Source organism: Homalodisca vitripennis, chromosome 3, assembly GCF_021130785.1.
Source record: "Homalodisca vitripennis isolate AUS2020 chromosome 3, UT_GWSS_2.1, whole genome shotgun sequence".
NCBI classification, from domain to species: domain Eukaryota; kingdom Metazoa; phylum Arthropoda; class Insecta; order Hemiptera; family Cicadellidae; genus Homalodisca; species Homalodisca vitripennis.
The window spans coordinates 111,744,058-112,320,773 of record NC_060209.1 but is presented as its reverse complement, the minus strand read 5'-3'; the positions used below and the strand labels follow the sequence as shown (position 1 = coordinate 112,320,773).

Genomic DNA, 576,716 nt, shown 5'->3' with positions numbered 1-576,716 from the left:
GGTATACATACTCTAACAAACTAGTCCCTTTAAAAGTACTCTACTCTCCTAACATGTCTCGTACGATCAATATAAAGTATAAAGGGCTATAAATATCATATGGGCTTTTTCTAATCATTATGATCGTTTCGAAAGTTATTAAAACATTAAATTTAATTACAGTTTAATGGGTGAGTCAATCAGGTACGATTTAAAAAAATGTTTATGCCCGACATCTAGAAACCTTAAGTATTATACAAAGCTTAATATTGGTAAACATTGTTGCTTCAAATAATTTAATATTTTCAAAACTTTTTGTAACCTACACTACGTTATAGCTGGTAGAAATTTTTAGAAATATTACAATATGCACTAATTTAGAAACGTTTGAGCGAATAATAACTATAAATAATAACTCATTGAAAGCACAAGTAACAAAAACCAATAGTAATTTGTGTGGTTACAGAATTTTTAAATGTTACGAAACTTGGTATAACAGAACTCTTAATACTTGGTGTAGTTTTATATGGCACTATCTGACTATGCGAATTATGTGTTATTGATAGTTAAATAACCTTAATTTATTTTATTTTAAGACGTTTTATAGCTCAGATAAACCGAGTGAAATTCAGCACTGAAAATCGACTATATTGAATGCACGAAGAATATCCAATGGAACATACATTGTATCTGAAAAAACATATGTTCGACATTCATCAGCATCAAATCATTCCGAAGATAAAATGTGCAAGAATTTAAACGCCATCAACGCAAAAGCGATGTGAAACCGGTATTATAAACTAGCTTTCAGCTCAGACATACAATGTAAGTAAAAACTGTCATGTATACATTTAAAATAATCCTAATCCTATCATTTAATTTTATCCTTTTTATTTTAACACACGTTACCCCATGTATTATAAAAACTTTAAAGGCAAGCATTTAAGTATAGGGGTCATTATACCAAAAATATAAAGAAACTTACAAAATTAAAAATACATTTATTGCCACGTTAAAGAGTGAGCTTAAAAACATAAAACGTGCCCAACCCAAGAAGTTAAAATTTAAATTTATTATCAATTTGTCCAAGTAAACTTAAAAAAAAACTTTTAAAAATAAGAAACTACTTGTTAAAATGTAAAATGTGGTACGCTCTTTGAATACCAGAAAGGGTTATCCGATCACTGACCTGTATCCAAGGGTTCATGGTGCACTCACTGCTGACAGACCTCTGGCAGCACCGGGTTATATACACTAGAACCAGTAGCCATTGGTCGCGGCAATTCAATTCCACGCGTGTGTTGGTGAATATTTCTAGCACCGGGCGCCGAGTTATGCCACCCTCATTGTCTTCTGTTTATGCAAGTCGCGACCTACCCAATATTCAGAGTATTATGTCTCCACATTTACTAAAGTAAAAATATTTCAACATCATCAAACTTTAGGACTTGATTTCATCACGTATACAATACAATATGTACAAGAAAGAAGCTAGCTACATTGCGAAATCAAGAAAATTTCATGATAGGCAGTTTAAATTTCAAAAACGTAAGTAGTCCACTTGGTACTAATGAAATATATACAGTTTGGCAAATGACACTGTGCACATGACGACCTTTAATACGGTTGATTTATATGGAATTATTACTAAATTATACTCTTTCATAACGTATACGATTAATTCAAACTAATCATTAACATCGACTAGAATCATAAGAATAGGTAAATATGTGAACCTTAATTTTAAAATTTGAAATAACGATATCATGATGTTTGAATTGAAAGGCTTTCAGTTTTAAACATGGCATTAAACAATTAAACCATACCTGGATAAACACTGTGAATTACATTAATTAAACTATCAACAATGTATTATACTTAAATATAAAATATTATGCAGTTTGTTAATTAGTAAAAATGAGTTATTTGCTAGGTTTATTTTAGTATATGTTATTGTTCACTCTTGTATTACGTTTCATTAATTTAATAATCAAGCTACGATTTTTAAAAATACTTAACTTTTAAATAAGCCATATAATTATATTGTTTACTTTTGCACTTTTAGCGATGGTTATTTAGGAACTGTGTGCATTTTATCACGAAACCTTAGATCAGGGGATCTCTGGCCTTCCAGACAGTGGTGGCAATGTGTCCAGAGCACTTTGATATAGTTATTTACAGAATAACATTAATAACACACAAAATATACAGGTGTCGATCCATGGCTGATGAAGTAAGACGGCATTTCGAACGGAAGGTAGTCCATATACAATCAAAAACTACAGGGAAGCTTTACTACTATGTGTCAAGAAATATTATTTAGTTACATAGCACTGTGAAAAAGTTCACTTTCACATTCTAGATTTATATAGGTCTATCCAGATTCTAGATGCATGTAAATATTCATGGTATTACTGTAACATGACTCCTGGCAGGATTTTTACATATATTTTTTTAGATTAGATACACAGAACAATGCAATTGTCGCGTTTGTTATATTCGCACAAAGAAATTATATGTAGCAGATTTACTACATGACTCGACTCTTAGTTCTAGATTTATAACGTACTGGTAGTACTTTCAATCAACAAACTCATAGAATTAACTTCAACCATATTACCTTGGCTCTTGGGCTCACTGAGTCTGGATATATTCAAATCCTGTAAAAGCTTCCTTCCTTCCAAAAGATCTAAATTATACAGTAAATTTAATGTTGAATAGCCTAGATTAAACACTTGAATTTAAAAATGTATATACCATACCACAGTATTACATACATTTCCGGATTACGAGTAAAGGGTAAGGCAGTGGTAGAGATTAATTAATTGATTAATTGAAATATTATCAACAAAAAAGGACTTCATTTAAAACAATCCACTATTTACTGGTGTTCGGCATGAATCTTCATGCTAATAGTACATTTGAAGACAAAAAAATGTATTTTTATATAAAATACATTTTAAAATGTCTTTAAATTAATTGTGTCCTAAAAAACTGAAATTTAACATTAATAAACCAGGTTTGCAAGCCGGAATTCATTAAAGCCAGCCAGTCGCTTGAATCATGTTAGACCTGGTTTAAATAGTAGATTCAAAACAAACTTTTAATCACCATAGGAAGTAAATTTTATTGGTTTAGCATTAGTGAAGCGTAATAGAATGGCTGTAAAATGTTCATTACTCTATACATGTCTATCAGACTTTTAACACGATACCTCCACAACGAACTGAACTATAAACTTGAAATTAAGCATTGAGCTTTTTATCTATAGGGTAAACACCGAGTTGGATTATCGCGCACATCACTCCATGTGATTGAGTGAGAGTTTGCGATCATTTTTATATTGGTCTTACGGTGGAAATCATTTATCGGGAAAATACCATAATAAATAAATTAGTAATAAACAGAGTACAAACATGTGATATCTTAATATGTACCATAGTAACACATGTAGCGTATCCGCAATATATCTTCCAATATGAAATAATTTCCCAAGAAACTTCATTTTTACATGTGCATAAATGCCCATATAATGTGCGATTAATGGAATGTTAAATGATGACGTCATTAAAGTTGTATGACGCATCCCCCGTATCATATTTAAATATAAAATATTCTTTTATGTATAATCCGACTGTCCGTTCACAGGACATTTCAAGAATAAAATGAGCTATAGACATGAAACTTTCCATCCTATCCACCGGGTGGATGAGTGAAACTTGGATGTGTTGAATAAAAATAACAATTTTAAAATGCCATTGATGACAATTTTCATTCAAGTGATAAAGTTAAACATCAAATACTGTGTTATTAAGATGTTTTAATATTTTAAAATGGGTATAGATAAATAAACTGTAATGAATTTGTTTTCAAAGGAGTAATTTTTCATAAGATGTCTGGATATGTGTTAAATAAAAAACTTTTGATTTTTAAGAGTGTTTTGTACTGAAACGCTTTTCATCTATTTAAAGTAAACCGAATCTAAATCTTCCTGGTAGAATCAGAAAAATATATTTGATTCTTATCTATACCAGACTATAACAAGAACTAACTAGTTGACTGTATCGTTTTAAATTGTACTACTACTCTCCGAGAAAAATGTTCTCACGTGTTACATCTTATACATGTAAACCACCCTTTAACATCAAATAAGCGCTTAAAAGAAACACTAAATATGAATTTAACGAAATAGAAAACTGCGGAATTCAGAAAACTCGTTTTGCATCTCTACTGTCTTAGGGACAAATCGGTGATGGAGATGAAAAGTTCCAAATCTGGTACGATGATGGCCCTTACAAAACAAATGATATCCTGGGTATTTACTTTAGTGACACAGAATAAGTTGTTCTGTTGGAGAACTCATCCTATAACTTCTAATAACCACTTAAACCTAAGTAGAGTTCGTGGAGATTTGTAAGTCCATGTTAGAATTCCCGATAATTACCCATGCCCACACCATTAGTTGTAAAAAATATTTTCTCGTTTTAAATAGCAAAATCATCAGCAGATCTTTGGAACATCTTGATCGCCAGCAAAAATACGTTTAAAAACGTTCTTTCGTGTTAGTTGAAGAATTTGAGGTCTAGGAGCTACCTGCCCTGATATCAAAACATCAAAGGAAACATTATTTTGTTATTAATAAACAAAGATGTGAGGTCTTTCTCAAGAACCTTTGACAGTAAATATGCTTGGTCAGAACCATGGAGTGGAGACCGCGAACACTTAGGCTGCTACAATACGACAGTACAGGGAGCGGAAATGGAGGTTTCTCCCACAGGTCAACATAGATTTCAGTGTTGCATAAATGCATCTCACCGTTCATGTCATCGTGCCCTATTACACTTCACTCAGTTTCCATGAGTTTATAAATCTAGTGTGGCGAGACAATTTAGTGCGGACATGGTAAATTCTCCCATTGACTGTAACATCAATGGTACCTGGGAACATCTCACCATGTTGCAATTGGTTTTTGGTTAGGAGCATTCATACAAATTATCAGCCTTTTAAAATACCTTCCCTAAGAAAATCTCACAAATTGTAGGCGTAGACGATTACAGTTTTTTCCCATCTTAAAATCACTCCCACGTTTAAACAACTAAATACAAAAATATGAATTTGCTTCGATACATGTAATATGGCTAAAGAAATAAAGATATTTATTTTTTCACAATTTACTCTCCTTATTATATAAATATTGTAAAGCTTTAAATTAAAAAAGTCAAATAAGGCTGTAAATAATAAAGCTAATATACAAATTGATCCAGTTTTAATAACTCAAAATCAGCTCAAACGAAGTTTAAAAGCTCATAGGTACATGCATTAAGATACACATAAGCTACGCTTAATGGTGGTAAGGCTATGTTTACGAAAATATAATAGCACTACAGTAGTAAATGGGGGGAAGGAAGAGTTTTAATACATTCAATTATTTTCTAAGGCACACCTAAAGATATCTATTTGTATAAAATTCCCTTTAGGGGTATTGTGTGCTTAATCTACGAGACAATATAAAAGGTAAAGCCTGTTTGCATTAATATCTTTGAATTCGTGTTCCTATATAAATATGTGTTAAAAGAAAGACAAAAATTGGAATTTTTGTTAGTTTCTGATGCATCTTTAACAAGCAATACCTAAAAATTTACAATGTATCAAAAAGATGGCAATTGTTTTTAAAGGGACCCATTCCCTTTTCCGCTTGTGGGGGGGGGGGGGGGTGGGGGGGGGGGGGGGTGGGGGGGGGGGGGGGTGGGGGGGGGGGGGGGTGGGGGGGGGGGGGGGTGGGGGGGGGGGGGGGTGATTATTTGTAATGAGACCAAAGAAAAAAAATTGAAGATAAGGATGTGGTTTTTTACAGTGTCCTTGATTATAAGTTATACAGCACCAGGCAGTGATTTATAACTAAGGGGAAATACATGTTTTAAATGAAATTTAAATTAAGAAAATTTAACGTTTTAACTAATTATTTTTTATTTAAGCAAATTAATTTTGTACATATCAAAAGGAAAGAAACATGTCACGCCCTTCAGACATTTCTTTTTATTTTCATAGTTTAAAACTATCCCTATATTTAGTACGGGTTTTATTATGCTTAATAAATATATCTTTCACAAAATATAAAAAAATACCTCCAAAATATTATTTTAAACGCTTAAAATCGTAGAATGTCTAGGCATTACTATTTTGCTGGTCTTGACTAAAACATTTTTATTAAATATGAAATTAACCTTAACGAAACACATTTCCGCCACTAAAAGTTTGCAAGCTTGCCATCGGCTGCTTACCATTTTCTATGTTGTTGTGAGTAAGAAGTCATTGAATATCGTATTTGTGCGTTTGTCTCGTCCACAGGAATCCTTGAGATGTTGAGCTTCGGGTGTTCCTATAGTATACTCCGGTAGTTTATCGCTCTGTCTAAAATGTCGCGTCATTCATTTTCAGATTTATTATTGAACTTTGTAGAACAAACGTGGTTATATTCTACTAAGAAATAATATTTGTTTAAAAAACATAAAACTAGGAAATGAACTTTTTAGATATATATTTTGTTGCTTTGAAACTATCCATTCTTTAAAAATATCTAAAACAAATAAACTTAAATGTTATGGAATGTTCAAAAAACTTATAATTAAAAGAATTATATATCTATTGTTAAAAAAAAAACAGAGAAAAGTTTCTATTGGCAAACGGATTAAAACGGCAACGTGTTCCAGTAGTACTTTTGTGATCATTAAAAGAATTCATTTTAATGTTGGTTTACTTCACGAATGCATAATAATCAGCCATAGCTGCTCATCATCTATGTAGCTAAGTAGTCTTACATATGTGAACTTGTAACACTGTGCACTTTCGTTTCTAGTACCATGTGTGACGTGTGAGTGTGCTTCACTACAATGCAGCTATTGTGTCTATTGGGCAATTAGTTCCGATTTCTCGCCCGGATATAGGTGCTTTCATCGTTACGACCTTACCTCGTTTAATATGACTTTGTGGAAGATTCAGCAATAGCAAATTTAGAGGTAGTAAACATAAAATAATATACTTTTAATAACCATGGTCAAGAGTTTAGCCGTATTTTAATGTACTTTTTGTTTATGAAATATTTTTGACAATTTCTTGTACAGAAAAATATTTTATTAAGAAAGCATTGAAAACCTTGCTGAATGAGGGTAAACCATTACCTTCTCACACTTTAATATTTTTTACACAATGGGAAATTACTTAATTTACTTTACTTTCTAAATTCGGTTGTTTGGAAGAACAATTGTTATTGAATTTGAGTGGGAAAACAATCTTCAAACTTGATTCTGTCCCAAAGAGCCAAACTTAGACTAGTCTATCCGACTAATGACCGGGAAATTAAAAAGTAAAAGATGTCAGTCATACAATATTTTAGATAAGTGAATTAAAAAGGAAGAAGCTCCTTAGCACTTCCCTCGTAGCACATGGACACACAGAGAAGAAGGTTTTAGATGGTGAAGCTTGTCAGACCGTATACATCAAAACCCTATTTTATTAGTAAAGGATGTTACTGATTAAAAGAACAACGATATGAAGACGACCTCTGTGCAAATTTATAAACTCTCCTGCAAATGCTTATTCCCAAACATTCTAGACCCTTTCAACTTGGTGTAGTTCTGCGTGAATAAGAGTCGTAACTTACCTTCCAAACAACTTTGACAACTAAGCTCGGCCCCTGTCTCCATAAGAAAAACATGTGTGAATGTAAGTGAGGTAAATTAAAGCGACAAAAAATATTTGAAATGAGCGCAGACTCTTCTTGTACTATCTATTATATCATACCATCGCTGTATCCAATTCAAAATAGTTTAATCGACACACATGCTACTTTTACGCAAAAACCTCAGTATCTTTAGTGCCAAATACTGTGCTTCTAGTGTGTAAATGTGCAAAAATTCCTAAAAACCCAAAAGATAAATTAATTCAGAAAAATATATACGTAAAGAATATTAAATAGAGCAGATTCAAATGTATTTCTTAGTTCCAACGGACAATTGGTAAATAACTCGATCAAAAATATTTACAATAACCATTGTAAAATGTAAAAAATAAATAAATAAATAATTATTAAAAAACATTAGTAAGACACAATATGAGCTCTGTATTCAAGACGGATCAAAAATTCCAAAACTGTTTGAGACCAGTGAAGACTATGATTCAACTGGAGTATACGATATTCCATGTCGTTCTGGTGTAGTTAATTATGGGGAAACTAAGCATTTAATGTGTACACGAGTGAGTCAAAATATTGAGTACACGGTACATCAGGATACGATGTAAGAAATTGACCTTTAGCCGAACATAGTTAAAAACCAAACATGAAATGGGATTCGGTATAACAACAGTGATTGCGTAAATTCTCTACTAAATATTAAGAGAAACCTTTTAAACTGTCAAGAAATAAATTCATTTAAACAAAGAATATAGCGTGAAATTGTCAGAAAGCTGGCATCCTGTGATAAAGAATTCATATTGATGACTTTTGGTCATGTTAGTCGTTGGTCGGTTCATCCTATTACCGCTCCGCCCCCTGCAACTCACCTGTTTAGGCGTATGTATGTTATTAGCAATTTCAGTTTAACATCTGCTGACTGAAGATAGCTCTTCACAATGAGTCTGAAATATTTAACTGTGAGTGGTTTGAAATATGATTTCTATGTGGTGAAACAGGAAAAACTAATTGATCAATAAACATTTCATATTTCAATTGACGATCCACTTATACATACATATACTAGACACAAAATATTTAAATTGATCAATAGTATAAAGAAAGGATTATTCTAAACTAAAGGACACTCCAGCCTGCTTCTCTGATCAAACTCATACTACTGTGGTCCCTAATTTACCCGACGTCAGTTTTGAAAAGTTTATTACACACTTAAAGATTATTTTTTTTACAAGCTATTACTATATCTGATTTAATAGATATATTACATATATCTGAGAGTAGAAGATATCAGTTTAAGATATTATTTCATCAGATTTTGCGTCAATGTATGTATCAATAACCATATGGATCAATGCACATTTTGTATGTTCCTATTTTAATGTATTATATAGTAATTCCAGAATTAGGCGTTCAATGTATAAATATAACTAAGATTTCTTGTACTTAAGACATCAAATTACAAGAATAGAAACATATAAATTAATTTGAACATTTACTCAAAACTTAGTTAACATTGGAGTTTAAGGCGTGCATGGCAGCAGTCTTTAATAACGATAACATTATATCTTGATATTAATTAGTCAATAATAAATTAATTACATGTCATTAAGTTGTAAATGTATTAAATACTCGTTAAATTCTTCTAATAGAATCACTTGACAACAAATATTTTTATGGATTTGTTGAATTGTTGATGGATAGTAATCTACATACCTAAAATACGTTTTCAGTGTTTTATCAAGTTCATAAAATAGTCTATCAATTGTACTGAAAACACTCAGCATTATCCGTACTAATTTAGTCTTTTTACTCTGATATTAGGCACATCATTAAGTTTTGGAGTAGGTGATGTACAACGTACATTATGTGTAACACTCAACAATGCATGAATAGATCACGAATAGACTAGGTTTGCCTACCAAGACCGGTGTCGTAGCTATGTCGAATTCTAACGATATGTTGAAATACATTACTATCCTTGACACGTGTATAATACAATTTCAACATATTGAGGCGAAAGGATTTTTATAACAAAATTCTGTTCTCTCATTTTATTCTCTCCTATTATATTTTAAAGTAGAACATTTGCTTACAGCTTACATTATCCGTGATATAGTTAAACGATGAATCTTTTTTCAAATCTAGTTGAAAATTTGGATAACTGAACAGGTTTAAAAGAACAAAACAAAAGTTTCAATCTAGAAACAAAAGTCTGCAGATAAGCTTGGTACAAGTAAAGATGGTACAAACGGCTAACGCGAGAGAGTGTGATGATGAAATTTCGGAACTGACTTCTTAGATGCTCTATATCAAAGAACGTGTGAGAACTTTTGACTAGATTGGAAAGGTTGTGTGATTATAGAATGAATCCCGTATACTAAATAAATCTTACATTCGTCTGCGAATGAGTTAAAATGGTTATATGGAAGGTTAATCAATATAGATGACCGTCTGAATAACTAATGCATTAATGAGAATTCTCATTGTGACGAAATATGTTTGACTCCGTCATATTCGTGGTAAGCGCTCGGATTTTGGAAAAATATTTTAAGACGGAGTGTCAAGCTTTGAGTAAAACCCCTGAGAAGGATCTTACGCTATTGGCTGTCAGTTTTAAACGAGACTATTCAATTTTGGGGACAAATGATGAGTGCATAAAGACATCCGTAAAACAAAGTTTTAATTTATGGGGGTGGGAAGTTATTTCTTTCTGCACGCCATTTCAGTGATCGAAAATGATCGAATGAGTTATGTTGTACAAAATGGTTTACCGTTGAAATAAATAAATAAATGAGATAATGTGGTAGCCAAAACTAAAAGGAGGTATTCCTCAAGGAATTTGGAAAATAACCCTAGGGGGATTTGTTCATGAGATTGTGTCGTAATTCTCAATTCTGATTTAGTTATTGTTTTGCAATCGTTTGATGTAAAGGACTACCAGAGTGTATTTTTGTCTGTACTAGAAACTCTGTCTCATTTACCAAGCATTCATACTTTCTGATTGTATTGGCTGAGAGTTAGCACGCCTGTATGTCGGGAGGTCTGTCAAAAATTCTGTCTGTCTTTTTAATGCACATCTCTATGTTTATCCATAGGATATCTCAAAAACGGATAGAGCAATAAATTTAAAATGTTACATATTTTGCTACCATTCAGGAAGACTGGAAATAGCCCGTTTCTGTCTGTCTGTCTACCCATCTATCTTTCATAGATATCTTGAGAACGGATTGATCTATAGGTTTAAAATTTTACATATTTCGATTGACTTGGCAATTTTGATGGAACGTTGTTTTCTTAGACTACATCGAGTTTGATGCATCGATGTATACACATCTATGGATTGATGATGTTACATATGTGTCTCCATGGGAATTAGCTGATCGTTACCGAAGCTTATTAATCAAGGAGACATCTCAAAGTCAAATTGAGATTGGGTTGAAATTTGACAATCTTTATTGCTACATAACCAATACCAAGTTCGTTGATATCCCTCATTGGGTTACGCTTATTGCTTATGATATGAGGTTACGCATTCTCCGGTTGAAGAATACGCTCATTGCCTTCAAACATCGAAGGATCTAGGGTATGGTAGTCCTTCAGGCATGATTACAGGCAAATTTCAGTGCTTTTTTACGGTAGTTAAGAAATGGTAAATTTTCGGACGATGGAATGGATATTCATATCCTACTAGAATATCTTTGACATAAACCAATAGCCTCGAAACATATCGAAGCCTCTTACAAAAACAGATAGTCAAATACAGGCATATGTGCTTGTTGTTTTAAGATGTAAACAATGTCTAGATTGCAAGTATGGAATTTTAGTACCAAATTAAAATCTATATCAATCTAAGGAATTGACAAGCTAAAAGTACGATTTAATTTTAATTTAAGTGTATGAAGAGTAGAGGTACAACTGGATCTATTTTATTTTAGATAATATATGAATTAAATACAATCGTAAGCCAAAAACTCCACTTTTGGATCTAGTGATGATATATAATATTCCATACATCATATTAAAATCATACATTAAAAATTAACGCTAACTATATTGCTGTTTGTAAGAAAAAGAATGTTTAATGTTTCACATGTTTTATCATTGACGAGATAATTTTATACCGTAGCCTAAAACCTAATTATGATTTTGAAACACCACTTCTGACGTCACACACCACAACATCATTTTCTATTATTTAATAATAAAAGTTGCTCTGATTCAATAGTGTGCTAGATTTTGGAAAAGTGTACTTCTCAATATTATTAATTTTCAGCCATCACGCATCATGCATTATTTTTGCATTGTCCCAATTTTCTGTTTTGTCATCATTATTTTAGCTCTTTAAAACGTTCTTTTAGTTTATTTACCAAACGCTTATATTTTCTTTTTCTTTTTTTCAGAATGTGACATGGGTCAGCCATTTGAGGAAAAATTATATTTTATACAATATTTTGACACAAAAATAAAAATTATTAATGTATAAAATAATAATAATAAGTATTAAAAATACAATTTTAAAAACCATTATGTGTAACTATAATTTTTAACACTTGATATTATAGCAATTTGATAAGATAGTAAAAATTCAATAGTATAAAACAAAGCAAGTTAATTTTGTAAGAAATGTGCAATATTTGTGTATCCAGTATTGTGATTACACCGTTTGGTAACGCAATCTCACAACATCTGGAATGGTTTTATAGATAAAGTTATAATATAACTATAACGTATATTAACTGAGTATTAAAAGAAACAATAAAAAATTGCCACTGTTCACATAATTACTTTAAAAAGTTAATTAATTATTAAAATAACACAGTATTTTGAAATATATTAGACATGTAGTTACGTTTGATAGTTTGTCTGCTTCTGTCTATTCGACATCGTGTTTCCACGTAGGTGGAGATGTAATCAATCAGTTTCTTCGTATTTCAATAGGAATGCCGAACCGTTCCGCTATCGTACAATGGTCAGGGGAAGGGGGGCCTTGTATAAAGTACTGGATAACACGTGTGGAGACATAGTCGGCTGCGACATGGGCTTACTGTGGCAGGCAAGTACTTAGTGTGTAAATACTAGTAAAATATTTTTAAATCCTTAAATTTTGATACAAAAATATCCCAATTTGAAAGTGTGTATACTAATTAAAATAAACTTGATGGATACAATTATTAGAAAACATATAAGTAGCCTCAAAAACAATAATCAACTTTTTTATTTTGTGAAGTGAAATGTGTAGATGTATTTCTCACTTAGTGGATTGACATTGCGTATTTCTTTTCACCTTCTAAGATTATATGCCTGTTATGAATACGTATTTGATAAAAGGTCATGCGCCTTAAACGAGTATTTTAAGTTACCAGTTTCTTTGAGAACGTTCAATTATTTTTCATTTCTCTATTTATACTTTGTGAAGTCGATTATATATTGAATACGCTAGATATTCTGGACGGCTAAAGTGGTTTGTATGTATATTTCTATTCATAGTATATCCATATAGAATACATGTTAAAATGAAAAACAATATCCAATAATATATTTGACTTTTACACTCAATAAGTTTGAAACCAAAAACATTTTATTGAACTGATCTTTAAGAGAAAATAAATATTTAAACCAAAGATAACACATGTTAGCACACTTGATATTAAGCAGTGTTCATAAATATATATATATATATATATATATATATATATATATATATATTAAACTATTAAAAGTGAGTGTACGTTTAATAAAGTTTTTTATTGCAACATAGCAGTAAACATAGCAGATAACTAAATACAATCCCATATCACTTTGTGAACACCACATGCTAAATAAGTTGTTTGTTTCACAGACATGTTCAGTCCTGGGGTTCCTAGTGGCCACAGTGGCATGGGCAGCAGCTACCGAGGAGAAGGTCGAGAAACGGGGTATCGTGCATTACGAGAAACACTTCACAGATGATGACGACGAGGACCATGGTGGCGGAGGAGGAGGATATGGAGGAGGAGGTCATGGTGGTGGAGGCCACGGTGGTGGAGGCCACGGTGGTGGAGGCCACGGTGGTGGAGACGGAGGATATGGTGGTCACGGTGGAGGGGGTGGTGGAGGGGGACACGGAGGTGGTCACGGGGGTGGCGGCGGAAGTCACGGAGGACATGGAGGTGGTGGCGGAGGTCACGGGGGTGGCGGCGGCGGAGGTCATGGAGGTGGTGGCGGCGGCGGTCATGGTGGTGGTGGTGGAGGTCACGGAGGGCATGGAGGATACGGAGGAGGTGGTGGTCATGGAAAAGCAACTTCATACCAGAGTTTCATAATCCACGCACACCACCCAGTTAAAGTTTACGTGAAAGGAGGGGGAGATGGAGGGCACGGAGGTGGAGGACATGGAGGTGGTGGACACGGGGGTGGTGGTCACGGTGACGGAGGTCACGGGGGTGGTTATGTAAGTGAACATGAAGGTGAGGGTCATCATGACGATTACTGACGTATTGCCAGTTGAATTTATATTAGTCACTAAAATAATCAAGGCTGTTACGTTGTTGTATTTAATACCAAAGATGTGATAATATTAATAAAAGTACTGTTAAATATTTGTTTAGTTTTTATTTCATTTCATCAAAACAGTAAAAGAAACTTATTTCCCCTGCTGAGGAAAGTATGATATAGTATACGAGTACTGTATAACTAACTGAATAACCATTCTTTGTTTGAAGGTTATTTTTGACATATTATCTTTGACATGGGCAATGAATAACCATTGTCTCTTATGGGCATGAATATTAGGTTACGTTGTAAAATGTGTATCAGATTTAGAAATTGATTTCAAGCAGTTTAATGGAATTTCGTTGCCCAATTTTATAGGTGTCTATCCTGTGACTTTTCAATATTTATTTCATATTAATAAGGATTTTTGTGGGTTACACAACCGACCAAAATGTTAGTGAAGTTAAATAAGTATACTACTCAAAAGTAACAGTGTAAAATGTTAAACTGTTACATTGAAGTAGTATAATAGTTTAACATCATGAACATTTTTGGTAAGTGGAGTAATCTCACTAACCTTATTAATATGAAATGTAGGTGCGTGATAAATATGGGAAAGGAAACATGATTGTATATGTATACCTTACGTGAGGGCTTTTGTGAATATCTCTCGTTACTTATATTAGTTATGGAAACCACTACTTAATTAGTGTAAGAAGACGTACTTTTGTATATTTTACTGGAATATTAAACTAAGCAAGGGGATATCTAGTATAAACTGTAATACATTTAAAAACGTGTGTCATCCTTTTGTGTTTCGGTATGTGCTGCGTTCATTCAATATAACAAATATTACAACCTTTCCAAAATTAACTCAGCTTTTATTAATGAATTATGTGTTTTCATTACAAGATTTGTAATTCTGTAGTTGTATTTTAATGTGCATTTTCATCATACATTCATTTGAGTTAGAAAACTGCAGGCATCCAGGAATTTTTATAGAAAATATAAATTTTATATGTAGTTGATATAGTACATATACAACGAAATATTTAGTTAGCGATTGATAACTGGACAGCCGTACAGCTGCACATGTAACAAAACGTACTGATAGCAGTACAAAGCAGATAAGTTTTTGATGTATTATGGTAATAGGATGAAATGTAAAAAAAGAAATCGTGAAATGGTCAGAAGACAGTCTTATACAATTAATACCTTCGCACAATTGTACATTCACATGATGGGCCCTATGTTTGTTTCTAACATCAGAGACGTTATTCTTTACAAGTTCCAAGCTTGTTTTTAGGTTGAAGGCGTAATGCTTGGAGAGAGGGCACACGCAGGGCCAAAGTGAAGTCCAGTATTTCCCCTATACATATTAAACAGTATGTTTTTACTTGAAAGTTTTTTTATATGAAATAGAAACCCTAAACAATAATCGCAAAAGCCTTATTATTAGCACAACACTATGCCTTAGTGAAGTATATGTTACATAGCAATAAATATGCGAACAATTTTTATAACTGTAACAAATTGTTATCTATGGAAAAAAATACTTTTGTTGGTCATCTCAAAGTGGCATTACTAAATTCATAAATTATATAAAAATCCATGGAGAGATAACACTAGCTAAAATTGATATCTTAAACAAAAGTTAATAATAAAAATTACATAAATATAATAGACGTCCGCACACAAAATCAACTAGCCACGAGATAAGGCACACAATTAACAATAAACACAGCTTTAATCGTAAAATTCTGCACTTTAGGAATATTGAACATTATGGGTCGAACAACAGACTTCACTTATGTTTCAATGTATGTTTCATTGGTCTGATCATTTCATTCTTGATATGTGGAGAGGCAGACAGACGGATAAACCATGACACATAAAGGAAAACTTTAAAGTTCCCCATCAGAAGAGAAATTTTTGCCACCATCACGATGTTGCCTATGTAAAAATGATTAATTAAGTGATATAGGTGGCTCTCATACTGAGTCACGTCAACCTTGGGACTCATTGTGCAACATGGTTCTTAACTTGTTTTCTTCTACCAGTTGAGGAATGGTAGCTCCCAGTCTGGTTGGTTTGACATCTTCCATATATTGAGCTTCCAGGAGTATCCTTTTCTAACATGCAGCGTTTAAAAAGTCAACTGGTGAGGGTATGATCAGCAGTTTCAGTTTTCTGGTTGTAAAAAACAACATAAGATTTCATCGTTATAGAACGCTATATTTGTCAAATGACTCCTGAAGTGGCCATGTCCAGTCAGGAAATCCATTACCTTCCTCATGTTATCTCATGGATGTGACTAGTGCGGCACGAGGGCTCATGAGAAGTTTCTCGCAGATTTTAAGACTAGATTGACAATGCCACCTACGACTGCCCATTTTATTGTGCTCACAGCCTGGGTACGGGCAATTCCGCACACTCACTCAGAACCTAAAAATGTGGGCTGAGCTCCTTTTTTTGACGAAGAAGTCAGCTGTACAGAAGCTACCTGTAATACCAAGTAAAACTGAACGTCGTTCAGAGAGCCGAGCGCCGACAATGTTTAGATAGCATCCTAGACTAATTTTGAGGTGGGTTGAATCAAGAGCTAGTACAAAGTTTTGGCTATAAGAGAATATTAGGATGTGCTTATAGTCGTAACCCTCCTAGTAAAGTATTCAATATTTTAATTTTATAGCTCATATACTTAGCTAACGCTAATGGAAATCCCGTGGAGGAAAATTCACCATAATCTAGCTCTATCTACCTGTACAAAAAATTAAACCCAAACAATGGAGTACTGAAAGACACGGCGAAACTAGTCAATCCTACAAATTATCATCATCATATGAATTAATATATCACTCGTTAAAATATCAAAGTACTATTCAGTATGTATATATATTTCTCTATTCTAAAATTTTCTTGTCGCCATTATGGTTACCCATAAGATCTTAGTAAATAAGTTCGATAACGCTCAGCTATATCCAATGGTAACATGCAACATAACCGATGTTGCAAATGTTAAAAAGAAACGATGAGCAGAACTATTTCAATTCTGTAATGTCAATTTGTACTTGAGATATCATGTAGACATACAAAGAAACTTAATCTAATTTTGCTAACCCCTTGATCTTCGCTAACATTCAGCCAATTAATGGAGTGATATATTTATAAATAATAAATATAGTTTATGAAGTTTCAAAATTTATCTAAAACAAATAAATTCTTTCTGCTATTTGATACTAAAGCCATAAAGACTAAATATTTGATTTTTTGTTTTTTTCATTGAATAGGCTCCGAAACTACCGGACCGATTTTAAAAATTATTTTACCGTTATATTTAACTTTACATTATCCTTGATGAACATAGGCGATAGAATATTTTCCAAAACGTTAGGAATCCACATGAAAACTTATATAACGTAATCCAACGTGTGGAAAAAACAAAATCCTTTTGTGGCGTACGCAACTGAAATTATTGATAATATAGAAAAGTTGTACTTTAGTTTTATAGAAGACATCAATATCTGCAAAAAGACCGCGATACAATATGTCTCACATTTTTGTTACAATAACTACGTTTTCATATTAAAATATGCAATTGTAACGTCGGTATAAACTTTATTCGTACCTGGGTATTAATTCCTATCCACATAAATCACTTCGTATTTATGGCTATATCAGTACCTCAAAGTGATCTATCAAGCATCTTTCCGTGACAAAGGTTTGTTACAAAACGATGACTATTAGGAAAATACTTGGAGAGAAGTATCGCTTTCGCAATGTTCAGTGCACCTGAGTGAGTTGTTTGTAGTCATTCTTTTATTTTGTAAGTCATCGGAATCACTAAAGTTGTGGGAAAATTTCAAAGACGATTTATGTAAAGATATCAGACACAGAATCAGACAGCAACAATCAAGACTTCGCCTTACTATACAGTGAGAACATTTATAACGAAGGTTTGATACAAACAGAAGATAATCCATTGCATTTAAACAGTTTTATAATGATACATAAGGGGAACGAAAGAAAATATGTTAAGTTATCATTAAAGTATTTTTAAATGTAAATACATACCTTAGTTTTCATTTGATGTATTTTCAAAGTCTTGGCAAGTGTAATTATACTGTTCATGATTTACATAATGTAAGATTTTCACTTATTGTATGTAGGTTTTGTGGTAGAATAAGAAAATAAATACATTTATCATGTTGACATGTCTCTTCAATACTCCTTTAGGAATCCTAGCTTGAATTCCCAGACACGGCCGCGGCCGTGGAAAAGGTCAACTTCAGGTAGCATCTGGTTAACAAGGCGCTGAATACGTATGTGCTCATAAACCTCCTGCTTTCCTTTTCAGAGGACCTGTCTACCGTGCTAGTGAGGGCACGTACATCTCTAGAAGAGATATGTATGAGTGAAACGTAGGTACTTACAGAAGCGTTAATCCCTAGAAAATAAAAAATATAGTTGGTGCTCAGATAAAAATATGACTATATTATATATAAATATAATTAACCTATAAAATTACTTACGTGAACAATAAACCTAATAATAGTATATTGTTATATATTTATACCAGTTCATGCCATATGTTACAATAAATTTGTTAGCATCACTGAAACCATTAAATCATTTTGGCAATCAAGTCTGCATTCTATATTTCTGAAGATTAGGACAGTATTAAGTAGCCATTAAATCCTCACGACTGGGAATTTTGACAGGACACCCACCGTACACTAATAATCAAAAGAAGCCACCATCTCCATATTATATCCTGTATCCTTATTGATTGTCATATTTTAAGTGCATCAGAGATAAGCACTCAAGCTTTACTGATGTAAACTGTAATTGTTGCGAGAAAACCACACATTTTTCATCCTAACTGTCTACTGCTTCATATCGGGTTTAAAGGAGTATTCATAATATGAACTCCATTGTTGGTCATTTAGAGAAATCTCAAATCTCTACGCTGTGCTCTCTGTTGCTTCTCTAAGGTACATTTTATATAGCTCTAAATGATTTGTTAGCACATTATACGGTAAATACATAAATATTTTTTCCTTATCATTGCTGAAGTAAGACATGGAAACTTCCCGTCTATCACAGGGTCAGTCATAACCATTGACAGATGTACTACCAGAACTCTTTCATTGACAAAACACTGCATTTTGACAAAAAGACTGAATTTTTTCTTAATAGCACAGAAGGCATTGGAATAAAACGCCTGTCTGAAACCAATCTTATCTTTTCACTCCAAGGCAGGCGGATAAAAGCTCTTTATAAAAGTATCTTTTACACTTCTCTGATCTGAAATATATCCCCTCGGAATTTATATATGCAATTCACTCCTATCTGTTGTCCTTCGAGCCTCTAATAAGGAACAGGTAAATGTCTATAATCAATAAGGTAAGTCAAATTCGTTTGAACTATAATCCCATCTCGTTTTTAAGTAGTGTCAGCAAGAGTTTTCATGAGGCATCTACGAATGGGCATCATCTGAAATGTGACATGAAAGGCGAAATGTCCACTTGTATTACTGAATTCTTATATAGTCATCTAGATGAAATAATAAACACTGCAACGCATTTTTTGTAATGACTCCTGCTTTTGGCGGATTATGGATATACGTTTTGAATGGAGAAAAAAACTTTCCTTTCGCGTCACGGAACGTAACGTCATCCTTCTTACTCTGTAGCCGCTAGGGCCGGGAATATCGCGGCCATATTTATTAGATTAGGTTATTTAAAATCCACTAATTTAAAAGCTGCCAAAACTTACAAGATCAGTTCATACTATGCTATTAGTATCTATGTCAACTTTAACAAACTAAAAACCTTCCACCGCCAAACAATCGTTTAAAAAAGACTAAAATATATGGTAACATACGTTTTTTTAATAAATCTACGAATTACTAATTTCTTTATTAATGAATCGAAAGTAAAATCGATTAACTTACTGCATCAACGATTAACAATTGCAGTATTTAAAGTTCATCTGATTCTAAATTGAATTTCAGCACGGTTAATATTAATTCCTATTCCAGTTCACTACTACTTTCATCCTAACGGGATTTAAAAAAAGAATTAAAACTAAATTGATATGATCTTTTCTAGCTAACAAAGCCTTAGTGTAATGTCATCCTGAAAGAAAATTAATCATTCTTTTGGTTACGATTATAACGTCTACTCAGTTACGTTGGGCCAGTGAGGTAAATGTATAAAAATGTTGCTTAGAATTATAAGAACCTACGTTAGCCATTCTGGGATGTGAGGCGAATTACTGAGTTTCAAAATCTAGTATTAGTTTATTACATTGGCTAGTATATTTACAGCGAATATATCCCCTTCATTCTTGTCAAGGCTAATGGCTATACATTTAGAGTAGTACATAGTATCTAGATTTTTCAGGCGCATTTCAGTATAATTATATTGAAATACTTGTATTATTCAAAATTATAGGATTAATTTGTAATTAATTTTTGGCTATACATTTTATGTATGAATTCAAACGTTGATATTACAAAATAAATATTAAGGTTCTTAGGATTTTTAAGTGTTGAAGTGACAAAACCTACCTTCTTCTAAAGTGTCAAAGAACAAAATAAAGATAACAGTATTAGGGTACAATAAATTCATAAAACCAGACAAAAAAGGACAAGTAAAACAAAATCAAATTCACAAAATTCCAAATTTTAACTCGTGCAGTTTTCGTCGTGCATCAAAATGCGTAGTCTGCCATCAATGAAGTTGATGAGCTAATGCTAATGGCAGAAGAGCTGCATCCCGACATATTTGTTGTTTCTGAGCATGGGTTCTCACGGCTGAGACTGTCTCTATGTTCAGAATTTACAATTATGAATTGGCTAAAATAATTCATAGAACAAATTTTAAAGTAGGTTATGTGGCAATGTTTGTCAAATCTCGATTGAAATTTCAACCCCTTTCTGTGACCTAGAATTTTACGTGGGGGAAATTAAAATTGATACAAATTCCGTGGAAAAAGTTATAGTGATTGGTTTATATAAATTTCCAGATGGATGCAACGATATTTTTTTGAAAAGTATGAGATCTTACTAAATTTTTTCAATTCAAAGTCGTTGAAGATCATCATTACCGTTGACTTCATCATAGATGTGGTAAACCGTACCAAATCTCTTACTCAGCGACTATGGGATATTCTTTTTCGGCTTAATTTGGACCGTGAACTCGCCAACTCGAGTGACTACTTCCTCGAGTATAGCCATCGATAACGTCATTACTAACGTCAAACACTATTCTGTTTTTGTCATAGATGCGGCCATCTCAGACCACTACGCACATTAAGCCGTAACATTACACCATAATCCAAAATTTAAACCTCCCTTATAAAAAAGGGATCTAAAGCCGGCAAACATAGAGCTTTTAAGATGTTTCTAATGAAAACATCATGGTAATTTCTGGATTCCTTTGAGCGAGTGAAGGATGCCTTAACCTTGTTTTTCGACTGTTTAACTCACTGCTTATTTAATTTGACATGCTCATTTAGAAATTTGAAAGAGCGTAATAAGAAGAAGAGTAATACCCGAATTACTCAGGCTCTACTCGATTCAAGTGAAAGACAATTTTATCATTCAATATATGTTGTATCTAAAAATGAGGATTTTAGACGCTTTTTAGAAATTTCAAAAAGAATTACCGCAGAAACAAGAAACCCCAAGGCACGAGACGTTGAAAATCAACTAATCCAATCCGATAATCTGTCAAAAACGCCTGGAATGTAATTAACTTAAACACACAATAAACAAAATACTTCCAAATTGTCAATTCTAAAACTTAAAACATATAATAAATTTATTGATGATCCATTAAAAATGGCAATTGCATTTAATGATTTCTTTTCAACTATTGCTGGACCAGGCAGTTCGAAGAATCAGTCAATAACCCGCGGGGGGTTATTGACTACATCTACCTCGTCCATGTTCCTTCGTCCTGTAAGTGAGGTGGAGGTGGCCCGTTTCATGCAGGATCTCAAACCAAAGAAGTATTGTTTGTGACATTACAGGAATGTCTGTTTAGTTAATCAAAAAGTACTTCAAGCATATTTTGACACCTCTCACTAAATTAATCAATCTCTCGTTCTCTCGTTTTCGAAAGCTGTCTTTCCGTCCGCGCTGAAGATATCCACTGTGATTCCAACTTACAAAAAGACGATCCTTGCACCTCAAGCAACTATCGTCCAATTCCCTTTCTCCCGGTTGTTAGCAAAGTTTTTGAAAAAGATTTCCTCAATCAGCTTGAACAATTCCTTGACCGCTTCGAAATTCTCTTTCCTGAACAGTTCGGGTTTAGGAAAACAAATCGACCATGGATGCCGTAACTGAACTTATTTATAATGATGTCTATGGCTTGGAGAGAAGAGAACGTGTGATGAGCACTTCGACCGTCTCGACCTCTTCATAGCTTTTGACTGTGTGCATCATGCGACACTGTTGCACCAGTTATGGACTAGTGGTATTACGGGTTTGCCGTACGGTTGGCTCTCGTCGTAGATAGAGAACAATACGTACGGATTGCGAATGCTCTGTCAACATGCCCTATGGTGTCTCTTAGGTATCAATATTAGAGCTAGTTCTCTTCCTTATTTATGTCAATAAGTCAAACACATCAATCCAGAATGGAAAGGTGATTCAATATGCTGATGACACGACTCTGTATAAATCGAAATCTAAATATGATCTTGAAGTGAAATCATTTATCGATTTAAATTCATGCATCGAATATTTCTCAACACTCGATTTGAAATCAAACAGCTCAAAATCAAACTCAATAAATTTTTGATTTCGTTATCAACAAGAACAGGAGTATCGTCCCGCGGTAATGATCGATGATGTTCTCTTGGAAGAGGCCAAATCCGTTAAGTTTCTTGGAATCGAGGGCTGACGTGGGACTTTCTCATTGACAGCAACTGCTCCAAGGTTGCTTCTATCATTTATGTTTTGCGTAACCTTGAAAAATGCTGTTCTATTGATATATTAAAAATGGCCTACTTTGGCCTGATACATCCATATTTTTCTTCCGGCTTAAGACTATGGGGCACTGTTTTAAATACAAACTCTAAAGAGTATTTAGAGCTCAAAAGAAAGCAGTCCAAATTATATACAAATTGAATTTTAGAGAGTCTTGCAAAGATGCCTTCAGGGAGCTTAGGTTGTTAATTTTACCCTGTCTCTATATTCTCGACGTCGTTCTACACTGTCGACTCAAATGCGAGTTGGTCCAAGGCAGTGACGTCCACCAATACGAGACGAGAGAAGGACAAATTTCGGATTGTACAACATCTGTATAACATTGTAGAACGACGGCATTTGAACATTTGCCGTCCCAAGTAGGTGTGAAACTGGTAAACAAGTTGCCTGAAGCAATTAAACATCTCAGTGATTCTAAACGATTGAAATCTCGATTAAAACACCTCCTGTTGTCAAAGGCTTTTTACTCCGTTGAAGAGTTCATGTAGACTTGCTGGGATGAAAATTATTGGAAAGTATTGAAAACAAGAATGAAATAAAAACCTTAGTTCTGTTATACAATTGGATAGCTATAACTGCACTAGAATCAATCCAAATGCATTTAATGATGAATGCATTTGACGCATGCATGCAATTTCTTAGTTGTTGACGCAATAAAGATTATTATTATTATTTTGTTGGGTTTACACAATTATGATGGATTTTAAAACTGAGGCTCAATCAGTAGTTATGCACACAATTATTGTCTGTATCAATCAGTTAAATTTACGATAAACAAGTATGTGTCCTGTTATTCTCATTTATTATCAATTGCTTAAAAAATTACCAGATAAATGTAAACCGATGTTAGCAATCAAGAAAATACATAACATAAATACAGAAATAAAATTAAAAAGATACTGCACTTAAGGTACTGCCCTGCACAGATGGCGACGAATGAAAACCACCCCTCGACCTTGTTCCTGTCATGGAACAGAATACAATTATAGGTTGTCTTCTGATTTGAAATATCTGAGAGAGCTATAAGCTATTTGAATGTATAAAAATTATAGAAATATTTCAGGAGTTCCATGTAGGCTAAAGAAAATGATCAACAAATTCGGTTATTTTAATTATTTAAATGTAATATTAAAGTTTCAAGAATTTGGTTCTAAGACTGCGCCAATTTTAACAAGTATGGTGTATAATACGTTATTCTCAGTATGGCCTTCTTTGTGTGTTAAGAATTTCATTGCTTTATCTTGTAAGAATAGTGTAAAAGTTACGTTACGTCCTGCCTTATTTTTTGTCACAGTTTGGTAACAAAAAATTGACTTTAACATTTTAGTAAAATTATCTAAACCAATGCCGTCTATATAATCACCGTATATATTTTACCTAAGTAAGAGGTATTAATGATGCACTGTATGAAAATCGTAGGATTCCTGCCCATGTTGCGGATATCGGCTCAAATAGCGTGATGGGATTCTTCCGAAAGAACTGAGCAGATAATCATAGTTCTGGTATTAAGAAAAGATGTTAAACCAATAAAAGAATTAGATGTTTTGACCACAATATGTTTAAAGATACCTCGCTATTCAGGGGAGAGTTCTCGATGATGCCCATGCTATGAATCCTGGCTTCATGGCTTATGGGAAGTGAAGGAGATGCGATGTAAAATTGGTGGTTTCTCCAAATAATTACCGGTGACCTCAGGTATGCCTAATGACATCTCGATGTAGACAGGCATCTCGATATGGATATAGGCCTACAGGCGGCTCCGGCCTAAAGAATCTTCTGTTTGGAGTTGTGTTGTTCTGAATGTTAGTGTGTTGAAAAATAATGGGTTCACTTTGAGGTTGCAGTTAGGTTAAATGTAAAACAGTATGTGCTGTGCACCGAAAAGTATACGTTTTTGAAGATGTATATTCTATGGAAAATTTAAATACATAAAGTCACCTTGTAGGCACAAAAATCCGGCTAAAGTTAATTTACTGAGCGGTATGAGCGCTGCAGCACGCATGAAACAGCTTTTGACTGTCCTGCCTCAAAAATGCTCATAGGTTCACTTGTACCGTATGCAACTTAAGATATAAAAATGTTATGAACACAAACTCTTACACCACATGAAATTACATTATATTCACCTTACTTAATTCGCTTTATTCACTGTGTAATGTTTCTCAGCCGAGTCTAAGTACATTGGCATACCATCTATGTGCTCTGCGGTACAGGCCGCAATTTTTAGGTATTTGAGGCCAACCGCATTATAAACTTTGAGCAGTATATTTTCAGACCTTAAACGAAATTATTAAAAAAATACATTTCCACCAATGTATCTCTAGAGATCTAAACGTTGTCAACATAAACTCTAAATTAAATTTATTACACGAAATCTGTATACTAGTTAAACTTTTCCCTGAGATTGATGGAACCATAGTATTTACAAAAACCGTCTTTTGCACCCTAAAGTCAATACCTCGCCTACCAAATTGACCCTAGAATTTCAATTAGTTTGCTTATAACCAAACAAACTAATTCATTAGGTTGTGTCAAATTAATCAGGGATAAAGAGTGTTACAGGTAAAGAATAAAAAGAAAAATCATATTTGTATTATATTTGGCAAATACTACTGATTCATCATATTTTGTTTAAGTATGTGCATTACTTTGAATAGTTTCTCGAACTGTAAAAGAAAAATAAGCATTATTGTACATAGAAATATAATCAGTCGTGTAGTAAAATATCAAAAGTCGTGTACATTGTATTTTCGCTGTCATCTCTTTGTTGTTGATGGTACAGACGAAATATCTAAAGCACTAGAATGTAAGATAAAGGGTCTTGGTGTGGAGGTGTGGATGGTTAATGCTTAGTTACTGCTAAACCACCTTATTAGGTGTTACTGATTATACAAGGTTTCACAAAAATCTGTACCAACCTCTCCAGATATTTAGTTTATTTGACACGTCGTTGATTTGTTCAAACAAAAGATTCACATCCCAGGGAGAGAAGAGGAGTAATGACAGTGAAGAGTAAGACAAAGGCATAATTCATTATTTAAATCTTACGAAATAAAAGACCTGCTGTAAAAATATTGTCATAATCGGGCAGGGCTAAAGAAAAACCAGTACCGAATCAAAATTTATTAATTCTTTAATTTAAAAACTACCCAAATATCCTATATTGTGGTTTTTAATTTAACTATTTCAATTGTAGAACAGCGTGTGATATTGATTTGAAATTTGGTATATACGATTTTGAACACCTAAAAACGTAATACAGGAACAATCTTATCCTTATCTACAAAATGGCGGCTTCTTAAAAAAGAAATATATTAATTAATTTATTATTATTATTATCTTTTAGTTATTATATATTTTATATAAATTAATTACAAATCCACCACCCAAGTAATTTGATCGTAAAGAAGAGAGATATTTTTCTTTTAAAAAGGTGAGTATCAAACAGTATGAACTGTCATTTTGTGATACCACCATTGGTAAGGCACACCAACCAGTTGTTTTAATTTAGCTGCTCTAATCAGCTGTACTTTCCAAAGTTTCACCTAATCAAAAGATATGAGGGGATGTTGTTGAAGCGCATTACATTGAGAAGTAGGAAAATAGTTAAAATGTTCTTTCGCATAGAAATTCAATATACCGCGATAAATTAAACCAATGGCAGGTTAATTGAGATTTGCCAAAATTAGCCTTTTGTCATGCTTACCATTATATATAGTATATAAAACATTGTAAACTAGTATATAAGATCTTATGACAAAACGCACCATAGTATCTGCCTAATCTGTTCTTTTCGATAAAATTTGATGTTAAATCCTTCATATTTAACTATTAATATGGAATACCTCTGGAGATAATGAAAACTACAATGCTAGTCTTCATTCCATATCAAAATAATAAATAGTCATATATTCCATGGACACACTCTTAATCCTAATGAAATTATGAATAACGTAATTTGGAGTTGACTTCCAAAACTCTGTTTCTGTGTATAAAAACACTATATTGATGTACTGTTTCTTTTCGTAGCAGCTAAATTTTCAGAGGTGAAATCATGAGAAACCTCAAAACGAAAGGTGAAGCTTACTTTTGAGAGAGGCAGTCTTAAGAGATGCCAAAGAAAGCACTATAATCCAGAAGAAACAGACATTATTTTACGATAGATTCTTATAATAAATTTACGGTTAATATTCGTATATCTTTTACCACAATTATAAAAAAACACTCCTTTAAAGGATATTGTTCAAATTTCTCAGGAACCATTTGAAATTATTACCACATATTTAAGTAAGCCTTTTTATAAGGTGAGCTTGAGATTTTTTTACAATTTCTTATAGAACAAAATTTAAATAAAAAGAATAATTTAAAAGGACACACTTCTTGTATTTGGAAAAGATATCGTAACATGTCGTTTTTTTAGATATTTTAAAACACAAAAATATTTATTGTAAAATATTATGTAGTAGGTGAGAACAGGACACCATGAATTGAAATATTCACTAGGTAATGAATTGCAAACTACATTAATTAATTGAATAGTAATGAATTGTATTCTACTGATTGTACTGCAATTTTACATAGTCATTCTGACGGTTTTTGGGATGAACCATGTTATTATTTCAAAAACCCCTCCGGGATACGCCCCATTGGTTTTTAAATTCACGAAAAATTCCATATTAACCTTTAAAGTTGTGAAATATTAATAGAAAAAGAGCCTGTTAAATGTAATCGTTCTGTATAAATATTGTTTTCTTAGCAGCACAACCAGATGTTAAGTTAATTTAAGCACTATTTTCAGTTTGTTTACATTAATAGCGTGTACAGTTTTTAAGGAGTCATCATTAGTTTTCACGCCGTTCTTTAGATTTCAGTGAGTAGGTAAGATCTCTTACCTCAGAAATCTACCTTAAAAAATTTAATAAAACATAAAATGGTTATAATTATACTCCGAAGGCTCCCTATGAAGCACCCTCCAAGAACTATGATAAATGAAAGTTCGCGGGACTGTACTTTTCAAGTAAAGTACCAATTGCAGCCCTCAATGTTTGAAAATAATAATAATAATAATATAACTTTATTGCGGTAACAATAATAAAATTGCATACAAACGTCACAGAATATTTAAATAATAAAAAGGTAGGCCTACACTTCATTCACTCACGCACACAGTCACATGTTTCTCTCATTCACTCTCATCTTCATTCTCACCAGACAATCCTGCCACTGCCACACCAGAACCAGAGGATTGATCGTGTTAGTTTTGAATTTCGTCCCAGCGGCTCTCCATAAACTCGTCAACTGAGTAAAACACCCTCGACACCAAAAGGTGTCTTAGTCGAGTTTTAAATTTTTTTTGGTCATTCAATTGTTTGATCTCTTCAGGGAGCTTATTGATTAGCTTGACACCAACCTCAGACGGTAAACGTTCGAATGCTGCAGTTCTGTGCTGTTGAACGCGGAAGTTGTCCCTGCCTCTAGTCCCATACTGGTGAACGTCCCTGCCTTGAACCAAGTTACACTTAGAACGGCAGCACAGGACAACCTCCAGGATATAGAGACAGGGCAAAGTCAGCAATCCAAGCTCCCTGAAGGTGTTTTTGCATGAATCTCTGAAGTTCAATTTTGAAATGATTCGGACAGCTTTCTTTTGACTTCTAAATACACGTTCGAATTTGTATTTAGAACAGCTGCCCCACAGTCTCAAACCGTATGTCAGATGTGGATATACCAAGCCAAAGTAGGCCGTTCTTAGTATATCCAAAGAGCAGAATTTTGCAAGGTTCCGTAAGACATAAATGCCTGAGGAAACCTTTGAACAAATGCTGTCAATGTGATCGTCCCAAGTCAGCCCTCGATCTAGGTGCATTCCGAGGAACTTGGTGGAATCAGTTTCTTCTATTAGAACATCATCCGCCATCACGGCAGCGAAGTTGTCAGGTTCTTGCTGCCGAAGAAAGAAATTGACAACGCTTGATTTGGAACTGTTGGTCCTCAAATTTAGTGTTGAAAAATACTGAATACATGAATTCAGTTCTAAAAATGAGTTGATTTCTAATTCATGTTTTGTTTTTGCTCTGATGCAGAGAGTTGTATCGTCAGCATACTGAACCATCTTCGCTGTAAGGATCGATGAGTTCAATCTGTTGACGTACACAAGGAATAGGACAGGTCCAAGGATAGATCCCTGTGGGACACCGTAAGTCATTTGAACCTTTCCTGACAGGGTATTTGCAATCTGCACACACTGGCTTCTATCCCTGAGGTAAGACGAAATCCATTCGTGCGGCAGACCTCGAACACCACATGTCGTCAACTGGTACAACAGTGTTTCGTGATGTACACAGTCGAATGCTTTAGAGAGGTCTAGAAATATGCTTAGCATGTGTTCTCTTCTCTCCAGGCCATCGACAACTGTATCGATTAGGTCTGTGACCGCATCGATTGTGGATTTGTTTTTTCTGAAACCGAATTGTTCGGAACAGAGGATTTCAAAACGATCAAGAAAATTTTCAAATCTGACAAGAAAAATCTTTTCAAGAACTTTGCTCATGACTGGGAGGATTGAAATTGGACGATAGTTGCTTGCAAGGCAAGGATCGTCTTTTTTGAAAATGGGTGTGACTTTCGCAGATTTCAAAAGGGAGGGAAAAATGCCTTGTGCGAAAGACAAGTTGATCAAATTTGTAAGTGGAGCCAAAATATGCTTAGAGCAACGTTTGAGCAGCCACACAGACATGCCGTTGATGTCACATGATGTTTTTGGTTTCAATCCTTGTATCACGCGGGCCACCTCTTCCTCACTCACAGGAGACAGTGCCATGGATGAGACCGGTCCCATCGATGACACTTCGCTGCAATTGAGGCCTTTGAATGATGGGTCAAGTGATGCCACAGATGAAAAAAATGAGTTGAACTCACTTGCCACTTTAGAGGGATCTGAAATAATTTCGTCCTGGATTTTGAGCTTTGGAATTTGGGAATTTTTTGAGCAATTTGGCTGTGTTGTTACATTTTTAATAATGCCCCAAGCAGTTTTGGAAAAGTTTTCGCAATTTTTCAATTTTGTTTCAATTTCACGTGCTTTTGCAGATTTTATTGTTTTCCGATATTTGCTCTTGAAATTTCTAAAAAATGTTTTAAATTGTTCATTTTCGGTGCTAATGTAAATCGAATGGTAAAATTTTAGCCGTTCTCGTAATTATAAAATTTCCTTCGTCACCCAAGAATTTTGTTTTGCTTGTTTGCGTTCTTTAAAATTTTTGAAAGGACAAGTTACATTTAAGTGATAGACAAAAAGATTATGAAACGCGGTGTAAGCTTCATCTACGCTTTCAAGATTGTCTAAAAATGACCAGGACTCATTTTTTAAAAACGAATTCAAAAGGGCAATGTTTTTCGAGCTAGTGTCTCTTTTGATTATGGATGACGGGTGTTCAATTTTCTGGCTGAAAGTTACTGATAGTGGTCTCCTGAGCGAAGTGGTCAGAGATGGCCGCATTGAAAACAGTGACCGAGGCGTTTGGAATGTTCGTGATGACGTTGTCGATGGCTTTACTCGATGTGGCGGTCACTCGTGTTGGCGTGTTTACTGACCAGATCAATCCGAAAGAATTTAGGATGTCGCGTAGCCGCTGGGTCAGGGGGTTGGTGTGGTCTAAAACATCAATGTTAAAGTCGCCAGTTATGATAAACTTTGACGACTTCAAACAGATGGAATTTAGAAGATTTTCAAAATTAAAAAAAAAAATATTGCTGCATCCGTTTGGAGAACGATATAAGCCAATAATTGTAATTTTGTCATCAGAGTTTCAGGTCGATTTTTATTCCATCCACTTCAAAATCTAAATCACAACTGTGAGTCAACTTGTGTGGAAGGAATTCAATACCAGATTTAACGAAAATTGCCACACCTCCCCCAATTTTATGAAAATATTTTTCATTGTGTAAAGAAAACACATAAAAATTGTCATTGTAATCGAACATGTTTAGCAATTATTAAATATTAGACATAAATTAAAGGTTACTGTCTAACTTTTACTATAAATTTAAAGACTATTATAAAACCCATCATAGTTGTATTTTGACAGAATCAGGCTTCTCTGATTTGTGATATATACTTTCTTGATCGGTAAAAAGGCAAAGTTAACCATGCCACTTTTAAACACATATTCTTGGTTGTAAAGAGAAGGCAAACTTAACATTGGCGTCGGAAAAAATAATTCACTCGAACCTCAAGTACTCCTAGAGGTGCAAAACCTACGAAATTGTGTGCGAAGGTGCGGGTACTTTAACGGGCAATAGAATATACTGATTTAGTAATGTATACACTAAAACACGATACATATCCTGTACTATACATGTAATATATGTGTATACTATATGTTAAATGTATTAGTCAAATCAAAGTATAACCGGTATAGATTAATACATACGATTTACACAGTTACCAATTTAGCCAAAGTTGTAATTTGGAACAAAGATTCTTACAATAGTATTATCTTGGACAATTAGCTTTTTCTCAGCTAAAGTGGGTAACGCTTCTCTTGAATTTATAATTGATCCTTTCGGTGAATAAAAAAGAAAACATATCTAATATGTAGTGCATAGCACCGTAACAAGCGTTCAGCCTAGGTCTAGTATATATACTAATCTTCTCTCCACTGCGATTGTAAAAGTGCCAACAATGTGACTGCCTGGTATGTGACAGCGTACAACAATGGGTCACTAGAGCTGTAGCTCGGTCGTTGGTCCGTCAACCAAGGACTTGGAAAGTCGCTCTCACACCAAGGTTATGTTTGTGTAACCGTAATCGATAATTGTCGCCGGAAACATCGCAATTGTGACGAACTGCTCATTTGAGTCCTCGCCGTTTTCCAAACAAGTCTGTATCGAATGTGGTGTTCGTTTCTCGTACATTTTATAAGGATATCTACAAATAAACGCTGAAAAATATTACTGATGTTGGATCTTGAGAAAATAACCAGAGTTCATCACCCTCTTCCTTTACCATGCAAATAGCTAACACAACTGTAACTCTAGTGGTATCATTTCCAACTTCTTTAGTTTATTTGACACGTCGTTGATTTTGTTCAAACAAAAGATTCACATCCCAGGGAGAGAAGAGGAGTAATGACAGAGAAAAGTAAGACAAAGGCATAATTCATTATTTAAGTCTTACGAAATAAAAGAACTACTGTAAAAGTATTGTCATAATCTGGTTTTATTTTCATAACAATGGTTAGTGAATATTTTCTTTAACTTTTATTTCTGATACCTAGTTATGATAAATTTGGTTAAACATAAAAGTGAAAATTACAACATTGGAAGTTCTGTGGGGGGGGGGGGGGGTGGGGGGGGGGGGGGGTGGGGGGGGGGGGGGGTGGGGGGGGGGGGGGGTGGGGGGGGGGGGGGGTGGGGGGGGGGGGGGGTGGGAAATAGTCCACGATAATGTCATGTAGGGCAAGTGTATTTCTTAGAAATACGAGAAATATCATCGTTTTGGGTGTCGTTGGTGGTCACTCTATTTCTGAAAGGGTTGTATTTTAGATAAAGTTTACTATCAAAATCCTTTAAAAAATTGGGATTAAAATAAGAAGGTTTTCAGGTTAAATAAGAAGTAAGTGGGGTGAAAATTTTATATGTGCAGTAAATATTATATCATATACTCAACTTGTTTTTAGTAAACTCTCATTATTTTCAAGTTTTGTGCTTGATTTTTAGAATTGCTCTAGAACAACTGATTATTCAAGACTACTCTTCGAGTGTCACAATAAATTATGGTGGCTATTACTTACTAGCAAATAAAAATAAACTATTTAAATAATAATTAAGTGTGTTTGAGAGATAGCTCTAACATGAATGCAGTTTTGAATACTTTGATTTTGCTGTTTGATTCTTTTCAACAAATCTTATCAGTAAAAATTAAAAGTAGTAAATTTAATAGTAAAATTAAAAAGTAGTGAATTCCAAGTATTGAGCTCTTTCTGGAGTTAGACTCTAATTTTAGTAGCAATCGATTTTAATTTGTATAGCCGATGTTTTAGGAAACTACTAGTTTTTAATTTATTACCTTCGGTAAACGATTGCCTATTGTCACGTTGGACATTGGGTATAAGACATTAGTGCAATATGCATGTTTGGAAGACTTTCCTTCCTACAATTCATTATCAAGCGGAAAGACTTGCAAAAAACAATGAATCACCGCTATAACCAAACGTTGCAATTACACGTGCAATATAAAATAAAAAGATAGCTTACCTTTAACCATATTTGGTCATCCTGTCGCACTATATGTGATCTTTGATTATATTAGTCCATTACTTCTTTAAGTCTAGATAAATTGTCGTTGTGACATTCACGTTTTGTCTATGAAAAACCACAATAGACATTTCATTATTTTATGAAGATAATTTTCTGCTTTACAGCACAGAAATGAGACAAACTGGAACAATAAATGTCCTTAAATGAGTTTCACTTAAAGTCATAAATATGTTTGAAACCAAACCAATATATTTTCAAGACTTAAGTAATGTTTATATATTGCAAAATATTTAAGATTAATGAAAGAGTATCGCACGTATGTAAAAGAAAAACAATATTTGCTGAACAACTTTTTAGATTGCACTGATAAAACTAAACACTAATTTAAATCAGTATACAGATCTTAAGATTGTGGATTATGATATAAAAGGCAAAGCTTTCACTCACTCACTCATAACTAATTCAAAAGCTTCCCGATATCTCAGAAAATTGAAATTTTGTCTCACGCAAGCCTTATTTTTTTGATAGAAAATTTACGGATCCAATTACCATTGGGATTGCAGCCCCTAAAATAACTATATTTTGTTTTTAAGCTTTTTATAAGGTTCTAGAAAGATTAAATTCGACACACACGTGTCTTTATGCTCTCAAAATCAAAATAAAAGACTGTTTCAAATCACCAATTGGAGTTAAATAGGCTAGCCAACCCTCAGGAATACAATATTCTCGAAATAGTGACTTTTTTACAGAAGTAGAATTTCTAGATAACGTATGTATATATTTTATTGATCGGAGCAGCGATGTTAACGCTACTACGGAACCGGTAATACATTATTTTGACCGGATGTAGACTATTATGATTAGAATTTGACGCTTTTTGAACCTAAGATGTTTCCTCAGACGTTTATATTTTCTTGATCGGAACAAGAATGCAAATAGTTCTAGTTGAAACTTTTTTACTGACTGGTTTTTCAGATCTACGTATGTACATTTTTTGATTGTTACATCAAGGCAAAGTCAACTATGGTATATGGAATATAATTCTTTCGAACCAGAATTATTCTTACAAGCGCAACACCTAAAATAAGACCCAGTCGCAACTTTTTAAACCTTTTGAAATAATATAGACCATAAATAGATCTGCTTATGACTAACACCTTCACTGCGGCTCTATCCTGACTACTGATGACGTGTATTCTAATAAAACAGCACGTACTAGGGCGTTTGCCGCGGTCAACTTGTTGAAAGTGATCCTTTCATCACATTTAGCCTAAAATAATTCATTTCAATAACTTTTCAAGTTGTTAAAATATTATGGTACCATTCAAATAGATTACAGATACTCACAAAATGACCTCAAAACATTGTTTCTAACCTCAAAATTATTTTTAAATATATAAGGAGATTGCAGAGTTTATTATGACATTTCTATCCTTTTCAATTGAGGTAAAAACAATATTAAAAAGTAGGCAAGCAATCAATTTTCCTGGACATTTAGTAATTTATTTTATGGGAATTCATATTCAGAACCCACATCTCCATCTTCATTGTAGTATCTTTAGCAGCTATATTAGAAACACTCCTAGTTTTAGAAAATTTTGATTTTATTACGCTTACAGATTAGATATAATTTCTTAGTAAATTTTAAATTAAATTTGTTATTACTCATGTGATTGTCAAATTAGCCTAAAAGACAACAGTTCTAACAACATATTGGGTAAATAATACTGGGTCCGAAAGATACTGTGAGAATCTGAATTGTGAAAGTTCCATATTGTAAAGTTATTTCCCTTTTTAGTCAGTCACTGTATGAGAATAAAAATAATCACATTAAAAGAAGAACTAGAAAGTTTGATTATTAAACACTTAGCTATTGGGGCCCTGATTTGAAGAATATCTCTCCCAGAGAATAAAATAAAATCATGAAATGGGTAAGTAAGCTATAAATGTATACCTAATCCATTGAGGAGAAGAAAGAAAGACAGTTTAGTAATATTTATACAGGATCACCTTTAATATATAAATTCCAGTAATAGTCCTCCAGGTATTTTTTTAATGGAACTTCGCGGAAGAGTTAGTATCCAGTGGTAAACGCTAATACTTTAATCGTTAATACATAATACGCTTGTACATTTTTCCAGCTTGAGAATTTTGTGCAGTTACCATTTACAAATATAAATATAAAATTAACCTCAAAATTGATTAAGAAATGTGCATTGTTCTATCAATATTGCACTAAGATTTCATGTATTGATACAACATGAACAAAACCATTCCGCTTATTATGACAGAACGTCCACGTTATCTGGTCAGGTTTTGTAGTGCTATTTCTGTTAAAACTTATTATTTAATGTTGCCTTAGTGTTTCTCTTTTCAAACCGTATAATTTATTATATTGTAAAAGTATAATTGTATTATAAGTATAAAGTATGTATAAAGTATTTACATTCATAAATTAATTTATTGAAAATTAATACATTAATTAAACAAATTAAGACACCCAAGTTATTTTGGAATAAAAACATGTTTCTGCGTGTTTGAGTTGAATCCCACATTGGGGAGAATGAAGGGTCTGTCGGTTATATGATCTAATCAAGGGAGCAGATAGTTAAAATTATCTAGGAACCTCTGTTTCTAACATTACCATGAATATGAAAGTTTGAAATAAACTGTAGTTTTTTGCAGAAGTTTCATTTAATTTAGGAACCCATTGTTACTTGTATGAAGGAGTTTTCTACTGAACATAGTGTTAACGATGACATTCGTTCATCACTTAGCGCCTTCAGGGTTCACCTTATTGACTATATTTAGCACTCGTTTATGTGAATATATCAAATCAAATCAAATCAAAAATCAAAACATCCTTTATTCCATATAACATATTACAATGCATTGGTTTGGCGTCAACTTAGTACAATCATGTGTATAGAACAATTTACATAAGGAAGGACTAAATAAATTACGTATTGCTATTAATGTAGTCATCTACAGAATAGAAACAGTGTTCAATAAGATAAGCTTTAAGCATTCTTTTAAAACAAAATAAATCCTTTTCAGCTCTAAGAGCATCAGGAAGAGCGTTAAAAAGGGACGTGGCATTGTAAAAGGTGTGATGTTTAAAAAAAGTAGTGGAATGGTAAGGAATATTCAGTTTATGTTTTTGTCGAAGACTGTATCCCGACTGAGGAACAAGGGACCGGAAAACACCATGGTTCTGCTGTAAGAAAATCAAGGTGTGAAAAACATAAATGCTTGGGAAGGTAAGTAATTTAAGTTCCTTAAAAACAGGCTTGCAAGTCTCCATTCGACGGATGCCAGCTACTATTTCTCACTGCCTTCTTCTGCAAGACAAAAAGCCGTTTTGTGCGACAACTTTCCGATCCCCAGATTGTCACCGCATAGGAAAGATAAGGGAAAATTAGAGCGTAGTAGGTTGTTAAGAGGATCGCAGCGTTTGTAAAAGGTGCCAGTCTACGAAGCACAAAGATTCCAGAACAAAGCTTACGTGCTACATAATCGATGTGGGATGAAAAATTCAGGTTTCTGTCTATAGACAATCCCAAAAACCTCACATGCTGTTCAGAAAGGATTTCCATATCATCGACCCAAACGCTGAGATTATTAATGCTATTAGATGAGATTGCGAATTCAACAATTGCGGTTTTAGCAGCATTTACCACTAGACCATTTTCCCTAAACCAATTGAACAATCTTATTAGACTCCACAAAAGTGCTAACCTCCATGGCCTCACGACATTGGTTTTCCATTACGATGGACGTGTCGTCTGCAAACAAACACAATTGGGCCTCCGCAATACAACTCCTGAGGTCGTTTTACATATATAATAAACAGAAGAGGGCCGAGTATGGAGCCCTGTGGCACCCCCCGCCTTAACGCTCAGCACATCCGAGTAGCATCGCCTCACAGTGCCTGCAGCATCGATGAAGGACACTTCTACGGCCTGTCGACGATTCCTCAAATAAGATGAAAGCCATTGGTTCGCCACTCCTCGAAACTCCAATGCCTTCGAGCTTTTCCAACATGATGTCATGGGAAACCATATCGAAAGCCTTCCGAAGATCGAAAAAGACACCGGAAGCAGACCTACCTCTATCCAAGGCATTTACTATTTTGTTGATGAGCGTAAACATTGCATTGACAGTTGACCGTCCTTTAACAAACCCAAACTGATTTTCAAACAAAATACTGTTGTGATTAATAAAAGACCATAATCTATTTAAGAATGCCCTTTCAAATTATCTTTGAAAACGTTGATGTGATAGATATTGGTCTAAAATTATCGAGTTCCATCCTCTCTTCCTTTTTTGAGCAAGGGCTTCACAACAGAAAGCTTCAACAAATCTGGGAAAAACTCCACCTTCGAATGAACAGTTAATAAGGTGAACGAGTGGGTCAACAAAACATTCACTACATGACATAAGCAATTTAGATGATATCCTGTCGCAGCCAGAAGACGTCTTTGGCTTCAAAGACCTGATGATATCTGTTATCTCTCTCCTAGTAACTGGTGATAAGAAAAATGAAGATGTACACAATCCAGGCTGCACATAAGAATGAGGAATACTGGATGAGGTTGATGCACTATTAGACACATCAATAAAGAATTTGTTAAACATGTTTGAGACCAGTTTTGGATCCACTGATATCAAACTCCCTTGTCATCTTTGACGGTGGCGGGAGGACATTACATGGAGACTGATTCTTCCCTCTACTTTCATTAACGATCTCCCACATAGTTTTGACTTTATTAGAAGATTTTTGTATAACATCAAGCACCTTAGATGGACTTAGCAAGCCTAACACAAGACCTGTATTCCTCTCTTCAATGATAAATAATGCTTTCTCTTCAGATCAGAAGAATCCAAATCTTTAGTGAAGCAATACCACTGGAGAACCATATCTCTAAGTTTCAATTGGTGATCACTCAAGGACACTTTGCTGCGTTGAGGCACCTTTGCAAACTCTTCTTTTCTTTTCAGGAAAAGCCTGTTCAAAATAAAAGGAGATTGAAGATTGGAATAGACGCATTTTATCATTTATAGTTCCAGCCTCGTAAACATTAGACCACGTTTCTTTGCCAATTAGATATTTTAAAATACGGATATTATCCATCAGAAAACGATCGCTTGAGATAATACTTAGGATGACTTGAGTCACTTGAAGTGGGTAGTTTGACACTTGATCACCAGTGCATGGTGATCGGACAATGCAGTAATTAAAACGGAACAACTACAAACGTCATCAGGGAGATCGGTGTAAACATGGTCAATCAGGGACTTGGAGTTTTTAAATTCCCTGGTATAAGATTTTACCGTTATTTTCAAGGTCATGAGAAGCCATGGTGTAAATCAAGTCATCAACTTTACCATCAGACACAGACAAGTCGACATTGAAGTCGCCCACAACAATGGTTCTGATATCTGGACTTATAATTTTTTCCAGACATTCTGATAAACACCTGTAAAATGTCTCGTGCTCCTGTATTGAGGAGGAAAAAGGCTGTGGCTTATAAGCAGTGATTATCAAAAATGAGGTGTTACTAAGGTGAAACCTGGCAGCAGCAAGCTCGCACCTGCCTTCCAGACAAAAACGTGAAGTCATCTATTACCTCAGATTTGATTGAAGACTTACCATTAAATACATACACCTCCCTTATGAAGAGTTTTTCGACAGTAGGCTGTGATGCCATTATATCCGTAGAAAGATGCAACTTCAAATTCAAAGTCTCTTAAATGGTGTTCCGAAAGGCAAATTATGTCTGGATCTTCAGATTCAATGAACATTTGAAAATGGTCAAACTTACTTGAAAGACCCTGAACATTATGGTGAACTATCTTTAGTTTGCAAGGTGAACTGTGCTCAGCTACAGTGGTAGGGTCATTTGAGACAGATCCTCTAAAAAATTTCTCCTTGGGTGATATCAGATGGACTGCAAGGAACCTCCTCGGGCAGAATTGGCTCTTTTGAGGCATTTTCCTCCAAGCCAGGAATTACACTAACAGTGTCATATCCCTTTTTAAGACCGAAGGCAACAGAAAACACTTCTGAAAAACAGAGTTCCTAGCTGATGGCTACCTTTTCTATTCAGATGCCTACCATCTCTGGCAAGATGTTGCTTCTTCACCCAACAATTTGCCTCAACAAACATTACACCAAAATTGTTGCACATGACATCCAGCTGATCATTAAAATCAAACAAAGCTCTATATGTTTATAATCAGACCTTACTAATATGCTATTAACAAAAACCATAGTATTAGGAAAATGGGTTTTGGTGGTGAACAAAAGGTCGGCCATGTCATGGAGGGCCTCACGCTTTCCATGGCCACCGTTATAGCCAGCCCCTCCATTATACCATCTTTTAAGATTGTTTGTTCCCACATGAAAAATATATGACAGAAATTTTTTCACCAGTGTACTTTAACAATTTCTCTTTTATATCCTTAATTTTGCCACCCGGACAAAGTTTTCCCACTATTGCTCCCTTCTTAAAGCTGTATTTCACTTGCATATCGAATAATTGAGTCACCTATTAATAAAACACATTTTCATTAAATCTAGAGTTGTTACTTCCGTTACTCACATCTTCGACCAACAACTCACTTTGAAGAGTAGACTGATTTTTAGTCATTGTAATAGGAGTCATTACCTGTTCTTTCTCAGTCACAGACTGAGTTTTAGTGTGCGCATTAATTTAAACATGGTCTTTTCTTGAAATGTTTTTATGCTTTGACATTGAACTTTGAGATTTTTGTTTCCATGTTCCAGATACATTTCTTATGTAAGACACTTGTAAATCAAGTGGTTCTTGTGAACCTAAACTACTAAACTTATTACTACATATATAAATATATATATATATATAAAATATAAATACATTTGAGTTAAATATAGCTTAGTATGACCCCCAGACTGTTTAGCGTTTGTAGGATTCTTTATAATTTGCATAGATAGTTAGCGATTAAATTTACATAGGCCTATAAAAACTGAAATAGGTTGTATTAAATAATAATAAAGATGTATGTTTACTTTATGTATTTATTCATTTAAAACGTAATACGTCATTCTATTGAGTAGATAAGTACTGTGTAGAAAACGTGTGGATACGCTGTTATTCATTTAATATATAAGGATTGTTTGATTCTTACAAAATAAAACGAAAAAGAAGATATAATCTACAAATAAGAACATGATTGGCAGAGCTTTAGCAAAGCTCGTAATCCTGAGGCTGGAACAACTTCATTTCTGTCTGTCTGTCCGGGCGATATCTAGAAAATGAACTGGACCTAATGGACTGAAATATTGCACGAAGCTTTATTAAAAAAAGTAAAGAATTTTACCAGGCGAAAGTTATGGCTAATAAGCCCTCTCTAACACTTAACCTGGTTATTTCTATATAGGCAACACTCAGTTCTAATAATGATGGCGCATGTCACTCCATGTGATTTGGCAGAGCATTAGCGAATAGTTTTATGGTCTTATGGGTAATCACTGAGTCAACTAGAAAATAGCAGAATAAATGAATGTTTACAAACTAAGTAAAAATGTAAGGAATTTTGAAATGTGACACATGTAGCCCTAACACACACCATATCATATCTTTGTGACTTGATGTGTGGACTTTTGTTAATTTAATACTGCAATGAAAGCTAACTTATTGAAACAAAAAATGTGATGATCGTGTGAACATCGAAAAAGATTTCTCATGTATAATTTGAATCTCACATGAATATTTATTTATAATGCATATAAAAAAATGAATTCTATTGATGGTCCCAACCATTAAAATTGGATGAGTAGACACAATTTCTCTTTTTTCTGCCGGACGAATGTAAACATTTTCTCTATGATTTAAAGACAGTCAGTTCAAAAATATAATGAAATGAGCTATATGTATTTATTATTCTGCATGTAGTTTTTTTAAGCCGAGAACTTCTTATAAATAATACTATATAATACAGTATATTTTAAAAGTTCTTAAATGTTTACCATCTTTTACGATAAAGCAAGTATTGAAAATGTACATGCTTAAACCTTGAAACAGTTTTTGTTTTATTAATTAATGTCTCACCTTTAAGCTAATTGGTTTGTATTTTTTACATTCGAGCTTTGGGCATCATGCTGATAAAAGATTTTAGGCAAGGGATGCTTTATCCATAACTATAAGAATAAATATTGCTGAAAAAGTTTCATGTTAATTAAATAAAGTACATATATACTATTCAAGGCGGTATTTGAAACTATTTTAGACAGGATTTCATTGACAATCGGTATAAGAATTGGATCTGTGGGATCATTGATTGATGCCGTACATTTGTGAAATACTACACACAATGTAACAGTGTGAGCGGTTATGTGTGGTAGCGCCTTGCAGTTTCCACTTTCACTCTGAGTACCATTTCGTATAATTATTATAACTTACTTATCATATCAAAAATAAAATAGAAAATAAATTACGTCTGTAAAAAGTGTACAACTATAAACATTTAACTCTTATAGTAAAAAACATAAGTAAAATCCCATTTTATACCACTTACATAAAGTGTTTAAAAATATCCTAATTTACCTGTTTAAATTTGGAATGGATTCATGATTTACTAGTATTTGGATTAAGTGACGAAATGAGAGTTGAGGATGTTAAAAATAATATGATAAAACTAGCCCAGAGTGTACCTGCGTAGTTTGAAGCGTCAGTTCCTACCCTCGTTCATTTAAAGGTACAATGAAACGTTTTGGAAACTGCTCTTTAGATTTGTAGTCTCTAAACATTTTTTTGATAAAGCGGGCAAATTATACTCAACGTATAAACATATACACTAGCTATATTTTTAAACAGGATAATTTGAAATCAAAATTTAAATTAGAAGAATAAAAGAAACTTGCAAAATCTATATCATTATATAAAAATCCAATGAAATTTCTTTGTGTGTTCGTATGTGTGTTTACTTACTACTACTATACAGTAAAATTTAAATAAATTTAAATACCATTTTAAATTTCTTTACCTTTAGAAAATTAAAAAGCTGCATATGTTTAAACAGTAAGCTGAAAGGTATCATTAATTTCCTATTTTAACCTCCTTTGTAATCACTGATGAGCGCAGAAGGATCTAGGTAATAAAATAAAAAGTTGTAGTAAAATTAAATATATTAATTGTAAATTTTAGCAATTATTAAGTATGCAGTGCTTAATCATTAGTATTACTATCTAATTTACAGATTTAAAAACTATTTTAAAACACATCTTAGTTGTTTTGTTTTTTACTTAAAAAAAAGGCCTTTAAATGAACTAAAATATGGCACCAGAAATAACATGGACCGGAATAAACTACAATGACCATAGGTATACTCTATGTGTATATATTCTTGATTAAGGCTACAACGCAAAACCAAATTCTGTTTCAAAATGACATAGTGCCCCATTATACATCATGTTAATTGAAATGGTTGGGGGGGGGGGGGGGTGGGGGGGGGGGGGGGTGGGGGGGGGGGGGGGTGGGGGGGGGGGGGGGTGGGGGGGGGGGGGGGTGGGGGGGGGGGGGGGTGGGGTAAAATCGTAACATTACATATAAGATTTGGTCAACGACTTGTGTGGCACAAACAGGGCGAGTCGATGTGTTAGTGACGCAGTGAGCCGTATCTCCTTGAATACATAATACTGACGCACGACCACTCGTAGTACACAACTAGAGTCCTGCAACTGTGAACGTTCGTTAACACTTTCACTGCTGGCTGTATATTGTCAGTACTCATCCCAGGCTCTAAATTCCTTGACCTTATATATTTTCTTATACATACTTATATAAATAGTAAGTATTTAAGTATTCTCGGGCACCTGCAGGCGTCTTTCATACTCATTTATGTATGTACCTTTTGTTGCGAACTCCCATCTTTTTTATTTATGTTCTTATTTATATAGGAATATCACTGCTAACACCAATAAACATCATAAAAGTAATATTATTGCCACCAAACCGACGATACAAACTGTTATATAAGCCTATTTATAAAAGCAAAGAAAACACTCATACTTTACAAATAATATTGTATCGAGCAATTGATATAAACCAAAAACGGACAGTGGTGTGATCTATATAAAGAAAACGACATACGAGTATGTCACTGTCAAGTGAAAAGAATATTACTCATGAGTTTCAAGTGATCAGTACGAATGACTACACAACGTCCGTCTTACAACGGTCTTCACGGTATTATCCGAAATTGTCGTGAAACTGGTTATTCAATTTAATATTACAAAACACTTGCTCAGAATACTTTATTTAAATACATATCGGTAAGGTTTTAGGAAATTAAATGTCTAATGTAAGTTTTCGGCAACGTTTTAAGCCTCTGCGATAGCACTCACCACTTCAAATAATTATCAATTACAAAATCCGTTGAAGTGTAGAAAGAATTGGAGAGAATACAGCGTAAATGTTTAGCTTCATTGCTTCGTGATCCTAATCCGTATCTAAAAAAAGTTGAAGATTTCAAACAGTTCACAAAACTCCAAATATGCTGGATAAACACTGTTTATGGCAGTTGAACTACGTATTATACAACTTGGGATCCATACACAAATCACAAAATCGGACCGGTTGCAAAAAAATAACATGAACAATATCTGACCTTGAGAACGACAGGCTCGACACCCAGTCCTGTGAGAGTTACAGAGTTAACGGTCGGAGTTCGTGCTTCATTCACAGGCTACAGCCATCTGCACAAATTCCACTTCAGCAATGGCTCCCACAAACTTTATTCACATAGGCGTCGGTGTAGCACGACTGCTGTGTGTCAAAGTCACACATGACTGATGCCATACAATCGTCCTCACCACGAGTTGGTTGTGTTTCACGCGGTTATACTGGCGTGGGTCGGTTGTAAACTGTTCTTGACTGTTCCGTCAAGCGAGTTTACTAGTCTAGGAACGTACGTCACCAGACCAGTCGCCAGCCGCCTAATACCGGTAGAGTAGATCTGGCAACGTCAAATCACCAATTAACAGGTTACGATATTTGTAATGCGGCAGATTCAAGTAATCTACAACACGAGCGGGGATCACGAGCAGTCAAGCGGAACTGAACGCTTACAATGTATAACAAAAATACGTGAATTAGTTCCTGGATAGAGATCTCATTCATAGGCTGATACTTCAGTAACTGCATCAAAACAAAAGGTAAATTTGCCTTGATCCACATTATACAGGGTGTCAATTAAGTCTGGAACCTCTTTTTTAATTTTTGAACCACAATAGAAAGAAATACCAAAGTTCACACGTGCTTACTGGTGATAGTAACGTACACATCTGCCCAATTACCGACCGGATAATCCCTTTGGGGGACGGTCCACAAGGAGTCAGACAAAATTCTTAAATAGCAGCATAGGTCAAGTTTGGTATCAAATTAAAGGTCTTACTTAGCAGAGTACAATGCCGCAAACCGGACTTCAAAAGGTGGATTCATTCAGTAGTTATAGTTATTTGAAGTTTAAAACAATTGAACAATGTAAATTATTAAGTATTACAAGTAAACACCAATTTTTAAGTACCTGTGATCAAAGTAAGTGTTCAAAATGTTCCCCTCCATACACATAATAGTATTTTTCACACAACACTTAGGGTCAAAATTTCCCGTATTTCAATCTCGAAATATCAACCTGTGACCCTGAGTCAACTTTATCTTGTCCATGCACAAATAAATTGGTATAAGGGATTATCAAAGAATCCGAAACACTGTAAGAAAAGTAATACCAAGCTATGCAACAAGGTATCCTTATTACACGTGTTACCACGTCAGGTGTTAACATTTCAAATACTTGTACTTAGTTCCTTACAAATTTTTTGCATTTTCTTATCGCCTTTGTGGTTACGCAATACCAATGTACATGTTTGATAACGGTCAGCCAAATCCCATGGCATAAGATGCACTATTATTGACTTTTATGTTGCCTACAGTGAAATGAAGCTTCATGCAAAAAGTTGTTATGTCAGTTCGATCTCGAGATACCGTGCACAATGAATTGTATTCATTGCCGTGCAGGCAGGTAGACTGACAGACAGAAGATAATTTTCCAGCCTCCTAAGAGTAGGCTTTGCCAAGCCAATAACATCAGAACTGAAATCCAAGACAACGTGGAATATATTTTGTACAAAGTAAACACATGCGATACATTGTTATCACCCACAGTTAGTTCTTAAAAAAGGAAAATATAAAATGAAATGTCCATCTTGTGAGGAGAGTAAAATAACATTCTGAGAAACACATTAGCAGAAATTCATTTTAGATTCGAATAAAATTCATTTAAACGCATCTGGATATGACAATGATAGTTTCCAAACACCCAAATTAATATTGACTTGATCAAAAAATTCAGTACAGATCCAAATATTGTTTTTAAGACATGGTTGCTAATGTTAAACCTGTTGGGGTAAACAACTTACCGTGAACTTCTCAATCTGAATAAATACGTCCCGCGGTATTTATAAATAACGTATACTGCGGATGCAGAAAAAATAGGTATATACAATGTGGGATAGAAAAAGATCGCCCTTAGATAAGCTGGAAATGTCTTGTCCTTTTGTTTCACAGAGACTGGGCGTTAGCGAGGGACTGGAACAAATTTCATTTCTGTCTGTCTGTCCGCACAATACCTCGAGAATGAAATAACCTATAAATTTTGAATTTCGCGTGAAGCTTAATTTCTATATAGGTCATGTTCGATGGTAGTGTATGTCAATCCACGGGATTTAGCTTAGCGTTAGTAAACATTTTTACATAGGTCTTATGGATAACCATGATGGCAACGAGAAAATTGTAGAATGAAAACATTTTGAAACAAATCAAGTGCGATCATACGGCATTTAAACAAGTTAAATATTATACGTAACAAAATGAGCTTAGAATTAAAATTTTGGATTCACTCATTGATGAATGAGTGAATGGCGCCTGTCATTTGCGCCATGGCGTTCTCTTACGCTATTTTTAGATAAATTTGAAATATCTCGTTTTCGCCTTTCTCATAAGATAACGTGTTGATTTTCTCACTCTTGTTTGGCCAATAAACAGTTTAAAAGTATCATAAATATTGGATTACGAAATTGAATTGCATTTGGAGTTAAACAAACATGTGGATGTTGGCAATGGCAAGTCTACATATGAGGAGAAACCATAGAACCAAGGGCGGCTACTGAGCAGTGAGCATGTCTGTCTGTCAAACCTCGCTTGTGTAAACATGCTTTGGTCTGACACTACTCAAACAAACATGTGGATGTTGGCAATGGCAAGTCTACATATGAGGAGAAACCATAGAACCAAGGGCGGCTACTGAGCAGTGAGCATGTCTGTCTGTCAAACCTCGCTTGTGTAAACATGCTTTGGTCTGACACTACTCAAACAAACATGTGGATGTTGGCAATGGCAAGTCTACATACGAGGAGAAACCATAGAACCAAGGGCGGCTACTGAGCAGTGAGCATGTCTGTCTGTCAAACCTCGCTTGTGTAAACATGCTTTGGTCTGACACTACTCAAACAAACATGTGGATGTTGGCAATGGCAAGTCTACATATGAGGAGAAACCATAGAACCAAGGGCGGCTACTGAGCAGTGAGCATGTCTGTCTGTCAAACCTCGCTTGTGTAAACAAGCTTTGGTCTGACACTACTCAAACAAACATGTGGATGTTGGCAATGGCAAGTCTACATATGAGGTGAAACCATAGAACCAAGGGCGGCTACTGAGCAGTGAGCATGTCTGTCTGTCAAACCTCGCTTGTGTAAACAAGCTTTGGTCTGACACTACTCAAACAAACATGTGGATGTTGGCAATGGCAAGTCTACATACGAGGAGAAACCATAGAACCAAGGGCGGCTACTGAGCAGTGATCATGTCCGTCTGTCAAACCTCGCTTGTGTAAACAAGCTTTGGTCTGACACTACTCAAACAAACATGTGGATGTTGGCAATGGCAAGTCTACATATGAGGAGAAACCATAGTACCAAGGGCGGCTACTGAGCAGTGAGCATGTCTGTCTGTCAAACCTCGCTTGTGTAAACATGCTTTGGTCTGACAATACTCAAACAAACATGTGGATGTTGGCAATAGCAAGTCTACATATGAGGATAAACCATAGAACCAAGGGCGGCTACTGAGCAGTGAGCATGTCTGTCTGTCAAACCTCGCTTGTGTAAACATGCTTTGGTCTGACACTACTCAAACAAACATGTGGATGTTGGCAATGGCAAGTCTACATATGAGGAGAAACCATAGAACCAAGGGCGGCTACTGAGCAGTGAGCATGTCTGTCTGTCAAACCTCGCTTGTGTAAACAAGCTTTGGTCTGACACTACTCAAACACAAGCGATTATTATGCAAGATTAGTTTCATTCTTTATTAATGACAGTGGATAAAATCAACACACATCATGTTTGTGATCCAGATAAATCAAAATTAAATTGCATTCGTATTTCCTATTCATATTATTCGTATTAAAAATTAATCTAAAATCATTTGTTTTTATATCAATGGAAATTTGTCAGTTTACACAATTTTAAACAGAGCTATTATAAATAAACATTGAAATTTCAAGTCAACATTGAGCAATAATTTAATTTTTTTTAACAATGGGCTGAAGACACAATTAAGTAGAGATTGAATTCTCACTGTTTTCTTTTACTGGGTATTGTAAATTATTGTACATATTATTTTTTTATTTATCTGAAGGAGTGTATACAAATGTACTACAATTTATATATTACAAAATCAATATAAAATTTGTAAAATTTTCAGGTAAAATCTGTTTGGAATCAATGTAAAATCTGTTAAATTTAACTGTAAAATCTGTTGAGAACAAGTACAATCTGTTAGAGATGAAAGTTGGGAATCAATATACAATCAGTAAAAAATAAATATGAAATCTGTTTCGAATCATTGTAAAACCTGGTAAATATAAGTGCAAAATCTGTTGAGAACAAATATAAAATATGTTAAATATGGAAATAAAATCCGTTGGGAATCAATATGAAATCTGTTTCGAATCATTGTAAAACCTGGTAAATATAAGTGCAAAATCTGTTGAGAACAAATATAAAATCTGTTAAATATGGAAATAAAATCCGTTGGGAATCAATATGAAATCTGTTTCGAATCATTGTAAAACCTGGTAAATATAAGTGCAAAATCTGTTGAGAACAAATATAAAATATGTTAAATATGGAAATAAAATCCGTTGGGAATCAATATGAAATCCGTTCAAGATGAATGTTACGTTTGTTGATATTCAGGTTTAATCTGTTTACATAGCTGTCAATCCATATGCTGATAAAGAATTGTTATCAAATTCTTTTCTGATAAAAAATTATCACATTCACTACTGATGAAACGTTTTTTATTACTTTATTTACTAACACAAATTTGGTATAAAAACGTTTTTAAAAGAATTATATAAAAACACATATTCTTATTTTATGAATATAAAAATTAAAATATTAATAACGAAACTGCTAATAATATTTTGGAAAAAAACAATGTATATCGCTCCATATTTTAATGAAAAAATACAAAAATATGCTGAAAAAAGTACCGGTTTATCATCCTCTTCAGATTGTTATGAGAGATATTTACTAATATCACTTATTCTTGAAATATTAAATTTTAAAAATTTTATTATAACTACTTTAATAAATTACTTTAGAGTCCACGTTTTTATAGGAGGTAATTTTTTGAGATAATGAAGTGTAAGTTCCACACTGGGAAGTAAATATTGTACGCACCTACGAGTCACGTGGTACACTGGGCTGTTACGGGGTAACGCGCATAACAATTGTATTGTATTGTTCGAAAACTTTTAATAGTATTCATGCTTTATGATTATATCTAAAATGAAACACCTACCAAATTTTCACGATACATAAGAGCGTTATTAATTGAAGTTTAACGTTGTTCTTAATGGGATAAAATCATGGCTGCTGGTATAGACGTCTCTTAATTTTGGGGCTTAAGGTAAAAGAGCTGTTACTCGTAAGCAGAATCCCGTCTGTGTTTATACTTCCAAACAGTGAGATGTTATTAAGTCCAGTTTTGGATGTTTTAATAATATTATGAAACAACTTCTGTTCATGTACCAGGTGATTCCTCTTTTTGAATGATGAGAAGAAATGGCCTGTATTTATAAATCAAATTTATAAAAAGTTTTAAATTCTTAAACATATCAATAATATGTTTAAGTAGACAGATTACTTGACCGATGGGATACAGGATGATGTTCTCCCATCGTTCTGTCACCTGGCTAAGAGTGATGAGAAAGAACATCTCCATTTCACTCTCGAGAGGTTGGCCCTTGTGCTGGGGTTCTTGAAGATTGTCTGACTGAAACTTCACTGACTTTTCTGGACGAGCCGGAAAGATGGTTGCTGTTAGATAATCTGTATCCGCACAGAAATTTGTTCCTGTTCCTACAGACTTTGTTTCTAAGACTTCTCATCAAGTACTTGGTTGCAAAAGATATTCGAAATAGGGTGTTTTCTTCTAAATGCTCTCAAATCTGACGCAAAAGATGAATCTCGACCAACTCAGAACAAATATCTATGAAAGACAATCGTAACCGTGGAAGTAAATTGGAAGACAAGAAATATTTGATAATTCATCTTCATTAGTTTCCATGGATTTGCTGATTGTAGAGTAAACACACAGATTTTGCGGTCTACAACACATTATGAACGGCCTTAATAATGTTATAATATTATTGTGATTTTTAAATAGGTGTAGTTTACATATTAAGAGAGTTCAGTTATGATTAATGAAGAGGTATTACGGTGGAGTGTTACACTAGCATTTCTTTGTTTTCTTATAAATGAGGATGGAGATACTGTTTTGGCTGGCAGTGTTACGTCCCACTAACATTTAGATTTTAACTAGAAAGTAATGAAATCTCAGAAAGCATTTTACCATAAACCATAGGATAGATTCAGTCTGAAACAGAACTCGAACTGAAAGAGTTTGACAACAAAAGTGAAGAACTTTACAAACCATATCGTTCAAAATAAGAACAAAGGGTTTTACTAATAGAATTAGTAATTTAGAGAATTTATCGAATTAACATTCAAGATACAATCTATTACAAAAATGTGGAGAACCACCATTATTTTATGGAAGAAAATTGAAATTCTACCTTACATTTTTTATAATAAATTAAAACACTTTTTAACTCGCAGTACTCTATAACAGGTTTTTTCTTGATAAATGGATAGCGCATTAACATTATTAAAAGCATAATAGGTAAAATAGAAGAAGAAAAGCTAATAAAATATTTTAATTAATACAAAATGAGAATCTAACTATATAATATAATAAAGAATGAGATTAATTTACATCAGAGACAGAAGATGAAGAGAAAATATAAGGAATTGTAAACAAAAAATAATAATAGGCAATTGATGTAGGTTGTAATCCATTACAAACAGTATTGGTGGAAAACTATAAATGTAGATTAGAAGCTTAAACTATCACATGGGTTAAGACAAAATTTAAAATTATAAAACACGTTTTTATGTAAAAATTAAAATTTGCATATTTTGATAACATTTTAACGTTTTTATTACAGAAAGTTTGACAGATTTTACATTGATTCGTAACTTATTTATACTGAATCTCAATAGATTTTACGTTGATTATAAACAGATATGACATCGATCTTGACAGATTTTACATTGCTTTTTGACGGATTTTCAAAGAAATGTTTAAGTTTAATTTTGTATAAATATACAAAATAAACGATTATACGTTCATTTTTTAACAGACTTTTTATTCTTTTTCAAAGGAATATTCATTCATTTTTTGGCAATTTTCGTTCATTATTCAAAACATAATTTTTACTATTCTGATACGGTTTTTTTATTAATTTTTTATACATTTAAAATTATTTTAAGTTTTGATTTCAACAGATTTTATATTAATGTCTAACAAATGTTACAATAATTTTTTAAAGATTTTACAATAATCTTTGCAGCTTTTATCAGTCAAATAGCACACATTTTAACATTATTAATTTATATTCATTTACATAAACTAATTTATGGTGTTTGACAGAGAATTTACACATTGATTTTCTGTTGTTCCAAAAAGTATCCTGGATACGTTAGGACATAATGCTTCAAGTCTAATGTGTTTAAAATCAACAAGTAGACGTGATGGATGCGAAGAAATAACGAGAGGCCCAACTTTAACATTTTCACCCATAGTCCATCTCATGAGAACCTAGTCTATTTTTACAAATACAACACAAACTACGCTTCTGTTCTTTACAGACACTAGTCACGCTGTACTATTGTATGTTTTAATGGTGAACCACAGTTATTACTGTGGATACACAGCGTCAGTTAATAGTTATTACGATAGTAGGATTCATCCTTTATGGAGTTGTTTGTGCATAATACCTTATATATCGTTCCATAATAATAAATTTAGTTATTATCTACCAGTTTTGTAAAAAGTATTTTCCAGTGGTATTTTTAATCGAGTGTACCAAACGTTTGAGACCATTTTAAAATTAGTTTGAACTCCCCGGGAATGGAACCTGTGATCACTCGGTTAGCCAGCCACTAAGAGCGCCACACTATTTCTCTGAGGAACCTAATGTTAATTACTTCAACAGCTACGAGACACGTCCTCAGGCAACCAATCACAGCAGTATTCAGTGAACAGCAGCGGCTATGACTTGCAACAATCCGAGGATGTGAAATAGCTGACTCCGATTATGAATTCAGATGGAGGTAATAACAAGGCGAGCTGGAGATATTCTCCCCGGTAGCATTCCTAGGTGTCTAGCAGGTGGATCATCCTCAGACAGCCAGCTTCCAGTTCTGGGAAACATTACATACGTCACGGAGGACGACGTGGTCATTACACCACTAAAGAGGTAACACACGGGGACGGGAATGCAGTACACACACACAGAATGGTTGATGACTTCGCGGATCTACAAGCAAGAAGAGATTCCAAGCGGCGGGAACATGTACCTTCATGTTCTTCGTGCAATTAGCAGATGGTCTAAAAGAGGATGCCACATAGACACGACGTTCCGGGAATAATTCAGGAGCTGCCTTGTAAACAGTGGACAGTATCATTAGCTTTCAGTCCGTACTTTGGAGATTTGAAGGAAAATCTATTTATATGTCTACTTGGACTGGGATTTTTGACATTCCCTGGACACCATGGGCCACGTGAACAAATATTTATCCGTGCATAATTCTTCTTAGCATACATTTCCTATAATATGAAGTAAACAGGGTGTTTTCCGGACATTTGCCATCGTTCAGTGAAACAAAAAACGAGTAACAAAATTTCCGAGATCTGCCTTCTGAAAAGTTAGTGTGCATGAAGTTGACACAACATAGTTGTTGTGATTCCTTATGCATGTCAGAACGCTCTGGTATTATTTATTTATTTTAAGCTAGATTGTGGACATGTGTTAGGTTAGTTGTTCGCCTGAGGAAGGGTCGCAGATCTTGTAACGTAATGTTATATTACTGATTTTTTTTTGTATCACTAAACAATGTACGGAAGAATCCTGATCCTTCGTAATCCTAACTTCGTCAAAAACAAACTTCAAACAAAGAATTGCTTCCTATAATAAGTTTCGTACGTAAATTTATGAGTGTGAACAAAAGCTAAACCATGTAAGTATTTGCTATTTAAGGGTTTAGCAGTAACATTACATTTAAGTTTGATATTATTGATCCTCTTATTGTCTTTGGTATATAATATATATATCAGAATTTAAAATGTTGCATAACAAATTACTCTTTAAAAGCATGCATGAATAAGCCTCTGTAAAAAGGACACGAAGAACGGTTTATATTCTAGCAACACCCTGCGTAGGTGCAACTCATTAACACACGTCAATTGCGGAATAAACGAGCATTGAGTTTAATCGGTAGGCTATACTTTACATTTATAATAGAATTAAATATGGTACACAGAGAGTAAGGTTCAGGATTTATGTTGTTCCTACCTTGGAGTTGGAAGAAGTTTCCTGTACTTCGGAGTCCAACTCGTTGCTGAGGTCGTTACACAGAGAGTAGTAACATATTTAAATAACACGGTAAGGATGCAGTTTCAGAGTTTATATTGTTCCTACCTTGGATGTGGAAGATGTTTCTTGTACGGCGAAGTCCCTATCGTTGTTGAGGTCGTTACATAGAGTATTTATATTTTCAAACAACACGGTAAGGTTGCATTTTCAGGGTTTAGATTGTTCTCACCTTGGTGGAAGATGTTTCCTGTACGTTGTAGTCCCACTCGCTGCTGAGGTCGTTACATAGTATTTAAAATTTTTAAAACAACACAGTAAGGTTGCAGTTTCAGAGTTTATGTTGTTCTTACCTTGGAGGTGGAAGAAGTTTCCTGTACGTTGTAGTAGTCGTTGTTGAAATGTATTATTAAATTTTTCAACAACACCACAGTAAGGTTGCAGTTTCAGAGTTTATATTGTTCTTACCTTGGAGGTGGAAGATGTTTCCTGTTACGTTTGCAGTAGTCGTTGTTGAAATCGTAACATAGAGTATTTAAATTTTTAAACAACAGGGTAAGGTTTGCAGTTTCAGAGTTCTATTGTTGTTCTTTACCTTGGAGGTGGAAGATGTTTCCTTGTTACGTTGTAGTCCCAGTCGTTGTTGAAATCGTAACATTGAGTATTAAAATATTTAAACAACAGGGTAAGGTTGCAGTTTCAGAGTGTATTTGTTCTTACCTGGACGTGGAAGATGTTTTCCTGTACGTTGTAGTCCCAGTCGTTGTTGAAATCGTAACATAGAGTATTTAAATTTTTAAACAACAGGGTAAGGTTGCAGTTTTCAGAGTTTATGTTGTTCCTACCTTGGAGGTGGAAGATCCTGTACTTCGGAGTCCAATCTTCGTTGCTGAGGTCGTTACACAGAGAGTAGTAAACATATTTAAATAACACGGTTAAGGATGCAGTTTCAGAGTTTATATTGTTCTACCTTGGATGTGGAAGATGTTTCCTGGACGTCGGAAGTCCCTGTCGTTGTTGAGGTCGTTTCATAGAGTATTAACATTTTTAAAACAACACTGTAAGGATGCAATTTCAGAGTTTATATTGTTCCTACCTTGGATGTGGAAGATGTTTCTTGTACGGCGAAGTCCCTATCGTTGTTGAGGTCGTTACATAGAGTAATTTATATTTTCCAAACAACACGGTAAGGTTGCATTTTCAGGGTTTAGATTGTTCTCACCTTGGAGGACGTGGAAGATGTTTCCTGTACGTTGTTAGTCCCAGTCGTTGTTGAAATCGTAACATAGAGTATTTAAAAATTTTTTAAACAAACAGGGTAAGGTTGCAGTTTCAGAGTTAATGTTGTTCTTACCTTGGAGGTAGAAGATGTTTCCCTGTACGTTGTAGTCCAGTCGTTGTTGAAATCGTAACATAGAGTATTAAAATATTTAAACAACAGGGTAAGGTTGCAGTTTCAGAGTTTATGTTGTTCCTACCTTGGAAGTGGAAGATGTTTCCTGTACGTCGGAGTCCCACTCGCTGCTGAGGTCGTTACATTGAGAGTATTAACATTTTTTAAACACAGGGTAAGGTTGCAGTTTCAGGAGTTTATGTTGTTCCTACCTTGGAAGTGGAAGATGTTTCCTGTACGTCGGAGTCCCAGTCCCACTCGCTGCTGAGGTCGTTACATAGAGGAGTATTAAAATTTTTTAAACAACAGGGCGTAAGGTTGCAGTTTTCAGAGTTTATGTTGTTCCTACCTTGGAAGTGGAAGATGTTTTCCTGTACGTCGGACTAGTCCCACTCGCTGCTGAGGTCGTTACATAGAGAGTATTAAATTTTTTAAAAAACAGGGTAAGGTTGCAGTTTCAGAGTTTATATTGTTCTTACCTTGGAGGTGGAAGATGTTTCCTGTACGTTGTAGTCCCCAGTCGTTGTTGAAATCGTAACATATAGTATTAAAATATTTAAACAACAGGGTAAGGTTGCAGTTTCAGAGTTTATGTTGTTCTTACCTTGGAGGTGGAAGATGTTTCCTGTACGTTGTTAGTCCCAGTCGTTTGTTGAAACGGTGTAACATAGAGTATTAAAATATTTAAACAACAGGGTAAGGTTGCAGTTTCAGAGTTTATGTTGTTCCTACCTTGGAAGTGGAAGATGTTTCCTGTACGTCGGAGTCCCACTCGCTGCTGAGGTCGTTACATTAGAGAGTTATTAAAATTTTTAAACAACAGGGTAAGGTTGCAGTTTTCAGAGTTTTTATGTTGTTCCTACCTTGGAAGTGGAAGATGTTTCCTGTACGTCGGAGTCCCACTCGCTGCTGAGGTCGTTACATAGAGAGTATTAAATATTTTTAAACAACAGGGTAAGGTTGCAGTTTCAGAGTTTTTATGTTGTTCCTACCTTGGAGCCGAGTGGAAGATGTTTTTCCTGTACGTCGGAGTCCCACTCGCTGCTGAGGTCGTTACATAGAGAGTATTAAAATTTTTTAAAAAACAGGGGTAAGGTTGCAGTTTCAGAGTTTATATTGTTCTTACCTTGGATGGTGGAAGATGTTTCCTGTCTACGTTGTAGTCCCAGTCGTTGTTGAAATCGTAACATATAGTATTAAAATATTTAAACAACAGGGTAAGGTTGCAGTTTCAGAGTTTATGTTGTTCTTACCTTGGAGGTGGAAGATGTTTCCTGTACGTTGTAGTCCCAGTCGTTGTTGAAACCGTAACATAGAGTATTAAAATATTTAAACAACAGGGTAAGGTTTGCTAGTTTTTCAGAGTTTATGTTGTTCCTACCTTGGAAGTTGGAAGATGTTTCCTGTACGTCGGGAGTCCCACTCGCTGCTGAGGTCGTTACATAGAGAGTATTAAAATTTTTAAACAACAGGGTAAGGTTGCAGTTTCAGAGTTTATGTTGTTCCTACCTTGGAAGTGGAAGATGTTTCCTGTACGTCGGAGTCCCACTCGCTGCTGAGGTCGTTACATAGAGAGTATTAAAATTTTTAAACAACAGGATAAGGTTGCAGTTTCAGAGTTTATGTTGTTCCTACCTTGGAAGTGGAAGATGTTTCCTGTACGTCGGAGTCCCACTCGCTGCTGAGGTCGTTACATAGAGAGTATTAAAATTTTTAAACAACAGGGTAAGGTTGCAGTTTCAGAGTTTATGTTGTTCCTACCTTGGAAGTGGAAGATGTTTCCTGTACGTCGGAGTCCCACTCGCTGCTGAGGTCGTTACATAGAGAGTATTAAAATTTTTAAACAACAGGTAAGGTTGCAGTTTCAGAGTTTATATTGTTCTTACCTTGGAGGTGGAAGATGTTTCCTGTACGTTGTAGTCCCAGTCGTTGTTGAAATCGTAACATATAGTATTAAAATATTTAAACAACAGGGTAAGGTTGCAGTTTCAGAGTTTATGTTGTTCCTACCTTGGAAGTGGAAGATGTTTCCTGTACGTCGGAGTCCCACTCGCTGCTGAGGTCGTTACATAGAGAGTATTAAAAGTTTTAAACAACAGGGTAAGGTTGCAGTTTCAGAGTTTATGTTGTTCCTACCTTGGAAGTGGAAGATGTTTCCTGTACGTCGGAGTCCCACTCGCTGCTGAGGTCGTCACTGGATGCCTCTCCGTACTCGGTGGGCGGCCACGGCACCTCTAGCAGAGACTTCTGGTACTGTTCGTAGCCGGGGGCGGCGGTGCGGGGCCCCAGGGGTGGTGACGGCGAGCCCCCGCGCATCCTACCGCCTCCGTACCATCTGATCAACAACGCCATGTCACCGCTAGTCTACCAGGCTACACCGACTGAGTTGGAAGGAGAGTCCTAAGTCTAAGTCATCGTGGTTTGTGGAATTACTGATCGAGTCTTTTTAAAATTTAAATATCTAAAAAGTGGAATTCTATAAGTGTATTGGTATAAAAAAAACCGGCCGAAAAAGATAAAATCATGCAGGCTATTGTTTAAGTTCCCTGAAACTCCAGCCCGAGACCGGGTCCGCGGCTCGGGCCCGCGCGGCGTACACTCGCCTATCCGCCGCGGAGGAGTACGTAACAGATATGACGTCAAAGCTAACCTTGCAGAGCTGACCTTGAGTGGTCAACCGAACGCTTCTGACTCTCGGCTTACCTCAACACCTGTCCAGCCGGTCGTTAAGTGATAAAAACAATTACTGACAGAGTATAATTAACATATTTGCACTGACGTCAATTGTAACAGTTTGTTGTAATTAAAACAATAAATCGCCCACAAAGTATTCAATCTGATTAGCAACATTACACAAAGAATGAATATATACACTACAATACAACCCACACAAGTTCTATTGAGGATAACAGTTTAATTCAGAAATATTTTACACAAATCCACTGAAACTCCTCCGTCAAGATGTCTAAAGAATATAAATTGAACTCACTTTAAATTTTATGAAAATCTAAATGTCTCAATGATTCAGGTATTCCTTAAATGTGTAAAATTTGTTTATTAAAATGAGATAGAAGTCTTTATACGTGTGGGATTATGGGTGACACATATACTACAAGCGAAACATGAACATTATTACGGTTTGCGTTAGTGAATGTGAAATCAGAATGTTAAAACGTTAATTTAGGTTTGATGAAAAAATGTCGTAAATAAAAAATAGATTGAGATAAATTATGTACTGTTTATTAAGACTGTCCTGTATGTATCTATTGTCGAGTACTAAACAATTTTGTTTTAGTATGATAAAATTAGATAAAAAGATTTAACAACCAAAAAAGTTACCCCTTTGGGCTATTTCTTGTATACTTCCCTGGTAATAAATAATAAAAAGTCGGGGTTCTGTAAGGGGGGAGGGGGGGGGGGTGAAATGTGGGACAAAATACTACGTTTTAAAATAATTTTTACAAATATCGTGAACATCCTGAGGTTTAGCTTAAAAGTTGTGAGGTACAAAATCAATCTAAATTAAATTTGAAACCATGCGTGCGTAATTCTACTTGGTGCTGTGATAAAAGATTATGGATATAATATGAGGTAAAATATCATTATATTAAAGTTTTTTTTAAGAATAGCCAGAAATAAGATTATTTTTATCTTTTCCTAATTATACAGTTATGTCTGATCTTTAATTTACTGGGATATCATTTATACGGAATCTGATAACTAGAGTACTAAGTGTTAATATTCACAACGTATGTTATAAAAAAGAATTGTAAAATTTAAAAAGTAGGCCAACTAATTAAGAGCATAAAGGGTTATAGTGTTGCATTCATAAAGAACTATTTATAAAAGAAGGATACGATTTACCTTTACTGTAATGAAGGTCTTACAACAAGACTTGGTGTCTATGGTTTACATGAAAATGATTTTGTCATTGCTCTGGTAACTACTGATAAAAATATAATAAAACGGCTTGTCTTTCATATTTTACGAAGTTTAAACATACGTTTCACTTTAAGTGCGACCAGGAAAGGAGGCATGTCACGTTAAGTTTATTATAAATAGTGTTACATGTACTGAAAAAATTATGTAACGAAAGTTTTTAATTGAAAATTCTATTCCATATATACATAAAAAGCAGCTCTACATAAAAAGTTAAATTATTTTTTCATACTCTTCTATGATATACCAACTGAACTATACATTTAAGGATTATAAATCGCAGCAAGAACCAAGGGGGCAAGAATACTAGAAAATTCCACAATTAGATAATTTTCTACTATAACACTTCACGATACCACCACACATTACACTCACTGTCTGACTGACTAAGTGGCTGATAGATAGATTTACATTTCCCGGCCACTAAGATAACACATAACCACACAAACTTCCCTCTTCCTGCGCTCCAAGTATTTGGACCGCAATACGAGAAAATGTCTTAGATTATTATAAACAGCTAATAATGGCGTTTAAAGATGTGCAAAAATGTTTTATTTTATAAGTTATGCTGTTTTGTTAACAGTTCACAGATGTAATGTGTAGGAGGTAGTTTCTGGGTTCAGATATGATAATATCATGATAATGCTTTGTTAAAGTATACTTTTGGACCTCAAATTTCTTCGTAATAAATAAAAGCAGACTCTTACAAGTGCATAAGAAGACATAGAATAGGACGTTCGATGGAAATGTACCATAACAGGGCAAGGAAGCTTGAAACGTAAAAAGAGGAGAAGAGAAGTCTAAAGAATTCTGCAATGGCAAACGAAGTTTTTAAAAATAACGAGAACCGGGACGTTAAGCTCATTTACATTATCTAAGGTCGTACATTCTGGTTTGTATTCGAGTACCAATAAGGTAGAGTACGTATGTGCTACAATAGCTGTTTCTCTTTGAAAAACAAATCAACTTCGGAATCAGTAGAGTGGAGATTTAAAACACAATCTTGAGAGAACAAGGAAAAAGTTAAGATTTCACCAATCCAAAAAGTATCCCAGGCCACGCGAGGTTGGCGGGCCGCCGGGATGTGTGGTAAGATAGCCTATCAGATATATCTAGCCCGTGTAATGACCGTGTTGACATTCCCGTTACACCTACACTGGTTCTCACCGGGCAGACATGTGAGCTGATGTCAAGCGGAGCGTAGGCACGAGAAACAAAACCATTAACACAAACGAATACGAGTTTCCAACACCGATACGACGCCCATAGGCCAGGAAGTGACTGTACTAGATGTGGAATACAATTAGACAATCAGTATTGTTCGAGCGTGACCTACAGAACAGAGACATGCGTGGGTGCAGCTCCGCTCCCGGGCACATCACTGTCGCTGTAACTACAGACCCTAGCCGAGTATTACAATGTCCGTGTGTTATTACACTGTTATTTCTTAAGTTAAATCAAAAACAACATTATCCTAAGTCAATCATATGTAAAGACATTACACAAAATGTATTCAATGGAATCGGAATACACGCAATTTCTAAACATTTGACACCCTAAACCCTTTAATTCTTTAGCCTTAGAAAATATTTGTTTTATTTAAGTGTTTGTAGTTATATATGCAAACCCGACAAATTACGATAACATTTTATATACAATTATACTCGGTTTTTTATAACTTTAGTTACAATGCGATTTTCTCCATACAGCAATATAAAAATGGTAAGATTTTTATTTCTACCTGTAACTTTAACATTTTAACCCCAAAATTCAGTAAATAGAGAGTTCATCCTTGGAGTTATCGTACGGTAAGGCAGAAGGCCATAATGATCTCCACTTTTCTCCTTACACAAACCTTCCCCCCAAATTGGACTTCTGTTTCCCGTTTTAGATTTATTTATTGATTTGCAAAGTTGCAATGCACAAGCTGCAAATGAAGAATGGATCCGGTTACTCATCATAATATAAGCCCCTTTTATTGCAATCTATTACTGTACAAGATGCCTTTACTGGTTGCTGATTGACACAGCTAAAAGCTAATTTGTTGAATTTGTATAAAACAAGCCCCACAATATGCTCATTTAAGGAACAGTATTTTTGGTAGTATTTTATCTTTATCTTCCATTTCCTCCATACAAACTACAGCTATAGTTAAGAAACTATTAATAAGGGATCGTAAGGACTAGCAATAATATTGTACAATCAGAATTCTCCCAAACTATTTCAACACTCTTCCACCTAAAAATCTCCTAAGCTGCTAATTACTGCTCAGTGCCCGTCAGAGTACAGTTGAACAAATGCCAGTTCGTACATTCCACTTATTTAGGGAGTGCGAAATGGCAAGTCGGAGTGAGCAGTTAAACTTCAGCAACAGAAAACAAACCTGGCAGTGTATCAGTGAGTAAATGGGTGGTCTTTGGAATGCTGGAGGACTTTGAGTCGTCATTAACGTGTTTCATATTGATCGCGAAAGCTTGTTAAAGAAAGATTAAACGTTATTAAATATTCAACTAGATTAGTGTCACTTGTTCGTTACACATTTGTTACGGTGTAATAATAAGGAGCTATGTATGACATTCCTATCTTCCCCATAGTTCCAACGATTATTTTCTAGCTTGAGAGAACATTATTATGAACTGATCTGTATTGGCAGCATTTTTTAATATGGTTGTGAAATAACAGGGTTATATGAGTGGTATCTCGGCCTGCACACGCCCACACGCGCACACCCGCCCTCACTGTGATAACAGTGTAAGCAGATTGGATATGGAGGAATGGATCATGGAGTAAGCTCGCTCAGTACAGGGCGTGACCGTTTCCCCGTTTCCCGCGTTGGGTAAATATGTTCCCCAGCGTGGCCACACTGCTCAGTCAGCTGTGTTCAAGGTCACTACTAAACACTACTTTACATAACATAACCTCAACTCTATACTATATACCGCGCTTGTTGTAGCCTATATCCACGACTGCGCCACGCCCGATGATTATTGTGGTACAAGGACCAGTTCAATGGTACAGATGGAAACTTTTTTGGAAACGTATATTCTAATTGGTAAGTAATCGGCAGCTTTTTCAAAACACCAGCCACTTGAGTGAATTAAAATACTAATCGATTGACAGTATGAATGTTACTACTTACTGTTACCGCCAGCAGTAACCAGCTCACCTACAGTATCACCGGTGACGTAACATGACGGAAGGTCCATCCCCGTAGCAGTAGGATTTACAGTGATGTATTGAGGGGGCACACTAGTTAGCTATCGGGCACGCATTCCTGAAGCTCTGCCTTAAAACCGCTTTAAAAATAGGAACTCGCATCAATCCATTAATGTTTCACACCAGAAACTTAAGCTTTGGTATTTAATCGCTAATTAATTGTTAAAATAAGATTATCAATAATGGTTTATACATTTATATTATGTGTGATCGATGGGTAAATACATACAGTATAAAAATTATAAACCATTAGTATTATTGGATAATCTTATTTTAAACTATTCTTTAGAATAAAGTTTATAAAATCTATATTTTCAGAGTGAAGCATTAATGGATTTGAGACAATTTTTTTTTAATAATGAAGTTTAAAACTTTGGCCTCATGTTAATTTCCGCTCAAAGACAGTCGTTATATGTAATTTTGTATTCTCCTAGTACGTTAAGAGCAAGAGGGAAGTATATCTATGCCATGTCGTAATGTATTCGGACAGGTTTATGACGGGAAACTGACTATTTATAACTCGCCCACTTCAGCTGTGTAAATGTACAGCGCTGGTCGATAGAGTGAAATAAACCAAAATACAGAAACAACTTCATATACTATACAACACCTAGAACAAGTACCCTAATAATATTATAAATGGGTATGAGACTATGTGTGTTTGTTTGACTTTCAAGCGTCAACTATTCAACCTATTGTATTTAAATTTTTATTTTAGACATTCTTATTGTCTCTGGTATGAATGTAGGCCTATGTTTATTTACAAAATCCTCCACTGCTTTTACACGTTATGCCCCCACTGCTTTCTAAATTAGCGAGAAATTCCATCTAAGTCTCTAAAGTTGCGAAACAATAATTGAAATAGCTTGTTACAAGTAATCAAATGATTTGTGTAAACATAGTTTTATGATAGCACACCCATATGTTTAATTCATTTGATCAATATTTACAAATTTGTTTACTTATATTATGAAAGCATTACGCTTGATCGTATCAACAGTTCTTATTTCAACCTTTCCTCCGATCACTATTGAGCACAGAGTAAGAATATATCCATATAATTAAACGTTTCAGTAAAAATATAATTTTAACTGTACATTTTAGCAAATATTAAGTATGCAGTGCTTGGTCAGCAAGTACTGTAATGGAGATATAAAACATACTATCTTTTACTATAAATTTAAATACTGTTACAAAACCATCTCTGTTGTGTTTTGACAGAAGCAGTCTTATCAGCTTAGAACCGTGTATGCATAAATATTGTCTCAATCGGAAAAAAGGCAAAATCAACTATAGAACAAAAATACAAAGACTGAATTAAATTACAATGGCTATAAAAATGTTTTGATCGTGGCAACAACACAACATTATAATTCATTGGAACCAGAAGTGCTTATCACGTACAAAGCCTACGAAATTGCATGCGAAAACAAGGGTAAATGCTAGAAAAGTTACTTTGATATAGACACTAAATGCAATTTCTTATCAAAGAAAAACGTCAAGGAGACATCACGTCCATTTTTTACTGAGTAAGTATTTAAATAGTAATATAGTTCCTAGACTGTACCAAGGAAATAAGATGATACTGCGTACATGGATTGGGAATCAAGAATATGTACTTTATTATATCAGGGTTACAGGTATTCATTCTTCCAGAAAATAAATACTGAGGGTACAAATAAAGGCAGTAAGTTAGGTGGCTCTCAAAGTTCCTTTTAGCGATTTAAACTAATCGTAAGGATTATTATTAAACAGGGCCAGTTTGAAAAGTTTGTCCATACATTATCTCGAAAGCCATTTGAGATGCAGTAAAGAGATTTTAGTACCAATGTATGACTATTGAAGAGCAAGGCACATCGGGAAGTTAGGATTTGTCACTACTCATTACCCGAAATGGAATACAGGCGCAGAAGTAGACACTTTTTAATGTGGTGGGCTTCTTAGTCCAAAGTATTTACAATGCATATATACTTCTTAAGAGTAAGGTAACTAATCATTAATTTCATATCGTTATCCAAAATTCAGTGTGACCACTATCTGCACGTTCAATTCAACATAATCAAAATCATTTTGACATTGCCTCAACAAAACAGGGTGTTTTCATTAATAACGTAATTTAAATGTAAAAAAGTTTTAAAAAATTGATAAAACTAAAATAAATATTACTGTCCATTGCGCTAAACCTCAGATTCCCTTCACCATGAACACTGAAAAATGGGTAAATGATGCATATATATTTCACAGAACCTTATCGCCTTACACTATAAGTGCTTTCACTAACAAAGCTTTGACTTTGGAATTCCTCCACATTAGTCTAAAATATGTAAGTTTCCTTATGTGTTACTGAAATAATAGGAGCTATTTAATAAAATACACAGAATATTGCATAGACATTGCAGACAAAGCCACGGGTCTATAGCTAGTCTAGTTGTAAAACTCAAAAGCTTTCGATTTCGATGGTATTCGTTTCGCCTGTAAGTGTGATTTATGTTCACTTGATGGAAGCTTTGATGATTCGATCCTAACAGATTTGAAGTAATAGTTACACGTTACACATATTGATATACAACTCATTTCAATAAAGGAGTTTAAAAATGAAGATTTCCTATATTTAAAAATGTATAGTGCTTTTTAAAATGTCAAGTCCGCAAAAGAACAGGAAATAGGATAATGTTTACTGATTTTAAACGTTATTTGAAATAACAGAATTGACGCATAAAGGGAAAGAATGCCTACTGACGTACGTATAAATACGATAACGACCTGAAGTCTACGGCGGCGAGGAAAGTTTCAATTTGCAGGTTTGAGACAAATACTTGTGGATGGAGATGTTTTACGGAAAATGCATGGCAACGGTGTTGATCATCAGTTTGTGAATAAACAAATTTAAATAACGAGGGTATAAAGCACTTAGTGTGCTCTATACAGGACGTTTCTTAATGACTATTCTTAATGTCTAATGAATTCTAGGGTATGATTCAGGACTTGAGAATGAGGAAAATTCAATTGGAAAAGTGTTCAAAAACGCTTTGTTTTACCATTAACCACCATTTTGTTTTTTTTTCTAAATAATAATTTTTTTCAAGAGCGGGTTGATCATCTACAACGGAATTGTTATAATATAATCTCTATTTTCATACAATTTATTTTTTCCAACTGTTGTTTTATAAATAGCGACCAGTTGAAAATTTTATGTTAATTTCCACAAAACATCCAACTCCCCTCCCCCAAGTTTTACAAGAACAGTAATGCTTTTTATTTAACTAAAAAAACAATGGTATTCTTATGTAAATCGTATCCAACTTTGGAATCTAATTCTTATACACACAAATAAGAAGTTCCAGTTGAATTATTTGATTATTCTGATGTGCTTAATTATATCCTACAATACCAAATAAATGAATTCAGGATAGATAACAAACAGTTGAATCATAACTTCAAGTCGAAAACGATACTTTCTGTACATACATATTTGACGCTCTGTAAAGTAATTGTTGTTTCCTCAACTAAAACGAATATCGTGGGAATCTACACTATGATATTATGAACAGACTTTGATCTGTGTTTTTTGTCGATCAGAGAATTCTTTACGTGAAACGAGATACTTTTAAAGTAGTTTTGAATGAATAAATAATATAATTGATCACACTATTTTTCACTATGTCCAATGTTATATAAGGCATGAGAAACCGACCCCTAGAATACTTGTCTGATATTTCTAACTAGCGACGTTTTACATATATTATTTAACACTAAAGTGCTGATAAAAACGAACATTTTTGTTTAAGATGTATGCATTACTATTATTAGTATCGTAACTAATATAAGTTGCAGGAAAAAGAAGTCAATAATTAATTTACTAACAACCTGGAAAATTTGCGGAGAGCCTTGGTCTACATACATAACAATTTGAGTCAATGGTTTTACACCATTTACTTTTCTAAATAGGAGTAGTTCTGTGAAGGCCACCTGGATACTGATGCCCAAACAATTGACATAGGTTTGGCCGACAGTAGTACTGTTCATCATCCTTGGTGTAAAGTATGCTTTCAACTCAGGTTGATGGGTGAACATTGTAGAGGCGGTGAAACCTAGTTTTGTTACACCCTACATCTCCTAGATGTCTTGTAGAATTATCTAGGCTAGAGATCGTTATCTACTGAACGAGTCCGAAAAAGGCAGGAGATTCAGAAAGGTTTCCGCTGATGCAGCGCGGGACACATTCTCGATCCTGCCCATCTAGAATGTCTTGTATGACGGGTTACTTCGCCACATAATGTTCCAATATGTGTTCATCATGGGCTCATCAATCGGCCTCAGTCATCACGGACAGATTTCCAAAATTAATCGGTCTTCATTTAAATCCGATGATGTTTCAGATTTGTTCCTAAATGAGAAGTCATTGACTCGAAATGTAGGTTACTAACATAATGATTGTCAAATTCATCCTACGGAGGATTTCAACAGTGGTTCTCACGATTGTCAGATCTCGCCGGACAAGGAAGGTCAGGTCACCTCAGATACGTACTGTAAGGAAGACAGGGATGACGTGCATCAATAGTAATTTGTGTATGAGTCTTTTTGTGGAAAAGAGAGTTATTGCCTCAGATGTGAGTAGACTCTCGTCAGATAACACAAAGAAGATATTTTGATATCGCTTTACTCGCCCACGCAACCCGAGTGATGTCTGAGAATTGGTGATCTAGACAAATAAGAAATTACGTTACATAAAAGATTGTATCTTTTATATGGAAAACAAAAACACAGATACAACATTTGAAGCGCAAAATAATTTTAAGTAAATCATTCATCGTACTTGTGCCAGCCTCTCATAAAATAGTGTTTAAGTATAAACAATCAGTAAAAACACTAAACTAATATGCAATAGCAATTTAATTGTACAATTCAGAGTTTCCTATTGATTTTGGCCAAACTAGGAGGCTGAAGATTCTGACGATACATACATTCTTTGAAATTTCTGAATGTACATTTAAAATCAAATTAAATGCACCATTACATCTCGCTCTTACGCCTCAAAAGGCCTCAAATAAAATGTTTCTGTAAATCTTTCGGAATTTTATTTTATGCTGTATTTTCTGTCATGATGTAATTAAATTTACAGTTTTTAATGTATTGAATAGTCTTCAAAAAAGGGAACAGGTATTTATTTAGCCGTAAATGTTCGGTTGAACTTGTAATTGTCCGTAAATATAAAATTAGTCGGTATCGATAAATATTAATTTGTCCTTCAGTGTATGTATATGTTTTCTGACACATCTGTAATTGAAGCCTTACACCAAATATGCAGCGAATACAGGATTACATGTCCGTTAGTCTGTTTGTACACAGACTTCTGACCGAACTTCGTTAAATAATGCACTTTTAGTCTTGTAAACTTAAGATTGTTACTCGAAGGGTCTTGATAAAGAAACAATTTAATTGAAACCTGATATCATCAATTTAGAGGTTGAACCCAAGATTTAGTTTGAATTTCAATCAAATATGACCAGTGGGACCAAAACAAATGAATCAAAGAGCAGGTCTGCATTTTGTTTATTAATAGATATAATATATCATGGTTTACTCAGGTCCAAGGTGAAACTGTTCTCCAGGTCTACTGTGAGAACTATTTGTGACATCTCAACAAACATTGTGGGATGAGCCTTACGTGCAGGAAAAAGATTCAATTAAATTACCATACGCTGTGACTAAAAGATGAAAGCAGGGATTTCGTAGGGTAGGAAGATAAGGACAAATATACTGTATATACTGTAATAGACCTGTTAGGACTTGCCTGGCTTCCAGACTGACAGGATGATAAGGATCTAGCCTTCTGTTGAGGTATTTTAGTATGGCTACCACGATGAGGGATAATGGGTATTGATTCAACCATGCCGCCTTAGAAGAAGCATTTAACATCCAAAGCGAGTAAGGAAGCATAATCTCTCAAGTTCACGTGCTCTTACACTCTTTAGATTAGGGGAACCATATCCACTCTTTAGTGTACCACGAATTGCAGATTTATTCATTCTCTCGGACCACTAATCGTAGAAACATTTTGTGTGGTGGAATTAATTGCCAACCGCAAGTGTTTCTTTGTGATTTAGAATTTTACTTGCACAATTAAAGGGATTTTGCTGAAGAAAACACGTTACTTTTTAAGAATAGAAATCAACTATGTAAAAATTAATTTTTTGTTGGTGCTAGAGTTCCCCAAAGTTTATCTTACTTTACCGAACTGTGGCAAATCGAGGCAGTTATGTTGGCCCTGATCCTTTGACAACAAGCAGTTCATAGTACGTTATCTCTACTTAAAAATTCAAAGAGCGTTCGATTGCGAGTGGATTGTGAAAGCTCAACAAGGCCAGTAGAAAGCGGGCTGTACTCTTCGGTGCTGTACGAACAGGTAGTTGCCGCATCGCCGGCGAGCCTTCCTCCTAATCAAATTAGCTTCCTAAGTTTCCCACACAATACGTAATCTAACGTTAGCAAGTTTTAAAGCAAACTTGAATGCTTGTGTAATGAATACAGATTATATATCATAATCTGAAATGCTGTAATATTGACAAACTTGTATAAACTCTACAAAATATAGAAAATATATAAACCTGTTTTCTTTAATAATACTTTATTACTATAATATTATATCATGTTAGCTGCTAGAAAATATTACCCAAATTTTAATCGGATATAACATTAATTAATTAATTAGTAAAAAAACTAATTATTACACTTATTTCCAACAACGTACTTGATAATTGTATCCAAAAAAGAAACAGTTTGGTACGCGATCAGTAATTCTTAATAAGACATTTCAGTTTTTATGTTCTTACCTTTTACTGTTTTTTCTTAGAGACACAGAGTAATCACGATATGAAGGATGATAAATATTTAAAATGCTTAAAATGCTATTTGACACTTGTACTTAATTACTATTTATTGTTTTAACAGTAACAATTAAAGAGGTTATACTGGAAGTTCCACTAAATTAGGATTTACACTAAATTAGGACTTTTATTTTGGATTCATGGTAAGTAAATTGTAAACGCTTCGGGTTTGGCTGAAGATTTTAACGTATGGTATCTATAAATGTGGAAAATCCTTTTAACTAAAACAATCAATGCGACAAGATTAGTGTACATTGTCTTTGTACTTTGTTACGGACTTCGCAATTTGAAACTAAAAATTTGAACCACACAGCTCCTGAAAACTTTTCATCTCTGAGCGTACAGTGCACAGTCTCGAGGGAAGACCAAGCTCTAGCAGCCTACCTATTGGTTGAAACAATTACCGAGACAGTATACCACATCATAACGACTCCACATAGTCATTAAAAGTCTCCAAGACAGATTGTGTATTGATTCCACTGGTCTTAACTGGAGTAACGGATCTCTACCCTGGGTTTTGAAGCTCCTGCCCTTTTAGAAATTTTGCCTCTAGAAACTTTCAGCTTCTAAACGCTCTAGTTTTGCTGAATTTTTTTTATTTGTATTAGCTTCCGGTCTTTGCGAAACGTTATGGGACGTATTTTGTGGTCATTCAAATCTGTCCCCTTTTGGCCCACGTGGTATGAATAAGTATTCAGGATAATACATTTTCCCATAGAATTTCTATACAATCACGGATTAAATAAATGAATCCGTAGCAAGTACAGGATTTTGTTTATAAAATGGTTGTAACACAGTACATCTCTCTCTTGGTTAGAAACGTTTTCACTCGGTACCCTTCGTTATTATGTGTTTCAGAGAACGTTTGTTCCAATTTGGATAACATCTATGTTAATAAAGGTTGTCTAGACTAGACTATAAAATGGGATTGGCTTTGGGGCCAATCCCATATGTTCCAATTGGCCTTTAAAACGAACTTCACGTTATCAGCTCCTTGTAGAGCATTTATGTCGAGTTTCGTTAAGATCGGTTTGGTATTATCGTCTTTAATGTGGAATGTAGATACAGCATTTTACTACAGCACAGTGATTTAAGTGAATAAGAAATGTACCTCAAATGTAGGGTAATCTTTTTAGAAAATTTAAAACACAATATTGTACTGTACATATTTACATTATGCAACATCTAATCAGCTTAAAACTTTCACTTTTTATCACAGTGAGGTGCCGCTTAACAGTGTTGTGTTAAGTATGCACAATGACTGGCCCATAATCACGCGACATAAACTCACACGTTGAGTGTTCACGCATAATGCTTGAACTATCCCAAAGTATAACGACACTTTTACGCGCTGTACGCCGATCAAGCGCTTGTTTTACAAACGGCACGAGCGTTAATCGCCGAAAGGACGTAAAATCGGTCCGGACGAAGAGCTCCTAAATGTAATCGGATATTTATGAGGTGGAGAGAAATCGGTGTAAAATTGACGACTGGTGCGTAAAAAGGATAACGTTTTAGCAATCAACACGAATTCTTAATAGCCTCGAAATTACTTTTAACGAGCCCATAAAGAGGAAGGGCGGCAAAAACGGCGCAGCGAACATGCCCATAAAGTTTCTTGGCCAACTTCGCCCACACCGATATTTTAGTACATGATGTCTACAATGTTTATTACATGACTTTCAGAAATATCGTAGTAACTGATAGATTCTTGAAAATAACCTTTCGACTATGTAATTTTGTTTTAATTTGCTAAGCGACAGCGAAGCCTGTCACTCGAGAGGCTAGAAACTATCATATCTCTCTGTCTGCCATTACTATATAGGTAACACTGAGTTCGATCATAGCACATACTATGTAATTTGACTAAGCGTATAAAGATTTCTTTTTTTTATGATTGTTGCCTGTTTGTCAATCATACGCTACGCGATTCATAGTGTGACGTACTCCTACCATGTCTCAATGAAGATACGTTATGAACCATTAATGTTTTGACTGTTGATTTTTTCATATACTAAATTTTCTACACTGTCCTTTTTTATTGTTAAATTAAAAATCACAATATTGGAAATAAATCATACAATAAAGTTTATGAAAGTCGTAATATCGATTATTATCTTGGAAATACCCCTTTACGAGACTATAAAGACTCTTAAAACACTCTTGTTAGTGAAGATCGATGAGGTAGAGTTCGACATGTCAGAAGTATATTAAGCGCCCCCATAAACAAGCTAATCACAGAATTGGCATATAATCAATGGCGGTCCCAATGCGACCCATATTGATGAGTGTCATAATTAAAGAATACAGGACGCGGACAGGGCGGGCCGTTGAACAGTTAACATTTTGGGGCATCTGATAAGTCCGCCCGCGGCTTATCACTGGAGCCGCTACTTGTGGCTTATCACATCATCGACGCCTACTCGCCACAATCATTTATGGCTGAATAGAAACATAAAGCGTCAGCCATGTGGCTGCCGGTCACAGATCATCGCTAGTTGCAAGGAGCGGTCGTGGGCCGACACAAATTAGGGCCAACAAAAACTTCAGGCAGCATCCACATAAAACTAGATATCATCTTTATGACTGCGTTTTTGGAATGGTCGCCGGATCAAATTTGCATTCGAGTTATACGTTTTACGGCAGTCAGAAACTGTCTAGTATCTCTTTTATTACTTTATAGCGGGTGTGGTAATTGGTGGGTCTGTGATGACAAACAATTCCGAGTGCTTTGTTTCTTACCTCCTTTGCGAGGTTTTAGCGTTTCATCGCCATATTTGTTTTCCCCACGCTTTCTCCCCTTAACCCGTGTTTGTTGTGCTTTATACATAGACCCATACAAGAGAAATCCTACAGCGTCACGACATTCCGTTTGCAGAGTGATAAAGAACGGCAAACAGAAAACACTGATAACAGTTCAGATGGGCAGGGGTGAACAGCACTTAACTCTCTCCCGTCTCTCTACAGGAACTGCCAGCAACATCGCAGTTTAATTGTATTGTTATAATTTTTAACACACACACATAAGTGTCATATTCGTTCATACGGTATTGTTTATAAAACATTTACAATCTTTTTACATTACCAGTTGATTTGTACTTTCCACTTTGACAGTATTGTCAATATAAAATTATACTTTGACCTTGATCCATATCCCATACCATATCTGGTCCCATAGAATGTATTGGCATCTGAATACTATATTCAGACTTTTAATTATTTTTATAAAACGAACAATATGAAATCATAAAATAAAAGATTTAATATATTTGACGGTGTAGGCTTGATTTTGGGAAATATACGAGCACATATTATGGTTATCGTAATAAATCGTACAGCTCTGAAATTGTCTCAGGCTCAGACATACGATGACCTCTGGTCAACGAAAAGGGAACCACTTGAATGCTGAGGTCATCACGGGAATTTCAGTCAACAAGGCTGGAAGTATCACTGGATTATAGTGCAAGAGCGCCAAACGGAAAATACGAGAGGGCGTGACTAATGAACCTTCACAGGGCCATCTTGTATAGACTTATTCAGATAGCCTGAATATAATTGTCCCTCTTATGGACTGTGCAATGGATACCTTATGTTATCAGAAATTCCGAGATAATCCAATAGATCCTGAGGAGATTCCACTTTGCACAAAGGTGCAGCTGTCAAAGGAGCACGGGTTATTGGTCACATGCAATGCCGAAAGATCACGATGTATTTTCAATACCAGATATCTGTGCTGGCCTGTCCTATCAGCTGCTAGATATATACAACCAATTCATAGTCTAATATTGGTGCCAAGGTAACTTTCATTTTCTATGACAATTTTTGGGGTGTCCATACCTCCGCCTACTCAAACATTCCCAAGGGAGATCTCGGAAACTCGTCCGTACGCAAATATCGTTCTATACTTTAAAAAGCAGAAAGACTGTGGTTGAAGTAAGGTTAATAGAAGCAGTTGAGGTTGGCGGCGCGCCTTAAAAACGTCAATATTGTTTCAAACTGGTAATTCCAGCTGGAATGAGTCTTACCTTCGAAGCTCTTAATGAACTGATCGTAGAAGCTTGTATCAAATGATCCTGCAAGCTACGCCAATACATATTGCTAACTAACTAACGGGAACGACTACCGCACCCCTGTCTTCTTTCCAGGTTATCTCAAAGGTAGGAGCCAGAATTGTCTATACAGGGAACATCCAACCGGTGGAACATTAGGTACAGTGCAATGGTAACCTCCTTCACCCAAAAAGTTGATGAACACCACCATACAGCTAGGTATATTTATATACGGAACATCTTCGTCACGGGAGAGATTTCAATACTTGGAAAAGGTTGTATTCAGATATGACGACGATTTTATGTTGCTCGAATAACTGCTCATTATGATTATTCTGATAGATGAAAGTAATGCAATCTCAAAATTCAACCAAAGCCAAGCCCAACGAACTCGATCATCATCAACTAATTAAGCGTGGGGCTAGGGTATAATCAATACAAGATAGTATATTCCAAAAGATAACCTTGTAAAACTTCACATTGATTTGATCCTCTCTAGTATGGTTCGTTATACAGTGATTCAGATTTATTTCTTATCTTTTGTGTGTCTATTGGAGAACATAGCACCACTCTGATCAAAATCCTCTGAAAGTTGTTCCCATAATCACAACCCTTAAATTACGTTAAATCGCATATTTGTAAAATTGGTTTTACCAATTGTTTTACTACTGTATAATGTGAACGACCGTTTGCTCTCATTTTGATGATTCCATTTAATTTTTGATTTGCCAAACCTTAGTATTACAAAGCCTAACGAGATTAAGACTTAGCCGATAATAGGAAAATTGGTGTTTCGAAAGAAATTACATCTGTGTAAGATTATTGATATAACCTATATTTATATTGATACATACATGACCAATGTATTCCCATGTGTTCTACGTTCGTAGAAGGAAACATAATTATTTTGGAAAAGCTCTTACTTGTTCTTTGTTTCTGTCTGATTTCAGCTGTTTCAATTTAGAAGATCGGAATGTAAAATGTGCCTTTTCATTTAACATTTGCGTATCTCATTCCACTGGAATTTTTAATATTATGGAAATATCAGTTTCCTTTCTTTTGTTATCATTATCAGATTTCCTCGCCAATTAAGATAGGATTTATAAACCAAATCATTATTTTCATGTGTAAATTCATTTGTATGTATATCTTCAAATTACAACCAATAAAATACGATAGTTCTACTCAGAACTGGAAGACAAAAGTGCTGGGTTGAAACAAAACCAGTCTAATTTACAAAAATTAAGCATGGAAAAACATGCTACCTTCCAAATATTGTCGAACAAGACAAAGTAAAGTAACAGTAAAATATTTAAGATTGATCGGTCGACTATGAACAACCGCCCAAAGGCTCGTTTGTTTTTAAACGTCTGCATATGCCACATGGCTGGGTGTGAGAGTTCCACAGCAGTCGATAACTTGGCCCACATATCGCCTGATAACACGGGTAACAGTCGAGTTACAATAAACCCTCTGAGCGAACAATACGCTCTTGCCACGAACCTTGTATCACAAACTTCAAAAAATGTAAGGTCTGCTGTGTTCCACCCAAACAATTGGATTCTCATTATACTGTAGTTGAATTTTATTCATTTTGTATATTATTTTAGAATAAAATGTTGGCTACTCATTTTGAAATTCCCTCTTAACAAATAATATCGATAAATCCCCTATTGTACTTCGAAAAAAATATTAGTGGATTTAATTGAGCTATAATCCTAGTACGTGTCGTAATCTATCGCTAGTATCGTAATCCATACCTAAATAAAAATAGGTTCAGATTTATTTAGGCTACTAAATCTTGAGTTCCACTGAACCGATTGCATTTACTGCCGACCCAGTGCAAAACCCCACTTATCATATCAAATATGCCAAACTGTAAGGCCTTTAAAATATTTAAAATACACAAATTAGAAACACATTTTCCTTAAGAATTGAATTGGAATCATTAGACATAGTCTAACAATATTCTTTGCACGTATGTAGTTTGACCGTAATCAAATGTGTCGTGGCCAATATTGTTCATAATATGGATCAGTGACAGGAGCCTAAAGTGGACTTGTCAAAATGCCGTAAATGTAAGGAAACATTCACAAGGACATTTCAAACTTTACAACGAATCAAGCCGTTTTCCGTAGTTAGGTTAGTGATGAGCATGCGCACTGCTGAAAGGCAACTGCTGTGGAATCAGCAAATTTGGGGGAATTCATAATTGGAGGGCTATTACTCCTAATGTGAACGCTCGCCCAAATTATTCGCGCGGTTTATCTTGAGTCACCCACCGAGTGGAAAATTCGTAAAGGCGAGTCATAATGGTAGAAATCACAGAAGGGCAATATGCATACAGTGTTTAGGCGGGAATTTGGAATTTTAAATGGGTTGATATTGGGATCAAGTGGTGGGTTGCCTGTCAAGAGTGAGAGGGAATTCGTGCTATCACATTCTTCAATGACTCAAGACCCAGGAATAACCTGGTAAAGCGTATCCTAAACTAGGATTAAATAGGGCCCAAGCAGTTGTTACGGTGATTAACGTTACCGATTCCTTGGTAATAACAATATTCCATAAACTAATTTAAAATGGTGAACTTTTCAATAATTTCATCGTGGGCGATGACACCGCATAACGCGAGAATAAAGTTTTTGAACTATTCAGAAAACACTTCGTGCTCTTGAATATTTATATAATTTGTAAGGTTTTACGATATTTTATATCAACAATGGCATCAATTAATCAAGAAATATGGTAGTTAGAGTTTTTACAAGTTTAGCCAATACTGAATATTATTGTACGTTAGACTAGATACTTTTCTCAATTTGGAAATTGGCCATAGGAGCATTTAGCGTCCAATATCTATTAATTGGTGACCAGAACAAGAACATTTGGGTCATAACTAAACTTAAAAAATAGAAATACTTTATGTATTATATTAAAGCCACTTTATGAAGTAGCCTTATGGAATTTACCGAATATGGAAAATTTAAAAACAAATAGAATATAAATTTACAATCAAGCCGTGGGGTGGCTAGCGAAAAATGTAACACGCAACAAAATCTCAGACTTACAAAATGGTCAGCATATAATATAATACTTTTCAAAATAGTTTTTGAATGATTCATGTTTGCTACCTATACATTATAACACAAGATCTGGATACAACAACGTACAAATAGAACAGAAAACGCCAACACCTAGTTATGTAGTTTTTTTGTTTGGAACGTTTCCCTCCCTGTTCGTTGTTTATGGCATTCCTGCACACTTGGATGTACTCGGAGCACTTTATTGCTTTACGAGCTATGAAATTTCTCCACTTTAATGCACAGTTGACATTTATTTAGCTATAAACAACATTTTACTGTTACACTTTAATAGGAAAGTAATTGAATTCGAAATACCACGCAAAAACACAATGGGTAGTAATTTTGTAAATGGAAATTAAGTATCTGACAGTATACTCCTCTCCTCTGAATGTTATACTTTATTATGTTAATTATACAGCTATAAAAATAACATCTTAAAATTGTACTAAATCTACTTCAAATAAAAACTAAATGAAGACTGCAAAAAATTATCATAACAGCTACCGTCTATATTTTAAGATGTTATGTAAGGTATGAAGATAAAATGTGAAGAGACTTCCTGACTATTAATATGTATTTTACTACCTTACTACTATAAAGTGGCAATGTTATAATAGTTTTATAATTCGATTTTAAATAATAATTTTAGATCTTAGGCATCATTTTACGTGTTAATTTCGCAATAAACCCCTATCCTCGCAAACAGTGTCTAATTTGTTGGCCTAAAAATTATCTCGTACATATGATTAATAAAAGTGTTTTTTCAACAATAAAAATTGCAGACTGCCCAAAACCCACATAATGAAAGCGTGTAATATTATTAACTAGGTTTAAAGTTTCCATTCACTATCTGATGACCCCAGCTGACCTGCCGCTACCCGCCCAGCCTTGGCCTATTAATTTGGGCGATACTGCGTCAACGTCAGTGTGAACAGTGAGCAGCACAGTATAGAGTGAGGGATCGAACATCTGCCTGGCACAGCCCACCCAGTCCAGCCTGCCACGGCCACACACTACCTAAATATGAACATTTGTCAACGTCAGTGTGAACAGTGAGCAGCACAGTATAGTGTGAGGGATCGAACATCTGCCTGGCACAACTCACCCAGTCCAGTCTGCCACGGCCACACACTACCTAAATATGAACATTTGTCAACGTCAGTGTGAACAGTGAACAGCACAGTATACTGTGAGGGATCGAACATCTGCCTGGCACAGCCCACCCAGTCCAGTCTGCCACGGCCACACACTGCCTAAATATGAACACTTGTCAACGTCAGTGTGAACAGTGAACAGCACAGTATAGTGTGAGGGATCGAGCATCTGCCTGGCACAGCCCACCCAGTCCAGCCTGCCACGGCCACACACTGCCTAAATATGGACACTTGCTTTAATTGCTGGACTGGTCGTGGTTTTGGTTTTGGTTGTTGAGGACAGGATATCTGATCTCCATCGAGCGGCCATGCCTACTTTTACAAGACGATGGACCGACTCGCGAACGTTACTTATCAAAGCCTTCATGTTAAATATAAGACAATAGTTTTATAACATATAATAGTAGATTATATACCAATATCAAATTGTGCTCACTTTGATAACTCGGGAATAATATTGAAATAAATAATAGTGAATCGTTTAGTAACTGTTAAAAACAGTGTCAGTACTATTTTGAGACTTTTCATAAATATTTCATGAAACGATTTTATATACAGTTGGTATTACCAATCTAAATATGTTGAAACGAAAGTACCGAACAGTTATTAATTACGTAAAAAGCCATCAGGATGGTTTTCAGGATAAGAAACGCTATCAAAGATACCTCAATTAAGACTGGAATGCGGAGTTCTATGTTTTTTTATGTCAATTTGCAACTAATAGAAACTAATTACGATATTAATGGGCTCCTAGAGTCCTAACCAGTCACGGAACGATGAACGCGTCCCCTGGAACTGTGTTGAGGCTGCTGCTGCAGAACGCTGCCATCAAGCAAATGTATGCACACGTAACTGCCCACTTCCCTTCAAGGTCAATCAATCCTGCATAAACTTGGTTACATTGCGCTTTATCTCTTGTCACATTGTCAATAAATTGTGATGAATGTAGGCACGTATCCTACTTGTTATCTCTATTCCATTAAGCATACCTGCGTATATTTTAAACGTAGCATTTATTAAAGAAAACAACTTGCAGGAAATGAAAAGTTCCTGATTCTTTGATAAAGTAATTTTCTGTTAAATTTGTGAACATTTCTCCTGTGGCTTCTACTGTGAAAAAGTAGTTAACACTATCCCGCTTTCTGCAGGATATATTAATTTTCTATGCAAAAATAAGAATTCTTCTCAACTATGTTAACAAAGGAGGTTCTTATACTGTAGCAAAACAGAATTGTAATGGAAAATAAAAGCTCAGGCCAAAGGGAGCCATGCACATATCTTACAAATAGAACATCGGAGTTACCCTGAACTTCAAAATACCGGCCTAACCTGTCAGAACCGGTATAAGGGATCGATTTGTTTACGAAAGCTCAGTCGGTCTAATCTGGATAGACAACAAACGGAGAAGAATGGAACCCAGCTGTTTGTCCTCGACTAACCTCAACTTGTGACCGGTCAGTCTGCCAGCTGATGCCGAATCTCCGGGGCCAGAACCAGAACCTGTTTCACCACAAGCAATCACATGACACCGGCACAACGCCACTGTAAACAAATAGTTTTACTGCACTGTCGCGGGCGGCCACCGCTCCCTCTCCCGCTCCCGCACGCCGCTAGACCATGTGCCTCATTCCCGCGTGGCTCGGTGGTGGGGACTCCGCCCGCGTCACGCCTGCCAGGCCTCTCATCCGTGACGTCATACTCCAGGGCTGCCACAACAATCTTAACTTTAACTCAAAAATTTCCCAACTCCAACTACGAGTATTCCTACGCGTAAACACCACTCAGGAATGCATCGCCTAAAATGTATACTATTTTTTAAAATTTTTATTGTGAAGGTATAGTTACTTACAAGAAGCGTTTCAAAATCTTCAAATTTTGACGAATGCTTCTCATTTTAATATAGATCCCAAATAAATAAATTATAACCTAAGTAGTTTGAAATAGAATAGAGCTTTGTAACATACAGGTTGAAACACAGGAAACGTGATGACTCACAAAGGCATACATTAACCACAAACGTCGCTAAACAATGTGGTAATGGTATAAATAAACTTGACTCTTTGCCTCACCAGTGAGTAATATCGTAAAACCTGTTATCACTCACGTAAAAGAAGTAAAAAGAGCTTATGCTGTAACACCCGTAAAACTGTTCGTTTGGTTCCAGTCTACTTATGTTTTCGCAAATCTCGTAAAAACCACAAAAACTGAATAAGTTGCCAAAATGGAAGTGGTCTAAAATCTAAAATAAAAAACAATGTCAAGTAATTCAACCTGAGAAGTATAGATTTAAGAATTTATTTTATTCACACATTAAATAAACATATAACTAAACCTGTTATATTCTTTACCCCATACTGTTTCGAATATAGTCAAGAATGGTATAACCAATACTGCAGAATAAATACAGTAACAGTGATTACAATACACTAATGTGCCGTATTTTACTCTAATTTCAATGGTGATTTTATGAAAAAATATAAAAAGAATTAATATTTTGGTCTGAAGCACTCTGAACAAGTAATATCTCTGCGCCTTCATTTTACTGCACTCACAATTCTATAACATTAGAGCAATATCGGTTGCTGCGTACATAGCACCAGGAACCAAGAAATTCACGTAAAATACTCGTGGATATTGAATTACTTACTGTATAATTGTCAGTATTAAGTATTTTGCATATTATCGTGTTCAGAATATACGTAAATTATTAAACGAAACAAGAATTTAATTGAATATCAACTCTAAAACAATTATAAAGAAATAAGCCGCATCTAAATACTGACTTAGAAATATACTTAATAATAAACATAAATACAACCGATTAACCTTTAGAGCAGTGCCGTTATCTTGTTATGGAACTAAATAATGCATGAATATTAGAAAAATTATAAAAATCTTTGACGTCATGGATTTTCACTTTTAATTATCATTAAACTAGGACTCAATGAAATTAACTCATACAAATACATTAAGGAATGTACATCAAAAACTTATCAGAGACAATATGGTTATATCGAAACCTAAATAACTTTTTTGTGGAGGAGCGTTTTTTATGATATAGTACATTTAGATGACGTTTAGAATGTACTATATTTACAGTACTATATTTTGAAAATTTCAATAAGAGATATGTATTTATTGTTTTTGAAGGAAGCATCATTAAGTAAGTATATTTTCGTTAAAGTTTTTCAACAACGATTCTGCCATACCTAATTATTGTAATAGTCAACTTTTGCACGCTTCTGGTCCAGGACAGTCGTTATGAGTTTAATTCTAATTGGTGAACGATAACAGTCTATGTGTAGAATATTGCAATTTCAAATAAGGCAAGTGAATTTATGTCCTAATGAAAATGGAGATTGACTAGACATTCTTAACAAAAATCTTATCGGGTAGAGTAAGTAGAAGCAGACTAAGTCAACAAAATCTATGTTAAAATTTTCTCTCACGAACAGTATTTAACCTTGTGCTATCAGTATTTCTCATTCTCAATCAATTTATATGTACGGATGGAGCAAGTGCTTTTCGTGATTAAAATAAAATAAAATTGTTGAAATTAAATTAGGTTATTGCCTTTTATACAGATGTTGTGTATACAATTAAATCTATTTATTAGAGCAGTTTCATAGAATACTATTATCACTTTTACGAGTACACAAATAAAAAGTACACTGTTTAAAACTAAACAAACGTATATTTGTATTATGCATTACTCAATTCGTTAATTCGAGACTGCATGTACACCGTATATATATATATATATATATATATATATATATATATATATATATATATATAAACAAAACTGGACTAATGACACCGCATGAACTGACCTCACCTGACCCCACTTACGGTCAACCACTGCCTCCGGTAAGATACCATGTGGTCTGAGGTTGTCAATTTCCGCTTCTAAATGTGGTCGTAGGAAAACACGTCAAATAGCTATTATGATGGGGAAACACACAAAACACTCTGTAAAAGAACTTATTATAACACTTCATTTATAGGTGTGTCTTAATCCAGGACTTAAATTGAAATTAAGATACATCCCACTATAGGCCAGCGTTCTAGCGCTCTTGTATGGCACCTGCTTTGTTAATTAAATAATACTTGAAACAAAATTCACACAAGATCGCCATTACAATTCTCCTTTCCTGATCATCGTTACATTTTAAAAAAAGGTGTTCAAATAATCCACTAGTATAACATTGAAAATAGGGATTAAACATTTTAAATTTATTTTGTAGAAAAGAATTGTGCAATGAAAAAGGAAAGGGGCTGCTTCATATACAGAATCCCAATAAAATCTCTTTGTATTTTATTGTTTCAAATAATTTCAAAACTTAATATAATCTTTCATCGTACACTATATGAACTGTATACGCAAGTAGCGGTCCTGTATGAGTTGGTGTCTACATGTTTACAATTATAGAACATACAATCTCTTCTAAAAACAATTCACGAGGCTAAATAAATATTATGAAATTTGTTGGAATGAAACGAATATTACAGTTTTAAATTCAACATAGATTTCCTCAGTGCATCAAGATTTATTTACATAGTTTTTAAATTTTCAAGAAATTGAACAAATAGGATTTTGATATTTTAAAAATGTAATTTCAAACAAAATATATTCTTGCCAAATCAGTGTAGGATTCATAGTTTTCGAAAAATTTAATTCTGGAAAATCTTAAATGCAAACATTTTCAAACGGAAATTAATATTATTTATTTAATAATTTTTAAATATGATGGTCTGAACAGAATAGAATCTGTTGCTCGACTAGGTAAAGAAATAATTTTATTCTCAAATAGTGTTTTAATTATGTATTTATAGCAATTTTGTAGTATTCATAAGATGAAATGTTTTAGTATATAATGCAAAAATATTGAACAGTATTTACGATCCGGCGATTTAAAACAACCACTATATCTGGGGGAGGGGGAGGCACGTCATTTTGGTAGGAGCTGGATGATGACAGCCTTGGGAAAGGCAGTAAAATATATGTCCCATTAGATGTGGAGGTGTTTCGGTAATACTCGTACAATTCTAACTAGGATAGTGCACATGTAAAATTAAGAGAGGTTTATTTAGGGTGTTTGATTTATTTTAATTTCAAATATACTTTCATAAGTTAGATATTAGATACGTTTACGACTTCAAGGTGCTCCTGACGGGGAACGTAACTAAGTTTCATAAACCTATAGGTATAGTAAAGAATTTCTTGTTCAAGTTTCGCATTTAAAACTGTAATCGTATTTTTTTATATTGTTAGTTTAAAATAGTTACACAGTATACGATGTAATATATTTGATTGTGTTTTCATTGCAGGGGTTTCTTTTGTACACCAGTAACGTTTTAATTCAGGATATTAAAAGTTTTAAAAAGTGTTCCAAACCCATATGCAATTTTTACCGACCTCCTTCATACTGAGACGAAGGTTATTGTTGTTACAAAAATGTTGGTATCATTAGAATTTTTACAACGAGTACTAACTGTTCATACATAATTACACTGTTTTTCGATATTTCATCGTATTCCTTCGCTTCATCTTAAGTTGAATTTATTGCGAAAAGCGTCCGCCTTTTCGTATAGAAAAAGTTAAAAATATAATATTTTATTGGAATTTTATGTATATTACGACTACTACAAATTCTGTTCATCTAGGTTTATATTAGTTAAAGAAATCGTTTCCATGGAGTTTTATCGAAAATGGTGCATAACTAACAAAAGATAAGATAAAATCAACCACTATTATACATATTATATAAGGAAATAGTATTATAATAAATTGTTCATAGGTATTAACTGACATTAGTAAAGTCGTAACTACAGTGTATATCATCAAAAAATAAAACCATACTCCCACTTCTTTATCTATGATATTTTGTACATAAACATCTTATCATAAAAACTTCAATCTTGAATATTTAGACATGATCGAATTTCACACAAACCTTAACTTTAATCCAAGACCCTATAATCCGTCGAGTTCTGTAATGTTAAATGTATGCACTAATTGTGCAGACCAATGTACTGACAAGCAAAAAATATCTGCGATTTTAATTCACGTACTAGCGCCGCTGTGAATTCCAACGCAATCTGTGATGCAAGTGTGTGGTGCTAATATTGCAGCGCGGCGCCTTAATATTAATGATTGTTTTGCTGTAAAAGCAACAAAGGCAATATCCGTTAGTGTTACTGTGATTGGAAATGATGAAGTTTTAATCCTCTTATTACGACATCATAAATCCCGTAATGATACACCATAGATATAACGTTTTAGTTGCTTATGATGATACCTCAGTAGACTTAATGTTTCTAAAAGAACATAAATATTTCATTAAGAAGGAAGCTAAATTGCGTTTACATGAGTCAATGGACTAACATTAAATCGATAATGATGTTATAATGAGTAATATAAACTGCTTGCGTTTATTTCCCACCGGATTGCACCCACCGGTGTATTATTAAAACCAATCAGAAGACCACCCGGCATTACCTGTAATAACAAACTGTGGTAAGAGGGGAGGGGTCAGAACTATCGCACTCCCCGGGGTGCGAACCCGCATCCCACGGCACATGCGGGCGCCGCCCCCGGGCTTAGTTTACCCACATTCCTACATAATATTCGCAACTAGTCGCGACCTGCTCTGTGCCTGTAATTGTTTATACGGATGGCGACAGGCACTGGCCGCGATTTGTCCCCTTCACGCCGGTATCGGAACTGCAATCGCCGCCATGTGTCTTGCACTCTGTGGGCTGCACCCCGTACATTCGTCATCTCCCCTGCGCTGTTATAACTGGTGTGTGGGGGAGGCAATTGATGGGACCGCCGCCGACACGAGAGGGAGCCTGAGGCTTGCTAGACGATAGACGCTAGACAAGCAATTATTATTGGCAATACTGCAAGAACGAGCTAATCCTTAGTAACTACTACGAGATGTAAGATAATCTGATAAAGCAGAGTAATTATGTAATGCATCATGACAAATACTCACAGAACACAGGACCGTAGTGGGCAGTTCTTACCTGGAACAAGACACATACATCTAAGACTGAGTTAAAAATAATAATAAGTTTAGTTCAACTTCGTGTTACTTTGTTCTACCGTCATCATTACACAAATAATATTTCCAAGTTCTACCATAATGTCTCTAGTTTTGGGTAAGTGACAGAAAAACGGTATAATCTACTCCCACGTCTCTTAGTAGACCATTACGGTTTCATCTTGTAGGATAGTAGCAGTGTAGAGGTAAATTATGTAACTAACTATATTAAAAGTACTAGTGTATTTGGTAAATAAAAAAAGTAATAAAAGTGGTCTACTATTTCATAATGATATGTAGTAACATGATTACTTTGCTGAGCAAGCGTCCCCAAAGGAAATTAATGTACCTCGTGATCAGATGGGAAATACAGTATACTACGACGAAATGTGTATTAAAAGTGCAATAGTGATATATATATATATATATATATATATTTATATATTGATAATATACTAGGTGACCTTGTAGATCATTATACTTCGTAAGTGGAACCGATGAACGCATGCAAAATATCTTATAGTTCTCATAGCCATTGTCTGCCTATTAACATTGATATGGATTCCTTGGAAACAGCAATAGTTCGAGCCGAGTGTGATCCACCATTTGTTATCACTTATAGTCAATCTCTGGAAGGATATTCTGACTCAACATTGTTCTTAAAGGCAATCCACACAATGCTTATCTCGATAGAAAAACACATACTCCAGTCGAAAATATGACAATAGAGTTTCAATAATAGGACAATCTCTAATTTGGCATACAATACCGAGCTTTCATCTTAAATTCTAATATCAAAATAGTGTGCAAGTACTTGCAGGAATTTCCGGGAAATCTCCTTTTTCAGTATTTTGAAGTCCCTGCCTAGTAACCGCAGTCACCAGAAGCAAGCGGTTGGAGAATAAACGTGTCACTATATTTCATCGGACCCCTTTCCTCAATGAAAAGCTTGCAATAAGAAATGCAATCTCTTCTTGCTACCAACCAATACATTGTATTTATAACTGATCACTTTGGCAAAATGAGAGCAACGGAATGTGTTTCGCATTGTCCATCGTCTTCCGACATCTAAAGATGCACCCTGAAGGTAGTATTTCCTAAATTGACAAGCTACATAAACGGAATAGGTATAGTGGGGATGGGATAATAATAGTCGAGGAAAAAGGAAATAGGAAGAAAGCTGGTACCCACAATAATGAATATTATGATGCTCTCCATACGCACACTCGTTGATTTGATGACTACTCTAACTGCAAAACTCACTCACAAGCCTAATTTAATTTACAATACAGCTTTCTCCTTTGGTGGTCTTCTAGTGGTCTTCCTATAAACATGCACACAGGTACCTGAAAGAATCATTATGGCAATTGATTCTCCTGAGCACCTGATATATAAAACCCAACTTATTAAGAACTCAGCGCTCTGAGACAACCGAATTCAACTCCAACCTATCGTGCAAGGGGGAAAGATATTTGTAGCACAAATATACAGTTCCGCCTCAGAGACTGTTTATAGCGAGACTTAAGTCATGATGTGCAGACCACTCATCTAGGTGTCTATGACACATAGGACGACTCCTTTTTGTGGTTATCATAGAGTTTATGGCGTCTCTGTGCCACCGTCCAGCCAACATCTATAAAGTCGATTAACACGTTTAATACAACTACAACACTTTCTGGATAGTTTCTTATTACATCATCAAAATTGTAAGACAGCTGGTCGATGAACAGTATTACAGTATTAGAGATCACCCTCCATATAGTCAATTTAGCCACACACACAGGTGAACTACCTGGAAATGTTGCTATGGATGGGAAGGATTGATTCAATGTGAATGTTGAGTTAAGCTTCAGTTCACCTTTTCTTAGTGCAACGTCTGAAACCTGACACTGTTACAGACTTGACTCCTGAAATCTGGAGAGGTTAAAAAAAATCGCTAAAAAGGTGAAAATGAATTCGTTACATCGTTGCAACATCAGAGACACCTTGAACACAAAATATAGGGTGAAAGGATATTCTCATTGTCTCATCAGGTGCCTTCAGACGAACATGGTTCTAGCACATTCGCTCCCAGAGCTTACACAGGCTGGCAATGTTGTTCACCTCAAGACTATACATTGTGCTGCTTGGGAGTCAAAGTGTTAACATTGTATACTATAACCAGAGTAGTGTTGATATATGACACATTCGCTCCCAGAGCTTACACAGGCTGGCAATGTTGTTCACCTCAAGACTATACATTGTGCTGCTTGGGAGTCAAAGTGCTAGACTTCAGGAGTCAAGTCTGTAACCGCGTCAGTTCTCAGATGATGCACTAAGAGAAAGATGAACTGGAGCTTAACTCAACATTCATACCTGGATAAATTGTTAATTATGCAGATAGCCCACATATCCAGGTAGTTTATTTACCCAGGTAGGTCACCTATCCAGATAGTAAATTTGTCCGGATAGTTTACCTATCAAACTAGTCCACCTGTCTGGGTAGTCCATACATCCAGATAATTTAGTTTTCTAAATAGTCCACACATTTAGATAATTCATTTATACAGATATTTCACTTCCATGTAGTCAACCTATCCAGGTAGTTTGCATAACTATAGTGTATCTGTATCTGTCCAGACAGTTAAAATATACAAACACTTTCACACCTTTCAGACCTTTTTCACCTTTTCAGACAGTCTACATGTCTTGATAGTTACCTGTCCAGAGAGTCATCAACACAGTTTACATATCCAAATAGTGCATCTATCCAGGCAATGCACCTAATAATTAGGTAAACTTACAAGCACAAGCATTGTAAACACACTGGTAAAACAAATATTTATGAATAAAAGTTAAGTTCACTATTCAACATAATAGTTTTGAAATTCCAAACTTTTTGATGGACCTTTCAATTTGTATGAGTGTTATTACTAATATATTGCAAATACAGCTTAAAAATGAATTTTATTTACATAATGGTATAGGGATAATTTATATATAAAACAAAAATATTTTTCTATTTATTAATAGCACTTTCGAGTATGAATAACTGTTTATCATTACCTCAGTATACTTTATAAAATAATACAACATTTTTGGTTCCAATAAACTTTTTAAATTATTTTAACTGGTCATATTTTAATTGGACAGTTGTTTAAGGGTGAAAGCCATCGTTTCAATCGAAACTTTAACAACAGTTGTTTTCATAAGACAGGAAAAGTATTCAAATGATATCGTTAATAGGCATTTTCACGTCTATTGACTCTTGTAAAAAATCTTATACACAGTTTTTTTTGCATGAACATAAGTTGAAAGGTCATTCTTTCGCAGCGGTGAAGTTATTTAACAGTACCAAGGATTTATTAGCACTAATTGAGAAAGTGCCGTTATTCTTACAGAAAGAACGACGTTTGCATATTACGATGGCTGTAACTCATCCAGCCATAGAAATTAAACGTTTGTGTAACGAGCAAAACCAAAGTAACGGAAGCACTGCTGTGCGGGATCAACGAGAGCTTACTGCAGGCTAACGGACACTCGCCTGCTACCTGGCGGAGAGAGTTTCAACTACTTCCAACAGGTGTTATCCAAAGTACAGCTTCTAATAAAATATCAACCAAACAACTGAGGTTAAATTTTTTTTCATGACTATATAACGAGTATTCATAAAGCGCACCGCCATAGTCTGGACATGTTTTCATCTTATTCTATTAAGTTAAGTATTTGTCCGTTGAACATGTTTATTTTGTAGTTTGGTGTAAAATATTAGTCAATGCTAGTTACACTACACGCCTAATAGTAATTTACATGGATAATGTTACCATGCGGTTCTCATTTGTTGAGACTATTGGCAGATGGTCAAATACGTGAGTATTAAGTAAAACAATTAAACATTCAAACACATAAATATAATTAATAAGCATTATTATCAATATAAGGATAATACGATAATGCAAATAAATTGGGAGGAAATATAATTATAAGGGATGTGAGTTCGGAATCATGTTTACATGGTATGACTTAATTTATTTACAATATGATACTTATGCCATTTACTCGTACTTTATTTATCCGCAGAACGGAGTACAACACTGTTTCTCTTAACTTGTCATGTTATAGAACTGTTAAATTCCACATAAAATAATAATCTGAAGTAATTTAAAATAATAGATTAGGATCCCGTTTTCTTATTCAAACGAATTATATAGATAATTTGAGTTTGTTCTATGTCATTTCCTTGTCACAAATTATTAAAAAACACGTCATTCACTTCATATAGGTCTACATACAGTTAACAATCAACATGCATCGTTATGCTTTTGGCTGATTATGAAATTTCCCAAAATTCATAGTTTAAAAACAAATTAATTTATTTATCCCACAATGCGTCAACAAAAAAGAGCCAATACCCGAGAAAAATACATACAATTCATAGTGAAAATATAATTTTAATACTCTTCCTGTCTTATGAAAACAACTTAAGAATCTGTGAGTAAACTATGAACAGTTAACATAATTAAAGTTTATTGGAACCCAAAATTTGTTATTATTATTTTATAAGGTGTACTAAGTTAATGATAAAGTTATTATACAAGAAAGTGCTAATAATGAAATGAAACGATTTTAAACTTATTTATGTAATACTTCGTAAATGCGGCACGTATTGTATAATTTTGTAATGCAGTAAACATGAAACCTACATTAAAATATTTAATAACGTTACAATAAGACTTTATATTCCATAAAATGCCTTTCGAGAGTTATAGGCTCTTTATGTCCAATTTTAACTATAATAATAAAAAGGACTATAATGCTAAAAGGTCTTAAATATTGTGCCAGCTAATTCTTTAACTTCATTTGAATTTGTATTGTTTCTTTTCGTATCATTGTTGTACAAAGATTGGTGGCTAACATGCTAAAACAGTTTTCCAATACATAGAGATTTTATAATTAAAGCCATAAAAGAAATTCTATTCTATGTCATGACTGATGTTTAATTGTGATAGGCTGGGCGATGCACTTATATTGTTTCAGTGTGTCGTAAATTATGGAATTTGTTCATTCATGGTAGATAATGTGTGGGTTTGGATTCAATGGAAACATACAATGAATATTTATAAAATGACTTAATACTACAACAGTGGTTACAAACAAAATAAAACAGCCTAATTCAACACTAATACTAATCATCAACCCGTTATTTTTATGGATTTAACCGTTCACTTTCCCACAGTGTGTGAGGGGTAGGGAACATTTTAACGCGGGCATGTTATCTCACAGCGATAAAAAATTACGAGGCCTTCACTTCATTTGCATGTTTAAACGGGACGCTGACCGTCCTGCGGTGGTTTACACGCAATTGCCTGGGACTGAAACATATTTCTTCGTGTTCTGCTTGTACTTAAGTAAATTAGATTAACAATAAAAACGTACCCCTAGGAGCACCTCTACATAAATTAACATACGGATTGACAGCCAAAAGTCAAAACTTGCCGAAATACCAACAAAAACCCGTTTACGAGCAGAACAAACAGCGATGCCCGCGGTGTACAAACGGATGCATATTTATTGGAGCTGGTTAACATTAACTGGTCCCTAACTTACAACCGCGGGACCATATAAAACATCGGCTTCTTATCGGCGGCCGACCTTAAACGGCTATTAAACGGGCAAACCCCGGGCCGATTGCACTATTTGGCTAATGAAACGGGGGCCAGAGGCTTGTTTATTGACGGCGGCCGCCTGTAATTTGGGGCCCACATCGGGATAATAGCGAGCCGCCTCGCAGGCCACGGCCCTGTCATCGTTGTCATGTCCAGCCAGCCTTTCCACCATCACTACATGTCACACTTCCTGTCAGTGCCCTACATGGCGCGGCTAATTTTATTCAAATTCCCTGAGTAAATAAAGGTAGCCCACAATCGCGTCGATCTTATACGGTGTTGAATAAATTCACAAAATGTGTGACTACAGGAAACTCTATGAAGTAACATGAAGATCCACTTCGCCATTCTATTTATAACCTTAAAACATGAGATTACCTACTTAAAATGTGACTTGCAGATCGTAAGCGCTAAGATATATGAAGAGAGCTAACCCATATTGGCTCTCAACGGGCCTGTCACATTGAAAATCGAAATATAGTGCAATTAATTAGTGCTCCAAATATTAATTTTCATTACTAGAAGCAAAAGTGATAGTTTTTTGTGTGCTATCGCGTTTTACTCGACTTTGCCTCGCTCGGAAGTACGATTGAGCACTATAAGACAATTTTGATCTGTGTGACGATCAAATTTTTATTAAATAATAATCCAACACAGTCATTATAACATTGTTGAGTTTTAAAACCAGCTGTTATTTACTTCTAGTGAAACCACAACATAGTTTGATGCTAACGCATTTAAATAAAGCTTAAATTGTACGTCAGCAGATTTTTCAGATCCCTGTAATTAGGTAACACACGACAACCACTTCCTGGACCAAGTTAAGCGTAAACAGCTGTTATTTGTGCAATATGATTTTATAACAATGTTTTTGTTCTTTTAAACAGAGACTAATGCCATAAAATCGTAGACAGTATGGAGCCCATAAATCTTTTTAGTATGAAAAAACACATTTTTAGTTCTTTAAAAACAAAATGTTTCGACCTTTCGGACCAAAAAATACCATCAGAATTGTTGTAAAAGTTGAATATATTATACAGAATCGTGTGCGGAATATTTAAGAAAGTTGGAATTGACTTTGCCTTGTCTCTACATTCTTGGGGTGATCGTGTGCTGTAGATGAAAGTGCACCTCGATCCGTGCGTGTACGTCCATCAATGAGGGACAACTTTCGAACTCAGCAAAATAGGCTACGTTATCTCAACACCTGCCACAACAAGTTGGTGCCAGACTAATGGATAAACTCTCCTATCTAACAAACAATATAGAAAATATAAATTCAAACCTCGTCTCAAACTCCTTTTGGTGTCGTGCGGTTTAGACGCATTCATGATAAGCCTTTGGGATATGTGAAAGTGCTTAATTTGAAGTTAATTCGGATGTGTTTGATAGAATGAGCAAAGTGTTTAGTCACGTGTGTATGAATGTTTGAATAAGAGTCCAAATATTAATAGGATACAATGTGACATTGTGAATTATAATCCAATAGAGAAAATATTATTATGCAGTTATTAATTATATACAAGGCGAATAAAGCCTTAAAATGTATAGTTATTTAGATATCACAAAAAGAGGGTAATCTTCCAGGTTCTGTCAATATAAATTATAAGTTAACCATGTTCATTTATTAAGATTGTTGATAAACGCATACGCACACACAGTTATCTATGTTTCTACAGTATATGCATTTTTAAAAAGACCTCTAATCTTGTTTATAATTTAAGATTTGTCCACTTCTTACAACCCTCCCACTACAGGTACGAGTTACTCGACAACAGATAATCTTCTTATGGGATTTAATGAAAAGCAACTGTTTAACTCATTTGTACATTATTTACATCGGCTATAAGCCGATTGCCATAGGTCCAGTAAACTTTTAAAAGTGTTTTAAACGTAAATGGAACATCAATGATTTAATTTCAGTAGCCAAATATAAATGCATACGATTGCTGCTATTGCTATAGTGGCAATGCCAAATTCAGTTCGAGAGTTCGTGTTTCACCTCCATGAACGGTGTTCAATGGTGTTTTTGAGGTTGTACGCGAGAGGTCACAGTATTATCAAGTAGGCATTGGTGTCGTCTTTTGTGTATTATTGTGGATGTTGTTTTGAGGACCATTGTTCGAGATGAGGGGCTTTGAGGTTCAGAACCAGCGGGTACAGCCTTTAGCTTTCGCTGATGATTTTCTATTTTTAGCTGGTAATTGAAATGCTTTTCAGGCAACACTGAATTAATATGGTGTAATCAAAGTTAGATTGGGATTGTTGAAAACCTTATTTAAGTCCTCATTCCCGATCGTTTCGTCGGGTTTCCATTTAGAATGAATAGGTACAGTAACAGAATCGCTTGGTCTCAGAATGTCCTTAATCGTAATGTCTGTCGCCAAATATGTCGAAAGCGCAATTCTAAAGCCTTTTATTTGAACCAGTGTCCAAATAACAGGAGTGCACTCTGCTTTCATGGAAATTCCAAGTAGATATTATAGTATGTTCGTATACGTGCGAATCACCTGCCTCCATAAAATAATACGCTAAAGGAAGAATAACTGTAATGTCTAGTGAATTGCCTATTACGATGTGAAAGTCCGCTACGTGTAGATGGTGTTAGTATTCTGGGCTGGCTGGACTATAGCATAAAATTAGTTGCTTTTTGCTGTTGGAAGACGCTATACATTCAATATTAACTGTAAAATAGGTGTATACTGAACACCTGTTTATATACGAGGTACACACTCGGAGATTTGAGTCCTGAGGTTAGCAGCTTTCTGGGTCATTGTTTTTTGTTGAATCTCTTTCCCGTGTGTAAAATATATACGCCCATAACTACGAAATAATCGAATTTTCATCGAGCATGACGGTGTGGAATCTGCTCGTCTCAGTGAGAAGGGTTTGAAATAAGTTTATATGTCGCTTGCCAACTGTCTAAGGAAATCCAAAGTTTGACTCACATGGAAGACAGATGGATGAATTTATATAGTAGGATCAAGATAACTCCCAGAGCTGCAGAAATGTGAGACGAGGTCGTCCGTCCAATCATTTTAAGAGTGGGAGTTGAATAAATTTGTACTCCGCTTTCTGATATTATCCTATTGTATGTACTAGGTACTATAAAATCAGCATATTGGGTGTATTGTGCGAATTATTTTGATAATTACTTAATTTCTCTGGGCTCTAATTGGGAACACTAGTTGTTTATTAACATCACTTATTCTGAACTATTACGTGCTTTGGTTGTTTAACAATATCATTTATTCTGAGCTATAACGTGCTTTAGTTTTTTAGTTTGGTTGCAAAGAGCACAGTTATTATTTTTTTGTAAAGATTTTGAGAGCAAAGACAACTCGGCTAGAATTTTGTTATTGTTAAGTTAAGAAAAAAACCTGGGATATTATAGCTTTTTAACAAAATACGTTGCATTGTTCGTTCTGTAGATGCTACAGTTTCATCAATCTTATAGCTGATTCAAAGTGCTTATATTTCCAAAAACCAAAGCGGTCTTTTCAAGGACCGTTCGTTTTTCACCAAAGTAGATTTTTCTTAAAGTAGTTTGGGTTGTCATTTAGTAGATTTTGCATGCATCTTCAAATTAATTCTCAATTATATTTTTATTTAGCTCCAGAAGCGATTCTGTCAGCAGCTGTGGGGCAAGCAGGATGTCAACTGAGCAAGTTTGCTTGATGCGATGAAAATTGCCAAGTAGCTACTCGTTTGTTCAAAAAAGGTGCTGTAGTTTTCTGTTTTGCTTTGATGTCTTCCAATTGCAATGAAGTTCGAATAAAATAATAACTAAACTAAATTAAGTTGTGTTGAAGTTGTTAATTCATCAACTAAGAACTTGTTAATAAAAATACAATACATAAAACACATTAGTTAAACAACACATCACATAGCGTTACTGCAAAAATACTAGCGAAACTTGTAATGATTGTAGTAGTGATTAGACGCTGACATAGACAAATAGAAAAGTTGACTAAACTGTTTTTATTTAAAAAATGATTGTCAAGAACTAATTATACAACTACACAATTACTTTTAGTAGCAAAACAATTTACTAAAATAACTAAAAATTAGGAACTGATAGATAGCTTAGTGTCTAGTAGTTTACATTGACGGACAGACAGCAGACTGTGACGAGATGAGAATAGGCTCGTGTCAAAGCGTCGCGATGACGCCAATGAACCGGCTGAAATCCACGATGGTACAAAACATTCATTCGAATTAAAATGTTTGTTAGTTCGTTTAGGCAAAACATTCGCTAACACTTGGGAAACGGGGTTTTTTTAATGGAAAATGGTATACATAGTAATCTATGTTGCCAAAAGTTATGTAATCATATTTCTGCCCTTTCTTGAGATGAGAAGAATGTGTTGAAACTATGAAGAGAAGGAAAGGTTGCCAGATCCAAGTTACGACTGAAGTTCCGAGTTTCAGAGTGGCAGGTCAACTGACGGAGACCTAAAACCGCCCGAGAAGGATCTGATGATGACTCCAGGAGGTGCAGCCAGGACAGCAGAGAGCTGAGCGGTTAGTAGGCTCAGGCTGTCGACAGGCCATTACTGCTTGACAGATACTGATCGCTCTCAGGATGGCTAACGTATACTTAGTCGGCATAAACAATGTAATCTGCTAAACTAACTGTGTACAACATGGCTTTAAATACGTATTTATGGTTATGGACTACTTCATCATGTTACACTTAACATACAGAATGGAGAGAGCGGCTTCTGTTACCGGACACCACCTTATTATCCTTACTTGTTGTGGTAATGCACCGACCTCCTTAGTTACAGTAATGTCAGGATTGTTTCTCAGTATTAAAGCTACTGCTCTGATATTACCTGCATTTGCTTGAAAAACTGCTTAATCACGACTGCCTTGAGTCTGTGTGCAAGCCGTTGCAGGCTGATCTTAGGTTAATTAAACTGTCTTCTACTGAAGAAGACATAATATCAATGATATAAAAAATTGGCATCGTCAAGAGGTAGTACTTTCCTCCCTAAAAAGATTTAATCTCTGCGAAGATAGGAAAGGCTGACGCTAGAGAGCTTATTCTACGAGCTGAACTTGTAATAATGAGATGAATTGTATAATCTAATGACGATGTACGGCAATCTGACGAAGAATCTAGTGTCACAGATTGCGTAGTTGCGTTCAAAATGTCTTGTTTCTCTCAACAATTGATAGTTGTTTATCATATATGACATTCTCGTCTGCAATAGCAACAAATCTGCATAAAAAATAATGAGGTCCAGATAGTATAATTTGTATAAAATGTAGTAAGTACCCATTATAGGTTTTTTGAGTTGTATATACTAAATTTGAGTTAAGAAATGGGCTTTCTTTAAAATGACACTAGAAACATAATTTTTGGGTACGAACCAGATTTAACGTCAAGTAAACATACAAAGGCTAAAAGTTAATGTAATGAAAATAAATACAATTCTCACTTCCTTATTAACGTTCACTATTCTCTAATATACGTAATGTGGTAAAATGTTATCTTTTTTTCAAAACTAAATACATGTGAAACCCTTAGTAATAACAGCTATTAAGCTTAAAAATTGCTAGTTGCCTGCAACCGAGTTGGACTTGACAGATTGCACAGTGCGCGGTGGCGGTGCGGCACGGCACGGCGCACTGGTGTGTGAAGATGGAGATGTTACAGCGCCGGCGCAGACCGATGGTTATCAGGGCGCAGGCGCAACACTAGTAGAGATCACAGACATTACAGGAGTGCGGCACGTCCTAGCCACGGCAGCAAATCATTGCTATTAGTTTTTTACAATTGAGTTATCTGATACAAGCGGTACTGAATCATGAACGGCACAGCAAACCGCAGTACCGTTATTTTGTCTTGTTAACACATCACTCCTATTTATTTGAAGTGAACCGCGTTTTGGACGGAAATATATGATTACCAGACCGTTCGCTTTCTTTTTTTGAAAATAACTTGTTATTTAGGAAACCTTTAAGCATAAATGTTAAGGTTATAATCATATTAATGTTTGGAATGTAAGTTTCTACAAAGCTTGCTGATGTATGATTAGGTAAAAGAGAAAATGGAAAGAATGACGTCAACTCATATATCTATCAGGGCTTCGATACATGGGACCAAAGTGGTTTCGCATAAATACGCTGTGCTGAACGGAGACAAGCAAAACAGCAAATTATCCCTTTCGATATCAAGATCATACTACATCACAACTTACATTGATTGTATTTGCTGATACATCCGATCCCGTTTAATTGGCATAACGAGTGGAAGTGGAGACTATCTGTGATGAACGCGTCACTTGATCATGAAATACTGGTCACTGCAAGTTGCTCAGCTCATTAACGCTTTGGTCACGTTGGAGGCAGTTTGTTAATATCGTTTTCAATTTTGTACTAACGACAGTGAAGTACATTTTTTTAGAGCATGTTACAGTCATATATTTCTTCACATATAGATTTCAAGAAAGACCATTTTTGCGTCTATATATATTAATATATTTATCATATAAATATGAGTATTATAAATGGAAATTAGTATTAGTAAGTTTAACATTGTATAGGGTTGAGCTTGTTTAGAACATCCGGTTTCAAGAAATCAAGAGAGCTATAATTATGCTGTTCACATTTTCCCCCAAGCGTATATCGCAGTAATTTCCGTATAATTACAGCCTTGAACTTCATAAAGATAATAGTTAATATACATACCTTCAACAAAGAGTTCAAATAATAAATATATACGCCACTATAGTTTCATCTTCTGGCATTAATGAGTATTAAAAAGCGAGGATTTATCCATCCAAAGTCACCATAGTTTAAAATTCACAAACAAAGTACAAAATACAACGAAACATAAATATTGAGACATATAATACTTGATAGATCCGTCACGCGAATATTTAGTATGACATCGCGACAGGCAGAGGAAAGGACATGAGTATATAACGCAGCTTGTGGAACCAACAACTGTCCCAAACAAGTTGAAAATTGGCACACAAAATCATAAATACCACTGCCAGATTGACCAGATTTATACTAGATTCTTTCAATTACGGTGGCTGTTTAAAGGTAAAAAATTACAATTCCTCTTTTTATGAAACTGGAGCAAAAACAATCTAGTGGAATGCTTTCAACACTTCCTAAACTATTTTTATGGTAAAGTTTTTTCATATCTCGTAAAATTTTCGATTGCATTTAAATCCCAAAAACATTTTTTACCACCCAAAACTGGCGATAACAACTATGAAACAAGTTCACTTTATTGAACGTTTACACCGTTATTTACGAAGCTAATGAACAAATAAAGTGTTCTAGAATAAAGATGGGTTTTAGAAACTTAAAATCATTTTCACTGGTTGTTTTTCTGTGTTGAATAATTGACCTTACAGCAAAGGCCTATATAAATTGTTTTTTGGAAAAAAAGAAACTAAAATTTGACGTCGGGAGTATAATTAATTCGAACCAGAGGTGCTCCTAAAACGCGAATGCGTAAGAACCACTCCCAATTTTCTTTAACCTCTGTTCACAAACAATAAAAAAGAGATAGGACTCCATCATATTACTTAACAAATTTGCAGAGAAATTAAATCTACTTACTTATTTACTTAATTAGTATTTATATACTGTAATGTATTTTACTCTTTGACTTCAGGGGTCAAAACAATGCACTCCATACTTACAGTCTAACTATTCTGGTTGTCTTTATAGATTAGTTGCCATTACATATCTCTGGAGTGTTTGTATGTCAGTTTATCAGTTTAAAAGGATATGTCCGAGACGTTCTTATTATTCTTCAGGATATTACGTACTAAACCGCGGGAAAGTGTTAGTTTACAATATAAATAAGATAATTTAAAATATAACTCATGTTTTTCAGCGTGGGTAAAAACGAAAATGGTTATAACCCAACTCTTCTTTTATCACCATGGGCTGGCTCTAAAGATGGTTAAAAATAGATTAACAATTTATAGTATTTGGATTACGGTAATAATTTGAGTATATGATAAATTAACCGTTAATATATTCTGTAATGTAAGTTCTCGGTATTTAAAAACTGAATATTTAAGACCGTTACACAAACTGAGTATGTAATATTAAAAGTATACCTTTTTCTTTGTTGTGGGCGTGTTGATATACAAATCGGCGATACCCAGAAGGCAGTCGTCACACCGGCACACTTCGCTGCCCATGGACGAGGTGGAGGCGAAGGACGAGGCGGAGTCGGTGGAGTCCATCCTGAGCAAAGGGGACGGCAGGGGTCCGATGTTACCGTTGAGGACGGAGGGGCTGCCGGCAGCTCGCTCCATTTTGGCTATCAGAAGAGATTCCATAAGAGACCGTGGTCTACCCAAGGGTGGAGGAGAGGTCGCCAGGGACGTAGACGGCTGCGGAGACTGTGGGGGGCTTGGGGTACCCCCCGGGGGAGGGGTGGCACTGCGCACGTGAGATGTCATGATCAAATCTTAAAAGTGTTACCTTTAAAAACACATTAGTTCTGATAGTGCACTGTTTGAATTAGATTACATTGTAACTCACGAAATGTTACTGGTCACTTCACACAAGATTCAATTGTTCCAAGATATATTAGTATGTTTCGTTCTCGTATACGACATGAAATAGTCCTCAATATTCTTCATTTTATCACTATTTAAAATCACCATTACTCCTTGTTGAGATTATTTAAAACGAAATTCCTTAGTCCGACGCTGGTCAACAACCTGAAAATAATGAATGTGAACACAAAGTTGCTTGTGATTCTGTTATGAGGACTGCTGCAATCGGATTGTTGAAGTACAATGGTCTACAAACTGATAGCAAGAAAAATAAGTTAAAGAAATTCTTACCTTCTTTTGCTTAACATTTTCACACATGAGCGTCGAGGTTTCAAAGAACAAGCAACCACATTTAGTAACTAAATCGGCAATCGCAGTTGTAACCACTTTATCAGACCATAGGCGATAGATAAGGAGCTGTCACAATGACAGCATTATCAATCTTTATCTCAAACCTACTTCCCGCAAAGTAATATGATTGCTTCATACCCAAGATCTCAAAAATATAGTTTACTCAGAATAGAGAATGATATTGTAGACAATTACGCAATGGTTTCAGAACTGCAGTTAAATATTTAAAATGTATTTACAGGTATTAGGTACTCTAAATTAGACAATATTAAAATTAGTTCTTAAATGCAAACACTGGTTGAGACAACGAACATAGCAATGAGTCGGTATCTGAATAGCAATGATCCGACACAAGGCCGCTGAGCCCCGACCTGGCCCCACAACACAGGGCCTGGTGACGTTAGGAATACATTAGCGTAGTTGTTCTACTGTACACTGGAGATATTGCTAGCAAACCCCAGTGTAGAACTGATAGGGCATTGACTTGGCAAGGAGCAACAGGTTAAAAGCTATGATTTGTATAATTAACGGCCAGAAGAATTACGCTGCAGTTCACTAGCGATGTTTGATGTGTTCGGTGCAACAAGCACGCTCGTGTTGATATAATACGTTACTTTACTTTATGCGTGTATATTCCAAATGTGAGCATACTAATTGAAGGACCCAGCAGGATCTTATATGATTATGGTAGATCAGGTAGCTCAGATAGTAAATAGGTGTACGGTAATAATCAAAGTTACGTGTCGCACCCCTCACGTGACTCAGCATCCCCTCAGTACACCTCTATTGACTAATAAAATCAAATATGCAGTAATACAATATATTTTTAACATCAGCTAGTCAGGTTTTGGCCAAGGACTGTACTGGGAGGATGCTAGAAACATGTATACTCATATATGGACTAGTCCTACACAGTCTCATATCCCAGTCAATGTTGAATAGTAAGAGAACCGGTAACTGTTAAGGATATTAGCAACGACCAGGTTATACAGTAGTACAAGCACGCCAATGTATTCCTACGGTCAGCAAGCCTTGTGGTAGGAGGTTAAGCCGGAGCACAGAAGATGGTAGAAACATATAACCTAGATACGGATTAGTCCTACACAGTCTCATATCCCAGTCAATGTTGAATAGTAAGAGAACCGGTAACTGTTAAGGATATTAGCAACGACCAGGTTATACAGTAGTACAAGCACGCCAATGTATTCCTACGGACAGCAAGCCTTGTGGTAGGAGGTTAAGCCGGAGCACAGAAGATGGTAGAAACATATAACCTAGATACGGATTAGTCCTACACAGTCTCAAATCCCAGTCAATGTTAATTCCAAGTCATTGTTAAGTATAGTAGCAATGACCACGTTCCACTGTACTACAAGCACGCCAATTTTTTCCTACGGTCAGCAAGCCTTGTGGTAGGAGGTTAAGCCGGAGCACAGAAGATGGTAGAAACATATAACCTAGATACGGATTAGTCCTACACAGTCTCATATCCCAGTCAATGTTGAATAGTAAGAGAACCGGTAAGTCATTGTTAAGGATATTAGCAACGACCAGGTTATACCACTGTAGTACAAGCACGCCAATGTATTCCTACGGTCAGCAAGCCTTGTGGTAGGAGGTTAAGCCGGAGCACAGAAGATGGTAGAAACATATAACCTAGATACGGATTAGTCCTACACAGTCTCAAATCCCAGTCAATGTTAATTCCAAGTCATTGTTAAGTATAGTAGCAATGACCACGTTCCACTGTACTACAAGCACGCCAATTTTTTCCTACGGTCAGCAAGCCTTGTGGTAGGAGGTCAGGACGGGACGCAGCGACCTTGTGTCGAAAATATTGTCACTCAACTACCAACTTCCTCCAGGCGAGGCGCACGTGAACACTTAACTTATTTAAGCGCCATCATCTCGCAAGGAAAGTTTGTTGAGCCTAAGTAAGTACATAAGTCATCTGCCTCGAGTATGAGGTATGAGGAACTACTGATCAAACGCTACATTATCAGGTTGCATTAAGCACGTACTCATTCATGTTAACTCCGAGGTATTCACCAAGGAACAAGTTTTTTCTTCAATTTATTTTCTTCTATCTTCTAGAGCTTCTATCCATCCTAACGTTAAACAAAACCATGCTTCGAATATAATACGAGATGTATTTATTAGCAATGGTTATTTCGGTTTAAACCAAAAAAAAAAGGATTTATAACATTCTTCGTTCACGTAGGTTTCAAATTCATATTTCACTTTTATTTAAAATAACTATGAGGATATAATGAAAATCACTTGTAGGCAATCCCCTCTCTCAGACCTAAATCATCTAAAGTGTTTTAACCAAATTATGTGTCTTAAAAGAAGTTTAAGGTTTACTAGAGGATAAGTTAGGTAACTGCCACTAGTTAGTGGACGAGAGACATTATGTTAAGCAACGAATTTTGTGCGCAGAGAGAGTAAGGTGAATAAGGTGGCTTTATTTCTTCATAGACTTTTTCTCAATGGTCGTGTACCCTTCATGGGGTTGAGAGCCACTGAAGGTTAAGAGGACTGGGTGATTAAGTTTCCTCGGTGTTTAAATTGACCAAGTGTGACCAGAGATGTTAGTTTCCGTATAAAGTTCATGGTAACTTTGGTTTAAAATTCTTTATTTATAAGGTTTCCATGGCAGTTATTATGAAAATTGAATGCTCCGAACCGTATATTCAGAGACGTTCATACACTTTTATGGATTTATACGTGCAGAAGGATGTACAAAGTGCGTTTCTGACCTTCAGAAGAAGAAAGTTAAGAATCACGAGTGTATTCATGAAGATATAATGAAGATTTGTTGTTATTAAAACAGCACAATAAACCTTCCTAAAAATAAATAAATGAAGCATTATTTTCTTACAAATAAACTTTCTTGAGAAATTTAGGATTTAAATTGCCTTATTAAAGCCACCGAAGTTGCAGTGGTAAAGTGGTACAAGACGCACCTAATGCGGTCCAACAACCGGATCGTGGTGTACTCGCATGCTGCTGACTAACTCATCGCTTTACTAGGAAATGATGTGCTGTTCTTTTCACATAAATTTATGAATCCTCTCCATGACTTCTTCCTTCATCCATAGTCTACCTACCCATATTTGTTCATTTGTCATTTCCTTCTGGCTGCAAGAGGAATATTCCTACAAACTGTATCCCTGCACTGCTAACGTCTGGTTACTATACGGGAGTTTATTCTGTATTTAGTACTAGATAAAGCAATGAAATATTTAAGTGAATATTTAAGTAACAAAAACAACCATTTCGTAAAATCGAATACAATATGTAGAAGACAGAATTAACCTTATTAAATGCCTGAAATATCAAATAATAAATAAAATGTAACACAGTGCACTAAGTTTAAGTTGTATATTTAGTTAGAGGTAGTCCACACACTTTGTAAAATCGATTTAAAATACATCGATTTAAAATACAAAACGGAGATAACGTTTTTTATGGCTTTGCTATGGCGTATTAACCATTAACCAACTAATAAGTTGTATTTGAAAGACATTTGAGATATCGCGCGGGCCTTTGTGAATAGCCAGCTCATGTAGTATGTGCTATAATTAACCTGACTAATGAATTTTTTACCTGACTAACGAAGAACTAATGATTTAGATGTGGGCTACCATGTGCGGGCCAAACAATCACAGCCCTCTCAATGTCAACGTCATTATGCTAATGTCAACGGAGTTACTGTAGGAGTGCAGATTTAGGAATCTAAGACATAGGAACATATTTTCTTTCATTTCACCTCAAAACATATTTTGTCCGAATTTACAAAAAGGACAATCAAATTTCATGAACTTTTTACAAAGTATTAATGTCTTTTGTACTAGCGGAAATTTTGATTGTAGCCACATAAAAACTTTTATAAAGACCTTTAAAATGAAGTGTCATTTGATGGGGGTTTGCATTTAAAAATTTTGACTTGACCCCCCAACCCCCCATTTTGGGTTGAGGAGCTAAGTTCTCATGTAGCGCAAATATATATATATATATATATATATATATATATATATATATATATATATATATATATATATATATATATATATATATATATATGTATGACTTTAAGAAAATTACGTTTTCTTTTTCAGTAAAAGTTTCACATTGTATCTTCAGCAGTTTTTGTTTGGGTCTGTTTACAAAATGGCTAAATAGCCTACATTTAATGCGTGTAACTTCGTGTGAAGTAACACAATATTCCTGCTTCTTTTTATGCAGGGAAGTTATATTATTGGGTTATGAATTTAACATAACAAAATATTTGCCAAAACCGAAGTCGATTGCAGCAACTTAATGCAAAGACAGGTTTATCACTGTATTATAATTATTTTTTGGATCTACTAGTTTAAGAGTTGTATTTATTTGATAAAACAGCCCGTGAACTGAACCCTGCCGAAATCCAAGGTTAATATTTACCACTTTGTAAACAAGGCTGGAGGCAATAAGTAAGCGTGATCTCTGTAGACGAAGTTGGGGTAGGTCGAGTCGAGATACAGGAAGTTGTCGACTATTTGTTTAAAGGACCGCAGGCCGCGGAATGTGGATCACATTACAGATAGCTCTTTGTTCCACCAGTTGTAATGGCGCTGCCGTTGAATAATGTGCCTCACTACTACTGCCACGCAGAGATATGAGTAGATATCTGAGCACAGTTGTCCGCGTGCCTCTCTGTCGCCTGCCGATACCACTGGGTGACATGACATCTACTTGATACTTAACCACGAACTAACCAGTAGAGCTACCTACATTAACAGGAGTTGTATGAAAGTTTAGATTATTTATTTCTACGTTTAGTTACTCAAAGCAAATAATTTACAAATAATAAGTTTCAGTTTCATATAGATAAGAACGAAAAATAATACTGTCTTTTTGGCGCTTTTCAACTGCTACTTTGATCAAATCAAACCAAATCTTTAATTGCTCGTAACACTTTCACATTGTATGGCAACCGTCATGTTTAGTTCTAAATTTTAAACTATCATACAACATTACCACCACCTCAAAACTTACATAATTTTTCATACATTCCAGTCTCGTTCATCCTTCGCCAATCTCAACCCAATTCCAGCGCTGGAGTCAGTCATCGAATTGGTCGGTCTCCTAGTTAAACGCCAGAAACTCGTCAATGCAGTAGAATGCGATTGACACCAGAAAGCGCTTAAGATGAGGTTTTGACGCCTTGGGCGTTTGGACGTTTTTCATAGAATTTGGCAATCTGTTGATGAAATGAACAGATATCAAAAAGATCTTTTGATAGTTAATAGCTCGGAAACTTGTGATCCGATTACGACAAAATGTGTCTACGAGATAAGTACAAGAAAACTGTTGTAAAATATTTAAATTTAAAATTCTAAAATTATAATAAAAAAGTTGATATAAAAATAGTAACTGAGTAGTTAAAATAGATGTTGGTCTCGTTATTTAGCTCTTAAAGTAGTGTGCACTCTAAATCATGGTCCTGAAATTATGTAAACAGTAACCTAGAATGTTTAATTTTTAACTCAGTTTTAGTTGAACAGGTTTTTTTAAATTTTCCTATTTAGAGAGTAGATCATTATACTAACCATGGTGTTTACTGGGGGTAGTAGATCCAGCCGAGGTATTTAAATATTACGTAAATATCTAATTTAAGTACAAACAATAATATAATGCTTTATATAGAGTTCTATGATTGAGCTGTGACAATTTAAAATAATGTAACCGCTATTCATGAATCATTTAACGAATCAATTTAAAGAACGAATTTCGCCCAACACGCAAATATTCCAGCCTCCACCATAATTTTGTTGTTAGCTTGTTAAAAAAATGAAGCCATTTAGGGTTTAAGAGCACATAAGATAACCTACATGCCAATCGGTTAACAGGAGCAAAGATAGAGATCAAAATAGTCAACGAAGGACAAGATGAACCAAAAAGAGCGTTGCCGGCAATAACCACAACTTAGGTGCACCAATGAAGTAAAAGTAAGTCAACCCATTTAGCCCTGTATGGAGGTCCACTATGGCTTGCTATGCTAATTTCCCTCACACCGCCACATTTTTGCTCCCAATTTATACTCGATTTGTGCACGACTGATTTGAATGCGTGTGCGCGCGTGTTTGAGTGACAGTTTTATTGGGGCGGCCCGAGCGGTGCTTCTGTTCCCGTAAAAAAGGAATAAGCTGGTCTCCAGTAAGGCCCTGAGTCCAGCTCGCGACACGCTGCCCACGTCATTTGCCTAGACTAACTGCCCGGCTATCGTTGTTGATTGGAACAAGAAAGCATTACATTCCGATCTAGTTGTCCATTTAAAGAAATCCTCTCAGAATCCATTACAGCGGCGAGCGTTTTTGCTCCCCGGAGTTGACAAGATTAAAGCAGTTCGATTACAGACTTGAGCGGATCGCCGTGTCTGCGCAGGCCGGGTATTACGGTACGGCATCGGCCAGCCAAATGTCATTCTGTCCGTCCACTGACAGATATCCTTGGTTTGGACTCCAATCAGATTTTCATCTCGGTCTAAAGTGATTTGTTACAAAAATATGTATCTCTCTTGTGCAATTAAATTTAGGGTTATCTTGAAAAGCGTATGTTGATCAATTTATTTCAAATGTGTTACTGACTATAGACTATTTGCAAGGATAACAGGATTTATGATATTTGCAATCGTTATGTGTTATAAAAGTAGAATACTACGAGATGGAATCCATCCTCTTCATCATATTTTAAAAAACTAATACATAACTTGTAAATAAAGATTCAATTCAAGGTTAAGCAAGCAGAATCGTGCAGTAATAGCGGTGAACCTATATATTTTTAGATTAACCTATTCTTATTCGTAAAAACTATGATGAATAATGTTTTATTAAATATTAAAAAGGAGCAAGCGAGAATTGTTGGATAGTACGGTTGCTCTCCCCGGACTAATAGCCCAAATTCAGCAGGTCGGGTCCAACACTCTATGCATTATTTAACCTATTCGTAAACATCCATTTCTACGTCAACTACAATTTTAACATGTAGTGATCAGAATATCATTGAAATGTAATACTACTTCCATTTATTGATAGCTAAACTATAGTTTTTTTGAACACTACCTGTAGAATAAGACATGCTTGGAAGAGCACCAGGTATTTTAAATATTTTTTAATTCTTATTAAAATAAATGTACAGAATAAAATACATCTGTTGCAATGGGTGTTCTACGTGAGTACGTGCAGAAATATTTACCTCTAAGTCAGCAATACCATCTCTTACTTTAACTAGGTCTATCATATAGACAAGTTCTTATTCCATTCAACCCATCCACTTTTGAACTATCTTCAAAATGTGAATCAATATTTTTTCCAATTTACCTTCGTTTATAATTAACTCTCCCAGTTTCCATAACTATAGACCCAAAGCTTGTGTGAGATTTGCCGCAATTCAAAAGATAGCGAAATTTGTTCTGAATTCCTCTATCCTGAGATATAACTACATGTTTGCCTCAGTGAATTTTAACCTTCAATTTTGTACTTGGATCGAATTTTAAAAGCCAATCAACCCGATTTTTTGAATATCCACATTAATTTTTTAACACGTATCACCTCTTAAATTGGTTACTGTTCTATTTTCCCATTAGATCTTAATATAATCCTAATGACAAATAATTTCATAAAAAAATATGATACTTCGTACCATTTCTCCCTAGTTTTGCTCAACAATCTGAGAAAGATTTATAAAATTTACAACCCATCAGACACTTGTAAAATGTAGGAGATTGGATACAGAGTACACGGGCGCTCCGTGAATTTTGGAGTCTTCAGATCCTTTTCAAAATGTCCATTGGGCTCTCCATGTGACACACAGAAAACCAGGAAAAACATTTTTTGAATTTGTACGATTTAGGCTCTTGGTCCAAAAAACCTGCTTCCATGGCCGACTCTCAGTACAGGAACGAGCAAAAATTAAATAAAAGAGAAAATCTTATATTCCTATATTTATATTTTGTCATTAATTAATATATTTAGAATACCACTCTCAGTTATAAAAAAGTATTAGCTTTAAGACCAATAATGAAAATGAACTTGTTTATTTGCACACAGTGTTAGCTGTATGGAACTGCTTCATAGTGACTGCTGAAAAAATTGCATGATTGTTTCTGTGGTACGCAAAACAGATACTGTATTTACATTTTTTACATAGCGTTGAGAGACATACGAAAATTTTTTTGTTTCTTTACACAGAGTTATAGAGGTACGGAACACAGTATATTTGTGTTTCTTATTAAAAATGATGATAAACAAATGAACAAGTTTCTACTTCTTTCCACACAGTGACTGCGGTATAGAACACACCACATTCGAGTTATTTCACACAATGATTTCAGCACGAAAAATGGCATGTTTTTTTTGCACACAGTGATTGCGGAATGGAACAAAATATATTTCTGTTCATACTCATAGGAACAAAAGAGCATGTTTGTGTTTCTTTGCACACAGTGACTGCGGTACGGAACAAAGCATATTTGCGTTTCTCATTCATAATAACAGAGAAGCAACAGAGCATGTTTGCGTTTCTTTACATATAGTACGTGAGGTACTGAATACGGCATGTTTAAGTTTCAAGGCATGTTTGTTGAAGATGAATAACACTGCACTCATGTGGAGTCTCTAGTGACGTCATATAGCAACATGTGTAGCCGTTGTCATGACTACCAAGTAAACAGGTCATCAGCCTCTCGTCTCAGTTCCTCCACGAGTCCATGAGCTATTTCACTGTGCACTACCGACCACTTACCTTCGAAAATGTATTTGGAGAGCTTTCATCATACAAACGAATGTGCTTCAGATTAATTTATTGAACATTACATGTATACTGTTAAAATATTACTATATTTTTAGCGATTTATGATGCGTACTAGTTTTTGTTTAATTGTAAAGTTTTCGTAACTAAACAGAAAAAACCAAATGTTCATACCTGATTCAATTCTTTAGGTATGTGTGAATTAATTAAAATTTTCTACATTTTCCAAATAATATTGATGCTTAAAATATAATATATCACTTTTCTTAATTTAAATTATAGAACTGAATTAATGAACTTATAAATGAATTATTTATTTCTGAAACATATAATCTACAACGTGTTCGCAGTATCTGAAAACACAACAGATCATCCTGTTTGAGAAAATAACTGGTTTGGTGATGAATATTCACACCGACCTATTTATTACAGATGCGACAGTGACAGAGCCTTCCTAAAGTCGTGTCGTTGTCCGACCGCCTGCCTGTCCGTCTGTTTATCTGTGCGATAAGTCTCGATAGGAATGTCTAACTTATACATAGGTTTTGTAGAAGGAAGATTTTCATACGTTGCACAGATGTCGTATGGCAAATGGCAGTAATTCTGAGCCGTAAAGTACACCGGTGCAGTGACTGTGTCCAATATTAAATTAATTCCTATAGAATCTTCAACCTGACAATACCCTGTTATAAAGACATTGTACTGTCAATGACTCGGCAAAACGCAGGATATTTGTTTCACTCGTATGTAACAGCAAGCGCTTTTGTTCCTCTACTATATTTCTGCAACTCATACTGGGGAGCGACTCATGCAGCTACTGTGAGAGGCGAGCCCGGTGGCTGTGGGACTGTTGCCGCTCCTGAGCCGTGCCCTGCCATGGCTGTGTGTCTCATCGTAACAAAGCCAGCTGTCAGAGACACGTGACGCACGAAGACACACTACACACCACACAGCTGATAATGACAGATTCAAGGCTCCAGCTTGTCACATCTAAGCGAAGGCGGATATCACTTCACAGGGTAACAAAGACAGCTGTCAGAGAACGTGACGCACGCAGATACACTAGCTGACAGATTCAAGGCTCCAGCTTGTCACATCTAAGCGAAGGCGGATGTCACTTCACAGTTGTAGCTCCTGAGCCGCGCTCTGCCGTGGCTGTTGCGTCGCGTGGTAACAAAGACAGCTGTCAGAGACACGTGACGCACGCAGACACACTACACACTACACAGCTGATAATGACCGATTCAAGGCTCCAGCTTGTCACATCTAAGCGAAGGCGGATGTCACTTCACAGTTGTAGCTCCTGAGCCGCGCTCTGCCGTGGCTGTTGCGTCGCGTGGTAACAAAGACAGCTGTCAGAGACACGTGGCGCACGCAGACACACTACACACTACACAGCTGATAATGACCGATTCAAGGCTCCAGCTTGTCACATCTAAGCGAAGGCGGATGTCACTTCACAGTTGTAGCTCCTGAGCCGCGCTCTGCCGTGGCTGTTGCGTCGCGTGGTAACAAAGACAGCTGTCAGAGACACGTGACGCACGCAGACACAATACACACTACACAGCTGATAATGACCGATTCAAGGCTCCAGCTTGTCACATCTAAGCGAAGGCGGATGTCACTTCACAGTTGTAGCTCCTGAGCCGCGCTCTGCCGTGGCTGTTGCGTCGCGTGGTAACAAAGACAGCTGTCAGAGACACGTGGCGCACGCAGACACACTACACACTACACAGCTGATAATGACCGATTCAAGGCTCCAGCTTGTCACATCTAAGCGAAGGCGGATGTCACTTCACAGTTGCAGCTCCTGAGCCGCGCTGTGCCGTGGCTGTTGCGTCGCGTGGTAACAAAGACAGCTGTCAGAGACACGTGACGCACGCAGACACACTACACACTACACAGCTGATAATGACCGATTCAAGGCTCCAGCTTGTCACATCTAGGCGGAGGCGTACGTCACTTCACTGTGACCCGTTTCTTATGCAGAGCGGCGATTCACTCGCACGGAATCGTCTATCCATCTGTATCATTATTCGTGTTTGTCACCGTTTTAGCTTTCATTAACAATTTGTTGCTTGTTCTGAGATGGAAACTGCATTTGCTTGATGTTATATTATTTTGTTGAATTGTCAAAATGGTAGAATAAGGAATCAAGTAATTAAAAAACATATTTTCAAAGTGAAAGAACGCCCAACTGTAAGATCGTCCACTAGTTTTAAGATTATTATACATATTCATTAACTCTTTTTAGAACATGCAAAGCAACTTATTACTTATGTTGATCAATCTACAAAGGTTCAAAAATAGTCTTTTATATTCTCTGAAATTCACGACGTTTTAACTTTACTCGTATTTTGATTTTTAGCAAAACTGGTATATATATTCAAAATAGCCCTTGAATAACTTTAGAGACAACCAAGAGCAGAAACTGTTTCTATCTGACCACTATCCTTAGTTGTAGAAACAAATCCATATCTTATAAATACATGATATTTTTACAAATTGTAAGATTATTTTTTATTTTTAAAAGTCTTTAGCCGAGAAGCACCTTTTGGACCAACGGGAAGGAGATCCAAAAACATATACGTCCTTCGCCATATACTTCGTAGACCCCATGAGCTCTAATTTGCCAAAGTACTTGGATGATTCCTTGGACCGGGATTCTCAAAGAGCGATATTTCACGGAGGAATGGAGCTTCGAGACACCGAAAACTCTCAAAGGTCGGGTATTCTCACAGAATTTGGGGTAGATTCTAAGGGTATGGAGGTGCAAGTTCAGAAGTTTCTAATAGACGAAGGTTACCAGAGGACGTGTTTCCATAGGCGGCGGAATATCCCTAGAGCCTGGAAGAATCTCATAAAACAAAAGCTGCTATATATTTCAAACTATAGGAGCAATAACTCCCCCACAAGTCGACCTCTGATGGTACGATACCTCTAGAAACCAAAAGTCCCTATACGATCCAGGCCGGAGAAAAATATTATAACCAGAGAACAATGGAATAATGTAACAGAATATTCCACAAACACTACTACTTATAAGATGTTTAATTGATCAAATGCACTACACAATGTATAATTCTTAAAACAATCGGTGATTATATTTTTCGAAGGACAAGATAAACCTTATTAACTGTAAATGCTGTTGGATTTAGTTTTATCTAATAGACCGCAGATAGTATGTAGTTGATGGTAGATACCATTTTGAAATATTGAGGTAATCCCTCTTATTGGAAAATAAAAAACAAAGCAATATTTAAAAAGAGCGAGTTTAGCCAAACTATTATTATTATTAATATCATAAATTGACGATATTTAGTTTTTAATATTACTAAAAAGATAATAAAAATGAAGATTATTTTACGTTATGAATGTTTACAACTTTACTTACATAGTTGTGTTATTTTTTATTCACTATGTTTTAGAAGTTATATTATATATACTCATAGTGCGATTTAGATATAACTCGTCGGCTTTTATTATGTATCATGTTCAATAAATTATAATATTTTATAGTATAATAAACAATTGTCACGAAACTCTTTTTTACATGGCTGAGTTACACGCCCACTTCCGGTATAAGTGGTGATATCCGTTAGACGAATTGGCCTGTCTCAGCCCATAACTCAAATTACCGCGAGCTTAGTACGTAAGTATTACTTTTTGCACACAATAAATAGTTATTACGTCGAAAACTTCTCGTAAATATTAGCGTTAACTTATTTTACAGTAAATAAAAATAGTAGTTCGTACTTTTTTATTTTTACGACTAAGGTCAGTAATGCAGTTGCATGTGTTTAACCCTTCGAGTGAAGCAGTTTTTATTTTAGTAACTAATGTATCGTCTTGAAGCTATTTAATTTGGGGTTGTTTTAGGTGGGTTCGTGGTCAAGGATTTCATGGTCAACATTTTGTGACAGCGACATTTGAGTCGAACCTTGCATGATCATCAGAATGCAGAAGAGCCAAGTTAAAGGGAACTATTCTATTAGGAAATGTATGTGGGAACCTTGCATAGATATGAAGTGTACATGACTAAGGGATTTTTTTTTTTTTTTTTTTTTTTTTTTTTTTTTTTTTTTTTTTTTTTTTTTTTTAGGCTGACTAGTTATTAAGTCAATCAATAATTCGGTACAGAAAAGTGTCAGTTTATAATGCCACAGTGTTATGATAAATTATTGTCAGCTCTGAAGGCTAATATAATAAATCAGATTTCTTTACTTTTGTAAACCACCATGTACTCCGGTATAGACTTTTTGCTCAAGGGACAATGTGTGCTGCAGTGTAAATAGTTTAAAGAAAAATATGAACTTGTCACAAGAATTACCTTTAGTCGAAAATTAAAGACTGTTATTGTAATAGAGAACAGCTGTACAGAAATTATTGTCCATAAATCGGCTTTGTTTATTTCAAAGTTCTATGAAATTTTAAACACATAAAAAACTTTTAGAACTCTTATTAAAATTACAGATATCGAACATTAACTTTGAAAAAAATCAGCGTTTTAGACTTAGATTGAAAAGTCTACAGATAAAGGGCAGTGGTGCGAAACGTAAATAAGGTACTGTTTGTTATGAGGATCAGCTTAATAAATCCTTGAGTCAAGAGGTAGACTTGTGCGCTAGGCTAGGGAAAAGCCCAGAAAATTCACTGCCTAATTCACATTAGATATAAACTTTAGAACCTACAGCTGGTACATCTACAGAAAACACCATACCAGTGTACGACACCAATAACCGTCAGGACAATGCATAACATATGTCTTGTTTAAATTGATTTAATAAATTGACAAATTCAGTCGAAAAGTATTTAAACACTTTTAAATGTGTAATGGATTGATAATAAACGATATACTATATTTGTTATAGAGCATGTTAAAAATTAAACTATTTTGTCAGACCTATTGATTTTTAGTTTATTGACATGTTATGCCGAGGAATATTATTATTTATGATCGTAGAATGCAAGAATTTAATGCGTAATACAAACCATTTGAACAAAGAAATTATACCAAAAATTCTTTCCTATAGATCCTATGGAAAAATTAAGATTTGATTATATTTTTGGACCTTAAAGAAATGAGGAGCAATTGTCTATGTATATCTACAGCATAACTTCTAACAGTGAAATTTATTAAGTAATTTTAATTTACAGCTAAGCCTAATGTTAAATTGGATGTTAAAATGTAAAACACTATGCCATTAATGACTAAGTTAGTAATTAATTTAAAACCAAAAGTTTATTTGATACAGGAAACGCCAGAGATATAATCAGTAACAATTTATGCAGCTAAAACAGAAAAAAGAAATGTTTTGGGGTTTGATATGTTTATATAAATATCGCAAAATTTTGTTGAAAAGTAACATTTTTTATTTTACATTTAATAAATTGGAATATAGTCGTATGTTCAAGTTTTGATGGTATAACACAGCCTGTATTATATTTAAGTGGCAATATATTATTTAAGTAGAAACATCACTCTCCCCGGTATTCTTACTACGAGGAATCGCAAAACCTATTCTCCGTATGGGTATTCCCTAACAATTATTATTGGGATGGAAATAGGTAATAAAGCTACACTTTATAGGCCTGTTGTGTTAAATTTTCTTTATTCGAAGTATCCTGTTATTGACAACAAACTATCATACTAAATTGTACTACAGAGAAATTATTACTTTTAGGCCCAAAACTGGTTCTTTCACCGAACAGATTTTTGCTTGTTCACAGCCTACCCACTTAAAATGTCGCTGGACTAAGATTGTCTGTCGGGCATACTTCCAACCGAGTTCCCACTGCCCGTCAGCCGGCTACTCGCGCTTCAGGTAACTTCAAGGATAAAGACGTCACTCCACTTTCAGCCCGAACCAACATGGTAATTTAACAAGCCACGTCCTATAACGGCACCTTATATCAATTTTATTGAGCTATTAGTGTCTATAGAGGCAGTGTCAGCAAGTTCGGCCTCTGAGGTGTCAGCGACCTGAACAGCTGGTATTGACATAGCCTCATCTGTTCTAACGCGACGTAATCAAATGGTGTGGTACTCGATACTTCAAAATCACCTAATCACTAACACTTTGGATAAATATTATTATGTTTTATTGGCAGCTGATCTGCTTTAGTTCTCTGGCCTGTAAGAGGCAACAAATCTAGCTCATATACAGCTTGTGCTATGGTATTATGGTTTATTATAGTTAGTATTTGTTGATAAGGGAGCCCATAGTTGCACGGTGGTGATAACGGATTTGGTAGGGGATATTTAATTCAGTATCTCAGCCCTATAAAATAAAGACAATAAAAGTAGGAAAAGCTCCTAGGAGTGTTTGATATCAATCCATGAGGAACAATACGTAAGGAATTTAAAGTTATAACGTTGTAACGAGGCTAAAAAACAGCTTAATCTAAGGAATATCAATAAAAAATGAAGTCATTGCCTTTAGCAATTGTTTATACCAGTATAGCTGCAATATTTGTAATTAGTTATGATTTGAACAAATATCTCGTTGTATGGGAATATTACTCAAAGAAATTAAATTGTATAATATAAAATAATGTTATTCCCTTGTGTCCTACTCATTAAAAGATTAGTATCCTTGTCCTCAACCGTTTTATCCGCGAGCCTGATTTAAATATGACGTTATTATCAATATAAACTCGTAAAATGTCCCGTGGAAGGAGAAAATTTGTCTTTTATTATTCGATATTTCACAGAGAGGATCTTAAAGGGGGAGTGTAAACATTTAACACTCTTTAAGTTACAGCCCTTTGTTTCGAAACGAGCATAACATAACTTCCCGTGCCAGACATCGAATCTTACAGCGGAGTTACAGATATAGCAAGGGTTTATATTCTGTTCTCGAAAAGACTAAATTTCATCAGCACTTACTATTTCGCAGTGTGCTGACGATCCCATTTACCCTTTACATTTTTAAAATAATTTCTCTCCTATCGTCTATGAAAACTGTCAGAAACAGAATAAAAATGATGACTAGTTCTTATCCTCTTACATTGATGTTTATTATAATAATAATTTTCTTGTAGTGTTTTTCTAAAATTAGATATTTTCTTCGGGAACTTTTACCTAAATTTTCGTTAGCTATGCATCCTTAGCAAACCTAACTGATATACAACAATACAAGGTTTCAGAGTCTTTTAGTCTATTTAAAAATTCAAATATGGAGAACAACTGAGGGATATTTGAATCCAATTATATGGATATTAAAATTCCAGGACAGCTTATATTTGTCACCCAGACAACTGATTTACCGATGAGACCTTGTTCAAAATATTCAATGTAACTGATGCACGTTCTGTAATTCAAAGAGATGAGTTTGTAAAAGAAATATTTACAACTGGACTGTTCCCCCTTAGTGAATGTTCGGAAAGTAGTCACGAAAACAATCTGCGGTTCTTATAGGAAAATGAAGAAAAAGATCAATATTTTTATTAAAATATATACAAGGATTTAAAGCCTTGAGCTATAACTATATATCAGCAACTTTTTTACCGTGTTGTATATTTGTTTCTCACTGAAAGTTGCTTAAATGTTAAACGATAAAAAATACAGTTTTTAATGAGACATCTTACTTAATTTTCAAAATTTTGATATCAAAATAAGTTGAGAAAAGCACTGAAAAAAATGTGCATTCTATAATATACAATAGTAAAATTATTTTATCAGAGATAAATTTATCTGACATTAATTTTTTATTCTTTATGAATGAATGGACATTTTCATTAAACACGTCTCAGCATAATGCACCCATATTGTGTACCACAGAAAAATGTTGGGGTAAAAAAATAATCTGCATTCATTGAGCTACAACTTTGATCACAATAAATCTTGATATGGAGTAAACAGATTCCAAGATATAAACGAAATAAGTTAATTAACATTTTTACGCATTTACGAATTTTGGGCTTGATGCCAATATGCGGTAAATTTTCAATTTTAGAGGTAATGAAGGACTTTCTTAGCTGCTGAGTTCAGACAATTAATGTTATGCAGTAATGTTAGTTTAGGAACAAATTGTTTAAATTATTTCATTTGATTTGTTTTAGTTCATTCAATAATTGGCTGAAAGGTGTATTTCTTTACTGACTGTTAAGAATACTAACAATCAGCAGAGTATATTTAAAAATTAAAAGGGGTTTATGATACTGCTTAATACAAATTTTTGGATAATTACTTACAAGATTTGAAAAATATAATATGTACTTTTAAAGTATAAGATAAAAAATTATAATACAAAAATCTAAGGAAGGTAAAGTCAAACTACTGAGCATCTACAAGCAAATGATCAGCGAACATATGTATCTGGGCCACCCAAGACAAATGACAAAGCCGTGATTATTCATCCCATTCCCACTCTGAGTCCATTCAATGCGGAGTTCTCAGACGGACAATTAATTTACCTGGCAGACTCTAATCAGTTACTTTCCAAACGACATCCACATAAATCGTCCAAAACCACGCTATCTACATTTCCATAGAAATTATTCACCTGTAATTAATAATTTATTGATCTAAGCCCATTAATTAATTATTCATTCGGTTATCTCTTTAGCTAATTAGTGGGCCAGTGCCGCGACCGCAACAAGCGCCAATTATAACGCTGTTTGTTACGGCCGAGGAGTGCCTCATCACACCTGCTAATGTCGCCTAAAATGTTTGTTTCGTTGATTTAATGAAGCTATGCGGTTGAAATGAGTCTCAGATACACATAAAGTATGGTGCTCTTACGCTTCCCCTTGTTTTCGTCTTGTTTTATGTCCAGGCAACGGAAATAAATTATTTCGCGATACCGTTTTACAATCATTAACTAAATTTATGTAAAAGCAACTTAAAAAAATGATGTTGTTTTAGTTTTGCTAAACACAATTAACTGAAGAAACATTTGCTCTGCTAAGCGGTACGTGGCTCTAAAAAAATACAAGCTTTATATACCACACCATCTAAGCTCATCATAAAATACTGTATCTATACGATTAAAAGAATTTGTAAAGTACAGCAATTTTAATATAGTTTTAGGTTGCTTAAAATTTCGACATATATGGAAACTCTCACTCCCGAGTTGTTCCTTTTTTGAATTTCAAACAATTCCGACAGTAGGTTTTTCCTCCACCAGCTACAAAGTTTGAAAGTTAACCTACGATTATATTTTTGTTTATCTTAACACACGTTTGCTCAGCCAGTTATTCTCAATCCCATAACCAAGTTAATATTAGTTCATAAGTTGTAGAATCTCAGAAACCAATCTCATATCCTTATTTCTTTATGATGGCTTACTGTTAAGCCCGCAATAGATACTAATGGTAAGATAGTATCTATTTTTTTTATTTTTAATAACCCTTGTTTCAGATGACGTGTTGATGGTAATCAAGAGAAGGACACCATATTGTGGCTCCATATCTGTGACAACAGCTGTCTCGGTCGGTAATAATGAACTTTTCCCATGATGGTACCACTGTCATCCAGCGAAAGGGATAGGGACTATATTGTGGCAAGGGCTTCGGCTCCATATCAGTGACAATAGCTGTCTAGATCGGCAATAATGCACTTAGCGTCTCACCATGATAGTACCACTGTCATCCAGCGAAAGGGATAGGGACCATATTGTGGCAAGGGCTTCGTCTTCATATCAGTGATAACAGCTGTCTCGGTCGGTAATAATGCACTTAGCGTCTTCTCATGATGGTGCCACTGACATCCAGCGAAAGGGATAGGTACCATATTGTGGCAGGGGCTTCGGCTCCATATCAGTGACAACAGCTGTCCCAGTCGGTAATAATGCACTTAGCGTCTCACCATGATCTTACCACTGTCATCCAGCGAAAGGGATAGGTACCATATTGTGGCAGGGGCGTCGGCTCCATATCAGTGACAACAGCTGTCCCAGTCGGTAATGATGCACTTAGCGTCTTCTCATGATGGTGCCACTGTCATCCAGCGAAAGGGATAGGGACCATGTTGTGGCAAGGGCTTCGGCTCCATATCAGTGACAACAGCTGTCCCGGTCGGTAATAATGCACTTAGCGTCACACCATGATCTTACCACTGTCATCCAGCGAAAGGGATAGGTACCATATTGTGGCAGGGGCTTCGGCTCCATATCAGTGACAACAGCTGTCCCGGTCGGTAATAATGCACTTAGCGTCTCTCCATGGCGGTACCACTGCCATCTAGAGATTTATCAATTGCGTCTCTCTCGTCCCCGAGGCTCGGACAGACAGTGAAAGCCGTCTTGCTATTTGTAGAACTGTAAACTGTGAAACCGTCTTCTGTCTCTGACATTTCTCTAAGCATATCAGTAGACTACTATCAAGTAACTTGAGGATCTCTTAATCTATTAACGAAACGGAGAAGCAATAAGAGTAGGGTAATTGTGATATTATTAATATTAATTTCTTCTTGAAGAAAATTATAAATAACACTGCACGTACGATTACTTCCTGCTACCTTTGATTCGAGTAAAGTCGATATTATTAAGTAACAATGTTTAAGTAAAGAACTTAAGAATTAAATTTTTTACCATTAGGGTTTCTTAAAAAAGTCGACTCTATGGGGCAAGCCATGTTAAGTTAACATATATTAAACCAAGGCTGAACGAGGGTGTAATATTTCAAGATTTGAGTTGCGATAATAATTTTCCGATGCGGTTTGGATTATAAATAATTATGACACTTGCCGCTTAAACATAAAAGTCAAGAAACTTGCAACTGTCAATGTCGACACTAAATTCGTTTATACCAAAGTGTAAGTATAAAATGCTGTAATTTTATGAAATAGGTAATCGTGTAGGTAAGTTATTATCACTGAACCTATGTATGAATAAATGGATCAGAGCAGGGGCACAGCAGCCAGCAGCGACTCGCGATGAAAGCACCAGATGCTATCTAGCTCACAATAACTCATGTCACAGATATGGCGGCAGATAGAGAAAAACACGAGACACGTAATTATTAATAACGGCTAAACACGCGACATTAAAATAGAGCGCTGTGAGGGGAGCATGACAAATTGACGAGGTGGGTAAAACTCCCTGCCGCCGCCGCCGGGGGTTGCCGTACACGGCCGGGTGTGTATCAGATTGGAGTGGACTGGAGAAACCGCGAGTAAAATAAAGCATTGAAACGTCAGTAGCGAGAAACAAGGGGAAGACGGAATGACAAGAAACAGATGTCGGCACGGACGAGATTATTGGTCGGGAGCAATTAGAAGTTCTGTATCTAGATAGCACGCAGATAGAAAGGCGAGAGAGTGTCCCCGACACTGTAATTGCATTTCCATGTTCCCAGAACGTCGTCCATCACCGAGTATCGATAGCGAGGACGTGGAGTATAATCGGATACAGGTACAGTATTAATATATAGTTGGTTTGATGTGTTTCCGAACGGTCGACAAGCGGTTGATTAATGGCACGCGAGAGAGACCCGACGCGCCGAGAAAATGGGTCTAGTGTTTCGCACTCGGCCGGGACGGAGAGATCGCCGTAACAAATCATTTAGCAGATTTATTGCGCACGGCGAAATCACGGTAGGTGTAGGAATCGCTGCCGATCTTGATTTAAAGCGATGGAAGTAGGTTTAGAAACATTCAAACTGTTTTAGAGTTCCCTCTCACGCTTACAGTACGGGTTCGAAGTTCGTGACTTGTATACAGCTTTTACTTGCAATTGTTAAAGATTTTACGTAATAAATATAACGTATTACCTTTCAGTTATTTTACAATAAAATAACAGAATTTGCATAATGAGGTAAAATAAGTGTCAAATAAATCGAGAGTAGATTTCGCTGCGTACAAATTAAGGGAAGTAGATAAATATTAAATAGTGGACAAATTGGCGCAAACGTAACAATGATGGCAGGCTATTACAGTGTGTTGTTATTGCACTGCAAGGGCGTGTTTCTCGAGCGGTATTTGGACATGTAGAGGGGTATGACGCTATTAAAGTTTTTCATTCCTGGTGGCAATTTTGCTTTTCGATTCCAAGATACATGTACAGTAATATACATTGTCTTGTTTCCTTTCGAATTTTTATATTATATATACATATATATAAAAATAATAAATATATATAATATAATTTAAATAAATATTGAATCACAAAAAGTACTTACTCCGCCATGACAATATTTAAAAAATATTTATTGCCTTAAAAACCTCACAATTATAGCTTGCAATTTGAAACCAAAACTATTATTAAAAAATTAAATAATAAATATGAATGATTAGTATAAATAATGGAGTGAGAAAATTTAAGTTATTTAAAATTACTAAAATTAATTTTTTAAATCATCAAAATAATTCTTGCTGTTTTAGGTTTATAAATCTGATATCAAAACTGTCGACGATACTCGCTTCAAGAGTAGAGGTTTTATAAATCTTTCATATTAAAGAAAAGACTAGCCTATACATTGTAGCACCATATACGTCCAAGTCCACTCGAGAAACGAGCACGCCGTAAAAGTGTTCATCCGGACAACGCGATAACAATACACCGTTACGGTCATCATTGTTTCTTTATCAATCTTGTCTCTAGTTATTTCCACGCAAGACCTAAGGTCTGATGTCAAAGCCATACTTATATTCAGGCAGTGGATTTAATATTTTGCTGCTGGCTTACCATATACTGTTCTATGTGAGTTTTTACCTAACACTGAGTGCTTATTGGAACAGTAAGTACTCTTGTGTTAAATATTCGCAGCACAGTAAAGTTCAATTGGCACAGATAGTTTGAAGAATAAAAATAGGTTTCAGTAAAATTTTAACAAAAACAAAAACAGATTTGAAGAAATAAATAAGAGAAAATAGACTGTATCGTTGTTATTTATGTAGAATTACTTTTACAACAGTTATCAAAAAGACGTATCTCTATTTCTGAAACTGAAAGTAGTCGTTCATTACTTTCAGTTGCCATAAATTGACAAATCGAATTTCATTACTTTTTAGAATACTCCAATGTAAAAAGCGACATAGTATTAATAAAACTGGAGATTGAAATACTGAGACATTTTTCTACCGAAATAATACTTTGTAACATAAGAATTGAAACCACTAAATTAAATTCCAGTGTTACAGTTAAGAAACACATGGCGAACGAGTCCAAAATGTAACCATTCCGCAAACAATATTATAGAAATTGGATTTCTAGTATATTAATCATAACTCAATCGATGAAAAGCAAACAAAGATGAAAGGCCGGCACGAAAGGTTGTCAGGCGATAAAAAACGACAGGGCAATCGAATGCGACCCACGTTTTGAATAAATCGTCCACGACACATTTTTTCAACCATAAAACATCCTTAAGGACCATCATTATTCACGAGCTAACCGCTCCCTTACAAATCGAAACGACCCGATCACTGGGAGAGGCGGTCTTATCTCTGATAACACGGCACTGGGGTTTTCATTAGTCGCCATGACGACGCGACTCCCCGCGAACCACATTTGGCACTTTACCAACAACAGAGAGGTTTTATTTGTGAACGCATACATTACCGAGGTAGATCGTGACTCAGACCAGTGTCATCCATGTATCTGGAGCCACTTATCATTTGTCAAGTCGACCTGATACATGCCTTCCTCCTCTTGGTCGACTACCGCTGCATCGGTCGCACGTTTTACGTTACAGTTGTTATTTGTTAACGCATATATTACTGTGGTGAATCGTGACTCAGACCAGTATCATCCATGTATTTAGAGCCACTTATCATTTGTCAAGTCGACCTGATACATGCCTTCCTCCTCTTGGTCGACTACCGCTGCATCGATCGCACGTTTTACGTTACAGTTGTTATTTGTTAACGCATATATTACTGTGGTGAATCGTGACTCAGACCAGTGTCATCCATGTATCTGGAGCCACTTATCATTTGTCAAGTCGACCTGATACATGCCTTCCTCCTCTTGGTCGACTACCGCTGCATCGGTCGCACGTTTTACGTTACAGTTGTTATTTGTTCACGCATACATTATTGTGGTGAATCGTGACTCAGATCAGTGTCATCCATGTAACTGGAACCACATCATTTGTAAAGTCGATCTATGCTTTTCTCTTCTTGGTCAAATATCCTGTTATATATTATTGAAGTGGATCGTGTCTCTGACCAGTGTCATCCATGTATCCGGAACCACTTATCATTTGTTAAGTCGACCTGATGCATGCTTTTCTCTTCTTGGTCAACTACCGTTTTATATACTATTGAAGTGAATCGTGACTCAGATCAGTGTCATCCATGTAACTGGAGCCACTTATCATTTGTAAAGTCGATCTATGCTTTTCTATGCTTGGTCAACTACCGTTTTATATACTATTGAAGTGAATGAATCGTGACTCAGATCAGTGTCATCCATGTAAATGGAGCCACTTATCATTTGTCGAGTCGATCTATGCTTTTCTCTTCTGGGTCAACTACCGTTTTATACATTATTGAAGTGGATCGTGACTCTGACCAGTGTCATCTATGTATATTATAATTGTTTAAGTTATTCGTTATAAAATTAGTAGATACCCATAGCAGATGAACAACAAATTATTGATGTATTAAAACTTTATTATTTCCGTATAATGTTCTTATTTTCATAAAATCATTGTTGTAAGTATCTAGTTCGACCTTCTTTGAAGATATGCGCAGCTATGGTGATAGGTTATGAAATGATTGGAATTAGAAACTGAATATCTTTTAACCTCGATTGTTATTTACTAATCATCCTTCTATTTATAAGGAGAGAACATGAACCAAATTTAAGCTTAAAGTTTGTCAAAAAGCTTTAAATTCACGTAATTAATTAAATTTGATTTTATAGTGTTATTTTGTTTATACTTGTATGTATGAGTAGTTCTAATACTTATATGTATAGTAGAGTGATTGGAAACTCAAATGTTATAGACAAGGTTTTTGTATAACCAGTGTAAACATTTGAATACATTAGATGAAAATATTATCCAGCATAAATATACTAATAAAGCAAACCATTTGACTTAAAAATGAATGTAAAACAAGCTTATACTAAATTGGTTAATGCATTGAGAATATTAAACTGAGCAGCATGTGTTATCAGCCGTTTTGTACCAAAGAAATAAACAGTAACATCTGAATTTTGGAAGCCGATGGGAATAATAGGCATGAGAATCTGAGAGCTTACGACTGATAGATACAAAAAATGTATATACCATGCACTTTGGTACTTAAATTTCCGCATAAAAATTAAGAACTCTTTTAATAATATAATCCTAGATGCCGATGTTCATGCTTTTTATCTCAGCATAAAGCTATCCTCCTATAATTGAAACGTAAAGGGAGTCTTTAATAAAAGCCAAATAAATTCTTAAAACTTGCCATTTTATTATAAATAATTCCTATTAAAACAATTAGTTAACAACAAATTTATTATACTTATCATATAGAATCGGAGAATTTTGCCCAGTTGTTCGAGAATGTTGCATAGAAACATCAGATGCCAAGGCAGTGCCTCGCACTCGGCTCGGCTTGTCAAGGGACGAGTACAACCAGTATTTATAAGAGATATATGTAAAAACGTTCAACTTTTCGTTTGAGGCATCCACCCACCAATTCCCGCGACAGATCAGATAAGGAGGCAGACCACCCTGCTCCCATTTCAAAATGATTTATTCTCCAGTTCTTTCGAATCTCGCATTTACATAGCTTAGATAACAATCGAGAATCGATTCCTCCCGGTGTTTGCTGTGTAATTGGGTGTTACCCGGGACAATCAGTGTAGGAGACGTGCAAACAAGTCCGCAACTCTCAATCTATTTAGAGACGTTTAATTTATTATAATAGTGTATACGACACGGAAAATTGAATCCCATTTATGATAATAGATTTGCCGCAAACAGTTCAGCTAAATTGGCTTCCCGCGACGTGAGTGGACTAGTCGACTGCGCGCAGTGTGACGCTACCTACGTATCTCGTTTGGCCACAAAAAGATCGAGACTCTTCCACAGGCGGGCCTGACGTACGGGAGCCTGATCTAGTGAACTTCTGTCAATTAATTGGTTCCCGGTAACCAATCGAAGTAATTGTGATGTTCCTAGAAGTTCTTGTCAGAAGCAGAGCAATTGCCTTGTTCTACGATTGTTACCAGTCTGAACAACGGTTACTATCGCTTGTGGACGTGACTAACAGTACTCGTTGTCCCGCTCCGACTCTCGGTGGCATAAACGTCTCTCAGTTGCCATGTCCTACAATTGTTGTCAGTCTGAAAAACGGTTACTATCGCTTGTGGACGTGACTAACATTGCTCAGTGTCCCGTTCCGACTCTCGGTGGCATAAACATCTCTCAGTTGCCATGTCCTACGATTGTTACCTGTCTGAACAACGGTTACTATCGCTTGTGGACGTTACAAACAGTGCTCAGTGTCCCGTTCCGACTCTCGGTGGCATAAACATCTCTCAGTTGCCATGTCCTACGATTGTTACCAGTCTGAACAACGGTTACTATCGCTTGTGGACGTGACTAACATTGCTCAGTGTCCCGTTCCGACTCTCGGTGGCATAAACATCTCTCAGTTGCCATGTCCTACGATTATTACCAGTCTGAACAACGGTTACTATCGCTTGTGGACGTGACTAACATTGCTCAGTGTCCCGTTCCGACTCTCGGTGGCATAAACATCTCTCAGTTGCCATGTCCTACGATTGTTACCAGTCTGAACAACGGTTACTATCGCTTGTGGACGAGACTAACATTGCTCAGTGTCCCGTTCCCACTCTCGGTGGCATAAACATCTCTCAGTTTGCCATGTCCTACAATTGTTGCCAGTCTGAAAAACGGTTACTATCGCTTGTGGACGTGACTAACATTGCTCAGTGTCCCGTTCCCACTCTCGGTGGCATAAACATCTCTCAGTTGCCATGTCCTACGATTGTTACCAGTCTGAACAACGGTTACTATCGCTTGTGGACGTAACAAACAGTGCTCAGTGTCCCGTTCCGACTCTCGGTGGCATAAACATCTCTCAGTTGCCATGTCCTACGATTGTTACCTGTCTGAACAACGGTTACTATCGCTTGTGGACGTTACAAACAGTGCTCAGTGTCCCTTTCCGACTCTCGGTGGCATAAACATCTCTCAGTTGCCATGTCCTACGATTGTTACCTGTCTGAACAACGGTTACTATCGCTTGTGGACGTTACAAACAGTGCTCAGTGTCCCGTTCCGACTCTCGGTGGCATAAACATCTCTCAGTTGCCATGTCCTACGATTGTTACCAGTCTGAACAACGGTTACTATCGCTTGTGGACGTTACAAACAGTGCTCAGTGTCCCGTTCCGACTCTCGGTGGCATAAACATCTCTCAGTTGCCATGTCCTACGATTGTTACCTGTCTGAACAACGGTTACAATCGCTTGTGGACGTAACAAGCAGTGCTCAGTGTCACATAATATTTGTTTAGTTCGACACACTTAATACTGATCGTCGGAAACGTACGTAAATGCTAAATCAACATCAGTTAACCATACAACGTTTTCTAAAATAACATAACTATTATTTAAGTGTCGATCAAATATATCGTCTCATAATTTTATACCCTTCTATTACCCTCCACCAAAATCCTCACAAAAAAGATCTCTATCGATTCCAAGAACAACTATTTTAGTACTGAAATATAGTACTATTTTTGAAGTTTCAGTATTTTTTAACATATATACCACAAAAGTCCAGGAATTAAGTTTTGTTAGACGTAACCTATATTAGCTTATGTAGATTTCTATTATAATATTTAATTAGTTTATAATTTTATTATTTTAATTGTTGACTGTGATTACATGAATAATCTATTAATATAATTATTATTATATGGTATCAAATATGGTGAATATATCCTTAATAAGCCAGTTATTCGTTCAGCTCAAAAATTATATTGCAAATAATTACATTTGACTCACTATAGCGTTCACGCGCGAAAAATCTATACCCACGCTAGAAGCACCTCAGTTTTAGCAATTTACTTTTCACTTTGATATACTTTATTAAGTCCAAAGAGATTGTAAGAGGCATGGCACAATAATGATCGCGAGAACGTGTCATTTTGTTCGCACTGAGAGAGCCCGCAGCGACTGAACTGTAATAGCTTGTCCGTCGCAATACCGACTCAAGGACATCGGTAACCTTAAGGTAAACGTTAAATTTATTTACATCTGCCGCACGGTAGGTGTAAAATGTGACCGGCAGGGAAACCGCACTTCACTTATGAAAATTGGCAGAAATCTGCAACGGCGTACATTCATCAAGGTGTCCCTCAGGGGTCCGTTTTGGGCCGGAGTCGTTTCGGCGTCAGAGTTTACGCACGATAAATTACAGGAGACCGGCTACGTATTGATTTAGAGTCAGCTGATCCTATCTTATAATTAGTGGTTTCAATCAGCGGCGAAAGGTGTGGGTCGCGTCACCTGCTTCTGTCATTATAATGTTAATCGGTATAATCCTACGGCCCGACCTCGGATTTCTCACCGTGAGCGGTACAGTCAAATTTTATCACCGTCATTATTACCGGGTTTTATTGGCGTTTGCGCGTCGCCCTGCGGTCCAATCCGCCCATGTTGCATAAACCTCTGTCCTAATGGGGATTTGTTTATGCATACAGCGTTTACGTCTTGTGGGGGCTACAATGGTGCCGATTTGTTGTTTGGTGAGGTTAACTCTACTTTCGCCATTAGCGATATTACGTTTGAAGCTGTAAATAAATAGTAAACAAAACAGAGTGTGGTAATTATAATTTCTATGAACAATACTGAAGCTAAGATAGTAATTAAATACTAACCAAATAATATTGTTGTTGCTACACCTCATAGTAAACTGTATGTTTCAAAATATTTTACTCTCACGTCTTCATTTTGAAGAAGAAGATTACGAAAGGAATAAGTTTAGTGTAAATTTTGAGTTCAACTTATTTCTCCTTCCGCTTAGTGCATGCAGCGTCTGAAATCTGACGCTATGCCAGACTTAACTTCTGAAATATAAAATCAGCGTCCGTCTCGAAAGATCCAAACGTCTATTTGAAGAGATCCGAAAAGGTAAAATTTAGACCAAGTTTGAACTTGTTTCAGCATTACTATCACCAGTTCTTGATGATGCTAATGTTCTTTGTATTTAAATTTAATCAATTTCTTGAAAACCGTTCGAGATACAAAACGTTGGGTAATTAAACGATTTGGTAAACCTGCTAAGCATTCCAGAACATGTGTTTGTTCTGGCCTCATAAATAACGGAGTCGTGAATTTTTCCTTCGAGTGGATAGAGTACCTGATCCAACTTGCTTCTCCTGACTCTCATATGGATAGAGTACCTGATTCAACTTGCTTCTACTGACTATCACATGGATAGAGTACCTAATCCAACTTGCTTCTACTGACTCCCACATGGATAGAGTACCTGATCCAACTTGCTTCTCCTGACTCTCACATGGATAGAGTACCTGATCCAACTTGCTTCTCCTGACTCTCACATGGATAAAGTAGCTGATCCAACTTGCTTCTACTGACTATCACATGGATAGAGTACCTGATCCAACTTGCTTCTACTGACCCTCATATGGATAGAGTACCTGATCCAACTTGCTTCTACTGACTCCCACATGGATAGAGTAGCTGATCCAACTTGCTTCTACTGACTATCACATGGATAGAGTACCTGACCTAACTTACTCATCCCGATTCTCACATGAAAAACTGTCTGACCCAAATTACTTCACTCAACTCTCAATGGATGTAATTTCTCCCCGACTCTTATATAGATTGACTATCTGACCTAACCGACTTTATGTGGATGGCATAACTTACCACATACTTCACCAAACTTCTACGTAATGGTTTATATTTGTGATTCACTTCAGCAGACTGTACATGCATCCCTAATTTATATACATTCTCTGCACTTAGATCGATCGCAATTTGAACCATACATTCTAATAAAAGAGAAAAGACGATAGTATTAATGTCTTAGGAGTTTTGGGAAATAGTATAATATTATTCATTATCCCGATGCTAGGCAACCATATAATTCAGCAACCTCATAAATAATCACAGAAATTGCATATTTTAAAAAATGACAAAGAAATTTCTACTCATGAGAAAGGGTAAATTTTGCAACCGTCTTACTTTGATCACATATATCGGATGGAGCAAAAGTCATAACACTGCATTTGCCGCGCCACGTAATTATCCCGATCAAGATTTGACTGAAAACTTTGATTTCTTTCACAAAAGAAGATCTTCAACTTTGATGGGGTTTCATCTCCCACAAGAAAAGATGCACAGCCTTAAATCAATGAGCAGTTTTGTATAAAGAATATTTATACCTCACTAGTGTAATAGTAACTAGTAAGAGAGGCAGGATCGTATACAACCAGTCACATTATTCATGTCTTATCAGACATGAATAATGTGAACAGTACTTTGTCTACATATTTCCGTTGGCATCGTATAGTCTCAATATACTCTCATAAAGTACACGTATATAGTTGCTCGAACATAAACCAATTATATGGTAAACCTTGCGGACTAGTTGTATTTTATAGCTTCATTTAATGCGATAGTTGACCCATTTGTCGGCTTTAACGATTACCGCTTCATTCTAATTAGATTTAATGAATTGATCGCAGAACAAGTCGTCACTATGCGTGTGGTCCTCTGCTAATGCCGCCATTTGCATTTCCCTCAGAGCGGAGCAGCTGATTACCGGAGGACATGCTAATCACCGGCCGGGGTAAGTTCCATTATACTGTAATGATTTGTAATGTTTCTTACTTAGTGCACTCCCTTCTCCCAACATACATTCTCGAGAGCTTTGGGAAGCCACAACATTGATACTCGTAATCAACTGTGATCGCTAATCGTTTCTACTCCTTTATTGTTGTGTTTATCATAAATAAATAATCCCAAGATACTGAAATACAACGTACGATGTATCGAAGAAACTGAAACGTCGTAACATAATTAAGCAAAGACAGATAAGCGATGTCGCAAAAATTAAAAGAGTATTTCTTTGGATTAAGGTGAACCTATGTACCACGTTTCACGGTCTGCCACACGGACAAACAGACGTACGGACTGCCCTTTTACATTTTTACACCAGAATAAAAGGGATCTGGATTAGATTAAGAGAAACTTATACAAGTTTCCAAGTTTCTAGGAATTTCCTATCGAGAATATCCCGTAACAGGACAGACGAATGTACTGGCACATGATTACAAAAAGATCCAGTTTAGATCCTAATAAAAATACCTTATTCAGTTACGTACAGATACTATGTACCTATGTGGGGAAATATTTCTACACATTTAGAGTACATATTAAGTATTGACATATATATATATATATATATATATATATATATATATATATATATATATATATATATATATATATACTAATCACTGTGTTAAATAGAAGAAAACAAAATAACTATTTTTCACTTCTATATTTCGGGGGATTTAATACCCCCGTCTTCAGGAAGTTTTAAATAAAAATGAATACAGAACTATAACATGTAAACAAAAACTAATAAAACATAAATGTAAACACAGTGCATAACATTTGATAAAGTCCAGCTGACGTGAAATTTTTCTAATTCAATCTTGTTGGAACAGTTGATTTTTATAAAGGGTGGAATGCAACTTGTAATTTATGGCGAATTTTGAATGTTTTAAAATTATTTAAAAAGTTATCTTAAATTTAGACCAAATGGATTTTTTGTCTTCAACATAATTTGATGAGCCTGCTCCATGTGCTTTAATTTTAATCTGTTGTAGTTTTCATCAGGGAATTGTGGTAGTTGGTGTATTCCTTTTAATTTAAAACACTCTTCAATTTTGTCTTGTTTGTGTTCTAGACAATGTCTTGCCAATGGTTTATCTTCATCTTTATGGAATATGTCAAACCTATGCCCTGTCATACGGATTCTCAAATGGTTCGATGTTTGGCCAATATATTGTTTGGAGCAAAACTTACAATTAATTTGGTATATTACATTTTTTGAATTACAGTCAATTTTGCCAATTATAGGATAGGTCATTCCGGTACTGCTGCTATTGAATTCTCTTGAAGAAGTCATAATTTTACATGTTCCACATCGTGATTTTTTACATGGATCACATCCATTTTTTGTATAGTTGATAGATTTTGGAACTAGTGTGTTAACAAGCTTGTTTTTCAAATTTGGAGGTCTTCTAAAAATTACTCGAGGTGCTTTTGAAATAAAATTTGAAGTGTCAGGGGAACTTTGAAGTAAATTTGGAGGTATATATATATATATATATATATATATTATGAAGTTAGGATTTATCAAATTGTATAGTAATTATATATTATGGATGGAAAATTGTGTTCCTTTATGTATATCTGTTTGTAAGGCGATGGAAATTAAGATATTTTTTATTGCTTATATTTTCTTAATGGTATAAAAAATACCATTAAACAATATTATAAAGAAATCATTTGTCCAAACCAAAGGTTTGAATCATATTATCTTGCACATACAAACAATATTTTGTTTGAGAGACATAAACAGAGCCAAGGAACCAAACAGAGTCGACACCCCCACTTCTAAGAATAAGGAACTTGTACACCTTATATTATCTCAAAGAAACTACAACGCTAGAAATATCTATACTCAATGTTAACAGTAGACGATTTGGTTTGTGGAGTAAACAGAGTATTTTTAAGCAGCCACAACTGATTAAAGATACACACATTGAACGCCAACCATATGTGTGACAGCCGTCGATCAAGTTACATCGAGGATAAACAGATGCCGAGTGAAAAACTTGCGTTTTTGTGTGAATCGTCTAAGTTAATCCATGTGATCGGACTCTTATCACCTTGAAACCATGGATGCAGTGTGTAGGGTATCCCACTATACATTATCGTACTCTTACCACCTTGAAACCATGGATACAGTGTGTAGGGGGTCCCACTATACATTATCGTACTCTTACCACCTTGAAACCATGGATACAGGGTGTGGGGTGTCCCACTATACATTATCGGACTCAAGAATACATTAGGGATAATTTGTCTTCCGTTTTAATATGCCAAATTATACCACAATGATTTGTTATGTTGTAATAAGTTTATATTAAGTTATATTTTATTGTTGTAAAATTTTATTTTTGTTACAAACCAATTTGTTTCTTTTAGTGCTTTATATCTAATTTATTAAAGTTTGATATATCCAATTTTTAAATTATTAAGAATTACGTACAATAACACGATCATATTTAAAATATTGGCAGTTAAAATAATTAATAAAGCTAACCTATATTTTTATAACGATGGCTTTTAGGGCAGATCATTATCCTTAAATAATATTACGAAATGGTGGTCTAATAATGTAAAGCGTACATGGGTCTACATTAGTCGTCTTTCCACTACTAATTTTAATCCAATAGCCCTAGGTTTTTGACTATGAACAATCAAAAACTGTGTAATCTGTTGCCGTTTCAACTCCAAGACGTTTGGTTGGTATGCTAATTAGGTCAAAATTTAAATAAACTTTCTATTTGGATTCTAACATTAAAAGGTTAAACATAGGAAATCTCTGCGGAGAACCTGTGGGAAATAAAAGACTATATTCAGGACGAGTTTTGGCCCCTGAACGTGACGACACGATTCTCTGTCTCTCTCTCTCACACATTAACGTCGTATAAATATCAGGTTGCAGTCATAAATTGTCTGCGAATGTTCTTCCATATTCTAATTTTTAAGGCGACTATTAAATTTCACGGAATTTTTACGGATGCCTAAAACCCTAAAACCCTAAAATCCCTAAAACCTCTTATATTAATTTCGACCCGAGCTGTATAAAAGACGTATTACAACACCCGAAAATGTTACTGGAATAATCATAGAACAATGAAATACAAAAACACAATTTATCTATATGTATCAAAATAATAGTTTTGTAAATTTTAAATTCATACTAATACGGTATTTATTAATTGAAACAGTTATTTATTTGTTTATTTACTGGTCAAATAACGAGCAGTCTGATCTTGTTAAAATCATAAAGTTGTTCCAGTATAATAATGCCCCAAAAACGATATAATTTCGAATCTATAAAAAATATTCTCGTATACTTTATATTTAGCAGGCTTCGTAAAGAAATAAGTTATGACATTTAAATTAAAGTATGAAATATATTGTTGGTTATTGTATTATAATTTACTTTTTAACCATTACGTTACAATGTTGGAAGCTTAATAACCACCCCTGGTCTATGTGCGTGTGTATTGTGGGGGAAAATGAACTATTGGTGAACAATTCGAAATCATACGGAAATGTGGACTCATGCATTTGTTGTTAACTGTTATAATAGTGTTCATAATATTATTTAAATTTAATGTAATGCTCTTGGAGAAAACTGCGAAACTCTAAACCTAAACCGAATACGTACTTATCCACTGTGCATTGTTATGGTTATCTGAGGCTCTACTTGGTAACTGTTATATACATGAATTGTAGCAAAATGTATATGATTATTTGTTGTAGAATTGGAATTAAAACCACGTCCTCAAAATTAGGCTAAAACGGTGACTAGGTACAATGCAACACGACGAGTAGGGAGTAGGTAGTGCAACATTATGTTAATATTCTACACAGATAGTTTGCTGTTAGTATATGATGATGTAGCTACATACCCTGACAAAGACTGTTCTGTGACAGGCGGGGAATATACACCGCCTGAGAGACGGGTAGCTGTAAGTGAGTCTGGAAGTGATGATGACAGAGCCGTCGACTATCACCTCGCTGTAGCCGGGGGTCACGAGACAGGTACCGTGGATGCTGCTGGATATCATCGTACAGTCGCAGGGGTACGGAGAGCAACAATGGCCGTGTGGGCCTGCACTAGGTTTATATAAAGACTAGCACTACGCAGATCAGACGGTTTTGGAATAATAAGTAGGCCGTTCTTGATTATTTCTTCCTTATATGAGGGGAGGTGCTTGTGATAAGTCGCATTATGCGTGCGCAATTATGTACATCGGAAAATAAATGTTAGTTGTGATTCATGCGTAGTCCCTTACAACGTGATATCAGATAGGAATGTATTGCCACAATGATGGATCGACAATAAAGTCATCATTCTGTTGTGACGTTATTTGTGTTAATTAAGTTTAATTCATGTTGAGCAATAAACACGTTTCCTTATTCGCACGCTGAAGCTTATGTAGTAAGTTATTAAATCCATACCTTAAGCATGTTTTCTATTTTATGAATTGATATGTTGTATAATAAATGAAAAGGCTGCCCTTTTATGAATAGTTCCTCAGATAAATATACAATAAACAGCCCTTCCCTGTTTCCTAACCCTTTATATTATATTTTAGATATTTGAATTCGGTTCAGGGCAGCTTATTACAAGGCAAGATTAAGACATGTACGCTATTATGAAACTCTCAATCAAATTTAAAAGTGAGAAGAAGTTAGCTCAAAATTTTTAAATTGGAAAAATCTTAGTTTCAATGAGTTACAAACAACTCTTTTACCTGATTGGAGAATGTAAACATTTCTTTCCTTTATGATTGTTTGTTTATCTATTTGTCCTTAGGGCATCCGGAGAACGAAATGAGCTATAAAGTTAAGTCTGCGACATTAGCGTGCAAAATTTGGGAAGCCTGTTACGCGGTACGTATTGTGGCGTATTCATACATTTTAAAGTATTGAAGGCGCCAATTAAACTTATTCAATACAAATAGTGGATCACTTAAATAACAGAGCAGGACTTAACCAAACAACATGTCACGTCACAGGAATGCTAAGATTTCAGCAAAAATTGAGGTATATAGCTTATTTCATTCTCGATATGTCTAATTATATAGATTTTTGCGGACAGTTAGGCTATGTTTTACTTTGTCACATGAAATGTAATATGATTGTTCTTTGAAGTTCGTTTACACATTAGTTTATTCTGCGATTTTCTCGTTACCAACTATAAGAACAATGTTAAAATATATTGGCTAAAACTGAACCAAATCTCACAGAGTAACATGCACCATCATCAAACTCGATGTTCCTTATGTTCCTAATGACTCATGCAAAACTTCAAGTCTTTAGGTCAGTTCTTTCTTGTGAGGACAGACGTAATGGTGATATCTTGTATGTTATGAAAACCCACAAGAACTATAAACTATTGTGTTCACTATCTGCTCTACAATCTTAGTTTCTTAGTTGTAATTTATGAAAACTTACTTTAGGAAAACTTATTTTCCCTACTTTTATCTCAACGATATGTAACGTGACTAAAATGTAATGTCGTATTAGATCGTATTCTGTGTACATGATCGAGTTGAAATGTGACTAAAAATATACATAAATTCATAAAATGTATCGTTATTACAAAAGTCACAAAGTGAAATGTGTTAGTTACACCCTGCGAGTAGTATCACCACCAAATATTAAAGGTGTCTATGGTTTTAGTCGAGACGTCAATGAGTTAGGAAATTATGCAGATTTTTACTATACCAGTCAGATAACAGACGTGAGTCTAAATGTCCTAGAAACTTCAAGAAGTTCACATAGTTGGCTGATAAACGGGTCAGGAAGTTCAAAACGTCATTCATATCCACACGTCGTACTCAGTAAATTATTAAGATGTTCATTGCATTTAGATGCCTGTCATTTTATTCAATGCCTGTCACCAGTCTAAATGTCCTAGATACTTTACAATCAAAAAGTTAAGTCGAGATGTTCATGTAGCTGGTTCAACGAGTCAGGATGTTTAAATCATCTTCTTAAGAAAGTCCATGTCCTCTGTCAGCAAATTTTAAAAATAATTCAGATAATTCACCTCGAGAAGTCATAGTAGACATCAACTGGCGGTATCTCATGGTCGTCAAATAACTTGGCCGTCAACGTCGTAGGTCAGCAAGTCCACACTACCAGTCAACAAGTTCCCAAGCTGTGCAATCCACCAGTCGGCCCGGTCTGAAGACAAGACATCAATTCGCCAAACACCCGCCTGCGGCTTGGGGCACACTCGACTGCCCGTGTTGTGCCATCGATTATGTTGTCATCTAAATCATCAACTTTTTCTCGGTCCAACTTTCATACTTGCTATAAACTCATTAACCGTACAGAATTAGGCTAACATAACTGAACACGCTTTATACCTGATCATTTTTTACCCGTAATCTCTCGCTCCCATTTCAAATTAAATTGCCCATTTTATAACAAAATACGAGTTTACCTTTTTTCCAAATTTTGATGTAATTTTACTTGACCTAAGAAAATTTATTAGCCTATTAGACCTTAAGGGTTCTAAATTTACCCTTTTCTACATTAGCATGCATCGAAATAAAGCCATCTGTCTATCATTATTTATTTTATTTATGCCCACTACACTTATTTTATTAGTCATTTTAACGACCCGGATTATAAAAGAGCGGTTTTAAATAATTCCTGTGCGTTGGGTATATATCTCATACTTTTCAGATTAGTTAGAAATACAAACTTGGTACATGTATTCTTAGAATTGCTGAGATATCTAAAATTACCAATTCAAGGGTTCTCGATTATGGCATTTCTCAAAACATTCAGACCCGGTGGAAAGAGACAGGGTGCGTTGAGTGATGGCGATTACTTCAATTTTCTAACTACCCTCATGGATGTTTGGAAACATCTTCCCATCTAGATAAGTGTCCATGACAGCCTTGTATGAAGTATCAAACTCCAAATCATAGGGAAGGGGTTTTTGAGATGGGGATGTATTTGAATAGCAATTACTGCCTTAAGTATATTTAGGGATATCTCGTTATCAAATTGAAGGTGCCCGACGGAAGCCCATAGTCTCAGAGTAGTGCGATGGGGTTGAATAGCAAGATGGCGATTTCTTTCAATGACGATTTTTGCCTCAAGTTGCTTTGATCGAGATGTATCATTATCCAGGTGAAAGAGCTCGGTAACATCCCTATTTAAATCTATAAGATTCCGAGATGTGCAGTGGGAGAGAACGAATTGTAGAGATGGTACTCTTCACAATATTTAAAACTGATCTCAAGAATGTTGGAGATCTTGTCATCGATACGAAGGTGTTCAATGATGCCTCTTTAAAGATACGGAGCTCTTCCCGACCTGATGTAACGAGATGGAATGGATGCATATAATTGGATTCCTCTCAATAAATAGCAACCTAAGATATACTCAGGGACAGCCAGATAAAGATGTACGATTATAACCTTTTCGTCCACTAGATTCTGAGCTTGAGGTGTAGATTTAGATAAGACGCAATTTGAGGTGTAAGGTGAAACCTATAAAGATCACATAGTCCAGTAATACATAGAGACATATCCAAGTAAAAATGTTTTGGTCCATTAAAACTTGGGCCTAGTAGAATTATTGGCAATGGAATGCGGGAATGAAGGTTTTTCCCAACTATTACTGTTGATATCAATCTTATTTGGGGAGCCCTTCCTATTCCAAGTAACTGCGGCAATATATTGGAATATCCTTGTAAAGTTTTTTGCAATCAAGTAGGATAGACTACCATAATACTAGCAAGTATTATAATACTGATTTTAACTAACAAACCTATGCTGTTCTTAGCCTTCCTCTGAAAAGCTAACACATTACATTTGTAACAATAACATACCTCCAGAGCTGAGTGCTAATTTGCACTCTAAAAGCACACAAACTGGGTTTTTCATGAATTGATAGAGTTTCCTTATAAACACGAAATCTATTCTCAGCCACACTAGTTTTGGCGAAAATCGACTTAGGAGGGTGTAGAAAAAGTTAAAAATATGAAACGATAATTTTATTTCAAATCATTCTTTTCTTAGATTGTTACATTTACATCCCAACCCTCCAACATGTAAAATAAATGTTAAATCAGCTTCAACCAACCGTACACAGTTCGACAATCTGGTTGACAATGGCAACGTCTAGTCTCTATATCTACTTGTATGACGGTGATATAACTATTATTTATGTAATTAACAGTCGGGGTTAAGTATGTCAAACTAAAAACTCGGGAGAATATTTTCGTCTAAATTGACTTTTGGTTACAACACGTACTAAAACTACTCGGCTGGCGATCGATTGCTTTCATAACATAAATTGATCTACCACTTTAAAGATTCACTAGATTGTCTATAAAAGATACAGTTCTGTATAAGCACACAATTTAAAATCGGTAGATACATTTATTGTATGAAAACGGTTGATTGCCAGCCGGGTAGTTTTGGTACAGGTTGTGATAAAATGTTAATCCAAACGAAAATGTTCTCTCGTTTCTCTATGTACAATGCAAATCGGCACTCGGATCCTGGAGGTATTATTTTTACAAATACAATTCAGAACCTATATTGTTGATTGATGTTTTAATATTTTGGCCTAAACATTTAAATTTTCACATTCTCCACATCAAAAGAGATTGTGTTTGGCAGAAAATCGATATAAACTGGCTTTTATTGCATAACGCATTTATCAGCTAATAACCATAACAACTATAAATGGCATAAAGATTAACAACGTTATAAACAGTGCTATTTTACAGTACACTTCACAACGCTTCCAGAGCTATAAACTACTATGTTTTATTCACCAATAAGAGAACATGTTCCAATATAGCACGCCTCTACCCATCTACTCCGCTCTCTGTGAACATCGTCTTATCTGGTTTTACTGACTGTAAATCTTGATATTGTTGTCTGCAGAAATATTGAGAGCATCGGCTATGGATGTTGCGTGAAATCCATCAAATTCAGCACTTTGAGGAGCGATATGTGTTTTATAATACTCCTAATATCCTGTAATAAAAACCTCATAAGTTTTTATCACAGTCTGAAATAAATAAATAAAATGTATAAGGAGTTCTGTACTAACCACTTAATTCATTCAGGTCATGTTAAATTACTTTTCCAAAAATATGACTCGATATATGTCTTGTAAAATTGAAATTTTTCGTGTCCTCTGCGTTTCGTACGAGATCGATATGTATCAAATACAGTGTGTGAAACCGAAACAACCTAATTTATTAAACATGAAAATTCTGACTAAACTATTTATAAGCGATTCGCCTACAGCCATTGGCAGGAGTGGGTGAAATTGACAAATGTATGGAGTCATTATGCAATTATATATTGTAATGTGTGGGGAGTGGCGGCGTCATGACGAATGGAAGTCCAAAGAGTTGCGATTATATCATTCATACACTCGGTTCACACATTTATATCTACTCGCAAAAAACGGTTATAAAGTGATAAAGTGTCATGTTATCATGAATTAGTCGTGTTGCCTCTAGCATATAATTCCCTACCATGAGGTTATAAAAGCACATTATTAAATTTAAAAATACTCAGTTAAACATTTAAATTGTTCCAGGTCATACGAGTCTATTATTCAAAAAGATTTAATTATGTTTCAGAAATAAAGAATAGGATAAACTCCAATAATAAATATTTCGATCGCGTTATATAGGCTATGTGTTAATTGTATTTATATGTATGTGTACTTATATGTACGAAATATTATTTAAACTATTACATTAAGTTCCGATTGTTGCAAGCCATTGTATTTATTCTAGTTTAAATCACCCTCAACCACGCTGCTACTTTAAAACAATTTTTTAACTCATTGTGGATAGCCCAGAATCATTTATAAAGACTAAAATTAGGTGTATATTCTACTGTAAATTAATCTACCAATAACATGTTTCTAAGGTCACATGTTTCTAAGGTTTTCCTTCATGGACCTGGGTGTTTTACACATACAAGGTACATGTACGCCACACCATGTGTCGCAACAGGCATTGCTGAGGGTGCATGCACAATTTGGATTTCATTTTCGAGATGTCCTGTGAAGCAGAAAGGCAGACTTAAAAAATGAAGTTTACACAAAATAGACGCATCATAGAATTCATTCAGTCTACAAATTAAATCATTCTCAACATATCTTACCAATTGGATACATTCAACTTTGTGTTCATAAAATTAACTTTCATATTTGTGTTTAAATAATTAAAGTCCACAAACAAGTTACTATAAAATGATGTTTTATATGTTGTGAAAGTTAAGCTACATGTGTTATACGTCATATGTTTAAATCTCTTATGTTTGTTTCCAAGTATATTTACTCTGCTATTTTCTCTTTCCTACGGCATGTCTAGTGTTCGTAAAATTTAAAAATGTTCTCTAACGCTCAGGCAAGTCCTAAAGCGTGACCATGCATCAGACATTGTGACTCACATAGAAATAAAGCTTCATGCATAATTTCAAGTCTGTAGATCAGTTTCTTTTTGGAATATCGTGCGGACAGACAGGCAGATAGACAATCAGTCAGGCAGAAATGACATTTTTCTAGCCCCGCGAGTAAATAGGCTTAGCTAACAAAAATGCGTAAAAAAGTTACATGCAAAATTTCAGTTATTATCTTATTTTAGTATTGATTAGGCGGAGCTTGGATTAAATAATTTATAAAATCTTGATGTGCTTTGTATTCTGGAATTGTTTTGCTGTAACAGACACTTCCTTGATTCGTTTCTATAAATTATTACAGTTGTTGTCATAATTTAGGTTACATTATCAAACAGAAAATACATCTCCTGTGGAGTGTGAGAAAATACCACATTAGCACCAGATAGTTATAGCCTATCCAATAATTTGACGGAATCTTTACCAATCTGTTGACCTTTCGGACACAATAGGCTCAGAGACCAATAAAGGGCACTATTTGACGGATCATGGCAAGTAATGAAGTTGAATGGCGAATAATAAACAGGCCATATTATGCCAGTCGTTATCACCTAATTAATGCCGTAGACAAGTGAACGGGCCTACTATTGTGCTAATGCTGAGCATACAATGGGCGTATAATTAGCAATAAGCTATTCATTTCCGACAGCGATTGGCTACGGACCGACTACCGCCTACCGGACAACCTATGTACGTACAGTCCCTCGTTACATCCTCCAGCACCGCGAGGATGATGAATTTGAGTATGTTCTTCTACACCTCACAGTTATTTTACTCATCAATAAGTTCCTTACGTTGTTCACTATTGGAATATACGATATAAATTTACCACAATGTTTCTTCCATCTTCAAACTTTAAGAGGTCGGGGACCCATCAACAGCTCAGGAAACAAGCGAATTTCCAAGTAAATTGTTAATTCGAGAGCTGCATACCATTAAATCGTTACAAACATGAATATTCTGAGTAAGCCCAATTTCCCCAAGTTTTCATTTAGGTACACGCCGCTTGTCTCCGTCTCGCTCTCCGATCGGGAACTCCGTTACACCGTTAATACGGTAACAAAGTGCGATCCAATTTTTTCAACAAGATAAGCCTATTACCCTGTATGAATATGCATGGCAAGTGATCGAAATCTGGAGTCACCCTTCAATTAACTACAAAGGCGGCCGCGGTCGAGCTGTGATGAAAGTAATAAAGTTATTAAGTGGTAGGTCAGCATGCAAACAGTGCCAATCAAGCTTAATAACGACCAGTGCGTGTTTAATTGTGTCGGCCTCGGGTGTGAAACTGTGGAGGCAATTAGTAGTGGTCAGGACCTCCTACTGTAGGCTCCGGGAGTAATTGATTGATACTTGAGGTCCAGAGGGTCGGCCACCTGACTGCAAGGTCCTACCAACAGTACCATAGTGAAACTGATACGCGTACGTCATCTCCTAAAACTCTCAATTCAGCCTACAAGAACAAGCTGCTAATCGTTTATTGAATGTGCTATAATTGTACGTGATATTTCCTATATCTGAAAATCGTTATGAGTGCGATCCGGAACTCGTTATATTACAGTAATTTTACGACCAGCTCAAATTGGAAGATCAACATCAAAATTAAGGTCTTATTAACGTGCGGTACGAAATCACAGCGATCTGTGGGAATCGGGCCATCAGACCACCCAAGTACGGGCTGTAACAAGCGAATCAGGCGGTTCCCCAAACAAGTGTAAGTAAGTAGGAGCAATCTGTGGCCAGATGCAGTTTTAATGAAGATATAATCTGGAAACTTCGCGGTTAGGCCGGTAAATAACCGCCATGTCCGCTAGTCTCTCAGTTATAACACTGTGGTGTTCCTTGTAACCAACTATACGGTAATATGACGTAGTTCTACTTTGGCATATCCATAGTAGTACAATATACGGTTTGGAAGAATATAGAAATACCACTTCATATTTTCACATATAACTATACGTAATGAACAAATATGAAGTGTACCAACGCGTGAGTAAGGTCACCATATTATTTAAATGGGAACAAATAACACTTATGTACACTTATCGCAGAAATTATCAGTCCTACAGATAAATACTTTGGCACAGCTATTTCACAAATTATGAAGAGTAATGTAATATATTATTTTTAGTGTAAATACTTTTCAAATTAAAACTATTCATATTATTGCTCAAAGTGTATAAAATTAAATATATCTTAATAAAGTTGCATGTATAAAGGCAGACATTTGTGTAAAAGTTGGAGTCATAAGTGCTTGCAATTTTCTTTTACTATATCAAGTTTATAATCTGTACTTTCGGAAACGTTTACAGATAATACTGATGATAACTAACCACAGTGATAAGTAATATCAACGGTCGCTATTATCTTTTCTTCTTTTTAATAGTCTTTTCTTAATTTTTCCTTTTTGCCTTTTTTCTCTACAGGCCTTTTTAATTATATTTTCGAATTATTTATTCATGTCATCGATCATAACCCTTCCTCGTCTTATTCTCAACCACCAAAGTACTATTTTGCAATAGTATGGCTTCATTGATACAAAATATCGCATGAGTTACTTAAAAATGTTTAATTTTTAAACCGTACTAATGTAAAATTAAATAGCCCTCAGGTGTTATTTACACTTTAATTCGTATTCTGTGTTTTTCAATAACTAGCGTTTTTACGTATTTGTATAGTACTGACTCAAAAGATACAGGAACATAGTGTTGAACATTGTCAACGATACAGTCCTAAATGCTAAGGCTAACAGTCGGACTATGGGGTTTATTCTCAACATTTATCATACTACCACATTATCCTACTGGTACTTATATAGGACATCCTGGTATCGTGTACTAACTGTGTTTAGTCATCATGGTCACATTAGTATCAGGCAGATGTGAGTTATAGCAGGTTATGACATCAGTTTATAGCAGGTTATGACATCAGTTTAAAGCAGGTTATGACATCAGTTTAACCCACATTATCCTACTGGTACCTATATAGGACATCCTGGTATCGTGTACTAACTGTGTTTAGTCATCATTGTCACATTAGTATCAGGCAGATGTGCGTTATAGCAGGTTATGACATCAGTTTATAGCGGGATATGACATCAGTTTAAAGCAGGTTATGACATCAGTTTAACCCACATTATCCTACTGGTACCTATATAGGACATCCTGGTATCGTGTACTAACTGTGTTTAGTCATCATTGTCACATTAGTATCAGGCAGATGTGCGTTATAGCAGGTTATGACATCAGTTTATAGCAGGTTATGACATCAGTTTAAAGCAGGTTATGACATCAGTTTAACCCACATTATCCTACTGGTACCTATATAGGACATCCTGGTATCGTGTACTAACTGTGTTTAGTCATCATTGTCACATTAGTATCAGGCAGATGTGCGTTATAGCAGGTTATGACATCAGTTTATAGCGGGTTATGACATCAGTTTAAAGCAGGTTATGACATCAGTTTAACCCACATTATCCTACTGGTACCTATATAGGACATCCTGGTATCGTGTACTAACTGTGTTTAGTCATCATGGTCACATTAGTATCAGGCAGATGTGCGTTATAGCAGGTTATGACATCAGTTTATAGCGGGATATGACATCAGTTTAAAGCAGGTTATGACATCAGTTTAACCCACATTATCCTACTGGTACCTATATAGGACATCCTGGTATCGTGTACTAACTGTGTTTAGTCATCATTGTCACATTAGTATCAGGCAGATGTGCGTTATAGCAGGTTATGACATCAGTTTATAGCGGGATATGACATCAGTTTAAAGCAGGTTATGACATCAGTTTAACCCACATTATCCTACTGGTACCTATATAGGACATCCTGGTATCGTGTACTAACTGTGTTTAGTCATCATGGTCACATTAGTATCAGGCAGATGTGAGTTATAGCAGGTTATGACATCAGTTTATAGCGGGTTATGACATCAGTTTAAAGCAGGTTATGACATCAGTTTAACCCACATTATCCTACTGGTACCTATATAGGACATCCTGGTATCGTGTACTAACTGTGTTTAGTCATCATGGTCACATTAGTATCAGGCAGATGTGCGTTATAGCAGGTTATGACATCAGTTTATAGCGGGTTATGAAATCAGTTTAAAGCAGGTTATGACATCAGTTTATAGCAGGTTATGACATCAGTTTATAGCGGGTTATGACATAAGTTTAAAGCAGGTTATAACATCAGTTTAACCCACATTATCCTACTGGTACCTATATGGGACACCCTGGTATCCTGTACTAACTGTGTTTAGTCATCATGGTCAAATTAGTCTCAGGCAGATGTGCGTTATAGAACTCGATATTGTCACAAAAGTTTACATGTCCCGAGTCTATATTCTTCTGTCACGTCCTGCCTGGTATTATACGCTAATCTAATTCAGCACGTCTCTTTTTTCAGTATAAAAGAAGCAATGGATTTCAAGCTTGAATAAGAACGGGACGGGACGTCAGAGCACAAGCCGAGAGTTTTAATGTACTGTCACATGATAAATGTATGGAGTCATTACGCAATTAAGTATTGTAATGTGTGGGGAGCGGTCGAAGTTGACAGATGAAGCTACCCTGCAGAGTCTGGTCGCACACACGCACACACAAGCGGGCGCGCTCCCTCAAGCCGGGGACTACTCGACATTGTTGGCAAAGAACGCTGATACAAGGAACAGATATCGTAAAATGGCTGAAATACTTTCTCAAATTCCATGGTAAATGGACGCATTTCAAGAAGACTTTTTTGTAATTTGTAATGAAAACAATTCTGTTTTATCAGAACCAAGATAACACATGCCATTACTGACATTGTTACTTCAATGTTACATTAAAGAACTATTCCTTTCAATAAGTAAAATTTGGGAAATGTAGTGTTAAGACTGTTTATATAGCAATGATGTTTGTTATAGTATTAAATATAACTTTTTCACTTTCAAAGCGTACAGTAGTGTGATTTAATATTTATTAATAACAGTATGTACAGTTATTTACTTAAATTTGTGTTTTAGATGAATGTATTGTGTACGAAACAGGATTTTCCTGGACATTCCATATCGTTTAGTGGTAAAAACAGATTTATTTGTTGTAGTCCCTGACTTTGCGAGTCAAAACCCTCTGCTATAAATGTTTATTTTAAACTAGATTTTAGATATATGTATGGTTAGTTATTCACCTGAGAAAGAGATAAGATTCCAAATCACAAAACGTAGTGGTACTTGTATCTTGTATTACTGAACGATAGCAACATCTTGTTATGTACAATGTATTGCACCTCTAATTACATATCACTAACAAGCTTTGGTTTTAGTTTATTCTACAATTATAATCAGTTAAGCATTTAAATTAATATCAAGTGTGGTTTATTTCTTTTTTTGATTAGTAATTTATATTTGATTCTTAAATCTTCTTTAAACACAAAGGCAAGTTGTGTTTTACATCTTCCTATTTATGAAAAAAGCTTATTGTTTTGGTTCTAGAGAAAACAAGAACACCCTTTTTTCATTTTAAATTATAGATAAAACAACCCGCTGTTCATATATTTAGTTCGTTAAAAGCACAATAAAATAAACTAATTATTTTTCAATTTTTTATTCCTACATATTTTTATTAAAAACCCAATGTTACAATGAAACCAGAAAGATAAGAAGTAGAAAGATACGACGTAATTCAAAAAGCTGACAAAAAGTGTTGTATACTTATTGTTTTTAGAATGGCTATAAAATATATTTAACATATATTTTTTATTAATAATTCCATACCCTACTACAGGCTAAAAAGAATAAATTAAAATTAAAAAATTAATACCCTTATAATTAAGTAATTGAGAAACATTTATACTATGCTGAATTTGTTTGGACAAATTTTAAATGGAAATGAACATTTCTTTGCTTTTCAGCTATTCAAACGATGTAAATGCATTTAGTTTCTTGTTAAAATACTACATTCTACAATTAGCATAAGAATGTGTATAACAGTTAAAATACTGATTTTATCGTCTAAATTAATATTTCTTGGCGGGAATAAGGACTTCACCGTTGAAGAATTTTCATTAAATGCTTTACCTATACATATATTAGCATTACTTTAGGATTTATTATGTACAAAACAGTTTCCAGAAAAATATTTTAACTCAAACGTTTTAAGATATTTATAATAATTAATAAATAAAATTGATTTGTATCGGGCGTTAAGTGATACCATATGTTCCTAAATCTTTGGGCATTCAATTTCTATTTACATAGTCATCCGATGAGTTTATTCATCATAAAACATTTCCTTCTTTGTAAAATCCTAGAATTTACTCATGAAATGCGAAAATGCGATATTTAAAATCTATAATAAGCTGAACGTATGCAAACTGCAATTTCTTATTGTTAAAAAAGACAAAATATGTTTAGCCAATAATTAGTTTTGTTTTATATCTGAACCATTTGAACCGCGAGCACGTCTCTCGTGGAGTCCAGCAGCCTTAATGTTGTTGACGCCTGTCATTGAGGATGAGCTTCGCCGAATTATTCAACAGGTCTCAGCCAAAAAGTGAAACGACCTTAATCTAATCTCTCATGGCTCATCAAACAATGGTGCAAGCATTTGGTGATACCCTCAACTCAATAGGTAAATTCTTCATTTCAAACAGGAGTTTCCCCTCCCCTCCTGAAAATTTAACAATTTGTTCCAATTTTCAAGAAAGATGACCCATTTGAAATTAACAACTAACGGCCTGTCTCAATTTTTCCAGTATTAAGCAAGGGTTTTGAAACCTTTTTCTCGTAAGAATGGTTCACTTTTTGGACTGATACAGTCAGCTCTCAAATGAACAATTTAGATTCAGAAAGGACAAATCAACGACAGGCACAGTCGTGAGTCTTCTCGATATTATTTTAGAGGGAATAGAATGTCGAATGAGCGTGTTCTTAGACCTGTACAAAATATTCGTGCGCTTTGACCACAGCTCATTGCTAGTAAGACGTCATAGACTTGTGTCCCATAGCATCAGAGGCGTGTCTCTTAAATGGTTTGTTAATTTATTTAAAAAAATCCCTAACGCCCAAGGCGTTCACAGTGAACTTTAAACGCGTTTTGGTGTCACAAGCATTTTATAATGGACGAGAATTTTTTGGAATTTCACCCAATTAGACGACTGGTTCCGCTGTTTAAAGTGGGTTACGTTGGCGAAGAATGACAAGGGCGTGATTGTAAAATCGTATGTGTGAATGAGAATTTTGTTGTATAAATGTTAGAAATTTTAGATTGAAATCCCTGTAGTATGCTACAAACTGTACAATTTTCGCTGCAATAAAACTGATTTGATATGATATCAAGAGTAAATCATTATACTGCATACTCTGAAAAATTGCTTTAAGCGTTGACGATGCAAGAGTACACTGAGCTCCTGAAAATCATTGATCACAATCGTACTTAGAGCTGGGGTTTTAGCTCGACCTTTACCGCACACGAACACAGCAGTAACCGATCTGTAGGTGTTCATTACAAGGTTCTTGTGGGTTATGCTCATTAGAGTTTCCTGACTTTCACGCCAGGTTAACGACGAGGGCGGACTGAGGTGAGGCGAGCAGTTGATGATTTAGATGACAGGGTAATCTTCCCAGCCGGCCGCGGCCACATCGACTCGCGCGGTTTGGCAAATTGATAATCTCGCCTGAGCCGAGCCCGGCTGTCCTGCAGTGACAGTGGATCTGGGATTAGATATACTCTTATCTTTATTCACTCCGATGTTTATTCAGACATAAAAACGAGTAACGCTTCAAATTTAATACAAAATCACAACATTGTTTAATATAACGTTCTTAAAAGTTCTCTCACAGCAGGACGTAAATTGTGAAGGAGCAATTGAGGAGGAAAAAAAGGAATAAAATTCCTCACACATACACTATAGTGTAGCTGAGACCCAATTTGAATTGTATAAGTACAAAATTTGGTATTTATTAAACTCGATGAAGGGATTCGCCAAAGAAAGGCATCGATCGACAGCTCATAGTTTCGGTCGATGTTAAAATAGACAGATATAAAGTATTACAAATATGAAGCAATATTTTCCCATAGATATTCTAGTAACTTAGCACAATTATAACAACCATCAAAAGCATAAATAATAGTTTATCATCGCCAGACAATGAAATAAAGAGATTGAAAGTAGCATCTTACAGCCAAATAGTCTGTATGCACATGGTTAAATTAAAGCTCATTTAATTTTTGCACTTGTCTAATGGATTTTGAAGTGTTTTTTAACAAATATGATACAAAACAATCATACAGTAGTTTGATATTTTTCATCCTTTTTATTCATTTCCATTTCGACCTCCACCAAAACTTTCTGATTCTGGGTGAATTCTTCAATGGATTTATAGTAAACCAAGTTGTGTGCTTATACACTGGACATTCGTTCTTAGCTCTTGAAGTATTAAGATATGGCAGTAATATGAGTTATGTATGTAAAACCTTGACGATGTGTGGACTATGTAAACATTTTTGAGGAGATTATAGGAGGCTAAAAGGATATCTGATGTACAAACATTTAAACGAGTATATACCTAATGGTCGTGATATATTTCCAACAAAATGATAAACGAGTGACCAGAGAATGAAGTCACAGATCATGTAAGCTGAGACAGGATATACTCTGGGAGTTTTACATTCGAAGATAAATTTAATTATGTTTTTCAATATATTTTTGTCCAAAAGCTGAATAAAATCTTAATCGTCTGTTAGAGGAGAAAACATGTTTTATTTGAATTTTGCATCCACGCAATTCAAAAGAAAGATTGAAATCTACGTACTACACTTTCCTTTTTAGATTCTAATTTCCAAAATATGTCCGTGATCTTGGTCCGTTCGACGATACAAACTCATATTTTACAGCTGAATACTCATTCGGAGGGAATGGACTTCGTACTGACATGGGTACGAGTCTTGATGGGACTGCGGAGCTATACTGAAGATAGTGCGTCATACACCGGAACACGCGGATACGAGACTAGTTTATTAAAAAATATAAAATGTATTGTTACAATTTTTATATAATAATACAGACAAAATTTTCAAACATTTAGTAACATAACATAAACTTTACAAATACAAACAAAATCCAGAAAAATACAAGATTTACTACTACAAATAGAACTCACATGACGTTTGACCAAAACACTTTTTGCATTTGCAAACAAGCAAAATAAGCTTATGCCTAGTAGGAGATCCAAATCTTAAATCTGTGTACATGGATATTGTAAAGAATGACATAGTCGTATTCATAGAAAATTCACAATTCCAGAAGTCCAAAACGTAATTTAAGGACACGAGTTGAAATGTCTTGTAACAATCCGAATATATTAAAATAAACTAACACATTATCATAAAGTTAGGACATAATAAAACTTGATCGACTGGAACTGTGAAATCGGATGATGGTCATGTCTCAAGCGCATTCCTAGGCCTGTTCCTATTACAAAACCGTTATTTGCGACATGTAACATAACGTACGATATCGTAATAATCGTAACCACCAGTATCTGATCAGCTGACAGCTTACGGCAGTCTCCGCTTGTCTATGACCATAATTACACTTCTATTGTCTCTGACTTATAGCCCCGTCCTTGTCATACTCACGGTCCTAGTACAAGTATATCTGTCTCGTGGCCGCCACACGGTGCACAGTGCAGTCCGTACAATACGGCTATAATTCTAGCGAAACTTATAGCATATTGTGGGTCAATATTCTGGTTTACGACGGCAGTACGCAAAACTGCGCCCGCTTTTAAAAATTTAAATTTCACTTTAAACGAAATTTCATAAAGTAGCACAATATTCTATCAATAGAAATTGTCCCGGAATCCTTTTTTATATATTCCTATGTGTATAAATATGACAGAATTTGTCAGGTAAAACATCGCATGTATGAGGTTCGATGTTGACTTTCAAGTGGAATAAAGTAAATGTGTAATTTTAGAAATTTGTTAACTACAAAAACAGACTAGTAAAGAAGTTATGTAAAATAACGTTTTTTCTTATACTTACTCAGTTATTTATATAACTCAAGAGTTATATAGTTTTTACATAATATATTTATTTTAATAGTTGTCTAACGATGAAATCATTAACATGGGGACATGGAACACTCTATACCGCCCATGTTAATTTTGCTGTTTTCATGCCCCATTATCTCTGAAACTATTAATGGTAGAACATTGAAATTTTTACAGCTTACTTGGGGGGTATTTATGAAGACATGGAGGCAGAATTAAAACTGTAACCTCTTTGAGGAACAAAATATAGTTTTTTAAAAATATTGTTTTAAAAAACCCTGTTTTTACTCACAAAATATTTTTTCATGGGTAACCTATTTGATTAAACATTATAATTCTGCCTCTAAAGGTGTAAAATAGGGATAGTGAGCTTTGGTAAAAATTTGAAGTGTCTATCTCTAATGGTTTCCGAGAAAACGGGGCTTTTGTGAGTTAAAATACTTATTTTCAGAAAACGCAATAAAAGATCAACCATTCACTGTATTTACAAAAAATGCTTACTTACATACTAAAACATCCCAGCTTCATAGTCTGTGTGCTTTCCTTTATCATCTCTTTTCCTTTTCTCCTGTCTCTTATGTTTTCTCTTGCTTTTTTTCCACATCAAGAACCTTTTTCTCCGCTTCTTGAACCCGCACTCTGTCTATCTGACGTAGGCGCGCTTCACAACATTTGCTTGTTTTTTAGGCCTAATGCTTTTAACACACTAAATTTTCCTAGTACCCCCCTTTATTGAAAGAAATTACAGCATCATATACTCCAACTTTTAGGGATGTGATCCCAACAAAAATTGTCTTAGGCAATCTTTTCCAAATAATGGCATTAAAAGACTCATTTGGATTTTGGGTCTTTCCCAAACAACATTTTTCAAAGATTGTGTTGTTAGTGCGGTCCTTGAAAATAGGCTTTATTTCAGCTAGCACTGCTTTGGGAAGAGAATGTTTATGATCAAATATTTCTTTTGTCACTTTGGCTCTATTATAACCACACCAAGATTGTTCACCCTTCGGACATAGGGCATGCATTGGTTCATCGTTTGTATACATTTTGTGATAGAAAAATTGCCCAAACAGCTTGTCTCATTTTGGCTACTTCCTGGCAATTTTTCCCTTATTGCCTTTCCATAGTAGATTTGAAGACTGTCAATCTCAGAGTCTGTTAGGCGAACTTTGCCTCTAATAGGCTTACCGTCACTGAGTTTTTCTTTTTTTTTTGTCTTACACAGTTTACGCAGACGGGTGCCCATACGTTTCTGTATATGTCCAATACATTCTGCCTTCACTATTTCTACATCAGCTCCATAGGGTTTAATTTCATTGACTGCTGCATGTCCCTTTGAGTCACCATCACATAAATAAGTTAGGTAGCGAACACCCCTGTTTGACATCGAACGACAGAAAAATCGCTTTGGCACCTTCAACCTCCATTCCTCCTGAACTTCCTTCGTAGTTTAATTCACATACTGTCTTGTGGTTTTCTTTTCATTTCATCAGTTTTAGCTAGCTGGCACCCATGGCAATATTTTGATAGAACATGTAAATCTAAAACCTTACCAGTTTCAACGGACGTGCAAGTAACAACTCCGTTTAGGCTACTAAAACCCCGCTTCTGCCACGTCAAATTAGCTACAGTCAAATTCTTACTTTCTGTTTTATCTAAAGTCAACTTCTTCCATAGCTGTCAAAATCATTGATTCCTCAGCCACCTTTTTAATAACAGGAAAAATTGCCCTGTTATACTTCATAAGATTTAGCAGGAGGTCCAGGGATATCGAGAATCGTGCACAACATCAAAGCGTCAGCATGACCCATTTACCTAAGTATACACAGCTCTAAGATTGATGTCATATTGGCCAAATTGGGTTTTTGACTAGTCATAAAGTCACTTTTAGCATTGGAGTAACTGTCACACCTAGATCATAGGTATTTTGTCGCGAATCCCATTTGTTTGCTTAAAGGAATTTCTTTTATCGAAAGATTTCCATTTGTACCACATTTTCTGCAAAAACTAAAGGCTCTTAGAGTTTCATTTAGTATCTTCAAATCAATGATTACATTTGTACAAGGATGAGTATTGGAGTAACTAGGCTCAATAGTATTAGAACAATTGAATAATAAAAGCTTTGACTAAATAACCTTCAAACAGTAAACAAACACTTTTTACTAAATAAATTCACTGATGTTTGTTTATTTCAAACCAGCTGTGAAAAAATCTGTTTCATACTGCATTTTAGCCTGTCCAACAGCATGAAAACCAAAGCACAACCAAATCTAATGAATCAATTGTTTCTATCATAAACCAACCATAGTTTTAGATTTACCATAATCTTTTGTGAATCCAAATAGATATCGTACAAAACAAAATGTTAAAGTTGTCCAAAATAAAATGTAAGTCATATATTCAAATAATCTTGAATTTTTAACACCGATTAAAAGTACATTCTGATTGTTTAGACTTGGGGTTGCAATATTAGATATAAATATTTTCTTCTTATTTTTGAATAAATTTCCAACAAACTATTTTTACGGACAAGACGATTCTTTAGGTCAGATGTACGATGTTTATTTATAAAAACATCATTTTAGTGCTGCTCTTTCAAACATTAAATATCTGCGTTTACATTAAACTAGTTTAACTGTGATCGAGGTTTCAACGTAGATTCATTTCCCCAGCCTAACATAATGCCAGGATTAGTTTAAACGGTTACTACAAAAGTTGGCTGCACTAAATGCTCGTCTACTCATTGTGTGCGTGTATGTGTGTGTGTGTGTGTTTTTTTTTTTTTGTTACACTTCTATTGTCTCTGACTTATGGTTCAGTTGTAGCCCCGTCCTTGTCATGCCCACGGTCCTAGTACAAGTATATCTGTCTTTTATTTATACGTATGATAACGATTAGAGTCACAACAGTCCTATCCTTAATATAATGCTAGTACCACTTTTTGTCGAATAAGAAATTATACGAGACTAGCATTTCCAGGATCAACTCCATCCGTCTCCACTGAATATGAGGGAAAATGTATTGTAAATAATTTGCTTGGTATAGTGGTGCCAAAGTGTTGTGACTATTTATTATTCTGGACACAGTTTTGTGACGTAAGGTAAACACTTTTTCTTGTCTAAGTATTTAAGTTGTATTAATTTTTTAACAATTATTATAATTTGCACTTGTATTGTCTGGTCTGTAAAATATCTACAGTCTTTTATGTAAATAATATAGTTTGATATCAATATTAATCGGAGTAGACAGTTTTGGTTTTGGGGAGAGACTTTATAATATTTCCCTTACTTTAGCCACCTATTGTGTCATATACACCTAGCGGTAGGTTACCTAGTCGAACAAATACTTTTTTTTATTCTGCTCTATTTTTTCTACGGCCATGAGCACACTTTGCAAATAAGACTGGATTGGCTAAGTCCTGGTAGGTAGGTTATATTTCTAGTAGTACTGCAGAAGGTAAGTGAGTATGCTTTGCATGTTTAGTCGCCTCTATTATTGAGTTTTGATACTTACACGCAGTATTGTTCTCTTTAGGGCACAACCCATGTTTAGGTATTGGTAAAAATACTCTGCCCAAATTGTAGATTTAATAGCGTCAAACTCCTATTGTAGCATTTTTCTTGATGGTTAGGCCATAGAATATTTGGGATTTTGTCAATGGCATGCCCAGTTAGCCGGCCTTGGCCACAAATCCTTTTCTATTATTGTTTCTTTTGTCGTTTTTCTTGATTTTAAAAAATTTATAACAATGTGTGTTATTCATTAGCACAGAGAGTATTGATAATCTGGTAAATAGTGTTACTGGAATACTAGTGACACTATTTACCAGATTTTATACAAAAATAGACTATGAACATTGCTTGCTCGAAAAGACCAATCTGAAGACAGCTGTGTTCCATGCGGTGAACCCTTAGAAATTTTTAAAATATAATATAAGGATATTTTTAATCTTATTGTGTTATATATAAATTTAGACAGGAAACTTTAAACAATCCAAAACTATCATAATCCAAATACCCATACAAATTCAATTTAAAATTTGGTCTGCTCCCCTTAACAAAACAATATTGCGTAATTATTACCTTCGATGTAATAGCTGATACTGATAAATTAATTGGAACAGTAATTTAAATTATAAACACAATATAATTTTTTTTTATTTCAAACTAATGATTTTTTTATTTAATATATTAGATGTGTTGATATTGCATGGTGGCTTTGTTATTCGATACGTTAAATATTGATAATTATACTAATTGATATAAAAACCGGATTCGTTTGTCGTTCTCTGTCATTATAAGTATGTTTATGACTTAACAACTTTGATGTTTAGTTGTTATTTACTATCATTATTGGTAAAAATTAATTGTTACGATTTGACGTTATTACTTAGTTAGTGTAACCTAACAATAGTTTTTCTCTTTTCATATTTTACAGTTCTTTGTTCCAAACATGTAAATTCGCATCTATTATTAATCGAGTTTCCCAAATAAATTCTAATGCTAATTATATGGTAAAGTAAGTTTACAATCATTTTAGTTGTCTTGTCGTTTAACTTTTAGTTTATTTACGATTATTTTCAATTTATGACTTTTCGAAACTTTGACTTTACAACTTAATTTTTAAGTTTAACAGGGCTTAATTTTTTTTGTAAATGGGACAAATTATAAATTTCGCCTGAAAAATCTCAAATAGGATAAAGGTATACGGTTTGAGCTACTAACAGCCTTGTTTTGTATATTGCCTTTCCAAAAATATATCTAAAAGGAGGTTCAATTTAGTTTTGAGAACGCCTCCGTTCGGATGGGATGGGAGGCTTAAAAATGTTTAGTATGTCAAATAATGGAATTATTTAACTATAAACATTTCTTAACATTAACAGGCATTTAATGATCATCTTGGCTCATAACAATGAACAAGGAAAACAATACAATGTTTTGTTCTTATGGTTGTTCTTTTCATACTTTTCTCTTATATCTCCCCTGCCCTCAATCATATGAGCACAGTTCATGCAAGTTTATATATAGCTACAATCCACTTGAGCGGTACAAGGAAATATTCTCACGCCAATTTCCTACTCTCGAGTTGACAGCGTCTATTTTCAACTAGCGCCAGCAGTCCGGTATTATCTCGTAGTTGGAGTAGTTGATGATTTAGATGACAGCGTAATCGTTTCCCGGCAACATTGACTGTCATCCTTGGGCTACGATTTAGCAAATTGATTATCCTGCCTCGGTGAGGTGCGGAGAGTACGGTGCTGCTGTAATGTGTACTTTATTGTCGCCCGACAGCCACAGGTTCAAGAGATTTCTGCGCCGGCTTTTACCAGTGCTTTAACAGACAAATCACAAGAGTCATTCTTAAATTCAGGAGTATGGTTGTGAAAATAAACTAAAGAAACATACTTATTAAGTAACCGAAAGATCTTTTTTATATTGATGTACCGTTATCTGCGTCCATATGTGCAGTAGCTCTTGATTGAAAAATTCTTGATACTTGGTGCATAATGGTCTAAGAAAGAACCATATTGGTTTTCGAGTCACAAAACCAAATGGAAGTCTGTTTATATGTGTGTCTTGATTGAAAGGTCTTAGATATTTGATACTTGGTGCATATGTTTCTCTTAGTCCAGGGTAGAACCCTATTGATTTTGGGGTAAACATTTTAATGACGATAACTCTGTGCGATAACTCTTGATTAAACGATCTTAGAGACTTCATACTTGGTGCATATGTTTCTCTTAGTCCAGGGTAGAACCCTATTGATTTTGGGGTAAACATTTTAATGACGATAACTCTGTGCGATAACTCTTGATTAAACGATCTTAGAGACTTCATACTTGGTGCATATGTTTCTCTTAGTCCAGGGTAGAACCCTATTGATTTTGGGGGTAAACATTTTAATGACGATAACTCTGTGCGATAACTCTTGATTAAACGATCTTAGAGACTTCATACTTGGTGTATAGGTTTCTCTGGTGTAGTTCCAAGGGTCAAAAAATAAAAGGGCAGTTCGAACGTCTGTGCGATATATCTTTGGTTACCTTCTGTTGAATTATTCAATCATCGGTTTATACAGACTAATTGAACATTTTATGAAAATAAAAACCAGACTCTTAGCACCATTTATCTCTCAGCCCAGGATAAAGTTTGAACAGTAAAACCACCGAAATTTAACGAAACTACAGAATAAAATACCGAAAAGTTTTAGTATCAAATCACGTTATCTCATATTGAACATTCAAAACTGATCTATTCCAAGGCTCCTCTTTACAGGTACAAACTATAAAATCTAAGTTAATATCTGCGCACATAATGATTTTACACTTTGAATCTATAATTGTATTAAGGAGAGGCCTTTTAAGCTTTATTCTTTCCGTCCTTATGGGCCACTACCTTGTGCGAAAGTTATCAAACAGAATAAGGTGAAGAGTTGATAAAGTACAAGGTTGATGGTACTGATAAGAAATGAAACGCTCACAGGTAGGATTTAAATCCGCGCTATCTCTAACTCGGATCTAAAGAATAACATTTTAAATCGCCATTGGCACTCCCGACGTGTAAGTTTGTAGTCCTCGTATGCACTGAATGTGTTACATAAACCAATAACATATAGGGAGCTGGTTGTCACACAGCCTAATCCGTTTAAGCTTTGGATCTAAGTTTTAGATAGTGCTGGTTCAAATTCTGTCTATCCGCAACGCTTTTTATCGGTACTGTCGACTTTCCCCTGTACCAAGTCTCTTTTGTTTTTATTTACAAGATCTATGCAAAACTGTGGCCCATTAAGGACAGATAGTATAAGACGTCTAATTATATCTGTACTATAAGTATTGTAGCCTTGGCAAATAGAAAACTATAATTTGGTGGAGTACATCCCATTTTAAGTTTAGCCTTATACGTTATACGTTATCTAAAATTTCCAACAGGAATAAGAAAGAATTTCTTCGTGGTGAAGTACATACAGCGGGTGCGGCATGACAGTTGACCACTGCAGGTCGGACATTTTCGCTGTTTATCTAATAGAAGGTTTACTTAGAGTTGGTTTATTGTAATATCTCGGAAGCTAAATGTACCAGGAGGTACATTTGGTTCGGTATTCGCAATAATGGTGTGTTATAAAAATTATAACTAAACTGAATTTTCATTTAACTGATTTTAACGCCTCCTGGCCAAATTTGGTATTCTCTTGAAATCGTGAACTCGTTAGACCTTTCGTTTTACTAATTTAAACCCATTACTTTACAGCAGCGGAAGGAAATCTATTGCCAGTAATCTAAAAGTATTGACGCGTACCATGTAACATTATATTACATCGCGTGGCGAGAGATTGATACGACCATAGAGTCGTACGACTCATTAGCGGGATGATGGCCACTATAAACAGCCGCATGTCTCCCACATCGACAGTAAATGATGTGAGCGGACCGCTGAGTGCACTGAGCACTGCACTGTGAGCGGCGAGCGGTGAGCGGTGAGCACGCAGTGGTAGACTAGAGCAGTTTATGTGTCCAGATATACTCCACGGCTGCTGCTGCCTGGTCTTCGGCCAAATATGTATCAGCTTTGCACGCCACAGACCTCGTCATAATTTAATGTGCCATTAGTAGCTAGGAATTTGCATGAATATTTATGCAATCAGTAATCAGAAGAATTTACGATGGACATGAGACCGTAAAATATATATATTGACAATATCCTTATATATATTTACTCGTGGGATTCCAATTCATGCTCATTCGGCAAATTTACAAGCGACCGACCGCCAGCAAAATAAATATTACAAATTTGTTAGATTTATCGTTCTGCATTTCTTTTCCGTAATCTCGATTGCTGGTCTTACTTCTGGGTTCCGGAATTAGGAATAACTCTGCGACACAGGCACTATAATAATTCTGATAACTACAATAAGATAACTAACTGACAAAACTGCATGGATTTTTAGGATGGTTCCAATTTAGATACATTACATATATGGGAATACGTACCTTACACCAAAATAAAAAAGTTTCATACAGACAAATATACAAAGATATTTCCCTTTTATTGAAGCTATTATTTAGTAGCTTTTATGTACAACCCCGTTACTTCACTTCACTACGTATTCAATCTTAGATGGCTTGACTCATTGAACCACTCATGTACTTGGTAGGTCCGTACATTCTCCCAGTACAGATACGTGATTCTCTCATATGTACACGCGCGTGCGCGCACGCACACGCACAGGGTATTTATGAACCTCTAATATTCTATTATGTTTTCCAAGTCAAGACAAACAAAAAATATATGATTAATATGGATCAGAAGTGCTTAATTTACTATCTGCCTGTGTTTTTGAGATTTTATTTGTACAAATATTGTTCTTAGAACATTGGAGAAAACATATTTTACATTATTATATCACGCTTAATAATGGCGTACTATTGAAGCGTTTGAAGCTTAATAAAGTGCACCTAATAGACTTATGCAAGTTTTAAAGGATAATAAAAGTTGGTAAATTTAAGTACAAACATTTTGACAACTAGATCAATGTAGGTGTAAACTTTTAACAGTAGTAATGCACGGTAAAAGTTTTAAAGACTTTTAACTGCCACCACGTTGGCTACTGTGGATCTTTAGAGGTTTCTTCAAAGCTGGTAAGTCAATTTGCTGATGAAGTGATTGTTTTATTCACATTGAATTATCATTCTTAGATGACACGAAGAACCCAATAAAAATGTTTGATGATTATAACATACAACGCCTATTGTTTAAGTATATGTAAAAAAGCGTAATACAAATTATTGACTTAATTCCTGATAAATAACGATGTATATACGAAGAAAGACGGTTATCTAGGTATGTATAAAGTAATATCTGAAGGAAAAAACCAGCGTATTGACAAAAAATACGTCGTTACACGTTACAATAATATAAATCACAATCTATACTGGTAATACGTTATTAATCTAGTTGACGCTTGTATACGTGGTAATGTATCAAAGTTTAGATCAGTAACATTCCGAGTATCAACACCCACGCGAATTCATATAATAACAGGCCAACACCCACAGGCCCACTCACTCACGGTATTTTCAATTCCCGCCTTGGTGTCGTGACCTGCCCCAGCCGGAGCGTGGAGTGGTCAATGGCAAGCTTGACTCGGTCAGGAGCCGTAGCATCCAAACCGAGGATGATGATAGGTCAACTTTTACCGGTCTGCTCACTCACGGCATTTTCAATTCCTGCTATGGTATCAATGGAAAGCTCAGCTCGGCTGTCAGGATCCGCGGCATCCAATCCGAGGAGGATAACTGGATAGTCTCACCTGTCTGCTCATTCATGGTTATTTCAATTCCCACCATGGTGTTGTGACCTGCTCTACCCGGCGCTAGTGGCCGTCAATGGCAAGCTCAGCTTGGCTGTCAGGATCCGCGGCATCCAATCTAAGGAGGATGACTGGGCAATCTCACCTGCCTGCTCACTCATGGTTATTTCAATTCCCACCATGGTGTTGTGATCTGCCTTACCCGGTGCTCTGTGCCGTCAATGGCAAGCTCAGCTCGGCTGTCAGGATCCGCGGCATCCAATCCGAGGAGAATGACTGGGTAGTCTCACCTGTCTGCTCACTCATGGTTATTTCAATTCCCACCATGGTGTTGTGTCCTGCCTTACCCGGCGCTCTGAGCGGTTAATGGTTACCTGTCGGGTGTCGTGATGTGCAAGCTGAGGGTGATGACTGGGTACACTGGGCATAGTTAAATTTGATTTTGTAAAACGCCCACTATTCCAATTCAATCCTAACCTCAATTAAAGACAATTGGATTCACAAGAATTTATCATGAATATACTGCATTGGAAATATTTATAAAAACTTAAAGATTTGAGTTAGGAAATTATCTGATCTGTGTTGGTGACTATCAGCGGAACTGAGCGGCTGATGTGAGCGCGCTTGTAGATGGTTATCACTCCTACAATCTGCTGATCACCGCCGCACCTCCACCGCTACAACGTCACCTTCCTCTTATCACTCACCCCAATCTTTATCCAACATTCAGAGAACCTGTTAAGTGTTTTGTTAAGAAATTAGACGCTGGCAGGACAAACGGCGTTATTAAGATAAGTGTCAAACGGTAATTATATTTTTTGTTTGAAGTTTGTTTTTGACGATGGAAGGATTGTGAAGGAAACAGGATTTTTCCGGACATTATAACCTCAGTGTTTTTGTAATTATATATCTGGACTTTTACTAGAATTTTAAAAACACCAAGTTTGGTAGACACTATACTGAACTTACATTTCAACTATCATATCAAATACACTTTTTATGAAAACGTCATAATGACAAAAGTAACCCAAACAATAGGTTGTAAGTATTAAAATACAACAGGAGTAGATATCTTAACTTAAATATCGGATAATTTGTATTAATTTGCTAATTAACGAAACAATTTTCATAGTTTAGAAACTGTTTCAGCCACGTTCTTTGGTAGCCTAACCACGTAATGATGCTTAACCTACTAGCATTCGGTAATAAGGCAATTTTACCACCCTTCTTTAAACAGAGATTTACTGGATGGTAGGCTACTCCTTTCACAAATTATCAGGTGGCTGATTAACCAGACACCGACTTTAAATGAAATAATTAGTTTATTGCTTCATAATTAAACAAGGCAGCAATACAAGTGATTGTCCTTTTGTAGTACCTATATATCTCGTAGTTTACTGACCACTTTTAACAGTATTTGTGTTTAGTTTTCCTTATCCAATTCTTCATAATCTTATGAGTCCAGTTTAAACGTAAATATAATTTATTCTTTTAATACTATGTAGTGCCCGTGACCTCTCATACACTCAAATTACACTTAATTTAGGGATTTCAGTTCCCCTATTATTATGATTGGGGGTTCGTTTCTATGAAATACTCAAGTAAATTAAAGTTTTCTTAAAGAATAAAGAACTGTATTACCATGAGTCTACATAGAGCCTACAGTAACAAATCGTATATTTGGGTCTCTTCGGCTTATCGAGTGATTCCCATCTTTACAAGGTTATAAAATTCTATAACGAAACCTAGTTGATTATTTACAATGGGACTATAAGTAAATCATAGTACAGATCCTTTGAAAAAATCTTTTTATAGCTCTAAGAATATTCTCCATGTTAGTATATTGCTGGGTAATTTAATACTGATCATCCAAGGTGGGCTTCTCGTTATTCTATTATATAGAAGCAGTAAAGGCTGTCAGTATCGTAAAGAAGGTACCGTACCCGGGCCCTGTGTTCTTTGTCCCCCGTACTTTATGCGCACCGAGCCCACCGCGCCCCACTATCGCCAATTACACTGTTATATATAACCAGTGCCCTGTATTGCGTCGGCCGCCTTGCCGCACACCGACTAATCTATGGCTAGTTGCCGTTGGTATATGGTCCCGTGCTTAGTTTACCGATTTATTACGCTCCTCTAGGTACTGTGTCCCATGTAATTTATTAGAACAGCTAAGCTCATATGCTGTCTTAATTATATGTGATTAAACATTACTGCACGTTTTAGAGAAATAATTGTAGAATCTTAAACTAAAACCGTATAATTTTGCATTGTAAATAAAGCGAATCTCATAATACAAAACAGGATGCTCGGCGTATTTAAAGGATTGTGACATCAGTTGATGTTACTGAATGGAAATTTGGGGATGAGGAAACTGTGTCCAGTATTGGCAGAGGATTATGTGAAACAGGTCACAATTACTTCATTTATTAATGTCAAAATATCAGCTGTGATTGACAGTTGAGTGATCAGTTGGCAGAATACTTGTTAACTGAATTTGAGGTGGCTTCGCTGTAGACAATGCAACCGTATCTCAATTTAAAACCGAGAATCCCGGGTTCAAATGTTACAGTTTATCATTTTTCATCATATTTCAAGCATATGTTATTTTGTAAAACAGTGAAAATGTACAAATTGTACAAAATGTACAAATATATTTACTGCAACGTGTATTAAAACTTGTCAAATGTAACAATTTTACATTTTCGTATAAAGGTTTTATTAACAACCAATTACATCGTATAGAACACTAATGATTTAGATTCTAGATATTCCAAAATATATATGTACATCACAACTATAATAAAAAGTAAGAGAGATGAAGTCCCAGGCTCGAAGTTGTTTCATACACAATATACAGGATACAGTCCTGGAGGTCATAGAAAATCATTGTTTTCAAACATAGGTTTGTATAGAAATTATATGAAATAAATGTTTATCTAGAACGGGGATAATAGGTCCTGAGAGTATAGGAGGAAGACCATTACGTGGTTCCTTTTGTCGATGCATTGACTTGAAAATTACATGAAAATCGTATAAATCGTTTAATACATATTTTTAATTGCCAAGGGAATATATCCTCAATGCCAAATGGTTTCCTACCCAACTAGGTATATTGGAAGACTGGGATATCCCAGAGGAAGTTTCCACAGATCGGAATCACAGTCATGAGTCTTTTAGAGGCTGTAATATCTATGCGGTTGGGATTTCTTAGTGTTTGATAGTCTTAAAGCCAGACCACCAACGAAATAGCGTATTGTAAATGCCTGTGGCTTCTATAGATTAGCTTTTCCCAATGATGATGAATGTGCTACCATTACAACACAGAGAGCTTACTTCTTCCGATTCAATTATTTTGTATTTGGCCGTATCTGTCACATATGCGTTTTAAATAAGCAACTAACTAACATATGATCGGAAGACCAAATACCTGTCAAACGACTTTTATTTACATTAAATTGTATAAATGGCAATAGCCTTATTTAATTTCAATAAACATTGAATCACAAAAAGTACTTGCTCCTAATATATGTACGGTATTTTGGCAATGATGGGCGCTCAGACATTATAAACATTCAAATGTAAGGTGGTCCAAAATTCTTTATTAACTTTTACAGATATATGAATTGTTCTTGTAGCTAGTAAGTCTAATGTTTACGGCCACTAAGGTTTACTACAGCAGAATCTTTTACGTTGATTGATAAATTACAGAAACATGCATTTACTCTCATTATCTGTATTCTTCCCATTCAAACAAAGAGATAATCGATTTTGCCTTAAAGACATTCAAATTGTCGTAACGAAAGAACAACCACGCCAGGTATGAGAATTATTATGGAAAAACAAACAAGACAAAACCGCCGCCTGATGGATCTCCTTGTCGCCAGTATCGGCCCAATCTGCAACACTCTTGCGGCACGGGCAGCAGTTTTATCTTCGCGAGATCCTGCGAGCGGATAAAGTTACGATGCAAATCTCCACAGTAACGTGAAGCGGAATCTCTTTTTCATATCTTGCATCTGCGGATTACGTACGGAAGAAGATAAATTAGGCATCATAGATGATGAGTTGACAATATTTACATAACTTTATATTCAATATTAGAGTCGTATCCGTTGAAATATTTTATGTTAGGGTGATTCACAACATTCAGTAGTACATTTAATTAGGTAATAAAGAAGGTGTTAAGTAGTTCGTTTAGATGAGATATCGTGGCATTTTGTTGGTCTTGTTATCTTTATTATCACACACGTTTGTGGTACTAGTATAGGAAACAGTTAATAGCTCATAATTACATATTTTTAGCCAGCTTGTTCAGTTCACTGATATAGACACCTTACAACAGGCGAGGTGTGATGGCAACAATGCGATTTCACGGCAGTAAAGATTATTTTACCATTTAGTGAACCCCACCTACTTTCCCCATTGGGTTCGCATTGCAATTTCGCACTTTGCAATAATAATAAAAATGAATTGGAGGTAATCCGAGAATCGCAGAAGAGGGAGCTCGAACTCGAGGGCTAATAGACAATTAACGTAACGACCTGGCGGTGAGGGTCAGCACCTAACTGCTGAGCAACGGACACGCAGACTTCCTGCATTACATGCTGATAGAGAGATTTTCTCCTCGGCTCATCACACCCACTTTCACATTGCATTCAACCCGCAATAATCCGGCAATGTTTGCTGGAACACGAGGAACATCACTCGGTTTTTGTAACTACGAACGTCTGGGTTGTATAATGTCGAGATGCTGGCTGTCAATATTCCATCAATAAGATGTATCTGTAAGGTACGGATGCCCTTGCGCTTATCCTCCGCAAGTGGTTGGCACCGTCATCATAATACCACAGTTGACCACAGAGGCTTCCTGGATAGGTAGTCGACATTTTGCCCCGGTAGGCCCGCAGCTCACCGCAAGTGCTGTCACATTATACCCGACACCGCCTTTGAACATCAGCGTGTGTCTCTCTCGCCATAACAGTATGATAAACTCATGGTTGGTTACGTCTTCGACCCTGTATAGCCTACTCTTCGATACAATATCCATGTGTGTGCTTCACCTTAAGTTATTACAATTTAAGAGATTACAAGATTTCGATGATAAATTTGGAATATTGATTTTGATACAAATAAAATAAGAGACTTGAAATACTTCTGCAGTCCATTCAAAAGCCAATGACAACTAATCATGTTAGAAATGTATTATAATCTGAGAAACACTTATTAACTGTAGCAACAGAGAACATTAAGTTATAAAATATGAATATATATATAGACCTTTATTATAAATTTATTTTCTTAAATATTTTTTACTTAAGTAATTAAATATCCTGGGTGACAAAATGAAATACCAAAAGGATTTCCTAAAAACATTCGGATTTTTGCCAAATTATGGCCAACGTTTAAAATGACTGCCAATTCAAGTACTCTCACTGAAATAAAAATAATACTGCACGAAAACTGTGACCACGTTGAATGCATGTTTTTTGGTTGAGACAGAATTTATCGCAAGTGGAGGAGCCAAGTTTTGGTTGGTGTTGCACAAGATGACAACTTCTGTCAGTTTCTGCAAGTTTTTCATTAGCTGTCGACGTCACATGGAACCCAGTACCTGTTACTGTGTGCTACGGTCGGTTACGATTCACTGATAAGCGTGACAACCTTGTCTAGAACTGCTAGCAATCGGCACGTCAACATCGTTTGTCTACTTAGGAAATATTATAGAAATGTTTTACCCGATAAGTATTCCAAATAAATTATTCCAATCATAAATGTACTTTACTGACTAAAAAAAAAAATATTTTATTCCTATGTACAAGCTTGACAGACCCAGAATTTTAGGAAATGGCTTAGCATACAAAACAAACTTGGATATAGATAAAATGAATTTTGTTATTCAGGTGGATCATAAGAGGGTTAACTGCTTTTTATTAACTTAAAATATTGAGAAAATATTAAATGATAGTTACAGCTACCTTTATTAGATATGTACTTCATATATGTTAAAACAAATTACAAAATTTTCTATTAGTAAGCTGTGGAATTTTACTTTTTATTTCAGCTGCAAACTTTCAAATACAAACTTCCGGACCCCACTTTCTCTTGATTGAATTTCTGTGTAGTCCCGTGGACTGTAAAAGCGCGTACATCTTAAGTACAATCTTAGGGCGTGCAATGTGGAACCACAAAAATGTACTTTTAACAGTTTTTAATGGAATCCCCATAAATCCGCTTCCTTTTGGAGACAACCATTAAATAATCTCAGGCTGGATTCCAGTATTTAAAGCGTGCCATAAACTGAATCCACTTTAACAATTTAATGGGACCTAAAACCGCTGAATTTACCACGCATAAAACGCCTGGCCTGAGTGGTGGGCACTTTTAGACATAGAAAACAATTGGAAAATGTGTCGCGCGTGCTTGTCACTTCCCGCTGTTAACTCGTTGTGTGATTGGCGATTAATAAACTGTCAGGATCACGCGCCCACTTGCTGATCTTCATCGCTCCCTTACACCAGTTCTGAATGCCGTTACATACTTTCAAGTACGATTTACGGGTAGGGTACGATAAGCGGAAAAGGTTTTTTTTATATCGAAGAATGTAATCATCGATACCTAATATTCACATCTCAAATCCTAGACTATCAACCGATATAAAAGTATCTATAGTCCGCAATAACTAACATATGTTTTAAATTAATATGTGAATTTAATATTAACGGTGATCAAACAAATTATTATAACCGAAATTAGGAAAACTGAAGACGACCATATTTGCTCCTCTCACAGTTAGATTTGATCTTTCCCACAAATTTCACATAATGGGTTTTTCGGTACGAGTCCTACATGTTGAAGCCACGAAAAACATGTCTTATCATCTTTCAAAGCAATGTCGTGTAGTATACTAAAATTGACTGCCATTTTTAATAATCAAATGTTACTTATGTAAAATTGAAATATTACCCTACGTGTATTATTTGAAAGTGTTTACAGCTGTTGATATAGATTACTTAAGTTAATTGTTCAAAATAATTAATTAGTATCGATTGATTATATCGATGGTTATGATTAAGTAATAGGCTATCGTTTGCCAATTTAGATATAAAAAACCGGGTCCGCTTATCGTACCCTACCCCGATTTACTGTATTATATGCATGTACTACGGTTGTGAAACAACTAAAATGATTTTAAAAGTGATATATAAACAACGGATTTTTATTATTAAATTACGTTACCAAATCATGTGCCAATACTGCAGTTTGACATCAATGACAACAATGACGTTAGTGCTAATGATATTAATATTTATTAATCGTTGTCGTTAGTAGCTGACTACTTAGCTTATTACTCAATAAGTTATGTTAGTATTAGGTGATCTATATCAATCATGTGCCTGAAGTTAATTTTGCTCTAGAAATCAACGTTTCCTTCTTCTTTTATTGAACTCTGAAAAATCTACAACTTCTAATGATCCTTATTCAATACGCAGCAAGCTAAGAAAAACTGGGTCTTTTTGTGAGGATCGCCCAGTTGTTCTATTTTGGAGATTTTTGCCTGATACTTTGTAAATATTTAATCCAAAACCATCTCGTGTACGACATCTTTATCTGGAACAATGTAGAATGAATCATTATTGTGCATGCCACATCCTATCTTGGATGGTACGAACTTCCCTCAACTGGTTGGAGTAGATGAATGATTTGAGCTTGTACATCTAGCCCATTTAACTCGTCTTATTGAGTTGTATGTTGTCCTGTATGCTGCAGCTATCCTGAGCTTATTTCAGTACCTTCTGTATTTGAATCACACCTTAACAATTGAAATTGTTATGACAATCTGCGAGCATAAAAAAACAAATAATTATTGTTACATTGTTATTATGGAACTAAACTCAAGGTTGTACTAAAGTGTTCCACTCTCAAAATACTCTAGATTTCTAATGTCATGATCAACGGGGGGATGACTGGTATATCAGCGGCTATTCTAAATACACCTAGATATGCTACCCCCAAAAAAGCCTGCATTTAAGTCTTGACTAGTACGACGTGCTAAAAGTGTTACTCTGTATATCACAGTAAACGTTTTATGAGAACTGATTGATAAACTGAACACCTCTTTGGGGCCACCCGACCGTGGCACGCTCAGTTCTGGGTGTTTCCTCTGCAGGATGGTTCGGTCACGATCTCCGTTGTCCTTTCATCCGCCGGGTGTAGCGAAACTAAGTGTTATGTCTTAGTAAAGTGGACCCTTGTGTAACACCTATTATTTGTAAACCGTAACATTTGCGCAACGCCACATATAGGGCGACCATGACCATTTTTACTGGTTTTCCTGTTACTGTACCGTAGTTCACTTCCAGAACGGAAATAGCCCTTCCCACACGGACTGACTGATATTGGCACCAAGCCAGCACGGTCTGATTGTTTCGGAAAGTAGGGTTGTACTTTTGTTTACACATTGACTGCGGCAGACGCCATAGTTCGTGCTGGTAGCTAGGAATACTCGCGATCACTCGGTGTAGACCGGCGGTGAAGGTTGTTTATGAGGCATTTGGTCACTCCAGTCCTAATGAATATCTAGTTCAGTACAGTCAACACAATTCAATTCGTAGGTATCAATTTTAATTTTTTTCAGCTACAGTTTATCAGCATTTTTATGCTGGTGGCATAATATTAACTATCACCTCGAATAGAATCCAATAAATATATGTTCATTTATTGTGAGAATCACAATTACCCCTACACTTCATTGATCCCTCATAAACCCTTGCATTAAGAAACCAGAACTCTTAAAAAATAAGAGTCCAAACTAAATTGAAGCTCAAGCATACTACAATTAAAAAATAACAAAGAGGATGCTAGACACTTCTCTCTCTTTTTCAGGTCATATGCTCCATAATAGTGACAGACGAAAGAAAAGTGTACAAAGGAACTCCTGCACCTACATTTTCTGGTGGTCGCATTAATGGAGGAAGGAGGAATCGGTTATTCGAAGAGTGTGGAAAGGAAGACCAGAGGAAAGGATACAGAGAGGATACGCATTATTGGTGAGGCCAAAGCCCAACTAGGTTTCAAGTGCACACATGAGTAAGTTAGTAGGATTTGTGATTCAAACGTGTACAGACATTACTTATTTTCATTAACGTACAGTTAGCAATTAAGGAGATACTTCAACAAAAAATTCCCAGAGATTTTGCGAAAAAAATATTAACAATAATAAGCGATAACACCTCTAAAACCAGGAATACTGTCTCGTAATACTTGATATATAATACATTTAGAATTGAAATGAATCATGGTTTAGTATTTTTATAGATTAATTGCTGTAATTATATAACATAACTATCACTACAAAAAGCTCAGAATTGAGACTTTCAGCCATTTCTTTCCTTTCTTTTTTACGATTGTCACATAACTAATGTGTCTTATTCGTGTTCCCATGCTCATTCATATGTTACTTGTACCAGATAAGAGGTTATCAATTGTGAATTATTGTACATAATATCAATATAAAATAAGACTGTTGTATTGTATTGGTGACATATATTTCATAAAAACGACAGATAACCACGTGACAGCCACTCCCTCTGTCATACATTTACATGTAATACCAGGCTCTTACTCACTCACCTGGCTGACCCATCTAATGATAAATTTCGCTCTCCCAGCTGTGGTGTGGAAAGTATTCCACGGCGTCATATTTCTGTAATAGGAGGAGTACTTCAATCAATTGTTTAATGATGGACTCAGAATTATCTGGTTTTGCCTCCAAGATTTAATCGTTGAAAAATGCTTCAGCAGAAATACAAAAGTATGCGTTTATATCATGAAAGTCTGTGCTGAACTAATCCACAAACGTCTCTACCTAATGTATCATCGAATTTTATTCAGTCAGATTGACATCTGGTTTAATTTTGGAATGAATCATATTTAATAAATTATTTAGGTTACAACAATTGAAAAATTATTTTCTCTTGTCTAGAGTCACTTCACGTCCCAGCGTGTGTGCACTTCGTCCATGCCTCCAGTATCTCGAAAGCAGACTTGACCTTTTTAACACTCACTTCACTTTATCAACATGCGCTTTCCTCATTTAATTTGTTGTACATTACCATAATCTCAACTACTCACTTCATGATAAATGCAAGAGGTAAGGGAAACTTGGATATTGCAAAGGTGAAAGGTTATCAGAGAACAGGCTGCGGTAGGTATGAGAATCCCAATTTTTCTGGAGTAAAGTGGTAGGTGTCCTACTACAGGTGTAGCTGAGGTGGCGGTCTTCGTGACCATAACCGTATGATAAACCCCTTGTTGGTTCAGTGGCACGTCCACTGCCTGGTGGCGTTATCAGAGAACACGCTGCGGTAGGTATGAGAACCCCAATGTTTCTGAAGTAAAGTGGTAGGTGTCCTACTACAGGTGTAGCTGAGGTGGCGGTCTTCGTGACCATAACCGTATGATAAACCCCTTGTTGTTTCAGTGGCACGTCCACTGCCTGGTGACGTCATCCACAGTAATAATTGACGTCCGGCGTCAAACCACTCCGCTTGTAAGGATAGGAGCCGCTTGTTACCGATTCTGTCTCCTTTTTGGAGCTCATGAATCACCAAAATTGGTCGTTAACGAACTTGACATCTTTCTTCGTCTTTGTGCCCTCCCTTGTCACAGAGAAATAGCTGGGAACAGCTGTTTATGCTTTTCTTTGAGGTCAATGATGCTGCAATATTAATTAAGTTTTTGATATCAATATCGTATATGTTTATATTAGACACGCTGTATGTAATAGGCTTAGAATTCTATAGACTACAATATAAGAAAATGAGTATAATGAGCCACCCTCCTAAATGGTGATCAATTCCACTTTATGGAAGTGCAATTTATTTTTCGTTGGTATGATTTTATGAATTCTAAAGAGGCATCTCTGTCAGATACCTTTGCTAAAGACTGAGGAAGTAAGACAATTATTCATCAATCAGAGAGGAATTACAGGCATTCCATGTATGAAAATTAGGTAATTGTGTAACCAAGTCTAATTAAAAACGACTTATCATACAAATGTTAATTTTTACAGTATTTACTAAAATAATGATTTCGGGCAGATGTCTTTTACTGATTTATTATTTTCAAGAAGTTATATTTTTTCGGTAAAATGTATCTAATGAGAAATTTCAATTTATAGTATATTATTTTATGAATAAATCATATTACATCCAGTTATTTTATAATACATTTTATAAAAATTAATATCCTAAGATCATTAACAGTGTTTTATTAGATGAATTATACGAAGTCCAAATGAATTATGTTTCAAATGACAACTCGTGGAATGATTAACAGATTTTTAACAATATTTTCCTGTTTTCAAAAAATATATTTAATACGTTGTGTCCAAAAAATTTTTTATAAATTAAAAAACGTAATTCCAATCGCAAACCGATAACATCACTTTAAGTCACACCTCATTTAAATATATAAAACATTATTTTAATTTAAATACATACCACACAATCAATATTAACGCCTTACAAATAGTATTTGCAATAATAACCATATGTAAAAACAGTTCTGTTAGTTTAAAAGTAACCCATCAATCATCATTAATACACATGAATTTTAATGGGTAAATTACAATACTTGCATGTGGTCCTGTCCTAAACGGTACTCAAAGTATTAGCTGCTTTCTATCAGCACGTTCGCAATTTATCAAAGTCAAGCCGGAGAGTCCGTCGAATGTATGCAATTCATAAAATAAGTAGCAAAAAGAGTCAGTCTAATTGGCTCAGATAAATAAGCGGCGGCGGCAAATCGTATTCAATTGGACAGGCATATTTTATTGGCCGCCAATCAGATAACGATTTAATGGCGGGAAGTGTGCGGTGCGCGCATGCGCGGCACTGTCCAAGTGTGAACGTGTAAGAGTGAGGTTAGTTTTATCAGATCCCATTGTTGAAAGCTTTTACAAGAACCGGATCGGTTTTATTGTTGTAAAAATAAAAGCGGATTCTCAACACCAGCTCGTGATACCAGGCTAGTTAATAGTGCCTAACAATCTCGTCACACAGAGGCTGGTGGAGACACACTCGAGTCGTACTTTCATGTTATCTTAGGTTGACGACTTTCACTTTACGATTAAAATGAGTTATGTACATTGAAGTAGAGTAAATTAATTTCACGATCCAGTTAATTGCACGGTTACAAATAGCAAGTCATAGTATTATAGCGTATTAATGAGTACAGATAACAACAAAGTAACAAATGTGTATTCTGTATGCTAATTTCTTGGCTCGTTTCATTAAATTCCTTTTCCACGTAGAGAACTGGTACAGTGCTGCAGATTACTGCTCTACCTGGAGTATAGTTTGTAGTATTGGAACACTGCTTTAGCTTGCAGTGGACCATTGTTCTTTGGCAACAAATAGAGTATTATGGAGTTTGGTTGTTGGATAGTAAGAAAGGTAATCTAAGTAACACCCTGTGGGCACCGTGTTCCTAAGAAGACCGAGCGGGACGGAGAAATCGAACTTTAGAGTATTAGCGAATAGAGATTGCAGCTGAAGTGCCGGATAGCCGCATGTAAGCACGCACCTCCACACTCACGAGCGCAGAGGGTTGACGTCAGCCCAACGCATGCCGCATTCAGTCCGTGTTATTCAGTAACGTCTTAGAGTCATGAGTATTTTTTTCACTGTATTTTAGGTTGTTTGTATATTTTTTCTCTGTATGGTGTTTACAATCTATATATACTAATCACTTTAGGATAAAATTACAAGTAACACAATTTTTATTTTTATTCGGGAAGTGATTAATAAGGCGGAAATGCAGCCGATACTAATTCGCTGTACCTAAGTGTGAGGTCTGTGGATGTGTTGGTGTAAAACTACCTGGGCCGTGCCGCAGTCACCATTTGCTAATACTACAGTCCTGAAATAAGGGTTTCTTTCTTCTGACCCTGATACCCTGGCTGTATTTAGGCACTATTCATAAGTAGGTGTAACATCACTCTAAAATAGATGGACATCGAGGAAAACGTGTTTTTAATCAGAAGACTTCTATGGAACAAAGAGTTTTAATGATTTATCAGCGTAGTTGACATAAATATAAAATTGATAAGACGTTTTTTTTAAATCAATAACGTTTTTGTCATGAATTGAGTACAAGCGTGATGTGATACCAGTACGGTACAGTTAGTGTAATGAACACTAGTTATATCTAAGGTCGTGACGTGTTGTATTACAGTTTTTGGATTACTAGTGTTGTGAATGCAATATTTTTGGCAACTAAATTAGATTGAACCTTTACGCTCGTAGATATTTTATACGACAGGTTACAATATTTTTATATAAAATACTAATTTTACAAAATAATATAACTCCCAGGTTAAGTGTTACAGAGGGCTTCTTAGCCCTAACTTCGCCTGGTAAAATAAGACATCCTTACTTACTTTACTTTACGTTAACCAAGTGCTTACCTTTTTACTTTAATCATCTTAATAATCTCATTTGATCTTGTGATTGAGGTAATTGTAGACATATCAATTTTTAAAGTCTTTTTGAGTTAGTGTTTTTATTATACTTCATTACAATTAATTATTATCAATTGATCACAATTAATAAATTGAAGAGTTAAATTATAAGTAAAATATTTAACTTCTTGTTGTTAACTTCAGGTATATTTTCTCATTTTTATTCATTTATCTTAATTTAAAATGGTGTAATAAAAACTTATTTTAAATTCAGTGAAATTAGTAAATACAATACATCTTCCCCAACAAAACTGACAACTACTTTGCAAAATTACTTGCAAATACCAATACTTCCAGAATGACTAAAAAAACATATTGCACCATGCAGCATACATAGTTTTAAACCATGCTTCACAACACTTACATTTAAATTAAAAAAGTTTATCTAATTCTAATATGGCGGCCACAAATATGAACTTAGTAAAAATGAAGTACTTGCCCCTCGACAATGATCGCTCCTAGTTTGTAGTCGATACAAATATGGAATAACCTAATAGGCATTGGATAGCGCCAGATACAATAACATAACACAATAACACAATAATACAGATACAATAAACATACAATTTCATTCTTACAGATTTAAATTACATTCATTAGAACAATTTTATAGCAAAAAGGAAGGCTTTTTGGCAAAATAATTAAATGTGGTAATTAAATTGTGGATAATTTTCTATTCCCTCTATTATATTGTACAGCGTAAAGCTACAGTAACACTCCTAAATCAATAATATTTTTGTCTTAATTGTGTTTGTAAGATTGAAAACCATTGGTATTTAGTAAAACATATATTAGTATAACTATACCATTCTCAGAGAATGTTATACGTTTTCTGGAACGTTTAGAGCCCCCTCCCCCCTCCAACTGGCAAAAATTCTCTGCTACCCGCACCTGTTTTCATTTCGTTGAAGAATTCAAATCATGCAATTGAATTTTCCTTTCCTGGATTTGATCATTAATGTCACTGTTAACATTTAAATATTTTTAAGTTCTTCGTCAAATCATTTAATTAAATGTTACTAGGCTATTGCAGGGTAAAATTGAATTAAACGGTGGAGATTTATCTAAAATTATGATTGTGTGTTTTTATAAATATGTGTAGCATTTGACAGTTTAAAAATTGTTTTATTAAATTTAACTAAAAATACGAAAATAACTTTTATTTGTATTTTATAGCCACCTTGAACGCCATCACAGAGCAATGGTAAGGGACTTGTGACTGTAGAATTGTTGACTGTGACTGCAAAAACATTGTTGTTGATTAGTCGTAAAGTTAATTAAAAAACACTCGTCAGAGAAAACGTCACTTAACTTTATTGTGTTGTGTTGCGGCGTAATTGGTTATGACATTTAAACTGTGTCATATGTGAACAGAGTAGCCAGTCACATGCTAGAGTACTGCGTTGTTTTCCTGCAGAATACTTCCTTATGTTTTATCAGCAAGATAAAGGAGATTTCATTAATTTCAAAATGTTTCATATTTCTTATTGGGCTCAAATGGAATAATTTTTATTCGTTTTTTCAATGTAATTGAAACTTTATCAATAACGAGTTTCAAATATAACTTTTACATATGTATATATATATGTGTGTGTGTGTGTGTGTGTGTGTGTGTGTGTGTGTGTGTGTGTGTGTGTGTGTGTGTGTGTGTGTGTGTGGTGTGTGTGTGTGTGTGTGTGTGTGTGTGTGTGTGTGTGTGTGTGTGTGTGTGTGTGTGTGTGTGTGTGTGTGTGTGTGTGTGTGTGTGTGTGTGTGTGTGTGTGTGTGTGTGTGTGTGTGTGTGTGTGTGTGTGTGTGTGTGTGTGTTGTGTGTGTGTGTGTGTGTGTGTGTGTGTGTGTGTGTGTGTGTGTGTGTGTGTGTGTGTGTGTGTGTGTGTGTGTGTGTGTGTGTGTGGTGTGTGTGTGTGTGTGTGTGTAATATGTACGAAAATTTATTTCCCGTTATCAAGTCAAACTAAACCTCTAAAGAAATGGAGAGCTTAGTGAATACTGGTGTTTAAATCGGAAATTTCTGGGATTAAAAATTTTATACGTCCTCCAGACTGCAGTTAGAGTTGTTATTATTTGAAAATTCATTCCGCGATCAAAACTCATGAGGTTTATTCATTTTTCACTATTTTACTCCCAATAATTCTATCACCTAAAGTCAATGCGGGAATGGTTACTTAAAGCCTATTCACTTCTAAAAAGGTAAACTTTGCTTTCCTGTGTTAATAAATCGGTTATGAAGTTATTATTTTCCCTATGCCTTATAAAGCTACCTAGCATAGCTCTCCTTTCGGCAAATATACACGCTTACTAAGCAGTATATACCTTTCATTGAGGATTAAATTAAGCATCATTCGAAGAATGTGCTAAGGTACAATAGAAACAATGGTGAACAGGATGGAATTGTGAAAAATCGTTAAAATGGATATTGTGATTAAGAATGGGGAACAGCGTATGAAGCGAATTATACTTCAGACATAAGAGCTATAGGTCCGTAGCTGGGTTTAAAACATGTTAAAAATGAACATGTGATTTATATTGAACGATTTACACATCTGCACTAAAAAGTAGCTGACATCATAATATCCTTGAATTCTTGACTTCAATAACAGTGGATTAGTTCAGAGCTTTGGATAAAAGAGCTTTTCCAAGTTTGAGCTTTAAATTCAGCACTTCTGACATATATTAATGATATTATCAGTAATACCGGCAGCTTTTTCCGATTAATTAATTATGAGAAGCTCCTGCATAACGACTCGATTAAGGGATCTCCAGACACAGGGAAAACAAGCGGACATCTTATTAGTTTGCAGAGCCTAATGTTAGTTACATGTTGACGTTTAAATTTAATAGGTATTCAGTTTCTTAAGCTGACAGGTCGATGGAGATAGTTAGGTGGAAAGTGGTTTAGGGCGCACCAACAAATTGATTTCTCAAAAGGGACTAAGTAAGGATTTGAGACTGCTGTTAATAAAATCTATAATTTCACCTTTTAGTATTTAAAACTTCTCCTCGTTAACAAAGGAGATCAGCAGAAGAGATCTTCCTCAACCCTCTGGGTTTTATGTTTTGAAAGAAGTTATAATTGATCCTTTAAGTAATTGTACTCATATAATTAATCCCTTTAATCGGTCATGGTTGTCTATTATAAAGAGCCAAACCTGATTCCACTTTCATTAATGCCAGTAATAGCCTACGAAAATATTGCTGCAATAGGAATCTGTAATCAGCAGATATCAAGTGTGGACTGTACTAAGATTTCTAAAAAATCATCAAGAAACTGCCTCCTGACCTTTACGTTTTTTATAGCTCAATGACTACAACAAAAATTAATACCTAATCATTTTAAAACCAACGATGCTAGTATATTAAGAAGACTGTGTAATTGTCAGTTGTGTTATATTAAACAAGAAAAACTTTGTTACCCCAGTAACCAACGCATGCCATTCGGCAATTCTCATCATCAGATTGCCATTTCCACGACAGATAATAACGGTTTAAGTTATCAAAGTATAATACAGGATGTTCAATGATTGACAGAATATCGTTTCACTAAGCATCAAGAGACAGTGTACTTTTACTACTGGTATAAATACGCCGCAACACATGTCGTAACAGTCTTCGCTGAGGCTGCATGCAAGTTATTAAATGTACAGGTCATTTCATTCTCAAGATGTCCTGCGGACAGATAGACATGCAAGCAACCATACAAAAAAAGAAGTTGACACAACAAGTATTCATCTTAGTACTCATTCTTGTAGAAATAAATTTCATGCAAAATTTAAAGTATACCTATCAAATCTTTCTCAACGTATCTATTCACCATGATATTTTCCAATGATTGTTCATTAAATTGGGTTTAATATCAATGTTTAGGTATAAATATCTACACACTGTAGTCACTATAAAATGATGTGTGTGTTGGGATACCTAGGTCATAATATGTGTTAATATGTTACATGTTAAATCTCTTAAAGGTGTGTAAAGTTTGTTTACCAATTTATTTATTCTGTTATTATCTCGTTTTTATCGTCGTTACCCATAAGACTAATGTTAAGAGATTTCCTAACGATCAACCGAATCCCAGGGAGTGACATGCACGATCATAAAATTCAGTGATGGTCATACACAAATAAAGCTTCATGCAATACTCTATAGATTCGTTTTATAGATATCGTGTGGACAGACAGATAGATGTTAAGACATACATACAGATAGACAGACACACAAACACAACTAAAGGTTTTCACCGTCCCACGAGTGATAGGCTGCGCTAAAGCTCAGCCAATTATTGTTTGGACACTCCATAGAGAATGCGACGTATTCCTCATACAGCCTGAAGACGGGAATATTATCCGTTACACCGTTTTCAAGATTTACATTATAAATATTCTGTGGGCCAAATAACATTAAGTGGGTTATTAATAAGTTGTTCTAGTAGAGGAATAATATTTCACTTTACTAGTGTTCTTAACGTTTGTGTGAAAAATGTTTAAATTAGAGGAATTTATTTAAACACATTCGCCTTTGGTTGAGGCGATGAGATAGCAAACCAGTTACATCCAAGAATTTACATTAAACTAGAAACATTCAGCCTATATATTGATATTTAAAAGTGCTTCCAGATACAAAAAAAAAACTCTGATAAAGAATTTGTAAAAACCAAGATTAAAAAATAAGTACAAAGTCTCTTAACCGAAGACATACAAAAATTATGAGCGGTCTGTATACTGAATATCGGAATATATACCTCTACCATACACAATACAGATATACGGACATTTTGGATTAGAATGAATAATACATACAGATATAAATATAATATTTTGCATAATATATCGTAATTATAAAACATAAGCAATAGGAAAAACGTGAATGAGTATTTATATTTACTACGCAACAGGAAATTCACGCTGTAGGTTTTAATCATAAAACCATAATTAGATACAAAGATAACGAGGTATATAATTTACTTTAATACGTTAAACTGTGTGTAAGGCTTTTGCAGGAAAGACATAAACAATAAATTGCAAAATTAGCTTCAACATTTCTACTAGATTAAACTGAATACCTGTAAAATATATCTCGTTTATTACGAGCAGCACATATTTTATAGATGTAATTTATCATTGTAGCGCTAAACGGCTCAATAAAAGTATCCCGAGCAGCAAACTAATTAGTCGGAAGAATAACAGGTGGCCACAAATCACGAGGCTTTGGACGGCAAATGTTATTGGCCACAAATAAACGGAGGATTGCACGTGCGTAGCAGACTGCCTGTCCCGACTTTTGCTTTACAAGGATACAAAATATGTTGTAGGGATTTGCCTTATTATAGGAATTGATGTTAAAAACTTAATCATTTTCTATTAAATCTACCAAACAGGTGGATCTCAACCCATAGTTACTGCTCTATTAGTAACCAGAGCCTTCCACAGTATGTTACAGCATTACACGTTACTCTATTCAAGACATCAAGTTCGGCGAGGTCACTATTATAAGCTGCAAAATATCCGTGTATTATTTTATTTAACAGTTAAATTATTTAGAAATATATTCCCTTTAATTGTCTTTTTACGAAAACGGGAAGTTTTTATGTATATAAAAAAGTCGCTAATACGTAAAATTTAGAAAAATCTTACCAATTAAGCAAACCATATTTACTTAGTGAGGAGAAATTGACATTGTCATTTAACTCATGATAGGTGGTAAGACCAAAGCCTTAAACCAGAGTATTTGGCTTCAAAAGTTGCTCATAGCATTGTCTAAACTGCTTTATAATCACAAACACACAAGCAAAAAACTTTGAGTACGACCGTAGTTTTGTCAGATTTCGTTTTTCCCGTTTAACCCGACGCGGCCAATTCCGACTCCAATAGAACAAAATCTACCAAAAAAATTTGTAAGATTGTAAAAAACATTAGTAAAGTTTGATGTATTATAGCAAACTTTAATTTAATACAGATAATGTTCAGGCAATAGATTAATATTACATTTAGTCCGGTAAAATAAGGATGCAACCTCGGAATGAAAGATAATAAGCTAAAAATTTGCATACGTCTTTATTTTGATGGTATAAAACTTACCTCAAAAGTCTCATGTAATCACGTGTACGCGTCTTTAGATATTTAAGGTCAAAGTTCATGAAAATCAGTTTTTTGCAAATATCTCGTTTCCCTTACGCTAAAATGACTTTGAAGGTGGTTAGAGAAATTGTAGAACGGAAAATCCTCTTCAACTTTTGTCTGAAGTAATTTTATGTACGTTCAACCCTTTTTGAGATACAGCGCAAAGAGTAGGGGACCGCTTACCTGTATATACGATAATGCGAGGTCAGCCAGTAGAATACAATAAATAAATTAGTTATATTGTTAATTATTCATTTAATATTATTATTATTATTACTTAATACTATTATTATTGTTATTATTATTATCATTATTATTAAATATTTAATACACCGAGACGAAACCACTGTGCATATATCATCGATGGTGGATTTCTCTTGCATCGCGTTGTATGGAATAAAGATGATACTATCTCTGATATTTTGAATAAATACGTCAAATATTTACAAACACATTATGGGTCAAGTATCGTTGTTGTATTTGATGGTTACTCAGACAACACTAAGAACATTAAAGCAATGGAACAATTAAGAAGAACTGCTGGTGTGTCAAAATCTTACGAAACTCGCTCTGATGAAACAATGGTGGTGCCAATCAGCCAAGAAAATTTTTTTATCGAATTCAATCTAATAAAAAAATATTTATAGACATGCTTATCATCAAATTAAAAACTGTTAATATCACTACAAACAAGCCAGAGATGATGCTGATGTTCTCATTGTAGAAACACAGCTATTGCAGAGTCTGAACTTAAAAAAAACTTCTGTCATTGTAGGCGAAGATATTGATTTGCTAGTTATCTTGATAGGAAGTGCTCAATCACATCAACAAGAAATTTGTTTTCAAAAAAATGGGTAAGGATAATGTGGAGACAAAACTGTATTCATCGAAAAGTTTTTGATAAATACCCTCATTCTAAGAAACACATTATTTTTACACGCATTTAGTGGATGTGATGCGACTTCTGGGCTTTATAAAAAAAGGTAAAATATCGTTTATTAAAATGTTCGAAAAACATCACGATTTAAATCAATCAGCTGAACTATTTAAACAAAAAAACTGCTCTGAACAAGAAGTATTTGAAAATGGAGTACGTATTTTCTTAGCAACGTATAATGCTCCGAAAATCAGAAGACGATATAGACTCTTTTCGATACACCCAGTTCATCAAATCAACAAGACTCAACAAACTAGTGCAGTTATCAAGCCTTCCTCCTTCAAGTACAGCAGCTCGTCAGCATATCCTTCGTGTCTATTATTAGACCCAAATTAGGTTGGGAAATGATTTAGAACCCCAGGAATTCGGCTGGGTACTGCAAAATCAACTCCTGGGACCAATAACAACATTATTACCACCAGCACCAGAAGAACTGCTGAATACAATATTTTTGCAATTGCAAAAAAGGTTGTGCTTCTAATTGCGGATGCAGGAAATCAGGATTGCGATGCACTTTAATTTGTGGGCAGTGTAATGGACAATCATGCCTCAACGCTTCATCAACTTCAGATGGTTTCAATGAAGAAAGTGAATATGCACATGATATTCTTGAATCTTTCTGTTCTGATAATTTAGTAAACGAGAATGATGAAAATGAATCCGATATTGAACAGCCAGAGGAACAAGAAGAACAAGAAGAAGAAGAAGGAGAGGAGGAGGAGGAGGAGAAGAAGACAATGAAAAAGAAGAAAATTAAAACAAAAATATTAATCACTAATAATGAAAACAAATATTTTATACTTGTAATTTTAATAAATTTGATTATTGGATCAATAAATAAATATATAATTAAACTTCATTTGAAATATTTCTTTTAATATTGTATGTTTTTGTAAAAATAAAATAAGTATTATTTAGAGAATATATAATTTATAATTAATATCTATAAATATGGTATATTAAATAATAAATGATAATAATGCTAACAATAATAATAGTATTAAGTAATAATAATAATAGGTAAAGTGAATAATTAACAATATAACTCATTTATTTATTGTATTCTACTGGCTGACCTCGCATTAATCGTATATACAGGTAAGCGGTCCCCTACTCTTTGCGCTGTATCTCAAAAAGGGTTGAACGTACATAAAAATTACTTCAGAACAAAAGTTGAAGAGAATTTTTCGTTCTACAATTTCTCTAATCACCTTCAAAGTCATTTAGCGTAAGGGAAAAAAGATATTTGCAAAAAACTGATTTTCATGAACTTTGACCTTAAATATCTAAAGACGCGTACACGTGATTATATGAGACTTTTGAGGTAAGTTTTATACCATCAAAATAAAGACGTATGCAAATTTTTAGCTTATTATCTTTCATTCCGAGGTTGCATCCTTATTTTGCCTTATTTTTACTGAGTTAATTGTGTTTCAAACTGTAAGGATTTGGAGAGGATCTATGGGAAAGAAAGAAGATGAAGTGATAGGTGAGAGCTATAATATAGCATTGATACTTGAAATAATTTCATACCGTTAATCAATACATGTTAGGATAGAAAAAAAGGTACATAGAGTGTTAGATAATAATAGTAACATTTTATGTTAAAGCGTAATAATACTATCTAATGCAAGTGTAAAAATATATAAAACAAGGAAAACTGCTTTCATTATGTAGAATTTATTTAATTACCATTATAATTATATAACCCAATACTATAATTAGGAAATTCAATAATATTACGCTTTTCCTCGTATAAGTACGGGTTTTTTCTGTATTTTGCATGGTATTTAAACAATCGTCCCAGCAATTCATCGCGAATTCATGAAGGTGCTCAGTTTATTTAAAACTAGTTAGAATTACCGAGATGTTTGATGTTCTCAAGAAGCTTGTCTAGTAAACTGACATCAATTTATGACGAGATGTCACAAGACTGACAGTGATACTGTGAGCGGAAGTTATCCCTGAGTATAGTCTTGTACAGGTTATATATGTGTACGTCTCGTCATGGACAGTAAAGGATGTATACGTGTCAATGAGAGAACATTGCAACAAGGAAAAACTAGCAATATCTCTCTAAGTGTCTCCGGACAACTTTTTCGTGTCGGTGTCCTCATGAATGTATAGCTTTAGGAGCTTGAATAGATCAAATGGATATAGTATTAATAGTCATTAGAAGGGTTATAAATGAATATGAGTATTTAAAAATATTACACATCTACAAAGTGTATACTTCAATAAGTGTTACAGGATATAAGGTGTTCACGTGTATTCCCTATATTATAATGGTAAAATATCATGAGAACTCCAGGATTAATAAGTAGGATATCACATGGTATAGTAAGTGAATACTACCAATCAATGAAAACTTATTTTAAATTATCGATTGATATTGATATTATTGCTACATTTTTGTTCGCTTTTGTTATTTTTACTTTTTCCATGATTCCATCATAACGGTCTATCGCTATAAATATCCACTAAACAAGTGATAACAGATGAACTACAGTCAATTCTGGAGCAGTAATCCGTAGATTAGCTCACAATCCTCAGTCAATGACACGTGGTTTCGAAGTCAGAGTGAGCTGGAGCAAACTCGCTCATGAATAATGAATAATCGATAAAGTTATCGTTGAGAATGTGGACCAAGGCAGGTCCTGTACACTATAATCTGTGTCAGTAACAGAGCAACACAATCAGAAGTGATGGGTTGTGGTGAAGCGTGTCAGACAGTCGGTGCCTTGGTTTCTAGACTGTATGATTCACCATTACATGAATTTGCATACAGCAGTTCTTATAATTCAGATAACAGCACATGAATGAAACTACTAAAAATATATTCAGACTCTTAAACACGATATGACGTAAATATGTAATACTATATTGGTATAAACATTACATAGACGTTACGACTAGTATATAGGCGTGACCTCGGAAGTTATTCGTTTGCATTACATTCAGTAAGGTGATATAATTGGTTTTTGGTCTGGTTATGTTTGTTTAATATTTATGGTCACAGGCGTTTGAGATACCTTTCATGAAAACAGAAACATTAGATTAAAATTGGGATTGTTTCACGAAGTTAAGTTTGTGATTTTGAACAGTCTGTACGTAAATTAAGGATTAAAGGGATGGCATGAATTAAGAATTAAAGTAAAATGTTTTATACACACATTTTACCATTAATTTACAAAAGATATCGATCTACCTCAGACGTCGACGTACCCAAATATCTATTTTATTTCAAATATGATGTGGCGTATTATGTTTATACAAAAGGAAGGATAACTGAATGTAGCTAACTTTAAACCAATAAATTAACAGAATTACGGCACGACTCGAGGATATTGTCAATATCATGTACTATAAACTAATTAAATTACAACCGAAATTAGCTGTAACAAGAGGACAAAATAATATCGAGAAGTATGTGTAAAGACGGATAATCACTTCAACTCTCAAGAGTGCTATTTCGAAAAGGAGGGAAACGACAAGTGTTCCCAAAGTTATCCAGAGTTTTCAGAGCAGTAACTCAAACTTCATTTTGGTTTTGGGTTATTAAATAGAAGATTAAGGTTATGCTATAATTGTTTAAAGGAGTAAAGAAGGAGGAAAGTTGAAAAAATACAAGCATTTGGAAAATTAAACTTGAAAACGAAATAGGTTTTAGTAGAAAAATGCTCCTTATGTGTTTATTTACTCGTAAAACAACAAACAAGAACAAGTCCTTACAGGTTTATAGCAGAACGTAAAACTAAAATTAAATTCTGTCTGGAGTTATAAAAACGGGAACATAAAATAGCAATTTGTATGATAGAATGGGGAGCTTTTAACACCCACTTTACCATTTGGCCGTCTACCATCAGCCCATCTGCACTTTTCCGAAGTTTTTTCTGTGTTACAGAGAAGTGATTTCTCGTTGGACACTATAGTTATGAGACCCTGTTTTAACAGGCCTTTTTATGTATCACAATTACGATTGTCTAAAATTCAAAGCCTGTTGCCTGAATAACAACGCTATTAAGTACATCGCTCTCTGTGAATCTCATATTACGGGGTTTTCAATACCAACTGCGGCAAGCTCTTTGAGAGCTGAGATACTATAGTGAACACTCTTTGTATCACAGATCAGATAACTTACAACAATAATGGGGCAAGTAGAACTTCTAGAACAAAAGACTATGACATAATTTAAACACTTTCTGTGTATCAGATAGCTTTCAAGAGCCATTGCAATTTTAGATCGGAAATTATGACATACCAATGTGCGCTCCTTCTGTATATCACAAACTAGATACCTTTATCAGCCAGTGACCAGATATGCTTTTTAGAACAGGAACTATGAGAGACCATTATGCAGAGTTTCTGTGTATCACAGACCAATAATGTTTTCTTTTTTCAAACCAATCAATTTTATGAATTTTCGCAAATTACATGGGAAATGGGGTGCAGGAACAGCTGTTGAGTTAAATCTTTAGTCTTACAGGATAAATACTACGTTTCTCTGATTCTCAACAAAGAACAAGCGTAAAAATAAATCTAAACGCTGGAGAACGTGACTCCAGGATACAATGCGCGGTAGCGGGGCAACCGTTCACTGCCTTATACGTCACATCTGCTAGTCCATTTGGCAATAACAATAACAGCTGGTGATATTTACAAACAGCTGTTGTTTACGGTAAACGAGTCCTTGGCAACCAACAATAGACTCAATCAATGTTCCTTTTACTACGTCCAAAGACATAACAGACGGTCTGCACTCATAGTACCAGGGACTCGTTACATCCAACTGTCGGTTGTTCTTGGACGGTGATTTACTTTCCAGTATTGCACACAGCTGGTCTAGGTATAAACCAACTGTGATTGAAATTTATTTGTGCATACAGATCTCTTTTCCTTCCATTACAAGCCATAATTTAACTTTCCTTCCATATCATACTTCAACAAAATATTTTAATCGATTTCAGTATCAATGAACTTAAGGAAATTCCAGAATATTGTGAGTAAAATAGATTTAGGAATTTCATCTTTTAGTTTTTATGCTACTCAATAACTACTATTGGGCAAATATAATGTACCTATGGTAGGAAGAGTTTATTCAATGTTGAGTTAAACTCCAAATCCTCTTAGTGCAGTATCTGGAATCTGACGGAGTTACAGACTTGACTTTTGGAATGTGGAGTTATATTCGTCTGAAGGGATAACAAACATCGGTGACGAAGAAGCTCAAAATGAACTCTTTACATAGTTTCGACAACAGAAGCACATAGACTACAAAATGTAGTGTAATATAGGTGAATAGGGATACACATTGTCACATCAGGTGCATAATTGATGAAAAAATGGTTCCAGGAGTCGAGTCCGTGTCAGCGTGAGAATTAAAGTCATTCTCATTGGATAAATATGTTCCACTGATTATGCTAGCCAAGTTTTAGTTCAAATCGATGCATCTATAAGAAGTTGTTATATACAAAAAGGTGTCTACCCAGGAACTCCGTCCTTTTGGCTCCGAAGTTACTCAGCAGCTGTTATCATTCTATAAATAGTTGTGCAATAGACAGTGTCTCTGGTTAACAGAATTGGGTGAAAACACCCGTCAGTTAGTTAGTATTGTCTCCTCTTAACAGTCAAGTTATAACATTTACTCTCTATAAGTACGAATATGTTATTTTACTAGATAAATTAAATTCATTATACTTTTTCGAGATGTTTTTTAAATTTATCGAGTACCACTAGTTCAATTTTCAAAAAGTCGGTTGAAAACATTGGGGTTACTCACTGTATTAAACTAGAAAGCCCTTCTCATCGTGGTTATTACAAATTTGAAAGATTTTGGCACATGGATTGAACTACCCGACAAATTTATCGAATCGATGAATCAAAATACTTGAATAGCAGAATAGACGAAACATTTTTTACAGTACCCTATAATATATTTTATACACGTAATAAGCGCCCATTTTTACGTTTAATATGCATTATAAATAATGGTATTCACTAGGTTAATATTAAATCTCTGAATCTGAAATTTCTTAATCTCTTTTCCGTAAAAAAAATAATTGTTTATATCTTGAATGGCAATAACAATAAGCAAGTATTACAAATTGGGATATTTACTAAATATCTACAACTTCTACGACGAATTAAAGCTAACATTGGTCCAGAGTTATTGTTAAGGCATGGGGACTAAAATTGTTTGAAAATGCATTAGATGTATATAAAATTCAATAAAATCCTATAAATCATGGGGGCTTTAGTAATTACCCTGTATGTACAGTTGTTAATGTAGATACTGAAATAAAATTAGTAAAAATACTAAAGTAGCAATAGTAATAATTATATAATAATACGACCTTTTTGTGTCACTTGAACACATGAAATTAATTAATCTTGTGCGGGTAAATAAACACAGAAGCTATCAGTTGATTGTGGTTTTCCGTGAGCATGACGTATAGGCTACTATTGTTCACGATTTTGTTTTATTTTAGATACAAACAGACACATTTTAGAATGTTTTAAATTAACAAAAAATTTCCATGAACACTCGTTACAATGAAATAAATATTCAAAGGTAAAATGATGGTGAATGATTAAGTTTTCAAAACAATAATCAGGGTAGAGTGCCCTTTGCAGAAGGATTGCCTGTTGACTGTGTTTTAACCCAACGCTGCAAAAATATTCTAACGCTTTATGCATTCTAACGTTATGACATACATGGTGCATTAATGTTTACAAAATAAGTATTTTTTATAATGTTTAATACTAACCTCTTTTATTTATATACAATCTAATCAGCCCTATCTGACGTTTCCTTATTTTAATATTACATAATAATAAATATATGAAGAAATATTAACATGAGTTTAATGAGGTGAGTTAATAGATAGGTATTCACAATATATGACTACGCTGTTTAACGATACGTTCAATACTTTGTTTCTTTAACTGAGTTCCTTTTCTTACATTGTTCGAACATTGTGAGGGTCTCCAATGTAAATGTAACATATAGTTGGTAACATATTTTTGAAGTAAAATTTAAAAAAAGGAAAGCTTGTATCCAGCGGGAGTTCATGCTGTGTAAAATAATTCTAGAGTCATAAAATAAGTATTAGTTTATAGCTTTATGTAAACAGACGTAACAATCAACTGAGCCACTGTCATTGCCACATCCTGGTGGACCATACCGTAATGAAGCAGTTATTGTCAATATATTGTATTAAGTTAATAGAAATAGTTTTGTACTTCTCAGAACTATTTTTTTAGATTAAGCTAGTTTAAATTTTTAGGGATGAACAGAGTAATAAGGTACATATTTACTTATTACATACTGGTATTTAAACGTAAAATAATAGGACCTACGACAGATCACATTAACATTACAGCTACTAACACTACTGATGCTACATGTGTCATTTGTATTAGTGACAAAGACGGTTTGAAATAGTTATTGCAATTGCTGTTATTAAATATATAATATAAACTTAATGTACACGCACACTCGTTAAGTTATTGACTGCGCCGTTAGCCAACCTCAGGTAATGCTTTTATAACAGATTAACGATTACAAATTATTATTGAATTGTTACAGCAAATGATCACTTATACCATAAGGATTAATAGTCAAATTTAAACTAGCAGTAAAACATTATAGATGATGTAACAAAAATTTACAGTGCTCTTTGATTATCGATATAACTACGTAAGTAATAAAATAGTCAATCAAGTGACTATTATGTTATAAATTCTAGTACTTAAAGGTTTGTGCACATTTTTACCGTTACTAGTTACAAAAAACTAAAACACCATGTACAACTAGCTCTTATCTCTCACTTCATTAGGTGTGAAGCACTAACACACATACTGAAGCATGCATACAATAAACAAAACTGCGCTGAATGTGAACACTCACTAATAAAACTTGACAATAAGTTGGTGTCGCAACTTTACTTAAAACCGTACAAGAGATTTGTGAAAAACTTTTTAACACAATATTTTTAATGCTCAACTGTATTAACTTTCATAGTTCGACGTAGAGATCAAATGCAAGCTTTCGAAACAACGAAGACTAGAATGCAACCCTTTTCAAACCACCCTTTGTAAACGATTACCTTTAAACTAAGAAGTATTTTTAAGTTTCTATTTCATTAATTATTTTTTATTGGACTATGAAGATTAAAAACTTTAAACTTCCTCAGTTAAAATGATTATAAGTTATTGTTCAGTAAGTACAGTAATAACTATTTTAGATGTTTTCCCATTAGTTTTTATGACCAAACAAGTATAGTATTCTCCGTATCCACGTTTATGACTTGCTATAAACAAACACTTCTGACAGAAACTAGTATGGCCCAGTGATTTAAAACGGGAATAGCTGAGCCGAACGCCAAAGTAGATGACGAAACTTTCATAAATTATGCATATAACAGCCACAATAGTTTTCCTTCTTCCGTTTGGAACATCAGAAGAACTACAGTAAACTTTTGATGTGCGAACATAGTTTATTACTTAATAATGGGAAACGTCCGAACCATTTTATATGTTTTCGCACGGTTTTTATTATTTTATAATAACTTAATCGTTGCTTAATAATATCATTTATTAACTATTTTAGCTCAATTCTAAAAACCTTTCTCGTCTATTATTAAATAGTTCTATGTGAAATTCTAGGGCTGAAGTATTGATTGAAGGTATGTGTATTTTTTCAATCTCAATTTGCTCAAAAGTATGATAAATGCAACATTACCTTTTTTCCAAATTGTAAAATTTGAATTTAAAATGTATAACTTTAAAAAGTTTTAATGTTTAGTAATCTAAAACAGATTCTCACCCATTTTTATGCACATATTTCATTTGGCTTAAACGGTGTGTAATGTTACTGGCCGATACAGTAATAAAAAAAAAACAAAATTAAACGGCTATAAGGGTTTCTTATTTATTCTTAGGGGCTCTGGTAATTGTATAATCCAATTGTTTTTTTTTATCTTGGATGACATAAAAATTGTCCGTAAGGGGTAAAAGATTCATTGTCATATATAATACTTGGAAAAATTCAGTAACAAAAAATAATTTATTAACACAGTACGTAAGACAACAATCCAATTGCAGCATTTCGTTAAATAATAAAATCTTTACAATACTAACTAAATTAAGGTAATATGTAATTGGCGTGTCCTAGTTGTATACGTTACCCTCAAACGTATAGGAAACTCAAGAACAGAATCACAAGCGTACACAACACTGGCACAATACACAAACTCGCGCGAGGACCCGAGACAAAGCTGCGGCGCCTCGGTCGGCGGGCCGAGCGACACTGAAGTAGCAGCGCGGGAGTGTGACATGCGCAGCTTATACCGCTACCCGCCGTGGCGCGCTCGCACCCGCGCTTCTCCTACAATTTCACATCTTCCTTGTTTCTATAGCAGTTTTTTAATATTTATAAAATTGTTTTACCTCTGAAGGAAACACAGAGTAAAATCACCAATATTGTTAGTTTTCTGAATTTACTCGTATTTACACACACTTGGTTTCAGTAACATCCAATTCCTACTCCAGTACCTACTCATGATAAACGACTGTACACAACTGCATACCATGAGAGACGCATGCTAGGGTGATACGTGCAGTTCACATACGCATTGGTTAATTATAGGTATAAACATCAGGCCTACGTATTATTCCATAAAGTTCATTTTCAAGCAGTAGAGCATTGCATCTTATGAGAGATTACTACTGACTTAAATGTAATCATAAAATAATACAACTTATTAAACACCTTATTACAATAACATTTATAGAGTTTTTTAAAACAGTTTGTAACTGGAAGCGCAGTATCTTTTGGAATGACAAGAAGAGTGACGTAGAGTAATATTATACAATACACCCACGTAGGTATGCAATTATATTCTCATTAAGGTTTTAACAGCAAAATATAAGAAAATATTCAATGAAATTTTAATAAGTACGAAGTCTGGATCTTGGTAGAACTAGTTAGAAATCGATCTGGTATTCCACGACCAGTATGAAGCGCGGAAAGGTAAGCACTTCGCTGTTCATATACCTACAAAAGCTCAATATTCTTCTGCTGACGAAACAAGTTGATAAGACTTACTTGCAATTACATAGCTCCCACCTGCGGGATTTTCACAGCTAACTTACAGCCGAATACAATCTCTCTATGGCGACTATTTTCTAAATTGTACTACTTAAAATAGAAGTGTGAAGTAGTAGCATTACATTCCTAACTATCCAGTTCAGACATTTCAGAGCAGATATGTTTTGCAATGTTGGTCCGAGCATTCATTTGCTCAAGCCAGTGATCATAATCCAGACTATATTTGACTATGTAGCTTCACTGAGGGGTTAGATATGTGTATCGTAAATAATAATCGTGGAACCTACAAAAATTGATTTTAACTTAAGAACTTCAAACTAAATCTCAACCAAACTCTATCTAAACAATGTTTAAATCTTCGTAAACCGTTAATTTGCAATAATATAGTTTTAATTTAATTTTTAAATCAATAACATGGTTATACAATAGTGTTACATTATACAAGTACATTTAACATTTAAAATATTTAAAGATTAAAATGACGGTTACGGCTCATCCTCATGCAGATACTACATACAGTCTTATTGAAGATTTAATATTTCATTTTGTATCATGATACTTACTATGTAAACCATTGTAGTTATTGATTCTATCTTATCAACTTCAACTACATTAAAAAAAAATTAATCTTTTATTATTAACTTCATTTTAAAATCTTGATTTTCTCACTAAACTACAGAAAATGTTCGTCTGACCTTGAGTTATCGTATTTAGTTTAGACTACAAGATTGCCACTCAACTGATGCTTGTCTCATTTGATGTATTTCTTCCTCTTTCAGGACGATGACTTTGTTTCAATCAAACTAGTCATCTCGCAGATCTTCCGGATTCACTTCCTACTGACGGTGATGCGTTGCCGTCGCGACGCCGCCGCCACCACTGGGCGTCAGTTAAGCGGAGCACTAACACTGACGCCACAAGTCAACTGGCACGCCTCCTCTGCACATTGGCACGAAAAAGATACTAATAAATAACTCAACAGGTAAGTTTAATTTCAACCACTTTTTCCAATGCGCTCTCCTGTCTTAGTATATAAATAGTTTATAGTATAGTACTTCACTGTAGTTTTAAATCGTTTCAAAAATGAATAATAAAACCATTTCAGATCACGCCTTTAAAAATACTTTTCAACTTTAAATTAATTGCGTTCAGTTAATAGTAATAGAATAATGACTATCATAGCCGACAGCTTAGTCTGGTTGTATTTGAACGTATATATGTTTTGAAAAATGACAGTTAAAGCGTCAAAACTTTAGACATTGTTTAAATAATTGCATATGAATATTTACCTTTACATAGCAATGTTTTAATTTTTTCATATCTGGGACTGACCATGGTGTATAATTATACAGGCCTACCACGATACATTGTTTTTTGTTTGAGCGTCAGGGAAGAGGCTGGAAAATGTAATTTCCGTCTGTCTATTCTATCTGTCAGTCTTTCCCAACGATATTTCAAAGACTAACTGACCTGTAGACTTTAGCATGAAGTTTTTCTACATAAACAACATCTACATAACCAATATCGAGTTCTACAATGATGCTTGTCACTCCATGGGATTTTACTGAGCGTTAACGAATTAGAAATAAACTGATTACAATATACGACATTTTAACTTGTAACATAGGAATACATTTAACCTAATGAAATAAGCTATAGAAAGTTTGTATGCATCCTCGGTGAAACCTGTTGCGCGACATGCGGTGTGGCGCACTCCTCCTACCTTGTAGTTAGGTTTGTACCAGTACATCGAGCATAAACTGCGATGTTTAAACCTCCGATGTGTTAATAAAGTTATTAAACGTCAATATTTACAATAGAGATAACTAAGCTCAGATAGTGAGGGAGGGGGGAGGGAGGAGAGCGAGTTCGAGATAACTGTGTGTGTAGAGAGCTTATATCTCGTGGGTTAACTGTGGCGTAGGCCTAATATGTACATCGTGCATGTATTTCCTTAGATAATAAAAATAATATTAGTTTTCATTTATTTCGGTTTAAATAGGAAGCTATATTCATCTCAACATCTGAATAATGTCGAAAAAACAGTTTAGTAGAATAGATTTTCTGTTTCCTAAAAACAGAACAGCATATAATAACCTGTATTACAATAGATTTATTAATGCTCTCTAAATAGTTTAGCTGAAGAAAATAACGTTAGGTATGATAAATTTATCATCTTTTTATTATATTGTACCGTATATAGTATGAATGTGGCGCCTATATAACAAAACACTACACTACACTTGTTTACGATTTAATCGCCTTAAATGCCCTTATTCTTGCAACGACCTGCAAATTCTAAAACGCTGCAACGTGCACTGCATGAAAATAGTTTGCCTAAATTGATTTTCTATTTTTGGTCCCTAAGCGAGCAGTCATAGAACTGCATTGGCATGCGATCTAGCGGATTTCATAGGAAACTTTTGAAACCCCGCGCTATCGTATTGTTATGTTTGAATTTGAATTTATGTAATGAATAAAAGGTTGAATTAAGTTTGTTATTTAGAATATGTTTAAAGTAAAGCGACTAATTAGGTTGCGAAATCAAAACAGGGGGGATATTCTGTACCGTAAATTAGTTAATTAAATTTCATACAATGTAAATTTCGCAACCTAATCAGCCAGTATAATATAATATTATTTTACATCCAATGTTCCGGAACTAAATTATTGGGCGGAGTAACTACGTAATTGGCACGCGTATGAATTTTTTCTTCTAACCCTTCGTAGCAGCCCAACTACGTAACCGATCAGACCTCGCGCGCTTTGTCCGTAAGTAAAATTTATCTTTTCGTATTATTAAATTAGCCCTTTGATGCCAAACATATAAAATGAATGTAACGTAAAGTAAAGATGTGAATAGTAAAGTAACTTACCCTTGAAGATCTTTTATTTGCTTGATGGAGATAGATAAAGGTTGTGGCGTCGTCCTTAAGGCGACGAGCACGTTGTTATAAATAGTAATTTGTATCATTAAATGGCTAATACCGTCGCGAATTTGTTTTAGGCGAGTTTACGTAGCTGATGTATCTCACGTGTTGTTTGAATAGATGGCTACCACTTCCCAACTCTACTCCTCTTCTAGAAATAACCGTTCTTAGACTACAGCTTCAATGTCTCGTGCCAAGACGCCGACACCCGGGTTGTGAGTCTACCTATTGCGAAGGGAAGTGAAATATTATTGTTTTGTAAAGAAAACGTCGTACGCATAATTCAATAGAACATTGGATATTTTAGGCCCACCTAGAAGATATACTTTTTAGTTATTATATTCTAATTGGCAGCAACGTGGCATTACATAACTTTTCCTTTACCATCTAAAAGTGATGCTTTTAAGTTTTCGTAATTAAACTGAACTTATAAGTAAACTTCGTATTTCTAGTATTTATTACTACGACCTCAGAAGTCACCACCCCCATGTGTTATCGTCATACGGTACAATATATATTCAAATAATTTTGCTTATTTTTATTTAATGAATTTTAGAAATCAACTAATTTACTTTTATTTCAAGCGTACCGTATATTATTGGCTTATCCTGATCAAAAATATTTCGATGGGTGACTATTTGAATTAGAAAATTGTATGTTTTGAGATGAAAACATGTTACTGTGGTTGATGTTGTGTTGTTGTTATTGTGTACGTTGTTGTTGTTTTTGTTATTTTATATTTTAAAATAATACAGTTATTTTATATTTGAAGAATACTAGAAAAATTAACTAGTCTGCCTTTACTCTAATTGAATGTTATTGGCTTATCCTAATCAAAACATTACTCAGAATGATTATTTGTACCAGAAAACTATAAGGTTTGGAAAAAAGAAATGTATAAACCAATAAGTTTGTCTGTTTTATTTCATGCATATTTGTATAAAAGAATACACATAAGATAAACTACTATAGTTTAAAATCTTATTTTATTGATAAGAAATGTGTAGGTGGATTAGTGAAAAGACAATACCGGAAAACTGAAAATTATGAAAAACAGAATTTATATAGTGCTGAAGTGCAAATTTAGTGTGAATAGTAATTATGAGTAGTGTTCATAAGTAGAGAGAAGTCATGATACAAAACACGTTTCCAAAACATAAAATGGCTCCCACAAATATTTTTCACTTCTTATAAAAAAAATACTTAATTAATAAAGTTTATGTGTATACATTTCATATCTACGTTATTTGTTCTAGTGGTCATGTTCGACACCTGCTGCAGTAAACCGAGCAGAGCGAGTGTGTGAGTGTCACGGGCCATCACATTATGCTAAATGACAAGGACCAGACTCGCTAGATAACCACCGACACTGCATTTACCTCAATATGCATATTAAACACATCGAAGTCACTTGCAAATGGAGACTCCCACACATGCAAATGTATATCTTCATCAGCCCGCTGCGCTGCAACTACGAGCATACAGAAGAGATTTCTGTCGCTTTGCAGGGGTAATGTTTAAACAAAAAGTCACAGATAGAAAAAACGTAACGTAACGTAAAACGTGGTAAAATTTGGCAACGATAGGTCTCACAATAAATAAACACAAGATTGTTTTATCACGGCTATAACAAACCGATACAGCGGAGTATTGAACAAAACGACAGAAAGTAACGAAAGTCTTACTAAAAAATCCAATAAAGTAACTTCTCCACATGTGTTGCCATGTCAGATGGTGATATAGCGTATGATTATATTCAGTTTGTTTAAAAATTTGTTTACTCTGCAACATGACTTTCAGAAGGCTTTGTTGGGTCAATAACGAATCTTAATGGATAGTTATTTGAAAGTGCGAGTGTAAATAAACTCACACTTTCAGATAACTATCAATATCGGTTTTGTTTTTGTATCCAAAGATCTTTTTTGTCCGATTATGAATTAAACAAAACAATAATACGCAATAGAATCACGAATCTATTTCGTTTCATTAAAAATGTTTTTTTTAGAAACTAAAATACACTACACCGATACTTTAATTATTATTGTACCTTGCATCCCCATAATTCATCAGTTGACTGCTTTCTGAACAGTGTCGCCCTGACACAATTTAATTCATACCCTACAACGAGTTCACAAACTAGGCTGAAAAGCTCAAATTATTTTAATACACTCCTGCATAAAAAAATTCTCAAATCACTGAAACTGTAAATAGTAATTTGGATAAACCTTGTTTATCAAGATCAATCTTCAAAATCGATACACTGTAGGATACTGCCTTGAGTGCCTAGTGATGGATACGGTACCAAGCGGTAAATAATTAAATGCACGATAAGTAGATAAAAAGTTATAATATCGTATTTGGAATAAGATCGTGATCATATATATATATATATATATATATATATATATATATATGTGTGTGTGTGTGTGTGTGTGTGTGTGTGTGTGTGTGTGTGTGCGCGCGCGCGTGCGCGTGCGTGCGTGTGCGTGCGTGCGTGCGCGCGCGCGTGTGTGTGTGTGTGTGTGTGTGTGTGTGTACAAATCTATGAAACTACATTTTAAGGTAATAAACAACTTGGTTAAGCGTACTCTTTATGTAGTAGCGTCCATATGCAAATGGATCCTTTCATTCCATATGAGAAAAAAGATAGAAGAGTCTGTAAGAGTATCTGTTGTGAAAATATTTCAATTTAGATACTCTTAAAAAATTGTACAATTCAAATTGTCTTACAATATGAAAGCAATATCTTGTTTTAAAACACATGTCTCACCGTTCATTAATAATCTGAAAAAAATAACACATTTTTAGTAAAGTTACTTTAAAATATTAATAAATAGAAAGTAATTGCTTAAGTTACAGGAGAATGACCAAAGTTTTAGATTAAAATATTTGCATTAACTTCCGCTGTCTCAAATTAATATTTCACGTAGTTCTGACTTGATGAATCACAACTATGTACAAGATTCTGAAGTTTATCTCATATTAATAACCAAACTTATTTGTTTTAGCCAATCTGAATGTTTTACATTAAACAGTTAATTTAGGATCAAAGTTCAAAGTGGTCACGGTTTTAACTCACCCATTAGGACATTTAGATCGCTTGAGGACATTTACAATTGTGTGTTTGTAAGAATTTTTTTATTTAGATCTAAATTATATTTGTTCAAAATAATTGTAATTTTCAAGTGTTACAGGCAAATTCTTGATTTTACGGGGCCATTATCGATTTAGACTTCCTAGCTAGCAGTTTTCTACAAAACCATTTACTTTTTACTATTTTATACTGCAATGTTTAAACTTAATTTTATTAATAACACACATAAAACCAATATTAATTTACCCTAAACGAACCAAAATGTCAAATGTAGACCTTATTCTTAAAAAATTAAAAAAATAAATGTAACACAAAACTATATGGAATTACATCTGAGCTCTGTGCTTAGATGATCCCACTTTATGTTTCTAATATAAAATATAAAACAAATTACTTTATTAATTTTGTGTGTGTTTGGTATATATTTATAAAAAGTATTTATACAAAAATATGTCATGAATCTGTAAAAATAAAAAGTCGTCCATGAAGAGCTTTCTTCTCATGTAATAAAACAAACAAAAAAAGAAATTAAATATGGACTATGGAAGAAAGACTGGTAGGTGAAAACTGCCTGTGCACAGGATTCCTGAGTCATTGCCTGTCTTATAAGAGCCTTTAAAATACGTTTGACTACTGAAAAAAAGAAAAAAATGTAAGTGGAAAATACATCTGGTGCATGTCCGTATCTCTTGAAACGAATGCATGTTTTCCATAATACTACTAATTGCAAACTGATCTTATAAACGTGTTAACTTAGTCACGTTTACATTTATTAGATGCTAAAAGTTCAATAGTCAGTTTTATTGTTGTATTTTAATTACAGTAACAGCTGATTTAAATAACGGCTGTTCATATACTTTCAAATTATGGGCCATTTAGTTTACATGTGTTATACAAATCCTTTTATAGAATGGTTATTTCTAACCGATTTGGAAGTGCGATGTCTTTGGAAACAAAGCAATATTTGAAAACTTTTCTTATCCTATAAAATTTTGAATTGTTAGATTTATTAGATATTTCGTAAAACAAAATTTAAGTGGCCACCATTTTGAAAATATTAAAACTTATTTTAAAAGTTGATATATTTTTTCTGATATTTATACCTTCTGAAATAGACCCTTTTACCAAGCTTTGTAAGAATCGTAAAGGTAAAAACAAACATTATTTTTTTTAATAAAACAAAATGGCGTATAGCTGCTAAACGTAGTGTAAATTGGAAAAAACGCTATTCTTCATTGTAGCTTAAAATTATACATAAAACTGAAAATGCATAGCCAGCCCAGCCTGTTTTGTATATGTTCCATAAAGAACATGAATGTCATAATCTAAACTTCAAAATTATTGTATTCATGTTTACAATTAATACTATGTATTGCGCCTATCGCCAGTCACTAGGTTATGTAAGGAAAGTGATAACTACTGCTTTCTTATATTTAATAGTTTAATACAAAATATTTTAAAAACTCTTGATTTTTTGTAATCCACAGGCTAAAAAGTAGACTCTACTAATAATAAAACGTCTTCAATTTTGTCTATATGTATATACGTCAACATATAAAATGAAAACCATAGATTATTTCGTATAGCAATATAAAGAGAAAACAATTATGGTGGAAAATCCAAACCCAAGTCCCAATAAATTTTCCAAAATGACAAGTACCTTTGCGCAGGTGGTGTACTTACAAGGTGTGCAAGACAGTTATGAACTGAATGAATTTTTTACACGAATATGTAAACGACATATTCAATAAAAACTAAAATAATAATAAAACATACATAAAATAATTGAAAATATTGTCAATTTAGTACGCAATGCATTTGACTCGTTGGTTGTTATTAATGCTTTATTAATGCTATAAGTGCACCAAACTATGATTTATTTGGTATGTAATGGTTATGTTTATAAAATAGCAGATAAATATTAAAATTACAAATTCAATATCATATTGCTATACTTCATTCCAGACATAGCTGCTTCCAGATGCATAGTTTGCATGGATGCACCTACAGTAACTCACCACAATCTCCGCTCATCACACGTTCACATGCACGCACACTCGTACATACACAGGCGCTCAAGCACGTACTACCAGTGAATTATATGAACACCCTGTACATTAACAACCTATTGATATGGCTAAGCAAACGTCTGCAACAGAAGGCTATCTTAGTAATGTATTTAATGTAAGCTCCTGCTACGTATTATTAACAGAATACTGTGTAATACAGCTGGCGGACTCTCAGCCACTGTTGACCAACCAATACAGAATCCATTTCTAGTATGTTATAATACAGAATATGTATTAAAGGAACACAGTTTACACACTGTGTAAGTGCTTACATCCTGTTTGTATCACGCTTAAGAAGGGTTATTTGCTGTTTTAACATAATACATTTTGTACACCAATATAAAATTACTGATTTAATAATATTTAAACTGAATAAATAACTGGAATATATGATAAATATAAAACATTTCAAAAGTCCAAAATTGTTCTTTTCATCCAGTAAGTTGATTTTTACAAAGAGTGGAATTTGCTCTTGTCAACATACAACTACTAACTGACAAGTATTCTATTGTTGCTATGATGAAGTGTAGATTATATAGTTTGATTAATTACGAAAAACATAAAGGCGTCACAGAATAAAACGGACAGTACAACATTTCTGTTTTTTTTTTATAAAAATAAGATTTTTCCAAAACTTCATAAATTGATTCCTTTTAATTATCTTAATCGAACAGTTCTCTATTTTACAATGTATTGCGATTATTGTATAAAAATTGATATTGAAAATTTGAATTATATTCCGACGTATTATAGTAGTACATGTAAAATTTATGTTGTATCGGAAAATATGAATCGCCAATTTATATTTATATAAATAGCCTACCTTTTCAACTAACAATATTTTAGTTCTTTAGAGGTACTTAATAATACATTGTATTTAAATTCTTAATTTTAAGGAACACAGTGTAACTAAAATTTAAATAATATTATAATGATTGATACAAATTACGACAAAATGCTATTAATAATCTACTTGAATGGATGGCAAACTAAATAACATTTGCAAATAAAATTCGGTTAAAGCATGTATCAATGGCATTGAAATGTAATAAGAAATATTGGAAGTAAATGAATATTACATTAAATTATTTTACGTTTTAAAGATTTGACAAAACCATTTCATGAAAATAACAATTCGTCTATTTTTGTCTATTTGTTTTAGGCTACAATCTCAAATTATTATATTAGATATTGCAGTTTTTCTAAGAACTTAATCGCATGATTATGGTAAAATTTATCCTATTGGAAATTTGCTTAAAATTATCTATTTTTAATGATTTTAAACATGTTCGTTATTAAGTCCTTAAAAGATAAAAACTGTATTAAAAAATATGAGATGGGAACAATGGAGACAATTTAAGGATTTTAAAATTTTTCTTTGGTAACCACTGCATAATATGACGTAATTAAAATGCATACAAAGATTTAATTTTTATTTCGTATAAAGTTCGATTTAAAGAATGGAAACAAAAAATGTCTCAATATACTCGTTGACTTTATAGAGCTCGTAGAGGTCCAGTATGTATATAACTAACTAATAACGTACTTTTTTGTTTGTTTGAAGGTTATTTTTGACGATGGAAGGATTGTGATTGTTTACTTTATTGGTTACTGATGCAAGTTTATAAATAATTATAAAGAGAAGGGTTGGTAATCATTTTATTTAACCTTCAATCAAAGAAATATTGCAATGGGCTGTGTAAGATTTAAACTAAATAAAACTGCTATCTTGAAATTTAAATTATTAGCCTAGTGGGTGTAGTGATAAATCTCCAAATTATTTAATCCCTGAGATAGTAGTTCAGTCCTTTAAATGAATAAGATAGTATTTATTACCCACAAGTTCTTAAACTAAATTATTAACAAGTAGATGACAGCGTGATAAAAGAGATCACTGCATAGTACAATATAAAATACCTAATACATGTGTAACAGGTAGTTCGCACACATTGGAATTAGATTACATGTAATAAATTTATACTATTAAGAATCTGTAACATTGTATATTAAAAAGTACTATAAGTTCATATGTCATTCGCCTAAAATTATTTCTCATGTTTGGTGTTTTTGAACAATAAGACTTTTATACACCCATTAAACAGACATGCCGCGTTAGATCAAATTTAAGAACATTTTATATTTCAATCTTAATTATTAAATAATGAGCACTGGATAATATTATTCAACATGTGACAGTTGTTTAGCTTTATAAAAGAATAACATATTTAATCCTATAATCTAAACATTCAAACCTAAACTTAACCAAGCAAATACCAGGTGACAAAAGTACATTTTAAATATAATAACACAAAATACCCAATACACGACACATATAATGTATAGTATACACATACAGTCATTCACATTATAAAATTACAGTATTAACACGTTTATGGTCATAAAGTGAAATTATTTCAATCGGTAATAAGAAGTTATAGTCTAAAATATGTTCATTATGTTTGTCGTATTAGATTCCATATACCCTCGCACAAAATGGTCTCTTCTTGAGGTAATTACTAATTACAGTTTTACATTTCTTTTAGGTAGCACTCTTAGGTGTGGTAGAAGTTTGTTAAATAACACATATCCCTGGTAATACATAATTTTATAAAAGGAACTGCCAAAAAATCATATTATAACTATACTCACAGGTCAGAATTCTCTTACAATGATAGATCTAACATGAAGTACAGAAACACTAATTTTAGCATTATAATTGAGTAATTTACTTTAGGATGGTTGATTTCAAATTGGAAAGTGTAAGATTTTACTAAGTACGATTATTTTATCAATTCCAGTCAGTTAGTCAATAATAATTTTCAGACTAATTTATTAAACCTTTACGGTTAGTTCACGTTAATGTTTAATGAGGTTTATGAGGTGTGTTGAGGTATTTTAATTAACTGGAGTCGAGTACACAGTTTTAATTTCAAACCGAGGCGATGCTGATTTTGTAAAATATTCAAAAGTTTTATAAATATCTTAATGATGGAGAAAAATTCATCAAAATCTTCTTTCATTATTCATTACACGTGAATTTCAAATTACACGACATAATGGAGGAAGAGAAGATATCCTGCGACCTCATACAGAAGTGTCGCCGGGATCCTTATTATAGAGCAACCGAATTGTGATTGATATAATTATTTTTAGACCAGGATTAAATAGAGAGGTTTCGGCCTCGTTTATTATAGGTGGGCAATAAACACACACACACACACACACACACACACACACACACACACACACACACACACACACACACACACACACACACACACACACACACACACACACACACACACACACACACACACACACACACACACACACACACACACACACACACACACACACACACACACACACACACATATATATATACTGAAAAATATATATTGCTTTTAACTTATTTTTTGAGGCCTAATTAATATGTTCCTGACAGATACGGCCAAATACAAAATAATTGAATCGGAAAAAGTAAGCCTTGTGGAAAGATAATTTGTTATACATTTCTTGTACTAATTTTCCGGCCGAAAATCAACTGTACCATCATGACTGCTCAGAACACTATGACACCCCTAAACACTTCTAAGATCAAAGAGGTCATTGGGTCCAGTAAACTCATAGTCCAGAAACCATCAGAAGATCATGGCCTTAAGATTATCCACATTAATGTAGTCTTACCTAGAAGGTAGCATGTCCTTAATCAGATGTGAGGTTATTAAGGAAAATTCTCCAGTTTCACATACTACCACGTCTTGATTAAAACATATGGAGCCATCATCAAGTCTGTGAGCAGTGGCTAGAGGACACCCTGCGGTCATATAAATGTTACTGTTATTAATAGCTGTTACTGTTATTTGATGAATGTGTGCAACCAAAAAGCACCAACTTGAAATAGCTGGAATTTATAAATTAGGTAATAATATTACATTATATATACGACTTTTGTGTGATATGAAATAACATATTTGTCTTTTTTTACTTCAGAAACTTATACTTTATAATCTCAATGCTAATGAATTATGAAAAGTTGTGATTATCTGTTACTACAGATTGCTTATAATATATATATATATATATATATATATATATATATATATATATTTTTTTATTCAGTTATAAGTGTGGCAATGAACTGTTAGAATATTGTACATTTTACATGCATTTGGTGGTATAGATCATAATATATTTGTTTAGGTCCATGTTTATCATCAAGAAACGCTTAATTTGAAAGTTAAAATTCTTTTTCATTGTTCTAAAAATATTTTAATGGTTTAGTTTTCCCATGTAAATCCCGAAAGATATGTACTAATTGTTATTCTCCATGAGTTTTTGGATACAGAAGCCTCACGACCAGTATTTGGTTTTGCCCCTTTTAGCACAGATTTTCATTAGAATACAACAGACTTTCTAAAGTAAATCTTTTTGCTGTTACTGCATGATAAAACAAGAGGAGCCCATTAAGATTGACAAGATGATTGGTTGCTGAAACATGTTGTGTCAATTTGAATGACTTGCGACAGAAACCTGTTTTGCCAGTATTACAGCAAAAAGTATGAATAAAATTTATGAAACTGGTTTTAAATTGCGCTAGTAAGGGAAAAAATAAGTTTGTAAAATGCCATTTCGCTGACAGGTTACAAACGTTAAGCTGTATTAATCTGAGTGAAATTTGTTTGACGTGTTGCCTTAACAACAGGACAGTTGAAAACATCATCCCTCATTTATAGAAAATTGGCTTTTGAATAATTAGGTGTAAGCCCATGCTTATTGAACAATCTTCAATTAAAAATAACATTTTATTTAAAAATTGTTTATCAATCAATGGTATTTTAACAGTATATATTATAGTCTAGTTCAAAAATTCAAACTATTGTTATAATCACTTCTTATTAAATCAAAATCAGGAAGAATTCCTTTGGTTTTCTTGTCACTAATTTACTGAGCGTTAGCGTAGTCACTAAAAGGCTGGCAAATTCTCATTTTTTTCATTCTGTCTCGATATTTTGAGGCTGACCTTTGGCATTAACTCTTCTCACCATACCAGAGTTACATACCTTACATATGAATGGTTTGTACATTTGAAATTTTGAACGATGCTTCATGTCTACATAACCAATATGGACTTGTCACTCCATGGGATTTAGTTGAGCGCTTGTGAATCTTTTTAATATTTTGAAATTGTCATTAAGATTAACCATGACAGCAATGATCAAATCACAGAATAAACAAATATTTAAACAAACTGAGCACACCAATATGACATTTTAACATGGGACATAATTACACATAATGTAGCCTACTGAAATGAGCATGCAATTTTGCATGCAAACCTGTTATGTGACACATGGCGTACTCCTATTTTGTAGTTTGGTTAGTACAGTTGAGCCTAAAATGCTATATTTAAATCTTCGATGTATCAGTAAAGTTATAAAATGTCAATATTTACAATAAAGATAACTAAGTTGAGATAGCGAGGGGGAGGTGCGAGATAAATGTGTGGAAAGAGCTTGCACCACGTGGGTTAATTGTCACGTAACATATAGGGCCGAACACATACGAGTCCTATGGAATGAATTTGTAGGTAACAAATCTCATACGATCTCTAATACACATAAAATGTTTGTTTTCTTCAGTTCTCATAAAAAATTAAATTAATTTAAATTTAACTAATACTCTAAAACAGATTAGATTCTTTATTGTCATCTTAACAAGTAAGATTTTGCATGCTGCCTCAAATATGTCTGTCAATCAAAATGTGGTATGGCTTACTTCCCCACCTTGTAATTGAAGGAAACGATTTCGTAAATGGAATTATCATTATATAATACCTAATTACGATTATTCTGAAAATACAAAAAAGGATTTCGACAAGATTGCGGAAGCCAGCAAACTAATTTCAAAGCTCTTGAAAACGTTTACAACATACAAAACATAACCTCATTCAAAAATTGAATTACCATTTTATCAATAATTACAAAATATCCATATTTCATTTCAAGTTTAACAATATGGATCCTAAGAGTCTGAGTATTACGTCTAAGAATATTTTACGTACGCCATGTTAATAAGCATGTTGAGTGCTAAGTATACAGTGACATTACTATGAAGACAAACTCAGTGTTTGAATGCTATGTCTGAGAATAACCTAGTACGTTTTAAGCCAAATAAATAAGCATGCTGTTGCGACACATGCTGCTGACACTAATATCGAGACAACCTAAGAGTCCGAATGTTAGATCTGAGACTAGCCTAGTTCTATTGAAACCAAGTCAGTCAGCATGCTGAATGCGTCGTCTACAGTGGCATCACTATCGAGACAATCTAAGAGTCCGAATGTTAGATCTGAGACTAGCCTAGTTCCATTGAAACCATTTCAGTAAGCATGCTGAATACGACGTCTACAGTGACATCACTATCGAGACAACCTAAGGGTCCGAATGTTAGATCTGAGACTAGCCTAGTTCCATTGAAACCATTTCAGTAAGCATGCTGAATGCGTCGTCTACAGTGGCATCACTATCGAGACAATCTAAGAGTCCGAATGTTAGATCTGAGACTAGCCTAGTTCCATTGAAACCATTTCAGTAAGCATGCTGAATACGACGTCTACAGTGGCATCACTATCGAGACAACCTAAGAGTCCGAATGTTAGATCTGAGACTAGCCTAGTTCCATTGAAACCATTTCAGTAAGCATGCTGAATACGACGTCTACAGTGGCATCACTATCGAGACAACCTAAGAGTCCGAATGTTAGATCTGAGACTAGCCTAGTTCCATTGAAACCATTTCAGTAAGCATGCTGAATACGACGTCTACAGTGACATCACTATCGAGACAACCTAAGAGTCCGAATGTTAGATCTGAGACTAGCCTAGTTCCATTGAAACCATTTCAGTAAGCATGCTGAATACGACGTCTACAGTGACATCACTATCGAGACAACCTAAGAGTCCGAATGTTAGATCTGAGACTAGCCTAGTTCCATTGAAACCATTTCAGTAAGCATGCTGAATACGACGTCTACAGTGACATCACTATCGAGACAACCTAAGAGTCCGAATGTTAGATCTGAGACTAGCCTAGTTCCATTGAAACCATTTCAGTAAGCATGCTGAATGCGTCGTCTACAGTGGCATCACTATCGAGACAACCTAAGAGTCCGAATGTTAGATCTGAGACTAGCCTAGTTCCATTGAAACCATTTCAGTAAGCATGCTGAATGCGTCGTCTACAGTGACATCACTATCGAGACAACCTAAGGGTGTGAATGTTAGATGTGAGAATACATTGTAAGACATGTCAATAGGAATGCTGAATGCGTCGTCTACAGTGATATCACTATCGAGGAAACCTAAGGGTGTGAATGTTAGATGTGAGAATACATTGTAAGACATGTCAATAGGAATGTTGAATGCGTCGTCGTCTACAGTGACATCACTATCGAGGAAACCTAAGGGTGTGAATGTTAGATGTGAGAATACATTGTAAGACATGTCAATAGGAATGCTGAATGCGTCGTCTACAGTGACATCACTATCGAGGAAACCTAAGGGTGTGAATGTTAGATGTGAGAATACATTGTAAGGCATGTCAATAGGAATGCTGAATGCGTCGTCTACAGTGACATCACTATCGAGGAAACCTAAGGATGTGAATGTTAGATGTGAAAATACATTGTAAGGCATGTCAATAGGAATGCTGAATGCGTCGTCTACAGTGACATCACTATCGAGGAAACCTAAGGATGTGAATGTTAGATGTGAGAATACATTGTAAGGCATGTCAATAGGAATGCTGAATGCGTCGTCTACAGTGACATCACTATCGAGGAAACCTAAGGGTGTGAATGTTAGATGTGAAAATACATTGTAAGGCATGTCAATAAGAATGCAGATGCGACGTATGCTGCTGATACCAGTATCGAGGCATTACAATTCAAGCCAATTTTCAATTCTGCGGTCTGTGGGACTTGTTCATTAACTAGATTACCAATTTATTATGTAATATTTTTATAAATTACGACAAAATCTAGGTTCCATCTTTTTTATTATGTTGATTTTCTTATAAATCTTTCTTTAACAATAGAAATTTCTATATCAATAGAAATCATGTATATATATTAGGTACTGTCACTCACAATTAATTAATATTCTCACAGTTTTATAAATTATTTTAAAAGGTATCGATATCTAAAAGGTACCATTCTTGTGGTACGTTCATATACAATTCTGTTAATATGAATGTCTATGCGGAACTCCTGTGCCAGTACACCCTATTATGAATAGATTATGTGTGTGTTTTAGTCATGTCCATTAGATGTTGAACAGCTGATTCCACAGTGGTTTTTGTTAATTTTATTGCTAACTTAATTTACTTTTTTAATAGTACATGTATAATGAAATTAAACTAGCAATAACATTACTAAGTGCCACTATTTATGGAACATTCACGAACAGGAACATCAATAGATTTTTTTATATCCAAATAGTTAAAAAGTTACATTGTACTACGTCTATTCACAAAATAAACTGACTCTTACCAAAATATAATCATGTTTAGTACTGTTTTTAATTTAATACAATGTTAAATAATAATTTAGATTACTAATAATTTTATATAATTTACTTTAGGTTTTGAAAGAAAAAACCATTTAAGTTTGGAGAAATTTAACGAAAAAATACCTATCGAATAAGGTCATACATGTGACAAAGTAAACTCAATTTTACTCTTTGTTGTACACAAGATTATTTGTTACATACAGTATATATAATATTATTCGATCGATAACAAACTGAGATTTCGACGTTCAGTTTTCATATCTACTGGCATAACAAAATATTACAATAAAATAACATAGTAAATATAATAATATTTCATAAGAAAACTATATATATATATATATATATATATATATATATATATATATATATATATATATAGTTTCAATAAACATTGAATCGCAAAAAGTACTTGCTCCGCCGGGAGTCGAACCCGCATCTCTCACTTGCCGGGTGAATGTGTACCATTACACCACAGAGCGCTTACTTTTTCCGATTCAATTATTTTGTATTTGGCCGTATCTGTCACGTATGCGTAATGGTGTAATTATTACCATTCGGTGTAAATTATGCTCCATTCGGCCCACGCAATGGAGCATAACAAAAAATTCGATGAATGCTTTTCTCTAAAAAGTATTAACAAAATTCAGAACCCCCATAAACTTAAAATAAATTATTTAGAAATAGCTCATCAGAGGGTGCTACAAACTAAACATCCGGATGGTCTAAATTTGAGATACGGATAGCAGTATGTATAAATTACATGTTACAATTTTAATTTATAACTTTATATTCCTTGTAATAAGCAAAATTATTTACTCTTTGTACGTAATTCAAAATTAGTTTTATTAACATATGATGTTTCTTTTGTTTATTATTTTTTGTTGATATATTTGCTTATTTACCTTCTGTATATCTCTTGAAAATGTCTTATGACGAAATATAGAGAATTTTTATGTTCTTTTCTTCTATTCTTTTCTATTCTTATTGAAGATATATATATATATATATATATATATATATATATATATATATATATGTATATATATATATGTATATATATATATTAATGTCCTTACTACAGATAAAGAGTTTTATAACTATGTTTTGTAAAATTACTAATGTAGCCGTTAGCTGCAAGTTTTCACGAAAGAAACATCTTTCAGAAAATCAAAGTTATAACTGTTTCATAACAAATATATATTTAGTAGTTTTCTTATGAAATTTTATTATATTTCTCTAAAGGTAAATCACATAATTTTACACTCTGTTATCCCAGCATATATATGAAAACCAAACGTCGAAATCTCAGCTTGTGGTCAATCGATTAATATTATTTTAAATTGATAAATAAATTATATGTAGCTAACACCAATAAGTGAAGTCTTGGCATATCCAGAAAATCAAACGCAGACAACATTAAATATTTTACTAACCGCTTGACTAAGAAAGAAAGTTATTTATGGTATCGCATGCCAACCAAGTAACATTCACCTCTTTACTTGATTGTATATAACTAATAGATTTCCCCTTTCTTTATTTTTCTTCTTTAAATACTAAATGTGCAATATTTGTATGTGTATAAAACATGTTTATTTACTCTTTCTAACATAAGAGAAGTAATATTAGAACTAATGAGGCCAAAACTGGTTTCCTTGATCTAATTTCTTGGTTTTCAACAGTGCAATGGTCAAAGTTTAAACTAAGATGCAAGCTATTAAATGTCGTAGACACTAGAGATTCACCAGAACACAGTAAAAACAACCACAATACAAAAATCTGTTTAAAAATCTAAGACTAATAAATACAGTTATTAATTTAAAACTTTTTTAAACTACCTAAATGTGAAACGATGGAAAATTTTAACTTTTTTGTTTAAAGTAAAGTATGAGTTTCTCCTGATTTCACTATGAATAGGGATGAGGACTGGTTTTAATTAGTGACTGAATACTAATTTATAGGAATTACCTTATACATAGAGAACGTAGTGTCGTCAATGTTGAAGTTGGAATGAGATCTTAAGTCCGATAAGCTGGTCCGGCGTCATTCCATAAACCGGGAGGCGAATTCCACCAGAGTTTATGACCATTATTACCGGAATCTTTCCATAAATCTGACAACTTGTGTCAAAATGACGCCGCTCCTGAATGCCCAACGCCCACTTTAGGCGACAACCCTCAAATTTCGGCTCGTAAAACCGAACGGTTGATATAATATCCTTTAAACTCTCCATCACAGTCATTTGTTGATTTTTTAACTCCTCAGTTGTAACCGATGATGGCTACCGTTCACTCGAAGGACTCTCTTATAAATGGCATATAAAGTGTTGTATGTCTGCCATAACGATTTTATCGCCGTGAAGTACACGTAGTGACATGTTGACTTTATCCTTGTGGGTGAATTATGGCAGCCGTTGAAAAACCCTCAACATATAAACGGCACATAAGGTGTTATACGTCTGCTATAAAGATTTTACACGGAGAAGCACACACAGTGAGAAGCAGAATTTATCCTTGCGGGTGAATTATGTAAATCGTTGATCCGAAATATCATCAACATATAAATGGCACATAATGTGTTATATCTCTGCCATAATGATTTTATCCCGGTGAAGTATATGCAGTGACAGGTAGAATTTATCCTTGCGGATAGGTTTTGGCAACCTTTGGCTCGAAGGATGCTCATCATATAAATGGCACATAACGTATTATATGTCTGCCATAACGATTACATCGCGCCGAAGTACTCGTAGTGACAGGCTGAACTGATCTTTGTGGATAGATTATGGTAACAGCTTATAAGACATAAGTGGTGTATAAGGCATTATAAACATGTTAAAACAGTTGAGATACACGCACTCTGCCAAGTAAAAATATTCTTTAAGGATTCTTCAGTGTTAATCATTCGATTAAATATCATATAAACAGGTCTTAGGTCACAGTGCCTTTCCTCATGCGCTGGTAAATCTAATCGTAAAATAAACCTTAAAATAAACAATACTTTGATAACTGTTATCTACTTGGTTGTAACTGTGCGGCATGCAAATAAACTTTTTGATTTTTAGCACCTACACAATGAAAAAAAGAAATATATCATACGTTTTTTTTACATGACAACAAACTAAAGTCGTAAGGTTATAGAAACTGACAGCCAACAAACGTAACAAATGTTATTACAGTTTTATTTCTTGCCAAACAGAAGTGTAAGAAACCGGCTCCGGCTGAAGCGGTTGCCTTGATAACGTTATCTCGGAAGGCTCCTGCAGCTATCAGGACCAGTAAACTTGTCGGCAGCACGGTCTCGATTCTCGTGTCGGACATCAGTTCTCGACCTCGTTTACATTCCTGATCATTCGATACGCGCTCAAATTATGACGCCATTACAGTGAATGACTTCACACGTTTATGTGCGCTTCCTACTATCTGCTCTCCTTGTTCCAGCACATAGGGATGTATTACACGAGTCTGTACAGTGGACACTGGCTACCTACGAAGTACAGTTGAATCCGTGAAGATACTATCGGCTGAACAACCTACGTTCAGGCCCATAACTGTGAGGGACATTATAGAACTGTACTTGAACGTACAACTTCCTTCACTCCTAATTTTTAAACTATTGCTATGAAAAAAATGACCATGTCAAATAAAAAAATGAAATGTTCAAATAGTATTAATAACATAACACATTAGTAAAAAGATGATGCGATCTTAATAGTGGGTATTATTAAAACATCATGACGTGAATTTCTGATTACAATGAAATATATTGTTTCGTGCTCTCGATAATTCCTACGTTTGAAGGTCACGGAGCCACCGTCGGTGATTAAAAGTGTGGTAATTTGATCCAAATTTTCTGCAGTAAGGAGCCGTGTGGTCGGAACGAAACATAAAATAAACAGTGTTATTATAACATTTGGAAACTTGTACTCAGCAGTTTGTCAGTTCAGAAGTGCCTCAAGGCTCCATTCTGCGGCCTCAGTTTTTATTCTTGTTTATTAATGACAAGACGATACTATGCAGATTATATTAAAATCTCAGCTGTACCCCATCACAGGGATGATTACATTTTTGTTTTTTATGATTAGCTATTGATTTGCTGTAGGGAAGGCCTAAATAAAACAATGTTTATGGAGTAAAACGTGACATTTACTCGTAACACGACTCCTTATTTAAATATAAAGCTGATATCTCTGGACTTATAATCAGTGTTGTTTCGAAGAATAGGAGGAATTTTTGGGTCTTGTGATGTGGATCGTCTGTTTTTTTCAACAACAATGCTTCTTGGTCGGAGGCCATCTTGAGTTTATCACGTTTGTCTGAAAACAAAAACTGAGGCTGTACAGATACAGCCGTGTACAGGGAATTCCCTATGTGGACGGACTGGAAATGTTCTAAGCTGGTTAGAGTAGATGTAGGAAAGGCATTTCGACTTCCTGTTCTTGGTGGTTTATCTCTAGAAAAGAAAAGAAAATGAACACGCCATGTCAGAGGTAAAAAACAGGTATAACAATTACGAAGTGTATGTTACATATAAAAGATCAGTTTGTTAGATCCCATGTCGGAGTACGTTGTCTGGTTGAATGTGTTCAAATTAATCTATATTATAGTCCCAATTAGAAAATTGTTGTTTAGAAGAGGATTATTTCTATCAACACATAGTACATGATCATATTAACAGCTGAGCGTTTTAAGTCCAACGGGTTCGATACGAATTATCTATAAATTAAGAGACTTAAGAAACAAACAAATATATAGATAATATGAAATCTCAACTGTCATTTTTTGTTTAAAGATTATTAATGTCGATGGAAGGTTTGAAAGGATAAGCATTTCGGACATTTGCCATCATTATAGGTTATAAAAAGTATAATGATAGCAAATGTACGAAATACTGTTATTCTTTCAACTGTTCAGTCCAGGCGGAGTTTTACTGAAATTATTTAAATTGTTTTTTAATATTTAGAAGTTCGTCACACCATGTGTCGCGTCACAGATTTCACAAAATACAAAATATCAAGTTTATAGGTAATTTCACTCTAGAGATCTTCTGACCTGAAATCTCTGACAAATATACAGCCACACTGGCAATCAAACATAGTCGTACAAAAGTTATTACATCTCCTGAGACATAATATGAAAATTACTGAGATGTAGACATTAATGATGTAGTCAAATCCCATTGATAGAAACAATCCATCATAGGAGTCATTTTCGCCTGTGTAAGAATGAAGTTTCATGCAGAATTTCAAGTCAAAAAAAGATCCCCTTCTCAAGATGTATTACATATAGTTAGGCTGTCTGTGTCATGTATAAAATATCATATTAACTGTACTCAGTTTGATTTTAAATGTAAATATATATTCTGTGATGTTCTTGTTCCCATCATGATTACTCATTCGATCAACGTACACATTTGATGGAATTCCGTGTAGTGACATGTATCATTGTACCGTATGACGATAACACATGGGGGTGGTGACTTCTGAGGTCGTAGTAATAAATACTAGAAATACAAAGTTTACTTATAAGATCAGTTTAATTACGAAAACTTAAAAGCACCACTTTTAGATGGTAAAGGAAAAGTTATGTAATGCCACGTTGCTGCCAATTAGAATATACTAACTAAAAAGTATATCTTCTAGGTGGGCCTAAAATATCCAATGTTCTATTGAATTATGCGTACGACGTTTTACTTTACAAAACAATAATATTTCACTTCCCTTCGCAATAGGTAGACTCACAACCCGGGTGTCGGCGTCTTGGCACGAGACATTGAAGCTGTAGTCTAAGAACGGTTATTTCTAGAAGAGGAGTAGGTTGGGAAGTGGTAGCCATCTATTCAAACAACACGTGAGATACATCAGCTACGTAAACTCGCCTAAAACAAATTCGCGACGGTATTAGCCATTTAATGATACAAATTACTATTTATAACAACGTGCTCGTCGCCATAAGGACGACGCCACAACCTTTATCTATCTCCATCAAGCAAATAAAAGATTTTCAAGGGTAAGTTACTTTACTATTCACATCTTTACTTTACGTTACATTCATTTTATACGTTTGGCATCAAAGGGCTAATTTAATAATACGAAAAGATAAATTTTACTTACGGACAAAGCGCGCGAGGTCTGATCGGTTACGTAGTTGGGCTGCTACAAAGGGTTAGAAGAAAAAATTCATACGCGTGCCAATTAGGTAGTTACTCCGCCCAATAATTTAGTTCCGGAACATTGGATGTAAAATAATATTATATTATACTGGCTGATTAGGTTGCGAAATTTACATTGTATGAAATGTAATTAACTAATTTACGGTACATCATTATCGAACTTGATTTTGCCTAAGTGAGTTCGTTATCAAGACATCGTATGGACAGATAGACAAACAGACCCTCGAGTGATATCTTTGCTAGCGCTCAGCTAATTCAATTTTGACAGTTCAGGGTAATTTATTCACTAGCCAGATAATGCTTCTGATGGAAGTTCTAAGCTTATAAATCAGATACCTACAGTGACGCACAGAAAGATTTTTGAACTAAAAAAAACAAAGAGCTTGCTGTAACGCTCAGAATTTTACAGGGAAATTAAGCATACCTCCCCATTGTTTCATCTCGATATTCGATACTTTAATCAGAAATACTTCACCATACTAATGAATGAAGGTATCAGATAACACCTATGTTGGAGTTTCTAAGATTATGAGTTAGGTACAATGAGAGAGGTTGGGTCTGAAAACATAATTTGCAAGCACAATAACAAAAGACTTACTATAATTCTCAGCATTTCACAGGGAAATTAAGCATACCTCCCCATTGTTTCACCTCGATATTCGATACTTTAATCAGAAATACTTCACCATACTAATGAATGAAGGAATCAGATAACACCTATGTTGGAGTTTCTAAGATTATGAGTTAGGTACAATGAGAGAGGTTGGGTCTGATAATTTGCAAGCACAATAACAAAAGACTTGCTATAATTCTCTGCATTTTACAGGGGAAATAAACATAGCCAAATGAAATCATCAAAAGTCCTACGATTGACTTACAATATGATTTATAATGTGGTCCCCTGTTGTGATCCAGTGTTGCCAACGTAAAGGAGCGTCTGAGCGGTAACAGTATCACATGAAAGATCGGTGAGAGATGTCGACACGTGTATGTTCCTCGTCCTATGATCCAATTTATTTCATTTTAAATTTATTCCAAGACACAAACTATTGTTAGATCTAACAAGGTGTCTGGATGTTTGATTGTCTCAGCTCAATCTTGATATCAACGCGGCGCAAAGCGATGTCGACGCCAATTATAAACGAACAACTGTAGAATGGCTGCAGGCGGCAGGCGGCTATGTGCTCTCGATAACATTGCTGCTACCCTGACACTATTAACTGTAACATATGTATCTGTTCTTGTTTTCAACTACACTTACGCATTAATTGTACAGTAACATCTATTCTATACATCAATTCTTCAAATTTGTTTCAAGGCCTACTAATATTATTTACTGATTATTGTCAAGTAATGAAATTGCAATAAATCCCAGTGAATTACACCAATGCTAGTCCCATTAGAAAATCCGCAAACTATGAAACCTACAACAGGATCATAGACTATTTATTTCACAACTTTTTCTGTAAAATAATTATTACGCTTGAAGCTCGTATTGAAAACACAGATTAAAATCAAAAGCATATAAAATAAATAGTAGCAGACAACTATATAAGCTAATTGTAATTTTTGTTTTATAAGTAGCGAGAAAACCCATTTAGCTTATGTGTTTTTAACATTAATAAAACCTTGGCAAATAATGATAACATATTAGTTTATGTTTTCATACATAATTACAAATTATTCTGTTACTTCTTTTGTCTATAATACAGTCTATAATGCATTGGAGTCTATTGCAATGGAGGCATTCATGCAGAATGTTCGCTTAGATCATCCAGGTAGACATGCATGAGCAGTAGACATTAGCTGTTGATACTGGAAGGAAATGGGTGAAGAATTGACATGTATCTATAAATCCGTCCACATGCGGAGGGACTTGGCACGTTCATGGACGTTGCAGATGCCGGTATGATAAGGTTTTAAGCGTTAAGACCATGCCAGTGTTGCTGATAGAAGACTTTGGTTTACAAGTTAAAAAGCGCAGATCTTTATAATGATCACCGACAAACTAAATACACAGTAATGGAGTAATTGATATAAACGCTCTTGTGTATAATTGTTTCAACCGATATTAGCTAGCCATGATAAATGCCAATTGATGTTTTACAGCTTGGAGGCGATAATGAGCTAGGAATAGGACAGTAAAGAGTCTAATATTACCGTGTAAAAGGGTTTAATTTTGTAGAATGCGTTCATTTTATATATTGGCCCATTAATCTTCTAAAACACATTGTTCATTACTAAGAAAACGAGTCTACGTGAGAGAAATGGAAAGTTTGCGAGGCGAAATGTTTATTCTTTCATATTATCTATAAAGCACTTTACTCAAGTCACTTTAGATAATAAAGTAAATCAACGTGACTATTTTTCTTCTCTTTATTTCGTGTTGTATACTCTGAAAAAACTACCTACTAAATTTATTGTCCATTTTGTTACAAGATGATTTAACAAATTGTAGAGGTAAGACATTAAACAATTAACAACAATTTGCCATTTATTGTTTCCAAATAAATATAACCATTTTGAACGCCAATTTATAATTATATAAATACAGTAAAACTTAATTTGCTAAACTTGAAAAACTTAAACGTAAATGAATGCTACTTAAACAATAACTAAACCACTAGCGTATATCAATTTGAATTTCTAGTTAGCTTTATATAACAATCGTTTAAAGTATGCAATTATACTTTAGTTATCTTAATTAGTTTTATATTCTCTGATTATTCGTTACCTGTTATCCTACTAAGTGTACGTAAGTGTGCATGCCTGTTAACTTTTACAATTAATGTAATTATTTTTTAATAAGTAAAATAACATTGTTTTTATTGGATATACTAAATTAAAATACTATTAAATACACTATTTAAAATATTGGACTTTTAATCGAGTGCGTGGTTACATTATAGCACTACTAGCAGTTACCCGCACCTTCGCACGTAATTTCGTAGGCTTTTATTGCACCTGTATGAGCACTTCTGGTTTGAGTGAATTATATTACCAACGCACATGTTGAGTTAGTCTTCTTGCCAAGATCAAGAAATATGTTGAAAAGCCTATATTTATGGTCATTGTAATTTATACAGACTTTAGTATTTTATGTTGATTTTGTCTTTTTCCGATCTACACATACACAGCTCTGAAAAGCCTACTTCTGTAAAATAACAAATAAGGTCTTTAAATATAGTAAAAGTTAAACTGCCTTGAATTTTATATCTGCGCTACTAACAATTACCCGCTAGTTTGCAAGCAATTTAGTAGGCGTTGCACGTGTATGACCACTGCTGGTTTGAGTGAATTCTATTTCAAACGCCAATGTTGAGCTTACCTTTTTCGCACGATCAAGAAAATACGTCAAAAAGTGTATATTTATTGGCCATTGTAATGAACTTCGTTCTGAGTATTTTTGGTTCTATAGTTAATTTTGTCTTGTATACTATATTCAAGAAAATATATACACATATCAGAAAAGCCTACTTCTGTCCAAAAACATCTAAGATGGGTTTTATAACAGTCTTTAAAATTGTAGTAATAGTTAGATAGTAAATTTGTCTTCTGTATTTAATACTAAATATTTACCAAAAATGCACAGTTAAAAGTACATGCCACTATTTACGTGTTTGTTTCTATACAAACTGAAAAAAATACTTTAGAACATTTGGAACTTGAATTGGTACATTAGTAAAAGGACAGTCCGGCGAACTTTCAAATAGCTATTGCGTCGAAGGGAGTCATCGGAGTCAAATTCTGAACATTTATATTCGAGGAGATATTCCAATGTCGATGATTACTTACCGAACCGCTGAAATCTACAAAACGTCGTGGAAACTAATGGTTATTCTTTAGAGAATTCACATAGTGTAAAAGTAAACAGATTGAAAATAGTACTGTAGTTACATTAATTAAACACATGGTTTTGCTGTCACAAAACAATATTTACATAGAACAGTTGATCGCATTTGATAGGCTCTTTTAATTAATATTTTGCAACTATACAGACTAAGGTGGGATTTTTTTTGCTACTTTAAAAACCAGAAGGGGTTTTCGGAAGTAAGAACAGAAACCTTTATGCCTACCATGGACTGTAAGAATTATCCATATAAAACTTCCGTACAATCGGTTGAGTAGTTTAAGCTTTAAACCAAAACAAACAAGCACTCGCATTTATAATATTATTAAGATAGGATTCTAATAGTTTTATGATTTATAAAATAATCACAGCTTTTAAAGGTTGTGCAATCGATCTATTATTTTATTTATACTATATTGGTGTAATGAAAATCTATAAAAAAGTCACAAGTTTTTGCATTTTTATTTTTTATTTTAAATAATATTACGTATTCGAAATCTTAGCAACATGTACCACCAACAGATTGAGTACTCGCCTCCTACTCACGTCATGCCCCTACGTGTGAAAGTATCAGGCAATGTGAGGAAGAAGTAAAAGGTAAGTACTCGTATATTATTTACTCGTAGAAGAATAACATTTAGAGAAAACAAGGCTCGGTATGTAAAACCTCGCACTGCGAGAGTCCAGATCATGAATATTTACTGACACGTTCCCTTCCTTGTGTTAATGTTAATTACTGTAATAAGCATGCTCGCTAGCAACGGCCTTTCTTAACATTACATTCCCACGGTGGCGCGGCGTGGCCCCCGCACATAGGACATGTACTGGGTGGGTGTTACAGACAGGTTGACCATGGTCGGCACACATGGTGTAGATAGTATCTCATGACGATATGAGATATTTCAGTATACAAAGTTTAACTACGGCCTACCTGCAAACAATACATTCCCACGGTGGCGGCGGGCGTGGCCCCCCGGCACATAGGACATTACTGGGTGTTACAGACAGGTGACCATGGTAATACAATAGCGGACACTCTTGTGTTGATAGTATCCACATGACGATATGGAGATTATTTCTAATATACACAAGTTTAACTACGGCCTACACTCAACATTACCATTTCCTCACGGTGCGGCGGCGTGGACCCCCGCACATAGGACATTACTGGTGTTACGGGTTACAGACAGGTAACCATGGTACTAGACCTGTGTAGATAGTATCTCATGACGATCTTTATGAGATATTTCAATATACACAAGTTTAAAACTACGGCCCTACCTCAAACATTACATTCCCACGGTGGCGGCGGCGTGGCCCCCGCACCATAGGACATTTACTGCTGGTGTGTTACAGAAAGGTGACCATGAGTACTAGACACACATGTGTAGATAGTTATCTCATGGACGATATGAGATATTTCAGTATACACAAGTTTAACTACGGCCTACCTCAACATTACATTCCCACGGTGGCGGCGCGCATTGGTGCGTGGCGTTGGGAGGGGGGGGCCCCCCCGTCACACATAGGACATTACTGGGTGTCTACAGACAGGTAAACTCATGGTATAGGACCAATGTGTAGATAGTATCTCATGACGATATGAGATATTTCAATATACACAAGTTTAACTACGGCCTACCTCAACATTACATTCCCACGGTGGCGGCGGCGAGGCCCCCCACATAGGACATTACTGCGGTGTTACAGACACGGTCGACCATGGTACTACACATGTGTACAGATGATTAGTATCTCATGACGATATGAGATATTTCAGTAATACACAAGTTCTAACTACGGGCTACCGTCAACATTAAATTCCACCACGGTGGCGGCGGCGTGTGCCCCGCACATAGGACATTACTGGGGTGTTACATGACAGGTGGACCATGGTACTACACATGTGTAGATAGTATCACATGACGATATGAGATATTTCAATATACACAAGTTTAACTAGGGCCTACCTCAACATTACATTCCCACGGTGGCGCCCCACCCCCGCGGCGTGGCCCCCGCACATAGGACATTACTGGGTGTTACAGACAGGTAACCAATGGTACTAGACATGTGTTAGTAGTTAGATGTATCTCATGACGATATGAGGATATTTTTCATATACACAAGTTTAATACGGCCTTACCTCAACATTACATTCCCACGGTGGCGGCGGCGTGGCCCCCGCACATAGGACAGTGTTACTGGGTGTGTTACAGACAGGGTGACCATGGTACTACACATGTGTAGATAGTATTCATGACGATATGAGATATTTCAGTATTAGCACAAGTTTAACTACAGCCTACCTCAACATTACATTCCACGGTGGCGGCGGCGTGGCCCGCACATAGGACATTTATGGGTGTTACAGACAGGTAACCATGGTACTAGTCATGTGTAGATAGTATCTCATGGACGATATGAGATATTTCATATACACAAGTTTAACTACGGCCTACCTCAACATATCTACATTCCACGGTGGCTGCGGCGTGAGGCCCGCACATAGGACTCATTTACTGGGTGTTACAGACAGGTGACCATGGTACTACACATGTGTAGATAGTATCTCATGACGATATGAGATATTTCTAGTATACACAAGTTTAACTACGGCCTACCTCAACTTTACATTCCCACGGTGGCGGCGTTGTGGCCCCCGCACATAGGACATTACTGGGTGTTACTGGACAGGTGACCATGGTACTTACACATGGTAGATAGTATCTCATGACGATATGAGATATTTCAATATATACACAAGTTTAACTTTAAAAACGCCTTTCTTAACATTACATTCCCACGGTGGCGGCGTGGCCCCCGCACATCAGGACATTACTGGGTGTTAGAGACAGGTGGACCATGGAGCTAGACATGTGTAGATAGTATCTCATGACGATATGAGATTATTTCAATATACACAAGTTTAAACTACGGCCTATCTCAACATTACTAATTCCCACGGTGGCGGCGGCGTGGACTGCCCCGCACATAGGACAGTAACTGGGTTGTGTTAGAGACAGGTGACCATTGGTTACTACAACGACATGTGTAGATAGTATCTCATAGACCGATATGCGATATTTGAATATACACAAGTTTAACTACGGCCGATCTCAACAATTACATTCCCACGGTGGCGGCGGCGTGGGCCCCGCACATAGGACATTACTGGGTGTTACAGACAGGTGACCATGGTACTACACATGTGTAGATAGTATCTCATGACGATATGCGATATTTCAATATACACAAGTTTATAACTACGGCCTATCTCAACATTACATTCCCCACGGTAGCGGCAGTGGCCCACGCACAACATAGGACATTACTGGAGGTGTTACAGACAGGTGACCATGGTACTACACATGTGTAGATAGTTATGATCTCATGACCGATATGCGATATTTCAATATACACAAGTTTAACTACGGCCTACCTCAACATTACTATTCCCACGGTGGCGGCGTGGCCCACTCGCACCCGCCGAGCACATAGGACATTACTGGGTGTTACAGACAGGTGACCATGGTACTACACATGTGTAGATAGTATCTCATGACGATATGCGATATTTCAATATACACAAGTTTAACTACGGCCTACCTCAACATTACATTCCAACGGTCGGCGGCGTGGCCCCCGCACATAGGACATTTACTGGGTGTTACAGACAGGTGACCATGGTACTACACATGTGTAGATAGTATCTCAGGACGAGAGCGATATTTCAATATACACAAGTTTAAACCTACGGCCTACCACTCAACATTACATTCCCACGGGTGGCGGCGTGGCCCCCGCACATAGGACATTACTGGGTGTTAGAGACAGGTGACCATGGTACTACCCACATGTGTAGATAGTATCTCATGACGATATGCGAATATTCAATTACACAAGTTTAAACTACGGCCTACCTCAAAACATTACATTCCCACGGTGGCGGCGTGGCGTGCCCCCGCACATAGGACATTACTGGGTGTTAGAGACAGGTGACCATGGTACTACACATGTGTAGATAGTATTCATCATGACGATATGCGATATTTCAATATACACAAGTTTAACTACGGCCTCTACCTCAACATTACATTCCCACGGTGGCGGCGGCGTGGCCCCCCGCACATAGGGACATTACTGGGTGGTTAAAGACAGGTGACCATGGTGCTAGACATGTGTGGATAGTATCTCATGACGATATGAGGATATTTCAATATACACAACTTTAACTACGGCCTACCTCAACATTACATTCCCACGGTGGCGGCGGCGTGGCCCCCGCACATAGGACATTACTGGGTGTTACAGACAGGTGACCATGGTACTACACATGTGTAGATAGTATCTCATGACGATATGAGATATTTCAATATACACAAGTTTAACTACGGCCTACCTCAACATTACATTCCCACGGTGGCGGCGGCGTGGCCCCCGCACATAGGACATTACTGGGTGTTACAGACAGGTGACCATGGTACTACACATGTGTAGATAGTATCTCATGACGATATGAGATATTTCAATATACACAAGTTTAACTACGGCCTACCTCAACATTACATTCCCACGGTGGCGGCGGCGTGGCCCCCGCACATAGGACATTACTGGGTGTTACAGACAGGTGACCATGGTACTACACATGTGTAGATAGTATCTCATGACGATATGAGATATTTCAATATACACAAGTTTAACTACGGCCTACCTCAACATGTAGTGCATAGAAGAATGTGACTCAAATGTTATGCAGGATTAATTAACAAACACAAAACCAATACACAAAGTACACGTCACACCGTATCCACATTTACCTGTTTAATGTATTTACACGTACACAAATTGCATGGTGCTAGTGTTAGAACGTATAATAATATTATTAGTATGTTATGTATATTATTTCATTTATTATGTCAACGTTATGGGTAAACTTGGAGAATGAATGTAACTCAGTAATTTATTTTACGGAAATAAAATATGTAAACAGTGGTCACTTCCGCATCTCATATTCCAACTTCAATAGAAGGTAGAAGAATGGGATGAGTGAAATGGATACAACTCATGAGGATGCCATTTTAATAGAAGGATCTATTTATATTGGGAAACTAGAAATATAAATATTTATTTGTATCGAATCTAAGTTAAATTACCCTAGACTGTCAAACTTAATAGAGATGGATAAATCTTTAAAATAACTTTCAAAAATCTTCCACTAATAGTTTATATTTTTCTATATTTTCCTGTTCCAATTAAAAAACCAAACTACATTTTTAGTGTCACGTTATTTTAACATCATTCACTTGCGGTACTGGAATACCCGTTAAACGTAACGGATCAAACCTACCGCCGTTTCCCCAACGTTTACGCAATGGATCCAATGAATGATGTAGCAACATTTCTCAATTAAAACATAAAATGCCCACAAGTCCGATTATCTGGAATACCAAATAATCCGATATGATTTCTTACGATATTTTATCCGTGAGAAACCGTGTTTAGATACGGTGACTTGTGCCACTGCCACAGGATGTTGCTAATTTGTTACAGGATTATCAAAGACCAGGGAAGATAAATTAGAACAAGTTAGATGAATTATGTCCAGCAGCGCCCCGTGTGACAAGTAACTGAAACTAGTCGTCCTGTACGCAGGTGGCAGTGAGTTAGTACATAGTGGTAGCTAGGTATGTCGAAAGGTGCTGTTAGTCAGAAGGCTAATATTGTTGTGCAAGATGGAGAACACTGTCAAGTCAGTTTGTATTGAAAAAGTGACCAAAGTCTCACTACATTACAAATTTACGATAATATCATAAACATGGTAGGAGACTTCAAACAATACATTTGTTGCTAACATTTACACAGTAGAATGCATTGGTAGTTTTACAATAAGCATCGAAAAACCCGGTCGTGATTGTACGTCAGTTGTTTTTAAAGTATACACAATATCGTATGAATAATAACACAAAGAGAAGATATTGTTGGTATACAAAGCGAAACTAATGCGGAGAATGACATAGTTAATTTGTTAAAGGAAAATGTTCACCCTAACACGTCTGAATACATTTTTAAGTCTTGAGCTGTTTTTTGCATGTATTTAATTGAATTAATAATTATTTATTTTAATTGTACTACTACATAAGTTTATATATTTGTGTCGTTATTTAAATAGGTGTCGATATCTAGTTTGTCATTTATGGTAATACATTTCCGTAGTACTTGTATACGAAATAGTCACTGACGTACCTTATAAGTATACTAGCACATAGCGGGGCCTCGCACTTCTATGTAACATTCCGTGTTTTTTTGTTTGTTTTTTTTTTATAGATCCCACGATTTCAACACGAACTATTTTAGATCAAGGTAGAGGAACTCCAAGTTCATAGTTTTCTTAGTGAAAGCACTTGCGATGTAGTATGATATGGTTCTATGGTATTTTTAAAGTGTAATTAGTCACATATCGTTAATCAGGTACCCGTCTGACAGGGTTCATGATTAAGAGAGCCAGAGGGTGAGCAAAAATGTTAGTATTTCTTATTTATGGTTTTGCAATTCTAGTTCAAGTTAATTATATTTCCAACGCAAACTTGGAGTTTGCTATTTTGCCCCGTGAAACAATATAAATAGACCTAAATATAATTTTGTAATGAGGTTGGATTCATACAGTACAGTATTCTGAACTTTATGGATATAGATATTGCTATTGATAATTAAAAACTAAAATTAACACTAAAAAATACTAACACATTTCATTACTTAACCGACTGATTCATCATCTTATGCCCTAGAGGGGCACGTAGGAAGGATTTTTCTGTCCGAACTCAGAGCTCCGCCCATTGCCTCATTGGTTGCGGAAAGTCCCATAAGAGATGAATTGGTCACATGTTATTAAATAAAAAAGCTTTTTAAATGTAATATCCTCTTGTATGTAAACACATTATTATGAAAAAGTAAGATATGTTTAATTTATTTGATTTCAATTTAAATCTGTGTCCATTTTATAGTCTTCAAGCCATAGCGCATGTAACAACACTTCTTATTAATTCAATCTTTTCTCCAGATAATTGGAAGTTTTAGTAAAAATATATTTTTAACCGTGCAGTTTAGCAAACATTAAGTATACGGTACTTGGTCAGTAGTGTAATGCAGATATCAAAGACAAAGTTACTGTATAACGTTGTATCAAGTGTAGAATATTAGTGCTATTATAGTTGTCTATATTATTGTGAAGAGTAAAATCTCACCACAATAGGCAGGATTTAATATATCAAACTGCTCTAGTGCATGGAAGTACAAATATTATAATGAATATAGTTGTAAAAGTTTAAAGAAGCATGTAAATAAAATAAAACCTTAATTTTAACGTAACAAGAACAATGTTAAATGTTACAAACTGCATACATATATACATATACTACACATATATAATACACATAACAATAATATTATATAATATGCAATTATGTGTTAAAAACAGTCTGAGATTTTATCTCAATAATCAATAAAAGAATGTAGTACAACGAGTTTTTATTACGAGTATTATATTATAACAATACACATAAAGAAAGTCTTATTTCTATACTAAACAAATAAGGGTACGTAAGTGTTTGAATTATAAGAGTGTTCAGAAGCGGTAATGCGATAAAACTCAATGAAATCTTTCTTCAATACCCAGTCGTAGCTAAAACCATTGTTCGCAAATGATTCTTTGAAGTAATTAAATATATTCTTATAAACAAAATGTATTGGTTATTTTTTTCTATTGTAAAGTCGTATTAAACCACTATTTCTTAAAATTGTACACGCTTGTATCAAGATGCGTAGTTCATATGTGGCCAATCAGCTAATCAGGTTAGTGCGGGTGTTGCAAAATTCGAACGAGTCGAATATAGGTTTGTATGACTCCATGGTTTAATTGGATGCTATAGTATTAACAAATGATTATATCTGATTCATCAATGTATAGTTTAAAACATAAAGGATCAACATATCAAAAGGAGCTACATTACACGTAATGTGTTAATACGATATATACAGTTAAATGCAATAATTTCAAATTTACTAAATTATTATATTTGTTATAATTTTATGTGTTTTTAGACATGTAAACTTCAACTTATTCCAAACTTCGATATCATATTGTTTAAATACCTTTGTTTCAACGAATAAAAAGTATTGTGCATGTGGTCCTGTTGACGCTTTCAAACGTTAACGAAACGCGATCTAAAGTTGTATGATGGTTATTGATTTGTTGTTTCATAACCTGGTGATATTTGTATAACTGTCTTACGCTAGCTACTATAGTATATAAGTAATATAATACTTCTTTTACTTACTTCTATAGTGATGTTTTCTGCAAACAGTGCTCATACCTGGAACAAAACATACATTGTATATGAAAGTGGTTTACTTATATGTTCGTATGTTTAAAATTATCCTAAGTAGTTATCTTTATAAAAGTTACGTCACATAAATAAACAATAACGATCAAAGAAACGCAACAACATAAACATACTTAAACAAATTATATTTGTTTATATTATGTATATTTAGAAGTCTTTATAACTTAATTAGGCATTTATTACGTATCATATCACCGATATGATGTAACTTATATCACATTAACTATTAAGATATGTGCAGTATGTTTAAACTCTTAAGATGATAAATCAACATTGCATGGATTGGTTAAAATTATATCTATAAAATGGTTTTTTTTTTATTTTTAAAGTCATTTTATTTACTACCGACTAAAGGACATCTAATATTCCCATGGCATAATAGTTATGACGTGGAAATCTTCGAGTTGTAAGATGAGTTCTAAAATGAAGCCCGTAATATTTCCTTTTACGAGAGATATGTAGTATGTGCTTATGTTTTGTTTCTCTCCTTGTGTCTCCCATATCACATTTGCCAGCTTGTCTCCAAACAAAACTTGTTAAATGTAAAACGAGAAGAGGAAATCAAAAAGGTCCATTTGTAAACCGGTTGCACTGTGGCTGGGACTTACCATTAATCATAGGTTCTTGTTGGGAGAACACCCCCGGTGAGATGTCTCTTGTATTCAATGGTGATTTCTCTGACACACATATATCTTCGTTACAAAATGTGCCTGCCAGTCCTAGGCAACGAAGTTTATGCACAGGGGAAGCAAACGATGATCCATAATTTGGTTCATTTACCTAAATTCAAGAAAGCTCCTTTGCCTAGATTAACTGAACCCTAGCGCAGGTCTCTGCTTGATATTTATTCAAAGTTTAAATGAAACTACTTGCATTTGAATTCCCGATTAAAGCTTATGTAGGCTGCTGAAATTTACTCTAGTAGGAGAATAGGCACGTTTAAATAGGGAACTAATAAATAATCTTTTGAATCTGAATGAACAACTATTCAAGTATATCCCGTCCTAAGACTCTGTTATTCACCCTACACGTAAATTTATTTGTGAGAGTTTACACTAGCTACCACTACAGCTTCTCTGAGCTGCCTCGCTGCTAGGATGACGACGCTGATAATGTTCGAGGGAAATTATCTTGATCTGTTTAGTAATACCGCAGAACAGAATACAAATAAATCTAATTTGGTACACCACAAATGAGTCTAATAAGGGTTTTTATAGGTGAGTTAATACGTTGGTTTAAGGAATGCAGATGTCAAGCTGAACGTAACGAAACAGGAAAAGGAGAATGTTAACCATCTCTTATGAAACTGCTCCAAAACAGATCTGGAGAGCTGAACTGTGGTAACTGAAGGAGGTAACACAGCGACATAAAGAGATTGGGGAGGGGACTTGAAGAGAGAGAAAATAACAATAGTTTTCCTCTAGGACATCGAAAATCTCTCGTACCAGAAACTAAAAATGATTCGTCTAGAAATGGCCATTATTAAATTTAAAAGTAGTAGACTTACTCAGACTTGACGAATAAGGTCCGGACGGATGTGAAACCGATATATTTAGCCTAAGAATTTCAGCAATACGTGAGACTTCTTGGCAAAGCATTTGATAACCACCATTGCCTAGAATGGTCAAGGTTCCTGTTTTTAAATGGGGCTCGCTTTTGTCTGTGCCTGGGGCTAAAATTTATTCCGAGAAAAATATAATGTCTTCTTGAGAGCCTATTCTGCTTCCTAGATTCTTGTTGATTTGTAAACGCCAACCAAATATAAGGACAAACCACCCCAGCTCTCAGCCTGTTCAGAAAAATAGATAGATCTTATCATCAACGAGCAATAATGTGAAAGCGACGAGTCAAATTAGTTTATATACATTAGCCAGTCATTGAGTCTATTCAAAACTCACGGTGTAGGCAGACACATGTAACCATTATAAAATAGCAATAATAAATATATAGTTTGATGTCGATGTGGTAATGGGTTACTTCTTGGAAGACTAGTTGTCGATAAAACTAAGTGTGGTTTTTTCTACAGTTACTTTAAGTTAATACATGTCACAACAAGTAAAATTTGGTACTTAATAAAATGTCATTTTAAACATAATTAACACATAATTCCATCAATGAACATATAAGTTGTGAATTATTATGTTATAAAATTAGACTTGCAAGCACGGTTGATGATAATAAGGTAGGAGTTCACCACAAGTGTTGCGTAAGAAGCTTCGCTGAAGTCGCTTGCAATATTCCAAATCTATAGCTCATTTCATTCTTGAAATTTCATGCGGACATATAGATAGACAGACGATTATACAGAAAAGAAATTTGTACGTCCTCGCGGTAGATAAAAGAGAAATTATGCCAGCTTATTGAGTCACAAGACGCTAAAAGATGTTCAGCCATAGTCCATGGTTGGACAAGCATCATTTTTAAAAGAATGCTTGGACAAAACACCTCATCTTGCCTATGTAGAAATTAAGTTTCATGCAAAATTTAAATTCTACAGATGAATTCTTTCTTGAGATATCTTGCCAAATGATACACTCAAAATACTTTTTATTTAATTGGGTTTTATACCAGTGTTCAAATATTAAAAGTTATACGTTAATACGTCACATGTTAAAATATCTTGTCAATTTAACGAGTTTGTTTACACATATATTTTATTTTTCTGATGTTTATAATGTCTTGAGAATTTCTTACTTATTTTAAACACAGCGTAGAAGTCAAACCCGTAAAACATTGCACTCACACAAATTAACAACGTGAGGCCACAAAGTGCATACCAACTGTAATACCGTTAAATTGTAAAACCAGGGATTTGCACAAATATCAAATGGATCTAAAACAGTTATGCAGATCTGTATGTTAATGTGACCACCCTTCTTATTGTCGGTTGACAATGGTCCAGAAAATGGTGGTTCTACTGGTACGTGCTAGTGGTAGGCGTATATAGTAGCCAAGCAGTTATTTATCCCGCTGAGTTATTCCCGTCCAATAACATAAATAGAATAGTACAATCACAAAGACTATGATAGCTATTTATTGTTCTTGTTATTCTAGTATTCATTTATTCTTGTGCCATTTGATAAGTAATCTCGATAGTTTTATTTATGAACAGGTACGATGCGGGTACAGTGACTGTTATTTGTGACAACAGGTTCTGAAGTGGATCCAAGAGGATACGTTACGTGAAACTAATGTAGGTTGCTAAAATAAATGGTTTTACTAACAGTTACTGCGTTCTTGCTTGTCCATTAGGTTTACAGCCGCAGCTATTAACGTGTAAGTATCATTTAAGTAGTTTTCTCCACTGTAATGTTGTTTAATGTTTACGACTGGTAAACGCGCATATTCAAGTCATCTCAATCCATTCTTAAATATCAAAGATTCCATATAATGTTAGTTATTGACTGAACTTTAGCGAAGCATATCACGGGACTGGGTAAATTTCTTTTCTGTACGTCTGTTTATGTGTCTGTCCGCACGATATCTTGAAAACTAATTGTCCTTAAACTTGAAATTGTGCACGAATAATCATTTCTACATGAAATACACTGAGTTGACTATGGTACATGAGAAACATAGGATTTGGCTGAGCTTTATCAAATATTAATTTTTACATTGGTCTTATGGATAACTATATTAGCAACGAGAAAATAACAGAATAAATCATTTATAAACAGAATATAAGTATATTTTAACACGTGACATATCAACAAATGTAGCCTAACTGCCCCAACATGTACAATATTTTCGTTTCTTGGTATGTAGTATGGCGTATAAAACTGAATACTTGAACACTGTTATGAAACCCAACCTAAAGAACAGACATGTGAATGTATGTGAGATGTGGCGAGATATTTCCAGATTGATTCGATGAATACGTTACATTTTGTGTAATTCATTTTTACAGACAAGTATGGGGATCTAGGATGGTTCATGTCGGACCATTGAATTAGGCCGAGTATGGCTGAGCTATCCTTCAAACCTATCACTGAGTAGGCCGATAATTACACACTAACTTTATCTTTGTTATCTGCATTATACTAATGATCATGCAGTCCACACTTAATATTCGTTTAAATTTGCAATACAAATTATACTTTTACTAAAACTTCCTATTTTAATATCTGAACAGCCTCTGTACTCATCATTGATTATAGATAAGGTGTTGTTACTTTTGGTATTGTTAAAATTAACTAACTCTATGCTTTTAATACTTTAAAAGGCTTAACGTTTTAAAAGTAATTATTTAATTTGGTACTTAAATTATTTAAACATATAATTGTGCTGTCACATTATAATATTTACAAACATCTGCTCATTATCCAAAAAGGGAGTTTCAAAAATCAGCCGGAGGATTTCTGAAATACAATAATTAGGGTTATATGTCAACCAGGGGCCCTAAGAATGTCCATGTGAAATTTCAATATATTTGATCCAGTAGGTTTTAAGTCATTACACCTACGGTTTTAAATTTCTGGCTGTCTTTGATATTTGCTATTTTCAGCAATTTTACCATTCATTTCTTGAAGTTTTTGTTGGAAAATCATTACGTTGAAATTTGTTCAACTATAACATAAAATGAGTAACTGCATCTATATATCAACAGCATCTATATAAAAATATATAGTAAGAATATCCAGAAAAATATTCGAAATAGGATTTGTTGTGTAGTTACAACACTACTCTGCAATCTCTTTCTACTTTTAGTTATGTTAATATTATTTGTAAAAAAATCCAGGATTCTATAACAACCGTAAAACTTTTATTTTTCATGTACAGCTACTTCTAGAGTAGTAGAACCCTAGTTCAGAGGTTCTGTAATATATAATAAGTAACTGAATACTAGTTATATAAACAACACAGATCGTATGTTAATGGTTAGGCAGAAGAAAGACGATACAGTTGTGTTAGTTACACGTCAGGCTATCACATCGTGGCAGTGTAACCAAGTACATTATATCTAACAAGATGTTCTGTTGAGCTTATCTACAAAAATAAGGGGTTTCAAAGGCTACTCTGGCATCTCTGAAATATACGCACCTCCACGGTATTTCCCAGTTATTGTATGCCAATGCCGCTAATGATCAGAAACCGCGTAACTCTCACATTTTATTACCTGCTGTAGTTAAGGTTCGTGACCAGTTATGTCTTATTACCCCCAACTCCGGGCTACCAGCTGGTTAATTGTATCCAGTCCCTAGTCTGACACGACCTGACCATCTCCGGTCAACCCTCCCTCCCCCCCCCAGACATTCCCTTTCAGCGCCCCACAAGGTACAGAACGTAAACTGGTAATTGCGACCCTAACTGTTATTACAATCAATTACGGGGCTCGGCTTCATTGGAAACCGTTGCGATCGGTTTACGCCGAGCATTTCATTTTCTGCAATTTTAGCGGTGTAAAAATTGGCAAACGGTACCTTAAAGACTTGAGTGAATTGGGAAAGGTTAGTGGCAAACTCCGGCCTAAAAGATTCTTAAATATCTATAATAAATGCGATATATTAAAAAAATATTATAAATATATTATTTTCATAATTTTATCTCAGTAACGTATGTTCTAATACGTTACTCTTTCCTTAAAGTTCATAATTAATGATATTTTAAATATTTTAAAAACAATACGATGAAAAACATTTGCTTTTTGTTATTTTTCAATAAAAGAAGAGCGACATTTTTAAAAGAGATATTTAATTTAATCCTCTTCTTCTGATGAAAAATTCTATAACATATGTTTAATTGTGCATAAAGTAAACCTAGTTACAAAACGTGTGTTGCCACATTGAGCTGTGGTCATTAGAAAATGATATAGAACAAATATAGTACCGAAATAAGTCATATTAGGGCTGTGTTATTTGTTTATTTTATTTGTATTACAACCTTAGGTTACATTATCAGAAAGGTTAAGATAACATTTTGTAAACTTTATGTATAGGATAAAGTAGCAATAAATGTGATCACATACTAACTACCAAACATTTCGTTTAACATAAAATACCAGGAATTTTATATCAACATTATGTTTATTCACACAGTGAAGGGGCGAGCTCCAAAACTATATAGAAAAACACTATTTCCTCCTTTACGTTTCGTCGGTCTATTTCAGTGTGAAGGTTACACCTTCTCGAGGTGAAATATGTCCATCTTCCAGTAAACCCAGTGTTAGAGGGGAAAATCACATTTCTTATCCCGTTACAATTACGGATCAGCTATTAAGCCTCAATAAAAAATTATGATGCAAATTCTTTTCTACATTTTCCCAATAATTTAAAAGGACAGCATTTGGAAAACGTGTCTACGCCTTATCTCGCTTCACTGTATCATGCAGCGTTTGATCTTGAACAAGAACGTAATACTCCACTCTTATATGGACGCACATCTGATCCTAAACATCATTGAGGTCAGCCATGATCACTGGGAGAAACCACAACATCGTCAAATTCCGGCCTTTCACACAAGATAAGCAGGTTTGAGGGATTTCATCCAGCACTTCTAACTGGACGACGAGTGTCCAAATAGTAAGAGAGGTTCTCTTAGCTAGTAACTGAGATTATTTCTCTTGCCACAGCTCTTCGTCTCGTATAAAATTGTTGTACCAATCCCATCCAATATCCATTTCATTCAATTCCATTCAAATATAGCTTCAATCCTGTGATATATTGGAAAATTTTTACTAAAGAGCAAGAAAATATATACTATACTACTGAGGCTATTGATCAATGGGCAAAATTCCCAACTGTGATTAGATTTAAGAAGAAAATAAGCTCCTATATAAAAGTGGTCTCAAACAAGCTAGTCATCGGTATCCTTCATCTGGATAATTTGTTTTAATGTTTTGCCAAGTGTAACTAATAGGTCAATAAATAGTAAACTATTTCTGTGAATCAAATATTTGGACCTTTTTTACATATAAAATGTAAAATCTATTAAAAATGTTCTGCTATTTAAATGTGACAAAACTATTAAGCCACACAATTTTTCTTATAATATAAAATACAAATTTTAATCTTATTAGTATGTAGCATACAAACATATCAAGATGAACCAAGAATTCCATGAATATTTCATAATTTTGACTTTTCATGAAATATTTATATGTGATCTATTTACTATATGACAATTTCGTAATGCATTATAATATTTTACTTGGTTTAGATATATTTGAATATGAACAAAAACCTGCTTGTGGTAGATTCTGTCAAATTGAGTGTTATTTATTACCATTATGAAGAACTTAATATTATGATACGTTACCGAGTCGTAAATGGAGTCCTTGTTTAAAAAACGAAGACTATTAAGTATGTTTTTCGTGGAACGAATAAAATATTTAAATTCGTTGTCTTTATTAAAAGTTAAATGGTTAAATTTTGTTTTATATATATTTCAGATTTTTAATTGTCATTTATTCTTTGTTGACTCTTGCATAGATAAAAGTTAAACAATAACTGTTCTTTGTCTAAAATAAAAACCATTATATCATCGTGTTATTATTAGCATACTGTACCCGCTAGGCTATTACGTCTTTTACTATTTGAAGTGGACTAGTTAAGATGTGGTACATCCTGCTATTAAACATTCCATCTTAATGATATCAAGGTCAAAATTATAGAAATTAGAACTTAAACGTCTAAATAAACCAATAAACTAGAGAAGTTGGTGCAATGAGCTGAAATGTTAACTTAGATTTTTCATAGATTCAAACTTTCAATCCTAAGGCTGATATAAAATCCATGACCATAACATTTAAGCAATCGGTGTAATGACCTGAAATGTCTAGCTTAGAAATGGTAAATTCATCAATTCAAACCTTCCATCTATAGACTGAGATCAGATTTAAGAAGATAAAAATTAAAATAGTCGGTGTAATGATCTGAAATGTCTAGCTTATATGTGATAATTTCATTGGTAACGAACTTTCCAACGAGCAGTCGTTGTAATGAGCTGAAAATGTTTGGATTAGCTGCGGTAAATTCTACAATTTAATCTCTCGTCTCAACATTGAGATAAAATCCATGGTTACCATAACTAAAACAGCAAAGATGTAATAAACCCATCAATAAAAATTCTATGTTTGTCCGTACAAAAAGACATTCCGTGACATAAAGTGAGTAAGCAGACCGAAGCCACTGACTCACGGGGAGAGTGGACCAGTTGTGTGGTACGGTAAATCATTGTCGACGGCTCGGCGGCGTCCATACTATATCTGCAACAGACGTGTCCGATTTCAGAAGTAACCTTCAACGATCCTATCTTTGATCTGCGATTCGACACCTCGTTAAGTCGGAAAGAACGCTTGTTGATTTGTTCTTTTCGTTTGGAATAAATTGTCCCACGTTAATTGTGATAAAGGAAAGAAACACGGTATTGCAGTCGGAAGCCGATGCCACTGAAACTCCAAAGCACGTCTTGCACATCAATAAAATAAAATGTACTAACAGGATTTTAAATAGTCCACAACTAAAATTATATAAACTAAGGGGCTTGTGTTTGTGGGCAAGTTGAAACTGCTTTTTAGCAACATTAGAAACAGCTTGATAGACCAGTTCCTAAGTTTGTTTATTTGAGACTTACTTTGCTTTATCACTTGAAAAGAAAAGTACACCCGTGATTGCTAGCTGCAGAAGTCCCGCTGTGAGCGATTTCCAGTTCAGTGTATGTAATCTAAACCAGGATTAATTATCACTTGAGTAACTAATAGCTAATGACTAATCGCTAGCTGCATATGACCCGTTTGAGTGAGTCTCTAGTACGCTCTGTGTACACCAATACAGGATTAATTGTCACATGAGTCACTTGTGAAGGAATACACAACTAATCGCTATCTGCAGAGGACTCACTATGTTCGATTTCTTGTTCATTACATGCTCAAAAACAGGATGACTTATCTCTTAAGTAACTAATCGCTAATGACTAATCGCTAACTGCATATGAGCATATGACCCGTTGAGGGTGGTCTCTAGTACACTGTGTGTAAACCAGTACAGGATTATTTATCTCTTGAGAATTAAATACACGACTAAACGCTAGATAAGGAAGACCCACTGTGTGCGATTTATAGTTCAATATATGTGCTCCAAAACAGAATACATTATCACTATACCAGAATGGTAAATACAAGATTAATCGCTCCGTAGCTGCGGAGAACTCGCCCATGTGCAATTTAAAGTACAGTGTACGTACTCCAAAACATGATTAATTATCACTTGAATAACTAATCACTAGCTGCAAGGACCCACTGTGTGCCTTTTATAGTACAGTGTATGTTACTCCAAAACATGATTAATTATCACTTGAATAACTAATCACTAGCTGCAAGGACCCACTGTGTGCTGTTTATAGTACAGTGTAAGTACTCCAAAACATGATTAATTATCACTTGAATAACTAATCACTAGCTGCAAGGACCCACTGTGTGCCTTTTATAGTACAGTGTATGTTACTCCAAAACATGATTAATTATCACTTGAATAACTAATCACTAGCTGCAAGGACCCACTGTGTGCTGTTTATAGTACAGTGTAAGTACTCCAAAACATGATTAATTATCACTTAATTAATATCGTAAGAAGGAAATACACGAATATAAGCTAGTTGCATATGACCAGCTTTGTGCGATCTCTAGTACTCTGCATATACGTCAATACGGCATTAAGTATCACTTGAGAAGGAAATACACTAGTAATCGCTAGCTGCATACGATCCGCTGTTTGCGATCTCTAGTACTCTGCATATACGTCAATACGGCATTAAGTATCACTTGAGAAGGAAATACACTAGTAATCGCTAGCTGCATACGATCCGCTGTTTGCGATCTCTAGTACTCTGCATATACGTCAATACGGCATTAAGTATCACTTGAGAAGGAAATACACTAGTAATCGCTAGCTGCATACGATCCGCTGTTTGCGATCTCTAGTACTCTGCATATACGTCAATACGGCATTAAGTATCACTTGAGAAGGAAATACACTAGTAATCGCTAGCTGCATACGATCCGCTGTTTGCGATCTCTAGTACTCTGCATATACGTCAATACGGCATTAAGTATCACTTGAGAAGGAAATACACTAGTAATCGCTAGCTGCATACGATCCGCTGTTTGCGATCTCTAGTACTCTGCATATACGTCAATACGGCATTAAGTATCACTTGAGAAGGAAATACACTAGTAATCGCTAGCTGCATACGATCCGCTGTTTGCGATCTCTAGTACTCTGCATATACGTCAATACGGCATTAAGTATCACTTGAGAAGGAAATACACTAGTAATCGCTAGCTGCATACGATCCGCTGTTTGCGATCTCTAGTACTCTGCATATACGTCAATACGGCATTAAGTATCACTTGAGAAGGAAATACACTAGTAATCACTAGCTGCATACGATCCGCTGTTTGCGATCTCTAGTACTCTGCATATACGTCAATGCGGCATTAAGTATCACTTGAGAAGGAAATACACTAGTAATCGCTAGCTGCATACGATCCGCTGTTTGCGATCTCTAGTACTCTGCATATACGTCAATACGGCATTAAGTATCACTTGAGAAGGAAATACACTAGTAATCACTAGCTGCATACGATCCGCTGTTTGCGATCTCTAGTACTCTGCATATACGTCAATACGGCATTAAGTATCACTTGAGAAGGAAATACACTAGTAATCACTAGCTGCATACGATCCGCTGTTTGCGATCTCTAGTACTCTGCATATACGTCAATACGGCATTAAGTATCACTTGAGAAAGAAATACACGAGTAATCGCTAGTTGCATATGACCCGCCGTGTGCGATCTCTAGTACTTTGCATAACGTCAATACGACATTAATTATCACTTGAGAAGGAAATACACGGGTAATCGCTAGCTGCAGAGGACCCGCTGGCCAGGGGCGTGATACAAGACAAAAGCCCTCTGATAGGAGTCTCTGCCGCTATCAACGATCAACAGCTGACGTCTTGAGCTGCTGCCGCCACGGCCGCCGCCGCCACCGCGGTGCCCCCTCCAGCACTATCACGACCTTCATCTATCATCCCCAATATTCCAGCTCCGGAATCAATTCATGTCCAGCTCCGTGTGAGGTTTGCTCGTGCCCACAACTACCACAACCCAAATCTCAGACTGGCCATTGTGTATCATCCCGTTATATGGCATTATGATAGCTGACACCGTTGTAATTCCATAATTTAGAAATTTTTGGTTTAATCTAATTGTACATATATACTTCCTACACGTTTAGCTTTATAATATTGAAACAACCTCAGGTTACTTTCTTCTTAACATAAAATATATACTCATCATTTACGAATATAGAGTATCTTTTCACATCTATTACATTATTGTTTTATATTAGAAGTTAAAAATCGAGTATCATTTTTTATTTTCAGTCATGACATTTTACGCGTGGGATATCAAATAAAAAATAATCCCACTTAATATTTTTATTTTTATTTAAATAATAAATAAAAAAATAACTTTAATGTATTGAGTTGATGCCTAGGTTTTTTAGAAGAAAAACCACCTTTATGTTAGATAGGGTAGGTCTTACATTGATGTTTATTGTAAAACAACTTGAAATATTACTAAATGTTTTTTACTTCATATTTTTGGGGTTTTATTTCACCTCTACTAATAAGTTGTTAAATATTGTATAAAATCACATCCATGATTATTTTAAATCAGCAAACCTATTTAATAATTCAATTCTTTCGAAATTTAAGGCACATCTCTTTAGAACATTAGATTTAATGATAAAAGGATATAAAAATGTAACTAAATCTAAAACAACTTCACTTAAACATAACTTATTATATCAGATTTAAGTAATAAACGTAGATGAGTGAAAGTGAACTATGAAGAAGAATAATGTGAATCCGATTTTTATTTTTCGTGGTTTAAAACCATCGCACCTTTTTGTAATATATTTAAAAATGACTTCCTAACACAGACACAATTCCTAAGATCCGGCTGCCTCGCACACGATATCTGCAACAACACAACAATCTGACACTAACAGCTGGCTCGCCATCTACAGTTGTGTACACAAGCAGCACTCGCAGACACAACCTTTCTTCAAGTGCCTCAATGCAGCTCAGTTTTACTAATCGGCAGGCGGCTTTCTCTAGTTGTGCAACTGCTGCAATTCTGGCTTTCCTATTATGTTGCCAACATTTCACACACCCGTAACATGAGTGAGCCAACTGTTTCATCAAGGATGTGGTCCAGCAATTTGCAGTTGCGGGCGGTGTAATGGTCAACCTGACTTTTTTATTGGAGGTTCTCATGCAACAGCTCCGCTTACATAAATATTGGTGCAAAACGTGTAGTAATCAAAGGTAAATTGGCCGAAAACACTCTTGATTGCCTTCCATAAACATTTTTGACCTTTAGAAAATGAAGTGTACAATGTCATATCAAAAGGCAGGTGACAAGAAGTAAAGAGTAACTTTAATGATAACTATGAACTGTTCCTAGAGATGATCCTAGTCATGACTGCCTACAAATTTCTTTTATAGATTCCCTGAAAAATAAAATAAAACACACCCTGTGTTAATGGGTAAACCTATATCAGAAAGGTCTGCTTCACAACCTACAAAGGACACATCAAAGGGTAAAGGACCTCCTTGATGTTGCTCATACATAGCTCAGACGCCTTCATGTTTCAAAACCTCCTATGAAAGAAAAGCAGTTTATGTAGTGTTTTATTATTGATATTCCTCACCTAGTTTCTTTCTAACTTTAGAAAGCAAATAAATTACAGTTCTGGGTTCTATTCTAATTATCAGAAATAGAAGTAAACTATATATAGGATGTATTTAATATATGAGGATATAAACAAAATGTAAATGGAGGATTTCAGGGAAAATAACTTAAATTTGATGGTTTACCATTACAAAGGCTATGATAATGTTTAATGACAGAGAAGAAAAATTTTACATCTATAAACTGAGAAATAGAGTCAATAGGTTTGATAGGATTTTAAGTGTTACAAAGAATATGTTAAATGTCTGTTATACTACCTATATCCGGTTCACGATTGCCTTATCAATAGAATCAACGTTTGGGTATTATGAGTATCTTGTGGTACGGGTGAGGATGAGAATATATTATGAGTGTGTAATTTAGATGCAAGGGCGTGACAGTTTTATTAATTAGAGATTTAATTTTCACACGTAATATTTTATAAAAAGTAATTTCTTAAATTCATAAACATTTCAAAACATATTTAACTTAAACTCTTGACACATTTACATACTTAAAATTAAACATATTTTAATGAATAATAATAATGAATATGAATAAAAAATATTCAGCCATTTCTGTCTGAGTCTAGTAATAAACTTGCCTAAAAGTCCAATCTTTCAAGCCTACAAATCCTCTTAAACTGATCAAATTTTTTATATATTTTTCTGTCCCCCTGGAAATCACCGTAAGGGGAAGTGACACTAAATTAAAAACGGACAAATAATTAGTTACATCGTCCCTATTAAGTATAACTATTAAGCGCACAACGGATCAGCAAAACCTATTACTTCTCTGTTTGTGGTTCGCGTTATAATGTCGGATATTTGCTAGGGTTGGCAAGCCATGAGTAAGGACAAACCATTTATAAAGAGTAAAAGGTGTATTGGTTTTGACGATTTTAACTTCTATAGACTATTTTTAAAAGTGTTTCAAATCTAGATTAAGAAAAACTAAAACGGTTGCTTATGCTAATTTGCGTGAAAAAAATAAACAGTATTTTTATTTTTGTCTGTTGTGTCACAATGAAATCAGGCTGCATTTCCCTAGTGGGAAAAATCTTATTCATTTGCTAGAGTTACGTTAGGAAACGTAATCAAATGGTTTTTACTTCCTCTTTATTATAGCATCGTCACTAAGAGTTTGTAATCGTCTTAAAACATTTTAGCGTTGTTTCTGATTTGAAATGCTCGAGTGAAATGCTCTATATTAAAAAACTAGGTGACGCAAAAACAGAGAACACGATTTGGAAAGCAGATATCGCTGAGAACTACGAAATAATTTATACTTAGGGAAACTATCCATCATCGTCAGAGCCCTGTCAGATTTTGCCAGCAGCGCCAAACAGGAAACCCAAATTCGGCGTTCACAAATTAAGATAATACGACACTGGCTTAAAATGGGGTTTTAATATAATTATGTAAACCCGATAAGCCAAATAACCTAACACGTGGCTGAGAGGATATTAAAATCGTGACTGGCGATATTGGAAGGTGATAAATCAGAGTAGGACCAGCGGCACACGGCGGACTATAGCTCGATGTAGGCAGACCCGGGCCGGGTCGGGCTGATACCACTTCATCAGCGGGTCAAGGAGTCAAGGAGTCATTGTAACACTTACTTCTACAACATTCTCTAAGTATTTGTTTATGAGAAGAATCGGCTCACATTGTACCGTACAAAACATATAGTACACACACACAGTGAGTCATAGTTTCTGTTCCCAAAGCGATGTTTCATTATATTGTAAACACAATGTTCTAACAATGATTACTTATAAGTCAATTGTAATAGTGTCTTAGCAATATATACAATCCTCATCTACTGTATAACATTCACACTAACCATGCAGTAATTACATATTCCAGAAATAGACGTATAGGTACATAGATATATGAGAAGCCATTTAACTCTTTGTTAAAAAATAAAATCTTCATTTAACCAAAGACAGGTTTTAACAACGTTTAGTGTGCTGAAAGTGTACCAGCAAACATTGCTGTAATCAATGATTGGAGTTTGTAATAGAAATAAACTTGAATTCAATAGGCGAACAAGGTTGGCTTATTTTACACGTAAATTGCTACGACCGTTTTGCCAATCGTAAACATTATTCCAAAATTTTACCTTCACAGTGATATCAATTTTGGAATAGTTGTGTTGATAAAAATTATAACAATACTACGAGTTTAGACATTTAACTGCATTGAAAACTACTACGATACAGGCACGCTGTAAACGTTTAGAACATGACACTCACAATCAATAGGTCAAAATAAAATTTAAATTTCATGCTAAGGTAATTTCGTTTAGAATTACACAAATTTGATATTCTATTCTCGAAATCACTAATCAAACATCGTAAATACTGGTCTGAGCCCAAGAGAGACGCAGCAAGATTTATTACAGCACTGTTACAAGTGCAGACAAGTGCTACAACTGCGGCAAGACAATACGTGGCGGATGATACATTGCGTTCTACTGCGGTATAACTCACGAGATAATTACCGCAGTCTCACAGATTTGTAAGGAGTAGAAAAGCAATAAAATCTATCATGCATATGTTAATCATCTGCAAATAGATTAATGTCCCGTGTCGCTTCGAACAGAAGTGCATGGATAACTAACAGCATCGTCTGCAGCTGTAATACCTGCACTGTCACAATGTCATACAGTGAAGTGAAGAGGAGAGTTAACAGCCAACACAATCGAGGGTCTGACACATGCTTGGTGCTACAAGTAAATCATGGGCTAATAATTAATGCGACCACACAGACACAATGCCTTCTGTACCGAGTGGGTATTCTACGTTATTAATTCATGAATTTATCATATCCACACCTATATGTCTTACAGGCAGAACTGAAACTAAAAAAACACATTTTAGTATCGAACGACCTTCAGTTCTCCTATTTCTTTAACCTATATCATTTCATCGGATCAATTGTGGTACTGCTATATTTTTTGGTACTACATTCTCTAAAACTTATTATCTAAAGTTACTAAAGTAAATTTAGGTAATCGAACACCAGTGAATTAATCTCCTATAATTTACTACTACAACGTAAATACCATGACCAAATAGTGCGTAGAATGCAAATTATTTACCACCAAAAGTTCTGAATTGCCAATAATTAGACAAATATAATAATAAAAAATAGCCCAATACAACCGAGTGTTGAAGGACACAAAAGCAACGTAACAAAAGTGTAATCGCTTATATGGATGAAATGACTTTCTGCCTTTTGACCCCAAAATCAAGAAGAATCTATGTACAAAGTCTTTTATGCCTTACTATCAAGAGTTATCGCAGAGACGAACAGACAGAGCAATGGACGGACTACACTTCAATCTAAACCCAAAACTCAATAGGTTTTTTCCATGCTTCTCTTGAACGAAGAAATACTAGATTCTCTTGGAACCTCTGTACCAGATTTAAATTTCCCTATCATAAGCACAGATAGACGAACAACGTTAATATCATAAGATGCCATGTCGAGTCATTAATAATGAAAAATTCAAACTATGAAGCAAATGTAAGTAACTCAACTTGTGTCTGGATATACTCTAATTAACTTCTGACATTTTATGACTACACATATTGACCTACATAAATTCCCCTAGTAACATTCTAAGACGGCCGAAAGTAAATTAACGGGATTGAAAATTGCATCCAGATTTGAATACACGTTTAAATACTTCATTAAACTTTATATTACTTAATAATATGTGCTCTCACTTATTAGTATATAGTTTTATTTTTATAATTTAACAAAGAATTATTATCCATGCTGTAAATGAGTGATACACATGTTTGATTAGTATCTTTGTTTTAAGTATCGTTGATGTTTTGTAACTGAACCGTTATGATCCTGCTGTATGTGTGACACACAATGCTTTATCGTCTACTGACAAACCAATAATAATCGGTAATGCGTACAAATAAACACTTTTTCTAGCTAAATCGTTTTCATTTGCCGAGAGATATACGTACTATTTTATTTAATACCCAATGTTATACTAAAGTATTTAACTCTGAGGGACAAAACTCTAATTAAAATGTAACGTTATGCCAGAGAAACTAAGGAAAGAAGCAATTACTATGTCGAGAAGATAGAAGTATCATATTGGCTCAAAGCATAGCAAAAACTGGCCACTCCAGCCTGGATTGGCAGGATTTCTAAAACCACGGTAAAAGTGGCCATGATAATTGAGTTCTGCGTAGATAATTGGTAGTAGTTCCACAAGTCTGCCAGCGCTTAAAAACTGCGACGATACTGATTGCAGGATGATTGATGGAATGTTTACTGCTTCACTAAGCTATATTGCGTCGTTACAAGTTATGATTGCACCGATAAAACACGCAATTAAGAGCACATTTTGCGGTGTCGTTTGAAAAGACAATTTCTTAATAATGTCGGCTCTTAGATGTACAACATGACAAACGTAATTAGTATTAAATTGCTTTAAAAGGTATATCGATGTCGTAAATATATTTGATAATGAGAGCTTGTTATGCAATGATCTCGGAAATTGTAGTCATTTTCCGGCATACATCCTATATACTAAGTAAAATTAAAAGTAAAGTAAATGTGTCTTATTTTACCAGGCAAAGTTAGGGCAAAGAAGCCCTTTCTAACACTTAAACTGGAATACATATACTGTATTATTCTGATGAGTAAATATTGTACATGTAGTGTACGCATTTATCAGACTCTTCTTGTGCGTAAAGGGTATTGTGTTGCATATATATGGGTACTGTATTGTACAGTAAAATAAATATACATTGATATTGAATTAAATAAATTTAGCTGGCAAAAAAAAAAAAAAAAAAAAAAAAAGCGAGGATTGAATACTAATCACATTTTCTTGATGAGTACAATCAAAAATGAAATTTATTTTAACGATACTATAATGCTTCTTGCCTTAGACCTTTAAAATTGTTAGTTTTAACTATTTTAGAGATTTTTAACTTTTATGCATTTTTTAACTATGAAGAGTCGCGTAACAATGGTTCAAATGTCATGAACATGTTGTGCAATTTCAAATAACCTTCTTTAAATATTTATTGTATTTAACTCAATAAATTATCAATTTCTCAAAACTCTGTAACAACGTCTCTAAGACGGCGATTGTTTAGTCTGTATTCCATTGTCAGGTGCTTGCAAGACTTAAGACTAGTAATTTGCTCCAGTGACATAAAATAATAATGAGAAAGCCAGTGGAATAGCGTAAGAACTTCACGAACACTACTACGAATTAAAAATCGTTCTAATCAATGCCTGAAGTAAAAAAGCGAGTGAGTTTCTCAGCATGGTAGAATGTCACTGTAGCTATATGGGTGTTCCCGTCCAGACTCGCGTACGTGGCTGAAGTACGTTGGTGTGTTGGATTGTGGTTAATCGTCCAACACAATCACAGGACAATTAATGGAGGCGCGGCGCGGAGACGATCCCTGGGATAAGATGACTGGACACAAATCTAGCCTTGTCCACGACGCTAGTTGCTGGTCTAGCTGTCAGCAGACAATGATTATATTTGTTTGTGTGGCAAAACGTCGTCCTAAGGCAAACATATTTCGGGTTCCAGTCTACATACGTGAAATGCATTGACTCTTCACTACTAGTTTTCTAATGTAGTCCAGTAAGAGTCAGTATGTATAAACAGTATTTATTTCACCTATATCAGCGTGTGAAACGAACATTTTCAATTAGAGAATTTAAATCCTACTACAACACTGCATTATTAATTTTTCAGGCACAAGAATATTTTTCAAAAATAATATTTAATTACAAATTTGAATAATCCGTTTTATTGGTATATCTCATTGTGTGATTTTCTGTAAGTCTGAAACAGTATGCTTCGGTTAACAGTATCATGGTACGAGGCTATAAAATCCTAGAAAATACAATTTCATTATATATGTATGATACATATATAATGTATAATGGAATGATTTAAATCATACAGGTGATATGATTATGATGTTAATCATAAATATTTCGACATTACTATAGTATAATGCTCGAAATAAATAAAAAAATGTTGAATTTGCAGAAATGCCATCACAAAATGAAAATGAATTAGGACTATTATATATGATATGATATAATTTATGTATGAAGGGATCCGTACATAAATTTTTCCTTCAGAATGTGGCAGTTTTTTTTTACTTTTTATTATTAATTATTTAAAATAAATATTATACATTACTGACACAAATTTTCGTTTCTTTATAAAATAGTAATAATCAGCGTGTTGCTATTCCTAATAAAAATAAGCCACCCTCTCACTTCTTCAGATATTCTTTGATATTTTACAACTAATTGGTGTGCTATAAACAAATGACATAGTGTTTTACAAGAAGTCTTCTTCAGACACGCAAAATCGTTAATTACAGTTTTAAAGGTAAACCTAATTTATTATGGTTTGTGAGACATTTCCAATCAACACAAAGATTTTCTTATTCAGATACGCAATAATTCAGCCTTTGCACAGGTCACTGGCCGATTGCTGTGTCTATTTCCTTCCATCAATCAAGTTCAAATCATCTGCACATGTAAGTTCATAATATGGCAAAATTAGTGCCATATTAATTCATTTTTAAATGTTTAAATTCCACTTACAAAAATGATTAATACAAATTAATTACAAACGGAGTAAAACAAGTAGTAGTAGAGCATGAATATTAAGCTTTATTGGGCCAATCATCAAGCCTTATTAACTTAATTTTAATTGCTTAGCAGAATTCCATATACTTTCCATTAGTGGTACGGGCGATATCTAAACGATAGTCGAGCTCTTCCCACATCCTGTTCAACAGGTGATTATCGAAGGAAGGCTGAAATTATGAAGTCCCTAAAATCCTTTAATGACGTTGTTATTTTTAAGTGACTGGATGTAGTGTCTCTTGATAATAAAGTCCTATAACACATATCACACAGTGGTGTATAAAAAAGAAAGAGATACAAAAATACAAATACGTTGTATTCTCATATAAGCATAAAGTTTCTCATATAAGCTGTATTGTAAGAAATCGTCATTTATTTCTTTGTAATATGTAGTTCAAAATCTTAAGATAAGTTAAGTATTAAAAATCTCTATTTATTTTGCAAAGTGGATCCATGCGATGGTTATATTATGTCGTTTCGTAGTTCACACTTACACTAACAATACACCGTATATAAAACGGTAGCGATGTAAAACTGTACCAAACGACCCGGTGAACAGTGGCCAGAAGGAGCGCGGTATTCACGTGGGTGTGGAAGTGCAATGAACCGCAGCAGAGTTGCCGTGACGACTGTGCCTCAGCCAATGTCATGTCTGTCTACTTACATGCATAATCTATTGATGGATCTATTGCCGTGTCCACACATGCGTCAGTATTGTCAGTAAGGAAGCGCTGTAACTACTGGACACTGATTTAGTGCCGCGATCCTGACACTTGATTTACCGCTGTAAACACAATTCACCTCCGCTTCGCCGCTCCGCTCATCTGCCGCCCGCGCTCGCTCGTGTCTACCACTACTGATTTACGTATTCATTGTTTTATGTGTCGGGGGAAGACTGGGGCTCAAGTGTTCGATGGAACGTGGAACAGTTATCTCTCATTAGAAAGTCAGCAGATTTTTAATTCGCAATTGATACTGAGATGAGGGTAAAGATTGTTTACAATACGTAGAATTATTTTGATTAAGTCAAATTTCTTGACTTAAAAATATTGATCGGAAACTACTGAAGTAGTAAGGCAAATGAAGAAAAACAGTGGCCTCGATTGGTTGGAAATGATTAGAAAGTATTCATTATTATTCATTCAAGTATTCATGAATGGTCTAAAAAGAGTGTTTCCGGTGATCAGTGCTATACTTTACAAAAGGGCGGGACGAGTGAAAAGCTACCCTTGAGATAGTACCTATTAGATAACATAACAAAGCTCTAAAGGGTATCAGACCACAAACGCCTGAGAGTGGTATCAAATATTATAAACTCGTTTACTTATATGTACCGTATAGACACAAGTTGGAGTTCAAACCCCGGCTCACCCCGTTCCAAGTACGAGTAAACTTGCGAGCGAACTTGCGCAACTGCTGTTTCATGATAAGAACAACAATATGCAATATTTATCGGGATAGCTGTCAGCTGCACTGCTGGTTGTTGTGGCTAATTAATGCAAAATCTGCTCACAAACATCAGTAATATCTCGGTAATGTTTATAATTAAAACTTTAATGTCCGACACTGCTCTACAATTCTTACGGTCGGTTGTTAGACACTAGTCGGCACACCGCTCATGAGAGCTCTTGCACCAATTTAGGCTACCAATTTTCACCGTTCGACATAATAATTACGCATTTCTTGTTAGTTTAAACAAATGTTTATAGCTTTAAGACGTTTGGCAGTTTCAAACTGATTCGTAATAGTAGTTAACAATGTAAAATAACGTATGAAATTACTTTAGATTGTTATTTCTGTATAAAACAAGTTTATGATTTTTGGAGCATATAATGGTATTTGACCCTATGAGCCTACGGCCCGATTAGTTCGTTCTTAATGCTTATTCCGGTGCTCTCCTTACATTATATTAGATTTGTATAATTTTAGTATCATGCGATAAAAATACATTTTAATATATTATAATATGGCACGACATCATTTAGATCAAAGTATAGATGATAAACAACGACGAAGCGTGATATGACTTATTTCTCTTTAGAACGACAAAGAACCCCTTTCAATCAGGGTACGACTTTGCTGTCAGAATGAACTTTTTTAGTCAGTGTCTAGGCTACCAAAGGGTACTATTTTCAAATAGATGCACATTCACAAAAACTCAATTGAAATAAAGTACCTAAAAATAGAGCATTTTTACAGTAAATTAAAAAATATTATTTCTTACATCCTAGTAGTATTCCGTATCGCAATGAGGAATTTTTTTGTTCCATTATTGTCAGTGTATTATGTTCTGTCGAAAACAAAGGATTGAAACGTAAAGTTGTACTTCTTTTCAAGTGTCTCTTTCGGAAAGGGTACACCGTCTAAGCTCTATGCACAGAATGTGGGTTACACCCACAGATCTCTTTCTTAACGTGCTGAATGTTTCAGCTATTTCATATTAAACTCCAGCAAATGTTGATACTAACTTTAAAGTATCATCAATATCTTTCGCCATTGTAACTCATGCAAAAATGAAGTAATTGCAAATGATCAAGGAGTTTTAAGTAATCCCATTTAATCTATAGATCATCATAAAATGTCTAGTTTGTATAAAGGCTCTTTAAATTATAGACATGCTACTTCATGTTTGTTTATCTTAAAACAGGCAACTGTGAAAACAGTTTTAAATTTGTACTGCTGATTTAAGCAGACACAAGTAACATTAACGGAGCAACAAAGCAAAACACGACTGTCAAGACAATTATCTCGATTATGCATGTTGTAACCACTGAACAAAAGAAGAACAACTGAGCTCGGTAAAAGATAAAGCGAGACCAGTTAGTAAACACAGTGATTGAAACGATATTCACAGATGATAAAGAAACATTTCTCTATCTATGACATTACTATTCCATTGCTGAGTACGCAATGTAATGCGCAATTAGCAGCAGATAATATAAAATAGGTCAGTTAAGTGCAGCACACGTAGAGAGCCACGGACCGCCCAATGCGTCCGCTCCGAGAGTGGGACAAAAACAGCACGTCAACAGGTAATTGCCTTCTCGATCTGGTCCGATAATCAGATACTGATCGAGGAAAAATTAGGATCAAGTAATCTCTTTCTGAGAGACTGTCAGGTAACATGTCTGAAATGGACTTTGGATCGTTTTGAAAAAAAAAATATATTCCTTAAACAAATATAAAACCGCATGTCGTGTTTGTGAACTAGATTCACTTTCTACTGTGGGAATTTATAATTGAGCCGGTTATCTTGGCAGCCATTTCATTTTTATCCCTATAAGATCAATGTTGAACTTAAAAATATGTATACTCATAGTTTTAATCGTACAATTATGTGAGGTTCTGATTTTAAACATACAATACACATACATCCAAACACGTTATAGGTTTTTTGTTATTTATTATGCAGAAAAAATCTCAAACTTTTTAATATTGCACTTTATGCCTGGTGCACTGCTTTGTGATTCCATTTCGTAATGTTCACGCGTTCAGTACGCCCGCTTGTTTCCTCGAATTGTAGTCAAGGGTCGAATGGTTCGTTTAGTCACGTCACTGCTCGGACTTTTCGTTTTTATTCCTTAAATTTCTTCAATTACCGTCCCACACTTTCAAATTAAACCAATTTTCAGTCTCTAAAATTGCACACATTCAGATAATTTCCTATTAAATTTTATTTTATAATCTTTCTAATTCGGCATTTTCAACAGCTGTCATCAACAGTAATTTATTAGTTAAAAACAGCGTTTTGTGTTTTCTGCGCGGCTCGTTAAGTTCTGTATTTCAATCAGATTTCAACAATTTTGCCTTTCTTTACAGTGAACAAATTTTATTTAAACTACTTTTAAGAGTATTTATAGTTAGTGTTTCAGAATAAAAATATGTCTACGTTTTATTATTATATCTGAGAAATGTACGTGCCGAATTTATTCTAAATTCATCCTATTATATTTTGAGTCATCTAAATGTCTGCTAATTTTCGCATTTAAAATTGGATAAGAAAAATTAAAACAACTTTCCATAATTTTACGACGAAATCTAAATGATTGAACGTGTTAAAATGTTAACGTTGTTCTTAGAGCGTAAAATTAAAGATGTAGTACAGCCACTGTTAAAATGTGCTTGATAAACATATTAAGGGAAATCAATTAAAATATTTTTTTTTCATCTAATGAGTTCATTTTTGGAAAACTTCTGTACTAACTGCATTGTTATGCTATTCGTGTCATGCAGCATTTTGAGCTTTTGTATAAATAAATGAAAATTCATTTTTCATTAAAATTTTAAAACGTTGTTTTACAATTAAGAGTTACAGCCCAAAGGGTATACATTGTTAAACTTGTTTTGAAAGCCGATTTTTCCAAAAAATAATCAGTTCAAATTACATTCTTCAACAAGTCCTTAAATAACTAGAGAGCATCGCTAAAATACGTCAAATACAAATTTCACTGATTAGTTTTAAGGCTATTTCTTTTGAAACTAGTAGTATTAAAACAACATTCTATGGTTATTACGATAAATGTTGATGCTAAACTTTACTGATTGTTTTTCCAAAACTTCTTAAAAGATATTTATTACATTGAGGAAAAGTAGATTTATAATACAAATATTTCATATTTTATTGTTACTTAATATCAACCTTCAGATTCGAACTACACGCTATATTATCTAAGTAGTTTTGTTAAGTCCTTTAAGTTATTTAATAGCCATTAAATGTCTTCATCAACTCAAGAATTAAAACTCCGGATTAAAAAGTGTTTCAGATATATTTTATTTAATTAATTTTTAAGTTAAACTTTACATTTATCACCACGGTGATACAGTACGACAATGGTTATGATCTTCTGAAGCTCAGACGACAGTACTGTGAGAACTAAGGTGTTGTCTGCTGTACCACAGTGCATTATATATTTTATACATAAGTTGTTAAATGTAGGTTCAGAGTTGATTTCGTTAATGTTTGATAGCACTTTTTGATAACAGGCGTGTTCAACGCACCAAGTGTTCCAGAAAGTAAAATAAAAAACAAAACAAAAACTTCTGACCAGTCACCTGATAATTTAGAGGACTAAACAGGTTCCAGTGTCTTGTATTTAATTGGCAGAGACGGAGGAGACAAGAGGTCTGATACAGACAGAGGTGTGGGGAGGGTCTCGCGTCATTTCCATCCATTAATTGTGATGAAAAGAGATCTTCAGATTTAGTTTCAACCTCCCACAGAAAATATAACCTTAACAAGTAATATTAATGAATTTTGACGAGCATGTCTGTTAAGTAATTATAACGAGAGTGTCTTTCCTAGTGAATGTCAGTCTTATAAAAATAATAAAATAATACCTTGTAGCCAGCCTAATTTTGTGATAGGATAAAAAGTTGAATTTCAATTTTTAATGTATTAGTAAGATGCTAGAGCTTAATTTAAAATGTTATTTGTTGTATTTTTATGTCATATGATAATGATTTGGTATCTACCTTGAGATTTATTGTCACCATGTATTACATGCGAATACCCCAACTATATTATAATATAACTATCTATTATATTTTATTAGTGTTGTTTTAATACTGCTTGTTTGTTTGTATGTCAGTGACATTGCTATTTCTTAGTGGTTGAACGTAGAAAAACTCGCTTTTTTATGAGAGAAACAGGAGTAGTCCTGCATTGAGCTTTTTTTAAATTTTCTTCATCTATATAATGGTAATTCATTATTAGACAAACGACTTATATTATTTACTTATAAGGTAGGGGTGTGCCACACCATGTGTCGTGTAGCAGGTTTCACTGATGTTGCATGCAATACTTCTGATTTATATCTAATTGAATTCTTAAGATTTTCAGTGAACTGGTATACAGGCAAACGTGAGATAAAAAAAAAAAAAAAAAAACAGGAAAAAACTTGACAAAAATACGCTCAGCCAAATTCTATGAACACATTATTGTCTATGTAGAAATAAAGTTTTATGTACAATTTAAAGTCCATAGATGAAATATTTCTTACAATATTTCGCTAAATATAAATCCAAATTTTTGTTAATTAAGCTAGGTTTAATAACTATGTTCAAATAGCTAGGGTAACAAAAAAATATAAGGGTTTACCTTTATAACCCAAGTAAATACAAATTTCATAAATATCTGAAAACCGTTAATTTGTGTTACAACGCAAGACAGCTGTAATCAAATCTTATCTCCGACTTTTAACATCGACTTACCAGTCTTATTAGTTTCTCTATTTTATACCATAAACAAAAATGACATATTATTTACAAATCACATTTGATTGATCATAGTCTGTTTAAAATTTATTTATTCTGCTATTTTTTCGTTGACATCATGGTTATCCATAACACCAATGTGAAAATATTCGATAACCCTCAGCCAAATCCAATTGAGTAACATACATCATCAACGAACTCAGTTTTCCTCATATAGAAATGAAGCTTGATGCACAATTTAATAAAGCCTATATGTCAATTCGTTTTCGAGATATCGTGCGGAAAGGCAGACACGGCATTTTTCCACCCCCACTAGTGACAGGCTTTTCTAAAGCACAACCTCAGTACTCATATCATTATAATCAAATAGCAAAAGCCAATTTTATTAAAAACGGGTTATTAAAAAAATTACATTCGTAACCCAAGTACAAAATGTCGTAAATATCTGAAAATTGTCAATTTTGGGTACATTCTTTGTTGCTTATTACCAATGCAACTTGATAATATAATGTAGTGACACATGAAATAGAAAATCGTCTGTATATATGACCAAATAGCTACTTTATTGAGAAAATAAAACATATATGCATGGCACAATTTAATCCCGCATTTCTCTTAGATGAGGTTACACATTTGTTGATATATAACATCAGGGTGGGCCAGGTTTTTGTTTAATATCAGAACAAAATTAATTGCATTGCCAGTAACAATACTGAAATTCAGTGTTATCATCTCGTATATTAAACATATATAAATATGTTGATTAAAGTAGTGCCGTTAGAAACGTAAGCATTAGAAACGTATGGCAAGAACGATAAGTAAATATTCAGATGGAGCTGCCTCTACTACAAAATGGAGATAAAGTAAAATTTTCTGTTTTCTCTATTAGTAAAACCTCTAATATTATTTCTGTAATTAAAGAGCTCAAAGTTGTGTTTGAGATTTTAATGATTGTCAAGAGTACCGAAAAGGGTTATACCGTAAATTCCAATATTTGATAGTGCGATAAAACAATCTTATTTTCCTATCTCGGCAACGGAACCCAATTCCCGCAAGCTGTGTTCGTAAGTTTAGATTTTTGAGTTAAATAAATAGTTATTAAGCCGAGAACCGGTTATAAATAGTAATATTAATGTGTTGTAAAGTCAATTATAAAAGTAATTAAGTTCTACATTTTTTTGTTGTTGATTGAAACCATTAGTGTAGTAGGTCGACATTTCGTGATAGAAACACTCCCGGGTCATTACTTCCAGGTTACCAGCTTGCATGATCATCAGTATGCAGCGGAGTCTAGTTAATGGGAAGTATTATACTAGGAAATTTATTTGGACACTTTGCGTTGATACTAAGGAAGTGTACAGAGCTATAGGTCTGTTTTGTTTTTAGAGGCTGGTAATTATTAAGTCAGTCAGCGATATATCTCAGACAAAGGTCAGTTCATAATATCAGATGTTACAATAAATGATCGTGAGCTCTGAAGGCTAAGATTTGTTTACTGGTGTACACCCCCGTGTACTTCCGTATAACATAAGTTCCTAATTTCTAAAAGTAAGGTTTAAGACCTCACCTGTTACTCTTATATAGGTTAAGAGAAGTTGAATCCATGACTGGGGGGCTCGGCTGCCGATGCCGTGTCGGGACCGGTCTCGATACATCTTCCACGCTCACCGGAAGCGTTAAATTGTTTGATTTATCACCGCGCTACCCACACTAATCACAGGAAATCAATAAACCATTATTACGCCCAATTCACGACAACACCACAATTTTCTCGAGTTTTCGCTGTCTGAAAAAGTAATTATGATGGATTATGTTTATTACAAGGATTTGTGCCACGGCTGTAACACCTACTGAATTATGGTTACCTTTCGCGACATACTCGTAAATTTCATTGCAATAGCAACATTTACTTCTGTTATAAGTGAATTTAAATTGACGCTCTAAATAGACGTATTTATTAATCCTGTTGCCAACCAGATTGAAATAATTACTATCGAGAAATGCTAATGCACCTATTTCAAATTAAGTAAAAGGAATTTGAAATAGGTACCTTTTAAAATGTCTTTGTTTCTAGGGTTTGAGCACCCGACTGAAGAATTTACTGAACTGATATTTAGAAATTTGTTAGGAAGATGAAACTTAATTTTGTGACTGATATATTAATATGGTTTATTTATGAAATCCAGGATTCCATCATAACAATGGTAATAGTATTAAAACAAAACTTTCTCTAAACTCACAAATAACGAAGCTGCAAATATGTCTAAGTCTGAACGTTCGTTACATGTCAATTATACAGCGTGCCAATCTGGCCATTCAACTTAGCCGAAATATAAATCAATTTTTCAAATCAAAGTTTGAACATGTTGCACCAATCCGTTTTGTCAGTTCCTTCTGATCTAAACATTCTTATGGGTTTACACGAAATTAGCACTTAATACGATTTGAGGTAAACAAAATATAGTTTATAAAAAAGTGTGTGCAATTTTAAATGCATTCCATTACACTTTCTTTTTTTGTCTCTGTGCCCGTAAATAATAGGGTTATGATTATTTTTGAATAGTGAACGGCCGCCATATTATAACGAAACGGCGTACAAAACTGCCCAATTAGAGCCAAGATATTTATAAGATACAATTTTGTACCAATTTTCAATTTGTTTGGTCTTTTTGTGGAATAGTTATCGTTTCTACAAGGTACTTTACACACACACACACACACACACACACACACACACACACACACACACACACACACACACACACACACACACACACACACACACACACACACACACACACACACACACACACACACACACACACACACACACACACTCACACACACACACACACACACACACACACACACGACACACACACACACACACACACACACGCACACACACACACGCACGCACACACACACACACACACACACACACACACACAATAACGTCGTATAATATCAGGTACAGTCATAAATTCTCTGCGAATGTTCTTCCATGTTATAATTTTTTAAGCGACTATTAAATATCACAGATTTTTTACTGATACTTAAAACACGAGTCTTCCATATTAATTTCAACCCTAATCTTTATAACTAGGTTGGTTTCGGGTTCAAGGAGTTACGTTTGATGAAGTTATCTTGAATAAATTGTCTGTGAGTACTAACATGAGGACAATAGCATAAGAACAATTTTGAAAAAAAAATCTCCCTAAAATAAAAAATGGAAACAGTTTTCTACTTATGTTGCACTTTGGATTCGACGAGTTAAAATCACTTTCTAGTTTGCCGTACAGAGTAAAACAATTATTTGAATCCATTACAGCTAATACTATCGTTGGAAATAATTTATCCTTTTACACTCATTATAATAACGATGTGTGTAAGGAAAGTTGAGTGAGTTGCTTTCAATTTTCAGACGTAATTGCGGAGCTGCGAGATGTTGGATACTCCCTGATTCCCACCTTGAGGAGGCTAGGTGTTGAGTTGCGATTGTAGTTCGTATCCAGAACTACTAGTCAGGAATTACGAGTTGTTGCACATGCCAGTTGGTTGTATCAGCTCCATCTATCGGAGTCTCTAGTAATTGAGATGTGGCGTTGAACTTGTACGTAGCTCTCATTTTTCAATGTGCACTTGCGTCTTCAAATGCTTGATACTTTATCTTTTACTTCTCATACTGCATAATTTTGTATGAATGCATCACTAAAAAAGAAATAGTACTCATTAATAGAATTGGATATTCAAGTCATTGATATGTTAACACCTGCAAGGCCTGTCCTATTGTGTTCATGCAGATCAAGATTATCAGACAAATTGAAACAGATCGTATTAAACAGAATTAAATTTTTATTTGAATCAAACATAGTCTGTTAATGAAATACAATTAGATCTTTGTAAGGCGAGATCACAACATGTATTAAATCAAATTTTCTGTCAGATATGTCTTAAAACGACCACAAAACATTTGTTTTTCACAAAGTGCCTTAAATCGTAACTTAAGATATACTTATTAGTTTTCATAATTGCTACGAAACACGATAGTTTTTGTAAACAGAGTAAAGCACTCTCTCATTTTAAGCATGGACTAATTTATTTTGTTATTTATTTATTTATTTATTTCATTCCAACGGCAAAACCAATGTTTACAAATCAAATCTATAACATGCAAATACTTAAATACTAGTAACAGAATACTAGCATGCAAGCAGTACAAATACAAGCAGTATGTAACAACTTGAAAAGTATACTAAGAATAATAACAGCGATAAATATGTATATATAGTAACAAAAACAATTAATAAATATTATCTGTACGTATGCAAGAAATAAAAGACAAACCAATGTTTACAAATCAAACCTATAACAAGCAAATAATAAGTATACCAGCAACCGAATACATGCAGATATAAATACGAGCAAAGTATGTAACAACTTGAAAAATATACTAAGAATAATAACAATCGATAAATATGCATATATAGTAACAAAAACAATAACAATCAATAAATACTATATGTACGTATGCAAAAAATAATAACAAATGAAGAATAGATACGGTAGGACGTTTCATGTAGAGTCCTGCTGTGCGGCTATCAATACTCCTCTCCTTATGGTCGAAACCCCGTCGTGGAAGAGATCCAACCCGCCGCAGTGACGGTTGCCAATCCTCATCATCCTTGCAAGTGGACCATGGAAGTCATAGTTTCTTGAATATTGGCACCTCCCAAACAACTCCCTCGAACGAGTCCCCGATGGTATACGGAAATCCACTCGCGAAAGCAGCGACGGGCAGTCCAGCTCCCCCCTTATCAGCCGAATCAGCAACAAGACATCCGCCACACAGCGCCTGGTCCGAAGATCTGGGAGAAGAAGCTCGGCCTGCAGCTCAGCAACAGGAATGTCTCTAAACAGCAGTCCTTGCCGCAGTCCCACCAGTCTCAGGAATCTCCTTCACCAAAAGATCCATATTTACTGACAAGTCTTATCATTATTTGCTGCCCATTTATGGGTATTATATAACTCCCATATGAAGAACTTCTATCTTCTAATACAAGATGTGATAGGGTCCAAAGATTCCTTTCAATGACTGTTTTCAAAGATTCCTCTGACTGTTTTGCTTTGGTAACATCTCTATGCTGATAACTGTTCCCGAATGTGATCTATTGAAGGCTACAAGGTTCTGGGTTTAGCAACGAAATAAACTGCTGAATATATGTCAATGTTTCCCATAAACGACACCTATGTCAAATAGTACTAGTGAGTATTCGTTGTGCAACTAAAACTCCTATGAAGGCCAAGAGAATTCGAGATGGAGGTTACTTTCATGAACAACCCCAACTTAGGTATGCTTGGTCACCTGATCTCACCGTTCAAGTTCTGTAGGAATGTATAAACAAAGCTGTCCTGGAGGGAAGACCACGAATTTCTGGCTTAACACGGCGGGCATGATTAGGAATTTCTGTTGAGATGGAATTTCCTTCCATGACCACTTTAGCGATAATTTGGAAAATTTCATTCTACAGATAAAGGATTTGATACTATAGCATGATGTACTAAGACAGGATGAGGTACAGATAGATAGGAATTCCCCAATATTCCCCAGTAATGAAGGGGGATATCTCTACGTCTGCAGGGCTTACATATTACACTGCCTTTCCCAGTCCAAGAACTCCGAGATTTTGAGGAAAATGCATAAAGAGATCAAAGAAAGTTTCGCAATACCCAGATAGACCGTGAGGGACAGATAGGTTTATTAAAATACCAGATAAGTGTATTAAATATTGAATAAAATCGAAGGCGTTCTTCAAAACGAACAAACGAGACGAGATTAATTGCTCGAGACGAGAACGAGTGAATATCAACTCTGTCCTATTCTCAAGGTTATTTTCACAGTCCAGTAAATAGTTTATAAAAAATCCCTAGTTTTAAAAATATTATGCAATATGATTGGTTGTTTAATACCCTTTGGTGCCTATAAATTGGGTTACTCAGTTTGCTAATAGAACTACGAAATTTATCATGTACATTATTACATACCTTTGTTACAGTTAAATCATTAGCAACGTCAATATTTCATTTCAAAAATTCGAGATTAACTACTTAGCGTCATTATGAGCCTTGAACAAACAAAATTCACTTTAAAAACCTACAAGAACAAACAAGAGTTGTATTTAATTCAATTTCGAAGCAAAAACTAAATAATCTAGCATTGGCAAAGAATTTAGTCTACCAATTCGACCTATAATTAATGCAATAGAATTATTAAAATGTATCTGATTTAACTAAATGAGGTGTAATGTAGCAAAGAATTTTCTCTGTATACGGGGCGCAGAATATGCGCTGTTCACGGACGAGTAAAGTTAATGTGTGATTTGGCCTTTGACCTCCAGCGTAAATGGTTGCAAGTTTATCGGAAATTGCAGTGATTGGTCGGTAGTGGGCTTAATCCACACGACACCCATTACGGTTGATAGCTTCACTGTCACGGCGGCTTAGTAGCTTCAGATAATAGTATTTATGATTGTCCACTATGTGATGGAAATTGCATATAAATAAATATCTATCAATATGAGTGTTATTAGTGTATTGGTACTGAATCTGCATGTTATATCGTTCACCGGTACAGTTAGGGTGTTAAGTTAATGAGTAATGAGTTATGTCGCATAAGTTTTGAGGGTTTTGAAGGCTTTTATGGGGGTAGCTGTAGCATTGTTGCAGACAGTTTTTTTTTTAATTTATGACATTTCAGAATTCTCTGAATAGGTCGTTAGACCTGCTTTTTCAATTCCATATAAACTTAAGCATTCTCTTGTTGAACAACGTGCCAGAGAGCTTTATTCTTGTGTTTGCCGTACATAAACTCTGGCGTGTAAAACTAAAAAATATGTTTCTTCTAGTACACACTTTTCATATTAAATATATTCATGTGTTTTACTGGTTATCTATCTTTCTTTTGGCGTTAAATATTGTTTTATCACTTTCTTCATCTAGACCCCATGTTTAGAAAGTGCTGTTACATTTACGATTACGTCTGTTTAATTCAGCACTCCATACTCCTAATGCCCTTATAAGAGTGTAAATATAAGCACTACGGCTTTTGTAATTGGAATATAATAACAAAAAAGAGATTTGCAAACTTGAGAGGGAATGTCCATTAAAGCGAAGAAACCAATCCGCCGGATGTCCGATAAACGTTCTTGGTTGCCAATCCAGGGAAGTACTAATACAAAAATCTATAGATAAGTAGGATTACGGCGACATGTTGAATTAATGTCGGGCAGGATGGCGAGTTTCCGCTACAGATGGAACCGCGACCCGCTCTAACAGGATCAACGGGGATTTGGCGAGCCGGACCCGACATTACTTCCACATCCGATCACTCGGCTTGGTGGTGTGCGGGATACACCGACCCGCGACCGCTATAGGGCGGCGTCGTGGCAATCATTACCAGTACCGCCCGCTAGCGGTCCAGACGTTGAAATTGTTTTAAATGTCATGATGATTTAAAAGTTAAAGTTAAAGGAAGATTTACCAGGTTAAGTTAGGACTAAGAAACCTTCTTTAACGTCAGTCTGGCTTAAATGTGTACCCTTATTTAGTTGTATTTTATATAATACATATTTTCGCAACCTCTTTACTCGTTTCTGGTTAATATAAGTTATATCCCTACGTTCTTGGAACTAAATTCTTGGCGGATTAATAATCCAATAGGTACGCGTAATAATTTTTCTGTGCACTTTGTAGCTGACCATCTTGCCTCGCGCGCCTCTCTGTAAGTAAAGTTATATTTTCGTATTATAAATTAGCTCTTTCATGCGAGATATCTCAATTTAATTGTAACATAAAGTAAAGTTGTAAATAATACAGTAACTTACCTTGGTTCATGTTTTATTTGGCAGATTAATATGGATAATAATAAGTGATGTCCTGTGGTAAGTCGTCTCAATTAAATGGCTAATACCATATTAATATTTGTTTTAGGCGAGTTCAACTTCGAGTCTCTGATTTTAAATTTGAGTCTCTGAGTTTGATTTTAACTATGATTACAACTTCGAGTACTTCCAGCATTCATTTTATAGACTTCAAGATGCTAATGCTCGCGCTTGTGAGTCGACATCAACGTGAGGGGAAGTCAATTTTAAAGGTTTAATAATTATTAAGTGCGTATGATTAAATATCAATGGAGAAAACAAAAGAAGACCAAGAAGAGGACAATCAAAGCCATGGTTTGCAATGCATAATGATATTCTGTTGTTATTTAACTACGCCCACTGCTTGTTTGGTTACTAATGTTTATTTATTTAAAGTTGCTGTGAAATGTAAAATTATTTATTATAATGTTATTAAATTAAATTCTATGATTGTTGACATACTTCAGTTTATTTGTTATGTATTGACTGTTATTGTTATGTTACTTATATTGTTAATTTGGCTTGTTTGTTTATTAATGCTTATTTATTGAGAGGTTGCAATGAAATATTAAATATTTATTAGAATGTATAAAATTCAGTTCTATGACAGTTGAGTTATAAATAAGTTTATTTGTTATGTATTAATATTGTTATTGTTTGTTACTTATATTGTTAATTTTTTGTTATTCCTTCTTGTAAGTTATTATATATGTATAGTTTGTTGTTATCAAGTAATATTGCTTATAAAATACAGGGAGATGGTGGTACAACAAAGACTGCATATATAGCCATATAGAATAAAGTGTATAATAATTAAATTATAATAACCCCGCACGTGCGAGTGCACATGGGGAATGATAAAATGTTAAAAAAATTATTTTGTTGAATACAGTTTTTTGTATTGAATTGAATTGAATTGAGAAACGGTTAAGCATAAGGATCGCAACAATTCTTACTAAAAGTTTTAAATAGTAATAGACACGTTAACACGGCGTGTCCTGTGAAACTATGAAGGATTGACATGGGATACATGGCTTATAATTTACATATGTAGTTCATCCAACGTTTTTTATTCCACTTCAATTGCTGACTTTGTGATGAAAGAAGAAAGTAATAATGCTTATTAAAGAATTATTACTATGTAAATAGCATTATACGATTTTGAAATCCAGTTTGCATGTTTACTTGGACTAAACTTGCATTATCCTATTGGCAAATATACAGGACACTTCCCACTTCCATATCATGCATGTGCTTACAGTAATAAATATCAATCCTGGAAGATGTGAGTTATAGTTATGTATGATGCAGTTCAAGCACATGGTTTACTCTTATGTTTGTTAGTAGGAATTGATTGCTTATAATTAATTTAAACTATTTCCAGTTTTATGAGAAAATAATGGTGGAAAAAGAATGTTTTAATAATATTTGTTTTAGAACATAAATATATAAATAAATAATCATAAATAACTGTAATTAAATTATTATTTCAAGAGATTCTATAGTTCTATGAAATAATTCATAAAAAGTTGCTATTTAGAAAATTTTTCGTGTGTTTTCATATAAATATTCTATAGCAAGTATACTGTGACTTTTATTGGGATCATGTTGTATTATTTCGGTTAGCCTTTGGCTGACCATCATTGAATATTTCGTTGATTTATGGAAAAAGGTGTAGTGAATTCTTTAATATAACATGTGTTTTAACTTAGGCAAACATTTAACAGTCAACTCTGCTAAGGACTGCACTTATAAATATGACTTACGGTTAAATTGGGGTTTAATTGTTATGCAACTATTAAAATAACAATAATTTACGTTCATATGGGTGACAGTAGAGTCTGTGATAGAACAAACTAGTTTAAAGTGCTAGGATCTGTCACTACTGTTCAAACAGTAATAATTTATCATCAAATTTTGTTACCGAAACGACCGATACAGAGTATTTTTACGCCTGAAGCTTAAACTTTCTTTACTTCCATTGTTTCTTTATGGTTTCCTCTGTAACGAATTATAATTTTCGCCCTTGATGTATGTGATTATTCACGCTTTCAAGCGCTCATAACTGTACTTGGCGTCGTAGCTCAGAAATTATCACCTTATTTTGAGTCAGTCATTCGTGAAATTTATGTTTCGCAAAACATCGCAATCGCTCGAGGCGTACGGAACTTTTCGCCAACGAATGGTTACGTCAAGGAAATTACGGTCCTCCTTGGGCCCCGGGCGTTTTTAAATAGTTCGCTAATCAACCTACTTCCAATGTGGAGTTGAAATATCTCAGCGCCAACACTCTCATACATAATTTACAACATTTCATATAATACTTAATATAGACGTTTCAAAGAGGGGCCATCATCGGGTAGCCTGTGTGTTGAGATATCTCCTTGAATTCAGTTGCAAAGAATAAGAGAAATTTCTATTTCGACGAACCATTCTGCCCCAATACCAGAATTTAAAGTTACAAGCCTTTAAATAGGTTGTCTTTGAGGATCCTTACAATGGAAATATTTCATCACCCTAAATTTTGTGTGGAAAGGGAGCTTTAGAAATATTTGGTAGGAGGTGTCGGGTTGCACATTCCAACATAAGCAAACAAAAAAAGATGGGAGAAAAAGCCGAAGTAAATTTCCCACACGTCAGAGAAAATTTCACAAATATATCTTGAATTATATAAGTATATTCTTTGCATTGCTGCTTTTTTCTTATTATTTTATAGCATATTGTTAATGAATATTATCTGTTGTTGAATATTGTTATTGTTATATAATATTGTCATTGTTACAGTAATTATTGTTGCACAATGCATTGTTACGTTATTATGTACCATTGTTAGATGGTATTATTCACTGATAGATTACATTTTTTTTATTTCTATATTGCTGTTGTTTTAGGTTTCCATGGTTTCCCCTGTTTCGGTTGGCCATTTTCAGTTACTGGTTATTTCTTGGCCGTATTACTTGATATTGGCTTGCACAAATATCTCATTAGTGATTTAATGATTTTTGTTTGTATTACATCTATGTTTTATTTTGAAATAGCTTTGCTGTAGGCTTATAATAAATAAAATAAAGGTCATGCTCTCAGTTCATCAGACTACAAATCTTTCTCCTCCTTTTCGTCGCCATTGTTCTGTCTTCAAGATCTCAGTTTCTCCCCCTTTTATATTTTGTTGTGGATCACAGACCAAAGAAGGCCAACCAGAACTTTAGAAGCTGTCCAATCTCCAATTCCATAACACAGTGGTAATTTATGAGGTTCTACCCACAGAATATGTTAGTATCTTTGTTTTTCTGAGAAATCAAGTTTTCTTAGGCAGTCGATTAAAGTAGATAAACTTGCTCTTTTTCTTGCACTTTTCTCTGCAAGATTACTGTACATCTATATTATAAAGTCCATTTATGTTCTAATCATAAAATACGTTCTACGTAAAACACCTACACTTGCACGTAAACACCTAGATCATTATTGCAGCTCAAGCGTTAAACACAAATCCAAAGTGTAGACTACTGACTGTGCGCCTTTTCATCCGTGGTAACAACTCATAGATTCTACGATAAATTTGAAGACAAGCGTGTTTATAGAACATACGATATATTGAATAGGTGTCCCGACAAAGGAACATTGTGACACAAGTGGACAGAGACATCAGCGGACACATGGGGTTTTATAAGAATAGTTGCAGATAAGCGATCCGAGAAGAGTCTGGGTCATAGTGACATTTGCGGACATCTCAGGAAAGGAGAGAGGCACCCGGAAGGAGGAGTGCCTTCACAATCTGCTAAGCTAATGTATGTATAAGTAGTGCTTTGAAAAACTCATCCCTAACAAAGTTACGATGTTTGCAATTAAAATAATTGTTCATGATAAATTACAGTGGTAGGGTTGTTTAACACGTTCTCACTGCGACACGAGACATGTACCGACATGTCCAGACATGCAAAATAGTAGTAATGTGCGTCCGCCGTAGTTAATAAAAAAAGAATTAAATTTTATGCAGATATAATCCATAAAATATTAATTTAAAGCTTAGTTAAATAGTTTTAAATTACCAGTACGAGGAATGTATTGTATTAACAGTCCAGTGTGCGATTAGGCTGTTCCAGAAAAAAGTGAAACAATTCAGTGTATAGACATTTCTTCTGATAGGTACACTAAATATATAAAATGTATAATTTAAAATAAAAATGTACACGGTTGTATCAGTTATCTTGTCTGAGGTATCTTTTCGCGCTTATTTAGAATTGAGCTTATTTGAATCTCTCTTAACTAGTTCATGCTGAGTTAGTACAAAGGTGTTTAAATATATGCCACATACAATGGAGGAATATAAAACAGAGCTGTAACAAAATCTTAATATTATTTAAAACTTTCTTCGAAAATCTTCCAAGGCCTTATCTGAAAAATTCACTCGACTCTAAAACTGTACAATATTACAGCTAGTTATAAAATTGCAATTCAAAAGGCTATGGATGTTATTGCTTTTCACATTAATATTACTATTATTACACTATTACAATCGCTATAGTAACTTTTTATCTTACCGTAGCGTCTTTTTTAACATTACAGTAGTAAAAATATAAGTAATATAGATAACACTTGAACATTTTAAATGTTAAAGACTCTAACTGAATATTGATCTCAATATCAGATTCGATAATAATAATTTACATACACCACAGCATCACTTTGTAAATAAATCCTTCGCAGAGCCACAAGGACAAGCAAGCCTCATGCGATTACAAGATTGTGGTTTTTAATTAACTCAATCAAACGCTGTGTAACGTATTTACGTTAATCTATGCCTGAGATGTTCGTAACTTTCTCTCTGCTCCAGACTCTTCTAGGGTGGCATGTACTCAACCCATCTTTGAAGGTCCCATATATCTGCCAATGTCATTAATCCGCTTATGTCACTGTCAACATTTGCCTCATACCCTTTAAATTCCTAGGATATCCTATTAAATAAGAATAATCATTATTATTATTATATCTTAATATTAATTTATATTAAATATCTTATTTGAACTCGGGAAGACAAACAAAATATCCGGAGTATATCTGAAAGATATGGACACCGAATTTCACAATAATAGTAATTCATTACGTAAAAGGATTTATAAGTACGCTTACAGTACATCCAAACAAACGATGCCATACCATTTTATAAGGTAATACAAATCAAATTAAAACACATTTTCTTCTTGTACTGGATATTAAATTATTAAAGATAGGATGTATATAATTAAAGAATATTTCAATAATCCAAATTTCTTGAAATACTTATTATTGAAAATACTACAAACTTCTCCGACGTACTCAATATGACACTGAAACAGCTTATTTTAATCTCATATCATTATTATTAAGTACTAAGGAGCTATTAAAAGAATCAGTTGTTATGTATATCGAATTTGTGTAGAAATATTTACTAATTATTCCATTAACGTAAGCTTTAAAAATAAAAACCTTGCGGCAAACTGTTTAAAATGTAAAAGAAGCATTTTAGATTTAAAGGCGTTTTTATATCTTTTAAATAGAATAATATAATTAAGTACTGGGAGATTGAACTACTGATTATTTTTGAAAAGACCACGAGTTTTTTGTTACTTTGATTAGTTTTATGAGAGTGCTATGAATGTTTATTGTTATTACTGAGTGGTTCATTTAAAACGTTGTTTTTAAGTTCGGAAATGAATTTAATACGTGGCTTTTAGTACAGCAATCACTTTAAGGCGGATAAAAATTCCAAACAATTTTATTAGCTTATTAAACCTGCAGTAATTATAATGATTAAATGCACGCATTAATAATGAAAATTCAATTAAACTGAGAAAAGGTTCTCGTATGTAACCATTAACTTCCCACATCGCTAAATCTAAAAGTAAATAATTGTACACTGGCAGCGCATCTTGTTTAAATTCCTCTCAAATGAACTGTTTAAACAGAGAGAATCTGCTGGAACCGGTCTCGATGGAATCTCTGTTCGATTCTCCAGAAGTCTTTAATTAATTGTTAGATTTATTGCCACCTTTACTAACACTAAGGGAAGTCATAAATCTTTATTGCGCCAAATGTCGCACTCATATTTCTTATAGTCTGTGGTCCAGTAAACTATCGTGTTAGTAATTGTCATTGAAAAAGTTGTACGGTTTTATTAATAATCTACATGAAACGTAACATTAACAAATAATAACATGTACATGTACTTTCGAAGTAAAAATTCTTTAAACATTTTAAAAATAACATTACAACCAATTCATTTTAAATTTTGTTGAAACAAATTCAGGAACACAGTGATTATTTTTCAAATAAATCAAAAAACTATATTGACCTTTTTAATATTTACTCAACAGAAAGCATAGCTGGCAAACATATAAGGCAACTGAACATTTTAACTAGATAAATGATGACAATACTATTTATAGGCAATTTTTGATAAACGTAGTAATAAAAAATCTTAATACTTGAGCAAGTGAATAATACAATGGCAGAAGTGTTTGCGCGTCTAACATTAACAATGTGTTACAGGTTACACCTCGCGAACACAACCAAGTGAGCCTGGGGCTGCCACCACAGAGCAGGTTAGGTCACAGACGACCAGCCATACCCATGTGCCAGTTTATGTGCTCATCTGACATGTTTACTGCCGCCAAAATTATTATAACCACGTTCAGTGTTTTAATAAACACCTTTATAAATTGAACTTCTGGCCTAAATACACGGGTCAAATTTAATGTAATAACACGTTCACGCTAATTTAATGGCGCCTTAAGGACACAATCGTAAATTTGGAAAGTTAATAACGCGGAATGCTATCACCACACAAATTAAGAATTATAATTCCTTATAAAGGACAATTTCTCAGGCAGAATTTAAATTAGTTCTGTGATACGACGGTATTTATTTACTGCGGTTCGTATTCAGTGGGAACTGAGATAATTATACAATACAATTTATTACGAATAATCTAAAAGAATTAGAAACTTGTAAAAGATCAAAGTCTCTCCGGTTAATTTACTTTCACTAACAAGGTATCATATGAAATATTAGCTTAGTTTATTACACGGTAATTCTGAATACATTAGCGATAAACTATTACATTAGGCTGGTTCGCTCTCAGTTCTGGACAGAGGTTACCTCAAAACAATTGAATCTTTTGTTTTCTTAAAAGTTTAAGTTGCTGAAGCAAATCATTATACAATCTATCAAAAACCTTACACGTGTGAAATACCGCAAAGTGAAGAGAAATTTCCAATGTTAAATTTAAATATTTTTAGTTTTATAAACAAGTCGTTAAAGAATTAAACATTAAATAATAACTTTAATAGCTTCAATTAAAGCTTAGAACAAATTGCTTTCATTAGTTTCATAATTATTATAATTACTTTAATGATAATTCCCGAAGTTACTAAGTTAAATGAACCAACGGATATCGTATGTATCTGAAAAATTTTCACTGTTTGCAGTATTTTCGTATTTAAGAAGAACGATGCCGAGGATTCCAGCAAAAGCTTAAATTTAGTGACATTCAGAGTTGTGTAAAAATTTAAATTTAAATGAGGCATAAAATTTATATTTGAAAATACAATTTAGAATAGTTGAACAAATTTGAATATTATTTAAAGTATGTGCTTATTATTATTAAGGTTTTCCAATTGTTATTAATAAAATCTTACTCTTACGTTTATATGCGATACTTAGCAATATGGTTAGAATACCAGCATATGCAAGCGCAATGTCCTGATTGTTTATAATACAGTAATATTAAAAAAACTACTTTTGGGACAGCTTAGAGTTTATTCAATAAAATGGATATTAATTACATGTAAATGCTCTAAAACAAAGAGCTGGTGAAGGCGAAGTCGAAGAAAAGTTATAAATTGTTAATGTTTTAATATTTTATTACTTTTTATATAGCAATCTCATTAATTAAAAAAAATGAAAATTTAAAAATTGATTTGGTATTCAAATAATAGAGAATTGATTTCGTTTTATTTTCAATAAAATTTACAATATTACATTAGAGTTCAACATGAGACTCTGACTGTTAACTTTAGAACGTAGGGTTCTCCAATAATTAAGCCTAAGAAATACCTAAAGACTTTACCTGTTTTAGCCTTAATTCGTTACGTTGTCAATCCGAGATGATGTAGTGTGTACTACAATATATTTTGAATGTATATATATATAATATATATATATATATATATATATATATATATATATATATATATATATACAATTTGGCACTTGACACCCAAAACACTTAATGCACATGTTTTGTGTGCTTTGACCACCATTATTCATTGATTTAGATTAAGAAGATTGCCTGGCCTTAGAGCAGGGATACCTAGTATACAGACTGTCATCCGACTGAAATACGTTATGTGACGTCAGATAGTTCGAGGTTCCTTGTGTCCTCCGTCTAGTAAAACTAGGTGAGGTGATACGTGAAAATGGAATTTTTTGTAATTTGAGAAATCATGGCGTCAAATAATAGGCTGTTATCTGCCTGTGTCAGTCCACACATTATCCCGAGAGTGGACTGACGTATAGACGCAATTTTGCATTTATGAATAGGATACATTGTATTTAATGGTGACCGTATATGGGATTTGGCTGAGCGTCACTAAAGTATACCAGGGCCCTTTCCTTTTTGCCTACTGAGGAATGTAAACATTTAATTTATTTTCTGTCTGTCTGTGTGTCTCTAGAATAAAATGAGTTAAAAATAAATAAAAGTTAATAAAACTTGGCAATTTAGTAAACCTACCTTGTTTTTAGGGAAATCGCAAAAGATATTTTCCCTCAAAAATGTGATCGTATGTGGCACTTCGGAGGTTATCAAAAGAATTATTAACAATATTTTTTTCTCATACCATATTCTCTTTAGCTTGATAGGCCTACAATTCCACTCAATCTCGCTAGTTGATGTTAAGAGACAATGCCATCTATATTTCTATATTCACGTTCTACGTTATTAGGTTGAACCAATAACTAATATTAAGTTAAGTTAAACAATCAATTAACTTTGTTTCAGCATTTTAGGAACTACGAATTAAATGTGAACTTAGATTCACGCACTTCTGTGTTTGTTGTCGTTTTGAAATAACAATAATAATTTATATGAGATCCATGTTCCGTGTGCATAAACTCTTGTCGATAACGTTACGAATTCTTAAAAAAACCTGGAAAGATAAGTCGTTCATAGAAAGTTGTGCATTTATTTCCATTCATTAATTTAATTCATAACATATTTACATATGTACGTATAAATATCAAAACAACATCCTCAAAGGTCTTAGTGGGTCAGTCTGTCACGTGACTCGACAGTGGGCATTCCTGGTATAACATTCTGAAAGTCGTGTATTTCTTTTCGGCCTCATGTAGCTGCCAATTAGATATATTATCACTCCAGAGCAGCGGACCAGTTCTCTCAATGATCGATATTGTAGACGGGCCGGCAGCGGCAGGCTGCTCGATTGTTTGTGGGGCCCACACTGAAGTTGCCCCGCCAAAATGTTCGTAATTGGGTCTTTCATAAACTACATGAACTCAGTGATTTTCAGTGAATTCTACTACTCACATCGTACCTATAACTCTTAACTCTCTCTCTGAAATCCATGGTTTAGATAGAATGTTTAAAATAATTTTTTCACTGATATTTCTCTTCCACGAGGAATTGCAGGCATTAAAGTGAGATGACCTTATCGAATTACAACCCACAGATAAATAACTCCAGGTGACGATATACTCCTTACTGTATATAAATGCGCAACACAGGCATTACCCGCGGTTTTACGCGCAATTCCTGCCGTATATTAGGGGCTACATCTATTTATTTGGTTCAGTATAAGATTTAGGGCAATTATTGTTACACACCTAGTCAGTATATTATCCATTATCAGTATATGTACTTTAAAAAGAAATTGCACTTGTGTCTGATGTATTGCTTTGCAATTTCCAGGTGTCAAACCCTGTTGTGTGTGTGTGTGTGTGTGTGTGTGTGTGTGTGTGTGTGTGTGTGTGTGTGTGTGTGTGTGTGTGTGTGTGTGTGTGTGTGTGTGTGTGTGTGTGTGTGTGTGTTGCTATCGCTTATTTCCTCAAATTGCAGTTACGTAGCTAATGGTTCTTTGAGTCATAATAGTGTCTCCTTCCATCTGTTTTAATGTCTTTCGCTACTGTAAATATGCCAGATGAACATTATTTAAATAAAATCAAAGATACATTTAAATGGTTTGAATTCTGGCAGGAAAAATAGACATTTTCTTCATTTAAGAACATTTTTAGTTTACTAAACGTTATGCTTCTTTCTTCTTTGAGGAACAAGTAATTTGCAAAAAATGTTTGTAGTTCGAAACATAAACCTTTTAAATTTAGATTTCTTTTAAATCATGTAATTTCGTCATTATATATTCAACGTAATTACGTAAATTCATCATGTAGTGATCAAAAAGATTCTCTATTCCTTTTAAGGTATAGCACTAGACCTTAAATTAAGCAAACAAAACCCTAGTTATACAACTTGATAAAGCCTCAGATAATAATCTCATACCTTGTAATTGAGACACTGCAGTGTCTATATACAATACTGACATACCGGCTGGATAATGATATCCGGAGTCGTGGGAAGACTTGACCCTACGGCTTAACGATATATCGCCACACCTTTAACAGCGTGTTAATGATTCGTTTATAAATCTCGCTATGCGCAAACAAGGATACGGGGCGGCGTCCACGCGCATTCCGTTCACATTTGGACAAGGACTCGCAAATTGTAATTTCCTGCTAAATTAATCCTCTAGAGACATCGTTATTATGTAATACATTGTAATTAGTTATTACATAGCACATTATATTATTTTATATAATATTAAAATTATTCATAAATATTAATATTTTATTTTTTATCGAAAATATATACATGTCATCACAATGACGTGAATATAGAGCATAAATTATAACTACATGTCGTGTAAAAAGCTCCGTTGAAGTTGCGTGCATGAAGATGTAAGACACTGTAAGGCTGTACACAAATAAACCAACACAGCGGAGTAATGAGCATTATTATGTCATTTAAAAACGTTATATGGCTGTTCTCAGTATGTTTACATATCTGTTTGTTCTCCGATTTTCATTACGATTACCCGCGGCGCAAAAACCAATGTAAACATGTTCGTTAACCCTCAGACTCATTCAGCTCCATACAGTCTTTAGGTATCTTGCTGTTATGCGGACTGACAGGCAGTAGTGACATTTTACCAGCTCCCCTTTGCTAACGCTCATCCAATATAAAGTGAATAATTTCTTTAGCGAAATAATCCATGGGTAAATGGGTAATTTCGTTACAAAAGTTATGGAGTTTATTTGAAATACCTATATGTAAACAAAAGGTTATGTACAAAAAATTAATGACAGTTAATGAAAAACGAATAATTCAACAAATTTAAAAATCTCTTAATTCGTTTAATTTTTATTCGTTGAGTTTGAAACACATACTCAATTGATTCACTAAAATAACACAATATAAATTAAACGAATAATGCTTCGAGGAATTATTACTGCTTAGAAGACATTAAATGAAGGCCCTCCTGCATTTTAATTTACCGGATACCATTATGGGTTCTAATCAGATTGGACCAGAGGTTATCAGACTAAAAGCTTGCAATTACCCATTAATTACTTGACAATTAGTGTCAATAAACTGCTCTAATATCCAGCTTGCCAATCAATCCAAATTGAAATCTCATGACGACCTAACCTAGTGTTTTATAGTCGCTTAGACTCACGCCGACACATTCATCTGCATAATTGTACTATTTGTTTGCTATCAGCACTTTCTATTTGAGTAGCCGTGCCTGTCATTAAATTTTATTGCAGAGTGGTAGTTCTCAGAACATGAGTACTTCTCCACTTGCTGTCCTCATTCCACAATTGTTTCACCTCGTAGAAAACGCGTTACCACACAATTTCACTACTTGTTTTATTATATTCAACACGTTTTGAGCTGAAGCGTTTGAAGTAATGATGTTAATACTATGTTTATCTAACACACCGGTAAATAAATTATATTATATATGTGTAACGTTACATATGATTTCACGTATAATGGAATAATCTAACAAATTAGTGTGATTTAAAGGAGTCGTATGGGAAATGAATTATTCCGGTCACTTTCGTGAAAGGACCCAAGCGATGAAGATACTTTCACTATGACACAAGCCACGGAGTTTAAAAGTATATGTATCCTAGCATTACAGATTAACAGATTTCTATCTAAATTTAGCACAAAATTCCCTTTTTGGGTTCATTATCTAGGATATTATTATGGAAGGAGGTTTAGAGATATGCAATACGTGCAGTATTGAAAGTCTTTTTATTTTGAGATAATTGTTGTTCCCGTAAAATGCAAATTATATATATTGCTTTAAAGTTTCAGTATTATTCTTGCTCGAATAATTCTTGACAAAATTGCGATTTTATATTAAACTTAGTAACAATTGTATTAAAAACCATAGACACAATCCTTCAGTTCCAGAGAAACTAAATATAAAGTAGTTCCTCAATGCGGGTACCCACTAAGAAACAACTTTGCTGACCTTGCTCTCTATAACCTGTTTAAAGTATTGTAATAAAAGTGAGTTAGAATGCCCTAAATATAAAATTTACTACACGATTCAAAATAATAACACTACATACTTGTACCCTTTTTATTAATATGAATTGTATTCAAATTCTAACAAATACTAGTTTTGAGTGTTTAGTCAAATAGTATTGTTGTGAAAAATATTCAGTGATTAACATAACTCATAAAATTGTTATTACAACAACTTTTCTTAATGTAAACAGAAATAATACCACAGATGAACTCATAAAGACCTTCAATTTCTTTAGTTGGTCCACCTAATTAAATGTAACTTTTCAACTAAATATCACGAAATGGGCATAAAAATTAAAGTTGACTCACAAGTTCTGTAGTGCTATAACGAAATTGATTCTCTGTTACACTTCACTGTCACGTTCCAGTTATAACACTCATTCACAGTTTTAGAACTTTCACAATCTACATAACGAAATACAGAGCCAGTTTCCGAGTGGGCTAGGGCCTCGGACTTTGGATCCAAGTTAGAAATAGCGCAGATTTAAATCCTGTCTGTTACGTTGCACTTTTTATATGTATTTGAACTTTTACTGCACCGTCTCTCTCTCTAATTTTGTTTGATAATATCCTCTCACAGACCAGTGGGCCATTAGGAGGGACAAATTAAGGCTAAAAGGGGATCGACGTCTTAAAAAAATAAAATGCCATGAGAGACATTTGCACCTGTCACCACATGTATGTCTCATGTGCATATGTATAAATCACAACACATTATGTATACGGAATAATGTATCTTTTTGTTGTAACTTTGAAAATGACATGTTTGCTTTGGTTACATATAAATATGTACATTCAACGTATTATTCCATGAAGTTGCATGATGAAACCCCGTTATATTGAAATACCTTAGATAAAATAGAATAGATATGATAAGAACGGCCGTCCTATTCCAACGGGCACATTAGAGATTGAATCAGAGAAAGTTAACTGTGAGAGCTTATTGTGTCCTCCACTCCCGCAGATGGCTTATCGTTATCAACGCCTGTCTGAACTATCTAGTCTGGAAGAATATATTTATAGCTGGGGAAGAAATGGTATACATTCAATTAAAAATCACAAAGAAAAGTGGTAAATTTGTATCTAGCTGCTGACTACTGTCTACTCCCGTTCAGTTATTTACTTTTATTATTCAGAAAAAGAACAATTATCGATTAATTATTGATTAAATGAATACCAGATAGATCATCAGTTACCAACGTGATCACTATAACATTTCCCACTAGCAGAGACGACTGGTTTAGTATTCAACACCACAAAAACTAAACATAGCTTTCTTGTTGTAAAATGCATCACACGCACAGTGTGACAGCTGGTCATATCTTGATCGAATTGTAAACCGAAGAGATGAGTGAAAATTCTTCCTATCTTGGCACATCTAGAGGAATCGTCGGCTAATGCTGATGGACAGCTGAAGGTAGATTATTGCAGATTGTTCAATCATTCATTAAGTGTTGATGTTGTGAGTATAAAAATTATGAATTAGATGCTTGAGCGGAATATAATTTGAAAGCTCCAATAATATGACAGATTTGTTGCATACTTATTAAGTCCTTTAGAACGACTCTAGCATATATTTCGATTGAATGACTACTTCCATTTTTTAATATATCACACTCATATAAGAAGAACAGTTTAAAGTGATTCTCATGTCCACAATTGCTGGCTTAAAGAAACATTCATAGAAGAAAATCGTGTCCAAAAAAACAGATGTGGCTTAGTGGAAACCTAACAAGCCTCTGAACCGTAGATATATAGAGTCCATGTAATAAATCTCTTGTTGTTTTCTGTGATGTTTTAGCCCAGTACAACACCACAGTTGTGCTACTTATGGATGCTTAGTAATAACCTCAATTTTGTTAGTTGTAAATGTTTTTTTAAAGGAGTTACCATACAAATAATTTTTTTCTAAAAATCCTCTGTGGTTATTAAGATACCAAAAAAATCTGAATTACGAGGGTTCTGTCTCCTCACCTATTGAGAGCCATATTAGTAGACATGGCTTATGCTACTTGTCGACAGCATGTCCCTATTGTGGCATTATTACAGAGGACCGATTATAGAGGTGGTTTATCATCCCTGCGAAGAAACTATTTAGCTCCTTCAGAAACTACTTGCGGGTTAAGTTAGAAAATTCTATAAACCATCTCACTGCACACCTGCACATGGTTGTGGGGGATTTATTCCCTCGGTTAGCGGGATTTACGATCCGTTATGATTTGCAATTTTCTGTAACTGAAGAATGCTACACGAACAGAACAAGAACTATGCTGCAGGTACACGATTAGGCGAATGTTTAAGCTACACTTATTCCGCTCGACTAGACACGTGAGAGCGTATAAATTCTCGGTAAGCTGACTATTAAATACAATTACGGACATTAAGGGCATTATGTGAGTTCTGGACCACGCCTGGCAACCTGCATGATTTGTTCGGCAGGTCAAAGAAACAGACACGGAACGACAACTTCATAAGCAAGAAATCAATTGTAATTGCTGGCTATGCCGCTCTAAACGCGACTCTGCGATCTGGTGGGGCGATCACAATTCATTTTAAATGGCCCGCAAATCAATTACAGCTGTTTCACTCGAGCCGAATATGTAATGCAAGAAGTGCACAGATGGCGATTTTGAACTGCAATAAGGACATTTACCTCTCATAGGACATTATACTTCCTCTAGAATGGACGCCGTAAAGCTGTCATTTTTGCTTTGTAGCTGTGACTGTAAAAACACCGGATCTCTTAGGTAATTTACAGAATAAGACTGCTTTAATTCATGTCAGAAATTTCTAGATATACTTTTTCCGGTGTAGTTGGATGCCAAAATAATTTAAGAATTAAGACATAACCATTTTTATAGCTTTACAGATTGGACATCAATTGATATCAAAAAGGTTTGAATGAAAATCATTTATTTGAAAGAAAGACTGTGCAGTAAAAGAAGGATTATTTGGTTTGTTGAAAATAGTTTGGATTTCCTCGTTGTTTAAAATAGTAATGAGTAAGGTGTAGCCCTTACTTGTAAGCTTATTGGCTAATTACATAACTCTGTCAAAATCTCTCCTTATATACTTTAAATTCTCTTAAAACTCAAAGTTGAATTTACAATTTCGAAGCAAACTGTTTATTTTTAGCGTGACTAAAGTGCCAACACTACGTAAACTCCAATAGCTAGCTCAAATAATGTGTCAATTACTTTCAGGAAATCTTAAATTAAGAATCTGTAGTTGATTGGTATGCTCGTATTTGCAATTGAGAAAGCCAATATCAAAATAAACAAGAATACTTAAATAATTGCGAGATATGAATTTTGTGACAGGTATCTGGGCGCAAGGCTGGGGTGTGTGGAACTTGTAGAGTATCATCACGAGCACACGTGGTTCACGGTTACTATTAATGTATGCTTTAGATATTTTACTATTTTGTAGCTTTATATAATTAACTGTTTTTAGCACAAGTACTGCTCTGATTTTCATTAATTATGCTACAAATTTGTTGCCTTTCTAGAGAAATTAAAATTGATGACAAAATCCAATAGCGTATTAAAATAAATTTATAGAAATGCAAAATATTTTCTAAAATCAAAAAGTTTGTCAATGGCAGCTTAAACTTACAAGATGGAATTAAAACGCTATGGACCACGAACAAATTACAGTTCCAAACAGGTAAGATAAATAAGGCATAAGAGTATACGACATTAAATAATAACCAAAAAAGAACGCATATTGAGTTGAAGAATACGCACACATAAAGAATAGTCATTGAACATTGAAGCAAACTCAACACTGTGCACATCATTAATAATATTTTATTATAAAAACACAACATTGTTAACAATGATAGTCATCTCTCAAAACCTAATACAGAGAGCATTCTTAACTTTTTATTTGTATTTATTTATTTTTAATGTGCTATACAGGTTCTGCTCTGTACAGATGCCCGATACAACTTTATGATGATAAGTATATGCGAAATTAACTTTCGTACAGAGAGTAAATTAGGGGGTATATTTTGTGGCTATTTTTATGTATATAGTTTTATCTATGACGTTTGACGTGGAAGTTGTGGGGGTTCACAGAGAATTACCAATGACAAGATTAATTTTACTTACGTTTGCCCTGAACCTTTATACCTCTACCAAAAACCTGTTTTATATCCCTAGGAGATTTTGAAATTCTAATTGATTCCCGAGTTAGTATATATTAGCAATACTGTTTTATTTAACGTCAAGATAGTAGTCCCACAAACACTACTGCCCCAGTCGGACAGCTAAGATTAAATATCTAACGTCCTCTCAAGTAAGGTGAACTGTGCAGAAATCGCGACCAAACCCACTGCTGTTTAGCGATGCACTTTGACTTTCTCTATGGAGATAAAACGAGGGTCGGCATTCCGGATGAGGATTTATAATAGTATCTATTCCCACTCATCTCCTTACTCGACAATTCGATCAAGATACGAGCAGAAGTCACATTGTTGTGAGTCCACAGTGCCAGGTGGTCGCATGCCAGCAGGCTCCAGCGGTACATATTGATCAACTGGGACCGGAGTGAAACAGTTTCAGCCATTCTCAGAAACTGTTGCTATTGCCGGCAGAATATTTAAAGATCCCCATCAGAAAGGTGATATAATTAAATTGTGACGCCTTCAATAAAGTGGTTCACTTGAGTTTATTGCGTATCTTGAAGCTTTTATTTAAATGAAGGCATTGGTGAGTATGTATTGCAGAAGAGTAATTGATAGACGCTAAAGTGCTCGAAGAAACTAAAGAAGACAAAGATAATCCCGTTTGTACATTATTCAAAGAATATCACGCCAATCACTAAAGTCTTATTTATGCACTTCACAGGTAACCGTGTGAGGTTCTCAAGTAAGCTAAACTGATCATTTTATGCAGTTAAGATTTAGATAGTAAAACCGCTCGTCAAACATGCAGATGAGATTTTAAGGACTGGGGTAAATTAACACTAATTGGATGAAAAACAAAATGTACCAATTTTCGGCTTTCATCAGATTTTAATTCTGATTAATTGTTTCGCCACGTATTAAAGCGTATTTGCTGATACAGTGTTAAATTAATCTATATTGCCATCCTCATTTGCCTCTGAAATCCACCATTAGCTTATCTGATGATTGCCGTAGCTGGCAAGCGTTTATTGAAAACTGGAAGACATCTCCGGAATAATTTGCATTATTTCTATAAAAAGACCACTGACATTGCGTGCAACGTGAAACAGCACTTGTATATCACTCATAAATACGGTGTATTGGATTATAATAGATTTGTATAACGATGTTATTAGTTCGCTTCTCGTATGTCTGTTTCGTACAAAAAATGCTGTAATCGCAATAACTTCGCAAATACTTCGATTTATCATTTCAAACATAGCTCAGAACTAGACGTCAATGTAACAATATTCGATAATATTAAAAATAAAAATAAATAAAATTCTGATATTCTTACATTTGTTTTATGGGGGACTATGATGTCAACGAGGAAACTCAAGATTAACAAATTTGGTAAAAATCAAGTAGACTGTAAGTTAAGTCTACTAAATTTATCAGTAAGTTATCAACACACGTAATGAATTTATTCTGTTAGACTGGTCTATTTAATAGAAAAATTTAAAATATCAACTTAAACGTGTTAGAAAGTGTATTTATTAATTTAAACATAGAGAATAAAATAAATTTTGAGGTAAATATTTTGAATTTATTGTATTACAGTGTTACCTTCTTGCTTAATTTTCAATCATGCCAATGGGTAGTAAACGGTTGCTACGTGATGTTTGCTAGTAATAATTGCGTCTCACAATGGAGGCTCTACCGCTGTCGATCTGTTTGGGGGCGACGAACATGTCCTCCATCTGAAACTCTTCCATCAACCGGCGCTTCTCGCGGACACCTCTGAGTAAATGTTCCCATTGCGTCTCGGTGTAGCCCAGGAAGAACGGAGGTCGCAGTGCACGATCGCCCCGGCCATGGACATGCTTCTGAGCGTCCCCCCTCACTGCAGGTGTTCGGGGCTCTCGACTTATATTCCTTGGATTTGTTAACATCTTAAACAATTTACTAGAAAACTCGTTTCCAAGGAATTAATACTCATATTGTTGGATTGTTTGTATAATTACTGTACATTTGTCAAGTTATAGTACCTAAATGTATTCCATACCAGCGGTTTATTCAGTAGGAGGGCTCTGGGATCTGGATCTCTCCCAAAAGTCAGAAAAAGATTATAAAGTGCTCAAACTAGATTATAATTTTTAATTAACGTTAGCCTTATATGTGTACATAGCGGCCATGTGTTAAATAACTATTTGGTAATATGGGTCCAAATTTTTCTAGATTAATTTTTTTTAAGACGAGGCTGGCTGGCCTCAACCCCTACTTGAATACCTGAGTCGACAGGCCCCACCCTCTCAACTCAAATCCAGGATACTGGCCTGGACACCTTGACTGCGGGTTTACCCTTACGAGAGTATTCTTTGCACGACATATTTGTAGTGATACGATGAGGTACAAAGCTTAGAGTCATTCAGATGAGGTACACAAGATACTCGCTGTTGGGCGAGGACGGGCGCGGGATGTATGACGTCATAGTACAGGATGGGTTCATTGTGCCAATGAGTGAGTAGGATTTACTGTGTTGGGAAAGGTCCAGGTCTCCACAGTCAGGGTATGATCGACCCCCTTTCCGTTAGCGATCATGTGTAATAATTACGCTAACGGACACATAATTAATTCAATTCTAACAGGCAAGGGGTTTAAACATTCTAACTGAACAATGATGAATTCAGAATTATTTCAAAATTTAGTTGGTAGTTTTACATAATTATTAAACAAATAAGATAATATTAAAACCTTATATTCATTAGCAGATCCACTTTGTCTCATGGAATATATTCATATCTCCCAATACTATTGTAGGATCACTAGATCGTTTCAAAATCATCTTTAAAACACATAAACGTAAATTTACATCTGTAGACACCAAACAGTGATACTTCAGTAGATACATTATTTAAATTGATAGGGAACGTCATTTTGATTATCTCAGTAGTGGGTAGATAAGCCGGTGGTCACAGTCCAACTCAGTTGTAGAGTAGATGAGGACTCCGCCCGCCTGAGACCCGACGGGTGGTCAAACGTGACGTAGCCAGGCATCTGGTGTGTTCCTGAGTCCTCGTACTTGATCCACACTTCACTTAATAAATTGAAGCTGTACTTTTTATTTAGTTATCTTAACACCAATTTCAGATCATCAATATACTACGAATGTTAATTTAAAATAAATTGAGTGAAACATTCAATGACTCTATATCCATACAAAGTATGAGAAATACGAATATTAAAAAAATATTAATGAGAATATTTACCGTTAAAAAATTAGTCTCCCGCATTATTCAACAAATTAAAAACGATCTTGCAATTTTACTGTCTTATTTTCTATGTTTAGAGCAATTTTATGTAATTAATTGCAGTTGATAATTTATTAGTCGTCATGAATTTTAGATACAGTGGACATAGGGGATTTCTGGGTTAGTAATTAGATAGTACTTTTGGACCTGCCAAGGCTAGAAAGCGAATTCGTGGCTAACTTATTATATCTAACTGCAAACCCTTTTCCTTGGTATATTCTGCGATTCCTGCCGTTTTGTAGCAATATAATAAAATATGCAAAGTGATTGAAGGAATTGACAACAATAGCTTATCCGATTAACTTGACTAATATTCTGAAGATAGTCCCATCACAGCCCTTATGATCTTTAAAAAGAGTGACAGAGAAATTTTAAGATAGTTTCTTAATGCTATCTTCGGTAACTCTCCTAAGATGATAACATATCATTTTATTAAACAACATAACTATTAACAAATATTTTGTGTAACAATGCAGAGATTAGTACTTTAACCTTAATTTTACAAATAATACATGTATGAGATAATTGTTAAGAAAAGCAAATCGGAGTATGCTAATTAGAGACTGCAATATTGTTAACTAACCACAGGATACAAATAACTTAAGCAAACAACACAGTTACCATCCAGACCTCAAATTGCCCTCATGACTCCACATTCCAGGCCTGTCAACAACCATCGCACTAACCATAAACACGACACAGACGATTAGGGCGGCATGTCGTGGTCGTGATGACTGTCGGACATTTGTTTATCGACTACCGCAACTGGTGTTATTTCACGAAGGTATGGCAGCCTCGCAGAATCGTGAGTACTCGGTGCAGAGTTGCACAAACACGACATTGTGGTCCAGGCCGGTGCATCCCGACCACATAACTGTTCTTCCTCATGATGTCGTGAGTACTCGGTGCAGAGTTGCACAAACACGACATTGTGGTCCAGGCCGGTGCATCCCGACCACATAACTGTTCTTCCTCATGATGTCGTGAGTACTCGGTGCAGAGTTGCACAAACACGACATTGTGGTCCAGGCCAGTGCATCCCGAACACATAACTGTTCTTCCTCATGATGTCGTGAGTACTCGGTGGATACTTGCACAAACACGTCGTTGTGGTCCAGGCCGGTGCATCCCGACCACATAACTGTTCTTCCTCATGATGTCGTGAGTACTCGGTGCAGAGTTGCACAAACACGACATTGTGGTCCAGGCCGGTGCATCCCGACCACATAACTGTTCTTCCTCATGATGTCGTGAGTACTCGGTGGATACTTGCACAAACACGTCGTTGTGGTCCAGGCCGGTGCATCCCGACCACATAACTGTTCTTCCTCATGATGTCGTGAGTACTCGGTGCAGAGTTGCACAAACACGACATTATTGTCCAGGCCGGTGCATCCCGAACACATAACTGTTCTTCCTCATGATGCCATGAGTGTACGGTGTAGTCTTGCACAAACACGTCATTGTGGTCCAGGCCGGTGCATCCCGACCACATTAATGTTCTTCCTCATGATGTCGTGAGTACTCGGTGCAGATTTGCACAAACACGTCGTTGTGGTCCAGGCCGGTGCATCTCGAACACATAACTGTTCTTCTTCTTGTACTGCACTTAGTACTCACGACACCGAAAACATTTTTCGTTTTATGAAAACATTTTTGTGGCTGCTTAAGTAAACAATTATGTTTTGCTTCACATTAACACAATCTAGTTCTTCAGTTACTTGCAAAAGGTGGTATTCAACAGTTGTATATGATTCAACAGTACATGATATGATGTTCAACATGTACATGATATGATATTCAACAGTATATACAATATGATTAACTACTTGTACCATTTGTTTGCAAAGCTCCTCACAAAAATATGTACATTCTTCAAAATGTAATAGACGCTCCGAGGGTTAAAGGTTGAAAGGGCACTTAGATCCACTTTCAGATTTTTTAATCTGATTTTAGTATCATTAACGGTGGTTTTTAATGGGTTTTTAAACATAATGTTTTGTTTTTTACTGTAATTATCTATTATGAAACACACATTGTGTTTAGTAAAAATATGTTTTATTATTAATCTACTAAACCATTAATAAATAAAGGTATTACTAAGAAACTAACAGACCTGCATCACACCTGATTTTAAAGCCTACAAGCTACATAGCGTGATTTTGTCAAATTTCCAGGAGTGGGAGAACTTTTTCGCTTTTCAATAGACGGGATTCGAGAGGTCATGTCAACGTATAACTTGCAATAACAGTTATAACTAATATCAACAGTGCATTGCCACGGACTGTCATAGGAATTCCGAATTGAAAAATGGTATTTTGGAAAGCTGTATGACAGTATTTATAGCAGTGTTAACCCTTTCCAACTAAACAGCTTCATCACCAAGAATTTCTCACTCTAAAAATACAAACAATAATATTTGTTCCTGAACGGTGTTTTATTGTTACATTAACTGTTTATTGTTTTGTAATAAATAACTTCTTGTATGTATTATTGCTAAGCATGATTTGTGTTGAATGCATTCAGAATATCAAAACTTTTATATCATTTTAAGAAAAGTATTATTTTAGTATTTTTCAAGTCAACATTTACTTGCATAAAAAATCAATTTTACAAATTTTTGAATTCCTCATGTTTTTAAATGTGTTCCGTGAAAAGGCCGAGACATACATGAATCTGAGACTAGATATAGAGACACAGAGCGGTTGTTTATGAAAACTTATTCCCGAAGGCACACGTTCACTCCTTTTTTTGTGTAGAGTAATTTTATATTTATAGTAGGTTTCAAGCGTGTTATTTCAAAACTACACTCCGGTTCACAGTAGGGAAACCACAAAAATCAATCAAAAGTATATATGAGTGCAAAAATGTTTAAATATTTAGTATCAGATCATAATTTTAGTGTTTGTCCTTTTATAGCCATTTAAAATATTAGTAATAGTAATATATGTAGTATGTTGAAATATATCGTTATTCTGTTTAAATGTAAAAAACTTTTATTGAGTTATGTAGAATAGTGACTTTTCAATAAAACTAAATTGTCCAATATGATTATTATATCACATAATACATATACATTATTCTTGCCATTAAAGCGTTTTTGACACTAGATCAGGGTCATGCTAAGTCTCTGGTCTCCAGAGTGTATTTCCGACACTAATCCAAACCTACATTTTTCGAAGTTATTCAGTCAAAATATTTCTCAGCGGTAATATCATTCTACACTATAAAAAGCAGTTTTTAAATTAAACAGATTTCGAAGTTTCTTCGCTACTCCGAGTCAACGCTGTAACACCGTTCCATCCATAACTGCCCACTACATGAAATCATTGCACTGTATATTTAGTTTATGGGATAACCAACGCTCTCAGGAACAGTACCACCGACAGTATCGTACATTAATAAAGACGTCCTTAGTGCACTCGTGCGCAACTGTGACTAGCCAGGTGTTAACGTAAACGATAGCTCCGGGCACATACATTCAGTTTATAGGCATCAAATCCGAGATTAATAAAACTTAAACCTACTCACCTTATACATGAGAGACAACAAAACCATTTAAAAGAGTCGAAATGCCTACCTTATAATAATGAAGAGAAATATAAATCTCATATATGCATAGCCAAAATGAAAAATAGTAGCTTAGTGGTAGTAGTAGTATTAAAATATTTTGCAAAGTGTCAGTGGGTTATCAGTCAGAATTAGAAAAAAAGACAAATCAACATCTAGAAAGAAACGGATGTCTGATGAACTTAATGACTATTTTTGTTTCAAGTTAGTTTCAAGTTGGCTCGTGATACAGAACAGGTGGTCTTCCTGTTCATGGCTCGGACTACGTAGCTGACTGTCTTCACAATGCACACAATCTCCTTTGGATTTAAAATGTGCCAAATTTTTACGAAATGAATCCTAAAGTGAAACGTAATATTTTATATTTAGAAACAGAAAATGTTGAATAAAGTTCAAGTCGGGCACACATTATAAGGTCTCTAACTGAATCTGAATTTTCACTCGGTTTTAAAAGTCAAAATTAGTGGAGACTGGTTTCCTAAAATGGATTGTTTTGAATCGATTTGAAAAGAAAACTATTTAACACTATTTATAATGTGTTTTTAACATTCCTTTAACTTATTACTTCCAAACAAAAAAGTGTCCAATTTATTAACTTATTTTGAGCAGGAAGCAAACCTCGCAGGGGAGTTTGTGCATTCCATGTAATCAGCTGGTGGCGGAGATGAAGAGCTTCAGCGTCAGCTGTGATTATCGTCGCGAGTTAATCGTGTAAATTACCGAATTAATTACACAGTGCCAGAATTTTGGGATACTTGAGGTCAGAGGAGGCCGGGGGCTATCACGCACACCTCTAGTACACTCTCGCTAGTTAGGGCGTAGATGAGAGCGTCTCTCACAGTTAACCACGACGGACCCAAACGTTCAAAGCTCTTTTTAAAGACACACGATCCACAGGCCGACTGACGTGTTCCAGTCATTACACCTGTATTGCTCCATTAACCTTGCTTGACCTCCCCAATAGCTCCGTGGCAGACCCTCTCACGGCCCGCAGCCATCGCATTAGGGTATCCATGAGAGTCTGGAGATTGGCATTCCACGCTTGATTGCCGATTGCTTACTCGGAATTGGATTTCAGATTATCTGTGATTTGCATTCCCACTAAAAAAAGAGGATACAATTCGGTTCGGTCAAGTTTTTCTTAATATTGATTCTAACGTCTCTTCATTTTATTTTTCATTAGTTGGTTCGTAGAACTGTAAAAAAGGGAATTTACCTAAGGATTTTAAAGTGGAAAATAAATATTAAAAAATGAAGTAAAAGTAGTAGATCGACTTGTGTGTTCCAGTGATGACTGTGATACATTCTAATATTCTCCACACAACGAACAGGAATTATGTCTGACTTTACGGTTTAACATTGATGTACCTATGTACATATTGTTTGTATAAATCCTATTAAGAGTTTTGGATGTTTTTATTTATGAAACAATAAAATATACGTTTTAAACTTCTGTTCTATTTTTCTGACAGCGAAACGTACTAATTAACAGTAATATACACTACAAATATACACTACAAACCTGAAATTGTATACATGTAGTATCTGTTAAATTCCAAGATTAATAGAATTCTGCATTGTTCAATGGATAAATTAGCAAACCAACTGCTAAGTCACCTTTGGTTAAGATTAATCCACTTTTACCAATATTTCACAAACTAATTAACTAGATAACCTAAAAGATTTGAACTAAACACAATCAATAAAACTGTACTCACAATAAACGAACAAACATACTGTTATTATTTCAAACGTCGCACCGCGATACCTCCAAGAAATGCCGACATCGATTGTCTCTTAAGTTTTCTAGTTTCTCTGGTGCGGCTGTGACGTGTTTGTACTCTTTAACTTATATTAAGAACTTAATCGTGTGGGTGTTGACACTTAATATTTTTAAGTGTTTAGTGCATATATTTTATATTATGTATCTCACACCCGAGGAAGAGGGTAGATTTGCAATCCTCGAAACTTAGTGTTTTGTATAATCTTATTATTCTTTTAATCTATCTATTTTCAAATTATATTATAAAAATAATACCTTTCCTGGCTTTGAATTGGCGATTATTACCAATTTTAAAATTTAACAAATATAAAACCAGTATTTTCACAGTAAATACAAAGGATTAAGTGTTGTTGTAATTAAAAATAATGCACTAGATCTTACTACACTTGTTACCATTAAGAGAATTTATCAATCCAGATTCTTTTCTCAGTCTAGGAAGAAGTATAGTACCCGTAAAGCCTACTGGGATTTAATTTAACAATAACTATTTAATATACAGATCCTATCTGTTTATGCAGTTAAAATGGTTTGTGGTAATATTGTTTCTTAAATTCTTGTAGTGTTAATAACACAAACAAAGCATTTTTTTCTAAATTTACAGACATGTAAGCCAAGAGATATATACAGGGAGAGACCTCTCCTTTAAAAAATTAATAACTGTACTATAAGCATGGTTAGGTTTTGCTCCATACAAGATAGATAATAGGATGTTTGCTTTAACATATGTCACACACTTCATTTTTATTGCAGGTTCGTCTTTGAGGTGCCAGAATTTCACCTTACAATTTTCAAATTACATATCTTTAAAACAATGTCCATGTTGTAAATATTTTTCATGCTTGTAAAAATATTCTAATTAAAAGTCCATGTCGTACTTCATGTGCCTTTAGTAAAGTACGTCTTCAATGCCTCAAAAACAAGCAATCTGAACACTGGTACAATTCTTGCCATCTAAAATATACGTTACCACACTATAGCCTATCACAAAAAAATCAAATAGCCCCAAAATTTGTGGCTGAATGATAGAATGCGCCTTTTGTGTATTCGCTTGATCGCTTTGTTTAATTTTCAATGTACGTATACGCTGTTGAACTTCGCCGGACAGATGTGTCGTGAGCTTCGGTCGATGTATCCAATAAGTAAAGGGCACCGCTCTTCAAGTGACATGTTGAATAGAGACCACAAACGCCCAACTGTCGCAGAGTGTTAGACTGTTTCGTGGGGGAAAGCTAAGCTCAGCGCCGAGCGGCATTTCGGCCCGATGCTATCTGCTGCCACTTCAGAAGCCCCGCTCATTTACATCGGTTCTTCACGGTCGGCTGCGACCACGCCACCTCGTGCCGTTTCACTTTTTTGCGATTTTCATGTCTTCCTCTAGCTGCCTGCGTAATAGCCGCCTCCGCCCTGTCGAGACCACTTAGCTAGTGAAAGTCCCCTTAACAAGACAATTAGCACCAAACACGTCGCATTTGTTTAGATCAAATTATAACAAAGTTAATTTATCATCAGTGATTAATCTCCTTGAGGATGAGTAAGGAACATTTCGGACGTCTTGACTCAAATTCACGTTCCAAACGGAACATGACCGATCTTTGCTTTCACAATAATTAAAAATATAGTAAGATATCTTATTTTACTAGGTGAAGTAAGGGCTAAGAAGAACTCTCTTACACAACCTGGGGACCAACGGCTTAAACGTGACTTCCGAACCACCTAGTGGATGAAACAGAATGGAATTTTGTATGTGGTGTCGTTCAAGACCGAAAGTCTCTCTATTTGTTTTCCAAACTCCCAAAGATCTTTCACGTATTATTATGCAATTGGAGGTTTTCTTCACGTAATAAACTTGAATAAGGTGGTAATATATATAACCAATTTTCAATTAAATAATTGTCTTTCGAAGAATACATCTGACGGAACTTGTAATATTTTTTTAAAAAGCAATTTGTATTTATAGTGATATGTTCTCTACAACAATGTTTATTTATTATTATATGGACAGAAAAGGTTGACACTGTATTTGATAATAATATATTATACAATTAAATAAATTATAGATAATTAAATAATTAATTGTTTATATACATTATATATCACTTATATATTTTATATAAGGTTTCAGTTAAATTTTTATGAAGTTAGATTTTAGACTATGGTCATTAGAAGATGGAAAGAGACTTATATATATATATGAATGTTTGTGTGTTTGTCCTTTATAGACTCATAAACTATTTGACCGATCATTATGAAAATTTGTATGTATATGTATTTTTCCACGTAGAAGGTTTATATCCTATGCCCATTGATGTAACTCACCACCAGGAGGCGCTGCAAAATATATAAGTTATCAAAGCGCCTGCACATTGTAAAATACAATTACGAGATAGTTGTGTATAATAACCACACACTATGTGAAGGCGCTAAGTTTTTATGGATATTTGTCTTTCAAATGAATTTCTGTTTGGCCTTATAGCTTGAATATTAGACCACTTTATTAATAAGTACATGTACGTGTACAATGGCTATAAACTTACACTTTTGGCAAATTTTTTTGATAGTGTCAACAAGGTAAATTCTACATCGGTGTTGACAATATAATTCACTTGAACCAGAAGTGCTCATACACGAGCAAAGTTTACAAAAATCGTGCGAAGCCGCGGGGAACAGCTAGTTATAAATAAATATATTTCAATAGTTACAAGTATCTAACGATTTGTGAGTAAGTAAGCATTGAAATTATACAGTTCATTTGCCCGCCTGAGCGATCATTCTTAATAGAAAGAAGACTTGAAACTTGATGCAACGTTGCAAAGGAACAACCCTATTGATTTAGGGTTTAAGGTAAAAACAAATAATATCTCCCTGCCTCTCCATCTGTGTGATAAGTCCTAATAGAAAATTTGAAACTTGGTGAAATAGGTTAAACTGGATACAAGGATGAAACCTATTGATTTTGGGGTCAAAAGGTCAAAGGATAGCCTATCCGTCTGTTCGTCTGCGTGTCTCTTTCGGTAGTTCTGTCGGGTCCTTCGATTCTCCATTGTATCGGTTTATTTTCCTCAACTCCGTAGCGAATATAGAAGAAATAGTTTGTAGCACAACATATTTATTCATTATTGAATTGTACAATCATTTTATATTTAATTTTACTAATATTTTATGTACTATGCATCACAGTTGAATCCTTTCAAAATCGTCTATATAAATAAATCCTGGAAACCTATAGCTTTTAACAATCTGATATGATTACGTAAACTCCACGAAGGGTGTGACCATTGAATTTGTGGAAGGTAAAAGTCCTGGGGCTGGAAAGTCGTTGTAGATGAAATAGATGGAAGTCACAGGCAACGTAAGAATATTTCGGATAAATGACTGATCAGGCGTGATTTAGACCGGACATTAGCAGAGAGTGCGTAGATACAAAGTGACCGCTGAGCGGCGCGATTCACGAGCCACGAGATACGCTAAGTTAATGTGTTGCAGAAACCATTGAAGACGTAATAAAGCAGAGTTATGGACGGGTAAGTGAGAGCAAAGGTTGCCGCTATCTGTGGGTTATTCGTCACAGCCGGGCAATCCCGTCACCGTCGCCACCCGGGGCTCTCCAGCCGCGCCGAGGCCAAGGATAATAAAATTTTGATTAAAACAAGATTCATTGAAGATATGACGGGTTTATGTGGCAGGTGCCCTCGACTACTAACTGGTGAAGTGACCGCTTAAAGAAGTTAATATCTATCTTTAAGCCCATACACAACTTTTGAGGGACTCCAGGGCACACACAAATTCAGCCAAGTTAAATAACGTAACTCAGTATTATTTCATATAGACCTGACGTTCTCTCTCCATAAAGAGGAAATATTAATGATATGTTAAATTCTCACAATATTTGCTAAATACACAACCAGATAAGTTTGATGGACTTCAAATCGTGCTAGATAACATGCATGAATATACTTTCAATCCAAGTCTAATTATAAATTACCTAAGTGAACCGAGGAGAAACTTTGTTGAACGCTTTTATTGTAACATTAGATATATATATATATATTATATATATGATTAATAAAATTTGAAATTAGTTTTGAAAATTCATATAACATTTGCCTGAAAGAATTATACAAGTATATTGCATTGATCAACTGTTTTGGGCGAACTATATTTAGGTATATAATTTTGCAGGGATAATATTATTTAATTTCCCAGGATTGAATTTTAAAACGCTTTCTTATATTTCCTCACACATGAAGTATATATTTATTAGTATATATTAGAAGTATATATTATCGCAAAACAAAAATAGGTATATATTTCTAATTTTAATTTACGCATAAATTTCCAATGGAAGCCCGAAATGTATTGTTTTACTCATTTTAAAAGCATATATGTTACTCTTTTATATATTGTTATAAGAGTCGTGAAAAGAAAAATTCAGATAATTTTTATTTCGTTCTGACGTATAAATACGAATAAAACATCACTTTTAAGGCTCTACTATATTACTGTAAACGTACATAAACACCTATAATTTCAAAAATCGGGATTATTAAGACCATAATTTTAAAATATATCTCTACTACACTGTTTTAATAATTGAAAATATTGGGGGGGGGGGGTAAAGGGCGCTTTGCTAAAGCACAATGTTCAATACTCTATGCCAGTCGAGAACCATGTATAGAATCCGTCATGAAAGTTATATTAATTTTTCATGCTCATATTTTTATGGTGCTCCATTACACTCGTACTTTAGTGTATAATATTTATATGGACACAAAACAAAGCCCTTTGTGCGGTCTTGCATATTTATACATATTTTTGTACTAATGTTCACACTGCCTGTTGCGGGAACAGTGAGCATGCGCATAATACTAATAAAAAATTATATTTTGAAACTTATTTCATAGTAAACTGATCATATAATTAAAATTGCATAGACTTTCCGACTCAATAATTTATATCTTCACTAACAAGTAATGTCTTTAAATATTTTTAAATTTTGACACTATTAATTTGAAATCAAAACTGTTTTTAATCACACTTTTTCATGAAAATGTGAAGTTAAAAGAATTAAGAAGAGTATTTTCTAGATATAAAACAAAAATGTTAATTAAAACTTTTGCTTTAGTATTCAAATACGTTGATTTGAATTTATGCCTGATTAAATGCATTTCCAAATTAGGAGTTCGATTTGCTGATGTAGAAATTGAGTATTTTAAGAAAGTAGTTTTATTATTTGTATGAAGAAACTGTTGTAAATTTATTACAATATTATACCTGACCTAGCTACGCTACGAGTTTGTACCATTCAGTAATTAGGTAATTTTAAAGTTCTAATTCTATTTGTTATGATAGTCATAGAAGTGATAATTAGCGCCTTCAGATAATATTGTATGCGTTTTATACTCAACACGTAAACATTCTATATTTTATATCCTGAATCTCTTATAAAGTATTCATAACTGTACATTCCATTCTTTTGTCCTTGTCTTTGAGGTTGTTTCTCAATAATTAGAGCTGGTCAACACACATTTTTTATACTCATTTTAATAGGTATATTGAATTTAGTTATTTATAGTGATAATGGTTACGAAACATGTGAAATAGCGCGCTGTCAGTTTGTTTCACATTTTTGTACTCCGCTTGTTTTAAATAATTGTTTTTAATTTCCCAAAGCGATGCGTATAGGAGACTTAAAGCTGTTTTAGACGCTTGGTTTTTTTGGTTTTTGGTTGGACGAGAGTGGGATTAGGGAATTGAGGAGGTGTGCGAGGATTGACAAATGCACCTCCTTCCTCGTGTTATTCATTCACATTGTGTTACCTACCGACATTCCATCATCATACTCTCCACAAATCATTTATTGTCTATTGGTTGATTGAGAGGGTGTGCGAGGAAGTACAAATGCACCTCCGTCCTGGCGTTTCTCACATTGTGTTACCGACATTCCATCATCATACTCTCCACAAATCATTTATTGTCTATTGGTTGATTGAGAGGGTGTGCGAGGAAGTACAAATGCACCTCCGTCCTGGCGTTTCTCACATTGTGTTACCTACCGACATTCCATCATCATACTCTCCACAAATCATTTATTGTCTATTGGTTGATTGAGAGGGTGTGCGAGGAAGTACAAATGCACCTCCGTCCTGGCGTTTCTCACATTGTGTTACCGACATTCCATCATCATACTCTCCACAAATCATTTATTGTCTATTGGTTGATTGAGAGGGTGTGCGAGGAAGTACAAATGCACCTCCGTCCTGGCGTTTCTCACATTGTGTTACCGACATTCTATCATCATACTCTCCACAAATCATTTATTGTCTATTGGTTGATTGAGAGGGTGTGCGAGGAAGTACAAATGCACCTCCGTCCTGGCGTTTCTCACATTGTGTTACCGACATTCCATCATCATACTCTCCACAAATCATTTATTGTCTATTGGTTGATTGAGAGGGTGTGCGAGGAAGTACAAATGCACCTCCGTCCTGGCGTTTCTCACATTGTGTTACCGACATTCCATCATCATACTCCACACAAAACATCTACTTCCTATTGATTAACATTTATGTTACGGCCGATTTCGATATAGAACCAAAAACAGCTCACAGTCTATACACCGAGATATACTACGGTAAGAGGTTAACCTTAAAAGAAAAACCAGCAAACGTACAAACAAGGAAAACATGTTCTATAAACATATTAGATGACTATGTTTTCTGTCTGTCTGTTAGAGATTTATTCTAAACGATAGTGTTCTTCTTAAAGGAACTGATCTTTGAAGTTTAAATTCTTATTAACTCACGCAAGTGCATTTCCTATTTATAACAATGGCTACAAGTTGGAAGTTTATTTCAGGAAATTAATAACTTATTAAGTATGGTAATTGATAATATACCATATGTGACGAATAATTTGTTATAACTATTGTTACTTTTTGTGTGATTTAAATAAATGAAACATTGTTAATTTCCTCATGACATTTAAACAATTATTTTTATTTTTTATCAATGATGGATCATAATTACAGAACATGTTCCAAATTCCAACTTTATAACTCGGTTGCCTATAAAAAAACTATAATGTACTACATTCTTGAAGCTCTTCTCTTATTGGAAATTATCTATTAATTCAAACAAACTCTCCAATAATGTAGTTTTTATTTTTGTGAGGCCTTTTCATACTCAATGAGTACATCTTCAGACTCACACAACTGAATAAAAGTAATAATAACAATAGGAACATAAACAATTTTGTACTAAATAAAAACATATGTCATTAAAAATACAAAGAGGTAATATTCTATGACAGCACAGTATGTTATATGTATATTTAAAAATAAAGTTTATATTTAGTTAAATCAAATAAAGTAACGGTGTGAATTTTGAAAAAGGTCCAGGTTCGTTGTTTACCAGATTATTTTGGTTCTTTTTTATAAAAATTGTTTCATAATGCATCAAGGAATTTTTTTATTTTGTACTTCTTTTAATAATTTTGCGTTTGAAAAAGAGTGTCCCAGTTTGAAGTGCGTGTTTTGCCATGGCTGATCTTTCTTCCTGTTGGTATTTTAAACATGCCCTATGTTCCTTAACTCTTTGTTTTAACTTTCTTTTCGTTTGGCCAATGTATTTTAAATCACAATTTGTCACAATTAATTTGATAAATTCCAGATTTTTCTTCTTCATTAATTTTATTCTTGGGATTTCCTAATATACTCTTTAATTTAATTTTAGAATTTGGAGATACATTAATATTGGCATGTTTCTTAAAACTTTTTAGTAATATCTTTAGATAGATTGTTGTAGGAAACAGATTATCCATTTTTCAGGTTCTTTACTTTTGATTTGGTATAAAGTTTGTTTCTAGAATTTCTTTCAATAATTTTTCTTTTTCTTGTTTATCATATTGTCAATCATGTTAGTTTTGTAGCCATTAAATAAAGCAGTTTCCTTTATTTTCTTAACTTCTTTTTTATAATTTTCTGTTGATAATGGAGTATGTAAAAGCCGATGGATTAAATTGTGGAAAGCTGCTCTTTTTTGTGAAGGGGGATGAAATGAATCAACTGGGATGAATCTGTCATTTTGTGTTGGTTTTCTGTATATATCGAATTCAAAATGGCCAGTCGTATTTTTCATAATTATTAAATCGAGAAATGGAAGTTGATTGTCATTTTCTATTTCACAAGTGAATTTGATAGAAGGATAAAAGGAGTTGAGAGAATCAATAAAAATTTTGAAGATTTTGTTTCTTGTCGAAAAACAGCAAAAAATATCGTCAACATATCGCTTCCAGATTCTGGGAAAATAATCCATTGTTTCCTTTGCATGAGTTTCAAATTTACTTAAAAATATGTTTGCAATAAAAACACGAAAGTGGATTTCCCATGGCAGTACCATCAAACTGTTTGTAATATTTTTCTTGAAATTGAAACACATTTTGGGACATACTAAGATTTACTAAATTAATGTATTCGTTAACAATAGTTGTTTCTAAGTTTAAGGAAATCAGCCAGTCCTCTATGATTTTGATAGTATCTTTAATTGGTACGTTTGGATAAAGTGATTTCAATATCAAACGATACAAGATATTCATCTTCTTCGATCTTTAAATCTCTTGTGGAGTTTATAAAATCATACCTATCTTTAATGGAGAAAGTGGGAGGAAATTGAAATTGTGAAACTCCTGCACTAACCATTTTGATATCTTATAAGAAGGAGAGAATTTATGCACGAAACTATGGGCCTCATTTTATTACCAGGTTTGTGTGTTTTTGGAAGACAGTACAATCTTGGGATGATTGGGTTTGATACAGTAAGTGATTTTAAAATTTCTTTGGATATGATTGTCTTGCAGTGTTTTAATGAGGCTGTAACTGATGCAATATATTGATTTAAAGGATTCTTTTTGAATTCTTCATAAGGGCCGTCTTTAAGCATGTTTTGAACTCTTGAGTAATATTCACTTTTATCTAAGATAACGATTGTGTTACTTTTATCTGCTTTTAAGTAGAAAACTTCTTTGCTTTTTAATGATTTTATTATATTATTTTTATTTCTAAATGATTCTTGAGGTTGTTTTGAAATATTTTTTGTACATTGTTTCGTTTTTAACTTTAAGAAGAGATGAATTTACGTCATTTCTAATAGCATTCCTTTGGTCATTATTTAAGAATTTGATGTTTGATTCAACATCTACAAATACATCTTCCTGCTCATTAAAATGGTTTAATGCTAAAGTTTTAAAACCTTTATTCAAGATGGATAACTCTTGCAACTGAAAATGTACATGATGATAAATTTTCAACTAACGTAGGGTTTGAAAAATTATTTTCAAGCAATCTTTTAGTGTTTGGGTTTTTTTCAAGAAGTGTATTGAACTTCTTTTCGAGTTTTTCTAGTTTATGTTTGTGTTTGTATTCAATACTTTCTAGAATCATTGTATATTTCATATGAAAAATAGGGAATTCAATGTTATTCAAATTTTTAGTGATTTCTAGATGGAGCTCGAATGCTTGGAGTTCAAAATTCGATTGTTTTGAATACAAAGATTTAATTTCAAGATTTAACCAGTTAACTTTAGCATTATGAAGAACTTTTTCTGTTACAGAATTTTTTATTGGAATCAATATTTTAATAAATTTAGGAAAATATTTTGTTTTTCTTACATTTTTTCAAAAATTGTATATCATTAGATATTAACCTTACTTTTTGTTTCAGTTGATGTAGTTTGTTGAGCTGAGAGGACTTGAGTGTCGATGAATACATTCTTGAAGCTCTTCTCTTATTGGAAATTATCTATTAATTCAAACAACTCTCCAATAATGTAGTTTTTATTTTTGTGAGGCCTTTCATACTCAAATGAGTACATCTTCAGACTCACACAACTGAATAAAAGTAATTAATAACAATAGGAACATAAACAATTTTGTACTAAATAAAAAACATATGTCATTAAAAATACAAAGAGGTAATATTCTATGACAGCACAGTATGTTATATGTATATATAAAAATAAAGTTTATATTTAGTTAAATCAAATAAAGTAACGGTGAATTTTGAAAAGGTCCAGGTTCGTTGTTTACCAGATTATTTTGGTTCTTTTTTATAAAAATTGTTTCATATGCATCAAGGAAATTTTTTATTTTGTACTTCTTTTAATAATTTTGCGTTTGAAAAAGAGTGTCCAGTTTGAAGTGCGTGTTTTGCCATGGCTGATCTTTCTTCCTGTTGGTATTTTAAACATGCCCTATGTTCCTTAACTCTTTGTTTTAACTTTCTTTTCGTTTGGCCAATGTATTTTAAATCACAATTGTCACAATTAATTTGATAAATTCCAGATTTTTCTTCTTCATTAATTTTATTCTTGGGATTTCCTAATATTACTCTTTAATTTAATTTTAGAATTTGGAGATACATTAATATTGGCATGTTTCTTAAAACTTTTAGTAATATCTTTAGATAGATTGTTGTAGGAAACAGATATCCATTTTTCAGGTTCTTTACTTTTGATTTGGTATAAAGTTGTTCTAGAATTTCTTTCAATAATTTTCTTTTTCTTGGTTTATCATATTGTCAATCATGTTAGTTTTGTAGCCATTAAAATAAAGCAGTTTCCTTTATTTTCTTAACTTCTTTTTTATAATTTTTCTGTTGATAATGGAGTATGTAAAAGCCGATGGATTAAATTGTGGAAAGCTGCTCTTTTTTGTGAAGGGGGATGAAATGAATCAACTGGGATGAATCTGTCATTTTGTGTTGGTTTTCTGTATATATCGAATTCAAAATGGCCAGTCGTTTTTTTCATAATTATTAAATCGAGAAATGGAAGTTGATTGTCATTTTCTATTTCACAAGTGAATTTGATAGAAGGATAAAAGGAGTTGAGAGAATCAATAAAATTTTGAAGATTTTGTTTCTTGTCGAAAAACAGCAAAAATATCGTCAACATATCGCTTCCAGATTCTGGGAAAATAATCCATTGTTTCCTTTGCATGAGTTTCAAATTTACTTAAAAATATGTTTGCAATAAAACACGAAAGTGGATTTTCCATGGCAGTACCATCAAACTGTTTGTAATATTTTTCTTGAAATTGAAACACATTTTGGGACATACTAAGATTTACTAAATTAAATGTATTCGTTAACAATAGTTGTTTCTAAGTTTAAGGAAATCAGCCAGTCCTCTATGATTTTGATAGTATCTTTAATTGGTAACGTTTGGATAAAGTGATTCAATATCAAACGATACAAGATATTCATCTTTCTTCGATCTTTAAATCTCTTGTGGAGTTTATAAAATCATACCTATCTTTAATGGAGAAAGTGGGAGGAAATTGAAATTGTTGAAACTCCTGCACTAACCATTTTGATATCTTATAAGAAGGAGAATTTATGCACGAAACTATGGGCCTCATTTTATTACCAGGTTTGTTGTGTTTTTTGGAAGACAGTACAATCTTGGGATGATTGGGTTTGATACAGTAAGTGATTTTAAAATTTCTTTGGATATGATTGTCTTGCAGTGTTTTAATGAGGCTGTAACTGATGCAATATATTGATTTAAAGGATTCTTTTTGAATTCTTCATAAGGGCCGTCTTTAAGCATGTTTTGAACTCTTGAGTAATATTCACTTTTATCTAAGATAACGATTGTGTTACTTTTATCTGCTTTTAAGTAGAAAACTTCTTTGCTTTTTAATGATTTTATTATTTTATTTTTATTTCTAAATGATTCTTGAGGTTGTTTTGAAATATTTTTTGTACATTGTTTCGTTTTAACTTTAAGAAGAGATGAAATTTACGTCATTTCTAATAGCATTCCTTTGGTCATTATTTAAGAATTTGATGTTTGATTCAACATCTACAAATACATCTTCCTGCTCATTAAATGGTTTAATGCTAAAGTTTAAACCTTTATTCAAGATGGATAACTCTGCAACTGAAAATGTACATGATGATAAATTTTCAACTAACGTAGGGTTTGAAAAATTATTTTCAAGCAATCTTTTTAGTGTTTGGGTTTTTTTCAAGAAGTGTATTGAACTTCTTTTCGAGTTTTTCTAGTTTATGTTTGTGTTTGTGTATTCAATACTTTCTAGAATTCATTGTATATTTCATATGAAAAATAGGGAATTCAATGTTATTCAAATTTTTAGTGATTTCTAGATGGAGCTCGAATGCTTGGAGTTCAAAATTCGATTGTTTTTGAATACAAAGATTTAATTTCAAAGATTTAAACCAGTTAACTTTAGCATTATGAAGAACTTTTTCTGTTACAGAATTTTTTATTGGAATCAATATTTTAATAAATTTAGGAAATATTTTGTTTTTCTTACATTTTTTCAAAAATTGTATATCATTAGATATTAACCTTACTTTTTGTTTCAGTTGATGTAGTTTGTTGAGCTGAGAGGACTTGAGTGTCGATGAATACATTCTTGAAGCTCTTCTCTTATTGGAAATTATCTATTAATTCAAACAAACTCTCCAATAATGTAGTTTTTATTTTTGTGAGGCCTTTCATACTCAATGAGTACATCTTCAGACTCACACAACTGAATAAAAGTAATAATAACAATAGGAACATAAACAATTTTGTACTAAATAAAAAAACATTATGTCATTAAAAAATACAAAGAGGGTAATATTCTATGACAGCACAGTATGTTATATGTATATATAAAAATAAAGTTTATATTTAGTTAAATCAAATAAAGTAACGGTGAATTTTGAAAAGGTCCAGGTTCGTTGTTTACCAGATTATTTTGGTTCTTTTTTATAAAAATTGTTTCATATGCATCAAGGAATTTTTTATTTTGTACTTCTTTTAATAATTTTGCGTTTGAAAAAGAGTGTGTCCAGTTTGAAGTGCGTGTTTTGCCATGGCTGATCTTTCTTCCTGTTGGTATTTTAAACATGCCCTTATGTTCCTTAACTCTTTGTTTTAACTTTCTTTTCGTTTGGCCAATGTATTTTAAATCACAATTGTCACAATTAATTTGATAAATTCCAGATTTTTCTTCTTCATTAATTTTATTCTTGGGATTTCCTAATATACTCTTTAATTTAATTTTAGAATTTGGAGATTACATTAATATTGGCATGTTTTCTTAAAACTTTTTAGTAAAACTACATTATTGGAGAGTTTGTTTGAATTAATATATAATGTACTATACAAACTTATAAATAGATATAAAACATATTATAGTTGTATGACATCATTCATAAAAACTGGGGTTTTCTTTATTTCAATGAGGTTAAATATTTTCCGAAGTTTAGAGACCTAATTTACAACTATCCTGTATTTTCACTTCGCAACTGATTAATGCCAATCAAATACCAATGACGTAGTAACATTTAAATCAAAACTGTTTCTAGAAATTAGTTTATTCGTAGTTCCTTAAGATGAAACTAGTCCAAGCGTTCTAAGCAGTGTGACGCTGGTTAATAGCGGGAAAATGTTTACCACCTTGAATCGAGATCCCGTTATCTATTTTGTACAGGAAATAACACACTATCCCTGAAAACACCTAATTTCATACATGTAATATACTGATAGGAGATGTCAGTATGGATAATGTGCAATAGTGAGACATAGAGATCAAGTAGCCAAGATGACATTTAAGATTTCAGAGTCAGTAATGGCGACTTTCATTCTTGCTTATTGGTTGACAGTAGTTCACTACTAAATATAAATGAGATTTTTTAATCCAAGCAAATGTATGGGTTTGTCCTTGGTACTGTCAATTATAGGTTTGTTAGATACTTATTCTGGCAATATAAATGTAGTGCATTTGATGAGGTACTTCTTTTTTATGTGGTCTGTTTCATTATTAACCTTATTCTGTTCATACCCATGGTTCACTAGCATGTGTGAAACTCCAATATCTAATAAATTGTGTTACAGCTATGATTTCACCCTTCAACAATTCCTAACACATACACAAAATTCGATGCCAAAAACTACGGTATTGAGGTAAAATTATGTACTTCATGCAATTTAAATACAATTGGTATCAGATACTGCCGTGCAATATAACACGTATCATCTTTAATTTACAGCAAGCTGGCATTAAGATGCTATATTAATACATTTCAATTAAAAGTACTATACCGCGATACGAGCGTCTATTAAATATCACTTACGAGGTGTGATCAAAAAGTTCCAGGACTGAATTTTTATACATTTATTCATACAACATACAAGTTATCCGAATTTGTCTCCTTCAAAGTACTCCCCTTGGGAAGCTACACACTTTTCCCACCGGTGTTTCCACTGATCAAAGGCCCCAGAAAACTCTTCTTTTGTAAAGGTGTTTAGCAGCTCCGTCGTTTTTTCTTTAATTTCATCAACTGTTTGAAATCTTCGTCCTTTCAGGGGTCTCTTGAGCTTCGGGAAGAGAAAAAAGTCTGCAGGAGCCAGGTCAGGTGAGTAGGGGGGCTGGGGAATGACAATCATTGCGTTTCTTACACAAAAGTCACGGATAACTAATGCAGAGTGAACAGGAGCATTATTATGGTGAAGGACCCAATCACCACTTTGCCACAGCTCAGGTCTCTTTCTTCTCACAGCATTACGCAATTTTCTGAGGGTTTCAAGATAAACAAAACGATTGATTGTTTGACCTTGTGGAAGGAATTCATAGTAGATGACACCTTTACAGTCAAAGAAAACCGTAAGCATGACCTTCACATTTGATTTGACTTGACGTGCTTTCTTGGGTCTTGGAGAGCCTTTTGATGTCCATTGTGATGATTGGGCTTTTGTTTCCACATCGTAACCAAAAAACCCATGTCTCGTCTCCCGTAATGACATGATGCAAGAAGCTTTCGTCGTCATTTGCCTTTTGAAGAAGTTCCTCAGAAACATGAATTCGGTGTTGTTTTTGGTCTTCAGTCAACAGTTTTGGCACAAACTTTGCTGCAACACGACGCATTTGAAGTTTTTCAGTTAAAATTTCCTGACATGACCCAAATGAAATGTTACACTCTTCTGCCATTTCACGGATTGTTAGTCGACGGTCTGATCGTACGAGAGCGTTCACTTTAGCAACATTGTCATCATTGACGTTGAAGGGCGTCCGGAACGAGCATCGTCGTCTGTGGATGTTCGGCCATCTTTAAACCTTTTGAACCACTGATGGCAGCATGATCGGCTTAGACATTCTTCACCAAAAGCCTCTTGTAACATCAAAAAGGTTTCAGAACACGTTTTGTTCAGTTTCACACAAAACTTCACACAAACACTTTGCTCTTCTTTCACATTCATTTTCATTAAACAAAAAAATAGCCAAACTCTATAAAACTAATCTCAAACAAACTGTGCTAATGTTACTTTCAGTGATGTTATGATTGATCTGTAAACACAGCTGTGTTACTGTTGAGTCAGGGAATACAGTGCTGCCAACCGCATTGCTGTGAGACATTGCATTCCCATAGTATATAAAAAGTCCTGGAACTTTTTGATCACACCTCGTATGTTAAAATAGTGCCTTATAATATATATCTAAATACAAAATTGAAGATATTGATGCTTGTGTTATAAAAAGTCATCTAGCCAGTAAGACTACGTTCATCAACGGCTTCTAAGTAACACTTTAAACCGCTATTTAATTAACATAGAGGAAAGTTAAATGTTAAACAAGCTTTGGGAAAATTATCTTTGAGGTACTTAAATAAATTTAAGGAAGAAACGAATCTATACAAGCCACAGTATTTATTTTAAAATGGTTACGTGCCGCAAATCATGTAGCGGTGAAAATAATCAATTTACTAAATTGTAGGTCTAGTTGAAAATGACGTTATTGCAAAAAAACGTGATTTAATTTCGTCGAGGCAGAGCGCGCTCTGTAATTTGATCAGATGTTTGCTGAGACGATTACAGATGGCGCTGATACTCGGTCACGTGACAATCAGCTGGTGTGCGTGCGTGACTGGAGGGCGTATTTTACTTTCCGGTAAAAATGTATTATTATTTTACAATTCTGACGCTCATTGTTTTGTTGTTTTATACAACATGACGTCTGTTTTATTACCATTTGCCGCAATGAATACGGTGCAGTGACATCAAAGAAACTTGTGTTACTGTTACATTATCGTTTCGTAATGATTAATATGTCCCAATGATGGAACATTATAATAAAAAACACATGTATGAAAATGCGAGAGTCCTACACAGTGCAATATATTAATTTTGTCCATTACGTGTATTCTCTAGAAGCAAATTAATTCGGTCAAATTTCGTTAGCTGCTTCCAGAACTTTTTTCTATGGTAGTTTAACTAGCATAATACTAATTAAAAGCAATAAAATCAGTATACATGGCTGTTTGTACAAGTTTAGAAAGTATTTCTAGTTCCCAAACAGTCTGACGCTAATGCCTCCGGCGTATACTTTATCTGGATGTTTTTAGACCACAAAACGCTACTATCGATTTCAACACCGGGAGAGAAATCTTCATACGACAGTATGAAATTATTTAATAAATTACTTCAACTTTGAACCGCATTTTGTCTACTGATATATTCAATTATTCCGTCTGTCTAAAACACTATTGGGCAAAAAAGTAATTTAAATGTTTTTTTAAAACACTTGCCTATTCTAAATCTAAAGAATTGCTTTTATCGTATACTTGGTTACAGAAATCACTAGCAAAAGGTTTTGGCAACAGTTCCATATTCTAAATCAATATTTAAAAATGTCTCTACTCAATACTTTAGATGGGAAAAAATAATAAATTTTGTAAGTTCAACGCCCTCGCGAAAGAATTAAAGTACAGGTTGAATGTTTCATTCGATAGAAAACTTTAAATAACAATACTGTTAAGGACACCTGATAACACAACTGGAACGTAAATACGATATAAAATGGTATGAATATTTATATTTTCGCCACCGGACAAAAACTTTTTGGGTGTTATTATATGCTTTTAATCGATAATATAATTTCTTTTGTTGATAGTTATGTTTGTGTTTCTATCATAAAAAGAATCAATATATCACAAAATCTTCTCTTTCCTCTTCTTTTTGAAATGAAACTAGTGGGAAAGTATAGCAGTCTTGGATGAAAAATAAATGGATTGAAAATAAATTCCACCAAGTGCGTAAACTATTCAATGTTTAACCTATTAAGTGTATGATTGATGTGTATTGATTAATAATTAACTCCAGATATCTCATTTTACGAGTACAGTTAGCTCCCTGTACAGGGAGTTCTAAAAGTAATGATAGCCGATACAGTTTATGCCGTGGGCAACTGCTAGTTTTGTAAAGATATCGGTGGCCTGGAAGGGTCGATCAGGCGATACTGTAGCCGCGCCTACCTCAACAAACGGTGCGCCGTGTATATCTACTGTATCACTGATTGAATACTATCTCTCAGAGCGGTTTCAATCCCTGACAAGTCATTACAAACTTGTCTATTATATTTATCACTAAATTGGATCTAATTGGATAAACTGTATTAAATTGGGAATGCATTTTCGCAACATATAATTTCTAAGTTAGCTGTTACAAATTTTTGACATCTTGTTTTTTGAGGACATATTTTATTATAGCTTATTCGACCAAGGCGGCAGTCATAATTATTCATTTTTTATAAGAGTTTAAAAGTTAATTTCTCTACTTTTAACTTTATGTTACGTCATTTAGATGTACTGACTGTACACTACTATCGTAAACAGCTTGTAGTATTAGCAGTCCCATTGAAAGTATTGGTCCAAACAGAGGAAATCGTCTAGAAGTCACGTACTGTTGTAGCACAGAATAACACCGTTAACACCCAAAACCATCGAACAACACAGAACACACCGAGTGTATAACTAGAGGTCAAGACGCACGGAACAACGATTAATGTTGTAGTGCGGTCAGCTGGTTAACATAATGTGCACATCTGGAGTCTGCCGGACCGTCACTGAGCCCTACAAGGACATTTATCCTGCTCCTGCCGCGCCGCTGCACTGAGCTGAACTGCCAGGACACGTCCGACAACTGACAGTGAGCGGGTTTAGAGGGAAAATAGATTCAGGAGAGAAAAAGTATCTAAATAGCAAAATCTAAGATCTAAGATATTCAATCTTCCCGTGTGCAATAAAGTGTGCGGGGAGTGCCGAGTGCATCGCATGGCCGGTGATAATGGCTGCAGTAACGAGCATTGTAACAGCTGCGACTAGTCCTGCCTGGAATAGGCATATGTCATACTGCAGCATTACTGGAATAACTTGAACCCGCTTGGATTCCAGTACTGGTAATTTCTCACAATTACACCATTTCTTATACACCAATATACAATTAAAATACTTTATATCTATATTACCGTACTGAAGGAAATTGCACAGCGGACTTCTCCAGGGTTATTTTTAACAAAGTGGGATGCGTAGTTTGTTTCGCGTAAATACTTGTGTAACAGTACATACAAATTCAGCATCAAAATAGTCTTCTCTGCTCAGGCGGATGATGTAGGTAGATTTTATAACAATTAAAATATTAATATGGTTTATTATGGAATTATGGTTTTTATGATTTTAATATATTATGATACGGTCACTTATATTACAACAACAAGAAGGGAAAATTCGCATATGATTTTAGTTGTAACAATAACAAGGTATAATTTTGTACAAATATTTATGGTTTTAGCACGTTTTCCTATATATAAATGTTGATTTAAAAAAAATAAGACTTACCTGTAATCGATATCGGTATTTATTTCTGTTAATAAATTATCAGGAAAAAAATTTAAAAAATATTTTTTAATATGAGGTTTTAGGCACTGGATCATATTCAATGAGGTGGTGAGGTTATGTCGAACTCTTTTATAAGTGCCGCCATAAGTTCATTATTGCAATACGCCGATTTTGTACGCAAAATATGCATAAAAAACAAAAATAAAACTATTATTGAAACTTTTTAATATCGCAGTTTAACATTACACACTTATGAAGAGGGTACTAGTAAACATTTCAGCGAAATTAATTTGTTTAGATATTTATTTACACAATCACTCACGTTTGTGATTAATGAGTAACTATCAGGTTCATTACATTAATCTAGCACAGACAGTTATTAATATTTGTTGTTATTTTATTCCATAAAAGTGTATAAATTTAAAATCACATAACATGAGAACTGTATTATATGCAATAAATACTAAACAAATGATTCAATACAGTAAACATTCCATTCATCGATTTGAGGCTTTACTAAAATGGTATCGGATAAGTACCAACGAGAGTTGAGTCATATACCATAATGCACTGTAATGTACAACCACACAATGTAAAAAGAACAGGTTATTAATGGCGCCTCACAATGGAGGACAATACGACACCTACAACTAGTCTGACAGCTCGCACTCAGGTTGGTATCATTAATCACGTTACCATAAAGCTAATGTGCTCCATTATAAGTACATTGAAGCCTTCAGTGCAGGACAAAACGTTATCCATAATAGGTCGAAGAGCTTGTACTCGCGCTGGTTTCATTAATAAGGTTACCATAAAGCTATGTGCTGCGTTATACGTAAACTGGAGCCTTCAGTGCAGAACAAAATTACCCACAATTAAGCGAAGAGCTCGCACTTAGGTTGGCTTCTTTAATAAAGTTACCATAAAGCTAATGTGCTACTTTACACGTACATTGGAGCCTTCAGTGCAGGACAAAACGTTATCCATAATAGGCCGAAGAGCTCGCACTCAGCTTGGCTTCATTAATAATGTTACCATAAAGCTAATTTGCTCAGTTATGCGTATATTGAAGCTTTAAGTGCAGAACTTAATGTAAACCACAACTATTCGGACATCTCGCACTCAGGCTGGCTTCATTAATAATGTTACCATAAAGCTAATTTGCTCAGTTATGCGTATATTGAAGCTTTAAGTGCAGAACTTAATGTAAACCACAACTATTCGGACAGCTCGCACTCAGGTTGGCTTCATTAATAATGTTACCATAAAGCTAATTTGCTCAGTTATACGTATATTGACGCTTTTAGTGCAGAACTTAATGTAAACCACAACTATTCGGACTGCTCGCACTCAGGCTGGCTTCATTAATAATGTTACCATAAAGCTATGGTCTACGTTATATGTATTTTAAAAATATCAATGAAGGTCAAAACCTCACTCACAGTTATGCAGACAGCTCACACTCTTATACTGTGGCTGATTTCTTTAATAACGTTACCATAAACCTAATGCTCTTCGCTTTAAGTACACTGAGCCGATGCAGGTCTAAATGGCAGCCAAAATTAGTCGGGCGGCTCGTACTGAAATACCTCTTCTTCAGCCCATATTTTAATACCCACTGTCGACATACGAGTAAACATTGTTGGCCTGGATTAATCTGTTAAAGGCAACGGCAGATATAGCGATGTATATGGGTTAGTAATGATATGACAGGGTCAATGGCTCGTTATTTTCACAATTATATTAAAAACGACCTTGAAATTTGATTTATTTTTTTATTATGGTAGACATTTTCTAAACATTGGTTATAATGATACACGTGAACTGATGCTTAATTATTTTAAATCATTCTTCTACAACATATCATAAAATTAATGGGTTTAGCATACGTGACACATAAGGGCCCCTTAGTAATCGCAAGTACATCCGGTAAACATTCAAATGTCTCATATACGTTGTTGAAATTTCTAAAGAAGACCTTTCACCTCATAACGTGTGACCTCCAATTGCAAGACAAACTCTGTGAAACTTGACGATTTATATTATAGCGGAAACTGGTGCAGCAAGCCTTGTGACTTACGACCTTCATAACGAGACGTTATCGTCACTACGTGTGAGGAGATGTACGATAACGTCGGTAAAGTCAGTTGGCGTGTCTTCAGCTCGTAACTACGAGACAAGTTACGAGATGACACTCATAGGCGGTGAGTGCTGATGATATCTCACTGTAATGTTGTGGACAAGTCTCTCTCATATGAGATGACTGCAGTGGATACTGGCTCAGCTGCATACTGAGTACCATAGTTATTTCCCCCATTACACAAGTAAAACAACATAAACCACATAATTAATTTTTAACGTATATTGTAATCCACAGTGCCCATGTGTAGAATGTAATGATACGAGTACAATCTACATAATATAAATATGGGTAGTATAAACAACATTTTTAACTGTAGCATTTATATTTGATTTTCATACTTTAATAAGACACCAAGTAGTCCCTAATTCGTAATGTTGTTTAACCTTACAATACATTCTAAACTAAGTAAGATGTTCTAAAGTTACTGGTTATTGTAAATGGTATTCACGTAAAAAAGGATATATCTTTAAACAAATTTCCTTAAGAAGACACACTGATCCTTAGCTATTGTGACGCATAGGATTCTAGACTTCTTAAATTGTGTTATAGCTATTGATATAGAGACACGATGTTTTTGTGACGTATGTCACCATATCTGAGAATATTTTATAGTTCAATTATGTGTCTGTGTCAAGGCTGCTGAAACATCGGGTTAAATTGGAACGGGAACAGTAGCAATAAACCTGGGATTTATAAACTTGTAATACTAGAGTTTATTTCTTTAGTCCTTTATTTTGCTCTGGCAAAGTCTCTTCCTTGTGACGAATAATTGAAAACGTTGAATCGTGAGTGAATTCTTACTTTTAATTTGCATTATTTTAGTTTTATGTGTTTAATGAATTAGTAATGAATATCTCATAATAAATACGTTTTTTAGACATACGTTTAAACTAAATTATTATGGTTACTTGTGTTTTATTTCTTTTTAATACTATTTAGTGATGTTTCTTACCAACTAAAAACTAAAATTAGTGAAAAATTTTATTTTATTTTTCTGCATTTACTGTCAATCCTTAAGTCAGTAAGTATTTTGAATGATTAATGATTGAAAAACAAATTTTAAAACTTAAGTTAGATTTGAATTATGCGATTAGGCTAAAGGTATGACAATCGCATGGTACGGTAAGAGATGAAACTGTTTGCCAAAGTTCGACGCAAGCCAATTATAACACAACATGCTTTATGGAAACCTCGCTAGAAAGCTCTGAAGTAATCAAAATTGGCCAGAGGCTCTTGGAACACGACGTGGCAGTTCGGCTTGAGCGCTTTGAGGCCACAGGTCAACTTTCGGCATCGCATATTACCATCTGAGTCGTTTTGTTCTTCGAGAAATCTCTCGACGTTCTTCTTAACGCTTTTTCCTGGTAACGCATATTTTGTAGGTTGTTGGTCCAAGTATAGCCGTGAAACCCAGCGCTGCCGAAAGGAGATGTCAAACATCGCAACCACAGACTCCGTTTCATGAGGCATTCATTCTGGTGATGCAACTGGAAGTCATAATCTCCAATATCTGCACGATTCATGCGAGCAAGGCAGATGTGCAAGCGATGTTGCGCACGACTGTAGCGTTGGGCTGCACGCGGGTGTTTGTACAGGTATTTATATTGACGCGGGGAAGTAGCATTAGTTTGATATCATAAATAACTGTTGGATGCCAGCTGATTGAGAAGTCAGCTAACTTATAACAATCACCTTGCTGTGGTCACTATGACTTCAGTGAATCAGAACTCTATACCAAGTATTCACATCACAAGTTTAAATATGTGCAGTACATATGAATGTGGCAATAAACTGTACCAATTTATATGAAAATTATAAGCTTCTTCTACCAATATGAACACATTATGTGAAAATGACACCAGTTATCTATTTTACAACACACTAGAGGCACGTTACGGCTTCACTCTTACCGGCCACAAGTGTGTCAACCTGTCCCAAAACTTCCCTAAAACTTGTTACAGTCATTATAATAAGTCACCGTTTTGGCATCCTAACTATCCCCTCACCACCAGGCCCGTAATATAGTGGCTTCATATAAGGGTATTATCAAGAACCGTTAATCGAGAACACAATAGTTACATTAGAAACGCTATAGAAACCTAATGCATCACGACGCGCAATTCATTAATCTGGGATGCAGATTCTGCGCTGACTGCACTCTTGATAGATCGTCTCGGTTCCCATTTAAATCAATGTTTTATCGAGAGCTGTGCTATTGGAATAAAGTAATTACCAAAGAACCAGCGTACTCATTAATATTTAGATTAGAAACAGTTTGATACTTACCAGCATGTCGGAGTGGCTCATGTCACTGTCTACAATCTGCAGCCGTTCGAGGATGTTGTCCAGGAACAACGATTAACCTCAGTAAGAACAAGACATGTGTGACTGTAAACTGTAGTGCCTGTCTGTAGGAGTGGCTCGTGACACTGTCTACAGTCTACAGCCGTTCGAGGATGTTGTCCAGGAACAACGATTACCCTCAGTAAGGACAAGGCATGTGTGACTGTAAACTGTAGTACCTGTCTGTAGGAGTGGCTCGTGACACTGTCTACAGTCTACAGCCGTTCGAGGATGTTGTCCAGGAACAAAGCTTAACCTCAGTAAGAACAAGACATGTGTAACTGTAAACTGTTGTGTTTGTCTGTACGAGCGGCTCGTGACACTGTCTACAGTCTACAGCCGTTCTAGGATGTTGTCAAGGAACAACGCTTAACCTCAGTAAGAACAAGACATGTGTGACTCCTCACCTGTAGTGTCTGTCTGTAACGAGTGGCTCGTGTCACTGTCTACAGTCTACAGCCGTTCTAGGATGTTGTCCAGGACAACGCTCAACCTCAGTAAAGAACAAGACATGTGTGACCCTCACTGTAGTGTCTGTCTGTACGAGTGGCTCGTGTCACTGTCTACAGTCTACAGCCGTTCTAGGATGTTGTCCAGGAACAACGCTTTAACCTCAGTAAGAACAAGACATGTGTGACTGTCAACTGTAGTGTCTGTCTGCACGAGTGGCTCGTGTCACTGTCTACAGTCTACAGCCGTTCTAGGATGTTGTCCAGGACAACGCTCAACCTTAGTAAGAACAAGACATGTGTGACCCTCACATGTAGTGTCTGTCTGCACGAGTGGCTCGTGTCACTGTCTACAGTCTACAGCCGTTCTCGGATGTTGTCCAGGAACAACGTTTAACCTCAGTAAGAACAAGACATGTGTGACTGTCACCTGTAGTGTCTGTCTGCACGAGTGGCTCGTGTCACTATCTACAGTCTACAGCCGTTCTAGGATGTTGTCCAGGACAAAGCTCAACCTTAGTAAAGACAAGACATATGTGACATTCAACTGTAGTGTCTGTCTGTACGAGTGGCTCGTGTCACTGTCTACAGTCTACAGCCGTTCTAGGATGTTGTCCAGGAACAACGATTACCCTCAGTAAGAACAAGACATGTGTGACTCTCACCTGTAGTGTCTGTCTGTAAGAGTGGCTCATGTCACTGTCTACATTCTACAGCCGTTCTAGGATGTTGTCCAGAACAACGCTCAACCTCAGAAAGAACAAGACATGTGTGACTCTCAACTGTAGCGTCTGTCTGTACAAATGGCTCGTGTCACTGTATACAGTCTACAGCCGTTCTAGGATGTTGTCCAGGAACATTGCTCAGCCTCAGTAAGAACAAGACATGTTTGACTCTCAACTGTAGTGCCTGTCTGCACGAGTGGCTCGTGTCACTGTCTACAGTCTCCAGTCGTTCTAGGATGTTGTCCAGGACAACGCTCAACCTCAGTGAACACAAGATATGTGTGACAGTCAACTGTAGTGTCTGTCTGTACGAGCGGCTCGTGACACTGTCTACAGTCTACAGCCGTTCTAGGATGTTGTCCAGGACAACGCTCAACCTTAGTAAAGACAAGACATATGTGACATTCAACTGTAGTACTTGTCTGTAAGAGTAGCTCGTGTCCCTGTCTACAGTCTACAACAGTTCTAGGATGTTGTCCAGGAACAACGCTCAACCTCAGTAAGAACAAGACTTTTGTGACTCTGTAGTCGTTTAATCCCAGTAAGGACAAGACGTGCGTTTGTGACACTCAACTGTAGTGTCTGTTCAAACAATATAACGAAAACGAACTGAACGTTAGACATGAAAGTTTCAACGAAGATTCATCTGTATATTAGGAATACTGGGTTCCAGGATGCTGCAGTCACTCCATGGGATTGGGCTGGGCTTTAGTGAATATTTTACAATGGTCTTATTGGTAAAAGTGATGGTAATGACAAAAAGTTGATTATTTGTAAACTAGCTGGATCCAATTATATTTGAGATTTCACATGTGACTTTTATGCGTAGAGTAAAACAAAGTTGAAAGTTAGTGTTATTTCAGTGACCAGATTTGATTTCAGAGTACTCTTGCGTTATAGTTCCACCATCAGCTTATTAGAACTTTTATTATATGAACAATACTATAAAAACTAATTCAGTGTATAAATTGGGAATGTTTGTGGCAAGCTATCTGGAGAGACATTTCATTTGCATGGAATTTGGCTGAACGTCATTGCAGGATATGACTCAGTAAGCTAACAGTTTCTCTTTTTCCTACTGGAGGGAGATAAATATCTCTTTATAATTGTCCATATTTCTTCCTGTCCGCATGCTGCTTGGATGGGTGACCACTGAGCAATCCTGTCCTTGCAAGCAGCCCGCCTGCCTGGGCGCTGGTGATGGTTCGGAAGTCACCTTTAAGCCGTTGGTCCCCAGGATAAGTGTTGGAGAGGGATTCTTAGCCCTAACTTCGACTGGTGAAGTAAGACATATTTACTTTACGTTTTATTTTTATCTCTAAAATGAAAATAAAATGAAAATGAAGCATAGACTTGAAAATCGGATGCAATCTCAGCAAAGCCTGTTAAGCGATACGGTCTTAGGCTTACTCCTACCTTGTGTAAAAGTGTGAGTAAACATCCCTAATACATTTTAATGAAATCGTCAGATACACTAGAGGAGTATGAAGAATATTCAATAATTTGTCTATTTAAGAGTGGAGATAGGTTGCTGCTGCGTATCAAGTACATGAGTGTAATTATAGAGTGATTGCGGAGACTAAAATACCAGAGTGCTACTATTACCTTAAAAATACAATGAAAGAGTCTCTAAAAGCCCTAAAGGTATCTGCTTAAAAGTGTCTTACGTCGATATTTTTGCTATAAATAACGTTTATTCCTAATATCGGACCTTCAGAAAACCTATATATAAATTACCGAACACCTGTTCCTATGTCAATTTATCTGACACTAGAATAGTCTTGTTTAAAATGTATCGCCCTATAAATTTTAAGCAGCAGCCTTTGCCGGTGTTGACAGTTTTATGCCTAATGAAAACATAGTTTGATTATTTGTGTTGTTTTATTGCAATATATAAGACCAATCAACCCAAAAGTCTATTATTAAAATATGCTTTAAGATATGAAGTATAAAAGTATTCGTGATATATATTAATGTATAATAATCAATACATTAATACGTCTAAAAGTATGAGAATGTAAGCGCCATATTTCGTAATGCACGAAGAACTATGCAGCCGATGTTTCTTTTTCTAATGAAGAGGATTGGCGATTAAAATGAGCGGTATCGAGAAAAGAAGCGACAAATCAGCTGATTGTGGACAATCAGCTGTTGGCAGTTACAGGAGGTCAGCAGTAACGAGTCTTGATGTGTTGAGGTCACGTGTTGCAAGTTGCCTCCAGAGCTCATTACAAGTAATGTACAAGAGGCTTGGTGATTACAAATCAATGAGTGTCCATAACTAATAGTTTCCATGTTCCAATAGTAACTTTTGTTACACACGTTACAATATTACGTGTTTAGAAACTAAACACACTATAAAAATTGGCACATTGTTGCAGATTTCGACATTCAAAATCAAAATGTGCACCAGTATCAATGAAACGGTTCACGTGTAAAATGTGTAACAACTTTTTACCTTATCCTATTAGGAAATATGTCAACAACTAATACCAAAGTCAACGAATTTATGAAAACTGAGTTTGGTTTAGTTATTTATAAAATTTGGTCAGTGACATCAAAATCGAGTTGTTTTAAAATGTAGTAATTGAATTTTAAAATTCTGGCACACCTTCAAATTACATTATGAGGCCAATAAATCATATGCAAAAAAATAAAACAATTCTTTAGTATTTTCAGATTAATCGTTTAATGCAGTGCAATTTCACGCAAATAAGAAAAATCAATTTGAAAACTGTACTGAGAAACTCTAATTATGTGTGCATAGTTTAGGACATAATAGGACTAGTTAGTATTCATTACATTAAAATTGCAAATACCTTTCGGTGTGTATTTATGGCACTTGTGTCCGTATTAACACGAACTCGAGCGATATAAGTCGCCGCGCCGAGCGAATAAAACAACCTGTTGTATTCATTAATACCCACAGGCGTGCAATTTGTCGGTTTCGTATAATAAGACAGAGGAATTTCAACACATTTTTCTCTCTAAATGTGTCTAAATCTAAGGAACGTGTCTCATTTTAGTTTATCTTCTTACCTTTTGAAATAAATAATATTATTGACAACCGGATACATTTTGACTACAAAATATTATTTTACAGGAGTAATGAAAGCATTGTGCTTATAACAGTATGCTTTTTTAAAGATTACTAAGCTTTGCTGAAAAAGATATTTCATAGTAGTCTAAAATTAAATACTTTTTAATGTATTCATCTTAAATAAAATAATTTACTCTCGTGTTAAAACATTATTTAATATTTAGAAATGAAATTACCATATTTTTTGAAAGATATCAGATTTTTTATTTATGAACAACATAAGGTTCAACATAGGTTCTTTTAGGTTCAACGCCAAGGGATTTATACGATTATAGGTGTAAGAGGAAAAAATTATATGTTTACTGAAGATTGAAACCAGGGCTAGCCTGAAGAATTGCAATCGCTATTTTCAGACTAATCGAAGAAGAAATTTATTATTAGTGAATATATCTCAATACTTAAGCCCGTGTTGGTAATTTGTCAAATTGAAATGAGGCTTCTCTGGGCTTTCGTGTGGGAATACATTTAAAATTATTAATCCTTTGCCAACAAAACCAATAAAGTCTCTAAAAGGTCGTTTGAGTTGCCGACGACGTCCGATCTGTATCATGAGTTCAGATTTTGGCAAGTTGTAAATTCATTTATTCCAACCTTTTAAGTATACAATGTATTAGGACTATATTGAACACGAATATGTAATTGTAAAGCAACATATTTTAATAGTTTTTTACTATAACTCTATGTATTATTTTCCAAAAGTAGTCTGTATGGTATTAATAACATTCATCGTACGCCATAATTACTCCAACACCATGAGTGATAACACTTAATCAGTATAATTTATACTCACCACAAGTCATCCTGATAACACGTGATAACATACCTGAAATAAAAAACATTTGTTATAAATTTATAAATGAATTTTTTAATTACATTTGTTATTTTATAATTAGTCATTTACGTGTAGTAGTATAAACACAGGAGCACGTGAGTAACACGTATATACGATCATATATAAATTATTACTATGCAAATATTAGCTATCCATGTTAGAGCACCATGTATGGACATTTTTATGACTGGTCCCAAAATTACAAAAGACGTTTTACACTACCATGCATAATAACTGAGATATAAACATTGTTTTCGTACACTTTTACTACCATCTTTAAAGAGTAACTTGACATTTCTTACAGATTTCTGAGGAATATGGTGTTTAATATATGCACATATTGTCGAATAGAATAATTCTGCACAGATATGAATGGCTGCTACCGAATGTATCCAGTCCATGTGTAAGTAGGTTACTATCTCTATACGAAGATTATATAAATATCAATTTGAATCATGCTATATTAGTTTCTGAGGACATCTCATATTCTGCCCTGATAAGAGGAAGAGGGCTGTTATCTTTTGTTAATTTGTGAAATTGTTGATTAAATTTTGATAGAACAACGAATTATAAATGTATAAATACAGTTGTACGATTATGAAGTTAACTTTCATATTTACAACTGCAGAAAAAGTATATTAACAATCAGAATTGGAAAACTATACTAAAGCTCAAATAGCATTTTGTTTTCTACTGGGTACTGAAAACCGAAAATGAAATCATCTAAACTGCATAAAAATTAAAAACGGAGCTAGACTTTAAAGATAAGGTCAAGGACAAGGTCAAGAAATATTAATGTTCTTTCCTGTCTTTGCATTCGTGAAAACTATAGATGTGTCTTCATTCATAGGTTCATTTTACCACTGGTTAATTATATCTTTAGGGAGGTATTTTTCAAAGGAAAGGTGCAACACAAATAAAAGTGGTAATGAAAATACTCTTCAGTTCCTTTAACATCAATCCTTCATCTGATGTTATCACCTTTGTCAAATTGTTCTTGCAAAATGTTCTTGAACGCCTGCATGGTGGAATACGGTGCAACATTTGTCTCAACAGTTCATTGAAAGTTGAGTGTTATAATAACAATCTAGTTTAACAGATAGTGCCAGCTGAGCGCCCAAGGCCAATCAGATGTTGACGGAAATACTTCAGGTGTAACGAATCGGTGTCGGTCGAGATTGTGGTAAAGATACACTACAACTAACCCTTCACCATTCACAAAGTTTCATGCAAAACTAATAAGCTGATAAAAATCGGCCTTTAGCCTATACGAAAAAATAGATAATTTCGTTTTGAGGTCTTGGAAACTTAGTATCTAATGAGTGAATTATTTTTGTGGGAACTAATAACTCACTAACTATTTTTATATTGAATATTTTAAAATGCCGCAGATAATATTTCAGATTTTATTAGAAGTAACCAAAAGAGTGTTGTGAAAAAAGGGAAAAAATACAATAATATCCATTGTTGTCTGCTTTTTTGTTTTGTTGTTTGATATCAAGCTGATCGTATATGGTCGAGTACATAACGAATGATGTTAAGAAAAACTAAGATTGTCAAGAAATTGTAGCTAAAAAGTATTAGAAATCATTATAAAAAATGCTTGTTACAGAATCAAACGTATCTCCAACCTAAGTTTTATGCCCTTATGTATTAACCGTTTTACAGAATCGACTTCCATCAGCTGTTCTCCGAACGACGTGAATAGTAAAAATTTATTGCATCAATTAGTTAGGTGTTTGTTTTATTTATTTGAGTAGCGGGACGAAGAAGGCTTCCTTGATAATACATCAAATAAGATATTAAGATAATAACAGTATGCACGATTCTAAAGATTATACAAGAGAGATATAAGCAGAGTTGTGAGAGTGGTACTGGACGGTATGACCAAAACAGGGAAATTCCCCTTGTATCTGTGATGGCAGAACATTGGGGGTCCATTTGTTGGCCAGCCATTGACCCTGTCCAGCAGGTTTATCTGTTTCTCGGAGCCGTGATTTGTCTTTCCTCTGGGATCCGGATTTATCCACTAAACCCTTTGGCTCATTCTCATACAGTGAATACGATTCCTTGACAATATTTTGGTTAATACGATCATTTTATGTGCAACAAAATCCAACTCTATTCTTGGAAGCTCCTGGCCTGATGGAGATTCATACTCTAGAAACTGCTAGACTCTCAGAGCTGCCGACTTGTGCAAGATTGCACTGTCTTGAGGTGTTTGGTCTAAAACAGTTTGTAACCACTGGAAATTTTCAGTCTATTGGAAGCCACGTGGGTGTATAACGTTTTTAAAACTTTAAAAACTTTCCCAACTGTGAGCCATTTTCTATCACGAGGGCTGCTCATAAAGGCTTCAAAGACACTTAGTTCATTACGATGTTTTCTTGTTCTACAGTGCATGCATGACTTTTTCATTGAAATCTAAACATAAACGTAAAACTTCTTTGTTTGTAATTGTAGAACGGTATTTTACAGCTAATTTTAGAATTAAATTAATGTTAAAATGTTAGTAACCGGATCTAGTATTTACTCCGTTCACTAAGATCAAAGCAATATATGGTTACTACAGATACCCACAGACTGGAAATAGTCCACCATGAAGACTTCAAATGCTGCAGTACAGGATAAATCACGTTCTTATCATTTATCAGAAAGAGGTGTAGAACGATAAAAATAAACTGTATCCCATCTTATCTGAGCTGTTTTCTTTCTTCTCACTGTAAAGAGGGAGGGGAGAGCGTGACAGCCGCGAGGCGCGGTCTATATCACCATTGACCCGAGCAGGACACCCAGACACATTTATCTAATTGGCTCTTGTAGTCGTCAATATGCCAGTGAGTCTAGACTATATGAATCGGATTTTCCTTCAGAGTTTATAAATATTATTTCTTCGTGCTGTTAGTTGACTTTCATATAAGACTTCAACGCTACATACTGGTGTATACACTGAAAATTGGAATGTCCTGCAATAAACGAAGGTTAATAGTATTTTATCATATAGTACTTCCAACCAAATATTCGTAGATATGCTATAAATATACTACTAACCATATAGTGTCATTAGACAATCGTCTTGAAGATGACCGTTACTTAACAACTGGTTGAAAGTTAGTAGAACTCTCAAACTGCCATCCTACTCTTGCATTAGAATCTTAATGCTACATCCTAGACTCTTCATTGAGGTTAGTAACTATGAACAGTCACTACAAATCACCACCGGATGGATAGCGATGTAGTAAACATTTCTCGAGTAAAGCAACTGTATTTTCCCTTCATTTTTATCTTAACTCTAGTTCTAAATAATTATATTCGTACATATTGCTATATTGTATTTAGTTTTATTTATGAATTTAAATAGTACATTCATAAATTGTGGCAGCTTGTAATTACTATCATAGCTATGTCTCTGTACATTGGTATTTATTGGTAGTAAAGTATTACAATTAAAAACGTACTAATTGTTATTATATTCATATTTCCTAAACAATTTACTATCGAACGGCAACATAGATGCTGGGTATAAACGTCTTCTTAAACGACCTAATTTAATAAAAATTAATAGATTCCATGAGGCATTGAAGTCAAATTGACTTTGATAATTTCAAAGGTATTGTAAAACTACACAATTTAGTTCTCTGGTTTCGTTTGTTAATGACGATGAATGATTTGGGAGGCAATATAATTTTGTATATTCGCCATTATTTACTGTTACAAAAATTTAACACTACAATTCGAGGATTGAAATCTATCGTCTTCTTTAACTGTAAAAATATTTTAAGTTATAAGATTAAGCATACACAAACAATAAAAAGCGAAAAGGTACACGAAACACACAGACTTACATAGGAATTTCCTGGACTTTTTTCACCAAATTAATTGAGTATGCTTAACTTTTGTGTTACGATTTTTTAACACTTGAAGAAGAAGGATGGATTGCAATCGTTAAAACGTAGTGTTGAATTTTTGTAAACATACATCGATAAAAAACGTCCGAACTATCTCATTTTAGTGTCAGATTTATTTTATTATATCTGCGAGTTCCTTAGAATCCACTACAGTAACTGAGGATTCATAAACACTATTGCTTGAATCAATCGGACTGCTAAGTAAATGTCTGATCATGATGTACTATTGATACTCATCAGAATGAGAGAAATGTTATATGTTGAGGCGAAAGGTAAATCTAAACCCGAGGCCGAAATTTATTTTGATGCTCACAATTACCGCTTTTATTGGGGTTTCCAAAATAAAGTATTATTCTTATAACTAGTTTAATATTGAGTAATACAACCCGTAACAGTCCACTGCAGCTACAAGAACATGGTGGTATATTCAGTGCTAATGCTGTGTCAAACTTACTATTTAACCTTGATTGTTACATTCAGTCATATAGTAGTATATAAAGCAAGAATTTTAAATATCAATATGATGTATGTAAGTTTCCCATATACATCATAGCATTTAAATAATACTATTTTATTTTTTAAGTATTTTTTTATGCTAAAGTTATTTATAAATGATTATATTACCTTTCGGGCCAAATCCATGCGCCTTCAATGTAATTGACTTCTCCTGGAGTCTAACCTTTAACTTCTTGGTTAGCTTTACCTCTACGTTATTTTGAAAACCATATATGAGTATACTTAAATATTCGCACGTGTTATATTAATTTTTATACAAGAAACTTGTCAATTAACCGTCACAGTATTCAGAAACCTGCTTTGTGTTACATCGACTTGTTTAGAAGAAAATTATATTTCTAGGTGAGCATGTAATGAGATAAAGTGTTTTTGATAAGAGTGGATAGATAGCCCCATCTGACAGACAAGTCCTCTAGGCTTCTATTATGAACGGAATAGTGGAAGTGTTGTTGCAGCACTATCATCTGTAACGATCTCACTCGTCATAGATTCGTCACACTTCGAGTTGCCGACACCAATAGATCGGCCTTTGGCACTCCATTTTCATAAACAGCTTTTATAATTTTATAACGTTAAAATATTATACTACAGGGCACCAGCACCCATTTTCGAGATAGCTTAATTGCACAGCCACAATAATATAACATTAAACCACGACAGAATGTTCTTAAATGAAGGACCAGTTGTATTAGGCAATAAATAGATCTCTGACTAGAATTAAGTTTGATTTCCCGGAAATTAGAACCATAAAGAATACTTATTGCCAATGGGATACACTTTTGTACTTTCCCCCAGCACATCAGGCTCATCTTCTACTTGTCCCCAATATCAACTGGTTTTTGCCAGTTAACATAACTGGACGCTATTAGTTAAAGACTATTATTCCCTTCGAGAAAAACTCGTTTCGCGGATTTTTAAAAATACAAAACAAGTGATAAATGTAATCGTTATACTAAGCTTTAAGTTTATATTTATAAAACATTTCAACTACTATCAATATTCAGATGAAAGACAGATTTTTATGGTCGTGTAAAGTTTTTCTTTAGTTAAGACCATTCTGTCGGTTCTCGGTTGAGTTAATGTTTATTTTTATCATTTCACAAGGAGTCGAAGTTATGATTAGGTTACTATGAAATTAAGAAAAATGCTGAAAGTCAATAAATGACATTTTTACATAAATATCATTCATTATGTAGTATTTCATTTAAACTGGTTTAAAAGTCATATTTCATTTCAAAATGTCACTTAAAGTGACATTCATCCATAACATGCCGTTTCATTAAGTCGTAACTCACATACGTATTATAAAAATTTCATTCTTATTTTCAGTTTCTTCCTTTTAAAATTTACAGGTTGTTAACTGTACTGCCTATATGTTTTGTGGAGTAATGGCACTGTAAAAAATCCAGTCTTCACAAAATTTATTCTAAAGTGATGCGATTCCGAAACTGTTAGACTAATCTAACCAAAGCTTAGTCGCATTACCCAAACTTTATATCTATGCACAGTGGAGCAGCTGACCTAAATATCTGACATTTGTAATAAAATTATAGTCTATTAAAAACTGCCTTATTAGGCTATTTTTGTCCTGCATATTCCAAACCGCAATATAAATTATTTTTTGGTCCGTTTCCCTGACCCTTGTCTGCTAGCCATATTCTTTTTAAAGCTTTTTTATTTTTTAAATCTAATTATCAAAAATAGTATTTAATGTAAGAAATTTATTATTATTTCTTTTTAGCAGTTTTCATATTAGTAATACTTTTATACTTTAGCAACAACTAATAATGCAATTAATAATACCCAAACAACGAATAGATCAAATCGAACACCTTCGTTTTTTCAAAGTTGAAGCCTCTATATTGAGCCCCTTATTTTAATTTTAACGTTTTGATTGTAAAATTGAAATCTTAAACCTTAAAACCACTTTGTTTTCTGATCATTCACCCCACTGTGGGACACGAAATGACGTATCTGATATTTACGATGTTTGTCCATACGAAAGTGCAATATTCAGCAGCGCAGTATGTCTGTACGGGGCCAGTCTCACCTAAATGATATTTACGGTTCTGAAGTAATAAAGTTCAAGCAAATGTGCTCTTATTTAATTTTCAATTGAAAACGTGGATAATATACAAGTTTTAAGAGCCAGCTGTGATAAAACTACCAGAAGTTTTTCCCTGAAAGAGCAATGTTATACTGCAAACCCTGTTACTCCGTATTCTTGGTCGTTAAATTATAGGAAGATGATGTGTCAGTTTAAAGATATGATTATTTGTCGTTAAACATCAAAATGATTTTTAGTTTATCTTGTGGAGCTCATACTTTTTAAATATTGAAGAGATGGTTTGATATTTCTTTTATGTATAATCCATAACAATATTAAAGAGAAAATATCATCCGGATGCCTTTTAATTATATCTTTAAAATGAGACATCTCACATAATTATAACGTTTATAATGAAAGCCTTTGACATTTAAAATGAACTACATATATAATGAGTAAACACTAAATTGCCGGCCAGTTGCCAACACTAATGTCCAATGTTGTCTCTCCATATGACAAGACGCATATCAGGCTTGAAATCAAGCCCTTCCTCGTCCTTAATAAGAATGTCCTGATCGATTACCCGGACGGTTTGTGCCGCAATAATTTGTTACAGATCAGATATGTTATGTGCTAATGAAAATGGAACACAAAATAACAAAAAGTATCAGAGAACGTATCAAAGTAGTTAAGAACGCGGGGCTAACTCAAGTCTCCATCTTCGATACCACCTAGACCAATCCACATAATAAAATCCTGAAACACAAATGGAACTGTATGAAATGAAGGATAGGTTGCTCTAATTGTATAGGAAACAAAACATTAACATATCTACGAATATTATCCTTGTTCCTAATTTATAGCATAGTTTTATTCTCTTTATTACAAGTAATGGTATACCTGCATATTAAGTATCAATAAATAGCACAAGCTGCCGACTTAAGCGTGAAGGCATTCAGTTCCGACTTATAACATAGATCAGATTCTGAAATCATGTTTGACATTATGTCGAATTATAAATTATTACATGATGTATTCTTACCACAGAAAGGAAATACACATTTATTGTAAAAATAAACAAATTTCAAAGTTTTTATTTTGTATATTGGCCTCCACAGTCTTTCAAAACATCTTTGTACTTTGTTGTTTGGTTTGAATTTAAAAAGCCGCTTATCTGATTTAGAATTGCATTGCTTACAAACAAACTAACATTGATTTCTTGTTTTAATACGTTATTGATTATCCCGCGTCTGCGAACTGTCCAAAGTCAACTGGTCATGTAAGATTGTTTCCATGCACTAATAAAAAAACTTATTTAAATGCAACTAGATCACTCATCAGTTTAATCTCTGAATTATTAAGCAAATGTATTACAATTCAGAGAAATGGTATATCTCTATATTCTCAGCTCACTCTTATTGGCGTAAATATCCTAAAGATATAATAAATTAGAAATAAGAACTAAGACATAAAGTGCACTTTTTATGACCTGTTAGACAAGAAAGCACCTGCCCGCGGCTTACGTTGATTGGTCGCGGTCTGCTACTTCCATAAAGTTAATCATTGTAATTGGATGAACAAGTCGCCAGAATCCACAGTCAGTATTCGGCGGAACCGTCACGGACTTTAGCAAACTGCAATAAAACATTGACGGCGTTCCATCGTCCAAATCCGGTTTAATTTTCTGTTTACAGTCATAATTCACTGGCATTTAACGACATTTTTATAAACTTCCAATGCAATGTTAGTTAACATAATTAATAATATTCCTTCCATACAGCGTTTGGTCTCTTTAATTAGTTATCATTTTATCGTACAGAGTAACAAGAGGGAAATTTCACACTTATATGAGGGAAATTTCACTAATTTGGATGTAAATCATAATTTTTTTTTTAATATTAATTTTCCAATGAACTATCGTTTTATTATAGAATCAATGGCTTGTGAAATTTATATCGCACTATAGAGCAGAAACAATAGTTATTAAAATATGTAATGTAATAAAAAGTCAATTAGGTAGTCGCCATTTTGTTCCTATTGCAGATGTTATGATACACTTTTCAATGTTGTGTTTTCATCGTGTATGCTAATATTCATACTAATATTGGTATAATGTACATACTCATTTGGTGGCTGTTCAAAAATTGGAGACAAACGATCGAGGACACAGATACTCGTTTATAATGAAGAATTTGTATATTACAATAATATTATTTCTGTAAAACCCATCATCATAAGTAATAATAACAATATAGAAAACAAACGGTAACACACAAAAATACATAAAGTAGCAGATAAGGCCAAGTGCAATACGATTTTAACGTACGTTTTAATTTTACTTTAACTTCAAACTCTTTCGGTATTTATATCTAATGACGTGTTGGTGGGCTTGTTCGTGGTTTTAATACTGTTAGTATTTAAATTTTCCTAATTGTGCATTTTGACTAAATGCGTGGTATGCCCAAACTTTCAACCGTGAGTTAAACCATGCAAGTTACTCTTGCTTTTTGTATTTATATGTAATGCCCTACCGTTCGAGCCCCTATATATTACTATAAGATTAATGTAATTATTAGGACATATCTTACTCTAAATTTGGTATAAAATTTTTTAGTTTTAAATGACAAGATTTTGGATATTCAGTACAGTATTTTATAACACACTTCGTATATTTTAAACACATTATAAATACTAAACGTGCTTGTTTGCTGCAAGGATGTGAGTTGAGTCTTATATATGGTATTGTGAATTCATTGCAATACTGATGATATACTTACTGGTAAAGAGGAGATTAAACAAACCCTAGACGGTCAGTCAGAACCATTTTTATAATATTAAAAGTTTTTTGGCTGCTTGTACTTTGTTCTTTGTTTTGTTCTTCAGCCTGTATTTGTTCTTATACCAATTTCTATGAGATCAGTATTATTGCCAACAAAAGTAATACATCTATTCTTAATTTCAAAGGAGTAAATAATATAACTTGTGTAATTACTTACCAGTAATTACTTGTGACTGATCACTTTTGGCAATGACGTAATATCGCATAAGGAAGATTAAAATATGAATTTCATGAGATCTGTGCTTAAAAACAGTTTCGAAAATAACTCATCATTATTTGCAATTCCAATACCATCTGAAAACAAAGTAAGCGAGCAACCGCAACCCAAGCCCTTGAGGCGCTTCTAATCTTCTATCATCAGGTCATCATAGCCACCATCAATCAAGGATTCAGCCAGTGCTCTTGATAGATCGTGTCGGTTGCCATTTAAATCAAAGTGTCAGCGAGACTGAGACTTGTCGGAGTAACGGAAATTAATAACCGGCAGTCGAGGAGTAACCACTCATTAATATTTAGATTAGAAACGGTTTGGTCACAACCTTTAACCGGTTTGCTGTTCACTGATGTAACACTCTGAACCCAACCCGAGAATTCTGTCAACAAACAGTTGGTAGTGTCGGAGAGAAGATTTAGTAGAGTAGTAGTATAATCACTGGTTTCCAAAATATAAGGTAGGAGTACGCAACTCCACGTGATGAATATGTTTCACTGAAGTTGCATGCTAATTGTATAGTATATAGGTGTTGACCTACAGACAGCCACACAGACAAACAACTATGCACATTTAAGACATTTTTACATCCTCCACCAGTTAAGCCCTACTGAGAGACAAGTTTCAATGAACTCAGTCAACTCCCATGAATCGCTATGACTACTATAAACACCACCAAAACGAACTTGTTCCCTTCGACGGCGCGAGCGTGCCCGTGTGTGTGTGTGTGTGTGTGTGTGTGTGTGTGTGTGTGTGTGTGTGTGTGTGTGTGTGTGTGTGTGTGTGTGTGTGTGTGCGCGCGCGCGCGCGCGCGCTTGCATGTTTCCTGCAAGCCTGCCTGTGCATTTCTGTCCATACGAATGCTTTACTGTGCCTGTATGTCTGTCTGCCCATCTGCCTTCCTGCCTGTGTTTACTTTTTTGTATTTCTCTCCATTTCCCTGCCTGTCTGTCTGCTTATATGTCTGTCCATCTGCCTGCTTGTTTGCCTGCCTTCCTGTCTATATACTTGTTTGTTTGTCTGCACGTTTGTACATCTGTCAGTTTGCGTATGTCTTCTTCTAAAATGAGTATGTTTAAACTATGTGTAGTCTCCAAGAATGAGATTGTATGACCTGAGAAGAAAGAGTGTGTATGTGTCTTCAAGAAAGAGTGTGCGTGTCCTGTAAGAATGGCTCTGCGTAATCTGAGTACAAAGTCTAAATAGAAAAGTGAACTGGTTGAAAAATACCAATATAGATTCTAAGCAGAGAGTCAAGGCACTTCAAATTTTATATATTAAAACACGCAAAAATGAAACATCTGGATCCATTAAATACATAACTTAGATATTATTTACATTACTTTGACTTAGTTGAGAGGAAGGAGGGCACTTCCGAATACATAAAACCAAATCGCGTACAATTTTTTAAATACTGCGTGTAGGCCTAAACATAATTGGATCAAAACATATCAAATCTATAATATATATGATAAATTGCAAGCTATAACTAACTAACTAATGTACGTCTTTATGTGGGAAATCAATTTTAAGTTACAGCTAAATTAAAGTTAAAATGTTTATTTTAAGAGTGTTTAGTTATTGTGACAGACACACATATATACAGACACAGGTAGACACCATAGACAAATCTGTTTACACACGAACACGCTCGCGTTGTTCGAGGATCTACACGTAATTTTCGCTATAGTGGTGCCTATAGTGACATGCACCTGAATATAACTCCTTCTTGTTTCTGTAGAGACTAGCCATGTCTATGTCTTCACCAAACGTCTCACTCAGTTTGTTTAGAAATTTATTTTTATAGCGTTTCCTTATTGCCATCATGGATACCAATGTAAAAATATTTTTTAACGCTTAACACATCCAATGGAATGACATACGCCATCTTCGAACTCGATGTTGTCAATATAGAAATGAGGATTCTTGCAAGTTAATAGGTCATTTTATTCTCTAGATATCGTGCCGATATACAGATAGTCAGAAATGGAATTTTCTACCCCTTGACTTCGCTAACGCTCAGGCAATAACAGGGGTATAAATAGATTATTTAACTTTTAATAATTACTCAAGGAAATGTATCGCTCGACCCGTCTCTTGGTAGTCACACTTGTGACAGCGCTGTGAGCTGGGCGGGAATCTCAACTAGCGGCCGACTCTCCACTCCTCTGTTGTGCCGCGATGACGGGTCGTGAGTGGCATGACGAGCACCTGATTGATCGATTGATTACTTGATTGGATTTTAATGTTGAGCCCTTCAACGTGTTTGACTAGACGAGACTGTTGGGTCCGGTCAGGGACCGCATTAGCATCGATTATAGAGGGTAGTCATCCTTGGGTCTTGTATTGTAATCTTTGAGGACGAGGAGTGTACTTGGACTGACAGTAGTTGAATAGATTACACATAACACAGTGCATATTAATAATAATGCCTCATTAACGTCGGTCATGAGGTAACACACGGCCTCCGTGTTTCTGGACGGAATTTTATTATTCAAATTGTTATGTAATAAAACATACCATGTTAATACCAAATTAAAATTTAATTGAGACTACCGGGTTAAATAAGGCACATATCCCGTACACCCAGGCAAAATATTATACGAGTTATAAACATTTGAGAATTATATTTACATATCTTTACGAAAATAATATTGTTATTATAATTGTTAAAGGTTGTGAGAATTGTTATGACGAAAACAGTACCATGCGACGAAACCTTTTAATCTATTTTTTACTGAGAATTAGCGAAGCCTGTAAATTTCATTTCTGTGTCTCTGTGTGTCTGCATGTATGATATCGAAGACGAACTGATTTAAACTTTTTGCATGAAGCTTTATTTCTGTATAAGAAACATTGAGTTCGATGATGGTGAGTTGCACTCCATAGTTTTTGGTTAAGCGTTAGTAAACATTTTTACATCGATCTTATGGGCAACCTAAATAATAATGGGCAACGAGAATTAATACTTTTGTAAACAGACTTTGTAAAATCAAATAACATTTGTAAATGTAACAAAGTAACACATGTAGCTATGCATTTTTTCATCCATACACTTGTTACGCGGGGTGTATGTACTCCACCTTGTGTATATATTGATTTGGGATCTTAATTTTTATTTATTTCTTATTAAGAATATACAATGTTTGCAGATAGATCCTCATTATAACTAAAAAGTATTTATATCTGCTCAATTATCATAAATTATATTGGTTAAGACACTATTCTTTGCCTTTTAATGTTTGTTATTAGTACCAGAATGAGCTTGTTCCATATTACAATCTGAAATGGCAATAGCATTTACATATTTTCTCAATAAATAAAATACTAATTCCAGATCCGTCCTTGTCCGACATCTAAGATAGCCATAGAATTATAACTTGATTAAAACTGTATCGGATCAGTATATAAGCCGGAGATATCACAACCGCATTATCTCTATTAACCCGTTTAACCTCTCGCGTGCTAATTGACTCTACTATCCGTGTATCATCAGCAGATCCCACAATACCCAATCATAATGGGCTTTGATCTACGAGTTATCGCCATCTATTCAATTATTTTCCTGATATATTTCCCGCCCCCTCCCCAGCACCAGATTGGTTGGGAGGGATCTTTCATGGTTTATGTTTGTCTAATCTAATTGGTTCCCCGGAGATTTTGTAATTATACACGCTGCTGTTGAGAGGATTTGCTTGCACAGACGAAGTATCCCAACTGTTCAGACATTTACTTGACCTCGTCACTGGGCCTTATAGCAGCAGGAGAAGATGCGCTAGGATCGTGTATGGTTATGAATTGCAGCAATACCAGAAACTTCTTACCACTGATATGAACGAATAAAATAGTTGCTATAAAATGCGATTAACCTACTTATAAACCTTAACAAAACAATAATTACCGTTATCATTATTTACAGCCTCGGTGGTTCTAAAAGTCATTTTTTAATAAGTACTCCGATAATTTCTTCCCGAGTATTTTCATTCATTATGATCTATACACAAATAAATAGAGGTAATTACATGATGGCTTGTTTTCTCTAGTTTCATAAGACCGTTACAAATTGTTTTTTAAATAATTAAAACACTGTTTTACTATAATTGTACACATTAAACATGCACGTGCGTAACCAATCAAAAACTATTCTTTAATGCAATAAGATTTAATTACTGGTTCAATCACATGGTGACAAATAATTCAAAACTTTAGCTAATGTAAAACAGTTGATTCATATAAACAACCTTCAATTAATTTTTGCAAAAATATTAAATTAAATTGTTTTTTCCTGTACGATTAATTTGTAGCTACTTCTTAATTGACATTATTGATAGTTAAATATCGATTAAAATATATCATTTATGTGGATTATAAACAAAATGTGAAAAAGGATCTCTCCTATGAAATAGTTTGTTTCGAACTTTTCGTTTAGCATAGGAACTCAATTTTCCTAGCAGCATGTAGACTACTGTACCTCAAAACCCTGAGAGACGTTGTGTTATGTACCAAATTTCTCATTTTGTGTACATTCTGTATTTACACAACACATCCATAGAAGCCATCGCAAATATTGCAATATAAACATATGCATAGATAAGTTGATATTGAGGACGTAGGACTTTGACTATAGACGTGCACTGAGTCTTCATGTTAATTTCCATTTAGTAAATAAAATAATATACTACCCTTTTTATAAAATTGGTAAGATATATATATATATAGATATATATATATATATATATATATATATATATATATATATATATATATATTGCTATGTCTTTCAGTTGCAACATTGTTTTCTGTACACAACTGATTTGCTACTTTAACTGTATTCTTTATGCCAGAGAACATCTTTGTAGCAGTTTCGTCACCAAGCTTGTGTAAATCCTATGTTTCCCCATATAAATTTACACAGCTCTTCCTACTTCTTATTACAGAACAATAGGTATTACAGAATAAAACTCGCCACCGCATTCCTCACTCTTTAGTAAGCAACTGATGAAACCGTGCGCTGGGATTGGACAAGGCGGTCCCGGTTGCAATAATTGCGGGAACAACAATATCCGGAGGAAAGCAGTGCCAATTGTCGGTGTAGGAGAATGACAAAGCGGAAACTGGCAGAAGTAACGAGCAGCAATGAAATTAAAACATACCTGGAGCAGTTCTACGCCTTTATTAGTGAAAATGGGGTGCGGTTATGGACCATTACAGTGTCAGTCATCCGTTAGAGCCGTGAGTGTGTGTGTGCGCGCGCGCGTGCTAGTGTGTGTGTCGCAGTTTCGCCCAAATTAAGACATCGATCAGCTCGCCAGTACCAGCTAATTAAAGAGCCATAATGAGATCTGTAGCCGCAGGTGCCAGGTTCGCAGACTCCGCGGTATTTATCGCCTGTTGGTCCACAACTCAGATCACCGCTATATCTGCCGGTAAATAGGATAATAGTTGATTTACTCCAGTCCAATTATGTAAAGGAGAAGGCAAAAACCGTCTATAAAAACGTTTGGAGTTTTTCTACCTTGAATGGCGGACGGAAAATACATTGTAGCGGTGAATATAGTTGAGATAGCAGATCTATAATTGCTTATGATTTACTTGTCCATTATTCAGACTGAAATTCTCTACTACAATGCCGAATTTAGGTTGAGGTATACTGCAAAACATGGGAATAACTACCAATACAACTGCAGCAGCAGTTCAAGTAACATGGTATTGAATATCTACAAAAACAGTATTGTACACATCACAGTATTCGTGCAATATACAAGTATGCATATTGCATACATATTATACAAGTTTCATGCAATATACTGTGCGTCAGGTATGCCCGGTGGCCTCGAGATGCGCAGGAGGCAAGGAGTCGAAAACGTGGTGGGGGAATGTGGCTTCTCAGTCAGTTGCCGTGCTGTGTCTGGTGTACAACATTGTAGACGCGCCATCCTAAAAACATTATATTTTGCAAACCCACGTGTAGTAACGCCGTTTCTGTGTTCACTATTTTCGTTGTTTTGTGCTCATAACGTTTTTATGAATAAGTTGTTATGGACGTTAATATAAAGAGAAAAATAGGAGGTTGAAAGGTTATACAGATACAAACACGTGAAGTAATTTTGTACATTTTCCATGTAGGCTTGTAGGCTTTGATAAGCCTGAGTGAGCAATATTACTCTCGGGCAGCCATTTTACCATTTCGGCCTTTATATTTGATGTTAATACAGGATCGTCTGGTTTGTTTTATAAAGTATGATGTTAATACAGGCAACTGGAATTTCATAAAGCACGCTAAGACGTATCTAAAGGATATAAAACAAATACGTACAATTGGCACTTCTAAGTTATGCCAACAAAGTAAGGAAACGTAAACATATTAAAAGTGATCTCAACCATTTTAATTTGAGTTTAGTTTGGAGGACAATAAATGATTTCCATTTACAGCATGAATAACGGGCTACATTGATATCCTTATTTATTGTGTTAAGAGACATGCTTTAAAAGTAAGTAAGTGAGCATTAATAACAATTTTACTTAATGTAGGATTTTACTAGAAGAAATTTACCAATAACAGAAACATTTTAACTGACCGTTTGATACTCGTAAATTGCGTATAACATTTTTTTTAAAGTATTAGCTGAATACAGAAGTGATACAAGGCCGATAGCGTACATGGATGAAACATATGTTCATTCCCATACACACCAAACAAATGTTTGGTTGGACTTGTGGTAGTACTTTGGGGCTGAAGACACGTTTAAGTATAAGTCAACGCCTTATAACTGTACATTCAGGTGGGGTAGATGAATAATGCTCTATTTACGTTCAAATCAGGAAGGAAGTCAGGAAACTACCACAATGAAATGAACTACGACAGTTATGAATAATGGGCGAACACTACATCTGAAAGATAATTGTGTTGTGATAGATAACGCCCCCTATCGCAACAAACCAGACGATCCTGTATTAACATCAAATATAAAGGCCGAAATGGTAAAATGGCTGCCCGAGAGTAATATTGCTCACTCAGGCTTATCAAAGCCTACATGGAAAATGTACAAAATTTATAAAACAATTTCTTAAAGTGGACATATTTTCATAGGAATAAATTAAATAACTGTAACTGTTCAGAAAATAAGTAACTTGTAGTAGACTCACGATTAGTATACTTATTTTTATTACTAGATATTAATTTATAATGAAAACCAAATGTATATCTTAATTTCACATACATTTCAAATTGTTACGCACATACAACCCACTTTTGTTTCTGTTACTATAGAATAAAGTTTCTTAAATCTTATATGTACGAACAATATTTTTAAATCTGCAGAGAAGAGGAGGAATCAACGGAGCACATTTGGCTAAACTGTCCTGCCATATCTAAAAATAATAAAATAAAATAAAATTCGGAAAAGATTCCTAGTTATATTTCATCTGGCCCAAGGGCATCAGAGAACATGAGCCCACCCTCAAATCTGATCGGCTTCTACAAAAGTCTCAGATTCTGATGATACAAATATAAGTTAGTCTGGGGATAATCGTCTCTGTCCCTCAGGAAAAAACTTTAGAATTACTATATCATATTGGTATACACAAAAATAACAAATCTTTGGCACGTTCAACGTAACTACAGTGCGGTATAACCAAAACAAATAATGATGCAACGCCATACCAACAAGCCACTGATTTTGACAGTTCCCTTAGAGACAGTGCCGCGGCCACGTCGCCCCCCCCTGGGCCAGATTGTGTCCCCCGCACACACCTACTTCACCCCTTTCGCACGTTTCTCCGGTAATACCAAACGATTGACCACTATTGATATTATCACCTCAAAAACAGATTATATTAGTACGTTACGATATTATATATATATATATATATATATATATATATATATATATATATGTATTGACTAATATAAATTATTCATAATACATATATTATAATTATAGGCCAGGTTGAACATTTCAGGAAACAAAGGGACTTTCGATCCAAATTTCGATCATACTTTACGGAAGAAAGGAAATAACGAACTGGACCTAGCTTACATTACTTAACGTTAAAAAATCTAAGTCAAAGTCTTAATAGTCTGTAGTATTAAACCTAGACTTGCATTCCATTGATTTTGTGGAATTTAAAAACAGTTCTATTCGATTCTAAAGGTGTATACACACGTAAAGGTTGGGGAGTTAGAAATCATAGTATGTGCAATATCCGTGGTTAAGAGCCGAGGTATGAGAGGTAATAGGGTAGTGTGAGGTTTCTGTAGCGACCATTAGAAATGCAGGTGCAGGTCTTAGCATGTCCAGGAGACGGGCGATTGCAGGCCTATGTGGTACATTGGACTGTAAAATGTTCAAAATCCGGGTATGAGCGATACGCTCGGCTAGGAGTACTGGAGGCAGTCGAAAAGTGTAGAGTCTCAGCAGGGTGCGAGCACACGGATAAAAGTTCATCATTCATCCGATAAAAGGTAGGCGGTCAGAGTACCGATTTGGGTATAAATTGGAACCCTGTGAGGGACTGTTCATGTGTGGGTCTGCAAGAGACGGGGGTATAGATGGGTGGCTAGGTCCTGGAGTGGAGTGTTAGAAATCATAGTATGGGCAATATATGTGGTTAAGAGCCCTAAGTATTGGAGGCATTCGAAATGTTTGGGCAGGGGCCGTTAGAAATGTGGGTGCGGGTTTTCATGCGCTCCGGTACTCGAAAAGATGGGCGACGGAAGACTTATGTGTCGTGCATGGCCCTTAAAGGTTAGGCGAACAAAATCCGAGTATGGGCGTTACGCTTGGCTCGGAGTACGGGAGGCAGTAGGACTGTGTCGGACTCATGTATGAGCCATCAGATACGCGGGCGCGGGTGTTAAGACTATCAGGTACTCAAAAAGGTGAGTGTCAGTAGGCGTTGATACGGGACCTGAGGACGGGTGGTTAAGCAGTACAGAAAGTCAGAGATAAAGAGGTGTGTGACAAACAGGAAGTCTAGGTTAAGATAAGTCGTCGGAAAACAGGAAGTCTGTGGTTAGGAAACACCGAAATGTATCTCCCATAAGAGACAATGCTAAAATATCGCCATAAGAGCCCATGTTAAAATAACTCCATAAGAGCCCATGTTACGACCCAAGGGGCGCGAGGTCTACTGACGCCTCTCTCGGTCTGAAAGGGGGCACGTCTTCAACCTGAGCGAAGACGATCTGTTGACTGCGGATCACTGAACCTAGAAGCTATCACTGACAAGTTCACAGCTACATATTTTAATTGGTACATAGGTTCCTCTTGATCTAGGGAATGCATGTATTTGAAAATCAAGGTCGAAAGGGTAAGGCGGTAAAACCTCCACTAAAACGTTAAGAGCTGTGTGCCTAACTGGTATTCACGCAGTACAGCGAAAAGTTGGTGTTGCGGGCATTGGACAGAAGGCACTCGTAATGGCCCAGAATTTCAGACAGTTTGACTTTTGTTACATTACGTTGTGTCGGGTCCTTCATTACTTCGTTGTAGTAGTTTATTGCCCAGTCGCTAGACACAAATGTGAATTTTCCTGTCCTGAACAGCCGGGTGAATACCTGGTTTATGATCATACAGCACGTTGCAATGGACCTCGGGCGGATTCCTTTCGCTGTCCATAGAGGTGGAGCTCTCTGACGGATGCGCCACACCTTACAGACATACCCAACATTGTTCCAGTGAAAATATTAAAGTAGCGGCGTGATCACAGTTTCTGTTGAATATTTTTAACGATTCCTTAACTGAACGTAACATTAACACTGAATGGAAGGTTCTCATATAAAAGGTATGGAAATCCCAAAACACTAACCGTATCTGAAGGGAAATTCACTTTCGACTGTAGAATACAAAACTCGCGCTATGTGTCGGTCTAATGGCAGACTCTTAGACTGACATGATCTTTGAGTCGGCTATTCTACAACTGGGGTGGTAGTGGATGGTAAGTAGCCTACCATCGGAGAAGAAAGCGAGGGAGTCGTCATGCTAGCCACTGCGAACGTACGAATCATTTTAAATTTAGTCAAGTAAGCTGACATTCTGGCTCACAGGTACCTCAGGGATTTGTGGCATACACATCAGGTGCAGTTTAGAGCTCGATCCCAAAACCCGATCTATGGAATTTTGCATACTAAGGGTAATGCCCAAGGGAATGCCTGAAAGGAGCTTCTTCGTGAGATATACCAAGGTTACCGCTGCACGAAAACTCTCATCAAGAAACAATGGTGGTCTAGTCATGACGAGTGTAGCTTTGATTCGTTGAGTAAATCTTTGGTGACGTAGAAGCTGAATAAAATTGAAGATCGACACTGCTATCCAGGAACGAATAGAATAGAAAAATGTAGAGCCATAACCTTAGATGTAATGACGCATTCACTACCTCTTTAAACTGTCGGATGAAATCATGTAGGAAATCTGTTATAAGCAAGTGGTAGCTTATTATTATTCACGGTGAAATGATAAAAGTACATGATGTCGACAGTACTATAGAGAATTCTACGGATAACTAGTGCTGACTGGAAAATGACTAGCAGAAGTTCTCGTGGTTGTGAGTGTATTCGTACAAACTGTTTCTTCCATAAGTACGACAGATTACTTACAGGAACATCAGCGGGTCACAAAATATTGGTAGACTACCAGGCTTCTTGGAGACCTTAAGAGTGGATTGACGTGGGGAGGTAGAAGTTTACCTGACTCGGTTTTACGGTGACTATGGGATTTTCTGGGTTTACGTAGACAGATTTCAAATTTCGGGTTCCTTGGAGCTCAGGGCACTACAATACCATCCACACTTGCTTCTCCTATAGAAAGTGAAAAGATGAATAAAGCGAGTTTGTGATTACCATGGACATTTCAAAAATGATATTGTGCGGCATCCTTGAATCGGTGTCTGCAAAATAGAAGAGATGTTGAAATCAAAGAAAGGAGGAGATAGGTATCTTTATTGTCCAGCTTAATTGAACAAATCGTAGAAGTTCTCTTTTGAGGAGTAGATATTATCTTGCGGAAAGCGACCGAAGAGTCAGCAGTGCCTGGGTTTATTAGTGGGCGCCAGTTCCACTCACCAGCGCCCTTCTGTGAGTGTTGACACTGCATTATTACTTTATCCACTATAAGAAACATATGTACAAACACAGTATACATCAGCAGTGTCTGATAGAACCGCTGCTTAAATATTTGGACAGCTTTTAAAAAATGTATAATCTGACTTGCAAACAAGTCCAGTTTCTCACGAACAGTTTTAATGTATTCGGAAGGAACTACTCTTTGCTACTCTCAATACAAATTAGTCATCGTGATATAAAATGTAAGATGCATAGTATACCTACATGATGACGACCTGAGGTCCCCATAAACCACTTCTAACAGTACCGTACCGCTTCTCGACCAATCATAAAAACAATAAGTTCCCCTTGCACAACATCTCTGTGTGGGGTACGGCACTGCTGTGTCTAAGATGTTATCTAGGCGTTCATTGCGACCACTTACCTGAGTTAGAGTGCAGTTTGCGGTGGGATCACTGTAATCACTGATTACAAGGCCGTCATAGTGACAGTGATAGTGAGGCCACTAAAACAGCGTTTACAGCTAGGATAGCAGATCGTAACAGCTCATGTGATAATAGTCTACATACCCACCATGTGTGGCCGGACCATAATGCCTTATGAGGAGCGACTGGATATTGCAATGTAATTTGCGTAGGAATAACATACTTGTCAGTTCATAAGTAGGTTGTCAGGAAATTAATATACATAACATTTTCTGTCCAGCTTATTATTTTCTATAATGCAAACACTGAGGTACTATTGTATGATTTCTACTTGTTAGAGTATGAAAAAAGACCTTCAATTTAAAAATTCGTATTATTTCCAAATCGATACAAATAAAAAAAAATAGCATATGAAAATATTAACACGTGTACTGACTTGTAAAGAACGTATTACACAAACTATTGAGATATTACAGAAAATATTTTTAACACTGTATCGAATCATCTATAAAACTATACAAAATATTCTACTCCATATATAATGGATTACGATGAATAAAATGAAGATTTTAGGTAATAATAAAAATATTTGTGCTAACAGATGTAATACATTATGTAACAAATAACAAATTACAACTGTTTGGAGTTTAATAAGTTCCACCGGAATAATCTAATGATTAGTATGTCATATATGATAACACTTTAACGTCATTAAAATCTTGTCGTCATTCATACGCTTACTGCTTTGTATTCAACGTTGCGTTTACTAAAGCGTTTTCTGATCTTCTTCCGGTAATATCTTAAGTTATTTTGTAAGTACTTAATTACACGCAACAGTGGCACATAGACACTACAAGCATTGTAACTCTGGAATTTCGAAAACGTCTCATATGTTTCCAGATTATGCTGCGGCATCGCTCTAGATGCCCGCGCAGGGTGAGCAGCTCGTTTTCCAGATAGAGGATTGCCTCATCATCCTGTCTTTACACTGACCTTTCATGGATTGCGGGAAACTGGTTCAACAGCACTGCAATCTTGAGGTAACGGTTGAAAGGACTGATAGGATCTCGAAGCAATTTGGTGAAACGTCTTCGACCAACTGACGATAGGTTCTTTACAGTCAGACAGTCCTCAAAACAAAGACAATAGTTTAATAGTTAGTTTTACGCTTGTTGAATTCGAAAAGTAAATGGCCACCATCCCAACTACCTATTACCATTTATTGCCATGTGATTTTTAGCCGAGGGAAAAACGTTGTAGGTTTTACAAAAACCAAAATATGTTTAATTTTCCTCGAAGAATTATGGCAATAGTGGTGCAATCGATTTTCGGTTGAAATACATTTTTATATCCAAACAAAATTTTGTTTACAGCACTTGAAGATACTTTTCTGAAAAAAATGGAAACATATTGCTAGCCATTCTACAAAGAGTTTTAAATATTTAAAACAGAATTTATACGCAGTGCCATCTTATAATAAACCCCAAAGAACCATTGAAGATAGGGACATGATTTTTTATAGTATGAATAACTTAAGAGATATTAGTTCACAATCGCCCAACAACGCAGTTTTATAACTAAGATTGTTCAAGAAATACATATCTATTTAGAGGTATTGAATATCTCGTAAAGTATTGACTTCTGTAAATAAAGTCCTTCTGGAACCTCTCCTCATTATTTTTTATAATCCATTTTTATTGGCTACCTTGCATACCTAAAATTAATTATTGATTGATATTTGTATTATTTTCTGATTCTAATTTAGTAAGCAAACATTTTATGCTAAATTTTCAGTGCTAATGTTTTTTGCTTCTAAACATGGTCTAATCTAACCATGAAAAAACTATTCGGGTAAATAAATATTTTAAAATATTTAGCCTGCGTACCTGGTTGTTTTCCCAAACCTCAATGCCAAATTATTTAAACAAAAAAGCTGTATTTAAAAAAAGTATTATATTAGTAGAATAACAGAGTGTCTGAATCAGTGCTAACACCCAATTAAGAAGAGTAAGGTTTTGGTGGTCAATTAATAAGGCAAATTAAACGTCTACTAATCATTTTGATAATTGTTAACGAACGCAGTTTAAAAACAAAATATCATTACTAATAATTATATATGGTCGAATAACATACCTAATACATATTTTCCCCTGCAGTACATTCAAACTTAATGTAGATAGATGTATTTCAGGTTAAATAATTACGTCCTAGTAGACGTTTTATTAGTAAATTACATTTTCTTTAGTAACAAATCGGCTGTTTACAGTTTGAAATGAAGTTGTCATCTGTCCATATGTAATTTTTACATCGCTTAATTATTTGTTGTAATAAACACGCACACACTACACACGTTAAAAATAATTATATTCAATATGTTTAGCCATACCGACACTACAAATCCCATCTTCTATTATAATATAAAAACTATATCTTATTTAACATTACTAAACTTGATTGCAGAGAATACAACTGAAAAGAAAAGTTTGGCAGAAGTTCTTTAAAATATATCTAATTATAAAAACGGAATGGTATTAATGTTAGCGCCTTCAAACTGAACCTAGTCTATTTTAGAACACACTAGTTCATCAGTTGCTTACAAAATATAAGGGCGCTATTAAACAATTGTCAACCCGACAAATTAATCCCTTCTACTAAACATGTATATTTACAATAACAATTTTGTATATATTTTCCATAAATTTTAATAAATAAAATTTCAACAATGACAAATCTTCAAAACATCTTATTAACTCCACAGTCTCTCCATTGCCAAAAATTAAATTTAAACAATGAACCTTCTATAGATTTCCGTTTTGACTAAGCAAACTATGTAACATAAAAAAACATTTCCGTAATAAGACTACAAGTTGTTACTTTTATAACAAGCGTCTATTATTTTATGTACATATCTAGTGTCAGAACAATAGATGAAGGCTACAGACTTATATTTGATCAAACCGAAACATACCAGTATATTTTATGGTTATTTTCATTCTATTAGTGAGTTACAAAATGTCCCTTTATTGAAATACTAATGTAATTGGCTGTTTTATCTGTGCATGGCATTCCTATGGAATAGATCAATCAGCATAAAATATTATTTATATTGATCAAGCACCTTTCCCAATGTATTAAAATTCAAAAACAAAATTGATTTCTGCACTCAAAGAGTATCGAGGTAACAAATGACAATGTAACTGAATTACGTCATAAAGTGCAAAAGAATTAATTTAAGTTATGTGAGTAGTCCAGTTTTAAGATGGAGGTTTTCAGTCAGTGACTATAATACATACAGTATTTAAACAATAATGCTATAAAAGTATATAGTTTTGATACTATAAATATATTAACTGACTTAGAACCAACACAAACTTTTTTGTTACTTTTTCAAAACGCAGTAACACATTTTATAACAAACCTTAAATAGGCTATGATAAACTAAAGAAATTAATTGTGTTAGGTTGGCTTATACGTTATAAAACATTCATCTAAACGAGATACTCACATAAATTAAAAACTTTAACTCTGCTCCAACATAAGACCCTGTATATTGGAATTACTCAAAATGTGCATATGACTGAATGTAGTACGATACTATCTAGTGGCATGTAATATTGAACCATTATATATGAAAATACATGCTAATGGAAAGAAGTATTTCCTTTAATACCTTTGTGAACAATTCTATTTATTTTGTGGCAAATAAAAGTATTAAGATTTTCCACACTAGATTATTTTATAGTGTAATTATATAGTGTTAGGAAGGACGGTAGAGTTTTATAAACATCAAATATTGAATACTCTTAAACTTCAATTAGACAATAATCGAAGTGAGCCTACATAAGAATCTTAGACTGTTTGTAATACATTTGTGTACCTATACTGCGTTCAAGTTTTGTAGGCTCTACGGTATCATCTTTAAAATTGGTTTGCCTTTATAAATAAGTTTCCAAAAAGAAAATGTGATTTTGTATGCATTTTATTGGAATGCTCAAAATATAATGTAATACAATTAAATTATTAGCAAATAATAAGAAAACTCAACGGAGAAGATTAATTTGTAATTTATTTCTAAAGTATAACTTGGCAGCACTCATTCTGCTAGCAAAATACTGATTATCTAATTCTTCTATAAGGTCTATAAGGTAGAATAAAAGAAATTCCATTTTAAAATCACTAAATTTACACAAAATTTAAATCTTAAATTTTATATGGATGGTTAGAATTATTTTTGTTTCTAGACATACATGAACACTACAGTTTGAACACTTGAGTCAAAGTTATTGGAGCTGTGGGAAAGTTTCGTATTATTTAATAAACGTATAGTTTAATATAATTTCCGGCACATCAGACCCGGAAGCTTAGTGTCTTTTAATGAGTTGCCAGTATTCTTTAATTACACTACTGACTTCACATCACCCCCTTGCCACCAAAACCCTACCACTACCAACCACTCCCTACCAGCACCCATACGCACATCATCACCCCTATCAAACAACCCCTACCGAAACCCCTCTTCCACACGATTCCCGAACTAAGAGACCACCGGTATTCTCGGACTAAGAACCCAAATTTAGCTTTTCGGGAACAAGCTCTGCTACATTTATTCTATTCGAATATATGACCTTCATCTACTATAAGTTTTAAGAGTGTTACATATTGATAAAATAAGTAATATAGTCAACTGTAATAATACAAGCACTACTTCAATTTGTTGATAACTTGTGAAGAGAAACAACTAACTTGTCGAAATTAATCATTGAGACAGATTTTTATTGACAAAAAACTCATTCATGCAGTTCATTCTCATACATCTTACAAAAGATATGATTTTATGATAACGATATAGTCATCCTGGTTATATGTTATAGTTTCTTCACATTTTCCTAAAAAATGTAATTGATTTAATATCTTTGCGAACCATATATTACTGCATAGTTTTACCAGGTATATATTAATTTAACCATTAAATATATAATTTTAAGCCTATTTTTAACTAGTTTTGCATAATACAATAAACAAATCAATATTTAGAAAAATTATCATGCAAGCAAATTAATTATTTTAAACATTTCTTTATTCAAACAACAAAACACACGAAAAGTATTAATAATATGATTAGTAAAGCACAGGCGTTATTTTGGTATATTTTGTGTAAAAATTACAAATTCTGATGTGTAACGGATACGTTACATTATAATAAATAGTAAAAAGATAGGTTTTGTGAAAAATATATTAGCTTTAGACTCTTTGTCTTTACAGGGTCGTTTTACAATGGGTGCGGCGTAGGGCAGCTATGTGTGGTAAAATGAAAATAAAATTTTGATAGAAACAAATTTTAGATTTATTGAATAAAAACTAATACTAATGAAACATGATTTTGATGAAATGAAATTATGGCTATGCTTAAAATAACATCCTACAACACAAAATCCAATTAGCTTGAAATAATTAATTAGAAAATACCCCTACTCCCTAGCAGTTAAAATTTAGAGTCTGATTAGTTAAAAATGTTGATCAAAAAGGTTTAAATACTCTTAAACATATTCACCAAATCCCATGATGGCGACACGGCGGTCCTCACAGATAATTGAAAAATTTAAATTTGGATCACATTGAAAAAAGACTGATTAATAATTGAAAAATTTTGAAAACTATTTCACAACGTACTACATCATCAAGAGGTCGAGGAAGAAGACTCTCTCTTTCCCAAACTCCGCGTCAGTAGCGCAGAGAGGGAAAAGTGATACCCTTCAAAACGGAAATTTTCCGTTTTTCTGGTCGAAAAATGATCAGCTTTTTCTTCTGGCTAACAACCCACTCGAATTCGGTGCGCAGAGAACGAGTTTGCGTTCCCGCGGGGTCGCTACCCTCCAATGAGAGTAATCGTTACGTTAGCCAATCGTGGCACGCATTTTGCCGTGTTTAGCTTTGTTCTTTGATGTTGATGAGGAACTATCGAGTTTTATTAAATATGGCCGCTTTACCATTTGAGATTTATGTTTGAGGTTACAATACTGTCAGTGACGGGCTATGTCACCATGCACAACTAAGCTTCATAATAAATTGAAATTTGATTATTCTCAAATATGAGAATGATAACATTAACTAAGCAATTAAATTGTCGGTTTGGATTCCTATTCATTTAGATTTATTATTAATAGAAAAATATTGTTTATTGTATTATATTATTCTCGAATTTATTATTAATTGTAAAAGTTGATTTAGGTTACAGGCTAGGCCTATACCCGTTACAGATACCCCCCAAATTTTGTGGTAAAATTGAAAATTTTCATTACAAAATTTTACTCATTAAAACTTTTACAGTGAATGATTTAAAATAACAAAGATATACATATTAAACAATCCGAACAACAAAACAAATAAATTGAAGAACAAAGAACAAACAACTGTTAATTAAATATAATATTACAAATTTTCCTTCATGCTTCTTGACGGACAAATTTTTTACTTAAAGTTAAAATTTTGTGAAGTTTAAGTTTTGCTATTGTCTACAGGCTAAGTTATCACAGTTTACTTTCTTAATTCATAGACTTACAGTCATGGTGTGTTATCACAGCTTCCATATTTATTGGCCCAGCACTTTATCTGTCTGACTTCATTTAACATCACCTTTGGAAATTGAATTTGATTAAAAGTTCTTGCCTTTCCACATTTATTTATTGGCCCAGCACTTTATCTGTCTGACTTCATTTAACATCACCTTTGGAAATTGAATTTGATTAAAAGTTCTTGCCTTTCCACATTTACTTCATTTAACATCACCTTTGGAAGTTGAATTTGATTAAAAGTTCTTGCCTTTCCACATTTACTTCATTTAACATCACCTTTGGAAGTTGAATTTGATTAAAAGTTCTTGCCTTTCCACATTTCTATTTCCTTCTGTGAGAACAGTTTTTATTTCATCACTTGTTTCCAAAGTGAATTGTATTATTGCAGTGAATTGATCCAAACGTTTTTGACTTTTCTCACATCCAATGCTTTTAAAATGTTCCATTTTAAACACTATTCTCATCTTCACTGACAGAAACTTCTTCAAACTTATGTGTCCTTAGACTTATTTTCAGACATAAAGAAAAGCACACCATGACTTCAAAGTGTCCATACTTGTGGTAGATTCATAAAAAACACACCATGACTTTAAAAGTGTCCAAGTCCAGTTGCTTTGGTGATTTAATTTGTTGTGATTTGCCTGTGATATTCGCGCACTCACTTTCACATCTTACACTAAACATTTCCTAATATTTAAAATTAAAGTTTTTCACAAATAGTACTTACATTATTTATTAAACATTCTTACAACTAAGTCAAAAACAATCAACATAACATAAATATGAACCATTATTTTTTCAAATAAATTATTACTACTATTGTTACTAGATAAAAATTCATTCTCAGCATTTTTCATCTTACAAATTCATTCATAATTAACTAACAATCTCTCCACACAGTTTATAAAATTTGTTTCTCCTTTTTTTTTTTTTTAGAAATTATACACAATAAATGGTAAAAATGTATTTAATTATTTATCCTTTGTAATAATCTTGCATAATTGAAATATTTTTGTTTTGTTTATTTTAATCGAGGTTATAATAATTATAACCCGTCTATTTTGTAGTTTATTTTTATTTACCCTCCTTGTTACCTATTTGTTGTACTATTTTACTTCAACGCACTATCTAATAGTTATCACCTTTTATTAATTAATTACCAATTTTTTAACTAATGAAATTCCTTTGCAACCCCCCAGTCATAATAATACAATTTTGTCCCTTTGTTTTGAGTTTTATTTTTTTTTATATTAGCTGAATTCTTTTCTTCTCACTCATTTATTTGTATTCATTTAATACAATATTCTCCTAACTTCCTCATACCATAAAATACCCATTTCGCACAGTAAAATCCCTTTTAAGTGTCATTGCACTTCATTATTATAAGTTGATTAAATGATTATTAAACCAAATATTTACTAGCCTAATATATTTCCTTTTTATTCATCCCCCCTCTGAATTAATTAATTTAGTACTGACTTTTGAATTTATTTTATTGGCTCAATTCTATTTCATACATTATCCTGTAACTCCTACTTTCCATTCCACTTTTAAATTGTTCCCAACCTCTCAATTTCCACTCCTATTCTCTACTATTATTTATCCACTCCATTCACAATATATCCTTCACCTTTAGCCTTTGTTCAGTGTATTTTACACTACCCCTCTATCTATCATTATCATATTAACTATTAAACATGCCTACTTGACCTACCTCTAACATTTTACTTTAAGAATAATTACTTTTATACCAGTATACCCCCCCAGTTTGCTTTATTATTATTATCATCTCAGTATCCCCCATGTTACTTCATTATTATTATTATTTTATCCGTACAACAAAATAAACTAACTCATCAGAAAAACAATACATTATTTCAATAATGAATATTTTAATTAGTCTTTTTGTGCTTTTACTTTTCTCTTCTTCTTTCTTTTCTTTAGAATTTACTGTAGTTTCAATTTAAATAAACTGTGTTTCCTTACTTGAATGTCATTCTCCTATTCAATCCAATCATATTTAATAATTTGTTATGAATCTTACACTTTTAACTATTTACAAACCCAGAAACAATAAACTGTGTGTGATTATGTAACTTGTACTGTAAGTTGACTTCAATCGTCTTAGATGAGTATGTTTTTTGTGTTGACCACCCAGAAACAATAAACTGTGTGTGATCGTGTACCTTGTACTGTTGTCTTGAAATCATATTTCAAGTATGTTTTTTGTGTTAACCACCCAGAAACCTAACTGTGTGTGATATGTGGTTTTTGACATTTATTTGTCCCATGGCCGTCAAATCGTACAAAATCCAGCCATGCCATTTTATTCTGTTTTGTAAGACTTTTTTATCTTTCGAAGGGAAAAAGCTACAAAGGAATAATAAAAATCACGAAACCCATATTGTTTTAACCCTCCATCTTTGTTTGAACTAAACCAAATTTCGATAAAACTTTTTTAATTGTGTTACATTAAATGTTCCTATCACACCACCATCTTCGTTGACCACAACATATGCATTTTCCAATTTTATTTCTGACACCCTATACGGGCCCTCATAAAGCAGAAAGAACTTCTTAATTTTCTTGTCAAGTTTGTCAGACAGATAATGTGTTTTTACTAGAACTTCATCTCCTATACTAAATCTAATTGGTTTAACCTTATTATCAAATTTTCTTTTCCTTTTTTCCCCTTTTGAAACTAGTCTATCTTTGACTAATCTTATTTTACCTGGATAGTCAGCTAACATTCTTTTCTCTTTGGGAAATTGAACCATATCCTGTAAAAAATTCCTATCTTTCCTACCAAACATTAGTTCAAACGGGATTTCTTCCGTGGTCTCATGCACGGAATGATTTAAACACTTTTCAATGAAATTTAGTACTAATGGCCATTTAGTATGTTTCTCATGGCAGTATATCCTGCATATTTTAGTAATTTCCTTATTAGCCCTTTCAACTGGATTTGAGGCTGGAAGCCAAACAGAACTATGAATAGTTTTAATGTTTAAGTCTCTAAGGGTATTATACCATAAATTACTAGTGAACTGCGAGCCATGATCGGACAAAACACTACCTATCTCACCTACCTCAGGTATGTATTCATTGATCAATCTATTTAGTAATACTCGGCTAGTAGCTCTTTTGACCAGATACAACTTCACAAATTTAGAAAACAAATCCAACACAACAAATATGTATTTTACACCTCCTCTTCCTACAGGCAATTCTCCTATCAAGTCAACTGAGATTATATCTTTCAATTTTTTAGGAATTATTGGTTGTAAAAATCCTATTGATTTAACAGTGGTGTGTTTGGCACATTGACACAATTGACAACATTTTAACTGATTCTTTACTGAAAGTTCCATCTTAGGAAAAACACAATATTCCCTTAGTATTAAATAAATTTTATGTCCCCCCAAATGACCATATTTCAAATGTGTAAATTGAATTAATTCTGATTGAATTGCTTTTGGTATACAGACTTTAAAACTATCACCATCATTTAAATCTTTCTTAAAAAGTATTCCATTATGAATAACAAATTGATCTTTTATTTGTTGATCATTACCATCTAATTTAGTAAAAATAGGCCCAAATTTATCATCACTCCTTTGTTTTTCTTCTATATTTCTGAACATTGGTTTAATCTTCCTGTCGCTAACTTCAATTTCAATTTTATTTTGCAAAACCATTACCGAATTCCTTTCAACTGGATTTTTATAATTTTCGTCCGTTACTCTTGAAAGAATGTCAGCGGGAATATTTTGCCTTCCGCTGATGTACTCAATAGTGAGATTGTATTCTTGTAATGCCAAACTCCACCTCAAAATTCTACCATGAGATAGCCTACAGGTTGTAAGGAAAGATAATGCCTTGTGGTCTGAACGAACAATTACTTGAAAATGTCCAATAATATAAGATCGGAATTTTTTACAAGCAAAGACCACAGCCAATAATTCTTTTTCTGTTATGCTATAATTTTTCTCTGTTGCTAAAAGAGTCCTACTTGCAAAACTTATCACTTCATGTTCCCCCTGATCATTTACTTGATAAAGAATGGCTGACACACTGATGTCTGATGCATCTGTACTTAAATAGAATGCCCTACTCCAATTTGGATGATGTAACATAACTGAGTCTAAAAATGTTTCTTTTATTTTCTCAAACAGATTTTGTTTTGTCTTATCCCAAAACCATTTACTTTTAGAACTCAAAATGTCACCAAACTGACCCGTCAAATCTGAATGGTTCTTCTGAAATTTTCTGTAATAATTACATAAACCTAAAAACGATTGCAGTTCTTTTAAGTTCTTTGGGGTTGGAAAATTTTTTATCTTTTCAACTTTATCCTCATCCATCTTTATCCCATCTTTACTAAGAACAAAACCTAAAAACTTTACTTCCTGTTTCAAAAAATCTGATTTTTTAAGTTTAACAGTCACTCCACACTCATGCAGTCTTTTCAGTACTCTATCGATATGATCTAAATGTTCCAAAAAAGTTCTGGACGTAATTAGAATGTCATCAACGTAACAAGTTACGAAATTGCTAAACTCATGGCCCAAAATTTTATTCATCGCTTTAGTAAAATGAGCCGTGCTTACATTCAAACCAAATGGTAATCGCTTAAATTGCAAATTCTTTCCGTTGAATGTGAAAGCTACAAATTTTCTAGATTCTTTATCGAGTTTGATCTGGAAAAACCCTTGCGTTAAATCTAATGTTGTAAAATATTTAACTCCCATAAATTTTTGAAATATATCATCAGTTGTTTCTGTACTTTGTCTATCCGGAACAAGATACGAATTTAATTTCCTACTGTCTAAGCACAATCTTATACTCAAATCTTTCTTTACTACACATACTAAGGGATTAGAAAAAGGACTATTTGACTCTTCTATAATATCTTGTTGTTTCAGTCTTTCTAGTTCTTCCTCTACAGATTTTCTTTTACTGAACGGAACCGGATAAGACTTGCCAATATATGGGACTTCACTTTTAACATTCAGCTTTGCCGTGTATCCTTTGACACACCCTGGTTGATCCGAAAAAACTTCTTTATTTTCAAAAAGTACTACTCTTAATAATTCTATTTCCTCATCCTTAATACTCAAATTATCTGCCTCTAATTCACTTATTCTGTCTACTAACCTTTGTTCAATTGCTTCTGATTCAGATTCATGTTTGATCTTAGTAATTTTTTGTTCTAGGCCTACTTGATTTGATCTGTGTTCAAAAAATGGATTTAAATTCGCTAAAGTATTGTCTATTTCATTTTCATCTTTATACAAGTTAATTCTGTTAATATGTATTATTCTTAACCCCCCCACAAATTCTTCACAATTTCTATACACTAATTTAGTCTCTAGATATTTCCCGTCATGTCTATAGCATAAAGTATTGGTATCAAAGTTTAGTACAGCCTTATGATTGCTGAAAAAGTCACAACCAAGTATCAACTCAATTTTTAGTCCTTGAACAATTAAAAATGTTATTGGGACAACTTGTTCACCAATATTTACCTCTAGTCTTATTTGAACATTTATTCTTTTGGACCTGACTCCTGTAACACCTACAATTGACAGATTACTAACAGGTAGTCCTGGAATGTTGTACCCCACTTGATTTTTTATTTTCTTATAGAATTCATCTGACATTATACATGCTTGACTACCTGAATCTACTAAACACTTGTATTTTACCCCCCCAATACCAATATCAATTTCTGGTAACGACTGAACCTTATCACGCATTACTCCATCATTGTAGTTGCTTTCATCTAAAAAATCATCCGCTATATCTTGATCCATAATGATTTGATTCTGGTTACTTTGCACAACCCCTTTCAACTCTTCATTAGTTTGATTGAAAAACTCATCAATGCTTTCTTTTAAAAGTTTCAACCCATCAATATTCAGATGAACCAAATCAGCAAATGTTTTTCCCCCAAAGTTGATGTTTTGTTCAAAATATTTTAAATTACACCCTAACTCATTGTGGTCAACAAAGTGTGGTGTGACATGATTAATTTTGATTGTATCCCCATTGTCTAATGCCCGTATGAACCTGTTAAAATCTTTAACCTTTCCTCTGATACCAATGTCTTTGGCAACTTTCGGAATTGGAGGTAGAGTCAAAATGATTAATTTCTTATTACAATTTATTAGGTATTCAACTAAATCTTTCATGTCAGTTTTCATTTGCTCAAGTGAATTATTTTTTAGAATGTCATTTGTACCAATAAAAATCATTAGGTTTTTAGATAAACTTGATGAATGTATTTTTACCTGCTCATATAATTGTTTAATCATTTGACCCCCCACACAAAGTCCTATTGATGTTCTACCACCAGGGGTTTTAACTGTATCCATTTGCAAAATTTTGTTTGATAGTCTACAAAACTGACTATCGCCTATCAATTCAAAGTTGTTTATTTTTGGTCTTTCGTCAAAATTTAAGTTCAGAGTTATTTCCCCTGGAATTGTTGGTTGTCAATCTTGACCATTTTCAATTTCCCTAGGCCCATCAAAGTTTTCTGAATTGTTCCTATAGTTGTGTCCCCCCCGGTAATTTGGTCCACCCCTGTAATTTCCCCTACCTCGAAATGTTCTGAAACCCTCGGGTCTGTTGTATCCCCTATTATTTTCCCGATTCCTTTCAAAATGATTCCCATTAGTGTGATTGGCCCTACCATTGTTGGTATGAGAAAATTGTGTGGTATTTACTGCCCTGTTCTCATGATTTGGCCTATACTGCTGTCCTTGGGTACTGTCATGAAAGTTTTGTGTTGGCCTTCCTGTGTATGTTTTTTGTCTATTTCCATTTTCATGATTAGTGTTGTATGTATCCCTGAAACTTTCTTTTTTGAAAGGCTTTACATAACTGAGCTGATTTAATACTACTTCTAGTTCTTCCCTACCAGCAAGGGATTGTAGAATTGCCAGACTGGCACTTATGTGTGGCGGCAAATGTCGACAAATAAAGCCAACAAACGTAAGGTTATCCATCTGGTTGTCCAATTTCTTTGCTATGTCAAAATACCCAAGCACATAGTTTGCCAAATCGGTTTTACCTTCACAAAAATTCCCATTACCCATCAATTTGTTTTCAAAATCTTTTTGTTTAGTAATGCCCCAGAATCTCTTTTGAAATCATTTTTAAATTGTTCAAAACTCTCCCATTTGTCAATGTTTCTCCGAGCCCACTCAGATGCTTCCCCCTTCAAGTATTTTACAATATACAAAAGTTTTGTTTCCCAGTGTTCTTGATTACTATTAGTAAATTTTTCAGCCAATTTCAAAAAATTCATAGGGTGAGTCCTATCATTACCCCTCATCAAACTCGGTCAAATAGAGTTCCGCCATAATATTACAAGCCGGTTGTTGATTAAGACCGCTACCCTCCATTTTTTACGCTTTTCACAGTGGTCTGAACTTTGTTCGACTCAACTAGTAGGTCTGATTCCTCTTTTAAATTTGATTTAGATTCTTCCTCGATTAGGCCTACCTTAGTACTTTTCACTCATCCCTACATAATCTTTTATGCTCATTATCTCCGTTGCATGTGTATCGATTTTATTTACTATCTCATCAACCCGAGAACTAATCTGTGAAACCTCTTGATCGAATTTTTGATTGACTTTAGCAATTTTAGTTTCAACTTCTTCCCCCACAACTTAATCTCTCCCTTCAATTCACTTTGAACGTTCTCAATTTTTGTGTTTAATTTTTGTTCAATTTTGTGTCATGCCCGTTTGAACGTCATCCATTTTGCTATAAATATCGGTTTTTAGGTCATCCATCTTGTTATAAATATCGGTTTTTACCTCATCCATCTTGTTATTTAACCCATCAAATTTGTCATTGAGTTGTGTCATCAAAAACAACAATTGCTGATATGCATCAGTTTCTATCTAGGCCTACCATCGTTTCAACATTATTCGCATTAGTCAAAGAGCTGTCTGATCTAGCCTATTAGCTAGTTCCGCGAGCGTCATCTCACTACTACTGTCCGAATTGTCAATATTCTCTAAATTTTGATCCATCATTTTTAAATTTTGATTTAGTCTATTTCAAATTAGAAAACCCCTACACAATTATTAAGCTACACACCACTTTTAGCTGCCCCACGTTGCTGGGTGCCATTTGTAACGGATACGTTACATTATAATAAATAGTAAAAAGATAGGTTTTGTGAAAAATATATTAGCTTTAGACTCTTTGTCTTTACAGGGTCGTATTTAACAATGGGTGCGGCGTAGGGCAGCTATGTGTGGTAAAATGAAAATAAAATTTTGATAGAAACAAATTTTAGATTTATTGAATAAAAACTAATACTAATGAAACATGATTTTGATGAAATGAAATTATGGCTATGCTTAAAATAACATCCTACAACACAAAATCCAATTAGCTTGAAATAATTAATTAGAAAATACCCCTACTCCCCTAGCAGTTAAAATTTAGAGTCTGATTAGTTAAAAATGTTGATCAAAAAGGTTTAAATACTCTTAAACATATTCACCAAATCCCATGATGGCGACACGGCGGTCCTCACAGATAATTGAAAAATTTAAATTTGGATCACATTGAAAAAAGACTGATTAATAATTGAAAAATTTTGAAAACTATTTCACAACGTACTACATCATCAAGGAGGTCGAGGAAGAAGACTCTCTCTTTCCCAAACTCCGCGTCAGTAGCGCAGAGAGGGAAAAGTGATACCCTTCAAAAACGGAAATTTTTCCGTTTTTCTGGTCGAAAAATGATCAGCTTTTTCTTCTGGCTAACAACCCACTCGAATTCGGTGCGCAGAGAACAAATTAATCCCTTCTACTAAACATGTATATTTACAATAACAATTTTGTATATATTTTCCATAAATTTTAATAAATAAAATTTCAACAATGACAAATCTTCAAAACATCTTATTAACTCCACAGTCTCTCCATTGCCAAAAATTAAATTTAAACAATGAACCTTCTATAGATTTCGTTTTGACTAAGCAAACTATGTAACATAAAAAAAACATTTCCGTAATAAGACTACAAGTTGTTACTTTTATAACAAGCGTCTATTATTTTATGTACATATCTAGTGTCAGAACAATAGATGAAGGCTACAGACTTATATTTTGATCAAACCGAAACATACCAGTATATTTTATGGTTATTTTCATTCTATTAGTGAGTTACAAAATGTCCCTTTATTGAAATACTAATGTAATTGGCTGTTTTATCTGTGCATGGCATTCCTATGGAATAGATCAATCAGCATAAAAATATTATTTATATTGATCAAGCACAAATCTGTTATAAGCAAGTGGTAGCTTATTATTATTCACGGTGAAATGATAAAAGTACATGATGTCGACAGTACTAATAGAGAATTCTACGGATAACTAGTGCTGACTGGAAAATGACTAGCAGAAGTTCTCGTGGTTTGTGAGTGTATTCGTACAAACTGTTTCTTCCATAAGTACGACAGATTACTTACAGGAACATCAGCGGTCACAAAATATTGGTAGACTACCAGGCTTCTTGGAGACCTTAAGAGTGGATTGACGTGGGGAGGTAGAAGTTTACCTGACTCGGTTTTACGGTGACTATGGGATTTTCTGGGTTTACGTAGACAGATTTCAAATTTTTTCGGGTTCCTCCTTGGAGCTCAGGGCACTACAATACCATCCACACTTGCTTCTCCTATAGAAAGTGAAAAGATGAATAAAGCGAGTTTGTGATTACCATGGACATTTCAAAAATGATATTGTGCGGCATCCTTGAATCGGTGTCCCTGCAAAATAGAAGAGATGTTGAAATCAAAGAAAGGAGGAGATAGGTATCTTTATTGTCCAGCTTAATTGAACAAATCGTAGAAGTTTCTCTTTTGAGGAGTAGATATTATCTTGCGGAAAGCGACCGAAGAGTCAGCAGTGCCTGGGTTTATTAGTGGGCGCCAGTTCCACTCACCAGCGCCCTTCTGTGAGTGTTGACACTGCATTATTACTTTATCCACTATAAGAAACATATGTACAAACACAGTATACATCAGCAGTGTCTGATAGAACCGCTGCTTAAATATTTTGGACAGCTTTTAAAAAATGTATAATCTGACTTGCAAACAAGTCCCAGTTTCTCACGAACAGTTTTAATGTATTCGGAAGGAACTACTCTTTGCTACTCTCAATACAAATTAGTCATCGTGATATAAAATGTAAGATGCATATATACCTACATGATGACGACCTGAGGTCCCCATAAACCACTTCTAACAGTACCGTACCGCTTCTCGACCAATCATAAAAACAATAAGTTCCCCTTGCAACAACATCTCTGTGTGGGGTACGGCACTGCTGTGTCTAAGATGTTATCTAGGCGTTCATTGCGACCACTTACCCTGAGTTAGAGTGCAGTTTGCGGTGGGATCACTGTAATCACTGATTACAAGGCCGTCATAGTGACAGTGATAGTGAGGCCACTAAAACAGCGTTTACAGCTAGGATAGCAGATCGTAACAGCTCATGTGATAATAGTCTACATACCCACCATGTGTGGCCGGACCATAATGCCTTATGAGGGAGCGACTGGATTATTGCAATGTAATTTGCGTAGGAATAACATACTTGTCAGTTCATAAGTAGGTTGTCAGGAAATTAATATACATAACATTTTCTGTCCAGCTTATTATTTTCTATAATGCAAACACTGAGGTACTATTGTATGATTTCTACTTGTTAGAGTATGAAAAACGACCTTCAATTTAAAAATTCGTATTATTTCCAAATCGATACAAATAAAAAAAAAATAGCATATGAAAATATTAACACGTGTACTGACTTGTAAAGAACGTATTACACAAACTATTGAGATATTACAGAAAATATTTTTAACACTGTATCGAATCATCTATAAAACTATACAAAATATTCTACTCCATATATAATGGATTACGATGAATAAAATGAAGATTTTAGGTAATAATAAAAATATTTGTGCTAACAGATGTAATACATTATGTAACAAATAACAAATTACAACTGTTTGGAGTTTAATAAGTTCCACCGGAATAATCTAATGATTAGTATGTCATATATGATAACACTTTAACGTCATTAAAATCTTGTCGTCATTCATACGCTTACTGCTTTGTATTCAACGTTGCGTTTACTAAAGCGTTTTCTGATCTTCTTCCGGTAATATCTTAAGTTATTTTGTAAGTACTTAATTACACGCAACAGTGCCACATAGACACTACAAGCATTGTAACTCTGGAATTTCGAAAACGTCTCATATGTTTCCAGATTATGCTGCGGCATCGCTCTAGATGCCCGCGCAGGGTGAGCAGCTCGTTTTCCAGATAGAGGATTGCCTCATCATCCTGTCTTTACACTGACCTTTCATGGATTGCGGGAAACTGGTTCAACAGCACTGCAATCTTGAGGTAACGGTTGAAAGGACTGATAGGATCTCGAAGCAATTTGGTGAAACGTCTTCGACCAACTGACGATAGGTTCTTTACAGTCAGACAGTCCTCAAAACAAAGACAATAGTTTAATAGTTAGTTTTACGCTTGTTGAATTCGAAAAGTAAATGGCCACCATCCCAACTACCTATTACCATTTATTGCCATGTGATTTTTAGCCGAGGGAAAAACGTTGTAGGTTTTACAAAAACCAAAATATGTTTAATTTTCCTCGAAGAATTATGGCAATAGTGGTGCAATCGATTTTCGGTTGAAATACATTTTTATATCCAAACAAAATTTTGTTTACAGCACTTGAAGATACTTTTCTGAAAAAAAATGGAAACATATTGCTAGCCATTCTACAAAGAGTTTTAAATATTTAAAACAGAATTTATACGCAGTGCCATCTTATAATAAACCCCAAAGAACCATTGAAGATAGGGATATGATTTTTTTATAGTATGAATAACTTAAGAGATATTAGTTCACAATCGCCCAACAACGCAGTTTTTTTTATAACTAAGATTGTTCAAGAAATACATATCTATTTAGAGGTATTGAATATCTCGTAAAGTATTGACTTCTGTAAATAAAGTCCTTCTGGAACCTCTCCTCATTATTTTTTATAATCCATTTTTATTGGCTACCTTGCATACCTAAAATTAATTATTGATTGATATTTGTATTATTTTCTGATTCTAATTTAGTAAGCAAACATTTTATGCTAAATTTTCAGTGCTAATGTTTTTTGCTTCTAAACATGGTCTAATCTAACCATGAAAAAACTATTCGGGTAAATAAATATTTTAAAATATTTAGCCTGCGTACCTGGTTGTTTTCCCAAACCTCAATGCCAAATTATTTAAACAAAAAAGCTGTATTTAAAAAAAGTATTATATTAGTAGAATAACAGAGTGTCTGAATCAGTGCTAACACCCAATTAAGAAGAGTAAGGTTTTGGTGGTCAATTAATAAGGCAAATTAAACGTCTACTAATCATTTTGATAATTGTTAACAAACGCAGTTTAAAAACAAAATATCATTACTAATAATTATATATGGTCGAATAACATACCTAATACATATTTTCCCCTGCAGTACATTCAAACTTAATGTAGATAGATGTATTTCAGGTTAAATAATTACGTCCTAGTAGACGTTTTATTAGTAAATTACATTTTCTTTAGTAACAAATCGGCTGTTTACAGTTTGAAATGAAGTTGTCATCTGTCCATATGTAATTTTTACATCGCTTAATTATTTGTTGTAATAAACACGCACACACTACACACGTTAAAAATAATTATATTCAATATGTTTAGCCATACCGACACTACAAATCCCATCTTCTATTATAATATAAAAACTATATCTTATTTAACATTACTAAACTTGATTGCAGAGAATACAACTGAAAAGAAAAGTTTGGCAGAAGTTCTTTAAAATATATCTAATTATAAAAACGGAATGGTATTAATGTTAGCGCCTTCAAACTGAACCTAGTCTATTTTAGAACACACTAGTTCATCAGTTGCTTACAAAATATAAGGGCGCTATTAAACAATTGTCAACCCGACAAATTAATCCCTTCTACTAAAAATTGTATATTTACAATAACAATTTTGTATATATTTTCCAAAAATTTTAACAAATAAAATTTCAACAATGACAAATCTTCAAAACATCTTATTAACTCCACAGTCTCTCCATTGCCAAAAATTAAATTTAAACAATGAACCTTCTATAGATTTCCGTTTTGACTAAGCAAACTATGTAACATAAAAAAACATTTCCGTAATAAGACTACAAGTTGTTACTTTTATAACAAGCGTCTATTATTTTATGTACATATCTAGTGTCAGAACAATAGATGAAGGCTACAGACTTATATTTGATCAAACCGAAACATACCAGTATATTTTATGGTTATTTTAATTCTATTAGTGAGTTACAAAATGTCCCTTTATTGAAATACTAATGTAATTGACTGTTTTATCTGTGCATGGCATTCCTATGGAATAGATCAATCAGCATAAAATATTATTTATATTGATCAAGCACCTTTCCCAATGTATTAAAATTCAAAAACAAAATTGATTTCTGCACTCAAAGAGTATCGAGGTAACAAATGACAATGTAACTGAATTACGTCATAAAGTGCAAAAGAATTAATTTAACTTATGTGAGTAGTCCAGTTTTAAGATGGAGGTTTTCAGTCAGTGACTATAATACATACAGTATTTAAACAATAATCCTATAAAAGTATATAGTTTTGATACTATAAATATATTAACTGACTTAGAACCAACACAAACTTTTTTGTTACTTTTTCAAAACGCAGTAACACTTTTTATAACAAACCTTAAATAGGCTATGATAAACTAAAGAAATTAACTGTGTTAGGTTGGCTTATACGTTATAAAACATTCATCTAAACGAGATACTCACATAAATTAAAAACTTTAACTCTGCTCCAACATAAGACCCTGTATATTGGAATTACTCAAAATGTGCGTATGACTGAATGTAGTACGATACTATCTAGTGGCATGTAATATTGAACCATTATATATGAAAATACATGCTAATGGAAAGAAGTATTTCCTTTAATACCTTTGTGAACAATTCTATTTATTTTGTGGCAAATAAAAGTATTAAGATTTTCCACACTAGATTATTTTATAGTGTAATTATATAGTGTTAGGAAGGACGGTAAAGTTTTATAAACATCAAATATTGAATACTCTTAAACTTCAATTAGACAATAATCGAAGTGAGCCTGCATAAGAATCTTAGACTGTTTGTAATACATTTGTGTAACTATACTGCGTTCAAGTTTTGTAGGCTCTACGGTATCATCTTTAAAATTGGTTTGCCTTTATAAATAAGTTTCCAAAAAGAAAATGTGATTTTGTATGCATTTTATTGGAATGCTCAAAATATAATGTAATACAATTAAATTATTAGCAAATAATAAGAAAACTCAACGGAGAAGATTAATTTGTAATTTATTTCTAAAATATAACTTGGCAGCACTCATTCTGCTAGCAAAATACTGATTATCTAATTCTTCTATAAGGTCTATAAGGTAGAATAAAAGAAATTCCATTTTAAAATCACTAAATTTACACAAAATTTAAATCTTAAATTTTATATGGATGGTTAGAATTATTTTTGTTTCTAGACATATATGAACACTACAGTTTGAACACTTGAGCCAAAGTTATTGGAGCTGTGGGAGAGTTTCGTATTATTTAATAAACGTATAGTTTAATATAATTTCCGGCGCATCAGACCCGGAAGCTTAGTGTCTTTTGATGAATTGCCAGTATCCTTTAATTACACTACTGACTTCACATCACCCCTTGCCACCACCACCTTACCCCTACCAACCACTCCCTACCAGCACCCCTACCTACACCATCACTTCTTACCAACAATTCCTACCGAAACCCCTCTTCCACAACTACCCCCCACGATTCCTGAACTAAGAGACCACCGGTATTCTCGGACTAAGAACCCAAATTTACCTTTTCGGGAACAAGCTCTGCTATATTTATTCTATTCGAATATATGACCTCCTTCATCTACTATAAGTTTTAAGAGTGTTATGTATTGATAAAATAAATAATATAGTCAACTGTAATAATACATGCACTACTTCAATTTGTTGATAACTTGTGAAGAGAAAAAAAACTAACTTGTCGAAATTAATCATTGAGACAGATTTTTATTGACAAAAAAACTCATTCATGCAGTTCATTCTCATACATCTTACAAACGATATGATTTTATGATAACTATAATATAGGCATCCTGGTTATATGTTATAGTTTCTTCACATTTTCCTAAAAAATGTAATTGATTCACTATCTTTGCGAACCATATTATTGCATAGTTTTACTAGATATATATTAATTTAACCATTAAATATATCATTTGAACCCTATTTTTCTAGTTTTGGATAATACAATAGAAAAATCAATATCTAGAAAAATTATCATGCAAGCAAATTAATTATTTTAAACATTTCTTTATTCAAACAACAAAACACACGAAAAGTATTAATAATATGATTAGTTAAGCACAAGTGTTACTTTGGTTTATTTTGTGTAAAAATTACAAATTCTGATGTGTAACGGATACGTTACATTATAATAAATAGTAAAAAGATAGGTTTTGTGAAAAATATATTAGCTTTAGACTCTTTGTCTTTACAGGGTCGTTTTACAATGGGTGCGGCGTAGGGCAGCTATGTGTGGTAAAATGAAAATAAAATTTTGATAGAAACAAATTTTAGATTTATTGAATAAAAACTAATACTAATGAAACATGATTTTGATGAAATGAAATTATGGCTATGCTTAAAATAACATCCTACAACACAAAATCCAATTAGCTTGAAATAATTAATTAGAAAATACCCCTACTCCCTAGCAGTTAAAATTTAGAGTCTGATTAGTTAAAAATGTTGATCAAAAAGGTTTAAATACTCTTAAACATATTCACCAAATCCCATGATGGCGACACGGCGGTCCTCACAGATAATTGAAAAATTTAAATTTGGATCACATTGAAAAAAGACTGATTAATAATTGAAAAATTTTGAAAACTATTTCACAACGTACTACATCATCAAGAGGTCGAGGAAGAAGACTCTCTCTTTCCCAAACTCCGCGTCAGTAGCGCAGAGAGGGAAAAGTGATACCCTTCAAAACGGAAATTTTCCGTTTTTTCTGGTCGAAAAATGATCAGCTTTTTCTTCTGGCTAACAACCCACTCGAATTCGGTGCGCAGAGAACGAGTTTGCGTTCCCGCGGGGTCGCTACCCTCCAATGAGAGTAATCGTTACGTTAGCCAATCGTGGCACGCATTTTGCCGTGTTTAGCTTTGTTCTTTGATGTTGATGAGGAACTATCGAGTTTTATTAAATATGGCCGCTTTACCATTTGAGATTTATGTTTGAGGTTACAATACTGTCAGTGACGGGCTATGTCACCATGCACAACTAAGCTTCATAATAAATTGAAATTTGATTATTCTCAAATATGAGAATGATAACATTAACTAAGCAATTAAATTGTCGGTTTGGATTCCTATTCATTTAGATTTATTATTAATAGAAAAATATTGTTTATTGTATTATATTATTCTCGAATTTATTATTAATTGTAAAAGTTGATTTAGGTTACAGGCTAGGCCTATACCCGTTACAGATGTTGTTTCCAACAATCCCTAAATATGCAGTAACTCATTTTTTAATAATTGCCAATTTATCTCTGGCAGACATATTCTCTCGTTTCTTAGAGCATAAATTGCCATATATGTGATTAGATAACTAAACTTTTAGCCTACGTTCAATTTTTTTCTAGATTTGTTAACTAAGTAATACTATTAAATTACTGTCATTCACTTAGTAAAATCTTTATATAATATTTATATGTTTTATAAAAACCACTTATATGATGTTGTTTCAGCATGTTTTTGCAAGGAATATTTCAGTATCACGTTACGTATATTTTCAAATAGGATAGTATACAAGATCACAAATGTGCTCCTAATAATGTAGTAAAACACCTATAGATGACTACGAAATGGTTTTATAGACCACCCTGCGTTAGTGACTTCACGTAAATATAATTTTTTGATATACGACACAAGTACAATGATATGAATGTTTTAATCTAAGAATAATTAAATGTTTCAACTATTACAGAGGTTAACAACAAAGCTAAACCATGTGATGCTCAAGTTTAAAAGTAACTCTAATAAAAATTAATGAAGACATGTAAAGTGCACTAAGATTAAAATAGAATCATTGAAATGTTCGATTGCCTCTCCGAGCCAATGGCGATCGAAACAACTGCATTGAGTGCAATAATTCGTTTCCATATCGCAAAATGGATCACGAAACATTGTTCATATTTGAAAACACAAAATATGAAAATATCAACAAGTCCAAACAAGAATTTAGTAAAGCACATCAGCTTACTTAATTCACTAGCTAAAAGTAACTAGTAAAATTGTTTAATAAACACATAGTATATATATATATATATATATATATATATATATATATATATATATATATATATATATATATATATATATATATATATATATATAATCCAAGTCCACTGACGCATAGGTGGAATTGTGTACAAAACTACTTCTTTCTTTTTAGGCGCTCGGAAAGAATAGCTTGTTATATGAACTGAGTTGTAGTAATAGCTGATTTATATCGTAACTTGCAGTTTTATCTACTGCAATATAACCACGGAAAACTAAAGCTATCGTCATACGCATAATTTATGCGCTAATATACCGTAGCGATGTACAAGTGCGTTGAGCTAGTAATAAATGTACAAAAGGGAACGAATAACCTCTTCCTTGTATGTCTATTCACACATACAATTATATGTTCCTTTTTTATTTTTCTATTCTCACGAAAATATTAGTTTTATAATAGATATATTGTGGAAATATCGTTCCAGTAGGCGATGGAAAATAGTCAGTTTCGTAACTTGTAAGAACCGACACGGAAATGTGAGGTAATAAAATATTAACTTATTAATCGCATACTTAATCTACGGAACTATTTGTAAAGAAAATGTTTTTTAAAATCAGCTCTAGTGTGCTGGCTAAATACATAAATAAAAAACAAAGTCACAGTGGACATTTTGTTTACCTTGTGTTGCATTGTTTTGTGTTATGTGGTTTAAGAGAAATTAAATTCCTCATAATAAAAGTACTAAAATATCTTTTGAATTATATTTAAAATCATTACGATGAGCTATAATATATATAATACTTAATATCAATATGAATGGTATACATATGCTGTGTTTAACAACAGAGTTATTACTTGAGGATGGAGCGCCTACAATACGTACGCTGCAATTATGATACGCTCTTGTATAGCAAGAAATGTTTTTAAACGTACAGGCCTTATATGTTAATATTGCCAACGATTTGTTTTACAAGTGTTATAATCGTATTTCATATTTACTTTTTTCTTTTATTAAAACAAATGATGTGTAATACACTTAAATTTACACGGAGATAGCTTGAATTTTTTTCTACACTGTTACGAAGTTACTGCTCAAAGACTGCTCATAAATTTTGTGTACATTTTCAAATTAGTTTTTCTCAGTTTAAAAAAATTATATTTAGTGTTCTAACGTTTATAATTTTTATTTTTATAAAACATAATTTGAAACGAAATTATCTCATGTTAATTTAAAAATAATGATGATTAAATGCGAGAGTTACAAATAATGTCACAGAATCAAAATAAGAAATATAAATATTAATGTTATAAAGCGTTTTATATCTTATTATTGTATTTAATCATATTATGAAGATGTTTAAAAGTTTGATATTTTGTCACACAAAACCCTAGTGGAAATATTTTAACGAAATGTGGAATTTACTTTACTTAAATAATATTACATTGAAAAATACACATTTTTATTGTGAAACAATACCTATAAATACTCTTGAAAGTAATTTAAACAAAATATATTTACTGTAAGGTATGCAAAAGATTTGATAACTGATAGAGTCTATAACGACTTGGATTGTAGATATTAATATTTAAATTATCAATGAGACATCCAAGACGATATAAAATATTTTTTTATTAGTAAGCTCCGAGTGAATATTCAGTACAATTTATTACTAAATTGTTAAATATTAAATATTATCTGGTTTTTCTCAAATAAAAATCACAGTTCTAAATAGAAAAAATGGATTTATTTTACACTGGCAAATTAATAAGTTCCAAGTTTCAGAATTTTCATCACTCTATTTTCCACAAATAATTGACAAACCGTTTAGTAATTTTAAAAGGTCCTTTGGCAAGATATCAAAATATTAATCAAATATATCAAACTAAAAATCAGAGCTCTCTTCTGAAATAAAAAAATAAAGTTTTCAAATAGAAATCAAATACCACTTGGAAATAACTAAAATTAAAATGTTCCCTTCTAAGCTCACTCAAAATTCAAAAATAAAATTTTAAACTTCTCTCTCCTCTAGTTGAACCTTAACTTTCAAGTCTTTGCAATTCACATTACAACTCTCTCAAACAATTATTAAAGTTCAATTAATTACCAATTAATAATCCACAATAAAACAGTTCCAATTAAATATTAATAAATTACTAAATTTCCAAATTTCAATTAAAGTTATTAACAAAGTTCAATTTTAATTCACTTTTCTTGCAAGTTTGAACCAAATATGTAACTTGTATAACTCTATTATGCTCTATTGTTCATCGAGAATTAATTATGCAGATTGCTCTGTAGTTTCTATGAATTTAATTTGTCCTCAAAATCCCTCGCGGAAAAACATTTAGAAACACGGCGCACTGTAATCAACTTAGTTCACGAAAATTACCAAAAGAAGGGCGAAAATTATGAGCTGGCCGTTTTATACTTCCCCTTCCCACCAATTCTGATGGACATCCGCGGCGTTCTCTCATTGGCCTAGCCGAATCCAACTCAAGAACAATATCCTTGTCAGATCTAACATAACTGCAGAACAAGACAAGTTCTGCTAAATTCAAGGCAGTGAACCGCCTTCCTAATAAATTTAAAACTACCAGTACTAACTTGCCAAAGGATTACATATTCGTTTTTATCCTAACTTTTCACAATCTAATTTAAAATTAAATCCCAATATTTCTTTCCCAAAACTTTCATTTAATTTAAGTTATAATTAAAAAATAAACCAATGTAGCTTTAAAAACGCTACAAAGTCACAGAATGCAACATGCTAGGCAGTGTCTCAGAGTTTTGTATCTACTGTATATGATTAAGTACCAGCTACGACATAGTGTGATTCCAAGTTCAATGGCATTAGTGCTATCTAACAAACTAAAACCATTCATTTTATCCTGGATATTATTTAATAAAACATTCTTATATAGTACAAATTAGTAGTCAAAATTTTGAATGTGGATACATCAATTGATTTCCTTTAACAGAACGGTACATTTGCAGTAGCTTAAAGAATAAAAACGAAGAGACCGAACACTAATAAGATTCAACGAACCGTTCGCTCGGTGACTATAATTAGAAGAAACAAGCGAGCGCAGTACTAGCAACACACCAGGCACAAAGCTCAATTTTCTGGCAGAAAACCATCAAAAAGGCAGTGGGTTCGTTTTGCAATTATGAGGGATACGATACTCATTAGGTACATAAAATCCCTAGACTTAACCAAACAAGTAGGATTATATAGCGTACAGAGATTGGAAGACAAAGGACATAAACTGTACTGTATCGTGCTTCCATACATTCATAGTTTCGAAGAACGAACGCCGGGATTGCAAAAGAAAGATGAGCAGTGACCCCCAATGTAGGGATACATTTCCTTAAATTTGGTGTTAGAAATATAATGTATTCGAACCAGAGGCGCTCCTACATGTGAAATAATTTAAATAAGAGTCACTTGCGATTGTGATAAACCTCCTATTCTCTCAACCAAGACCGCTAAATATTATGAGCCGATTTTAGGGTTCCTCCATATTGGTTTAAAATACAGTGTTAGTGATATCGTTCGAGCTATCGAATCAAATACCATGGAATGTTATAGATAAATTTGATTAATTTAACTGGTGTTTATAAAAACCGACACAAATAAATACCAAAAGGTGACCAAAGAGTCTCTAAAATTCAGAGCTCCATAAAACTGCTCCTAAAATGGTCTAAATATTCTGAAATGGATGAAGAGATTGGAATATTTTTCAATCACCATTACTTATCTCTGAAGTGTTTGGCATGCCATTTAAAAAGCTATGCCTGTGGCATCCCTGTTATTCAGCATTACGTGCCAAGCCGCCGGCAAATGCTAGTAAAGTATAATTATATCATAAAGCACATATTATATTGAGGAGGTTAATTTTATATTACAGTGTCAACTGTGATTGCTTTTAGTAAAAAGAAACATATTCGTGTCTGAAACGGATGCCACAAACTACTCTTTGAAATACAAGGTTTATAAGTTCGTCTTTATTTTCAATAATAACATTCTATGGCATTATTGTATTGCTAAAAATATTGTATTACACTAATAATTAATTATCTTAATGCTCCATTTTAAAGCAACTTAATATTTTCATGTTTTAGTTCTTAGTAATCACCATCCAATCATTCCCATTATGCAGTATGCGAGAATATCCAATCATAATAAACTGCAAGGAAAATACCTTTTTAAACTCAGTACAATATATATTTTTTATTTTGAATGTTACTACATTGACATTTTTACGTAATATAAAGATTAATGTTAAATGTTTATTTAAGTTTTATATTACCAGTACATTTTGGCTACTTTACTGATTTAACTTCTAATGCTTTAAATATGTCATTTTAAAATATTAAAGTGCATAAAAGGTATAAGTTTAGCGTTTAATTAAAGGTATAAGTTTAGCGTTTAAAACTTCCCACTAAGATAGTAATATAACTTTTAGTTGTGAATTGCTCCAATGGATTTCATAATCATTAATTCAACAGGTTTAATATGGAAATTCACAATGTAATTTAGCGGATTTTGAAACATAAATATTTAGTTTTTAATTACAGTTAATTTCATCTTTTAGCTTCCGATAAATGTAAACTATTTGTCCACCTTTAGTGCAACTGAACTTTGTTTTTCAGGTTAGTTCAACCAACTTTAATGTTGGTGAAGTTCATTGCTTCATAAAACTACCAAACATTCTTTTCTTATGTTATAACCATATAATATGGTAACCATTCTTGTTTTCATTTTATACATTATCAAATCAACAATCCTTAATACTTTGACGTATCCTAACTATCTATATTTGGTCTCAATGATATAATTGGTCGTTAAACAAATATTACTCTCATGTGTTGTTAATAATTAATTACAATTTAAAACAGGTTTTTTTTATTTCCTTGTTTTATTTTATTATTTGGTTTTATTCAGTCAAAAATATTTTTTTGTTAGTCATGCTTTCTTGGCGTTATTTGCAGCAAAATGACTTATTTTCTCAACACTAGAATATGGATGCGTCAAACCTTGACTGTTTGTGACTTAACAACAACCTACTTAATGAGAATGTTTATGTTTGTCCCAGCTTTAGTTTGTATGTTGATGGACGAGTTTCACGGTGATGTAAACACCTGTGTGAAAGTAAATCGTCCAAATACTGTCAACTTGGACAGAAACAGACCGATACAATGGAGTATCGAAGGTTCTGACAGAAAGTATCGAAAGTCGTACCAACTAGTCCAACAAAGTAAATCATCCAAATACTGTCAACTTGGACAGAAACAGACCGATACAATGAATGAGTATCGAAGGTTCTGACAGAAAGTATCGAAAGTCGTACCAACTAGTCCAACAAAGTAAATCATCCAAATACTGTCAACTTGGACAGAAACAGACCGATACAATGAGTATCGAAGGTTCTGACAGAAAGTATCAAAGGTCCTACCAACTAGTCCAACAAAATAACTTCAACATATTTGTTAAAAATTACGTACTGCTGACTCAATTTTGTATCCTGCATTATTCTTCTTGTTGCCTTTATGAATAATCTAAGACTAATGCAAAAATGACCGCTAACGCTTAGCTAAATCCCAATAAACCGTCATCGAACTCGGTTTTTCCTATACAGAAGTGAAGTTTCATTAAACGATTTTAAATCTTAAGGTTAGTTTTTTTTTCTCGATATTTCGTGCTATTTTTTACTAGACCCCCTCCAAGTGAAAGATTTTGCTAATAAGAGAGTTGATCCTTCCTTTTACTCATGTAATTTCCATTACTCGATGGGACGATTTCATTACTAAAATTAGTAAAGAACGGTAGGCCTACTACTTTAAGGAAGACCAGTCACATCCTTAAGTAGAGATTTTGCTTAAAATTATCCAACCAAAAACGGATAACCAACGATTAGTAACCCCTGGATTTGATAACGGATTATCCAATTATCCAGGGGGTATTTTAACGAAAAACTTCAGCCCTAAAAGGTTAGTCTAAAATTGAAATAAGGATAATTCTACTTCTAAATTTATTAAAATAATATGAACTCGTTTTTATTAATTTCTTAATGTTTGTATCGAATTAAGGCAGGTAAATAGAATATTATTTAATTTATCAAGCTATTTGAGACTTAACTATAATAGAGTAATAATAAGAGTAATACTATTTAAAGATAGAGTTTTTATTAATGTTGACATATTTAACAATCTCCCAAAGTATTTTCTCATACTTTACTTTTGGATGGCTGAGCATTAGCAAAGTCTGTCTCTCGAGGGACTGAACAATTTCATTTCTATCTATATGTCTGTCCGCACGATAACTCTAAACGAACTGATTTATAGACTTTAACTTTTAAATGAAATTAACATTTTAATGTAGGCAACACTGAGTACGATGATAGTGCATGTGGGATTTGGCTGAGCGTTAGCGAATATGTTTACACTCGCCTTATTGGATGGCAACGAGAGAATTGCACAATGAATACATTTGTAAACAAGCTGAGTACAATCATTGAAATTTTAACTTGAGGGTTTTTAATTAATTTTGATAATGCAATAATTCGTAGAATTAAAACCGATTAAAAGTTAAAATGGTGAAAAAATTTGAATTCAATGGCGCGTTTTAATACCCTACCTAGCTCACAGGAACTTTTATTATTTGAACACGAATTTGAAGCTTAGTTTAATCATAACTATAAAGTGAGTGAGTGAGTGAGTGAGTGAGTGAGTGAGTGAGTGAGTGAGTGAGTGAGTGAGTGAGTGAGTGAGTGAGTGAGTGAGTGAGTGAGTGAGTGAGTGAGGGAGCGAGCGAGCGAGCGAGCGAGAGAGAGAGAGAGAGAGAGAGAGAGAGAGAGAGAGAGAGAGAGAGAGATTCTCCTAATAAACCGTCTATAATGTTTTAATTTTAGATAAATTAAGTTTATATTGTTGTTATCATTTATTAATCATCCATTACCACATTATAATTTCTGCGGTTGTTATCTGGTTGTCATCTTATTGTCAAACACTTGCTTTGTTGTAGGTATGATGTATTTTGTTTTTTTCTCATATTACGAGTATACATAAGTTGCATTTCATGTTGTCATTACGTTGTTTTTCCATACGAAGATTTTACATTACTCATTATGTTGATGAGTACATATTCATGCTGATGATCGCGTTTCGATCTCCACACACAGGCTACGCCCATGTGGAGATCATTTCCTGTTTTTGCATGTATGTTGAGATCTTTTTATCTATGAGGAAATAAATAAATATTCATTCATTCATTCGATCAACAAAAATGTCAACTTATCATGTGGCAAGATATCTCGAAAAATATTTAATTTCTAGGATTTATATTTTAGATGAATTTCAACTCTAAGTAGACTACAGTTCCATTTATGATAGTGCAACCGAGCCCAACCATGGAATTTCACTGTGCGTCATTGAAGCCAACAGTCTGCTGTGGGAGGGGAAAGGGGGAGTAAACATTTTTAGTACGACATATCAAGAATGACATGAGGTATGGACTTGGAATTCTGCTTGCATTCACAGGAAAACTCGTTACGCAACAGGGGCACAATCCTACCTAGTCATATTAATTTCCTAATAATATTATAATTAAAGAAATCTGAGAAAATTAAATGTAACGCTTATGTTTTGGCCATTTACATAGTTTTCAAACTTATCATTTTATTACGAACATTTTGGTCTTTTTAGAAGATATATACGCCTTTAAATAAAAAAAAAACATTTTTTTAGATTTTATTTTATTCTGAATATTTGAAATGTGCTGATTAAATTGATATTTAAAACTTTGGTATTTGAGGTTTATTCCTGACTATACAAAAATACAAAGTTATGCTTTCGCGTTTTACCGAGAAAATCAAAATGATATCAAATCCCTTTACTGGTTATAAACTCAACACCTTTAAGTTATATACATAATATGTATATATTACCAATTTGAAATTTTACTCTTCCTGTTTTCTAACCTGCTTTATTAGTTTTGGTTATGTTTTGTACTTATCAGTTGTAACTTTTACATTTAGTGATTGAAATCATGTTATCATGCTTAGATCCACTAAATTATGTAAAAAAGAATTTTCCGTGGTAACCAGCATATAAAAAAATAAGCCACATGATATTTTGCTTACATAACAATGCAAATGGCAGTGACAGTAAAAGTGGGGTGCCTGTGTATAGGCCAGATCTTGCAGCTTAATTACCTCAGCCTACTCCTCCATCTGCCTCAAAAAAAAAGATGAGACTTCAGTGCGAGTCGAAGTAAATAACTTATCTATTTATAACTATGTCATTCTATAACAAAATGTCAACAGATAACAAACCTAAACAAGAGCTATGCGATGTACAATGGTGTAAGTAGAAACAGTTAACAAAAGAAGGAAAAGTCTAAAAAAAATTCAAAAAATCATTAGACTGAGCTGTATGTAAATTATAAATCCTATATTCGAGGATTTGTCAATGCCTGACCTGTTACGAAAATGTTTGCACAGTCAAACTCTAAATGCGAACGAGAGTTTTAATTTATTACTATGGTCCAGAATATCAAAAATCAACTTTGTAAAGACACAAGAAAATGACTATGAAGCTTGAATGTTTTGATTGTAAATTATATTTTCTTGTTTCGCCTTTTCCTATAAAACCGTTTATATATATATATATATATATATATATATATATATATATATATATACATATTACCCGGCAAGTGAGAGATCCGGGTTCGAGTCCCGGCGGAGCAAGTACTTTTTGTGATTCAATGTTTATTTAAATTAAATAAGGCTATTGCCATTTATACAAATTTAATGTAAATAAAAGTCATTTGACAGGTGTTTAGTCTTCCGATCATATATTAGTTTGCTTATTTAAACGCATATGTGTCAGATACGGCCAAATACAAAATAATTGAATCGTAAAAAGTGAGGGCTCTATGGTGTAATGGTAGCACATTCACACGGCAAGTGAGAGATCCGGGTTCAAGTCCCGGCCGAGCAAATACTTTTTGTGATTCAATGTTTATTGAAATTAAATAAGGCTATTGCCATTTCTACAAATTGAATGTGTGTGTGTGTGTGTGTGTGTGTGTGTGTGTGTGTGTGTGTGTGTGTGTGTGTGTGTGTGTGTGTGTGTGTGTGTGTGTGTGTGTGTGTGTGTGTGTGTGTTCTTTTATCTCAGAAAGTATGAGTGAGTTGATTAGAAAGGCTTTCAAATTTTTACCACTTAATTTGGATACATTACCAAATAGTCCCTATCAGAGTTATGTTAATTGTACTTACATATTTTGGTACAGTTTTTGTAAAAACGTTTGTATTTTTATAAAAATTATAAACAGATTTTCCCACATCTTTCTAAAACTGTTAGGGAATCTATGTAACTATTTCTGCAATATGTGGTACAAATTTCGGTTCTTTTCCGTTAATTCACTACCACGCGATTCTTGCCCGCTGCGCAGCGCTTTGCGCTCCTTGCTCTTTAAAAAAAAAAATTAACTCGAGCTTGCAAAGTCCAAGCCCAGATCAACTCACAAAACTCAGACAGAACTAACGCAGGTTTCATTACAGGCAAAAGATAAGCGGCGCGCGTTTATCACTGATAAGATAAGACGAGTTGGTTCTTTTCCGTTAAATCACTTCATTCCAGGTATTTACTATTATTAACTAACACAATTGGCTAAAGAAAACCAAAATTTAATCTAATTTAAGTACAAACATCATTGGTAGTGAATTAACGGAATTCCAGACGATAACACTAATGGTAGTGAATTAACGGAAAAGAACCCAAATTTCATTTCCCTATCTATAGTAGTCCCTCATAAAAATTAACACGAAATGTATAAATTTAACATGTATTTCTTATCTAGTTATGAGATGTACGCTCAATCTCCTCTCTGAAAAGTGTGTCAAAATACGGTCAACGTTTGTCAACAAACGAGGAGCAATTGACCTAATGCGATTCGACCGTGAAACACAGTACGCCTATCCTCATACAACGGCCATCTGTTGCTGATAGCCATATGTCTATGCCAACACCAACCATTATCAATTAACTTATCAGCTAATGCGCCGATAAGGCGGCTAATTGCGTATATCGCACGACTTGGATTGTTCGGACGAACTCTGGCCCCAAGGATGACTCTAAATATAGCCACGATCTGAATACATCTGACGTCATGACTTATAACGACGCGACACTGACACACACTAGCCTTGTCTAGTCGGTAGACGAAACGTGAATTTGTACTCGAGAGGAAGAGTCAAGTATACACAGAATATAGGCGACATGTGATTTGTATTACAAGAAGGTGCAGAGCTCAAACAGAGCCTGCAGAAAATCTAAAAATATGGCAATTTTATTTTATGAGTAGAACAAAACTCATAATTACTTCAGAATGAGACTGACGTGTTTGCTTCTTGGTGGCATAAATGAAATGTATTCAGCGAAAAATCAGTAACATTGTAGTTTTATTATAGTTAGCAGTAATAATACTGAATATATTTTGCATATCTATTTATAATATTATACATTATTAATTACATATTTATCATATTTCGTTCATATTAGTTATACATGAAAATACAATTAGTCAACATATAATTATTTATACAACAGGCAAATTCAAAAAGTAATTTTGACTTTTTGTGTATTAACTAGTGGACGTTTTGCTCAAATTTGAGGAAATAGTTGTAAAATAATTTCAACTTACAAAGATGTATTCATAAACATAACTGGCTAATTGATGTAAAGTTACATGCTGCAACTAATCGTATTTCTGAACTATACTTTGCCAAGCGGCTGTGTGTTCATTTTTCACATAAGGAGTCCAAGACAACATTTAAAAAGAATTGATACTTTTAATGTTTAAATTAATTATATTGTTTGTACATAAAGGGCATACAGACATAGAGAGCAATAAAATGGCACTATTACAAATACATATTAGATAAATAATTAGTTCCACTCATTTCCATGCTTACGCTCACAAATCAGAGGTCCATTAAAACACATTAAAATGTATTGCTTGAAATCTGTAAAATAGTAATTGAGAACAAACCGTTGTAAACACACATGATTTTTAATAAAACATGTCGGTGTTCGTAAACCATGTGTAGTCAATTTATTTCATATTAATTAATAAAGTCCAGTATTTTAATAGTAGTGTATTAAAAATTTAGTTAATTTTGAATAGAATATATATCTAGAGAAGAACGTTTTAGAAATAAAATCTTTCATGTTTAGGTCTCCAGTCAAACAAGGCGAACCCATTCTCCACCCAGGAAAGAGGAAGTGACCGAAGAATGTCCAGCGCCTTAGCCAGGCAGCGTGTCTTCTCCTCGGCTATTGTCCTGGTCTCCTGTCAGTTCCGTGCCGCTGCACACTCACACACGGTCAGGGCCGGCACGCCTCCTGCCTCCTGGGCCACTGACGTCAGTAGCATCGGTTACAACACTTGCCATCTCCTGCCCTTGTCATTCTCACGTCATACAGCGTGTCTTCTCCTCGGCTATTGTCCTGGTCTCCTGTCAGTTCCTTGCCGCTGCACACTCACACACGGTCAGGGCCGGCACGCCTCCTGCCTCCTGGGCCACTGACGTCAGTAGCATCGGTTACAACACTTGCCATCTCCTGCCCTTGTCAGTCTCACGTCATGCAGAGCACTGCTACCTGGCTATTATTGTTACGATCGTCTTCTAAGATATCCTTCATTATTTTATCAATGTATTCAATTACGGTTTTTTCCTCGTTAATTTTAAAACAAATTGACTATGGGAATCGTAAACCAGACTTGTACCAGCGGTTCGAAACGAGGGCATACTTGTCACCATTCTGTACACAAGAAGAGAAGAATTATCTAGCCACATGTTGTTGACTCAGTTCAAATCATTGCTCGAAGTCATCGCTAAACTATGCAGTACACAGTTGTAAGTTCGACAACACGCGGCGGTATCCGGGTTGTCAGAACAGCTGTCGATGTTGACTGAAACAGCTGAGCTAGAACACCTGCCGCTGTGCTGTACAGTTGATTACCACTCATATATTACTTGTTGTGGTTTGTATTGTTATACAAATTTATACAGCTTGGATTCTTAGTTTTCAAAAAGATTTTCACGTTTGGATTCAAATGTTAAATATCTAAGATAGTGAGATTGTATTTTTGTTTTTTTTTTATCAAAGTGTTGTTTTTATTAAGGTTTTATGTATACATCATACTATTTTTTAAGGGGAGTCTAAATTGAAAATTTTTTTTTTTCAATTTTGGGGTTTTTTATTGAATATTACAGTTTGAAATTTCCTCTTTCCAAATGATATATAACACTTTGTAATACATAAATCATAAAGCCATGAAAAAATCAATAACATAAGGCCTGCAACTCAGTTTTAGTAAAAAAGCTCCTTGGTCGTGCAACTGTATCAATCTGAATGCCTACCTTATGGACTTTATGTAGTAATTAGAAAACTAGAATGCGTAGGTCATGTACAGAAGCATATGGGGACTCGCCTACGCACTCTAAAAGATAAATGTAAAAAAGAAAAATTGTCAGATGGGAAACCTTTGTCTGGGAAAAACCGACTAACGACTGCTGCGGTTCAAAAGCTTCAGACGTTTTATGGATTATCAATTAGGAGGAACACCCATAGTGTAGTTGAGATGAAGAAAGCTGTTTGGGCAACATGTTTTCATGTCCAATCTACAAATGAAACGCCAACACATCAATTGTATCCGAATGATGATGAAGTGACGTAAATATAAAAAAAACAGAACTCGAAAATAAATCCTATGACTATGGCAAACATTTCCATCTCCCTGAAGCCATTATGTTGAAATTAAAACCAATTTTCAAGAGCCTGTCTGATCCAGAGCTATTATCAAAGTGCCTCAAAGGGAAGTCCCAGAACCCAAATGAGTCACTAAACAACCTCATATGGTCTCGTATTCCTAAAAGACTTTTGTACGATTGCACACCTTGACATTTGGCGCACATGATGCTGTGCTATCATTTAATGAAGGGTTTTCCAGCAAGTGTAAAATATTAGAGGAGTTAGGGCTGGAAGAAGGATCTAACATGCTTGCCGCTATGAAGAAGATGGACTTGGACCGACTCCGAAAAGCAGAAAAGGCCATGACTGACCTTGAAAAAAAATCCGACAAAGCAGGACATTAGGCAAAAGAAGACTGGAAGACATTTACCAGGAGTCAGAAGACCCAGAGAACCCATCTTATGGTGCAGGATTACACTAAAGGCAATATAACTTATATTTTGGTGTTAATTTTTACATTTTTGCAGTTTTCCGCAAAATAGCATTTATTTACATTTGATGTGATATATCTCAAGAACGGTTATAGGTAGAATAGCCAAATTTTTACGGTAGCTGCATTACTATAAACACTAGTTCCTCCTAAAGTTTCAAAAATATTCCAATTATAAATAAAAATTTAGCAAATGGAAAAATATAAAAAATAATTTACAAAAATCATATTTAAAAAAAAAATCACCAATTTTTTTATATTTGACCAATAATAACAATAATTTACGCGGAACTAACTAAAGAGCTGTTCTTTCAAACAAACAAAATTGTAGGTTTCTAGGTTACTTACTTCCAGAGATATGTAACATAAAGTTAACATTATCGTTAAATGGAATTTAGACTCCCCTTAAATTGTTCGCTCGTATTAGTTTTTTGTAGAAATAAGTTCACTACTCTATAATAACCCGTCTTCTCACAACGACATGAGAAACCTTACAGGTATATGAAAATAACTTGTAAAACTACCACAAAAAGCAAATGCTTTCACAAAATAAATTGTGAATTAAATCACAAGCACTACATTATTGTTCAAATGACACATTTACGAAATACACACTTTAATGTATATAACGTGAGTTCCCTCATATACATGGATCTCTAATGTTCTGATTGATCAAGGAATGGTTGGGATGAATAAGTAATTTAATATCTGCTCTTGCTTTAAGCAAGGTATTCAAAAGTTGGATTTAAAAGTTACTAGGCGGTCTAGATCACGGTTGAAGGAATAGGCGTGAGGCCACTTGAATCCTGAATGAAGCATTCAGGATGATACCTTTACTTTATAGTCTCCGAGAACCCGAATGTATTTGGACTGTTTGGACCTTGTGCTCTTCTTTCTATATCTTGTTCGTTTCAGAATAATCCTTCTTCTTGCCTTATACTTGTACAGAATACACCGTGTCCAGGTTGCTTCTTGACCACACAAAAATCTCGGTGTCACCATGTGCTGTCATCCCCACCACCCGGCTCTCAGACTCTTCAATTTCTTCTTATTTCCAGATTCGACAAAATCAGGCTCACTAAATCTCTGTCTCCTTATGTTTCTGAAAAAGTTTGATCTTATAGTTTATCCTAAAAACTAATAACCATTTCCTGTCCAGAATTCCCCCAGCAATTACGAATTCCTACAATACCAGTGTTATCGCCATCCCTAAAACACCAGATTCAGTTTTCCAAGACCACTTTGTTACGTGTTATCTAAACATGTGTATAGACCACTTTCATTTCAATTTATTATATCTTTATCATTTCCACTTGAAACCTAAGATAGAAGAATACATCTCAAGTGACAGACCCGATGAAGACGGATAACATTAAAGCAACAATAAAATAATTGAAAACTGTTTTTAGGTTGCATTAAGCTGAACAAATATCTGGATTTCCAAAAATAAGGATTTGTAACCATCACGCCTTAAAACTACGATACGGTACGGGTACCAAAACCTATGTATAGTTTAACTCTATTTTCATAAAAATTTAGTTAAAGTTACAAATATCATTATTTGTTTTACATAAAATAAAAATACTCGACTAGTATATGAAATACCAAGTAAAATTGTATGACACCTATAGAAAACGTAATCAATACACTCTTTGAGGAATGAAATTGCCTTAATGCCACGACCGTATTACGAGTACACTATGTACTGTCTGACTAAGATGTCGATATTATCAGACCTTTTCGGATTTTTCATTCTTAGCAAAGTATTTTAACTATGTTTGTAAAACATTTGTATGGAGTATAACGGCAGTATGCATTCTCTCAGTATATACGTTCTCTCAACTTACAAAAGTTAGTCAAGGTTATTACAGGATTGAGTACATTTATAAACGTGCATATGAATATATTTTGGTCATTATACAAGCCATAACGTATTACATTAAACAAGATATCCATAGGCTAAAGGTATTAAAAGCGATTACATATCGAATGAAAGCCGATAAAGGTTTATACAAAATCAAACTATTACAGTAATTTATTGATTATGAAATTTGTTACATTGAAGTCATTTACAGAAAGTGAAAAAAAACTGTAAATAAGGAAGTCGATCGTCAATAATTAAGAAAATTGTAAATAATACATAATCATGAAAACATAAATTTTAAAACTTTTAAGTACCAAATGATCCATTACATCCACGGAGCTATAGTAATTTTGTCTAAATGTTGGCAAAATATACCCTAATAATAACTCATAAATAATAAAACAAAACAATAATAATGCAATTAGTTTTAAAAATATATTATATTAACTTTCAATCACACACACTGTAAGCAAAGTAATGTATGTTTGTGTGTTGAGGGAATCCAAACGTTAATTACAAAATCATGAATAATTCATGTGCATTTAGTTTATTCATGTATACCAAACGAATAAATTTGATATTTGTAAATTAAATAACTTTCTTGTTTGCCTTTTGTAGAGTTAAGTTGGTTATCTTGAGAAGAAACGATGCTGTTTGAAGGAGTTTCGAAAGTTATAGGAACTTGAGGCATGTAATGTGGGGTCGTACAATCGCTCAACAACAAAGATTCTTGTCTCACACTTAACAGATTCTTGGTTCGCAGCCATCTTGAGTGTGACCCCACCGTCTCGATAATGATTACACAGATGTGGCAACCAAGACTCCGCGGAGGAAATTCCATACAGAATGGTCTGGAAGTTCCCAGAGGTGGTTGGCATAAATGTGCGAAAAGAGCGTCCATTTTCCGAGATTTTCGGCTCGGCGTACTTAGAGTTTTGCATGGTCCTGATCAATAATAACGAAAATAATGCATGATTACACGCACGCCAGACCTCGGGTCAAAGTTTACTCCAAAGTGGGCAACATTCTGGCCAGAACCGATGTTTACCACTTTTAATGCTGATGTAGAGGTAGTTGTGGTGGACATTGAAACCAAATTTCAACCTTCTAAGTTAATTAGTTGTAAAGATATCGTATACGACAGGACACGAACAAAGACAGTAATCTGTGTTGTCATCTACTGGTGGAGTCTCCGATAGAAGCTCAGCCAATTAAACCTCGTAATAGTCTTGATTGATGATTACACACACACATATATATATATATATATATATATATATATATATATATATATATATATATATATATATATCACACACATTACATAAGCTAGACAACCAGAATAATTAAAATAAATTGCTAATTTTAAATATATGAATAAGTTTCAAGGGCACAACCGTACATTTTTAGAATGAATACATTTATAGTAACATTTCCTTGTACAGTTCCTGTTAGTGTCTTCTGTGTACAGGTAGACGATACAAACCGTGTTCACTTAAGTTTGCAAAGCCATGCAAATGAATAACAAGTTAATTCATTCGTGACAAACATCTGTTGATTTTCAGATGGCAGAGGATATTCTTTTTGTTTTAAGGTCACCATCTTGAGCGTTTCATACTATCGCACTGTTATCCATTTCTGAGCTATGTTCCAAATTTCAAGGCTTCGAGATCTTCGTAAAGTTCTTTTAATCGATGAAGTATTTATACTTAACAGAGAAGAGAGTGAGTTAAACTTTTGAACAACCATTCATGAGATCGGTGTTCTGTCAACCCTACTTTTCATTAGTAGTATCGGTTAGCAATAACACAGTAAAAAGCCATTTATAATTTATTTCTTGATTTTGCAAGTTAAGAAAATGTTCATGCTTTGTTTTAAACAACCAACAAATTCAACTTCCTGAAATGTGTTAAGAAGTTACTAGATTTACCTCCATAATATACTCTGCTTACTAATTGGTTTATTCTGTGTTTTTCTCGCTTCCAACATGGGTACCCATAATACCAATGTAATAGAGTCTCTTTCCGACAAACAGAAATCAAGACCGATAATGGACTGATGTTTACCACTTGTAAAAGCAATCTTTCACAGAAAATTAACCCTCTATCACTCGTCAACTTAGTCAACTCATCCAACGCATATCACAGACAATCAGTGACTGGAGGGAGAAGCTTTACTAATACGCACAGCCATTAATAACATACTCTTTGGTACAATCGAACCGTTTTTTCTGTACAAGTCGTCTGCAACATGAGTAAATACATAAGCAGTGTGATATAACATTACCGTGTACTCGAACTTGAGAGAAAATAATTGGTCTTCTCAGACCTGCTGATATTTATTTATGAGTACTCTAAAACATCCTTAATGTCGCAAGAAGCCCATTCAATCAGGGTTTTGCGAAAACACGTCTCCTAATAATGTTTACGGTACTACATATATCACAGAATATTAATCCGCACCATGTCTTTGATTCAAATAGGCCATAGTATCCCAGTCTGAGTTTCATGAAATATAAATCAACAGAAGCACCTATTGCTGACTTAAACTGCTGGCTAAGATTATTCACATGTGATTTCTATTTGGGATTAGGTTCAAGAGGAATACCTGATAATCTGACTTCATATTAATTTTTATTTTACCCTATTCTATTCTACATTTACAAAAGATGCTATGATAGATTATATGCGAATTGTGCATTAAACCTCATTGTCTCAGACATTTACGTGAAGATTGTTTTATTGGAACCAATTAAAGAATTCATAATAATTTGGATATGCAATCGAAAGATTTCAATAAACGCATCGTGGTGGAAGATTATATTTCTTCCATCTGCAAGTGTAATTTTTAACAATATAAGTTTATTAGTCTAGCCAATTGATTAGGTATATCTCCCATTTATGATCGTATTGAACTATTTGTTCCAATATAAGAATATTTACCTAAATAAGGATATATAAGCAGAAACTAGGCTTGACGCTCATGGTATGTGCTTTCATACAAGAGATACGATGATAAGTCCCTAGTTTAGACTATGCGATTCCGCTGCCAGATGTACTGCCCACTGCTGACACATTTAACGATGTATATTGTTTATATAAAGACATTAATAGATTTTACAGATACATACAAGCGACCTGGGAGCTATAATTGTGTGACTCACACAACACTCTCCTATAATATTTATTACTATAAGGTTGATTCATACTAGGCCCCAAAACTGTTTTAAATATGTTTACTTCAATAAGTGTAATTTTAATCACAAAACATTAATATTAACCTTGAACATAACAATATAATGTTATTATCAACACATGAAAATGTAAAACAAAGAATGTTTTAATTAAAAGCTGACTGCAAATAACGCTTGGTGTAATAAAAAATGTTCAAGGATTTTAGCACAGGATGGCACATTGCCAAACAACAGAAAGGTAGCACTTTGAACAATTATATACTAATTGAATACTATAGTACTAATTGCTGGTACTCTTACAGTTTTTTTTTTGTTTTATCTTTTATTAATTGTTATTCTAAGTTGCCTCTGTATACAAAACGGGTGTTTTTTACTACCGCTTACTGACAGTTGTTTGTCCCAATGTAGGCAGGTGATGCTTATTTCATAAAAAGTAGTTAGGATAGTTGTATAAACTGTGCAAATTTTATAGACTTGATATACTACAGTTTAAAAAAATATGATGTCTTTTCCATACTTTAAAGAATACTTTATACGTAAAAGAACATAAATTAAATTCTACCTTCAGATTACTACACCTGCCAACTGTTGACTTAATTATTTTCTACCATAATTTCGTTACATTTCATACACTTTTGACATACGGAGCTTGAAAAATGTCCCATTTATTACATTATAACGTGATAAATTTCCTTTTATGCACAAACTAATTTTAATTCAGAACGAATTGAAAACGACAATTTATACATTATACGACAGTGAGTAGTTTTGCTCGAATAAGGGTATAGATTTCTTTAAACCAAAGACTTTAGTAGTTTCATAGCAGGTTAGTTATTGAAGTTCATAAAGAAATCATAACCACGTAGAATTTTCTATTAGAAAGAATGGCTCAGGTACTAAATAGAGATAGCCGATGTTTATAAGTTGAACAATGTGCGTTATTGTAAATGTAAAAGTAAGAACCGTCTATAAATTAATAACAACATTCGATACATTTTAGTGCAAAGAAAACACACGAGTTGATTATTTGTGGCGTAAGTCTACCTTGTAATTACAAATTCTTATACTTAATTTGACTATGTAGTCTTAACATCATCTGGTAAAATAATTACTTCATTAATTCAAACATAAAGTTATAGCACAAGCACTCGTTCGCCACTTGGATGTAATATAGGTGCCAAATGGCGAGGTGACGGGCCAGGTTATTTAAGTGATTTAGTTATTTCCAGTGTGAGGTTGAATAAGAGACGATTACTCACAGACCACAGTGTTAGAGAGACGCGGATAACCGTCACTAGAAATCATCGCCATCATGTAACAATCATTATTTTGTGATTGGAAATGCGTAGATTTACTGCTTTTGAAGTGGTAGGCGACAAACCGCAGGTTTATCACGTGGTTTTTGTATAATAAAACGATCTTTCGTCTATATTGTTAAAATGTTAAAACTGATATTTTATTTAGAGAAGATTCTCTATTTTGGTGACTGTTATCGTACTATAAAGATCTAGTCATACGCTGAATCTCGGAAATGTATTGAAAACTGAACATCATTTGGTAAACCAACGGATTTTTTCGAGGATATACACACACACACACACACACACACACACACACACACACACACACACACACACACACACACACACACACACACACACATATATATATATATATATACAGTTCAAAACACCATGTATAATATTTCTGATCTTTTATTTAGTTTTAGCAAAAAAGTCTCCATTCTGATAAATATAGTTGATTTTTTTTACTTTTACTTGGTAATTTATATTTGTGTAGTGCATGTCTTCAATAAAGTTTAATTCTTTTGAAGTTTAAATCATAGAATATTTACTCTATCTTCTTTTTAACCATTAAACTATATTTTTGAATTAATTACGTTTAGGACGAATTGGATCATGTTAATACACTTTTTTCAGGGAATATTTGAACCTTTATTTTATTCAATACTCCACTGGTACCGATTCATTTCTAAATTTAAATCTATAATTCCATATGTTTAGGATCTATGATTATTCCTGTTACGCGCTGCCGAAGAGGCCTTGTCATGATAGCATTCTTCTTGAGTAACTGAGGGTAACAAAGATACAGTAAGGAATTTTTCATGCACGTTGAAAGGTTAAACATTTCACTCTCAAAAGCAAACTGCAAGGATGTTCCAAAATCTCATGGGCCATCATCGTCCACTCAGTAGTTATACGCAACAGGAAAGCTACTTAAAAGGGTACTCAAGCCCAAACTCACTGAGCCAGTTGATATTGTTAGTGGATTTTTAGATCAGTCATATGCATTTCTAACCAGCCATTACACTTTGGGTGCGGTGATACAAGTGTTCAATACATTCGACACGGCCCAGTGTGAGAACCACGGTTCGGCTCGACTAGTCACGTCGGTCATGTTGGACGATAAAAACACCTTCAGCTCACCGCGGTATCCGTACAATACTCTTATCACATTCGACTGCTTTACAATTAATTACCTCATGCATAGGTAACTCATTCATCTATGAGATCTCACGGGAACTGCGTAGGAACCTTTGGAACATCATACGTACATTGAGATGTGAAGATCTTCATGAGATTTTCACGAGAGACATACAGGTGACATACCACGAGGACCCTAGGTAAAGCCCACTGGTTACTTGATCGTATCCGTACTGTGGTAGCCTATAATGTTAATCATGGACTAACGGTCGGAGCTATGGACACTAGAATAGTTCTCCTCACTAAACAGTGACAAAACACAATATTTCAAGAAAGGGTATACCGATATGTCTGATATAGAAAACTACTGCGTTGAGGCTAAGGTATCATATCTAAAGGCTAGTCACCAAACCCTTGAACAAACCTGCGAGAGTCAATGCCTCTATATTACGTCGCTCCAGTATCCACCATAACTAGCGAAAAAGATTGAAAATTATAAGAAGGATAGTCAGGCTGATAGCAAAATTGAAATATCGAAGAATATTTATTATATAATCCAGCACCTTAGATGCCGTGGCTTTGGAACGTATGCTCAAGATGGGAAAGGATGCGAGTCGACATGTCCATGCGGTGACTCAGATCAGGATGATGCTTTCCATAATGTAATTCATTACAGAGAAGGTAACATTACATTACATAACTATAAGTGACATATTTTTTAAGTGTAAATAGGTTCCACATTTCTGATAGTTCATCGATTGATTTATTAATTATTACTTATTACTGTAATAATGCACAATCAATTCTTACTATTAATGAACAACCTTTAGTAACCACCATTAGTATTACCACCAATTATTATCAAGAATTTGAAATTTGAACACAACGATTACAAAGTATTATCCCCATGTCACAATGACAAAAGTGATGACAGCTGATGAGATCATCTCAAACCTTCGTAATTGTATGAAATTAGAAATCAGCCGTACTGAATATCTGACCGGTTGATCACGTCTTGTATAAAAGTCTAATGTATTATCAATTTTCACCTTCTCCTTCCACAATTTCCCCATACTACTACTACTACTATATATATATATATATATATATATATATATATATATATATATATATATATATATATATATATACTATTTGTAACACTTATATTCAGATAAGTATTCATATTGAGAGGAATAAAGTAAGTTCATATCGTATGTAATAAAATAAATCCAAAGCAGTTAAAGAAAAACACCGTTTATGGAAAGTATGGTTAGTACATTTTTAACAGTTTTAAAATATTTTAAATCTCTCCTAAGTTGACTACAAAAAATACGTATTGTTTATGGGTCCTTGAATGTTAAAAGTGTCGATTTTTTGCACAATTTTGTATACCTCAAAAGCAGTTCCTATTGTTAAGGACAACATTTCAACAATTCGTCACACAAATTCTATTGTAAGATATTTCACAGGTAGCAACAGTTAAAAAATTTTTTATGAAACAACTTTCACTTCATATTAAAAGATTGTTGAAATGATCAACTTATTTAATAAGGAAACTTAACTTAACTTATTACTTATTTTTTAGTAATTTCTTTATACAATAAATATTTCAATTTTTAAACAACAGATAAGTAGAGTCACGCTCTCTCGGTCTATGTTCATCCATGTTGTATCTGATCAAGATCTCATATTGATTAAAAATTTAAAATATGTATGGAAGAGAACATTCAAATTAAACTAATTAATTTTTATTCTGAACCATGATGTTATTCACGTTACAGAATTAATATTACTGTGATGGCGTAAAAGACTTAAATGAACTGTCAAATAATGCTTTCATTTATACAATTAAAATTGCTCGTAACTTTATTACTGAACTGTGCAATTCATAGTTTCCTTGACCATTAATACAGGTTATCCTTTTGAAATTAAAAATGTAAATAATAGTTAAATATAAATGTCTGAAAAGAGATTGAAATGTTTCCGTTTTGTTATTTTTCACTTATAATTAAAGACGCTTCATAGTTTAAAAACTAGTGCGATGCCAAGACTGTTTATACAAGGCATTGTACTGAAACTATTTAAACCTTCCTCGCAATTTATTTGCATACCAAAATTCGTGTTCGTGTGTATCTCATAGATATGTTAAGACAAGAAATATTAATTAATATCTGACATAATACTAAATCGGACAGGGCTATGGATGTTAAGAGTCGTTTAATATATACTGAATCAGCTCTTCATTTTAGTACACGAAGGTAGGACTATTAGAGTCGTTCTTACATTAACCTGCAGCCAAGGTGCTGTTTCGTTATACATCATGTTAACATACTATTTAGTGTAATATAGTGTAGCTATGAGATTGTAATAGAAACATTTATTTTATACATCCATCCATTAATTACAACAGCAACAATGGAAAACTTGTAATAGTAGGATTTATGAGTGCAAGTAATTTTATTCTAAAACTAATACACTAGATTTTAATTTCTAGAAATATCCTGTTCATTACATTAAAAATAAACATTTCAATTAATATAACATTCTATTCTAATGTATTAATTGGCCTCATAGAAATTAATAGAAATCACACTGTAAAAAGATAATAGAAAATATTTATTTTTATTAAGACCGTATTTAAATCAACTATTTAATGGTGAAAAATCATAGTGTTTCCTTAAAAATCAAGAATGTTTTATAATTTTTTGAAATTTTGAATATTATATTTGTTTTGTTTAACCATACTTATGGTTAAGACAAAACAACAAAACACCTTCAAAATGCTGCTATTTTCAAATTTATAAGACAGTGAATGATTAAATTATATTTATATATAATTGCCTTACCCTTTGTTTGTGTGTATGAGTTTATACTGTAATACTTATGAATACATACAATAAATTTCCTCTAACGCACAAGAGTTACTTGGTAAGGACTAAGGACTTGTGTTTACATATCAATAATAATTCCAGTTGACGCAGAACCGCAAAAACAAGTATAACAAGTTAGGTTGAAGGTCAGCCCGCATAGCAGGAAACGGGTCTGGTCTTAGTCTAGACTCGAGACTGTACAGAGCAAGTGCCGCACTTGGACACGACGGACGTCATCATGGTCGTGGGCAGGGCAGGGGAGCGACTTCATTTGGCAAGAACTATAGTTTTGGTCGTGTTCATGAGTTACAGCCGCTTCTATGTAGAAAACTAAATACATATGAATTTTTCATATGTATGTATGGAAATTAATATCAGCTGAAAACAGATGCATACATGTATAATGTTATATATTTTTGCGCTTGGAGTGTTTTGAAACTAAGAAAGAAGCAGCTTCCGTTCCTACGATCTCGATTAGCGCTATTCTTCCTTAAATGTGTGCCTATCTACACCTCCTAGGTGTTTAGGAAGGGTTACTATATATAATACTCTACTATCCCATAGGTATGTATATTCCTAGACATTTTATTACTGAACGTACTATTAAATTAGCATAATAGAACAATCACCAAATGACGCCAAGTATTTGGGTCGAAGCCATATTCTATACAATGTGTATTTATTGGAGAAACATGACGTGTGCAGTCAAGAGTCCATATAGGGCCAGACGTTCACATGTCACCGTCACATGTGAGGTCACATGATATGCTGTCACCTGTCTGTCTGTCTGTCACATGTCACACGGTTTGCCTCACTCCACTTTCCTTGCATGTAATGTGAGGTATTTATACAATAATAGAATTCTTATCCTTCGCGCGCGCCGGAACCGATGTATTGAAGGAGGTGAACTCTGTATACCTGTCTATATACGGCGAATCAATTTGTACACGCCCCATCGTGCTAGTACGATCACATTAGTTATTTACCTTTACAGGATCTCACAAAACAGAATAAGGGGGAGAGTTGAGACTGTACAAGTTCGTCGAAGGCGATAAAAGTGTTTTACGCCGCGTTAAAACATTTCTAACAAAACCTTGGCGATCTACAGCCAAAAACTTGAAATGTATTGATGTTACAATCTCGTTATTACAACTGAAGACAGCCATACACCATAACATGAAGGTTTTATCTTTTTTCTCCTTAAACGTTTAAAAGTACAAGTAATGACTGACGTTACGAAAGTTGATACACATTCCGTAAGTTATACTTAAGTGAAACAGTACGTTTTACTATTACGTATAATGTTTCCATAGTAATAACTCCTGAACCGTAAAAGTAAATTTTCATTGGCCTAATTCACAAATCGTTAACTACTACTGCAAAAGTACATATGCATATTTTAAATAGAGTAACTTAACAAAGCATTATTAAAAAAAGATTTGCAAAATTAACTACCACTTCTCTGTAGCAATGAATAACAGTACAGTCCTAGGATTTTACAAATATTTTTATAAAATAGCTATTTAAATAAAACAGATTTTTCAAAATTTGTCGCAGATTTGTACATATTTTCAGTAAAATCCCTAGAGGCACTTCTGGATGATCCTCTGCCGTGCTAATACACTATCAATTTGTACCTAACCAAAACAAACCATTGTATTCAGTATCAAGTATTTTATAGCCATATCGCCTCCATAACTCAATACAATAGCTCTAGGTAACATGCAAGTCGTGGCCAATTTTGGCAAACACTAGGCACACGGCGCGCGAGACTCCTCAACTATCCATGGCAAGATGTGATATGGGTTATAAATTTGAGTAACGATTTGAAGATTAAATGTACTTAAATTGCAATAAATTTTTGAATCTAAACATTACGAAGGTTCTCGTATTATGTTATTACTTTTCTTTGTAAATAGTCCTTCTGTAAACATGGCTCCATGCACCCCCGTTCTAAAGTATATATTTACTTTAAATTATATATATATATATATATATATATATATATATATATATAATTTAATTTCAATAAATATTGAATCACAAAAAGTACTTGCTCCGCCGGGACTCGAACCCGGATCTCTCACTTGCCGGGTAAATGTGCATTACACCACAGAGCCCTCACTTTTTACGATTCAATTATTTTGTATTTGGCCGTTTCTTTCACATATGTGTTGAAATAACCAAACTAACATGTGATCGGAAGACCAAATACCTGTCAAATGACTTTTTTTACATTCATTAAATTTGTATAAGTGGCAATAGCCTAATTTAATTTCAATAAATAATGATTCACAAAAACAGTAGAGGAAAATGTTAACTTATCTTTAAGAAAATTTATAAAAGTATTATGTTTTTTGGTACTGATCAAGAATGTAGGAAATGTATGAAACTACTTAGTAGTATGAGTAAGTTTTAAACATGTTTACATCAACAGGGTTATACAACTGAAACCGAGTGAAGTCATCCATAGTTCAATAGACAAGAAAAGTCAACGTCAAAGGTGTGATAAAGAATGATCAAAGCGATTGTAAAGAATCGTGAAGTAAGAAATACATTTTTCGGTACCGATTAGAAATATTGGAAATGTAAGGACGATGTGCACAGTAAGGACAAAATTAAAATTGAAAATGAGCTTATATATCAACAGACATGACAATGGAGGTAAGTGGATTTTCACTTGATAGACCTGTATGTAATGACAAAGTCAAACGTGAGATATAAAAATAATTATAGTCCAGCTGATATGGAATGCTATCTAGGATATCAGATTAATAGACAGTAGTCCATTACTATGTGTCGGAAATAACACCTTTGCTTTGACAAAAAAGCGTAGGTAACTCGAATCCATTGTTCTCACAGTAGAATTAACCTAGCAGAATATTTATGTTAATAGACTCACCACACGTTGTCAAGCAAAAAGACACTAGAACAATTCCGACTAGAGCAGTTCTTTACAAGCACTGCAGGAGAAGTGTCATAAACAATAGCGTAGCAACTCCGCCCACTTCAGCAAATAACTACCATGCCTTGTTTGGTACATCTTTCACTTTCATAACATCGTACAAGTAGAGTACTTTTACGAGTAATAAGTACTTCTGTTTCTTGCTCCCATATGTATGCTAACTCTAAAAGTAAGTTACGCTGAGAATAGTTGCAGTTTGACCATGAATTAGTTTCTACATTGAGCCAACGGTGAGGTTAAACTCTGTGGGAGCTGTGCTGGAATAGAACTTCCTGTCTAACTTAATTTGTGTATTAACCCCTTTTTTACCATTGTTGTCCTGGTAGAAGTTTGTAAAGATAATAAAATCACCAATGAATCCTAAAATAATAGTATTTTACACTTCATACTGCAATTCAGTACCGTAACCCAAAAACATTTACATTCGGAAGGTTCGTGTTTCGAATTCTCCATTAAACTTCAAAGGCTGCAACTATTACATTATTGGCTGATTACATAATATTTATAACATTGTTTCTCATATAATTTTCTATGTAATGTAAATATGTACTTTTTTATAAGTTCAATGAGCTAAATTAACTGGCTACACACAGACAACTGATCACTTGTGTCTGAATGTTCGGAGGTTACACTATGTTTCGAACGGGCAATTGTTTCGACCCCTCTAGGTTTATATTAAAGCGAGTAGCGTCGTCTGCCCTTGCTGCCAACGATAACTGTCACTTGGGCTTCTTTCTTGGTACTAAGTTTTGTACTGGAGAGTTACTCTGATCTCTTTATAGAGGTGTGTGGCTTGTGTACTAGGGTGGGTCGAAAAAAATAAATATTTTTATTTTTAAACGCTTTAGTGCGAAAAAAGTTGCCTATTGCATTGAGAATAAAAATGATTAAAAAAAAAACAAAATCTGTTAACATCTTCCGGTCGCGCAGTAAACTGGAATTTTATAAACATTTGTGAACATTTGTCTATTTTGTATTTTTTTCCTACTATTCAACGCTTTAAGAATAAGCATGCTTTAGTTTGCCGTGTTTGGTTTATGGTTTAAATAACCCAAATAAATTATAATATTATCAATTGTTAAATGTTTTCCGCTCAGGCAGTGTCTTGAAAAAAAGCTATATTCACCAATATTTTGCATTTTTCGAAGCGTAACTCTCTATTTGTTTTTCTAAAACGTAACGAACTCGAACTCACTTTAACTGGTTTTTAACTAGATAGAACTGGCTCGATCCTCCCCCTGTCCCCCACTACCACCATCGCTACCAACTCTGATCAGTGTATACATTTCAGTATTTCACTGACTGTTTCAAGTATTACACGCTGTGTGGCTTCGAAAGACTTTTGTGCTATGAGTTTGAAACTGTACATTGTGAGTGCAAGATTGTGTGTTTGTGTTGTTAAGTGTTATAATTTTCTAATACTTATTAACAATACCATATAATACAAAGTATACTCACTAGAAGTGTTATTACCAGACAGGAGTTTTACTGCCCTGTATTTGGTGAACCTCGAAGTTTCCTTCAAAATAAACTTATCTACGTGTTCTTAGGTGCTGTTTTGAGGAAAGATACAAGTTGTCACTTACGACAAACAATGAATGTGTCAGTTTCTCCAAAGTATCCTCTACGATTGTGGAACAAATCAAATGTTTGTGTAATAAAGCATCCATTCCTACGTTGCCTGATTGCCGAATTGTGAAGATGATTAATGTGTATCACGATTCTTATACTGAGATAATGAAGTCATATAAACGTGATAAAGACAAGCCTTTATTTAAAGCCAGAGTCGAAGACTTTAAAGTAAACGCTCAATCCCTTTTTGATGCCGCTGCTTGTAAACGCACAATGACAGTAAACTGTACATGCAAAAGAACACCAGATGCATGTCAATATGCAATTTCAATCAAATGCTCCTGTGAAAAATAAAATAAAATTCCTCTTCTTGAATTGAAGTTCATGCATCTTCAAAGGAATTTCAATTTAGGGAAAATCGGACCTATCGACAAGACAGTTACAAAAGAACTAAATGTGAGGGCCGAACGGAAAGCTCGCGATCTTAAGCGAGCAGTGAGTGAAAATAAAATTCCTAAAAATGGGGAATATTCCGAAATTGAAGATGAAACACACAGTGTCGATGAGGACTGGGAGTATGGGGAAGATGAAAACATACCCAATGTATCTACTGAAAAGCCTCAATGGCAGATTAAACTTAACACAACAGCACTAAACAGTGATTGATTTAGAGTTTCTAATCGGCCAGCAGCTGCAATAGAGTTCTGGGTCATTTTGTTTCTACAAAATGGGCGAAGAGTTGCACAGATGAAATAGCCTAAGATGGCAATTTTTGTTATTTTCTAAAACATTACGTGAGCGGAAAACATTTAACAATTGATTATATTATAATGTATTTGGGTTATTTAAACCATAAAACAAACAGGGTAAACTAAAGCATGCTTATTCTTAAAGCGTCGAATGGTAAGAAAAAAACACAAAATATACAAATTTTCACAAATGTTTATAAAATTTAAGTTCAATGCGAGGCCGGAAGATGTTAACGGATATTGTTTTTTTTTGTATAATTTTTATTCTTAATGCAATAGGCAACTTTTCCGCACTAAAGCGTTTAAAAATTAATTTTTTTTTCGACCCACTCTATTCTGTACCCCTCGCCACTGCCGTGGCTCACGTTGCTTACCAATCATCGTGCCGCAAAATCCCTGCCTTATTGTATGTACTCGTTTGGTGGAAGACCCGTTTTCTTGGGTTTTGTTATAAGGCTATCATAGTTTTAATCCAATCTTTTTATAATATGTGGCGTTTAACTTGCGTAAATGAAATGAAATGAAATATGCCTTTATTTAAGAGGCGGAGTTAATGCTATTTAGCCCTCTCTACCACTCAACCTCAACCTCACCTTGCGTACTGGTCTCGTTACAATTACTGTAAAGACCAAGATCAACCCGAGGCAGTTTCGTGGACCTATCTTTTGCTGTGTCATGTGAGACACGTTAAAGAAATAAAGACGTTACACAGATTTTCTCTTATTTCTCTCCAAAAATAATTAATGTTGTATTTATGTAACCCTCACAAATCTAGCACAATTTAATTAATGTTTGCATGTTTCAATATTCGCTCCTTATGCGCCTCTTTTCATTGTGTTGTAACAACTACACCATTTCCTAAATTTATTGTACTAAAAAGTCGTTTATATCTCAAACTGTTTTTTAAATATCGGTTACATGTAAATCCCGTAAGAATTTATATATCACCAAATGGCAGAAAACAAGTTCAAACTTTGTACAAAAATTTGACTTATAAATAATAATTTTCCGCCTTGTTAGGACATCCAATATGGAGTCATAATTAACAACAATGTTATTTATAGACCAAGAGAAAACAGTGGATTCCGTATAGCAGTTCCTCAATAAACAATGTGTTTGTTGAAAATATCCGAAGGTTTTTCAAAATATCTATCATAAGTAAAGTCCATAAGAAACCATTACTAATATCTCATTACGGTTAAATGTACCTTATTACTAGAATACCCCATACTGGTATAATAAGTAGTCGTGTAAATATGAAAAGTTACTAATTCACAGTAAAACGTAATGCTATGGACACGGTTGGTTAGCACTGAGCACATCTTATTAACACTCTGCTGTCGCGTTGTGCCGAGGTCGGGAGGGCGTGGTTGCGCCCCTCTACCACGTGACCCTGCTGTGATATATACCATCAGACATAGGTATCAGTACGGTTACAGTAAGGCCCGTGTTCAGTTTCGGGCAGGTCAGCTCGCACCGCCTGCTTTGAATACAATGGCTTGTCCTTCCTTTCCCGGTGTCTGACTCACTATATCATGTCTGGGACAAACACTCCACCCGTGTGCGTTCTCGAGCACGCATCTTACATCTTATCTACCGATCAGGTTTCTTATGTGAAATTCTCAATACATTTATTCCAGCCGCTAATAAAATATTGAAACTGTACACTTCAAATATTTCTATATTCATATCGGTATCTCTCTAGTTAGCTCTTCACTTGGCGGTTTAATCCATTTCGATATGATTATAATGTAATTGAACATTTTCTAATTGAACAAATCCTAACGACGTATTTATAGATTCAATGTATTTAAACGAGATAATATTAAGACATATTAATTTTAGCAGCCAAAACAATCTAGTGAGTTCCCCAATTTTTCAACCTAGGCTCCTAGACAACGCTCCGATCAGTGACAATCAATAAAAATTTTAAATAGTCCTCGTTACGTACCTAAACAAGATAATTTGACGAATAAAAAGTATGTATGTGAAAAGTAAATTCAATGATGAAAATTTTTATTTTAAAATCACGTCATTGTGAATAATTAATTGAAAACAAATTACAAAATTGTATTTAACAAATTTTCAGTGTTGGGCTTTGGAAAAGTAATCACGGATTCCCTAGACAGTGCTTTAGCGAGTAAAATGATATAAAAATCTTACGAATATGATTAAAAATAAGTTCAGGACAACGTTTTGAAATTAACATTTTGACATATGGGATAAACTCATGACCGTCAGGGAGTACTGCGCCCTCTAAACGATGAAGTTTTACGGTCCACACCACTTCGAATCATTTCTTACACAATTCAGTTCTTGAGCTGCTTCATCCTCGCTGTTTAGGTCTCAGTCAATCAACAGATGAAACTGATCTAATTAGCCCGAAACTGCTAATAGCTTTCTATAACTAAAATGAACAAAGCAAATAGGTTAGAAGATCAAATATATTACTAAAATTGAATTGTAGCACCAGCAGTGAGCAAGCATTCAATTTATTTAATGGCTTAAAATTATTATCAAACAACGTATAATCTTGTTACTTTTGCTGATTGTCGATCTTTTTAAATCTGTAGTTCATGTTCAGTTACATTCACTTTATTAAAGGAATATGTTTGTAAAGGCTAAACGAGTATTTTTACTATATATTTAAATAGCACACACGCAATAACTGGTTTATTGGAAATGTGCTTTTAGGCTGTGGTAGTAATAAACTTTTCGAACAATGTGGCCAGTATTACACTGTTATTGTTCTATGACATAAATCATTATCATGTCTGATAGAAAATATTACTATGTAATGTACCAAATATTACAATAATTGAAATATGATTATTGTATCTATATTTAATAAAAATACTTTATATCATATTTGTATGTCCTGTTACAGCGTAAAACCCCATTTACGTCATAAAATAGCACCACTGTGTCTTTTTGTACTTAGCATATTGGTAACCACACATATTTACTTAGTAAAAACTAAAAGGATTTTCAGATTAATAACTAAGATAATACGTTCAACATTATAATTATTTCTGTAGACTTAAAAGATGAACATAACATTTATATACGTTTATATTTTAGAATTATACTTTTTACCTTTACTATACATTGGATGTTTATACTCAAGATTTCCAAATTCATGAATACTGTGTACACTTACAAATTTGTACACCTAGTTTGACTATGTATAGTTTAATATTTTTCTAAATCTATTATACAACCTTATTAGAAATACATTAAAATCATTTTACTTCATCACCGCAAAGTCGCGTAAAATTAAATATTAAGGAAGTTTTAAACCAATAAAATGTTTTTAGAATGATCAGGATATAGTTTTATGAAAATGTGATCTAAATCCTTTGATTAAGCTATCACAAACATAAGTACGGATATTATTATGTATCAAACTATATAAAACATTATTTCATGGGTACTAAATAAAATAGATAGTATTTTAAAGTCAAACATTTTTACTCAAAAAATGGATTTTAAGTTATGTCAGAACACAAAAACAATAATTATAACAATATAACAATTTGGAAATATGTGCCTACATATGCAGAGCCTGTACGTACGCGAGCGGCTGTTGAAGTAATCGCAATAATTAGAAAATTACGTTAAATAACTTAGAATAACTTGGTAAAGTTAACAGAGACAAATTTACAGTACATAGCAAAGATAATAATAATAAGCGTTACGGATGATAACAGAACATGTAGTTTATTTAAAAGTAAGCATAGAGTTTCAAACATTCTTCTTTAATAACTACATTCTCCTTTACTAAATAATACATTCTCCTGTAATACATTATATATCAGTGCATTTCGAGAACTAATAAGTGGACTTTTATGTAAAGTTAAGGAAGCGTTTGTTTAAATGAAAAATAAAGATCTATCTCAGCATAAGAAATAAACATCTCGAGCAAGAGGCTGCTTGTTGTTTCGTACAGTTCTTTTTGTTTGAAAAACATGTCATATTCATGTACATTCAATGTTTTTTTTTTTTTTTTTTCATACATATCCTGAAACACCAACTTGGTTCTAACTGAGACTTTGTTAAGGGCTGTCGAGATCAACCAAACTTCGTCTTATAGCTCATGCGGACATAAACTTTTAAAAGTGTTGTTTATTTAATCACTAAAATCTTTTCTGTTGGATACAATTATTATAAACCTTTATCTGAGATTTAACATCTACTTTTCCCATGTTGGTTGGTAGGTATCTGTCAACACCTGTTACTCCAACTAATGAGTTAATTGGTGTAAAATTACGTGAAAGTGGTTGCCCCTCCCTACCATTGGTGCCTTATAAAGATCTGGTTTGATGTGCTAGTTTATCAGATATTAAAGATGCAGTAAAAACCAGAAAAGAAAATATCCGGTACCTGGTGGCTGCTGACGCAGGACTTCCATATTTGGACCATAGTCGGAGTAAGTTCACCACTTATAAGGTGTTGTATTTGGTTGTTTTTCAATACATTAAACCTCATTATTAATGCTGCTGCAAAATTAATATAAACAAGAAAGGTTTCTTTTTAGTTTTAGTTTTTAAAGGAGAGGCGTATTTCCTGCAAACCTCATTCTGCTCTTCCTCATGTGCGCGGATCTTATCAAACAGAATAAAGGGGGGGGAGTCGATGCAGTACAAAGTTGATGGTACTGATAAAAACTGCTGCGGTCACAGGCAGGATTGAAACTGCACTATCTCCAACCCAGGTCTAAAGCCAGACGTCTTAGAGCGCTCGATCATCGACACTCCCAAGGTTCACCCGACCCTTGGCTACTAAACTATAAAACCAGAAATATGCTTTCACGCTCAATTGACATAAAGTGCGAAGACATAAATTATTTTGTTTAGAACTCTGCCGTGGAAAATTGTATGAACTGGACAACTTCCTGCTCCTAACCGTCCACATCGACTAAGTGAGGAAGTTGGCTGTACACAGAAAGTGGGCCTCAATAGACAAACTTAGTTGCAATTTATCCCAATTGTTAGACGGATGGCCACTAGATTGGTCACTTGTTACGATGCACATCCTCACAAACCAGTCAACACAAAATGTGTCATTGTTGCCTTTGATCTTGTTTGCACTTCAGAGATGAACTGTTCCAAAAACATTACAAAAACACGTGGGGACACTCCATGTATTCTAAAATATAACAGTTTTTACTTTAAATTAGTCAAATGTATGGAGCATTTAAAATAAAAACTATTAATTGGAGTCCATCTTGAACTGAAACACGGAAATTCAACACGTAATTTATATAATACATAAATAAAGAGAATCTGGTATAGAAAAAACACAAAGGGTTTAAAATTCAAGGAGACTTTATAGATTGTCCTTCTTGCCCGAGAAAACAAGCTAAAAGTGTCTTGCATATCTTACATATATAGCCCTTTGATCAAAATTAACTTCAAATTGGAAAATATTAAATGAGATGAAATTGTTATGTTATAATTAAATTAACGACAGGGCACAATTTGAAGCTGAGGTAAGTGATAATCAAGAACTATTTAGTAATCAGGCTGAAATATACATTCACGGTTGCCGTGATCGAAGATGAGGAATACTGTCATGGCTGTTAGAGATGGTAATTAAGGATGAAGATTCAACTCCAAAATTACATTAGAGAATTTAGATGTGCAGTGTGTAAATGCTCTATCTATGTATCATCATGATTAAAGCCGCAATCCTTAACAAATCTTTTCAACATTTAGCACATACTTTCTACATGTCAATGGAAAGGCCAAGTTCATTGTTGGGCTCAACATCTTCAGGATGAAAACACTTTTCTACACACTGCTATAGACGCTTTGCTGTTGGATAGATTTTTACTACATTTTGATATGGCATACTATGTATTAAATCTTACTCAAGAATAGGATTTCAGCGCATTTTCGAAACAAGGAGGTGGAACTCCTTGCGTTAAAACATTTAATAAACCATTACGCAGAACGCCTTTTAGTTGGATGAATTTAAACTGAAATGGATATAAATGTTCTATAGGACAAATAATAATGAAGGATAGCTCATGGCCGGTTTTGGAACTGTTTTATACATTACTACTACCAAATTTTTTATGTATATTAACCCAATCAGCATGAGCATTCTGTATGTTAAATTTTATCCAAGATTTACTTTTCAGATCATTTGAGATAAAGGTAGGAGTCCTTGGATTAATGTCATTATATGTGCAATTACTCTGGACACCTTGTGGTAGGATGGATTTTAGCAATAATTTTCATGGGCGTTCTGTGTGATAAATGTTGCCTCGTTACTATATAAAAAATAAACCTACAAAACGGCCTATTTTTCAGATAACATAATATTACGGTTCAAGTATTCCTGAATGCTGTAGAAGAAACTGTTCAAAAGTGGTTTGCAGGCCTCTTTCGGACGTAAGGAAGTCAGATACTGGATTTAAAAGTATTATGCCTCTAATAAGGATATGTCTAGGAATTTTAATGTTTCAGGACTGTCTAGATTGTATCGAATTGGGTATTCGTTACGTAAAACAATTCAAAGAGTCTTCACACAAAGTTTAATCAATTTAAAACGTAAATGAGCGGAAAGATAAGAATATTGGAATACTTTAAAATCGGCCTATTTGGGCCCTCGAAAAGCCACAGCATAAAACCGGTATGGATATATCAGCCCATAATATGCAGCCAGAGTTAATCAATTATCCTCAAAACTTGGACACAGTACGAATCACAAATATCCCTGAACTCAGTTTCAATAATTAATATGATCTTGGTGCTATAGTGGTATCAATGTAGACTCCAAGAAACTTCGATATATCGCGTAGTGATTCCTCCAACGCTTCTGGAACTATTGGTAATAATACAAACATTCAGTAACTGGATGTTGCGTCATTCGGGGTTTTATACATATAAATTAAATTATTGATTTCTCTAGAAACAACAATCTCTAAATGGTCTGGCTCTAAACTTTTAAGAAGAAAGAAGTGTCATCCGCAAACAGAGAGACTTTAGCGTTGATGCCAATTACGCAAGATGTCAGGTCCTTAACAAAAAGGAGGAAAAGTACAAGACCAGGACTTTCCCTTCAGAGACTCAGACTTGCCTTAGGCCAATACCTGCCATAGAACGGGGACAACAGAAATATGGAATTTGGCATTGGCTATAACCTGGTGATTTCAAAAACCGGGAGTTTCCAGTAGCCGGGTGTCCTAGAGGCTGAGAGCTCTAAAAGGCCAGGAACTGCCAGAGACTGGGGGGTCATAAACGCTGAGATCTCTCAGAGGGAACTAGAAACCTGGGATACCAACAGCTCCTAAAAGCCAGGAACGGTGAAACTCCGGAAGCTGTTAAAGATCGGAATGGTTGAGAGATTCTCGGGAACGGGCGCAACCTGAGGCCGGGAACTTCCAGAGGCCAGAAGTTCTCATAGTTTGAATTCTATCAGAGACTCATAGCTACCAGAGGTCAACAAAAGCTCCTTAGACTGAGTTCTTAAACAAAAAATGGAAGTTCCAGAAGCCGGTAACTAATTGTGTTCCAGATCTAACTAGAGCACATTCTTTTGACTTTTAAGGAGCCTGATGGCTCGGTAAGGTAAGTTTTTAATATACCAGTCTTCTGAATTGAAATGAAACTCTATCAGCATCTTGCTGTCGGTGAGCAAAACAAATTGTTATTAGATATAACATGTATCTTTAGGATAGGTTCTACAAATATTTTTTTCGTGTAATTAAATATATAGGCAGTGGTTTATTACTTCGTTGTATTCATTTGTCAATCATGACACAATACTTCAATAAATCATGGAAACTAAATTCTATTACCCACCCAGATTCGTAACTTGTAGTAAAAAGATTAGCATAGAGTAGGATTTACAAAAAATATGTGACTTCTGAAATTAGTGCCTCCTCTACTCATAAAATCCTGTTTTGCCCTATTAATCTGATTTCATTCGGTCTGGGCATGCGAGTGAACTATTTACTGTGGCATTTGAAGAGTTTAGCTCCAATGATTATGTTAAGATTATTGTTTTATATAATTAAATAAGTATAAACGATGCTATGTAATAACAGTGATATAAATAAAATGATTTTTATACCATGAGGTCATGCGTGGGGCAATTAAGGCAATTTCAATTGCCGTATTTCTAGTCCATGAACTAATGAGCACGAAGTGCTCAGAAGTCAAGTATCCATTTGATCTGCAACATCGTAAAATCTAACGAGGAATGCCACCGGCTATTCACATTAGCACCAATTGCAGTACAATTAGCGCGTGTTAAGATGTCTATTAGCACTCTTAAGGCGTACGACAAGGACCGCACTTGAGACTAATTATATTCTGTTCACCTTCTTTGTTGAATGCTCTTCATTGAAGCTCGTAGCTCGTATTATGCAAGTGCCACATGTCTTCACTTTTTTCAAACATTGTTTTAACTACGACAATTATTATTCGGTGTTTTGTGTAGATTGACAAACGTCCATATTAAGAAACTTTTGTAGCTTGAATTTTAAGTTAAATGTGTGTGAACAATTGTTATGGACCCATTGTGTCCAGGCATATCGAATGTATACTGCAATTCATAGTAAGAAGACTATAGATTTTGGATAAAGGGACTGGATGAACAAAAAAGAAAAGTTACAGATACAATATGAAATTTGCTCATCCCGTGTAAATAAGAAATGTTAAAGTGAAAGGATAAACTTGTATATGCTTACAAAAACATCTCGAAACACAAAAAGGGTCAAAGCATAGTTAATCTAATTTAATAAAACATTTCTATGATGTAATACATTGAACCTTGTTAAAGTAATATCTTCCAATGAGTTGAAATTGCACGGTATTTCGACTGCTTGACTTAAAGCCTGAAACATGATCGCGGCGCGCCTGTTGAACCTGAGCGCGGTCACATGACCATGTGTAATAGTGGAACTAGTTTTTTGTCCCTAAATAAGTTTTAAGATTTTTTATCAAAACATCTTTATGCTGTCAATACTCCTAATACTAAAACTTTAATAATCTATGAAAATTAATTGGCTCTCAAACTACCCAACAAATGTTAGTATTGAAAGTAGCTCAAACACAGATTAAATTATTTGAGAAATTTATAGGACATTTTTACTGGAGTATGCACACTGAATATTTACGTTTAAAATTATTATTAACAAAATTTGAAACAAATTTATAAAAGCTATTGACGAAATATAGAATTGGATGTCTGCCGTAAACACTAGAGTACCTAACGTTAGTTTCAACTGAATTTTCGGCAAAATTGGAATCCGATTTTGACAGAAATTTCTCTATTGTAAATCAATATTTTTTTTAATTTTACTGAATCGAATCCGAGCACACAACTATTATCATTATAACATAACTATGATTATAGAGTAGGTATTTCTTTGCTCCCTCTGGCCATCTTAGATTGAAATTGACCATTGATTTCGGCACTAACCCATAAAAACCACTGTTAAGTTTCGTTGAGTACTGAATACCCATTCAAAAACGGCGTAAAAAATAATGGTTACTCCTTAGAGAATATACACACTATAAATTTTAATGTAAACAAATTACAAATAGTGGTTAAATTAATTATTGTTGTAATGTGATAAAACCATGGTTACACAGTTGATTAGATTTGACAGGCTCTTTCAATTAATATTTCATAGATTTCGAGACCAAGAAGGGATTTCTCTCCACTTTTAAAGATCAGGGGGGCGTAGCCCGAAGAAATAAGAATAAGCTTATATTCATACCAGGGACCGTAATAATGCCCATGTATAGTTTCAGTACAATCGGTTCAATATTTGAAAGCAACGCGTGAAAGAAAACCAACAAACAAAGGTACTTTCGCATTTATAATATTATTAGGATATTTCGTGTTTGTTAAATTCCAATTTTATTTACATACAATTGTTGAGACTATACAGATCACATAGTGGTAAACATAAGTCACTTCATATTCGATCTTGGCACCATGGCAGATGCAGTAACTTTTTTGTATAAAACATTAATCATTGATTTACGTCAGTGAATTCCTCAGTGATCACCACTAATGGACAAATAAGTAAGATTGAGCCATTATCGTGTGCGTTTTTTCTCAGACATAAATTCTTAATTAGTTTATTTCAACCAATAACAAAAATGATGAGTGAACCCTCACCGTACAAGAAAGGGTTTTCCTTATTGACCGCCTCCCAAGCCTGATGCAATGAGACAAGATGGGTGCAGCTGTAATTATTTCTTATGGTCGTCCACACTGACTTTCAGACCGCTTGTGAACATCATACTAACCACAACATATTTCCAATCATGCTTTGTTCGGCGGACATCGTAAAACAATATTTAATCAACGATTCTCTGATTTTAATATCCCTTAAAGAGGGTAATCGCTATAAACTCAGGGACATTACATCATTATGCTGATGTTTCACTACGGTCACCATCGCAGTACTGTATGGTCCTCAAAGTTCAAATGTGCTGCCTACCTGTCGTAGCACACACTTACTAACTTGGAAAAATCCAATTACGTTAAGGGGACGGTCTAGAGGATTTTTAATTTGATATTTTGGAATAAAAAAATTACATTTTTAATCTTTTATCATATGAAATGCTAATAGCTGGTGAGTGAATTACAATTGCGTTGTATTTATAAAAAAACATGAATTCGCAGTTGAGTTAGTAAATTGTATTTCAAGGAAATGTATTAATTACTATTGTTTACAGACCCAATCAAAGTAATACATATGAGATTTGATTGAAATATTTACTCTTTAATAGTAATGGTAGAAAATATATAAGTTACAGCTGCAGGTCAGTACATCAAAACTACTATAATGTTTTAATAAGATAGGGAATAGGGTTATACCCGCATACTTTATCATTTCAGATACCTGCATTTGTGATTAAAAGGAAATATTCAGCAGAATTTTGTTAAAGATAAAGACTGTATAAACTATGAAATAGTTTATTTATGCTAGTTTTAAGTTACAACAATGTTTTTGTAGTTTATTGAGTTAGAACGAAAGTAAACATAAAACACCGTCTGACGCAAATGACGCTGACAGGTCATAGGAGTTTCCATTATTGCGCAATCAGAGAAGATAACAGAGGCGACATTACTCTGTGATGATTAAACCACTCTGGGACGTTGCTAAGTGTGTCCATTCGAGTTTAGAGGAGTGGCAATTGGGATCCTTACAATATCAGACCAATATCTGCTCTTAGTTTTTGTTTTTGTTGACTATGCAGAATTTAAAACAGCATATATAACAGGTTATATTTGGTCATCTCGTCTATGAGTTGGAGGTTGCGAGGAGACTTATTTGTGAACTGTGGTCTTTATTCAGTTAATATAAATTATTGTTAATTTTATTAAGGGCGTGTTTAATACAATTGTGATAGTAGACGTGCAGTTGACACATAACGTGTATACTGTGACTTCTGGTTTCTGCGTGTCTGTAAGCCCGAAAGCCTGGTTTGTAGTCGATACATTATGTTCGATTTCACCTGAGGAAGGGATCAGATCTCGAAACGTTGTGTTACAAAGGAAAATGTTCGTGAAATCACGTTACAATCACAATCTCTAAGTAATTTAAAGCTCAGATTAAATTGTAAGTCTCTTAATTTCCCTCATGACTGATGTATTAATGGTCTGTTTTATGAATCGGTCAGTCTAGTATAGCAAAACCCAACAAGGCATAAAAACTCCTGCGAAATGTTAAGTTGTCAACTTATTTTGTTATATAAAAATAAAAATACATTGTTTGTGTTAAAACGCATAGGTAAACACAACCAACGCATAGGTTAATTGCAGTATAAACTATGATTAAAGTTAGGACCATAGCTCGGTAGAGCCAAAAGCCATGCGTGAAAAATAAAGAACGCTTCACAAAACGATACGTTTTAAAGTAGGGGGTACAAACTTGATAGCTATGACTGTTATGGGCTAAATACTGAATTACACTCGCATTTTGGATTATAGTTGCAGGAAACTGTAGTAAAAACCCAAACCTAATTGCTTGATTGGACTGTCTTCTGGGTAATTTCCAGTTTAGATTTTGTGGGAAAACTTATTCATAAGTTATTCATAATAACGAATATTTGTCCAAAGGTAGGTGAGACTGATAAAGAAACAACAATAATAATATATAAAAACACAGAGTTTACTACAATGTGCACTATAATGCATGTTGACTGGTAACATTTAAACCTGATATATCAAAGCAGAAATACTTCTATAATACTAATATACCAAATTATTATTATTTATGCAAATGTACGCTTTACTTAATCAATTGTTGTGAATAATTTAAGAAATTTGAACTGTTTACCAGCAGCCACCAGTTTAGTGGTGTGGTGGTTATTACACTTATTTTATTATTTAATGTTACTTTGAATGTTAACATACAGTATTCTTTTTTATGCGTATTTCCATAGTGTATAGAAGCTAAGACCTCCAAAACTATCCGCATTAGCACAGAAAGGTTGGGTGCATGGATTAAAATTATTTTTAATACAGTGAAATGTCCATAAAAAATAATTAACTATCAAATCTCGTTTGACACCCTTACTAATTCACTGTACATGTTTGTGACCGCTACTGGCTCCAATGACGCAACGTGAGGCCACTTACTATAAATAGATTCTATCAAAATCTCTTTATTCGGTTTATAAATATGTTTCATGGTATATATATATATATATATATATATATATATATATATATATATATCGCTACCTCAGAGCAACAGTGGGACATGTACCAAACACCCTACTTTCGGGAATCAGCGATCAAAGTTTTTCATGTTAGATGATAGCAGTTTACTTCTTAAACATTTGCCTAATTGAAACTAAAAAAAATACCAAAGTGTTATCTGATACATTTTTAAACAGTTTTGCAACAGTTTACTTGTAATTAGTACCTCAATTATGGACATAAAAAAATATCAAATAAGACCTGGCACGGATGTCCCACTGTAGCACTAATAAATCATACTTTTCCAAATCCATGTCTCAAGTATAATTTTTACACTATTATTTGGAATAATTATTTTTAATGATAATAAATAATGATGAAATAAAACAATGTATTTTGATAATATTTGTATTTTACATTTTTAGAACTTTTGTACATACAACTTAAAAAAGTATTAAATTTATCAAGAAAACTTGTTTTTAAATCATCTTCATCTTTGCTGTCCTGGGTTATTGAAATGACCTTCTTTGAGCTTTGTAAATTACAATAAAATTGGTGATGTGCTTTAGGAATTACGTTTGCTGAACACACTGATAATACATCCTTTTTCTTATCATCTGAAATAGGAGGTGCTTCGGTATAAGCTTTCTTCAAAACTAGCTCCTTTGCACTCTTTCTAGATTTTTTTCTTGTGTCAATTTCTTTGAAATGTTCGTCTTTATAAGACGTCCTTGTAAAACAATGAATATTCATTTTCTTTTCTCACTTCTACTATCTTTACATCGTTCCATGTACATTTCTCATCATCCTTTGTTTACAGAAATATTTTTGGCTATGTCTTCAGAAAGCTTCTTCCAATCGTAGAAGTCTGAGTTTCCATTTCTTTTACATTATACGGTTCCCCTGACTTTTTAGAGGTCCTAATAAGCATGGATATTCACTAGGAATAAAAATTGGACCACTTTTCAAAAATTCTTTGTTTTTCTCTTTCAATGCAGGAATGAATACTGCTGCTTCATTTTCCGTATGACCGACTATTAGGTATTTACGTGTAATACTTTCAGTATGCATGGATGAATGCAAAAAGGTACATGGCAAAGACATACTTGTTCTTATTTTGTAATACAGTGTTATCACTGTAAAATATTAAATTCTCTTGTCCTTACAGTGTTCGTTAATGAATTCATAAACGCAGCTTGCAATTTCTACACCACCTCGGTTTGCAATACCTTCGTGCCATAAATAACAATAACCTTTTCTTTGTGAAGTATCCTTATTAGAAGTGTCAGCTATTATAAAATTATAAGCATTCAATTTAGACTTGTAATAAAATAGTGATGCTTTACCCTGTGGCAACTGGAAGACTGCCTCTAAATCGTACACTGCTAACATCAGGTTTTTGTTACTAACACATTTTTCCTTATCCTTTTCTTTATCCATTCTCGAAAGTGAAACTTCTTCTCTGTGCTTTTTCAGATCTTCCTTTTCTATTTCTTCTTCATAGTTCAAGAGTTTGTACTCCTCGCATTTTACACATAAATCCTTCTTCACAAGTCTGACTTTTGTTTCTTCAATATCAGCCAACTTTTTGGAATTATTAATTATTTTTTTAATGTTCTGGAAGAAAACATTGCATAAATTGTGCTAAGAAAACACTTTTATCATAAGAATAAACTAAACAGTATGATCCTAACCTTATCTCAAACACAAAAACAGCTGGTGTAAATATTGGGACAACTTCAGTGCACTGAAGACAGAAACAAAGGAATAAAAGAGCAACACTGGGGACAACTCAGATATCCCACTGTTTCACTGTAATATAATGGAAAAACAACTAAGTGCTACATCAGGATATCTTTTATATTGCTTTAATTATTAGATATCTTAGGAAACCCACTGGACCAAATAATATAATATATGGTATATATATATATATATATATATATATAATATATATATGTTTTAATTCAGTGTGTTCTGAAGAAGGGTTGTGTCAACTCGAAAATTAAACATGAGCACTGAATTTTTGATTCTGTTTTTGTGTACACTATAAAGTACTTCGAAGAGTATATATATATATATATATATATATATATATATATATATATATATATATATATATACCATATATTATATTATTTGGTCCTTCATTATTCTAATTGCAGTATAGCGAACTGCTATACAATATGAATTATGTTAATAAAATAAAAAGGTACACATACACAATATGGATGTCATTAACAGTATTTAAATAACTTTATCATACGTAAATTCTTATAAAAAATTATATAAAAGAAAATAATCAGAAGTATGAAAGTAATTTAAGTCTAAACTCTGCATTGTTGTTATTTGTTATGGCACAGCAGTAAACTGCACAATTTTGAGATTACCGATAGTTAATTATTATAAGTGTAGCATTTCATTAAGTAACATTGTTCATGTAATTAAGCTTTGATTGGAAAAATGTTTTTACCTTTGCTACAAAGACATGTTTAATATAGATCACCCAACCGATAAACAAAACATTAGAAATTAATCGACTGAATTTGTAAAGTATGACTTAGTAAACAAACTAAGCGTAAGCGCTGCGCTTCACTGCATCACTGTGTATGATTTTTTTTATAAATGAGGCCAAATTTTAGATTCTGGTCCCATTATTATCAATTTTTTAACAAGTTTCATTACATGTGGATTTAAAGTAAAGTACAAAATAATTTCTATTTCTGTAGTTTTTCTAATAACCCACTTGAATTTGGAATTATATCAATTAAACATTTCAAAACGGTTCCGTCTTAAAAGAATTCAATTGAATTTGTATATCAATTTTACGAGCATGCATACAAAACTTCTAACATCTGTATGTAACACTCATAAAATATGTGAGTAAGGGGCATATTTCGAACTACAAACTGAATGCTGACATAATAGTGCTGATTCGTGCTGCATTGTCAGCATGCCCTCTTTACGTCAGATACTCAGCAAGTAATCATGCTAGACAGACATTACTATTACTTCCATTAGCCTTTCTATATTTTTACCATTTCAGTTGGTTCACGTTGATACACCTATAATACACACATTCTTTGTTTTCTTGGCATTATCTAATGTTTTTGCATAATTACTTTCAAACGCGTTCAGTTTGATGTTATAATCACGCTAGATATTATATATATATTCTCGTAAAAAGATATTTGTGTTATTATGTATAGAAAACTACAAAAGTTAATTAGATCCTAAACTTATATAATAATACACATTTAACATTCTTCTTGAGTTAAAATTGTCTTCTTGTGGATTAAATACACTTAATCTTGATTCAAAAGCATAATTTTGATTTTACAAATTAGGAACTCCCCCAGATTAAGAATTAAATTTTTCAATATACATTTTACAACCGTTTGCAATAACAAATAAATTTAAGCAGAGTTAGAATAGAAAACCTTTGTAATAAAACTTCACTGTAAACCTGAGTAGTAAAGTCTAACGTTTGAAATATTTATTAACATCTTCAAATAAATATGTGTAAAAATATATATATGAATTCTGTGTATAATAAATATGATTTCAAAAGATTTGGCTCGGTTCAAAATGATTACTTGTGAAAACTTTACCAGTGGGGTTTATCCTTGGAGCAAGAGGAAACAAGTAGCAAGTAGGAAGCGCCTATCTTGGGTCCTACAAGTTATCGCACAATGGGACGGATAGCAAGACGAACAAGGACACAATTTTAGAAACACTCTGTCAGGTTCTTATTAATTCCTATTTACTAAGCAAAATATGATAAAGTATTCCACTTTCGAAGTAATAGACTATTCAGATCAGACTAAGTGTAATGATTATTCATGTTAATAGCCATACGGTTTAGTGCGACGTGCAATTTGGTGCATGCACAGAGGAGTTAACGACAGGCCTGACACTGGAGGCCCAGGTAATGGTACAATGGGAACAATAGGTAATGAAACCATCATTACTGAACACGCTCTAATAGTCCAAAATCATTATGTATCTATAGTGAAACGCTCGACAACTCCCACGGTTAAAAATCTCAATTACATTTCATGTGTTTACATATTAATGAAAGTGATAACCAGAAATCTTTCACTTATTTCGTTAATCTATTATTGTACATAACGCTTACTGCTTTGCGAAAGCGAAATTAATATAATTTAGTGAGTAAATACGACCGCCTAACAATACGTCAGGCAGTTTATACAAATGTTTACTACACGATAGACAATCAACAATGTACGGTACATAAAAATTGTCACGTTGATAACCGCAATAAAAACAAAATGGCGTGTGCCAGAGGTTGATAAATCCACGAGTTTAATACTTTTATGTTTTACTTTAGTTATTTTTATTTTAAATGCAGTAAATCGAAAAAGTGGCAATTGAAATGAAGTTTATTAATTTATAATACTATAAAATTAGTACTGTTTCTAAAAATTTCCCAAATTATAAGATTAGATTTATTTCTATCAATTACAAAATACTACTTCCTAAGTAAACTAATTTTTTAAATTTAAATTCCACGATTTATCACTGTAAGCAAGCGCCATGCTAAGAAGTCGTTTTAAAGAATTATAGTGGTTATTGTAAAACGGTTATGTTATACTTTTAATTCAAAGGGATTTATTACATTTTCTATTCTCAGATTCATTCCATTACACCTAATAAAAAGTGAATTGCATAAAATACCTTGGGGCGAAATGTAATGTCATCCTGAAGAAGAAACTCAATTCAATTAAGTTACTTCAGTCCATTCCTTATATCTGGAGGAAATAAACTCCTTTTTTTCTTTTTTTGGTTTTGCTACAAAACGATACGAGCCGAAACCATTAATTTTTCTTGAGTAAGCTGGAGTTTTGTGTACATTAAAAAAATTATGTAATTGAAAGATAGACGAAACAAAATAAAATATACTCTTTTTAATACGATATTTATTTCGACTGAGAAAAAAAAATTGATACCTTTAGGGCAAAGCTTAATAAACTGTTAAGCCTCGTCAGAAATTTGTATTAGTAATCACTTTTAAATTCCACCGTTAATCTATTGTCCTCACAATCTCATGCCGTATTCAGTAAAACAAAGAGAAGTCAGTAAGTTAATCTAGGGCATGCTTTCCAGCAGTTCCCCTTTAAATAATCTCCTAGCAAGATCGTTTGCCAGATCGTTGTTCCTACAGTTACGATCGTTGTCACCCAGAGCCTGTTCTCGTCAGTAGTCGGAATATAAAATCTCCAGTAACCTGTCTGATTGGGCGGACCGAAACAACTTTTCAAGGCCGTTTTTTACCCACTCTTCATTTTATGCTGGGAGGTGTCAATAGGGCATCAATTGATATTGAATTCAAGAAAATTCGTCATTTGTGAGGTTTGTGGATATAGAAAATACACATGTGCACATGAGTCTAACAAAACTACCAATCTAGTATCTCACGGTGTCAGAATAATTCCTAAGTTGTATTAAGCCATTAATTGATTGATCTCTCTAATATATTGTATACTCACACCTCAGTGAGAGTGGTCTGAACTGGTGGTTTTTTAGTGGGTTCTTGTGGTTTTGTAACTTCTTTCTTGAATGTTTCTCACTAACAGTTAGTTTTTGTAAACGAGTTCTACAGTTTGTATACAATATCAACTGCACTGTTTACCAATATTCAATTCTAACATTACCAATCGACCTGAATGTGGATGACTCAACACTGCAACATAATACGTAATTAAGCTATTCGTGTGTATGCGTCGCACGCGCAACGGTATGTTACGTTGACTGATACTCGGGGAAAGTTGTGCTGATACTGTATCACGACCGCTTGTGCCAATTTCCACCTGGAGTTCAATAACAACGTCCATGGGATACATGGTAACAAGTATGAGTTACAAGGTAAACTACAATAATAAAATTAACTGAGACAACTTTACTATCAATCTAAATTTACAGATATTTTACAATTTCTTTAAATTTACAATAGTAAAGTTTTAAGATATGAACTAAATATTATTTTGTACAAGAAAAGAAAGTGACAAGAGTTATCGTTGCAAATACAGTTTCTACTCCAGTCCCTATTTGCCCGACCTTGGGTCTACCTACAAGACAGTCCAGTTTTTGTGGTTCAACCTGTTCCTAATCACTCGCTCATTCGCTTCTTTTACCTCACACATTTTTACAAATTGAATGATTACATCACGTTTCTTTCCTCTACAATAATCGAATCCTTGAGTTAACTATCCTTGAGAGTTATGGCTGGAAATTAATTCAGTGACAAGAGGAAAGAAGTTGTAATCCACTGATCGAAGCTTGAACTAAGGTTTATTACGTATTATTATTATTAAGTATGTGTGTTATATTATTTACATTCAAACGCATAAACCAATATTTAAAAGTTTTATTTTTGTGAGGCCTTTCGATATTTATTCGAGGCTACCGAAAGGCCTCACAAAAATAACAGTTTTAAATATTGGTTTATGTGTTTGAATGCAAATACGTTAACAAGTAATCAATACAAGCTCCATCTTCAACATTATATGTGTTATATGGAAACAGAACCGTTTATATAACTATATAACATGTAACAGGAACCTTTCAGTTCCTTACAAGGAACATTCCTTGTATTTATTGGTGTCTGATAGTCCTCCCTTAAGCATGACAAAATAAATATATTAATTACGGTTGGATGAAACTGGACAGATTAATTATACCAACCATTTATATTAACTACCTTCTACTATGCAATATTTAATTGTGCTTGAATTGCTATTTATGTGAGGCACGTAGAAAGCATGTACCCTTTGAAAAAAAGAACAGTTTTATAATATCTACTTATTTAAGCGAAGCTAATATACTGTACCGTTATTTAGTTGTATTTTATATAATACATATTTTCGCAATCCTGTTACTTGCTTACTGGTTAATATAAGTTACATCCGATGTTTCTTGGAACTAAATTCTTGGCGGATTAAAAACCTAATTGTCACGCGTATTAATTTTTTCCCTCATGAACTTAGTAGCTGCCGTTCCTGATACCGATTAACATCTCGCGCGCCTTGTTCGTAAGTAAAATTTATATTTTCGTATTATAAATTAGCCCTTTCACGCGAGACATCTAATTTTGAATGCAATCTAAAGTAAAGTTGTAAATAGTACAGTAACTTACCTTGGTTGAAGTTTGATTAGGCAGATTAATATGGATAACAGTATTATAAAATGCCTATAGAACATTGGAATCAATAGGCCCCTCCATGATATCATTAGGTTGTTATCACTCTATTTGGCAGCAACGTGGCAGCACATTATTTTATTTTTAACGTCAAGAATTAGTGCTTTTATGTTTATTTGCCACAATTAAACATATAAATAAACTTTGCCAATTCATTACTACGACCTCAGCGGTATTCAACCACATGTGTTTCGTACATTCGGTACAATACATACATATATTTAACATGATTTAGCTTATATTTTAACATATAATTTGTTTAATATTAATATAAAATGCTTTTTAGAGGTGAACAGCGTTGTATATATATATATATGTATATACGCGTATGTATAAAATGCGTCTATTCATTAACGTATACGTAGCTTAATTTAATGTCAATAACCATTCATTAACAATAAGTACTCGCTCCACCGGTATTTTTCCGTAAATACATAACAATGAAAAAGAGTACAGTAAAATAGAATCTTTGAAGGATGAGCAAGGCCTCGGTAATGTAACAATTAGTTAGCATGCCTTCCCAGCAAGTACGAGAATTTGGTAAGTTTCACGACGAGTTCTCAGCGACTATATTTTGTTAAGCAATCCTAATTTTTAACGGATGTATTATTTTTTTATTTTTGAGTTGAATATGCCAGCAACAGCATGAGTTTACAATCCATATGATCGATAGTTTTTGTTTGTAGAAAGTATAAACAAAGTTACATTGTCGTTAATAATATTTTACATCGATTGTTTTGAGAACCTTGATCAATTGCTATTGTAAACACGAGTGGACACGGTTCTCCTAGTAACTGGTCAGAAGATTATTGTAATAGATGAGAAAATAATAAACTTTACAGAAATAAAACTATGCCTTCGTTCTTTAGAAGTAAAAACATCCATTTTGTTTTTTTTTTAACTCACGTGTAATAATAAGCATTATTGTGATAACATATTTATGTATAAACGAAAACATACCTGGCCATACAATAGCATAGTGCTATTAGATTACATTATTGCAAACATACCTGTATGAAAGATACTTCAACCTACCAGTAACTTTTGTAGATAACTCAGTTTTTACAAATGTTTTATCGATATTGTTATTATATTGCATATCAATCACAACAAATTCATAATTTGTCTACCTAATTTTATTGCTACAGCTTCAACCATTTAAAAATTAAAACGTTTAACTGTTTAACACACACGTTCAGACACATGGAAAACAAGTCACTTTCAAACATTTTGATTTATATTTATACTTATGTGCGCGTGTGACCGTATTTATTTGCACGCAATCTTCCTTACAACTTTTTCAGTCGTTTGTTGATCAGAAGATCAAGAAAAAATGGAAAGGGACTGGCCGACGGGCTGTGAATACATATCTTGAAAAAGTACGCTTGTAAATAATTAAATAGTTATTTTTTTATATTTTGAAACAATACGAGACACTCAATTCTTTAACATACACAAGTTTTAGATTTTTTAAAATTTATTAATATTTCTCTCATTTCATATTAAAGTAATATTTTTTAAAAGTAATAATTATTTATACCTTTTAATTATTATCGTTTATATTATTTTCTATAATTTATCCAATACCTTTTTCACTACAATCTTGTATTTCCGAAATAATTACTTCATTTTATTGTCATTATATTCGAAAAATGAATTTATGGGTTTATAATAACTGAAATTTAAAAAAAATCCTAAAACAAAATCTTGATAAATATATTGTAAACACAGCATCTATCTGGTAATACTTAGGTTTTTATTGTTTGGCATTGTTAAATTTAATTTATCTTTAAAAATGTCATTTATGGGTTTTATACTGAGCTTTAAATACTGCTTTTAAATAATGTAGTAAGTTAATCAATTTTACGTTGGATTCATTATTATTATTAGTAGTAGTTCGTATATTTATTCTAACAACGATTGCAACGATTGTTTGGCGTTGGAAGGTTTTTAGTGTTAAAGTCTTAGCTATTGATAGGAGAGTATGAATTGATTTTGTTAATTTTACATAGTTTTTATAAAGTTAAATCATGTATAATGTTGTATGTTATTGTGGTTTAAATTACCCTCCTAATATATTTTCATTAACGTCAACTTTTGTTAGTTCAGATCAGATGTTTATATAACGGTTTGTTTATGGATCGGCAAAGCCCTCATTCTACTTTGAAAGCTTGTAGAAAATATAACTTGAACAAAGAGCGACAGTAACCTCTCACTAGCATGCATGGATAGCCACTGAATGGAGATTATAAACGACCTGACATCAAATTGGCCGCGATACACCTCACCCTTAGCGGCTACAGAGCGAACAAGCGTGACGTGACGCATGACGAGGAACGAAAGTTTTCCGCCGTGTAAAACATACATACATAGTCCGCCAAAAGAAGTAGTCACTTGAAAAATAACAATTGTACACTAGCTATAATACATCAGGAATAAAACTACTTTGACATCCATCGGTTATTACTAAATTATTCCAAAAGCTTAGTAATAATACATTTTATAATCGAATACGGTATTGTGTCTATTATTAAAAGAAAATATTCTCTATGCTGAATGTAGGGCAGGTAAACAGTACGACCGGTATGAACCACGCTTCACCGCACCGTGCCGGTTGCTCACACTTGTTATCATCTGGTTAGTGACGTCACTGTTGCGAGCACACTAGCTAGTATCACCTGCTATCATACTCCTGCAGTTCTAGCTCGTACCTATCCATCGATTCTTCTTTATTGTTGTTAACTCTACCGCTACAAGAGATAACCGATCTGGCACTTAAAAATTCAACATGCGCAGTTTGTTCAATTTTCCTCATCTCTTGATAGAACGCTAACTAGCATTGTTTGTCGTTTTGTATCTAAAATTAGAACAGTTCTAAACAAGAGCATTTCAGTTGCCAATAATTACTGATTCTTAAGGAATATCAATCCCCCTCAAAGTGTATCTTCCTTGTATTTGGGCTCGTGGGTGGAACGTTGTCACTAAAAGAAGTACTCCTAGTTATGATTGCAAAGTACTCGAAGTTGTGACTGCCTTTGATAGTGATTGTAACATAGTATTTTCATTATATTACGCGTAGATCAGTAAATTGGTTTTGCGCTCATTATAAGAATATTAATCTTATTCATAAGCAAAACTAATATGTTTCTTGGATTTTGTATTTTTATTACGTTTAGTTTTCTTCTAGTACAGAAAATCTAGAAGTTATTATAAAAAGAGGTAATGTCATTTTGCGTTGAAAACCAAGAGGAAACGTTTTTCATTTTTATATCAGCTCATGATTCGATTAGCATGCCATTAAGAACCAATATTACTAAGATTACCTAACATTTCATTTTACTCCTATGAATTATTTTACTATTTCCTGACAATTATTGAAACGTTTATCTGTCTTAATAAGAACAAACAAAACTAAATACAACTAAAAACAAAAAAATAAAACAGTCTGACAAGAATCAAGCTCAGCGAAGGTTATTTCTTAGTGTGTTATATAATGTAATGATATAGATATAAAAAGGCTATTCTTTAATTTTTTGGGCGTTGTGATTTTATTTTTGTGTGGTACCTACATTAATTAAATATAACTAAATTAGTGAATTTCGATACCATATGTATATTATTCTCCAGCCACAAAGAGCAACGGACTTGTAAAGAAATCTCAATGCTGTACTCTGTATATTACACATTTTATCATACTTACTCAGCAGAGGAGTTGTTATTGTCTGTGCGAATAGTGACGTGTGTTTTATTCATATTAATACAGAAAGTATGTATTTACCTTCTGTAGTACACACTTAGTTCAGCATGGAAAATTAACATGTCTTAGCTTAAAATATATAGCATATAAATTGCTGGTAATATAATTACAATTTGAAAAGAATTTTACACACCATAAAAAAATTATTATTATTTATGTGATGATTTTGATAAGAGTGCCCATTTTTCATATACATACAGGTTGTGGAACTTTTTAAATTAATATACTTGTTTTTAATGAATCGAGAAATTAGCGATACGCTAGCAGGAAGACAACTTATCTCTACGTAACACGTGATTTTTAAACTCCATGTTTTCGTCGTGTATTAATACCCATCCTGTTTTACATTATATATGTGTATATATATGTTATTCTATGTCATTCTGGTTACATCTTGACCTATCTATTTTTTGTATATAGATGGATTTAATGAATACGTATATGGTGTGATTTTTCCTCGATCAGTAGTAACCAAAACGATTTATTAGGAGATATGTCCTCATCCACTGGCCTGTGAAATCCATTGATCTAATCCCATTTGACTTTTTTTAGGCTATCTAAAAGATTTGTTGTAGGAGATATCAATAGACAATGATGAATACTCTTAGCACGTATTGTCACTGTAGCAGCAGAAGTGAGTCAAACCGCAAATTAGTAAATTCTAAGCTGATCAATTTTACGAGAAGCTTGGCTTTGCATCGATGCAAAGGGAAGGAATTTTGAACTTGCAGGTTTATAACAAATTCTCGATTTTCTTGAAACTTTTGAGAGTAGATACCTAAGATAATATATCTACATTAGTAAGATGATTCCTACCTTATTAAAAGTCTTCACGTCCTGTAAGACTTGCTCACAAGCCGGATCTTCGTCGCCGCTGAGTGTGCTGCAGGAACTACAGTCAGATGCCTTCCTCTCCGGGGTTCTCAGTACAAACTCCGCGTCTAATGCACTAATCGTCGAGTACACATTACTCCACGAGCTAGTCACACTGCAGTCAGACGACGAGTCCCCTATGGAGTTCTGTCTCTCAGCGTACTCCTGGCGGAATCGCTCGATTTCTTCAAGGGTAATAGAAGAGGACGCAAATGCAGGGTCGTCAGAATGATCACTTACTACGACAGAAGGAGTACGGAAGTATCGATAACCCGGGTGTTCATCGTCATCCGTAAAACAACTCAGGTTGGACTCCCTCCTTTCCTGGCCCGGATCTATCCCCTCAATACTGTCCACCTCACTCATCCTGCGGTCCAAGTTCACCTCTCCCATGTCTGCCACCCACGTGTCGGTCTTTCCCCGATCGTTTAGCCTCTCCAGCACGGAACTTCCATAGTGCTCAATAAACCAACGGTCACTCCTCAGTTCTATGTCGTTTCTGTCCCCGGATACAACTTCGTTCAACAAATAGGTCTTACTGCTACTTGCCACATCGTCAGTCACTTCCCTGTTCAAGCTCTCTGTAGAAGAAATCGATCCCGCCTTTTCCACGATTTCTGCTCCGAGTCTCTGTTCTTCGTCGTCACTTATGTCGACGCATTCGACGGCGGAGTCCGAGCTGAGACATCTGCTGAGGGCATCTTCTCCCGTCACGGCCGAAGACCATTCCCGGCCATCATCACTACTCAAGGGACTTGCAGGACTTTCCGAGGAGCCAGCAGCAGCCAGAGAACATCCCTCGTCAGAGAGACTACTGGGACTCGTGCTCAATCTCTTCTTGCTTTTCCGGAATGTCGGTAACGCTAAATATGTCGGAGATGTCGCCGAGGAGCTCGATTGAGAGGCTCCCATTTCTGTGGTTTCTTTTTCAAACGATAGACTAAACTTTCTCAATTTTCTACTAAGTTTATCCTTTTTCAAGCAGTCAAATTTGTTTGAGACGCCCGTCTCCAAATTAGGCAGGGACGATCTTACAGCTTTCCTCTGTGACTTGGTCGCGGATTTCTCCATATGTTGTTGGATGAGCTGTGTATAACGCTGTATAAGGGCTTCAACCCTCGAGGAGGTGGAAGCGGGCAGTCCACTGGCAGTCACGACCCCGGTTCGCCGCTGACGTGAGGAGCCCTGCAGGACGTCGTCCACCGCGGCCGCGGGCTCACATGCGCCACTCGGACACTTACACTGACACTCGCACTGCGCTACACTTACACGGCCGGTACACGCGTCGGGCGCGCTCGCGCTGTCATCCCAACTGTCATCGCGACCCACCAGCGTCTCAGTGGAGGCGGTCATATCACTGTAGGTGGATGCACTCTTGCGGCGCCCGCTCCAACTACACATCGCTCTACGGGCCGGACTGAAAACATCCTTGTTATTACCACTCGCGAAAACATTCTCCTCGGAGTTGTGAATGGTGTCGTTGGAGCCGTCCAGCACCTTGCTGCGGGCAAGGTTGGCGGTGCCGATGTCGTGCTGAGCGCGGCGTAACTGGTCCTGAACGAACACTGCGGACTTGGGCCGTTCTCTGTCCGCCAGCATGAACGGCTTGTCGTTGCTGATCTCCGTATCCGAGTTTCCTCTGATCAGCTGGTTCATGTACTTGCGGTAGGAACCCCGACTGAAGTGCGGAGTGAGTTCTCCCATACTCCCGTCGACGACCTCTTCCACGCCGCCTCTGGACGGGCTCTTCATGATGGGAGGGTGGTGGGAGTACTCTCCCGAGCTCCATGACTCCGTTGCTGAGCTCTCCTCTTCCACTTTGCTGCTCCAAAAGCCTGCCACGCTGAAACAGAAATAATCTGTAATAAGAATCCAATAATATACAATTACCAAATTAAATGGAAACTTTACTCAAAATACGTTAGATTATCCGTTAATAATCTCTGAACACGAATGAAATGTAATAACACGTTCAGCCTGTCACAAATAATCATTTGACGAAGTTTCCAGCGTTAACATTATTCGGCAAGTTAAACTCATATCACATTAAGAATTCTACTACAGAAAAACATCCAGTTATTTACAGATTCAAAATTCGACATTTTCTGAACATTTCGTTACTTCGGCAGCCAAGTAGAATCTGTAACGGGATAACCACTCCACCTTATTGGTTCTATTTCAGAAGTCCTTACTGTTTCGTGATCTGGACATATTTAACGCGGTGTTTTGCCTATAGGAATAACAGCTAGGAATCTCAGATTCAGCTAATATGAATACATTTTGTGGGTACAAGCACTAAACTTATCCTACCATTCCCATCGTTTTTCACTCATTTCTTTTTCCCCTTCGATAATAATGATTTTATTTTGAATATTTCAAAAAACTAGTTTTTTAGTTTTTTATTTACTATGGAAAAGAGAATAATTTCATTCTACTCACTTTTATTTATAAAATTTTTTTAATACAATAACCACAAGATTAGACAATCGTGTATAGGCTGTGCAAAAATATATTAAAGAACTTCTTTATTTGTTTCAAATAACATACCTTTTGTGTCTTTGGTAGTAATTGATAAAAACATTATTATTACATGAATTGTACTGAAGTTTTATAAATGTTTGTGCTCTGTGGTCAATAAATTACAGTTATTTCTTTTTATTGGCTGAGCGTGTCAGCGAACCGATTTAGTTGTCATTAAGAGAACTGACATTAAAATCTTGTCCACTCTGAGGCCACAGGCTATTCTCCCAAACCACCATAGCCTGGATCAATAATTAACATAAGGTTTGGACCTAAATGTTCTGGTCAATCACTGAGAAATAAACACTCTCAACAATAACCAAATGTATTTACGCATTTCCGTGGAAACACGAAATACAAGTTATAAATTGCTAGTTTTCATGTAGTTATATATGTTTGCCATAAATATTTTCCATGGTAGAGGAAGATCAACGTTACATCAGAGATCTGAAAGACTTGGAACTCTACGAGGATAAGTTGCACTCTACATTCTTATATCATATTCAACATTTCGTATTTTTCTCTTGCACATTACATATTTTACGACAAATAATAGATTGTTAACAAATTCCAGCGGTTGAATTTCCAATTTTTTATTTGCAAATCTTAGTATAAATTTTTCAGAGTGACAATTTAATAACTACTGAATGAAATATACACTATTCAATTTTGTTTTAATTTCTATCAGTGTAAGAAAGTTCATGACACGCTACTGTTCACACGTTATTGAACTGTATGCATTCTGTAATATAATTGATTTACTACTGTGAATTGTTTTAAACTGTTAATAATCCTCACACTGTGCCTAAAAGCAAAGATACGTCTTATTAAATATTTACTCGTTAGGTTATATACAATGAATTAGTAATAATATTTACATAAGAGAAAGCTGGCACTAGTTTATACTAACATTCCAATCTCAAGAACTTTCAAATAACTTTAAATCCGTTAAAAATAAGTATTTGGTATTTAATTTTCGCCTAGAACATATCATTACTGAAATCCTAGCCAGAAGGTTCTACTGCTGTTTTTGAGATTCGCAGCTTTGTTATAAACTATTTGTTATAATAATGCGAGTACAGTACATTTGTATCTTTCTTCTATTTAAATTGTCCTATATCCCATGTTTCTGTTCCATGTGCAATATAAAGAGCGTGCATATATAGGAAAGTATCTGACAAACTTCTGCAAAACATGTCTAACCTTAAGGGAGAAAACAAAAACAAATAGAGTACTAGACGGCATCGATTATGTAACACAAAGACCAAAACAATTCATAAAACAACAACCCTTTAGAACAACCCATTCATTGTTTTATTTCTGTGAGCCAGAAGTTGTAATAATATAAATGTTTCCAGCCAACATTAAACATAAATTTTCACGTTAAATTACACTCAATTACACCTGTTAACTAACAGCTTATGTACTTCTACAATATATTATAACGTCTGTAACGTTTACTGTAAATAACAAATTCGGAATTATATCAGATTGAAAGATCTGATTTTAGTTTATTATGCTGAAATGTTCATTTTAACTAAGGACGAGTCAAGAGTTAGAAAGGGAACTTTTTAAGTTACACATACTTGTTATAATCATTTTATTTGCTATTCTCTTCTAAATTTTACGAATATAGAATTAAAAGAATGCTATATTAAATAAGGGAGCATTTTTTGTAATGTTCGAATGGAAACACAATATCGAACATATATAAAAAAATAAATATACATGAATGTTAATGCCTTTTATTGCTATCACTGACTTTTGTATGAATGCTGTTGAAGAGTTTGAAATATCATTTATATTTATTTAATAGGTTAAAACAATAAGTAAAGATTTGCTATTTTTGTTTAGAACGTAATTTTTTAACACCGAAATATTATTTACATTTGGAAGATACCAGGCAAATGTCTTATAGACGCTTATGTTGAATAGTACAACACCTTAAACATTTTTTCTGTGAAGGAGCTGCACGTTTAATTTTAAAAGAATTTGCCTTTCACAAAGTAACAGATCAAAATTCCAAAGTGTGCTATCTGCTTGCATCTATAAAAAGTTTGATTGCCCTCAGCAGCCTGGAAGCTAGCCCCAAAATCTGCACGATGAAATGACAAAACCCCAAATATGATTGTGCAAAACGAGACATATATATATATATATATACAGGGTGGAAAAAAAGTATGGAAACGCTTTCACTAATTTTGTATGGCTTCACTTATACAAATTAAATTTTGCACATCACCACTTGTATTAAGAACCTAGTTTTTGAGACCAGTGGGAACATTTTATCTTTTCAGGGGGACGGCCCGTGAGGAGTCGGACGAAAATCTTAAATGTAAGCATAGGCCGAGTTTGGTATCAAATTAAAGGTCTAGTAAAGAGAAACTCATTACCGCAAACCGCACTTAAAAAGGTTGACCCTATCCAGAGTACGGGCCGTATGAATTTCATGACAAAGAAATTTAGTTATTTTGTCTTGTGAAGTAACTAATTTACTTTCAGTAGTATGTTTTATGTCGGTTATGTAAATTTGAAAAACAATTTCCAACAAAAATTATTTTTTTTATCTCTACATTTGTTGGATAACAGTAAATAGGGGTTTTCCTGTCTTGTCTTCAAGAACAGGTCCAGTCTCTCCAGCCCTTTTATCTCAGGCAAACATAAACTGGTTTAGGCAATACAAACAGTACTGTCACAGCAAAACTCCAAAGTTTTGTATTTTTAATATCAGCTTGGTTTTTAGTCTACGTTATAATTTCGTCCACGTAAGATAAAGTTGAAAGTCTTCACTAGAAGGTACTGCGATAGTTATAAATTTTTTTACTTAAGTGTTTACATTTTATTCTACTAGTTTTAAAAGCAATGTCACTTAGTGAGTTTGAGAGAATCACGCTGCTTATGATGCGTGGGTATGGATATCTAGTTCGTCCCTATGAAGAAACAGCGCATTTGTTTAATGACACTTTTCTTGATAGACCCCCAATTAGTAAGTCAACAGTGTTTAAGACAGTAAAAAGATTTGAAGAAACTAGAACAGTCAAAGATCGCGAAAGAAGTGGCAGGCCTAAATCGGCAACAAATGAACAAAAATCTTTGGATGTACTCCAAACATTTGTTGAAAATCCCAGCACCTCAGCCAGAGTGGCTGCAGAAGATCTTGATATGAGCCATACCTCAGTTTTGATTGTTTTACACAAAAACAACTATCACCCTTTTAAAGTAACCCTAACCCAACAACTTGCAGAGGATGATTTTGATCGAAGGAATGAATTTTGCGAAATAATAATGAGAAAGTGTGACGAAATTCAAAATTTTTTAAGTTCGATATTGTTTTCTGATGAAGCTACATTCTTTGTTAATGGACAAGTTAATAGGCATAATTGCCGTCACTGGGCCGACCATAATCCACACTGGATGATAGAAGGCCACACACAAAGGCCTCAGAAAGTGAATATGTGGGCTGGAATAATAAACAATAAAATTGTAGGACTGTTTGTGATAGATGGAAATCTAACAGGCGAAATTTATTTCAATATGTTGACAAATAACATTTTGCCAGCAGTGCGTGCTCTTCTTGGGGCAAATTTTAATGCAGTATGGTTTCAGCAAGATGGAGCACCGCCCCATTACTATTTGCGGGTGCGCAATCTGTTAGATGAAGTGTTTCGTAACCGTTGGATTGGTCGCAGGGGTACCGTTGAGTGGCCGGCTAGGTCACCGGATCTTAATCCACTAGATTTCTTTTTGTGGGGCTTCTTAAAAGATAATGTGTATAAAACTAAACCAGCCAACATTGAGGAGCTGACAAATCGTTTATTAGAAGAAGCAAGAAGAATTACACCCGAGATGCTTCAAAATGTGACTGCAGTAGGTTTTTATAATAGACTAGCTCATTGCCAACAAGTGTTCGGAGAGCAGTTTGAGCACCTCATTTAAAAGGTATGGTTATTTTTTGTAATACATAGATAATTTTTAATTTAATTCTTTTGGATAATTGTGTTCCATAAAGTGTCATTTTCAGTCAGAACAGTTTACTTGAGACTGTGAAATTGCGGAGAAATAATAATTAATCAAACGTTACTTATGAAATTCAAACGGCCCGTACTCTGGATAGGGTCAACCTTTTTAAGTGCGGTTTGCGGTAATGAGTTTCTCTTTACTAGACCTTTAATTTGATACCAAACTCGGCCTATGCTTACATTTAAGATTTTCGTCCGACTCCTCACGGGCCGTCCCCCTGAAAAGATAAAATGTCCCCACTGGTCTCAAAAACTAGGTTCTTAATACAAGTGGTGATGTGCAAAATTTAATTTGTATAAGTGAAGCCATACAAAATTAGTGAAAGCGTTTCCATACTTTTTTTCCACCCTGTATATATATATATATATATATATATATATATATATATATATCTGTGTGTGTGTGTGTGTGTGTGTGTGTGTGTGTGTGTGTGTGTGTGTGTGTGTGTGTGTGTGTGTGTGTGTGTGTGTGTGTGTGTGTGTGTGTGTGTGTGTGTGTGTGTGTGTGTGTGTGTGTGTGTGTGTGTGTGTGTGTGTGTGTATATATGTATATTATAAGGTATGAGGTACAATATTACTGGCAACTAACTTTAATAAGTTTTAGTACGTCTTACACAGTTAACTATGGCATTATAGTTCTAACAAATCATTACTCAAATATTATATAAAAAGCGTTAAAAACGCTTAGTAACATACTTTGTGAATGATGCATTCATCAAATGTACAATTTTATAAAGTATTATTTTCTTTGGTTGATTTTACATCGCACTAGTGTAATAATAATAATTATTACAGTATTGTAGTGATAAAGCATTTCAACATCGTTATTATTCATGCTCCTTCAGCGTTAAGATACATTTAATCCTATTAAGAACCAAGATTCATTTCAACATTTAAATAATACTAACATTGCCTTCCCCTTACTTTGAAAACAATCGCAATTCTTTCCCGCAAGATAGTGGATATGAATTTGTTTTTCATTCCTGATTAAAATATTTGAACCTTAGTATAAAGGTTTTCACTGTTTATATGATTATTAAAATATATGAAAATTGCGTTATGTTGTATTATAACTTAGACTGGCACTTTTACAAGATTTCGTAGTAAATCAATTTGCAAATTTAAAACGAGAAAAATAATGTAGTTATCAATAATAGAATAAAATATATATTAAAAAATATAAATTTAATATATTATTTATGCCAACAAATGATCACTTTTGCCCTTACAAGTAAGATACAATTGCCACATCGCATCGGACCAGCTCTCACAACATTGGCATAACTTTATACAGACAGAAACAGATATTTTTATGTGAACAGACAAACATATAATAGTAAAAAAAGAACATTTTTATGTATTTCAGTAACAAGCGAGTTGATCGTGTCTTACATTGAGACAACAGTTAAAAGAAGTAAACAGTCATAATTCTTGTGATGCAAGTTCCAAATTCCTAGAAACTGTTCAATGACAATAAAAATCTTGCTCTTAAGATGTCAGCCTAGTCATAATAATTAAATAGAGAATTTTGAGGGTTAAAAATAGTTGCGTTATTATTAATTTATTATTAAAAAACAATTAACTCATAATAAGTTATTCAGTATACAGTAATACAATTATAATATAATGTAATTATAATTATAATCTTCTTCTTATTATCAATGTAATAATTATACTGAAAATGTCAAAATTTGGTGTAATGGCATGTTACGCCCGGAGGATAGGCAATCGAGTAACCTCTCAGTGTACTAGCTGCGTCCTTTAGACGTGCAGCATAAAATTAAGTAAAATTATTTCATAGCATCTCAGATACATTGAAAACGTCACTAAACGATTATCTTTTCTTATTTTACTTAAATACTTATAGAAATAAGGTGTACGTCACAAACATTTCGTGTAACAGCCTTCGCCAAGGATGCATACAAGTCTAAAGCTACGTACATGTGTTACAACCTCATATTTCACTCAATTTGCGTACTAATTTATTTACTCTGCAATTTTTTTGTCATGGCGGTTAACTACAATATGAATTTACAACTTTTAACTAAACTTATCCATAGCTCATTAAGTAACATGTACTGTCATTAAACTCGATGTTACATAATATACAGAAAAGAAGCAATGCAACATTTAAAGTCGATAGGCCAATTCGTTCAAGAAATGAAACTTCACGAACGCTCAGCCAATAAGTGCAGCAAATTAGTCCACGTAATTTGTACATTCATAGTTAAACGTCTTAATTGTAAGTCAGGAATAGTTGTTACTCAGATGTACCATTGTACATCTCATGTACCAGTGGATTGTAAAAAGTGAACCTGAGCTGGTCCTTTAGCACTTTAAATCCAAAAAACAGAAACAAGTACTTAAGTTGGTGAGAATGAAATTAATGTCGATGCCCGCAGTTGGTTTAGTCGTATTCGTAATTCACAGTTAAAAGTACACATTAGCTTTTATTAGTATGAAAGATAACAAGACATTAATTGATCAGCCTTTACCGTAATATAAAAAGGTTTATGCAATAAACATACTATCAAATTACTGTATCATAACGTAATATGGAAGATACACTAGAAAGTGTATGGACTACGTACTTTCGAACAAGTAAGGTGATGCGAATAAAGTGAGTACAGAGTTATTAATGACACTTCAAACATCATTTTAATATTATTCAATTGCCTACTAATATTTTATTTATATGAATTAAGCATTCTTTAAGCATTAAACAGGTTATTATAGTATTTATAAGGTCCCTTGTTTCATTTACACTTGATCTAGTTAGTTATAATATTAGTATTATAAAATAATATGCGTATATAGAATTTATAATAAACGTACAAAATAAATAACCTTAACAACATTTTACAGAAGTCAGTCTTTCTAAAGTTTTTATTATCTATTTATTAGTTTGCTATTTTAAAACTGCTTATTATTTAATATATCGTTTCAAGTTATTTATGGATTTCCGGGAATCCTATGTATTGCAAAGAATGTTATTAATTTTCTTGTTTTCTTCTTCATTAGTGTTCTGATTAAGTTTATTAAGTTGTACTTCCTCTAATGAGGAAGTACAACTTAATATAGTGACTATTAATATAGAGTCATTTTAAAGAAATATATGACTCACGTATTTATTGTTTAGTATTCTATTTGTACACGTGATGAACAATTTTAATATGGAGACGAAGGTTTGAAGCAGATTTTGATGTATCCTGTGACAACAGCGATGTACAGTCGGTGATATGTAGGGCCCAAAATAAGACCTTGTCCACTGAGACAACAAGATCCGCGGCAAGTGACACTATAGTACAAGGATATGTTGAGGAATCATAATTTAAAAACTTATACATGTCAAAACTATAAATATAAAAACCTTAAACATCAGTTTCAAGTGAACCGTTTGATTTAGTAGCAACGTTGAAAAATTGAGCAGTTTTCTACGACGCATGGTAACTAGCTCAGAATGAACCCCAGATAGGATATTAAAAATTAGGATATCCATTGTGATGCTTTAGGAACTTTTGTGAACGGTATTGTCGTGGGAGGACTTTTAAATCCCTGGGTTGATTAAGGAGAGGAGATATCTGCAGGACCTGAGACAAACAAACACTACAAAAAATGTGTGGACTACTGTCATTATGCGAGCTATGCAAAAATCGTTAAATTCCTGTCCGCATAAAGAGAACGCTCCGAACCGGTCCAAATAATATGCTTATTAAGGAAGGAACACCTTCCTGTGCATAACAGCCTCCTCTCTCACCATAAAATTAACTCTTGAATTCTTCACATCCGTTTTAAGACCTTCATAAACGTGAATCTCTACATTTACTCCCAAGCTTTCCGCCGATGGGTATAGAGATAGTCCTTTGTTGCAAAGGCTCTTTGATAGTTTGTAAAGTCAAATTTCTATAAAATATTGTGGAATTATATGTGTTTATATGGGCATGTAGAGATGTAGAGATTTGGGAGATGTACAATGGCCGAGTGACGACGACCTGGCAAGTCACCACCATTAACATATTGACTATGGAACGCCACAGTGAGTTTCACACTGATACTACTGTAACCTTACTATAAAACATGTTATATGTCTACATCACTACAACTAAGGTAAATAATTTGTTTTTGTCGATCTTATCACACACTCTAAGTTTCATTTACGATACCGAACATTATCAGCAGTTATTTAGACAATACATATCTGTTTTTAGATTAGGAGTCTTTTGATATAATTCTGTACTTTTTGGATCCTGTATTAGTGAACACTTTACTTCGTTAACTCTGTCCACGTGCTTGAATTTACAAAATGGCTGATGTGTAGATCGCCTGGTTAGTGTGGGAAGTCACATTTAATCCAAAATTACAGACTTCTGTGCCTAAAACTTATTCTCTCTATGTATTTTTCTGCTTATTATTGCAGACATATCTCCTCGAAACCAATGTGAGCACTTGGTGACCACAATGTGAACCTTCTGCTTCTGCAGCTGTGCAGCTCTACTGCAAATTGGCGCCAGGCATCTCCGCTGGACGCTTACTGGCAATACTCGCGTCCTCTGCATCTGTTACTGTGCTTCCTCTAGAGTCTCATAAGCAATTAATTAATGGTATTTTAATCTCATTGACTGTTCGGGTTCCTTTTGCCATTGATATTATTCTTGTTGTTGAGTTTCGTTCTTATACAAAATTATACTATTGTAAACAAGTTTTTAATTATGTTATTTAAATTAAAATTAAATATTTCTTCAAACATGTATTATCTAACACATATTTGTATATATAGTTTTAATTTAAATATACATTTTGAAATAAAATCATCTTTATTACAACGTGGATACTTTGTAGGTCACTGAAAGAGTAACATAAATAGTCAAATTAAATTTCAGAGTCTGATATTTTTGTATACATGATAATAATTTATTTATTTCACTATTCTGGTCTTTCTTGAGTGACCTACCACTTGTGGAGCAGAAAAAATTTCATTTATATCTGCATGTATGTCTGTCTCTATCCTGTCCGTCTGTCCGCACGATATATCGTAAACGATCTGACCTATAGACTTGAAATTGTGCATGGGGCTTAATTTCTAGATGAGAAACATTGAGGTCGTTGATGGTGTAGGTTATTCCAAGGGATTTGACTGAGCGCTAAAAAAAATTTGTACAGTGGTTTTACAGGTAAACATGATGGTAACGAGAAAATATCAAAATAAATAAATTTTGTAAACAAACTCAATACACCCGAAAGAGATTCAAACATGTGACATATAAAAAATGTAGCCAAACTATCCCCAACACATACAACATAACTTTATACAGACTTGGCAAGTAGACGTTTATTACTCAAGCAATTATATGGAAACCATTTTTATGAACAAAACTATGAATCTATCATGGTATCAAGATTTGTCTAGAAAAGATTTCATAATTATGCAGACTTTATATTTTTCATAAAACTTCGATAATAAGTTTTATGATGAGTAATTTTTGTGTCAAATTATTTTTTGTATGATTGTCTGCCTGTATATCTGTTTATTTATTTTGAAGAAAGTCTGGATAACGCAATGAGCTATAGATCGTAAATTCACCATACCACCTTAGCAAACCTGTTACGCAGCACGTGGTGTGGCGCCAACCTTGTATCAACATGGCACCAATTAAATTTAGTAATTCTAGAGCTACAACAAAATGCGAGAGCCATTTCACTTTTCACAGAATTTTGGCTCACTATATTACTGATGCTATATACTGTTTCGACAATATTCCAACGTAACCTCGTTGTCGTTATCAAGGGGTGAGAGTATAGTGAGCACTTAATCATATCCTAACTCGCCATCAGTGTTGAACAGTCGTTTTGTTCACTCGGTAACTCTGCTGCCACGATAGCGGCAAGATCAAAGTGTTCGATCGGTAAATGCTTCCAGACCGAGTCACTTTCAATTGAGCACTGTATGATGGATGGAGCAGGTCTGGAGACGGCGCGCGGTGACTCAGCGCTGCTGACCTACATACACATGTACACATACAGACATGCGTACCGTACAGACGGCCACACGGTACCCACCTGCCCCAGGCTCCAGCCACAGAATACACTGTTTAAACTCCAATCTTAATACTTTGGAACGCGTGATATTAACTGTGGTGAACTATAAACTGTTTTTGTTGTGCTGCACAGAAAACATCTGTGTTCATCCGGATCAACTTGTAATGAGTTACCTTGATACGAGATGGAAGTTTTTGCTACAAATCATCAAGATTCACTTTAAGGGGCGTGGCGAGATTTAGTTACAGTGTGGATAACGTGTTAATGGAGTCTAAAGGTTATGGAGTGTAAAGGGCGGAGATGCTAAAAGTGTGAATGTTGGGTTTGCTCCGGTTCACCTTCATCTTAGTGCACCGTCGTAAATCTGACGCTGTCTAAGACTCGACTGCTGAAATTTGGAGTCATGTTGGTCTGAAGAGATCCAACAACATTCGGTGACGATGAGGCTCTACACTAACTTTTTGTATCGTTTCGACATTAGAGACACCTGCACTACAAAATATAGAGTAATCTAGGTGAACAGGTATTCTCATTGTCTTATCAGGTGCACAATTGAGTGCATTACGGTGTTTTAGATACGATCCCAAAGCATAGTGAAGCAACCTACAGTCCTACACATATCGTAGCTTTGGTGTGATGGGTTGATTCAATGAGTATGTAGAATTTGCTCCAGTTCACTTTTCTCTTAGTGAGGCTGAGTCTGAAATCTGTCCCTGTCACAGATTTGACCCCTGGAATCTACGAAGATATCAGAAACCATTTGGCATCGAAATTTTGCGCACGTATTATACTGCCTTATAGTTTTTATTCACAAACGGTTGTGCACCTCTTCAGGCCTATGCCCTCTGATACTTAAATTAGAACCAAGGAGAATTAAAGAAAACACAGTAAACCATTACACAGATAATTATGATAACCGAAATATTGGCAATGGTCTTATGAGTTCGTGAAAAATTAAAAATAATTTATATTTATTTATCTATGAAATGTTACGTCATAGAAGCCAAAAACTGGTTTGTTCAGACTCAGAGCTTTCTCTCTGACCTTGAAGGTTACAATGAAGTTTTGTTTACAAATCTGATACTATTCGTTTCACGTAGATTAAACATTGGTTTCATAGAAGATATTCTCAGTAGCACCTAGCACCTAATTTAAAATACATGACTTTCGTGTTGGTTTTTCATATTTTAGAGTCATATAAGAGACGGTATCCTTAAGTCGTGTATCAATATAACATATTAGTAATTTACTGTAATGTATTTTTAATCACTCTTTCTTTCGTTCACCGCAAGATATCGTTTCAAAAACCAGGAGTGAATTTTAACATTGGATGCAATATCTTCTCAGACTGTTACATAATCATTGGGTTTATCGGGCCCGTCAATATATCGTTGTGTCGGTTTATTATTCATATCTTCTTGGTAGCATCTAAAATATCGTGATATATCGGCGTCTGCTAATAAATGGTTTAAGTCGATCTAATTTAGTTCCAATATAGTCCAGTGTTGCAGTATCGCTGAACATGGAGATGAGTACTTGCCCAGTTAATTCCTGAGCAAGGTTTAATTTAGTTCCCGGCCATTGACCATTTCTGACGCGAGAGACGTGTTATTACCGCAGTAAATTACCGCTTTATGGGTTGTGTGGACGTTTAATTCAGGCGAAATGGTGAAACTCAATTTCACGTCTGAGAAACCGAATGAACCTTGATAATCTATCATTCTCGTGTAAAACTTTAAGAATAATATCATTCACTTTTTAATGCTTTTGTTTAAATCTACGGTGTGATTATGCAAATTGTAGTCAAGTACAAGAAAATACACTCCCACTCCTCCTCACAAGTTCACTATTAAAGTTATATTATGTGTACATGATTATATATTTTGTTTACGTAGGTCCACTACAGTAGTAAATTCTCCATTATTGACTCGTAAGGACATATATTTATCGATGGTTATCGACGTTAGTGACAGAGAGAATCGTTACTTGGATCGCCTATTGGATTGTTTACTCAGTCCAGGTGATTACTCTTCATTGCAGAAACAATCTAAGGACCTGTTACACAATTAGATCAGTGAAGAGAGCATCATCCCAGCATGACTGATGGAACAGGACGTGTTAACTTGTTGGTTTAGGTGGCCTTTACGATTTATTAATATTGCTATTGCACAGTCAGCAATAAAAATAAAAATAATAGGCGAATAATGTGCCTACTTTTCTAAGACATAGAATGAGCATTTGTATTAGTACACACACAAAACTATTAGTAGTAACATGAGTTTAATATTACTGTGCATATTAAAGACTATTCCGTCTTCAAAAACAGCTGTCCGATTACTTTTAAAATATAAATTAAGAGTTTCGAGTAAACAACTTCAATAAGCTATGGTTGCTGACATTGTCCTGTCTCTAAGATCTTTGAAGTGATCTTGTTCTGTAAATTAAAATTTGTTATGATTCTGGGCAGAGAAATCCATCCCTACTTGACGAGAGGGACGGACAACTTCAGAATGCAACAACAAAGAACAAATACTTTCAAGCGATTGCCTCAGAATTTCGTACTCGACTCATAAATAAACTCCCTGAAGGTGGAAATATTTTTCTCGCACTTCAAAGTTAATTTCAAACGCCTGTTCAATATTCGATCCAAGAGTTTATACCAAACTATTGGGACATTTATTTATTTGATTTAATGAACCACTAGTTGGCAAACTAATCCAACGTGACTGATAATAAAAATGTCGACGAGCAATTTAATTATTTTTTTCCTGTAATACATGTATTATTACTTTTGTATAGCAAGTGTCTTTTATACTTTGCGAATAAGTGCGAGTCTTGTAAATATTGGTGCACTTACCAGTCCATATCTTAAATCGAATACATTTTGTACGATCAAATATGTTTTTTTAATAGGAAAACCAAGTGAAAATTCCGAGACAGATTTACATTTTTATAAGGAGGGTACAGACCTTTCTGGTTTATGCCATCCAGTTGAGGCTACTCTGGGTATAGCAAAACCCGATGTTTCACGTATATCTGGGCAACCCTATTGATGTCCCGGGAGCGGCTCATCACTAACAGCCAATTGAGAAATATTAAAGATAACGTAGAGGACGAAATGAAAAACTATTTACAAGTAGTAAGTATAGTTGCGGTTTTTAGACATATGTAAACGTACATGATGTCTCCCTTATGCAAATTGAAAAGTACATGTACATATAAGGAGATTTATATTAATAATAAAGTTAATTTAATCAGCTATATATTTCATTAATGAAACATTGTAAAACACAAATTAATATAGTATAAGCTTTCTGAATTCCAAGTAATTTTATTTATGCGTGTAACACAGACGATATCATGATAATTACCATTTACTGTCTAATAGTAACCATTACTATAGTATTATAAAGGAATGTAAGCCAATGTATTAAAGTACGTCCTATTCATAAGAATGAAACCAATGTTTAATCTACGTGAAACGAATAGTATCAGATTTGTAAACAAAACTTCATTGTAACCTTCAAGGTCAGAGAGAAAGCTCTGAGTCTGAACAAACCAGTTTTGGCTTCTATGACGTAACATTTCATTGTATTTAATCCAGTACTCGCAGTATATTGCGTTCTCTATTTCTTATAACATTTCTTAAGAGTTAGCTTACCGTGTTTTATAGAAAAATAAATAGAATTTTTAAATTTTATCATTGTTATTTAAATCAAAACATAAATTTTTGGAACGTTATACCTAGAAATCTTTTATTTAAAAATTTAATAAATTGTAGTCTCTCGAAACATTTTCTCATTTTGCTTCACATTATTGAGTTATACGATCATCAGTTATAAAATAGTTTGAAGTTTTGTGCAGTTTTGTAGGAAACTTAATTTCTTATTATTATTATTATAAAATGAGTTTTTGTTATTTAGCCGCTCTAACCTAACTACTCACTCAAAGCCATGAACTTCCTTTACGCTACTCAACAACCCAAATAAAATGATATGTAAAAATGTACATTGTTACTTCCTCTAATCCTGAGTATATTTTTTTTTATTGCCACGATTTTCTCGAATTTTTTGGCTTATTCCCAAAATTATGTGGGACATAAAATAGTAACAATATTTTGTAATTACTATCCATATTTCACAGTAAAAAATATTATCTTTAATGTGATATTGTATTAAACACCTTAAGTAATAGTGAATAATTGTTAAGATGATGTAATTAGCTTAATAGAAACCCCACAAAGAGGTTGCATGAAGAATTGCTAGTGCAGACTCGGCCCTGTAGACCATGGCTACGAGTTACGGTCTCGTTAGTCTTGCTTAGCTCATTACTCTTCACGATATAAGAAATTAACTACTCACATTCAGATTGTAACTAACTTGTCTACGGGTAAGTCCCTGCAGTAACTGTGGCATTCATGCCTTCTGCGGATCCATTATCTACGTCTAGACAGGCTCGCACAGCTCTCTGCTTTCACCATCCTTCAAGAGACAGGTACAAGAGTAGGCCATATTTAGTCCTGGACCTACACGAGGTGTCACACAACAATTGCCAGAGCTTGTACATTATTTATATTGAGATACGCCCCTGCTGAGCTTCTGCCATTGCTACATCAACATAAGCAGGTGTTTCTCTCTGCCGTCAACCTGGAGCCTTCTGTTCTAAGATCAATCAGCACCAACGGACGCGTCAGCTCCAACTTATCAATTACACTCATAATCGGTATAATTGTATCAGCATCAACAGCAAGGATGTAGCAGGAAACGCAGAGCAAGATAATTCTCGGCAATGGCTTTGAACAGTAACAGTTACACAGGAGATAAATCAGTCACACAGACGATATGTCCTGATGTCCAGGAGATTGTTTCCGTTAGCTCTGGAGTTGAGCCAAATAACTTTCATTTTTACGGTTCAAATATTTAGTACCTTAGATATCTGAGCTTCTTATTTCATGCCGCAATTTATTTCATTGGATGAATTAACTCCTGAATAACTATACAATCAACCGTAACTGGGTGTAAGCGTACTGGGCTTAATGTACTGTCAGTCCTATAGTTGGAACCACAACGGGTGAAGTCCCAAAGAGCCTCTAATGTGTGGATACAGAACAAAAATATTTTTTCCTTCTCTGGAACAAATGTATCTGGTTCACCACTCCGAGCCAACTCATGATAGTATTATAATTAATTCTTTACAATATAATATAATATTCCGATTTTCGTGACAAAGATTGTTACATTCATTTCATTAGTGCCTAACCTATGAGTCTACAGCCAATTGGCACTGTAGAAGCACACAATCTGAAATGAAATAAATTGAAACTTTTGCCCTAAAAAATAATACGCAAGTTTGGTAGATGACGAAATGGGAGGCTATCTAAAGGGTTAAATCAGAGTAAACTAATAAAGACGTGTAAAGAGATGACTTAGTTTTTTTTTCTCATTCTAGCTGACAGTAAGTTGTACATCTATTAGTTGTGTGTGTTTGGGTTTTTTGTATCAAGATATAACATTTATAATTTGTAAAAATTATTTTTTTATTTTTAGCCCTTTCTAAACTCGTGTAATTTCGATCCCAACGAAGAACAGTTTGGTTGATGATTGATTTCTTACTGAGAAAAAATTCTCTATCGTTTCGAGAAAAACGAAATTAAGTGCTTATTATACAGAGAAAATTGCTTTCCAACTCCTAGTCTGTTATGCATTTTATTGGCTGTATATGCTACTAGAAACAAAAGTGGTTATTCCGGAGTGCAGTTTTTTATCGAATTATACGCCAATTAAAGTTTTAAATTGATATTTATTTTTTATGGTTTATATTTCAACCCCTACGTATGAATAGAACTTATGATAATTTAAATTATATACTCGTACATATACATATATATATATATATATATATATATATTCTTCTTTTGAGAATATAAGATACATATTTGCCAAATTTAATCTTTGTAGGACATCAGGAAGTTGAAAAACAAAAATAATCTTTCTAGGATTTGTAAGCTAATTTCAAAACCTATGGACGTTGTATCAATAAATATGCTCGGCTTATTTAAGTGATGAGGCACGTGTGTGTCAATAGTGCAGGAACTTAACTCATTAAAGATAGGACATTTTTGTGTTTACGTTCAGGATAACATGGTGTGCCCTATTGGTGGCAATGTGGTATCCATCCTGGGGCAATGGGGTGACAGAGAGCGTATTGGAATTCTTTAAATAACCAAAGTTACTCTGAAGTTGTGTGAGAAAATTCTTAGTTTACATCAGGATCCAGGAGTTCCTTTAGAAGGACTAAGAGATGTAACATGGGGCAACGAGACACAATGAGTGGCAAAACGTAGGATGCAAAAAACGTTTAGGAATCCTACTAGACAATATTGAATTTAAATCAACGTTTGTATTGAAAATTGGTATATTTTATTCAATTATAAATGGACAGCGAATCTCGGAACCTTTTGACTTGGAAACATCGTAGAAATTAACACTGGCCTAGTTCACTGCTCTCTCCGTGGCATTATTTCAAGCTTTAAGGCCAACTTTAACTAAATTTGAAAATCTATGAGGTAACCCGATCAAACATTTATTTAAAATAAATCGTTTACTACAGTTTTTAACATAGTTAGTATGTCATTTCTGTACAAGTAAATACACAATCATGCAATAATTTTAATTTATAAACTCAAGAATCTAGACACATTTTAAAATCCTTCGTATTATTAAAATCAGTTTATAAACAAGAAGTTGACAGCTATGAAACATATATATTAAAAACAACATGAGTATAAAATATAAATTGGAACAATGATTGTGAACAGATTGAAAATATTCACCTTTCCTTTAAATAATATAACTAAATTCTTCTTGACCCAAACGTTTATACTAATATTTAATATACTTCATAAAAATATTGTATTAGATTTTATTCAGCTGACAATTGTTTTTAAATTGTGAAAATATTTATGCTATTTCAAAATTTATTAATCTACACATGACGATGGCATCTTTGGTGTTGAATAAATTTTAAATTATTGTACAATAAATTTTAAATTATTCGAAAATTGTGTACTTTTACAGCTATAATTTATTTTTCAGTATGAAGAGCTCATCCTTCAATGATAGTTCATGATAGTTCAATGATATGGTTTTTCCTTATGATTATGACATAAATTAATCTTTCATGTCTTTCATGACTTAACCACGTTTTACTTACGTTTGTAAGTTTGAATACTCGTATCTATAAAATAACTAGTAAAAGATACGAACTACTAGCATGAAATTACTAGTAATGGTGGTTAATTACTCGTACAATTGTGATGGTACGGATTTCTATGTAAAGAGTGGTTTTATTCTAATGAATTCGAAATAACTTAATGGGTTTTTCTCGTCAATACCTTAGTAATACTGTAGTATTAGTTATTGTTGTATGGTTAACTGTAATTATCATAATAACCTCTGTGTATATAACATTACTTTGAAATCCTTAACTCGAAATTTACTTTATTTTTATTTTTAATTGCCTCATATTTAGATATATTCTTCAATTTGCCTGCATACGTCATGCGGCTAACTAACCGCAACTATTATCCACTACTTGTAAATAGTTTATTCTTTTATCACCTCCAGCGTTCAGCACTAAAAGGGAATTTAATAGCTGGCTCTATACGGAAGAATTTTAACTAGGTTATCCAATACGTCTGGACAAGTGCGCACGTACAACCACGCGCCCGCGCGCGCTCTCCCTTGATATATTGTGGGCGATAAATCTGCTTACTTACGTTAACTAACCGATTTCCATTGGTAGCGCGCGGAACCGGGCTGATGGGTCACTCTCACGTCTCCGGGTCTGATTAACCATTCACTGCTCTTTACAACTGCTCACTAGATTAATTACGTCTCCTACTAATGCCGTGATTTATCTGTGCAGGAGTTTATCAGCATGTACCTGTCTAATCCCGGTGGAACAAGTAGCCTGATGGAGACCCCGCCTACTGCAGAACTAACGTGTAGGCGTTCTACAAATGCATTCCTCTCTGGTCAACCAAGAGTTCAAATAAGCACACTTCGTAACTTTTTTGTATGTTTATGAATATATTTGTTTCACTTTGGACAAGGAGATAAGTAAACCTTTCATTGGCTTAGTGCTAACAGGACTTTTTCCTTGCTTCCGGAATGACAGAATATTCAGGACTTTATAGTCCAAGCTAGACAGCTGTCCTTCATTTTAGGCTAGCCTTTAACACTAACAGAGTTCTATCCAGTACAACAGGTATCCCCCTCATTACACTAGGCCCTATTGATTCATCTTTTTACTACAGTAACTCGAAATTTGCAGTCAGTGATGAGCCGCTCCTGGGACATAGATAGGGTTGCCCAAATGTAAATGTAGTGTAAACATAAGTTTTTGTTGTACCCAGTGTAAGTTCAAATGGATGGCATAAACCAGACAAACGTGAACCCTCTTGGGCAAAATTAAAAATTCCTTTATCGTCTAATTCTTTCTGTAGGCATTTTCATGCGGTTGTTGTATTCAAAAAACTGTATCTCTAATCAGCTAAAATGTATTTGATTTAAGATACAGACCGATAAGTGTACCGAAATTTACAAGACTCGCACTCACCCTCAAGTACACAAGACAGTTGCTAAGAAAAACGATAGTATATATATATATATATATATTGCAGGTAAAAATACATTACATTCCTCGTCGATATTTTGATCATCAGTCAAGTGGGCTTAATTTACCAATTTACTGGTTCATTAAATAAAATATAAATTTTTCCAATGACTTGAAATACACTCGTCGATCGAATGTACACTTTATGTACCAAAAGAGTTTAATATTAGCTTTGAAGTGCTAGAAATCATTTCACTTTTTACACCTTAAACGATTTTATTTAAATTCGAACGCCAACTCATGAGGGCAATCGCCTGAAAGTATTTTTTATTTGTTTTTGCACGCTGAAGTTGACCGTCCTGTAGGGTCTGCCCCAAATCGTAGAACATTTTGATTTACAGGACAGGATCACTTCAAAGATGAAGAGACAGGAGTATTTTAGCAAATCTAGCTTCTTGAAGGGGTTCACACGAATCTCTTCATTTTTTAAAACTAATGCGACAGGTGTTTTATGAAGTCTAAATACTCTGTGATACAACTAAAAGATATACTCGTAGTAATAAGTTCTGGCTGTAACTAGTACTTTTCGTGTATATTTATATCCCCACCCAATCTATGTTTTTGGAACCAGACACATTATTCCCCTATTATTTGTATTTAAATGATTAATTGTCCAATAACAATATTAACCATATAAAAGTTCCTAATCCCACGATTTAACTCGTCATATTCCATCAGCGATGATACTATCTTAACTGCTCTAGACCTGTAACTGTCCCGTAAACAGTAATGAAGAATAATTACCTGAACTATCTACCCATTCATTTCAATAAGCTGGCTGATTATTCTGTCAGCTCACACGATTCTTTGTCACTAAAATTTGGTCTATCATTAAATACTGTTAAATTATGCGAAATGTTTCATTTGTTAAAAGCGCAAAAAAATTTACGGGCACATATTGTTGTGAGTCCACTGTACGTGTATACAGGGCGAGGCAGACCACTCGTCCGAGATGTATAGTGATTGAATCGAGAAACCTACCTTCTTCGTTGTAACGAAACACCCCTTATTTCGACTCCAAGTAGGCACTTTTGAGTCTATAATGGACATTTTTTTAAAGATTTTCAATTTTGAAGATAAGTCGAGCCGTCCTTTTTTTAAAGGTAACTGATTAATTTGAAAAGAAAAGTTATGACGTATTTCACTTCTTGTATACAGAATGATCCAAAATGTCAAAGTTTGTACGGTTTCACAGTGTTGTGTCCCCTCGAGACTTGGGTTTTTGTTTCGTAAACCAAGTTTTTAAACTTCCCCACAAGTAGTAGTTTACGCACGTTAAATCCAGGTATCTGGGTGAGTAGTTATCTGATCCACATAACCCAATCCATTTTGGGTGTATTCTTCATCCAGAGTTTATCGCATCGTTTCAGAGTACTGGGCTGGTGCCCCATCGTCCCCATCAACCACATTTCTTTGATAGTTTATTGAGGAACGTCAAACAATGAATTAGGCAAAGAATCGATGACTAAGACGTTATTTTTCAGTCCATGTATCCTTACAAAATGGGTCAACAATTGGGTTGCCAATAATACAGCACCAAGTTTTGTGGGTTCAGTGCCTTTGGATGTCTACCTCTCACATCCGCTGGGGATTTTTATAAGCCAGAAGCCGCTGTAGCGGTTCACTTCCCCTCTGCTGCGAACGTTGCTTAATCGCACCATAAAACCTTGCGAAACAATATTCATATTCGTGCATTTTATCACGGGCTCGCAAACCAAAGTTCATTCTTAGAAGGCATCATATCCATACAAATTTTAGACTAAAATTGAACAAGACTACAGTATCACTACAATATCTGTGTTCTTACTTGTGTAACAATATCAACCGTTGTTGGTAATTATAAATAGTAGTACAATGTTAGCAAAATAAAATAGTATTTTCAATTGGTTTCATGTGTGTTGGTATGTACAACACAATGTAGATTACTAAAGCACCAGGTACTATCCGACTCGGTTCTTCATTTCGTTCAACATGGTCGGATGGCGGTCGGGATCAGCCTGCGGTTGATATAGTGATTGTGTGGTGTCGGGCGAACCTCTGGTTTACCACCTCAGCCGTAAACATGCGCTAACCGCTCTCGTGTGTGTTGGTATGTGCAACACAATACAGATTACTAAAGCACCAGGTACTATCCGACTCGGTTCTTCATTTCGTTCAACATGGTCGGATGGCGGTCGGGATCAGCCTGCGGTTGATATAGTGATTGTGTGGTGTCGGGCGAACCTCTGGTTTACCACCTCAGCCGTAAACATGCGCTAACCGCTCTCGTGTGTGTTGGTATGTGCAACACAATACAGATTACTAAAGCACTAGGTACTATCCGACTCGGTTCTTCATTTCGTTCAACATGGTCGGATGGCGGTCGGGATCAGCCTGCGGTTGATATAGTGATTGTGTGGTGTCGTGCGAACCTCTGGTTTACCACCTCAGCCGTAAACATGCGCTAACCGCTCTCGTGTGTGTTGGTATGTGCAACACAATACAGATTACTAAAGCACTAGGTACTATCCGACTCGGTTCTTCATTTCGTTCAACATGGTCGGATGGCGGTCGGGATCAGCCTGCGGTTGATATAGTGATTGTGTGGTGTCGGGCGAACCTCTGGTTTACCACCTCAGCCGTAAACATGCGCTAACCGCTCTCGTGTGTGTTGGTATGTGCAACACAATACAGATTACTAAAGCACTAGGTACTATCCGACTCGGTTCTTCATTTCGTTCAACATGGTCGGATGGCGGTCGGGATCAGCCTGCGGTTGATATAGTGATTGTGTGGTGTCGGGCGAACCTCTGGTTTACCACCTCAGCCGTAAACATGCGCTAACCGCTCTCGTGTGTGTTTGGTATGTGCAACACAATACAGATTACTAAAGCACTAGGTACTATCCGACTCGGTTCTTCATTTCGTTCAACATGGTCGGATGGCGGACGGGATCAGCCTGCGGTTGATATAGTGATTGTGTGGTGTCGTGCGATCCTCTGGTTTACCACCTCAGCCGTAAACATGCGCTAACCGCTCTCGTGTGTGTTGGTATGTGCAACACAATACAGATTACTAAAGCACTAGGTACTATCCGACTCGGTTCTTCATTTCGTTCAACATGGTCGGATGGCGGTCGGGATCAGCCTGCGGTTGATATAGTGATTGTGTGGTGTCGGGCGAACCTCTGGTTTACCACCTCAGCCGTAAACATGCGCTAACCGCTCTCGTGTGTGTTGGTATGTGCAACACAATACAGATTACTAAAGCACTAGGTACTATCCGACTCGGTTCTTCATTTCGTTCAACATGGTCGGATGGCGGTCGGGATCAGCCTGCGGTTGATATAGTGATTGTGTGGTGTCGGGCGAACCTCTGGTTTACCACCTCAGCCGTAAACATGCGCTAACCGCTCTCGTGTGTGTTGGTATGTGCAACACAATACAGATTACTAAAGCACTAGGTACTATCCGACTCGGTTCTTCATTTCGTTCAACATGGTCGGATGGCGGACGGGATCAGCCTGCGGTTGATATAGTGATTGTGTGGTGTCGTGCGATCCTCTGGTTTACCACCTCAGCCGTAAACATGCACTAAACGCGGACGTAGTGTGTGCGGCCGACAGGTTCGATATGGTATGGAGAATCACTGACCGAGTATCAGTGCCTCCAAGTAAACCTGGCTTTCTGGTTCGTCAGTACGAGCTATGTACTGAATCACTTTAGAAATACTCATTGACACACGTCCCAATGTCCCAATTATAACCAGGTATTAATAAGTGACATTAAAATATCAGTATGTTTTATTCTGAGAAAACGGTAGTTATTTAAAACCGTTACCAATTAAGTGCCAAAGATTAAAATATGTAAGCCTATCACAGAGGTATTATGTTGCATGAAATTAAATTCAAAGTTATATACACGCTTTTCACATATTGCAGTCCATGCAATTACATGAGAAACTAAAATAAAACGATCATGGGGTTTAGTACATTACATCGTAACACTAGCAAATAACTAAAATAGTTAAATAGCGATAGTTTCATTAGATAAGTAACTATAATGAAAATATATCGCACTAAAAGAAGTATGAAATTATAAATTATAAAGGTATTTAATTTACCATGCCAGTAAAATAATTTAATGTAGCATTGTATTAATAATCCGTGTTGGTATTATATGTTTGAAATATTTGTGTTGTACAGCTTTCACAATCTTTAAATTCATCCAATAGATTTTTAGATACAATTAGGCGCCGCCTTCCGTAATTAAAAATAGTGTAATAATGTCTTAACTATTAAAGGAACCATTAACACTTAATTACTTTTGATTTTTATTACTTAATGTATTGCAGTTAGGAGTTCAAAGAAAGGTGTTCAGGGATTACATCCTGAGGACTGCTGCACATGCTAGCTAACAGCATACTTACACGACAGTAAATATGTGTACAGAACAATTTCTTTATTCGATAAAGGCATTGAACCTTAACCTATTCCGTACTGTTGTTCCATGTCATTTTAAACGGACTTTCTATTAGAACGCAACATAAAACCTTGACGTAAAGATAAAACGTCCCATGTATAAAGGATTGTTACGATCATTGAGAGAAATCACAATCTTTGCACTTTACCCTGTTTCTCTGCTCCAGTAGATATAACTCACGTGTACCCCAATTTGTAATGTCGTCTCAAAAAACTAAGAGTAGCAGATTTTAGTTATTATTACTGCATTTAGTAACCATTATTTAGCAAATTAATCTGTCTTGTAGTACTCCAAGTGGTGCCATAAGAAATAAGAGAAGTAAAAATGTATGTCGTAGACCATAATAGAAATCATTTCTCAAAATATTAATCTGCCTCGGTTCTTCAAAACTAGTTACCATTATGGGATAAAATGAGGCGTTGTCGATAATAGTGACGATAAAAATTCTTTTTCATCGCTGAAAGATACCATGTTAATTGTATGAATCCCAATCTTTGTACGTAACTCCGTTTCGCTGTTCCACGGTAGGTTCAAAACTGCCCTCAATATAGTATTCGTAACCAGAACATGAAAAGAAAAAATTTCCTGAGCACCCCTAAAGTCAGTTATGGTCTTTGCAAGAAAACTTCATATGAGTAACATATTCCGTCCTGTTGCTCAATCATGCTCCGTAGGTTTCGTAGTAGAACATAACCAGTTACTTTCGGCTTTAAATCATTTCAAATTACTTTCAAAATATATGAAGTATTTTATAAGTGCATTCCAGAAGATGAAGCCGGTCCATCTGTGTTTTTTGACCTTCGCGTTCGGGTGTTGCTTTGAGGGCGAATTTCGTAACAAATTTTTCATATTGAAACTATGTTATGATGAAACGAAATTTATACTAAAACAAGGATCGCCGAAGAAATGTACCAAATTCTCCACCTTGAAAAGTATGGTAGAAACGATATTCTATATCAATAGTCGATAGTCTATCAATGTTTTTCCGCTATCCGCGTGTGGTCCGAGTCGGTTTCTCTCGGCTATTTACTACAGCTACTGCCGCGTCGTGCACGTAGTACAACACTGCATTGTCCTTATGCACTGGGGACAGAGTAATGTGTATGTGTATGTGAATGTGAATGGAGTGCCGGTATGTGTGTGAATGGAAAGCCTGGTGAATACTCAAGTAGTCCTAACAGGGCCAAGGACCACGCGGCCTACGCAACCGCACCAAAACTGCGAAACCTGTCCCGGAGCCCCGCTCAGTCACAACACATACTCACAGTCGGCCGTGCAAAAACTATTCGCGGACACTCAAAAACAATTTCTGGGAACCGAGCAAAGTGCGAAAATTCCAGCCGAATAGTGCCTACTACTCTCCGTCTAGATCTTGCAGAGGAATATCACCTATTCAAAAACATCACTTATGAATGGCTGAAGGTTTTCTCATTCTTGTACCATAACCTTTTATTTATCAAAATAAAATTAAGCTTCTATAGATTCTATGTTTATTGTCCCTTCTCTAAGGATGATGTTCTCTGAGTGCTTTATGATGTGAGATGAGGTTTATTTTCACCCACTCCATCCACCTCAATCCACTGAAACAATTTTCCATTCTTCAGCCTAAATATGGCTACTAATTTCAACTACATCACTAATATTATCTATTCATATATCTTCTATGTATATACCTTCAAAATTTTAGTACCATTTTCCATAAGGCATATACATAATTTATTTTTGCATCACTTCTTCTATCACCTATCTATTTATAGTAGACTTCTATAACAATGCGCAGCCAGTAGAAAGCAAGGTTGCCGGCACTACAAGGGCTATTGTAACTACACCTAGCAAGGCATTCATATATATTTCTTTGAGAATCATGTTCTTTGGTTATAGACTATTATATAAGCCTTCAACCGGTAGGATTACGGAGTATTAACACCTGAAAGGATCAATACATCAATCTATAAGCCATGAAGTGTTGCTAATAATTAAACTTCCAAACAAGGCTAGATTGCTTGTCTTACACTCTAAAAGACATGTATTGAATCTATTGAATCTCCACTCATAGCCATTCAACACTGGAATAGCCAGCTTAGCGGTCTCATGCTACAACCTCAAGAGCAGTGGCGCATCTAAAATTCACTTGACGAGGGCCAACTATATAAGTGTAACCCTTTCGGTTCATTATCCCAATTTCTAAAGTAAAATATTGAATAGATCCTCGGAGTATATGTTTCTCTAAATTATTTTTTTCCTATTTATTGTGTAGCAGAAACCTAATCTAAAATAATACAAAGTTTACTTTCACAATATTAGATAATGATTTTGACTTAGACTGAGTGACGGTATAGAAAGAAAAGGAATAGTAGGTTGGACGTTGATATTTACAATCCTAACCTCTCTTTAGCTCCCTCAAATCCCACATTTTAGAGAAGGAGACGAATAATCCAACCCAGCCCTGCTACTGCAGCTTTAGTAGCCTTGTCATTTCACCTATTAACGTCGCATGGCAGCTTCCAGGAACCTTTTTTGCTTCCCCAGCCAATCGAGAAGTGAAGCACACCACCACTAGTCAATCAAAACATCTACGCTCTGACATAATAAAATTCCGCAATAAGCGAATGTATAAGACGGGAAGATGAAGCATGATGATTGCGAGATAGAACCAACCTTAATCATTGATAATTTGGATCAGCGGGAACACTCAACACAGGAACTTCGATGATACACGGATCGTTGTTCTGTGATCTCACACCAACTCAACAAACAAGAGAAAATCTTTGGAGACAAAATGATCCTGCGATGAGAAGCCAAGAATCGCCAGAATGCTCCCCACTGAAATGTTTAAGAGGAATTTCCCTATATATTATTCTTATTTAAGGAGAAGCCGATTCCATTTATCTGACCACGCCATCAAATTCTCTCTTAACAATATTCTTTACCATTTGGATTAATGCTATTCTCATTATATTCAGAGGTTAACATCGGAGAGGTGCACCTTCACAAAAGCGAAACAGTCTGAACTGGTCGAAAAACACACTTCTCCAGTTGTCCACGCGTACTTGCGCCACTAACGATTGTCCAATGCATTCCTACCTAGTTAACACACGGAACCAATGTGCCAACCATGAACAGACGTATTTACAGGCGACAATCATTGGCAGTTTGAGGGTTATTAGTATACTACACTATTAATACTACACTCCTATAACGTTGGTAGATATAACGCTTCTTTTGGATATCTGGAGATTTTACAGTTTGAGTTGCCAATCAAATCTACAGGAACTATATGAATATAAATTGTTTAAGTAACTGTGAACTCGGAGAAACTGTAAAAGGATTCGAGTCTCTTGAAAGTTCAACTCCACATTGATATTCCACTCTATAATTTATTGTTATTGTTTAATAACTTATAATAAAGCCACCACCCCGGCTCGGCCTCCTGCCAGGTTCAAGGTAATTACCGCCTCCCACCGTCTAGGAGGGGGAGATCTACACATTTGTAGACACGTCTGACCCACGCCTAGATTTTAAGAACAAAACTAATCTCAGCTCAATCTCATAAAACCTTTGATGGCTAAGATCTTTGGATATGGCAGTTATCGCCGTGAAAACCTCCGAATCTTGTTTATGGAAGTCTAACTGTAACTCCTAGATTTAAGTTCATCCAAGGTATTTTACCAAAGCAAGGAATGAATCTTTATAAATGGTTATTGAATTATCTTAGTAGAACATAAATTACGTAAAATACACTGAAAATAAAAACCCATAGGGGATAGCTAGAATTTTAAATTTAAAAACCTAAGTATTTTTATGAACTACCAAATGAGCGCAAGCTAAAACATTGTTGAATTTTCAAAAAGATGCCTATTTTTGAATAAATTATATATCATGTTAACAACGTGCAACGGATAAAGAGAATTTATGTACAAACAAACTTGCTTTTTAAATTAAGAATGGTTAGAGATGTTATTGAATGCGTCCAAAATATAATTGGTGATGCAATGGACATTTTTAACCAACTGGACGCTTACTAATGTTTATGAAATAACAATTATGAATTGTATTACAACAAATTCAAGCTCCTTAAGATTCGCCAAATTGTTATGAACTTGTGGCCTCTCGTGACAGCCGTCAGCACCGTATGCAGATGCACAGTTATTATCTCCGCTATCAGACTGATTACCCCTCATCACATTACGCGCATCATCCTGTTCCCTTGACACAGATGTCTGTCTGCTTGTCTATTCTGGTGGCTAAACACCGCTTCAGCGCAATGCGGCGGCTTGCCCTCACAATCACCTCTGGGACAGGATAATGTACGGGCTCAGATATCCAGAAGTCTGTTCAAAGTCACTTCCATAGAGCATGCTGTGGAACTCTCCTTCAGCCCGTCGCCGACGCAACGGTAAAGATTTCTTAGAAAAATATCCAAGCCATTTCCATTAGGCTCTGTTATTTAAACTGCAAACTATTTTTTATATATGTGTGACTTCATAAAAACTATATGAAAATTATTTGTTTTACACAGTTATTTTCAAAATATTGCTACCTAAAATATTAACAACATATACTACAACTAGAGAGGTATGATACATACATTTAATTGTTATGATGACCGTCTTAAATCAGATGTCAGTTCTCCAATGTCACTATGTAAGTGGGGACGTAATGCTTTCTATTCAAAGCATGCAAACGTTTATCTTTATCATCACCTTTGGTTTGGACTTTATCATAAGCTGTGAGATTTCTAAAACTCTTTTGTATAATTTTAAACAATACTTTTAGTTCCACATACATCCAAACGGATTTATTATTAACTATATTAATGTTTTGTTTTATTTAATTAAACCCTTCTACTTAAATTGTATTTTTACAAGCATTTGAATTTGAACAATATTATCACGGGTTTAATTTAAGCTTAGTCAAAACAACATTACTGAACATATTGTATACGAAAATTTTAACTAATACTCGATTTTACCTGAGTAGATATGTTAAACATACACATTTTACAGCCCGACATAACAACCGTTCTAAGTGGGGCAGTTTCATAAAGGTTTATAGCACTTGCACAACACAATTTTATGGGTATGAAACCGGCTTACGGCTGATTAAACCGAACGGCCAATATCGTGCCGAGAACAATCATCGCAGTGGACCACCCACCTCACGTCTATGTACGGAACTGGTAAACGATTAGATCGAGATTTATAAGGCCCCCGATACGGTACCGACGTTATTTATCTAATTGCCAGTTCGCGACGACAAAATTGCGACTGTTTCATTCTCGTCACCGCGCTCCGCCTCGATAATGGCTCGCCGCCCCGAGCCACCTCCAGCAGGAATGTCAATCCACACCTGGCGCTCTCCGACTCTGGAGACCGTTGTTATAGCAACGAGGAGATTCATTAGTTATACTACACCACGATACACTCGGAGTATGACTCATGGAAAATTATCTTTGAGACTCTTAATGTAAAGTAAAGATGTCTTGTTTTACCAGGCGAAGTCAGGGCTAAGAAACCCTCTCTGACATTTAACCTGGGGACCAAGAGCTTGAAGGTGACTTCCGAACCACCACCAATGGCCGGGCAGGTAGAGACAGGATCGCTCAGCGGTCACCCATACAAGCAGCAGCCACTCTCGACGTAGCTTGATCTGGTTACCTTGCGATAACAGTTGTACCCGCTACACAATGTATGTGCCATCTAGACAAATTGGCGTCACATATTTTGAACACATAAATAGCGTTGTGGCACCGGCAAAATGTCAACTCGTGTCATTCTCTATTTGATGTGTAATGAAGTATAATGTTAATGAAGAATTAAGTATAATGTTTCGTTCGTTAGCAAATATTATTATTTCGTCGAACGGAATCAATTCATAATAATTTATTACAGTGTCAAGTCAAAAGTTGGAAATCTTATGATCTTACTTACCAACCTAATACATTTTACATCTAAGAAGAAAGGACTATTCCAGTCCTTTTTTTATGTACCATTGCGATACAACATATTTTACATTATATTGAGATACAATGTTATAAAAACCTACAACGTAGATGGTATTTTCTCTTTTCAAACCTTCTGGTGTTGTTTTCATATCACTTCTCTGTAATATGTTTGACACGCATTGCAACATCCACTATTTACAGAATTGTGTAGGTTATTTTTTAACAAAAACACTTATTCGTTTCCCACCAGACTAACCAAAGGGAGGATCTCTAAATTAATCAAAAAGGAACTTAAAGGACTCAAACCCCCAACCAATTCGCAAACAAAATTCCTGGGAGACAAACACTAATCAATCATTTTCCACGCTATTTGGGCTCTAAAATCTTAACCCATACCCAATATCTATCCTACAATTGAACAATACACAACATAACACATAGAACCTACTTGTAAAAGATCTGGGTTAGAAGAATTAGATCAAATCCGTGAATCCATACGTTCATGGGTCTTTTGTATATACATTCCGCTCTATTTAAGCCTATTTATTATCAATATGTGTCCACAGAAATTAATTCGTTTATCCTCTTCGCTTTCCAGTTCACATATTGTTATTCAAGTGTAAAACTTAAAAAAATATAACTTTCTCTAAAAGATTCAACGATGCTAGAGGATGTATTCACTAGCAACCGCTCTCGTCTAACACAAAAGGGCAGGGAGGGTATGTTACAAGCTTTGACGAACACTTAAAAAGTATTTGTAAAACGCTATGTATAAAGACATACATACATTGCATATACATGTATTTGTATGTCTACATAAGTAAAGCCACATTAATTTTACATATTGTGCCACAATTCTTTTTGTTCTTTTTAATTACTCGTAATATACCATCGCTACTGAATATTGTCACTAACCATTTCTAGGGATTTCTTTATAAAAATTTTAACATTTTAGGTATTTTTGTTCTATAAAACTTGTGTCTGGCTCTCTTAAAGGAAGAAAAGCATTCTTTACGTCCTTAAAACTGACTAGCTTAGTTTATAAAAAACACTAAATACAATTGTTCACTTGTAAAAATTGTAGCCTGCATGCCATGATACTTGTGGGCATCAGGCGACATCAGACTTGAGACTTGGTAGCGCTCGCTGGACACTACACCGAAAATCACGAGCGAGATTCATCATTCTAAGTTTAAGATATTAATTTCAACAATGCAGCTGTTCTAAACTACTTTTAATGAATACAAGTCAACAATAAATCCTCTAGTTATAGTGCAGGAACCGAGAAGCAATTTTGTATAAGTAAACAACCTGTTTTTTTATCGGTAGAACAATTTACCCTAAGAAAAAATCAATCATCAACCGCAGTAGTTATTGTGTAGGTCGAAATAAAACGGTATCGATCAAAATGGTAAAAAATATGAAATTTTATCTTTCTAAGATCATATTTTTCATTCCTTGACACACTTAAAACCAAACGTCAGTAAAACAAATGAATGTCTCATCAGTGTAAGATACACACCAAGTATTTCGCTGAAAGGAGACAGACTTTCTGTCGCTTTATCTGGGTTGTCTGACGGTCGTACAATCATCGGTCGTAATATCATCCCGTTTCGACTCCCACCAAAATGAGCGTGGCCAACAATATGTTAAAAATTTCGATTATTTTTTTATTACTTAGATGGAAAGTCTTCTGCGATATCAGGAATAACTAATTTGCGTGATTATACAATGCGAATCAGCTCTCAGCTCCCGGCCTGTAAACTACGGGTGTCAGTCACCGGCACCCCACGGCAGTGCTATCGTGCTAGCTCGGTTCAGCTCGGCCTCAGTCCGAGATTGGAGTTGACCTGTAACTGTAAGCAGATCTGGTCGACAACAGGATTAAATATGAGCTCTATCTCCACTCGGTTATATACCGGTTTGTGCACGTACGGACACTGGGCAGTAGAACAAGCTTTGACACACCTCTCTATAACTTTACGGTATTTACAAACATCCAACCAAAACTGTTATGGAAGCGAAATCCTTCGTTTGTGCGCTAATATGCATTGAAAGTTTATAATTAAACTTTCAGTATTAAAACAAAATGTTTTATATTTCAATTTGACCATACACGTTCAATCTTGGTCCTATTTTGATTAAATTCAAATTCTCTAAACAATTTGAGAGGTTTAATGAATCTTTATGAATATGTAACATCTTAATTAAAACTACTTTCTTTATGTTCACAGAGTAGAACACTAGAATACACTTGACTGACATGTTCGGAAGCTTAAACAGGTCGTTAAGTGTAATTTAACTCAATTTATTGGTACTGGGTGGATCTCCGTGTATAATCACTCGTGCTGATTACGCTCTAATGACTCGTGCAGAAGTAATTTTTAATATCCTGTGATATTGTCTAAAAGATATAAATAATTCAAACTTGTGTTATTAATAAATTATGATTATTTTATTTTCATAAAAATCAATATGAATATAATATCATACACTGTTGTGAAATTCATGTTAAAATTACATTTAATCCATTACTAACATAAAGTGAATCAATACATCGCTCCATTTTTTGAGCATACTGTCGTTTTCTTCCAGTAAATCACAATGATAAAGAAGAGAACCTTTACTATTTGTAACATCTTTAGAGTAGACTAACGTGTACTCCAGTCGATCATATTATTAGAGAAGAGAATCTTTACTACCTGTGTGAGTAACATTTTTAAAGTAGACTACTGTTTCCTCCCGTAAATCACATTATTAGAGAAGAGAATCTTTACTACCTGTGTGTAACATTTTTAAACTAGACTAACGTTTCGTCTCGTCAATCACATTGTTATAGAAGAGAACCGTTACTACTATTGTAACATTTTGCATTTTGAGTTGATTACCATAAATCACATTATTTTAGAAGAGAGCCCACCTGGGATTAACATTTTTAGAGTATCACATTAACATGGGATTAACTTTTCTTCCCATGTATCACATTATTAGAGACCTGTTACTACTTGTAAGTAACATATTTAGAGTACACTGTTTCTTCCCGTAAATCATATTATTAGAGAAGATAACCGTTACTATCTGAGATCACATTATTAGAGTAAACAACAAATTTCCTTAGTCACGCAAATGTTTTCACTTAGTAGAAATTAAACAAATTTTTAATGCAAATTTTGCCTCTATATACAACATTAAATAACTAAATATAAAAAATTTAAATCAATTTCTCAAAACGCAAAAAGAAACTTTTCTATCATGATTGTCTAGAACTGGCGCCAAGAACAAAACGCGATCCCAGTACAATGATGAACTTATCAAAGAGAGACCAGCGCGGTAGAAGATTAACTGTTAACAAGTCAGCGAGGGGCTTGACCTCAGAGGTCGCCTGAGGCTCCAATAATTGCTTTAATAGAGAGCAACAGTGAATGAATATGAAGCCTTGATACAATAATAGCATCGTGATGACGACTGCACAATCACGTCCGAGACGTGGCTTAGTCGGCCTTCTCTGTCTTGCTTTCTCCTCACTGCACAAGTCAACGTGACGGAAACTCTGGGTGAGACGCGTGTCCCTCGACTGTAACCCCCTCCTCTCCCCCATTATTGTTAGTGACCATGACGTCATATTTGTTTGACGTTCAAGGGGAGTGGTTGAGTCTTTTTATTTATAATAAGAATTGTAGGTGAAGAAACTTTGGGGAAAATAAGTGAACTGATGTTATAGTTTACAAATTTTTTAGCCTAGGAGGCTAAAATACTTTAAATTTATTTTCACCTTGCCTAACTAGTAAAACAATGTTAATTTTATGTCTGTAAATTGTAATTTAATAATTCAAAAACACCTATTTATTAAAAAATTACAAAACAAGAGTTTTACATTCCTACCAGTTGTGTAAGAATAAAAGGTCTCTGATAACATATACAGATATATACAATTTATTAAGTGTCAGTCAGCAAAAACAGTTCATGCAGTTTTATTCTGTTATATACAAAATATTATAAATATTCGAAATATCAATGTGGTAAAACACACACCACACTCACACATCCAGTTGTTATTATGTTATATTATATTTCCAAAAGGTAATCAGTAATACTTTACTATAGAGCGATTGAATTAACACAAAATGTATATTCGAAATGAATCAAAAGTGAGTAAGATTGTTAGTACTATGGTAAATCGAAATTCCGGAAACACTCAAAGTATTCACAAAAAAGAAAAAAGTCACGAGTTTTTTTAGCGTACTTTATAGACAAGGCGAAATCAAAATCAAACATTTTAAACACCTAGTTAATAAATTATATCTTCCTTTAATCTAAAATTAACAATAATCCTCATCTTCGCACGAAATATCGAAGGCTTTGCACGAGTATGAGCACTTCTGGTTTGAATGAATCATAATTGCGACGCCAATGTTGAGTTTGCCTTGTTTCTCCGATCAAGGATCGGACACACACACACACACACAGGATTGATAAGCATTCTTCTGTTGTTAGTATTGACCAAGCACTGCATACTTAATATTTGCTAAAATCTACAGTTAAAAGTATATTTTTATTAAAGTTTTCAAGTTTCTTATCTGGAAATTTTCTTACTCTATGCTCAACAGCAAAACATATTTGTGTTTTTCTATCTACCTGAATTTCCGTAAACTTTTACGATGTTTTAATAGTTCATCTGCTATTCAGGGAGGAGACGATCCAACCAATCGAGATCACTGTAATCGGTACAGTTATTCATGATTTATAAATGCTGTAACTAACCTGACGTTTTACGCATGTATATGTAAAGTTAAATTAAACAGATCTAGTTAAATTTCATTTAGTATTTCATATTTATAGATAGGCTCAAATTTGTTAAATGTCCCCCATAACTTAAACTTTTCATATAAATAAATAACGGTCTACAAACTAATCATTATTAGTATCAGCATTATTATTAAAGTTTTCATACGTTATTCTACATTTTTAGTGATTACGAGGATCAAATTGACATTGACAGTGGCACTATGGAACTATTTGCACTATAAAGATAACAGTGCAAATCTAGACAAACGGGTTTACAGCCCCAACTTTTATACACATTCTAATATAAAATATAGAATAATACATAAATTTATATTATAGCTTATTTAGGCATTTGTGATCAGAGCATCTACAACTTCATGATAGACTGATATTAAGGGATCTTTTCGTCCGTCACCACAGATGCTGCCGCAACTATCACGGATGGCCAGAGGCGTTTGTGTCAGACCGTGTGGAAAGTAGAAACACTTCTTATAATCTCATTTAAACAATCGTAGGACTCTTTTTTCTCGGTTCTAATTGTTTATAGTTTATAATAATTTTTCGGTAGTTTTATACCGTTATATGTCTACAGAAACATTATAAATCGGAATTGGACCTCAACAGCGAATATTAAAACTTAGGCATATTCACTCGAGAGTTAACGTATGTTGACTATGCTGCACGTTCCGATACCGACACTGTGTCATATAGGATCCATGCTATTAATAACAAAAGTAAAATTCTAAATTAAATACAATTATTTTTCTCAATAAGTTTCGTTCTTATAATTTTACAGAACCCAATGAAGACTTTTTGCCATGAAAACAATAATTCTTTTTAATATACTAAGTTATTAAAAACATTAATACTCAAAGTATAATTTATTTCACTGCAAGTTATATAGTTTTCTCTGAGACATAAAATTTTTCATTACCGTTTTCTTAATTTAAAATTAATATACAATGAATTAAAATTCGTTTAGGAAAACATACTTTCAGATATTTAATTACTTAAAGAGACAACAAAATGAAACATTATCAATTTGTATTCGACGCAGTAAAGAGCTGATACGTGTTTACTATAAGTGAACGTGTGCAATAAAAATCATACAATTGATTATTTTTATCGAGTAACGGTATAAAAAACTGCATACTAATGACTACAAGAATTGACTTCCACGGCCTTAGATATAGTAATCATCATCAATGATGTTGGAGGATCCATTAACATGGATCAATGGAATGTTGTCAGATTGAGATGTTTTGACAGCGATACTATATATTTAGGAAAAATGATTTACAGCTTCTAATAAAATCATGGAAGCTCTTAGTGAAATCAATAATCGTCCTACTAGTGAAATAAGTAAATGTTTATTCTTAGTTTATTTTTACACGCCTTATTAACTAAAATTAAATTTTACATACAAATAAATTATTTAGTTTAACATCGACTAATGGAAGGACAAACTTCTTGCAATTCTGGTGGTCATCTTTCTCAACTATTCAATTGTATATGGCAGCACAGGAAAGCCCAAGTCCTAATTTCATTGAGGAGGTTTTTTCACTAAATATATTTTTTGTCAATCAGTTTACTTTGTCCTTCTGATACTAAAAGTTAAATTTAACTATTCTAAATCAATAATGGCTCTAGACTTATACACACTTATTATGTTCATTATTCACTTTTGTACCCATATTTGAAAAGTGAGCTCAAAAACAACAAACTCTATGAGCAAACGTTTTAGGAAATGCTCACTTAAGCACGCATAACGTAGGATGTTACAATTTACCAGCCATGACAGGAATTTTACACTCATATTAAAACAAATTTGTCACAGAAAAATACTATAACAAACTAAAACATGTTCGCCGGTTTACAGTGATTTACAGTGAGGCAAATTTTGAAACATTCCAATGTGTTAGTCACTAATCGGCTCTAAATTCCGAATCTCAGTGAGAGCTGCAGATGTTGGTAAACATTGGCAGTACAATATTGTCATTCTCGATAGTATCAGTGACGTAAGAACTACTCAACAAATCTTTCTGGTCTGAGATATCTCACAAAATAATCGCACACCAAGTAAAATTGCAACCTATCGTAAGATTGGGGCTCATATTCCAAGCTATTCGCTTCTTCTTCAATTTGCTCAGAAAGTACACCGTTATAGCGATCAGGAAGGATCATCCATTGGTCATCACGCAACTTAAGGATTTGGTTGTAGTCAAAGTTACAAAATATCACTCTGTGAGTTTTTTATCTATCAAGCACATTTAATTGTGTTAATTATAGTGTACTGCAGCACAAGCTGGAAGTCTGTGTTGTACTATACGGGAGATAACACATAAGTGGATTCACTCTTATCTGAACAGCAGAAGTCCATGTGTTCTAGTGAGGTTTATGTATGTAGATCTCTCTGTAGAAAGGAGGTGGCACCTACCACCATCATAACCAATCTTGAAAATCCTGCACTTAGGAAGCAAGCGCAAAGGTATTTTTAGGGCTACTTACAATGATGAGTTCCTAAGGTTCTTGTCCTAAGCGAACAAAATATTGTAAATACTAAATAGATTAACTAGAAGTAAATTCAAATTGCCGAAAGTATACACCTTTTGACAATAGTAGGCTTTTCAGTCACAAATTACATAATTTTTCTAGTAAGACAACAATGCAATTATTGCATTGAAAAGATCTGAAAGGATTTAGAATACAAGGGCTTGAAATAAACTTTATTTTACCGAAGTGAGTTTGAGAAGACCTATGTTGTAGTTTATTGATCGGAACATCAAGGTAAACTCAATTGTGGTAATATAATTCACTCAAACCAGGAAAGAACCTAAATGTGCTAAAGATCTAATATAAGAGTCGGAACCTTAATCTCTGATCGTCTTAACCATGAACACTGAAAATAATGCTTATCTGATGTATGCTTACTTACGTTTAAAACATAATATCATAGGATACCTAATACAGGGCGAGGCAATGAGAACTTTACATTTGTTTTATATCACAAATTTAGTACTTTTAATATTTTACATCTAAGTAAACTATTAAACGTTAAATATTAAAAAATGAACATGGGTAATACTATGCAATGTTATTTTTTTAAAGTCATCCAATATCTTTAAATGATGATCTTAAACTCGCTGATTTTACCCAAGACAGATAAAGCAGCTACCGAACACTTTTTCCATAATTTCTTGAGAAACTGAAGAACTTTCTCTATAATCCTCTGCTTGTATTCATGCAAAATCTTGAAATTTAAGAAGCTACATAGGTAAAATTCATATACAGATAAATCTGATAATCAAGCTTTCAGTGTGTCACGAAATATTGAGAGCAAACGGCCTTTAAAAGCATTTCTGAGAGCGCTCATGGATACGTCTGCAGTGTGCCCATTAGCCCCGTCTTGCTGAGAGTACAGAGCATCAGTATCTATATCCAGTGCCTTCTAGGTATGGAGTCAAAATTGTATTTAACATTACAACATACCGAGCAGAGTTTACAGTAACCATGTTTTCCCCGCTATCTTGAAAGAAGTGTTTCGCTGTATCATAACTGCACACCATACTGTCACTTCGAGCTATGCAACGGTTTGGCAGGTACAGTAGTTCTCTGGGATTATGAGCACTCTAGTAAGGTATAATTATTGTGTTTGTTAACACGACAAGAAAGGTAAAAAATGTGCTTTATCAGACATAAATAAAAAGTTATAAATATTAAGCAAGTAATTTCTAATTTTAATGATTTATAATAGAACACAACTATTCTGCTATAGTCTGGCTCTTTAAGTTCTTGTACAGTGTGAATTTTGAAAGGATAAAAAGGGAGGTTCTGGTCCAAAATCCTCAGAATGAAAGCCCAGGTACCAACGCTTGCTTCCTAGTCGACCGTTTTCGACTCTCACTCTTTTTACATTGTTTGATGTGCGGACAGTTTTAAGACTTCCCCAATTTTCTTTTCCAGGTGGAGGCCGTATTTCCGAATAAACTTACCCAGTTTTTGTTACCCATTTTAGTTGGTTTTCGGTCTCGAACAGTGCCAAGTCAAGTATTGTTGAAGTGACTTCTAAATAATATTTACATATGAATCACTTTTCTAAAAAAAAAACTGTTATATGACAAAAGCACGGTGTTCAGGACTGCAAAACGTAATGATTACTAAAATTGCACAGTTCAATAAAAGTTATGGATACATGAGATGATTCATTATTGCATTATTTATCAAATGACAGCATAAACAAATTGTGGAAATCTCATTGCCTCACCCTGTATTACAACCGAAGTAGATTAAGGACTTCAATATAAACAATTGTGTGCAAAAACGTGGGTAATAGGTAGTATATAAATAAACATAGTAGTATATTTGACTATCTTAAAAATATAACAAAACTATATTAGTACTGATCACGACAATAACCAAGCCGACGCGACGATTGACAACTGATACAGTGAAAGTTGATGTGTAACGCACTGGTATTGTAAAATAGTACGTAATAAAAAGGAGTCCAAATATTAATCCATTTCTCAGGAATTCTGGTTATGACTAACAAATTCTAGGTGATACTTCCTTACAGTCTGACTGTCTACATGGGTTATCAGTCTACTGCTGTTATCATTGAGTTGCTATACACTTAGTTGATACCATTACAACCTTCACGGATGGTCGATCACTTATCGCTAAATTTCTTAATAAATCCAACTCAAATGAATTAGCGTTGTGGAAGATATTAGTACATACATTAAATATATTACTCCTTCGATAAATACTGGTATTAAGCTATTAGATCTGAAGTTATGAAATAGACTATGTAGACAACTTTTTACAACATTAGTGTAAGAATATTTATATTGTTAATCGAGGAAACATTTTGCGTAGGAAATATAATTAATTTGAACTAGAAGCTCAAACCCGAAATAAGAATTACTCACACTTTTGCTTAACTTCTGGTCCTCTTTAATCATTACACTGTGAAATAGGTACCTGATGCATGATCTCAAATACTTCAGTGTTACTGAAATCGTGGGAGCTATTCAAAAACATACACGGAATGTTGCATAGAACTTGCGGACGAAGCCCCGGATAGGAGATAGTAATATTATAAATGTGAAAGTGGTTGTTTTGCTTTCACGCTTAAACTATTAAACCGACTGTACTGAAATTTTGCATGGACATTTTTAGAATACCTGGGATGAATAGGCTATAGGCATACTATTATTTCAAAAATCTCTCTATGGCTATGCCCCACTGGTCTCTAAAATAGCAAAAATCCCATCTTAGTCTGTAAAGTTATGAAATATTAATTAAAAAATCATGTAGAATGTAATCAACTGTTCACAAAAACATTGATTCTGACATTGCAACCATATGTTTAATGTATTTAACCACTATTTTTTAATAATATTTATGTTTCGTAATAACTTTGAATGTTTATGTGTAAGAGTGTCTAGTTATTTAAGACTGGTTGACTTCCTTGAGCTGAAACTAAGTGGGTTTCTTAACCACAGTAGGTTTAAGAGACCTATGTATAAATTTTGTTAACTGGGGCAACAAGGAAAACTCAACTGTGGCATCGGATATATAATTCATTTGAACCAGAAGTGCTCCTGGTTATATAGGTGGTTATATAAACGCAAAACGTGATATAAGAGTTAGTCCCTCAACCTCTACAACAACTTTTTTACAATTTTTTATACCTCCTAAACTTTTACGCACTTATTTTAGCTCGTAGTTTTATAGGATGTGTCTCTTTTTCAATATATTACACATTCGCACCCAAATGCTCTTTATTAATTTTTGTAAAGTATATAGTTTTTAAATTATAAAAAAATACAGAACAGATATCTTTTTCTGAATCACGTAGAAAAGTATCGAAAACCAAAAACAATTGGGATGCTTAATGCATAATAATCTTTGAATTGAGGTATCTTCAACGACTAAAAATAAGATCGTAGAAGTGGATGAAATTTAACACTGCTCTTATGAAGCTAAAGTTAAGAAGCCAGCTCTTAATACAAAATACCATAACTTATTTTGAATTGAAGCTTTATACGGTTTAAATGGTATTTGGTGTTTATATACGTCATTTAGTGAATCAGTCATTGAGACAACCTAATATCTGAAATATACATCTCCCATTGATATCTTACTTTTATTTTTTATACACACCTCACATTCATATATGACAGGATATATGTTTTATTTTATATAGGTACATTCAGACACTAATCTTGAGATGGTCTGTTAAGGTGGTCTAACACATTTCTAAACCTTTATTTAATTACTTCTGTATTCCTAACTATTGAAATTGTAAAATCCAACCCCTCAAATAAATACTATGGAGTTGGAATCGACGTTTCTGTATCTCACATACCCCCAATGATAGTTACGAATCATCACTGTAACTATTCCCTTAATTTCTTGTAGTTGGTGGCTTTGAACTCTCATCCTTCAGCACTGGTTTTCCAGTTTGTGTTTTTCAATTTCATGTCCACAACAATGCTGTAAATAACTGTAGCGTAACGGTGTTTCTTTATCATCATACCGGGGTATACCATGCCAACGGTTTGCTCTGCGTTCCCACGGAAACTTTTAATATCGCCATCAGCTGCCCAACTTAGTCCTGCCAGGTCACGAAATGTAACTGCTGGTAACGAAAAATTTCGAACTGTTCCGGTAAAGGTTTATTCTAACCTAATACAAGTGTTTTGGAAGAGTAAAAGAAAGTGTCCATTTGGTACGTGTACATTTAACGTTATTAGGTAGTGGTAGAGTATTATAAAGAGACAAAGTTTGATTTCTTTTCGGTTTATTAGGGTGATTTGATGGAACTTTAAAACTAAATAACATTTACATGAAACAAAGCAGTGGAAAGAGAACGCTTATGGACATATGCCCAACCGATATGGCCTTGGACCCATTATAAGGTAGTATGTATTGAACGACCATTGCTGCTTTTATTGATTGGGTCTTAGTGTACAACTTTCCTTCTGTTCAGCATACGAGTTCGTGATATGGATTTAAACTTCACAGCAATAAAACATGTTGACGCTATATACGTTAGAAACAACTTCACGGTAAGCCTGTACTTTCATAGCCGCAAAACTTTATCAGGAGCCATTTTTTGTTCCAATATCTTTAGAAAAGAATCTGAAACTAGGTAGTCATGTTTTAGTTTAAAGCATTTTGATTTCTTTTTTGGCTAATTTCATAATCAGGATGCCTGTATCGTCACGTCAACCGTAAGTCCTGAGACGTTTAATTTTGTACGATAACGATATAACATTTCATCTCTGAAGTTTACGGTGACAATGAAACGGAATGAGGAATATAAAACTGTTATTTGAAGTCATTGTTGTAGATAACAAAAATAAAATATTTACTCGTAACTTTAAAAGGATAGTATATGAGGGGATTATAGTAAAACTCCAATTAGTTTCACTTTCATCCCCCATTTTTTAAGTAGTTAAATGTTTTAAAGAACCTTTTACTATAAGGTGTCTTTTCGTTAGTGCTTTAAAGTATGTCACAGATTCAAATTTTAAATAAAACTTGACCTTCCAGTTTTTGTTTAATGTTCCAAAAACAAAATTCCTGCCGATATCATTAAGAGACAGAGGAGACATACCTATCCAAAACATTAAACTGCATAGTTGTGGAAATTTCGACAACACAACGTGTAATTGTGAGGAAATTGAAAGTGTGACGAGTTATACATATCTGGGTGTTTTTTTGATCGCAAGTTAAGATGGACAGAACATATATATTATTTAAATAAAAACTTAGAAAATTTATTTATGCATTTAGACAAATTAGTCACTTTTTTAATTTAAAGGAAATCAGAATGGCCTATTGCGCGTATGTACAGTCTATTTTAGAAAATGGACTGATAGCATATGGTGGAGCGTACAAAACAATTCTACAACCGTTATTAGTTACACAAAAGGCAATAGTTAAAGCAGCTCTAAGAGTAAATAGGCGATACCCTACAGATGCTGTTTTTGACAACTTAAACGTTTTTGACATACGACAGTTATTTGTTAGAAAATTGTTGATGCATATACACAAGCGATTCGACGAAATCTTTGACGAAATAACTCACGACTACAACACTAGAAATGCGGACAATGTTGGAATACGTATACCAAGACTTTTAAGAACTTACTCGACCACTAATCCGTTCATTATAGCCCACTATTTATACAGAAATATACCTGAATACCTACAGCAAAACAACTTTTATACAAGCACTACATATAAAAAGAAAGTTAATACATGGTTACTGGAGGTTGGAAGGGACAGAACTGAACAAATTATAACATCAATCTATAGATAAAAAAAACAAATATAAACTTAACTTTCGACCTAACGTAGTACAAATGTGTTGTCATTGTGCGCTAGCGTGTATGAGTGTGTGCGGTGTGTATGAGTGTGTGCGTGTGGGTGTGTGTGTGTGCTGTTCGAGTAGTGTGTATTGGGTGTATGTGAGTGCGAGTGATTGGGGACGTACGAATCATTAGGTGGGGGGTAAGGGGTGGGAAGGTTGCAACTGCCATAGTCTTCTCCCAGGTAACCAAACAAACCTTTTAGTATATTCTTTTTAAATTATTAAAAACATAATCAATTAATAATTTTAGTTTCTGAATATTTATATATTTATTTTTACAGAAATTTTAATTATTTTTATAGAAATTCTTTTTAGTTTGTTGTAATTAAGCTACAATACAATATTAAGTAACAATGCAGTACATTACAAGACTCATTCTCAAAAAACAAGTTTTTACTTAGTGTGGGAATTAATTTCTAAGTTTTATTTTCTAGAGTTTTACAGCAACGTAATTAGTTATTGTAGTATATTTTATTTCACCTAAGGAAATGTATGTAAACTAGATGTAAATGTTTTTTTGATGAAGAAATAAATACTTTTTCGACTTTTTTTTAGAAGTCACTGTACATAAAATCTAATAAAATTATACTCTTGGTATTCTGTACGTGATTTTGAGGGGTAGTATTATTTTTTTATTGATTTAATCGTCCTTGTGGTTTATCTTAAAAGTGACCGTTATTTGATGAGGAAAAAAGAATTTGTGAGAACATGTTCACAGAAAATGTAGTTTGGTACGATTTTTGCTTCTTGAAAATATTATATCCAAATGGGACTCATAGGCCAAAATTATATTCAATAGTAAACAAAAATAATTGCCTTATATGTAAGGGAAAAATTATATTACACTTAAGTAGGACAACTAATGAAAGTCCAATGAAACTTCAAAGCAAGGCCTATAATATAAATTTATAAAAATAAAACCATTATTATTCTACTCAGAATCGATAAAATAATAAGTGTAGGGTATAAAAAGATAAACTTGTAATGGTATTGCACAAGAAACATTTGTGCTTAAGTAAGGATCTGATTTTTTTATTTATTTACTGTCATTACAAATGGAGTTAGTGACAAATTTCTAAACATTTATTTAATGTATTCGGTATTCCTAGCTATTGAAATTGTATAAACCAACCACTCAAGTAAATACCATGTATTTTGAATCGACGTTTCTGTACCTCTCATATTTTCACTTCAGACAATGTTTATCTCTCTAATGTAACGTATCCGCCCCACTGATGTAAAACATTGGAAGTACTCAATTTTCATTAGATATTGAAATAAATTTGATCAAACTTTTACAAATCAGAGACGCTTACGAAGAGGAGTAGTGTATGCTAATTCTCTACAGGCAATAGTTATCTCACTCATGATTACTAAGGAACTGTTTTGCTTGCAAACTTAGAAGTTCAAAGATTATGTTTCGTAGTTGGATATGTTTCACTTGCGATTACGAATAACAGAATTACTAGTAATTCCGTGTAAAATTGTGTTGCATGTTGCGTTCTTTCTGTATTTTGTACAAATGTGTGTGCAGATACATGTACAGAGAACTATCTGTACAGCGTTTTGAGAACTAACTTCAATAATTCCAGAGTTTGCAAGATATACAAAATGAATTTTCATTTTTACCACTTTAGTTGAGCTTAAAATATATTAAAACGTGTTATATATATAACAATATATATATATATATATATATATATATATATATATATATATATATATATTGTTAGTTTGGATATGGGAGTATTTGATTAAACGTCATTTTATCCTGATCATAAAACTGAATTGTATAAATAGATATATATATTAAATAGCAAGTGCAGTTTAACATGGTATACCACTCAGAGCATAGTGTCAAAGTTATCATTGTTTACAACTGAGAGTGTAGTATTCCGCAATACCGTGTGCGAAACTGGTAGAATAGTATAACTAGATATATATTAAATAGCAAGTGTAGTTTAACATGGTATACCACTCAGAGCATAAGTTAAAGTTATCATTGTTTACCACTGAGAGTGTAGAATTCCGCAATACCGTGTGCGAAACTGGTAGAATAGTATAACTAGATATATATTAAATAGCAAGTGTAGTTTAACATGGTATACCACTCAGAGCATAAGGTTAAAGTTATCATTGTTTACCACTGAGAGTGTAGTATTCCGCAATACCGTGTGCTAAACTGGTAGAATAGTATAACTAGATATATATTAAATAGCAAGTGCAGTTTAACATGGTATACCACTCAGAGCATAAGGTTAAAGTTATCATTGTTTACCACTGAGAGTGTAGTATTCCGCAATACCGTGTGCTAAACTGGTAGAATTGTATAACTAGATATATATTAAATAGCAAGTGCAGTTTAACATGGTATACCACTCAGAGCATAGTGTCAACGTTATCATTGTTTACAACTGAGAGTGTAGTATAGTATTCCGCAATACCATGTGCTAAACTGGTAGAATTGTATAACTAAATATTATATATTTAATAGCAAGTGCAGTTTAACATGGTATACCACTCAGAGCATAGTGTCAAAGTTATCATTGTGTACCACTGAGAGTCTAATATATTAACTTTACGATTATGTACCACTAAAAGTATAATATCATTGTTATCTCCGTGTACCACTGAGGGTGTAATATTAATTTTATGATTATGTATCACTAAGAGTATTGTATCTACATTTACACCATGTACCACTAAGAGTGATGTATCAATTATAATACTCGCAACACTGATGTAAAACTTCTACAATATTGTCGTAAATTATTGTACAACTTCAGTTTAACTACTAACGAGATAATAGTTTTAGTAAATTTTCGTGCGCGTAAACGACTGAAATACGTAGTGGTGGATTATGTCGGGTGTATGTGTATGGTTTGGTACTGATCTAAATCATGTATTAGATAACTTTTATTTCGTGCAGTAATAACTTGTATGTACATAACGAGCTAGAGTACAAGGTTCTGAGTGTGGGACAGTTACTGACCAACAGCTGGCGGCACCCCGTGCACTGCCGACAGTTTTACTTTCACCACTCCGATCACTCGGGAAACATAACTTCTACTAATTTACGACACTTCAGCATTTCCATGGCACATATTAATGGTCAATGTGTTGTAAACATTATGACAAATGGTTTAGGTCTCTACACATGTGGCATAAACACATATTTGCCCAGTATTTACAGTTACAATTGAACATCTATGACATCTTCCATGGCGTAATGAGCAATGTTTCTAGTAACTGTATAGATTGGTAAGTAAATAATAGCCATAACTAGATTTAAAAACTAAACTTTTATATTTACTCTTAAAATTTAAAACGGTAGTTCTTAATTCAAATAAACACCCAATTGAGTAACCACCATTACTATTAGCTTCTACAGACTGTAAGCTCCCACATATTGGGCCTGCCGACGGATAAGAAAGAACGGATTGTCAGTTCCAGGAGACCAAGTAGTCTATGTTAAGAGCCATCAACAGGTTATTTGTATTCATTGCCAGGCATCAATACGTGAATGGGAGTATAGGCCGAGGCTTCGGAAATATTCAAATAATCTAAACATTTCATGATTAAGACCAAATGCTTTCAGGAGACTCGGTGCCAGGATGTTTCGAAGTCCAGAAATTATATGAACCAATTTTCCTCAACACGTCAAGTATATGTTTTCTTTTTTACATTTAAGTCTGTTTCAAAATACACAATCTAAATCTTGACTGTCGTTGAAGTTTTTTCATAAAAAAAAAAATATTTTTCTGATTTCAATATAAAACACCTTTATTTCTAATAATCAAACTATAGTTTTTATGTTCAAAAATATACCTGAGGTATTTACATGAAATTAAATCTTGCAATATATTTTTTTCTGAACGCATAATTAATAAGAGATTTTGGTATGGTTTATTCACATATTTTATTTAGATACATTGGATACATTACAAATCTTTGCTAAGATTTTTGGTTCCTTCAAGACACAATCGAAATTGGCATAGCTGAATTCCAAAAAATAGTACATACATTATTTTAGGAACCGTTATGGGGAATTTAACCCACAAAGTTCTCTAGATAAACCTATATTATCAATATAAATACATTTCATCCAAGTAGCGAATACATGCTGAGGAAGGGGCAGAATCACTTTATGTTGAGTATTGCAGCTGGCGGCCAAACACATTCGAAGCTCCTGTGAGGATAATCAATCAGCTCTTTGAAACCATGAAAAGATCAGACGATATTAATCAATCTAAAGCTCGTTTGAAACACTTTCTAGTGTCTCGTACTTTTCACTCAATCAACGAATATGTGACGTAGCGAAACGCTGGGGTTATGAAATCCATTACTCCAAGATTAATGTCCTTGTAATGCAGTGACGTTGGTAGAGATTTTATTGTCTTGTCACTTACGTAGTTTTATAATTTATTATTGTCATAAACATGGCATATATATATATATATATATATATATATATATATATATATATATATATATATAAATCTAGTAATCTTCGCTTAGATATACCCAGAAGGGAATACTTCTGGCTGGTTTATACCTTCCAGTTGAACCAACCACTGGGCACAACAAAAACTGATGTATCATTTAAATCTGGGCAACCCCATGGATATCCAGGAGCGGCACATCACTAACCCCAAATATCGAGATTCAGGGGTGCAAGGGCAGTTCGATAGATCTAGTCTACTGCTATTCTACTGCGGGATATGACTGTTGGAGTCTTGTAGGGGTACGTTCCCTAACTATCAGAGGTTCTTGCTAGCCTCAACAAGGGTATACCACCCTGTGCCTGCTTTGACTGGAGAGGCTGGTTCGGAGCTGACATCCCCTACTTTCCGGAGAGATACGACTGAGATTAGTGCCCTAATTCTTACTTCTTCCTAATGGATATCGCTAGGAGGCGGCTCCTACCCCCTAACCTTACCCATGTCCTGAATATCCTGTTACTCCGGAAGCTAACGTTATGGATCTTACAGGACTAAGTGCAATATTTATAAGCTTCTTATCCTAAGAGAACAAAAACATCCTCGTTATCACTCAGATAATTCACTATAAATATTAAATATATATTATTTATAAGCTTGCAAGTGTTTGTGAAGAAAATCAACTACGCAATACATTTTATAATTCATGACAGCAAGATGTATGCTTAGTTCCTAAGAAACGTGGTAAACTCAAATATTTTGTCGCGTATTTATTAATTTAGACTTTAAATACATTAGTAATAGATTATTGACAGAAATACAACATAGTTCATATGTTCATATGGTTCTTCAATATATGTACATACACATACACAAATTTTAATATTGAATTTGTTTATTTTATATGTGTATATCGAAATAGCATTATGTTTTACTTCTATTAACAGTTTATTAGCAATATTTCAAGAGTCAAAATGAATACATACATTACATGTTTACAAACAGCAATAGCCTAATATAATTTCAATAAAGATTAAATAAAAAAGTACTTGTTCCGCCGGGACTCGATATCTCACTAGTCGATTCCCGTTGACAGGTAAATACCTGTCATTAAATACGTACATTTGGTCTTCCATCATATGTTAGTTTGGTTATTTAAACACACTTGAGACAGAAATTGCCGAACACAAAATAATTTAATTGTATAAAGTAAGGACTCTGTGGTATAGGCCTCAAAATCAGGCAATTTTACTTTTGGAATCTGATTTTTTTAAATGGCATGAAGAGAATTATTTGGCTTGTTTCTTGTTAAGCATCACACCGTCAACGTTAAACCAATTACTTACTTCACATAGGGACGTTTGCAAGGCACTTTCAAGCTCAGCCAAATTATCTCCTTTTACTGTTAAAGTTGTGGTATCTGCAAATAATGTAACGGACGAACATGTTAAGCTGTGTGGAATGTCATTAATGTAAATTCAATACATCAAAGGGCTCAATACTGACCCTTGGGAAAATCCACATGTAATAGTCTTCTAAGTTGAAATATGTGTTTCCATTGATTCATCTTTGTATGTAACTCTCTGTTTCCATAAAAGCAAACATATATCAGATAAATAAAAGCTTAGCCATTCGTAGACCTTTCCTCGTAAGCCATAATAATGAAGTTTTAGTAAGCGCAAATTATTTATTTAGTAAAATTATTATTTATTTATTTAGTAAGGATGTATTATTTATGTTTCACGCAATCGAATGTTTTTTGTCCGGGCACATAAAATTGAAGCAGTTTGGTGCTTTTTATAAATGGAATTTAATACCGAGTCCAATAAGTTGTAAATCGCTGTCACTGTAGAAGATTGTTTAATGAAGCCAAATTAATTTTTAGATACAATTTAATATTTTTCTAAATTTTTCTAAAAAAAAAAACAGATAAATCGATATTGGTCTATAGTTAGACATGTCTCTCTTTTCACCTTTTTAAAGAGTGGTTTAAAGATTTTTTCCCGTTTACTATCAAAGTTACATTGTCTTGCTGTTTACTGACCAGTTTGGCTGTTTCACGGTGAACAACCTCCCACACAGCCTTAGATTTATTTCTCGCACCCGAGATGTGCCTGTCGTGAGCCATCCTCTAAGCAGTACTGATTATTTGTTGTTATAATTTACAATATTTCTTACAGTGATTGGTAAGCTCGGGACAGTCGACCGCTCTCTGGGTTTTAAATATATGCCTTTTGAGTTCACATGCCCCACAAGTCCTCCAAGAAGCTGTGTTTAGCTTATTTTTCTTTCGTAGTGGCTTTAGAGGGAAAGACTCACTAAAGGTTAACACAAGGAAATTATAAAAACATTTCAAATTATTGAAAGAATCACAATAAACATTTTTTATTTGAAGTTAAGTTAAGAAATAAATATGCTAATATTTTATTTATTAAACATTATCTTAAATTGAGTTTTTGTTACAATGGGTTTGCTTAAATCTTGGAACAGCACATGAAAGAATTAAATAGAGAAGAATGTTCATGAAAAATGTGGTCATGTGATAATTAACTCTCGGCCCCTATACTATGGCTAAAGACTAATTATTCTTGTCTATTCAACCATGTCATAATTATTATTATTTTTATAGAAAACTGCATTTATTAGTGACACCAATAAGCGTTATACATTCACAAACTAATTACAGACAGCCAGTCTACAATTGAATCCCGGTACTAATGGTTAGGCTTATTAGTGAATAAAATAAAACTAGTACATCTTGCCTAGCTCTCAGACGGTAAACAACTACAGAACCAATACAGTTAGTATGCCCTCGCACTGTTAGAATCAGCAAACCTGACCCACACTTACCACTCCATAAATCTTGTCATTCACTGAATACCATTACAACTCGCATCAAATCTGGAAAGAAGAATGTCAAACATTGGTTATATAAAAATGAAGTCAACATAGCAAATATAAGATGACAGGATTTATTAAGTGTCAGAGTGGCACCGTGCTTTATAGCTGAATGGTTGCACTAAGTAATCTAAACTACTTTATTTTACATGTTTATATTATTAATATTTACTGAGAAAAATTAAGAATAGCCACGCTTATTAATTTTTTATCCCAAAGAATTATTTAATTATAAATTATGTTGAGTTTTATATACGGGTAAATGTTATCATTAACACACAGTGTGATTCTCATATTAAAATTTCATCTTTGTGGAGAAAGGAGATGCACACTTAGTTCAAAAATATGCCATATAAATAATAATAACAAATACTCATAACCTATAATTTTTTTAACATAAAAAAGTAATTTTTTTAAAGTTAAAGCATTATTTAAGAGCCTATTCCTGAATCAAACCAAATAAGAAATATATAACAAAGAAATTAAATTATTACGACAATGATCGATACTGTTATTTTTACACACTGAGAATACACTGACGTGTAACTATTGAAAATGTTACAATTAGTTTCTACATAACTTGGTGAATCATTAATTAGAGTTATGAGTGATATAACCTAAATATCTTTATACATAAGTGCTAACTTAAACTCGTATTCTAAATTTTAATTTTACGTATTATAAAATGAGTTTCCAGAATGTATGTATGCTTTTACATTTTACATTTACAAATACATTTTAAGCTTAGAGTTTTGGACTACGGTTGATTTGTATGATAAAACAAAATATTGAGGTTTAAATATGTGCATATTTTTCAAAGGACGTGTTTATAAAGTAACTACCAAACAAAGTAAGACGTAAATATGTTTCAACGATCCCCCGCTGGTTTACCTACAATGTAGTGCCGAGCAGATTACGTGCATAGATTTCGCAGGCACACAGCGATGCTCGAACTACTACACTAACTTCACAGCAAATATTATTTGCTAAACCACGAAACCTATGGGGGTTATCTATGAGATTTAAAGAATATTTTATAATAGCTTAATGGAATAAATTTAGTCAATGTGCTACGTAATTTTCAACATACCAAGAGTTCCCCGCATTAGCTACAAACTGCACACTACGGAAAAAGTGATACTTTTCACAAACAAGACATTCAATAACGAAATATACAATCAAATTATTCATCCCTATAAATATGCTTAAGCTTGACGTGATACAAAGTTGAAACGTTTAATTGAAATGAAGCAAATCAAACTAATCAACTATTAAATATCTAATTAAGTTAACAGAATATGCCTTTGGGACAGGCAGGGAGGCCGTTTGAACATATCCGCGCCAAAGTATGAGCAGCATTATTTTCTAATCTCTGCCACTTAAGAAATTATAACTCCCGATGATAGAAAATTCTATGTTTAGAGAGCACTAATCTCCCCTTGCTGCAGAAAAGAGCGTTGATGGTCCCGAAGTTTGCGGTCGTTATGGATATAGTTTCCACTTGAAGCGTATAATAGCATTATGTGATCGATCGCATAGTTTCTACTGAAGCGTATTAATACCATCTCGGGAACTATGTGATCGATCGCATAGTTTCTACTGAAGCGTATTAATACCATCTCGGCAACTATGTGATCGATCGTATAGTTTCCACTGGGGCGTATTAATACCATCTCGGCAACTATGTGATCGATCGTATAGTTTCCACTGGAGCGTATTAATACCATCTCGGCAACTATGTGATCGATCTTATAGTTTCTACTGGAGCGTATTAATACCATCTCGGCAACTATGTGATCGATCGTATAGTTTCCACTGGAGCGTATTAATACCATCTCGGCAACTATGTGATCGATCGTATAGTTTCTACTGGAGCGTATTAATGTTATCGGATGGTATAATTGTCGTTGTGAGCGTATGAATAGCATCTCGGTAAATGTTTGATCGATTCGCCCAAAGTTAATTATAAACAGCATAACACCGTTTTACACTATTTATATTGACTAAGTGCCCCCCTCCCAGTTGTGACACTAATGCATTGGCATAAAAATACACTGATATGATCAGTGACTGCATGATTTGCAGCATTCAAGCTTCTAGTGATTTTGGACCTAATTATATTAGTGCCAAAGAACATCACGTACCAATACCGAGATACAATTAATATATTAACTGATTATCATATCGTAATTACCACTGCAGTTCATCAATGACTTATTTAGAATTTTACTCGATACACGCGTTTACAAATTATACTCATACAAATAAAAAAATAAACTCTAAAAGACAAAAAAAATCAATACATCTAAAATAAAGTAATGTAAAGAGCAAAACTCCACTAGCAGCGTTGAAGGACAACAATCTTCAAAGATCAATGTATATTCTTCACTTCCTTTCTTTTTTATACTTCTGACATGGAGACATAAAGTAATAAATGTGCGTATTGTGCCAATTCCAACTCAATATGTTTAAAAAGATTACTATTACATTTATTTATAGTTTCAAAAATACCTAATCTATATTCTGATTATTTATCTCATATTGCAAAAAAGGTACATTTCTTTACTTTAGAGAGGTTCCCGCCCCCTTTTAATTTTCTCTTCCACCCTCCAAACGTTCCATATTACGAATTCAACGATTACGTCAACGATTACGAATTCAACGATTACGAATTAACGATTAAATAGCATTTAATAGATTTTAGTTGGAAATGTATGACGTTATCCTCACATTAAAGCGAAATACCATTTAAATTTGAAATATGGGCTATCAATCAAAAATAGCCCTGAGATGACAACTGGGTGCGGATTACCAGTATGACAGTGATAAGCAATTACTGAATCAGCTGATCCAGATGTGTCCACCTCACATTTCCATAAGTGGGCACCATTATGGGCTGAAACTTCGCTCGACCTTGCGGTCAGCACTGGCAACCACTCGCGGCCATCACTCAGCTACGTCGTCAACAACTTCGCTTTCAATTCGTAACCGTAATCAAGTTTGCTAAACTTATTTTCATTACAACTATCCAGTTTAGCTATCTATTCCAGTTTATTCAAACAAGTTTATTACGTTGTCATCATCACTAGCTGCTACTGTCTATAAATTTACATTACCTAGATATTCGTGTTTCTTGCCGAGAATATTTTAACCCAAAAGTGCAACTGAAGGTTCACAATGTTGAACATTTCTTAAAATCTTAGTATTGAATACATCTCCAATACCCAGCATAAAATGCCAGTACTCTTTAACAAATGTAAATGACTGAAGTAAAAGGTTGTGTCTCGCACTGATGGTAACGAACGAAAAACCCCCTCGAGATAATACCAAACACTATAATATAGAATTTCAAAAGGCTGATCACTAATGTTCACTAAATATTGCAAACTCACCTAAGCAAATTAACCTGCCTAAAACAACGAAACAACAGTATATCCTCCGCTAGTGGACAATGACAGCTACATTTGTTGCACAAAGAAAAGGAATGTAAAATTCCATGTCGAACTAAAAACGACACAACATTAGAACGTCATTCTAACACTACATAAAAATTAATAGAGCATCTATTACACATATTTTCAAATACAACATGTTCTTCAACTTTATAAGGTAAAACCATTCTTTTAAATTGTTTACTATCATACAAACGACACAGCTCAAATACAAAATGTCTAATGGTAACGACAGAACACAAAGACAACGTCTTTATTTTAAAATGTACGAGTACAAGGCAGCAACATCATGAACCAATCACGACCAATCACGAAGCGGGGTCGTCACGCAACCAAGACAAATACATGAACATAGAGGAAAGAAACTACAATCAAACTTCACCATAGAGACAGAAACTGTTACAAAAATTACGAAAAAGAGGAAAAGTACCAAACAACTCTTAAACTATCTTCATATGCAGTTCTCTTATAAGTATCTTACTCAGACCTCTTAAAACCCTTGTATTTTTCTAGTATAAATTTGTACTCTGATTATCCCTTCTACCAAAGCTTACCCTTCCGTAGTTTGTTATAGAACGCCGATTAACCTCGTTCCTCTAGGTTGATGGACTAGTTGGGAATAACCTAAATTTAGAACATATTATCAATTATTATGCGATATATGATTCACGACCACCTAAAAACTCTTTCTGGAAATTTAAACATACTATTTTAAGAAATTGATAAAAGTAGTTATAGATCGTTATAGCTAACATAGCTAATGTAAACATTGTCCCCTGTAACAACCACAAATTCAGCCATAGTTGTGAGACTACAAATTACTGCAAACAACGGTTATACGCACCCTATCAAATCATTGTATAACAACCTAGGCAAAGCCGTGGGAGGGCGTGGTGACACGTGACTTAGCCACCGTGACCTCTGACCCCTCGCCCTCGTGTTCACACACCATTGTAGTCTCTCGACAGGTCAGGAGGTAGCGTTGTAGTAAATACCAACTTGTACTAGTGTATTACTCAACGTTTACAACGCCACAACGCCTCGCCAACAATACCGCTTATCACAGATAATGATAAAATTGTTGTTAATTTATATCATAAAGTGTACTTTACAAATCTGATACATACCGATTACAAACCTAAAGGTATACCTTCATAAATAACACATGTACTCTGTGGTTAAAACTTTCTACCAATTTTAATGCATTTTTTTAAGCTAAAAGCCAATCTAAATATCATATTGAAATTTTCAGACAGTCTCCAGTTTCTTATACAGGGCCAGTTTGCTTTTTACGTGTTACTTTTATATTCAAAAACTATTAAACATGTAACATTACATTTATCTTTACAGCAGTGTGTATAACTTAAATAATTTTATAATCCAAAACCAAAATGGTGACCAGCTACAGCCTTTACATAGAATTAAAAGGTCCAGTAGTTTAAAATGTTTAAGAAAACGCTGATTTTTAGATTCTTTTCAAGCAAATCTAATGATACCTCTATTATGAAGATTGCCTAAATATTAAACAAGACATTAAACTTTGTTCGTTGAAAGTATTCGTTTTATTTTATTTTTTTATTTAACTGTTTTAAAATTACCTGTTATAAATTTCGGTTGTGATATAATTGTTTCGACACTTTAAGCAGACAACAAAGAGAGTTTCCAACGTTGAGAGCTGTCGCATATAGCGCTCGTCCAAAATGTGCATAGCTTAGTCCCGTTCAAGAACTAAAAATGCTGGGAAATTACTTCCTGGACGTTTTGCACGTGTTTCCAATTAATTAGAAAATCATTTACAAAAATATTTTCTGTTTGTCTAAAAATATTTTGAATCTGTTAAGAAGATAATGTGCTTGAATGTTTGGTCCCACGTCTAGCAACTTCTGTCTGGTGAACGTTCCGTGTCGTTATATTGCTACGCATCTGAGACAATGTGTATTACTGCATGAACACCTCTGATCTTCTTAAATGTTTAAATATAAAATACGAAAACATTTCTAAAATACGAGTAACATTTCAAGTTCCCAGAGTTTCTTTACAACACACAGACATTATTTGTGAATTTGAGCTAATTTTCTTGTTTGGTATTAAACTTAATTATTAGAAATATAAAGTAGCACACATTTCTTAAAGTGTAATGCTCTATGCCATATGAGGTAATATATTTTTCTTGGTATGTGATTGTAACAGTTTTGGAATTACGTCATGAATTACAAATTACAAATTATCTAGGAGAAACTTACCAATTTTAATTTGTAATAATAATAAATTTTGGACGACGTAATTCAAATCTTTACTTCTGTAGGGATTGTATAGATCATCATTTCGTCTAAAACTGAAAAATATCTTTTTTTACTTTGATTTAGTTGTAGAGATTTTGTAACTCCAAAACTGTGTATGCCAACTTAAGTCTCAGCTCCATATTTAGTCCATATTTAGTCTTTGATTATTTATCTTTGTATCTAAAGAAATATATTTATCGCTAACAAATTGGATCATTTGTCTTGTACCTGCAGTTTATTTTATGTACATATTAGCTGTCAGTCGCAGCTTCTTACGCAATGCCAGGCTGAATATAAGGGACGTTAAAAGCATATTCTTCGTAAATAGCATACCAAGCCATCCTAAGATAATTGATGGCCCTTGGAAGACATTCCCGTTTCCTGGTCAATTTTAGAACGGCTGGTTTTTTAGTTTAAAGGACAATTAAGTTTACGGGGCCCTGAAGACGGACAGTGAAACAGCTTTTAAGTACCAAGGAAATAACTGGATTTTCTATGTATTCTAAGCTATTTTAGTAAATAGTCCCAAAGATTATTTTAGGGCAGTAGGAAAAAATCTATACTTTTCTGAGTGAGAACATTTAGGAGGTAGCTATGGTGGGAAGGGTTGATTTAATGCGAATGTTGAGTTCAGCTCAAGTTCACCTTCCTCTTAGTTCGGATTCCGTCCGACAGACTTGACGATGTATAGAGTTCGTTTTGAGCTTCTTCTTCGCCGCCTTTATTTGGATCTTTTCAGACGAACATTCCAGATTCCAGGAGTCAAGTCTGTGACAGCATCGGATTACAGACTCTGCGCTTAGAGTAATGTGAATTGGAGTTGAAATCAACACTCGCATTTACGATGTAATATAATGTATGTACCTACTCATTGTCATATCCTGAATCAGCAAAAAACGAACTCACAGCACCATAAAAGGTTCCCCAGACTTAAATAATTATACTTGGTGCCTAGTAACGTATATTGTTACGTAATTCATTTGCAATGGTCACGGATTCGCTGCGCTCGCTTGTTTCCTCAAATGTAGCACGGAACGAATGGCTCGTTGAGTCATGTTAGTGTCCGATTCCTCGTTTTATTCCTTCAGTTACTATAAGTGTATTGTGCCACTATATCAAGTACTGCCAATTTCGAATAACATATGGAAGATTCACAATATCGTTAATTATTAAATCGAATTTTATAACCGTATATTTTATAGCAGTAAACCGTACACTTCTGAATACAGTGAATTGCTAGAATTCGTCAATGACGCCATCTGCACTAAAAGTTAAATGATACTATTATCATTTACATTTGAAGTACACCACTTAGAAAGTCATACTTTCATGGGAATCACAGAATCAATATATAATTTATTTATCCATAATTAATTGTGATGAGAATCTTCAATGCATATAATGTTAAAGATATTTATTATCAGGACATAAGGCATAACATAAGACAACATTTAACCTGAGACTGCTGGCGTTACATATATCACAAATGTTTTTCAAATCGCTCTATCAAAAAATAGAACACTTTGAGTAGAAAGTAATTTGACACTATTTTCTATTTTAAGATTGCTATGACACTGGCCACGGGACCCCCCCTCCCTCCCACCAATGTAGACGTGTGATGTTTATTGTATAGACAATTAGTCCAGATAGCCGTATAGTATTCTGCAAATTTTTTAAATTTTATCTGCTGTTGTTTAAAAATATTACGGTGTTTCCAGCCATTAAACACCCTGTATAATAAATTATATAAATAGGTACACTGTATGGTATGCATACAACGTGGTGTAATGATTGAATGTTAATCCATAGAATGTTTAAAAATTTTCCAGTTAAAAATATAAGTAGGCTTATTTCATGATTTATAAAATAGTACTGGACTAAACACTGATCCTTAAGGTACACCATATCTTGCTTCAATTCTTCTGGAAATGTCCTCAGTAGTAATTTACGAAGTAAAGTAGTCTTCAAATTTTAAGTAATGACAACAAAATATACGAGATTAATTCACTCTTTGCAATTTTTGACATCAAAAAAATATGAAATTATGTTTTTCATACACATATTTATGATATCTGAGTAAAGTGAACAATCTCCTCAAGTTTCGTTTTTAGGATATTTAATATTGATCTTCTCGTAATGATATTTAGATAATTCTAAAATAGTCATTTTCTAATTCAAGGTACTGCAAATATACAATTTACAATGTATCAAAATACCAGTAATGCCCGTAACATATTACAGTTACATTTGAAATGATGACGTCACTGCACTGGACTATCACACGCCATTATAGTGTAATGTAAGGAGCCATTAGAGTTACGTGTGGTCAGGGAGTTCAAGGCAAAGCGCTAGATCTCACTATTATCAACTCGTTGCTCTCTTATTTCATCCGATGCTAAATTTAACCCTTTATCTGCTGCAGCTGCGTCAGTTGCTGTAGTCGTCACTGCCCGCCGCGCCGCCGCTTGGTAAGATGAAGAGATTACTTTATCCATGAATAATAGATCCACTATTTCTAAATCCTTAACCGGAAGATTTGTGCAAAAGCTATTTATTAAATTTAAATTAATTTCAAATTCAAAATAGTGGTTTTACTATGTTGAAACAATTGTGATAACATGTAAAACAGCCCAATCCGGTAGTTTTTGGGGTTTTTGGGTGTTCAATCTAAAAAAATAACGGGAAGTTTTTTCTTAAACGATATTTAATACACATGAGCCAACATAAAACTATTTTTAAATCTTTCAAACTCTTTTGGAAATTACTTTCTGATTTGTCCTTCAGCTCCTTCAACGATTTTGTTGTCATAAATGATGGGGTTCTCTTCGTCTTCGGAAATAGATAGATGTCACAAGGGAGATGCCCAGTGAATATGAAGGAAGGCTGAGGTAACAAAGCAAAGTTGTTAGCTGACAAAAATTACGAACAAACAGAGATGTGTGAGCAGGAGAGCTATTGAGCTATTGTGGTGCAATTCCCACGAGTGGTTTTGCCACAATTTTAGTTATTTTGTTAAATTGCTTTACACAACGATTCAGCGAACTCACCAAAACACGTTTAACCTTTTCGTCTGTTACCAGTGAGGTAAACATTAAAAACTGCTAAACCATCTTAACAATCGCCAGCAACAAGATACGGAATATTAACCGTGAGATTTTCAAATCTCGCAACATAGTAAAATACGCAACATAATTTTTAACAGATATCAAAACAGTTTTAATCATATTTTTAAAGCCTTTCTTCTCCTTCGTCATATCATCAACATTATTTACTAACCGCTACGTTCCTCAACTGAAAATGAGACCCTGTCACAAGAACAATACTATAAAGATAATATTTTAATTTTTACCATAGATATAAATAGATAAACTTACAGTTTTCATCTCGAAAATTCAGGATAGACAATATGACTCTGTATTAATCATATAAATATTTAAAATGTTTGTATATGAAGCATATATACAAGTAGACTAAATATAACGAACAAAAGAAATATATACAAGTGCAGAAGAACCTGCTCATTCTTGGAGTCATTCCATTGCATGTGTTATTATATTACACAGGTTCATTATATAACGGATAATACATTCAGTATTATAACGAGAACAATCTGACCTCAAGTGTAACCATCGAGCGGTGACTCTATTTGTCTAAATTCGTTTTAGTATGTACCGCCTTCGAGATTCGTGAGAGCGAACACACCGCATATGATTCAGATTGAAAAAGAAAATAAACTAAATAAACCTTGTATTTTCTTAGAATAAATTGTGTTTTAATTAATCGTTTTATATTCTCCAAATTTATTTACACAATCGATTTTCTTATACATCAAAGACTGCATACTGGATCTATCCAGTTCTGATTTTTGAATTCATATTCAAAACAAATGTCTTAAAACAAAACAAATTGTTTAAAAATATCACTATAATAAAATCATCATATTTAAAAAAACAATCTCCCATACCCTGATATACACAGTTTTACATTATAACGATATTTAGATTGGACCTACTAGTTAGTATCTATTCTTTTTTTTTTTTTTTTTTTTTTTTTTTTTTTTTTTTTTTTTTTTTTTTTTGAGGAAAAATCTTTCATTTCACGGTAAATTTCAAATTTAAATGTCTTTATTGCTGTGAACAATAACATTTACTACATTACAAAATCAGTGATAATTTTGACATATTAGTTTTACTACCAGCCCCAGCTCCGTTGTCAGTCAGCAAAATGGGCGGTCTCACACTCAAATGCCAAAAACTCGCCTACATTATAGAATGCTTGTAACACAAAACAGTTGGGGCTTTCTTAATTGAGACTGGCAATCTGTATATAAAGTTAACTACCGCCTGTGAGGGTTAAGTGTTCATAAATCACCGTTCTGTGTCTCCCAGTTCGGTAGTTCACGCTACTTAATACATTGTTTTTTTCCCAGATATATAGCTGTGCAGTATCACCACTTGCAGTTTTTTGAACGCCGCTGTTTCAATTTACAATGATTCTAAAAGCTTTTTTGAGGAACCTGTCCCTCTTGAAGTCTGTATTTGCACATATTCCCCAAAGCACTATTCCGTAGGAGATGTGAGTAAGTTAAGCCAAAATATGCATCTTTAGCACCTGCGCTGTGCAGTGTTTTGCTAAAGATCTCAAGACAAAAAGTCCTGAGGATAGTTTGGCACAGATAGAATCAATGAGATTCCATGTCAACCCTTTATCCGCCCCTTATCGCGTGGGGCCACTAGGTGAAACTGAAGGAACAGGTTTGATTTTATGTTTGGTTTTTTTGATGACATTGATTGGATACAAAGTGAGAATGGTACAATTTTAATCTTTTCTCAAACGATGATACATTAAAGTTGTATCTTTTATAGGCTGAATCACTTATACTCGAACTCTGAAACTTTACTGTTTATTAAAATCATTTTACAATGGTCTTTAATTATACTTCAAGTTCTCCTACTACAATCATACGAAAAGTTGCATTTGTAGATATACAGGGTGAGGCAGACCACCCGTACAGTACGTATAGCGGCCAAACAAAACGAGGTAGATTATTCGTAACCACTTAAACCCCCCTATTTCTACCCCAAATAATTTAGAGAAATTATTTTGAAATCTCTAAAACTCCCCAAAAGGGTAGTTTTTGGGGGGTAGGGGTGGTTTTTGGAAAGTTTTCAAATGTAAAGGTATGTTGAGTTATACCTCATTTTAAAGGTATTTCTTCACTGATTATTTTGATGCAAAAGGTTTGAACCTATCTTGCCGCTTATGTACAGGGTACACCAAAACGTTAAAAAAAATCAGGGGTTTGTGGTAAATTTATTGCAACTATTTGCACAAATGTAGAGAGACGATATTTTTATTCAAAACTAATGATGAGACGGCTTATCGAAAAATATCATCAAATGCCACCCTACCCCAAAATTTACACATTTTAAAAATACATAGAATTTTGAAATACTTAACAGTCCCAATCTAAAACAAATCAAATAGCAACCTAAGTTGTGTTGTACATAATTAGAAAGGTCTTTACAAAATAAACATTTTCTACATTTAAAGTTTGTCTCTATCTCCAATGGATTCAAAACTGTAGTACAAAACTAGGTATTTTTAATAATTTTACTCAATATATTATTATTATAAAAGTCAGTGCAATGTGCAAGTAAAAGAAAACTCCAACAGTAAACTCGTCTTTTATGTTTATGATTGGAAAAATTACTGTATCCAACTTTTAAAAGTCCTTTAAAATTTTAAAAAGGTATTGGAACACTGTAAACTACAATGTCTTACGATAAGTGCTTGAGTTCTCTCATGAAACAGGAAAATTACCCAGTTATTAAATTAGTACATTTTGAATTATAAAAAGTTTTACACTTAAAATACACAAAATTTATAGGAGAAAACTGTTGTTATTTAATCATTGATGTGAGTGCCAAGGAAGGAAGGAGTGAATGTGTGTTTTTTTTTTTTTTTTTTTAAATCATATTATGATCTTTTCCTAATACAATTGCATGAATATTAATAGCTCTCTAAGATCAATTAGTGACGACCTCGAAGAATCTTCCACACCACATCAAATTACTCATACATATTTTTATTCAGATTGTTTATGTTTCATCAAGAAACTGTTATTTATTTTATCGCAAATAAAAATTAAAAATATTCTCTTCTGTATCCTGACAGTTTATAGCGCCAACCTTTTTTTATTTTATATAGCGTTGACGTCAAGGGTACATATACCAAATTACTTGTTTTTAAACTATACGTCCACTTGTAAACTTTAAACTAACCTAACCAAAATTTTTACTTTTAAGAAATTGTAAAAATTATGTATTTCTTCATTAGTCTTAGTCTAATTCGCGGGAATTTGTATTGTAAATTCATTTGAATTACAATTAAAACATTAATAACTTTTAAACCAAATAATGTTTGTAATTTTCACCTAATATTTAAAATCAAGCAGTAAACCTAATTTTAAATGAACTCTTTCAATTCACCTTGCATCGCCATAAAATAGCCATGTTATTCTCACAATCCAGGGGGACCATATTTTAAAATTTAAAGTTTAAAATTCTAATCAGCGCCTGTACAGGTAGTTAAGGAACATCCGTGACCAGTAAACAGTTATCATTATCTACCTAAAATGTTCTTTTAACAATTAAGATAAGTCGAAACCGGTTCGTTTCAAACCGGCAGTTGCTCAGATTAGCGTACCATATCATAATAATAATCAGTGGTAAGAATTAGGGACTCAACGTTTTGTTACAGTCGTTTGTTGGTAGTGTATTTTAAAGTAAGTAATATTGCTTTCATTTATAATATTATTAAAAGCGTCTTTCTATGAGTCAGTGATAGTACAGTATGTCTAAGGTTAAAATATAGTTGAGGTCTAAGCTTATAGTTCAATTGTTTGTATGCATCAAAACATTCTTGTATGAATTCGTACAGTATGTGTTATAGTATTAGTGAAAAGTTCAGTTATTGGTACTAGAAATCGGCTCGTTTGCTGTTTCCAACTATAACCTTAACAATAAACATATTATTGTTACTATAACGAATCTTAGTATTACGAGGCCTGGTTTGATATTTGGTTTTTAAAACTGAAGGAAAACGATTTAACGCGTTGTACGAATTATTATTGCCCGAGGAAATTGCATGATTTAGAAGCTCAGTTTTTGTCAGAAAACTACTGAAACCTTATTTTGGAACAAGTAAGCTGTACAATATTTTACCCATGGACCATTTCATTGCAAAAATTAAAAAATAATTGTTATTCTTGGACTAAGCAATGATTGCTTGCAAGAAATATCCATAGTATTTTATAATGTAATCAAATTTTATCAACTATTCATAAACTTTAAAGAAACGTATTTATGTAATTTGTCCTTGTTTGTTTTCAATATGATTTATCTGAACATTTACTTAAGGTTTTGTTCAAAAAGCAACAGGAAATATTTATTTAAACCAACTAACACCCAGTGCGTGGCATATAATATACCTCAACGAGTGTGACAATTAAATCCCCTCCATTGGAAAAATAAGTGCTGCGCCTATAACTCACTGTAATGTATGGACTTCTTTATCGCCTTTAGATTAATCAAAAAAATTATGAAGTGTGTAATCCTATAACAAAAAGTGTTTTTTAAATATGTAATCAAACTGTTAAGGATCGTTTATCGGGGGTTACAAATGGTATAATTTATACCGAATGTTATAACTCATTTAGTAATCCTCTGTTAGGTTCAAACCGGATTTAGTAGCCACTAATGGCATCGTCGGCTACTGAAGCCTCCCTTTACAGGTTACTATAAAATATTAAATACGGTCAAAACATTGGTTGCTTGATTTCTAGGACTATTTACTAGTTACATGCCAACTAGGTATGAGCTAACGTGTCCAAACATTTCTATTTTCATTCAGGGAATTACGAAATTATATTTTAATTAAACCTATCTGGTTAATTCTTTCCACTAAAAATATCTCGGTAATTTTTAAATACTTACACTATAGATTCTCTGGCCTTCATTCATATCTGATTCTTACTATTAAAAATACAAATTAGGATCATAATTTAAAAAATAAATATTCAAACATTTTTTGAAATGTGTTAATCAATGTTGTGCAAAATATGGCACTCGTGTATTGAATATTGTATTTAACATTCATATATATGGTTCTTTATAGCTGGTTTGTACATAGCAGTAAAACCAATGTGTTAAATATTAGCAATATAGTTTTCTGGCCTTGATTCATACATAATTCTTACTATTAAAAATAAAAATTATGATCATAATTTAAAAAATAAATATTCAAACATTTTTTGAAATGTGTTAATCAATGTTGTGCAAAATATGGCACTCGTGTATTGAATATTGTATTTAACATTCATATATACGGTTCTTTATAGCTGGTTTGTACATAGCAGTAAAACCAATATGTTAAATATTAGCAATATAGATTTTCTGGCCTTGATTCATACATAATTCTTACTATTAAAAATAAAAATTATGGATCATAATTTAAAAAATAAATATTCAAACATTTTTTGAAATGTGTTAATCAATGTTGTGCAAAATATGGCACTCGTGTATTGAATATTGTATTTAACATTCATATATGGTTCTTTATAGCTGGTTTGTACATAGCAGTAAAACCAATGTGTTAAATATGAACAACGCAATGGATATTCTGGAGCAGCACATCACTAACCACAAATGTTGAGATATTGGGTTAAAAAGTGCTAGTCGATAGGTTTAGTTGAATGCGGAGGATTATGGTTGGAGTAGCTGGTACTTCCTATGATTAAAGTTTTTCATGTGAGTTTTATGTTAGTAAAAGTATTATAACACTTCCATACAGTATACATGAAACCCAAAAAGGACACCCAAACGACTTTAATTTCATCTACTTTCAACAATTTCTAATTGAAGTCGCGATTAATTAGAGAAAAACGTTATGTAGTAAAATTAAACAATATTTGAACATCAATTGCAAAAACCATGAATTCTTATTAATCCTATGAATTACGTGGATGTAAAAACAGTGATTAACTTACAATAAGCTTACACTTGGAATAATAAGGTTGTTATTAATAGTAGCAACAGATTTATGGTGGTAATAATGTTTTAGGTATACAATTAACTTCATCACCATTACCACATCAAAGTTTTGGACAGAATTTGATCTGAATAAAATTTGTGTGAAAAATTCACCAAAATTCCAAATAACTTTGTGTTAATGGTTTGAACTAAATTAAAAGTATATAACTGTAGATTTTGAATGATTAAAATAAAAATGTTCATAAATATTACAAATTTATATTATTTAAATTACCTGTTTTTACTTGCTCCATTTTTAGTGTTTATGGCAAGTGGACGTATGACAGCTGCAATGTTATAATCACACTCTCACATCACTGACACTCGCACTCGCAACTCGAGAACTGACCGCGCGAGTCGGCGGACGCGCTGAGACTGGCCGCCTGTAATGCCGAGTTCTTTTATCACAGTTGGACGTCCGCAGAGTATCGGCGTATCTAAACCCAAACACCTCGCAACGTGAATTACAGATAACATCGATTTTGTATCACCACCTCAAATGTTCACCTAATCATCCACAATCGCGACCAATGGCATCAATTCACCCCACATCGAACAAAAAACCTCCTGTAAAATTAAGGAATAAAGAAAGACTATAGTTTTTAGCAATCGAAACCACAAAGATAGTGTAGTTTGAGATTGTAGAATTACACTCTAACTATTGCAATGTGGTTGATTAACAATTCTTATCTATGTTGTGGGCGATGTCCCAGGACCAAACTGGTTTTTTATGTAATACATTTTTATTCAATATGTTTCTTAGATTCCCCTTGCTATAAGGGGACGTAGCCTTAATTTAAAAATACTTTTATAAGTAATAATTTTAGATTCCGTGAGGTTGGACTGATTTTAACCAAAAATTGTATAAGTATACAACCAACTCACGATGGTTTCTCGGCAATCATTTACACTCCATGGCCAAAAACAACTCCCGTACCTTATATAACATAAAATATGCATTGGGAACAATATAATTTACATATACATCCTAGAGATCAAATGGAATTTAATTAAATTGTTGAGGGCTTTTTATCATTCACAAGGACACAGCTTATGAATCGTACACGTTTTAAACAACTACCATGCAAAAAATGCATTGGTTTTTAACAAAAACCTTACATTTAAGTTTTATAGAAAGGAGGGTGCCTTTTTTGGAGCCATGGATAGGCTCTTGGCAATACCATTTTCTATAAGACAACAGACATCCTATTCATTTGTGATCTTTGATATAAAATGAAATATGGTCATTTTACGAAACACGTTCTAACCAAACAAAGTTATTGAAGCACTGTTATTGGGCCAAAGGAATGCATCTCCATGTCAAAAAGTATTTTTCATAAATGTATGTAGGTTATTTAAGTATTTCAATGCACGTAAAGTAATCATTTTGACATACATATATTGAATCAAATATTTACCAACTAATGTTTTTACTATTTTTTCAACTAATAGGGAGTAGTTTTAAAATAAAAGCATTTAATACACAACCCTCATCTCCAGAAACTCCGAAAGTATTTGAGTTTTTGTTGTATAAAACTTTCAGAGGTATAAAAAATTGTATAAAACATTCAACTACCATATACTGAATGTGTATAGACATGGGAAACATCATGTGGTCGGGAGCTTAAATCAGCCTAACATCAGAGGCCAGGACCAACCATGACATGATACTAAACAGAGTTTTAAGTAATTTTGGGGGTAGATAATTTCCAGATGCCAAAGTTCGGAAGCTTGCAAAGGCAGAAGCTACCAAATGTAAAAGCCCTGCAGTGGATCAGAGCTCCCTCGATCCAGGGACACCTCAAGGTGGGAAGATCCCAGAGGCCGAGAGGTTCCATAGCCCAGTAGTTTCCAGAGTCTGGAAGTTCTTGAAGGATAGAGTTTTCAGGAGCCGGAAAACTCCAAAGGGTAGGGGGCTATGAGAACTCCCAGATACCTAGACCTTCTAAAGACTGGTAGTATACAGAGACTTCACACCCCAATATTTGAGACTCCTCAAGAGTCAGAGGGTTCTAAAATCTATTGAAAGCTCAAAGCAAAAACCCTTATGAAGCTAGAGAAGAAACTCATTTCCTGGGCAGAGAAAATTCTTATGGGAGGTTTTTCATAAAAGAAACCTTCAGACGCCAAAAACTCACAAGACCAAGAGTTCCCGGTGTCAGGAGACTATTCATTTCAAAACCTTCCTGCGAGAGGTGACAGGTTGCCGGGTGCTCAAACAAACCAAAATCTCATAAAGACAAGAATCTTCAAAAGTTTAAAACTCCTAGAGGATAGGACCTTTAAGAAGCTGGCTAAACTGTAATGAAATGAGAACTGCCTTTAATGTTTAGGAAATTGTATAATTGATAAGATTAGGAATACTTAGTTCTCTTTTACGCATAACCGTATTGATGTTTGAAATAAAATTATACATTACTGAAACCGGGATTTGTTTGAAGCCAAGTACACCAAGAACTTGAACAGGATAATAGCTCGCAAGTGCATGACGCTCCTAAGGCTAGAAGATTTTAGAGATTTGAATATTTTAGAGACTGGAAGACTTCAGAGGACTGAAACTCCAGGAACTAAAAACTTTTAGAGTCCGTATGATCTCAGAGACCGAGACCTCTTTTATCAGACTATGCATAGAAAATCTATTTTGAACTGTTCTGTGTCTTGTAAAAGCTCTCAATTCCCAAAACTTTGACTGGGGATCAGTTGGCCCAGGATCTGACCATTTATAATCTTAGTGCTTGGTGAGTTTTGAATGTTTCATGTTATAAATTATAAGACTCATTGTACTGATCAACTTTTAATTAATGCCTAAGGTTTAATAAAGAATGAGGACACGGTGCTAGCCAAATATCCTGCTGATGGTGATCAATGTGAGATTAGTTTATTACACAATGAATCTATGGATCAGTCGTAGATCGCAAACCCAAACTCAGGGTCAGTCCCGCAGATCGCAGACAGTGTCGTGGTCAACGAACCGATACGCGAACCTGGTCGAGGCGAGTACAGTGAGATTAGTTTGGGCCGCAGCTAAACTAGAGTTAACCTATGATCTACGGTCTCAGTTGTAGATCGTAAACCCAAACTCAGGGTCAGTCCCGCAGATCGCAGACAGTGTCGTGGCCAACGAACCGATACGCGAACCTGGTCGAGGCGAGTACAGTGAGATTAGTTTGGGCCGCAGCTAAACTAGAGTTAACCTATGATCTATGGTCTCAGTTGTAGATCGTAAACCCAAACTCAGGGTCAGTCCCGCAGATCGCAGACAGTGTCGTGGCCAACGAATCCGATACGCAAACCTGGTCGAGGCGAGTACAGTGAGATTAGTTTGGGCCGCAGCTAAACTAGAGTTAACCTATGATCTACGGTCTTAGTTGTAGATCGTAAACCCAAACTCAGGGTCAGTCCCGCAGATCGCAGACAGTGTCGTGGCCAACGAACCGATACGCAAACCTGGTCGAGGCGAGTACAGTGAGATTAGTTTGGGCCGCAGCTACACTCGAGTAAACCGGATCAAGGTCCTAATTTGAATACCGCCGACAAAAACGTGATTGATCCTTTTGAAAAAGTTGCTGCCTTTGTGAATTCATCCAAAAAAAGTACTTATGTTTACGTAATATAAAGCTAGCAGATGCACCATTAATTTTCACCTTATGATAGCCATAACGCATGACATTGAAATGACTTACTTAACTTCAATGACATTCTTTATGGCTTGTAATTTAGTATTGTGCTCTTATCAAATAACGGGTGTCTTGATTAAACAAAACATTGTTTTTAAGAAGTTTACTGTTATCCTATTAGATATTGTAGGATAGCTACAGTTAAACACATGTGCTAAAGAACACTTTTTTATGGGCTGTGTATTGTATACTTCTTAACATATTGGCATACAAAGTAATAAAAACGGACGTTTTATGTCCTTTTTACAAGGCCATTACAAACTATATAAATGCGTAGAATCATTCTGGTTTAAGCTACATTTAAAAATCTCTAATATTTGTTTGCGTTAAGGTATATAAATACGTAATGAAGATTTTGGCGTGATAACAATTCAAATAAAAAAAATCTAATGGAAAATATTGCAATATAAAATCCTTAATATGGACAACAAATACTTAGTTATTCAAAGCAAATAAAATAAGTGTCATAAGTAAAATATCCTATGTAAAAGAGAATGTCAATTAAGTTCTTCGGACTCAAACTAAGAATCCACAACCCTACTCTTATGAATGCTCGTTTCTTCTTACATACTCTAACAACAAAAATTAATTTTATTACAAAAGGAGACTTTTGATAAACATCATCAGCGCATACTGAGGCAAACGGTTAATTTACTGACAACTGTAACTGATCAAAGATGCTAAATTAAACTGTTCCAGTAGCATCATGGAACATATGGGAACAGCGTCAGCTTTCTGGTTTTGCCGGTTAGCAAAAGGCTGTTTGAAATCTAACGCCTCATTGAAATAAGACTTGTTCAGAAACCCGTTACATTGTGTATTGTTCGATTGATTCCTTTCTTTGAATTGCTTATGTGGCGCAGGTCTGTGTCAACCCCTTGTGCTGGTCTTGTGCAAGAGACTGAATCATAAATCAATCGGCAATGCACAGTCGAAGAGCATGCCTTTCCGCCATTACAGTACGTGAGCAGAAACCAGACCAGCTTCCTGGCCAGCTACGTTCCTAAATCCACGTACACTTGCATGGCCAGCACTAAGGCTATGAGTTTTCAGCCCTCCATGATGTTACTATTCTGGTTCAAAACATTATAAGGGGTTCAAGCTACATTTATAGCAATAGCCAACTCTGACTTCTGTAAGGATAGCTAAAAGTTCTCAGTTACGTTTTTGGAGTTGAAGGACTTTAGAGGTCTTTGCAGTGAGAGGGAATTTTATTTTCTATGGGTACTTTTAGTTAATCTAATGACTTCGCATAAAGTTTTTCTACTACGACCCCAATGGAAGCCAAGACTAGCGCAGTAAGTCACAACCGGTTGCAGAGATGATAAATTATCGTCGGGGATTTTTCTCGACAACTCGCCTCCACAAAAGTTTATCCGATTACAGTTTTGTTGCAAACTAAATGCGGTCTTCTGGGCTCAACGAGCCAAGTGGGATAGTCTAATTGAATGTTGTGGGCATTTCACTCAACAATGATCTTTATCCTTATGGATGCTCCAAGACATTTTAGATTTTGGAAAAAGTATCCTGGTAGATCCTTTTGAAGGCCAAAATTTCCAATTGATGGTTCTTAACTAATAATAATTCTCTACCTAATGGGACCTGACACAAAGGAATTTTTAATAAATGGAACGTAAAATGGAAATCGCATTACCATTAAGTATTGTGTAGTGCAAACATGCTGGTATATTATTACAATCTAGGGTAAAGTGAGCTGGTATAAACACATTATTAATGCATTTTCTAAACAAATGTTTCAGCAGGGAGAAGAACGAGGCAAACAAGAAATTGGATACTGTGAGTTTTAACGTTTAATAATAAACTCGCTAATCCAGATTCAATATATTTAGAGTACCCATATAATAATCAAGAATTTGAAAGATTTGAATAGTTATTAGGTTTCTTCATGACTTTATTCATAAAAGTTACAAAATTACACCAGCAAGGATCATCAACAAATATATTAAAACTATTCCATCTGTGTACCTTTTAACATTTTCAGCCCTAGGCGCGTATGGTACTCTACAGTGAAGGTGAATATGATTAATGTGAGTTTTAACTTGGGACTGACAGTATTAACAATGTATACTTAACCTAGTCCAGTATTGCTATATAAAATTCCCAGCCCCAGGCGTCTATGTTACTCTAGAGTGAGTATAAATATGATTAATGTGGGTCTTCACTTGGGACTGAGGATGTTACCACTGTGTATTTTAGCTAGTCCAGTATTGCTATATGAAATTCCCAGCCCCAGGCGTCTATGTTACTCTAGAGTGAGTATAAATATGATTAATGGTGAGTCTTCTCTTGGGACGAGGAATTTTTACCACTGTGTATTTTAGCTAGTCCAGTATTGCTATATGAAATTCCCAGCCCCAGGCGTCTATGTTACTCTAGAGGTGAGTAGGGGTAAATATTATTAATGTGAGTCTTCTCTTGGGACTGAGGATGTTACCACTGTGTGTATTTTAGCTAGTCCAGTATTGCTATATGAAATTCCCAGCCCCAGGCGTCTATGTTACTCTAGAGTGAGTATAAAAATGATTAATGTGGGTCTTCACTTGGGACTGAGGATGTTACCACTGTGATTTTTTAGCTAGTCCAGTATTGCTATATGAAATTCCCAGCCCCATGCGTCTATGTTACTCTCTAGAGTGAGTTATAAATATGATTAATGTGAGTCTTCTCTTGGGACCGAGGATTTTACCACTGTGTATTTTAGCTAGTCCAGTATTGCTATATGAAATTCCCAGCCCCATGCGTCTATGTTACTCTAGAGTGAGTGTAAATATGATTAATGTGAGTCTTCTCTTTGGACTGAGGATGTTACCACTGTGTATTTTAGCTAGTCCAGTATTGCTATATGAAATTCCCAGCCCCAGGCGTCTATGTTACTCTAGAGTAGTAAGTGTAAATATGATTAATGTGAGTCTTCTCTTTGGACTGAGGATGTTACCACTGTGTATTTAGTTAGTCCAGTATTGCTATATGAAATTCCCAGCCCCAGGCGTCTATGTTACTCTAGAGTGAGTATAAATATGATTAATGTGGGTTTTCACTTGGGACTGAGGATGTTACCACTGTGTATTTTTAGCTAGTCCAGTATTGCTATATGAAATTCCCAGCCCCATGCGTCTATGTTACTCTAGAGTGAGCATAAATATGATTATAGTGAGTCTTCTCTTGGGACTGAGGATGTTTACCACTGTGTATTTTAGCTAGTCCAATATTGCTATATGAAATTCCCAGCTCCAGGCGTCTATGTTACTCTAGAGTGAGTGTAAATATGATTAATGTGAGTCCTCTCTTGGGAGACTGAGGATGTTACCACTGTGTATTTTAGCTAGTCCAGTATAGCTATATGAAATTCCCAGCCCCAGGCGTCTATGTTACTCTAGAGTGAGTATTAATATGATTAATGTGAGTCTTCTCTTGGGGGACTGAGAGGATTTTTACCACTGTGTATTTTAGCTAGTCCAGTATTGGCTATATAAAATTCCCAGCCCGAGGGCGTCTATGTTACTCTAGAATGAGTGTAAATATAATTTAATGTGAGTCTTCACTTGGGACTGAGGATGTTACCACTGTGTATTTTAGCTAGTCCAGTATTGCAATATGCAATTCCCAGCCCCATGCGTCTATGTTACTCTAGAGTGAGTATAAAAATGATTAATGTGGGTCTTCACTTGGGACTGAGGATGTTACCACTGTGTATTTTTTAGCTGGTCCAGTATTGCTATATGAAATTCCCAGCCCCATGCGTCTATGTTACTCTAGAGTGAGTATAAATAATGATTATTGTGAGTCTTTCTCTTGGGACTGAGGATGTTACCACTGTGTATTTTAGCTAGTCCAGTATTGCTATATGAAATTCCCAGCCCCCATGCGTCTATGTTACTCTAGAGTGAGTGTGTAAATATGATTAATGTGAGTCTTCTCTTGGGACTGAGGATGTTACCACTGTGTATTTTAGTTAGTCCAGTATTGCTATATGAAATTCCCAGCCCCAGGCGTCCTATGTTAGTCTAGAGTGAGTGTAAATATGATTAATGTCAGTCTTCTCTTGGGACTGAGGATTTTACCACTGTGTATTTTTAGCTAGTCAGTATTGCTATATGAAATTTCCAGCCCCAGGCGTCTATATTTACTCTAGAGTGAGTGTAAATATGATTAATGTGAGTCTTCTCTTTGGACTGAGGTTGTTACCACTGTGTATTTTAGCTAGTCCAGTATTGCTATATGAAATTTCCAGTCCCAGGCGTGTCTATATTACTCTAGAGTGAGTGTAAAATATGATTAATGTGAGTCTTCACTTGTGACTGAGGAATGTTACCACTGTGTATTTTAGCTAGTCCAGTATTGCAATATGCAATTCCCAGCCCCATGCGTCTATGTTACTTCTAGAGTGAGTATAAAATGATTAATGTGGGTCTTCACTTGGGATCTGAGGATGTTACCACTGTGTATTTTAGCTGGTCCAGTATTGCTATATTGAAATTCCCAGCCCCATGCGTCCATGTTACTCTAGAGTGAGTATAAAATATGATTATTATTGTGAGTCTTCTCTTGGGACTGAGGATGTTACCACTGTGTATTTTAGCTAGTCCAGTATTGCTATATGAAATTCCCAGCCCCATGCGTCTATGTTACTCTAGAGTGAGTGTAAATATGATTAATGTGAGTCTTCTCTTGGGACTGAGGATGTTACCACTGTGTATTTTAGTTAGTCCAGTATTGCTATATGAAATTCCCAGCCCCAGGCGTCTATGTTAGTCTAGAGTGAGTGTAAATATGATTAATGTCAGTCTTCTCTTGGGACTGAGGATTTTACCACTGTGTATTTTAGCTAGTCCAGTATTGCTATATGAAATTTCCAGCCCCAGGCGTCTATATTACTCTAGAGTGAGTGTAAATATGATTAATGTGAGTCTTCTCTTTGGACTGAGGATGTTACACTGTGTAATTAGCTAGTCCAGTATTGCTATAATGAAATTTCCAGTCCCAGGCGTCTATATTACTCTAGAGTGAGTGTAAATATGATTAATGTGAGTCTTCACTTGTGACTGAGAATGTTTACCACTGTGTACTTTAGCTAGTCCAGTATTGCTATATAACAGCCCCAGTTCCCGGCGTCTATGTTACTCTAGAATGAGTGTAAATATGATTTTGTATGTACTTGTGACTGAGAATGTTACCACTGTGTACTTTAGCTAGTCCAGTATTGCTATATAACAGCCCCAGTTCCCGGCGTCTATGTTACTCTAGAGTGAGTGAAAATATGATTTTGTATGTACTTGTGACTGAGAATGTTACCACTGTGTACTTTAGCTAGTCCAGTATTGCTATACAACAGCCCCAGTCCCAGGCGTTTATGTTACTCTACAGTGAGTTTAAATATGATTAATGTAAGTCATCACTTAGGACTGACAATGTTAACAATGTGTACTTTTAACTAGTGCAGTATTGCTATATAAGTAGATATCTATAACACCTCTGTTCTAATAATAGTTCTAAAGTCTTAATAGCGTGGGAAGCCGAGTAATAGCTACTTTTCACGTAAAGGCCTTTTAAAATGTGTACGGCGTTATCAATAATGATATTTAAATTTAAAAAAGGCCTATAGTTACAATTAATAGTCCTCATACAATATTAAGCTTAGACGTATAGACAATACCTACGTATCTCACCATTGGCAGGAGTTAGGAAGGCGCAGTTCTAACACTTTTAAACAGGAAAGTCTAATTATACATAAATTAATTGATGTAATGGATGAGAGAAAACGTTATAGCTTTAATAAATAATAATAATATTACCAATGTAGCACAAATTTTCCTCCACTCTTTTTATTTATTTTTTAAGGTGAGGCCGACTCTCCTTAAGTTTAATTCAGCCTCATTCATGCCACTGTCCTGTGCAAGGATCTTGTCAAACAGACTACCAGGGAGTCTAAGGTCAAGGGCAGTAATAAAAAGTTCAAAGGTCATAACCGGAATTTGAACCTGTGCTATTTCTAACTCAAACCTAAAGTTCGACATCATAGACCACTCGGCTATCGGCATTCTCACATTACAAACATTTGATATCACATTAAGTACCATGTATATTATACTTGTCCTATCTAAAATCTTATGAATTTTTTTTCTGAAGGCCGCACGTTTGATTTCAGGCTTTTCCAGTAGATTTCTTTCAACTCCTCTATTGAATAAACGAAAACATGACAATCGCCGGAACTTTTGCCAAAATGTAGAAAGTTTATTGATTGTCAAAAAATATGAATCATATTTTAATTTTATACGTATACCAATATATCTATTTTCATGAAATTTTCTACTGTTCGGAATGCTTTGCCGAATAATATATATCCAAATAAACACCGCATACAAGTTAGGCCTCTTCAATCGATTACTCCAACCTAAGTTCTTAAACTCCTTTCTCCGTTCTGCTTAAGTTTGGAATTTCTACTTTTTATATTTTCCAGCACCGCATTCATAATAACATTTATTGAAAAGAAAAACATTTTGTAGATGTCTCAAATTATCATACAAGTATAAATTACTTAGTTTTATAGTAAAGGGTCTTAGAGCCAATTTAAATTGCATAAGCCGTTAACTGGTTTTCTTGAAATAGATAGAGACGTTTCTCCTTAGAAAGAAACCGATCACCAGGCGTGCTAGTTTTGTTTGATAGGGGTGGAAATGGAAGGCATCGAAAGGGTTGATAATTTGAATTAATAGTTTATCTCAGATAATATTTTTCTTCTTTTGACACACTCAATAGTTCGTCAGACACAAAAATCATATTTATATCACCGTCAAGATTAAAAGTCGTCACTTTTAACCAAATAATATATCTTTATATAGTTAGGTGGCGCTACTTTTAAACGACTGAGCTAAGAAAATATGATCTAAGAAAATAACGATTGTTTCATATTTTTAACTCCTTTAATGTCCTTCTATTTTTATCTCCATTAAAGTTGGCTTGGTCAACGATAGATTTCTTTATAGGAGATACTTATCTATTTATTTCAATAAAAGCCCAGGTTGTGTGCTTGCAAAATTGGCTCTGGACTGCATGCTATTAGATGCAGATTAAATAGGTACCGAATGTAGCTTGACTGAAGTAAATTAAATTGTAGCCTAGCGTTGCCGTCTATCTTCCTATTTTTAACCCTAAATCTATCCACCATCCAAGTAATGTAAAATAAGTTATAACAGTTTGGTTCAAACCCAAATTAATTTTAATTTGGGTTTGAAGTATGTTAACTAGGTGTTAACTAAGTATGTTAATAAGGTCACTACGGGTTTTTCGTTATTTATACTTAAAATGCCCTTTTCGTGAGAATGGCTTTCTTTGCCAATTTGCACAAAAACAGATCTTAGTATTTTGTGAGGCAATCACATGTTTACTGAGATGAACATATTGTTTAAGGAAATATCCAAACTGGCAGTCCATCAAAATCTGAACTTTTCAGCAAACCCATATTCTTACAGGTATCAATCAATGAATATAATGTGGTGGAAGTATGACTTACGTACCGACAGTGACGTAGTAACTAAGTACCGTACAGTATCCAAGGAGACAGACACACACTCACGTTCGCTCGCTAGTCGCCCGCCACTGACTGACCCCCTCCAATCTGCGATATCAACTCTCACTTTCACACGACCGGCCCCTCTGATAACTTATCACTCACCTGTCACAGGAGCGCCAACTCTGCAGCAAAGTTCGCCACTGCTAAATCTGCTAATTAATCTGCTCTTGGTTCTTTGGCGAGGTTAACATTAGGACCTATCGACTTATGGCCCAAAAAAAAAAAAAAAAAAAAAAAAAAAAAAAAAAAACATTTATGCACACTGCTATAGCCATCTATAGTACGAAGTCTTGCTTTACTGTTCCAGGTACCTACCCAGGTACAGAGGTCTCCAGGCGCCAGGAAATCCCAGCCCATGGATCTATATAGTCCTAAAATGTCGTTGGTCTTCACAAGCCTAGGTATTGGGTTCTTCCAAACTTTAGGATCCATCAATGCTGTGGTACATGCCAGCTCCTGAAACTCTCTTATTCTGTCTCAATACCTTTAGGCATCTCATTGCATTGATATTCTGCTTCCTTATTAACGAATTTTGCAGGACATAAATACTTCATCGTGATCCAACGGTTAAAAGAAATCGAAGTCTGTTACTTGGTAAAGTGTTTACATCCCATGTCTTTGCACCCTTGGGTTTGATTGGGTTGGCATATGTTAAGCTAAGCTTAACAGTTTAGCTCCTTTCACCTTACACCCAGCGCAGCGTCTGAAGTCTTATAGTTTTACTGAATTTGTCCCCTTGAATTTGGAGTCAACGTCCGTCTGAAGAGATCCAAAAGGAGTCTGCGATGAACAAGTTCAAAACGAACTCGTTTTGACACTAGAGACCATAAACGTCTGTAATAGTCACCTAGTATAATCTATTCCACCCATAATCCATCTCTATAATAATTGTGTACCTGATGAGACAATGACGACAACTCTTCTACGTTTAGACATATAAATTAAATTATTTACAAATAATAACTTCCAGTTTTTATCTTGGTAAGAAAGAAAATGGTTATCGGTTTTCGGCGCTTGTCAACAAAACCACAACTTTGAACATTCATAACTCAGGAACTTGCTGTTTGTATACAAGATAAGCACAAGTGTAATGTTTTTGAGTATCTAATTTTAGAATTACATGAAAAAATCTGTTATTAAATTACCATCTTAACTTTTATAATTGACGAAGTAGTTCAACAAATTCGGCACTGATCACGTTACAGAGCTCTCAAAAACATTATCTTTGTCATATCATTTTATAAACCACTGTTTAAAACATTTAATATTTAGCACAACTTTGAACATTCATAACTCAGGAACTTGCTGTTTGTATACAAGATAAGCACAAGTGTAATGTTTTTGAGTATCTAATTTTAGAATTACATGAAAAAATCTGTTATTAAATTACCATCTTAACTTTTATAATTGACGAAGTAGTTCAACAAATTCGGCACTGATCACGTTACAGAGCTCTCAAAAACATTATCTTTGTCATATCATTTTATAAACCACTGTTTAAAACATTTAATATTTAGCACAACTTTGAACATTCATAACTCAGGAACTTGCTGTTTGTATACAAGATAAGCACAAGTGTAATGTTTTTGAGTATCTAATTTTAGAATTACATGAAAAAATCTGTTATTAAATTACCATCTTAACTTTTATAATTGACGAAGTAGTTCAACAAATTCGGCACTGATCACGTTACAGAGCTCTCAAAAACATTATCTTTGTCATATCATTTTATAAACCACTGTTTAAAACATTTAATATTTAGCACAACTTTGAACATTCATAACTCAGGAACTTGCTGTTTGTATACAAGATAAGCACAAGTGTAATGTTTTTGAGTATCTAATTTTAGAATTACATGAAAAAATCTGTTATTAAATTACCATCTTAACTTTTATAATTGACGAAGTAGTTCAACAAATTCGGCACTGATCACGTTACAGAGCTCTCAAAAACATTATCTTTGTCATATCATTTTATAAACCACTGTTTAAAACATTTAATATTTAGCACATATTTAATTGAGGAGGTTGTGTTAATTTACCGCGGCTGATGCCTGCTCGTTTGTACGCGCAAACCGCCAAACTGCCCAAGGGCGGTGTTGCCTCTTAAAAGCCGGCTGTAGTAAAACACCTGTGAGATATTTTCCCATAATAACATTGTTAAACTTCATGCACTTTAACTCCGTTAATTTTTATCATAACGTAATGGGATTTACAATTACGATTACGATACAGTTAACCACTTACAGTTCACACTGACGTATTACAACATAAAATTACTGGACCAATTATACTGTAATGCAAATATCAAAATCAAAGTTATTATCTAACTTTTAATATAAATTTAAAAATTGTTATAAAACATACCTTAGTTGTCTTTTGACTTAAGTAGTCTTCTCATATCTGTGTATTAATATTTTTTTCTTGATCGAGGAAATAAAAAAAGATCAACAATAGCACAAAAATGCTAAGACCGGAGTAAGTTACAATGGCCATGAATGTACAATTTTCGGCATATTTCCTTAATTGTGGCAATACAAACGGCAAACCCATCATGAACATCAGAAATACAATTTACTTGAACCAGAAGTGCTCATACCATTAAGTCTACAAAATTGTATTTGAAGTCACAAGTAACTACTAGTTATGTTTGTGAAAATTAAAAACTTTGCCCTCTCCCCCCAAATATCACTCTCCTAAGCATAAGCACGGAATATCATGTGCCTAAATATGGACCTGGATGTTGTATAAAGAAACAATTTAAAACCAGCCTAGACTTTTTTGATATTTTGGTAATTAGTTCCACATTTGGGTAATATAGTAAAATACAATCCATTTACATTTTACATACACAAGATTTCATGCAGTGTGTTTGAAATATTGATTATAAACATTTTATTTCAAACAAATTATTTAGTACATATTGCAGATTTGGTGCTGTGGACTGGACGTCACATGGACATCAACATATTTAAATTGTAACATCAGACACTAACAGTAATACAAACTTCATTGTACAGTAAAAACTTATCTTCTGTAACTGAATATAAAGGTAAAAAATCAATAGATTATAACTATATATATTTATTGTACTTAGTTTTGTAGTACTTATAGTACTTGTATTAAAGTACTATATATTTTACTGAATGTACTCTGGATTCCCCATCATCTCCTTCATATTTTAAAGCTATTTAGGTTACACCAAGGCCATAGTGCCATTTTAGTAACTTATTTTAGGTATACCATTCAGTCAGTATAAATTCCATTTTCTTCTCTCGAAAGGTACTGCATTTTTTATTATTTTAAACTTCTGATTCAAAGTATTCTGACACATAGTCTCAACTAGTTTTGTACTTGGGTTTTTTCTGCAATTTTTAGGAAACCAATAATTCCATGAAAACGGGCTTTTAAGCATCCAGGCTTTGTTTTTTCAAAGTGTTGAAATATATTCTATCATTTTTATCATTCTTTCAAAAGTATACAACAAATGGGAAATTGAAATGTAACAGTATTAGGAATACATTAGGAGGAAGAAAAAAGAGAGCAAAGAAGAATACTAATTCTGTATGTATTCATGTATCCCCTGACTACTCACTGTGGAATATGTTTTTCATTTCACAAAATTGCTATTTTGAATTGATGAATTTATAGATTTTTTTTTTAATTCGTAGTTTTAAAGTTAAAAGTAGGACAATGTGAGGATAATTAAACAAAACATTTTTAAACTTAGAATGTTTTCTATTTATTTAAAAAAAATAATACAGTATATAGCATTTTTTAATTGTAAACTTAGTTTCTACAAAATAGGTAAATGTAAACAAAATCGAATTTCTGTAAACATCAAGAAGTGCTGTACTAAACACTTTTTAGAACAGTTCCAAATAGTTTTCATTTTATAACAAAGTAGTAAAATGGAACTTTTTTCTATAAAATCTTTCTAAGCCATAGGTAACTAAAACAATAGTAAAATGTTTAGGCTTTAAGTTTAATATGGCAGAGTTTGACATGCCATATTTTAACAAATAAACTTGTTTATTAGTAGTAGTAGGCCAGGTCTTAGCATATTTTACCGTAAGAAAATGAGGGTTTTTTTAGGTTTTTAAAGCTCTTGGTGTCAAATATTGCTATACTCAATAAAATGAAACTGTGGTATAATGCGGTATGTCCCACTACTTCGACACCCAGACTGTACTTTATTTATATTACTGGCAGAACATATAATGAAGCTTTTTCCACCAGATGCTGATGTAGGAAATCTGATTTCTATTTGTCTGTACACAAGGTAAGTGTCAAAGTAGACCTAGTGGGTTGTGTTTTTATGTGAAACTCTTAACTCAACTGTCTCTACACCACTGTTGAAAATGGTGAACATTGTTCAATTGGGAGTCTTGATTTCTATTTGTCTGTACGCAAGATAAGTGATGAATTAGTAGACCTAGCGGGTTGTGTATTTATGTAAAGATAAGTGATGAATTAGTAGACCTAGCGGGTTGTGTATTTATGTAAAACTCCAGCTCTGCTGCCTATAAATCACTAATGAAAATTGTGAACATTGGTCAATTGGGAGTCTTGATTTCTATTTGTCTGTACGCAAGATAAGTGATGAATTAGTAGACCTAGTGGGTTTGTGTATTTATGTAAAACTCCAGCTCTGCTGCCTATAAATCACTATTGGAAATTGTGAACATTGGTCAATTGGTGGTCTTAATTTCTGTTCGTTAAAAAGTGACTCCTCTTACATTGGGCTTACAGAAATAAACAGAGTATGCATAGAAAGTTAATAGTACATTTTTCAGTAACTTATCAACATACGTGACAAAGTTACTTTGTTGGTTTCAAATTAAGTTTAAACATTTTAGACTAGCCTGCAGTTATTTTCATAACAAACTAAACGTGTAAAGGGATATTTTACTGTGTTATTTGAACGGGGTTTCATGTATACTTATACAAGTGTTTATACATTCCTTGAATAATGCCCTTAAAACAGAGAGAATATTTTCTACCACCTAAATATCAATAGATGTTTGTCACTGGCTAAGATTGATTTCGTTTATTTTCAAGGTTTTGATAAACAAAAGTATCAGTACCAACTATAAAGGCCAGCAGTGATTCAAATTTATAAAATTCTTTACTACTGTACTTCATAAAAATAGTTAAGTATTATTTTTTTTTAATATCTTTACTAGAACAAATCACTACTAACCTTCAAATCACCAACACCTACTTATTTATATGACAATAATAATAGTAACAAAAATTACCCCATTTGTATTCCAAACAATGTTCAATTTATGCAGGAAATAAATGAACCAGTACAAGACATAAAAGTCCTTATTATCTATTCCGATTGATAAAAAAACTACTTTTAGTAAATCATTATAGTTTCTGCCTGTCAGTTGTGGAATATTCTTCCAGCAAACATCAGTCATTGATAAGTGCATTTCAGGCAGGGTGGGGGGTACAAACTCATGCTGGGCTGGAAAGTAAAGTGATGGGTGGCCTTGAGGTGTGGCACTTGGGCGGTAGAGAACTATTTGTTTGAAAACGAGTGTCTCTGCTAAATAAGAGTATAAATACGTAAGTATTGCAATTTATTTAATGTAAACATGATCATTATTTTAAGGCAAGTTGTTGAGAGGATTTTATAGTTCCTATTTTGTCTCTTAACAGAATAAATTTTCTTTCATTTCGCTTACTAACCTTGATTTGATAAAACTAGTAAATTTAATTTAGCTAAAAATTTATTGAATTTTGTTCCTTTGAAGTAAGTAATAATCATAATTTGTCATTCTCCATCAATTATCATATCTGGTATAATTGTTTATAAAACTTCCTCAAACACTCAAATATTCCAAAAAAAGTTAAGACTGTTCACCAGTTTTGCGATGCACCTTTGCTTATAAAACTGCCAGTGTAATTTATACATTTTTAATGTAATTATTTATAATTTTCAAAATTTAGATAAAGTGAAAATTCATGAATAAACCACTTAAAGCAAATATAAATTAGATGTACCTTTTTAAACTATCTAAAACCCAATATAGCCATGTAGTCCTAAGCTTATGATTTTACAATAAGCTGTCTCAACCTTTGAACCTGTATTTCTTAAATCAGCTCAAAACAAACTACAGGGTGCAGCATTATTAAAGGAATGCACATCTTCTAAAAAAATATTTATTCATCTTATTGTTACCAAAGGTTAAAATTCTTCAAAATAGTCTCCTCTTGCATCATTACATCTGTGGAGATGATTGTGCCATGCCTGGAAAGCACCCTGGAACTCCTAGAGTAGAAAGGATCCTAGATCCTCTCAGGATCCTTGTAATGTGAGCTTAGACGTTCTCCACCAACTCCCAGTGCTTTCCCTTCAGCTCTCTCTTCACTCGGGGGTACAAAACATATCTATACAGAGCCAAGTCAGTGCTGTTAGGAGGCTGGGGCACCATGGCGCTATTGTTCTGGGACAAATAGTGGATAACGACAAAGGTGATGTGGCTGGGGGCATTGCCGTGGTGGAGCTTGAAGACGTTTTTTATTTAAGGCCTGATGTAGGTTGACAGCTTGTCCTTGCCATAGAATCTTAAAATGATGATTCCTCTAAAGTCAAAGATGACAATGAGCATTGTTTTGATACAAGATTTGCTAATGCGCACCTTTTTTGAGTTTGGGAGAAGATTGTGTGTGCCACATACTGCATTGAGATCTCAAAATGCATTCCTCCTCAAACGCCTCTTGAAGCATATATAGTGCGGTTCCATTGAATTCTTCTCAAGCCACACACAACACTGATCGTGTAAAGCTGTTCCAGTGGGCACTCTATAGCATGATGACACAATTGAAAAACAGACTTCCTGTAAGACACGTCCTACCACTCCTGCTGCTTGGAGCGAACTGAGAATTGGCGCGTTTGGAAGGGCAGAATCCCCACCACATTATCCGACCGGTCTAAGTGTGCTGCAATAAATAGTCGTGTCACAATAAAATAATCTACATTACTTTTATAATGCACAAATATTTATAAAGCATATGATTGAATTATTTATATGACATTGTTCATAACCTTTAAATCTGTTGGTAACAATAAAGTGTTCATTATTCATTTGTTATTTTCAAATATAGTGTTCAATATCCAAATACCAATATTAAAACAATTTGAAAGCAGCAAAGTTGTTAAGTATAATTAAATTTAGTATTGTCTATTTAAAACCAACCGATTAGAAGTATGACTACCTAAAATGTCTGTCACGTTTTTCTACAGGATAAATAAATGAAACAATATAAGGTAGGTAACATTTTAATTAAACAGTCTAAATACTTGTTCCATTTAACATTTTCACAACTTATCTTAATCATAAACTGACAAAACTAAATCTAAAGAATATTTTATCGTTAAAAATATTTTGACAAGCTCAAGATTCATTGTGATCAATATAAAACCTATTTTTTCTAGGTTACACATCAATAAAATAGGTAAGTGTGGCAACAATACATTTATCATCTGTATTGTACTTAGAACCAGATCATGAATATTACATTATGACCATAATGGCATTATTTATAGCATTTACTACTTAGTGAGTCCATCTACTACAAAAATAAACATTTATTGAAATTAATTCGAATGTTTGCAGAGTTTTACTATTTAATTAAAGAAAACCAAGACTCAAAACACCATAGGCTTTTTTTAGTATGTAACATAATTACTTTCACTACTGCACCATAAAGACAATTAAAATTTTTTTAAACTAAAATATACCGTTTTCTTATTTATAAAAATAATATAATAAAAATAACACAAAGCATCCATTAAAACTGAACATAATAAACCTTTTACACAATAAATAAGTTAGATTTACATTGCAATATATTGTTTGCATGTTTGCTAACGGATAAAACATCAGAAAGTAACTACAGAATCAAAACGTGCTGATATATCTATAAACGTTATTGACTAAGACTAAGCCTAAAAATACTCAGTGTACACTTCTCAAATCTGTACAAGTCAACAAGCTGTGCGGAATGCAGACAGATCTTTCATAATTTGAACTTACGTGTTTAAGTTGAATAACACAACCATTGCTTTATACAAGGACATTTCTTACCACTAACTCTTCTTTATACTAAAGGAAATCCAAAATACATTCCAATGACACGTTAAATAAATATTGAATATAACATGCAGTCTTTGTTCAGATAAAGTTACATTAATGTGTAAAAATATACACAACATCGACACTATTAAATTTCTCTATATTAAACTACCCACCAAATTTCATAAAAATAATAAGTAACAAACTGTTTATATCAATTAAAAGCTTGTGAGATTATAAAGTTGTATTTATTTATTTCTTTACAAGTAAGTTTGTGTATTTTTCTATCAGTGATAATAGTTCATTTAATAGGTATAGGTGTACCTAACCAACATTCACACTGTAATGCGTTAATAAGTAAACAGTTGTCATCAGTTTCAGTGAATCCTAAATAAAAAGCAATACTTCATATACAAACAATATCCTTAACCAAATAACCATTCAAAACAGTATAATTTTAAATTTAAAACACAACTATTAATCATTTAGCCCTTAGGGTGACAAATAAATTATTTGATATGTTTTTAAGCCAGTCCTATTCCTATTTCTTTAAATATTAATTTAATAGGCATACAAAAACCGTATAATCCACTTTAAAAATTCCAAAACAACTTTTTCAAATACTCCCTATCAAAGAGTAAATATAGTTATAATTAATTCTCCTGTAGATACATTTCTCATGTACAAGTCAGCAGATTTCAATGTGGATACAACTCCTTCAGTAGAAAATAAAACATGTCTTTAGAAATGAGAGATAGTGCAATATTATCTAACACAACAATTATCAATTGTCTCACACTACACACTAAACTGAAGTCCAAAGGCTTTGTAACAACCACAAAGCATTACGTTGATATATTTATTATTACCAAAGCATAGTTTCTAGTTCAGGTTGATTTTTCACAGCAGAATCTAACTTTTACTGTATTTAAATTTCACGTACAGAGTAATTCCCATAGCAGGATTTAATCTATAGTGTATTGAAAAATTTAAAAGGGTGTCCCAAAGGGGAAGGGTTGCTCATCAGTCACAAAATTGTTAAATAGTAAAAAGATACAACATTAGAAGGAAAACAACAAAATTATGAATTTTGTCATATGAACTGGAGTATTATTTACCTTTACTTATTTCCCAAGTGTTGCAAGAAATTTTAAAATGAAAATAAATGACAGTTACCATTATTAAATTTTAATCCCCAACAGCAAGACAAAAACCTGCTTTTATATCTCTGTTGGAGACTGAAATTTTTTAATGGGGGTTGTCCTGTACTTTATTTAAAAGTATCCCAGGCAAAGCATTATTTAAACATAATTAAAAATAGTACTTATTAATTTTAATCCAAATGTCTAAAGCTACATTATTCACAAAAATAAAATATAGCAGATAAAAAGCTAATATTTGTGCTAGATAGGCTACTTAAATTTCTGTTGCACATACTTGATCACAAAGAAGTCCCATATCAAATTTTGAGTTGGAAGCACTTCTCTACCATTAGAGGGAGAGCATTCCAACTAAATTTTGGAAAAGTTCCCCAGTATTTCTCTTTTTTATATCAATTATAAAAAAAATAGCAGAGGCAAACTTTTTGATCAATCTGTATTTGAAATTTTGGAGAGTATCAGAAAGTGTTAAGTGTATTGGAACTGTGTCCAAGATGAATACTCCTCATGTAAGTTTTTAGTCAATTTAAAGAATGGTGAATCAAAGTCATAAACTCCATGATCATTACTCTCACATTTTATTTATTTCGCTGCACATCAAACTGCATGATTTATTTCCTCGTGTATGGATTACTTGTACAACTATTAAACAAATATTTAAAGCCAACTAATAGCTTTGATTTTATATGTTTCTGCCAATATGCATGAGGCATTTATTTATAAATAGGACAGTACCGTACACCAATTTAATATTTTTCTGAATGACAATTCATATTTTACAGGTCTGCTTATAAAAATACTGTTCAAGGAACTGTAAACAAACTATAAGACACTATGTTAATAGCTACATGTTCCAGCAATTTGGATACAATATTAGTTAAAAATTACAACAAATAAAAATTTGTAAAAATATATTATTATACAAAACTACAACAAGTTTGCACTATTTTATACGCACACTGGACAGTTGATGTACAACATTAAAAGCTTATTAAAAGGTGTGCAGTTACTAAATTTTTAAATGTATGCATTTTTATTTACAGGTCAGTAACTACAAAAAGATGACTCTTTAACACATTTGCAACGGCTTGTAATCTGTTGGTGAAAGCTAAGCTTTGCATGTTACTGCCAATTTGTTATGAATGTTTTTAAGAATACGCCTGTTTCTAATTGATGGAATGCAAACGTGTGCATAATATAATATTGCCTAGAAATATCATTTACCCATTAGCTTAAACACGACTATTGGACTTGTGTGATGAAAAAAACATTTTTACAAAACAAATTGATGGATATATTTATTACATACTATTGTAAAATAGTTAAAACACACATTTGTGTATTAGATAATGGAAATATTAGTTTATTGTCCACAACCGAATAAAAGTTTGAGAGATATACCCAATAGATTATTTAATATCCATACATAGCATAACACAATGGAAGTCCATCAAGCACTCCTCAGGATACACTTAAAAGATAATAAACCCACAGACTAAATATTTTTTGTAAAAGTTTGAATCTAACATAAATTTTTCATGATTTTTAATATTTAAAATACAGATTTTGTTTTTTTTTATTTTATGATTCTAAATCACAAAAGCAAAATAAATTTTGAAGTGGATTTCCAGTCGTTGTAAATGTGTTAAATATCACAAAATAAACCATTTATATTTTAATTACCAAAACTAAACATTAGAAATGTTGAAAGTGTGAGTCTGGTAAAATGTAACAACAAATTAAATTAAAGTAACCCACATCAGTTTACTGTGAAATAAATTCACAGAATGTTTACTATGAATTTTATTTCTTTGTTAAAATAGAAACATCTGTCATAGTAATGAAATTACTTATTTAATCTCATCTTTTTAAACTAGGAAATAAAAAGTAGTTGTTTCTGATTCTAAGTGAGTAATTAAAAAATGTCCAAGCATACACAGTCCAAAATGCAACATGGTTGTTAGACTAAACATTGGATCAGCTGTATGATACTATAGACCATTGTAAAATTAACCTTGACATCATAGTCAACACACTATGTATATATATAACAATGGCGATGGAAAAGTATGTACACAGAGGTTACTTTTCAATAAGGCTTATTTACATACAGATTGACTGAGAATCGACCGTGATGTCACTTATCTGTAAACAAAAAAAAACAGAAGAGTTAGTTTAGAGATAGTATAACAGTATAATTGTGTGCAGCACCATGATTAACAAGAGCTGTAAAAAGGTTCTTTTGACAAATGTATTTAAAACCATTTAAATATCGCATTTATTACATTAGTACAACAGCAATATCATGATAAACATAAAATATATACAATTGTAATTCATATATACATTATTGTAAGATTTGTTACAATTAATTCATTATAACTTTTTAACAACCTAAATATATATTTAAAACATTTAATATGCTACTAATTATTTGCTATATATCCTACACAAAATTACGGGTTTACATTAGCAATCAATTCAAGTCAATGATATCATTCTGTTATTATTGGTTATTAAAACTGTAAAATATATGTTTAGGCCAAATTATTGCTAGGCCAAATCTATCAAGAATAGGCAGTATGCTCATTTTATACTACGAGGGTAAGCTGAATAGTAATGCACACATGCTTGTAAAACCGGATTGAAATGAGCTATAGAAGCGCACCTGGTGGCATTCGTAAGTACCATTCCTTATCTACACGCATGTGCAGTTTGAAAACCTTGTGTTAGTCCATTGTATTGTTAGCACCTTGCAGACCGATTCAAATACTATGTCAATTAGATGTAAATAACAAGCTGTTATTAAATTTTTAACTGCTAAAAAAGTGAATACTACTGAAATCCATCATTGTTTAAAGAATGTTTACAGTAACGATGCTGTTGATAGATCGACTGTCAATCGATGGAAGATAAAATTTCGTGGTTGTAAGCCTGGTAAAGCCATAATTGTTGATGGAGCACACAGTGGACATACGATCACTGCCCAGACAATAAGCATCACAAACTCGTTCATGATTTAATTCATAGTAATCGTCGAATCACTCAACAGTGTATTGCAAACCATGTTGGAATATCATAGGAACGTTGGTTTCATTATTCAACAATTAGGATACCGCAAAATCTATGCTCAATGGGTGCCACACAGTTTAACAGACGAGAATAAATAGCGTCAAATGGAATGCTGACAGCAACTTTTGCAGCACTACCAAGACGAAGGAGATGACTTTCTTTTGATCGATTATCTGGAACAAGGCGCGGCGGTAAATTCGTCTCAATACATAGAGACTGAAATACAGGGTTAGCCAGTGAAACGGGAAGATTGGAGATGGCCTTGACAGTTGGAACGTGAGTGGTGGGGGTAAAGTGGCTAGCTCCTTTCTACCTGCGTGTCCCGCCATTTAGTTGAGATGGATCGTTGGACAGGTAAACATCGCAGTTACGCTGTTATAGCGTATTATACGAATGGTGAGAGTTTGGTGAAAACGCGACGTGCTTTTCGACGCCATTTCAACATACCGCGCAACAGGCCTGTTCCTTCGGATAACGCAATTCGTTTGTGGATAAACAACCTTGAACAACGTCTAAAAAACGAGGTGCGAGTGCAAAAAACCGTTCGAACCCCTCAAAATATCGCTACTGTTCAACAGGCAATGCTCAGAAGTCCACGCCGATCTGCCAAACAACATGCTCTACGCCTTGGAATAAGTAACACTTCGGTGAGAAGGATCAAGATTTAAATTTTCACCCATACAAAATACAGATTGTACAATCTCTCAAACCAACTGACCATCAGAAATGATTACAATTTTGTGAGGAAATGGCCAGATGACATGAAGAAAATGTCGACCAAGTAAACAACTTGTGGATGAGCGATAAGGTCCATTTCCACCTCTCTGGTTTTGTTAATAAACAAAACTTCAGATACTGGTCTGAGGAAAACCCTGGCGCACTCCATGAAACACCTCTTCATGCTGAAAAAGTGACGGTTTGGTGCGCAATGTCAGCAGAAGAATCATAGGCCCATTTTTCTTTGAGGATAGCAATGGAAGTGCTGTGACTGTTAACTCTGTGTGTTACGTTGCAGTGATCCAGAACTTTCTTACGCCACAACTCTCCCGTTTTCCAGTAAATGAACACACAATGTTCCAACAAGATGGGGCAACAAGCCATACTGCAAGAGTTGCTATGAATGCTGTGAATGGTTTGTTTCCAGGTGGCGTCATTTCCCTGAAACGGGGATATCCCTTGGCCCCCTCGCTCTCCAGATTTGACAGCCTGTGACTTTTTTCTATGGGGTTACTTAAAAACAAGAGTTTTTTAGAAAGATCCACCTAGAACTATCCCTGCCCTAAAAAAACGAATTCGGGACGAAATCGAAGGAATACCAGTCAATATGCTGCAAAATGTCATGAGAAACTTCCAGGCCCGGCCATGTCGTGTTAGAGGTAGTCTAGAGCCACTAATCCTGCAACAAGATAACGCTTGTCCACACACTTCATGCACAACTGAAGAGGCAATGAGAAAGCTGAAGTTTTTTGAATGAACCAATTCCACACCCTCCCTATTGCCACAATCTAGCCCCCTATGGTTTTATTTTTTCCCCTCTATTCAAGAGAGATCTCAAGGGTACACATTACACCTCAGACAATGCGGTGAAAGCAGCTATTGCATCCTAGGTTCGAGAAAATGATGAAGAATTTTTCAGTGACGGAATAAAAAAACTTGTTACACGCTAGGATAAATGTGTTAATCTTAATGGTGACTATGTTAAAAAATAAATGAATGATTGTAAAGTTTAAGAATTGTACTTTACTTCACTTTTACTTTACTTAACCAATCTCGCTATTTCTTTTTGTTAGCATTCTACAAGCATAAATGTGCACTACTTTTCAGCCCACCCTTGTATAGACAACCTGACAAGGTTTTAAAATTGAACCATTTTTTTGTCCATCTACATGTCTGTGCCATAACTCTTGGTAGAAGGGTTTAAGATTTTAAACTTCCTACATATGTTTCTCTTGGTCCAATGAAGATTGTTGATGACTTTGAGATCTAAATGTCAAAATAGTATGTTTGCCTGTCTGTCCATCTAAATGTTCTCTTTCGCTATGTTTTGTCCAGTCTTTTGATTGTATCATGTATTGATTTTGAGTTCAGTTTAAAATGGCTAACCTGTTTTTATCACTGTTAGACAACTATTACTAATTATAAAATATGTGCGGTCATTTCTTTGTGTTTTACTAAATTAATTGTGAGCAACATTGTAAATGAGGAAGCAATTGACAATGACACTGATGTGGTAACTAAGTTGTAACTATGTAACTTAAGTAGTTATTGCTTTGCATTATAAATTAGCAATGTATATTTTTTGGTTGTGCACTTAGCAAAACCAATCGCTATGAAACTGTCCTGAAGTGGTCATGTGTGACATGACAATGTCTTAATATTAGCTCCTAAAGCCTGAAATGACACCAATTTAAAGGAGCTGCACATCTAGGAAAATACTGTGTTGTTTTGTAAAAAAAGGTAAATTCCAAAAGATGTAGCTAATTTAATATTTTAATCAGACATCATTCTACAATTGCCCTTATATTCAGCTGTGACAGTCTATGCATTAGTTATAATCAAAGTAGGTGAGATTTCATATCCATTTTTTGTATATTGCCCCATAAAAATTTAAAAATACTACTAATTTTGCTCAAGAATTCAAAAATGTTGTTGCACATTTCAATAAATAATTGTTCAAGTACTACAAAGACCAATCTCAGTGCTTTTTGCCATCTTTAGTTTTCTTCTAACTCAAACAAATAGAACAATTACAAAAACATAAAATCAAGCTTTTCTTAATATGCTGTTTTTATTTGATGACCCCAATTTATTTGGTCCTTTAAACTCAAACAAATAATGAAAGAATCAACAGAAAAGGACTTTAGAACCACTGAATTTGTTTAACAATCAATTCAACATAAAATACATGTTTTATACATGTAGAATAATTATTTCTAAACATAGTAATCACCTATTTTTGTTGAGAAGCTGATATCATTTGGTGGGTGTGGTTTTGGCGCTGAAGGATACCACAGGTGACTGCTTGGAGGGGGTAGAGGGGGGAGAGCTGCTGCTGGCTACTTCACTACCAGTCACCACCACATCTACCTCCATCTGGAACATTGATTATTATGAACTGTTTGTAAATAAAATGAATTCCTACATGATATCATTCACAATAACTTTCAAAAAGGTATTTAATTACATAAATAACTAACCTTATCATCATTATCCTGGATTGGGCCGTGTTCTGCTTCGTACTCCAGTAAGACAGCATCTAAATTGAAGCGACGGCGATAGTTAATGAAAAATGACCTCATGTGGACTTCTGTCTTGGTTCCAATCACCTCAGCTATAGCCTGGAAATCTTTCCCGTACTTCCTCATGCCTAAAATTGAATATGTACAGGTTTAAATATGAAAATAAAAACCCTATTTACTACACATACATAGCTAATGTAGCGAACTGGAGCTAAACTCAACATTCACACCTATTTATTAATTCTGCAAGCAACTGTACACATCAAACAAGGTGTGATTAGAAAATAACCGGACTGAGGTTGAAAACAAATTTTACTTACAGATATTTATCCCCTTAAATGTGCTTCCCCCAAGATCTCTACACCACTCAATGCGAATTTTCCACTCTGCATAACAATGCTGCAAATCATTTTCCGTAAACCTGTCCATGCCCTCCATAGCTTTTTCTTTTACTGCTTCAACAGTCTCAAATCTCCTCATTCCTTTCAAAGCCAACTTGACTTTAGGAAACATAAAATTCACAGGAGGCCAAGTTGGGTGAGTAGGGTGGATGAACTAAGACAATAATGTTGTGTTCGGACAAAAGTCTTCACTGACAAAACTTTGTGAGTTTGAGCATTATCACAATGGAGGATTCATGACTTGTTTTTCCACAAATTGTTCGGTTTTCTCCATACATGCTGACATAGGGTAGACGACAGTCTGCCAATGCATGTGTCGTCACTTGTGTCTTCACGGCCATCTTTAAATAGTTTAAACTAGTCATTGTGTTCATTATAAACAGTCACCACCGTACACTTGTGTTCGTTATAAACAGTCATCACCATACACTTATAGTAAAGTTACAAATGTTTCATTTTCAGAGTTTATTAACTTTGAAAAGAAAGTTGATGTTCACACTGTTCTTTCTGCATACTTAGAAGTTAACTACTTATAACTGGCACTGGAGGCAAAATAAGTTCGGGAGCCAGACGAGAAGGAGTGCCGTAATCATGTAACTAAGCGTTCGATATTCAGCCTTTTTGCATTCGTTCTGTGACTCCGCCAATACTAATCCTGTTATTTTCTAGCCACACCTTGTATTTGTAATTACATAGTGTTTACATGTTTGATGATTTGTTATGTAGAACCAAAGGATATGGCGAACAGTATTCTTTATCATTTTTCTTTTTTCCTTTCAATAATCTTACTGGTTTGACCAGGGAATATAGTACATGAGATTATTTCCATAGTTAATTTTAAGTAACAGAGAATACTTTAGATTGGGTTAATCAGATACGATTACTCACAAGAACGGTAATACTGTGAGATTATTGTGAATAATTATATCGTTTTACAGATAATTGTTCCATTACAAATAACATCATCCTCTGAGTCACACAGTTTTGGAAAACATACTAAATTCACTTTCAAAACTATTTCTACATTTTTGGTCTAACTTGGACTGAATTACACAAAGTCTATTAAAAAGAACCTTTTATAATCCCATTCAAATTCTCTCAAGTTGATGAGTTTTGATTGTAACCATAACTGGATGCATTACAATTACTGTAATTATTACTATTTATTATGTTGTATAGTTTTTAAATAACTAACCTTGAACTGCCAATAATAGTTCGTCATTGGTCCATCGAGCATTGATTCGACCATTGTTGTCTGGAGGACGCAACACATCAACACCTTCGCTGCTTTTGCGCTTTAATGAGGACAGAACCTGCTTATTGTTCTGGACCTGTAACAAAACAATGTAATGTACTTCTGAAGAAAGCAACAATTAAAGTTGATATGTAAATAAATTATATTAAACAAAACAACACACTTAGACTAATTCCTAATTTTAACAGTAATTTTAAAGGTTTTCTGCACAAATTAATAAAACTGTATTTGACCACTAAGATTACAAAACACACACACACATGTGCAGGTATACACACACACACACACACACACAAGGCTGGTATTACACGCTGTTATATCACATTATTTGAGAATTCCTTATTTATCATTTCCTCCATTCTCAGGGCTTCCATAAGTTCTTAAAAAATAAACAATTCTACAGCATAATAAAAAGTCAAACATTGTAAAATAATGAATTTTAGATAAAATATTAATCAAATAATAAAATGGTCATAAAACCCGACACGCAATGTGACTGACTCAATTATACTTAGAAATTGTTATACTGTTATTGCTACAATGTTTAAATGATATAACCATGTAACTGTTTTATTGCACCCGTTATATTTCTTGTAAACTAATTACTACACCAAGGAAATGATAAAACTTTCTAAAAGTGCTAATTTGATTAATGGACAAGTTTACCTTTACAATTTAAATTATAAAAAGAGGAAAAGACAAAGAAATTAAGAACTAATGCCATATCAAAAACATTTATAAAAGTAATATATTTATATGTGCTTCATTTCTCAAAGAAATTATTTGTCTCACTTTGGTTCAAATATTTTTATATACCTACTTACATTTTTGGTTCCCAACAAATGATATTAAATTTGAATTACAATAAGAAGGTTTTACATACTGCATCATCATAATGTACAAAAGTTTTCTATTTCGCTTTAGTCATTCTTATATTTACCAAAATTTCAAAAATTTTATGCTACAAATTTACAGCACAATAGGTTATGTTATTTTTATACAAAATGGTATAAGTAAGTTTTAGTATTTATCAAATCATTGCATTATTTGATATTTTAACAGTATAATAGTTTAGGCTTATTCTTTATTTATCTTTGGATGATCAGCATACTACCTATACTCAAGATTCAATGATTCAAATTAAGAATCAATAGTAAACAAATATTATTAAAAAGTAAAATACTAGTGCTGATGACCGAGGTGTCTAAATTGTTGACTTAGGATTTGAGTTAGTGATAGCGCAGGTTCATATCCTGTTCATAGTACTTTTATATCATTATTATCGACCTTGTACTGTATTGACTCTTCTCCTTATTCTGCTTGATAAAGCCCCGGCACAAGCAAGTGGCCATGAGGACAGGCAGAATAATCATTAAGAGGAGGATCAATCTCTTCCTTTAAAAAAAGAAAATTAACATTAAATAAAGGAACTATAAGTAACAAGAAAACATGCTTCCATAATAACCTACACTTATTTATTATAATTAAAATTTTGGCATTTAATAGAAAAATAATGAAAGAAGCATGGATAATAAAATAATTAGAGTAGGACAGACGGAAGCCATACATTATGTCAAGTTATCTACAGAATTTAACCTGTTTGTGTTGATTGAGTTAATTGTATAATAGTCACAAAATTGTTAAAGTAATTTTTATTTTATTTTAGAGCTGCAATAAATACATCACGTTAGAAGCCCAATAAATTCATTTCAGTATGTAACTGATCAATAAATTATGCAAAAATTGCTTAACCATACTTTTGCTGAAATCAGCTGTTGTTAAAAAACAGTTTTAAAGGAAAAAATCTGGCAGTTTGTATTGTAGGTAAGATTGACTTCTCAGTTTTGATTGAGTTGTTAATACTGGGCCAAATTCTATTATCACTTTATTTCAAATGTTTAATTATACAATTAGAATAAACAATAATATAATTTTTTTAAATATAGATTTATAAAAAATGTAAAATATAACAAGATTGAAATGTAATACATTTGCACTGCATTATTTGGTATATGACAAGTTAAGAGATAAAATCTATTTAATTTCTGGAAGTGTTGTGTTTGATTACAGTAGAACCCCTCATATCCGGTCACCACGGGACCGAGCCCCTGGCCGGATAACGATTCGGCCGGATAAACCAACCTACAGTACACAGCACTTGACGAAACAAAACAATTGTACTGTACTGTACTAACCGCACTGGAAATAATCAACGAACTGTTTACAGGTTAAACCTATTAGCTCAACTGAGGACAACACAGGAAAATGTAAACAAATAGATACACCAAAATAACGCAAGAGTCGTGGGAGACTAGTGCGTGCAACTGCGCGTCCGCAAGCCGTGGTAAATAAATTTCGATATTGGCTTGCGGGAAGTGGCCGGATAAACCGAGGTGCGGTAAAACCGAGGCCGGATATGAGGGGTTCTACTGTACTCATTAAATGATGTGAACTAATTGCTACACCAAGGAAATTATAAAACTTTCTAAAAGTGCTAATTTGATTAATGGACCAGTTTATCTTACAATTTAACTGATAAAAAGATGAAAAGACAAAGAAATTAAGAAATAATGCTATATAAAAAAATGTATAGAAGACATAATGTCATATGTGTCTCACATATCACTATGAAGACTGATCAGAAATCAGAGATTCCTTATTGATAACCTTCAAGATTACAAGTAGCGTCAATGAAAATAAGATGTACATCGTTATTAGTTAAGTCTTATTATAAAAAGTATTAGTGGTCTTGATTGAGTTGCCTCCAAGAGTAGAATTCCTCTATTGTATAGATGGTTCTTTGCGGTAGCCAGTTCTTCATTACTGTCTTTATTTTCTTGAGATTATCTGATATGTCATATAAGATAGCTATAACATATTTGTTTACTTTGCTTAATAAGTTAAACATGTGGTGAAGACATTTTGTAAAATTAGTTGGCTTAATAAAATGTTTAACAATTTTCCAAGCATAGTTAACCTGGTAGTATAACAAAAAAGACATGGACTGATAAACAAATATTGTATTCCTACTTAATCCTTTCAACTGCTACAATAAGATCTAAGTGCTCAAATCGCTGTAAACATTGTAACATCATTTGCTAACCCTAATTTTTTAATAGAAAATAACAAAATTAATATTTATTAGTATATTTGATAAAGTGATTTGGTAATTTGTTGGCATCTGCATGAAGGCCGTCGCACATGTTTTTTTCATGATTTTTTTGTGGTTCATTAATGTTTGTTGTCTATTAATACACTAGGAACGTGATTATCCAGAATGCAGTCATCCAAAGCACTCTATAGGAATTCTTTTTTAATAATCCAGTTGTAATTATTACAAATGTATTGAAAACAGAACATTTAAGTAAACTTTAATAAATTTTCATCAACAGGTGTCTTTCGTAAGTATTAAGGCGGTGAACAAGTCATAAGTAACAGCTGCTAGAATTCAGGCAATGTTGTTGGCAATCGCAATGTTCTGGTCGTTACATAATTTTGTAACCATAGTATGTGTTATTTTGAAAACTTACCTACATAGCTAAGTGCTACATATACTATTATGCTATTATCTTGCTTTCTGTTAAGAATTTATTACTCTGTATAATCAGGGGTTGCTGACTCTCCCTGAAGACGCATACTTGTGTGCATAATGCCACATCTGTTTTAGATATCAATATATCAATCAGATGCAAGTTTTGAATGATGGTATACATTATCCAATATTTTGACTATCAAAGAAATAGGTTTTTTCCTATTAACTTAGGATGTTTGCATCCCAAGTATAAAATAATTATAAAAGATAAATTTTAAAATAACTATTTATAATCAAGCTATAAATTAAAATTATAAATTAAAAGATTAAGTAATACATTAAAAATTTAATCAAATCAAATGTTGTAAAAACAAATAAATAATGTTTTTATATTTGAAATTTTTCTTCCAACTAGAATAAAATAAAATGTAAAAAATTCTGATAATAGCAAACCTTGATAGTCAATTTACAAGTTGTTTTTCAATTACTATATTTTATTCTTTCTATGTACTACCACTACAAAATCCATCAAAAATACTACAGTTGTTTTTCTGTTCTTTTCTGGTTTTATATGTTGGTTTAAATAAAAACATTGTCACTTCTTTAGCAAAATAACAAAAAATATAAATTTAAATCCTTACTTACATCTGTATTGTTAACAAGAAAGTGCATAATTTATTCTTTCCATAGTTCTTTTTTCTCAAGAGCATGTTTTAAATTTAGTATTTTTATTGCATGGTTGTCAAAAGAAGTGTTATAAAGTAATTTTATAAAATAAATATAATTATTTTGACAAGAGTTGGATTTATAATATAGTCTCTGATTTGAGATATGTAAAAACACTAATGCAATATAAATTCCGGATATCGTTCTTTGTTGTGGTCTTGTTATACAACATTTTTCATTTTAGTATAGTCTGTGAAAAGGTTTCCATATATTTTCTGTAACTGATTTTTTTTATTACAAGTAAAATTCTTCATTGCTTAAAGATACTAAAAACCAAATATTTGCTCATTAATTAACATATTAAAAACATATACACAATTTTAACCATGGTTATAATCAGTTGCTTAAACATTGTTTTCAAAATGTTGTGTAAAAAAAGAAATGGAATTTAAATTAATTTAACAAATTGAACCTCATGTGGAAATTACGTTTTCTACAAAAAAAGAACATTATTTATTTTGTTAAAAAATATTAGATACTTCCTAATTGTTACACAAAATAAATTTATCCAAGAATTCAGAGATTTATAAATGATATTATAGGCAAAATAGGCTCTCACTCCTTACCCAAGTAGCCTATAAAGTTTCAACATAATGTTAAAAATTTACTTAACTACAACATTCATAAACATTTACAGCAAATAAAATTTCTACATAATTCATACCCGTTACAGTCAATAAAAACAACATTATTGTACAGTTTTAGCAAAAAATAGTGTTATGTTGATTTGATAAAAGTAAAGTTATTCATAAAAAACAATACTATTACTCAAATATTTTCATTTTTTACACACAGCCCGCATGGGCAACCAACAAATTCAGAACACCTGCTATTCAAGATTCAAGATTCAATGTATTTATGTACTATGTATTTATTATACCTACCTACAGAAATCTCATAACTTCTCAAATAAATATAATGGAATATTGAATAAATATTAGCATTAACTCATAGGTACTTACTAATAAATGGTTTCACTCTTCAACTTCACAGCTCCACCCAAATAATATTTTATAGTTTCAACAGAAATTACTGAAATATTACTGAATCCAGAATCAAATACCATGAAATCTTGTAGCAACTCATGTTACCTCAAAGTAGTCATATAGAAACAGTTTAAGCTGTAGCTTCAAATTACTGAAATGTTATTAAATGTATGTAATCTTTAAATGGTTATTGCATAAAAATCTGTAATGCCTAAGTTTGGAAATTCGTTGCTTGTATATTTATTTGTCCAATCTACCTAATTCTTTTCTAATTGAAAAACTGGAGCTAAACTCAAAATTCAATTGCAATTTGTTACAATTAAATAATGTTAAAACAAAAATAATTACAATTTAGAAAAATTGCTCTTTTACATTTTAGTATTTAGCATAAATGCAATAACTGAACATGAGAAGATAAATATTACACTGTATTAGGCCTAATATAGAGTTCATTAACTTTCTAAAAAATGTGTAATGTAAAGATTTTGTAATCATATATATATATATATATATATATATAATATTTATTTATTTACTTTCTATATTTATCTACGTATAATTTTTCTATTTTACATTATTTTGCAAAATAACAGACCATGACCTTTCAAATTTAAAACAGCCCTTAGTAAAAATAACGAAATGTAGTATACAAAATTAAAATTTGTGTATTTATATATAAGACCAAGATTTCTAATTGTTAATAATATAATTCAGTAAATATTTCATTTTTTATTCCTTATTAGTTAAGACTCATAAACAGTTTAACTCTATTCAATTATTATTCAAACAGTAAAATTAGATATACTAAAAAAAACGTAATTTTGAACAAATGTGTCCCATATTTAACTAATGTAGTATATATGAAAATAATAAAGATGTCTGTGATACAATTTTGCCAGATTTACTAATCATAAAATATTAATAAAATCACAAAAAATGGCTAATGCAAAATAAATTAAATTGAAGCTGTTTTGTTATAATAGTAAATAACCATACAAAATAGCATGGTATTTTGCGATAACAAAGAACTCAAACTATATTTTCACTCTTTTAAAAAAAGTATGGGAATTTTAATTTTGACCTAAAGCGAAATTAAAAACATTTTCCATCACATGTTTTCTGTTTGCTTCTATAAATCAATAATATATCCAAAACTCAAATTTTTTTGCAATTAATAAAAAATTGTTTTGATATTATATGAAATTTTTGGTTTTGGCCAACATTAGCGAGCCAAGAGTATAGAGAACTAAAGATATAGAACATGTGCCATTGTTCTATGTTACAAAAATTTAACGCCATCTTTTGAAGATTGGAATCTATCATGTTCATCAATAACTTTTTTGACACCTGAGAAAGAGGATAGATTTCAATCCTCAAAATGTAGTGTTCAATTTTCGTAACATACAACATTAACACTGTCCAAAACCCCACTATCTACTCATCACCCATTATCAATAATAAGTCAATAGCTATATCTTTCTTAAAATTTTAAACTTGGTAATTTTTTAATGTGTTTCAGACCTAATAATGTGTTTAGAAAGACATGTTGAGAAATCTAGAGCCTTTTCTTGCACCATTTTCACAGTACCCAAAATTCAATTTGGTCTTGATCCGTTAAAAATAATTTTAATTTGTTGTACTAATTTTTATTCAACTCCACAAATGGTCTTCATGGAAAGAAGAACAATAGTTAGTTTTCTTGAATTAAAATATATAGACCTATGAACTTTTTTATATACATTTCTGGTTTAGAATAGGCCATGGAAATATTAATACAAATAGATTTAGATTATGTAAAGATTGTATTGAAGATGTTATACCTACAGTAATATGTACCTGAATGTACCTAATAGCTTTAAATAAAGAAGTAGGTCAAATAATACCCTACAACGGATTTTTATTATTATTAAATCCTTTACTTTTTAATCAGTGTATTTTGTCTGCTAGCAGAAATTGCTTCATTACAGAATCGGTCTTTTTGGATGTTAACTTTAACTTACAAATCTTGTAGACTAAATAGTGAGGACAAGTTAATTTTTTCCCACTTAAGAGAATACAAAAAGAGCATGAAATGTCCTTTATCAGGTTTAGATTAAATTTTATTCAAGAAAGTAGATAATTGAGTATTGTCTTAACAACTTTAAAGACCTCTGTATGGAATTTTGAATTTAACAGTTTACGAAACAAAACAAATAAATTACTGAAGTTTGAATGAAAATATGAAGGCTATTGACATACTTTTACAAAGTTCCTGTTCCAAAACAAAGTTATACGGAACTGATTAAACAAATTTTATTGAGATAAGAACATTTTTTAAGAAGGATAGGCCGATCCCTTTTTAGCCTTATTCTATCAGACCTCAAGAGCCACTGGCCTGTATGTATAAAATGTCTCTTTTGAATATATAAAAATGTATTTTAAATATAAATTACTGTATAAACAATTAATATCAATACATAATCATATATATAGTAACAATTCATTAGCACTGAGACACTAAAACCTAAGTTTCTGAAATGAACATTTATGGATTTGAGTTGTTTTCTATTTATAATGCAGTATATACTTTAGCCCCATGTTAAAATCGAAGCTTCAGATGAGTGACCAGTACCTAATTTTTCCTTTTAATTAAAAAACATATGTACAGAATCAAAATATATAAATTTGAGTTTGTAAACCAGTTTATATAATTTTTATTTAAGAATTAATTACAGCTCATTGCAAGTATTCTTCACTGTTCCAAGTGAGACATTTAGTATTTTTTTCTATTATCAACAGATTTTTACCGTTTGAAGAACAACTCCTAAGAATACTTTAATACAGAAAACTCAGTGCATAGAACCAATTATTGTTCTCTTTTAGAACTTTTAGAAACTAAAATTTGTTTCTTAATTTCTTACAATTTTCACTAATCCTGGTAACACCTAAGATTAAGATTGGAGTATTTGTTACTTTATAAAAGTTAATAGGTTGTACAATTCCAATACAAATACTAACAAATACTAAATAAAAAATATATATGAATATAGTTTATGACAAGGTTTTGGATGATTAATTTAAGACTAACACTAATACTTGTGCACAACTATATTGTTACCTAAGTGATTTTATTAGCGTAGTATGTACCAACAACTTCCTCAATAGATTACTTCAGCAGACCCTCAGTTTACCCACTTAATTTAGTGGAAATTTACAGCTCAAAAATGGAAAGCTTTCGTATATGTATTGTCAATAAAACAAATTTTACTAGCCATGAGCAGAGATTTTGTGTACAAACAGTACAACTGAATGGCGATATTCTAATGCCTGGACCAGTATATTCTACCACTTATATTAACAATTTTGTTCATAATAATTCCTAGAATAAGTACACCCTAGAGTAGGTATAGGATGAAACTGTAGAGGCATGCACTACAATACCAAGAACGTAGTGTATAAGGAGATGCTACTACACTTACCACAAATACTGGTCTGTATTACGTGGTTGTATAAAATAATTATACCAAATTTTGTTTATTTATCAGAGTACCCAATTTTTCTTAAAAAGCCCAAATATTTTTTAAAAAAAGTAGTTAACAAAGGGTCTGCTGCAATTCCATAATAAATTACATCACTTATCACTAATACACATATTCTAAGAATATGTTTTAATAAAATTATAAAATAAGGAATTGAAACTCCAAAAACTTTATTTTCAATAATATTTTAGCTATTGTTTATTGGTTTTAGTGTACGTAAATACATTTTAAATTCAAAATTGTCATCATTATCAAATTCCAAATAACATATTTGATTTATTCACACAAAAATTAATAAACAATGAATGTGAATTCTTTAGTTAATTGTGTGAATTAATATAGTTAAATTTAAAAAAGGCATTAAATTAAATCATCTGACAACACATCAAATAAAAGTTTATGTTGTTGGTACTATACAATAATTTTTGAATTTTCAAATTGGAAAAATGAATTTTGTGAGTACTCAACTTTCAATTACTGCTTTAGTTTTATTTAAACCCCACCTCACTAAATTTCAAAAATATAAAAATGTTTCAAATCGTCACATCCATTCTGTTTAATTTTATATTTGAATAATAATAAAGCTTTATGATGTTCTATTATGCAGTACTTCAAATATGAAACTGAAAATGCCAAACCAAATGTCTGTTGAAATATAAGTTTAAAAAAATCAGAGAAACGATGTTACCAAGAAGTATTCCTGTAGGACTCAAAAAATCTATAACAATACAATTTTGAAATTATTTTATTGTCAAATGAAACTACAGATCAAACACACAATCACTCTGGAAAAATAAGCATTAACTTCTAAAGAAATACAAGCATTAAAATAATGAATTGACAGGAAATTATAGATATAAAAAGCAATGATTAAAATTACTCTTCTAGGTTTTAAATTATCTAATACTATGAAGAATAATTAATTATTTAATAAAATTAAAATAATTAAATTCAACCAATAGCATAACATGGGTTTTAAGCAGCTAACAAAAATTTATTTCAATTAATGTTGTAACAAATTAATGGCTACTATACATTCTTCTGTTACTTCAGAATATTATTTTGTTTTAAATAAATTTCATTTAGTTCACTTTATGAGCCATTTTTATGATAATGTCTCATTTACATAGTTATCTAACTTTCCCTTATAAGGATTTAAAGGAACATTGCTACAGTTTTAATTAAAACCTATTATTTATTTAGGCCATGGATTATTTTAATAATGATATTTTGATACAATATCAATAGAAAAATATTTATGAATATTGTTCATAGAGACAACTCCTGGAGGAAATGTAATCCTTTCTAAGAAAGAGACAAAAGATAAATTGTCTACAATCCATAATTTTGAAATTAAACTAAAAGACATGATTAAGATATGTATTGTTAAAAAATCTGCCAAGATACTTTATTATATGTAAAATTTATATTTATAATAATTGATTAAAACTAATCATTAACTCTGAAACAAACAATGAATGTTATTTGTTTGTTAAAAATTTGTATCGGTTGCATTTAATGTTTAATGTTTTAGAAAGTTAAGAAATTAACTGTATGAAGGACATAATTGATGTATATTCTGCAACATATCAAATGCTGATCATGTAGTGTCATAGCAGACAACTTATTTTTCAAGTAGATTTTAGGGGAAGGTTTTATGGATTGGCGGAAACTTGAGTTACAAAAATTGGATTTAAGACTAACTCATCCCACACATCTGTTTTAAATTTATAATACTCACAACCAACAAAATATTTTCTAAAAACTTAACCTTTTATCGCACAAGGCAAGATTTAAAACTGTTTAAATATCAGGAATACCATCTCTATTTAAAAAGAGTAATAGTTCATATTTTCACCAATAAAGTTAATTATAGTATTTATTTTCATATATATTTACATATACTGGGTGCCCCGGAACTCTTCCATCATTGTTTTTTTTTTAGAAATTGCTCTTTGAGATATAAATAATTAATAGTATAACATAGATTCCACTCAACAACCTATTATTTTTTGTTAGGCTTTTTTAATAATGATCCAAAATACCAGTGTATCCATCAATAGTCTATATTTACATCGAATAAATAAACACTGAAAACCACATACACACTCTTAAATGAACATAATATCTATTATGGCTGACAAATATAACAAGAAAAAATATGAACCCAAAAATAAGTTAAGAATAGAAAATGATAACACAATGCTAACCCCAGAATAACAAAACAATTGTTATATGTTCTTTTGTTCTTTTGAGTCACAAGGAGAGTATCAGTAAGATGCAATTTTTTACTCTTTAAATTGTTGTAAATCTTATATAAATTTAGCGAAATAAGTATGTGCAAAAGAGGACTACTCTTACTTCAATTTCTATTTAAGGGTCTATTTCTAAGTTCATTCACTTTACTTCATTTTTATCTTTTTTTGTGAAATTTAGCATCTAAATTTTGAAACGATGCCCCCACTGGACCGAATAGTTATTTTAATTCTCAACCCTGAGTTATAGGCTACATTATAGCAAAATTACAATACTATAAAGCACAGTAATAATTATGACTTTTAAACCAAACAATACAACCAGAAAGAGAAACAAATTAATGGACATTGGATATCATATTCATATTACACAACATGTTAGTTTTGGGACAAATGAATGATTCATAAACATTCAGACAGTTCCGGGTCACCCAGTATGTATGTATGTATGTATTAATTGGATTTTAATTAATCTCATGAGCAATATAATTAGTGTAAGAGCCAGTAAATGCCAGCTTTAACAGGACCCAAAATAAACAAATGTACACATAAAAAGTTCCCTAAATGAGCAAATTAAACTTAAATTAATTAGTACAATCGTGTTTAACTTATTTACAAAAGTTTTTGGAGTTTCATAAAACTAAACTGTAACTATTTTAATATATACATTACATGCTTTGTACAAATACAGTGGTAAAACATTTTTAAATCATCATATTCATTTTTTTTAATCTACTTATTTGAAAGTCACAGTTTTAATTTACAATTCACAGGTAACATTTATAATTAATAGTGAAATTTTCATGCAATAAGGGTGTGTAAACAGGTTGCAACTTCAACATTTTCCTCTTAAGTTTCAGCTTTGACTCTTAATAATTATTTCTCACCAAAATTTTACTTCTATAATACAGGGTGGCGCAAAAGTCACTGGACAGTTGGTTAAAAGAAGAAAAAAATAACAGCAAGACGTAGTACAATAGTTTTCGTCCGTGGTGTTGGTATTACTAAATGTTGGTAATTATGCCTTTTTAAGTTGGCAATACAATGCAATGAAACACACAACAATAAAACTAGTGAGTTCATTTGTGACATGTGTTTAAAGCTGTAGTCCCCGAATTATTATTTTTCCAATTGGAATTTTGTTTAACATTAGTCATAATGTTAACCAAAGAAGAAAGTGGTGCTACTGCAGTTGTTAATGAATGGGGAATACACTTTAGATCAAAACCACCGTTTAGACAAACAGTGTACGACATACGAGATAGATTTGAAAACATGGATCTGTTATGGATGCACCAAGGTCTGGCCGCCCAACAACAGTCTCAACTGATGACAATTTATTGCGGATATGTTTAGCTGTATTTATGTATTAATGAAGACGGAAAACAATTTGAATATAAAAAACAATTGTAAGTACTGTTTGTAATAAAACATAATTTCAAATAAATCTAGTCTTGTTTTAACCTACTGTCCAGTGACTTTTGCACCACCCTGTATAAGTACGACATATATTTAACTATGTGAATAAATAATAGATAAATTCTAAAACTTATTCACCCTTTTTAGGTATTAAAACCATTTATTTAGGATGCTGGACCAGAAATGTATAATTATTATTATATACTTATTAAGAGATCTGTGGTACAAACATTTCAAATCAGTTAAGTTTGATACCAAATGTTTAACATTGATTTTTGGTTCAACATTACCAATATCAGTAATTTAGTTTTTCATTGATTTCATTTTAATATATTGTTTAGCTTCATTAAGAAATAGTTGAATATCAAATTGAATTTAACAGCAATTAATCATCCTCCTTAATTATGTAATACACTAATTAAGTTATGTTGGTCTATATTTAATTTTCAAACATACTGTATAGTTGAAAGTACAGTATTTTAGTATTGTAAAGAATGCAATGAACAATTACTACATATTATTTTTCAGACACACTGGACCATTTTGAAATAAATAATTCCTTTTTATTTCAAGTTGCCAAGCATTATTATACTTTTAACTGTATTTAACTAGTTTTAAAGTGTAAATAAAAATAAGACATGCACAAACCTTGATTATAAAATTAGTATAATTTAACTTATAATAGTAAAAAGTGGATAATTTATACTGTATCAATCTCCAGCTCTAAAACTAAATTAAATTATGTACAATATTAAAATTTGCAAAATATTACAGGAACTAAATATTAATTAATACAACTTGTTGTTAAAATTGAGGCAACTATAAAATGTATGGCAACAATCCAATCTCTCATCTGAAAAAGGACAGCAAGATACTAAGTGAATATTTAGTTGATTACACTGTAAAAATTACGCTTCCATTATTTGTTATTTTAATGTAATGTTTTATTATTTACCATTGTGATACTACAAAATATGTATCACATAAAATTAATCCCAAATAACCTCTTATTTTCTTTTTCCTTCAATTTTTTTAAAGACAAAATACAAGTATATTGAAATTTTTTACTTACATTTTCTTAAAATACACTATTTTGGGTCATTCGGTTTGGTTTTACAAAGTAGAAGAATTTCTAGTCAACTCATTTACTTTGATTTACAAAAAGAATATTTGAATGAAACTTTGTGAAGCCACAATATCAATGACTAATTAATTTAAGCTCTTATCAAGTAATATTGTTAATATTTACACAAACTTACAGCTGTAAATTTTTAATCAATGAAGAATTTAGAAATAGGTTCTCAAACAGGCTTGTACCTAAAAAGAACCGCTAACAATATCGTTAATCGTCTGAATATGTCTGTCAGCTGACTCTAAAACATAAATACTCACTGAGTATATTAAAAATAACTGACGCATTAATTGCTTGATTTCATTTTATTAATACTTCTTCAAGATTAACATTTTTTCCAATGTTAAATCCAAATTATAAAATTTCATAATTATGCTTACTTATATATGTTTTTAGTCAATGGGATCTGTAGACATCGTATTAGTATCAGATGCCTACTGATATCCACCTACCCTATATTATAATACATCACTTTTGCTCTTACGTGTATTATTTTATGTTGTGGTAGTATGCATAATTCACCATTTTAAAGTTTTTAAATTCAGGATTTGTTTGTTAAGATTTTTACTACTTACAAATCATATTTATAGAAAATGAGTATAAAGGAATATTTCAAGGAGATAAAAGAACAGTAGAAAATATTAGAACCTTCTCTCAAATCACTTAAAGTCAAAACCATTTATGAAGAATTGTATATTGAATACAAAATACAAAACCAGTTAATATTTCAAAGTATTTCGTTACCCATATGTTCCAAACTAAAAACTAACACCAAACAATTACGATATTCCATAATCCGTACAATATTTAAAAGCTACTGTCAAACAAAAGTAAATTTATTCCTGAATTATGCTAATTGTTACAATTAATTATAATATATGAAGTGTCAATAGCCATGCATTACTAGCAAAACACAATGCAACTACAGAACAATCTCGTTTATCCAAACCACTTTTATCCGGATTTCTGGGTTATTTGGTCTGGTTTTATAAAGTCTAAGAACCAATTTTGTTCAATTCCCAATGTAATTTGTTTTTTCCTTGACACTTGTCTGGTTTTTACATGATGCATACAATATAAATGACACATTAGCAATGTGTGTAGTAGATTAATAATTTTAAATTTGGAAGATGAACATGGGGGCTTTTAACCAATCAGTATTGAGTCTACTGTAGAAATGGTAACAGAGGAAAGTAAACACGATTCTGATAATAAAGAAACCAGAATATGTTAAAACTCATTTTGATGCCACAGCACGACATTTCTCAAGCTGATGGTTTATTTTTAATAACAACCCAACACTTGTCAGTAAAAATAATGGCCTTGAAACATCTACATGACCGTACTAAAGTCGGGAAGCAGTGTACCAAAGTTAAACAAAAAAAAGCTGACCAAGTTTGTATGAAACAGTAACACTGTATTGTAACCCTGGTTTATCCAGATTTTCCTTTATCAGGATCACTTCTAGTCCCAATTAATCCAGATAAACGAGGTTGTGCTGTATCATCAATTTCAGTCACAATAAGCATGCTAAATAAAAGTTCATAAATACTTCTGTACAGTTTGGAAACTGTCACATTTAGCATTACAGTTTATGATTATTTCAACCTAATACCTTTTTTATAACTATAAATTATTCTTAGTAAATTATACTTCATTTACAAATTCATGCAATTAACAAATACGTCATTTACTTCACAATGTCAACCATTAAAAATCTCTCAACCCTAAAAAAATATTTTAAAAAGATAGATTAGTCACAAAAGTTAACTGCAATTATTCACCCTAAACTATTTATAAAATTAGTCTCTAGAAATCCCATGTTTATTTACAATGACAGAATGAACATCAAATATAAACTATTATACTAAATTTATTGTTTGATTTTATCTATCAGTTATGAATAGCTGACAAGAGTAAAAAATGTAATTAAATACAAAGAATAATTAACATAAACTAAAAATTATAGCTTTAACCCATTATGGATTAGACAAGACATCTCATCATGTAATGAACGGGGCTTCAACCCAGTGAGTTCAGCTGCCATCACATTCTAGTATTTTACCTTCAAATGTTTCTCGGATAAGTTATAGAACAAGCTACCAAAATTGAGAAAAGAAATGAAGTTGCTCATAGAACTCAATATTTTGTTTAGTTTTAAAAGGATGCACGTACTGATGAGTATTGCTTGAGTTATAGTACTGTCCACAATAATAAGCAATGTATCTGTTATCTTGTTTAGTTGCTATAATGAATCACCAACGCTCACTATTGATCATAAATGCATGTCACAATGTTGAGTGCCTGACGATAACATTAATTCGTACCCACTGAAGAATTCCTCAATCCGCAATGAGTTAAGGCTATAATATTAACACTTTCACTGCTATCGTTAGGTCCTTCATGCCAGAACAATATCGTGATGTTATCACAACTTTTATTACACCTGGATGTGGCAGTAAAAGGTTTAACAGTCCATTGCTGAAGTAGATTATGTCAATTAGAGATTGCAAAGTGCCACATACCAAATTCAATGCTTTGTGTGTGTGTGAGAGATTATCAGTTTCATTAAGAAATAATATTAAGAATAATATGACAATTTACCCCAACTTTGTGATAATTAAATTAGCCGTAAAACAATAACTAAACTAGGTCCATTGGTTGAAAATAAATGCACTAATTGATGTAGATAAAATACTGGTTAGTAAAACAGAGTAGCTCATAAAGAATTTTAGTCTTACCTTATGGCTTATATTTAAACCCTGAAATTTAATTTGTAACACTTACAATAGCACTCAAATTAACTTCAAATATCACATTCATCAACTATGGTACTCAATAAGCTTATAATAAATAGTTTTGTACTAACACATGATTGTAAATATGTATATACCTTTTCATAAATAACTACATAAAACACAATTATAATCCAGGAGTTGAACAGATCTAAGCAAATTTGACAAGAAAATAAATATCTGTATGAACTTTACAGCTGAAAAAATTAAATCTTTATTGCTATGTATGAATCACAATTAATCATTTAAATGCAATTTCCTTTGTGGAAGGATTTAGGGCCGAGTTCTACAAATTGACCAACATCACAATTTTGTCCATAAATATGAATTTGATTGGCAATGTTTATTATGTAAGTTCTAGAAGTTGTGTCTGTACACTATGCTATCTGTATATTACTTGTTAAGTTGTATTTATTCTATAAAATGTTGGCCATGACTTGACTTGTGTACTAAAGGAATAACCAGGTGTCAGACATGACTTGTGATGGTACCGTGTTAAGACACGGTATTGTAATCTTATTATTGAGAGACCAATTTTACAGAAAAATGGAGTTAAAACAATTCAAACTGATAATTGTGATAAATTCATAACAATTACGACTTCAGTTCCTTCAGTAAAGTTAACATTAATTAATTAATAATACTAGATAAATAAAAGTAAGGTCAATTATTTACTTGTCGCTTGAGAGACACGATTTCCCGATCCATAGCCTTGAGCATTTGTTCTCCCTGACCAGTAGGGCCTGAAGCCATAGCGACCAGATCATCGTGATTCACATACATCCCACGAGGCGGCTTTCGTTTGTTGCGCAACAGAAGCTGGCGGTCACGAGGCTTGGTGGGACCCACTGTCGGTCGCAAGTTTCCAGTCCGCCTAAAATTGTTATTTAATTATTATTTCAACACTTTTCATGTGAAGAATTGTGACCAACTATTACTAATTATAATACAGAGTACTTTTAAGTATCAGATCACCATAACATTTCCTGTTTTAAGAAATATATGGCAAGTCTTTACGAATCATGGTAGCAGAAATATAATATTGTGTGTATTCATTTCCTAACTTATATTTCTATATACCTACTGTATTTCCTTTATAAATACTCAATTATCATAAAAGCTATTTTGAAATTGTTATATTAACAAATATCCTTTAGGTTGTTTTTACATTTATGTTATGACATTTATGTCTCCATTGATAGCCCATTATATGCTTAACAAAATAGTACATGTTAAATTCAAATTAAAATACTCATTAATATGTTTAAAATTTAATTTTAATTTTAGATACCACTCCAATATAAATTATGATAAGTAATAATTGGTAAATTTTTGAAATTTACTAAGTATGTCTCATTTATGGATATCTTCACAGAATACACTATGGAAAACACATGTCCTGAAGGATTATAGACCATTTACCACTATTACTACTATCACAGATGGCCATCACAACCTACTACCTGCCTGCCCTGACTCATCAAGAACTGATACGATGGCCAAAAAAACAACTATATAGTTTTTAATGATCTGAAATAACTTTATAAAATAAGATATCGCAATGAAAAATTGTGAAACTTAGTTGAAAAACAACTTTTCATGAATGCTGATATGTTAAGAATAATGGAATTATGATTTTAATATATCCCTATATATTCAAACGTTCAAAACATAGCTTTACTTATTTCATAGCTATATTGTATCTGTAACAATTAGGCTGAACTAGTGTGTCATAGGGTATGGGAGCAAAAGGTTGCTTTAACATCAGGACTACTATCAGGGCTGAGTGCATTTGTCAGAGGTCAGGGTATAATCACTACTATCAGGACTGAGTGCATTTATCAGAGGGTTTAGGTCAGGGTAACCTCACTAATATGAGGACTGAGTGCATTTGTCAGAGGGTTTAGGTCAGGGTAACCTCACTACTATCGGGACTGAGTGCATTTGTCAGAGGGTTTAGGTCAGGGTAACCTCACTACTATCAGGACTGAGTGCATTTGTCAGAGGGTTTAGGTCAGGGTAACCTCACTACTATCAGGACTGAGTGCATTTGTCAGAGGGTTTAGGTCAGGGTAACCTCACTACTATCAGGACTGAGTGCATTTGTCAGAGGGTTTAGGTCAGGGTAACCTCACTACTATCAGGACTGAGTGCATTTGTCAGAGGGTTTAGGTCAGGGTAACCTCACTACTATCAGGGCTGAGTGCGCGTGTCTGAGCGTTAGGATCAATGAGGGCACAGCACTGCAGACAAAGTATAGTTATTTATTCTTACTGTATGTACTTTATGTTTTTTAACCCAATAATTATATTTGCAAAAATATTTTAGTGAATACACAATATTAACAGTTTTATTAAGTACTACCTTAAAGTTTACGCATACCTAATTCGTACAAAAAATTCTGGTGAAGTCATAGCGCATTAAATTTTTATTTTCAGTTAATATGCACTTTAACCCATTGCGGATCAACGATGTGAGGGTGACGCGGAGCGAGGCATGGACCAAAAGCACAATGACGTGACCCTCACGCGGATGACGTGGTACGGATGACTCATTTGTTTTGAACGCTTATCGCTGTTATAAGCCTCGGAGATATTTATAGTCTGTTTTCCTGGACTGGCTTCCTATCTTATCTCTGGTATTCGTCCACAAATACTCCCCTCGTTATCGGTCAATAACGTTATTATTTGCGACAAATTGTTTGTCTGAGGCGTACAGTCGTGGCGTTCGATTTTCCTTTGCCTCGTGTGCGTGTACGTAAATAAAATGGGTGACAATTTACGATTATCTGAATTGGATAGACTATTATTAGAAAGTGGAAGTGATGAAAGTGATATCGATAGTGTTATTGAGGATTGTTATTGAGGAAAAAGATTGTTTCCGTGACTATCACACCAAAATCCACTACTAAGACAAAAGACAGTCTCAATACAGTGTAAATATTTTGTAAATATTAGATTAGTTGTTTCTTGAAGTGACAGTTTTATTAGAACATTTCTTTATTGTGTAAAACATTTGATCCGTCCTACATCAAGCAGCTACAACACGCAAAAAACGTAAGTAAAAATGTTACGTACCTGTATTTTTACATTTTTTCTAGTATAATATACTTGTCTAATATGATCTGTATAATGTTTATATAACATAAATAACAACATAAACAAACAAAACATGTATAATTAGCGAGCGCGCTAAGCAGGCAGGTAGGCGTGCAAACACTGCGGGTGCTGCGTTGTAATACGGATTAATTCGTACTCTAAGGCCCGCGCGCGCACCGTTTTCACGATCCACAATGGGTTAACTTCTATGTGGTTGAAAGGATTATATGTCTATTAAATATGTGATATAAATATAAATTTTTAAAACTATTTCATAAAAATTTATTTTTAAACACGTATAAAGGTAATATATAATTTCTGCTATGGGTGGATTATAGGCTGGGAATACCATAGATTGAAAATTAATCGAATAAACAAACATTCTAATTTGGGCGTATAGTTGTAAATTCGTTCAGATTAGGTTTTAAAAATTTGTGTAGATATTATGTTTTCTTCATTAATTCCTACTCACAACCTTAAATATCTAATGTCACACTAAAAATACAATAATTTAAAGCAGAAGCAATGGTAGTTAGTCAAGTAAACATTTTATGACTGTATACGAACCTCCAGTGAGTATAGCAAGTGTTGCACATGGAGCCTTTAGGAGTTGACTGGACATGACTGCAGGCCACACTACAGTTGCTGCAAGACAGGTTACGTCCCTCTCCACCTTCCTTCTGTTAACAGATCACATTCATTTCATGAAATTTTAATCAAATTAAGAATACATATTCGTATTTCTTAAAAAAGTCACAATCAATAACATAAATTTAAGGATTTTATCAATAATTTCTTACATTTTTAATTTATATCTTAATTTTGAATCCTACACAAATTTCGTGATTAGAGTTATAAATAATATTAAATGGCTATTAAGAAAGTAAAAAACGTTTCCACCTGATACCGCAAGGTGTACTGTAATCGCGTATATACTGGTGTGCTCGTACTCGGCACCTCAGTCAGCATCCAGCCGTGACAACGGGAACATCTCCACGCTGCCAGTTTTTTTTTTTTATATATACTCAAATTTGAAATGGGTGCTGCACATGAAAATCCCACCAGTTGTGAAGTGCGGTCTGTGATTCATTTTTTGTTGGGAAAAACTTAAAACCAGTAGAAATTCATCAGGAACTGTGTGAAGTGTACAGGAACAACATAATGACTGAAAGTTCTGTCAGAAAGTGGTGCATTCAGTTTAAAAATGGCAGAACAAACGTTCATGATTAAGAGAAGAGTGGACATCCGAGAATTGTGACACGATCTGTCACCAATGTTGACGAAAAGATTTGTGAAAAACGCTGTTTTACAATAACTGAATTTTCTCTATGTTTCCCACTTCAACACTTTATTTTTTTAAATTGTTTCACAGAAACTAGGCTACCACAAATTTTATGCAGGATGGGTGACAAAAATGCTTACAAATCACCATGAAGAACATGGAATGGGGCTTTGATATTTTGGAGGCCAACCACAGTCATGCTGATGCACTACTGGATAGAATCATAACAGGAGACGAAACCTGGATGATACATGCGGATTGTGAGACAAAATTACAGTTCATGGAGTAGGGTCACACAAGTTCTCCTAAAAGCCAAGAAAATGTCTGCAAACATTGCCGGCAAGGAAAATCACAGCAACAGTGTTTTTGGATAGGCAAGGTGTTCTTCTTATTGATTTTCTCGAGCGTGGTGCAACATTAAACTCTAAACGGTACTGCCAAACATTGCAAGACCTTAGGAGAGCTATCCAAAACAAGTGCTAAAGAAAATTGTCATGCAAAATTTTACTTTTGCATGACAATGCTCGCTCTCACACAGCAAACTGTATGCAAAAACTCTTGAATTCATTCAATTGGAAAGTTTTTTCTCATCCCCCCTAATGCTCGACTTTCACTTATTCCTGAAAATTAAGACCTGGCTAGCAACACAGCACTCAGACAACGATGAGGAGCTCCAGGTACATGTTACTGAGTGGTTGAGATCACAGGCGGCAGAATTCTATGATTACAGGAATTCCAAAGCTCGTCCACCGCTATGATAAGTGCCTGAATTTGTATAGTGATTATAAAGAAAAGTAATAGTTTAGTCCCTCTTTTACACGTATATAGTAAAACATTATATGGTACTTGGTTTTTTTAAATTCCAAAACGTTCCTTACGTTCTGAATAGCCCATGTAATATTTCAAAATAAATTGTATTGTGTACAAACATACATATACACATTTTTTATTAACCTTACTTAATTGGTTATTAAAAAATATTAAGAATTAGTTTACCAGAGGCTAACTTGAAATCCAAAACTATATTTCACTGTTTGTGTTTTTATGTGGCTCTCCTCTTGAGACAACAGGTTTTAAGAAGACATAACCACACAGAATTAAACTCTAACTTATAGAATTTATTTATACTGATATTTTTATGAGAAACACAAATTTATTGATATGATTTAGCAACACTCTATGTATGTATGAAATATACTCTACAATACATAATTATTATACAAAATGGGTTAGAAAAATAATTAATGACACAGAATTCAGATTTGAGAAATTTAAAATGACATTATGTTTTGTATTTTGTAAATTTTATAGTTTTGGACTTTACATTAGTTAATATTTTCAGTTATGCGTTATAGACAGAATTATAAGTGTTATTCCATAAACCATAAATTTCTTTGTCACCAGTGAATAGGAGAAATATTAATTTGTGTACAGTATTAAGCTGTTTGATACCAAGTTAAGACAGATAAGAAAAGGTAAAAAAAACTGTCATGTTATCACAATACTTACAATAGAATAAATAATATTGTTTATCCATAAATGTAAAATTTCTCTTGAAGTTGGAAGTTTAATGTATAATTTAAACAAAAACATTATTATTTCCTTAAATCTATATTACTGTTTACTTTTACATATGGCCAATAATTAAAGTGACAATAACTATTTGTACCATTATTTATTAGAAACGTAACATTACAATTCCACTAACAAAATAAATGTCCAAACAAATATATTTTATTATGAAAATATCATGTGTTTAACTATTCAATATGTTGGATCGTCACATTTTATATTAATTAACATTTTTAGTGATCTGAATTCACTATTTAGTAATATGATCCATTGACAATAATGGTACACTTTATAAAATGCTTGGTTTCCAATTACTTAGGAATCAGCATCAGACTCAGAACTGAAAATCGAGACTACAATTTTTGTATGTGTATTAGAATTGAATTTTGTTGGCATCGACCCATACCTAAGTAAAACAAAAATTGTTTCCTAGCAATCTCATTATCTGTATAAACTTACAATATTTAACATAACTAAATACTGACTACAAAATTATTGCTATCGCTTAAGATACAAACAACAAAAGAATAATATGAAAGAGAATGCCACAACGGATATGGAAGAGAACTATACATGAGCAGTATTGAATTGCAAGGCTCAGTGAAGAGAAGGGTAGACTATAGAACTAAAGGTGATGCTAGCAGAGAGGTTCCCAGGACTGTACATACAACCAATGCAACACAGATATTTGGTTTTTAATGACACAATTCATTTGTTAAAACATATTTTACAATCATGTTTAATGTTCACTACATTGTTAAGTCTCATACTACGTGTTAAATCTGAAAAGCAATAGATGTATTAAGCCTCCATAATGAAAGAAAAGCATAGCTGAACAAATGCACATGATCCCAAAGCCCTTGCTTTTAGTGTCTGTATAAAATGTATCGAAAATGTAAGAAACACACAAATTAAAATGTAGTGGTATACTAATAAATCTCAACTGTAACCCAAAATAAAATATAAAATGAGTATGACACTAATTTATCGTAGAATAAATATCAATTCATCTAACAATTGTAATTGGTAATGTTTGTAAAATTGAGATGACGATATAATCTTTATGCTACTGGACTAATTATTAAAGTTTTTAAACTAAACATTGATAAAAATTTAATTTGAACATAATATGGTAAAATTTTATGAATATATAGAGTTGCAGTACTTGAGAGATGAGTTGGTTACTCATGTGTTAAACAGACTAATTAAAGGTTAAATTTATGTAAGTTTAGTTATAAGTTTACAGTTTAGGTAAGTTTATATATAACTGGATATTAATTTGAACAATACATAACTCAAAAATACTGAGTAAGAGAAAATAGAGCAAACTATTTGAATTTCATTACCCTAGTCGTGCAACAGAATAAACCATTTATTGGTATAAAGAATACTAATTTTTACTTTTACTATGTTGCCTGAAAATAATATCTAATTATAAAAATAAATACTGCGATCTTTAAAAATTGAAGGTTTTAAATTTATGCCTTGATCAATTAGAACAAATCAATAATAAAATACAGAACAGATGAAATCTGTCGTTTTAAATGTTTTTCAATATTTAATACAAGTTTCAATGTGGAAGACCAGCCTAATTAAATTAAATAGAAGAAACTTTGTTCAAAATACTATAACAAGACATTACACTTTGGAACCGTAGGAAATTAATGTAAACACTTTTAATTCATATTACCTTTGGCACAATAAAAAGCTAACAGTTGTGTAAATTTAACATTTTTACAGTTTTAAATTTAAATCTTAAGAGGGTGCAGATCCTCAAAAATCTGAATATTTATTACAAAGGCTGCTTTGAAAAAAACGTGACACTGGCTCAATGTAGCAATGGGGAGAGCTAGAGCTGCAATTGCAATTTTAACATGTCTTCAAATTCAATACTTGTCCGTAGTATAGTTACTGCTTCGATTTAGTCCAGACAAAAATTGTACAACATACGCTATTTTAGACATCTTGCTAATTGTGATAAAAAATGTTTCAAAACAAAATTTAATGAAACTAACATTTTTTAGAAGTCATATGAGGTGAACGTAGAAATTGTAATAAATACAACAGTGATTACATTTACAACCATACCAACGTTGAAAATGATGACTGCAATAGTCAGCAGACTTGTAACTGTTGAACTATTGCACTGATATGTTAGAATTTATACTATAAATGTAAGATTGGAAAATGTGCCGGTTTGTGTATCTATCTACACTTCCATTATTGGTAATGGTGTAAAGTGTATGATAAAATGCGAAGCTGATGTATCTGAGTGGCCGGCACACCCCAGATGGGCATAATTTATATATCATCTAGTTCTCAAACAATAACCAATGGTTATCTACAATGGTGTTATCAAAAGATACTTAAAAAGGAGGAACCAAAATTTAGTTATGAAAGCAATATATAATATTAAATATTGATCAGACTAATATTGCATAACATTGTGTGAACTAAATATACAATGAGAGCTCATTTACATGCATCCCATCTTGAGCTAATTAAAATTACAGTCAGACTTAATAAAATAAAGACTGACATGATGACAATTAATGATTCAACATTACGAAAATTACAGATAATACTTATTGACATATAGACAGAATTTTCCTTGACATCAACCATGTACAGCATTGTTTAATTTGATTAAAACCGAAATTATGGCCAAATCTTAAACAATTAAAAACAGACCCTGGCTCATTTATCATAATGTTTAACTAAGCCATGATTGATGCTATATAGTCTTGAACATTTTATCTCAAAACATTATTATTATTTTTACATTCTTTCGTTTTCCTAACACAACATAAATATAAATATGAACTTTTGAATCTGATATTATAATTAATGCTTGGCTCCAAGCAAGTAGTTACAAAGAGCTTGAATAAATTGGTGGTACTTTACTTGTGCACTCATAAACCTATTTATTACAAACATTGAATTGTTTTTGGAAAATTATGATTTTAATTGCATTTTAAACAACTGGAAACAAACTAATTCAAAATTTTGAAAACCTAAGCACACAACCTTGAATACATAAAGGCCACCTCATAACCATTTAAAAGAAGGGTGATGAAGTCCCATGAACAGTGAAACGGATAAAGGAATTGTAAGGGCAAGAAAAGGGACATGATCTTGAGCAAAGTTGCATTTTATAATTTACTTATTTTGGGCTATATTATAATAATGTACTAATGTGTACTTTTCGTTGGAGTAGTTTTGTACCGTCCCATTACTGTTTAAACATGGTGTTTGTGTAGGCAAGGAGGTTAAGTAACATGCGGTGCTGTGGTAGAGTAAGAATGTATTAGTGACAGGACAAAACGATTGTGTCCAAGCAAATAGTGTGTTGACATCAACAGTTTGATCTAAGCTTACATCTTTGGCAGCCTCTTCAGTTGTCTGAGAGGGTCTAGGAGGCGAACAACTTTTACGTTGAATGCCACGGTGGATTGTCCACTTCTGAAAATACAAATACCTACTCGTACACTCAGGTATGTCTCTTGTGGCGATACTTTCAATCTTACAATAATATTTCACTTTCACCATAGAGGAAAGAACAATTTATACTCATAACTAAAATGAAAATTATTTACATTTCCTATTTATTACTTTTTTTATTTAAAATATATGTACTGAAATATTTACAATAAAATAATATATTTATATTAGTTATCTTAATTTCCATTCTATGTTAAATTAATATTTATTAATGATTCTTACAATCGCACATATTTAAAATACATTAGTCTTATTAGAATATATTTGTCCAACTGAGATTTTCTTGGTACTTATTTTACTTCCATATAAGTTATTATCGAATTTGGCATTAACATGTTTTTTTATTGCCTATTATTATTATATTTGTATTTATTTTTACCTAAAAACTGATAAATCATTAATGGTTAATATTACACTAGTAATTTTACATTTATGTTTTACTGGCACCCAACTTATCACAAGAAAAAAATCAAAAAATTACAATAACAAAGACCAAAAATTTGAGTAAATTTTGTTTGTTGAATTAGATGACAAATGAAACATAATAAGTAAAAAATTACATTTTGAAGATTAAATAAATTTTGACCAAAAAATATAAAAACGTTGAATCGACCTAAAAGTGTACAAGAGCAATAAAAATTAATTTTTCAGTAATTTGTTACTCAATTATAAGAAATGATGTACTATTATTTTTTAGTTTAGGGCTATTTCTTTATGTTCTTCTACTATTTTTGGCATTTTATGAAATCAACTATATTTTTTTGCGTCATTTCATAAAATAATCTATAAAGAAAGATTTAATTTTTCATTGTACTTATTCTACAACCATTTACAGTTTTTTTTGATAAGCTAGTTCATCACTGAAGGGTGATTTATCAAATAGTTCTAACACTATAGTAAAGGGAGAAGACCAGCAATAACCTTCTACTCAACTATGTAAGCTCTGAGATTTGTATGAAAGCAATGGAAATAGTGTGTATCTTCTTGTACAAAGATTTTAATGCTACAACCTGTATAAGTAGTTTATTCCAGTCTGAACCCAATTTGACTTAAGAGGACTAATTTTGTTAAGGGGATATATCTGTCAGATGGTCAATATTTTGGTATTAATAGCACATTTAGCAATGGTATAAATTTCAAGATAAGTTGACAGAAATTCGTTTAAAAACACACCGATGTATGATTTTATCAAAAGTAACCGAGCCTTACGAATCTTTTTAATGAATGAATAATACAGAAAACATAGCTCTATCTATCCTACAGACTCTTGTGTTTGCAAACTTTGGAAATGTTAATCCTGTAAATTGATAATAATTTTCTAGAATGGGTAAACTTATTTACAAGTACAGTGGCAGAAGCCACTCTTTGATTAAAATTCCATCTAGAACATGAACATGGTAGTGACCAAACAAGTAGAATTTACAATTTGTTTTCTAAAATTTCAAAACTGGCTGAAACCGATAGTCTAGTTAGCTTTGACGTTAAATGTCTGTTCACCAATTTACCAGTTCCATGAAAACTTAAAACCATTGAATTGGTTAAAAAAAGATCAAGTAATAAATAAAAGAACTAAACATTCGGTCCCTTTAACCATGGAACCAGTAAATTCTGCACATAACGTAACTATTAAATTATGTAGTATTTAAAACTAGAGGGTGAAATTTACCGTTCAAGTTCAGGGGAATGGGATCTTTTCTATTACCTATTTTCACCATCTTTATAGAAGAGTTTGAGCAAAGAGCTTTCAATTCGGTCTTCAATTCAATTCAAACCAAGGATTTTATGGAGATATGTCGATGACACTCTCATCATATTTCCTAAATGAATTTCTGTCCCACATAAATAGCACTTCTCCTTCCATTCGCCTAAAAATGGAGGTTGAAGTCCCAAAAGTAAAAAAAAGGGATAGGGACATTCCATTTAAATATCGAAGAAAACGCTGATCAAAATCTAAATTATCAATCTAACCAGACAAAATCTGTAAGAAGGAATGTTGCATTTGTGTTTGACAGAGCTAAGAGCTTGTGCGCAGACAAGAATGGACTAAAAAAAGTCAAAAATGTTGAATTGGACCTTATGCAAATTGGATATTTTCATGTTTATCACTTTTGTACCAACATTAATGAAGAAAACTAGAAGAATAAGCAGAAAATATAACATGAGAACAGCATTTATAACTCATAATACTCTTAGGCAAAATTTAATAAAAACTAAAGGAAAAAATTAACAAGCAGGACTTAAAAAAACTGTGTTTACAGTATAAAATGTTCTTGTCATAGGAAATAGATAGGCAAGACAAATGCCCACTAAATTTAAGAGTTAATAAACATATACAATACAAGAAAACGGCTAGTGGAAAAGTCTTCAATTGCCAACATTGCTGGCTAGAAAATCTTCATATGAAGTGGGATGAAACCAACATAATAAACCGTGAAGAGAATTTGTATGTAAAATAATTGATGCTTCATGCATAAAGCTAGCAGATCAACCACTAAATCATCCTTTTGTAGATGTTAGGCCAAAGTGTACCAATCTATAAAACCTCAGTGATAAAATTCGAATACAGAATAAAACTTTGAGATCAAGAACAATAATGTAGGGCCGAAGGTATCTGCCTCTCCCCCTCTCAACCATCGCCATCCAGTTTATTACTTTATAATGTACTGCAAGTTATAGAATGTGTTATTATACATCTGGTGAATGTACATTCTTTGGTATAAAATTTGGGGTGTACAAAATTTTTTGTAATGCACTTTTATTTTGAAGACTAATGGATTTCTTCACTCAGCTACAAACTTCAGATACAAGCTTAACATTTTTTCATGCATAGTTTGTTTGGTACTTAGGTACTATCCAGAGGCCATTTTTGGAAGTTTTTCCGAGGAGCGAAAAAAACTAAAATATTAGAAAGAACAGACTATGTGAAAATTACATGTCATTATGACCATCAGTATTTGTTTTCTGCCCCCTAAAAAGAGCAATGTCGACAATGTTGGCGAGAAAGTTTTCCTTTTTGGCAGAAGTGCGGGATAATTTAGAATGAGCTACCAAAGCTCGCACTGATAGCCAGAGGCATTTCCTACTTGTACTTTCCCAACCTCAGATCGTCGAACGTCCCCGCATTTCTGGCAAAAGAAAAAAAAACATCCCTCAAGGTAGTACCCAAATTCAAACTCAGATCACTTGAACACTCATAATGGTTATCTCTAACTTCGGTACTACTAGTAACATATTTATGATAACCTAATCTAAACCTACTCATATAACCTATAACAAATAATAGATACGAACAGAGTGGCTTTCTTTTTGCAGAAAATGCCAATATCGCTTCCTTTTGGAAGGGAGAAAACAAGAACTGATCGTCATAATGACATATAATTTTTACAGTAAGTCAGTTAAAGTCTGCTCTCTAATAATTTAGTTTGTGTAGGTCTCCGGTATGAAAAACTTCAAAAAATAGGGGCCTCCGGATAATACAAAAGTACCGTTTGTTCTGAACATGTTTTTACTTAGCATCCCATTGCCTTTAATTGAGTTTGTTCAAATCTGAAGAAGAGGATAGATTTAAAAAATATGTGAATATAAATTCCTTGAAAAATAGTATTTTATCCTTGCAATATATAAAAATAGAGAATGGCTAAAATCGCATAATCCTGTTCGAGAAATCAAGTAAAAAATTGTAGTAAATGTTGTTTCTAGCTGACTCAGAAATGTATTTAAACAAATATTTATTACATCATTCAACTGATGTCCTACACCTGTCACAAAAATATTACTTGTTACTATGGAACTGGCTTTTAATCTGTATTAATCCTTACACCCGCCACGAGCTGATTAGATCGGCTCTGCAGCTCGATCGTAAAACCGCAGAGAGCCGGTGTGGTCGGCCCACGATATCGACTCAAAACCGCTGAGAGCCGATGTGATCAGCCCGCGCATATGGACTCCAAACTGCCGGGGGCCTATGTGATCGGCTTATTATTATAATTATTTTCTTCAGTTACTATGGGTATTAAAATAATTTTTTATACTTTAATTTGAATTTTGTCTTACTATTTAATAGTTTAAACTGATATAAAGAGTAACTAGAACTACAATATATATGTAACCGGTGTCAAAGGACAGATTTTCTTTTACAGCATATTTTGTGAAAAAAATAATAATTTCAATAAAAGTGTTGTAAACAAATTGTTTTTAGTTTTGTTTAGACTAATATTATCAAGAAAGGTTGTTTAGATGGCACTCTTCAACAAAATGCATAAGCTATTAGAGTAATAGATATTTTACCATATTTTTTCTAATTATAAAAATAAAAATTGTAAAAAGTTAAATATATTAGGATTTTTATTTTATATAATTTTTAATAATTGATATATAATACGTAATTTAGTGCCGACCAAAATTCAGGGTTTCGGACGCGAATCTGTAAAATTACTCTGGCAGTCAAAGGGTTAAAACTATTTAAGTTAAGGTATTAATGTCTATCTAATGGGATACAAATAACCATTGCACTCCTGTAATTACTTCATTTATTATTTTGTATTCTTAAAATATAGAGGTTTAAATAACTCTCAATGATCATTGGACTACTCTAATATATTGGACTGTATCTCTTTAATGTAACAAATAAAAATGATAAAAAAGATACTACAAAAATAGTTTCAGGACTAATGAAAGCACAACTCAAGATTCAAAGATTGATATTAAACAACAAAAGAACAGATATATCTCATTATTTTCAGAAGTATCTCTATAAGAACAACCCACAACAACCTGTACTTATGCTGAATATAACTGTTAAATGAAAATGGGAAACAGAGAGTTATGTTAAATTAAACATAGGCTACAAAAACTTTACTACCTGCAATCTTTGACTTGCATGCTAAATTCTATCATTTGTGTACATAAGAGTTTTCATAAACCACTAAAGTGGTAGAAATCAAACATGGTTTCTTTCAATAAATTGTTGTTTCCACTATCAACCATTTGATAAATGGTACACAAATCTACAACAACAGTTATTGATTTGAATATTTTTTATTTGAATACTCATTAATATTCTATTAGGTACCAAGAATATTGCTATTCAGATTTGGACAAACAACAAATGTGCTGCAAATATACAAATAGGAGAAATGGAGAGTACTGAATTCAACAGTAAAAAGTATTATCTACAAATTTATTATTATGTTAAGCATTTCTAGAAAACTGTCATGAATTCTACACATACAAAAATCAAAACATGTAGATGAAAGATTAAATACCTTCTCCTCGTTGTCAGAATCAGAGTTGGAGCCCATATCGGAAGCCATGTCACTGCCTGCTCCGTCTTCACCGGCTCCACCTCGCCCTGCCATCTTGCGAGCTTGGCGGTCCATCAGACTGGTCCTACTCCGGGTCTTCTTCCACGAATAATAGTACTTAACCAGAGTAGCGATAGTTTTATCAGGCAACTGCAAACAAACACTAACTTTAATACTATGACAATAGACATTAACTCTCCAAGTGGTAATTAAATCACTTTAAAGTGCTGGGCTGTTTTGAAGCAAAATACATGGCTTCTTAAAAGCCACTTTTTGGATACAAATATACATTCAAAGATCGTGTGTTACATATCATTCTTTTCAGAAAAACATGCTTTAGGAAATAAAGATAATTCAAAACAATTACCACTTTTCTCTAATTAATGAATTGTATAAAATTTTGTTTTTTTTCTTTTTGTTTTTTTTATATGGTGAGGTTGTAAATATGTTTTAAAAACATGGTTATAAATATTTCAAAATATACAAATTGTTTCAAATTTTATTGTGAACAATAAAAATGTCACTTCAAAACCTTTTGAACAAAAACTACACACACAAAATATAAAAACTAAAAAAATGTTCTGCACACCAAAATTTGCACAATGGACACATTCAAAGTAAACACTTTTAAAACAATGTTGGTTTGGATGTACATATAACCTCACAAAACCTAAATGTCTGTTATAATAATTATTATAAATAGTAAAAAAATCTTATTATGGTCCTTTTGTTTATATACAGGGTCTGTATAATAAGTAACCGGACTGAGCCTGCCCTGCTCCGTCAAAGCGTCTGCTAACCGGTATCTGGTGCTGTAGTGGTGGTGGGGGGTCTAGTGAAAGGGAACCGGGCTGCAGCAGTTGCCTCCAAGCGCTTGGAGAGTTAGTATCGAGCGAGAGCGGAGTGCATGTTCAGTTACCCCGTCGGAGTGAAAATGGAGAGTACGATCGAGCAACATTTTAGCATTAAATTTTGTGTCAAACTCAAGAAAACGGCCACGGAAACTCTTCAAATGATTCAAGAGGCTTACGGTGAGGATGCTCTGTCCAGAACTCAGGTGTTTCAGTGGCACAAAAATTTCCGGGAGGGCCGCGATGACGTCCATGACAAACAGCGCGTCGGTCCTCCATCAACGAGTCACACGGACACAAATGTGCAAAAAGTGCGTGATGTGTTGAACAGTGATCGTCGTCTGAGCATTCGGGCTATCGCAAATAAGGTCGGAATTGATAAGATGACCGTTCAAAACATTATTAAGAACGATCTGGGCATGAGGAAGATCTGCGCGAAGCTGGTACCCAAACACCTGACTGATGAGCAAAAGAAGCGTCGTATTGCTGTCGCTTCGGAAATCCTTGATCGACTGCAAACCGAACCAGAGTTTTTCAACCACGTTATTACAGGAGACGAGACGTGGGTTTTTGAATACGATCCTGAGACGAAGCGGCAGAGTTCGGAGTGGCACACACCGGCGTCACCACGACCGAAAAAAGCGCGCATGAGCAAATCGAAGGTGAAGTCGATGCTCATTGCTTTCTTTGACGTGAAAGGCATTGTTCACAAAAAGTTTGTGCCACCCGGTCAAACTGTAAACGGCCAGTACTACAGAGAGGTGCTCCGTCGACTAACCGCCCGGGTTCACCGAGTATGTCCGGAGATTGCCGATTCGTGGATTCTCCATCACGACAATACACCGTCGCACACCTGCCTGCTCGTCACCGAACAGTTGGCAAAACAGTTGATGGCAACGATGCCAAAGCATCCTTAGAGCCCGGATATGGCACCACCGGACTTCTTTCTGTTCCCCAAGATCAAGAGACACCTTAAAGGGACGCGGTTCGGGACTCTGGAAAACGTTCAACGTGCTACGACAAGGGCTCTAGACAACATCGAGGTTGCCGACTTCCAGGGAGTGTTCAGGGATTGGAAAATACGGTATCAGCGTGTTATCAACTCCAATGGGGCACCCAGCAGGGATCACTTCACTTCTGGCTGGTTTATACCTACCAGTTGAACCCACCACTGGGCACAGCAAAAACCGATGTGCCACTTCAATCTGGGCAACCTTATGGATGTCCAGTAGCGGCACATCACTAACCGCAAATGTTGAGATTCTGGGATTCATGGGCAATTCGATAGGTCTAGCCTACTGTGGAGGATGGCTGTTGGAGTTGGTGGGGTTTGTTCCCTTACCTCAGAGGCTCTTGTTAACCTCAACAAGGGTGTGCCACCCCCTGCCTACTTTGACTGGAGAGGCTGGTTCACAGCTGGCCTCCCTTCTTCCGGGATGACTTTGAGATGTAGTGCCCTAATTCCCTAATTCTTCCTCATGGATCTCGATAGGAGGCGGCCCCTACTCCCTAACCTTACCCATCCTGAATATTCTATCACTCCGGAAGCAGCGCAAAGGTCCTTACAGGACTAAGTGCAATTTATAAGCTTCTTGTCCTAAGAGAACAAAAAAAAAAAAAAAAAAAAAAAAAAAAAAAACTCCAATGGGGACTACTTTGAAGATTTCTAAAGAAAAATTGTACATATTTTGCCAATAAAAAATTTCCTGAAGTCAGTCCGGTTACTTATTATACAGACCCTGTACATATGTATACATATTTACACATGACTAAAAAAACTTAGTCGGAGTCAGATTCTGATTGCTGCGCTACCCTCTTTCTTCTGCCTCCTCCTACAGGCCTCCTGAAGTGCTCTAAGGCACTGTAGCAACTCATAATAAAATAGAAAATACACACACAAGAAGCAAGAATCTATCGAACAGTGAATAATAACACAAACCAAAACAATATGTCGCGGGTCACCGAACGATAACTAACCTAGACGAAAACTACAACAAAAAGTACCGTGTGGCGAACGCGGCAACAGCTGACAAAATCAGCTGTTATTTTTCATTCTACTCAAAGGCTTACAAAATAGAGCCAGAGCATAGAGAAATCTCTCCTACGTTGTACTATGAAAATTACGAAATAATTAAACAAAACCATTTTACGGCAACTTAACAAAAACGAACATATCCTACAGTGCGATAGTAGCACTTTAAAGTGGTTCGAACATATCGCACAGTGCGATAGTAGCACTTGCAGGGTTAAGTAATCTATTATGAAGCCTTATCGAGCTTTTGCTACCTAAAAGTGTTTGACAGTCTTTTAATTATTATTATTATTGCACATTTTATTAAATGTTACAATCATATATTTAGCCACGTGGATTTGGTTCCCTTGTTTTATATTTCTCTTAATAATACAAAATTAAAGAAATATATTATGGAAACCAAGTTTCAGTGGAGTTGCTTGGTTGTCACCACCATTGCACACAAAATATTTAATACTTAATTATAATGTGTTTAATTATATACAGGATGTTTAAGACTGAACTCAATAATAACTATAGTTTACATTTCATTTAATACAACTAATAAAAACATAGAATTTTTCAATTTAAATTGATATTATACTCAATTATTTATATAAAACCATGAAGTCAGTCCATTGCTAAATTCATCAATTGGTTAAAAACTTGCATATATAAATAAACACTTTCATTATTGTGTATCCAAAAAGCAATTATTATTCAAATGTTTGTACGGGTGACTTTTTTAAACACTTTATTGTGCTACACATTTTAAGAATTACAGTAAACTTTATCAAAACTCAACAGACCAACAAAAATGTGCACTATTCAATATTTCTAATTAGCCGTTTTTAAAATATCCAAATCTGCTGTAGTAATGAAAAAACTGAATTGGTCAAAATATCCAATTTTACATACAAGTTTAAAAATAAAATATTAGCTTTATTATGGATAACAGACAAAACCCACTTAGGCCTAAATAAATATAATTTTCTCACCATTTGTCTTATCCTGTGGAAGCTCTTGCCATGGAACTGGTAAGCCTGTTCGAACAGTACTTTGTCCTCCACTGTCCACTCATCTGGAAATGGTGTGAAGTTTGCCAGATCACAGATAGCCTTTTCCAGATCATGTTTATGCCAGAACAACATGCCCAATGCCTGTTCTCCATTGTATCCGTACTTTTCTTTGGCAAGTGAAATGTATTCATCCACTGTCACAATAGTAAATACAAAAAAATTAGTATAGTTCATTTGGTATACCAGTAACGAACATTACTTTATATATTACTACTATCAACATTCAAAAGAAAAAAAAATAACAATCTTACACTAAAAATAACTAAATCTTGTACTTTCACACAAAATCAATTTTCTCTATTTAAAAATCAATTTTGCTATTTCATATTATTCTATATTATAGATTTTACAAATTAATAAAATAAACTTTACATCTAACACTTCAATTAGATATGCACATGGGCAAAAAATTGTCTTGCCTCAAAGGAAACATTATTTAAACAGAATAAAATTGACCTATTTCACTACCATTTATGATGTAAATTCAGATGTTTTGACCCAACAATATGAAGCGTATATTTTTTTATGTAAACGTTTACTTTGTATTTACAATATTAAATCACGCACCCATTTTTATTTGAAAAAAGGTAGTGTTTACCATAGTTTACAACATTATATCACAGAGTTAGTGCATTAGAATTACTACATTTTTTACATTCATTACTACTATACATTTAATATAGACCCACGATAAAAGTGCAAAACTAGTGTTAGATACATTTAAAAAAGTATCAACTAATTAAAATCATAAATATTAAATACTAGTTGTTAATTAGCCTTTTAAAAAAGTAAAATTAAATTTAACTTACAGTTTATTGAGGGCTATTGCAGTTAATAGATTTCTAGTATGTGGTAGCAAAGAGTATACAAGTATAGCAAGGAGTATGGCGCAAACAGTATAGAATTATAAGTGGGGTTTAAGCTGGAATAAAAACTTTCTTAGCAAAAATTTTCCAAGCTCTTTAGACTCTTTAGCAAAAGTATTTGTCCTGTAGCACTTATTAATAGCATTGGTTTTCAGCGGTTATTCCAATGATAATACTTATGGAAAAAAAGTCTGAAGTTTTCTAATACTTTAGCCATCAAAACCAATATTTATTTGAATAAAAATACTATTGTTAAATATTTAGAAGCTTAAAAGATTAATATTAATAATTAAAAGATCAGATTTTTATGAAAAGGTTTCGTTTCATTAAAAACAGTTCAGTTACAAAGTAATATTTTACATTTGTTGTAAAAATTTATATAAAATTAAGTCTTCTCTTCATTTAAAATACAAATAAAAATAGTAGGATTTTTTAATTTTTATAAAACAAATGACTTTTCCCATCAAATTATCTTTAGAAAACTAATTTGGTTCTAGTTCAAGAACCAACCTCATTAAATCTGTAGCATTCTTTGTTTTTTAACCAATATTAAAATCTCATTGAAATGAATTCCTTTCCAATGCTTCTTTTACAAATGTCTGCCATTCCAAATCAAATCTGACTATAACATAACCTCAAAACATCTCCAGCATTAGTTACAGGTATCAAGACAAGACATACATAGAACCGTACAATGTTCTTTCTTGTTCATAAGCGTGTAAACCACGGTGCACCAACACAGATGTCATAGAAGCAAAACATCGCCTTCCGTTCATTGTTCATTGTACGCATCTTGCACAGCCTGCTCGCATCAGTGACTGCTAGTGGAAGCCGTAATAAATTTTAATATACTTAACAATTAATTTTCCATCATCTTTTCTCACACAGCCTTTGAGAATGGCAGAAAGGAGAAAACTCAAGGTCATTTCATAGCACACTCTGACGGACTGATGAAACATGGGAATTCTTTTCTACTCTTGAATACGAATGTTGTCCTAATACCATAAGAACTATCAGAAAATGTAATTTATACAAGTATCTCATTAGAAGGCTATATCAAATTATGTAACTCTATACCATACTCTCATCCCAGTTCTCTAACAAATGTATTAAATGCAAGTGCACAGCTTTTTCTTATCAACTATACAGCTTCATAAGACCAACTCATGACCCAGCTTAGCTTCATTAAATTTTAACTAAGCTAGGCAATATTCAATGCGTACTCACATTTTGTGTCAGATATATCTATTGTAGGAGACCACACCAACAGTGCTCGATCAGGACATTGCTCTAACCTCCGTTCTGTAAAATAAACAATTTATTTACTTCGGCTATCCACGTTATGGTTTATCACATCCTCTATCAAATAACAGAAATTAAAAAATTAAACATAATTTCAAAATAGAAACACAATTTTAAAATCTCTTACATGGACATCATAAAATTTACATTTAGGCCTACACACAGAAAAACCATAACTTATTAAAGTATAAAATGATAGGCCTGTACTATTGAGAATACAGTAGAACCCCTCATATCCGGCCACCACGGGACCGAGCCCCTGGCCGGATAACGATTCGGCCGGATAAACCAACCTACAGTACACAACACTTGACGAAACAAAACAATTGTACTGCAATGTACTAACCGTACTGGAAATAATCAACAAACTGTTTACAGGTTAAACCTATTAGCTCAACTGAGGACAACACAGGAAAATGTAAACAAATAGATACACCAAAATAACACTGTGCAACTGCGCGTCCGCAAGCCGTGGTAAATAAATTTCGATATTGGCTTCCGGGAAGTGGCCGGATAAACCGAGGTGCGGTAAACCCGAGGCCGGATATGAGGGGTTCTACTGTACTAAAACACCAAACACATGTATTTTTTTAAATATCATATTTTCATCAACTCATATATATACTCCTTGTATAAATAATAATACACCTCTAGCAATATAACTGAAATTACACACAACTGTACAAGTGGCATCCAAATATTACTAACACAGATCTTCTTCTTCTATGGGGGCGCCCTATTGCCATGCACTTAAGCCTCAAGGGCCTTTTGCGCACCCCAGAAGCACACGATGAGGCCTACCAGTCTATGATTTCAGCAGTACCACAAACCGCCTATTATGTCCTCCTGGGGAAATTCACCACCCTTGTGCAAACTACTAAAGATGGCATATGGCTCCCTTCCTATTGCAGGACAATCAAAGAGCAGGTATTCAGCAGTTTCCTCCTGCTCATCACACATGCTACAGAGCGAATCCTCCCAAAGGATGCCGACTCTGTGAAGATGCTTCCTCAGGTGAGCATGTTCCATAATCAGACCTATAACCCGAGAAGTCATCAATCTACTTACTGAGAGAAGGTCAGACATCACCATGGAGGAAGGCAACTCTAGTACCATTCTGCTCATTCTCATACCCAGATGCAACCTCCACTTTCTCTCATGTTCCAGCTCCCTGCATGTCTCACCCCCACAATTCTAGCACCTGTGCTGCTTTTGGTTTTAGAGCCGTACTATTTTAAAATATTTATTAGAGAATACTTAAAACAGCTCATAAAATAATCATGCCATGAGATGTGTACACTCTAAAATATTATATAAACCTTTTAAGTGGCATGCCTTTATTAATTTTAATGATTAAATTGATTGTATGAAACTACTATTGTGAACTTACATGGCATATCAAACAAAAACCCAACCATCTTCAACACTTTAATAAAGATATTTTTCAATTCTACTGTTCAACTATTATAATTGCCAGATAGTCCAGACTAAAAATGAAACGTTTGACAATCAACTAGTAAAAACTCTGCTTAAAGTAGTTAGTTATCCAACAATTTGTGCTTTGTATAATTATTTATTGTCAAGTAAAAAGTTAACTTCAGTAAAATTTACTGTCATTTTTTTATTCGTAAACATATTTTAAACTTTTTATATTTAAGTAAAACTACATTTGATAGAAACCACCAACTTACTATGATTTTAGACAGCGCATACAAAGAAAAATGCATGTTATCTATATAAACCTATAAGGCCTATCAATATTTTAATAAAACTACACACAAGGTTATATACTATGACCTTGGAGTATTATTTGATGGATACTTTACACTGAACGTAATCTTAAAGTAATCTTATAATACGTTATTGACAGTCTTTTGTATTGCATAGGCTAATATGCTAGATAAACAAATAAGATTAAGAAGAAAATTATAAGAAGGGTACTAAAATATCAGACCTATTCTAGACCTGATTTTGCTGTGTTTAAATCTTGGCATGTGTAATTTTTTTATGTTTTACAACAGTTAATAAGGTATATCTTAGTTTAAGTAGGTTAATTCACACAAAAAAACAATAGAATAATGCTATTTTATAACTAGGCCTACATTTATTTAACATAGTTTTTATTAAGGAAAAGTTATAAGATTACATACCTTCAACTGGAACAAATTCAGGAATAACTGCTTGGTAGTCACGACCGACTCGGATCTTTTCACCTAAACAAAAACAAATGAGTTGTTAATGTAGCCTACCGTAGTTTTATTGCACACATTGTTATAATTTTTTTAAATTATTTATGGAGAACCACTTTTGACTGTTATGTAAAAGAATATTGTATTAAATAATTCTATAAACTATGTAATCTTCCTGATACTTTAAAAAAGTATATATTTACTAGATCTTTACTATATCAAATTTTCTTAATGCGAACCTTGATAGAGTAGGACACAAGTGTCAGAATGATAATAAACATGGCACTGATAAAAACAAATTGGTCTATTACTGTGAACAAATCAATATTACTGGTGTACAACAATTCTCACTCTCCTATAAATTGTTGTTGCCAATATTTTACGTTTTCAGTGTTTGACACTATGTGATTGTTAAAGATCTCTCGAATAATCATCTCATCTTCGAAAGCGGCAAAATTTCAAGATTAAGTCACTGAGAATGACTCAGTACAATCTCTTGCTACAATAGGCTATGTGGCTACAAAGTTTCGCTGGCCCTCTCGGTTATTTGAAAAAAACTATTACTAAGGTTCTCTGAAGCTCAGTAACCTTAGTAAATGCTACAGGAAAACTACTAGAGCTGCAATGATTCTATCTAAGTATCTGATGTGCTTATTCCTAGTGTTGGGAATAAAAAAAAGATACATTATAAATAGTGATAACAAACATCCTATTAGGTAGATGTTGTATACAAAATCAGCCTATTGCAATCGCCCTCACTTACTAAACATTTCTACATAACTTCACCCTACATGACCCTCAGAATCCAAAACCACCCTCTGTTCAAAATGTTTGATAAATATGTTGAATAAAAATGTGAAAATGATAAATGCCTCAAAAAACGCCTAAATTAAAATTAAAATTTTATAAGAACTTTTCTATCACTAAAAACTGGTAATGGGAATGTTGAAGCAACTTCAACCTGGCTACAAAGATTTTTTAATAAACACCTCTGAAATTAAGTTTTTGACTAGCTTGGTACGCAGCAATGTATGTTTTCTCATCCAAGTCCATTAATGTTCCTGGAGATGTATAAAAGATTATAAATATAGATGTAGAAGATATTTGTAGACAATTTGTTTTTAAAACACTCTCTTTACTTGCCAATAACTGTTCACTAGTCTTTAAAATCGCTATCTGGTAATCAATAATACTGCACTTCAACCTAGTGAATTATCACCTTTATATAATTAAGCACTAACTATTACACTAAGTGTAATGGCAATTAACAAAGCAAGTAAGACCAACACAGTAAATGTAAATGTTGAACTATTGAAACAACTGTGATGTTTGTTATAGTAGCTTTTGAATTTTGCTCCATGCCCATTAAAATGTCAGATTACTGGAGTGCTAGACTGCCGCATTGCCAGATTATAAAGGGCCAAAGGTAATATGAAATACTTGATCAAACATAAAAGTAGGTTTGATGATTGCATCAAATTTTAAAAGCCAACAATTATACATTGCTGTTACTAGACTAAATTGAATGAACAGTTGCTGCAATTGTTACATCACTATCTGCAATATTGTTAACAACTGGCATATTATTATTACATTCCATACCAGACATGACAAGCCAATTAGAAGCCCTTCTAAATCATCTATTACAAAAACCATAACCATAATATATTTATTTATTTGTATTTTTCCAATGCTTTCTTTCCTATAGCTTGTGTTATAGTTTTAGTTTTAGGCTAGTTTCACATTATTTTTATAAAACCTATTATGGTTGAGTTGCAACAATAACTTGAAAACATAATGTGATAATAAAGGTCATAGATAATAAATAAACCCACAAGTAGAAGCAGAACAAAATAACCACACCATCACAATAAAGCAATTAACTGGACAGGTCTATTGATATCTAATTCACAATTTCTCCACCGTCAATGAATGAAAATCTTCAACAAATGTAATAAATAATGGAGAAAAACAAGTAACTCACCAGTAACATTACTAATAAACCGGTAATGTGTTAAATTAATTAAGGGATTAGTCTGAGTGTATCTACTAATTATGTTCCACCCACATCATTTTCTATTTAGTTATTAATTATAAATAAATAATTATACAGTAAACTAGTATATATGGTAAACTATGTGGTAAACATTGAACCAATATGATGATCACGTCTCAGACTACCTCAGGTACCATACCCTATTAACCAAGCTGACATTGTTTTATAATTGACATAAAATTGAGATAGGCTAGGTACTCAAATGCGTAATAGGATAGTAATTAATTTTCTTGGCTAAATGTCGTATTCAGTAAATTTGTGGAATTATTAAGCGGATTCCTCTTCCATTAGATGTAAACCATGAACAATTATTCATAATCTGTGATAAACCCATAATTTTATCTGACTTAAAATATAAAACAAGTAGGCCCAGCAGGTTTAAGCATTTAATTAAATAATATTAATTATCAGGAGAGAAGTTTGTTTATTTTATGTGCGCCAAGATTGCTACAATTTAGGGAAATAAATGTTTGTAATAAACTAATATCCATCTAAGTAAATTGTACTTATGCATACACTAACCACATTTACTTTTTCTTCTTTTTGGATGTTTTTGGTTAAAAATTAGAAAAAAATTACATCATAATAACCTAATTTACCCCGATATAAATTAAACCTACACAACCCTTGCCATAACCGTATCCTTAACATATATGTCCTAAACAGGCAAATATATCTATTGGTTAAAAAAATAATACTAAAAATTACTACCTGCTACATGTGCTCCAATCTACCCCTACTCAAGAGCAGCCAGCCATATCCAAAAGCAAAAGAATTGAACAATTGCTAAGCCAATTAAATTTACATCTCAAATAGGGTCGAGGTACATAAAGTGAAATTACATAAGGTAACTAGCTGGCAGATAAACAGGGCAAACAAATTGAAAAGAGAATATATTGAATGAAAATAATAATATATTAACTGTATTTTTAACATTTTTAATAAAACCATTAAAAATTATTAAGTATGCTTACTAATTTAATCAATGAAGTAATTTATAATTTAAAGTACATTGATATCTAAAACCTAACTGCATGTTATGTAATAATCTAAATCAATTGGTGTATTCCGGAGGTTGCTTAAACAAGAGAACAGTATTAAATGTACAATGCAAGTGGTGTTGTTAAATTTGCAGACCAGCTGTCCCACCCATCCTTTTGGTTGCAGTATAATTAGCGTCTACCACCACATTCATAATATCAAATTATCAATTACTAATACCTTAACTTTCAACCAAATCTCTCTCTCACAAAACTAAAACTAGAATATACAAAACAATTATATGTCCAGTGCTTTTGTACGGATCCGAAACGTGGAGGCTAAATAAGAAGGATGAGAAAAAGCTTCTAGTTTTCGAGAATAGAATTTTAAGTAAAATTTATGGGCCATCATATGAACAAGGGGTATGGAGAAGAAAACATAATAGAGAAATCAGGGAGCTCTACAATAGTACGGATGTAATAGGAGAAATAAAGTGCAGAAGACTCCGTTGGGCAGGCCATGTTTTGAGAAGAGAAGAGGAATGCAAACTGAGGAGGGTAATGTACGGTAACCCAGAAGGAAGGCGACCCCATGGGAGACCGAAGGTGAGATGGTGGAACCAGGTGAAGGCTGATATGGAGAAGGTGGGTGCTTCAGAGGAAGATGCAGAGGACCGTTCAAGATGGAGGAGCTTTGTTGGTGCGGCTAAATATCACCTCCGATATAAATGGCCCTGGGAGTAAGTAAGTAAGTAAGAGTAATACCTTAACTATTGAATACAACATTTTAATAGTTAATTTGAGTTAATTATTGCCAGCTCTTTTTTTATGAATTCAATAAAAATATTGCTCCAACTAAATCAAACAAAATAAAAGCATTTGTATGGTATTTGAGTAATGGCTGCAAGTATAATGGTGATGTTGTAGATAGAGCTTATATTGGTTACTGTTAAAAATTAATTATGTTAAAACATAAAACCAATATTTAATACTTTTATATTTTGCGAGGCCTTTCGATAGTAATGCTATCTTCTTCAGACACATCACAAAAGTAAATACAAAAAGTAAATTTCATCAAATTTAATACCTCAAAATAAAAAAGTAAAAAGAAGATACAATAACTAGAACTTAGGCGTAGTACTTAAATCTACAAATATGTCCGATTCCATTGGATGTCTTAAATACCTATTGGTCTATAAAGCCCATCCATTCTTAAGTATTATAATCAACAATGTATGATAAAACTTTGCTCAATTTGAATAAAAAACCTTCTGAAAACGATTTGCTTCTAATCTTCACTGAACAGAGGTTAACAACAAAATCACATGGGAAAAACCACACACATTGGAAAATAGAAACATGAAAAAAGAAAATCAAAGATCACTCATCATTAAAAACAACCCATAGGCTTTTGATTCATGTATAATACTGATATTTAACCAGTAACAATAACTTTACTGGTAAAATACAAATCGACATTTTCAGTGTCGATCGCACTTTCAGTTATAAAAAGTTACATAATCGACACCAAATGGGTTGGTTAACGCTTCCAGGGTTAAACAATTTACCCTACAAATGGCACACAATTCAATAAAGTGGCACAGTGTTTTACAATAGCTTAGTTATGTATTTTTCATCAGCTTATTTTAACTGAAACCAGTCTACCTCCGCAGAAGGCCATATGAAAATAACTCATGAATTTTCTGAGGCTGAAATGTTAACCAACAAATCAGAAGGTGGTTAACCTAAGTGCGAAAGATAACCGTCTCTATGTACCATTTACTATACATAATTTTGGTGCTTAGTTATTATCTGGAGGACATTATTTTTGAAAGAGTTTTTCTTACCTGAGACCAGATCTACATTATTAGAGATAACAGACTTTATTCGACTTACCATAAAAATTAATGTCCTTAATAAGAAAGTATCTTATTTTCTGTCTCACAAATTGAAGCAATGTTGGCGAGAAGGAGGTCACTTTTAGTTCCTATCTACTACGTGTTATTAGGCGTGTTATATAAGAAGGTAAATATGTATTATAAATATAAAAGTTAACAAGTGTCAAGTGATCTGAGCTTGAATTTAGGTACTTTCTCATGGGAAGTTTTTCATTCTCACAAAACTTGCAAAGAGGCATCACCAACACCCGCACTGATGGCCAGAGGAATTTCTGATCGGTACTTTCCCGACCTCAGAATATGTGCCAAATCATCCAACGTAATCTGAGTTCAGACAAGTTGGATAATCTGAGACATGGTTTCAGGTCAGGAAAGTACTGATCGGATATACTCCTGGTCATCAGTGCGGGCTTCGGTGGTGTGGATGAAAATGTGGTAGATATTAAACCATGATACTAATACCCTTAACCGATCAGCATGAGATAGGTACCGGTCTAAATTCAAGTTCAGACTACATTACCGCTCCAATCTCAAAGGGTAATCAGCCTAATTGCATTGATTAAGTAAATAAGATGAGGATAAATTAACACTTGTTTATCTATAATTTGTAATAGACTAATCACATACAAGACTGATCTGATGTCTTCCCACATGCAAGTGATAACATGTGGACTCTGAACCCTCTTATTACTCATCTAATAGGTGACTAGGCTACTGTAGCAATATTAATGAAATAAAAGTGACAAAAAGCCTACAAACTGAAAAAAACATTCCCCCTAAAAGGAGAAAATCCCTCTTCAGTAAGGAGGTAATCCCGTAAGTAAAGCAGTTGGCTCTCAGGTAGTACAATAAGTCCTCTGGTAGAATATTATTTCTTTTATAGGATGATAGGCCATCAGATACAGCGGTGGGCCTTGAATATGCGCGTCACTCAGACAGTTAGGTTTGATATATATTAGCTATATCATGAACAAAATCATTTAACTTAGCCTATACTGTTATTCTCATACTTGGCACTGACAAACTTTATATTGCATGAAAATTACTGACATTTGAATTGCAGGTTATATCTCAACCCAGTCCATCGATCTAAGGGACCAGAGAACTAGGGTTTCTAAGTGATGGAGGGTAACAAACAAATGATGAGTAGGAAGAAGAGGAGGGGATAACAGTTATCAATATTCACTTGAAAAAGATCAGGAAATTTGAAAACGAAGAATGAATCTACCAACTGTATTTGAGGGCAATTTAATAGTTTTTCAGCACTTTTTCTTACTTTTCATCATTTTTGCCACAGCTTTACCCAAGGTAAAATGTATTCATCTATTTCCCTCTATTATTTTAGCCTTGTTTGCCATTCCACAACTTTTTAGGGCATCTCAGTGTTAATTTTGTTGCGCACTTAATTAATTCAATACATTTACCTTCCCTAATGAGATACTTGAGATATTTTTCTGCTTATTGAATATATGGGTTAGTGTCATGAGTACACTTTAAGTATATTACTACTGTTATGTCAGAATAGGCAGAAAAGACATAAGTTAATGTTGTTTTCTTTTATTTCCCAATTTAAATTAAAAAATGGAAAAGAGTTAAACTTTAATAAGCGGCCTAAACTCGTTATTTAATTGCTATTATCAAATGGTTCGATTGTTTTTATCCGAAGGAATAATTCGATATTACAATTTATTTAACTTAGCATATGATTTCAACTTTTTTCAATGAGTTATAGTAATTTTAATGTAAGCAATAAACAGCAAGATGTAATTAATATTTCTAAACTTTAAAAATAACGATGAATATGAGGAAAATATGTGAGATATTTCTCACAAGTGACTGTTTAAGTTGCTTTAACATATTGTGGATTTGGCTCCTGGTAACCCATGGGGAGAATTCTTTCCTCCATTTCACAAAAGCGGTTACTCTTAGATATCAAGCTGGAGAAGTTGTCCAGGAAGAAGTCTCCCCTGGAAAAGGAATATAAATTCTTAGTATAGGCTAGGTAATCTGGGGAGATTTTATCAAGCGGCCTACACTCGTTAATCAATTGCTATTATCGGACAATTCGATATGTTATCCAACTTTGATGAGTAAAAATCGTACACAATAAGAATTATAACAAATCACCGTAACAAGAAGAATCTCGTACATTACAATTTTAAATACATAAATTTATCAATAATATTACAAAACACCAAAACCAACTGTGGCCCTAGACTTAGATGTAAAAGATACCTTACAATAGTATTTATAACTTACCCAGTTTGACATCAATGAGTATGTAAGCTTTTATTTATTTATTTATATACGGAGAACTCCATTTTACAGATAAGTATAACTAAGGCTGACACAAAAAAAGTGATCATAATCTAAGACAACAACAACGTTTAAAACTAATACAATATTATGGCAGCAGAAAACAAAATTATGTTGATTTGAATACAAGTCTTTGCTACATTTAGATTTGCCACAATATATTATCTCAGTACATGATCAAAGACAGAGAGTTAACACATCAATAAAGATAATATTAATAACAATATAATAGTAATATTGAAAAAAAAACAATAATAATAGGCCTAATTGTTGTTTTTTTAAAATTTTGTGAAATAGAGGAAAGAATTCTCCTCATGTGTTACCAGGAGGAGCCAAACCCACATGTTGAAGCTACTTAAACAACTCTCGTCACTTGTGAGAAATATCTCACATATTTACCTATTCATTGCCGTTTTCAAAGTCTCAAAATATTAGTTACTTCTTATTGTTTACATTAAAATGACTATAACCAATCAGTTGAAATCATAAATTAAGAAGTTAAATAAATTATAAATGAAATTATTCTTCGGGTTGCAGTATAATAAGAGGCCACCACCACCACAATAGAATCATATTTAATCTATTGTGGTGGTGGTCTCTTTTATACTACAGTCTTCCTTCGAATAAAGAAGTCGAACCATTCGATATAGCAATCAAATAACGAGTGTAGGCCGCTTATTAAAATCTACCCCGTAATCTACTTCACGAATAATGGCCAATGTCCTCGCTACAATGGTTAGATGAATTCATAATATTTTTAGCTATCGAACATTAGGCTAGGGATCAGAACATTAGTAGAATTTTGTTTAACTGAAATACTACTTCGAAGGATGTAGTTTTCGTTTGTTATCATAAGCACGTGACAGCACCTTCAGTACTGTTATAGCCCGTGCTAAAGCCTATTCAATTACTTGCCTAGTTCATTTTCCAAGATAATTTTAAATATCCAAGCTTTCCGATACATTATTGTTTTAATTTTTTTTAACTATTTTCAAAGCATCTTTCTTTTATAAAAAAGAACAAAAATTACAAGAAGTGGCTAAAGTAAACATTTAGCTATATATAAATATCGTGTAAAGTGGTATTTGTAAACATTTACCACTAGGCAAAAAATGTAATAAAACCAAATATTAAAAAATGTAATTAGACTAGGCCTAGATTTAATAAATGTATTTACACATAGTCAACCATGGTTCAAAACTAATTCGGTTCATTTTGAATACTTTATATGGATAATAAACCAGATATATATATCAAGTAATGAAAGCCGTCTTCTGAAACATATGTAAATATATCACTCCAGTTTTTCAAGTCCCTATGTTCTCTCCATGGAAGTAAAATTTAAATTTTGAACAAGTTCAACAACAACAAAATTTTGATAAATCATTTAAATTACAATAATTGTCAAAAAGGAAGATTATTTTCTTTAAACGTCATAAGTTAATCTTGTAGATTTAAACATTTTGTTTCATCTACATATTTAAATGTTTTCTCATCCCTAGCTTACCTTCATCTTCGCTGCTTGATTCAGATGGATGACCATTTGGACTTGGACCACGAGATCTTCGCCCATTACGAATACTTTCTGAATTTCTATCCGCTAACACCATTTTAAGTAGTCTTTATAATATTTTTAATAATAATGAAGTTAAAAATCAAATCCAATACACCCCTGCTCTATTCGCGTACATAACAAACATCGAAGAGATGGTTACCTTCTGGGGACCGTAGAATAATTGAAGCTTTTGGAACTTGACGCTAACCAGTAGTTTAATAAAGCCAGAACATAACATTTTCACCATTGTTACTTATCTAAGTCATAGGTAGCGGAGTTTATTCCCAGTGAAATTTTCAAAAAATTAATTCAAGTTAAGCAAATTAAAAAACGGCTTTGGGGGCATAATTTAAAGTTATCATTAAAAAAATACGAAATATTATATTAGAAACTTCATGAGAATAGTGGGAAAATATCTTCAATGAAAATTCAAAATATGTATATATATATATAAAATAAAATGTTTTATATATATATATATATACCATATATATATATATATATATATATATATATATATATATATATATATATATATATATATATATATATATATATATATATATATACTGTACTGAATTAAGCGTAATGCTACAAAAAAGCATCGCCCACAGCATTGACTTTCAAAAAAGTTTTATACTTTCAAAAAATGTAATGTTTAATCTAGCAGCTGGTCAATCATTGTTAACAGTTTAAAGCAATTTAGTAGGCAGTTTTCTGTGCGATTCCTTAGGCCATATAAACATTTCCTGTGTGACTAGATAGACTTCTTTCAGTGCGCTAGTAAGACAGTTATTATAGGATTTATTATTTTTTCAGTATTTATTATACAGCAATATTTACTAAAAAGCAATACTGTCAAGTATCTTATAAACCAATTCAGTAGAATAAATAATATAATTGGTTCAACCTTAAAAAAAGATTTGGCTCAAACCAGAAACCAAATATCGGCCATTAAAGATTCTAGTTTTTCACGTTAACCATTTGGTGTACGAGTTTCTTGTTCTGCGCATGCACCACTTTTTTGACTATACGCCATCGTTGCAACAAAAAAACCTCTCCGGATCTTTTTCTGGGGAAGGTAAAAGTTTTTAATGAATGTATGATATTCGATTCTTTTGAGAACCGTTGATTGTAGATTATTACATGGATATAATATTATCGTTGTTTCCAAATTATTGATTGTGTTTATTTACTGTCTTTGATTTTGTATCAGGAAAGTCGAAAATACTGTATTGAACTCCGAGTATAGGGTATAGTTCACATTACTGTAGTAATTTTTATTGCACAATCAAGATTATGCATACTCGTATGTAAGTAGGAAAGTGTTTACCTTTACCAATCAAAAGCTAAAGGTAGTCCGTGTGTCCTGTCTGAATTCACAAAGTACAACTTTTGCTCTAACTATAACTTTAGATCCTGAAAATGTTTGTGTACGAACAATTTGAGGTTGGATTTTAGATACCAAATGCTAACTTACTCACTGTGTGTATATGAAGCAATTCGTCATTGATTACACTATAGAAGATGGAACCTACATTATATGCGCTGTGCTTATTTTAATATAAATCATTGACTTAAATCACCAACTTGAAGTTAACAAAAACAAGAGCAAAGTATATCTAAATCCATGATTTGCTACCCAATTTTCATTAAACTGTATGTATATAGTTGAAACACCTAAGATTGTACACCTTTACTCTCTGTGGCGCGATGAAATTGGATATCAATACTACTCCCTCCAAACAGTTGGACAACCCACTAATCGAAATAGGTTATCACTTTATTTTCATATAACCTTGTACTTCCATTTTTTAAACTCCAGGTAAAAAGTTTCATATTCAAAATTAAGAACAATACTAGCAAAACGCTATTTATTACAGTACTGGCGTCAAACTAAAACCAACACTAGGCTACTGACATAGCTTCAAAAATTTTTAAATATTAACGATTCCTATTTCCTATTTTAAAGCAATTAAATTGGTTTGGGCTCCAACATTCTTTCTCTTGAAAGGGGCAAAATAACAAAATTTGTCATTTGTTATCACTTTTTCTACATTTTAGATATCAATATCATATTTTCTGAGACAATATTACCCTTATTTTATGTTATAATGTTTTCGTTTTTTACTTTAGTATGCCAAAATGCGATTAATATATTACTCTTATTATTAAAGATGACTTAATGAATCGCATAACAACCGACGAAACAAAAAATAAACGCTTAGCATTTCTGATCAGAGTTTAAAATAATTTTATTATTATTCAATATTCAACCATTATGCTATATTATAAAAATCTTATTAAAAATTATCATTCTATCAAAATTGCATATTTAAAAATTACTGACTAAAATATTAAAGAATCCAATAACAGTTTGAAAGTAGTAAGTAATAGGTAGTAATTAATTAGTAAGATATAGTATATACTGGGAACAATAAATTGTTTTGATTTTGCCACGTAAGCATTATGAATACATGTTGAATATAGTTGACTCGGTCTTTTAAAAACGTACAGGTTTTAAGCATCCATCCGTGTAACAACAAAAATGTATTAAGATAATATAGAATTAAAAATTATGTAATATTTTTCAGATATTTTAAGATACGATCTGAAGGTATACGGAAGCTTTGGTCGTATTAACCACATGTGTTCTCTGTAATATTATCGGTGCTGCCATAAAATTTACTTTAACGATCTTATTCTGTTGGTAACGACTTGTCACAAAAAAACTAAATGGTTCCCTGATATACAAATTTTATATTCCATTGGGTTACGTAAGAAAATTTTCAGTTTTTTCATAGACGTAATATAGTTCTTACATTGTTGGAATTTCGAATATTTTTTTAACTAAGTAGTTTATATGTTTTTTAAAGATAACGTAGCTGATAGTCCATTAAATATTTTCCATTTACAATAATTATTGGACATTTATTCCTTTTAGGTATTTTTATTTAGAATTAGGGCATATTTAATTTGACACATAATAATTTTAACGTTTGAATATAAAGTTTTCCGCATTATCAGAATTTTTAAATTTATAGGCTTCAATTCTTTATTTTATTTTTGATTAGCAATACCAAATTTAAGCTTGTTTGGTTTTCAATCTAAATTGTTTAGTCTTCAAAGAGTTAAGAGAAATTATTTTCCATTGTCTCATCGTAAAAACGTGTGGGAACCTTTGCATTTCAATAATAGCACTTATAGTAAATATTGGGTTAAATTTAAGTGTTTATAACAAAAGAGTTTTATATGATAGTTTATGATTTATTTTTATTTATGATTTTAATTCGTAACAACGAGATCCAACAATTTAAAATAAGGATATCTGACCGGTAAAATTATAATTTTTCATCTCATCTATGAAGCACCTGCCCAAAAGGCTTTCGAAAATCGATGCACCCTGTTAGAGGGGTTTCTTTATAACAATAAACCGTGGGGGCATACGAGTTATTACATTGAAGCCTACTCATCTAAAATAACATTGTACAAGAGTGTTAACTTAAAGCGTCGAATATGATCCTGAATTGATAAAAAATCTATATTTTTTTAATTGAAATAGATTTGTTCTACTGATACCTCGAAATTTATAACGAACATCCCTCTAATTGTTAAACCCTGAACACCATATTATTTCAAAATCTGAAGACAGAGACTATAAGGACCGATGTGTATAGGCTTAGCCAAACACCTCAGCTCATTATGTTAATAGCAGGAATTTTATAAAAGCTAATCGATGTTTGCACATTTATAAAGGGTTAAATATAGATTTCTGTATAGTAGTAATTTATGCAAAAAATTATGAATGCAATTAATAGCTTACTTTTGTAAATATTACGATGTCAAAATCAAAGTTAACTATACAACGCTTTCAAGACTTAGCAAGGTTTAGTTTGTTTTAAGATGCAAACAAACACAACAACAAGAATCATGAATGGAGCTCTTACCTTTTAACTTAAACGGCATCTTCTTAATATTCAATTCCCGAAATTACGTTACTATTCTCCGCACAACGATATACTAATTTCCACGGACCCGACTTAACTTTTAACTGTGAGCAAGAGGCAACAGCCAAGCCAGGACCAGCAACCAACGCATCGAGGTTCTCGCTAGAAGGGGTCGCTGTCTTTGTACCCTTTCTGGAACGAAAACCCCACCCGGTTGGCCCGTGGTTACAAGGCCTGATGTTGCTCACCGTAAATATACCCCTTCCCGCCTCCACAAATGAGGTATTAATGGTGGAAGGTTTCTCGAGTAATATGAACCAGAATATTATGGAATGAGTAGAGTATTTTTATTGATGTTAAAATGATAAGAAAATGTGTGCTACGTTATTGGTTTTTGTTTACTCTGTTACAGTGTAATTGTACATATCATATTGTCTTGTAGCATTAAAAAGGATATTCAACCGAATTTCTCGGCCATTTGGTTACTAGTTCTCCTGTTTGCCACAGAACATGAATAACGGAACTAATATTTTCACTTGTTATTGATATAATAATCGTAGAAGTTGAGAAATGCCTATGTTTTGACAAAAACACGAACTTCTATTAAACGCATTGCTAGTTCAAAAATATTGTAAATGAGTATAATAGAAAAAAACTAAAAGAACTGTGGAAGTATTAAAAATGGTACCATCTACAAACATTTACCAAAACCCTACCATGTAAATGGTATTTTGTTTGGTATACACATAAAACATTGGACATCATCTCATAAAACATTTAAATCATTGGACCTAAAAATCTCATAAAATCATGTGGACTGAACTAATATTTCACTTAAAAATTAGGTTGGCTTCGCTGTGTGACGTCAATACCGTACCTATAGCCATAGAGAGGAACTAAGGAGAAAATAATCTTCCATCAAATTATAATTTATTGACTTTGAAACGTATTGGCCTTTTACTTGGCCGTGGCAAGCATGGTGTTTAAAAAAATGCTATTTATAAAAAGTAGCAATTCACTTATTCACGGGTTAGCACAGCAAGCATCCTAATGAATGTATTCAAACGCCAAAGACAGGACATTTATTTTTGCAAAAAAAAAAAAAAACGCAACAGAAAGCTCAAAACCTGTGAGATATCCAATCACTAATATGTATAACACTCATACACACTCACAAAAGCCAGTGTGAACGTCTACATTATTTTCCTATCACCGGAATGCTTAGAATCTTAAATGTAGAACAATGTCCTTCAAAAGACACAATGGCTGTCAACTTTGCGGTGTCTGTCTAGCATCATAGACTTTTGACAAGTTATATAAAATGATTACAATAAATTGATCAAGGCCAGGGCTGAATTTACATATGGGCTGAATGGGCTATAACCCAGGACGGCAGAATTCAGGGGGCCTCAAATTTTAGTAAAAAAATAAAAATAAATTATTCCAAAAGTTAAAAACTTCAACGTTGACAATTCAACCTATTTTATTTAAGTTTTATTACAAGCTTAGCGTGGCCGCCTCGCTGCCGCCGACGTCGCGTCGACCCACGGTGGTACCAAGTTAAGCCTACATGTTTGGGAAGGGGGGGGGGGAAATTGTGGATAGCCCAGGGGCGGCAAATCTTCAAATCTGCCTCTGACCAAGGCATGTGGTCAGTACAAACTACCCATTCAATAGTCAATAGTCATTCATATTTTGTCACAGTGAATCTGCTACAAATCAGTTATTTATTATTCGATTTGAATAATGTTTGTGTCATTAGATTTGTGATAAAAACCCCTAAACGATGTTATTCTTTTAATTCAAGATGAAAGTAAAAAAAAAAAAAAAAAAAAAAAGTTGTTAGTGTGAGAGAGGGCTTCTTAGCTCTAACTTCGCCTGGTAAAATAAGACATTCTTAACTTAACTTGAAGTTGCTGACTTTTAGGATATTTAAAGTTAAAAAGTTTGAATGGCCGATATCTAAAAATATTAAACATAATATCATATAATGTCACTTTTTCTTAAACTGGCCTTTTTATCTTAAAACATTTCAGTTAAATGTCGTATAATTTAATCTATTAGTTTTTAAGATATTTTTTAATACAAAAACATACAGACAGGCAGGTGGGAAACTAAGCATTTCACATAAAGTGACCTGAGCCTGCCGTAGCGAAATAAACTTGATATTATAAGGTTTGTTTAAATGTACCCATATTTCACTCTTCTTATAAAGGTTTCTATAAATATACCGTTTCTTAGTTATTAATAGTTTCAAAATTGTATATGGCCACCCTTTCTTAAACCTGGAATGTGTTCACCGAAACCTTTTTACAAAAGGTCCAAATTAGACTAAAAATGTTAAAGAGTTTGAACTTTATACCTTTATTTAATTTAAAGTCATGTTTTCTAAAAAGAACGAAAAGACTGACCCAAAACCAAGCAAGGGGTGTTATGACATTGATTATTAATTTGACATGAGGAATAAAATTTGAAGTTACATAGTGTAATTTATGGACATCCTATGTATATATTTCATTTTAGTATTCAAACGTTAAAATGACGATGGTAAGGTAAGTCATAACGTGTAAATATATATTTGAACGCAATTAGTGGTCATTCAAATCCGATAAAAATGGTACTTTAGATATGATAATATATACTTTAAATAACCAACGTTTGCTATAACTATGTCTCATTTTAAAACCAAAAATGGCCATACATTAAACATGTTTGAAAATTGTATAATTTCTTGGTTTGCGGTATTGAGATTAAACTGAGAGTTGAATTCTAAAACTTAGAATACATTTATACTGTATTTACATTAAGACCACGGAAAATTGTATTATTTTAGGGCATACTTTATCAGCTTTATCTTCAACTTCTAGATCTCTAATTTTGTACTTAATTGTAAAATTACTTACTTACTTGAATGAAATTATTTCTATGTATAAAACAAGTCACACCACGTGTCGCGTAACAGGCTTTGCTGAAGTGCAATGCAATATTTCAAATTTATAGCTCATTTCATTATTGATAGATGTAATCTGTTAAATTATTATTTACTTCCCTCGGTAAATAAAAGGGAAATTGTGTCAGCCTAGTGAGTAATAATATAGGCTTCAGCCAAATATCTTGATTGGACATTCACCATCTTTGAACCCATTATGGTTTGATTTAGAAATGAAGTTTGATTGAAGGTGAAATCTTTCTCGAGATATCTTGGAACATGATGTATTCACATTCTGTACATTAAAATCGGTTTCATATTAGTGTTATTATGTCACGCGTTAAAATGTCTTTCGAGTGTACTGAGTTCGTTTACAAATTATTTGATTCTACTTTTTCCTCGTTGTCAACGTAGTTACCCATAAGGCCAATGTAAAGATAATACCTAACGCTCAGCCAAATCCATGGAATGACATACACAATCATATAATTGAGCGTTCCTCTTATAGAAATGAAGCTCTACGCACATTTTCGTCTATATGTCAGTTTGTTTACGAGATATTGTGCGGACAGACAGAAATGAAGCGCCTTGAGTGACAAGCCTCATGCATCTAATGTCACAACTAAACATTTCAATATAACATTTAAAACCTTTTAAAGATTTCCTAAAAAATAAAAACTTTATATATTATACGGCATTGTTAGGTATAATTTAAGAAAATTTAATTTAAAACTAATAAAATTAATTGATCTTCATGAACAAATGTTAAATGAACTTTAAACCAAAGCGTACCTATACCACCTAGGCACTTCCCGGTAGGCCGCGAGAATATAGCAGTATGCTAGCACCACACTTGCAACAGAAGAGTGTAAGTAACCTAATATAACAGTGGAATTGAATTTTTTTACTAGCAAGGAGGAAAAGCTTAGATCAAAACCTAAATAGTTTTGATTTAATTTTGATCTAAAATCACTAGAACAGTCGTTGTTATTGTCGATTAATAAGCCTTAATCAAACAATGTGAAACAAGACCTTCCACGGAAAATTGTAAGCCTAAGACAAAGTGATTCATCATCCCTTCTATTACTACTCCTTCATGTTATAATAGAAGCCGAACTCTATCAAGCCTCTTACTCATACCAGTAGTGCACCGAAAACATTAAAAAAATACATAAACTAACTTAAAAATTAAAATGTATAGGTTTTTCGTCTAGCTTTTACCAAAGAAATAGTATATTACGTTGTATACTCGTGACACATAATATATTATGAGGCAATTTACCCTCAGGTAAGCCCCCTCAACCCAGCAGTGTTTATACATTATACATTCCAGTTGAACCCACCATTGGGCACAGCAAAAACCGATGTGTCACTTAAATCTGGGCAACCTTATGCATGTCCAGGAGCGACACACCACTAACCGCAAATGTTGAGATTCTGGGGTTCATGAGCAAATCGACAGGTCTAGTCTACTGTGAGAGATGACTGTTGGAGTTGGTGGGGTTTGTTCCCTAACTATCAGGGATTCTTGCTAACCTCAACAAGGGTATGCCACCCCCTGCCTGCTTTGACTGGAGAGGCTGGTTTAGAGCTGGCATCCCCTTCTTCCGGGGAGACATGTCTTAGAGATGTACTGCCCTAATTCTTCCTCATAGATCTCGATAGGAGGCGGCCCCTACTCCCTAACCTTACTCATCCTGAATATACTGTGACTCCGGAAGCAGCGCACAGGTTCTTACAGGACTAAGTGCAATTTATAAGCTTCTTGTCCTAAGAGAAAAAAAGCCTCCCCTCAGAAGCGGTCCTCTCAAAAAATCGACCGTCCAGAGCCGCTTGTGAGCAACAACCTTCGGATGTGATGATGCCATAAATTGTAGAAAATAACTGGCTTCCTGGTCAAAAGGGCAGTTGTTCGAAAATAGATATCTAATAGCATTCGTGTACATATGTGTTATGCCATGAAACAAACCATTGTGACTATACAAATGAAATAACTAACAAAATTAATAAACGTTGATTAAGTAAAAAATGTTATGTATTATTTCAGCGAGAGTACATAGTTATGTAGTATAGTATTTTATATTAATATAAAATAAAATTAGTTATACTTTAGTATTTCAAAAACGCAAAAGAAATTACGAAGTAAGTTTTAAATTTACATGGTTAACCAAAACATATGACGCTTCATAACTTGTTTTATTCCATAGATATAATTCTATCTTTGTAACAACAACCTAATGTAATGGAGGATTGAGGTATTTATCCCATTCTAGAGTACAACTACTGTTCTAAATTTCATACATTCACTAGATTGCTACTACGATGTTCCTCTTGACACTATTTCCATCAAAATAAAAATCTTTGAGATATGGTCGTATGCTATTTATAGGTAAAAATTTTAAATGTTAAAGTACGTTAACAATATTATACCAGTAGTTTATTTAATGTTATACCATTCATGATGGGATAATAAGTCGTTTGATTACATAGACATAAAGACATGCATGCAATGCATTGGTAATATTTATCTTTTTATCAGTGGTATAAAAGTAATTTTTGAGAGTCTCAATGTATAAAACCAAGGCTTGGCAAGTTATTGGCTCTTTTGCCGACGTTGTACCATGATAACTGAGCATCCTTTCCAATTAGCGCGATCGTTGTACCCAAAGAATCGGTTCTCACAAGCCGAATATTTCATGCGGACCACTGCTTAGGAGGGTAGCGTCCATCAATAGAAGTAGAAAATTTTGACAAGTTGCTGACTTATCCTGGTACAGTTCCAAGAATTGCACAGGTATGAAAGACAAAGGTACAGACAGGCCTGCTTGAGTGGCGGGTTTATTGCTGGCACCTCAGCAGCTAGTGGAGGGGAAACTACTTGCCGATAATCACGTAGTGATGGGAAAAACCGGTTGAATTTTACAGCCACATTTTCAATAGATTGTTTTTATACTCAGTCGGATTTTTAGCTCGATTGAAAACCTGTAAAGGAACACAATCTGATCCTAATTAATTATAAATAATGTGTTATGTTACAGTATTTTTAGAATATTTGCATGTACTTATTAAAATGAATGAATTATTATTATGTAATTATATATTACTCATTCAAACTAAAAGAACACATTAACTTATCGCTATAAATGCACGCCAAGACTAAGCATGTCTGTATAGCAGAAATGCATTATTAGAGACAGAACAAATTACTCAGGTCAACTTTTAAAAAAGAAACTAAACAAAGCAATTTATAATTGAGAAAACTCGTCTTTAATAGTAATTCATTACTTTTAGATTGACAAACACTCGCTTTATACTATATGCAATATTGCCTGTAGATGTTTTTAAAATCCATGTGAGTGTAACAGCGTAATTGCAGAGACTTATTGTAGATAACTATACTCTCAGAAGTTATACAGATCGCCCGTGATAAACCAGCCCCGTTTCCATTTTGTAGAGTAAGTTACGGTTGACGGAGATCAACATTTTTAACATTTCGCACACTAATTCCAATGCTAAATCTCCATAATTTTATGTTATAAATGAAATATCTAAGTGTATATACACAAAGTTTGGTATACTGATTGTTTGAGGTAAAATTTTGAAAATTGTATTTATTTTAGTTTTAGCTTTACAAAATATGGCGATTAAATCAACCGCAATGTGCAAGTTTGGTGTTAGAAGTTGAAAAACAACAAAAACTAGAGATGGGAGCTCGATTTTGACCAAATTATACTTTAGATGTGGTTTTTTTAAAGCAATTGTGACCATATTGAGAGTTTGATATTAGAGCTTGAGACATATTTTTATTTATAGTGAGACATACTAGTAAAGTTAGGCAATAATCTTTATTAGATATCACAAAAACAATTTTATTTCGTGCCAGATTGGACCTGTACTGATAAATTTATTTATTTGTTTGTCCAAACTGTGCCTATTCAGTAATTTAGCTTACGTGGGTCCCATGGTGATGAAGCTGAAGGCAAGCCTTCTAATAAAATATATAAAAACAAATTATAAATATCAACATCTAAAATTAAAAAAAGTTCAGATAAACTCCATCTAAGGTCTGGCTAAAGGTTTTGTGTAATAATTATTGCACCATTAAGAGACATCACTATATAATGATTAAGCTCGATAGTTTTTTTTTTAATTGCAATCAATTGCTAGATAAATTAGTAAATATAATATTTAACTCATTTATTACTAAATACAGGATTCATTTGATTTGGCCATGCCCGTGTTTAGTAAATGTGCGTCCCTGTGCCATCAGTAGTTCACCGCCCCCTCCTGCACCATTCACACGGGAACAACGTTAAGAGTTTACGCTAGTCCCGATTCACACCGGCCTCTTCTAATTATTCTCCAGCTAAGTGCGAAAACACTGACATAGAGGAAAAATATAATGTAATATAATCTCAACCTATTTGGCTGAGTTGAAACAATAGTTTGTATAACCAGTAATTCTCATGGTCCTTATTTGTAAAACAAGGACTCACAAATCAGGATTTGTAATATTATGCCTATTTATATTTATACGTTTATAGATAAATAACAATATTTACATTAAAAAAAACTCCTTAATTTGTATTTTCATCTAGCTTTCCTTTGAGCAAAATCACTTCATCAAAACGTAGACTGTTTGTTATATTTCATTCAATCCAAAGCAATGCCGCACGAACAGATTCTATCTAAATATTACAAATAATGTAAATAATTGAAAACTGTATCATAGCAAGCAACTGATATTTGAAACTGCCATTTTATGTCCTAAACCCTTATGCTTTTATGAGAAACCGTCAAATATATTAAATCGACGGTTACAACGGCTTCTTGTAGTCTAGGGCGCGAGCGCGTCGCGGACAATGCAAATGGGCGTTACAAATTTACACGACCAAAGTAATAACTTTATCAGCTTCATAACGTGACGAATTCCGATTTTTTAACCACGTGTCCAAGAATAAACATTAACATTTTAGCTTGATGACAAGTTTTATTCGTATTATAGAAAAGTATCCGTTGATTAGGCACACTTATGTACGTTAAGGTGCACTGCCATGATTCAGATTACCTCATGACTCATATATTACTCAGCAGTAAAACCCCGATACCTTTTTTCGTTGTTATTGAAGTAAAATGTTGTAGTTAATTATTGGCTTTATATGCCTAAATGCAGAAATAAACAAGCTGTTTTTAATGTACCTTCCGTTATTGTAGCTCTGCTACTAGTTACACAGTGGTTATGTTTTAACTGGAATATCTGTGTTTTTATCAGAGAGTAGTAGAGTGGCGACAAGTCTTCGGTGGCGGATTTTCTCTACAACACTATCTGTATACAGACAAATCTATGTACGTCATTGTACACCGCCCTTATTTAAGCTACCTTAAAATGGAGTAATGAATAATATAACATGAAGTATTACAATTATTTTATAATGCGTTAACATTTTATTATGAATATCAAAATACACATTTTAAAACTTGCCGCCCTATGCACGAGAACAAAATAGCATGTATCTAAATATAGGTCTGCTCCTGTCTAGTAAGAACGATGTTTGGTCCAACAGACAAATCCACCCATTATGAGGGAATAAGACTTCTCAGAAATGTCTCATGAAAAAAAAACGAAAAAAAGATTGTAAACTTCTTGGTGTGTTATGCAATTGCAGCCTAAAAAACCACTTTGTAATGCATTTTGGGATCTAATTTAATAAACAAATAAACATGGGCAAAACTTTAAAAAGGTTACGCTTATACAAATGTAAATAATATGGCTTTCTAAATTAAAACAATTAAAACATATAAATATATAAGCGATCTAGTTTATCAAACTAAAGATAAAATACCACTATGGAAAAAATGTAAATTCAAAACGTTACATTGGTTAGTAAATTCCAACAAAAAATAATAATCCCAAATGTTAAAAATTTTAATTTTTAAAGAATATAACGTAATGGAATATAAAATTTACAATGTAAAACATTTCACCTCAGGTTTCATAACCTAAAACGATTTCTGTCCAAAGTTACAGACTTCAAATCATCATGCGACGATGTACTTGACTGTTTCAAACGTATGTACCACATTTTCCTGCAAAGTATAATGGTAGTTTGATACATTTTGTGATACCAAATTCATGAGTCATTATTAAGCACTTTAAACATTGGAACAGGTTTAATAGTTTTGCGATAGAAAGGTTTGTAAAAACATATTTTGCAAATCATTAATTTAAAATACCATAAATAAAGCATCTTACCATTATACTTAAACGGCATCCTCTAGAAGGTTGTGGTGAAATGTCTTCGTTTGTGAAAATCGAATTAAAGTACAAGACTCACAACGCACAATGATGAAATAATTTACACGGAACAGACTTTTAACTTCTAACGGTCACTAGACGGCGAAGGTCAAGCCAAGACTGGCAACCGACGAGGTATCGCTCGAAGGGGTCGCTGTCTTTGAACCCTTTCTGGAACTAAACCCCCCACTCACCTCGAGCAACAATATTGGCCATCGGGAGTTGGTTAAGCCAAAAGAGGCTGCTGGGGTAGTAATGCCAGAATCTTGTCTAAAATTATATGAATAAGAGGATAGAATTATAAACAGTGGGATGCGTAATTCTTATTTTAGTACCATGGTACTATAGAGGGAAGTATAGTGTGTATGCTTTGAATGTGCCACAACAAAATAATTTATGATTTATTAGGGTCCTAAAGTACATCGCATTTGATAATGCTCTCTATATGCATACAAACCCATAAGTTTAGCAATGAAAAAAATATATTCATAACTGAAAAGTACATGTGTTAATAACATTTTTACGTTAATATTGCACACCATAACAATATAACACAACAATATAGCACTTTACTATATAATATATACAGTTTGCAGCCTTATATAGCAAACACTATCAGCATTACAAGTCGAATAAATTTGTAAAGATTGCACAGTGATTTGTAAAGATTGAGGTTCTCTAACTCAACGTGGTGGTATCCATTTTCACTCAGGAAATAATATTTTTTAACTAGATATAATTAAGAACGTTTCATGTTTAACTTTATTTTTATTGTGTGTGTTTGTGTGTGTGTGTGCGCGCGCGCGCGCGCGCGCGTGTGTGTGTAACTTATTTAAGCTGTTCTTAGTATAATTTGGATAATTCAATCTAAATATTTTAAAACTACTATTTCCAAAACATTTCTTCTAATCTAGATATCTCTGATGATTTTACGATTATATGAACTTGGATTATTTCTTTTATCAATTATTGGCTTAATAATTATTTTATAAACTCTGTGAAATATTTTAAATAAGCTTATTGATTTCTATAAGCGCATGATACATCAGAATTTGTTACGTGAATGTTTTTCCCATTAATTTTATAAAGGTGGTTATTAAACCATTTCTCTCAAAGTTCCCTTTTTTACAATCAAAATCGCGTTCTATGATGCACACCTTTATAATTTTAATGACATGTCTGTCGTATAAATGCATTGTGTAATTATCAGTTATACATTAGAAGAACTCTGCATAGTTGTGACATTTATTATATCTTTAATATGAACGGGCTTTTCTTAGAACCTTTCATAGGCTGTCATGTAAATTTGCACCCTTTTCTGTGAAATAACCGATATAAACGTTTCAAAAATTAATATATAGGCTACGGCTGCTATAATTAAACTGAACAGAATAATTGGTATCCTGCATGATATATCATATAGCCATTCCAAACAAATGATGAAACAACCGTCGTAAGAATTCCAACAAAATTATTTGTCTTAGATTAATAATTAATCTTCACTTCTTATTAACACAATTTCTATATATTTTTTCGTAGGGAAAGTCGGTTCATGCATACACTATATTGCAGCTTCCTAATATTCACCAGGGACAAGTGGTTGAAATTCACTTTGTTATTATGTATGTTCGTTCGGAATCAGTTAAAACAGAATTGGCTCCTGGCTCTGCCACTGGGATGAATATACATATATAGACTATATATAGTTTATATTAGGTTGGATTCAAACAGTAAAACGTATATAAATAATATTAACATATTTTAACAATTACATTGTGACTGTTGTCACCTACATGTGAAGATAATACATGATGCAGTAAAGTTCTTGTTTCCCAATCCATATTCACTATATCATAATATTACCTCAGTCCAGTCTAGTAATGATATCAGCATTTATATATCTAATCAGTATGGTATACCTCATCAACGAGAAAATGGATGCGATGTTGTTCCTCGACGATTTTCTACCTTGCTAAACATTTCAATTAGTCTCGTATATTTGCTTTGTAATTCCACTTGCTATAATCACGGATATATACATATATTACACAGAATAAATTGAATTAAATGAGAAAATATGAATGTTTAAGGTTTTGTAATTTTTATATTTCGTCATCGTTTACAGCGTTTCATGATTCTTCCAATCATACACCGAATTCGCGCACAAACAGACAAACAAACAAAAACACACACACAAATATATATATATATATATATATATATATATATATAACTGTTTTGCCATATAATTTCTTATTAGTAAGTGCTAATTTGTTGTATGAGTGAAAGAATCATGGAACGCTGTAGACGATGACGGAATATAAAAATTACAAAACCTTAAACATTCATTTTCTGATTTAATTTAATATATTCTGTATAGATACTTATTATATATATGATAATATTACTAATTAAAAACATCAATCCCTTAACGCAATGGATTCTACAATATTCTTACCCATTAACACAAACAAACTGAATGGTTTGCCCACTCGAGAGCATGCTACATATAATTGCCCGTGTTAAAAGCAATACTTCTACACGGATTCTTTTCTATAACCTACCGTGCAAAACCTGTATAATGACTTCTGGTTCTTGTGAATTATATTTCCGATGCTAGTTTTGAGTTTCCCTTCTTCCCAAGATCAAGAAACAAAATGTTAAAACTGGTTTATTTATGGTCATTGTAATTTACTCTGATATTAGTGTTTTTTTCCATTGCTGATTTTGCCTATTTTCTGATTTAAAAAAATATACACATACACACAGCTCTGATAAACCCACTTTTGTAAAAAGACAAATAATTTAAGTTTAATAACAGTGTTTAAATTTAAAGTAAATGTCAGTCTACATTGCCTCTTATATCTGCACTTCTAGCAGTTACCCGCTCCTTTGCACACAATTTAGTAGGCGTTGCAAGTCTATGACCACTACTGGTTTGAGTGGATTTGATTTCCGACGCTAATGTTGAGTTTGCCTTGTTGCCATGATCAAGAGAATACGTTAAAAGTTTATATTTATGGCTATTCCAAATTTACTTTGTTAGATAGTAACATTATCTTTTAGATATAATACTCAATATTTAATTAAAATGCACAGTTAAAAATGACATTACGCGTTTGTTTCGTTTTTAACTGAAAAACATTGTTAATATTTTAGAACATTTAGAGTTGGAATGAGTTCATTAGTTCAAAAGCACAGTCCAGCGAATTTTCATCTAGCATAGTTCTTGCCGACTGCTTCACAGGGAGTCTTCAGTGTTAAATTCTGACCATATTATGTTTTGGGATATTTTTTCAAATATATAAGTACTTACATAATCGATGAAATCTAAAACGATATTAAAAAAATTTTCACTTACTATAAATGTAAACAAATTAAAAATAATAAACAATGTTTACACAGAACAGTAAAGTTGATAACATTAGAAATGCTCTTTTACTCAATACCTATTTCAGAACTTTAGAAGGATTATGTCGCTACTTTAAAGACCAGTGGGGCGTAGCCCGGAGGGATTTTAGATATAAGAATATGCATATATTCTTCCCAAGAGACCTGAAGATTCTCTATGTCAAATTTCAGCGCAATCGGTTGAATAGTTTATGGTTGAGTAAAAAGTCAAGTTAATTTTACAGACACACAATAAATCAAGTAACTTGTAATAAATAATTAAAACTACTTGATGATGGTAATTGCTGCTCATATTTAAAAATTAAATGATAGAAGATTTAAATATTTGTAGGCTGAGGTGTCCTGCGAAAAACAACAGAATTAAAAAAGACGCAAGGTAAACGTGCATGTACTTTATTATAAAGTGGTCTAAAATTCAAGCTTTAAGTTCAACCATAGGTAATTTATTTTCAACACAGGTAAACATCTTAACTTAGCGCCTTCAAATAGTGTTTGGCTATTTAACAAACGTAACTATCTCGTACTTGCAGTTTCCAATGTGCAGACGCTTTGAAATCTTCTAAATTTAAGTGGTGAACCACACTGAAACTTTAGGGTTTGAAAATACATAGTAGCCGATTCTTAGACCTACTTAATATGTATTTATAATTAGGTAAAAATCGGTAAAGTTGTTTTGGAGGAGTAAGGTAAATAACATTGTGACACGAGAATTATATATATAAAATATATATAGTTCTTGAGGAAGAATATCAAACTCCTGTTTTGCGTTGGAAGTATAAATCATTTGAACTAGAAATGTAATAAAAATGTATCTGAAATAAAAATTACTCGAAAATTTATCACTTATTCCACTTTTAAAATATAATACGACCCTATTACATCCCAAGTGCCTTCACTAAGAAAGCTACGAATTTCGACTTTAGAATTCCTCTTCATTGATCTAAAATAATTAAAGTGTTGCCGTACCGAGTTTTGGGCGCTCTTCCATTAAATACACGGGATGTTACATAGAAATCGCAGACGAAGCCACGAATATGTGGTATTAATGTTATAAATGTGATCGTGTCTTTGTCTTTTGTTCTGGTGTGACTTGTAAATTATTTAACTTATTCTACTGAAACGTTTTATGGCCATTCTTAGGGTTCCTGCTATGAATATAGGCATATTCTTATTTCGGATATCCCTCCAGGCTACGCCAGGGTGGGCTATAAAGGAGCGAAAATACCATCTTGGTCTCTAAAGTAACAAAATATCAATTGAAAGATACCTCTCATAACCTCTTAAAGGTAATTACTTAACTATTAATAGTTTTGTGTAAACATTACATTATCACATCATAGCCTGTGGTTTAGTGTAATTAATTTAACCAATATAATATATACGAGTACATATTGTGTATATATGTATATACATAAATATATACATATATATATATACATATATATATATATATATATATATATATATATATATATATATATATTTATGTTTATAGACTTGAAGTGTAGTAAACCTGTTTGTAAAAATACTTATTATTTCAACCTTATTTGCAACTGTTGTTGAGCACAGAGTTAAATGACTCTCCAGGTAAGACAATTAAGTTTTTAGTAAAAGTATACTTTTAACTGTAGGCCCCTACATTTCAGCAAATTTTAAGTATGCGGTACTTGGTCCGTACTGATATGTGGATATGAAAGACAAAATTAATATATAACTATAACTGTAAATTTAAGGACAGAAGTAGGCTTCTCAGACCTATGTATATATGTCTATATATTCTTGATTAGGAAACTAGGCCATAATAACTAAGGAAATAACTTTGGAACAAAAAAAGAATACTCAGACCAAAGTAAATTACGATAGTGATAAATATACACTGTTTTCTTGATCGTCAAAATTCAACATTAGCGTCGTAAATATAATTAATTCAAAACAGAAGCGCTCATACAGGGCAAATTCTTCGGAAGTTACGTGCGTAGCGGCGTGTGACTTCTAGCAGCATGACTTAGAAATAGGAATCAAATATAAGCATATATTTTCGAAATGCCACGTATAAGTGTTTTAAATAATAAAAAACCTTATGTGGTCACGGACTCACGAGTTCACATTTCTTTTATTTATATGAAAAAGTGACAACTGTCGTTGTGTGATGCCTATAGTATGATCTAACTCTACTTAAATATGTGAGGGCAGTGGCGAGCCCAAACTAGTTTATTTTGGACTTTAAGTAATGAACAAAATTGTGAGTGTGTATATTTTGGCTATTGAATTGGGTTTCCTTAGATATTGTGGGACGGCATATTTCCAGCAGCTGAAGGATTAAACACGCAGGGATTGGGCATTAGCAAGATTCAACAAACCGTTCGCTCCGTGACTATAATTTGAGGAGAGAAGCGAGCGCAGTGTGCTCATGATTATAGCAAGTGGAGTCGCAAAACAATACACGAACAATACACTAAATACAATTCAAAGAAAATCGTTGTCAATACACAAGGAGACTTCACGTCCATTATTTTACTGATAAGGTACACAATACTGTGTAGGTACATAAAAACTTATATAACTCCTAGGCTGACCTAAAGAAATAAAATAAAATAGCGAACATGGATTGGGAAGCAAGAACTGTATCAGTATACTACAGTATCAGATTTAAAGATGCCGGTACTCACTCTTTCGTAAAACGAATACTGACGGTACAATCAAATGCAGCAGGCAGGGTGACGAGCAAAGTAGACATACATTTCCTTTCAGGGAATCAAACTAATTGTAAATATTATTTGGAAATTGGGCTTAGTTTGCTTTTCCATGCCTATTGAAGAATAAGGCACAGCGGTAAGTTAAGTTAGGATTTTTTACTATAGCCCTTTACTGGAAGTGGAAATTCAAGCGCTGAAGTAGGCATTTATAAACTGTAGTAGACTTCTCAGTCCATATGCACATACATACCTGTAAATTTGGATCAAAGCTCATGTTGAAAAAATTATGGTTGCCTGTAAAGTCGGTTTTACGGGCGAAGATTTTACGTGACAACGTCTTTTTCTCGGTAGAATATTTATTGATATGAATATTATTAAATTGCACAATAGGAACAAGGAATTGAATGAAAATAAGAATTGCACAAATTTTAACTATAGAAATTTATTTTGTTTACTAAAACATTGTACATAATTTGAAATTAATTAAAATTTGTTATTGTAAATGGTAAAGTTGAATAAAACATTTACTAAAATTGGAATTTGAAATTCTTGCTAAACACAGTTAAATTCTAACTCCGCGCGTGGTGATTGGTCGGTTTAGTTCGTTTGTTTGGTCGCACTGTTATGACAGGTTAGAGGTTATAATTTGTTATTTTAAATGTTTGACTAGCAATACGCGCTGTTTCTTCTCAATCGACTGAATTACGATTGATTGCAGAGTGATTTAAACTAATAATTTACTTAACACTATCAACATTTGTCAATAGTATGACATAACCTATAAACTCAGTTTCTCAACTTTTGTGTAAATCTAACAATTAATCAATCAATCATAGTTTACGATAATGAAATATCAGTGTACAATTATTTACCTTTATTGTTGTAGTTGTTGTAAATGACGAATCTAAGCACTCCACATTTTCACGATAGTTCACATAGTTATCTGCTTTATCCCGTGCGGCGGACCCACAGTTATCTGCTTTATCCCGTGCGGATCCCGTGCGGCGGACCCACTGGACGGGCATCGTAACGTTACCGGGCGTTACACTTTTTCATGAGTGACTCCGAGCCGCAACCTAATTTAAGACGTTGTCACGTCAAAAACAATAACCTTTTCAATACTAAGAATATCTAATGATTGATTTGATATAGTTCACCGAAATTCTGAGACCCCATTGTCTGATAATGCAATTCAATATAACTAAAATCATTTCGAAACTTCCTTAATCGAAAAGGAGTTTTTGATTTATAATTTAATTTAAATGTAATATATTTAAATAATTTAGTACTCGTATTTCAGCTAATATTAAAATCTAGAATATCAGGCGGCTTAAATAAAAGATAAATCTGTATTCCTATTTTGTGGATTGTATTCATTTACCGTGACTTAAGAATATTCTACACCAGCTGATACCAACATTTTATGCCTATGATATTACCTGGAATATGATATACCTTGGACACTGAACTATTGTATTTAAATAATGGCATAGTACTTCACCGTAGTTTAAATAACAGTTGCCATAATGTAAGTATTGACATTTGTTAGTATTATTAATGTTTATTTTAGCTTTTAATTTTTAATAACGATATATATATATATATATAAGTTTACGTATACATATTTTATCTCGGGACAAAACATCAAACTCCAATTTGGTGTCGGAAAGATATTTATTTCGAACAAGAAATGCATTTTCATCCATTTTTTAAATTATATTAAAAGCGCAAACCTGAAATAAGAGTTACTCGCAATTTTACTTCTGATCCTCTTAATCATGAACACTGAAAGTTGGGTAGCTGATGCATGATATGAATGATTCCATTTCAAAAACATCATAGGACCTTATCGTATTACATCATAACAGTTTTCATAAGCATGCTATGAACTTCGACTTTAGAGTTCCTCCACATTCGTTCACAATAGTTCAAGTGCTACCAAAATCGTGGGAGCTATATATTCAAATCTGCGGATGTGTTAGTTTATTTATTTTTTTAAATTTAAAACACACTAGCCACGTTTGTAGATTTGTATACGCGTAAATACTTAGTTGTTTGTTTTTAGTTTAGTGAATTATTGAATTTGAAAACCAAATTGAGTTATAAAGTGTACGTTTTGTTATTGCTTAGAAAACATACTCTAAGGCACTAAAATAACAAAAAATTATGTTACTTTGTTTTCTTTGTTCAGTCGTTAAATATAACTCCAGTAGACCTGACAGATACTGCGATGCTACAAGAGTTAGTATATGATATTAAGCCGGGAAACCTTTGTATGTTGATTGCTTTGGAGGGAAAAATAAAAAATAAATTACTCATGCATTTAGTGAAAAGGACAACACATTTGTATAACCAATTCGTCTATTCATTACACCCGCTTAGTTGTTGCTTTCTTTTCTGTAAACATTTATTTTCTGAAATGTTTAAAATAAATCTACTTAATGCTAGATAGTCAATCCCCAACACTGATTATTTGGGCAGAACACGACAGTCTTCTTCTGAAAGAAATGAAAGTTTAATCTTTTATTTCCAAAAAAGGACTCATCCTTCTTGTTTGGATTGCCAAGCGTCCATTGTCCTATTCTGAGAAATTTGCGGGGAGAAATGTGACTAATGCCGGCGGTGAGTGTTTGAAAGATTAAAGTGACAAACTAATAATTGGTTGTAAATATTTCAAGGTGACGTCGGTGTGGTGTTGCTGACTCCGTCCACCCCGATGAAGGGAGGCTCGGCAGGTACAACCCTTAACTCCCTCATTAACTATGGTATTGTATTGAAAGAGTTAGACAATGGTATAGCGAAGAACATTGTTAAACTGGTTGCAAACTTTGTATCTTGCACTGATTGCAACTTTCATTCCAATATACTTTTACGCGTGTAATCTTTTATCTATCCCTAACAATCACGTCACGTTGCAGATTGAAAATATTGATTGTAAGGAATTGCACCTACCTATAATATTAAATCTTTTTTGTACAGCGATTAATCTATTATTTTATAAATATATCTGGTATCTATCGAAAGCTCTTACACAGCAGATGTGATTTTTGTGGATTAAAGATACTCTCCCCACGGCCTTCCAAAGTTCCGATCTTTAGAGAGTACTGTAATTGTGTTAATTTAAAACAGCTAATTACTAAAGTAAGTACATGTGTTGCTTATTGTTCAGAAAGTTATTGTCAATTCACTAAACAGTTATTAACTGATTTGTTATAAACATTCACTCACCAACTTATTTCTTCGTGATGGTTTACACTATTATACCTGAAAAATTCCCTTTAGTGCTTTGTTTTTCAATAAAGTCAAAACTATTATTTTAAAAGTAAAAGCTTTCAAACGCTTGAATATGTTACCCTTAGTTTCTCTGTTACCGTTTATACATTAGTAGTACTGTACCTAGCTACACCCTTTTGTTGTTCATGTTACCATCAAACTAGACTCAGATGATTATATGGAAGTGAATGAATTCAGCTGTTATACCTTTATGAGTTACTTCGTTACACTACGCGCAAGTAACAAACTCTTGGCCCAAAATATGACATACCTTCAAACGTTTTCGGCTGTAGATAACTTTTGTGTCCGATCAACAAGGGTTAGCATCAGATTTTTTTATCACTAAAAATGTCAATTGTTTATTCACTGTACAATTGTTTAAGAATATGTCGTTGATACTTCCTCTTGTACTGGATACACGAAAATAAAATTTTCGCAAACTTCAGAGTCCATAAAAAACCTCATTGTTAAAATGAGTTTAAGTTGGTGGATTAAAAGGGGTCAGTATTATGATACCTATGGGCCGCTATACTACACTCCCACTCCTGCTTCTTTTGGCTACTCATTCATGTATAAGAAAAGCTGTCAATAATTTCCTTAAATTTTAATTGTACAAAATTTTCGATAAGGTGCTTCGGGTGCCCAATTTTACTGCGGCGTCTTTTTCAAATCAGCTAGAATTAAAAGTGCACTGTGTTATAGATTTTTTGAAACGATATAAAAATAAGTTCTTTAAATTTGGCCAATTTTAGGAGCAAAAACGATTTGTGAAGGTTATTATCGAACAAACATAATAATTAAAAGGATTCTTTAAAATTTTCATAAAT

General features: G+C 33.9%; 4 protein-coding genes across 8 annotated transcripts; all 4 read right to left on the bottom strand.

Moving 5' to 3' along the window:
• Positions 1–97,839: 97,839 nt before the first annotated feature.
• On the bottom strand, positions 97,840–188,044 carry LOC124357317 (early nodulin-20-like). The gene is made up of 2 exons (XM_046808994.1): positions 187,898–188,044; positions 97,840–98,569 (listed from the first exon to the last, which is right to left on the bottom strand). Exon 2 carries the CDS (start codon positions 98,303–98,305, stop codon positions 97,946–97,948), a length of 360 nt encoding a protein of 119 aa, XP_046664950.1. The 5' UTR covers positions 98,306–98,569; positions 187,898–188,044; the 3' UTR covers positions 97,840–97,945.
• A 16,058-nt stretch (positions 188,045–204,102) lies between these two features.
• Positions 204,103–204,801, bottom strand: LOC124358319. The gene has a single exon (XM_046810618.1). The coding sequence runs from the start codon at positions 204,799–204,801 to the stop codon at positions 204,103–204,105; it is 699 nt and encodes a 232-aa protein (XP_046666574.1).
• Positions 204,802–223,084: 18,283 nt separating this feature from the next.
• LOC124357315 lies at positions 223,085–487,941 on the bottom strand. 4 transcript variants are annotated; one of them, XM_046808991.1, is made up of 4 exons: positions 487,845–487,938; positions 461,759–461,809; positions 409,590–411,489; positions 223,085–223,875 (listed from the first exon to the last, which is right to left on the bottom strand). In XM_046808991.1, exons 2-4 carry the CDS (start codon positions 461,776–461,778, stop codon positions 223,870–223,872), a joined length of 1,926 nt encoding a protein of 641 aa, XP_046664947.1. In that variant the 5' UTR covers positions 461,779–461,809; positions 487,845–487,938; the 3' UTR covers positions 223,085–223,869. The 4 variants fall into 4 exon arrangements, with proteins under 4 accessions (XP_046664947.1, XP_046664946.1, XP_046664948.1 ...); XM_046808990.1 differs by lacking the exon at positions 487,845–487,938 and adding an exon at positions 476,868–476,995; XM_046808992.1 differs by lacking the exon at positions 461,759–461,809 and having other exon boundaries at positions 487,845–487,941.
• A 7,236-nt stretch (positions 487,942–495,177) lies between these two features.
• LOC124357314 (REST corepressor 3-like) lies at positions 495,178–553,500 on the bottom strand. 2 transcript variants are annotated; one of them, XM_046808988.1, is made up of 12 exons: positions 553,291–553,500; positions 544,495–544,557; positions 542,270–542,344; positions 540,096–540,310; positions 536,197–536,385; positions 530,810–530,893; positions 525,145–525,257; positions 522,155–522,353; positions 505,057–505,192; positions 503,419–503,588; positions 503,172–503,314; positions 495,178–499,294 (listed from the first exon to the last, which is right to left on the bottom strand). In XM_046808988.1, exons 1-11 carry the CDS (start codon positions 553,391–553,393, stop codon positions 503,195–503,197), a joined length of 1,467 nt encoding a protein of 488 aa, XP_046664944.1. In that variant the 5' UTR covers positions 553,394–553,500; the 3' UTR covers positions 495,178–499,294; positions 503,172–503,194. The 2 variants fall into 2 exon arrangements, with proteins under 2 accessions (XP_046664944.1, XP_046664945.1); XM_046808989.1 differs by lacking the exon at positions 530,810–530,893.
• Positions 553,501–576,716: the final 23,216 nt, after the last annotated feature.

Coding starts and splice junctions, on each gene's coding strand:
- LOC124357317 (XM_046808994.1), bottom strand. CDS start 98,305: ATGACATCTCACGTGCGCAGTGCCACCCCTCCCCCGGGGGGTACCCCA.
- LOC124358319 (XM_046810618.1), bottom strand. CDS start 204,801: ATGCCTTACAATGTATTTTCACATCTAACATTCACACCCTTAGGTTTC.
- LOC124357315 (XM_046808991.1), bottom strand. CDS start 461,778: ATGACAAGATTTATGGAGTG. Junction 411,490..461,758: donor ATGACAAGATTTATGGAGTG/GTAAGTGTGGGT, acceptor TTTCTGTTTCAG/CGTGGCAGGCTTTTGGAGCA.
- LOC124357314 (XM_046808988.1), bottom strand. CDS start 553,393: ATGGTGTTAGCGGATAGAAATTCAGAAAGTATTCGTAATGGGCGAAGA. Junction 536,386..540,095: donor TCCACAGGATAAGACAAATG/GTGAGAAAATTA, acceptor GTTTGTTTGCAG/TTGCCTGATAAAACTATCGC. Junction 505,193..522,154: donor TCGTGTCTCTCAAGCGACAA/GTAAATAATTGA, acceptor GTTTTGTTACAG/GTCCAGAACAATAAGCAGGT.